The 419,045-nt window shown below is 41.3% G+C and overlaps 8 protein-coding genes and 4 long non-coding RNA genes across 34 annotated transcripts in view; 7 read left to right on the plus strand and 5 right to left on the minus strand.

Annotated features, from left to right (window-relative positions):
- Window positions 1-436: 436 nt before the first annotated feature.
- On the minus strand, window positions 437-26,833 carry UTP18 (UTP18 small subunit processome component). The gene is made up of 15 exons (XM_048818782.2): window positions 26,703-26,833; window positions 26,184-26,492; window positions 19,443-19,573; window positions 19,167-19,262; window positions 18,043-18,119; window positions 17,701-17,786; window positions 16,343-16,468; window positions 15,686-15,860; window positions 15,040-15,140; window positions 12,875-12,965; window positions 11,098-11,221; window positions 6,802-6,976; window positions 3,092-3,234; window positions 2,184-2,251; window positions 437-597 (listed from the first exon to the last, which is right to left on the minus strand). The coding sequence occupies exons 2-14, from the start codon at window positions 26,451-26,453 to the stop codon at window positions 2,227-2,229; spliced, it is 1,620 nt and encodes a 539-aa protein (XP_048674739.1). The 5' UTR covers window positions 26,454-26,492; window positions 26,703-26,833; the 3' UTR covers window positions 437-597; window positions 2,184-2,226.
- Window positions 26,612-81,908, plus strand: MBTD1 (mbt domain containing 1). 12 transcript variants are annotated; one of them, XR_012664896.1, is made up of 18 exons: window positions 27,053-27,112; window positions 37,276-37,477; window positions 38,719-38,858; window positions 40,356-40,470; window positions 40,568-40,653; window positions 47,572-47,689; window positions 48,865-48,999; window positions 49,516-49,604; window positions 50,900-51,134; window positions 52,651-52,706; window positions 53,018-53,122; window positions 54,019-54,166; window positions 57,079-57,161; window positions 57,653-57,887; window positions 59,628-59,705; window positions 73,371-74,480; window positions 75,443-75,505; window positions 77,523-77,642. XR_012664896.1 is itself a non-coding variant. In XM_048818776.2 (17 exons), exons 2-17 carry the CDS (start codon window positions 37,324-37,326, stop codon window positions 77,639-77,641), a joined length of 2,088 nt encoding a protein of 695 aa, XP_048674733.1. In that variant the 5' UTR covers window positions 26,612-26,742; window positions 37,276-37,323; the 3' UTR covers window positions 77,642-81,908. The 12 variants fall into 12 exon arrangements, 10 of the variants coding, with proteins under 10 accessions (XP_048674733.1, XP_048674729.1, XP_048674730.1 ...); XM_048818776.2 differs by lacking the exons at window positions 27,053-27,112; window positions 73,371-74,480; window positions 75,443-75,505 and adding exons at window positions 26,612-26,742; window positions 69,400-69,591 and having other exon boundaries at window positions 77,523-81,908; XR_012664895.1 differs by having other exon boundaries at window positions 73,371-75,505.
- A 2,523-nt stretch (window positions 81,909-84,431) lies between these two features.
- LOC125621661 (nucleoside diphosphate kinase) lies at window positions 84,432-88,903 on the minus strand. Its single transcript, XM_048818783.2, has 5 exons — window positions 88,752-88,903; window positions 87,956-88,088; window positions 86,653-86,754; window positions 85,338-85,450; window positions 84,432-84,680 (listed from the first exon to the last, which is right to left on the minus strand). Exons 2-5 carry the CDS (start codon window positions 88,082-88,084, stop codon window positions 84,563-84,565), a joined length of 462 nt encoding a protein of 153 aa, XP_048674740.2. The 5' UTR covers window positions 88,085-88,088; window positions 88,752-88,903; the 3' UTR covers window positions 84,432-84,562.
- On the plus strand, window positions 88,892-93,335 carry LOC142069034 (uncharacterized). Its single transcript, XR_012664901.1, has 2 exons — window positions 88,892-90,949; window positions 92,093-93,335. It is a non-coding gene; the product is annotated as an uncharacterized LOC142069034 (long non-coding RNA).
- A 288-nt stretch (window positions 93,336-93,623) lies between these two features.
- On the minus strand, window positions 93,624-100,043 carry LOC125621662 (nucleoside diphosphate kinase A). 2 transcript variants are annotated; one of them, XM_048818784.2, is made up of 5 exons: window positions 99,963-100,043; window positions 98,892-99,024; window positions 98,249-98,350; window positions 97,407-97,519; window positions 93,624-96,652 (listed from the first exon to the last, which is right to left on the minus strand). In XM_048818784.2, exons 2-5 carry the CDS (start codon window positions 99,021-99,023, stop codon window positions 96,541-96,543), a joined length of 459 nt encoding a protein of 152 aa, XP_048674741.1. In that variant the 5' UTR covers window position 99,024; window positions 99,963-100,043; the 3' UTR covers window positions 93,624-96,540. The 2 variants fall into 2 exon arrangements, with proteins under 2 accessions (XP_048674741.1, XP_048674742.1); XM_048818785.2 differs by lacking the exon at window positions 99,963-100,043 and adding an exon at window positions 99,614-99,745.
- Window positions 100,044-100,050: 7 nt separating this feature from the next.
- Window positions 100,051-104,773, plus strand: LOC142069033 (uncharacterized). Its single transcript, XR_012664900.1, has 3 exons — window positions 100,051-100,274; window positions 102,844-103,066; window positions 103,447-104,773. It is a non-coding gene; the product is annotated as an uncharacterized LOC142069033 (long non-coding RNA).
- Window positions 104,774-107,163: 2,390 nt separating this feature from the next.
- On the plus strand, window positions 107,164-215,608 carry SPAG9 (sperm associated antigen 9). 9 transcript variants are annotated; one of them, XM_048817380.2, is made up of 31 exons: window positions 107,164-107,610; window positions 117,897-118,017; window positions 142,295-142,365; window positions 155,039-155,133; window positions 160,841-160,994; window positions 172,073-172,283; window positions 173,073-173,172; window positions 174,232-174,353; window positions 177,970-177,984; window positions 178,534-178,591; window positions 180,135-180,287; window positions 180,370-180,421; window positions 180,881-181,011; window positions 183,760-183,816; window positions 184,929-185,102; window positions 188,018-188,147; window positions 188,647-188,739; window positions 189,190-189,357; window positions 190,251-190,422; window positions 191,832-192,059; window positions 192,616-192,811; window positions 193,703-193,822; window positions 194,329-194,409; window positions 194,945-195,012; window positions 197,820-197,968; window positions 199,572-199,743; window positions 200,720-200,833; window positions 202,879-202,917; window positions 203,809-203,985; window positions 210,268-210,405; window positions 211,887-215,608. In XM_048817380.2, the coding sequence occupies exons 1-31, from the start codon at window positions 107,305-107,307 to the stop codon at window positions 212,000-212,002; spliced, it is 3,981 nt and encodes a 1,326-aa protein (XP_048673337.1). In that variant the 5' UTR covers window positions 107,164-107,304; the 3' UTR covers window positions 212,003-215,608. The 9 variants fall into 9 exon arrangements, with proteins under 9 accessions (XP_048673337.1, XP_048673336.1, XP_048673339.1 ...); XM_048817379.2 differs by having other exon boundaries at window positions 107,165-107,610; window positions 193,700-193,822; XM_048817382.2 differs by lacking the exon at window positions 202,879-202,917 and having other exon boundaries at window positions 107,165-107,610; window positions 193,700-193,822.
- On the minus strand, window positions 207,906-306,546 carry LOC142069032 (uncharacterized). Of its 2 annotated transcripts, none has more exons than XR_012664898.1 (5): window positions 306,180-306,546; window positions 271,688-271,922; window positions 271,021-271,099; window positions 209,297-209,321; window positions 207,906-208,264 (listed from the first exon to the last, which is right to left on the minus strand). It is a non-coding gene; the product is annotated as an uncharacterized LOC142069032 (long non-coding RNA). The 2 variants fall into 2 exon arrangements; XR_012664899.1 differs by having other exon boundaries at window positions 271,688-271,775; window positions 306,180-306,528.
- Window positions 248,059-294,367, plus strand: LOC142069035 (uncharacterized). The gene is made up of 3 exons (XR_012664902.1): window positions 248,059-248,288; window positions 291,303-291,384; window positions 293,544-294,367. It is a non-coding gene; the product is annotated as an uncharacterized LOC142069035 (long non-coding RNA).
- A 30,744-nt stretch (window positions 306,547-337,290) lies between the features above and the next one.
- On the plus strand, window positions 337,291-343,270 carry TOB1 (transducer of ERBB2, 1). The gene is made up of 2 exons (XM_048818096.2): window positions 337,291-337,479; window positions 341,360-343,270. The coding sequence occupies exon 2, from the start codon at window positions 341,499-341,501 to the stop codon at window positions 342,471-342,473; it is 975 nt and encodes a 324-aa protein (XP_048674053.1). The 5' UTR covers window positions 337,291-337,479; window positions 341,360-341,498; the 3' UTR covers window positions 342,474-343,270.
- Window positions 343,271-377,269: 33,999 nt separating this feature from the next.
- On the minus strand, window positions 377,270-383,930 carry WFIKKN2 (WAP, follistatin/kazal, immunoglobulin, kunitz and netrin domain containing 2). Its single transcript, XM_048818083.2, has 2 exons — window positions 383,341-383,930; window positions 377,270-381,012 (listed from the first exon to the last, which is right to left on the minus strand). The coding sequence occupies exons 1-2, from the start codon at window positions 383,539-383,541 to the stop codon at window positions 379,501-379,503; spliced, it is 1,713 nt and encodes a 570-aa protein (XP_048674040.1). The 5' UTR covers window positions 383,542-383,930; the 3' UTR covers window positions 377,270-379,500.
- A 20,552-nt stretch (window positions 383,931-404,482) lies between these two features.
- Window positions 404,483-419,045, plus strand: part of LOC125621320 (ankyrin repeat domain-containing protein 40) — a 20,576-nt gene continuing 6,013 nt past the window's right edge. The window contains exons 1-6 of one of the 2 annotated variants that reach the window (XR_012664903.1): window positions 404,483-404,856; window positions 407,063-407,211; window positions 409,863-410,354; window positions 412,880-413,055; window positions 414,441-414,639; window positions 418,112-419,045. The exon at window positions 418,112-419,045 is cut by the window's right edge and continues 2,344 nt beyond it. Coding sequence is in view for 1 of the 2 variants with exons in the window: in XM_048818094.2 (XP_048674051.2) it covers window positions 404,723-404,856; window positions 407,063-407,211; window positions 409,863-410,354; window positions 412,880-413,055; window positions 414,441-414,584 (1,095 nt within the window). In the remaining variant the exon portion in view is untranslated. Of the gene's footprint in view, window positions 404,857-407,062; window positions 407,212-409,862; window positions 410,355-412,879; window positions 413,056-414,440; window positions 417,669-418,111 lie in introns of those variants that run through there. The other variant, XM_048818094.2, reaches the window with a different exon arrangement.

Below are 419,045 nucleotides of genomic sequence, written 5' to 3' on the forward strand. Positions count from 1 at the left end.
TGTCTGAAAAGTTTCAGAATTAGAAAGTTTAAGCGTCAAACAAACTGATAGGTGGCACCTTGGGAAAGCAAAGTATCTTATGATTAGCCAGTGGTTTCTGCCAAGAATTTAAAAAAAAAATAAAAAAAATTCAGATGTACCATTAGTTTCTTATAAGATGTATTTTTAGGACCTTAAGGCCAACTTGGGTTTCAATGGCTTGGAAAACATCTTAAATGCTTAATATATTAAGCTGGTTAAAATTCAACGTGTTTAGCTCATCTCTGGCACTGCAATACTTGATACTCCTAGAATAACTAAAAAAGAATTCAAGCGTTTGCTGAGAAGGGATAGATCACAGAGTGGGATTAGCACACCAGCCATTCAAATCCTACTTGCTTCCAAGAACACTTTTCTTTTTTTTGGCGTAAATTAGAGGTCGAAAGACTTGTCCGGAAACATGTTATCAGGTGCTTTTATTAAGCAACACAATACTCACAAAAGCCACCAAACAAGCACAACATTGGCACTTTCATAAAAAATACAAAAGTATTCTAAAGATCAGCAGTTTGTGCTGTTTTTTGAAATCCGTATACTTGTAACTGAAGATTACAGCATCTGGGGAGAAAACAGTACAGAGGAATACATTAGTATCTGGAAAACGTTTGACACCAGAGAAAGTGAATATTGTTTGACGTTTACATATAAAGTCAGTGCCATTGTTCCCAGTTTGCACTGTTCCAGGCATTTGGGTTAAGTGATCTACAGTACTGGGTTACTGGTGGAAGCCACCCAGCCGATGTGTAACGAAATGTGATGAGATTGTATTGTACCTCTTTTAGATACACAGGTTAAATGGCATAAATACCACACAGACACTGTCTAAATTAAACCTTTTTTTGGACACCTAAATCAGTCAGTTATCAAATCATGCTAAATCAATATATGGCAACTGTAAACCGATTTATGCATCTCCACACTGAAGCCTGCAGTGTAACTATTCTATTGTTTGATAATATTGAGGCCAGAATATTTACAATACACCTCTACCCAGACAGAACGCGACCCGATATAACACGGGTTTGCATACAACACGGTAAAGCGCCAACACCCTGCTCTGAGCAACACGTTAAGGGTGCCGGGCTGGGGGGTTGGATAAGGGGCAGAGAGTCTTGGGGGCAGTCAGGGGCTCCCCCCCCAGAGGGTCTGGGAGGCAGGAGCTGTGGGGGGACACTTTTGGGGGCCTCGCAGTCCCAGAGTGGCCCGAGGGATTAGCGGGGGGCCGGGAGCAGCCCTCTCCGCTTCCCTCGCCCTGGCCCCTGCCGTGTCGCTCGGGAGAGGGGGCTTGGAGGAAGGATCCCCCCACACTCACTGGCAGCAGCTGAAGCGGAGCAGCCTGGCCCCAGCCCGCTTCCAGCTGTGGCGCTCCACTTCCCGCAACAGGCGAGTGCGGGACCTTTCCCCAACCCCCCGCACCCAGCGACACAACTGGGGCTGGGGCAAGGAAAGCAGAGCAGGCTGGGGCCGCATCGCTCCACTTCCTGCTGCCGGTTAGTGCAGAGAGTGTCCTTTCCCCAACCACCCTGCACTCACCAGCAGCAGCGGGAAGCAGAGCGCCGCGACTGTGAGATGGCAGAGTGGAGCGGGCTGGGGCCACCTTGCTCTGCTTTCTGCCACTGCCGGTGAGTGCCTGTCAGGGGGCTGGAGTCCCTAGAGGGGGCAGTCAGGGAACAACTGGAGGGGGGCCAAAGCAAGTTTGATATAACGCGGCCTCACCTATAACGCGGTGAGATTTTTTGTGTCTCTCGAGGACCGCGTTATATCGAGGTAGAGGTGTATTTACAGTATATAGAGCAGGGTCTTATTTGTAAGAAAGGTGACAAAAAATTAATGACTGAAGGGGTAGTATGTTGACTAGAGAGATTCATTAGCAGAGCAGCAGAGATTGGAGCCTGCTTGGCAACAGTTTGTTCCTTGAACCGTCATTAAATTCTGCCTCAAGTACATGCAAATCATGGTAACTTGTACTACACACAACCTGAAGATTTTTTTTTTTTTTAAAAAAAGGTAAGAAATATGAAATGCCTCCCAAATTTTCCCCCCAAACACACCAAAGTGAAGTTTTAATCAAGGGAAGAGGAGCAAGATCAAAACTTATGTTTCCCCAGAATTATGCTATTAATAGCTGACCCAAAATGACTTACATTTTTGTGATTCAAAGAAACTTGCCTCATACCGTCTCTCTTCTTAGAAATCCGAATAATGTTTCAACCTGAAACAAAAAGTTAAGCACTTAAACTAAACCACCTTACAAGCTGTCTGTCTCCTCCTCATTGTAGGAGGCAGACAACTTTCATTATTACGGTGTCTGGAAATACTCGGTATTCTCATGTATAATCCCAAACATTTCCCCTAGAGTATATTTTACTACAGAGAGCCTTGTTACAAGATCATATATCAGGCTAGTTTGTGGGACTGTACAAAGTATATTCTTCAAATGTTAACAGCTCAGGGAAGAGATGCACATGAAGAATCAATGCAGATATGCTGTTCCCAAATTCATATTAAAGGAGGAAGTGACAAGATGCACACATTAACTATCTTTTTTTGCAGTCTTACTGTTGTAAGCCTTATCCTCATAACCGCCCCCAACACAACACTTGTCAACCTGTATCAAGGCTAATTTATATTGTGAGATTTTTAATCTCTAGTTAGTAAGCTTTAAATAGAGAGGGGTTTTTAAACTTGTATCTCAAATAAAGGTTAGAACAATTCAATCTATGCCTTGTTCAATCCTTGGCCTCTGCTGAAACAACTGGACTATTTTTGGTATGGACATTTGACTAATATGTGGACTAAACCCCATTTCATCGTCAATTGAAGTGACAAGATTTGCTCTTTAGAACTTGCAATGTGTCTTATGTTTTGTCAAGCACAGTATATACTTCATACATTGCATAAAAGCTAATTAACTTGAGTCTCCAATTTGAGGTAGTGCCCTAGAGATCAAAGACTATCCTTACCATACCAGTCTCCATAGCCATCTATTCCCCTCCTTAAATACAGTAAAGTGTCCTTAAAACAAAAAAATTGAAGTTAATTTAATACACACCTATACAACAAAGCTTTGCCTTTGTTGTTTCCTATGGAAAAAAACCCACTTCTGGGAGAGAAGTCCATCGACTGAGCAAGATAAATGAGCTTTCTTCTGAACACTGGGAAGTTTGAGAATACAGTAAGTGAAGGAATGTGTACCTATTAAGAGAAAGATATAGTTATCAATTATAACTGGGTAAAAAACAAAACCAAAAATGACTAAAAAGGAGTATGAGTGGCACCTTAGAGACTAACCTGTCATTATGCAAGTCACTGCATTTAGCCGTATGGAGTGGAAATCTATCAACTTCATGAAATTGGTTAGTCTCTAAGGTGCCACTAGTACTCCTTTTCTTTTTGCGAATACAGACTAACACGGCTACTACTCTGAAAAATGATTGTAAGTTTCCAGAAGCCATGCAGTAAAAAAAAATTATAAAAGTTTAAGAAGTGAACAGGATACCTCAATGTATCCACTTTAAACAACTATTTTCAGAGGGGTATATTTCATTTTAATACCAGCATTACATTTCCAGGGCATCCTTTTTTGCACATTGAGTTTATTTTGAGAAAAATGAATAATGCTTACTTCAAAATGATTCCTAGCACCAGGACAAAGGACTAATATTTTGGAGACGACTGTAGAGTTTGTTACTATTAACTAATTTAACATTATTCAGCAACTCAAATGATGTAACACTTAAGGTACATTTAAAGCCCATAATAAAGCATCAATATTCAATTGACTCAACCTTAAGAAAGTAGCCCTTTAAAAAAGAGTTTCATATAGAGGTATTTCTTTGCTAAAAGCTGATTCACTAAAATGTTGAAACCTTAGCACTGTTGAAATGAAAGCCAAATAATTGTTACTATTCAGTAACGCTAAATACTAAAAAGTACACAATAGGGCTGGGAAAAATCCATTTCCATGTGGTAGACAAGAAGTATTACTTAGCAAGTGCCATCAGCCTGTACAGAACCTAAGCTTTTATTATTGAAGTTACAATATTATTCTAGCTTGTATGCTCAGGAAGAGGAAGAGAATCACATGTTGAAGGTTAAGTGATATTCTACGCTATTGTCCTCCCAAGTCTGCCGGCTGATGGGAACAAGGAGGCAGCAGTAAAACAAACAAGATTAGCTCAATTTCATTCTGCTGTAGCTTGGGAAATTGAGGAGCTACAACAGAGGCAGTCATTTGAGGATTTAAGAGGCTTGGGAAAAATTAGATTAACAAGGATCCAACATCAACTCCAAGGCTGTGGATTAGGAAGAGGGGAAAAAAAAAAAGTGATCCTTCTGCCTGCCTTCCAGTAACTGAATGAAAGGCTTCAAATTTGATCAGATGTCTTAGGACTACATAGGATGGTTACTCAACCTGGAGGCTACCAGCAGCCATTTCCCCTCTCACACTACCCCTCTGCTTCACAGGTATCACAAAGGACACATCAAGCAGTTATAAAAATTGGGATATTTTCTCAGAGATTCAATCTTGTGAGTGAACAAACGCCGGTGCCTCTTCAATCTACCGAAAGCACATTCAATCGTCATTGTGCACCTGCTGAGCTGGAAGTTTAATCTTTCCTCTGGGCTGTTGTGGCCAGCGTACGGCTTAATGAGCCTGGAGTGTAAGGGGTAGACTGGGTCCCCGAGAACCCCTACTGGCATTTCAACATTGCCAAAGGTAATCTGCTCACAGGTGCTGGAACTAGGGGTATTGGTTCTCCCTGGCTTAAAGAGGTTTCTACAATATACAGGGTTTACACAGTTTGGTTCAATGGCTCTCAGTACCTCCCACTGTACAAATTGTTCCAGCACCCTTGAATCAGCTAGTCGGGAAAGGAAGCCCCTGCTTGTACCTTTCTGAATAGTCCTGTGTTCTTAAAGAAGTGAGTATCATGCACCCTTCCTGACTAGTCAACACATCAGTGAAGCATCCCTGGTGATCCACCAGCATTTGCATAACCATAGAAAAATAGCCCTTTCTGTGGATGTAGTCTGTGGCAAGGTGGTCTGGTACCAAAATAAGGACAGGCATGCCTCAAAAATTTACCTCAGCTGAAGTCTTTATAAACTGGACAGAAAATGAGACAATATATTATTTCCTCTATCTTTCCATCTTTAAGGCCTATTGTACCAAACAGAAAGCCTGGTTAATAAAGCATTAGCATCTATTTCTGAAGATCTTCTCCCACTTTTTACCCCACCCAATCTGAGTTCATATTTTTTAATTGATAGAATAGTTTTCAATTTGTCTTGACTTCAGAAGCTTCTCCTTGTTTTGAGGATTAACATATATCTAGTCTAGAACTAATCCTAAACAGGCCCTGACAGCTCAGGTACTAATTCAAGGTATCATCTTGTCACAACAGCAAACGTTTTCTGTATTTGAAACAGATTAAAAAAGGTATTTTGGGTGCTCACTTATCCCTAATACACTTCTTCATAGATTTAATGGGCCAATACTTCTACAGTATTTTCACCTCAACATCACTAGATACATGCATTTAAATTATACTGATTCTTCTTTCATCAGTGTAGTGCATGTCATTATCTTGGGATTATCTTTCATAGCTTTGTTATGTGATAATAGAACAGTTTTAAGTCATTTTATACACTGAGACCAGTCAGCTAACCTCTAATTTTCTTCCAGTCAAGCATTTTAATGACACTATGTCTGGTTTCTTTTCATTAGAAATAACAGGTTTAGCTCCATTAAGCATTAATGTGATTTGACTGCTACCACAGTACTAGTCTAATGAATACAAATCATGTAGTCTTGCCTCAGATTTACTATGGAGGATCTCTGATATGCAGAACCAAAACCAACAGACCAAACTACATCTTTCAATTTGAATTTATGCTGATTTCAGTAGCATCTCAAACTACTACAGTTAAGAACATGTACATTAGTACCACCCTATTTGCCTAAAACAGATAATAGCAGCATGGAGAAAGGAAGGTAGCTGAGCTTTACTTTACCAGCCTTATCTTCATGCCAGTCAGAAGCTGCACTAAGTTCTCAAGAATTCAGTTCAACCCTCCCAGCTGCTGAGGAATTACGAGAACATGAGGACTGTATGTAGGGGTGTGTTATTGTATCTTCCAGTTAATCATTGGATACTGCTTAATTTAAATTCCATTTTATTTTTTCTAAGTGTGGTAAATCCTATTTTAAAAAGCAATTTTTAATCAACGGACAGCTCTATCACTGGCTACAGAGAAAGAGCACAAAGGAAGAACCAAAAACCTCAAAGAGCTAGAGAAGAAAATCCATAATGAAGAGACCGCTACAACTAAAGGCTGCATTGAAATGCCAGTAAAGAAGTCTGAATAACTAATGTACTTAGCAGACGGTTACCCTTGGTGTTCAGATTGTCAACCAAGTACAGCTGATCAAAAAGGAAAGAAAGTTTCCTGAAGGCACTGGAGTGAACCAGATATCAAGGTTAGGTTAGGCTCTTCAAGGAAGAGACCATCTTTAAGTTATGTATTTGCACAGTGCAAAGGAAACTGGGAGTAAGGCCCCATGGCACTACAACTGTACAAAGAAAAATGAAAAGTTTAGGGTGTTTGTTCCATAGACCTAGTATCAGATAGCAGAAGGAGGCTGGCACAGGCGTATACCACTGTTAATAAAAGCACTTCCCTGTGCCATTATCCTGTTCAATTTGGGTATTTGCATCACAGCAAACCTTCACTGAAAAGAACAAAGGCTTGACTTACCAGCTTGACTGCATCATCCGCTGCACTGGAGGCCACTGCCAAAATTTCTGTGGTGGGATTGAAGGTCAGAGACGTAGCAGCTGTAACCAAGTTCATTATGGCTTTAACTGGTTTAGGATTGGTTTCTCTGAGGCAAACATCATGGGTATACACATTCACAACTCCTGAACAGGAGCTGGAGAAAGAAAGAGAGAGAGGGGGGAAAATAACTGATAGTCTACTCAAAAAGACCAGGTGGAAAAGAAACATTTTCTCAGTTTGTGACATTAAATTTTAGATTATATCAGAAGCAGTTTCATATCTACATATACCATTCAAATAAACCTAAACCTTTTTCCCCCCCAACTGAATATTTACTAATATCCACAGTAATAGCTAAACAAAGCATTAACTCTCAAATGTGAGCCTGGGTCCTTAGTTCAAGCTGTGGAGGTCCCTAGTTCAATTCTAAGTTCTGAGGTCAGACTACAGAATAATAATGGTCCCTTCTGGCCTGGTTATCTATGATAGACACTGTGTAATACCTTTTTATAAATGAGGTTATGTATTGTAACCTAGAAGTAACAGCAGTAAAGATGAAGTATTCTGAATTCAAGGCTATAAGATATACACAATTAAATGAACATTCTGAACTACTAGTTTCGAAATGGTTACTCACTTTACATGTCACAATTCTAGACACTTATTCTGTTTAGAAAGTCTCATCTGGAGCAGGCTAACAAAGATGTGTCATACTGTGACATTGACAGGAACTGGGAGGAAGGTGTGTGACCGGAGACAAACAGGGATTTTACATGTACTGCCTCCGCCATGGACAGTGTTCATGTCTCTGACAGTAAGCTCAGGAGGAGGGTGTGATGTTATTGACAGGAATTGTGACCATACAGATCATTGTTTCAACCAGGGTCCTATGGTTGCACCAGGTGTTGTACAGAGGCGGCCAAGTGGGGTGTCTATGGAAAGGTTGTAGTTTGCTGGTTATGATTATGCTGTCTGTATGTATCATTTTTGTATTTGAAGTTATGAATATTGGCAATGTTCTTGTTTGATTCTAAGTATCCTTAGTGAAGCATTTGGTCAGCTTCTTGAGAAAGGACTATTCTCAGTAAGTGCCCCATCAAGAAACACTTAACTGACAATGGATTTTGGGAGATGCCAATCCACATCTGAGCGTTCCTGGGAACTTTCAAACAAAAATGTAAACAATGGCATTGGTCTGCAAAAAGCTCAATCATCCATAGACATGTGACTTGACCAGGTGGCTACAGACTCCATCTTGTTGCTGTGATTTTGCTCACAGAAGAACAAAGGAGTTTCCGCCCACAAGTGAGAGAATATAAAAGGCCCTGGAAACCCCTCCGTTTTGTCTTCAGCTGGCTCAAAAGATAACCTCTCCACCCCAAAGAGATGCCTGAAAGAAACTGGAACAAAGGACAGTAACTATGGGGGTTGAGTGATTGCTGGACCGAGACTAGGAAGGAGTCTAGCCTGTGAAAGAAGCTTATTGGAACATCTCTGAGGGTGAAATTTACCTGCATTTAGTTTCCTACTGTATTAAGCTTACACTTGCGTGTTTGTTTTATTTTACTTGGCAATTTACTGTATTCTGTCTGTTATTGCTTGGAACCACATAAATCCTACTTTTTATATTTAATAAAAATCACTTTTTACTTATTTATTAACCCAGAGCAAGTAATTAATACCTGGGGGACCAAACAGCTATACTTCTCTCTATTAGTGTTACAGAGGGTGAACAATATATGAGTTTACCCTGTATAGGCTTTATACAGAGTAAAAACAATTTATTTGGGTTTAGACCCCATTAGGAACTGGGTATCTGGGTGCTGGAAACAGGAGCACTTCTCTAGCTGTTTTCAGTTAAGTCTGCTGCTTTTGGGGGATCTGCTTCAGACCTGGGTCTGTGTTTGCAGCAGGCTAGCATGTCTGGTTCAACAAGACAGGGTACTGAAGTCCCAAGCTGCCAGGGAAAACGGGTTCAGAGGTAGTCTCAGCACATCAGGTGGCAGTCTTAAGGGGGTCTCTGTGACCCAACCTGTCACACATACAACTGACAAATATTATAAATTATTTTCTAGTTACTGATTTAAAGGGTATGTGTTCAGGTTTAGATCACATCTGGAGAATTAAGAATGTCCATACTGGGTCAGACCAAAGGTCCATCTAGCTCAGTATCCTGTTTTCCGAAAGTGGCCAATGCCAGGTACCCCAGAGAGAGTGAAGAGAACAGGTAATCATCAAGTGATCGATCCCGTTGCTCATTCCCAGCTTGTGGCAAACAAAGGCTAGGGACACCATCCATGCCCATCCTGGCTAATAACCATTGATGGACCTATCCTCCATGAACTTATCTAGTTCTTTTTTGAATCCTGCAATTCTAATGGTCCCTTTCTGTGACTACAGTATTCAGGTCTGACCCACAACAGTTCCATACATAATACAAAACTGTTACTAGTATTCCAGGTACTGAAACCCATTGATTTCCTCCTCATGGAAAGTCACCTTGTTCAACCTACATTTATGGAAATAATCTTATCACCAAGCCAGTGATTCTCTTCAAGATGAATCAAACCATGGTCAAATAATATCAACTGGTCATTACCTCTACGTATAATCTAGTTTAAAAAAAGGGTTTTAGGCAAAGAATCATATCCTACTCCAGATGCTTTGGTAAGTGTCACATATGTTTGTTCAAGTTAAACAAATGCAGTTCTAATCCTGAGTCTTTAACACTGCAGCTGTACGTAACAAAGCCATAAACAGTCTGAAGGTTACATCAATTAAAAAGACAGAATGAATTCCATTTTTGTATTCGGTACGGTCTTAGAATTAAGCCCTCTGAACAGTTATAAAAAGATGCAAGAAAAACTCAGAAGTTCTGTGCTGAAGAGTGCACTCCACTAAAATGGATATAGTAAGGAACAATGATTAAAACCCAAATTACGTCTATTAAAAAACTCAGTATTTCAAATGGTATATAAAGGAGACAAACTGAATAATCTGCAGTTTTAGAAACTTATGCAGACAAGATACAGAATATTTTCACTTTACTAAGTATAGGGATCTAGAATCTTTCAACTTCTTTAAAAACCAACGAAAAGTAGGTTCTCAGCAACGAAGACCGACCCCAGTTGCTGGACTGGGGAATTAAGAGACTACAGGAAAGTCTGTATTTAAAAAAAAAAATTTTAAACTCTGAAATCATTATTTCAATAAGATTCCAGTTTGATGTACCAGGCTTTAAATAGTATGTCTTTTTCAAATTCCTTTAAAAATATTTTATAATGTTTTTTCTGCTCCCCTGTTAAAATTTTACCTAAGGATCTTTTTAAAGCAAGGGTAGACTGATTATGGAAGCAGTGAACCTGACCACACAAAAAGTACCAGCAAACATTTTTCCCCATCTTTTTTTTCAAAACATCTTAGCAAATACTCAATTTTTGTTAGTGCAGTTTTCAAATCGATGTGCCTCCTTATAAATCCGTGCTATATTTAAAAAAAAAAAAAGAAGTCCAAACAAGGAGTTAACTGTTAGAGAAAGGAGAGAATTGGGATGAGATTGAGGAGGAAAAAAACCTTGAGCTGACATTTATCAACATGAAGTGGTCACAGGAATCCAGTTTGCATTTTAACAGCTCTGTAGTTGGACCACGTTAACAGTGGCTGCACTAATAAAAATATGCAGGAAAGAGTGAAACGTTACTGGCATTTAGAAAAAAATCCCTATACTAGAATTTTTGTTAACAGATCACAATTCACCTACAGCTACATGACTTGAATGGAAGGAAAATGGAGAGATTTGGTAATATTACAGTACTATTGACACCTATGGAACACAATTGTTAGGTGTTCATGAGAAAGAACTAAGTCCATGCAGCTCCCCACCTAAAACTCAGGCTATGTCTACCCTGGCCCTTTCGTCAGTCATGGGTGTGGAAACAAAAAACAAAACCACCTCTGACTGACAAAAGTTTCACAGAAAAAAGCACCAATATAGACAGTGCTTGGTCAGTGAGAGATGCTCTCCCCCCAAAATAGTTACCGCCGCTTGTTAAGGGTGGTTTAATTATGCCAGCAGAAGAGCTTTCTCCCGCCAGCATAGAGTGGCTACATGGGAGACCTTACAGCGGCGTCTGCAGTGTAGACAGTCTAAATCTAGTCTCACCTCCTATTCCTTTACTTACCACATTGTGAACAGTTTATCCAAGAGCACCAAAATGACTGAGGAAAAAATAGGACATTGAAAAACTTTAAAATCCTTGGTTTATCATCACTTACCCACATGCCACGTACTGGCCATTTTTTGATACAGCAAGACATGTTCCATGCAAGCAGCCTTCATCAGTGAACCTGTTTAGACAGCGCCTACTTTTCACATCCCAAATGAAAACTTCACCCTCGTCTAATTATGAGCAAAGGAAAAATAACTGTTAATGAATTCCGCTGTATAAAACCTAGTAGCAATTACATAACCATGAAAAAATTGGGCACGATCAAAATTTACTTTTAAGATCTACTTTAGAGAAATCTGAACCATGCATGTCTAGAAATATCTATGGTCTCCAAGTTCGTCAGAATAGTAGGAAAAGCCAAGGGGGAGGGGTGCCCCCACACTTGGGAAACAAACTAACAGACAGGCTGACTTTCAAATTTCATACTTGCAAATCAGTTGTTTGTACATTCTTGAATAAAGATAAAGGAGTTAACATGTGAAACTAACTTATCCTAATATGGCAATTCACTTCTATTTATGCTATTTTTGGTACAAAAAAAGCCATGCGTCTACATAGATACCAGTAAAAACGTATCTAGCCAGAATTACAGGCCACTGTCATTCCCATTTGGTATGTACTAGATTTACCTAATATTAAAGTATTGTTTTAAATGCAAGTCCCCAAAACATTAAGCCATGTGAGTCTGTATTCTCCACCCAAGTGTTATACAACAGTCAAAACACAGCAAAAGACCCTGCCACAGCCCAACTTCAGGGGCCTGAATAAGCTTTTAAATTAAACTAACAGAAATCCTCCTTCTGAGGGAAAGGCAAGATCACCTTGAAGGGATAAGAGTACAAAAAGCAAGGATAGTCAGATGCTTCAACATGCCATACCAGTACAGAAAGGCTGTTGGTACAGCTAGGATGTATAAGTTAACATGCATGGTTTTCTTCTAAATTGTTGCCAATTTTTTTTCCTATGTGTGTCACCTTGCTTTCAGCTTCTCAGTTTGTCCACAATTGAGGAATGTCAGCGTTTTGACCAGAATTCAGTCTTCGATATGTAGTGTACAGTGCACTTGGTTTTGTGTTCTAATCGACACAGCCAACAGCAACATAACATCAGACAGCAGATAAGTAAAGAGGGAAGATATAAAATCCTCAACCAGAAATAATGAGCAGCTTTTTGATTCAAAGCAGGAGAGGAGAAAGCTGAATATACCAACTTCTTGTTAGAGGGTTTCAAAAAGGGTAAACACTGCTGAATATTGTAAATTTCAGTAGTATCTCTCTTTCCCTCTTAAGTGCCATAACTTCCAAAGTAGGAATAGTAAAGAATTTTCATGGTGGTCAAATTTGTATTAGCAAGTGTGTCAATTCAGGCCAGTAAAGTATTCCCATTAAATATTACAGAGTATGATGCAAGCATTCACCTATAATGATTTTTCTTTAAAAGCAACTTCAACAGGATACGAAAAACCTAGTTTTGCTAAACTATAAGTAGTAATGACTGTCAAGCATTTTGGACATAATCCTTGTTCATCCTTCTATTCTGCTCACCATCAAACTAATTTCCTTTCATTTGCCTTCTTGCTATTTTACCCTGTATTCAACAATCCCTTAATCTTTTTTGGACGTCAGTGACGGATGACAGTATATGCCCAAAAGTAAATTAGAGTTTATATACATATTTAGAGAGGTACATGGAGTCTGAAGCTTAAGGGTATCATTTCCAAATGCTACTCTAAGAGCCTAATCAACTACAAATAAAATCCATAAACTTTAGTTTTCAAAGTGATTGAATCTGAAATTAATGTTAAGAAAACACAAATGACTTACTAGAATTTGTGTAAATTTTGCTGCTATCTGGAGAGAATGCTGATGCAACAGCCTTTCCATTTATTTTCATACTGCCAATCAGCTCCTTTGTCTAGGAGAACAAAGAGTAACAATTATTCAGAAGACCAAGAGAAATCAGATCTTTGTCACTCGTGGAAGTCAAATATTGCCTGAATTCCCACCCACCAACCCTAGTATTTAATTATCAGAATAAGTATATCAAAGAATATCTGATTCCTGCTGCATCTAGCAGGACTTGGGTTTTACAAACTCAGGCTCCAATCCTGCTCTTGCTCTTCACAGGGACATGGGTCCCTCTGCATAGAAACAGTTGCAGATCAGGGCCACAGGGAACATTAATAAAAGTAGTTTATTTTGTGCAATTGCATCTAACCAATGATTCCAGATTTAATTTGAGGCAAATTTCTCTCTATAAATATTTTCCTCACAGGCAATATATGAATGATATTGAGGAGCTTTTCTGATTCCCATCATAATGCACTACACACAATTATACAAGAATACAACAGAACTGTTTGTAAGTATTCAACTGGAGAATACAACTGGGTCTACTGCATTTTGTGAATTAGAAGTAAGCTGATTTTAAAAGGTAGCTTCCAAATCCATTAGAAAACATTCCCTCCTGAAACAGGTAACTTTAAATGCTTTCAGATAAGTTCAAGACTATTGTTCTCTGCTGCTGTCTCTCCCAAAACTTGCTCCTACAAAAGGGCAAAGTAATCACTCTTGACTGTCAGGTATTCAAGGGCAGGGAGGACACCGATAAAGAGGAAAAGGACAATCTCTTTTCTTCCGTTTTGTGATACCATAAAGAAGTGTTAATATTGCTTAAAACATGAACACATTAACTTTTATTAAGTATTTAAACCTATGCACAGCCTACTCATTTTTGACAGGCTATTTCATCTCCTTTGTGTGTTTTTAAGCTTGCTCCAAATACAGTATGAAGTTTCAGAGTAACAGCCGTGTTAGTCTGTATTCGCAAAAAGAAAACGAGTACTTGTGGCACCTTAGAGACTAACCAATTTATTTGAGCATAAGCTTTCGTGAGCTACAGCTCACTTCATCGGATACATACTGTGGAAAGTGTAAAAGGTCTTTTTATACACACAAAGCATGAAAAAATACCACCCCCACCCCACTCTCCTGCTGGTAATAGCTTATCTAAAGTGATCACTCTCCTTACAATGTGTATGATAATCAAGTTGGGCCATTTCCAGCACAAATCCAGGTTTTCTCTTGAAGTTTGTTGTTTAACATATAGTATTCTATGCAAGATTCAAGTGAAGTGAAAATGTGTCAGGACAATTATGAACACAACAGGAAGACATTAAAATCCATGAACACCTGAAATAGCTCGATACTCCCATTTTTCTGACACAAACATTGTTATTTACAAGGTTTTACGTGGGTATTTTTTGTGCTTTTCAAAAAAGTGCATTGGTGTTTTAATGTGAATACAAGAGCTGGATGAAACGTGAATGTGAATGTGAATGAAAATGTCTAGAAATCTTCAGAGCAAAACAGCAGTGTAAATTTATCCATAGCCCCACTAATGTGCCTCATATAGTACAGGTTACTGCAATGGACAGTATAGTTCAGTCTTCATTACCTGCTCACTTTTAGGTACCTCTGCCAAAATTAGGGCCATTGAGGTAGTGATTTTTGGCATGAATACCGTTTTCCCACTAAGAAATTGCAAATCAGTCTATCACTACCAGATGGATGGGACTTCAAACAGAGTTGAAAAATTTCATATCCATCACCAGTGTCATGAGTTATCCAGTTCCACTACTAACCATTAACAAAACTGTTTTAAGAAAAAACTCTGCCACATACAACCCTTTTTTTAAAGCAACAGTTATATCATCATAAAAATGGTGCACCTTATTTAGTGTGGTAAAGCCCCTTCATTTAAAGTACAGAAGTATTTTCAAAATTAAGCAGATGCAAGAGTTAACGGCTTCCAAAGAGCTACAGATATTTTAGATTAGCTGTTCTTAGCCTTTTCTGTGGTGGACAACCCCTTGCTCCCCCTAGCATGCCCACTTAGCAATATGAACTGGATAATCACAACTCCTTGATTCCATGACAACATACCCCAGGGGTTGAGAGCCCCAGTTAATGACAAACAAAACAGCTACCTTCATTGCCAACAAATGAAGATAACCTGAGGTCCCAGTAAGCAGCAGGAACGATCCGTCTGGAGATACTTCAAACCTTCTGATAAATTTCTCTTGCATTCCTTGAAGAAAAAAAGTAAAAAACTTTCAGAATTTTAATTTACACCAATGAGTTTATCACTTTGTGTATCATACAACTTCACTGTGAAAAGTGTGTATCTCATAAAGACACCTGTTTAACACTCTTCTCTTATATGGATGAGCTGTCTCTTCAATTAACAAGATCGGGCTGGCTGATAAGCTTTAAATATTTTGTCAAGTTTCATATTCTATCTGGCCTAAGCATAACACAACTGATAGCCAACCTTTTAAGAGTTCAGATTCTAGAGAGATTTGTGTTCAAGTTTTATTTTAACAGAATATTCTCTAAAACAGTTCAGGCTTAAAAATAAGATTTTGGCAGAGAGCCTCCTTAGAATATTGACATATCAGAGTGTCAATGAGATTTTTTTCAAGTATTGCAACATGTGTATATACTTACTACATTCAGAAGTGACTGAGATCTATAGTAAATCTGGATTGGTACCATTAAGCATTTTACTTTTTCTTTCAAAAGGTTTGTAATTGTAGACCTTAAAAAGCATTGAACATCGCAATAAAACCTCACCTCTTATTTGTTGAACAGGAATAATATTTCCACTCATCATGTCATACACATAGAACAGTTTACTGTGTGTACCAGTAGCTATAACTTGTTCTCCATCAGCACTGAAATGAGCCTTATAGACTGGAAAGCTTTCCAGATGTATGCTCTGTATCTTTGGATTAGTTTTACCATCCACCTTCAAGAAGACAGAAAAAAAAGTTGTTTTTGCTCTTCATACATTCATTTGTAATGTGCCTTTCAGATATATTTCTGTAGGCAAGTACAAGAATCAAGAATGTGTAGTCAATACCAGCTGAAAAAAAAAAAAAAGATCACTCCATTCAATCCAAAAGAAACCTTCAAATTATGCAGCCTGATGAAAACAAATTTCACATATTTCGGATGTGGCCAAAGTACAATAGATCACAGGTGAGAACAGTTTACAGATAGAGGCCCTCAATTAAGAATATCCCACCCCAACTCCAGCCAAACAACTCAGCCAACCATAATTCCTATGGCGACACATGGAGAGGTGATCCCAGCAACAATCCTATCTAAAGCTATTTTTGGCATAATAAAACTTTTTATATTTAATATAGCCAACACTTTAGAAGCACATGAAAAAAAGTGATCCACAACCTCATTGTTCATTTTACAAATTCAACACAAGCTGCTCACCTGAAACAGTGATATAGACCGATCTAGTCCAGCAGTCATAACTACTTGTGCAGAAGGATGGAACTGCACAGTTCTCAGTTTAGCATCAGAAGGACGTTCATTATTAGCGTCCAAGCAATTTTTCATCTAGAAAAAGACCAGACCAATGTGATTTAAATGCAGTCATTAGTTCCCTATCCAACTGCATGTCCCTCCTCCACTCCACTCATGGAAACAGGGCTTAAAGGGATTTCAGCTTCACTGATCTTGTAGAGTACAGACGTGCAGGAGGGACCTTGGGTTAACCTTGTAAACATTCTGCATAAACTTTAGAATATCACCTAGTTCAGACATTAGAGTAAAAGGTATTCTGAAGTTACTTTTCATATTTTTGTGCATTAAAGAGTGTCATCCATAGCACACTATGGAGTAGCTGTAAATAAGGTTTCAACTGACCTTCCATTTTAAGTCTAATTTTGCTTTTCCTCCACCTCAACTTTTGAAAGCCACAAAGGAATGTCAAACTTAAACATAGCACAACAGTGAACAATAGCCCCAGTGGTAGAGATAAGTTCTTCTATTAATACAATAGCAAAATGCATCACACTTTTTTTAAAAAAAAATAATCAGAAAATAGTTTACCCCGTTTACTACGATTTAAAAATTGGCAGTCTGCTAATCTGGAATAATATAATAATCTGAAGCAGACTACTTGTTTCAGTAAGAGGGTGTTTCCCAACATGGAGTGGATCACACAGGGGGCCTCAGAGGACTGGGGGTATAGAAATCTGAATTTTTCTGCAGAGGCTCAATTTCAATTAAAAAAATAAGTTTCTAGCTATTATAATTACAAAGAAAACATTCAAAGTGTGAAACAAGAGTACTGACTGAAGAGCTTGCAGAGACTCTGAAACACCTCTGAGGGGTGGAATGCCTCATTTATTTCAATGTGAAAAAAAATAAGACGCCAATAATAATTAATGTTGACTTTAGGGTACTCCACTGCTCAAAGCATGTAAGAAAGGAGGAGAAATATTATGAAGACCTATACCAGTGTCTCCCAAGGTAGTGGGAGGGAAGAGAAGACTACTGAGGATGAGCCAGGGGGTATAGATGTAAGAATTGAGATAAGTAGGTCTTTAACACCACATGACAGACTTGCAACCCTGACTAACTGGCTTCATATTTCTTGGAGAGGGAGTGGGAGGATTTCAGCTTTCAAGAGTTTGAGAAACCCTGCAGTAAGCCATCCACAGAACCACTGGCAAACACTGCTGCCCAAGCAGCAGAATAGCACTTCTTGTGTTATAAAATATGTACACATATATCAACAGTAACTATATTGAAACACTTTGAAGGAAATGAGAGGGTAGTTTTACCTGTAAAATGCCTCTTGGTAAAGTCTCTGATGCAGACACAAAATTGCCCGTCTTGCAGAGCAGCTCATCATCTTCGTCACTGTCCTCTAATTAAAACAGATTTAAAACGGCTTATTGAATGTACAATTTGTTCCTGAATCCCCACATAGATGTTCTTTAAAATTATCTTGTGTGTTCTCTGCATAAGCAAAAGCACAGAGAGAGCACAAAGCAGCAGGTATCCAGTATACAATTAGAACAGGAAAAATGCCAGGCAATGAATGAATCTCTAAGAGGTCACACAAAATAAAGGAACATGTTGAAAGAACTGAACACTTTCCTAATGTATTTAAATAAATTTACCATCATTTTCACTTTTTCTGGCTTTCTTCTGGTCTTTCTGGGCCCAGAAAGGCACTCCTCCCATAGTTCGCTGAAATCTAAAAGAAAAAGAGAACTTTCATATGCCCATTCTTTCTTAATAACCTGTATATCATGCTACCAAAAATTTTCAGCAATTTTTAACACAGTAATAGGGAGACATTAAAACACCCTCCCAACAATCTCATCACCTCACTTAGATACAGCAGCCACAATCTTCCTTTGCTGTTTTTAACAAATCTTTTCTACTCCAGCTTCCGTTAACTGAATTCACTACATAAAAATAAACCATATGACATACATATATAAAATGTTCTCTCCCTCAAAAAAAATGAGGGAAATCTAGTTTTCTTAATAAGGTTTTCTAATGCTTGAGTAGGGCAGTGATGATTTTCAATCTGAGCAAAATACTTAGCCATTTATGTAAAATTCAATTTATACAAAGACTTGCCTATATAGCTAAGTTCACACGTGTACAAAAAGGGTCCTTAAATGTAAGGTAATATACACAAATGTGCAATAATAAAGGCACATAAATATTATGCTATTTATAATATTTATGCTATAATACCTCTGTTTGGTTCACAATTCAAGTCTTTATTAAACAATGCACTTTTTCCTGCCTAAATTGCAATCTGAATTGATTTATTAGTCTCTCTTTCTTATTCCCAATTGTTCTGTTGCACACAAAGACAGCTAACGTTCCCCCTGTAGGACTGGATGCATTGGATTGATGAAGCAACATATCTACTTACATATGACAGATTTTACGAAGCCTAAATTTGTATATTATCTGCTCTACCATGTTAAATAATTGTAAGGAAACAGAAACGAGACTGTCTGCTCCAAGGACACAAGCAACACAATTACGTAGTTTTTTTCATTTTACTGGTTATTTGTTAAGTCCAAACAACATGATTGATGCTGTTGGGCACCCTAGCTTTAATGAATTGAAGTTATTTGCCTGAATTCCTTGGTCAAAAGGAGAAAAGAGCATCTTAATTGCTCGTAATAGGGGGAAACTGACTTGACCACAACACATCTAATCTCATGTTACTAAAATTAGCAGCAAAATTATGTTAACATAATCAATTAACAATTCGTACTGTTCTTGAAGTCTCTTTTGAAGATTTTTTTTGGTAAGCTTCTTCTCTGCATCACTTTTCATCATGTCTTTCCGATAACGATGGGTCATGTCAACTCTAGGAAACAGACATTCTATATGTTAAACCTTTGAAGAAAGTGTATTAACAGTCCTTATTTTCTTTAAATCTTCAAGAAGCAGCCATTTAAAATAGCAAACTCTGTATTTCTACCGAGTCTTAAAGTCAATACCTCTATTTCCCCGTTTCTAGGATTACAACCTTAGGAGCTTAACTCACATTTCCTCGGCTTCATCTTCATCATCCACCCACGCTGGTTTTTTAGATGGAGGAAAATTATCTTTTGCTTCATTCTCCACTTCTGAGTCACTGGAGTCCTCTCTTAGAAGATTTCCTGTGACTACATCAAGCTTAAAAAAAAACAATATCATTTGGTCAAAAACATTGGTCAAATATAACAACTTTAAACAGTAGAAGTTTTAATACAGTTCTCCACATGGGGAGAAAAATCAAGAACAGTAAAACCACCACTCTTCCAGTGTTGGAAGGCTGCGTGGGTAGCCAAGGTGGATATGGAGAGCGTAGTTCCTTCCTCCACAGCAAACTAGCCCCCTCTCCCTGATATTTATCCATCACCTCCCACAAGTGCCCTCCCTGATGGGAACGGGACGGGCACCTACCACCCCTCCCACAGTCCATTCCCCACTATTTCTCATTAAAGGTGAAAGTTTAGAAAACAGTTTATTTATACTAGAAAATACATAATAAAATAAAAGCCACCTGCCTTTTGCTATTGATAGATTAGCCTAAACCAGGGGTTCTTAACCTTTACTGCAGCCTGCATCCCCTTTGGTTCTCAAAATATGTTCTTGGACCCCTTATCAAAAATTGTGGAAGTAGGTCAGTTCTTTAAACCTAGATATATTTGTTTGTATATTACAGTAATCATTAAAAAATGTATAATGTTAATACATAGGTTCAATGAAACAAAGTTGTACTTAGGTGCCTGTGCTTAATTTGTGTTTTCAATTATTTACCTTCTAAAAAAATCTGGCATGTCTCGCATGCCCAGAAAGTATCTCGCACCCACAGGGGCTACGTGCACCCCAGGTTAAGAACCACTGGCCTAAATCAACAGGTTCCAGAAATGTAATAAGATGCACCTTTAAACAAGCTTTTCCTATATTCTTTTACTCAATGTCCTGTGCACCATGGGAATAAAGGGCAACTCCCCACTAGATCTGGGAACTGTTTCTGCCTCTAAACACATGTTCACTACATCCAAATGCCTGCAGCAATAGCCACTACAACCTGAAGCAGTTTTACGCTATATTTAAAACTGATCAGGAAAATAAATCATATAAATTTAGAGAGATTTAGACAGTTCCCTATGCCATTCTAGTAAGGGCTCCCCTGTCCCCTCCCCTCCATACTTCAGTTGAAAGCTCACGCCTGGTCTAGGTTGACAGCAGCACATATGGATATGCATTGCAGTGAAAAGTTGGCTGTGTCCACAGTGCAGTGTGTAGCATGGCAGTGAAAGGTTCTAGCAGGGGGAGGCAGCAGGACACTACACCACTACCAATAGCAGTGTAGTGGAGGGGGTTGCTGAGTGGGCACCTAGGGTGCATGCTCACAGGGTTCTGCTGTGTCTTTGCTCTCCTAAGCAGTGCCTCGCCATATGCATTGCTATTTGTGCCCATGCTGGGGACAGGGACTGCAACGCACTTACTCCACGCATGCGGAAAACGTAGCCAGCCTTGGGAACAGAGATGCCCTGCCAGAGCCTGCATGACCATTTTATTGATTTTAAAACATGAGTTAAATCTATCACACAAATTGAAGTTGGCTACTAAAGCCTTCTATGAAGCACTACATCTACATCCTTCTTGGTTTCGTTATAATTTTGCACAACTCTGTTAATGAGCTTCTTGAATGCAATGCGTTCATCTTTGGTGGCTTCTCATGTGTCCGGTACTTCCATTCCTTCAATTGGAATGCTCATTAGTTCATTCACATGATCAGGCAGAAGGCGACTTCTTTGAGAACACAAAATTCTATTCAATGATTAAAAAGAACGCTCAGCTGTAGCTGTTGTGACTGGGAGTAGCAAGAGATGAATTCCTACTTCTTTCAGCCCAGGAAACATAGCTCAAAGATTGGGTCGAGCCACTAGTGATGATAAAGAAAGTCAAATCTTCATTCATTCATCGCATGATATTCCATCCTGTGTTCAAATTCTCTATTCTGTCCTGATCACAAGGCAGCCTCATTGCTGATAGTGCCTCACTCCACTCAACTGTCAGTGTTTTATAGGTTTCAGAGGAACAGCCGTGTTAGTCTGTATTCGCAAAAAGAAAAGGAGTACTTGTGGCACCTTAGAGACTAACCAATTTATTTGAGCATGAGCTTTCGTGAGCTACAGCTCACTTCCTGTAGCTCACGAAAGCTCATGCTCAAATAGAGTGTTTTATAGGACAGGCATCTGTAAAAGCTACGTAGAGGTTGAGTAGAATTTAGAAGTCGCTGCTGTAGTTTAAGAATCAAGTCTGTGTACTTTTTCAGTTGTCTTAAACTTCTTGTCCTCTTCACTTAAGGATTCAATATAAATGCCTTCATTAGTCAACTTCTGGACTGAAGTCTTTGCTTCTTCCAGTACTTTTTCAATGGACAGCTTTCTGATTGATCCAAATGTAGCTTCTATTGCTGGACAAAGATCTACTACTGTTGTAGCAGATGCCTGGATGGCATTGTTTAATGACCCAAGTGGTTTCAACAGTAGACTTACAAGAGAAAGAATGGCAAAAGTCTTCTCTGAATGTAGTAGCAAAAGTAATTCATCAGTCTCACTACTTAGATCCATCTCATCTTCGTAGATGCTTTCCGAAGCCAGTGATAATGGCTGGAGTAATTAAGACAACAGCCAAGGATCGCTCATGAGAAAGCCAGCGGGTTTTCCCAGATTGGGCTAATTTAAACGTCAGTCCCAGTGTATCTTCTATATTTTCCAAGGTATTTAATCTTTTTGGACTTTTGCTGAAAAAAGAATATAACAAAGACACTACATTTATAGCCTTTTTAATGTCTTTTGAAGATCCTGCAGCTCATACAGTGCTAGTTGGAGTAGATGGCCTCTGCAGTGTGTATAGGAGAGATTAGGGTTACACTTTTCTCTGAGCAAAGCTTGTGCTCCACCATGTCTTCCAGAGAAGTTCGCGGCTCCATCAAATGCACAATCAGCCATCTGTTTGGGGTCCAATTGACAAGCATTTAACTCTAAGATGTGGGTTGTCACAGCTGCAGCCAATGTGTCTTCTATAACTTCTAGAAATGCATCTACGGCCTACCACTGACATGAAGTTAACATACACAGTGACTTAATACTTGATGCCCATTTGCATCGGTGCATTCATCAGCCATGTATGCAAATTTTTGGAATGTGGTGAGAGAGTTCTTCACTTTTTCAACTGTTGAGTCTTTCACTGTTGCACAATATGCGTCTAGCCAGGCAGTTGAGTTTCTTGCAGAAAGATAGAGAGCATTTGCTGGTCTTGTTTGGAACAAGCGTTCAGCTTCAAGATGAACAAGTGACAGTGCCCTTAACACTGGCCTCCAGTTTGTAGTGTGTGGTGTCTCTTGCTTAAATAGAAAGTAGGAGGCCACGGCCATGTTTGTTAGCATGAACTATGTTGTGTCTCCAGCATTCTTAACAGCCTCATTAAGTACTTCTAAAATTGGCTTTGAAAGTAGGCTTATAAGGCTTTCTGCATGTTGATGCAGTCCAGAGGCCTGGTGTTCTGCTGCCTTTTCACGTAGTTTGTCAGCATTGGCTTTGTTGATTGGTCTGACAAACCAAGCTCCTCCACTTTTACCAATTATAGCACTGGAAAGCTTTCCTTCTTCGTAAGCTTTTTTGCAAGAGGTGCACCAGTAGCCATCTTTTGTAACTTCAACAAATGGGAACACTTTGAGCGACAAACATCGGGAACTGCTTTTAGGTTTTGGAGACACTTTTTTTCAGTAGGTAGTTGTACTTGTGCTTTGGGCTGGTTGGATGTAAATACACCACTTGAACCTTCAGATGACATGTTAATATATTCTTGATTCTTGATGTGTTCTTCAGCTTGGTTAGTTTGAGGCCTTTGAGTAGAAAAATTGTTGTATTGTTTTTTATCTATTCATTTTTACTTTGACCTGCAACATATAAAAGATATGAATAAAATAAATGTTTTGTTAGGATAATGCAAATTTAACATGAGGATAATGCAAAATACACCAAAACACAACAGGTCTAGATTTCTTTAAAAATATAATTTCTTAAAAAAAATGTATTTAATTTAAAATTGACTTTTCAAAAGTAGGCCATCATGGGATAAGAGGGAAGTCCTCTCATGGATCAGTAACTGGTTAAAAAGATGGGAAACAAAGGGTAGGAATAAATTATCAGTTTTCAGAATGGAGAGAGATAAATAGTGGTATCCCTGAAGGGTCAGTATTGGGACCATTACTGTTCAACATATTCATAAATGATCTGGAAAAATGGGTAAACGGTGAGATGGCAAAATTTGCAGATGATACAAAACTATTCAAGATCATTAAGTCCAAAGCAAACTGCTAAGAGTTACAAAGGGATCTCACAAAACTGGATGACTGGGAAACAAAATGGCAGATGAAATTCAATGTTGATATAATGAAAAGTAATGCACATTGGAAAACAATCTCAACTATACATACAAAATGATGGGGTCTAAATTAGCTGTTAACACTCAAGAAAGATCTCGGAGTCATTGTGGATGGTTCTCTAAAAATATCCACTCAATGTGCAGTGGCAGTCAACAAAGCAAACAGAATGTTGGGAATCGTTAAGAAAGGGATAGATAAGACAGAAAATATAATATTGCCTCTATATAAATCCATGGTACATGCACACCTTGAATACTGTGTGTAGATCTGGTCACCCCATCCCAAAAAAGGTATATTGGAACTAGAAAAGGTACAGAGATGGGCAACTAAAATGATTAGAGGTATGAAACAGGAGATTAAAATGACGGGGAATTTTCAGTTTAGAAAAGAGACAAAGGGGGGATATGATAAAGGCCTTTTAAATCTTGACTTGTGTGAAGAAAGTGAATAAGGAAATGCTATTTAATCCTTCACATAACACAAGAACTAGCAGTCACCCAATAAAATTAATAGGCAGCAGGTTTTTAAAAAACAAAAGGAAGTACTTCTTCACACAACAAAGTCAACCCGTGGAACTCTTTGCCAGGGAATGCTGTGAAGACCGAAACTATAACAGGATTAAAAAAAGAACTAGATAAATTCCTGGAGAATAGGTCCATCAGTGGCTATTAGCCAAGATGGGTAGGGATACAACACCATGCTTGGAGTGTCCCTAGCCTGTTTGCCAGAAGCTGGGAATGGGCAACAGGGGATGGATCACTTGATGATTACCTGTTCTGCCCACTCCCTCTGAAGCACCTGGCCTTAACCACTGTTGGAAGACAGGATACTGGGCTATATGGACCATTAATCTGACCCAGTCTGGCCACTCTTATGTAAAAATTAATTATAATAATAATAAAAGTTTAGTACAGAAACTCCCCAACATAATGACCACTATAGCAATGATGTGAGATAACAACCTTGGCAAATAATGCATTTTAAAAGTCTTGGCCTACTAGGAAACATATGTATAAAAGTTTCCATTCCCAGTCACAAATCTAACATTCTGGAGCAAAGTCACTAAAATATAGTCTAACAAACATTTATTTAACATGCCCCTCACTTTTCCCTCCACTGCACCCCACTCACCACTGTTGTCCTTGGTCAGTGGAGACTCAGAGTTCAGAGGTGCTTTCACGTGAGTTCACCTCCAAGGTGGGGGGCAAGAAGGCACCTTGCTCGTTCCTCCAGCTTCTCACTGTTCGCTCTGGCCACTGTTGTTCATTGTGCCACTGTTCACTCCATCACTCTGTTGCCAATGGCCCTGCGCCATCACCTTCTGTGGCCACTTGCCACTGCGACCTCTCCAAGTTGGTCTCTTGAGGATCCACCCAGCTCTGGGTGATTTCAGCTGAGCTCTCAGTGGAGGAACCTCACTGCTAGTGCAGACTGGGCTATGTCTTCCACAGAAATACTGTCCCACAGCAGGTCTCAACACTTAGACCTGATTATCAGTGATTTCAGCTGTAGTGGTTGCTTAACAAAACAAAAGACTATCTATGGAGCTTTGTCTTTAAACAGTGGAGAGGAGCAGGTCAAATTGTACTTGTGACTCAGGCAGACCATCAAGCAAAACACCTGTCCCCACCCTCTCCCTTGATGCCCTCAATCAGCACAAGCTAAGTACAGTTCTACTTCCCTTTACTCATACATAAACAACAACATTTCATCCCCCCAACCCCCGCCATTCAAGTGATTCGTAACCTAACCCCAGCCAAAATCTATCACTTGGGCAACACAGCTCTGTTTGCTGGATACCTAGTTAGATATTAGGTGTGAATAAATACAATCTGGTCCTGAAGCCTTTCACCCCCAGCTCATCACTAGCTGTCAGGGAGAGCTCATTTAGACTTTGCTTACAAACCATAATTTGAAATTATTAGGTTGGCCAACATCACCGAAATGAATGTACTGACCTTATCATAAAAAAATAACAGCTGTATAAGGAAGCTAGTCTATGTTCATACTTTTCAAGATACACATTTTATCATATACTGTATGTGCTTTTAAAATGTGTATTAATGTTTCAATTTCAATTCAAATTTCCAAAACAGTCACTCAATTGTCATGTAACTAGTTCACAAAAACTTGGGGGGGGGGTGCTGGGGAAAATTCGGGGGCGGGGGAGGGAAATCACTGTTCGGGCCCCAGGTCTCGGAGGGCAGGCAAGGAGGATACAGGGAGCGTAGCTCCTCCTCCGCCGCAAACCAGCCCCCCCCTTTACATCATCGCCGCCTCCTCTCCCAAGCGCCCTCCCCGACGGGCACCTACCTCACCTCCCCCCCGCCACCTCACCTGCTTGCCCGGGCCCCGCAACCGCTGCAGCAGCTCCTCCTCCTCGGCGCCCTGGCTGTCGCCGAACACCAGCTCCTCCAGGCACCGCTCCACCGCCGGCCTCCCGGCCAGCACCCCCAGGTGCCGGGCGCGCCGGGCCTCCTCGCCCCCAACGCCGGCGTCTCCCGTCCGCGGCAACAGCCGCCGCCGCTTCTTCGCCGCCCGGACCCAGCCACGCTCCCGCGCGGGGCTCCGACTAGCCGCCGCAGCGCCCGCCGGCTCCCGCTCCATGCCGACCGCACCGAGCGCCGAAGCAGGCGGCGTCGCTCGCTAACCGGAAGCGGAAACAGAAAGGTCTGTCTCCCACGTGACCAAGTACCTACCTCACCAGCCCCCCGCCCCCGCCTCTTTCACGTGATTCACTCCGGTTCCCTTCACTCAAGACATTCTCACATGACCCATCCTTCTCTTCCACGTGATAGGCTCCCAGGCCGGACTATTCTATTGCCCCTACAGACGGGACCACTTATAACGACTAACCTTCTGGACGGTAATACGGGGCTCAGAAGCAGCGAATCAGGTGAACCGGTCCATTGCCAGGCTGTTTTTAGCACGCCGCTTCGCACCCCCTCTCCACAAAATGGTTTCGTCCAGAGGGATACGGCGAGCGAGGAGGTTCCGAAGACTCGGGGACCCAATGAGAGCGCGCGGCGGGCTGGGCGCTGCGCGTGCGCGCTGCCGTTATGCTAATGTTGTTGATATTCTGGGCAGGGAGTTGAATTTCTTTCTCTGCCTAAGTGAGAGGCTGAACTTTCCAGGCCACCTCCTGTCCCAGCCGGGCCCTGCCCCTCGGAGGGGAGGGGGGAGAGAGGGAGGGGGCGGAGGGGAGGGGGGAAGAGCAGCAGGCATCCCCTGCCCATGAGGGCCTGATGGAAAACACAAAGGACCTGGTGAGTAGCACAACCCCGGGGGAGGCAGGGCAGCCGCCGCTGCGGTGGGCTCGCCTGGCTTGCTGGGGGGGCTGAGCGCGGGCGGGAGGTGGAGGGGGGCTGCAGTGGTTGTGGGGAGCAGCCCTGGGGCTGCGGGGAGGGGGTGCAGGGGCAGTGCGGGGGGGTTGGGAGCTTGCTCGGGGGGGCGGGCAGCCAGCAGGCGTGGGAACAGTGTGGGAGGGGGCGGGGGGAGACGGAGCTTTCCTTGTGGCTGGGGGTGGGAGCAGAGCAGCTGTGCTGGCCGCAGCACTTGTGTGGGAGGGGAGCAGCCAGGAGCACCCTCGGGCTTCTGTTGTTGTTGTTGTTTCGCTTGTATGTATTTGCAGGGGGCAAACTGGCGGGGACCCGCGGCTGCAGCCTTTCCTAGGTTCCCCCGGGTGCGTGTGGGAGGGGAAGGAGCCGCCGCCGCACGCGGGTACGCGGGGAAGGAGCCCGGAGACAGCACTGGGGCTTTGTGCGGGAAGGAAAGAAAACAGCAGCAGCAGTCACAAGCCCTGGTGCTTTAGGCTACTTTGCTCTCCTCTTTTCTGGATTCTCCGCCCCTCCCGGCCCCCTCGTGTGTGTGCCTGCGGGGAGGGAGGGCTGCAGCTCCGATCCCGGGGCTGCTCCGCTGCTTTCTTTTGTTGCGATTCCTCCTGCGGTAATTTTCAGGCTTCCCTTAGTTCCTGTGAGAGCTCGCGCTAGGAGTTTTATTCGTGCAACTTTAATCTGCATAGCAGCTCTGGAACGGACTGTGCAACCAGAGTAGGTTGCAGCAAATGCGGAGTAAAGGTTGCATATAGTTGATATATAATTACCAGAAGGTACTCATGCTGGGACAGTGAATGAGCATAGTGTTCCGCAGTGTTATGAGAGAGCCTCTAATACCTCGCTGAAATACATGGCAATATCTGTCATCACCAGGAGAGAAACTGGTAATGTGCGGGAGGACAGCACAACCCTGCTCAGACAGGTTACCTTTTGTTGTGATCCTTTCTTCCTTCAGAAGATTGTAGTAGGTTTCAGATCTCTGCAGGCAGCCTTATTGTCTCTGCAGGATCTCCTGACAACCAGAAACAATAGCAATGGGTTGTTTTTGTTTTTACCTGGACAATTCAGGCCTGCCCTGATTGCCATTCACTGATGGGGGAGCTGGGTTGGGGATAATACTTTTTTATTATAGTATTATCCCTTTCACAATTAAAGCTTTTGCAATGAGGGTTTAATGAGACACTAGATTTTTTTCAAATGTTGCAGTCACTTTACCTATGTTATTAATGACAATTTGGGATTTTTAAAATGCTTTTACTTTTAAAAAATCCAGTGTGATAGTTTGCATGGGTCGGCAACTTTTCAGAAGTGGTGTGCCAAGTCTTCATTTATTCACTCTAATTTAAGGTTTCGCGTGCCAGTAATACATTTTAGCGTTTTTTAGAAGGTCTCTTTCTATAAGTCTATAATATTTACTTTACATACAACAATAGTTTAGTTGTATAAGGTTTTAAAGATGTTTAAGAAGCTTCATTTAAAATTAAATTAAAATGCAGAGCCCCCCGGAGTAGTGGCCAGGACTCGGGCAGTGTGAGTGCCACTAAAAATCCGCCTATGTGCTGCCTTTGGCACGCTTACCATAGGTTGCCTACCCCTGGTTTATGGTTTGGTTTACTTTTGGCATTTTTCTCCCTTTGAGCAATATGACTATGAAGCTAGTTTCACTTTCAGATTTGTAGTAGTTGGATTTCCAGGTATTGCATGAAAATTCTTGGTTTTAAAGAGCTACTGGTTATAGTAGACTTTTTTTAAAAAATTGACGAACCAGTTCTGTTTGTCATCTTTTATAAAACCTTATTCTTACAAAATGTACATGTTGGGCCATATTTAAATTGGTAGTGTCCCTTTAAAAGTTTCTATTTTTATAGGGAAGTTGTCATTTAAAGCTTGAGAGGCAGCCTAGTGATTTGATGTTTTTAGTGTCAGGGAGTCACACACGGGTCTCAAAGCTTCAAAATGAGGTAAATAACAATTATATTTTAGATTTTTTTTATTGTATTAAGTAACCAATCTAGAAGAAAATTAAATCTGTATGCTAAACTTGCCTTACAAATGGGGGGGGGGGGTCACTTAGTCTATAAAATAGCAGCTTTGTAATTCAGTGGTATATAGTCTCTTTTAACTAGCTTTTTTGAGCAAGTTATAACACAGACTACTGGAAAACATAGGAAGGATAAGTTTCCTAGCTGGGGAGTTATTTAACATACAAAGGAACAAATAATTTAGGCTTTGGTCCTGAAAACACTTAAGTATGTGAGTAACTTTACACAGTCGGACAGGATTGGGGCATGGAGGCAAGATTTCCTTAGTTTCTGCTTTATAAAAATTAATGGCTGGATGGGGGAACATAGGTTAAAGTGTTTAAGGGTTCGTGCTCCTGGTCTTTCATTTTTTTTCTCTTAATCCGTAAAATTCGGCCTGATTTTGCAAGGTGCTAAGCACTGTCAGCTGGCAGCTAAGTCAATTTCTCTCCTTGTTGCTGTGCAAAAGGACCATAAAATGGAGGCTGCAAACAGCAAGCCAAACGGACATGGGAAACAAACTATAAAGAATGATGTCAAATAGACACACTGAAGACAGAAGTGCATTTCTACAGCTGTTCAGCGAGTCATTCTACATGTTACTTTTGTAAAACATTCAGATAGAATTTATATTTGTAAATGTCTCAAAACCCGCTGTCCAAAACTTGTAGGTAAGTTATAGGATTCCAGGGAATCAGAAATAAAGATTTTTATTTTATCTTTTTTAAAAGCTGGTCACATTACCTTTAGATTGCTGCTTAATTGTTTGTTTTTCCTACTGCTGTAATGTTATGGGAAGGTATTAAATTCACAGTGCAACGGGGGATACAATTATGCTAAAGCTTTACATTTTTAATAAGTTGCTGTAGGGAAAATTGTTTTGACAAGATTTGATTTTAAAACTGTTGTAATATAACTAATTTAATTTTTTTGTGGTTTAGAGCAGTGGCTCTCAACCTTTCCAGAGAACTGTACCCCTTTCAGGAGTCTGATTTGTCTTGTGTACCCTCAAATTTCATTTCAGTTAAAAACTACTTGCTTACAAAATCAAACATAAAAATACAAAAATGACATCGCACCTTACTGAAAAATTGCTTATTTTCTCATTTTTACCATATAATTATAAAATAAATCAGTTGGAATATAAATATTGTACTTACTTTTTCAATGTATAGAGCAGTATAAACAAGTCCTTGTCTGTATGAAATTTGAGTTTATGCTGACTTCGCTAATGCTTTTTATGTAATCTGTTGTAAAACTGGGAAACTGTTGAGATGAGTTGACATGCCCCCTATACCGTACCCCTGGTTGAGAACCACTGGTTTAGAGTTTGATCAAACTCAGAGCTAGGACTGGGATAACTGCATATAATGTCAACGGTCTCTTGATTAGAAGGAACGGGTACATTGCAGTATTCTTCTAACATGAAGAGAAATGTTGCGTAGTGATAATGTCTGATAGTTGAGAATATTTGCTTAAATTGTCACTGCTCCCGGATACTGGGTAGCAGTGGTGACCTTATGTGCCTCAGACCTAGAGGTTATGCTGATCCTTTAATGCAAGAGTGTTGATCCATGCCACATTCACCTCCTCTATATGCAATGTACTTTGGGTTAGGTTTGAACATCGCGTGCAGACTGAACCTGAAGTAGGATGCAGCTGCCAACCTCTGTGTTGGATAGGCCTTTGTTAGCTCATAAACTGTATTCAAAGTTCTGCGCAGGTTCCTTGTTTTCTTCTGTAAGTAGTTCTTGAACAGTCTGGATGGTCTTGAACCTGGATTCTCTAGACCTTCCCCCACACCTCCACTTTCAGCTTGTCTTGTCATGGCAGTTAAGTGCGGCCACGATGTTCTTGCTGTGAAGCTACGCAGTCTCAGTAGTAGGACATTCTCAATTGAAGACTTCAAGCTTTTGGAATTTGCTGCCCATGATGGCCTGCCACTGCTTGAGTTCAATCTCCAAAATGACACAATTTAGGAAGTTTTTTTATGAAGTATTGGATGTGGTAATTTGTTTATTTTGCTTAGTTCTGGCTTGTATAAGGTACCTTCATCAATAGCATTGTAGATTGTCCCAGTTTAAAAAAAAAAAAAAAGGCACATTACTGCGTACAGAGAAGACATGCAGTCATATGCTTAGTTTCTACATGCAGTTATTAATATTATGCAGATCAGATAATTGCGTATTGTAGGGACTATAATTTCCATTTATCTGATTGGCACATACCAATTTAGACACATTTGCGTGCTCAGCTTTAGGGAGGGGAAAAGGTGTTAACTTTTTGTGTGAGAGCACTCAATGATTAGAATGGTTACATGTTTTCAGATATTTGATACAGATAGGCTGTATGTCACTAGGCATTCACTCGTCGGAGGGTTGTGTCGTAGAAGGCACAGATTAAACTGTTCTTTAAAAAGCCACATAAGTATTTATTTCACGAGCAGCTGCATTCAGTACCATTTCCACATAAATTTGAAGTGCTCTGTATGTCCCAAGTATGCCAAAAGCCTTTTTTCCTGCTGAGGAGTCCATAATCCCTTTAAGGAAGCAAGCCACAGCCTATGTGCCCAAAGTTCCAGGTCCGGTACCTTCTTTCTAGCAGCTGTGACTTCCCCGTGCTAGCATACCCGTCTCTGGTGCTGTTTCCCCCAACACTACTTTAGTAAGATGCCTTTCTGCAGTGCTACCACTCTTCCCAGTGACTGAAGTTAAAAAAACTCTCTACGGTCCCAGATTCTTCCCATTCCCAGCATGCTTTGCAAAAGGATACCAATAGGCAGGGCTCCCCTCCATTAAGCTATCAGTAGGTGAAGCTAGCTGGCCTTTATCCTATCCTAATTTTGACATTGATGCAAACTTTCTACAGCCTGCTTCCTGTAAAATCCCACATCAAAAAGTGCTTGGATTTTTCCTTCCTTTTTGTATGTGTAGTTCACACCATGTATATCTATATACTAATGGTCAGTTACTTAATATGATACAATTCTATTTGAGAAAATTAAAACTGCTGTTAGTTTCAGGCAGACTTTTAAAAAGAGTAAGTTATCCAAACATCAGTGCTTTCAACCTGTCCTTTCCACTTATTGATTATTACTAAGGTACTTGATTGCAAATCTGAACGTTATACTTGGTCCCCTTCTGCTTATAGTTATTCCACCTAGGCTTGTGATGTCAGGTCTTGTAATCTAAGCAAACCCAAGTCCTGTGGGAAGCAATATCAGTGGTTCTAGAACTAGTACTCTTCTCTCATGCTGCAGCAGATTCTGGCTTTCAACAAGGTATTAAAAGGAGGCTTCTGTGGCACACACTGCAAGAGTAGAGGTGCTAGACATGATCTGGCAAAATTCCAGTTTCGGTAAATTGCATACTGTCTCCCTAAATTTCTCCTGAATATATATGCTGTCCCCTGTTTCTGTACTTACTAGAGTGTGATCTAAGGATCAATAACTAAATATTAAGGCTATACAGCATTAAATGTCTGTTGTATATAGCTCTTCAAAAGCCTGCAAATTCTGAGAGCTTTTGAGATTGCTGGGAGTCAGCATACAAAATGACAATTTAAGGAAAGGAAAATATTCTTGGACACTAAGACACCTTGTAGGTTTGGGAAGGAATCCCCACGGCTGTATCCATTCAAATTTACTGTTAGTAGTGGTAACTGGCTTGAAGACGCAACAGAAGAAATATACTTGTGCTAGTTCATAGAATGGGAAAAAACAATAGACTTGATTAGGATTATGCTCCTGCATCTTAGCAGGTTCCCCCCAGACAGCATGAAATAGACTAGCGGTCATCATGAATGCCATGAGGGAATCAAAGTCAGAGAAGTGGAATCATGATGCAAGTTCACTTCCTTATTTAGCTGCAGGCATCTTGGAGTGGTTCAAGTAAAAGGATCAAAACCTAAAAAGAAAGGGAGAGATTAGGAAAGAGAAGGGTGCCACACTTCATCCTGGGTCTGGTTTCTTCTCCCCCCACAGAAAGATGTGGGTAAGTTCCTTCTAACAAAAAATAAATATGATGCCAACATGAACAAACCTTTATTTAATTAATCTTATTCCAGGCCAAATTTATCTCTCTTGTTTGAATCACTGAAATAGGGATATTATTGTTTTTATTATCTATAGCCTTTTGTGTCTTCAGATTTCAGACCACATAGTCCAGAAATATCGCCCTGCCTGTACAGCAGGAGTAAGTTATAGATTCCCCTGGCATGACTTAACTCCTTTGTTGCCACATTTCTCATTATTTATAGGCTGCATCTGTTATGTAGTTCAGCAGCTCTGCATAGATCAGATGTTTGTTTTTCATTATACATATCTGTCCATGGTATACTTTTAAAATGCACCTCCCCACTCTGATGATATCCTGAAAATGTTTCCCTGAAAATCTGGGTCTTGCTGCATGGTAACTACATTGATGTATTGCAGTTACTTGGCCAAGTGAGAATGGGCTTATGAAATATTATGGGGCTATGCATGATATAAATATTTTTGTCTATAAGACTCTTCATTAGATTTGCTATTTTGAAAGTGTATATATTTTTCCTTTTGGAAAAACTGTAGTTTTGTCAGTTTATAAACTGTGCGCTGCACAAATCCTAGAATCATAGGGTTAGAAGGACTGTAAGGACATCTAGCAGTCTAACCCCCTGCCCAGATGCAGGATTTGTTGTGTCTAAGTCATCCAAGACAGATGGCTATCCAGCCTCCATTTGAAAACCTCCAGTGAAGAAGCTTCCACAACCTCCCGAGGCAGTCAGTGCCATTGGCCTTCTGTTCTTACAGTTAGGAAGTTTTTCCTGAGACTTAATCTAAATCCCTGAGCATACACATACAATGCAAATATTAATCAACTACAAGAGTGTTAGAAGCAAATTCTCCCCTAAACACAGATGCCATTCACCTTCTGGCAAAAGTCTGAATAAAAATACTTTATAGAAGCCACAGTCTTCTTTTTAAACTTACACAGACAGCCCCTTCCCCTCCAAACCAAAACTTCCACATTCCAATGGGTTAAGATAATGGAACAGCTTGACCAAGCACAAGATTTATGGAGGAGGAATGTTATGCCACCTTGAGCAGGTATGTATTGGTAGGCACATTTGATGCGTATGGTCATTTTGAAGATGGCTAGATTGATAGCTCCATGTGTTCTTGAAACGTATTAATTTAAAACATTTTTGCTAAGTGTGTTTTCTTTCATCTGTGAATGATTTGACAGAGAGGGGTTGGCCTAGACTGAATGCCATGGTCAATACAGTGTTAAACATCAACTGTAAGAAGTTACAAATCTAATGAAATGTTGAGGATGAAGACTTGCTTTCCTCTTGGTTAGTGTGCTGATCTGTAACTGACCAGAATTGTTACTAGAACACTGTATCCATGGCAACCTGTTGTTCAATTGCTAACTTAATTTTAACACACAGGAGGTAATAACTGAGCTTGCATCTCTTAGGCTTATAATCGTAATAAATAATGGCCTGCAGGTGAGGCTTTTCCTAACAGTGAGGACCTGGTCTGGTCTTGGTCTTTTGAAGTCAATGCAAGTTTTTCCATTGGGTCAAATTGGGGTCTAGTTCAAGAATGCTCCACTCCTCAGCCAGTTGCTGACTGGAAGGAAATTCCCTTGGTTCACCTGGTTGTCATTTTTTAAAATATAATTTTGAATTACTAGCTGAGGAATCTCTGTGCAGTTTACAGTGCATTGACATTTTTGACGTTTGAAAGCTGTTAGTGTGGTAAATGTGTATTCACCCCATTACGTATTGGTGGTTTTGTTGTAAGGGGGTGGGGAGGCTAGGACTGCGTGGGTGTGGAAACTATATTCCTCTCTGAATATTAGAAAAGTTCTCTCCATACCAGGATTTAGGCATATTGCCAGGCAAGAGTGGAGGATCTTCATTTAAAAAAACAAAGCGAGAGAGTGGAAAGATTGAAAACAAATGTCCTAAAACACGCAGAGTAGGGACGATCCAACCAGATTAGATGATTGGACCAGCAGGTGGCAAATGTAAAATAAGTATGTTCTCAATGGAACAGTCGCCTAGCATGCTAATCAGGAAAAAAGATTTGGAGGATTATTTTGGAGAAGTCTTAAAACTAGCAGTACAGGGAGCAGGTCCAGTGTAAAAAAGGAAAGTGAAATCCAGTCTTTTAATATCACTTCCAGTCTCTTAGTGTACATGCTAACTTTCAGGCAGGGTTGGCTTATCAAAAATATCAGGGACAAAAACCTAGCTTTGAGTTTTTCAGCTATCTTACAACACTCCCTTCCCCAACCCACACTTAAATAATTGAATTTATTTCTTTACCCTATTTTGTTGATCTGTCTCCTTACCACTTCCTATTAATTTCTATCCAGTGGGTGGAGAGCAGTCAATTTGGTGAGGACTAGATTCTGTTCCTGGTTTGGCCACATACTTCCAGTCCAACTTTAGACAACTGGAGTAATCTCCTTGTGCTTCAATTTCTCCTTTATAAAATGCAGATATCTACCTCCCTGGGTGGTGGTAAACATAATTAATGTTTGTAAATGCTTTGAGATCATTTAGTGAAATAGCTTATGTGAATCCTACATCGTATTTCTACCTATTTTGTGTAACATGTCAGTTTTGTGGTCTGCAAGGGATGTCCTCTTGTTATGACATTTTTAACATGCATATTTACCATAAAATATTGTCTTCATGCATGGAATCACAGATGTCCGTGATTTCTGTGAATGTGATTCTGTCTCTGGCAGGTGCAAGGAAAGGATCACAAGACAAATGGTTAGTCTTTGGGATTCTCCCACTTTGGTGATTGATTGCAAGTATGTAGGAGGGAAATGCAGGCAGAGTAGTGGATGCACAGAAGTATCTGATCACGCTCAGCAGTTAACACAAAGAGAAAGGGAAAGCAGTACAGAACAATAACTAAACAGACACTGGGCCTGAATCTTCTCTCACCATCGTAGACTGAGACAAATGCAGCTCGTTGGAGTTGTCAATTTAAAAATGGTGGTAATTGAGAGGAGAATGAGGGCCACTGTCTTCTGTTGTGTGAACTTTAAGGGGAATGGTTATGAATAGGGCCTTGGTATCTTTGGCCAAAATTCCATGTTTGGATTATTGTGCACTGTGCCGAACCAGTAATTTCTTGCTCTCCATTCTGGCAGTGGTTACATTTCAGTGGTTCTCTGTGAAGCATTTGGGGATCCTTTGCGGTGAAAGATGGCATGTAAAATACATATTCGAGATGCTCCGCAAAATAGGACATCAATACGTTTATTGTTTTATACATTTCAAATGTCTTCATTGCAAATTTGTGAAACCTCTTCCATTCTAGCAGCGAACTTCACTTGTGTATGTTTCCTCATAACATGGTTAAAGGAAAGAGTTACCATTAGGCAGGATTTTCTTCTTGTATGTAACAGTAACAAATTAGCCACCTTTCTATTGAAGCTATTTATATGGACCCCATTTCCATAGTATCTGAGCATCTTACAATCTTAAGTACCACATTTTACACAGAAGGAACTGAGCCACAGAGCGGCGAAGTGATTTGTCGAAGGTGACACAAAAGGCTATGGTGGAGCTGGGATTTGGACACAGGTTTCTCAAATCCTAGACTAGTGCCCTACCCAATAGACTATCCTTTCTCTTTGATCAAACAAACCTTTCTAAGGTCTATGACTAGCTCAACGCAAGCATATTAAAGTTTTTAGTGAACTTGGCTGCAGCCATTTAGGATGCACGCATTTGCTTATGTGGTCTGACTGGCTATCAATACTCTAGATACCAGGATTACTGAACTCTGAAGAGATGTCAACAAAAGAAGAGATTTGACTTGTCACATTACTCTTCAGCCTGTTATGAGACAGGATTTTTTTTTCTTGTATATAACTATCAAATACTGGCTAATTCTGCCTCTAAAGTTCTCAATCCTGAACAATTTTATTAGCAGGTACATGGCTGATATCTCTTTGTATAAAGAGAAGATACTTTAATTCACCCTGCAATTTACTGCATCTCCAAAATCTTTACATTAAGAGTATTCTAATTTTTCTTGTGTTTTTGTGTTTTGCTTTTTAGACTGAGCATTCTTCACGGTCAGAAAGGAAGAGACGTGACTCATTCGGGATGTTTGACGGTTATGATAGTTGTAGTGAGGACACTAGTAGCAGCTCAAGCTCTGATGAGAGTGAAGAAGAAGTTGCTCCCTTACCATCCAGTCTCCCCATTATCAAGAATAATGGACAGGTCTATACTTATCCAGATGGTAAATCTGGCATGGGTGAGTACAAAGATTTTCTGGAATTGAGTTTGTGGGTTTTCAGCTGGATTTCATTGCTCTCATATAACATATTCTGTGTTTTATTTCAAGCTGAGGTGTCATTTGTGTGGGTCTGAGAATACATGTTGACTCTTTCTTTCTGATAACAAAGCAGATCAGTTGAAGACTTTTACTCCTAACAACCAGAAACAAGCAATAATTTCTGTTTGCCTATCAAGAAAGACACTATGCAAATATTTTGTGATGTATATATTTTTATTTTTACATCAAGTAAATTTGTATTCAAATACGTTTTAGTTCTTAGGCTTCTGTTAAAGTGCTAAGACAGTCTTCCCTCTCAAAAGTTTGGGTTAACCCTTTTTTAACATCAACATTTTTAGGAGGTGAATCCAGAGTTGCGTTATACTGTATAACTTTGTAGGGCATTCATTAATGCTTTTATTATATTGGTTTTCTTTATGTGCTTGTAAAAAATCTTTACTCCTATTAAGTCCACTCTTTCAGCATACGGTGTTCAACCCCCACATGTGTGGAATCACATTATTGTGAGAAAGAGGGAACATTGCTTTCATCATCACAGAAAAACAATAGGACAGGTATACTGCTCAGCAGTGGAATTATTTTGTGGTAAAACCCACTTGGGGCATCACAGTGGCACAAGTCACCTGCAACCTCTGTTTCTCTGGGTGTCTTAGAGCTGACTGGGTAGTGCAACACATAATGTGTGTAATACCAGCAGGATGCAGGTGTTGACTGGCCACGATATGTGAGAGAGGCTTATGTGTAATTCAAAGGAAAATAGAGACACGAGTCTTATTTTTGGGTTGGGAGTAGTAAACATCAGATGAAGTCTGCATTCACAGATGCACACCTGAAGTCTCTCTTAACTCTAGAACTGGGTAGCATGCAGAGTGAAGATCAGCTTTGGATGAGTCATTAATTTCTGTTAGTGAAACCTGGGGGGGGAACCATTTCAGCCTCCACTCAACAAAGACCTTGGCATTTGAGTAGTTCCACTGAAGTCAGTGGGACTTGTCATTTTGTGAAGTTAAGCACCTGTAAGTCTTTGTAAGATCAAGGACTAAGAAATGGCTTGGTCTCTAAACAGTCAAAATGAAGCTAAGCGGGGCTGCAGCCAATAAGACCTTCATGGTGGAATCCTTATGTTTGGGTTTTAATTCTCTTTTAATCTGAAATTTTTATCACGCTTTATAGTTGAACCTTTTCTCTTCTCTGATTAGCTACCTGTGAGATGTGTGGGATGGTCGGTGTCCGAGATGCTTTTTACTCTAAGACAAAGCGTTTCTGTAGTGTTTCATGCTCCAGAAGTTACTCGTCAAACTCCAAGAAGGCCAGCATTCTGGCCAGACTTCAGGTAACGGTACAGAAACCATCTTGTTTACATATTTATCCTTGCATGTTTTACAAATAAGCATTTATCTGTCTGGTCTGGTTTATCTGAGCTCATGCATGTTTTTGTTTTATTTTTTAAATTAGGTTGTTTTTTAGTAAACTCATAGTAACGTAGCTGTGTTTGTGAGTCAAAATTTATCAGATTATTCACCTGCTGTTGAGTGCAAATTTCCTGTTGAGTAAATTCTAAACCTAAAACCTGGTCTTTTTAGCCCTTACAGGAAAATAAGTTTAAAAAGTTACGTTAGCAACATGACTAAAGTTAAACTAAGCTAGGTATCTTAAATGCTCAGAGCTGATTTCAGAAATGTGTTCACCTAACAAAAATAGAGATCAACACTTCTGTAAGGATCAAGGAGCAAATCTTGTGCTCAACACCTAACCTGAGTGGATTGTGCAGATATGTTGAATGGGATTGTGGAAAACGAGTTTCTGCCCCTCCACCAACTAAGTAGCCAAAATAGTTTCTGTGGCCCATAGGCAAGGGCAGGTAGACAAAGGGAAGATCTGTGCAGAGGCTGATGCTCTGGTCCACTTTTGCCTTACCTGGTGCTGTTGAAGGAACTCTTATGGTGCACTTCCTGTGGGTATTTAGTTTTCTTGTGCAGAGGAATTAAATAAACTCTGCTGCCATGGGCCTACTGCACTTGCAGTAGAAAGAGCTGGATAATTCTTTAAATGTAAGTGTGTGGCATCTGAATAATCCATAGATTTAGCCTCAAAGTACTTGTTGGCTTCACAGATCATAGTGGCTAAACCATTGCTGTCACTTCATTCACAAATAAGAGTTTTTAAAAGACCCTATATAGAGATTGACATATTGAGCTGTATTAATTTTGGCATGTTGTAAACTGTTTTAATTCTCATTCTTTTTTCCCCTTTGTTAAATTAGTTTATTTAAAAGGTTAGTTAGCGTAGATGTGTTATAAAAATAACACTAATAGAGACTGAAACCTCAGCTGGCAGGAGATCAACTTTATGTTCTACCATTGTCTCTCACATGGAACCCCAGCATCTGTGGGAATATTGCCTAATGACTGGCCCTCAGAATTACATTTAAGATTCTGCCTTTGTCATCTTTTTGATAGTTACAGATGTCTAGGCCCTTTGCCCATTATCCATAGAACAGCAGCTGATGCTGTGTTCTGTGCAGGTTTCCATACCTAGGCAAAAATAATGTTTCTGACATTACCTCAAGTCTGCTTTTATGGGTTGAAACTATACTAATGCTAAGTGTAGCTCATGTGGTACTTGAATGGACAACTTCCATATTCTGTTTTATTTGTTAAAATTTTTGCCTACCAGGATAGCCTCATGAGAGATGCATTTTGTTTACAAAATTAATTGTGTAATGTTCTTGAACCTTTTAAAAGTGATTTTGTGTAGTAGTGTGAGAGGAACATTTTTGAAAATGTCCAGTTGAGAGTTTTGAAAGGCTTTATTTACTTAACTCTTATTGTCCTAGGGTAAACCTCCAACTAAAAAGGCTAAAGTTCTCCAGAAACAACCTTTAGTGGCTAAACTAGCAGCATATGCTCAGTACCAGGCTACATTGCAGAACCAAGTGAAGACTAAAACAGGTAACTGTGTATAATAGAAATGAAACTAATTCTTGGAAATGTAAGATATGCCATTCAGCCCTTGTACAGCTTCCTAAACAAAATAACTTTCTTTTAGCAGCTGTCCCTGTGGAAGGTTTCAGTTGGGGTAACTACATTACTAGCAATAATTTAACAGCAGCTCCTGTTACCTGTTTTAAACATGTAAGTATCCTCCACTATTATTTTTTCTCTGAGACATTTTAAGTGTATTTTAATCAAGAAAGAGCAACCAAATCAGTTACTTAGTATTTTATCATGTAATTAATTTAGCACTACATTAATATTTAAACACTTTTTTTACATAAAAATTATAGAAGGAAATATGCATGCCGCCTTCTTCTACTTGAAACTATTCTGACTATCGGCCACTCCTGTTATATATATATGAATCAGTTTCAAAGTTACAAAATAGAAGGCTGGTATCTTAAGCCCTTGGGACCTTATTTATCCCACATTCAAAGCACAATCACAGATTGGTCAAAATTTATAGAATTTAAACCAAACCAGTTGGAGACACAGTAATAGATAAAGATGGAAACTACCTATTAGACCAAGTCATGCCTCTTGCAGCATGTATAAAATTGGTCTTTCGGCTCTAGGTTAGTTTTTCTCTTAATCGGATTCTTACTTGTTAGCTGTGTTACTTGGGGGGGGGGGAGGAGAGAATTTTCGTAGTTATGAAGATAAAGCTATTCTTCACTTCCTTTTTCTTTGTACGTAGCATTATGGAAGTACAAAAATTGCTTAATTATGCATTAAACAGCTTGGATATAAGCTTCTGTCAGCAGTATGTGGGTTTTTTGGCTATAACAGACAATATTCAATTCATATTTTAGATGGCACATCTGTATGTTTCAGAAACATTTTAGAAGATATTCTTTAAGAGCTCTATGTGCAAGTTAAATCCATATTTTTAAAAATTCTTTGTTGCTTCATATCTGCAAAATAAATTCATTAGGACTGGTCACAAATTTTCAGTCAAAATGAGGTTTTTAATGGAAATTGGGTTTTTGAGAGAGTGAAAATTTTCACGGAAAGCATCCGCTTTCCTAGATAGTTTCTGGTTTATTTTACTTGTATATTGGAAAACTGAAACATTTTAGCTGAAAGCTAAAACTTTTTTAATTTCTTTCATGAAAAGTCAAAATTTTCTGTCAAAATTTTCAATGAAAATGGCTTTATTTTGGTGGGCTCGGGGCTAAGGGTAGAAAAGGCGAGGTTATTGTTAGTTTTCTCCTGTGGAAAATTTCAACTAAACATTTTTCCACCCACATCTAAAATTCATGCTGGAAGTTGCAAGGTGCAGCTCTTAAGTCAGTGGGAACTGAGGGCACTCACACCTTGCTGAACTGATCCCTTCACGTGTAAGGGCCTTATTGTTGCACAGAACAAAGCCCTGGAGTAGTGTAGCTTTGTGATTGATTGAGTGCCAAACTTCACATGCTTGAACAAGCATTTCTTCATTCTGGTATCACAATACTGTATGTGCTATAAAAAGTAATTTAGTTAGTGCATAGTGAAAGATAGTTTTAAGATGAGACTGTGCTGTTTTAACAGCAAATACTAAATGACAGGCAATCTAATTGTGCTTTCAAATATAACTGAAGAACATTTCCATTGGAAAAATCTCGTGTGTGTGTGTGTAAGTAAAACGGTGTAAGCTGTGCACTGTTGTTGTTGTTGACTGCTTCATTCCATACTCTGGAACAGCTCAGGGATAATGTAACAGATTTAGGAAAAATCTGAAATAATTGCATGGTCTGTTCACAGTATTATGCTACTTAAAATGTAATTAAATCTTTAAAAATTGGTATCATACTGCTGCATCGATGAATCAGAATAGTACATCAGTAACTTAAAATACATCCTATATTCATACTTCTACTTTATGCTGAATTTTACACATTTACAATATGTAGTGTGGTGGCAGTGCTGAAAAACAATCAGCATACTACTACATACGTACGTGTACCTGAAACCTATTTCTTCTTCCTGCCCTGTAGTGTTTTTTGTACACTGCTCCTTAAGTCTAACAGCATTCCTGAAAGGTTTTTTGTAGGTTCTCACTTCCTCAGTGGAGTTCTTGGGCATTGTTCAGCATACTATAAGTCTGATTTGGTATTCAGTTTTGCTCTACACCGTTCTTCAAAGAACATAGTATAAACTATTCATCAAAAAATCTGTAGGCATATCGGTCCTCTTCCCTTTTTGGAGTATTGTCCTTTTATGATTTGTGGGGGTTTTTTGTTTGCTTGGTTTTTGTTTTTATTTGGTCTTTAAAATTATTTTTCTTTCCATAAACACAGAAACAAAATAATCATGTGTCTTTCATAGGGCTAGTCTTCAGTATGAGGAGATCAACGCTGCTGCAGTTATTTTTACCAAGTCTAATATATACTCCCTGATATCAGGAAGTCTTTTAATCAGTAATAAGAATTTGTAAGAAAAAACATAAAACTTTTTTGTTTTTGTTTATCTGAATAGTTATAGAGCACTGTTTTTTCTTTGTATTTCATCTTTTTTAGTAGGGCTTCTGTATAAGTATGTATCTTAATACTTGACTAGGTTTGTTAACCCAAAAACTAAATTGTAAAAGCAAATGTAAGCTCTAACAAGTGCTTAGTGTTGCCCAAGACATAAGAGGCCTGATTCTTAGAGGTTTTGAAACACCTGCCGCTCTCCTTAATGTGAGTTGAAATCTGAAAATCAGGCCTCTTAGGTGACTGACTTTAGGCAATCAAGTTTGAACATTTTGACCTTTAGGTTCTTGTAGCTCCTATGCCTAAAGTACATTAACACAGCTCTATAACCCTAATCTGCTGGTGTTTACTTACCACTTATGTGTTATGGATTTGAATGCACATTCCACATCCACAAAACCAAACTAAATACATCTAGGGCCTAATCCCGATCCAGTTAAGGTCATTAGGTCTAACCACATGAGTGAAGAGTACTCAGTAGAGTAAGATTTTGCTGTATCTGTCCTTAAAGTTGCTATTAGGTGAAAATATCTGGCTACACGGGCTCTAGCCGGTTGGGTGGGGCAGGGTTAAACAACAGATAATCAGTTATTAGATCCCATTTTGTCTTGTTGATAATTTTGTATGGAAGTGCTTTTGTCTAATGATTCAGTAGTTTTCAGCAGTTCAAGTGTGAATTTGCCTTTCTCAGTGCTCAATATTTAATGCTGTTTGCTTTAATGGAAGCTCTACCTACACATGGAGAGGAAACTGTAATCTTTAGTGTATTTTGATGATGCTCATAATACTGCTGTGCATTTCTGTATTGCTTTATAGCCAAGCTTTTCCATGTTTCACTTATCTGTCTCACAGATACGTTGTATTATGCCCATTTTACAGGTGGCTAAACTTAGATGTAAAGAAATGTATTTAATGTGATACAGTGAGTTGTTGGCAGAGCCATGAATAGAATTTGTGCATCTGGACTCTTTCCTATAGTCACTGAATCACAATCTCTCACATACCTGTTTTGTGTGTAGTAGTGTGCAAAATCCAGTCCGATATTTAAATCCATTGGACCTCTACAGCAATAGTAATTTAGTGTAGTCCATCATCACTAGATAGGCTTGGTTTTTTTGTTTTGTTTTTTATTCCCATTTTTGATTTTTGGAACTAACCTAAATTCTTGTTTTATTTTCCTTGATTTCTGGAAAAAGCTTACTTTTCTCCAGTAGTCTTAAAAGATAGGGAGAATGTACCTCAGTGTTCCTAGTGAGCTGAGCAAGGATAACTGAGTCTCTAATCAATACTTACTATTAGGCAACTTAATGAACAGGATCAATATTCATATTTTTTCCACCCTGTTCCCAGTATAAAGCTCACAAGTTTATCTGGTGGTATATGTTTCAAAACCTCTTTCAGATGAATATTCTTTTAGAATGCAATATTTTCATTTTCCTATTAAAAAGAAGTCCAATTGTTAGTTCTCTGATTTAAAAAGGGGCATTCTCAGTTTTTACACTAGGTGGCACTGCTGTACTTCTAATCTTCCTTTCCCATCCTTCCTCTTCGTATCTACACAGAAGGTATCAGAATACTGTCCTCACATATTTCAGGAATCAGCAGCATTCCTTTGCATTTAACCTTCTGAGTCCAAGTTTCACATTAGAAGCAGGGCAATCCTGAAGGCATTCTGGGCCTGGAGAAATCAGGTGTTCCCCAAAAGGTTTCTGTACAGTTACATAGCCAATCTGAGATGCTTATCATGTAGGGAGTCACAAGGTCAGCCTTTTTGTCTTAAGAAGCCCTGGAGGTGTGAATTTGGATGGTGTCCAACAGGACCTTCCTGATTGCAACTTACCTTTCAGGGAAGGCGACTGTCACTCACAGATAAACCTTCACGAGTGGTCCCTGGATCAGGAAGTTGTGAACCAGATCTTCCTTGATTGGGGAGGAACCTGAGGTGGATTTATTCGTCATGAGTCTGAAAGGTAAATTTGTTCTTAGCTGTAAATTTATGGTTCTGCTAGTTCATACTATGCCAATCCAGACTTCAGAGTTACCCCCCTTCCAGTAAGCAGATGAATAAGATTTAGAACTTACATAGTGCTTTAAGTTTCTTTTCAAAGCACTGTACAAACATTGATTAGTCAGATGGAGAGAGAAGACATGAAGGAAGATGGCTATCATAGCCCTGCATTACCTAATCTTCCTCCATTAAGAACATTCATTAGGCGAGAGAGAAAAAAAAGATATACAGTATATTAGATATATTGTATGCCATCATTAAATACAATAATACCTAGTTCTTATAAAGTGATCATTACCCAGGATGGCTCTCCTCTAAAAGGTGAGCCATATGGATTGGTGTAGGAGAAACTAGCAGAACCACTGTTTTCACAGACAAGGACAAATTTAACTTTCTGCTATTTACCCCTATACCAATCCTCAATCTAGAAATATAAAATCTTTGTGCCAACTCAGATATCGGTTGACCTGCAGAGAGGAGAAAGAGCCCTGACAGTTTCAGTAGTTGGGTTCTCTGGATCAACTAAAAAATGTAAACTATTAGTAAAATATAACTTATTTTTAAACAAAAGGCTGTGTACCATGTCAGATCATTTCAGGTATTAACACTCTCAGCTGTTTGGACCCTTCTGTAGCCTTGTATACAAGGCTTGTATACAAGCTATCCATAAATGTAAGTTTTAAAAAGCTTATTTTTTCCCTTCCTTTTCTAAAAAGCTACAGGTGTAAATTTAGATCTAATTTGATGATATGTAGTAGGACCACATTGAAAGCTAAATAGAAGAAGAGCTCTCTAAAAAGTCCAAGTGAAAGAACAATATCTCAGAGCTGACTAAACAGTAGCTGGATTGGGTTATTCTCCTAGATGGAGAAATCTAACTGCAGAAAATTGCATTGTTTATACATAAATAATAAACTGTCTTCCTTCAAGTTATTTCTCTGTGTCAAATGGCCAAAGGGAGAGCCCTACAGTCTAGAATGGTGTAGGAGATAGAGTAGAACATAGAGACCAGGCTTCAAGAAAAATAAATTTGTCGTATTTGTAATGGCCATGTCTTCCCTTACTGGGGAAAACAGTTCATGCATGTCTGTCCTCCAATAGTCTGAGTAGTAAGGGTATCCTGTGTTCTCCATAGTGAAAAATTTGATGTTCACTGCTAATACGTGGCCACAGCTGATCTCCAGCAGTCTTCCAGACTTGCACAGTCTAAGTGTTCAGAACTAGGGTAACTCTTCTTTCCCTCTCCTTCACAGCTTGGCTTCTGAGAGGCTGGGGACTGAACACTGTGGTCTTTCCAGTGAATTGCGTTCAAGTCCTTTGTGTTTGCAAGGAGACTAGTAAAAAGGCATAGAGCCTTAAATGAAAGATGTTTGCTGCCTGATGTGGTACAAAACAAGTAAATTCTGTCATTTGCCCACACAAAATCTGCTTAGATACTGTCTGCACTGATCAGGGTCTGTTCTTCTCAGTACGTCTTTTGGTGTGGATTTGGCCACTATTCTGAATTTTCAAAAATCTGAATACCTGTTTCTGGGTAGTCTCGCTGTCCTTTAACGGAGAAACTTAAGACAATTCTATTTTCATGTGATGTGATAACACTATTCTCAATAACTACATAGCTACTAGTTGCATTATGTGATAGTGGCAAGCTGTAACTTTTTACATGGACGATTCTGATTCTGCTGCTAATAACCCTTGGCTTAGTGAACTATAAGTTCTAGTGACTGTTCAGCATCACACACTTTCACTGTTCCCACAACACCTCCTTTGACTAGTCCATTATCGATCAAGTATCTTTTCCTCATGTCCAACCTAATAAAACTTTCCTTCATGAACTGAATGTAAAAGGACATTTGGCTTCTATCTACAATTTTCCAAAAACCCTTAAAGTCCATTCAGACTTTCGTTGTTGTTGTTGCTAATACGTCAGTCTAAACTTTCAAAGCAATGAGGAATCCAGCTGTGCAGTTCCTATGGATAGTCAGCTGCACGACTCACATGAATTAGACTGCATCTCTCGTTGTTAACTGATGAGACGATCACTTGAAGGCCATGTGAAAGCCCATTCCTAGAAAGGCATGTGAACTGCATTAAGCAGTGAGAGATAATACCCATCCTGTTAAATCTGCAGAAAAGATTCAAGGAATGTTCTGACAAGAAATTACTGCTGTAGAGACTATTGGCCAGATTGTTATATCTGTGGCACATGTATAAATCCAAAGATTTACAACGGTGTCCCTGAGATCAGATCCTAGCTTTGGATTGAAACATGTTGTGGAATGATGCTGGGTTGAAAGTATGTATCACTTACTAGTGCTTGTGTTTTGCAACTATTAAATTGAGAGTCACAGAACTGCTGAATTATTCTAGCAGTAGTAATTATATAACAAAATTCCTTATAAATTGTGAGAAGAAAACCAAACTTGATTTTTCAGAGAGACTTCTAATTCTCTAAATATGTGTTTGTGTGTATCATTTGTATTGAGTTTTTGAAGGTCATTGATAAAGATTTAATAAAACAAAAATGAATATTTCACTTTCAAATGGAATAAAGAGATGTGATTTCTTCCCCCCCACCAACTTAAATGACAGGCACCCATGGGGACGTGCTGGGGTGATATCTCAGAAGGAGTGCGAGTAGAAGTTCCGAACACAGACTGCAGCCTACCTACCAAAGTCTTCTGGATAGCTGGAATTGTGAAATTAGCAGGTTAACTTTTTTTTTTTTCAGATCATTTGTATCAAAATGATTGCAATTATAATTGTATTGGAGAATTCACAATTCAGGGAACTGAGCAATTTCTTTTAAAAGAAAGTAGGATGTGTAGAGATAAATATGGGCTTTAAGAAGCTATCATACTAGTATCTGGAAAGTAATTCAGTGTTCTCTGTGAGTACTATAATCTACTTGTGTTTGGGAGGGAAGGGTTGTTTTAAAAGAGAAACAGATTTAGCTGAAAGTTTAGTCATGCATATGAAGTAATAACTAACCCAAAGCCTGCTACTCCTCCAGTTGAAGTCAGTGAGAACTTTGTTGTTGTCTTTGAGAGCAATAGTGGGCTGCCCCTCAGAGCTATAACACTAAGATAAATGTTGTAAGATGTTGCAACTGTCTCCTTTGATGTGCTGTGGGCCTTCAACTCCAGTTGGCTTCAGTGGGAATTGAAGGTGCTTATTACTTCACTGCACTGGATCCTAAACTAATCATTTAGCAAATGTCTATATAAAAGCTTCTAGTATCAACAGTTTTCTTTGAAGATGCTTTTCACCACATACAGATTATGTATGAATCTTTATCCTTGCAGAGGTAATAAGGGAGAGAAAATCCCACCTGACGAGCTTCCAAATTCCTCAGTTTTTCTCTTGTTCAGGTGTTAAACTCTGCTGGTTGGGCCTGTTTTGCGTTGGCCCAGTTTTGAGGGAACAGCTTCCACATATCATGGATGATTCAGGATCAGGAAATATGAAATCAAATAGCTCCAGATCAGTGAACTTGTAAACTCCATTACTGATCTTCTTTCTTAGTAAAAAGACAGGTTAATACAAAGTTAAAGGTTACATAGCTAAACACTCAAAAGTCAAGGACTGCGAAAATTATGATTGAACTACTTTTGCAATGCAACAGTCTTCAATTATAAGGTCATATATTATATCTCAAATGTGATATACAGATTTTCCTACCATATCAGATACACATGTATAGTGCCTCATAATGTTTTTATTCTTTTGCATTGATACTAAATTACCTTAAAGTCAAGCAAGACAGCTTCTGAATCATGTGGTCCACTGAATTTTTTAATAGTATTCCACCCAGCATAATGTAAGTCTAATCTTTTATAACTTCACTCAGCTATAGCTTTTAAACATGGGATTGCTCTCTTTCAGGCTACAATGCTTTGCTGAGATATGAAGGGTTTGAAAACGATTCAAGCATTGACTTCTGGTGCAACGTGTGTGGGTCTGACATCCATCCAGTTGGTTGGTGTGCAACTAGTGGGAAGCCTCTAGTCCCACCTAGAAGTATGTAAATATTAGCACTCCTGATTCAGTAGTAGAGATTGTAATCTTCTACACTTTGTATTTAACTGACTTAATTGTGATTCAGATATCAAATTGATCTGGTTCTCATTTATGAATCATGTCTAAAGTTGTGAATAAAACTTGTTGCCTATGGGTCAACGAGGACCTGATCCTGCCAACCTTCTCAGGAAATACCCCTTACTCGTGTGAATAAGGGTGATTAAGATCAGATCTTAAGTAATTAAATTAATCAGTTGCTAAAGCATACTCTATTTTATTTAATCTATTCTTTATTAAAATCTGAGGTCAACTTCTGCCCCAAGATATACACACATACAGTTGTGAAACTGGAGCAGAATTCAGCCTTTAAGGTTTTGATACGTTTTAATTATTCTGATATTTTCATTCAGTATTTTAATAATCGTATATTGTTAAATACTGACTTTAACTTCGTATCACTAATAGATTAACTTAATTAGTAATCATTGACTTTTTCCCTCCCTTCATTTGCAACAGCAATCCAACACAAATACACAAACTGGAAAGCTTTTCTAGTGAAGCGACTTACTGGTGCCAAAACTCTTCCTCCTGACTTTTCTCAGAAGGTAAGGTAATGTGATTTTAATGATGTAATATAAACACAGCCTCATTACTGTGTGGGGATTTGAACTGTTTTGCAATGGCACTTTGCCCCTCTTGTGGAGGAAGATAGAACTGCAGCTACTCCCTTTGCCTTACCTCTTCAGTGGCTAGGTCAGCGGTGCAGCCCAATCAGCACATAGCTGTGGCCCTGCTTAGCTTTGCGCTAAAGGCTGCGGGCTCCCTGCCGCCCAGTGGGGCTCCGGGCTCCCAGCCATCCGGCCCCGCCCGGTGAGGTTCGGGTCCTGGCTGCCCCCCAAGCCTGCATGGTGGGAGTCAGGGTCCCCGTGCAGCAGGGTCCTGGGTTGGGGTCCTTGCCCCATGCCCTGCTCTCCACTCCTGGTCCCACTCTGTGGGGAGGTCTCTGGGCAGAGGGCGATGAGCATAGGGGTTTGTGGGAGGGGGTGAGGTGGGGGTCACTGTGGTTCTCAACCTGTGGCCCAGGTAACCCTTTGTGGGCCACATATTCAGCCCACAATGATAAATAGGTTAAGAACCACTGGGCTAGAACATCTGTGTCCAAGCTTGTGATGTATAATTTTTAATAATCAGAGGGATAGCCATGTTAGTCTGTGTCCACAAAGGCAACAAGGAGTCTGATGGCACCGTAAAATCTCACAGATCTATTGGGCATAAGCTTTCATGGGTAAAAAAAACCACTTCTTTAGATGCATGGAGTGAAAATTTGCAGATGCAGGCATAAATATACTGGCACGTGAAGAGAAAGGAGTTACCTTACGTACCAATATATTTATGCCTGCGTCTGTAATTTTCACTCCATGCATCTGAAGAAGTGGGTTTTTTAACCACGAAAGCTTATGCCCAAATAAATCTGTTTAGTCTTTAAGGTGTCACCAGACTCCTCATAATTTTTAAAAAATCTTGCACTTTGTGTATAGAGGAAAAATAAACAAAAACTGGTTTGTCTTCATCTCACATTACAAATTAACTGTTGCTCTGCAAGATACTGTTATCAATCACTGATGACCTAGCAAATTCCCCGTAAAGTCAATGGAAACACTCCATTAACTTCAGTGGGAGTTGGATAAGGGGCTTCCTTACATAATATAGCTGTACCATTCCAGGATATTTTTTGTGAGAAGTTCACTTTATGGATTTTACCATTATTACATCGTCCTGATATAGACAGGAGAAAATTTTCATGGTGGTTTTTGCAGCCAAGAAACTGGAGACTGAATTTAGTGGAAGATTCTTTAATAGCAGATGACAGGTGACTAAACATTTTCCCTATTATTTTAAGGTGTCAGAAGGTATGCAGTATCCTTTCAAACCTTCCATGAGAGTAGAAGTTGTTGACAAAACGCATCTCTGTCGAACACGGGTAGCAGTTGTAGACAGTGTAATTGGAGGACGACTAAGATTGGTATATGAAGAAAGTGAAGACAAAAATGATGATTTCTGGTGCCATATGTACAGCCCACTCATTCATCACATTGGTTGGTCCCGAAGTATAGGACATCGCTTCAAAAGATCTGGTAAGCAAGTTGTGTTGCAAAGACACCTTAGTGGCTGGGTAGAGGCTTACGTGAAAGATACTTCATGCAATGATTTGGCTAAAAGGAGTAATCTGGCTGAAAAAGCTTTTAATTCAAGTAATTATATCTTCAAAAACGTATGCATTGATGCTAATCAAGACTTTTCAGCCACTAGGTCTCCATTCCATATGGTTTAGTTAAGAACTATCATCAGTGTTTCCTTCAGGGTTTGGAAGAGCTCAAGTAAACTTTAATGAGGCACCATCCATGAGACCGTATCTAGGAATGTTCACAATATAGGCTAGAGTAAACAATGGCTTCTGTGCACAAAGCCCAATGTTCTATGTATTTAGCATGTCTTGCTGCTGGCACCCTGGAATTATACAGCACTGCCTCACCAGCTGCCACCACCTACATGGTACAGTAAAGTCAGCACAAGTATCACTTGTGGTGTTGATTTAATTCAGTTTATTTTGCTGTGACGTCATCCTTTGGGTGTGCTTCATATTTTTGTATGGCAACATGTAACTGAATTGTAGAGGCTGTCAGAAGAGGGACAGAAAAGTAGAGGCTGACAGATGTGTAGTGGAGTTTTCATCACCTAAAATCAAAACATTTCTATTTTTTAAATATTTTGTGATCTTCTTAATGATAAATGAACATTGTCTGTTGCTAAGAATCTTTTTGCTCTTTTGCACATAAGCCACTCATCTGTAACATAGAAAAGGAATAAAAAAGCTCCATGTTGCATCAGCTTTGGACACTAAAATATCAGTATTTTTTATGGTTGGAAACCTTCATTGAAATCAATATTAAAAATAAAAGGGAAGCAGTTAAAAGAAATCATACTCACGACTGCTTCCTGGAAGTGGACAAAAGAGCTTTTCACAAAGCTGCTGGAATTTATTTCAGAGAAGAGGATCCAACCAGTAGCTGCAAACTGCTGCAAAGATCAGGCAGCTCCTCTGCTATAGGATCCTATCAGAGCTATGGATCCCACCACACTACAAAAATGTATCTCAAAAATAAGAATTTCTAGTACACAAATGAGGTAACAAACAGCATGACTAGAATACCAAGATGTTTTAAATCAAAGTTTAATTATATTAAGCCTTGAAGTCACATATGTGTATAAGTCCTCAATTTGTCAGTTCTCTGCTTTAACTCTACTGTGAATGCAAACGAGTTTGACTTGTCAAACTTCTGCAAAAGCTTATATATTTCACTGACACTTTTGTGCTATAGTCAAGCCTTCTGGGTATTAGTGTTCTCTGAATGCAGTCATATTTCTTGTCCACCAGTGTCCTCAAAATACATAAATTGCACGATTTGAGCTCTATTCCCAAATTGTCTAGCTGGCATACTGTGAAGGCCTGCTTATACACTTCGGGCCCACATGTTTGTAAAGTTCTGACTACCTTAAATGGTACAATGTCAGGAAAAAGTGTTTGTTTTTGGGGCATTCTTAGTCTCTTCATAAAAATTTACTGATTAATAATGTAACTGTCCCTTTTAGATATTACAAAGAAACAGGACGGACATTATGATGCACCCCCACATTTATTTGCAAAGGTAAGCTTGCCAATGAGAACTCTAAGATCATTTACATTTACTCAGAGTTGGAAGAGGAATTTTTCATCATTTGAAGGCAAAGCATAAATGAGAAATTATACCAAATTACTGTACAAAGGTCTGTCGCTATTGGAAATTACTTTTTTTTTTTTTTTAATTTTATTTTGATGTAAGTAAAACTGACTGAGTTTGAGACGTATTTTGGTCTTTTTGCTGCAAACTTTGTTTCATGGGTGTGGTTATGTTGTTTTACACATCAGTTATTCTTGTCACCTCAGCTAGCTGTGTAATGCTGTTGTATGAATCTTTAGGTAAAAGAAGTAGATCCAAGTGGAGAATGGTTCAAGGAGGGAATGAAATTGGAGGCTATCGATCCCTTAAACCTGTCTGCAATATGTGTTGCAACCATTAGGAAGGTAAGAGAATTAATTTATATTTTTGTGGGAGATCGGGACATGAAGCCTGTTAATCCGATTTCCAGTCTTCTGTATTCAATACTGCTGCTAAAAATGTTTTTTAATAAAGGCTGATATTTTATTTAAAACAAGATTTTAAAAAAGCAACCAATGTGTTGGTCATCAGCATGTACTCCTGTCTGCTTCTTCCACATCCACCTCTTTCAATAAAAGGATAATGTGTGCAATTTGTGAATGCTTACCAGTGGCTTCCATTAATTAGCTACTTTCCTGTTACTGGGGTATTAAGAATGAATGATTGATATAGTGGCAGATGAAAAGTACCTGTATGTGGCATTCATGAACATTCAAAATTCCAGCCTGAACTTTGATTGACAAACAGTATGCCTGTGAAAGTTAATGTGCAGTGGAACCTCTTGTTAATTCTCATCTGGCTATTTTGCAGACAATCTAATCCCTCACAAAAGATTTGGATAATACATCTGCCCCAAAATATTCTTTCCAGTGTTTTGGTTTTATAGTTTTTGTTTTTGTTTTATTTATTTATTTATTTTTTGCTGTGTGAAAGATCCTCACAAGCTAGAAAAGAAACAAACTTTACAAAGATACTACACAAAGCACTGTCAAATACACAAAGGAAAAAATCTGAAAACTAAAATAGTCTCTAATCTCGCTCTTTTATTAATATTGCCAGTTAATGATCACAATAGCATATACAACAAAAAATGTTGGAGAGAAGTGACTTTTTTCTTAAGTTGACAGTGTTCCTTATACATATTTGTGTATCATTTGTTTCATTTCTTACTCTGCTTTGAAACATGACCTACTTAATTTTTAGCCTGGCCTTCACGGAGTATAAAGGTGCTTAATGTACAATATTGTTTTTATTTACAAAGGTGTTAGCAGATGGCTATCTAATGATCGGTATTGATGGCTCAGAAGCAGCAGACGGATCTGACTGGTTTTGTTACCATGCCACCTCCCCTTCTATTTTTCCTGTTGGTTTCTGTGAAATTAATGCGATTGAGCTAACTCCACCCAGAGGTACCTACACTATTCCGACCAACTTCTATTTTGATAATTTTTCAGTGGTATTGTATATAATCAGATTCTTTGTTTCTTCAATCATTTTGAAGCATTCATTTCATATTCAGAACCATCTTGATTTTCAAAAACAAACTTCAGCACTACTTTAAAATGGTCTGAAACAGGGATGTCAAACTCAATGTATAGAAGAGCCCAAATTGAATGTTTCTTTAATTCATGGGCAAATAAAATGAGGTTTGTTTTGACTACAAAAACATTAAAGGTATAATATGGCCGTTATGTAACTAAACTTTTATTGAGTAAAATTAGTTATATTCAGCATCAATCAATGTGGGGGTTGGGGGGAGAGATATGCAGAGCACTTCTAGAGCTATGTCAAGAATATCAATGCTAGGAAGTCTTGGGCCAGCAGAGGACTGGAATTGTGACAGAGCAATTGTCCATATTAAAAGCTTTGCGAAGTGTTGCAGGATTATTCATTGGGCATGATGAATTATTCTCTCTTGTTAAAATGCGCATAAATTTATCCTTCATACCAGTATCCATCAGAGTGGGAGGGGTTCATTTTTTGAACAAGGCCTAAGGAATGATTTTTGTGAGCAAAACTGCCTGAACACCATCATACATGTCTGCAGATGGTTTTCTGTTGGCTTCATCTCTAAACTTTATTATGTTGCTTTAGCAACATATAAAGGGCGGCATCGGTAATTGCATCATAGTAGATGATAGGTGCTCATTGTTTGTTTATTTTTTGGTAAGAATTTTGTGTCTGTCCCTATTCATTCAAAATCTCTAAATTATTGGAAGGAGAAGGGGGGGGGAAGAGCCTATATTACTGGTAAGTGCAAGTTTCTATTGCACTGAGTGCAGAGATTTTCTGAATATTGAGTGTACTGACAGTTGTACCTGCAACAAAATGAAAAACATTTCATAGCGTTCCCATTAGCTGACAAGAATCTGTTGGCTTTTAGCATTTGGCGAATCGGTAGCTGAGCAGATTTACCCTTGCTTACTGGAGCTGTAACATTCAGTGGAATTACTGCAGAGAAAATCCTGGGGATAATCTGACCTGCCAAAAACATAGTCCATCCTGTGCTTTTTTTAAAAAAAAAAAAAAAAAAAAAAAAGACAGCTTTCTATCCCCTCCAAAAAATAAGAGATTTCGGAGTCCTTTACAGAATGAAAATTTAATAATGACAAAATGTATGTCTGCACACACTCTGGTAAAACCAGACTTTTAAATGGACAATACACTATAAATGATAGATGCCTGTCTTTGAAGAATCGTGAGTAAATGTTGTTCTTTGATCACTGAACCCACAAGAGAAGGTGAACTTCTGTTGTTATCATTTAATATACTGCCTTGTTTCTTATATCGTGGCAGCTCTCCTCCTTTTCTGCTTTTGTCTGCATTTCTTCACTTTCTCTCTTTAGAATTCTTGATAGTCTATCAATGGATGATACAGGATTGTTATTATTATAAATCATATTCAGTTTTGTAAAATTTCGTTTTGTGTATGACTAACAAACAGCAGTGAGAATGTTATAGAACTTTAACCTTCTTAGTAGGTTACATTATTTCTGAAGCCAGTGCATTATTATAATGATCAGAGCCCCTTTAATACCTGTGAGAGGTGTGTTCTAGTGGCTAAATTATGGAGCTGGGAACTGGAAGTCCTGAGTTCTAATCTTAGCTCTGGGATGGACTTCCTTTGCTCCCATCTTTCCCATAGGCTTGTTGTGAGGATTTATTAGATAACGTTTGTTTAAAATAAAAAAAAAATTGAACTTGTTTTTGAAGATCTCTGTATGTTAACAAAAAAAAAAAAATTCTTATGTGCACCTCTTGCCTTGTTTTCTTGAATCTGCAGCCAGTCAGACACATCTGTTTATGAGGGTGGTGTGAACTTGGTTTGCTGCCACCCTTTCCGTATTCATCTTGTTAGCTTGAAATTTTACAGTATGAGAAAAGGGGCCTTAAAACATAGGATTCAATCCTGTAAGGCGAAGAGCACTCTTGGCTCCCAGTGAAGTCAGTAGAAGTCGAGGACACTTGGAACCTCTCAGGATTGGGACTGGAGTTTGGTGTTGAAGTTTAATTATATGTCTGAGGAATGTAGCCCTGTAATATTGAGCTGTGACCCAAAGTGGCAGCTTGGACTAAAACAGTGGCTTTCTCTCTCTCTCTCTTTTTTTTTAGTTATTATTATTGTTATTCTGCACACCACTTTTTAAGTGAAATCTTATGGGGACTATCTTCCATCCCATCACTCCAAGCCCCCATCACCTCTTTGTGTTCAGAATGTTTAATTACACAGACCACCACAAAGAAATCTGCAAACTATTGTTGGTCCACAGGACAAAAGTTGAGACTTTCTGGTCTAAGAAGCTGTCGGAAGGGAAAAGTTGCCCCAAAACAGTCCTCTATCCCGTGAAAGTTCAATAGACTAAACAAACGTTAAATACGTTATTGAGAAACAGTTCTCTCCTGTAGTTTACAAGGTGGAGAGAAGCCCTTCATTACCTCTGCTGCTACGTTTTCTAACCCTATGATCTATGTTTTAAAAACATTATTTCATTGATTGTGTTTTGGCCAGTCTTCTCCAAATAAATCCAACTTTTCAAGGATAAAATTATTTTTCTCCCTCAGAAAAGAGTAGATGATTTTGCAGATTTGTCTTTAGTCACTCATATCATTATAAAAAGGCTGTTATCGCATTTAAAGAGGTTTTCTTCTCGTTTGATTTGTGTGGAACCCAATATGGAGCAAAAACTCAAATTGAGAAAAATATTTTGATATTCGTGTCTAGCTTCTTTGTGTTTTTAGTGACCATGTAGCACTGACAGTGTTGTTTTTAAATGAACAAAGTTTGCAGTTGATGTACGAAGGTACTATTTAAAATTCACAGGTTATGCAAAACTCCCTTTCAAATGGTTTGACTACCTCAGGGAAACTGACTCTATAGCAGCACCTGTAAAACTCTTCAATAAGGTAAGATAAATCATTGGTAAAGCCAACTGTACGGCATGTGTGCTATTTACAGTGGATTTTGTGCTGTAAATTCCTGCCTGCTTGGTCCCATAAGGTTAATCAGTCTCCTCAACTGTCTTAAATATGTTTCTTCACTTACGTGCTAATTGTTCGTGAAACCAGAGACAGTGATTTTCAAAGTCCATGTGAGTATGCTTTGAAAAATGTCTAGTAGAAGAGGAGGGAAATTGTTTCTTAGAATTTGTGTGCATTCAGCTTGTATATTTCAGACTCTGAAAAAAATGTTACTATGGAAAAAATAGGAGCACATTAAATTACATAGACGATACCTTGGTATTTCACCATGTTCGCTTTCACCATCCGAATAATGCCATTTGAAATTTAACTTGACTGAAACAGCAGCCCCCATGAAGTATTTAAACTTCATGTAGAGTAAGATGTTAGACATGGTTTCCTGATATTTGGCTGTCTTGCTTCGTTCTCCTTTTCAGGAAGTTCCAAACCATGGGTTTCACATTCGAATGAAACTGGAGGCTGTAGATCTTATGGAACCACGCCTTGTATGTGTGGCCACCGTAACCCGCATCATCCATCGTCTACTGAGGATACATTTTGATGGCTGGGAAGAAGAATATGATCAGTGGGTGGATTGCGAGTCCCCTGACCTCTATCCTGTAGGGTGGTGCCAATTAACTGGATATCAACTACAGCCTCCAGCACCACAAAGTAAGTTGCTATGCATTTGTAAATGATTCCTCTTGCATCTTTTTAAATCTAAAATTTACCAGTTGCCTTCCAGTGTTTATACATGTGTGGTCATTCTCGTAACTTTACCCTTTTGGGTTGGGTAGCCAGCTGCAACAAAAAATGGACTAGACCCTTGCTAATTCTCAGAAGCACACCATTCTAATCTGTTTCACCTGTATAACGAATAAAGCACTTCAGAGCATTTGCATGGCTGTGCTCTGTTTATTTTAAATCCTGGGGCTAACAGATGTTTGTTTGGGCCAGAGAAGAAGCAGACTGCTTAAGCATCAGGCCTAGATAACAACATTATTCATCATTTATAGCACAATCAGTTTGCATGGCACTTTACATTAAGAGGCCCTGATTTTGCAAACATGTGTTAGTAACTTTATGCATTGAAATCAGTGGTACTGTGCATATGCATAAAGTTATTCACATGCACAAGTGTTTGCAATATGGGATCTTGTAGTATGCACTGATTGAATTTAAAGAACCCAGACAGCCTGCTTGTGTGTCTATACCTGGCTTTTCAGTCCCATAAACCTGTCCAGAGCCTGGAGAGTGAATATGTAAACACCAGATGCTGTCTTAGTGTAGCTGGCAGCTTATGATTTGAATACTTTAAATGTTGGCAGGCTTTCAGGAATACATGAAATCAGTTCTGTCAACTGACAGGTTTGGTTTTTTTTCTTCTTCTTTGTTTAGACAAACATACTGGAGGAGTATAAAAATACATATTACAGGTTATGGCTGATTTGGAATGTTTTACTTTAGTTTATTCTTTCAGTGTTTTTCCTATTAGTCTGCCTTACCATTGCTTATTTTTGCTCCATTTCTTTTATTTCATTCTTTGATCTTGCCTCTTCCCATTCTTTTAATAATTTCTCTCTTTGTAGTCTGAATTTTTTTATCTCTCTCTCTCTCTCTATTTATTTCTGACTTAATTTGTGTGTTTGTGTCCATTTTTCATATGTAAATCTTCTTTGTGTGTCTGGTTTTCTAATCTTTTTCTGTTTCCATCTTTTTTTTTCCTCCCCTTCCTCCCAACTTTCTTCTTGTCTTATGTGAAATCAGAGTGGCAGCAAGACTCGGTTTTATGATGTATCAGCTGTACTTCTCTAGTCAGGAAAATGATTGCTATGAATAACTAATTGCTCAAAGGAGCAGAGCTATGGCTCTTGCAGCAAGTGTGTGTTGTCCCATAATGATGGATGAGATGATTATTTGTAGCCTGTTAGGTCAGGAAACATGATATGGGTAATTGTGTTCCAGGGGCTACTGGAATGGGTGCTGTTCAAGTAGAGGATTTTTCTTCTGTGAATGTGTTCTGTTTAACAGAGGCTCTGTCTTCGTTCGTTCATTCATTCATTCATTGAAGAAAAATGGCCCACCTGTTGATCACTTTAGATAAGCTATTACCAGCAGGACAGTGGGGTGGGAGGAGGTATTGTTTCATATTCTCTGTGTGTATATAAAGTCTGCTGCAGTTTCCACGGTATGCATCTGATGAAGTGAGCTGTAGCTCACGAAAGCTCATGCTCAAATAAATTGGTTAGTCTCTAAGGTGCCACAAGTACTCCTTTTCTTTTTGCGAATACAGACTAACACGGCTGTTCCTCTGAAACCTGCCATTTTTTTGTGAATTTTCCTTAGCATGAAAGACTGTGCTGTATTTTCCCAAAGCATTAATTCAGAATTTTAATTCTTAATGTTTTTCAGCATCAAGAGATAGCCAGTCAAGTTCATCAAAGCAAAAGAAAAAGGCTAAGTCACAACAGTACAAAGGACACAAGAAAAGTGGGTGACAAAGTGGTGCTTATATGCCCTTTCGCAGCTGTTACAAAGTTGTGCAATTTGTCTCAAACTATTCTGGTTGGAAACGTTGCTTGTGTGTGAATAAGTGTTATGCTTAAAGGTGCAGTATGCCATAAAAGGAGGCCTTTTATTAATTGAGAAACATTATTTTTTATAACTTGCAGCAAATTAATCAAATGGAAAGTAAGTGGTTTTGAGAGGATTGATATTGTTCATAACTTCTGTGTATATTGTTCATGGACAAATAAGTTAAATTATTTTTGATACTCCTAAAACCAGTTTTAGGTAAGGAATTCTGTATAAGCATGAAGATATAGTAAAGCAGTCTTGAGCAAACTGCTCATATATGTATGGCTGTTCGCTTTTTAACTCTTTTTTTTGTAGCAAAGCTGTAGAAATAAGATGAAGGTTGTTTTGAACCAGATGGTAAATGAGATGTAGAAAACCGAGGGCAATCTATCGTCCTCAGTTACTTCATAAAACTAAAATTTGTCTCCTCTTGCAAAACAATACTAATTTTTAAATTGACAAGTTTATCAATTTTTAGGGTGTGGGGCAACAGTAGAAAGCTCTTAATAATAATGTTACTTACAAAGGTACTTAGTAATATTGCTATAGTTGACTACTCTTGTCAATGAGTATATAGTATTACATTTTTTTTTAAAATACTAGGGATTTAACAACTGTCCAAATCCTTTCCACATTTGTAGTGTCTCCCTGGGAGCAAATTGTTTGTTTTCTTCAAAAATTCAAACAAATCTGTTTAATTTTTAAGTTACAATAATGCACCTTCCCTTCCCCCTCTATTCCTATTTCTGTGACTCTATTTCAAACCAAAGCTATTTTCTGTCCCTAACAAAGGGAGTAGAGACAGCCAATCACAAGAGCACTTTGTGCTTTCTTCTACCCTTTCTTGTTGGAGATCAGATCCATCTATATTTATCTTAAATTCACATTGCCCCTTTTATTCCAAAGGATGCCAAGGCATTTTTCAAAAGATTGGATGCTTCTGAAAGAGAGCAGTGGAGGATAGCACCAACCCATGGTGCATGGCAAATTTTTATGCAAGACGATAAATTTTATACAAGAACTCAGGGCAAGCTCCTTATTTAAAAAAATAAATAAGTGCCACAACATCTTGAATATCTAAGCAGAGCTGACACTTAATTTTTAAAACGTTTGAGAAGAACCCACGTACAGTGAGAGGAGTTCATTTATCTGCCTAATAAGAATGAAGAGCCAATTCTATAGTGTCGTAATAAGAGACGCTAGTTAGAAGACAGCCTACTTATTCCTGGAGCACTAAGCCATTGCCACTATTCACATTCTTGATATTTCCTTGGCAAGAGGTGGTATTTCCTTGGTGTAGGAGAAACGTGTTTTGTAATAGCAGCTGATACTTTGTGCTGAAGATATAGTGGACAAAATTAACTGCAAGTATAGGCAGAATGCAAACCTATCAATTTTTAATCCTTGTGGATTGCAAACCATCTCTTTTGCAGTCCAGTTGCCTTCATGTTGGCTGCCAGCGAGGCCCTTGTATTAGGAAGTGGGCAATTCTGCTGACACAGGACATGACTTGCCCACAAGTTGGCAGACTTAGGTGGTTAAGAGCTGCATGACGCCCTTAACATAGTGCTGGAAGAGATCCAGGGTGTAGAGCCCTGATTCTAGGGTTTATCACCAGGCTTAAATTCCAAGTTTGATCATCACACCTTTACTACCATTAAGCTCTGTCTTCTCTGACTCTGGTCTATTCAAATGTCTTCCTGCGGAGTTACCAGTTCATTGTTTTGTAATCTTGAGTTCGTTTAAGTGTGAAGCATTGAATACTTCTAGAGTTAAGAAAGCTCTCTAGCCTTTGGCACCTCCATTTTGGAGGAAAAGGAAGTGTTTGGGTTTTTTACTTTTTTTTTTTTTTTTAAATATGCTTTAAAGGCCCTTATTACTACTTGCAAGTTCCTAATAAGCTTGAACATTTTTTCTTTACATTAATCAAATTAACTGCTGTTATTGCAGCCACAACGTGTAGCTTAAAGACACAAGACATTTCTAATTTACAGTTCAATCCATTTAGGTTGTCGGGTTCTACATTTTCACTCTGAAGTGAAATTGTTAGGATTTTACTGGGAAAAAGCTGGAATTCAAAATATTTCTACGTAAGAGCATATACAACAATTAATTTCTTGCTGATAGGGTGTGCCATCTTTAGCAAAGTTTACAAACATTAATCCTCATACCTTTTGTGAGGTAGGCATGATCTGCAAGCTCCACAAAGAAAGTTTTTTGAAAACTTTACTGAACGCTTCCTAACGAGGATTGTAACCTCCTACTTTAAACTTTTCTAGCCTCCTTGAGGCTCTGATATTCCTTTAAAATTCATTCAGCAGAAAAATCAAGTCTGCGGGGATGGGAGAAGGGACAGTGTTAAGAAGACCTACCTACTGAATTTGACCCTTTACATAGCTTGCATTTGCAGAGCAGCTTTTGAGTTTATCAGAAATCCTCTTCAATAAATAACTAGAAAACAATGTTTTGACTGTACTTGTTTACAAATTAGATGATTTTCAATCCCTGTTTATCTCGGTTAAACACCAAACCTTGTATTTCACTATTGTAGATTCTTGGTATCAAAAATACTTGAGTCATGGAAGAGGAATCTCCCAAAAGAAAAAGTTGGTGAGGCCGCAATAGGCAACTATAACAAGGTCAATGCCAAGGATCTTTTAATCTATAAAGAGGACTAAGATATCTCTTTAAATATTCAAGTGGACAACAAAGTTCAAGTATGCACAAGGTGATGAATAACCAACGCTGCATGCAGTGATTAATTAACTTAAAATGAGGAGCACCCTGAAATAAACGTCTTTTGAAGGGGGAAGCCAAATTCTCTTTTCTATCTTGAAAACATGCTTTGTAGCATGGAGAGTTCTCAAATGAAAGCAATACTGTTTTGTAAATGTGTGGTGAGAAGGCCATCCAGCTGCATTGTAGGTATCTGCAGTGGAAATGCACTTCAGAACAAGTGAGCCTTGTCATGGCCTCCCTAGTTTCACGCCAGCCATATTACAACAGTGTGAAATACAATCAGACATCCATTTAGATGTAGTTCTCTTGGCATCAGCTCTGCTCAATTATTTGGAGTCTGTAGCAATGTTGCCTACTTCACCTATCTTCAGACTAGCCACTGCCACAGTTTCCCCCTCTTGGGCTCCCCAGTAACTTTAGCGTAAGCTTCCATGTGTCAAGTAACACCCCTTCTTGGTGTCTGGGTTTATTAACTAAGTTCACAAGAACTCCCATCCAGCCTTCCTAGCAGGCTCACAACCTTAGTGCAGGGTTCATAGTCCTGTTCGAGCTGAGGATTTCTTCTAGGAGACTTGCTGTCCATACTCCACCTTTCCCAGCTGGTACCTGTTCTCTGTGCTCCTGAGGCCCTGTGCCCGGGAGCTAAGGAGAGTCTCTGTGAAGAGAGCTCATGCAGCTCTCTTGCCTGTTTGGAGTCTCTCCTTGCTCTCTATCAAGCAGCAACTCCCAGGACTTCCTATCTGGATTCTTTCCTTCTCTCCACACGCTTCTGTTTTATTTCCACCCCAAAGACCTCGTTTAGCCACATGTGCTCCATGTCATGTGACATTGTTCCTTTTCTGCACCTGGAGAGATGAGCTGGGTAAGTCACAGGTGCGGCTGAATCCATCTCCCTTTAAAGGGCCAGTCATCGTGTAAGAGTGTTAAAAACAAAAAGTAGGTGGGCTTTCTAAGGGCTAGGTAGAACCCAAAGGACTCTGCCATTGAGCATATGGAGAAGAATGCTGCCTTGAAAATGGTATGGGAAGAATGTTAGCAAGCTTTGGCACCATTGTGGCGAGGAATCTTGTACCTTGTGAAATCTGATGTAAGGTACTTCAGTTGCTAGGACCAGGACTTAACTTGCTGTACAAGCTGAAGTCACTGCCGCCAAGAACGTCTTCACTCAAAATGGACAATAAGGGTCTATAGAGAGACACCAGTCTATCTTGGATTAAAGGAGTACTTGTGGCACCTTAGAGACTAACCAATTTATTTGAGCATAAGCTTTCGTGAGCTACAGCTCACTTCATCGGATGCATACTGTGGAAAGTGTAGAAGATCTTTTTATATACACACAAAGCATGAAACAATACCTCCTCCCACCCCACTCTCCTGCTGGTAATAGCTTATCTAAAGTGATCACTCTCCTTACAATGTGTATGATAGTCAAGTTGGGCCATTTCCAGCACAAATCCTGGTTCTCTCACACACCCCCACACCCCCACACAAACACACGCAGCAGGAGAGTGGGTTTGTGTGTGTGTGTGGGGGTGGGGTGGGGTGAGAGAACCTGGATTTGTGCTGGAAATGGCCCAACTTGACTATCATACACATTGTAAGGAGAGTGATCACTTTAGATAAGCTATTACCAGCAGGAGAGTGGGGTGGGAGGAGGTATTGTTTCATGCTTTGTGTGTATATAAAAAGATGTTCTACACTTTCCACGGTATGCATCTGATGAAGTGAGCTGTAGCTCACGAAAGCTTATGCTCAAATAAATTGGTTAGTCTCTAAGGTGCCACAAGTACTCCTTTTTCTTTTTGCGAATACAGACTAACACGGCTGTTACTCTGAAACCTATCTTGGATTAGTTCATGATAGGCCATAGTATTTGCTAAATATTTCCATATAGATAATCTAAGATTGAGGTGGACAAAGAAGGTTGTCAAGCAAGAGATCACATTGGCATAACTACATCTCACCACAGACCTCTTCAGCTTTGAACTGTATCTCGTTCTGCTCATAGACATCAAGCTTGCTGATTACTATGCTGTCACAAACTAAACTGTTGGGACTCATAGGTGGAGATAGGGCAAGATAGCCTGATTCTGAGTGATAATCTGAGACTTGGCTCTCAAACTAGTGGTACTGGTTTAGTCTTCTGCAGCAGGATTGACAACCATATTTGGCTGGGCCCACTGGGTCTATTAGCTTTTCTGAGCTTTGCCAATAGCAGAGGCATTATTAGGAAGACATAACAGATCCTCTCTACCAATGAATGGAGACGGCAACCCTTGCGAACTTGGTCTTATCACGGACACAGAATTAACCTGACTAGAGCATACGTGCAGGATGTACCCCTATCCTTTGATAAGTGACTCAAGTCTTTTATAGTTTCTCCTTCCTAACACACCAGGAAACAAAAGAAAAAATCTGTACCCCAAATATGAGTCTGCATGAGAGGGGGAGCATTTTTGAAATTAACAGCCTAAGATCCAGGATGTTTCTGAAAGAAGGTTTGCTTTTCTAACTGAGCACAGGAATTCATTGACTATATTAGAGCCTTGCATGTGTTTGTCTAGCTCTATAATAGTGCAGTTTGGTTCACTCTAAGAAATCCACACATTTGGTACAAGAGGATCCTAAAGAGGCTATCTCTTTGGTCTCTGTTTAAGTTGTTAAGGTTATTTTACAGGTAGGTGTCTTTGCCTCCCAAGGCAACCTTGGAAGTACAGTGGTTTTTGCATCAGATACGTGAACGGGGATATAACAACCAAATGCCTTTTACATCAGGTGGAATGATCCTCTAGATATATTCTTCCTTCAGTTACCTTCCTATGGAATTGTCAGATCAAGTGTCTCTCTGAAGAATCTAAACAAGTTTTCAAGGCCTTGAAGGTGGCAGCCGAAGACATAACAATGATCTTTTTATTCATATTAATGCCCTCTTAAGTTGCCTGCTAACAGGAATTTATGTACACATATAAATCACCATGTATACAAAGGCAGTAAATAGAGGAGTATTCATCTTCTCACCCAATAAGGCCTGCTGAACTCCTAGTATTTGGTGCTCAAAGATCAGTTACATTTCCCATCAGTTCCAGATCTCTTGAAACAATATCTGAGTCTCTGATGCCAAGAATTTTCTCAAGTGCACGGCCTGGCTTGTGACAGACAGGTGCTGAGATTGCAGGAAGTTTTGGCCAAATTTCTTTACCATTTAGGACATGCAAAGCCTTCTAAAAGACCTGGATGATCTTGTACAATTAGTGCAAGAACAAACAAGTTCTTCATAGGAAACCTGCATCATTACAATCCACTGTCTCCTCATTCTTGGGATGAACAGAAGAGTGATCCGACTCCCAGTTTCCTCATTGTGTGTACTTAGCCAGAGAGGAAAGTTCTTAAAAGATTTCATAACCTCCTTAACATCATGTGCATGTTTCATAAATCTGCATTGTTTTTCTCCCTGAGGCCTTAACCTGGTGGTGCTGATACCTGTGACAGGGTGCACAAAACTTGGTCACTCCTTACTGGAGGCCCTGCTGCTTTGGTGCACCCTGCCCTTTTTGGAAGGGCAGAGCAACAAGTTCAGACCTTGACTTCTCACTAGAGAAGTTTCCCAGGATTAGCTGCTGGCAGTCCACTGAGCTTCTTGTTCAGTCTGGACCTGCTGTTGTTGTAAGTCTTTCATTATCCCCTTTGTGATGAAAGGGGATTTGGACATCTCATTGTTGGTACCAATTATCACTGGCTCGCCTGAGCTAGAATGTCCCACAGAGAGGACTCATCTTAATTTTACAGAAAATAAATTGACAATGCTAAAAGTTCATGTCAGCGTTGAAGTTCATAACATAAGACAATAGTCCTTCACTGATCCACCAAAATATTGTCAGTTAGGTCCTTAACCCAAGAAACCTGGGCCTGTAATTTTTTGGGGAAAGGGGTGGATTTTGTTTTGGAAAGAACATTTTTGAAGCATACAAATCTATGTGATATTAGTGTGTTTTTCCCCACACTGTGCAAAAACAGCCAAGATACTGGGGTTTAACAAGAAACTACCACACATCCTGAGTAACTTTTTTACTACAATGAGTTGTTATTTACATGCATGGTACTCGCACTTACTCATGTTGCACTCCAGAATGGCTTGAGTCATTCTGCGGAATGTTTTGAATGTGTATTGGAAACATTTCTGATGCAATATTTCAAATTCTTAATGGGTCCATGCGGTTGGAAGGAGTACGCGAATAGTATTGGTTCCATTGAACATGCATATAATGAACTCCTGAGATAATGAAGCTCTGTTAATAGTAAAAGTCCCAAATTGTTCCGAAGTACCTTTAATAATGCAAACAGTAGTACATGTACTAGTGAATCCCTGATTTAGTGTTGAACGGTGGGAGCAGTTTAACTGGAAATGGATCCCACAGTGTAATACTTCTCCCCTTCCACTCCCCGGAAGAATATTACATAAAGTCTGATATTTGTTTTAAGCTTCTAAAAGCAAGTACATTGGTGCTGAGATTAGTCTTGCTTTTATTCCAAAACATTTAAATGTTAGGTTGGGGAAAATAAATGCTCAGATGCTTCTTGTAGTTTTTTTTTTTAATGTGACTTACAAGGAGTTAATAAGCACAAATTTAGTAGCAATAAATTTTTATGTTTTTATTATGTTTGTTGCCCATTTCATATAAAGGAAGCACATAGGAAAAATGGTAACTTCTAATATTTATTATTTAACATCTACATTGACACTGGATTTCAGAGTCTGTTTGACTTCAGTTGTTGTAATCTAAGCTTTTTATAGGGTTTTTTAACTGATGTGTAAAGTAATACAGCCTGAGTTAGTCCTGTAAGTGGCTTTAAAAATATATCCGAAAAAGGAGATAATCGAAAGGGGAACAGAAATCAGCCAGCATCCTGCTTGGCCTTACCTTCAATAATCCTACAGGTAATTGTATGTTGCTATGCAAACCGCATACAATGGAGAACAGTGGCTCTTTCACTAACATCTGGATTGCAAAGAAATGACTCTTATCCTTTCTAGGATTGGTATAGCTCATTGCAAGATCCATTTATCAGGTCATATAGTTCTAACTCCTCAGAACTTTCTGCTGCTACTGTAGGCTAACATCCAGCATTCATATTTTGTGGTGACACCACTTTACAGTGATAACATCCAATGTGTTTTATGTGTAATTGTGTGCATGTGGAATAACGTGTGACAGTTACATTGTGTTTGGCATCTTCAGGTCAGTCACTAGATTCTCATCTATCAATATAGCCATCACTGATACTTGCTTTTTATTCACAGTAGGAAAGATCAGGTTGGATTTTTTGTGCACATACCTTGGGTAGATGGTTATTCTGTTCTAAAATGGAACTATAGCACATCAGAATTTCTCAGGATTTTTGAAGGGACAGGACCCTGTAATTATGAGACAGTGGATTTCTCCTAATTTTCTCTGGTCTTGCCAGTGTGTTTTGATGTAGGTTGCAATAATTCCCAAATAAGGAAAATGCTGCCATCTTTAAAACCTTATGCATGCTCCTGTAATGTTTTGGAGACCATTCTGATTTCAGTGTCAACTTGAAATGGATGGAATATCATACTGGTTTCTTGTGACCAAATATTGTGCTGCTAAAGACCGCAGTGATGACAAGTTATCAATTTGCTTTGACAGATAATGACAGTATGGTAGCTTACAGTATCCACCAGGACTGACTGCTTCCTAGTAATCGGTTTTGTTCTAAGACTACTTAATAGATGATGTGACCTATCTGTTTTTTAAAGCTCTGGTTATACAGACAACTTGCTGCTTGATTGTGTCACTTCCTTCCTAGAAGAACAAACTGAGGCCCCAGACCTGCCAACCCTTAGTCGCCTATGCCCTGATTAGACAAGAAACTTAATCATATGTGTAACTCTTACCACGAATAGTCCCATTGACTTCAAAGCTTTCTTGAGGGCTGTTCTCTTGTGTTAGCCCAAAGTACATTTACTTGATTAGACTGGCAATCTCTTAGCATTCATCAGCGTAGCTTTGAGAACAAGTGTAAGCAATGGTGATGCTGAAATGCTGTCATAGCGTTTAAGGCCCTGATTCTGCAGTGAGGTTCCCCTAGGCACAGGGGCTTGCCTCCAAGAGTTAATTTCAGGACCAGGGCCTCTGTTTGGAAGTGAAAACAAAGTAGGGTTTTCTTATATGATGAGGCAGGAATAAATTGAGTGTTTGGAGGGAAAATCAACTTCTGGAATGAAGATGTGGTATCCGGTAACTTGAAGATTTTTTAGAAAAAACAGGTTTGTTTGTTTTTCCAAATTAGAATACTCATTAACATTTGTAAGGCACTATAGAAGTGCTTAGTAAGTGATGGTGGTATATATATTTAAGATATATGTAGTGAACTAGCAAAAAAACCCCAACTCCTCCTTTTTAAGTGGGATTGGTTCACAAACAAAAAAAATTCCTGTCACACTGTGTAAATCTAATAACTGCACTTCTGATCTAGAGACAAAAGTTGTTTCAGTATGTGGTCAGGAGATCAAGTGTTGGCTGTGAAATGCAGCTGCTGCAGTAACACTTTGAAGTGCTCCTATTTTATTGGTAAAAGGGATTAGGGTTGGGACACTTTTTCTTTAATGATTGCTTCATAGCCCGTCCAAGTAATCACTAGAATTCAGAGAATAAAAGGGGGGGGTGGAGTTGTTGAGAGTTGGGATTTTTAACATCCCCGAAATGAATTAGCTTTGCCATTTCACATCAAGACCCTTATTTTCCAGACTCCGAAGCAGAATGAGGCAGACATTTCTCAGTGACCAGTCTGAGTTACCTAATTCACTTTGACCCAAGCGTTTACTTTAGTTTGACTTGATGTTTAGAGAGGAAGATACCAGTTGTGAAGAAGCCTGTCAGTTTGTCGAGCCTACCCATGGCAGGTGGGGTGCGGAGGAGCTTCTCTGGTGATGAAGAGTTGACTCCTCCTCCATATCGAACCCTTCCAGCACAGACAGCCCCGGAGGCCTTCCAGCCTCCCAGGACTAGCCAAGAGTTCAGTCCCAGCCTCAAAACAGGTAATGAGCACCATCAAAGTCTCTTGGTTACTGCAGAGGGAAATGCTGAACAGGGTGGGGAACAAAGCATGGTCTGGCATGAAATATGCTGCCTTGTTTACTTGTTTCTGTCTGTAAAGTAGGAGGAATAGTCACTTCCACTGGTCCATATCAGTCCACTTCACTGAATTCATCATAAGGGAGCAATGGTTCCCAGGGCAAATATAAGGATTCTAGGTCACTGAGGCTTATGGACACTGTGATTTAACTACCATACTGCACTTCAGCAGATTTTTTTTTTACGTGTGCAGATACTTTCATTTAACTTACTGAATTGTAATATGCAACACAACATCATTGTTAGAACACTGCACATTATTCCTTAAAGGCTTGGACACCCTGTGTAACTGGAGAGAAATTTGTGTTTGCATACAGCCCGTGCATAAGAGAACAGCTGTTTGGAAAAAGAGGTCTTTTGAATTTAAGCATAATTGAGTCTCTTATATTCAGTGTTCTATAGACGATGGTTGGATATGATAAGAAATAAATTTGAAAGATTTACCCTTTTAAAACAAACGTGGTTTGTTTGTTTGTTTTCCCCCCCATGCTTGCTCCAAAACCAAAAGACTGGTTTTATTTGAACATTGACAAAATGAAATTTTATCCATCTTAATCAGTGAATAGGGAAAACCCTTTAAGAATTCATTTATTAATAATACTGGTCTGGCAGATTAAAACATCTGAGTCTTATAAGTAAGTCTTGTGGTTTGTATAAGGTAATCCTGGACTGTAGAAGTTAGAGATGAAAAAAAGCTCTGAGATCCTCATGACTGTCTCCCTTCAAATGTAAGATAATCAGATGTATCAGATACTCAAAATATCCTTGACACCTGTTAGGGTGTAGTTATGCTATCTATCACCAGTTAGTGGTAATGTTCTTCAAGCACCTTAGATGAGATGCTGTGAACACCATAATGTGGCTTTGGATGCTGATCTAAGATCATGTTCTGACTGGCAGTTCTCTCCCTGGGTTGTTGTGGCCACTGCTATGTTCGGGGTTTGATCATACAAGGAACTGAAGGCACTCAGTACCCCATAGAAGTGCTCAGCCACTCTCAAGATTAGGCCCTCGTTTTCCAAACAGTGTATTGCTGACTGATATCCAGTCTGCTCTGAATGTTCATATTCTATCAGAAAAGCTACATCAGGGTCATTAAAAAATCCCATTGCCCTCTCATCCCAACATCTGTATGGCTATAGAATTCAATAATACTTCATCTTGCTTCTTTAAGAATTGCTTTTGTTCTCTGGCAGAGTCATGCTGCTTTTCTTTTATTTTCATCTGTATTTTGAACCTTTAAGAGTTGTATGTGAAATGACTTCTCAGCATTGAAATGTAGCCTTCAGACAGCTCTCTGTTGAGAAAGACATGATCTCTGGGCTGTCAAGGAAAGAAGTTGCTTTCCAAAACCAGTCCCACTTTCTTGACGTGTGTTATCCCCTAAAGTCAGGGTCTGATGTTTCCTGGTGGGGCAGGTTAGTGACATCTCATCACACTGGTACAAGGGAGATCAGTATGTGGCTTCCTTGGGTAGCAAGGTACTGAGAGCACTCTGCAGATAGCTCATGAGGAGAGGGAGCACCTTGTGTGTCTTTCCTTCTGCTCAGAACCTTTCATCAGCTGGATGTTCAAGCAAGTGGCTTCATGATTTAAGGCACTATAGCTAAATAATTATCTCTTTGCTTATCATTCAAGTGGTGTATTATATAGGTGTAGCTTGAACCCATGGTGTTGATAAACTTTTCTTCAGGAGATTTGTTAGCGGGAAAAATAGTGTTGTTTAAATATGTAACTGTCAGGATCTTCATGCTCATTGAACAGATCTAGGACAAAATGTGAAGCCTACTAACTCACCAGGTGTACTTGAAATATTGGGCAAACCCACAAGCATTATTTAAATACTGGGGAGGATGGGAACTTGACCAAAGCATTTCAAGTTGTAGGAAAGCAGTTTAAACCTCTGTGTATTAGCGTTTTCCTAGAGTAATCTCTCTATTAATGATTGTTGTTGCTTATTATGTAAAGATACCATGCCTTAGGTGTGCGTGGTCCTCCACAGACTAATAAAAGAAAAGGTCCCTGCTGTACATTAGATGTGACATAGGGACAGGCAAAAATAACCAAGGTTTTTGGGGCAGGGTAGGGAGGGAAGAGGTTTTCATGACGCAAGGTAGTGAGGTTGCTTGATTTTTTTATAGGTTTTACATCGTCCTCTGCCGCTTTTTTAGCAATTTTTAAAATATTTTAATGTTTTTAAATTTTATTTTTATTTAGCACAGGAGTGTGTATCACCATGGAAGATGATATAGGACCATAATAAAAGAATAATTAAATGGCTTGTAAATTTATAGCAGGATTACAAATAGCAACAGGTTTTGGGATTTATTTTCAGATTTCACTACATCAAATTTTTGCATTTGAAAAGACATTGGTGGTGTTAACTTGGTATTCAGTAACTGAAACTCTTTAATGCTTCTCTCATTCATTTGGTCATCAGATAGCCATCAGTTTTTGTATATTAATCAACCTTTTAATGTGGGTACTGCACCTTTAATGAAAACTTTGCCATATTTTCTTTTCAGTGTTCCTGCTTTTCATATATGCTCATATATTGATAAGTATCACTTTTCTTACTCAATCAGATTGTGGGGTTAATTACAACCTATTTGCTACTGCTATCCATAATATCATTCTTCTTTGTGTTTCAGATTTTTTTTTAAAATAGGAAGATAGAAGATTTAAAAACATATCCTGGGTCTTAAAAATTAATTGCAAATATGCTGCAAACCCTCTATTATAAACAGTTTTTCCTGCCTGTCACTTACAAAAATGACCATGAAAGAAAATGAATTATGAGGCATCTGTGATCTGAAGATAGTACATGTTTTTTAATCATGCTTAATTCTGCTTAGCAAAAATTAAAGCATGAAATTAAACAGTGAAATTATGGGTTTGAGTGTTTCAGTTAGTAATGAAAATAATGTAATTTGGTTCTGAATGCTGTACATACACATCTGTAGTAAAGGAAGTTTTTAAATTCAGCCATCTGTTTCGGAAGATGAAGGAGAAACAATATCCATCTTAATGTTCACAAGATAAGCTGTTCTCCTTGAATGCGAACTGTGAATGATAACTTAAAATGCTGGTTTTAATTGAAGTCTGCATTTCTCAGCCTGTTCCTGATGGCAACCATCTTACTGAAGAGTGACAGAATTGATTATGCCAATATCATAGGAGCTGAGCATATGAGAGAAAGTGGATTACTGTTCTCCTTTTAAACTGGTTTAACAGCCAAAACTCCCTTGCTATATATACATTAAGGAACAAATTCTGTTTCTGGAGCTGTCCGTTCCATTATAGTCCATTGGAGACTTATGCGTGTATCCCAGGGCAGAATTTGACTCTTCACATTTTATTTAAAACTTAAGACCCCCAATCCTGCGATCGGACCCACTAATATCCAAGGGGCTATGCTAGTGGATCTAATTGTAGGACCAAAGCCTTAATGTTATACAACCTGTTTGTGTAGGATGCCTTATCAGCCTTTCATCCTGAGTAAACAGAATTTTCCAGACTGCAAGCTCTTTGGGATAGGGTCTGTCACTTACTATATATTTGTATAGCACCTAGGCTGATGGGCTCCAATCTGGTTGGCTTCTGATAGCTACTACAGTAGTAGATATTAAATAAGAGTAATAAACACAAATATTCACTTTTTGTACCTGTAATTGTCCTTCAGATTGCTACGAAATGTGCTGGTCCACTGAAAAGTTAAAGGAAAAATGCTCAGTGACATTTCGCCCCTTCTAAAATGAGCTGAAATGAAATTGAACTAGAGAAATCAGGAGTGAAATCAGGAAGGCCAAATCACACCTGGAATTGCAGCTAGCAAGAGATGTTAAGAGTAACAAGAAGGGTTTCTTCAGGTATGTTAGCAACAAGAAGAAAGTCAAGGAAAGTACGGGCCCCTTTCTGAATGAGGGAGGCAACCTAGTCACTGAGGATGTGGAAAAAGCTAATGTACTCAATGCTTTTTTTTGCCTCTGTCTTCACGAACAAGGTCAGCTCCCAGACTGCTGCACTGGGCAGCACAGAATGGGGAAGAGGTGACCAGCCCTCTGTGGAGAAAGAAGTGGTTCGGGACTATTTAGAAAAGGTGGACGAGCACAAGTCCATGGGGCCGGATGCGCTGCATCCGAGAGTGCTAAAGGAGTTGGCGGATGTGATTGCAGAGCCATTGGCCATTATCTTTGAAAACTCATGGCGATCGGGGAAGGTCCCAGACGACTGGAAAAAGGCTAATGTAGTGTCCGTCTTTAAAAAAGGGAAGAAGGAGGATCCTGGGAACTACAGGCCAATCAGCCTCACCTCAGTCCCTGGAAAAATCATGGAGCAGGTCCTCAAGGAATCAATTCTGAAGCACTTAGAGGAGAGGAAAGTGATCAGGAACAGTCAGCATGGATTCACCAAGGGCATGTCATGCCAAACTAATCTAATTGCCTTCTATGATGAGATAACTGGTTCTGTGGATGAGGGAAAAGCAGTGGACATGTTATTCCTTGACTTTAGCAAAGCTTTTGATACGGTCTCCCACAATATTCTTGCCAGCAAGTTAAAGAAGTATGGGCAGGATGAATGGACTATAAGGTGGATAGAAAGCTGGGTAGATCGTCAGGCTCAACAGGTAGTGATGAATGGCTCCATGTCTAGTTGGCAGCTGGCATCAAGCAGAATGCCCCCAGGGTCGGTCCTGGGGCCGGATTTGTTCAATATCTTCATTAATGATCTGGAGGATGGCGTGGACTGCACCCTCAGCAAGTCTGCAGATGACACTAAACTGGGAGGAGAGGTAGATACGCTGGAGGGCAGGGATAGGATACAGAGGGACCTAGACAAATTAGAGGATTGGTCCAAAAGAAATCTGATGAGGTTCAACAAGGACAAGTGCAGAGTCCTGCACTTAGGATGGAAGAATCCCATGCACCGCTACAGACTAGGGACTGAATGGCTAGGCAGCAGTTCTGCAGAAAAGGACCGAGGGGTTACAGTGGACAAGAAGCTGGATATGAATCAACATTGTGCCCTTGTTGCCAAGAAGGCTAATGGCATTTTGGGCTGTATAAGTAGGGGCATTGCCAGCAGATCGAGGGACATGATCGTTCCCCTCTATTCAACATTGGCGAGGCCTCATCTGGAGTACTGTGTCCAGTTTTGGGCCCCACACTACAAGAAGGATGTGGAAAAATTGGAAAGTGTCCAGTAGAGGGCAACAAAAATGATTGGGGGCTGGAACGCATGACTTATGAGGAGAGGCTGAGGGAACTGGGGTTATTTAGTCTGCGGAAGAGAAGAATGAGGGGGGATTTGATAGCTGCTTTCAACCACCTGAAAGGGGGTTCCCAAGAGGATGGTTCTAGACTGTTCTCAGTGGTGGCAGATGACAGGACAAGGAGTAATGGTCTCAAGTTGCAGTGGCGGAGGTTTAGGTTGGATATTAGGAAAAACTTTTTCACTAGGAGGGTGGTGAAACACTGGAATGCGTTACCTGGGGGGGGGGGGTGGAATCTCCTTCCTTTTGAGGTTTTTAAGGTCAGGCTTGACAAAGCCCTGTCTGGGATGATTTAGTTGGGGATTGACTCTGTTTTGAGCAGGGGGTTGGACTAGATGACCTCCTGAGGTCCCTTCCAGCCCTGATATTCTATTATTCTAAATCCATAGCCACCAAGTTTCTGAGAACCTTGTAATATACTGCTAGCTAGAAGAGATTTTAGCTTTGAGTGATGTTTAAAAACAGCTCTCTTTTATAAGCAGAAGACTTATAGGGGGAGATAAAGCACGTCAGCCTGAGAGCATCAAAAACCCAGACAGCCCTATGTAAGTATTACTTGCTTATCTACACTTTTCCCAGTTAAGCTGAATTACTGTCCCAAATAAGCAGTCGGTGTATAACTGGCTGATACAGTCTATTCTCTAATCTAGTCAAAGTGCACCAGTTCTAAAGGTACAGCAGGCCACTCTCACTCTTGAAGCCCAGCACCCACCTGAGAAAATAGTTAGATTTCAATCTGAAGAAGAGCTCTGTGAAAACTTGTCCCTCTCATCAGCATAAGTTGGTCCAATAAAAAATATCACATCACCCTCCTTATCTCTCTGATATCCTGGGACCGACACAGCTACACCAACATTGCATACAGATTTCAATCTGTCACTTTGTCAGAAATAATCACAGTAGTGACATGCTTGAAATAACATCTGTTTTTCTTGGTTGGACAAAACTTGCCACTTACTCATCAAAATACAATGTGGAATTCCAGTGACATGAGCTGCTTAATTCAGTTACTAGTCTTCTATGTGGAAGCAGCATTGCAACAAGATGAAGCTTAATTTACCATTTCTTAAAATGACCTTTTATGCTAAGATGGTTGCTGGAGGCAGATGGCTCAGAAGGGCAGACTTTGTAAAGAAGAAAAAAAAATCCTCTTTGAACTTAGATTATTTTGCTCTTCAACATGGATATTTGTATTTTAAGAAATCACTTTTGCACATCTTACTGGTTGACCCTTTGAGGGTATGTCTACACTGCAAAAAAGAAAAACACCCACAGCATCAAGTCTCAGAGCCCGGATCTAGAGGCTCAGAATCGTGGGGTTTGCACTATGACATTAAAAATAATAGTGTAGAAGTTCCTGCTCGGACTCTAAAACTCATCCCCTTCACCAGGTGTCAGAGCCGGAGTGGGGAAAATCTACACTGCTATTTTTAGTGCTGTAGCACAAGCCTGAGTCTGTCAACCCAGGCTCTGAGACTTGCTACAATTCTATTTTGGGTTTTTTTGGTGTTTTGCAGTGTAGCCCTATACATAGATGGATTTACTATGTTTTCCATCACTGTCCAGTATTTGTTCTTCTAAACAGTGGGTAATCGGTTTTCAGTTTGTCACTAGCTTAACCAGAGGTATTAATATGGGGTCACTGAGGCTAAAATTAAACCTCAGGGGCATTTGTTAAAGCAAAGTTATTCTATCATTTGAAGTGATGTTAAGGGTGTAACTTAAAGTGCAGTTATTGTCAGAAAAGTCAAAGCATCTGCTTCCTGTGAGGTATCTTAGTCCCAAGAGAAGAAGGCTGGTCAAAGAACTAGACATGAGATCTGGGTTCTACTGTAGCTCTACCACATGCTTCCAATGGGATCTTGGGCACACTTGACCTCTTAATCGCTTTCTCTGCCTCAGTCTTCCCATCTGTGAAATGGGTTTAATATCTGCCTGCCTCACCAGGGAGCTCATGATTCATTGATGAGAAAGGTGCCTTTAGGGTTTTGACTGGAAGGTGCTATAGTAATGTAATGTGTATTAGTGATTAATATATCTGCCCACTTCACTATTAGAACTGTGGAGACAACCCAGCTGTAGAGGTGTGAACAGAATTTATTTTGCCTCATGTAGCTTGTCAGCTAAGTTCTGACTGTGCAGCCTGGAGATAATGTAAAAGGTACATCTTGGGTTAGGTTGGTGGTTCTTTTCCCCTGGCCGTGATCCCAAGTTAAATTTGTAGGCCTGGGAGTAAATGAAAATCATATTTAGATACAAGCTGAATTTAAACTTACTGAGAAGCAGTTACTGTGGAACACCCCTTTCCTCCCTCTTCCCCTCCTAATTTATACATTTTACAGTCCTTTTTCTGATTATAACTGCACTTTAAATCTGCAAGTCTGAAGCTATTTTATTTACTATATATATTGTTTCTTAAAAATAATTTATCTAAACTTTAGCCTTTTTAATGCTCAGTTTAAAATTATTAATGGGAAGAAAAATAATGTTAGGTTTTAGTTAAACTGAAGGGAAATCTTAATTATTTTTAATTCTTTATGGGTCTTTATCTTTTATTTTTAGTGACTTCACTGCAGCTGAAGGAGGAGTTGCTAGATGGAGAGGAGTATAACTTTCTTCAAGGAGCATCTGATCAGGAAAGCAATGGGTCTGCCAGCTACTACATCAAACAAGAACCATAAGGCAGCTCAGAAATGTGAGGGGCAGGGTGGTGGTGATAGAGAAAAGAGCCTTTCTCCAAGACTGACTGACTGATTTTGTTCCCATTTCAATAGTACAGTGGCAGAGCTGTACTTGGGGCACTTTGCTAACTGTAGATGAAACTTCTGTTGAAAAATTTTTGGAGAGGCAGGGAAACTATTTTAGTGAAAAATTTTTACAATTTATTAAACAAAAAATGACATTTTTGTGTTGTATTTGAAGCTTTTGAAAGAATTTTGTAATATTTTCAAATTCAGATTTATTGTGCATTCTTAAACTGAAATTCTAATTTTTTGGTAAAATTAAAGTTTAATTAGCAGGATTGCAGAAAACTGTTTGAGGAGGATATTGTTGCAAATACAAATGAACTGTCATTACAAATGAACCTTGTTGGTACAAGTTGGGAGTTTTGGGACTTTTGTGAGCTGTATGAGTCACACCTCTGGTTTTTCATTGTGAAAATACTGAACTGAAGTCCTGACTTTGGGGCATAAAAACATATACATGATTTAAGGGGACCAGCCCTGCCAAGCCTTACTTGTGTGAGTAGCCCAATTTCAATGGGGGTGCTTTCATGAGGTGTGGTATTAACTTTTCAAGATGGTTACTCATTTAGGGCCTGATTCAACACCCATTGACTTCAGTGGGTTTTGGATTGGGCCCTTAATCTTGGGATGCTCAGGTAAATGTTTACTGAGCCCCATGTTAAACTGGAACTTCAGCAGATTCTCTCATGGAAAATTACATGAAACTAAGTGTTTAAACTAGAAATTCAGGACCTTTTCCTGTTTTTTATGTTTGGATGGAAAACATATTTGAGGGAGGAAGGAATCTGAGGGCCTTTTCTCTGGTTTTTATTCCCCAGAAAAATCTAGACTCCTGCTTTCCATATCTTCAAATACTTGGGTATGTTGGCATCCTCAAGAGATGTACCAGATGAACTAGAAAAATACTTACTATGAAGGCAAAAAAAAATCTACTCTCAGTTCTGCAGAGGTTTTAATATTCTGCTGTCCAAGAATATAACAATGGAATTGGGATCTAAAAAAAAATATTTTGCTTTTTGGCAAATTGGACTCATTTAGTTCTAGACGCCAGTCTCACTTTAATCATCCCATTATTTTTGACTCTTTAGCTGAACAGATCTCTTTAGACATATTCGCAGAAGATTATAGTGACTAACATCAAAATATGAGGATTTTTAATAAGTGCTGAATAATTTAATCCCCCTTCCCATTTTTACATCTGTGTGGATTTTGGCAGGTGGCCTAATTCTTGGAGTTGATTAGCAGCCTGATTTATTTATCTTTTTCCCCCCACCCTGCAGAGTTGTGATGGGAAGAATGGGCATCAAGAGCTTTAGCTTTTACCAGTGAGGTTCATTCACTAAACTCTCAGGAATAAACTGAATATGTTCTATAAGTGCTTCTGGGTTTTTGGAGGTCCCCTTCAGAGCAGTACAATGATCATCTGACTCTTGACCCATACAGTAGGGCTTAGAAGAAATTAATCAAAATTATTAACTTCTATGGTCCTTCAGCCGAAGAAATGCTTTAACAATATCTGCCCACAGAGCCCCAGGAGACCATTTTTTGGTACATTATTGTTTGAACTTTAAAAAAAAAAAAAAAAAATGCATAGAAAGTTGAAAACCAGCAATTTGATTATTTTCTAAAATATTGCTCTAACTTTGGGTAGAAGCATTGTTAATATGCACAGGTTTACCTCATTCTATGCAAGAGGGGATGATGATGATGTAAAGTTTTGTAGTTACTACTGAAAGTAAAACTTGTCCTGTATAGTGTAGGAATGTATGGAAACCTTTTCTCCTCTCCCCCAGTCAATTTTTTGTAATATTGATCCCTTTTTGACAACTGTTTTCTCATATCAGCAAAAGCTGGTTATCAGGTGTGAAATATCGGTGAGTTCAGGTGGAAAAGCTATTTTAGCTTTAAAATATCCATATTAAAAGGACTCTGTCAAGGTTGACCAGCTTCAAATTTACTCTCTTCAGTTCCCAGGCCCTTTAATTCATTTAGTTTATTTAAAACGCAAAAAAAAATCAGAGCCTTCCAAAACAAGGGCTGCAGTGTAGTTTTACAATCCCAGCTCTTGGTCAGAGAGATGTAAAGGCAAGTCCAGGATTTTGGATTACATATGCTTGAAACAAAGGCATTTTGGTGAGCCTCGGTCACACCAAGTACGGTCTCTGTCACCTATCAAAAAGTCAGATTCTGCTGGTACTTCCTCAGGTTGGTTAGTACTTGAATGCGTTGATTTCACTGGGACTAGTCGCATGTCATATAAAGAACTACTCAATGTGAGCAAGGCTGGCAGAATTAGGCCCACAGAGCACAAGGGATGCATGAGATGCATCTGCTTTCATAAAGCCTCTACTTCCATAGAATAACATTTAAGCCATGTCTATACTTCTGGCTAAGTTGGCACTGCTGCGATCGATGCAGCAGTGTCAATTTAGCCGGTCTGGTGAAGACAAGCTACGTCGATGGCAAAGTGCTCTCCCATCAGATGTCTGTATGCCACCTCCCCGAGAGGCAGAAGTTAAGTCGGTGGGAGAGCGTCTCCCATTGACGTAGCGCAGTGTAGACACCACTCTAAGTTGACCTGAGTTACAACTGAAGTAGCGTAACTTAGATCGATTTACAGCGTTAGTGTAGACTAGTCCTAGTGACACAAGTAGCCCAGTTGACTTCAGGAGAACCGCTGTTGTATGAATATGGGTTAATGTGAAAAGGAGTTGTGGAATTGGGCCCATAGTTAGCAAGTCAAATCATGAGGGCAAAATATCCAGATTCCTGGGCTCGTGTTTGTTGCCCATCTTCAGAGCTTGGATTATCCAGACTATTATAACCCTGATTTGGGCTAGATTTTAAGGGGAATCTTTGGATTTTTTTTATAGTAAAATGCCCTTGTAGGGGGAGGGGTGGAGAATTTGGGGGGTCTGTCAACCTTTATAATATTCCTTGAAAATGGTTATTTAAAAACTAAACATGGCTATCTGCAAGCCAAATTCCACCCTCAGATACACATGCTGACTTTGGTGGGAATTTCATGTGTATTTGAGGATGGAATTTCAGTCTGGTTTCTGAATCCAAAGAATACTTAAATCCTTCACCTACCTGTCAAGTACAATGAAACCTGTCCTAAGCAAAGCATATAAGGAATCACCTAAAATTACATGCTTGGGAGAGGTCTGTTTACGTAAAAGTTGAGCTAAATCGTACCAGATTCATACTTGCAGTGGTCTTTAAAGTGGTCTCTTAAAACAGTGGGGTTTCCTGTTGGCAGTGGTGTCTTTAGTACAGGCTTCACTGTATATGTACTAGTATTAATTAATAACATGGTTCAAAGAATTTTCTTCCTTCGTTCTCCTGTGAACCATGTTACTCGGCTAAAAGAAAGGTGAGGTGTTAGAGGTCTTAAATCTCTATTGATGTCTAAGTTGGGGATCAAACAGTCATTTCAATATTTGGCATAGCAAGTTTTTATAACCAAGGGGTAGTGCAAATAACTAAATTTACCTTGTAACTGCCCCCTTCCTTTATGGCTCAGAATTTTACTGCTGACCTTGATTTTGTTGTTTTAAATGCAACTTCTTAACCTTTTCCTTGCTATGTATAAGGAAAGCTAAAGCATTTATCAATTTCTTGTTTTACGGATACTAACACGGGTTTCAGTGTTTGTTTGTTTTTATTATTATTGTTTTTATGTGATGTGAATACCCTCTCCCACCAATATTTGTACTATGGTGCTAATATATATTTGGTAACAATCCTTTATTGGGAAGGGATTAAAAAACTGTGATTAAGCTGAATTTTTCTTCCTTTTAATTTTCATATTTAAAAAAAATAGTCACAGCCATTTATACAACAAAAAGCATCAGCTTTTGCCCTTGGGAAAATATATTGGGGTGGGAATCAAGATGAAATGAATAGGGTTTTTACATCATTTCTGTATGTATTTGATATATAGATCAATATCTGTACAAATTTAATCTTTTATTTTCTTGGTAATTTGTGTGGTCAATGAGAGAGAGTTTTTAAAACTTTCTCATGAAATGTATATAAGTGAAAAATGCTTTTGGAGAAATTAATGTTACTTTCATTTTTACCAGACTGCAGATTTTCAGCATGGATGTGAAAAGCATTAAAATTATAACTTTGTGTACAAGATGAAAATAATTCACTAAATTTGCCTTTTTTACACAAAATAAAAATGTTAAAATAAGACCACGTGGATGGTAATTTCTTTGTATTTTTTAATTGAGATATATTCAGATACATTGTGGTGTCTTCATTTGGCCACATAACAAATAATAGAACTGAAGTATAGAAATCAGTTAATCAAATCTATTTTTAAATATACTTATGGGAAATGCTTTAATTTTTAAGTTACACCTCAGTTATTTTTGAAAACTTTGCTTTTCAATGGAAATGAAAACTTATCACTTTTCCTTTAAGATACCATATACACAGTGCAGGTTTCATTGCTGGAACTTGTGGGGGAGGGGGGAATTTTATCTTTGAGAGGGAAGCTTTTGAAAGCTGCCACAAGTCATATCCCAGACCTTTCACAACTCTACACTATTAAGCAGTCCTTGCCAGTTTTGTCTAAACTGTGATTTAGCCACCAGTGTAGCTGCACCCCTGCCAGCACAACTGACATTAGTGCAGTGTGATTTGCACTCAGTGCTGCTTAGCCTAGTGGGGCGCATTGGAGCAGTAAGACTGTGCTGGTGCTAATCATGATGTAGTAGGGTACATCTGCATTTGCGGTGGATGTAGAATAGAGACACTGCACCACCAACTAGCACAGGAACAAATAGCAGTGTAGACGGTGAGTAATGGCTTAAGTGCAAATCAGTGGAATTTACTTGTTTCTACAGAACTGTTTACAAAAAAAAATTCCAGCTTTCGCTGGAGGAAAAAAGCTGTTTGTATCCTCAGTTGTGAAGATAAACAGGTAAAGGAGAAGGGAGCACAAACTTAGTGCAGCATTGTCTTCCGAGCTAGGCAGGCACCCTGAAACAACTGGGCAATGTAACCTGCCCCATGCAGCTAGAGAGCTATTTCCTCTAAAAGCTACACCTGGTAGTCCACCAGTCCATGAAACTGAAAATTATGGGGACAGTCTAAAAAACTGAATTCACTATAAAAGTAAACAAGTTACTATACTGACTGGATTATAAATATTAAAGTCCATCAGACCTCACTTACTAGAAAGTGCTAGAAAATTAAGAATTTCTGCTGGAGTACCACTAAATGTAAGTATATAGTTGCAGAATACATGGGCCATTGGCTGTCACATCAAATTATGTGTAATATTGTTTGAGCCCAGTTCAGTTTACAAATATCTCTAAAATCTATTAGAGCTAAATCACCAAGTGCCTTAACTGTATGGTTTAAGTGATGTAGGGTAGTTGGCTAGTACACTATGTTCCCTGTTGGCCTTCATTACTAAGGGTGCCATAAGGCTTTATCATAGCATAAGAACAGAGCAAGTTTATCAAATTTCATACTATTCTGCTATAACTATAGCCTACAGAAGACAGTTTGGTCATATGAACAGGAGCACTGAAATGGCAGTCAAGAGACTTGGGTCATATGCTGTCACTTTAGAGGTCAGTTATCCCTGTACCTCATAAAATGGAAATTCTTATTTCACTCAATGTGCTGTGACATCTACAGCTTCATAGTATAGTGGATGGACCTGTTCCTTTCAACATTTTCTCATAAGTATGATCACCACTGTAGAAACTATTCAATCCATAGGAGATACTCCAAGCAAATTTTCTGTCACCCACTCTATACCTGAGTTTGGGAGCTTTTCAAATCAGTGTCTTACATGTAATTTTGCCAGCATAGTGGTGTAATGGTTCAGCTTCTCAATGCAGGGGTTTCATGTCTTAGCCATTCCGATAAGGGTATCCGATCCTGTCTGCTAGTACTATTCATTAAGATCTTTCAGACAGCTCATGTTAAGATCCTGAGTTGTTTACCCCATCACTAGATTACAAACAGATGCAATGTATGGGTTGAGATTCAATCCTATTCTCATTATTTCCTGCACAACCGGTATGTACTATTAGTTTCAAAAATCACCATTACAATCAGATGTCCACTTGAATCTGGTTACCACATGCTACATTTTCACTTTACGTCCTGTTTAGTAGAGCATCAGTTTATGAACTGAATTATTTGTTAGTCTTCGGAGGTCTCATTTAAAATAGTTGTAAAGCACTCATGAAGTGGTAGTCCTATAATGTGGAGTACAGACCATAATACTACTACTGTTTACACAGAGACTGACAAACAGGGCAGAAGTGTAATGATTTTTCTGATGGGTGAGTCAACTTGTGTAAAATTAATAAGCAAGGATACGTGCTTTTCTTTAGTTCTCTCTCATGGTATCTACTGATACTTAATGTGCTTCCTCTGCTTTCACTGTAGCCAACAAACTGCAAAAGCTGTAGAGCAAAGGGACAGGCTGAAGAAAGACTCAAAGAATCGTCTCAGGTTGTGATGAGAAAACAAATTTATGTGGGTAGCTAACATATACCTGTTTTCAGCACCTAACAGATGTACAGTAACAGTTAGTTGGTTTTGTTTTGATCATGTTTTCAGAGAAGTTTCCTGAATGTGGATTTCATTTTGTCCCCACAAGCAAAATTGTATACATCTGTACAAATGACCAGTTCTACTCCATGCAAATTTAAGTATGTTTTTCCAGTGAATACAGACTACACAGAAATAGTTTCCATGATCTATTTATTCAACTTTACAGCACTATGTAAAGGTAATCATAATGGTTGCTCCCAGGTCAATAGCTGCTGGAATGAGATGCTGTGTTCAGAAGGCACAATTCATTGGAGAGATTTCATTTTACTCATAGATCCAGTCATGAGCACAAGATTTGAAATCAACCAGCTCTGTGGGCTGAAACCATAGCTTGATCTCCTTCTGAGCACTTTCTACAGAGTCACTGCCATGGATGATGTTCCTGTGAAGAAAGCCAATCACAAAATTTCAAAGGTGTCAGTTTTAGAAACTGTTAGTAACTTGTCTATATGGACAGGTCTGGAGAGTCATCTACTGCTGAAAAGCTAGAGCTTGAGGTACGACTCTTAAAAATACACACACACACACTTCACAAATAAAACGAGGGCCGAACAAAGTTCTAAACATAACCCAAACTATTAACCGCACCACCATGACATGATTATCATTTTTCATCCAGTTCTGATGTATAATTAAACCCCAAATGCTTTGTATAAGCAACCTTATTGGATTGTGTCCTACAAATTAAATTCAGCTTCAGACTAGGATTCTTATGCCTAACTACCTAAGCTTTCCAGAAGGCAACATGAAGTTCATCCTATGCCAAACTGGATCACTAAAAAGGAAACAGTACAGCCACATTAAAATAGCTTGATGTATCACAGACTTATTTTCTCTATACATAATGTATATGCATAGGTAAGAACATACCTTTCAAGGAAAGACATAGGTATCTGGTGACTTTGCACAATTTCTGTTCTTAAGCGTTTTTTAGTTTTTTATTCAAATGATGCTTACAATGAAAGCAGTAAATATACTTATCTTGTAAGTGTGGAAAAATATTTAGAAAAGTTAATTTTATAATAATTTCAGCACCAACCTTCCCACTTGAATGCAGAAGTCACCACGGATTGTACCAGGTTTAGAATCTGCAGGATTAGTCTCTCCCAGCATAACTCTGCCAGTTTTAACCACATTGAGACCTTCCCAAACCTACAAATAAAATAAAAAAATACATTATTCCGTATCCATTCAAGGCATCACAGAAAACTCACCTTCGGCACTTTGCAAGAAGACAAAGGCCTTCCCCACAAAGATCTAAATCTCTCTCAGAATCTGTATCAATTAAATTGCTAAAGGAAGACTAGGAACAAGAGAAGTTATAATTCTTTGTAAATTACATTTGTTTCACTGGTTATCTTTCACTGTGAAAAGGCATGAGAGTAGATAGCATCAGAATGGCTCCTGGTTACCAGAACATATCTGAAGGAAGTGAGATTTTAAAGAGAAGAACATCTGGCCTGAAGAACAATGGACACACTTCTTGTTAACACCAATCAAGTAAACAAAAGCTTATGGAGAGAAGATACTTTATTGCCACTCCTGAGTGGCTCTCACATAGATGCCACTTGAAAACCTCTAATGAAGTGGCCTGCAATTAGCATCTTTAAATAGTTCAGACTCCATGGAGCCAATTAGGCACAAAACAGTGAAAACTCAAACACACACACCATTATATTGGCTCACATAACTGTTTAAGAATTAAGGTAGAGACTTTCATAGTAGTCTAACTGTAAAGTTATCTGAAGTGCTTAAATCCCCTGGGCTGCCTTGGAAATCTCAACCAGTTACTACTTCACCTGCTAGGCAACTTTCAGGACTCTGTACAGCCCTCCTGTTTCCCTATAATCCAGAAACAACTATGAATGGCAGGGAATCCTAATGAAGTCATCATGTTCTATTCATGGGAAGTGGGGAAGGCTTTTCAAGTCAAGTTTTGTAAACAGACTGTTATATAAAAATTATTTCATAGCTATTTTATAAACCCCACCAGGAGTATTCTTCAGTTGTTTCATCTGCTATACAACTATTGTTGACATATAAACTAGCAGTTTTCTTCAAATTTCTTACTCCTGCACCACTTCCAGTGCAGCTCTACTAATGCAGGACTAGCGCAGACCGCCATTCAGAAGTGCTCTGGGCAGCACTGGATCATGTGGAAATTGTCTTGTTTTCTTTTACCACTTTATTTTATATATTGGGAGAGTGTAATTTTTTTTTAAAAAAAATTGTTTTTAAAGCTATAAAGTGTCCACAGATGCTAACAATTAAAAAAAATAGTTTATGTAATCAGAAGAAAGATACCTAGCCATGTCCTGCACAATATATATTTAAGTAAATAAAATGCTACTCACCATGGCCACAACAGGTCCAGAATTCATGTATTTAACTAAACCAGGGTAGAATGGCCGATCTTTCAGGTCAATGTAATGTTGTTTTAGAAGGTTTTCGGAAGCCTTTAAAGAAAAGTTGAATGTGAGATTTTGAGAGCAATGTTTTACAAACAAATAAAATTTAAAAAGAAGCAGCACCTCATTACAACATCAATGTAATCAATGATGAGATGGCTTCATATCAATCATGAAATAAATATCAACAGCAAGAAGTTTGCTTCTGCAAGCTAATTATGTTCGTTCCGTATTTTACATGCAGAACAATTTTCTTTATTAACTTTAACAAAGAATTTACATTGAGGCAGGTTCAATACCATGAGCTCTTTGTTAAACTATGATTTCTTCTTTATATTAGTTTATGGCTGTGGATTATTATGAATACAAGACATCTGGAAGATTGCATTTCCTGATGTAACCTTCCAGTCATGGTCACTTTTGCTTACTTAACATTAGGTTGAATTAATTTAGGCTAAGTCTGGTGTAGCTTCCTTTCAGTTGTCTCTACTCATATCAAACCATGACTACAACCTTCTGTTTCACAAGAAATAGAAGAGACCCAGTGTAGTTGTGGTTTGATATGACAAGACACAACTACACTGGGTCTCTTCTATTTCTTGTGAAACAGAAGGTTGTAGTCATGGTTTGATATGAGTAGACACAACTGAAAGGAAGCTACACCAGACTTAGCCTAAATTAATAGATTTCAGAGTAGCAGCCGTGTTAGTCTGTATTCACAAAAAGAAAACGAGTACTTGGGGCACCTTACAGACTAACCAATTTATTTGATGTATCTGATGAAGTGAGCTGTAGCTCATGAAAGCTTATGCTCAAATAAATTGGTTAGTCTCTAAGGTGCCCCAAGTACTCCTTTTCTTTTTCTTAAATTAATACAATTCTTTCACGTTTTCTGTTCTGTTCAGTTACATTCATGCAGCTTCATCCAGTTCATGGATGTGTGGGAAAATTTGGCCTGGTATGTGTATTTATATCTGAAAAAAAGTTACAATAAGCAGATCAACTCTTGTGAAGTCTGGACTACAGGTTTTCACTTTGCCAACTCCTTGATGTGAGAAAAACAATAGGGGAGAATGAAGCTTCTGTATAGTTCATCTTGATGGCTAGGATTTGCAAGTAAAAATGAGAGAGAAAAAACCACATATCGTAATAACAAACTGACTTCTAGCACAAAGAATTGCAGGGAGATGTGGGAACATTAATTAAGCCTCACAACAGCCCTGCCTCAAAGTGAGGGGGGGAAACTTACATGCATGAATTTCATGGCCACCAGGCGGAAACCCTTCTGTTCAAACCGTTTGATGATTTCTCCCACCAGGCCCCTCTGGACTCCATCAGGCTTGATGGCAATGAAAGTGCGTTCGCTATTAGAAGCCATTATCCTGTGAAAGGAAACGGGGAGGGGTAAGAGTACGGCGGCGACAACACCCCAGGTAGAGCCAGTTTTGCCGCTATCCTGTCCCGATTAACAGACATGCCCGAGAAGGGGACTTCCATCACCCAGGGAGTGGCCTCAAGGTCAGCAGTGCCTCAAGGGGCGAGAGGTGCCACCCAGGGAGGCCACTTACAGGGATTCTGATTCCAGACACGTGCAGGATCCACCCCTAGCCCCTGCTGGCCCCTTCTGCCTGGCCCCCGTTCACTCCCGCCCATGCCCCCTTAATCCTTCCTGCAGTGCCCCCCCGATTCTTTCCACTCGAGACCTCCATTGACGTGCCCGCCCCGCCCAGGCACGTGGTAGCTGGGATGCCCCGGCTCTTCTTCCCACGTGTCGGCCGCTCAGTTCCTCTTCACCGCATCGCGGGCCCGGCGAGCCGGCAGAACCCGGCGCAAGGGCTGCCGCTCAGGCCCCAGCCGGGCTCCCTGCTCCGCCGCCCCCGGCCGGCTCTGGAGACCCGGCCCGGCCGGTGGCCCCGCTCCCGCGGTCTGGCGGGCAGCCCAGGCCCCGGCTCAAGGGGCGTCGCCCCCCCGCACCCTCCTCCAGGTCTGGGCTCAGCCTCCTTCCCCCGCAGACCTGCCCAGCTCAGCCCCCACGCCGGCCTCACCTCCCTGGAGCTGCTAATGCCGCTGCTGAGCTGGTCACCCGCCTTCACCTCAGCGGCCACCGGGAAAGAGGAGGGGCGAGCCGGAGCCGGAGCCGGAGCCGGAACCCACCCTCGGCGGAGAGGGGCTGGCCTTCCTCCCTGCGGAACATGGCGCCTTCAGAGCCCGCCCTCATGCCGAGCGAGGCCTGCTGGTCTGGGGCTTCACAGAAACCTGTCCCCTCGCCGCCCCTCCCCAAGCCGCTGTGAGGGCCGCCCCCCGCCTGGCGGCGGAGCACAAGCCCTGCTGCTCCCAAAAGGCCTGGCTGCCGGGGATGAGAGAGACCCAAGCCGAAGGGGGTAAGGCCATGGCTAAACTAGGGGCGTTGGGGGAGCTGGCAGCTGCTCAAGGGTGTGGGGCCGTGGGGCCGAGGCTTTGGCCGGAGGGGACAAGTAGCAAACAAAGGGGGTGATGGATAGAGGCCAGACTCAGGGCGAAGGGTGCTAGGAACAGGGTAAAGGGGAACTAGAAACAAGGCAGTCATGGGATAGCCCCATTACCCTAAAAGCCTGGCTAGAAACTCTAGACATAGAGATTGTAGACTTTACAAAAACTAGACAAGCCATTTACAACACACACTGCTTCTCTACAAAAGAAAAAGGATACTAAACTACTACATGCCACAAGGGGCCACAACAGTGGTTCCCTTAACCCACCCAACAATATTGTTAATCTATTCAGCTATACTCTTAGCCCAGCAGAAGAATCTGTCTTATCTTCTATGTTCTTCTGCCCCGCCACCCCCATGAATATGATACAGTTCTGTGGTGACCTAGAATCCTACTTTCGACGTCTCTGACTTAAGGAATATTTCCAACACACCTCTGAACAGCATACTAACCCACAGAGATCTTCCTACCAACACTACAAAAAGAAGGATTCTGGGTGGACTCCTCCTGAAGGTCAAAAAAACAGACTGGACTTCTACATAGATTGCTTCCGCCGACGTGCACGGGCTGAAGTTGTGGAAAAGCAGCATCACTTGCCCCATAACCTCAGCCGTGCAGAACACAATGCCATCCACAGCCTCAGAAACAATTCTGACATCATAATAAAAAAGGCTGACAAAGGAGGTGCTGTCGTCATCATGAATAGGTCGGAATATGAACAAGAGGCTGCTAGGCAGCTCTCCAACACCACATTCTACAAACGATTACCCTCTGATCCCACTGAGGGTTACCAAAAGAAACTCCCTGAAAAAGCACAAGAACAAATCCGCACAGACACACCCCTAGAACTCCGAGCAGGGGTATTCTGTCTGCTACCCAAGATCTGTAAACCTGGATGCCCCATCATCTCAGGCATTGGCATCCTGACAGCAGGATTGTCTGGCTATGTAGACTCCCTCCTCAGGCCCTACGCTACCAGCACTCCCAGCTATCTTTGAGACACCACTGACTTCCTGAGGAAACTACAGTCCATTGGTGATCTTCCTGAAAATGCCATCCTAGCCACTGTGGATGTAGAAGCTCTCTACACCAACATTCCACATGAAGATGGACTACAAGCCATCAGGAACAATATCCCCGATAATGTCACGGCAAACCTGGTGGCTGAACTTTGTGACTTTGTCCTCACCCATAACTATTTCACATTTGGGGACAATGTATACCTTCAAATCAGTGGCACTGCTATGGGTACCCGCATGGCCCCACAGTATGCCAACATTTTTATGGCTGACTTAGAACAACGCTTCCTCAGCTCTCGTCCCCTAATGCCCCTACTCTACTTGCACTACATTGATGACATCTTCATCATCTGGACCCATGGAAAAGAAGCCTTTGAGGAATTCTACCATGATTTCAACAATTTCCATTCCACCATCAACCTCAGCCTGGACCAGTCCACACAAGAGATCCACTTCCTGGACACTACGGTGCTAATAAGCGATGGTCACATCAACACCACTCTATACTGGAAACCTACTGACCGCTATGCTTACCTACATGCCTTCAGCTTCCATCCAGATCACGCCACACAATCCATTGTCTACAGCCAAGCTCTACGATACAACCACATTTGCTCCAACCCCTCAGACAGAGATAAACACCTATAAGATCTCTATCAAGCATTCTTACAACTACAGTCCCCACCTGCTGAAGTGAAGAAACAGATTGACAGAGCCAGAAGATGTGCTCAAAATTACATCATCCACAAAGAGGTAATGTCAAGTGCCCGGAGGCCAGGGGTAGGACTGGTCCAGATTCTTTTGTTGTCATGTAGGAGAATGAAGCTGTGGTTGCAGTTTAAAAGTAAGAATAGTGAAAAGTGTAAGAACTAGGACTAGAAATCAGCAGGTCCTACCTCGTACAGCTGTGATTAGACCAATAGACCTAGCAGTCGGTTGCAGTTTATTAATTACTGTTATTCTTGCTGGGCTCTGTACAGATAGTGTAGAATAAGTATAAAATTAAAGAATTAAAGTAAGTTAAGTTTGGTTAAGGAGCAATGTATGTGTTGTAAAGTCAAGAAAGGCCCTAACTAGCCAGTAGAAGGAAAGCCTTGAAAATAAGTGATAAGGTTAGAAGGAATAAAGTAGGTAAGATGTCTGGTTCAAAGAATAACTAATGAGAGAAGCGGAAGTTTCTAAAAAGAAGGCCCCTGACATTCAGCGAGTAACTGCTTAAATTGAGCCACCATGGCCCTTCCCCAACCCACACTCTGGGTGTTAAAGCCAGAGGCAATGGGAAAACTGGTGACTAGCAAGAAGACAGGAAGGAAAGGCCTTGGGAAGAAAATAGGTAAATTCTTAAAAGTTCATTTTTAATATCTGCCTGACCACTTTGGAGCTGACCAATATAGGTCTAAGCATCTCTGGGTTTAGCCAGTTTGTAAGTATCTTGATCAAATGTTTATAAATGTTTTGTTTCTCTGTGGCTGTAGTAAATTGCTTATTGTTTAGGCCTTTTTAGGCATGTTTAGAGCAATTGTATAATTTGGCCTTTGCATTTAATAAAGGAATTTATAGTTAAATTAGTGTTTTGTGGTTTCCCTCATTAATATTAATAATTTCAAATATTTTTAGTAATTACAACACATAGAAAACACAGTTTCTACCCCTAGATTTACTCTAACCAATTACAGTTGTAATACTGCATAAACTTACAGTATTTAATCAGTTTATATTTAGTTGCTTTCAAGATTAATCCAGATTTCTATCTAATTTAAATATGTGATTAATCCAGTTACTAAATTATGAATTTGGAACTGCTGATTCAGTCACCTCAGATGTGGCAAGTATTGCATTGCTCCAGAAGAACCTGGTCTTCACTGATCTCCCTTTCTCGTTCATTTCTGTCTATAGACACTGGAAGGCAATTCAAAACCCTTTGACAACCTTCTCTTCTCTGGATGTATCCGATCTCTCCTTGAATTCTCAACTAAATTCTGGGAACCCTTCCTGTCTCAGTTTACCTGTATAATCTGAGCATTTGTATCCCTCCACAGATTACCGTATTTTATAATATGCATATTTCTGTGTCTTAATATAGTACATTGAGCTACATTGGCATAGATTACATAGTTTAGGAGTGTGGTCTAGTGAGGATCAAGACTCCATGGTTTCCTTCATCATTTGCCTCTGATTTACTGTGTGACTTTGTGCAAGTCACTTCTCTCTGCCTCATTTTCCTCATTGATAAAATGGAGATAAGGATACGTTCCCACATTTTGAAAATTGCTTTGAGATCTTTGAATGAAAAGTGCTGTTAAGTAGAGTGTTGTTTGATTATTTATTTATTTGTTGTTTGTAAAGCACTTTGAAGTCATATGATGCATACAAAGTGCAAAACATTTTATTACTCATTATTCACCCATTTGTTTTGCAGTGTCTGCTGATTTGTTTTCCCTGTTGTGCTCCTTTACAAATTTGAATAGCAAATTGGCTTATCTTGGTTTTTCTGTCTCTTCATTTTCCTTTTTTATTCACATTGTGGCATCAGTGTAACACTATTTTTCTTTTACATTTATTTTGAGTACACAATCACTTGTTATGGCCGTAAGGAAGATAATAGGAAAGTCTTTGCTGAATTTAAAGAAATATCCACTCTGATTTCACTAAATGTTCATGCAGACTTCTGTTGATCTTGCTGCTTAAGTTGATAAGGAAAAACTATATCAAATATAAGAGTACAAGGAGTTAAATCTTGAGCAAAGCAGATATGCAGGCAGAGTGCTGTGTTTGGGGCTGTTCTTTATGCGCCTGAGTCAACTCCTATTCAAGTTAATAGAAATACTCTCTCACTGGGGTAGGGGAGGCGATGGACTGGGTCCTGTTTGAGCATGTCATGTTTTAGAGATGGACCTGAGCTGCAAAGTTTGGATCCAAACCTGGAACTGAACTTTTCAAAAATATTTGGATGTGGGATTTTGGTTTAACTCATTATTAAGATAAGGACTAATCTGAAAGTTTGGATATGATCTCTTCCCCCTACCAAAAAACAATTGTTTTGGGAGCATCGTGGGTTCAGGGAGGTGGTTTAAGACACACTTAACTTTGTCTTTCTGATATTGCTCAGCCTGGTAAATAAATTATGGATTATTTACAATTATACATTTTGTTAAATATGACACTGAATTTCCCATCTTCCATGGAAATTTCTGAATGGAATTTGTCCTTTTTGAACAAAATTATGTTTGACCTACACCCTAATGATAAAATACAAATCTTGATCTGAAAATGCAATTTAACTATTTGTTTCTAGTTAATTTTTTAGTGTAATAATGCACCAGAAACATCAAAAAAGTTTGTTGGTTTGCAGGTGCACGAGCTAGTCTCAGTTTAATATGATGCGTAAATGACAAGGTAGCCATTAATCACTACTAGCAACACTCAGTTCCTTCAGGATTACCTCTTTAATAAGTATTTCACATACACTTCAGTGATTACCACAATGATTTTGTCTCCTAATCTGGTGGACGTACAACAGGGTTTGAAATGAGTTTCCTCTAGATCACATAATTGGATTACTTCTAAACATGAACCACAATTAATGGTACGAAGAACCTCAACCATAGTCACAGACAGATTTGGAAATGGATATTAACTTAGATAGTATTAAGGTAAAAGTGGTGAGAAGTGTTAGCTGTCAGGAAGAGTGTAAGGTACGTGTGGTAATATCTTTTATTGAGACCAACTTCTGTTGGTGAAAGAGACAAGCTTTTGAGACACACAGAGCTCTTCTTCAGGGCTGGGAGAAGGTACTCTTAGGGTACATCTACACAGCAATAAAAGACCCACAGCAAGTGACAGCATGGCTGGCTTGGGTCAGCTGTCTTAGACTTGCGAGGCTTGGGATACTTGAATAAAAATTGCATAAAAATCCCTGGCCTAAGTTTATCTATTTAAACAGAAAGGACAAAGTGTTTGTTAAGCCATTTTTAGAAAATGAGTCTTTTACTCATTTTACACAGTCTCATATCCACTGTGCTTAGTGAAGATGACTATGCCCATGATCATGAAGAGATTAGTAGGTAACAAAGGAAAGAAACAAGATGTGATGCTTTTCACATTTTTTTAACATTGTACATGCTATCGTGAGCGAAAGAAACAGTAATGTGAACTGAAAGATGTAGCTAACAGATCACGAAATGGTCCATCTAATACATTCACCATTAATACATTCAGTTGATTTTCGCAATGATTTTCCAAATATACAGATGTAGCCAAATTACAAAGAACTGCTTCTCCGTTGCAGTATGTGCAGCATATTTAATTCAGCCACTTCTTCCTATTGGTCATTTATGATAATGCACTAGCAAATTGGAGCAAGGTTCTACTTTCTTCTGGTTCCTCCCAGTGAAAATAACCATTTATCTCTTCCTCCTCAAAACTAGGAGACAGACTCTCCCACTACCCTTCCCTCTGGCACCCCACAGCCACAGACTCTGGAAGAGTACAGTTTTGGAGATAAGGCTATAGCAAGACTACTACTCATTCCTCTGAGTTTTTTCCAACACTCACTTTACTGCTATCAAATATTTTAAAAGGCAGATCTAAATAGCGTGATGTAGAAGCATCTATTACAGTCAAAGGAGCATTCTGAACAGAGACTGTGCTGAAATACATTGGTCCACTTTTTAAAGAAAAATTAAGTTTTTTTTCTAAAAATACTGATTTTCTGAATAGATTTAAATTGCCAGCGTCATTTTAAAAAATGGGTTTAATGCTTTCATCATGCTTGGGTATTGGACATGAAATTCTACTAAATTTCTATTGCTTAATCAAAGGCAAATGTTTATGTGCAGGTTTTGTTTTAGGAATGAGTGATATCAACAAGTTAGTAGCAAAACACAAGAGGAAATTTTGTTTCTAATGATGATTTGCAATGTTAGGGTGTTCAGATAATTATTGTTGTGTTGTGTTTTGCTTTTTAACTAACATCCTATTACAATTGAATAAATATGCTACTCATTTATTGCTGTATCCACTATTCAGCCAAATACCACTTCTGGCTCCTGAGCTGAATACAACAGTTGGACATTGAATACAGCCATAGCAACTCTGCAGGACGCTGAAAGGTTTGTGGCTAGAACTAAACTGCACTACTGGGACCTGTTTAATATTACAGAAAAACTGTCATATGAATAAGTTTAAATACAATGGGTAAAGTTTTAAAAAGCACGTTGACTACTACTGAAACTTAGGCTCCTGAGTTCCAAAGTCACTTTTGAAAAAGCTTATCCAAGCACAGTTTACTTTGCCATTCAAACAATTAAGGAAAGAATATATCTGAGCTGTAGTCAGTTGTTTGCACAGAGATATAATGCAATGCTGATATGCTTACTAATGTCAAACAGAATGCTACACTGAAGTGACAAGAGGTAAAGCTTACTGAGCAGCCCTTGCACATTAATCTTCTTTTCTCATAAAAGGCCATTTTAAAAAGCTGCCGTGCTAATCCTGCCTTAAAATGCTACATAAATGACTGATCCTAAGGTGGAAAACAATGAGTTTAAAGTAGCAATCTAGTTAAAACCCTTATTTTCAAAGGGAAGCTGTTGCCTATGTATAACTGCACTGCCTTTCTGGAGAGAAAAAAAATTGAATTTTTCCCATAGCTGTTTATCACAGTTTTTTAAATTACTTTTTGCTAACCTTACTTCTATATCATTCTTTAATTCCTGTATTTTAGGGATATTATGGATCTATTTACAGAGTTACTATATACCAAGTTATCCTCTGGGGGTTACAGAGCATTTCATGAAAGTTTATGCTTTGTGTTTAGTCGTTAATTAAAGATCCTTTCCCCTATTGTAATCCTCTTCTCTTGTCTACACACAGAGAGTTAGAAAGCTTCCCAATTAATAATTCAATAGCTTTTTAATTAGAGCAGCAGTTGTTAACACTGGTTACATGTAATATTCACAACACAGATTAGAGAGAGATTTCCACCAGTTTATACAGAAGTGCCTTGAAATAACTAAAGAATAATGGCAATAGGAACTGTTTCTGGATTCATAATCATTGGAATGAGTGGATGTTAAAAGTCACAGACCAGATTTTACTCTTAGGGCTTGTCTACACTGGCACTTTGCAGCACTGCAACTTTCTCACTCAGGGGTGTGAAAAAACACCCCCCTGAGCGCAGCAAGTTTCAGTGCTGTAAAGCGCCAGTGTAGACTGCACCAGCGCTGGTAGCTACGCCTCTTGTGGAAGTGTTTTTTTTTTTTTTAGAGTGCTGGGAGCTCTCTCCCAGCGCCTTGCCCCGACTACACTGGCCACATTAAAGCGCTGCCATAGCAGACTAGCCCTTAAATCCACTGATGAGCACAGCTTGTGTATTCAACCAACTCCTCAGGAGTGAACCACAGGTTGATCTCTGTCTCAGCACTTCCTGCAGAATCACTGCCATGAATGATGTTCCTAAGAGAAGATAAAGAAAGGTCATTAATAATTATAGAATTAAAAGCACAAGAATTTGCTTTTTAGAAAAACCTCTCTGGTTACTATGACTACAAGTATTAATAAAATGTACACGTAAATATGCAACAGAAGCTTCTTCTCTCATCAGTTTTGATCATGGGGGAAGGAGAAGGAAAGCCACGTCTCCATTTACATCCTTTGACTCCAGTCCTACATTGTCTAGTGGACCCCTGCATCTGGATGAAGTTAATGGGGGTCTTTCCATGTATAATCAGTTTGTAGAATCAGGGCCTGAATGTCCTTACAGGTTTTTCAGCAGTTAGCAAGTTTTTGGTACCAACTGTTATTTCCTAACATTCATTCTAATTTAACATTAAAAAATACATGTTGTTACAAAATGGCATATTCTTGTTTACCAGGACAGTCTTATAGAAAGGGACCAGGAGGCAAGTCATCATGCAGAGAGCTTATTAGTTTTCATAAAATCAGTAGGATTGTGTCAGTACTCAAATGGGAGACCTCCAAGAAAAAATGGAGGTTCTGTAGAAAGTATTTCAGGCCTTGTCTATATGTCCTTACTATAAGGTTGATCAAATTCCAACATTTACATTCTGCTGCTTGAATTCTTCCAACAGTTTCAACTGGATATAGTGTTCACATTACCAAACTTCATCATAAATCAATTAACTAAGTAGGTCAGTATGCGTATGATTAAAAACTGCTTTAGTTTTGATAAGACAGTTTCAGAACGTACCTGCCAACTTGAACACAGAAGTCACCACGTATGGTGCCAGGTTTGGAATCTGCTGGGTTAGTTTCCCCCAGCATTACTCTGCCAGTCTTAATCACATTAAGACCTTCCCACACCTTAAAAATAAAATCCATTAAGATTACAGAATCCAAACTGTAACTAACACAGTAAGAGTTGGCAATGTTATCCAAACTTGATCCCATCATGGTACAGTTGCTAAGTCCCCTTTTTCAAAGAATCTATGGGCAAGGCACAGAAGGATTAGAGTGAAACTGTCTCCGACAAGCTGTGGTCATTCACTGACTGTTAGCCAAAGCGAGAGGGTACTGAATAGCTTTAAGTGTAACAAACAGGTAAGCAATCCATTACAGAATTTCCTAAACACATAAAGCTTCATAGGGATCTCAAATACTTTAGAGGTATACACTCTCTTTACCAAAAAAAAAAAAAAAAGTCACACTTGTAGCAATCATAGGTTACAATCAACATCTAACACATATCATTACTTGAAAGATTAAATGTTTTGCTGTTCTTTTTTCCAGTTTGCTTATTTTGTGTATTTGACAGCACTTTGTGCAGTCAGTTTCCCGTTGTTTACATCCCTTACACCCCAGCACATTGCAAAGGGGAAAAGAGATGTTTTTTTTAAAAAAGAAAGATTTACTTGTAAAACCACAAATTAAAGGGAAACATGTTGTACCTGTAACTACATTTAATCAATTTTTTAAGTATTTAATTTCAAGTTCTTAGTGTCATTTTCAATATGTAACACAAATGAAGTTATGAACAAAAGATACATCAACTGCTTAGTTCTTCTTAGTTCTTCTTTATTTTTAAAAGCTTACCATAGCTACAACAGGTCCAGAGTGCATATATTTAACCAAACCAGCGTAGAATGGCCGATCTTTCAGATCAATGTAGTGTTCTTTCAGAAGGTCTTCAGAGGCCTGCACACACACAAAAAGAGCAGTTTACTGTAAGAACTTAAGAGTATCTTTAAACCACAAGAGATTAACCACAGAGCACTATTAATCCTTAAACAGATATGCTCTTTAAAAATAAGTGATTACAGCAACTGGCTAGATGTGTTGCTTGGTTTATATGAATTTAAAATTATTTCAGTACACAGTTTAACTCAGCAAGATTGTTTCATCAATATCTAACTACTTTTGAGAAGAAACCTCTTTTTGCTGTAGATAATCCATAGATGCCTATTAAGTGTAAATGGCATCTATAAGAATATTCCCTTTGGACTAAGGACATCAGTTTACTAAAATTAGGTTGCTCAAACTGTCAAAAGCATTTAGCTACAGCTGGATGCTGGAAAGTCTCCAAAAATATCCAGCCACAAAATTTGACATTTGATATTTCTGCTAAGATTTCATTTTAAAAAATTACAAAAGATTTTTCACCGAGTGGAGTACACTAGCCTGCTATAAGATTTCATTTCAAACATAAAGGAGAAATATAGAAATGAAGGAAACTCACTTGCATGAATTTCATGGCCACCAGTTTGAAACCCTTCTGTTCAAATCTCTTGATGATTTCTCCCACTAGTCCCCGCTGGACTCCATCAGGCTTGATGGCAATGAAAGTGCGCTCACAAATAGATGCCATCATCCTACAAGAGGAGAAAAAGGGACTCCGTATTCCAGGACCAGAAGGCAAATGCAGCCACAACAGAAATCTAGAAGGCATACCCACAATCTTTCACAACCTTATTGTGCTTATGTGCACTGAACTAATAAGTCAAAGAATATCCAAAAAGTGCTACAAAAATAAATGTAACATAATAGACCTATAAATATTGAGGAGAGCAATTAGTCCATACCAAGAATGAAAAGATTTTATATTAAGCGATAAATACAGATTGTATTGCAGGTCGGTGTATTCCAACATGCACACTGATAGGATGCTACCCTCAATTTAAGACAAAACAGGCTAACCTAAGAGCAGGTGTATACACACTTTGATCTATAGTTATATACACACTTTGATCTATAGTTATCTACAGCCAGTCAGTGTTGTAATGAAGTATGCTAAGAATGTGCGTGGTGAATGGAAGGTACGAAAGTCATACTGGAGTAGCCGATGTGTCATTTTTAGAGGCACAAGCTAACTGCTACAGTAGCTACACAGTCACTGTAGTTTACAATAGTCAACATTTTAAAAAACCAAAATTAAGCATTTTTCAGACATTAAAAACTAACCTCTAAGAATAGACACATTAAAAGTATGGTGCTTTCTGTAAGTATACCACAGACTGAACCATTTGAGAAACAACAAGCTAGTTATTCCAGAGCAGTTGTGAACGAGCTCAGAGGGCTTCAAATTAAAAAAAGCAATTCAACACCTCATAATAATGCTCCCGCTGCCAGTAGCCCTGGACAGACGGCAGCCCTCAGACCAACAGGCAGACATCTAATTACAACTCCTGCCCCCTGCTATTGACCCTGCTTGCGTCACTTGGATCATTCATAACCGCAGCTGCCCTGGACCCATGCAGCCCCCTCTCCCATGCCCCTTCAACCATCCCTCGCAGCGCGCGCCCCCTCTCACCCGCCTGCCTGCAGTCCCGGCCCCTGCGGCGGGTCGCGTGGTAGCTGCCGTAACGCCGCCGCCGCCGCCGCCCCCAGCCTCGCGACCACCCAGCTCTAGACACGCCCCCCGCTGCCCCAGCGCCGAGCGGGCCGGAGCCGGCCTGGCAGCCGCGAGGGGCCCGTGTTCCTCCCCACACCCCCACGGGGACGCTTGTCCCGGGGCGCGGATACGCCATCGCGGGCTCAGGCGACGCTCTGGCCCGACACGGGGGGACGCAAGATTAGGGAGGGAGCAGAGCGACTCCAGGCCCATCGAGTCCTAACTGCGCCGGCAAGTGGGCGGCGCTCTTGCTGCGCATCTCCATCTCTATGGCAGGGAGGAGCGGGACGGGGGAGGGAGGCCGGCGGGGCTGGGGGCTCTGCCCGCCGCGCGGCCAGGGGCGGCTCCGGGCGCTTTCCCGGCAGGGGCCGCAGGGCAGCCCCAGGCATTCGCAGCACGGGAGACACGGGTCGGGCTGTAAACGTGTCGCCCTTGGTACGGTTTCAAAGGAGACTTCGCCCCTGTAAGCGAGCGCAGTGGGTGCGAAGCGGGTGCGGTCACCGCCCTAGGGTGATCTCAGAGGTCCGGATTTTATAGGGACAGTCCCAAATGGGGCTTTTTCTTATAGAGGCGCCTGTTGCTCCCCATCCCCTGTCCCGATTTTTCACACTTCCTGTCTAGTCAGCCTAGACCGCCCTGTGCTCCGCCAGTCATACACACGCAGTTTTGTGTCTACAGGGGGAAGTGTTACAGATTATAGACAGGTTTCAGAGTAACAGCCGTGTTAGTCTGTATTCGCAAAAAGAAAAGGAGGACTTGTGGCACCTTAGAGACTAACCAATTTATTTGAGCATGAGCTTTCGTGAGCTACAGCTCACTTCATCCGATGCATACCGTGGAAACTGCAGCAGACTTTATATACACACAGAGAATATGAAACAATACCTCCTCCCACCCCACTGTCCTGCTGGTAATAGCTTATCTAAAGTGATCATCAAGTTGGGCCATTTCCAGCACAAATACTGGTGTAGTGACCCCCCGCCACTCCCATGTGAGCGCTCCTACTCCAGAGCAAGGGTTTCTTTTCCGCTCCCTTTATGTCACTTTGGCAGCATTAAAACAACAGCAAAAAGCCACAATGAAAGTGTCCTGCCAATCCTAAATTCTCAATTACTGAGGGACAATCTTCACTTGTTGATATATTTTGCTTTTTGCCACCAACTCGCTGTATAACTTTTTTCATGAGTAATGTACCTGAATGCATGGATGCTAAATATCTAAACTGTATTCTTAAATTCATTCACCTAAATTTGGGTTATTGCTGATTATGCACTATATGTATCTTATGACTTTAAAAACAAACTTTGTAGTTGTGGATAATCTAAGTAGTATACCCAGCTGTACAGACACTCTTTTCTTAACCTATGTATTATATAATTTTTTTAACATTAGCTTTAATAAAATGTATAAATGTGGAGAAAATGGTAGGACACAGATATCACAGCCCTGCCAACACATGCCTGGACATGCCTATGTGACAATTGGGTTGTGGGGGGGGGGGGCCTCCCCACAGTTAATTAGAATTAGTATATAGGAAATCTGAACAGCAAATCCTAAATATACACGCTCCCTTTTTCACAGTCTTCTGGCCTAAATTTTTAACTTCAAGGGTCCACAGTGCTTTGGCCAAGTCATTGTTGTGCCATTCTAGGAAGCAGGCGGAGACCATCCCACCTCATTACATTCTTTAGCTTTCTACCTATCTCCAAATCCAGTTCAAAATAGGTTTTCAAGTTTCTTTGCATTTCCAGCAACTAGCACCCCTGACCTCATAGCCATTCTGTCTTCTCCATCCCAAGCCTCCTCTTCATGATTCTGACATGAATGGGATTAACTTTTTCTTCATTGTTGCCCCACCTGTCTTTATATCTCTTCCCCTTCTTTTTAAGCTCACATCATAACATTTTTCTTTCCTCCATTAATGATGCCACATTAAGCATTTCTGTGATTCTGTGCACACTATTAAGTATACAAATATAGAGCATAACAATTTTCATGGTAGTAGCTCCCAATGTTGGAATAATCATAGAATCATAGGCCTGGAAGGGACCTCGAGAGGTCATCTCATCCAGTTCCCTTCACTCATGACAGGACTAAGTATTATCTAGACCATCCTGCACAGCTGTTTGTCTAACTTGCTCTTAAAAATCTCCAGTGACTGAGATTCCACAACTTCCCTAGTCAATTTATTCCAGTGTTTACCCTGAGAGTTAGGAAGTTTCTCATAATGCCGAACCTAAACCGTCCTTGCTGCAATTTAAGCCCATTGCTTCTTGTCCTAACCTCAGAGATTAAAGGTAACAATTTTTCTCCCTCCTCCTTGTTACAACCTTTTATGTACTTGAAAACTGTTATCATGTCCCCACCCTCAGTCTTCTCCAGACTAAACAAACTCAGTTTTTTTAAATCTTCCCTGATAGGTCATGTTTCCTAGACCTTTAATAATTTTTGTTACTCTTTTCTGGACTTTCTCCAGTTTGTCCACAGTACTCCAGTTGGGGCCTAATCAGCATGGAGTAGAGTGGAAGAATTACTTCTTGTGTGTTGCTTACAACACTCTTGCTAATACATCAGGGAATGATGCTTGCTTTTTTTTTTTTTTTTTTTTTTTGCAACAGCGCTACACTGCTGACTCATAGTCAGTTTGTGACCTATATTTAGCTTGTTACCCCCAGATCCCTTTCTGCAGTACTCCTTGCTAGGCAGTCATTTCCAATTTTGTATGTGTGCAACTCATTGTTCCTTCCTAAGTGGAGTACTTTGCATTTGTCCTTATTGAATTTCATTCTGTTTATTTTAGAGCATTTCACCAGTTTGTCCAGATCGTTTTGAATTTTAATCCTATCCTCCAAAACACCTGTACTCCCTCCCATCTGGGCATTGTCTGCAAACTATGTATACACTCTATGCCATTATCTAAATGATCAATGAAGATATTGAACAGAATTGGACCCAGAATTGATCCCTTCTAGCTTGACTGTGAACCACTGAAAACTACTCTCTGGAAATGGTGAAATAAAGTGGTACGGTTCTGCACTTCTATCCCTTCATATTTAGGCCTTCCTCACTTGTATATTTATCTCTCATTTCACTTCATTCTTTTATATACTCCTTTTGTAACCTCCCTTCCCAATTACATAGTATTAGCTCCTGACCTCGTCCTGCTCTGATCCTTTCACTATCCTTTCTTAAAACCGTTTTATTTATACCTTGGCCTTTTACCTTTAATCCACTAATTGGATTTTTATTTTCCTGTGGATGCCCTTGATCCTTCTTTCATCTGAACTTTTAATCCGCATCTCGTTTCCTGATATATGCTCTCTTCTTTCCTTTTACATAAAATGTAAGTCCAGTGAAGTATTTTTATGCCCACAACCTCTGATTTTCCACAATTTATTTGCAGTGGGGATGCCGGGAAAATTTCCATCTCTAATATAAGCAGCGGCCAGTACGTCCCTCGGCCCGTGCCATTTCCAGCAGCTCCCATTGGCCTGGAGCAGCGAACCGCGGTCACTGGGAGCCGCGATCGGCCGAACCTGCGGACGTGGCAGGTAAACAAAGCAGCCCGGCCCACCAGGGGCTTTCCCTGCACAAGCGGCGGAACAAGTTTGGGAACCACTGACACCTAGAAATGGCTGATATTTTATGAGACAGGCCTGACCCAAAGACTTTGAAATGAACACCTCCCCTCAATTTTTTGGAGAATTCAGGTCTGGGTCCTAAGTTTGTGACTCTGACCCCTACTTTACAGTGGTCTGAGCTAAAAACCTACATCTGTACAACTCTAAATATTGGGAAAGTTCCAGTCTGAGTGCACACCTTGTAGCTTGGATCTACTTCTTGTCATAACTAGACCTACATCTATACAACCCTGCTGATCTGATGTATCTAAATACGCAGTGCAACACAAAAGTCTTAAGTACAGTAATTGTTCAGGACCAGGCCAAATGAAAATACAGTATGAGCCTCCTTTGCTCTCCAGTGGAAATTAATGGACTAGCTATTAGTTAGATCTTCACTACCTGATTAGCTCTTGCATTTTTTGAAATAGCATTTTTTGCTAATTTGATAGACTTTGTAACCTTAGCAATATAAACAGTAATATTAGTTCAGGCAATACAGTTCATTATAGCATTAAAACTCAGAGAAAGCCAGTAGTTCATAGCAATCCACAGAAAATTTCTATGGTGGCATTCTCCAAAACAATCTTGAAATAGCTGATGAAAATTGTGGAATATGGAGTATCTAACACTTTTTCAAATCTAAGTTTCTCTTTTTCGGTCTCTAATGTTAAAATAGTATAGAAATTAGCCCATATTATTCATATATGAATATAATATATCCAGATTGGAGCTCATCATTCCGTATTTTAGGGATCTTTCATTATAAACCATTTGTTATCAGCCAGTGTACATTTTTTTCCAAAAGTTTTTACCAGTATTGAAATGTATACCTAATATTAATTCCTTGAAATACTTCAGAAAACTACATGATGAGAGATGAGCAAAGTCCTTGAACTTAGCACTGGGCTGGGAACCACGAGCTACTGAATTCTAATTCCAGCTCTGTCACTGACTCAAAATGTGACCTTAAGCAATTCACTTAACCTCTTTGTGCCTCAATTTCTTCATATATAATTAGTGGATAATAATGTTTGCTTGCTTCTCCAGCATATTGTGAGGCTTTGCTCATTCATGTATTTATAATAAAGTATTATTATCACAATTAAAGAGCAATTGTTCAGCCTGCTTAATCCCAAAATCTGACCTGCCTTCAAATAGTTATAATCTGGAGATACATTTATTCCAGGTTTAAATTTTTTTTAAATCCACCAGTTGGCACCAAGAAATGAGGAAAAAATATCCTCAAAATTCCAAGAGCTTCTGCTAATATAGGATTTTCATGGTATGGGGTTAGACTATATATCAGTGTTTCTCAGCCTTTTTGATACCAGGGACCAGCTTGCTGCCTTCCTAAATTATGTCAGGGAGATCTCATGGAGAGGCACCAGTCCACAGACCAATCATTGAGAAACACTAAACTAGATGACCCTTGGGGTCCCTTGTAATCCTAAAATTCTATGATTTAGACCAGGGGTTCTCAAACTGGGGGTTGGGACCCCTCAGAGGATCACGTGGTTATTACGTGGGGGGTCACGAGCTGTCAGTCTCCACCCAAACCCCGCTTTGCCTCCAGCATTTATAATGGTGTTAAATATAATAAAAAGAGTTTTTAATTTATAAGGGGGGGTCGCACTCAGAGGCTTACTATGTGAAAGGGGTCACCAGTACAAAAGTTTGAGAACCACTGATTTAGACTGAAACAGTGTTAAGATCTACTGCTGTATAGCCAGCAGAGGGCCCTCAAAGTATAAACAATTAACACCACTGATGCTGGTGGGGCACATACTACAAAGAAACATACAGATGATCTCGTCAGTCAAAACTCTTGAAGTCTCTGAGTTAGAGACTGTACAGTGAGTGGGATTGTGAGATTTTTTTCATCATCTAATAATTTGTGAAATATGCTAATAAAACATATTACAGAAAATGCATATTCACCTGGGCTCCACCAGCCAGGCTGCTGTGTTTCCTACAGCTGTTTCAAGTGCTTTATGGAATCATAGGACTGGAAGGGACCTTGAGAGGTCTTCTAGTGTAGTACCCTGCACTCAAGTCAGGACTAAGTATTATCTAGACCATCCCTTACAGGTATTTGTCTACACCTGCGCTTAAAAATCTCCAATTATTAAGATACCACAACCTCCGTAGGCAATTTATTCCAGTGAGTTAAGAAGTTTTTCCTAATGCCCAAACTAAACTGCCCTTGCTGCAAATTAAGCCCGTTGCTTCTTGTCCTGTCCTCAGAGGTTAAAGGTAACAATTGCTCTCCCTCCTTCTTGTAACAACCTTTTATGTTCTTGAAAACTATTATCATGTTCCCCCCTCAATTTTTTTTTAATCCAGACTAAACAAACTCAATTTTTTTTAATCTTCCCTGATAGGTCATGTTTCCTAGACCTTTAATCATTTTTGTTACTCTTTTCTGGACTTTCTCCAATTTGTCCACAGTACTCCAGCTGAGGCCTAATCAGTGTGGAGTAGAGTGGAAGAATTACTTGTTGTGTCTGGTTTACAACACTCCTGCTAATACATCCCAGGAAAATGCTTGCTTTTTTTGCAACAGTGTAACACTGTTGACTCATATTTAGCTTGTGACCTCCAGATACCTTTCTGCAGTACTCCTTGCTAGGTAGTCACTTCCGATTTTGTATGTGTGCAACTGATTGTTCCTTCCTAAATGGAGTACTTTGCATTTGTCCTTATTGAAATTCAGCCTATTTACTTCAGACCATTTATGCAGCATACAGCAGTATAAATGCCTCAAGTTTCCACCACTTGTTGATGTCACTTTTCTGGAATGTATTTTCTTGTTGACTGAGATGTTCAGGAAGCAGGAGCTGGCTACAGTGGAATACTGCCACATGTATTGTCTCCCCATGCCTTGCCCCACCCATATGACACAAAGGCTGACTCAAGGCTCTTGGCCTGGATCCCCTACAAAACATCACAAGACTTAAGTGTGGACTCACCTATCCCTTCTCCCCGCCCCACTCTCTCCTTTCAGTGAGGTCAGACACCCTTCCCCACCCCTTAGCCCCCAAAAGGCTAAAGCCTCTGATACAGGTGCCTCTTCCTTTAGCGCAGCCTCCCCCTGCAGGTCACGTCATTCCTACCCTGACAGTCCCCTCCCCACATGCCCCTCACCTTTTCTCCCTCAGCCAACAGGCCCCGCCCACTCCTTTCCCGTCCTCATTAAGCCCCTCCCCCAGGCTGTCTCCCCAGCACCACTGGGCCGCTCCCCTCCCCTGCTAGGACCTTCCCCGCAGAGACTCTGCCCCTTGCCCCAGGGACCTCAGTCCCCCGCCCACACGCCTCCGGCGACTCCTCGCCCCCCCCCCCACGCAAGCCCCGCCCCACACGTTCTAGCGTGGCCCGCGCTTCCGCCCCTGTGCCGCGGTGAGTCCGGCGACGCAGGCGCGTCATTCCCTCTCCCCCTCCCCCGTACACCGCATGCGGCCCCGCCCTGTCCAGGTGACGCCGCTGCCCCGCGCCCCGCCCCGGCGCTGTGGGTGAGGTCAGTGCGGTGCGCCCGCGCCCTCGGCCAGGCCCCGCCGCAGAGTGGGGAGGAGGCGCTGAGAGCCGCCGCCCGGCCGGGCCCTGTCAGGGAAGGAGCCAGGCGGGCCGGCCGCACCGAGGCCATGGAGCTGGCGGACGGCGTGGTGTACCAGGAAGACCCGGGCGGCCCGGGCCCCGCCATGATGTCGGAGCGGGTGTCGGGGCTGGCGGGCTCCATCTACCGCGAGTTCGAGCGGCTGATCGGGCGCTACGACGAGGAGGTGGTGGCCGAGCTGATGCCGCTGGTGGTGGCGGTGCTGGAGAACCTGGACTCGGTGTGCGCGCACAGCCAGGAGGCCAGCGTGGAGCTGGAGCTGCTGCGGGACGACAACGAGCAGCTGCTCACCCAGTACGAGCGCGAGAAGGCGCTGCGCAAGCAGGCCGAGGAGGTGAGGGGGCCGCGGGGTCGGGGGCTGCTCACAGGGACGAGCTAGCGGCGGCGCTGGGCGAGGATGCGGGACTGGCCCGTGGCACAGCTGAGGGGACCGGGCCGCCCTACTGGCTCGGCAGGACCTGGGAGGTGGGGCCGCTAGAGCAAGCCGAGGAGGGCGGGGGAGCCGGGCTCGGATGCTCCTGGGATACAGCAATATAAGGGTCGCGGTAGGGTGAGAGTAGGGGCCGGGCCGACGAGGTCCGGGGCCGGCTGTATGTTTCCTAAGCCTAGTTTCCTTTCCTGGGAGTGGGATGGAGGCTTCGAGCTCCTTCTCCCGGGACTCGCTTCCACCTCGTAGGGCGAAGTGCAGGGTGCTTTAACATCCTCTTCCCATGCTGGTGGGACGGTGGAGCTACCCCACTTCCCAGCGTGCCAGAGTATTAGGCTGTAGTAGGCTGGCTTCACCTGGTTCCCATACAAGGTAGGTCACACACAGACACCCAACTTTGTACCAACTCATCTGAGGTGTAGAGATGGCCATATCATGGCTAAACAAGTGGCTTATTTGTAGGGGTAAGGAAACAGATATTTCCCCCTTTCTTCAGACTGTACTGACGCATAGCATCCTGGTCAGAGGAATGTATTGTACATCATATTCCTTTTTTAGGAATAGACAATGCAGAGTTAGAAAATGACAATACAGAGTTAATTACAGCAAGCTGTTTATCTCAGTCCACAGCTTCCACTCTTTTATGTGGCTCTTCTTTCTTTGGGACTCTTAAAATAACTGACTAGAACAGCGCGAGAAGATTTTGTTTTTCTTTTATTCACATGGGTCAGACAGAAGAACAATACTATTTGCTAGAGTAGTCAAAGAACCAAAGATTAAATGAATCAGTATCTCAAACTTCCCCACTGTGAATTTTCTGAAGTTAAGACGCTCAGTAGTTATTTTTATTGTCCTTCCTTATAAATATCTTGTGTAGGTGTGACTGAAAAATGATACATTATGTGGTGTGTAGAAATCGGCAGTGCTGTTCAGGCTGTAACTCCCTGGGCTGGTGGATGGAAGCTTTAGATGAGCAGCAGGTGGCTAGAGATTGTTCAGTAGCATAGTCCTTCAATGATGATACCACATAATAAGCCCCATGGTTGGGTGTGTCAAGGTAGATCATCCAGTTTCTTATTTCAGAGAGTAAAAATTTGTAAAGCATCCCTTGTGCAAAAGTGTCAAACAATATTGTCCCGCACTGTTGCTTTAATTATTTCCTCCAACACACTATCTCTCCAAAATTGGAGTGAAACCATCATCCTTAATTTAGCCAACTGCCTTAAAAATAGTCCATGTCCAGACATAGGCTTCTTCTCCTGCACTCATCTTCATGTTCTTTACTTTCTGTTGTTTTGAAAACTGAAAAGCATTGTTACTGAAAGTAGTCTTTTTCCGTACTAGTGTTGTCTTTTTTTAACTTAGAAAGAGTTGTTTTACAAGCCTAGTAAAATTAACTCTGTGGTGCAATGCAAATAATTCTAAAATCATGTGAAAAAAGGTTAAGGTACAAATTGCTACAGGTCACACTTGAACAGGCAAGAAGACTACAAAACAAAGGATGTTTATTATAAAATTATAAAGAAATACAGTATGAATACACACATCTTTGCTCTAAAGACTTGCATCTGGTTTTTGTCCAAACCAATAAAAAGAATATGATAAATTTCTATACCAGATTTGCAAAATTAATTGCTCATTAACTACCAAGGGAATCAGTTTATTGATAGGTGATTGAATTTCACTTTATTATCAAGGTGAAAAGGAAGAGGGGGTATTTGACTTATTTTCATGGACTGGTAAAGTTTCATGACTATATTGCAAGGATGGTTCATACTTAGGGTCTCGGCAACATGGAGCAGAAACTATAACAAAGCTCAGGAAGAAAATGTGATGTTGTTCCAGCTCTTATGGACTTTTCAGAAGTGCGCACCTGTAGGTATATCTATGGCAGTATAGTAGTGTTCTATTTCTATAAGACAATTGAGGTGACCAATATAATGTAGACTAAAATTGTTACTCAATTACAGCAAAAGTCCTTATTGATAGTCGCTGAAACTGCAACTAACTTTAAGGCAATGTTTTCAAATGTGAACACACTGATTGTCCTTTCAACATGAACGCACACCTGTAGTACTCACAGGCCATTTTCAATTACTCCATTAACATATGCATGATAAATTAAAAAATGCATGATACAGTCAAAGATGTATATGCATTTTCCAAATACAGTCATAGCACCCATTTTTTAATATTTGGTACTAATGCAAAGATGCTTCTACAAAAGGGAGAAATAAAATGAGGGGGAAGGTACATGAGTTGCAGATTCATACTATTGCTTTCTTTTAAGGGGCAATTTTTTAACAAATGGTTGGCTTTGATAGTCCTTTGACTTATTTGGGTGAACTCTTCTGTTGCTTGATTGACCTAATGCTTAAGATATTTTTCCATATTCTCTACTAAAAACCTGGTATTACTTGGCTTCCCAACTTTTGACTATTCTGAATAATTCTCTCCCCCTTTCTCGCTATCATTATAGGAATTTTTTTCTTTGGCGTAGCTTGATGATGAATATTCATGTTGTTTCTTAACTCAGAACCTTTTTTGCTTCACTGTTCTTTAATCAGTAAGCTCCCATTTTTGTTGTATTTCTTCCTCATTAGCATTGTGTGACATGATGCAAGTTGTGATTGTGGGTTTCTTTTGGTAATGATCTCCAAAAATGAGAAGTTAAAATCTGCTTCTTTTAGCTATTCTTTGGGTGCCAGTCATTTCTTCAATGACTGATGCATGTGATCAGTTTTCATAATCAGTAAGAAGCTGCCTGCATAACTTTATTCATAAAAAGAAAAGGAGTACTTGTGGCACCTTAGAGACTAACCAATTTATTTGAGCATAAGCTTTCGTGAGCTACAGCTCACTTCATCGGATGCATCAAATAAATTGGTTAGTCTCTAAGGTGCCACAAGTACTCCTTTTCTTTTTGCGAATACAGACTAACACGCTGTTACATCACATGAATAAAGTTTCAGAGTTTGTTCAGTTTCCTGGTTTAAATGAAAATTGAGAAGATGGGATATCTGGATATTTTGCCAGTGTTTTGCATGTGACTGCTGTGTGACCATTTATATTTACAAAATGAGAATTAGAAAAAATTGTTAAAGGTTCCAGTATAGTCTAAGTAACAAGCAACAAAGAAATGAGGAAGAAAAGAACTTTTATGTTGCTGTGTCTTATAAATATACTTCTGATTGTAGTTCCTGGAGGAGCACACAGGTCTATGTTTAGCTATGGGGAGGTGGCAGAAAAGTTCTACGGGAGCTTTGAGTCACATAATTGCTTAATGTTACTACTGGGCTTAAAAACAGCACAACAGCCACAAGCAGTTTCTTTCAGCAAAGAAACATTTATCTGGGGTTTGGGTTTATAGACTTGCCCCATAACTTATTAAATGAACCTATTATTGAAACCTGACGTCTTTAATAATACATTTTTTTTGTAGGCATGAAAAGGAAATTAGTTTCCAGCTTCCCATTAAATGGGTTTAAGTATTGTAGACTAATTAGAAATAGTGAGGAAGACAATGGCTAAAGTTTTTCTGCTTAGGATTTCACGTTAACAGTGTTAAATATTTAAAATTACTCTTATTCAGCAGTGAGCAAACTCAAATACTCTAACTTTTACAAGAGTAGAACTCTTATCCAGATTTGACATTTTGAATGTCACATACTTTCAATGTGTAGTTTTTGATCTATGGTAAGTAGTAATCAAGTGAATGGAGCATGAATCTGAGTGCCAGGAACTTATGGTCCACCCCTGGTTTTGCTGTTGATGTACTGAGGTGTTGGGCAAGTCACTTAAATACCTTCTTTATTTTGCAGTGTGCAAAATGGGAAGTATAACTGACTTTCATGAGTGTTGTGAAGATTAATACCTAGAAAGTGCTTTGAAGAAGTATTAAGTGTTAGTGTAATTTAACTACTAAAACCAAGGAGTGGCTTTACATGGCATGTTGAATTGCTGTTATGTTCATCTAAATTTTGGGGAATGCTTGCTACAAATTGATATTTTGTAAAATGTCATTTGATAGAATTGTTGAAGTTGGTCCTCAACGTCAGTTCACTTCTAAAGGAATGTTACCTTGAAATCTAGTCACTTTTAAAAGTTAAAAGTAGTTTAAGCTGAGCTGCCTTGTCAATTTCTGTGGCTTTGCAATAACTTCCCTATTTTTGAAAATGTTTTTTATTCCCTCTGCTTTTGCTGTGTGGAAGATCTACATAAACAGGGAAAACTGACTACACAGGGAAATAGCAACTCGAACTCTGCATAGTGCTGTCAGATGCAAAAAGTAAACTTGAGAGAAATGTCTGTTTTTCTCTAATCTCCCAGTTATGTTCATGTTAGGTGTTACTTGTAACAATATGGGCAAAAATAGAAATAAGTTGGTACTGTCCCTTTGAATAACTTCACCTATTTTGAATATTCTTTTGTTTTGGATAGAACATAATTCCCCTTGAATAGAACTTGGGTCCTTAGCATCTCTTTAGATTGTCCAGTGTAAATCTTTAAAACAGCAGTGGAATGAGCAAGAGAATTACCTTTAACTAGTTAAAAAACCAACCAACCAAACAAGCAAGCAAAACCACAACAACCTTAATTTGAAAACTGGTGTGTTTTTTAGCTAAGTCCTGAGCAGCTCCAGAAGAAATTGTGTAAAAGGATGAAAAACTAAATCTATATTTGGTTTTATGTGTGGTGATGACATTAAAATGGAAATAAAAACAGCTGATTCAGAAGTAAAATTGTTGCTAATCTTTTGCACTCATGTGACACGTGACTTCAGGAAATTGTCAAATGGAAGCAAATTAACAATGCTGTTGCAGTTGTATTTATACCTATTCTTGCCCATTTTCTTTTGCTTACTTTAATGTGGTGCGGTAGAAGCAGTTACAAAAGTGCAAGTTGTATGTTTCTGGTTTCCGGTCGTATTTTTACACCATATATTTCACTAGTGAATATTACTAAAACAAAGGGAAATAGGTAAACTGTTCACTCCTTCTTCCAGCAGTTCATCGGAATACTGGTATAAACTAATAAGTTTAAATATGAACTCCCTTCATTAAAGCAGAGAACCACAAAACCATTTACTTGTCTTTCAGCATCAGCTGTTCTTGCTTCTCTTAGCATTTTGCTCCAAGCGCTGTCATATGAACAGCATTGAGTCCTATGATAGCCATGTAACAGCTTATATGAAAGCACTTTTCTTCAAGTTTATAGTATGAATAGAAAACAGTGCATTTAGGTAATTTGGCTTAATCAGAATTTCTTGCTGGTTGGTCTGTATTAAATTTCTTGCTGCATTGGTCTGTAGAAATAAAGTGCTTTCATAAAGTGTTATGAATTCTCTCTCTATTTCCCTTTATAGATAATCTAAAATTTGATGATAGATCATAAAAGTTAGATATAAACAATTGTGAACAAGCTATTTCAATGCAATATTTGTGGGGAATAGTCTCAAGAGTGACAATCAACTTTGACATGATATTTTTGAAAAGCTACTTGTTCACACAGGAGTCCTATATCAACGTCATCTTAATAGATCATCATGTGGACCACTTGTCTTCCCAACTTCTCATTAATCTCATTCATAATCATATATCATCCCTGTTACAGCTACAGCAATTGCTTGTGTGGACGAGTAATATTGGTAAAGAATAGGCCGCTCTTTGCAATTGGAAACAAGGAGTGCCATAAGACCTGCCAGCTCTTAGGTCCATAAGAATGAGCTCCCTGGGCCACCAGTGCTCCATGTGTGACAGCGTGAGGATTGATTTAAGTGAACTTGCAGTGAGGTCAAGGAGTCTGTCACTGAAAGGAGCCTCCATACGTATAGAGGCCCCTGTTTCCTATTGTCATTAGATCAGAAATATAGAGAAAGCTCAGCTTTCTCCTATGGGAAGGAGAGTGCTTTTTTTGGTCTGTTTTCTGAGGTGGTATGTTTTCCCTACAGATGTAACTTCTGTGGTTTTTAAAGTCCACCCTTTTTTAGACCGTTGGATCAATTCAAGTATAATCATTTGGACTGGAAAAGTACTTTTGAGTAGTTAGAACTTCACCTATCACTTTCATTTTTTTTGTCATCGACTTTAGAAGTCCATTACCTACAAAATATGCTGAGTGAATTTCACCCTGTGCAGAGGGTAAGCACAAGACCTATGCACTGCCAAAGACCTACGGGTCTTGTGCTCACTCTATGCATAGCTTTGAATTTAGTTTATTATGCATATTTCTGCATCTGATTTACTTCCTCCTGCTGATCTCACTTCCACACATCACAGTCAGGAGATGGGGGGGGGGGGGAAAAACATTTTCAGAAGATAAGACCGCACCCTTTCTGTAACCGTTTTAGCTTTCTGGCTTTAGGTTATTTTCTGTTATCTTCATTATTATATATGCTGAATACTAGAATATGTAACCACACATTGTATTAGTTACTATGAAATGAAGCTAGTAACTGGACTATTTTATTATTACTTTCCAGCCATCCCTGAAAGAATCAAAACAAGTTAGCTAGAACTTTAAGCGTTGTGTACAGTGTAGCTACAATAAAGCATTGCTTGTTGGACACTTGTGATATTGGAACTACAACAACTTGGTTCATCACAGTACTCCCACAGTTTGCGTATCATACCGTTACTGTACTGTTATACTTAAATTACTCATGCGTCCATTTGTGTGAACAACGAAGACTAACGTTACCTGAAACAACTGAACTAGAACTTTAACTTTCATTAAACACTTTTAGCTTGCGTGTCTTTAACTCCCAATTTAAAACTTTGCTATGCATGTTAAGACTGCTGTGTCCCGTCCCCCCCCGCACTCAGTATAAAGTTAATAAGAGTTGTATGTGAGAGTTGATTAAGCATAATGTACACTGGGCCATTTTTAATCATTGTATGAGGGAGACAACACAGATAGTGGATTACTTGGCCTAGCCGCCACATCTGTATGACAGCATGGGATTTTAGCTGCTAGTAGAAATTAATTTTGCATAAATGCCTATATAGGAATTGGACTCGGATCATAAACTTTACTCCCAGGCTATTGAATAGTAATAACTATTAGATGGAAAGGTTAGTATTAAAAAATTGATTCCTGGATGTAATTCTAACTGGATGGCAGCAGTACTGCTGGCATTTGTTCCTTAACACACACTTCCTGTTTTTCCTCTTTCCCACTCCCACTTGTGTTCAGTCCCTCTTACAAAGGATTTTAGGATGCTCGGTAGCTGCATGTGATCATACTTTGTGCTGGAAGGTAAGTATCTATAGTTAGGAAGGGCCAGAGTGGTTGTAGAGGACTAAGTTATCTTAAAAAGAAAAGGAGTACTTGTGGCACCTTAGAGACGAACAAATTTATTTGAGCATAAGCTTTCGTGAGCTACAGCTCACTTCATCGGATGCTCAAATAAATTTTAGTCTCTAAGGCACCACAAGTACTCCTTTTCTTTTTGCGAATACAGACTAACACGGCTGCTACTCTAAAATAAGTTAACTTAGTCTGCTTGGCACTGCTCTAAAGTTTTTTCGATTACACCTTATTGGCCAAGTGATCAAGGGAAGTTAATTTGGACAGAATGCTCCAAAAATGAACACTGGAATGCTACATAAGGTAAATGGCATGCTGTGTGCTCACTATAAACTTAAACTGTAAATGTTATTCAAGTGTGATTCATAAATTCACTTCTGTTTTATAAACTCTTTCCTACACAAGTTTCCTGTGAAGTGCAAACTTCTGGGCTCCCACGGTTTGCTTTCTACCTTCAGGAGTGGAAATCCGTCTGAGAATAGTTTCTGGAAATGAAACTGTTCTATTTATGATCCTATAAAGCTATGGTCATGATCCTAGTTGTTACAACATGAGGACTAGTAGTCTGGCTGATGATTAAGATGTTGATAGTTGAATTACTCACCTTTCTTTATCAGGTCTTCAAGACTTGTTTCATATTAGCTCTTCTATAGCCTATATAACAAATAGGTACTGTTTCCAATACTTCATATTTTACTCTTTGTAAAACAGGTTGGCTTATGAAGAATTTATTCTACTTAAGAGAATAGGATTAATTTTCTACACTTCATGTAAATCCAGAATGGGTGTTGACTCAGTATTGATCTGAAAGTGACACACAATACTTAATAAAAAGAAAAGGAGTACTTGTGGCACCTTAGAGACTAACCAATTTATTTGAGCATGAGCTTTCGTGAGCCACAGCTCACTTCATCAGATGTGTACCGTGGAAACTGCAGCAGACTTTATATACACACAGAGAATATGAAACAATACCTCCTCCCACCCCACTGTCCTGCTGGTAATAGCTTATCTAAAGTGATCAGCAGGTGGGCCGTTTCCAGCACAAATCCAGGTTTTCTCACCCTCCACCCCCCCACACAAATTCACTCTCCTGCTGGTGCTAGCCCATCCAAAGTGACAACTCTTTACATAATCAAGTCGGGCTATTTCCTGCATAGATCCAGGTTCTCTCACTTCCCCCCCACCCCCATACACACACAAACTCACTCTCCTGCTGGTCTAAACTGACCACTCTCCAAGTTTAAATCCAAGTTAAACCAGAATATCTGGGGGGGGGGGGGGGGGTAGGAAAAAACAAGAGGAAACAGGCTACCTTGCATAATGACTTAGCCACTCCCAGTCTCTATTTAAGCCTAAATTAATAGTATCCAATTTGCAAATGAATTCCAATTCAGCAGTTTCTCGCTGGAGTCTGGATTTGAAGTTTTTTTGTTTTAAGATAGCGACCTTCATGTCTGTGATTGCGTGACCAGAGAGATTGAAGTGTTCTCCGACTGGTTTATGAATGTTATAATTCTTGACATCTGATTTGTGTCCATTTATTCTTTTACGTAGAGACTGTCCAGTTTGGACACAAATCAGATGTCAAGAATTATAACATTCATAAACCAGTCGGAGAACACTTCAATCTCTCTGGTCACGCAATCACAGACATGAAGGTCGCTATCTTAAAACAAAAAAACTTCAAATCCAGACTCCAGCGAGAAACTGCTGAATTGGAATTCATTTGCAAATTGGATACTATTAATTTAGGCTTAAATAGAGACTGGGAGTGGCTAAGTCATTATGCAAGGTAGCCTGTTTCCTCTTGTTTTTTCCTACCCCCCCCCAGATATTCTGGTTTAACTTGGATTTAAACTTGGAGAGTGGTCAGTTTAGACCAGCAGGAGAGTGAGTTTGTGTGTGTATGGGGGTGGGGGGGAAGTGAGAGAACCTGGATCTATGCAGGAAATAGCCCGACTTGATTATGTAAAGAGTTGTCACTTTGGATGGGCTAGCACCAGCAGGAGAGTGAATTTGTGTGGGGGGGTGGAGGGTGAGAAAACCTGGATTTGTGCTGGAAATGGCCCACCTGCTGATCACTTTAGATAAGCTATTACCAGCAGGACAGTGGGGTGGGAGGAGGTATTGTTTCATATTCTCTGTGTGTATATAAAGTCTGCTGCAGTTTCCACGGTACACATCTGATGAAGTGAGCTGTGGCTCACGAAAGCTCATGCTCAAATAAATTGGTTAGTCTCTAAGGTGCCACAAGTACTCCTTTTCTTTTTGCGAATACAGACTAACACGGCTGTTCCTCTGAAACCTGACAATACTTAATAGTTAGAGGGCAGTGCATTATCATGTTGTCAGAGTGTTGTTGCTTGTTGTACTACAGTAGGAGCTGGGAAAAACTTGCATTAGAAGTCCCGTGGAGCTCCTCACACTTCTTCCGGTATATGGACAGGACTGAACAGATTTAGAGGCAGGAAGGTGGTACGGTTTACATCTTTAAAAGCAAAAAAGCCACTTTGTTGGAGTAAGAAAAATGTCTATAATTACATGTAAAAAGTAAGAGGAAGTAGAGGAGCCCAACTTGCAGATTTGGTCACCCTAATTTAGGTACCTTAAGACTTTGAAAAATGGGCACGCTAGTTAGAACTACCGTTCAGTACCTAAAATGTTTGAAATTCTGCAGCTTAGTGTTTCAGGAAAAGTAAACTACTATATATTCTTCTTAATAAAAGTTAAGCTAGGATTTTCAGAAAGGCCTGAGGGAGTTAGCTACCCACTTCCTTTGAATTTGTGAGCTTTAGCGGACTAACTTTGACTTCTTTGAAAATCCTAACCTTGCTGCTCAGTGTCTAACCACAGTATTGAATATTTTATTTGTTTTTTGTCAGAAATTCATTGAATTTGAAGATTCTCAAGAACAAGAAAAAAAGGACTTACAGACCCGAGTGGAATCATTAGAATCACAAACACGACAGCTTGAACTGAAAGCAAAAAATTATGCTGATCAAAGTAAGTAGAAATGGCTTATTGTGCTGTAACTGCACTCTGATTACATTATGACTTCAGAATGTTAATTTTCACTCTAATTTAGCCTACAATAGTGATACATGACAAATCTTTTTCTGATGCCTGGTCTACCACTCTTGACACACGCACTTAAACTGGCTTTAAATAAAAAGAAAAGGAGTACTTGTGGCACCTTAGAGACTAACAAATTTATTTGAGCATAAGTTTTCGTGAGCTACAGCTCAGAAGTGAGCTGTAGCTCACAAAAGCTTATGCTCAAATAAATTTGTTAGTCTCTAAGGTGCCACAAGAACTCCTTTCCTTTTTGCGAATACAGACTAACATGGCTGCTACTCAGAAACCTAGCTTTAAATGTTGTTCCACCTGTAACTAGGACAGAAGTTTAGATGCTAACACATTTTGTTCTGATGATTCCTTTATCCTCCTACTCTCTGACACAACACTACCTTCATTTTACATAACTCTTTTCAGGTCAGGGTATAAGTCTTAAGCTATTGCTATACTAGAGAGCTTACAGTGATGTAGCTGCATCGGTGCAGCTGTGTCACTGTAAGCTCTCTGGTGTAGCAGCTCTAAGCTAACGGGAGAGTGCTCTCCCATCAACTTAATCCATTCCCAGTTAGCGGGGTCAGCTAAGCTGATGGGCGAAGCTCTCCCCCTGACATAGCGCTGTCCACACCAGCGCTTAGGTTGGTGTAATGTGTCATTTGGTGATGGGTTATTCACACCCTTTGTGACGTAAGTTATACCGTCCTAAGGGGTAGTGTCGACATAGCCTTAGTGCGCAAAAAGCGTTACGCAGTCCAGTCTATAAATTGATGTTGATTACTGACTCCTTCCACTTTGCTGCTTTTAAGAGGACTCTTAGACCCCCCGCGGTAGTGTAGACGAGCCCTATCTAAGATACACAACTTCAGCTACGTACTAGGAACTACTTACCGTGGTGTCTTCACTGCAGTAAGTCGACAGCTGACGCTCTCCCTTTGGCTTGGCTTGCGCTTCTCATTCTGGTGGAGTACCAGAGTCGACGGGAGAGTGCTCATCAGTCAATAGAGTAGATGCGATAAATCAACATATAGATGCGATAAATTGACCCCTGCTCGATTGACCCGCTACCTGCCAATCTGGTGGGTAGTGTAGACAAGCCCTTAGTGTGTGAGACATGTGTAAATAACCAAATTTTTTTTTGCGGGGGTTGGTGACTGAACTGAAAAATAAAGGTTTTTGTTTTGTATTGATGTGAAGTGAAATGAAATACTTCAGAATTTTTTGACACAAATCAAATTCATGTTTCATTTGACCTAAAATGAAACATTTTGATTTTGTTTTCAGTTTTTATACCTTTCATAATTTTTTAATAAACTTGAAATGAAGTCGTAACATTTTGTTTAGAAAATATCAATCAAACATGCAGACTTTTTTGGACTGAAACAATTGGTTGGATTGGTTGACCTAAATTTTCAATTTTTGGCAAAAAAGTTTAATCTGAAAATTGTCCCCCATCTTTGCTCTTTATTGGAATCTCCTGCTTCAACCTTGCTTCTTTGAGAACGTCCGTTGTCTGCTGAGAGATCATTTCCACTCTCCCGGGCTCTAGCTATGAAGACCTTTCAGGGTGTGTTTGGTGCTGGGCCCTAGCCTGTGGCCTGCTGAAAGATTAGAATAAATTCTAGACTGACCTTCTTCAGAGCCCAGGGCAAAAGGTTATGTATGATAACAGGACCCAAGATGATTACATTAGAGGAGAAAATACCTTAAGTACAAAAGACCAAATCTTAAGAATGTAAGAGAAACTTACTGAAATCCCAAACAGGAGATGAATGAGACTCCATATTTTTTCTAGAGCAATGTCTCATTTTTTCTTAATGTGGCAGTCTTGGTGGCTGGCTTTCATTTAGCCTAGATAAGTATTGGACCTCTCTTATTAACACCATTTTCCTGTTCACGCTCATCATAAAATGGCCATCTGTAGTTCCTCACTTCCATTTCCAATTACTACTCCTAATCCTCCCTAGTTTACTTTTCTCCTCTTCTCGGCTTGAGCAGGAATCTCTTGTAAGGAATGACAGGCTGCTTTTTGGAAGTTGTTGGCATTTTAGGTGTGTCCATCTACCTTTTAGAGTTTGGGAAATCAGCCAGAACAGACCTCAGTAGATTGGCAATAAGTGCAGATGCCCTAATGATATCTATTTTTCTTCTTGTCCAGTTTGCTGGACCAGGCATGAACAGAAAATAGTTTTATTACCACCATTATAAACCTTGAATTCTGGTATTTTTCCAGTCTGATAATCAAAGTAATGCTTTTTGGGAGGGTGTTCTGTATTTCTGCAGCATCCAGAAGGGCAAATGTGGTGTGTCCATGGCTTCTACAAGATTCAGTATCATAAATGTGTTAGTCATTGATAAAAAAGGGTCTGCTGGAACATTTGGAGCTGCTTAGACCATTGTCTTTCCAGGAAACAGCTATTTCAACCTATTGTTTTTCTTAAAATGTAATATTTTGGGTTATTTTAAAGAAGCCTCAATTGCATGAAGATAAACAAATTGAAATATACTTTTTAAAATTGTATGGCATTTGCGAGTAGTTGCTGAAGTACTGAATGCAGACTTTATTTAGTCACTTGACTAACTTTCAGATATACATTCTTCCAATACAGGTCCACTAATGAAGCATCCTCCTTAGTCTAGTTTATTCTGCTGGAGGCAGAGATGTTTTGTTCTACGCTAGTTTACTCTATTATGTAAAATTACCTTAAAACACTGATGTAACTTCATTGTGGCATATTGTTGGAGTAGGAGAATAGCTGTTTGTTGTGCTAAAGTCAGTAATGTGGGAATAAGTTTACTTCTAAGTGAAATGTAAACTGAAGCTTTAGAAGTGAGAGCATCTTCACCTCTAATCCTGATTAGCCTGTTTTATAATGAGAAAAGAGGAATTGCTCAATTACTTTTCTGTCCTAAGTGGGGGATCTAGTATTTACAGAAAACTAGTTTTTAAATAGAACTCTTTCACTTTAGAGGGATACTTTCTGGTAATTTAGCCCCAAAATACACTTATACACATTTTTCACAACCTAATAATAGAAATGTCTTCCTGAAAACTTGAAAAAATTAATTTAAATATATTTTGGCTTATGTTTTTGCTGCATTATTTCCAACACAAAGAGATTGTGGACTACATGAAAATGAAAATAAATTAATTTCACTTTGATTGTTTTAGCTAACTGAAGTGCAGAAGGTTTTAAAAAAAACCAAAACACTCCCTACAAATCATAAGTTGAACATGAAGGATCTACAGTATTTGGTACTAGATTGATTTTAATTGATTTGTGTTTTGTCTAGACTACCGTTAAATGTCCCAAGATTGTTTTAATCTAGTGGTGTTCATAACATAGGTATAGAAATGCTCTACAAACTCGTTAATGTGAATATTCTTTTCATGTTAACTTATCAAAATCAAGATGTGCAGTGCTTTAAAATTTGCTTAAACTGATGAAAAATGTTACATTAAAGACTTAAAAAAGGTAGTGACAGATATAGTTCCTAATGCTGGGCTACAACGCAACCTTGCCAGTCCAGATGCTATGTTACTTGGCACTGGTTCTCAATTTCCACCCTTTTAAGCAGGATGCTACTTATTAAAACACACTTTTTGTGCCATCTCCTTCCTGTCTCCTTTTGTTCCTTCTCCTCAGCCAGCCTTCCTTCTTTCATGGTGGATGATTTCTCTGTAATACTAATGAGTAATGTGTAGCTGTCTTCTCTTCATGAGTAATGTGTAGCTCTCTTTTCCTCCTCTCTCACATAAAAAATTTTACTCACAGGAAGAATGTTGCTTTTTTTAGTGACATGCATGCATCTACAGCAAGGGTAGAGATTGAAGAGCTAGGTTGTGTTGTGCTCTGAAGTATGTAAAAGGAGGGCGATACAGATCATCTTAACTCCAGTATTCAATTTAAGAAAAACAGTTATGTGGTGTTTCCAGTTTTGCTATTGTGTAATCTTTGATTAGACAAAGACCCTGCTCCTCGGTGGATTAGAATATTATGGGCGGATCTTTGCAGAGTACGTTTTACAGGAGTACATGCCTCAGATATATGATATGTTCAAACAGAGACTTCTATAAGAATTATCGAAGTAAACTCAGTGTCACGGACCCTGGGTAGGCTGCCCCCACTGAGACCCTCTTCCAGTCCCCTGAGTGGATCTCTTTAAAATGCTAAGCCCATGCTTCTACTTCTCTGCAGTGAGATCCTGCAATCCAGCCACTCACCCAGTGGTTGTAATCTGGAGACCCAGTTGGAAACAACCTTGACTAATACAGCAGGTCTGATGAGGGCTTGTCTCGGCAAGGGTTTCCTCTTGGGAACCTGTGACAGCATACATTTGTAGGGAGACAGAAACAGCTTTTGGAAAAGAAAGTAGGGTTTATTTTGCCCAAAAGGTTTGCAACAGAGTGAATTTAAAATAGCAGACCTAAAGTCATATTTCCTTACCTAGGCTTAACCTTTCTGTCCAAAGCTGGGGTGAGTTTGGCTTATTCTCCATCTCTTAATTGGGAGAGAGAGCATTCATGGCTTTTAACCTTCTCCTCCTGTCTCCAAATGTCTGACACATTCTGGTCAGCCTCTCTTAGCTCATTCAAAACCCATCTTCCTTTTCTAGTTTCTTTGGGGGGTTAGGTCTCCTTTTAGGTATGTCTGCACTGCAGTAAGAGGTCTGACTGTCACATATGTAGGCATACTTGAGGTAGCTTTCATCTAGCTAGCTTGAATATTAAAGCAGTGTAACTGTAGCAGCACAGGGTGTATGTATTAGCCTGCCAGAGCATTTTTTTTTCTGATATCCTCTGTCAGAAGCTGCAGCTGTGTATAGCTGAAGAGGCTCACCTCAGGATTCTAACTCCTCCCCTGTTACCATCTGTCTAAAAAATGTGGTAGTCTAGCATTTAGACTGGTAGATCACTCCATTTATTCCTTTTTGTGCAGTTACATGAGGAAATTGTTGCCTTAATGGAGAAAGCTAGCTTCATGTCTGGCCTCTTCTTAATGCTAAATTACAGCCTGACTCTGCAGTTCCTGTTAAAGTTGTGTCGCAGGTCCACAGCACCTTTTAAAATCAGGCCACTTCAGTAATCTTTATACAATACTGGATTTCTTTAGCCAGTAGTTGTGGCACACTCAGGAATGGTGGTTTAAATTTAGTTCGACTTTTGCCTCTCTTATAGCTCTGATTCAGTTTTTGTTGTCTAAATCGAGTGCTCCATGTTTCACCTTTAAGGCAAGAAATATGAGGGGTTTGGAAGTGATCTGACAAACTAATACTATTAATGTGTGTTTAAAATTTTTAACCTTAAAATAACCTACAAAAATTGAATTAAAGACTGAATATCTAACTTCAGTCTGAGTACCTGGATTTCTAAAAAGCCCTCAAACATTAATATATTTTTAAAAAATGGACTTGCTTACACTTACTATAGAATGTCTTTTTAAATCAAGATGCATTTGTTACATGTTGACAGTACATAACACCATAGAATGCCACATTTTTATACTGTTTAGTCTCTGCTATAATCAGTTTATGTATGGTTGCTTTACTACATTTAATGTGAAGACTTCTGATGATTGTTCGGATTTGGCATCTCTAATGCAGTAGGCACATTAAGGCTATTGGAGGCAGTGCAGGCTTGGCATTCTGTTTCAGTGCCATTTCTGATCAGAATAGTTGCTATTTGGAAGTTAATTCATATTAATTGTTTGGAAAAAGGCTTGTTCTAGAAGCAGAATTTAGTACTGGTAAGTGTTTCTTGAGAGAGAATTGCATTTTGCTTTTAGAACAGCAGTCATCAGAAACATAGAATTCAAGGATTAGAAACTTGACTAGCAAACCTTTCTAAAATTTTTGAAGTATACATCTTGCTAGAAGTACTGGGTTTTTGAGTACTTAAATAGAGCACCAATCAAACTTTAATGAGTTTTTCATCTGCTACATCAATGGCCAACTTGGCACGGAGAATTTGAAAACAAGACTGCAAACATTCCACAGACGATTAATCGAAAGTGAGTGTAAAAGAGGAATGGGACAAAAAATTCAGTTGATGCCTGACAAATAAAACATGACAGGTGGATTGCAAAAAACGATTTGAGAGGTTGGCATTGTGAAAATCGTACTGGTATACACATCATTCTGAACTCTTCTCATTTCATAAGGTAGTCTAATTATACTGTGTTAGTGTCATCTCTCCCATTTTAGCTGAGAGACCTATTTAGATGTCTGTCCTATCGTACCAAAGTATGGGGCACAATGTCCCCTTTCAATTCCCTGGATACTGCTACCTGCTTCTTTTTTGGCTACGTTCCTTTTCTCTCTTCTCCTGCTTCCCTCAACTTTCTGTGCATTTAAAGGGGCTTATTGTGTGGCAAGATTTGGTAACACTTCGTTACTTATTGGATGTTGTTGTGATAGCATTGCTAAAGGACATGGAGTGAACATTTGAGACAGGAAGGAAACTGATGAGACCTGACTTCATCTTCACAAAGAGCCCAAGGTGGCAACGCTATTTGACCTGAGTATACTTAAGATATAATATTTTTACTGTTATTGGCCCTTAATATCAGTGGGCGTTGGCTGATTTTGGAAGCTTGATTTGTGAAGTCTCCCTGTAGTGTGTATGTATAATTTTTAAAAGGTTAAATGAGGTTTGAAATTTTAGCTGCAAATCTTAATGGTGGCTGAGAACAGGTCTGAAAACATGGACTCTTTAGTTTCTATTCCAGCATTTAATTCCTTCTATAGTTTGGGCAAGTTACTTCAGGTTTGATTAAGATCTACAGAGTAACCATATAAAAGGGGAATCATGGATTCTGTACTTATTTCTGTGACTTCTACAATCAAATTACATAAAAAATGTACATTAAAAGCATTAAGATTTCAAAGGTTGCAAAGTCAAGCGTCAAAAAATAGGAAATGCCGGAATTAAGGTTGTTCACTTGTGCATGTGTATTTAATTAAATGGTCATATAGTATGCTTTCCACAGGATCCCTGCCTCATCCAGTGCATACTTCAAATGGTTAGTCATATAATTATCCTGGGTGGCCCCATGTTTTATTTACCACATACCATCCAAATACTGCAATGAATACAGGGGTTTCTTTAGGTTCCTCATGGGCTTTTTCTACTGAGCTTATCACTATAGTATCTGAGTGCTTTACAGATCTTAAGTAAATTATTTTCACAACACTCCTGTGAGATGTATGGTTGTGGTGATATTCCCATTCTGCAGCGGAGGAATTGAGAAACAAAGAAACCAAGGTAAACTGGCACAAGAGACCACTAATTTTGGGTGCCCAGCTTGAGAAACTTGGAACTTAATTTTTTTTTAAGAGTACTTAGCATTTTGTCAGCACTTCACATGTTCAAGATGCAGCTCCCATCAACTTTGGCTACGTTGTGATCCTCAGCTCTTCTTCAAATCGGGTCCATCAAGTTGTATATATGGAAATTGAGAAACATCATTTGGTTTGATTTAATACGCCCACCATCACGTAGCAACTCTGTGGAAGAGCAGGGATAGAATTCAGTTCTCTAGGATTCATTTAATTGCCTTAACCACAACAATATCCTTTCCCTTCCTGTAGTTATCAGCCTTATTTACGATACGCCTTCTGCTGCAAATAAGGCAGAGGATATATAGGCAACCAACTTATTTACTCCACAACTCTGATTCATTTTCCTGAGCACCATCCTTCCTGTGCACTAAATGAAGCAGAGTCCTGGATAAGGTGACCAGATGTCCTGTTTTTAAAGGGACAGTCCCGGTTTTTCGGACTTTTTCTTATATAGGTGCCTATTACCCCGCACCCCCTGTCCTGTTTTTTCACAGTTGCTATCTGATCACCCTAGTCCTGGAGACAATAGAATGTGATCATATAACTAAAGACTGTATCATAACACATATGCACTAGGGGGCCTTGTTAAAGTTTCAAAAGGAATCTGAATTTTAGCACATAACTTCTGAACACTTGAATTTGTAGTCTTAATGCTCTTAACATAAAACAAATACCTTGCAGAACCATATTGACTTCCTTGTGGATTGGAAGAGGGACCACAGCACAGATGACTACAATTTCATCCAGTGGAGTAACTGGTAGCAATATTAAGGGCTTGTCTACGCTACTGCATGGGGTCAATCTAAGATAAGCAACTTCAGCTACGTGAATAGCCATAGCTGAAGTAGTCGTACTTAAATCTACTTACCGTGGTGTCTTCACTGCAGTAAGTTGGCAGCTGATGCTCTCCTGTCGACTCTGCTTACGCTTCTCATTCTGGTGGAGTACCAGAGTCGACGGGAGAGCGCTCGGTGGTCGATTTATTGCGTCTCTACTAGATCCAATAAATCAGCCCCCACTGGATTGATTGCTGCCAGCCAATCCTGGGGGGAAGTGTAGACAAGCCCTCAGTCACTATCTATGTAGACCAGCCACTAGAGGAGGCTGCGACACATCTTTTGCCAGTGGGTTTCACAGTTTGCTTAACAGCAGAGGAATGTTGAGACTTGGGAATTCTTGGTTCTCTTGTATTATATGGGTGAGTCCACTCTAGTGTTTAAAGACTCTTGTGTCCCTACCTTCTTATGTTCCATTCTCCCTGCTCCTTTCCATCCCTGCACCTGTTCCCTTTAGCCTTTCCATCCCTCTGCTTCTCACTGCTATGTATTCCTACTTCTTTCTACTTTCTGGACACCACCAGGGAGCATTGGGAGCATAAGAGACAGTCTCTCAGTTCTGGGTCCACAGTACCTTGTGGCTGTAGAAAGAAATGACAAGTAAAATAGTGCTCAGCCCTTTCAGGACTGCTCTGGAGCATGTTCAGTGCAGATGGAATCTTCTGAGATTTTTACATTTAGCCTCTAGCAAATATAGATTCATAGATACTAAGGTCAGAAGGGACCATTACGATCATCTAGTCTGACCTCCTGCACAATGCAGGCCACAGAATTTCACCCACCCACTCCTGCGAAAAACCTCTCACCTGTGTCTGAGCTATTGAAGTCTTCAAATCGTGGTTTAAAGACTTCAAGAAGCAGAGAATCCTCCAGCAAGTGATCCGTGCCCCATGCTACAGAGGAAGGCGAAAAACCTCCGGGGCCTGTTCCAATCTGCCCTGGAGGAAAATTCCTTCCTGACCCCAAATATGGCAGTCAGCTAAACCCTAAGCATATGGGCAAGATTCACCAGCCAGATACTACAGAAAATTTTTTCCTGGGTGACTCAGATCCCACCCCATCTAACATCCCATCACAGGCCATTAGGCCTATTTACCATGAATATTTAATTACCAAAAACATGTTATCCCATCATACCATCTCCTCCATGAAACTTACAGAGTTTAATCTTCAAGCCAGATAGATCTTTTGCCCCCACTGCTTCCCTTGGAAAGCTATTCCAAAACTTCACTCCTCTGATGGTTAGAAACCTTTGTCTAATTTCAAGTCTAAACTTCCTGGTGGCCAATTTATATCCATTTGTTCTTGTGTCCCCATTGGTACTGAGCTTAAATAATTCCTCTCCCTCTCCGGTATTAATCCCTCTGAGATATTTATAGAGAGCAATCATTTCTCCCCTCAACCTTCTTTTAGTTAGGCTAAACAAGCCAAGCTCCTTAAGTCTCCTTTCATAAGACAAGTTTTCCATTCCTCGGATCATCCTAGTAGCCCTTCTCTGTACCTGTTCTAGTTTGAATTCATCCTTTTTAAACATGGGAGACCAGAACTGCACACAGTATTCCAGGTGAGGTCTCACCAGTGCCTCTCACCTCCTTATCCCAACTGGAAGTACCTCTCCAGATGCATCCCAAGACCGCATTAGCTTTTTTCACAGTCATATCACATTGGTGGCTCATAGTCAACCTATGATCAACCAATACTCCAAGGTCCTTCTTCTCCTCTGTTAATTCTAATTGATGTGTCCCCAGTTTATAACTAAAATTCTTTTTATTAATCCCTAAATGCATGACCTTACACTTCTCATTATTAAATTTCATCCTATTACTATTACTCCAGTTTACGAGGTCATCCAGATCCTCCTGTATGATATCCCTGTCCTTCTCTATATTGGCAATACCTCCCAGCTTTGTATCATCCGCAAACTTTATTAGCACACTCCCACTTTTTCTGCCGACGTCAGTAATAAAAAGATTGATCCCAAAACTGATCCTTGAGGAACTCCACTGGTAACCTCCCTCCAGCCTGACAGTTCACCTTTCAGTATGACCTGCTGTAGTCTCCCCTTTAACCAATTCCTTATCCACCTTTCAATTTTCATATTGATCCCCATCTTTTCCAATTTAACTAATAATTCCCCATGTGGCACGGTATCAAACGCCTTACTGAAATGTAGGTAAATTAGATCCACTGCGTCTAAAAAATCGGTTACTTTCTCAAAGAAGGAGATCAGGTTGGTTTGGCACGATCTACCTTTTGTAAAACCATGTTGTATTTTGTCCCATTTACCATTGACCTCAATGTCCTTAACTACTTTCTCCTTCAGAATTTTTTCCAAGACCTTGCATACTACAGATGTCAAACTAACAGGCCTATAGTTATCAGGATCACTTTTTTTCCCTTTCTTAAAATTAGAACTGTGTTAGCGATTCTCCAATCATACGGTACAACCCCTGAGTTTACAGACTTGTTAAAAATTCTTGCTAATGGGCTTACAATTTCGGGTGCCAATTCCTTTAATATTCTTGGATGAAGATTATCTGGGCCCCCCGATTTAGTCCCATTAAGCTGTTTGACAGGTTTCAGAGGAACAGCCGTGTTAGTCTGTATTCGCAAAAAGAAAAGGAGTACTTGTGGCACCTTAGAGACTAACCAATTTATTTGAGCATGAGCTTTCGTGAGCCACAGCTCACTTCATCAGATGTGTACCGTGGAAACTGCAGCAGACTTTATATACACACAGAGAATATGAAACAATACCTCCTCCCACCCCACTGTCCTGCTGGTAATAGCTTATCTAAAGTGATCAACAGGTGGGCCTGTTTTTTCTCACTTCCCCCCCACCCCCATAGAAAACCTGGATCTATGCAGGAAATAGCCCGACTTGATTATGTAAAGAGTTGTCACTTTGGATGGGCTAGCACCAGCAGGAGAGTGAATTTGTGTGGGGGGGTGGAGGGTGAGAAAACCTGGATTTGTGCTGGAAATGGCCCACCTGTTGATCACTTTAGATAAGCTATTACCAGCAGGACAGTGGGGTGGGAGGAGGTATTGTTTCATATTCTCTGTGTGTATATAAAGTCTGCTGCAGTTTCCACGGTACACATCTGATGAAGTGAGCTGTGGCTCACGAAAGCTCATGCTCAAATAAATTGGTTAGTCTCTAAGGTGCCACAAGTACTCCTTTTCTTTAAGCTGTTTGAGTTTCACTTCTACCTCAGATATGGTAATATCTACCTCTGTATCCTCATTCCCATTTGTCATGCTACCATTATCCCTAAAATCCTCTTTAGCCTTATTAAAGACTGAGGCATATATGCACTGAGCATGGGCAAATGACTGTTTTCAGAGGTTTATAACTTGGTGAAATGTAGGTGGATTTTTCAAATGGACAGCGAAACACACCTTTCTTAATTTCAATCACAAAGGTGCTAGTTTTTCTTAACAAAATGGTTGTAAGAATTTCACTGGCAAAATGTATTTTTTCCCTAGCCTCATTCTCAGAAATGGCTGAGTTGTTTTTGCTGAAATTTTCAAGGGATTTTAGGTTGAGGCAGACACATGCATGGAAAATTTTAGTCTGAACAGTTAGTTTGGCATAGTTATAAATGACTTAAAACTATTATATAATGGAAAGTTTTAGACAACCTCAACTATAGGACTTTCTGCCAGCTTTGCCTATATTGTGTCTAGTTTGCAAGTAAAATATTTGTCTGGTCAGCCTGCAAACTCACCTTTCAATTGGAAAGCCCAAAACTGTTATTTCTAGCTCTTGCATCACCAATAAAGATTTTTCAATTGAAACATGAAGCAGTCCACTTATTGGCCAACACAGGTCCATAAGGTCAGATGAGACTGGGCTTCAGATGCTATATTGACATCCTTAATTACTGAATGTGGGAGAAGCTTTACTCAGAGCTCCCCTTGCATGTCATTGGATTTTGTGGAGGCTAGAAATCTTTGGTTTTTCCTTTGGGCACATGGGCTCTCCCATGCTCAGTTATGGATTATGGAGTTATGGAGGTTTTTGGAATAAGGAGGAATCAATTTGTGGTGTGGTTGATCTTTGAACTCACTGAGTAGGTGGGAAAAGCAGCTATGTTTCTTGGGAACAGTGGAACATTCTATGACAATAGTGATCTTGATGGGATATTGGATCTACTTTCTGGCAGTTGCCTCCACCTATGGAACTTCTTGCCACCAGAGCCCAACATAAGTACAAATCTTCGTGGCTTTAAGACAGAAAGACTTATCTTTCTGCCATAGTTTTCTCACAGTGATGATAGTAATATAAGCTGTTTTGCTGAAGAGAATGAAAGAAAAGGTACCAAAGAGAACCCATATTAGCTTAACTTGTTAGATCTTCTAGTTATTGTGGTATAAATACCTAGATATCTATTCCCGTTGACAGAGAGGCTGCTGAAAACATCTGGTCCCCTTTACTCTAAAAGCTAGTGTACATACAGAAATTGTACCCATTTAGCCTAAATCTGTTAAATTAAACTAGTACAGTTTGTGTGTGTGGACTATCATCACTTAAAAATGGTTATATCCATTTAGCTTACACCTGTAAATTTACAAGCACAAGCGTAGGGCATGGCTACACTGGAAACTTCAAAGCACTGTCGCGGGAGTGCTTTAAAGTGCGAGTGTAGTCACGTGCGGGTGCTGGGGAAGAGCTCTCCCAGCGCTCCTGGTAATCCACCTCCACAAGGGGATTTTTCACCCCCCTGAGCCACCAAGTTAGTGCGCTATAAAATGTAAGTGTAGCCAAGCCCTAAATGAGTATAAGGCCTAGTCTACACCTAAACTTAGATTGACCTTGCTGCATCGCTCAGGGATTTGAAATATTTGAGACCGTGTATGACATAGCTAGGTTGACCTAAACCACACTGGAGATGCAGGTAGGTTGATGGAAGAATTCTTCTGTCAACCTAGCTACTGCCTCTCGAGGGTGGATTTACTACAGTGACAGAAACGCCCCTTCTGTCACTGTAGTAAATGTGTACTACAGCTCTGCAGTGGCATAGCGGTAGCACTTGTAGTTTAGACATACCTGAGGGCTGGTCTTCACTCGGGGAGATCAATGCTGCTGCAATGGATGCAGCAGGGATCAATTTAGTGGGTCTAGTGAAGACCCACTAGCTCGATAGCAGAGTGTTCTCCAGTCAATCCCGATACTCCGGGTCTTGGAGAAGAGTAAGGGAAGTTGACCAGAGAGCATCTCCTGTCAGGGCAGTGCAGTGAAGACACTGGGGTAAGTCGACCTAAGCTACGTCAACTCCAGCTATGTTGTTTCACATAGCTGGAGTAGCGTAACTTATGTTGACTTACCCTGGTAAGTGAAGACAGTCCCTCAGTGACCATACACAGTTGCAGTAGTTTAATTAAATCAGTATAAAATCAGATCATTATGTTTGGTCTGCACTTAAGGGTTAGGTCAATACAGCTACATTGGTCAGGGGTGTGAGGGGGAAAAAAACCACATGCTTGACTAATACATGCCAACCTAACTCCCAATGTAGACACAGCTGTATTGACAGAAGAATGCTTCTGTTGATGTAGCTACCATCATTTGGGGAGGTCATGTTCCAGTACTGACGGAAAAACACCTTAGTTAGTGTAGGCTGTCTACACTATGAGGTTATGCTATTATAACCAAGCAACATAGCTATGCTGGTATAGTCTCCATAGTATAGGCATATCCTAACACATAGTGGTACAGCTTTGTGTGTACACCAGGCCTAAGTACAATAATGTTCTAAATACAAGAAAATCATTCCAAACAAAATAATGTACAAATTCATGATTGTTCACTGGGGGAAGAAATCTTATGGTTTATGTATCTTCATCGTTGTTAATTTTCAAAACTGATGAAGGTGGCAATAGCCTAAAACTGTTTTGCTACTTCCAATTTAAAAGGAACAGAGCAGTCTGTGTTAGCAAATTTTCTACTGTCAAAAATACTGATGCTTGGCACTTATTGCTTGTATCTCAACTCAGCTGCTCTGTATTCACATGCTCTCATTTGAAAGTCTCTGGTTCTTCTCAAAACTTTGCCCAAGGCTTCATTTACTGATCTTTGAGGGATTCATGTATATGTTAGTATGAGCACAGGAATATAATTCAAGAAGCCATTTAGCCCCTGACTACTGTGTTTGATTTATTTAGGAAGGTTATATTTAGATAAAGGTGCACCATAATTGTTACTAGATCTTGCAGCATTTGGGAAGATTCTTTAGATTCATTAAGATGTCAACTTGAAACTTTAAGTGTTTTAGCCTGGAATTGCCTTCACACTCTTGATTGCATAGCAATTTTCTTGGATGTGATACGGTTTCATTCTATTAGTGGTAACTCTTTGAAGATGACGTTATGACTTTCTGTGAGATCAAGTACCTCTTCTATGCTAAACTTTACTCTGATGTGTATCCCCAGTGTCAACTTAAGCTTTGGGATAGGAGTATTGCACAGTGCAGAAATAATATAATCCCCCTCTTTAGTAATGTTTGACTGCAGATTTTTTTTTGAGTTAGATAAGACCATTAACACATTGAAAATTGTTTTTTTTTCAAACGTCCTTGCCTTTTCTTTGTACTTTATGGTTTTGAATATCAGAATGCCTCCTTAATCATTCATTCATTCTTGTTTCTGAAACCTCTTCCCTATTATGGGAATGTTCTCATGGGACTGAGTGTAAATCTGGCCCTAATAATTATGTCTACTGCAGAAATTCACTGTCTCTGAAATCCTCTGTAAAGCCCAAATCATGTTGTTTTCTTTGACAATTGAGCCACACTAGATATCTGTTACTGTTTTGAGATGGTAGATTCTGTCTAATCTAAGTTATCCACCATTAACTGTCTTGTGCGCTTTCATCATACTAGAAGCACATTTTGTAGAATTAATTCATTTTATCCATTGTTTTAACTATAATTCTACAGTTTAGCTCTTGTGCATAAGATCTTGGCCTGATCTTAGAGGCTTACTCTCAGAAAAACTACAAATCATACTTGCTTAAGTGATATTTCCAGTGATAAATTTTCATATTTAAACTCTAATTTTGAGGCTTCTTGGATCTCCAATAAATGACTAAATACTGGACTGTTAGGCAATAACACTGTTCCCTAATTGCTCATAACACTTAAATTAATAGGACTGCATATAAGTATATCGTGGAATTAAAAGCTCTTGCTTTTTGTACTGAAAGACTTTCTACAGCTAACACTTAATTTGAATTTAAGAGCCTAGATTTTGTGGGGTACAATATCCTATTAGAATGTAAGTATTCTTACATAAACCCTAAGTGCTGCTGCTTCAGAACACTAACCTCATGAAGCAAATATCACATTGCCTAGTTTTGTAGAAAATTGATTAAACCCCATTGTGCAACAAAATAACTACAAAACACTTGGGTCTTCAGAACATTCTTGTTGAGCACTAACTTTAAAAAAAAAAAAAAGTGTAACTAAGTTGCGGTCTAGAATTGCAGCAATAGAAGCTGAAGTCTTATTTGCAATATATTGGGGCACAGACAGTTACAGGGCAATTTTCTCCCTGCCTGTCATATCCATTGGTTTGACCGTGTAACCTCCCCTGGAGGAATCAACCCGTAGTGCAGTGAGGTATTTGGTGCAATGCCATTCAACTCTTGAACTCTTGCAACTCTGGTACTGGTGGACCTAGCTGGAATGGCTTTGTGGTTTGACCCCCCCCCCCCCCCCCCGTCTCCTAGGAATGAATGAAAACCACCTACTAATTTCACATAAATTGCAAAACTGGACATCAGATGGTCAAACTCTGGGTATTACTCACTTGAAGTTGAGCAAGGCATTCAACCTCTATTAAAAATTATTTATATAGCACCAGAAAAGGATGAGGATCCAGCTGACACTGTCTAATAGCATAACTTCTTTATCAACTTAAAATGTTTTCTAGAAAAACCTTGTTATTGGTTTCAGTATCAATCCTTTATTTGACTTACTGCACTCCTGTAGTCACTGTCAGGATGCTCCATTACTTTTGGAGGTAGGTTGGCTAAACAGTGTAGTAGATTCAAGCTGTTCTGGCAGAAATTGTCTTCGCATGTGTCTTCATAGTGTAGCTCAGCAGGGCTTCACTTCTTGGGCATGGGGGGGATCCTAGAGTGCCACTGTTATATAAACATTAAATGAAAATAACATGGATTTTAGATGACCGCTTATTTAAAAAATGTCACTGTCAAATTTAAGGTTTTTCAGTGATAGTTTGTACTCGATCAAATTCGGAAGTTAGTGGGACTTAAAGCAACAGTAATGGACACATTAAAGTCCAAAGGTAATGGATGTCAGTTCATTTTATGGAATTCTGCAAGCAAGAAACTGAATATATGCACATTGCTATTTACTTGGGAACAAGAATTGTTGTCAATGTAAAAACTTTAACTACAGTGTAGAGCAAGTATTAAATGTGAACTATTTGCAGGTGTTTAAACTCTTGCCAAGGAACTGAGGTTACTACTTGTCTTAAACAGTATGTTTTACCCCCAGATTCTGTCTAGCTTTCTTACTGCTTCGTAGTTAAACGCTTGTGTTGAATCAATTTAGTTTTTCCCTGCCAAGGTTGGGGTGGTCAGCCTATCAGGTAGTCACTAAAGAACATGTGTGTTCTGTATCTTTTAAAGTTGGTGTGAGACATGCTGTTAGGGAATCAGTTGAAGGAAGATTGTCCAAGGAGAACCTTTCAGAATGGGCTTAAGTGGCATGCAAGTAAGGCCGACCAATAAATGGGATCTCTTTGCCCTGCCTGCACAGCAGGAACTGAAAATTCCTCTTGAGGAGGCATCTGATCAGTTGGATTTGGCTTTCTAGCAGGTTTGTTTCTCTTTCTCCCCCTTAGGCTAATCAGCAGTTTGAGGCAGAGGACAACAAACAGATGGAGGGTGTTCCAAACTTGGCAAAAGCCATCAAACTTGGGAGGTAAGCTCTGATTTTTGAACAGGCAGGGCAGGCAGCTTTCATTGCCTAATTGTTCATACTTGTTCTCAGGATGGAGGCGGAAGTTCCAAATGCTTCACCTCATTTTCCCTTAATACTTAATTTCCTGTTTTGAGGCTTGCTTGGTTCAGTTTGAGATGAACTGGATAAGTTAAATCAAGGAGGCATAGGTTTTCATATGGAGTACTAGTATTTCAGATATTTGGATACTGTTTCACTGTGTGCTGTATATTAGTTTGCAGATGGGCCTTGATCAGATATTAAAGTGAACATTTTTGTTCATGGAAGCTTTGTTTTTCCAATGGAATCTGTTTTCTTTTCAGTCTAGTGTTCTGATTTTTAGAATATTTACAATTTGGTTTACATACTATAGTCAAAGCTGACTAATATTGGTATAGATGCAGAACTTCATTGAGGATTTAGAGCTCTGTATAAAATTGAAATGTCCAAAAAAAAATTTTAAAAATTACTTCCTTAAATTGATGGATGCAGATTCTTCTACTGTTCAGGATAGTATTTTTCAATGTGTAAAACACTGTTTAAATGAGCTAGATACAGTGTTATTTAGTAGGTGTGTATTATACCTGGGAAGATGGACCTTTTAGAATCTCTACTCTGCAGTATTGCAAAATCAATATTGAACTTGTAATGTGCTATGATAAATTGGGCTACAATGAATTTGGAGGGCATTCAATTCACTTCACTAATTCTAATTTTTTCTGAAATTGAGATTCTCAGATCTTGCATATCACCAAACTAGACTTCAATCTGTGCAGAACATTAAACAATAGAAGTAATTGAAGTAAACGACTATTTCTTTGTGGTTAGATACTCTTGATAGCTGACACCAAGTTTAGTACAGATTAAGTCTGATGAAAGTTGCTCAATTCTTGATGCTCTTGGCTGTCTTAAATGGCAGCAGATAATGATCTTGCCAACTCAACTTTTTAAAATACATGTGAATGTAATTATATATAAGGCTAACTGTTAAACCTCTCCATTCATCTGAATAGTTACATTTGGCTAGTAGGAAAATTGAGAATGGATTTGTTTTCAGCAATTTAAGTATTTATTTCAATGAAAGGACCAAAACAAGTTGTTTTTAATCTCTGCTTGAACTTTTCTGTAGGCTTCTTTGACCCCACCATCCTTGTGGTGGTATCTTTTTAAAATATTTTTCTAGCCAGAAATAGGGGTCTGAGACATTGGAGTGCAAAAGGAACTTTTTCAGTTGCTTTACGATCATTTCTTTAATATAATCTCAAATGTCTTCACTTTTGTTTTAAACCCCTTCCATGTGAGGCTCCAGGTTGTCCCAAATGGCATTATAGTTAGCCTACCCCAACAGTGCTTTGCTCCACTTACAGTGGCTGTGAAGTAGCGTAGACTAATGGATGTTACCTGGATGATTTCAGACTACTTCTCTGCTCCATGTGCAAGCTGAGCAAAATGAGGCAACCTTCAGACTTAAATTTGTTGCCCTGGTGGTATTCTTGCCAGTCTAAAGGGCTTTGTGTACTGCCATCTAGCCTGTTGCTGTGGTAATGTCCTGTTTCTCTTAGGATTAGGAGACCCATTTGTAAACCCATATTAATTGCTAACCTTTTATGTTTCTTTTTTGGACCAGATTCTGATACCCTTACTCAGTATCTTAGAGTTTTATACTGTTGCTTATCAGTGTTGTATCTGAGCATCGTCTGTGTAAAATTTGATAGGAAGAGTGAAGTTCCTAATGGGTTGCATGGACTGCCTGATTCTCCCTTTTTAAGTAAAATATCTTGGGGTTGGGAGTGTTTTGGGTTTTGTTTTGCTTCATTGGCTTTTTATGGGGTTGTTGGTTTCTAGAGAGTGAGTCATGTCTGAGTAGAAGGGATTGTTCGTTTTGAGTGTCATTCAGAAGATGTTGCAGTGTTGGCTAAAGATCGACAGGCTCCTTTCCCCATTCCAGGGTTTGCCCATTTTCTCCCCATGGCAGGGCCTGTGTGCTCCCATTCTCCCACCTGCCAGGGGCTGTGTGCATACCCTAATTTGTCCCCTCTCCCCTCCCCCTCTTTTTCTGTTTGGGTGATAAGTCATTCAGGACATCAACATGTTAAACTTTATTGGGAGGATGGACTGAAATGAGGTGGGAGTATTATGCTAGAATGTTGTGCAGTTTTTTTGATCTATAGAAAACTGCAGAGGTGCTTGAGGCTATGATGAAAAGCTGGCAGGGGCTTCAGGTGTCTCATTTTTTACTCTTCTGGTTTCCAGTTTTCCCCAACAATCAATAAGGCTTTGGCCACTGATGCGTAGAACTTTCCATGAAATTCTGTAATTGATCAGATGTGGCATTCAAAAGTTATTACATTACAGACAGATAGAAAAATGCCATCAAGTTGAGTGTCAGGCTGTAACAAGCTTGACCAGCAAAGCCCAGGATGAAATGCATGAGCAAGAGACTAGGCATTCAGTTGAAGGCATCTTGCTGAGGAAAGAACTCCAGAGATTAGACTAAACCAGAATTAGACATTTCAGTCACATTGCAGGTCCTTCTTCTAATAAAATGTTCACAAATAGAATGGTTATGAAATAAATCTGTGTGGGTGGGCATCCTGGGTCTTCAGTGCCTGCATCTAGTGAATCTGTCACCCATAGCTTGAATTATGGAGCTGCCATTCTTGTTAAAATAGGCCCAGTGAAGGAGGCAAATAGCCTAATTTGGGATAGAGCTAGGATACCATCAGTGATCTTAAACTATTAACCACAGTAAATTGTAGAAAGCAGATTTTACTGCTGATTTCATTTAGGTAGGCTGTAGACTGCTGTGATCAAAACGAAGTGTTGGGAATTAGTCTCTCATGGTTTACTGTAAAGTGATAGTCTATAGTTATTTAAATGTGGTGTGTGTTTAGGTCACCTCTGGTGAATTCTGGAAGATCATTATGAGCCAGTACTAGTTAAGACATTAGTCAGAGGACTTAAACTTGTATCAGTGTGTGTTTTTGTGCTAATCGCCATGTGTGACTGCAGTAAATATAATCTTCTACTCACCAGCACTGAGAAGCAAAATTTCAAACCCAAGCCATGATTAGGTTAACATGATTAACATTATCTAGGTCCTGATGCTATTTCAGTATACTTGGAAACTGTTTCTAAGGAAGGGAACAGGTCTCCCAAAATATGAAGCCAATTAGCAATGGTATTTGCACTTCCTGATTTCCAAACTGCTCGCTTGAACTGAGGCAGTTTTTGAGCGCCTGAAAAATGTTATTGGCTATGAGGGCAAAAGGGAATGACCATAAGACCTTTCTGTCACGGAGTCCCTGGGTGATGCTCTGGAACTGCTCCCCATGAAGTCAGTCAGGACTCTGGGGTAGTCGCCTTTCTGTGAGCAGCCTGTCTTCAGGACACACAGCTCACCCGGCTTCCACCTTCCTGGGTCTGACCTCGGAGCATTCAGCATCCTCTGCCTCTCCGTGTGCTTCCCCCAGCGAGTCCGCTCAGGCGGGGCTCCTGGGGAAGCCAGAGGGTCCTGCACCCCAACTTCGCAGTCAGACGTGACTCTCAGCCAGCCAGTAAAACAGAAGGTTTATTAGACGACAGGAACATGGTCTAAAACAGAGCTTGCAGGTGCAGAGAACGGGACCCCTCAGCTGGGTCCATTTTGGGGGGCAGTGAGCCAGACAACCACGTCTGCACTTCACTCCATGTCCCAGCCAGCCCCCAACTGAAACTCCCCTCCAGCCCCTCCTCCTCTGGGCTTTGTTCCTTTCCCGGGCCAGGTGGTCACCTGATTCCTTTGTTCTCCAACCCTTTAGCTCTCACCTTGCAGGGGGGAAGGGCCCAGGCCATCAGTTGCCAGGAAACAGGGTGTCGGCCATTCTCTGTGTCCAGACCCCTGCACACACCTGCCCTCTAGGGCTCTGCAATGATCATACATGCTTACCCCACCCCCTAGATACTTAAGAACTGCCTAGGGGAAACTGAGGCACCCCCACACTATTCAGAGGAAACATTAAGAACAGTCCCACTTCGTCACACTTTCCTCTTAAAAGTCCTAAAGCTGATGATTTGACAAATGTGTCCTACGTATTAGTGACAGGAAAAACTAAGGTGAGCCAGTCTTGCTTGTTTTAAGTATTTCTACAGTATCTTTCTGTCTGACCAAGGCTTAGTTAACTTAGATTGTAAATTGATATGCTGTGGTCCAGCTATACTAAAGATAATAGTCCAGACAGTCTGATAGAGTAGGCAAAAGTTGGCTTTTCAAATAAAATCTGTTTCTCTGGATACTTACCCAAAGCTTCCATGCACTTATCTTCTCTCTCTGAGTGTTCAGAATGGACATTGCCTCTGACTGACCAATTAGATTCTTCTCATCTGCTTTATTCTACAGTGCACTGATAATTTCTTTAGAAACGCACAAAAAAGTGTCTTGCATCCTATATCAAGCCTTTCAAAATTAATGTTCATGTATTTATTGCTATTATATGCCATTATGTGCATTAGATTTCTTTACTGTATTGTAAGATTGGTTCATAGGGGTATATGTGTATACTTTTGAGCAGTTTGATATTTATAGCTAGAGTGCAAAGGGTCTTGTCAAATACTTTAATGCTCTTAGAAGAGCAAGATGAGATTAGAGAGTAATGGTGATCTAAGTGCACAGACAATTACATGTTATGGTTACACCTTTTGAATCTAGTTTTAAAATGTTCAGATTGAATAGTATCTATATAAAGTACCTATATAAAGTATATCCTATGTGCAAATGTAGAAAATGTGGGGCACTAAAAAGGTGCATTGAGAAATATTGATGATAGCATGCTGGCAATAGTAGAAATGCACAAATTGCGGAGAAAATAATGGCTTAGGTCTTGTGATACTGTGGTGTTTGGCACTGAGTCTACAGCTGCAGACAGACTGGTAACTATATTATAAATCATCTTGAGGGGTTTAAACGGGGCAAGTGAAAGAAGAAAACCTCAGCTAGAAAATGTGGAGCACTTGCCTAAATCAAAAGAATACATAAGTGTATTACTCTCTCACATTCCACAAACTGAAAGTTAGAGTTGACAAACTTGTAATGGCGGGGGGGAAGGGAAAAACAAGACTTTTAGGTAAGGCCTTCAATAAACTAATTGCAAAATAGGGCAAAGTAGACACAAAAATAAACAGAAGTGTTGTCACTAATAGCTTATATTGAAATGACATGATGAGCACTGCAGAAGGCCATGACTGACCATTTTGGTTGGAAAAAAAGAATTTATAAGAACCTTCCTAACACTCTACTGAATATGAGAATTACATTTTTTGTTATGAGAGTTAGTGTGAGAATTCCAATTACAGTTGAGTTAGGAGCTGAAAGTGTTAAAACCAAGGGTAACCGTGGCTTTCTCTACTGAGAGCTGCAGAAGATCCTGTACTGGTACTTTGTTCCTTTTCAGAATGGGACAGAAAACATACTTGTTTTACTTCTAGCCCATTTCTAAATTGAGGGGAGCAGCTGATCAATTTGGTATATCTTTGACATACCAATAGTATGCAGATTTAAAGTACTCCTTTATTTAAAAAAAAAAAGTAATTTGCACTTTGAAAGGTAGCCAGAAGGTTTTTAAATAAAAAAACAAACAAACAAAAAAAACCAACCAACCAACATTTTAATTGAGAGCTAATTCTAACGTGGGTCTGGCTGTTCAGAATTCTACTTATACTAAAAATGTCGTGTAAAGAGAACACTGAGTTGTTAAACTATTTGGAAGCAAAGTGTCGTATAGGGAATACTATAACATTGGAGATAACTTGGTCTAAAGCCAGGTCTGCACTACAGACTTACATCAGTGTAACTTAAGTCGCTCAGGGGTTTGAAAAACCTACCCCCGAGCGATGTAAGTTTTACCAACTTAAGTGCCAGTGTGGACAGCACTATGTCAGTGGGGAAGAGACCTAGCTACCGCTGCTCGGGGAGGTGGAATAATTATGCCAAGGGGAGAGCTCTCTCTGATCAGCATAATGCATCTGCACTAGCAGTGCTATATCGGTACAGCTGGGTCCCAGTGGTAATTACGCTGTAGTCTAGCTCACTGTAGTGTCTTCACTACAGTGCTACAGCTGTAGTGTATGTGAAGACAAGCCGTAACCAAAAACCCTATTAACTTTAATCTTGTGAATTAAGACTTCACTGATGGCTAAAAGTTTTCTAAGTTGTATTTTAATAAACTTGAGATTAATTTCAGTACATATTTGTCTTCAAATGTAAGCACTGAAAGAAAATGAAAAGATTAGTTTTGCATCTGCAGGATCATTACTTTAATGTACAATGGAACAAAAGGGTGACCTCTTAAAGATAAAGAACGTCTGTTATGGCTTGTGGAATACAGTAAGTTATTGCCAAATTATTAATATGCTATGTTACAGTGATCTAAAATATCTGGTTAATATTTGCTCTGATTAAAACCATTTAAAACTCTTCAGCTGAGAAATATAGGTTTGATTTAGACCTGTGAGTTGGCTGCCTGTTTATGCAGAAGAAAAGCTTTTTAGATTCCAGGGCTAGAAGTTACCATTGTGATCATCTTGTGTGACTTGCTATTGATAATGCCAACAGATCTAGGTTGCAGTTCTCTTCATAGACATGACCTCTGAATGCAAGATTAACAGTATAGCATGTGATAGGGTCTCTGTCGCTTCCAACTTTCTCTTGTTATGCATGTGTGAAAAAATTTTCCTGGACAAATTTAAACAACTTTAACTGGAAATCTGATGATTTAATAGTCTATTAACTTGTCTGTGAAAAACGTGAATCAGCTCCATATGTATATTTGCAACCTTTAGGGGAAGGAGTGTGTTTTCTTTAGCAATAGAAGGGGGAGTGAGAAAGATTTAACAAAGACAATAATAGAGCTCAATTTCCTCAACTCCATTAAGTGAGTCTTGCTGCTTGATACCCATCAGTTGGAATACCCTGACCTCTGGAGTGACAGTTGTGGTCTGTGAAAATCAGACTTCAGGACATGAAATTCTGGACTTTCAGTAGCTGGTATGGAGTCTCCTTGGGTTAACCTTAATTTTTTTTTTTAGTTAGCAGACTTGAGGAGAGGGAGGCAGAACTGAAGAAAGAATACAATGCACTTCATTCAAGACATACAGAGGTAGGTGTCTAAGTACTCTTAATTCATTTTGATGTAAAAATACTTACACCATGTGCAAACTTAAGCTTCCTATGTATAGCAGTTAATGTCAAAGTGGAAAATGTTTAGCCATTCTAGCTTGCTAAACCATGTACACAAAATTCTGTTAATGGATTTTGACATTTTTGTTGCCAACATCCATTGTACCCAGGCTCTGTTTGGCATTTAGTAGTTTTTATTTGCCATATATGTTTTAGTGTACATATGTTTTCCAAGTTACTTTCCTTGTACAAAATTGTCAATTATATAGACAATTCTCTCATATTCAGGCCTTGTTGAAACATGAGCATCCTCGTAGTTCCCATACCCCCAAAACAGTTTTTCAAAGCAAATGTAGAAAAATGCAAACAGATGAAAAAAAGGTAACTTAATCCCCTTATTTCTGGTGTTCTGACTGCTTTTTCCACAATGCCAGTGGTTCTACTTTCTTCCTTGAGTTCATTTACCCTAGGAAGTCAACTTGGTGCTGACAACCATTGTCAGGAAAGAGTTTTCCTTCATTCTTTCTTTCAACTGTTAACAGTAACTGCTAGTTGAGATCAAACCAAACAATTGTTCTCAGCCTGGTCTGTTCTTGCAGTTGAAGAGTTATAAACCATGTGAAATGGGCCTGTTACTGAATAACTATTAGCAAAGGGAAAGGAGTACTTGTGGCACCTTAGAGACTAACAAATTTATTTAAGCATTAGCTTTCGTGAGCTACAGCTCACTTCATCGGATGGGTTCCGTGGAAAGGGTCATCTTCCTAGTGCAGGCAGGGATCCTAGCTGGCCCAGTGTTCATATGTATGTGAGAATATTTCAGTCTAATAAAACTTTAATTTGAGTACCTTTTAATTAACTAAACTTGCTATGTTCTGGTATTGAGAGGATCTTTCTTGTTGGTCCTCTTATTTTCTGATTCCAGCCCTTTACTGCTCCTGTTCTTTCTTAGCTCTCCAGCAGTAGGTAATACTTGGTCTTTCAAAGTGAGAGCAATTCTGTTCTGGCCTCTTCAACTAAAAATATTGTGCCTTGAAACATGACATTTGATTACCTGTAACATTAGCTTAGTTTTCATCAATATGAATGTGAGTTAGGAGTGTGAGGCATCACAATCCTGACAATGAGTAGCAGAAAGGGAAAGGAAGCCTCACAGGGACTGGAACCATAATGTTTATGGAGCTTTCAAACAGTACAAAACAAGATGTCAACTGTATGTTTAAAAAAGTCCAAATTTTAAAAATAAAACTCGATGTTAGGATTCTAAAGATTTTACTGAATTTTTATTAACTTCAAAAGTTTAGGATAAAATTTTCAAAAGTACGTAAGGCCCATATTTTTAAGGGTATGTAGGTGTTGCAATGTTGACTGAAGATATAGACTCCTAAGTTCCTAAATCCCTTTTGAAAATGAGATTTATGCACCTAAATCAGTTGGAGATTGCAACACTGAGCATAGCAGTGCCTAAATACTTTTAAAATCTGGCCCTAAGTCTCATTTTCACAAATGATTTAGGCACTTAGCAGCCCAAGTTCCATTGATTTTCATTTAGAATTAAGCTCCTAAATGCCAGTCACTTTTGAAAATTTACCCTTAGTCTGTTATGTTCTGTAGCAGTTAATTAACCTGTTTTTTAACTTGGAAATTTGAGCCTACCGGTTGTGCACAAAGTTTTGAAGTATGTATGATGAAACACAGTATCCTTGAAACTGTATTTTCAGAAATCCATGTTTATTCTAAATATGTTTACACTATTGTGTATAAAAGTTAATTTTATATTGCTCTTGTTATAGTAGGCTATATATGTATATAGACTTCCATAAAATTTTTCCCAAAGAAAAATATTTTGTTTAATGCTGAAAAATAACGCTCCTAAAGTAGACTTAGTTAAAACTGTAAAACAGGAGAAACTGAAGCCACACTAAGGGGTAGGTAACTGCTTCTTCCACTAGTTTTAGTTTAGCAAAGCTTAGAGGATAATGGCTTGAGACCCTAAACTATAATAGTAGTTTGAATTTATATTTAACGTAAGGATCTCTGCTTTAAGAATCAGCCTCACAATACTGAGGTAGACTTGACATACATTTAGTAGACAGGAAAACATAGAGTGAAGTCATGAAGCTGACCCTCTCCCACCGCCCCCACAAAAAAAAGCCTGGGGGGGTGGGAAGAGAACCAGAAAAAAACAAAGAGGAGGGAAAGAGCTGTACAGAGCAAAAATCAAGACAGGACTGAACGGCTTATTTGTGGGGATGAGAAAGTAAAGGAAATAAGAGGCCTAACCGGGGGCAGGGGGGAATAGGAGAGGTGACTTAAGACAGAGCACTGTGGGATCCCATGATGTGGGTTGTGGGAAGTTTTTGTAGCTTCTAAAGTTAAGGGTATGTGAGGAATGTGGAATTATGCCCAGAGGATAGTCAGTGGTACAAGACTAGTACCCACAAGTCTTAATTCCTCCTTTCATATTGTTACAAGTAGGCCACACTATCCTTCTGAACAGATTGTGTAGACATCATTGCCTGTTCTTCTGGTTCTGAATAGAGTTGTCCCCCAGACAGAACCAGAACTTTGATATCTTTCCAGCTGTTGAATTTGAGTTGTAAATTTCTGAACAAATGGTTGGAAATGAACTTCACATCAAAACCAGTTAAAATTCAAATTTTGGCTCTTGCCTTTTGCTGTCCACAAGAGTTTTGTCACGTTACTACCCATCTGTGAATATTCCAAGGCCATTCCAAGCTCTGTAGTGGATTGTACTGGCCACAGATCCTTCTGCTTGTCTTTTCCCCTGCTCCCCATCAAAACTTGGCCCACTTTTCTGCTCTGTCCCTTCTAACCTATTCCTGTCATATCTTCCCTTGCCCTCCAGTCATTCCCCTCCCCACACTGGCTCTCAGTCTTCGTCTCCAGGCTCCTCAAGCAGTCTGTCTTCCCCTGTCCCTCACCTAGCTCCTTGTCCCAGTGTCTTAGCCCAGCCAGTCCCAGTTCGCCTCCTTGCTCCTTGTCAGATCTGTTTCCTGTTTCTCCCACACTGATTCCTGGCCTGCTTTGCCCAGTCCTTGTCCCCTCTTCCCTAAGCTTCTGGTCTGATATACAACCAATACCAGCCCCCCCCCCCTCCTCCTGCCTCTTGGTCTAGTCTTTTTGCCCAGCCAGCTCCAGTCCTCATCAACTTGTAGTCAGTTTCTCTTCCATCCCCTTCCAGTCCCAGTATCCTGCCACCTTCCCCATCCCACCCCCAGTTCAGCACTTGTTTCCTTTGCATTTGAGTCAGGTGGCTGCCTGGGTGCCACAGGGTGTCATTGAGAGCATAAAGGCAGGAGATATGGGCTCCCTGCTCTCAGTTCCAGTGCCTGGCCCCCGCTCTGGGAATGGAGTATACTCAGGTGCTGTGTGGGGATGGTGCGTGCTTAGGTTAACCAGCACTAGGAGCTGAAGCATGCTCATTGAGCATAGATTCTTCAGACATTTCAGCTGTTCAGCTCTAGCACTTCTCTACTTGAGCATATGTGAATTGAGATTTTTTTTTCAAAGGCCAAAGTTAGATGGATTATCACAGGAACAGTAAAAGGTCAGCCCTTACACAGACACCACCTCTGATCCAAAGCATAGGAGTGCTGCAGTCTCAAAGTAAAGGTTATCAGGATTATTTTTAACACTGCAATTTTTTTCCTTCGTTTTATTCTTGGAAACAGCTCAACTGTTTTGTCTGAAACTTTCTAAAAAATTTAAGACTGAGGCAGGCTCATGGTCTAGAAAAATTCAGCCCAAATGATTAGTTTGGTAAAGTTATAAGCAATTGAAAACAGGGTTTTGTAATGGGAAGTGACAAGCAAGCTTAATAATAGGAGGTGCAACCAGTCCTGCCTGTAAGATACGTGGTATATTTAAAAAACTGTTCAGACTTTGAAGCACTTTCTTGCACCCTTTTGTGTTGCTTGTTTAAATTGTAAACTCGCTGGAGCAGAGACCCTGTCTCTTTATATTTATACAATACTTAGCACAATGGGCCCTGATCCTGACTGGGGGCCTCCAGGCATTACCATAATAGAAATTAATATAAATGTTTAAACTTTTCTTCCCCGTTCCCCAATACTCCATTTACAAAAATGATCAACAAATGTATGTAATCAATTTAACTTGATTTAATGAACACTAATAGAATGTTTGGAATGTCTTGTTTTTTATATAGACTTTCTTCCAAAACGGACAACAAGCTATGCAGGTTTGGTTTATTCAAATAATTTACCAAACATTTATACAATTTAAAATGCACTCTTTTGGGTGGGAAAAGTTGTTTCCTTAGATTTTATTATCACTGAGGTGACTATCTTCTACCACAAACGAGAAGGATTTAATGCAGCTCGCTCTTGTCTCATCCCCTTCAAGTCACAGTTCTTTTTCAGTTTTTACTCTGGGCATTCCGTTTCCTGTGCTGTGCTTTTTGACTGATTGCTCTACCCTACTCCTTTTCAGTCACTTTCACTTAGGTGTCACTCCATGGTCCCCTCCTTTCTTTTCCTTGGTTTTCTCCCTTTAGTAACTCTCACAACCTAATACTCCCCAAACCCTTACTAAAAATCGTACGTGACATTTGCCAAACGTCACATTATTCAGTCTGTGTTGTGTGTGTTTCTCTCCACCCCATGCCTGTCGTGTGTGTTTAGACTGTAAGCTGTTTGGAACAGGAACTCTCTCATACTGTGTTTACCTTGCTTGGCATAATGGGCTTGGCTGGGACCTCTAGGCATTACTGCAATACACATAATAGTGGAGGAAATAACAGGGTACTAATTCATAGTCTCCTCTTAATTTGTAGGGTTTTCTAGCACCGTTACAGGGTCACTAGGGAATCCTAGAAAACGTGAACTTCTTCTCAGACCTCACTTGCTTCTTTATATTGCAGCTCATAGATGATCTTGCCATGTAGGTACAAGACTGAGTCCATCTTCACCTGTCCTATGCACATGTCTCTTTATTTTGTTTAATGATTCATGATGGAGTGGATTCAAACTGAGAAACCAGATAGAATTAAAAGACAGTGATATCAGATTTTCTCCCTTGAATTTTCTCAGTTTTCTTATTGTCTAACCCCTTCACTACCCTTCCTAGTGTTTCAGTTCTGCGCTGGTAACCTCACTGTTTATTTAGTATAAGATTATTTGGATGACATCACTCTACAGATTGCTTAATGTAGTTTTGAAGTTACCTTCAAGGGTCTCTTGCATGAAATCAAACCTCTGATTCAGCTGAGTGATTTCACCACAGTATTTGCTTCAAGAACTTATCTTCTACTCTCATCTCTCTAAATAGGAATATTTTTCTTCTTTCTTTAATCAACTTCACTTTTGTCTTTGGAAGTACTAATCCTTGATGCTTACTGAAATAACAATTCATTTTTCCTGTCAGTTGATCAAATAATGAAAGGAGTGTTTGAAGCTTGCAGTATTAGCTCTGACAGCTGTCTAAACCTGGGGTTCTCAAACTTCATTGCACCGCGAACCCCTTCTGACCAAAAAAAAAAAAAATTACTACATGGCCCCAGGAGTGGGGACCGAAGCCTGAGCATGCCAGATACCTGCCGCCCTGGGTTGGGAGGGCAAAGCCCCAATGCCCTGGGTGGCAGGGCTGGAGCCAAAGCCCAAGGGCTTTAGCACCAGGCAGGGGGCCTGTAATCTCAGTCCCATTGCCCAAGGCTGACACCGTCAGGCTTTGGCCCCAGACAGTGCGGCTCGGGTTTGGCTTCGTCCCCTGTCCCAGCAAGTCCAAGCCAGCCCTGGCGACCCCATTAAAACAGGGTCATGACCCGCATTGGGGTCCTGACTCAGTTTGAGAACCGCTGATCTAAACCATGTGACTGTCCTCTGCCTTTATTTACTGTTTGTTGATTCCCCTTATCCTTTTCTTTCTCTCCTCATCCCACTTTTTAGTGTGTCAGGCTTGTCTAGCTTTTTTCTCCATCTTTCATTCATTGGTGTGTTCTCCTTTCCTCTTTTTGACATTATGGCTCATTTCCTTTTCCTATTTTTCTCTCATTCCATTCGTCTGCTTTCCTTTGCCCTTTTCTGCAAACTGACTGAAATATACTGTCAATATTCTATTAAATTTCTCTCTGCTGCTACTACATATAGAGTACAGTAGACTTGTCAGTGCAATGCATGAACCAGAGCAGAGAAAAGAAGGATGATAGATTTAAATATTTTTAATGGCCATGACTACACAATCTACTACTTTTGGGTTCTCAAACTTCACTGCACTGCGCCCCTCTTCTGACAACAAAAATTACTACATGATCCCAGGAAAGGGGACTGAAGCCTGTGTCCACCCAAGCCCCGCCCACCTCAAGGGGCAGGGAGGGCAAAGCCCAAGGGGGGCCTGTAACCTGAGCCCTGGTGCCCAGGGTGGAAGCCCTTGTGCTTCCATCCCAGGTGGTGGGACTTGGGCTTCAGCTTCGGTCCCAGATTGTAGGGCTCGGGCTTCAGCCCCGAACTCCAGCAAGTCTTAACACCAGCCCTGGTGATCTCATTAAAATGGGGTCACGACCCAGAGTGTGAGAACCCCTGTACTACTTCATTTACCTGCATTTATATTTAAATAGGAAATTTAACCTTTTTCAAGCTTGCAGTAGCATTTGGAAGTGAGGTCTGATGACACTAATAGCTGTACTCAGAAAAGGTATTCCTGTACTAAAAAGCCAAGCCATAAAGACCGCTTTCTCCTTACCTCTTGTGTGGGAAGCTGGGAAGGAAGAACTTGTGTGAACAAACAGCTGAAGAAGCTTCTCAAAATTTGTAATTAGCTTGGAGAAAAGTGGCGTGCTCTAAATGATGTATAGTAGAGATGGTTTGATAGCAATTCCCAAACACCTTCCCTGTTTAAGTAGAAGGAAACATTTCTTTTTTTCTTTGGAAAACATAGAGGTACTGTACAGGATATAAAAGGAGTTCTTGTGGCACCTTAGAGACTAACCAATTTATTTGAGCATGAGCTTTCGTGAGCTACAGCTCACTTTATATTTAATGGGCTTAATGACTCAAAGTTACCATATCTGCCATCCCCATCATCTTATTTAATTGGTGTACATCAGTGCATTAGCCATTGTTAATGGGAAGAATGCTTTCAATTTACATTCAGATGGCCAGATAATTTCTGCCCAGTGGGTGCGTAACTTTTTTCAAAGTAGGATGAGAGTGCAAACTATGCTTAGAAGAATATCCTGTGACAGGATGCAGAAATCCCTTACATTTCTGCTAAAATAGAAATGCCAGATTAAAGTGGATTATCTGGGACATGGGAATATTGCAAACTGGAAGGAGTACATGCAGCATATGATGGAAATGGAGCTGCTCTGTAATATATAAATACTGTGTACTATATGTTAACCAGATGTTTATTGCACAACTATGTTGGTTAGGGATTTTAAGGAAAACAAGCAGGAAGAGAAGAGTTAGCTCAAGATAAGACACCTCAGCAAACACTTCATGGTTGTGTGATGGGACAATGACAGTCACTGGCTCTGAAGAGTCTGGCTCAACCTTGGGCTGAGCCTGCAGGACTGGTTTTGTCCAGAAGGGCCAAAGCCTGGGAACTGGCAAGCATAAAGAGACTTGGCTGTGTTAAGAGGGACTCTCTCAAGAGAGGAGAGGCACCTATTGGGGAACTGTTGGGACAGGGAGCTGACTGACACATCTGCTGGGGAAGTCTGAAGAAGTTAGCCCTGCCTGGATTATCAGGGGATGATTCTGGTCAGTGCTATTACTGGAAAACTTGAAGGCTTAAATCCATCTTGAAGATCTACTCAAATGGTACACCTGACCACAAAATCAGGACAAGAATGAGCAGCCTGTTATCTATTAAAACCATATGGCTGGCTTCATATGGACAACTGGACCTGGTCAAAAATGTTCATGGGATCTGGAGACAGGATGCTGAGCTAACAATACTAGGAAGTCATGAGGAATTGAATAGAATCTGAAGTGCAACTCTTACAAAAAGAAGGGGTAACCGAGAGGAGAAGGAAGGCAAAAGTTTCTATTGATGTATTAAAGGTCAAATGTCTAATGCAAGACTTCTGTAACACTTGAAAAGAGTAATCTGTTAATCTCAAACATAACGCTGAGGAGGGAGTTGTTGCCTAGAGTCAGATCCACTCTTAAAATAAATACAGGAAGTGTAGAAAACTTGAGGAGTTAGAACTTTTTTTTTTAAGATGAGGGGGGAGGAGTAATCTCAGAATATAAAAATTCCTGGAGAAAACACAAGAGGTTGATAGCAGTGGGCTGGGTTAATGCTGGATTTCCTGGAGAAGCACAGGAGGGGTTCTCTGACCTGCGAGAATAGTTTATTTAATGGCTTAATCTGTACATCTATCTTGATAGTGTACGTTGGCTTGCTTATTTTTCAATAAACTTGTAGGGTGCTTGTTTTTTTTAAGTGAATGACTTTCCTGCTAGTCTCCAGCATACAAAGAAACTGAGGAAACAAACCTATTAGTGATAAGGAGACAGGCAACCTTTGGTCAGGATGACTAATCTTGGATTATTCCAGTGATTTTGAAGGATTCTTTTTCAAACTTTTGCAGCATAGGAGCATTTCTGTAATGTGTTAATTTCCTAATGAGATGCTAATGGATAACTTAACAATATTTGATTTAAAAATGGTAATGGTGAATAAAAGATCAGAATGTCAGTAAAAAGAAAAGGAGTACTTGTGGCACCTAAGGTGCCACAAGTACTCCTTTTCTTTTTGCGAATACAGACTAACATGGCTGTTACTCTGAAACCAGAATGTCAGTGTGACAGGATATATTGAATCATTTAGCCCTGTAAATATAACCTTCCTCCTGCCCTATATATGTAGATCGGGGGTCATCAAACCGTATATCACAATTGACTGGTGGATTCTGGAGTTTCTCCAGTTGATCACTATCTCCAGCTGCTAAAAGTCAGGAAGTGCAGTGGAGCTAAGGTAGTCTCCCTGCCTGCCCCAGCCCCACTCTGCTCCTGGAAGCAGCCAGCATGCCCCCACAGCCCCTGGGGGAGCGGGGTCTCTGCATGCTGCTCCTGCCTGCAAGCACCAACCCCGTAGCTCCCATTGGCTGGGAACAGGGAACTGCGGCCAATGGGAGCTGCAGGGGAGGCGCTTGCAGACAGGAGTAGCACGCGTAGCCACGTGCCCCCCCACAGGGGTGTGTTGGCTGCTTCCGGGAGCGGCGTAGGGAGCCTCCCTTAGCCCCGCTGTGCCCCTGACCGGGAGCCACCCAAGGAAGTGCTGCCTCCACCCCCCCTGAACCCCAACCTCCTGCCCCAACCCAGTGAAAGTGAGCAAGGCTCGGGGAGAGTGAGTGCTGGAGGGGGTGGTGGGGCAGGTGGGAATGGAGTGATTCACTACTAATTCCTCCCTGTGGGTCAAAATCAAGGCTAAAAAGACTCTCCTTGTTATTTCCTTCACTTTCTGGGAGGAAAGAAGTTGTCCCCAGTACATTCCAAGAACATGTTGGAAAGGTTGTTTTGCTGTATTGCTTTTCCAACAGAAGTCTGGGTAGCTAAAGGCCACCATTACTCCCAGGTCTTGTGTTTTGTTTACTTCTGTTTGTTCTAGAAATGTCTCATCCACTTCATCTCCTTGATTTGGTAGACTACAGTAGCCATACCATGATCTCACCCCTGTTTTTTACCCCTTTTATCTCTACATAGAGACTCTTAACTGGTCTGCTTCTGACCTCCTTTTGGACGTCAGAACGAGTGTGCACATTCTTGACGTATAATGCAACACCTCCTCCATTTTTAGGCTGCCTGTCTTTCCTGAGCAAGCTATACCCCTCTATACCAATATTCCGGTCTTGGGATTTATCCCACCAAGTCTAACGCCAATGAACTCAAAATTTAGCTTATGTACTAATACTTCCAGTTCTTCCTGTTTGTTCCCCATACTCCGTATATATTTGTATAGACATCCAAGATGTTAATCAGATTCCCTCACTGATTTCCCTCTTGTTGCTCTAATGACCCTAATGTAATTTTCCATGTGACCCCCGCCCCCATCTAGCCTTTTAAGGTCATATTTTTATACCTTCTGGCTTTTGTCATCTGCCCCCTTTGAGCTTAGTTTAAAGCCCTCCTCGCTGGGTTGCCGAGTTGGTGCATGAAGATGCTCTTCCCCTTCTTGGTGAGGTGCACCTCTGGTCTTCCCAGCGGACCGCCTTTTCTCAACAGCATCCCATGGTCTTGGGCCTGACTTGGTAAATAGACTATGGCTATATTATAAATGCAGTCAGAACCATATTGTACAGAAGTCCTTAATGTTTATGGTCTCTTAGTACTTTAAAATAGTCAAGGATTATAAATGGAGGAAGATAGCCAAAGCAAGTTTTGCAGGGACCAGGGGCAGGGTGCACCTGCTACAAGGGTGGCTTGATGATGTGGCTTGCTGACTGGACAGGTTGTAGTATGGCACACTTCTCAGATGTGCATGAAAAATGTGGAGGAAGATTGCTTGTCAGTGACTCGTGTGTTGTATTTACTGTTGATTTTGATATGACTCTGGTGCTTTGCACAATGATGATTGTGATGAAGCATTAACGTTATAAAATCTGCTATTACGTATTGTTGTAGTTTTAATGCCTGTTTTCAGTTATGACCATTGTCATTTAAACAATTTCATAAAATTGACGGCTCTATCATTACCACTCTAATCGCACTCAGCCTTATGCCTCATGCTCCTGATTGGCTTGATAGATTTATAAAACCCTATTGTGCTCCAGTGTAACAGCACCCATTTAGAACAATGCTTAATCTTCAATAGCATGACTGTGAAATGCTAGCTAGAACAGCATGACTTAATAATGAAAACCTTAAGGATGAAATAAGATAAATCTTAAAAGGATCAGAAAAAAATTCTAACTACTCACTAGCTTAAAACTGAAATGTACTGTCTTTTGTGGTGTCTTATTTCTTCCTCATTTTGTAGGTACAAAACTTGTTCCTGTGGAGTGGAGGAGGGAAGGGAAAGTATGTACATAATTATGAGAAAATGGTTACAAAAGGAAGGGGTTAATCTAATTTGGCTAAAATTTGGTATTGATAATATGCCCATCAGTTTATGGTGGGTACTACCTAAGATACCGACCAGCCAATGCTCCTTTATTTTTTATTTATTTTCAGGTCAAAATCTAGACAAAGGATACCCTAGATATGATCAGACTTTAATGAACTAGTAAGGGTTCTGGTTAGTGGCTTATTTTATCCAAGGTGTGACATAATTATTACAAATAATGCAACTGTCTTTTTACAGAGGGCTACTTACGCAATAAAAACAAATAAAATGGGTTAATAGTACATCCATAGCTCAAATAGCTTGGCTGTTTCTTTAACTGTTTTTGTTTACAAATACTTTGTTTTTAGTAATAAATCCCTATGATTGCAATTTTATAGAACCCTCACTGAATAAAAACGTGAAATATATACAGATTACCATGTACAGCATATATATCTATTCCTGTTTTACATTCTACCATAAATACACATTTAAAGAACATAAAATTCAACACAGATTTTATTTTCAGAAAGCTATATACATTTGCAAGACCATACATAAGGTAACAAAAAACCAAGACAATGAGCAGTTGTAGTATCTATCTGTGATTTTGGGTATTCCTTTGACTCTATTGAATAAATTAAAAAAAAGAAAGTTCTGCTTTTACACAGGGACTTTTTTGCAGTGTCTGTTTTCAGTCTTCTGGTGTCTGATATTTATCTTCATTATGGAGCAGTTTGGTGTAGATGGGGAAGTTTAACCATTATTTTACCAAGAATTATCTGACCAGAATACATGAAAAGTCAAAGGAAAGCCTGACACACGCATCAGATCTCACTTCACTTTTCTAAATTCCAAACACTTACCATGTTCTTCGTTAATGTATTAACTAGTAAATTAGGCCACGTTTTGATAAAGGAACTAACTGCTCAAAATGTAAACATAATATACTTTTAAAAATATTATCTTTTTGTTTTGGTGACTATATTCTAGATAGATGCTGGTTTTTGCTATACTGTATTAACACAATGCAATAAAATGTTTCAACATATAATGCTATTTTCTCTGTGTTTTTATAAATAAAATCTCTGCATATAGAAGATTTAGTTGCCAGTCATTCAAAGAAATATCACACACATTGCCTTTACTTCATGGATGTGTTTAAACTTCAGCAGGTTACAGTCATTGGGGTTTCGTTATTTCCATTTATTGGCACTTAGTTGCAGAACTCTGTCTGAAATGCCATGGACACTTATGTTGCTATTCAGATATTTCCTGTGCATGAATATAGGAATATGTCTAAGGGGTTAAAGTGAAACTGAATTTTTATTTTTGAAAAATAACTTAAGGTTCTTTCTCAAATGCTCAAATTTTAAGGAAAGGGTCTCAGATCAGACTTGTGGCCATAAATGTCAAATATTTTGCTAACATTTGTTTACTTCTTTGAAAGAAATTAACTCTAAACTGTAAAATGGAGTGGGTTCCTGGTATCTTTTTTTTTTTTTCAGATATGCAGAGGAGGATTGCAAAGTGGTGCAAAATATTGGCTGTAAAATACACTATTGCAATACATTTAAATGATACTTAATATGTCTTACAGTATCTTTTGTTTTAAACAGATGATTCACAATTATATGGAACACTTGGAAAGAACCAAACTTCATCAACAAACGGGGGGTGATCTGCTAGAATCCACCACACACGGTAGAATTAGGTAAGCATTATTATGCTCTCACCCTGAAATAAAAAAAAGAATTCATTCATGTATGTTTGCAAGACTGTCTGTTCTTTAATCCTACAACAACAGTTCGGCTGAATCAGAAAGATTTGTCGGATGATTGGAATGCAGTAGGAGAATACTGTAGAAATCCATGGGAAAAAACGCTTGCTTTTGTAACACTAAATGTTGATATATAGTCTGTACATTGGTCTTGGGCAATAATTTTGGCATACATTTTTATAAATGTAGACAGGGTTTCTTTTAGGATATGGATAATTTCAAAATAACAGACATACCAGAGTCTAAAAATACTTAAATAATATTGCATTGCTTCTGCTGCTTTATACACAGGTTTACAAAGGAACATGTCTAAATGTCTGCTTGTGCTGAGAGCTCTATGTGAATATATTATGTAGATCTCAAAGCTTTCTGCCAATGAACTCTGGAAGGGGGAGAGAATAGGTAATAAGCTGGCTGTGTCGCTTGCTGCATAGATGCTAAGAGCAGCAGCTCTATGGTTCATTGAGGTGGGGGAGGAGAGAAGTGATGTCATTGGTTTGGAGCTGCTGCAGGAGAGAGTGGAAAGCTGCTGCTGATGGCATTGTTTTTGTGGCAGCAGCTGAATGACAGACTTTCACTACAAAGATACACCCTCGTTGTCTGTGTAGCCTTGGTTCCGGCGTTTCACCATGCCAGCGCAGCACCATGAGTCCTGGATGCATGCTGCTATTTGTGTTTGGCTTCGTTGGCGGGGCGGTGGTCATTAATTCAGCTATCTTAGTATCTCTTTCTGTTTTGCTGCTTGTGCACTTTTCTATTTCTACTGGTGTGCCAGCTCTGACGCAGAATCTATCAAGGATACTCAGGTACTCTGACCTACTGAACCTCTGCTTATTGTATTCTTTGTTGTTAGTTTCCTCATTCTTGCTCATCTTTCGATCTATAAAAGGAGGCAACGGGATATCAAGTGCTGATTTGAAGTCCTGTATATTTAGTATTCATACACTAAGTAAGGCAAGGCACTGTTTTGTAAATTGTTAAAGGAAATTTGCATTGGTGTTTTTTTAAGTAATTACAAGGTCAGTTGGTGAGTTTTTGCTTTAGAAAGCTGTTAAATAAATCTTTGACACTAACTTGCCAACAGAATAGAGGTGCTTTGTTAAACATTGTGGACAGAGCTTGCACTTGTGTTGTAAGGTATTTAGCGAATATTATATAGTCCTAAATTTGTGATGGCTTAGGCCTTTTCTTTATGCAGTTTATGTACAGGTAATGGGAGCTCTGTTCAAATATATAATTTCAGTATTTTTTTACATATTAAAAAAAAATACTGTTTGATCATTTAAGATACTTTTGAAAGAAAAATCTTGTATTTGGGTAGTAGAGCTGTAAGAGCCTATTCACTATTGTTGAGTCAAATGTTATCCTCTCTCATCGTTCTCTTTATACTTGTATGGCAGTCAACCAACTCTTTCCTCCCTTGAGTTATGTGCTGTTTGTCCTGGTTGCCTAGAGTAGTAGCAGATCTGCATTAGTGGAAAAAAAATTTTTTTTTTTGACATTTTAATTTTTGTTTTAAATGAAATACAGTGGGCCACATTTTAAAATTGCATCTTTCAAACTAGTGAATTTGGCATTCTTTAATCACTATTTATCACTCTGGGCTTAAATAAATGTATATACTTGTTAAAAATACGTGATTGTCAGAAAATTAGTTCTAATGGAAGATGATTTTAAAAGAATCAATGTAGCACATAGCCTAGGTTTGGTCTCTAGCCTTCAGTGTGTTTTTTAATCTTTTGTGACAAATATGTAAATGTAGTGCGTAGTTGACTTAAGTGTTTGGTAGACTTAAGGCATTTTAGTAAGTTTAATAGGGTAATATATTACTGTAGAATAATCAGGTTTCAGAGTAGCAGCCGTGTTAGTCTGTATTCGCAAAAAGAAAAGGAGTACTTGTGGCACCTTAGAGACTAACAAATTTATTTGAGCATAAGCTTTCATGAGCTACAGCTCACTTCATCAAAAGCTTATGCTCAAATAAATTTGTTAGCCTCTAAGGTGCCACAAGTACTCCTTTCCTTTTTGTAGAATAATCAATTACTAAGGCCTTATACTTTAAAAGTAAAGCAAAATATTTTACTTTTTTAGGTTTAAAAAGTCTGAACTCTAACACTTTACACTAATGCTATCAGCTTGATAAAGAAGTCTTTTAGTAGCATGTCATCACTTTTCAAGTGAATATTTAAATTTCACGTCTTAGAAACTGTGCTCTCTTTTCAGTAGAGCCTTTTGGTTAAATTTTAAAACGATTTTAGTGTGTAAATAAACCAGCATTTTTAAAGGCTGTGATGTTGATTTTCTTAGCTTAGAAAAAAAAATTGTAGAAAATTGCTATTGAAAAAGCATTATAGTCTGAATATGTAATATTATATTAACTTGAATATTTGTTATCAAAAAGATAAAATGTAGAGTGGCTGCAAAAATACTTAAAGCTCTAATATTTCAGTAGGCCACTGTTAAAAGAAATAAAGACTAAACAGATACTTTTGTTATTTGTTTAGGGAGTAAACTGTAATATCTGACTTTAATTCAGCAAAATGACATCTTTCCAAATATTTCTTGGAAACTGAAAGGGGGACTCTTCCCCATCCCACATGCAAGCAAACAAATTGATATTCTTAGTGGGAGAAGACCTTGCTTGTCAGAAGGGAAGACAGACCCCCTTACACCTTAATGACCTATTCCTTGCATGCATTTTGATTTTGAGGTCATACATATAAGACATCTATCTATTTACTCTAGGTGACTAATTATTTTTAAAATGACAATCCAGCTAATTCTCCCCCTCCTCCCCAAAGTGAGCCCAACTGAAGAAAGAATTTTTCTTTGAGGATTCCCCCTCTCCCTTCTTAGTCCATAATCCTCCTCCCCATTAAACTCCACTCCTTAAAAGCCTGTATAGAAGATAGATTTTGCAGCATGCCCTGAAGAGAAACAGATCTGGGCTTCTTTAGACTATTTGTCCAGAAGATGGTTTCCAAAGCTAAGGGCCTCTCAGAGCATGCTTTAAGGCGAGCCTCCTTTTAAACTGAAAGGGGCCAGCTGGATTTTTGGCACTGGATTTTTTTTCCAGAAAATCAATACTTGAAAACTAAGTGTGTGTGTGTGTGTGTGTGTGTGTGTCTCTTCTCCTCCCTCCCGCCCCAATGTATTAGAAATGTGGGAATGCTAAACAAAGGAAGTACTTGAATAGATTCCAAGGACTCCTGCTGTTGTAGAAAAAAACTTCTGTTTAGTTTTGCAACTATTTAGTAAGGTTTTTTCTTCAGAGTTGTTACTGTTCCAGCATAACCCAACCCTTCCAATCCTTTTTATCTATGTGGCCTTGATTGCTTTTGCTTTTTTCATTTGCTTCACATTATCTGTTCTTAACTGTATTAATGCTGATTGAATGTCCAGCTGTCTTTCTGTATTGGTTAAGAGCCTACCACTTCTGATTGTACTAGTTTCCTATTGCAGAATCTTTGGTATCGATTTTGGTACAGCATATTTAGTCATACAGATGTTATCTTGTACGTTGTGGTCTTTCATATATCAGTACTCACAAGGTGCTGTTCAGACATTTTTCCTTAACTTCCTAAAAGTTTTTAATCTCTTGAAAATTTTTATCCAGACATAGTGAATGTTCTCAAAAGGGCCTATTTTGGGCCCCAAGTACAAGCACTTCTTCACTATCTTTACTATAGTTTTTGTCATCCTCTTTGCATAGGAGCATGGACCTTCCCTTGGCTACACAGGTCTTGTTAGCAGACTATGAAGTTGTCCTGGCTAATATAGATAGGGCCTGAATCATTTTACAAGTCAATACTATAGTCTTGAGTCTCCATAATCATTGTGAAAATATTTACCCTGGTTTTCTCACTGAGAGGTGCCCACTGGTTTATGGACTATACTTTCTGTTTGCTTTGTATCACAAAGCTCAATTTTCTGCAGTGGTTGTGTACTTTCTCTACCTCTTACCTTTGGTAAACTTATCTCTAACCACAGCTTTACTTTTTGGCAGTGGTGCTTAACTGCACATATTTCTTTTGGGATCATGCTGTTTTGACCAAGCAAATGTTTTGCTTCATCTTAACTTTCTTCAGTTAAGTGTCCAGTACTGACATTCCTTTACAGAGCTAGCTAGACACAGCATTCTGCAGATGACTTTCTAAACAACATTTTTGTCTCTCCCCAAATGTAATCTGGCTTTATTCATTGTGATCACACCACTGGACACGGGGTATCAGTCCTGGGATTTTGGGATGGCTCTTTGAGATGAGCCTTTGGGGTCTCCCAAATTGTCTCTTTATGAAGAGGAGGGTGAAATTGTTTGGCTTTCACTAGTCTTCTCTGCTGTAAAGTGATATTTAGTTTTTGGTGCTGTGTTCCCATGCAGAGGTGCCAACACTTCAAAATACTTCAAGGGACCGTTATCCAAATAACCCAAGGATCTTGGGAGAGATAGGACCTGCTTCATGCCAGTCTGTGGAATTCTGTATGCTTTCTGGGGTATTTTAGGTTACTTTTGATTGTTTTATCTAGTTTAACAGCTGAATATAGAATAGCCAGCTGTGGTAATATGACCAGTAATATGAGGATTAAAACCTTCCATGAACTTGCTCCCGCGCCCGTGACACACCTCTCTGCTACCAGCTTTCTCAATGTCCTATACGGTATTGGTACTGTTGATAAAAAAGCCAGTTCTGTAACTTCTGTAATTTGTGTCTATGTACTAAAAAGGCTATCTAAATTCATATCTCAACTTAGGTTTCCTGCCGTCTCATATCTGTTATTTTGGGAACTGAGTGCACCAACATTGAAAACTCTTCAGTGGTATCACCATAAGATCTGAGTGTTTAACTGGGAAAGCAGTTTTGTATAGTTTCTCTCATACAAACTAAGCAGTAATCTTAAATTTAGTCCATTCCAAAAATAGTCCCGTAATTTTCAGAGTCTCGGGTTCTCATAACGGGTCTTTCTGTTCACACCCAAACATACAGCTAGACAGACTACAAACTGTGATATACAAACAGTACTTGTAAATGTGAAATGCTTTTAAGAGTAGATATGAGTTAGACTTCAAGGTAAGGGTTTGTTGCTTGACGTGGATGGGAAAGTTGAAAAGATTTGTCTGGATTTAGTAGTTGATCATTACAGAAATTGTGGTCCTGTACAAGAGTTGAGCAAATGAGAAATGCGTTTTCAAAAGTGGCTTCTGAATGCAATTGGATTGCTAGTGATTCATCTGAATTAAAGAAAAAAATTCAACTTGCTTTTAAAACATTGATTCTGATGTTCATGGTCCAACAATTATTTCATACTAAAATTTTTAGTCTTCTCCACCTGGAATAGATATCGGATGTAAATGCTGCACAAAGTTGTTCAAAACTGGAATCCATTAAATGGGTCTAAAATACTCAAACTTCTGAAATACATAAGCAGAATCTGAGAAATTACTAAATAAAATAATGCAAACTCTGTATGCTTGCATGTGTATATAATGGGAAATATAGTATGCATGATTGAATCTAAATTCTGTTTCCTTGCCATATTCAAAAGCAGGTATAGCATAGGCAGTGAGTGTGTAAAATTGAACCTCATTAAATGTTGGGTATTTTTGTTTTTGTTTTAAACCCCTCCCTCTCCCCCCCAACAGAAAAGAGCGTCCTATATCACTGGGCATCTTCCCATTACCTCCAGGAGATGCACTGCTTACACCTGAGACTCAGAGAGAAGGAGGGGAAACACCTGGGTCAGAGCACTGGAAATTCCATGAGCTAAGCCAGCCACGCTCCAACACCAGCCTAAAGGTGAGCTATTGGTTTTCAGGTTTGTTTTGCATCTTATGAGAAGCCATCATAAACCATGGATTCAGTACATTGTTGGTGATAACTATATTACTGGAAGGGCTGAACTGTCGTCCTCCAGTTATATAAACTCCTCAACACATCAGTTATTGCATGTGGTTTTGAGTCTTGTATTTTAAAGGAACTTTGGGTGCCCAGTGAAAGGGGATTTTGGCTGCACTTTCAACATGGGATGGGAATGCAAGCTCCATCTCCTGGTATTTCAGAGAGATTTTCCTTTTCTAAATAGGTACAATTTTTTAAGGCCTGCAATTCTTGTACTTACAGGCTGGATAGACAGTGTATACAGTTTTGGGAATTTAATGTTCTATGGCATGAAAAACTTTGAGTATTCAAGTACTGTAACGTACATATGTGTATATTTGTATATAAAGTTTGTGTAATTCTAGTGCTCATAGTTTAAAATTAAAATATTAAATCAGTAAAATTCAGTGGTGTGACTCGGAGGAAAATAGTTCTAATTTTAATGAGATTCCTGAAACCGTTTTTTATATATTTAAAAATCCCAAATGAATTTGAGATGTTCTCCACTTGAACTATTTTTAAACATAATCCTACACTGGATGCCATAAAAAGATGAAGGAACATCTGAATGGCCCTTCCCTCTTTAGATGTGTTTTGGGAAAACTAAAACTGTATAATTTTTTTGAGCATTCTAAAGGACTTTGATATCAAAGCTCTATAGAACTAATAAGCTTTCTGCCTCACATACAATTTGGAAAAACCTGTGCAGTTCTAGTTCAGATAGTCTGATCTGACAGCTGCTCTCTGTCAAGAGGCCCGCTGATTACAGCATTTCAGAAGGAAGAATGTCCTCTTTTTTTTAACTCCGTTACTCAGTATTTTACTTTGGGCTCTTTTTTATTGAAATGGCTGCAGACCTTAATTGTTAGTGCCTGAAGATGAGGGTCATTAATCCTGTGGGGTTTGCTATGTTTGTCCTGTAATTCCAGTTCACCAACAGTTTCTTGAAAGAGTAAGGCTCCCTAGATGCTCGATTCTTGAACCAAGAGAATTTAAATTGGCCTAAAAAGCAGGTGCCTAAACTGCTGGATTTGTGAGATTCTCCTTCTGTGGTGGACTAAGTGTGCTACCTCCATCACTGTCAGTCCCGGACCTGAGAGCAAGACTGAGACTACACCAATCTTTTCTCCTATCCTATTAGAAAGGGCTGTGACAGGTTGCTCCCCCCTCGGGGTGCCACTGGATGTACTGGGGTACCACTGAGCCCTCCCAGCCTGGCTCCATCACCAGCCTGGGCTCCCTCACCCTGTCCTGCTGAGCCAGGCCCTCAAACTGTCTCTAGCGCATGCACACACATAGGGACACGCCCAGCTGCAGAAAGACACAGATACTGAAATCTGCGCTGCATGGGAAAACTCACCTAGGGGATTGCCCGGCACTCAAGTGTGCTCCCCCTCTGGGATGCAAACACAAAATTGTATTGTCTTGCACTGCACAGAGAACGGTACAGCATAAGCTTATGAAATTCGCTCCTTCCCTCAATGTGGAGGAAGATATTCACAGCTTTTTGTCCCCATTTATGAATTTCGAACTGGTTTAGACAAACAAAAACAAGTTTATTAATTACAAAGGATATTATAAGAGATGATAAACAGATCAAAGTAGATTACCTTAGTAAATAAACTCAACTGACCGTAAGACACTGGATAGGTAGGATATAAATTAGCAAATTCTCACCCTGAGTGATAAACAGGCTGGCAGATTCTTAAGACACAAGTTTCCTTGGCTTTCCCAGGTTTTCATATACAGGCTAAAGATCCTTCTAGCCTGGGACCATCACTGCCCACAGTTCAGTCCTTGCCCCTCAGGTGTTTTCAGGTGTCTTGTTGCAGAGAGAGTGAGCCCCTGCCCCCCAGGATGTCATTGTTCCTCTTTTATATCTTCTTCCCGTTTGCTGGAAAGCTCTTTTGCTATGACCTAGGTCAAACAGTTCCCATTGTGTAGTGCTATCTACGAGAGGTTTCTATTTTATACAGTTCCTGAGGTAATCCTTGTGCTGCTGTGCATTTCCTCAATAAGCTATTAACATTGTTTGGCCTATTTACTGTTGTACTTGAAAGGCTGTGGGTGCTTTCAACCTCACAACGTGTTTCAGTAACACATACAGAGCCAAACTTCATAACTTCACATACAACGGTAACACACACAATCCAACAAGATATTAATGTCTAGCAGATCAAGACTTTTAGAACGATACTTCAAAATATATTTTGTACAAAACATATTCACCACTGTCATCTAATTAGGATATTGGGGTGTCAGGGTGTCACAAGGGCCTTACCACTAATGAACCCATCTAGTTTTGGAGGTACAAAAACAGATGCCTCTTCACAGGTGGATAAGTACCCCAACTCAGGAGATAAAACATTGTCTAAACTATAGCATACTTCATGATCCTGATAGATACAAAAACTGAAAAAGAAAAAGGATCTGAAGACCCTGTTGAAAACTTTGTCCTTTAGCAATCCATGAACAGAAATACTATAGTACAGTGGCTTTCAACCTTTCCAGGCTACTGTACCCTTTTCAGGAGTCAGATTTGTCTTGTGTACCCCCAAGTAATCCTCTATATTCATATTTCCCCATAGCAATTTCAGTTATTCAGAAATTGACAGGCTTTAGGAGGAGTTGCTTTGCTGAAATACAGGTTAGACTCACGTGACTTGAGTGGATGGAGTTGTTATAAAGGGGGTTTTCTGATCTCCTTCAGTCCCCTCCAGAAAATACCTGTCATTTCATATTGTCAGATTATATTTTTTGGCATTAGTCCTTCTAAAAATATTAACTTGTACACACTTAAAAATGGCTACCTTGCATGCACGATTTTTGATGCTCTCTATATACATATCTCAGTTTAGTTATAAGACTAAGTGCCTTAGGGCAGGGATCATTTCTGTAAGTTAGATAGTATTTATCTTACACAGTGCCAAGCACAGTGCCTATATTTAATAAATGATCCTGTGGAATGGCATGATGCACTGCAGTCACTACTAAGAGGAATATTAATTTCTATTATAGTTTTTAACTTGTATCTTGCCAGTGTCTTGTACTATTGCTTTCAAATACCTGCATTTTTATTCATGCTGTAGTATTTGAAGGATACACAATGGTACACATAAAAACATCTCCATATTGGTGCCCAGGAGCAGCACAGACCAGGGTTTATCTAGATAGTTGGAACTTTGTACAGTAAGGACAATATTGGGTGCCATTGGAAGACAAGATGTAGTTGTGTATTGCTTTCTTCTATCCCTATTCTGATTGCATTGCTTACAAACCACTATTTAGTTCTCTACAAACTTAGTGACCTAATTTTAAATACACAACTTAGTTCCATGAAAAAAGGCTTTAGGAAACGTTGCTTACAAAAAGAATGGGAGTACTTGTGGCACCTTTGAGACTAACAAATTTATTTGAGCATAAGCTTTCGTGGGCTAAAACCCTCTCCATCGGATGCATGCAGTGGAAAATACAGTAGGAAGATCTATCTAATCTATCGATACACACGCGCACACATGCACACACGCACAAAACATGAAACAATGGGTGTATTTCACACTATAATGAGAGTGATCAGTTAAGGTGAGCTATTTCCAGGGGGGGCAGGAGGGGAACCTTTTGTAGTGATAATCAAGATGGGCCATTTCCGGCAGTTGACAAGAATGTGTGAGGAACAGTTGGTTAATAAACATGGGGAAATAGTTTTACTTTGTGTAATGACACTCCTAGTCTTTATTCAAGCCTAATATAATGGTGTCCAGTTTGAAAATTAATTCCAATTCATCAGTCTCTCATTGGAGTCTGTTTTTGAAGGGTTTTTTGGTAATATTGTGACTTTTAGGCCTGGAATCGAGTGACCAGGGCGATTGAAGTGTTCTCCGACTGGTTTTTGAATGTTACAATTCTTGACGTGTGATTTGTGTCCATTTATTCTTTTACGTAGAGACTGTCCGGTTTGGCCAATGTACATGGCATAGGGGCATTGCTTACAAAATACAACTTGGTTATTTCAAATTCTTAAAATATTTGGGGAAGATATTTAGACTCACTCCTGCTTAATGGAATTACATTTAACACACTCTGATTTCTGGAGCATATATTGCTATCGGTTAAATCTATAGATAAATCCAGTTTCCAAATGCAAGGGAAGAAATTAAGTAGTTATAGCAAAACAATGGAATTATACGGAAATCCTTGGTTAGTCCCTTATAATTTGTGGAAACAATTGATTCAAACTCAGTTGAGACCCTTTTTCTTCACAGCCACTTTCTGTTGGGCAACCACGCCATTTATTTGGAGCTTTTTGTGTGGTAAAGTCAATGGTCAGTGTGTGCTGCATTCTTCAGTGTATGCATTCGGAATACAGAGTTGGAGAAATGTTTGAACAGAGCCAACATTCATGTTGAGGTTTCATTCCCTGTGTGGGTGAGCTCTGGATTCGCTTAGAGTACAATTTCCTCCCTTCATTACTTGTTTACTAAAATATGAATCATTATCCAGTTGAACTTTAACCTTAACTTGGGGCAGGTGTTTTTAACATTAAAAAAACAACTTATAATATTTAATCACATAGCCTTTTTAGAAAATGGACTTCAATTGTTTGCCATAATTCCTTAATTTTGGGTTTCATGACTTCCTGAGTATCTTTGGAGGGAACGTACATATTCTTGGAATCGGTCAGAGATGTCCAATAGTCAGGTGTTACACATGCTGTGTTATAGTCTCCAGTTGACTCACTGTGAGATTAACAAATATTCACTCTTCCCATCTTGGTCACTTTTAAATTTGTGATTAAGGATATTGGTATATGGAGACAATGCAAGCAATTCTGACACTTCCAAACAATTGGAGACTTTATTAACAGCAGGTTGTTTCAGATGTTCAAAATCTGACACTTTACAGCTAATCTAAATTTGGTATTACATATGTAACTCAGTACAGTGAACTCTGTATTTAGTAAAGAATATGGTAAGATGAGGCTTGATATCATTGATGGGGCAGGACCTAAAAGTACTAAATTAATCATTAGGGCTTGAAAAATTCATATGACTAGGAACTTGATCTGGGGTAAATACCATTAATTTATGCATTTACGGTAAGATTTGCTTTTCACTTATGATTGCAGAGAACCCCTTCCAAACAATAGAGTACAAACTCATGCACTGTTGCCTGTCTAAATCCTCAGACAGCACCAGCATCTTTGCTGCTGGTAGAGCTCAACTGCAGAGTGAAATTAACAAGCCTCTAGTCAATTTTACTGCTGCTGTTAAGGACACTGTGGATCAGGTCAGATTCCTGCTGCTGGCTGGGGGACAGCTGTAAGCAGCAGCAGAGGCAGGTTAAAGGAGAGCTTTATAAAAAGGTTGTTATAGGGTCAGCTCAGTAGGGAATGTCCTCCCCTTGCAATAGTCTAGAGGTTCTGGATTAGGATTGGGGAAAGAGAACTCCCTCTTAAACCCCTGGCTGCTGGAAGGTGGGAAGGCTTCGGAGGCCATAAAAGATGGAACCTCTGAGCAGGATTCAAGGAGAGCACCCTAGTAGGAATACAAAGCACAAAGTGGTGCAGAGGTTGGCTTCGTCGCGGGATGTTGCCCCTAGACAATGAGGCCCTTCATCTAATTAAATGATCTAGTTTAGACTTCTGGTTATTGGGTGGAATAAACTTTTCAAGCCTTATGTATGAAGGGATGGATGATGGGCAAGGCTGGGTATGGTGTGTTTCTGCAGGTGACGGTTGGTGCCAGAGAGAGCGGAGGAATAAATTAAGAGCCAAAGTCAGCATTTTTGGAGGAGCAGGGGGTGGAAATGGGATGGAAAATACAGGTGACATAGCAGAAAGCAGTGTTAGGGAAGCAAAAAGGATATATGCGGGAGAGAAGTAGAAATAACATGTGGCAAATGCAGGAGCAGCTTTAGTCTGTAGTAAGAAACTAAGGAAGTGGGAGTGAAGGAAATAAGATAAAACAAAATCAAGAGGCATAGTAAGTTACATACAGAATGTTATGTTCCTATTCGATGTATACTACAGATAAATGCAGGTTTCAGAGTAACAGCCGTGTTAGTCTGTATTCGCAAAAAGAAAAGGAGTACTTGTGGCACCTTAGAGACTAACCAATTTATTTGAGCATGAGCTTTCGTGAGCTACAGCTCACTTCATCAGATGCATACCGTGGAAACTGCAGCAGACTTTATATATACACAGAGAATATGAAACAATACCTCCTCCCACCCCACTGTCCTGTTGGTAATAGCTTATCTAAAGTGATCATCAGGTGGGCCATTTCCAGCACAAATCCAGGTTTTCTCACCCTCACCAGATAAATGCAGAACATCTTATCGAATACACAATTGTTTATTCCTTTGAATGCGGGGGGGTGGGAGATTGGTTTCAGAACATGGCAGTACAGGTATATTTCACCTTGAATAGCGGTTTTGGTCCCCAGGCTAATAAATTCTGGATCATTTTCTTAAGCCTCGTTACTCATGTGAAAAACTCTGTATTTGGAGGTCTGCTGTTCTGAAGGCTGTGCAGCCATTCTGGTTATTGAATGTTTTTCTAAAGTGTCAAGTCAAAAGGATGAGAGGGAGCCCAGAGTAGTGATTGCACAGTAGTTTCCAAATAAAATATGTACATTTCATAAGTGAGATGTGGGGTGTGGGGGAGAGGTGTGTTGCCTTCTTGTTTGAGATGCATTGAGTTAGACAAATCTAGATGCACACCTGAAAGTGCACACCTGAAAGTATATTTATTATACAGCACCCATCATTTGTGTTTGAAAGACTAAAAAGATTGAATGAGCAGCATCCAGGTGGAGACCCTAAGCCCAAATACCTGTGAGCCCAAGGGTCCTCAGTATGAAAAGTCCTGTATACAATGGTCCAGTCTAAACTGAGGCTAAAACTGTTTCCTGAACCTGCTCAAGCAAGCAAATTTGTGGCAGGAACAAACAAGATAGTGTTAAAACTATTTGCTAGACTAGTTAGGGATCTCAAAAGAACATTTTAAACATAGTTAGGGTAGAGCAGTGATCCCCAACACGATACCCGCGGACACCATGGCACCCGCCGGGGCATTTTTGTGCGCCCACAGGACACAGTGCTGCCGAGTGCGGCCGCCGGAGAACCGCCCACTGAAATGCCGCTGAGACGTGTTGCCGTTTCTCAGCGGCCAGGTGTCTGGCACCCGCCACGGTCTTCTGGGAATAGCAATATGCTCTTCCCACAAAGGTTGGGGACACTGGGGTAGAGTTTGTCCACAATGGACAGATAAATTATTAATTTGAACCCATTCGGGGCTAGTTGATATATACATGTAAATGACTTGTGGGTATTGTGACACAGTAGACCTCCAGCTATGCCACTTTGTTCCAACTCAGCCGTAACAAAGTTAAAATGACAAATTTAAAAAGGAAACTTTTAACACAATACAGTCTTTGGAACTCATTGTCACAAGAAATGGAGGCAAAGAACAATTAAACGTATGGTTAATGAAACTATCTGCAATTACATTACTTAAATATTATAGGGATATTGATCCTCTTGCTTCAGGACATAAGCCAGTCACTGACTGCCTGGAGTTAAGAGGAAATATTTTCCCAGTGCGAGATACTGCATTAATTGCCCATCATGGAGAACTTGTCTTTTTCTGACGTATCTGGTACTGGCAACAGTGCGAGATGGAATACTAGAATAGATTTGACCATTTGTCAAATTTGCTACAAAGTGGCAATTCTTATCTTCCTGGATCACAGTGACTGTTTCATAAACTGGGAAGATCAGTTGTGATAGAGAGGCACTCTTGACGTGGAAGATGGCAGCCTTGTGGTGTTATTTTAAATTCAGTGTTAATTGCTTTTTTCAGAGCCAGCTCCATTTTTATATCAAAATTGTGTGGTTCAACTTCAGAAATATCACTAAGGTTTACCTTTAGGTGATGTCTTCAGGGGTGATGGGGATAGTAGGTACTTTATATTATAATTCTCGGGGACCATGTGCATATGTACATAGGTATTAAAGTATATATTGTAAACGTATTCAGTGGAATCCCCCTCACACATTCGTAGGCCACTTTTCTTAGATTGTCATCTCGGAGACTGTCATGTATTTTTACAGTGCTTAGCAAAACGGAGCCACAATCCCGAGCAGGGCTTTTTGGTGCAGCTGTAATAAAAATCTATAATAGTAATAAGATCTGGATTCATAGTTTAACTATTAGCTGTGATCCAAAATGTGCTTTAAAAGAAAGGGGAGGTTGTTGATCACCTAGTTAACCTCTTGGAGACTACAAAGAATTACAGTGGAGTCCCTGTCTGAAGGAAAATCAGACATTTCAGCAGTGTGAATACACAAAGGGTTTTGAGCTACATTTGAAGTATCACCTTATTTGTATATATTACGTGTTTTTGTGCAGTGACCTTATTTCTATTTACATAACTTTTTTCATTTTGAATAATTCTGCGTATAAATACAGTTGGTATATTAAACCAGTTTTCCTCTTCAGTTTATTTCGTATATTGTAGTGACAACAGAATAAAATTCAGAATAAATGTCTGAACACTCTAGCAGGAATGTGTTTCAGCAGTAAATTCACATGCAGTCAGTTACTCTGAATAGAAAGTGAATTGGATTGGCATGCCAAACAATGGATGATGTTACATGAAGTATTGGTACAGAAAATTAAATGGCGATGGGAAGAATGCTCAGGTTTTTTGCAAGTAGAGCACTGTTTATTGTTGGTTTGCATTGAAGCCTCCTCACCATCTCTCCTCCATCCCTCCCAAGGTCTTTTTTCAAAATGCAGCTACATGTTCTGCTTGCTATCATATTTGGCTTTCCAATTTGTAACTAGTGAGTAAGAGATCAAACAACAAAAAAAACACTAGTTTAAATTTCCTATATATGTACAGTGCCCATCTACTACTTTTTAGAAGCTATACGGATTTTTTTTTGAGGATCCTGTGCAGTCTGTATAATTTAATGTTCAAAAACTGGTAACATTTTCCTCTGTTTTTGTAATTTCCCTTAAGTATGTAAACTGGGTAAGTGACATACTGAGCACTGCCGAGATTCTTGTATCATTGAAAAATACTGTACCCTAAGTGTGTAATATTTTGTTTTTCAAAAGTGGTGCTTTGTTTGACTGTCTTCCTCTCCCTCAATTCCCTCAGCAGTAAAATTCCCATGTAAGCAGCAATAGTCACATTGTTTGGCTTCTCCCTATTTTAATAATAATTTAAAAATCTCATCTTGCAAAAAATTACAAATATGAATATTAAAACTGAAATCCTAATTAAACTTCCTTTGTGTGTTAAGAATGGGTGAAAATTTTTTGATAGTGCTGCATGTCCATTTATATATGCCCATTTTTATTTGCTTCTTAATTGAATGATCATTTAATATAATCCAATTCCATTTCTCCGTAATGTGGTTTTTTAAAAAAGGGACACTAGAGATACAGATTTAGGCCAGTGAATTTGTGCTTCATAAAATGTAAACTTTGTTTCAACCTTGACTTTGGTTTTGGTGTCTTGATCTAAAATCATTTCCAGGGTCAAATCTGTGTTTTGCTTTTAGGCATATTTCCTATGTTTTAAATAGCTTGCTTGCAGCTATTTGATTCTTCCAGTTTTGTTTCAGAAGGCCTTGGAAAGGTTAAACTGTAATCTCTAAATCAGTGTACTTTTTGTATGTATCAATCTCAGGATGTTTTATCTTTAGACTCAGTGTAAAAAGCCTTAGAACTGTCATGTTTGGCTCTTGCTATATCAGCGCTAGACTGCCCCAAGGTCCCTTTTGGCACTGTTTGGAGAAGTTAATTGCAACCCTCTTTGACTAAGTCCTCATTCTTGCCTCTCTCAGGTTAGAAGTTGGTTTATGGCTTAGACAAAAACCTAGCAAATATTCCCAATTCAAATTGTCACATAAAGTTCCCCATAACTTGAATAAAAGCAAATATTCTTGGCCTAGTAAAGAAAATAAAGCATGATATAAAGTAAGTTGGGTAAATTAAGTATCTCATCTCTGGCTCCAAATCCTACAGGATATCGTTGTAGAAAACTGAATACTTAGTCTGTTTGGTGACTCGACTCAATCTGGGTGCCTTTCTATCTGTTCAGAATCTGTATGTCTAGCAGGCAATCTCCGAAGCGTGTCTGCCCTGAGAATTGTGGGGAAATTAGCAGGGGAATGGTAGCGTATACTAGGGATGGATAACCTTACCATTGTTGTGTAGAGCTGCGCTGGACAGGGTCCAAAAGTGCTAGTTATTCTTAGCACTGGTAGAGCTGCACTGGAGTTGTAACAGTGGGAGGTTTCCCTGAAGTTCTCAATGTAGACAAGGCTTCAACATGCCTTTTCATTAGGGGAAGTCCTATAACAAAGTAGTCCTTTTTACTCTGCCAGGTAGGATTTAGCCACCTTAGTACACTACTGTGTGGGGACTTCATTGGTAAATGAAAACGCAATAATAGAAATGATTGATTCCATGCAACCAGCTTGACCAGATTAGTTTTCATATCAAACTGATTTCCTTTCCTTAGACATATTAATATTAATTTTTTGTCTGTCTTAATGTTCAGCAATCACCGTTGTAAATTAGGGTATTATCCATTTTCAATGCTTTTTCTTGAAGTGGTACACGCAGTTTGTTGCCTAAGGAGGCTCAAATAAAGTTCCATTCATACTGTTGATCATCTTCAGTACCTTTTGGAGACTATTTCTTGACCATGCAAGCCAAGTCGTTTTTAGCGTTCTGCTTATTAAAACATATAAACCATAACCCTAAATATTAAGATCACCGAGATGTATCTAATCGCTCAAATTCATATGAGAGTCTGCATATTCTGCCACATCTAAATTAGCGCTTTAACTTGAATGAAATTAACATAGTGAGCACGGGAAATAAGTTCATGCACTAATGCTTTTTCTTCATTTGGAATCCTCCTTGTGTAAACTAATGCCTGTGACAATTGTGTAAACAATAAAATTTTCCATTTTAGGATGAACTTTCTGATGTTAGTCAAGCAGGCTCAAAATCTACTACCCCAGCATCAACAGCTGCTTCAGATGTGCCTGTGTTATCTGCTGAAACTCCCCTGAAAGAGGATAATGAAGAGCTTGCAAAGAGTGCAGATGCACTGAACAAGAAATCAGATGTAAGCAAGCACATTGAAGTGCAGGTAGCTCAAGAAACAAGAACTGTGTCCATCGGTAAGCTGCTGTAACAGTTCAGGCATGTGATGTGCTTGATATGCAATTCAATGCAATGCAGTACAAAGTCAGTCCACGGTGCCTGGAGGGAAAGAAGTATTTGTGTTCATACTTTTGGGAGTGCAGAGTACTGGTGAAGTTGAAATGAGGATCACTACTTACTTGTTGGGCTGTTCACGCCTTATTTTCCATGGAATGTGAAGTATATCTATGTATTAATTACATTCCAGGGTTATTTAAAAAAACTAGGAAGACTAAATGAGCTAATTCCATCTCCCTTCATGAGTTTCCCTTACAGTATATTTTGACTGCTTTGTTCTGTCTGGTTTTAAATATTTGAGGTAATGGTTTTTCCACCACTTTCTTTGGGAGACTATTGCATGGTCTAAGGCTTTGTCTTTACAATATGAATTTTTTACCTATTGCTAATGAGTTGTAGCTGAAGCAGTGCTCAACCTGATTTAGCAGCAAGCAGAGCCAAGTAATGTGTGTTCAGCACCATTTCAGAAAGAACCTGAAATCCGGGCATTGTAAAATTGAATTTTAAATTAAAGTGAAATAGAATTAGTTCATTAGTCCTTCTGTTTTAATGAATGACATCACTTTTTAAACATGTGAGGCCAGTATAGAATGACCAGTATATGAACTCAAGTTCTATACAATTTAGAGGCTTTGCCACAATATATGAAATTTGTCAGGAGGACCCCTGCATGTGACTCTCTTTAAGCCAATAATGTACAGAGCTTTTCTTGTATGTGACTAATATTACTTCCCCACCTCCACCCCCAGGTGCTAATGAAAATGAAGAAAAATCTGAAGTTCAGGCAATCATCGAGTCCACTCCAGAGCTCGATATGGATAAAGACCTCAGTGGATATAAAGGTTCAAGGTAAATTGTATACTGTGACTTGAGTACACAGATTAGGGTTTCAAAAGTTACCACAGTTACTCATTTTGAACTTTTTGGAGTTTTAACAGATTTAGAGCACATGTTGCACAATCAGTTCCCATGACCTCTTTTTTTCTTCCCTGAAGAATTCTTATAACAGCAAGTTTTGTTTTTATTGCTTGCACCCCCAGTCCAGAGCCCTGAGCCCCCCTGCAATCATGCACTAAAAGTTCCATAGTATGCTTACTTCAGAGAGTACTAAGTTTTTGTGGACAAGCTCTTAGTCTCGTAAGCCACTTAGGCACTGTAAAGGGGTTTTCTCACTGCATGAGCACTTCCTTGTGGTCAAGTGTAGTGTAGCAGCTGTTTTCCCCCTATGGTATCACCTGCTGAAGTTGCTCTGTTGGTGCTGTTGTCTCTCTTCTTGCAACTTGGCCCTCTGGCCAGGTCATGCTTTAGTCCACCACTTCCAGGGTAACTGTCTCCAGCCCAGCTATGGTCTAGTGACCTTACAGCAGGTCTTCTGTCTGTCCCTGGGTTCCATGGTCCTTATGTCCCTTATCTCTGGGGGTTTCACACTACCTTCCTTTGTGGCTGGTAGAGGAATGCAGGCCCCCTCTTTACTTTTGGTTGTAGTCCAGGGACCCTGTAGCTGGCAGCCAAGGTCTGTTCCCTCAGACACCTTGCTGCCTCCCTGGGCCACTTTCTGGGGGATAGAAAAGGCAGGGAGTGACTGCAGACTCTGTCCCTGCAGCCCACTTTCTGCTACAAACTTCCTGGCTTTGTCTCTCCCAGGTGCTGCCATGTATGTTAATAGGTCTCTCTGGCTCACATTATCCCCTTCAGGGCCCATATGGGGTACACTCTTCCAACACTGGTACTTAAGAAACGTCCAGCAAGGTTTTCAGTTCATTTCTGTGTTAATGAATGAGCTATAAGCCAAACCATAGAGCAGCCATCTAAAATCACATTTTTCCTTTGCTGTACAACTGTGTGAAATGTTTGACTGATAGTTGGTTCAGTTTTCTGACTTCTAAAAATTTCAATTCTGCTGCTTAGCACTCCTACCAAAGGTATAGAGAACAAAGCATTTGATCGTAATACAGAATCTCTCTTCGAAGAGCTGTCCTCTGCTGGCTCTGGCCTAATTGGAGATGTGGATGAAGGAGCAGATTTATTGGGTAAGACAAGTTAGTTGAAGAAATTATGATGCTAGTGTTTTTATAGCATATTTCTGGTAATTGCAGCTCCCTTTAAATATATTTCCTGAAATACACACTGATTCATTGGATTAAGCTCCGATTTCAGTGGCCTTGAAAGGGTATTAAAGTTCAGTTAAGTTAGTAGAATAAATGTGTGTGCTATTTCATGGTTAGGTTTCTTTAAGTGTGAAAGTTTTTCTTGTTCAAGTGACTTCTGTCAGTATCAAGAAAGGAACAAGAACATTGGAATCAGTCTGTCCACGTTTTGCTAAACCTCTACCACCCTATTCAGCTTCTGTTGTGATGCCTAAATTTTTTGTGGATTAATTTGGATATTACTCAGTGGAGACAGATTCTATTTTCATTGAGGTCCTGAGTCAAGATTACAAATGTAATAGTAAACTTGGTGACTGTTCAAACCCTGATTCACTTCACTTAGGATAATTCTTCTAGTCTCTGCTGCCTGAAGCTGAATAAGGCTCCGTTTTCCTGTACTGATAAATGAAACCATCTCTTAGTTCAATGTGAATTTCCTGTGGTATAGCACACTTTTTAAAAGCACACATTTTAAAATTCAGCCTTTCATAAATTCTTTCAAGTGCTTGGTATTTGAATTGCTCTGTATATGGTATGACACAAGAATGTGTCTACTGCCTCATATATTTAGGATATGTTTCTTACAAAGCAATTCTTTCTCAGTTTTGAACAATCAAATTAACATTGCTTAAAACCTTTTGGGTAACAAATTGGGCCTCACTGTGCTTTTTATATTCATATTTGGAATTTTGCCTATGAAAGAGTTTGTGAAACAAGTTGGTGGTGATTGAGAACCAAACCATTTAGAAACACTTTAGCATCCCCCAGTGTTTAACAAAAAGCAACAACTCAGTAATGACATCTGTGCCATGAAACTTTTGCTGTGGCAAAACAACTGAGCCATTTTTCAGCATCCACACTTTATTTTTTTGAATAGATGGCAGTAGATATTATAGAACATATCTTAGGGCTTGTCTTCACTACCGCGCTAAATCGGTGCCGCTGCAGCGTGTCTGGTGAAGAGACACTATGGCGACGGGAGAGCACTCTGTTGTCAACATAATTATTCACTGTCAACGAGAGGCAGAAGCTATGTCAGCAGGAGAATGTCTCCTGCCAACATAGCGCAGTGTAGAGACCATTTTAAGTAGATGTAAATTGTTGCTCAGGGGTGGTTTTTTCATTTCCCTGAGCAATGTAAATTACATCAACTTAAGCAGTAGTGTAGACAAGCCCTTAGAAGCAGCTGATTTTTGAGTCTGAAAATGAGCTGTGTAGAAAGCATTAAGAGCAGTCTGACTCTCAGACTTCTTATCTAAGGAGGCATGGTGTAGAATTTGCAAGAACCAAACGTATTTTTGTATAGTCTGAATTTCTGGTGATTCACATTGTGCACTTCCCTGAGTATTCCTTGTTTAGTGGGGAAAACTGGATACAGAGTTGCACTGGAACAGATTTTATTTTGAATAGGCAGCAGCAATGCAGGTTGTACCTATTGTTAGCTGCCATTGTCCCTAGTCTGGAAAGACCACCACTAAGGGGAAAAATAGTTCTGTTGTTTTCCTCATACTTGGGACTTCCTTGCTGAGACCACAAGCAATGGTGGAAACTGTTGTGGTGGTTCTTTTCTGTGGTCATCTCTTCCTAGTTTTGGTAGGCATCCATAACTCACTTCACATGTCCTCATACAGTGGTCATTTTTAGTTGCTACTAACATTCTGCATTCAAAAATAGGTCCTTGAGATCAAGTTTCATAGCCCATTAGCAGCAATTTTTAGTGCCTACTCCTAGTAGTAGATCTTACAAAATAGTTATTTAAATCTGTCAGACTTGTCCCCGTATTGGGCACCCCATTTTCCTTGAGCAAAAATTAAAACCCTTTTTAGTCTTCTCATTATTTAGGCAACGTTTATTTTGTTACTTATGTTTAGAGAACAATTCTTTTACTAAGTCTATTCCTATAATATGTGCAATTAGGTTTCTCATGTGTTATGTGGAAATATGTGTTGACCTACGAACTTGATATGATCATATTGGTAGTTTCATTTATGTAGCATTACAGCACATGGATATTTTTGTCTCAGAAGCATACATTTTCATAACTGTTGCATCACACACAAGCCACATCTATTTACAGTGTATTGAGTGTGTTTTTAGTGGATTATTCCATTCTAAATTAATGTTAGCATTGAGTTTCTAGTTCTGTAAAACCTAGTTAATCGGGATTCTATAATCTGTTTTCTCTTGGGCTGCATACCCAGGGGAATATTCTGGTGTGTATGCTTTTAAATACTTTGAAAACTATTGCTTCTACAGTTAGGCATTCCTGGCTGCTGCTTTCATATAATACATTATCTGCATTTTTTCTGCTTGGAAACATTTTTTTTGCCCTTGCTTTCCAGCTGTGATTTATCCACATTCTTGACAATGTAGGGATCCCAACAGTTATTTGCATTTAGTGCAAATCATCCTAGGTACCCTTTTAAAATAGTTCTTCATATATAATTCAGTTTTTAATAATAAAAAAAGGCAAAGCTGTTCTTCAAACAAGCAAAACCTCCTGATTGCAATCCTTGGTTTTCTACAACTGTTGGCAAAGTGAAAATAGCTGTGATAAAATAACCTGTATATTATAAAGGTAACTTACTACTTTCAATCTAAAGTCCAGTGAGCCCTATAAGAGACCTGGTGTTCCCCTTTTAGGGGAATATGATACACTAATCACTCACAAGATTAAATAAACTTCAATTTGCCTATTTTAAACGTTACTTTTTACTATTAAGATTTGTTCATTTTTAATTTTTTTCTTTTTGCTTTATCAAATGTTTTGGAAGATATTACTGTGTTTAGGGAACTTGTTAAAACCAGACGTGCACACTGTTCTTTCAATGAGGGTAATTCCTTAAGATTTTTTTATTTTGCTGTGTAATGCTAACCTCTAATTGCCATAATTGCTCCTATTATCAGTGTGTACATAATGCTGGGCTTGGTTGTCTTGAAAATAATTTGTTGAACAAGACTTACAACTATTATTGCTGTTTCATTTTAAAAATTAAAACAGTACTTAAAATTCTACAGTAGATTCTACTTAAAATATAATAAGCATGCAGACAGTGATGTATAGGAACTTCCTAGAAATAAGAATGAACCTTATGGATGCATAAAACAATTGAAAGCATTTAAACTCAAAACTTGGAATTTTTTTCAGAATCGACTATTTCATCTAAATTTTGCATTGATCGGTTTAGCACTTGTTCCAAATACCATGCTTCTAAAGCGTGTCACAGAAGTGAAGATTACCTTTTGGTTCATTTAAAGCTTTGCTTATACCTGGCTAACTCATTTGGTGATACTCATTTATTTTACTGTCTGTCTTACATATCAATCTGCTTCAAATGATAGAACATTTCATTTCATATTTTCGGTGCTGGCTTTTTTAAATTCACTCTTACAGCTTACAAATCTCTTGATTTGTTATTGCTTTTCGCTCATACTACTCCTTACATTAAATGTTTCTTGTTCTTGTTTTTGCTGTACATGGAATGCATGGGCTATAAAGACCGTAATTTCTTTGGTAAGGTACCATCTGCTTTGGGGAGATCTTCAAGGCTTTCACACTATCTCTGAGCTTTCTTGTTCAGCATGTCCTGTGTGTATTAAAAATGCATATTTTGAACATAAAATATACTCTATAACCTCTTTTGTAGAACGCTTCATTGAATGTGCGCATTGTAAATGGTTAAAAAAAAAATTGTCCATGAATGACATAGATGTTCTATTTGATCTAGTAGTACTTTAACCTTTCCATAAAGCCTGCAATTCATTTGGGGAAAAAACCAGCAGACACTTTGTTGGTCATTAGCCAGGGCTATCTTTGGGCATCACCTGGGAAAGGATGAAAGCAAAGCTAAGTAGAGATGGAAGGGACAAAAAGCTTTAGATAGTTGCTCAGTGGGAGTATTTATGTTGCTTCTGTGAGGTGCTTATATATTCATCTCGTTAGGTAGATAAAGACAAAATGTAGATTAACCATATTTAAATAAAATATTTGAATTTGATTTCTCTGTTGTAAAAATATCCATTCTTTTTTCTGAAATTCATTCACTTACTCTCCCTTGGAAAGGAATGGGCCGTGAAGTTGAAAATCTTATTCTGGAGAACACCCAGCTATTGGAGACTAAGTAAGTGTCAAACTGTAGCTTTTAATTGGGGAGCACTTCCTGCCTCCTCCCTCTGCTCTCACTCTTTTTATCATTTTCCAAAATGGACCGTGCCATATGGGATCACTGACAAATGGTGACACTTTTACTTTAGCATTAAATGGTATATATTAGTATTCAGAGCTACCCGCAATTATGTGTACTATGTCTGGCTCTTTTTGTGAATCACAATGTATTTGATTTTGTCTAGAATGTCACTTCAATCTACTAATTATACTTTTGCTTGGTAGACTTGTATTGCACTCTGCCAGCGTCCTCCATTCCTGTTAGTATGCAGAGTATTTAAAATACAAAAACTTTAATGAGAGAGCAAGAAATCTTGTCCTTTTCAGTAATCTACTAGCTTCCAAGAGCAAAACAAGAACAGTGTGCAGTGCCAACTTTCTAATCCCTGAAAACTGAACACCCCTGCCCTGTCCCTGTGGTCCTCCTCCCCTGGTCACTTGCTCTCTATACCCGCCTCTGTCGCTTGCCCCCCATCCCCTGGGATTCACCTGTTGCCTGCAGAGCTGGGCTGGGAGGAGCTGACATGAAGCCTGCCTGCATGTCCAATCAGGGCATGGCAGGGGCATAGAGCGGGGCTGGGGAGCGAGGCACTGGGAAGGGGAAATTGGGACACAGTGGGGTGGAGGGGGTCCGCAGAGCGAGGCGCTGGGAAGGGGAAATTGGGGCACAGCAGGGCAGGGGGGACAGATAGGTCACCCTTGCCCTCCATGCACAGCACTGGTACCTACTTTGGAGTCAGGTCTGTCAGGCTGCGGGGTGGGAAGAGCAGCAGCAGCTGCTAAGCAGAGGTGCTCTCCAGGAGCTGCTGCTTTTCCCGCCCCGCGGTGGCAGAGGCCAGTTACTGCCAGTTTCCCTTTTCGACTGGACGTTCCAGTCGAAAACCGAACATCTGGCAACCCTACTTTGTAGGTTTTATTGGCAGAGTATGTGTGGCTTTGCTGATATTCTTTCTTTTAGGAATTTTCAGGGCGAAGAGGTCCAGTGTAAATAAAGATTTAAAAAAAAAAATTTTTTTTTAGCCCTAGGAACCTGGCCAGTCTGTTCTCTAATACAGTTGTGCCACTTGGCCACTGTAACTTCCATTACAAGCATGACTGTTGTCAAATATTTTTATTTTTCTGCCTGTTTTGACAAGCTGCTGAAAATGTGTTCCAATTTGGAATTGAAACCAGCTATAGGAATTTATTCGCTATGTAGATTACTTGAATTTGAACTTTAATTTCGTTTGGATGCTTTTATTTCCAGGTTTTTAGCAGCTTTAGAGAGAAGATGGTAACACGTGAAGTCATCTGTTTACAACACAGTGGTGGTGTTGCATGTCATGTACTTTTTAAGCTTGTTTTAGAAAGTTTAGAAACTTCTAGTTGCTGCATACAACATTATCTATTTGGAGGTTTCCCAAGTATAGGAACTAAATTATGCTAGTGTTACAAAGCTATGTGCTGTTAGGTTTCAGTGGAGTTGTTATAAAAATGCATTCCAAATGTTTGTCGCATAGAAATGCGCTGAATGTGGTAAAGAATGATTTGATAGCAAAAGTGGATGAATTGACCTGTGAGAAGGATGTACTGCATGGAGAACTAGAAGCTGTAAAACAAGCCAAGCAGAAGCTTGAAGAGAAGAACAAGGAATTAGAAGAAGAGCTTAGAAAGTGAGTGTTTAGTACTGTCCTCATGAAAGTTTAGCAACATCTGCTAAAGATTCTTTTAGTTATCTCATCTTTTTTTCTTTAGAGCTCGTGCAGAAGCAGAGGAAGCAAGACAAAAAGCGAAAGAGGAGGATGATGTAGGTGTATATTTAACACTAAGTTTGTGTCATGTCCTTTTCTAATATTCTATCTTATTGGTTTAATTCTATGGAACTTACGTGGCTTAATCAAGATATAAACTGTTTTCCATGTGGGAAAGAAGAAAAGTCAAGGGAAACAAAATGTCAGTTTATTTAGACTAACCTGCTTGAATCCTTTCCTGCCTCCTGTTCCCTTTAGTGAACTGGTTTTGACTTAGTTTCCACTGGCTATTTATTGATTTCTGGTTGGAGTTCATGGTGTTGTCTTAGGCCTACAGAGCCCAAAACTGTTTGAATCCTGGCTACCCAGCTCTTGCCTTGTGCAGTTCAGTGGCATTTGCAGTCATCCAAGACGCTTGAGCTAATTCCCCTGTTTTCTAAGCAGAAAGTGGTGGCTGACCTCATGCCCCTGATATTCCTTTGTAGTTCTATAAGCTTGTTTTTCTGTATGTGCAGAGTGATGTTCCCACTGCTCAGAGGAAACGTTTTACCCGTGTTGAAATGGCCCGTGTCCTGATGGAAAGAAATCAATATAAAGAGAGGCTGATGGAGCTTCAGGAAGCTGTGCGATGGACTGAAATGATAAGGTAAGTGACCTAAGATCCTTTGATATTCCTTTCGTATTGTTAGCAGATTGATTTCTGGGGAGCGGTGTGGTGTGGTGGATAGGACACTAGGTGGTAACCAGGAGACCTGGATTCTGTTGCCGGATTTGCCACTGACCTATGGTTAACATGGGCAAGTCACTTCCCCTCTCTGGGCCTCTGTGTACCCTTTTGCTGTTTCTTATCAAATTAGACCCTGATCCTGTAAAGATTTAAGCAAGTATGAAACACATACCATTGAAGCCAAAGGGGGGGACTCTGAGTCCTTGCAATGTTAAGTGCATCATAAGTCTTTTCAGCCTTAGACTGTAAAGGTTTTTGGGGCAGGAATAATTCTCTTACTGTGTGTTTGTACTCCGGTCTTCTAAGACAGGCATACAAACAATAAAATAAGATTGGTCTGGTCTGTGGCCCAGATGTGATCATTAAATCAGAATTGGTTGGTCAGCTCAAGTAAAAGGTAATTACTATAACTTTTTGAAAGGGTGCAAGAATTGTCAAATTTAAGAAATAAAGACTGGGAAATAGAAGCTGCCAGGCTTTCTGGTCAATATCAATACCAGCATGGAGTCCTGAAATTGACAAGACAGCCAACAGCTGATGTAAGTAATGCAGTGTCTAGACAGACACTGTGTCACCCTATCTACAGGGACATAAGCCCTATGCCTTTCATGGAGGTGGAGTTATGTCGGTGTAGTAGGGGACTTACATTGGTGGGACACTGCTGCAGTGTGTACACTGACATAATTAGGTCGGTGTAAGCTGCCTCACATTGACCTAACTGTGCAGTATAGACCAGGCCTAAGACTCTATTTAACTTACAATATTGCGGATTCCACAGTATTAGGTTTCCACTGCAGTTTTGAGAGCAGGAGCCCCGTTGTGGGGCTGACAGTGGCAGCTGCCCTGGAGCTGAGAGCTGGAGCCCCTGCTGTCACACCCAGGCCCGCACTCTCAGTCTCTGGCAGTCGACAGCAGAAAATTTGCAGGAAAACAATAGACTTTATTCCCGCAAATAATAAGGTCCATTATTACTTTTCTGCAATTTTCCATGCAGATTGCAAGACTTGATTGCAAGTCAGCTTCAATTTTTTGACAATCCTCCTGTAATTTAAGTAGGGCTTTAATTATAACATATTAGGTATGTGAGCCATTTTGACTCCAAAACTTGGTGGGAAACAGCATTTCCTCAGGTAGAGATGGCTCATTTTTCCATGGCTACTCTCTGTAATAGAATTCTGCTCCCTCTTTCTTCTTCCTTCCCACACCAGTAGTTGGCTTGCTTCAGGAAAAAGTCATTTTGTCACCAGCTAAATCCTAAGGAGTAAATTAGACACTGACAGGTAAGTTAAAAACAAACTGCAAGGTTTTGTTTAAAAGTGGAAATCTAAAATTTAAAAAGGAAACCCAAGAAAAATCATTGCAGTAAAAAAAAAAAACCCAAAAACAAGTTGTTGCATTTCACCTGGGTGGTTTCTTTATATACATTGTAAGCTCTTTACCCCCAAAGTCTTGTGTCTCAAATATGTGAAGAGCACCCACTGCTCTTTTGAGCTCTCCTTATGTTCTCTCGCCATCACTTCCCTTCCCTCCCTTTGCTTCCTCAGACCCACTGACATCTGTACAAAATAGATTTAAGCACCTTTCTCTCAATTTACTGTTAAGGAGTCTCTTTTACAAGTTACAGTGGAACCCTGTTTATCTGATCTGGTTGGGAACGGGGCCAGATTGGATAATCAAAAATTTGGACAATCAGGAGAATGGGCAAAGAGCTTTCTATCCGTTATTTTAAGATGCGGAGTTGCTTTTAAACTAGCTGGCCCCTCCTGGAAAAGCATTAAAACATACCCCCCTTCTTATCTGTTTATCTACTTAACAATCATACAGACCCCTAGTTCTTGCAAACAATGTTTTTGTTCATGTATTAACAAGAAAACAGATGAGTTTTTTAACCATCTGTACACGTATTGATCATTTTTACTCTTTTTAATCCTGAACATTATAGTGTTTCTTAACCTTTTTGTAGCAATTGTCTTGGGCCGCACACCACAGTGGCCTCACAATGCTAAGTTACATGTTTCAGCTCCCCCTGGCAGGGCACGGGCTATCAGTTCCGGGCAGCAGGGCTGAAGGGTCAGTTTCCCACATTCCTGTATGTGTGCTGGTGGTTTGGTTAATACAGAAAGATGGATAATAGAGGTTCAGATATATGGGGTTGTACTCGAATTGATAAAGTACAATGTTCTTTGATTTCTGGTGCTGAAAGTGAACATTAGTTGTTTGTCTTCTCTAAAGATTTGAGAATTATCATCCCAAATTCTTTAAAACTAGTGTTTAAAAAAAAATAAAAAATAAAACCCACCCCAAACCTGAAAGTTTCTCTTTTCAAAAGGTTGCTTGGAGCAGTATTCACTGCTGTTACTGTGCCTTACAGAATAACACTGTAAATAAAACTGGTATCTAAGACTAGGGAAGTAAGAATGGAGGGTGCTTATTAACTTACTTACTGAAAGGAGAGCACTTTTCAATTGCAGCTGAGTTTAAATGGGAAAACTAGTGTCTGACTTGAGAGATTTTTCTGCATCTATGCAGGTGTTAACACCTTCAACTTCTATCTCCATGACTCAAGGCAGAGCCTTATACTTAAATACCAGAGTTGTGTGTATTCCCATACACCTTACCTTTTGTATTATTGCTTATTTAGTAAACTCAGTATTCCTTTTTCTTTAGAGCATCAAGAGAAAATCCAGCCATGCAAGAAAAGAAGAGATCAAGCATTTGGCAGTTGTAAGTACTGAAATACAGGCAGATACTGCCAAAAATCTCCAAGCATTTGGTATTAATGCTTTTTGTATGTCAGTTTAATTGTTTTGTTTTGGGGATAAATATGTTTAAAGTGCTTCTCTTTTTGGTACCTAGCATGCCAGCTCGGTAAGGCTGTTCTCAAAGACAAAATGTGTCATAAGCTGTATCCCATAATGAACAGTTGTGCACTTACTGTAGTTAGATACTAATGTGCTTCAAAGTAAGGGTACAATATTTTTTTATCAGAAGATGAACCAGGTTCTAAATACAGTGATTCTGAACATTTTTGTAACTTACTTTAATGATAAAAAAAAGAAATTTGAATGTTTGTGGTTTGCATATAATTTCAACACTTTTTTATTTTCCACCTGAAATAATGTTTACTGATTGTTTTGACATTTAATTTTTTTAAAGAATAAACATAAACTAAAAAAGGGAGATAAATGTTGAAATCCCTGTAAATCTTTTTTTTTCTTTTAAGTGTTAATGGCTTAACTGGTAATAGTTCATCTCTGGTCTGGAAGGTTTGTAGGTTCACTGGGCTAGAGGGTTTACATGAATAGAAGGTTGTGGATTCACCAGGATTTGAGCTTACCTGCAGTTCCTCACCACTCAGCTAATGTACTCTTTAAGACTTTTCTTCAGCTAAGAACATAAGCTACCTTTTGCCCATTTTGTGGTGGATGTTCAAGTGAAACTTAAGATCCGGTCTTCCTTTAAAGGAAGAGGCTGGGATAATACCACTGTTTGAATTAACATGCCTTCTCTTATTAACACAGGTTCACATTATGGCTGTGTAAGCTATTGCTAAACACATAATAGCTGCTCTGTTTGGTTCCACTCCCTTCCAACCATTGTAATACATTGATTTGAGCAGTGTAGTGTGCACAATGCTTTGAGTACAAAATAGGGTGACCAGATGTCCAACTGTTATCGGCACTGTCCTGATATTAGGGGCTTTGTCTTATATAGGTGACCTATTACCCCTTCTCCCCTCCTAGTCCTGATTTTTCACTTATCTGTTCACCCTAGTACAAAAGGAGGTCAGTTTTTTGTTGGATGCATACAGACTTGTCACGTCTTTTGTCTTTCAGTTTCAGCAGACTGTTCAGTTCATCAAGCAATACTGCTAAGAAACCAGAACCACCTGTTAATCTTAAGTATAATGCTCCAACTTCACATATTACTCCATCAGTCAAGAAAAGAAGCAGCACCTTATCTCAACTACCTACTGACAAATCTAAAGCCTTTGACTTCCTCAGTGAAGAGTAAGATACATTTTTATTTTCCCATTGTAACTTTTATTAATCAACTAATTTGTTCATTAATAATCTATAATAAATATACAAGTAAAGATTATATCAAGTCACCAGAAAGGCAGACAGGATAAAAAAAAATCAATAGCATTAATGTGAACAGTCAACTGCAAGTATATCCAATTATTTCTTGGCGTGAACATGTCAAAGAAGATACTCATGAAATCAGCATTATGAAAATTGCAATGTGTAGAGTGATGGCTACATGTAAGAGATGGCATGGGTGACATTGCTATTTTCAAGTGTTGCTCCCTCAAAAAAATTACCTCTAGGCAATGGAGAAATATTTAGCTCTCAGAAGAATGTTTTAAGTACAGTAGAACCTCCCATTTATGAACCCCAGAGTTACAAACGGACCAATCAACCACATACCTCATTTGAAACTGGAGGTATGCAGTCAGGCAGCAGCAGAGATGGAAAAAAAGCAAATAGAATACAGTACCATTAATCATAAACTACTCAAAGGAAAGTTTAAAAAAAAAAATTGACAAGATAAGGAAACTGTTTCTGTGCTCCTTTCATTTAAATTAAGATGGTTAAAAGCAGCATTTATCTTCTGAATAGTGATGTTTCAAAGCTATTTTAAGTCAATGTTAAGTTGTAAACATTTGAAAGATCTATAACGTTTTATCCAGTTATGAACATTTCAGAGTTATGAACAACCTCCATTGTGAAATTTTAAGGTTCTACTGTATGAGCATCATATGACTTTCAACAAAATACTGTTCCAGCAGTGTCTTTATAATTAATAATATATCTCTACACAAGAAATATTTTATAATTAAGCAAAAAGAAAAGGAGTACTTGTGGCACCTTAGAGACTAACCAATTTATTTGAGCATAAGCTTTCGTGAGCTACACTCACTCCATCGGATGCATATTCATGAAGTACCAATGAAGTGAGCTGTAGCCCATGAAAGCTTATGCTCAAATAAATTGGTTAGTCTCTAAGGTGCCACAAGTACTCCTTTTCTTTTTGCGAATACAGACTAACACAGCTGTTACTCTGAAACCTTTCATAATTAAGGATTATATGATTAAAGGGAAAAATACATGTTAGTGCTAATAAGATCAATGTATTTCAGTTTGTAAATTTACAGTAGAAAATGTCTTGGATAACAAAATATAAACAAAGCAGTTAAATATAGTACTGTTTTAGAGACTTGTTTATATAGCTGATTTGTTCTGTTAATATCCATGCACAAGGAGGTTTTAAGGTAAACAAAGCATGTAAAATATTTGATAAATCTAGGAAATTAAAAAAGGAATCTCTGCATTGTTTATAAAAATCCAATTTGAGCACCCATCACAGTATATATAGTGATCGTAACTAGCTCAGTAATAAAACAGAGACAAAATTAGAGACCAGCCAGAACAAAAACATATATTGGTGCTTATGTAATTTATGCCAGTAAAGTTCTTTCATTTTTCATCAGATGAAATGATTTAAGTGTTGGTATGAATTTTGTGTAGAACAGTTTTGTGCCAGAAGCAGGGAATGAGTGACAGGATGGATCACCTGATGATTACCTGTTTGTTCCCTCTGGGGTACCTGGTACTGGCCACTGTCGGAACACAGGATACTGGGCTAGATGGACCTTTGGTCTGACCAAGTATGGCCATTCTTATGTTCACCCTTGCCCTAACTGGATGCATCTTGCATGCCCACAAGGGACACTGTTGTGTTGGCCTGTTGCTTCTCTTCTTTTGCTTTCATTTTTAGTACAAACTCTTTAGCTTCCTTCTCCAAAGCTACATGGTAAAAGAACACTTAAGTTAAAAATAACATTTCCGGATGAAAATGTTGTATCTACTATTGTTAAAAGTAATCACAAAGGTTACTGTAATTCAAACGTTTTTAAAAAATCTGTGTACTTGGTGTATTTGACAGCATTTTGTGTGCAGTCACTTTCATTTGCCTTTCCTCAAGCTCTGCAAAAGGGTGTTTACCAGTAAAAGCAGTGGGAAAGCTAAAGCTGAAGAGTCAGGAGGCAGGGATGGGTCACAGAGTGGGAAAATGGGAAGAGGAAGAAGAGTGGGCCTGACCAGATGATGATTAATGATGCTCTCAGCTGCCAACAAAACCCTTCCAAATGTGAACAGGAAACAAAAAAACCCTATACATTTTAAGGAACTTAAAAAAATAGTGATGTACTGTTTCTGTGGTCTCTACCAGATAACTGAATCCCCTCTCCTCCTCCTCCAATTGGCAATTTAAAGTTCACAGTAGTCTTTGAATATATTCCTTTTTGAGCTCATTGGGAGAAAGCAGAAATAGATTTAATTATCACAGAATCATAGAACTGTAGGGTTCAGAGAGGTAGCCATGTTAGTCTATCTCAGCAAAAACAACGAAGAGTCCTTGTGGCACCTTAGAGACTAACAAATTTATTTGGCCATAAGCTTTTGTGGGCTAGAACCCACTTCATCAGATGCATGGAGTGGAAAATACAATAGCAGGTATAAATACACAGCACATGAAAAGATGGAAGTTGCCTTACCAAGTGGGAGGTCAGTCTAACGAGACAATTCAATTAACAGTAGTAAACAGTAATACCAAGGGAGGAAAAATCAGTTTTGTAGTGGTAATGAGAACTGTAGGGCTGGAAGGAAGCTCAAGAGATCATTTAGTTCACTGCACTGCACTGAGGCAGGTTTAAATCGAAGTATACCATCCTTGGCTCAGACTAACAAATGTAGCATTTTTCTTTTACTGTAATAAATAGCTCTGAAAATAGTTTGGATTATGTTTACCCTCAGTAGTTTAGGGGTCAGCTTCTGCTATGGCATACCTACACATTAAAAGAACTTATTAGGAGAAGGGGGATGAATTGTATTTGAAAAAAAAAAATCCATTTTCACTCTAGATCTGAAGCCAATTTAGCCTCACGCAGAGAACAGAAACGAGAACAATACCGCCAAGTGAAAGCACACGTTCAAAAGGAAGATGGTAGAGTGCAAGCTTTTGGCTGGAGTCTGCCTCAAAAATACAAACAGGTATTGTGGTTATGACTTCTTCTAGGGCATTTATCCAGTAACTATTATTTATGATTATTGTTCAAGTAATAAAGCTCCATAAAACTGTGGTGTTTGATGTTAGTATATTATAGCTAGTTGTCAGATAGCTTTTTAAGAAGTCTGCTTTCTGAATTAGTACCTTGAGAAAGCAGTGTTAGTCATCCAACTGAAGGACAAGGGCAACTCTCTGTAGAAGAAACTTTTTTTTTTTAAAACTTTAGTAAGACTAGAGCATTAATTTTCAGGAAGGCTGGGACCTCCAGGCTCAGTCCTTTAAAAGAGAATATGATTTCAACATTATTTAAAAAGGCATTGAAATGTTTTTGTTATCTTTGTTTCCTTTGAGTGGTGCTGACCAAACTATGGGCCATGAACCAAACCAGCCCTCAGCCATGGCAAAATATTGTTCTGCATGCTGGACAAGGTTCACAAACAACGATTTTTTTTTAGGGAAAAGTGTCATTTTTTTTCTTTTTAGGTAGCAAATGGTGGTCAGGGTGATAACAAGATGAAGAATTTGCCCGTGCCTGTCTATCTGAGACCCTTAGATGAAAAGGATACATCTATGAAGGTAGGACTTCCAGAATTATGAGAATTAGAGGGTATAGCCCTTGATGGAGGACAGTGAGACATTGAACTGGTAACTTTCTTGATCTGAAACCTAAAATATTGAATGACTTTTCTTACCCGTTTAGGTAATTAAGCTGGGTGTCTAAAGCAAATGTGTGATACAGAATGCACACTGCAGCGGAATCGTACTTATGCAACGTTACACTCATGCTCTTTCTAAAAATTGCCGCCTTAAGAATAATGGATTCATTTTCTCTGCTGCTATGTCTTCCATAAATTGTACTGTAAAAAAAATTATACTTGACTCCCCCAAAATCAATTTGCATTCTTAACAATGTGCTGTTATTTTCTTGCACTGTTGTATCCTACATAGTTAGTTCCTTTCTTATTTTTATAAGCCAAAAAAGCCAAGTGTTTTGCAAGTAAAAGGCTCAAATTCTTCTCTTTCAAGCTTTGGTGTGCTGTAGGGGTGAACTTATCAGGAGGGAAGACAAGAGATGGAGGCTCTGTGGTGGGTGCCAGTGTATTCTACAATGATGTAGCAGGTTCGGATGCAGATGGGAACAAGCACCGAACAGGATCTCAGAGTAGCTTAGATAGACTAGACCAGGAACTCAAGGTAAGATCAGTTCTGTTATATAATGTTGAATATTTAAGAGCATATTTAAACATTACCTTAAATAATACTTAATTGGTAATCAGTTCTGCTATTCAGCAAAGGATAAGCAAGTTTTCTCAGGTAGAATTGAAATGATGATCGAGACAAAAAACCTGGTGCTTTGTATTGAATCCACCTACTGAAATAAATATTCATGTTTTGTCTGAGATTTACAGGCTCTGAGGTAAATCTAAATAAATAGCTAAGTATTTTTACACAATCTGTGTAGTTACTTGAGAGAGATACCAGCATTGCCAACTTTCACAATTCTATCATGACTCCACATTTTTTGTGTATTTCTTAAAGTTCCAGCTTCTGAAATCAAGAGATTGCACGAGAATGTTTTCATTTTAAAAAAAGGTTTCTATCCTGAATGATTGCAAGTAAAACATGAAGACTTCCTCAGCAACTAGAAAGCAAAGAAAAGTCAACTTACTTTTTAAAATTCTCATGATTTTTCAACTGAATCTCATGATGCTTTGGGGCCTGACTCACGATTATTAAACACTTGAAGTTGGCAATACTGAGAGCTTGCAGACATGTAAATATAACTCTTCTTCTGACACCACCTGTCTTAGATTAGTCACTAGATAAAAATTACAGTTCTCTGTGTAGTTCCATTACTTTTCATTTACTCATGTATGGAACGTAAGTTTTATACCTTCCTTGTGCATCCAGGAAACAAAGTCCAAGTTCGCTTTCCTTTTGTTTTATAATCGTATTAAACGTATGCCTAGCTGTCCAGTATGAGTTTTACATACTGTATGGGTATATAACTTTAAAACTGATGCCACCTGCTCCCTTCTAGTATATTAGTACATCCGCTGTTGGTTGGTTTGTTTTTGCTCTTGCAGGAGCAGCAGAAGCAGCTGAAACATCAGGAAGAATTATCCAGTCTAGTCTGGATCTGTACTAGCACACACTCTGCTACAAAAGTGATCATTGTGGATGCTAACAAGCCAGGAAACATCCTAGACAATTTTATTGTTTGCAATTCTCACGTTCTTTGTATTGCTAGCATTCCAGGTAAGAGAATCAGCCTGTCCTTGGTGCCAGTTGACTTCCCTTAGAGTGGTGAGTGTTCATCTCAGAAAATTAGAGCCAGAATGTTTTAGACACAACAAGCTAAAAGGATACAAGTTCTGTGATTAATCATCTTGATAAAAATACACGGTAGCTGACAGCATAGCAAACAACATAGCTGAGGGGAAACTGGGTTTAATCTTACATCAGTCCTGTGCCAATTTTCTACCACCTCTGATCCTGGAATTGGCCATTATCATAAGTTAGAGAGCCCTTAAAACACCAATGCAGGAATGTGACTTAATAGGACCAATAATCTGGCCCGCTATCTTCCAATACTCCAGTTTAGAGGTAAATAGTCTTTTCAGTAGTAGGAGTATTCCATAATCTCCACGTTTAAAGTATGGTTCTAATTTTATAATCATTATTGAGATAGAGATGTATGATCCTTTTTATAGGAGACAATGAGATCCCTCCCCAAGGAGCTTTATCTTTTAGCATTTAATCAATGGTCCAATTAGGAGACAATAGGTGTGTAAGGAGGGTATAGAAAACTAGGTGGATGCTATACTTCAGGAGGTGAGGTTGGTTGCTTTGTGTGCATCCTGTTAACTCATTTTATAAAAATCTGTTAAAAATTAGCCACCAGTGGAGGGTTTGTGCTAGTAGGCTTTAAAAAAGCAAGTTCCTTTGAGTGGAGGTTTGAGTGAGAGTGCCAATGTAGCACAGTAAAATCAAGTGGTAGCCTGGAAGCAAGATATGAAGGTGCATATGTGAGATGAAGGGAGGGTGTGTTTAGACATGAGATTCTGGGAAGAACAGAATGTGCAGGAGACTGTAGAAAGGCAAGTTAGAGGAATGGAGTTGTGTAGACCTTGAAAGTCACAGGAAGATGAACTTGCTCTGTTGGAACTGCTTCTTGAATTAGCCTGCGTATGATGATTCTTACTATTGGGATTGTCTTGAATGATACATATTTCAAACAATGTATCATACAAAACAAAAGCAACATTCTTATCTCTGGAAATGAGCTATTATATGCATAAATTTAAATCAGAACAAACAGAATTAGAGGAGGGTCTGTTAACATTTTCCCCGTATTATCAGCATCTGTTTCTACTTTTAACCTGGCTGCAAAGTTTTGATCAAACAGAAACCTGACGTACAAGGTACAAGCATGCAGCACTTCTTTAAATCACTTTGTCCACTTTTAATTTAAAGGATGGTTTAAGATGCCTTTTCATGTTATGTCATTAATAGGATGTCATTTATAGGATGTTCTACTCATGTGACTCTCAGGCACTGTAGACTGTAAATATCTTTTATTGTCTAACTTGGATCTTATTGCTTGATAGATTATGCACTGTTTTACTGTAGCCAAGAAATTATATGAAGCTTAATCTGCCTTTCAGGGGCTAGAGAAACAGATTATCCTGTAGGAGAGGAAGGGTCACAAGAAGCAGACTCCAATCAGGTGGACAGGACCTCTTTGTGTGGAAGTATGACCAGCAACAGCTCAGCAGAAACTGATAGCCTATTAGGAGGAATCACAGTGGTTGGTTGTACTGCAGAGGGTATTACAGGATCTCTCATAACGCACAATGCTAATGGTGCCTCATCTGTGACAGATAAACAGCCAGGTATGAAAATATTCATCCATGTATGTTTAGAGTTTTAAGTGGGAATACAGGGTAAGTTATCAAGAGCATCAACACAAATTGAATAGACCTGCACTGAAGGAAGAGGAGGATGCTAACTTCAGCCTCTGGAGATGTGCTCTGCCATGGGAAGTCAAGTAGTCTGTCTTTGCCTCAGTTCCCCATCTGTAAAATGGTAATAGTATTGGTTCTCTACCTCACAGGGATGTCAGACTAAAGGTCCCAAAGGCTGTGAGGTGTTCAGATGGCAATAGGGATAACGTTAAGTACCTCAGATAGAGAAATAAAATAACAGAGGAGAGATGGGTTGAGAGAAACCTGGAGAGAGCGTGCATTCAGTCAAAAGCTGTCTTTTCATGTCCTTCAATTACATATCCTTTCCCATTTAATGTGGGCTATTCAGTGGAAGCCGAAGGAATAGCCTATCACATAGGGAAACAGAAGGCAAAGAATTAATAGTAATTTGCCCGTGCACTTGCCCCGGTGTCTATACAGACTGGTATCAAGTTAATTTTTAACTGAAATATTTGTTTCATAGAAACTGCAGCTGAAAGTCATGTGGTAGATGAAAATGTTCCAACAGCAGAGGAAGCAACGGAGGCGACAGAAGTCAGTGCTGGGTCAGGAGACGATTTAGCTGATCCAGCCCAAACTGGAGTGTATACAGAGCATGTCTTCACAGATCCTTTGGGGGTGCAGAATACAACAGAGGGTTCTCCAGTATACCAGTCTAGGTACATGGCCAATATCCACACCATTAAAATTTATTAAAATTCATAAATATACCATTTTAGAGTACTATTGAGACAAAGGTTCAGATATTTGTAAAGCACTTGAGGCCCTCATTTGGAAGGCACTATATAACTGAAGGGTTTCAAGGTGTGCGTGTAGATTAAGCTTTACACAATAGTTATGCAGAACGTCTTGCACTAGTTTCTCTAAAGTGATCTCGAGTGAGAATGAAGAGTAGTTTCAATGTAACTTCATTATGTTTTCTACGCTTTTCTACGCAGTTACTTCCAAAAGGGAGTGTGTTAATCTGTGTTTTAATTTGTTCCTTTCAACCCACCATTTCAGCAAACTGCTGGTGTTGTTCAGCACCTGGTGTACTCATTGGTATCACACTTGCTCTATTATTCATGTCTGTCACTTGGCTCTTACATTTGTATGGGAACAAATGTAACTTGCCTCTTTCCCAGTCCAGCCAACTGCTGTGCAGTAGCTGTGACAGTTGAGGGAAAACTTGAATGAGGTTTGTAGGAGTCGTTTATAAATGTAATAAAAAAAAGTTGGAACATTTCTGAGATTTTTCAAGGCCTTCAGCTATTCACATGAGCTTCCGCCTGGTGTGTGTATGTATGGGAGCAGAATAATGGGGCTGAATGCAATTTCTCATTCCTTGTAAAAAGTAGATATCCTCATGAAATAATTGACTCTAAAAAGGTGTTCATTTCATTCGTACGATTGGTATACTTAATGGGATTCTTACTCTGCTTTAGATACACTTCTAATACACTGGATATTTAAACATTTAACAGATTTGAATTTGGTATCTGGGTTATAGTCTGAGCAGTCTGTGCATTTGTTCAGAGTATTTTTTATCATTTTACCATTTTTCTCAGTAGTGAGTCAGACTTGTGTAAAGATGTGGTAGAATTGCCAAATGAGCAAGATCTAGTGAGAGAAGAAGCACAGAAAATGAGCAGCCTTTTACCTACAATGTGGCTTGGAGCACAGAATGGATGGTAAGAAAATGCTAATTATAAAACTACTAAATTAAGAAGAAAGCAAGGAAGAATATTCTGAACCAAAGCTGCAGTAGTACCTTTCAGTGTGCCTTGGCGTTATAGAACATAGGGAATGTATTGTTCTGCAGTGTAATATACTGTACTATATATTGTAGGAGTTTAACAAATCTATCTTTTTCAGAACAAAATTAAACCGTTATCTCTGACATGTCTCTCTAGAAAAGCCTTTTTTTATTGAAAGAAATATGGTACTATCTGAGGGTTCTGTAGTGCTGAATGTCAGATCACTAGGATCATTTACTATCCCAGTTACAGGCTCTGTGGATAGATGTTTAGTAATGTTTTGGGCAGCCTAGCAATGCTGCAGTTATCAGTGAGGTTTTTTTTCCCCTAGTTAAAGCTTTACCCTGGCCAAAATTGATTAAAACTATTGTATTGTCTCTGAGATATTAACGTGGTCTTGAAGTATTCATGTTTAATTCATCCCGATTATGTCCTTGCAGCTTGTATGTTCATTCTTCAGTGGCCCAGTGGAGGAAATGTGTTCATGCCATTAAACTTAAAGATTCTATTCTCAGTATTGTGTAAGTTGCCTGAAATAATGTTTTGTAAATTTTGCTAATTTAAAGTAAACCGTAATTATAGATTACTTAAATTTCCACTCTGAGTTCATTGAGACAGTAGTTAAAAAAACTAAATTTATTTATTCTTTTGGGGAAGATGATGGAGAGGTGGGTTAAGTCAGCATAGTGGGGAGCAGGGGAAGTAAAGGGGATTTTATGGATACTGAAATATCAATGGTATTTCCAGGTTTTGGGGACTCGTATAAAGAGGAAACTATAATTTTCCTAGAGATGCGTCCTACGTATTTTTTAGCTAATGTATTGTTACTATCAATTTTCAGTTTTCAGCCTGTGTGTATTACAGCCCCTCCTGTTCAATCAACCATTTTCTAAAAATCAGAAAACTATATATTTAGGAGCAAATGTGAATTTCATTTATAAAATTATGCTGAACTGTAAGAAATTATATTTACTGTAAAATATCCTATTTAGATTTTTATATTGATAATATGAATTAAATGCTAATGAGAGACCTTTACCTCCTTTCTTTTCCCAGACATGTAAAAGGAATAGTGTTAGTTGCACTAGCTGATGGAACATTAGCCATATTTCACAGAGGAGTTGGTAAGCATTCTGCTGAACGATCTTAAACAGAATCAGTGACCATACAGAAATAGCTCATGATAGAAACCGAGTAAATAAAATGTATCATTAGTAAATATTTTTCTTTGAAAATGAATGCACTGAATTATCTGATTTTTGCAAACAATGTTAATACAACAAGCATTTCCAGTCTCTTTAATGTTTTGTGTAACTAATCTGTTAGCATTTTGGTTGATGAAGTGTAGCATTAGATATGTTCAGGCAAACTTATTTTACAGTAATTAGGAATTCCCCTGTTCTCCCTTTCTTTCTAGTAGATAGCCAAGAAGTTCTCCTACTTGGAATCACCACCATGGATCCTCACTCTGAAGTTCTTTTGAGCTGCCTCCAGGACTGTGGAGTAATTGAAATTTTGAATTATAGGTACAGTAAGTAAAGTGCATGCATTAAGCCAGTCGATCCTCTGCCTGTATCTCCATCATTGTTACGCACCCCTTCAGTACAGATTTTTTCAGTCAGCTGGGTCGTCTGAACTCCATGTTAGTTTCACTCATGCCTGTCTCTACTTCAAGTTCTGCTTGCTTTTAAAAGATAAACTTAACATTAGCTTGGTTTGCTTTCCCTTAGTTGGGTATTGTGGTGTTGAGGCTGGCCTTCGGAGACTTGTTTGTCATAGAATGCTTAATGCCCTTTCTTGAAAACAGGGTTTGTCATATTTAGGCTCCCACTATACTTTGGAGAACTGTATATATTAAACCTTGCTTATCTATTGATCCTGGCCACACTGTGTAGCTGTATCTAGTTCTTGTCAATAATCCATATTTTATGTTGTCACTCTTCTTCCCACCTCTGAGCAGTGAGATTGTTGCTTATTTCTGTCTTGTGTCAGTGCTGATATATCAGGTCATAAATATAGGATAGTTTTTTACTGTCACTTGTGTCCAAAGTTAAGACTTTTTGAAGGTGGTTATCTATTTTCTGCCTTGAATCCTTAGCCATGTAAAGGCCAGCGTTCTGACTTGTTCTGCAATACCTTTTCTGTTAACTTCAAATGGTAGAAACCATCCATCAGTTCAGAAGACCTTTGCACCATATCAGCACTAAAAAAAAACACTCTGGGAGTTAATATATTTCCCTTTGAAATCAAAGAAATCACAAGTCTTCTAACTGGAAGTTGTCCTTGTCTCATGAATTTCTGGAGGCTTTTTATTATCCAGTCTCATTTCATCAAGCTTGTATCTTCCTCTCTAGGTTTAACATTGCTGCAAATGTTTCAAATACATAATCCAGAGCTGTAAGTAATCTCCATAACAATTCATAACTGGTCTGTCTGTCATAGAGGTCTATTTTTAGTTGCAGGCCCTTGGTGGGATCAGGTTTTTCCTCTTGTTCTCCACTCTTTTCCTTAAAACATTCGCATTGATTTATATCCTCCATACAACTTTAGTATAGTCTTCCAGGCTCTTTGCGTATTTGTGAGACTTACTTCTAGCAGGATAGCCTTTTTTTTTCTTTTTTCTGGCCATTATGTTGGCCAGAAAAGTCTTGTCCCATCAATTATTTTTCCATAAAAATAACATTGTTCTTATTAATGGCATTTGAGGAAAGTGAGGGCTTATTCTGAATTCTACAGAAACCAATCCACTGTCCTTCTGGTTGGTTGGTCTTAAAAACTCATTCATATTTTGGGCAGAAGATGGGAGAGCTGGGGAAGTCTCTATATGCAAGCTGTGTAGCACAAGCTACTTAATTATCAAAGCAGAACTAGTCATGCCTACAAGATACACAATATACCCCTGCCTCTTTGTGAGCATTTGTGGTTGGTCATGGCTGCCAGCATTAACCTCTTTCTAATAATATTGATTCTGAAAATTCTCCATCTTCTGAGTAAGGTTCTGTATGGGAGATCTCAAATAGGAGAGATGGGGGTTGTTACTTACCAGTAATTGGAATTGGAACCTGTTGGATCATCACCACAGGTTCCTTGCTTATTTGCTATCTTCTTTGTGGTGCTTTGGATCCTTGTCATCAGCTTCTAACAGAATTAAGCAGGCATGCAGCACTGACGCAAATACAGGGAAAGGCTCAACTGGCTTGATACTGATACTCTTACTTTAGATACCTAAAATTCCAATGGCTACAGGGTCCTTGAAGGATCTCAGGTATATGTCAAAGAATGATGATCTTTGGAGGAGATTAACCTAGAGGAGAACTCCAGTTAATGGTGAGTGATGTCGTGTGTGCTATTTTAAAAAAAAAAAAAAAGCGGCATACAGATAGTAGGCAGCATTTAAAGAAGTCATAACACACTTTAGACAACATAGGGGATAACCTTAGTGCACTGGCCAGCATTTCCATACTCAAACAGCTAATATTCAGTGCTATGTGTACTTCGGTGCTCATTGTAGCTGTTGTATGCCTATCCAAGCAATGCATTTAGTAGTATCTAACTGCTTTTTAAAATGCTTTGGCATACTTTGACTGAGTCACTATCTACAATCACATTCTGTAAGAACAAAAATTGCACTTATTTCCTTAGACAATAACAGTCCCACACTTAATTGTTTCAGTTTAATGGAAATTATAACTCTGAATTTGAATTGACTTTTTAAATACATGTCTATCATAACTTAATGTGAATAACACTCTTCTAAAAGGTTTCAGATGAAGTAGGTTTTAGCCCACAAAAGCTTATGCACAAATTTGTTAGTCTCTAAGACACCACAAGGACTCCTCGTTTTTACTCTTCTAAAAGTAGAGATGTACCATTTTAAAAGCAAATATGCATGCAAATTAACCTCTATGAATTATTCCTGTTTGTTTTAAAGATGGTCAGTGGGACTTGACAAACTATCACCTCTTAGACCTTGGCCGACCTCATCACTCCATCCGATGCATGACTGTTGTACATGATAAAGTCTGGTGTGGCTACAGGAACAAAATCTATGTTGTTCAACCAAAGGCCATGAAAATAGAGGCGAGTTAAAACAGTGTTTAGTTAAAGTACAATTAATTTTTGCCATTGTGTTTTTGTCTAAACACCCTCCTCCCACCTCCAGTTTTATTCATGAACCCTGAGAAGACATTGTTCATCAGCACAGAAACAAGCCATCATTAACAAATTATCTTTTTGGAGAGAAATTAATCAAATATCTTCTAAAATTCAATGTTAATATTTCACATTGTGGTTTTTAAAAAGCAGCTTTTTTGCTTTGAGTATCAAACTTACCCCACATCTGTTTTTAAAAGTGATTTGAAATTAATACATCAATTTTTGTGGAATCTGTGCATCAACCCCTCCTCTTCCTGAACAGATCCTATGAAATAAAACCTGGTAACCAACCAGCTTCTGCAGTGCCTAGAGGGGGAGTGCACAATACACTGCGTTTTGTGGTCTTCCCCCATCCATCAGCAGCCTCTTCTAGGATTTGGCTTTCCATACCTTTATTTCTGGGGGATGGATTTTTTTTAACTTGTTGTTGTTAGGAGAGCGTTTGGCATCCAGATCAAGCAAAGTTAAAATTTATCTAGAGGTCTAAGCTGCTGTGCCCTACATGTACATGGCATGTTTCTTATACAGGAAATAGCCAGCATAAGTGACTAGGGATTTTAGGTGCTTTAGTTTTTGGGTGCCTAACTTGAGACCACACTAAAGGATCTTGATTTTTAGAGGCTGAGCGCTCAGCGCCTCTGGAAAACCAGGTTTCTTTAAAGTGTCTAAGTTGGGCTCCGAAAATCACTAATCACTCTGGAAATCTTGGCCAAGATCCTTGCTCAGAGCATCTTGCAATCTATTAGGCAATATATGGGAAAAGGAAGTGAAGACAGAAGGAATTGATGCAGCCTCATCTGAATGCTTATTGTTGCGGTTTGGCATGCATCTTGTAGTTCCAGGATTGTTTGGGATGTTATATTTATTTAATTCAGGGGTCGGCAGCCTTTCAGAAGTGGTGTGCCGAGTCTTCATTTATTCACTCTAATTTAAGGTTTCGTGTGCCAGTAATACATGAACGTTTTTAGAAGGTATCTTTCTATAAGTCTGTAATATATAACTAAACTATTGTTGTATGTAAAGTAAATAAGGTTTTTAAAATGTTTAAGAAGCTTCATTTAAAATTAAATTAAAATGCAGAGTCCCCCTAGACCCGGGCAGTATGAGTGCCACTGAAAATCAGCTCGCGTGCCATAGGTTGCCTACCCCTGATTTAATTGTACACAAGAGGACAGGATTGCAGTGGAAAGAGCCAGATAATTTTTAGGCAAATGTCTCAAACTGTACTAGCGAACCTAATTACAAAAAATATAAATATATATATGATCTCTCTCTGTCTTGCGCGCTCGCTCTCTCTCTCTAGCGAGAAGGGTTGGTAGATCATAGTGGCTCATAAATAGGGATGTAATAGCAAATGACTGTAGAGATGTATGTTGTGAGGCAACACTATGCCAAGCCTTAACAAAACACACTCAAGGCAAGGTTAGTAGCTTATCGGAAAAGTTACCAATATTTATAACATCTGGCTGAGAAGAAATTATCTTGTCTTTTTCATGACCAATCTAATTCAAAGTATAATCTTCCATAGAAATCATTTGATGCACACCCAAGGAAAGAGAGCCAAGTGAGACAGCTGGCCTGGGTGGGTGATGGGGTGTGGGTCTCTATTCGTTTGGATTCCACACTCCGACTTTATCACGCGCACACATATCAGCACCTACAAGATGTGGACATTGAACCCTATGTAAGCAAAATGCTAGGTAAGTTGCTGACTAATAAAATTAACCATAGTGTTTTTTTCATTCCTGTTGCTACTTGAATCTCTTTTTATCTACCATGGAGCTTGTCTCAACCAAAGAAGAAACTTAAAACAGGACATCAAAAGCCTATGGTGGCATGGAATTTAACTTCCCCAACATATCTGATTCTGCTGTCACTAGTCAAACAGTCTAATACTGACTATAGAGAATCATGGTCCTTTTGGTTCAATCTCCTGATCTTAAGGACACTGCGGACAACCATTGGGAATTTAGAACTGTTTAGGAAGACAAGATGGTAGTGGGAAGAAGTGTATGAAGCCCCTGAGATTTTGCAGCCTGTAAATGTGGGAGAAAAGTTGCCATGCACTTATGGGGGAGAATACTGAGGCAAAACTTCAGATATATATTTGCGTCTCATAAAACTGAATACCTGTTTTCTGATTTTGCTACCATTTTTTCCCCCAGATACTGGGACTTGTACCCTTAATATTAGTCTTTGAGATTTACTTCTGTTTTATCATCCCCTTCGCCCCCTCCCCTCAAAAAACAGTATTGTTTTTTAGCTAGCCAGGAAAAATACGGTGTCAGAGGTCTTTGAACTTGTCTTTAAGTTAAATCCCTTGTTTTGGGTAGGTCATTGCATTTGCCTCGTAAGCCCAGAAGCATTTTACTGTAACGTGCAGCATTAAAAAATCATGACATTCTTTAAAATTAACTGTTTATCAGTATAGTATTTTATTCCTTACAGAATCAAGATTAGACTAGAGCACAGGCCTGGAAATTGGCCCACATGAGTTCCCTCTCTAGATTCAGTGTGACTTTGGACACAACCATTATGCTTGGTTCTGTGTAAAATGGGGACATTCCCCTCATCTCACGTGGATGTTGAAGTTATGAAATGCTCTGAGCTCCCTGGAAATCCAGGTGATTATTATTGGTGCCCAGAATTTTTACTAAAGCGTTTGTTTGTTTTTAGGTACTGGAAAACTAGGGTTCTCATTTGTGAGAATCACAGCTCTTATGGTGTCTTGTAATCGTTTGTGGGTGGGGACAGGAAATGGTGTCATCATCTCCATTCCATTAACAGAAAGTAAGTAAAATGTGAATGAATGTCTGTATCTGAATACCAAAAACAGTCAGTGAAAGTACTGTAGAAATAAGACTAAAATAGGAAGTGTTATCCACGGGTTTGGTAAAGGATATAGCTACACTTATCTCCAGGTTTGAATCTGCTCCAGGTTAGTAAATATCCGAGAGCTTTTTAGCTTGCATAAAATGGATTGGTACCATCTGGTCCATCTCCTAGCAGACATCTCTCCGTATAAAACACTTCATCCCAAAGGCCCTCTTGGAATGCCAGGGATTGGATGGACACTGGGACTTGTACCCTTAAAGAATGTTGGAATGTTGGCAGTGATCTGTGTAAGTTTGACAGCGCTATCTATGATGCACCGCTTGCGAAAAGAGGATTTCAACTTCAGTCATGACAATTTGACACGTCCCTTGAGCTCTAAATTCACATGTTAAAGCTTATTTTGGCAGTAAGGGTATAGTGAGCACAAGTCAAATAGCCTTGTTTTCTCAGAATCCATCACATAATCGATATTGTCTCCTTGGTGTCTGTGACTAGACAGGGTGAAACTGAGCTGCTTTTAAAGGCGTTGCACAAAGGTATATGAGTTGTAACCACATTCTTCAAATAGTTGGTGGGTAAAATTCAGCCACTGATTATTCAAAAAGTCTGTACGTTTAAAAAAAAAAAAAGTTGAGCTTTTGCCATATGCTGGTGGGACATTTAAAAATGAAATACTTGCATTCTAGGAAAAGCAGTTAGCCTTTATAAAGGCTAATAGAACTACCAACCTCCTCTCCTTTTCCCCCTTCCCCTCCCTCCCTCAAGAGATAAACCACTGTTAATTCAAGTGCTATGAATGACAATATTGTCTTGAAACCCAAACATCTATTTAAATTCATTCCCTAAAATTTTGACAAAAAAAAGCTCCCTGCTAGAGACTTCATTGATTCAATTTGGATCAAAGCTTTTAATAACAGAAAATGCTTGAAGAAAGGTTTCTGAAAGGAAAAGCTGGCAACTTTAAATATAGTATCAATTGTGGTGATAAACATCCTACTGTGTAAGGTTTTTAAGGTTTGACTGTAAATCAATCCTGAGGACGACCTTTCTTTTAAATTTGCTGGTGGTAAATCTTCATGTTTTAATTCCTTTGTTGAGAGCACATGCATTATGTTTCTCATACTGTTCCATTACATTGATCATCCATTAAGTAATTGTTTGGGGTTTTTATGCATTGCACGGGTGTATTGAGCAAAGACATAAACACTTAAAATCATAACGAGTTTTGAAATAGTTAAATCAGGCTTCCAAAAACTAAATAGTTGCATTTAGCTTGTAGCAAAGTCAGTTTTTTAAAAGTTTGGTGGAGATTTTCCTTTTTCAATACTGTGAACCTAAAAAAGGATCCTGTCAACGCTGGTAGGCTTAATTTTAGGCTTAAATAATGTTCTGGTTCATGATCACAATGATGCTTCTCTCCATGCTTTGTACTTATGAGTAGGCAGGATTTTGTAAATTTCAGTACCCTGCCATTGTAAATGTTCCTGATTACAAGAACAGACCACATAGCTTGCATGCATACACAACTACAAACAAACTCAGTCCCGTTGGTCTTGTTGGTGAGTTGATGAGCTGGACATCTTATCTCGCACGTATAGTAGTCACTTTTTAGAGCTGATGGATTTTTCAGGGTGAGGAAGAAATATTAAAACAATGTTTAATTATACATTGTTTTGCCCATCAGTTTTGATCATGTCCATTTAAGAAAAGAGAGAAAGGGGAAACTTTACTATTTAATGATGTAACTTAACAATAATAAAAATATCACATTAAAGTGACATGGACTTCATTGACCATTTATCCTGAAACCATATAACAAGATATTGTTCTTGATTACTTTTATTGAATCTTCTTTAACTAGGTTTTTAACTTATGTTAGGAGCTAAAATCTAAAACGCTGTCTTATCAAATACTCAAATATGAAAGTGTCAGGTTCTCATTAATCCTTCTCCTCTACTGTCATACCTATCCATTTCCCCTTTCCTCCTTTCTCACTTTAGCTGTAATCCTCCACCAGGGACGTTTACTGGGGCTGAGGGGTAAGTGCAGATCGTGAACAAAAATCTATTTTCAGGCTTCTAATAGCCACTTTGAGGCTGTTTCCCACTTCTATAGATTGACCCTTTGTATGTTCCTCAATGTTTTTCCACTCAGTTACTGCATTGCAGCAGTTTTATGTTTGCTTAAATGGCCACCAATCTGCTCAGCAGTTTAGTGTATCATCCTGTGTTGCAGCTGAACTTTCATACAGACTTTGTTTTTCTTCCAGCAAATAATTTGATACCATATCTCATAACTTCGTCATTAATCCACATCGTTGACTGTCTCATTACAAATCACATTTCTTTCACCCCTTTGATAGTCTTTGGAATGGAGATGGCTTGTCTGTCTAGCATGAATAAGAAGCACTTTTCTGTCAGTAGATTTTAAATCATCCCAGCAAAAACTAAACAGTGTTTATAATGGTGTAGCTGCTTTATGCCCACAGCTGACTATTTTTAGTGGGGTTTGTGCTGGCAATAGGATATCCTATCATCACAGATGCTAAGGAAATCTTCCTTTAACATTTTAATTTAGTTATATATTTGAATGATTTAGGATTTGTGTTCATTGAGACATCAATTAGATGTATTGTATATTAAAGATATTTTTCTCTCACGAATTTAGGGTTTTTTAAAAAGTAAATCTTAAGACAATTATGCTAGACGAATAAGAATCCTACTCCATTTTGTGATGTACTTCAAATAACCAAGCATGCAGTCTTATTTTTTCTTTCCAGCTCTGTCCTGAATTGGCATTTCTGCCCTTCTGTTCCATTTTATCTGAATTGGCTTTAGCTTTTAGATAGTACCATAAGGTTACTTAACAAATAACCACTTCTACAGACTGAATTTTCAAGTGGAAAACATTTTTGTTCTTTTCTTTTACAGCTAATAAAACAACAGCAGGCTCTGGAAACCGTCCTGGGAGCGTTATACGTGTATATGGGGATGAAAACAGTGATAAAGTGACTCCTGGAACATTCATACCATATTGTTCAATGGCACACGCACAGCTTTGCTTTCATGGGCACCGTGATGCTGTTAAGTTTTTTGTTGCAGTACCTGGTAAGCTCTGTGTTCCTGTTTTTAAAATGCGGGGTTTTGCCTTTTTTAGATCTTTGCTCTGTGGATGCAGTGTTGAGATAGGCAGAGCCAATGTGAGGGGGAAAACCCCATATTCAGAAATGGAGTTAGGATTCTAGGCTTCAAACCATAGTGCATTTGGAGAGAGACCTCCTTGCTTCTGAGATAGTGGGTCAGCATTTCAGTTCAGAAAGCCCCATCCTGTTTAATGGTATGAGAATGGTCTGCGTGGTAGTGGAGAAAATGCTTTGCTTTCATCTGGGAGGAGATGCCATGCAGGGGTGAAGAAAGGAGGAGTTGAGCAGTTGGCTATTAAAAAGGTAGTGAAATGAATTGGTAGATGGTTACAGCTGTGATGTAAGAATTTGGCACTAGCCAGCCCAGTTCCTGTCCTCAAGGGACATTCTGTATGAATGAAGCACAATTGACAGAGAATGCCCCTATTGTAAAAATATTGGTTCAAAAAGCCAAGCACGCTTTTTTTAGAAACTAGAATGCCAGATGCATGCCCATATTGAATGTGCGTACACAGACGAGTTGGCCCCAGGAAGGCAGGAGTTAGATTATTTGCTTAAAAAGGTGACAGTGCTTTAATGATACGTAAATAATTCCAATTGCTCTGCTCTTTTTCTAAAGTCACTGTTGAAAGTGGATTTAACTGTTGTACTGAAAAGGAATTAGCTTTACATTTCAGTATCAAGTAACCAAACTAGACTTGTTGCATTCTTTAATTTACATTGAACAAATTATTCATACCTAAATTCAAGTAACCTGCATCAATTTTTCCTCTCCCTAAAACATGAGGGGAGTAAAACACAAGATATATGCAAATATACTTTACCCATGTTTTGCTTCAAGCCTTTCATGAGAAACTGAACCTGTTTGGATTAGATGTTCCGTAGAAAGAGACTATTTGTTCACTGGTATTCCAGTTTGCCTTAAACCGTTTCTTTTCCTGTTCAGCAACAAGTTTACTGTCAGCATTATAGCTCTGCCAGTCAGGAAGCAGCAGACATGGTTTGACAAGTGAGCGGTTAAAAAGAGATCTTTTTCTGTCTGTCCAATCAAACTGTTCAGGTGGAAGCTAAAATTCTACGAGCACTGGTTCCTGTGTGTTTTCCACAGATGGGTACACGTGCACCCAAGACCAGAAAATCTTGCAAGTAGTGTCTCTTGGTCCACACCTGCACCCTGGAGCTCCCCAGGCTCAGTACTGAGGGTATAAAGGGAGGTGCAGACTGACCGCCTCTCCAGTTCCTTTTTATTGCCACATAGCCTGAGTCGGAATTCTCTGTCTGAAGCTAACTTTGCAGGGTCTTTATTTGTAAACATAATGGCTTATAGAGTTTAGTGGTTTTGGTCATCTCTTTATAATTAGTGTAAATTAGTTTTCCTCACTTCAGGGACCCTTTCCATTTCTCTCCTTCCGGGAAGGACTATGCCCAGAGTTCTGGGGTTCAAGAATTGTTTTCTGTGCCTTGCTCCTTCTCTGCCAGTGATGACCACCAGTGCTGTCTTTGCTGCCTTGGGGGAGGCCCATGTCTCCTCCAGGTGCAGTATCTGCTGCTCCTTCTCTCCCCAGGCCCACGTAAGATGAGAGCAAGTAACTTGTGTAGAAAGCCATGAGACCTGAGTCAGATACAGGCTGGGGAGAGCCTCAGCCCTCAAGCATCTTCGCTCTAAGCATGAGTTCCGAAGCAGAGACCAGATCTGATAAAACCAAAGACCAGTCGTCTTATGAGAGTAATGGATACTGACACAGAAACAGATCCCTTTCAGATCTGCTCCCAAGAGAAAGGATCCCGCCTGACTCCTTCCAAATTGGGTGAGTCCTTGTACTCAGGTCCTAAAGACTTTAGATCCACTAAATCCTCCTGACCGCAAAGATCCAATATTACCAATTCAGTACCAGCTAGTAAGCCAAAAAATCACCAGCACTAGCCAAGAGCTCCAGATGGGATTCTTTTCCTCCAACAGTACCAGCCCAATCTCATAAGGACCCACCAACTACTAAGCCTGCGGATGTGCCTGTTCCGACAGTACCGACTACTGGGACCCCTCATGCTCAGGAATGGACTGAGAGTTAACCTCCCTGGAGGATATCTTCGCCCTCCCATAGCCAAATTTTGCTCTGCTTTCAGGTCCGGTCCTTCCGAGAGACATTTCAACACCAGAAAAGGAATCCACCTTGAGGAACAAGAGCTGCACTCCTGCTCTGTCCACAAGCTGGTGTCTCCATCCACCAGCATCAACAGTACCACAGATGGAACTTGGATCTCACCATTTCATCAGTTGAATCTGATATTCAGGACAAACCATTACCTCCACAAAGGACCAGACAGGGCTTCTAGACTGTCCTGAATCCATTCTTTGACCAGATGATTACCCTCCCAGGAACTGCTGGTACCTGATGTCTTGCCACCCCCCACCTTCCCTCAACTAGCCTTCAAACCATCATACTGGCCCTGTTGGGATCCATGGATCACTACACACAGCACCCTGGATCCATGCAAGAGTTTCACCAGCCCTCTTCTCCTAGGCAACAGCAACTGACTCCACCAGCATATATGGAGGAGGAGGAGGACATTGAGCTGGATCTACTGGTACCAGGGTACTGACAAGCATATCCTCCTCCTCCCCTGATGAAGCAATCACCCCATCCCCACCTAATGCCCACAGGCAATACCAAAACCTCTCACAATGGGTGGCAACTGAACTTTAGATCCCACTTGAGGAAGCTCATGACACAGAGCATAAGTTTTTGGACATATTATAAACCACATAGCTTTCCTAGTAAATGAGGCTGTTGTGGAACGAGCCATGGTGATATGGCGCACATCTGCATCATACACCCCTACTCCCAAAGTAGCTGAGAGATATGTCCCTCCAAAAGGGGCAGAATTTGTGTTCTCTCACACACACACACACACACACACACACACACAACTCCCCAGTAGTACAAACAGCTATGGAAAGATCCAAACAACAGGATGCCTCCTGTGGACAAAGGCACTAAACGTCTTGACCTCCTTAGGAGGAAGGTGTTCAGATCCACCAGCCTCCAGTTTTCTAACTGCGCCTGGTAAACAGTGATTCTAAAGTATGATTTTTTTATGAACTATTTAAAGTTCTTGGAGCTTAGAGATAAATTTCTCAGGAGGAAAGGGCCCAATTACAAACCTTTGTCGATGCGGGTAGACTCATGGCAAAAACTTCACTTCAAGCCACAGTTGATGTAACATCTATAGCTATAGCCACTGCAATAGTAATGAGGCATAAATTTGTGGCTTCCCTCTTTGGGGTTGCCCAGAACACCATCAAGGTGTCATTTGACCGAACTAATCTCTGACAGACTAGTCTTTCTACATGTCTTAAGACTCCAGGACAAGCTTGTGCTTCCTGTGCATTTATACCCTGGCTTGGAAGAAGACCTACCCTAAACAGGTATATAAACCAAGGTTTCTTCCACAGCCTTTCTGTCATTGACCCATATGAAGTGGCAGAAGTTGCAAAGACCAAGATATGTAACCCCATCCACCTCCGCGTCAGCCACCCGGTAAAGGTTACTTTTGATGGAACACTCAGGAGTTGCGAACCATCACAGATGCTATCCCCTGCTCAGCATTATTCACCCACAACTGGAGGGCTATAATCATGGACAAATGGGTACTAGATATGATCCACTTTGGTTACACTGTCAAGATTCTTTCTCCGCCTCCCCAGAAAACACCTTCCCAGCCCTTTCTTAGGGATCAGTCTCATGAGGAGATTCTCTGACAAGAGGTGGACACTTTTTTCTTGAGTGAGGGGCTATAGAGCAAGTGCCACCTCAACATCAAGGGAAAGAGTTCTACTCTTCATATTTCGTAGTTCCCAAGAAAAGATGGAGGCCCATTCTTGACTTGCATCAGCTAAATATTTTTATTTGCAAATTCGGCGTAGTTATGCTGGCACTGATAATTTCATCTCTGGAAGAAGACAGATGGTTTGTTGCTTTCAGCATGAAAGATGATTAATTTCATGTGAATGTTCACCCATGGCACAGAAGGTTTCTTAGATTCCTAGGAGGACAGGAACACAACCAGTTCCAGGTACTCCTGTTTGGCAACAGCACTCAGGGTCTTCACAAAGGTCTTCTCAGTGGAGGTGGCACAGATGAGACAAAACTGCTACACCATGTTCCGAGACGTGGACTTGCTCCAAACAGGAAGATCCAGCTGCAAAGTTCATCTTTGCTTTGCCTCCTGGCATCTTTGGGAATCTGCATGAACATGGAGAAGTTTACTGACTCTCAGACCATAGACTTAATAGGAGCGATCCTAGCCTTGACCTCAGCAAGGGCATGTCTCCTTATGGACAGATTCGAGGCCATGAGCAGCCTGATAAGCCATCACTCACAGACCTCCAACTACTGTCAAGGTCTGTCTTTCCCTACTAGGCAACATGGTCTCTTATACTTGCATAATGCAGTTTGGCAGGCTTCATCTCCATTGCCTAATGGCCTGGCTTTGGTATTTTTACTAGACAGTATGAATACTGAAGTGACAGTCCCCACCAATGTCAGGGCTTCCCTCGCCTGGTGGATGAGCCCAGGGCAAGTGTGTGCTAAAGTCCCTTTCCTTCCTCCCACATCTGACACAATCATAATCACAGAGGCATCCCTCATAGGCTAGGGAGCCCACACGGGTGACCACACAACACAAGGTACGTTGACACCTTCAGAGGCCAGAATGCTCATCAGTCTCCTGGAACTAAGAGCAGCCAGACAAGCCTGCAATGCATTCCTCCCACTTATACAATCCTAACCTGACCGGATAATGTTGGACAACTTGATGACTGTCTTCTGTATAAACAAATAAGGAGGGATGAAATCTCCTCTTCTGTGCGTAGAGTCAATCCTCTTAGGGAACTGGTGTATCTGGAATCACATTACACTCTGTGACATGCGTCCCGGGTGCACAAAACTCAGAGGTGGACAATCTCAGCAAGCACTTCTCCACCGACCATGAGTGGGAGATACACAATTCAATGCTAAATGAAATCATCACTCAGTGGAGAATGCCATCCTGGGACCAGTTCACCAAATCACTGGACACTTAGTCGATGTCCCACCTATCCATGAAGGTCGTCTTCCTTCTCTCCATGTCAGTCAAAAGGGTGAGCAAACTGTGGGCACTTCTGGCTGACCCACTATACGCTACTTTTCATAAAGAAAAGCTATTCCTTTGCCTCCACTCAAAATTAATCTGTAAGGTAATTTCAGAGTTACATATAAATCAGTCAATTCACTTACCAGTGTTCTTTGCAAAGCGTTCTACCTGCAAAGTACGAAACCAGTTAGAAAAATGGCAAGACACTTGCTATAACAGAGCAAGAATGCAAACAAGTGGTATCTGCTCAGAGACTACGTGGTTTTTGGTTTATACTCCGTTGATATCAGCGCATCTCACTTCCTGGGATGAGGTGAGGGCCCGTTCCCTTAGAGCACAGGCAACCTCAGTGGTATCTCTTCAGGCAGTGCCAATGCTGGACACTTGTAAGGCAACGACTAGGAGTTCCAGCAACACCTTCATTACACTTTAGAGTCCAAGCCTCTTCTGAAGATGCAGCCTTTGGAATGGCAGTATTACAGACATCTGTACTGTGTGCATCCTTGCATCCCCCTCCTATTTGACTACCTCTTACCTGCCGCACGTGTGAAATACACGGAGACCAGCACTCGAAGAAATGGAGGGTTACTTATTTGTAGCTGGAGTTCTTTGAGATGTATGGTCCCTATCTGTATTCTACTACTTGCCCTCCTCCTTCTCTGCTTTAGATCATGACAGGATTCATGGTAGAAAAATGACCGGAGAAGCGGTCCATCCGCTCCTCCCTTTATACCCTGAGTGCTGAGTATGAGGAGCTCCAGGGCACAGGTGTGGATCAAAAGACACTACTTGCAAGATTTTCCACATGGTACACACACATACCTACATGTGAAATACAGATAGGGGCCACTCCTCTCAAAGAGCCTCCAGATACAGGTAAGTAACCTGTATATCTCACATGTCTTTAAAGAGTTAGGGGATAATCTTAGCATGGCCAGCATTCTGTCTCTTGCTAATGGGGTCTAGCATCAAGGCTGCGAGTAGCTGAATGCATGGTTGGCCATAAAATATATGTCTAGCAAAGCCACAGCGCTATTCGTCCCTAATCAGTTACTTTGAAGATATTTCATATTCAAGGTGCTGAATAAAAACCATGTCTTTTTCTGAAATACAGGTCAAGTTGTTTGCCCAGCCAACAGTGGTGGAGCAGAACTATCAGGTGATAAATCTGCCCAAGAATTCTTCAGCCAAACTCCCTTAAAATCTATGTTGGTGATAAGTGGAGGAGAGGGATATATTGACTTCAGGATGGGTAAGAAGTTGGATCTTGCAAAATGTGTTTTCATTACCTTTGTATAATGCAGTAAAAGTGCTTTATGATAGAGTTAATGACTTGATCTGTTTTTCTGTTTAAAAGCTAAATCTGTTATGAGACTTCTAAGGAAGGGGACAGTAATTTAGGAAAGTTTCTGGTATCTGAATGTTTGGATAAATATTAGCCCTGTATGGATTTAATAGAAGACTGAACTGTAACTGTAACCATGTTCTTTCTGAAAATGAGTTATATTAGTCTTAGTGCCTTTCATCCAGAAGGATTTCAGAATGCTTTCATACATTTAGATACACTGTAGCTCATATATTAACTATCCAGGAATCTCTTCACTCACCCACTTCTGAAATGCAGCCACCTTTGGGATAAAACCCAACAGCTGTTTAACATCTACACTACCTAAGATAGGACAGACAGGACTTTATTTGGGGAGTGGCAGAAGTCTTCTCATTTTCATTAATGGGCAAGTAAGTCAGTGATACATTTGAAATCGGGCTGTGGAGAAGAGATAGATAAAGTGAAAAGATTTTAGTCAAATCTTTGTCAAGACTAATGCAATCTGCATACAAATATTCATTCAATCCCCATTTTTCAAGCCCTAGTCCATGTTCCTGTATTTCTTGGACTACTTTGACAAGAAGGCATTAAGTGCTTTTGTGTTAATATCTTACATTGCTGGAGCATGTGCCCTTGGCTTAATTTACCTTTTAATAAACCTGATTTTTAAAGATTACATGAGTCTTTGTCCAGAAATCTTAAAATTTTCCTTTTATAAGAAAAAAAAAATCAGTTCAGATCTATGCTTGCCCTTTTTTCATATAGAAGCTTGTAACGGTTCCTGTTCTGGTAACACTCTTGCATTGATCCCACCTGTATGGACTTGGTATACATTTACCATATAAACACGGGTTTACTTAATCAAAAAGCCTTTGCTTTAGGAAAGAAATACATGAATGAGAAGCGTAAGAGTTAATAGGTGTAACCATTACAAAACAGTTAATATACAATCCCTTGCCCCCTCCGGCCAAAATTATAAAAGTATGTCTGCAAGCTCTTCCTCCCTGTTGCAATCCCACTCATGTCAACACTTCCACTTGGATGATATGCAGGGTAAACATTGTGTCCCTTTTCTATTTTGCTTTATGTACCCTAGCATCAAACCTTAGATTCTCAGAAAATAAATGTAACATTTATAAGTTACAGTTAATTTAAGCTAGGGCTAGTATTAATAAATATGGTCTTTAAAATGCAATGTTGTGGAATATTTGTAGGGCAAGTTTCCAGCTTGCTAACTTAGTTTTTTGTTAAGGGTTTTGAATCTGCTGCTGCTCTAGGGGCAGATGGCAGCTGTCTTTTATTGCGTATTCTTGCCCGTTACTACACTGACCCTTCCTGGTGTATAGTGCTAATACCAATGTATTTTCATTGGTATGTTCAGCTGAATCTAAGTTGTCGTTTCTCAGGTGATGAAGGTGAGGAATCTGAACTTCCTGGAGAAGCTCTGCAACTTGAACCTTCTGTAGCCAAAGCTGAGAGGAGTCACCTAATAGTGTGGCAAGTAATGTATGGCAATGAGTGAACCCACTAAGAAGCAGCTGGAGGCTGAAAAAAGGCTTCTGCATGTTTTTTGGTTTTTTATTTTTGCAGAATCTGTTTCACTACATGGTGTTGAAGCATTTGTTTGCTGTTTAACTTTATATCGCAAATCTGTCAGACCTTAACAATACAGGAATTAGCTTGTGCTGTTTTACTGCACCAGTGTTACATAGGTAAGATCAGTATAATGAAGAAATCAAAGTGTTTCCTTTCTCAAGACTGGTGACCACTGGTAAGCAATCCAGAGAGCTTACTGTACCACAACAATCTTATGTAGTTCACTTCTTTTGCTAGTGTCACTCTCTATCACTAATTGAGTTAAACTTCATTACAGCTGAGATTAATTTATCTGCACGACATATTGAGTGAAACAGCAAAGTTATTCCCAGTGTATTATAACATTGACAAACTAATATCAGATGAATTATCAAGATTCATGTATACATTCAGTGAGGGCTAAAGTGAATTGTAAATTTTAACTTTTATTTTCAAACCTGACAAATCGTGTTTATATAGTGTATACAGTTTTGTTTGTGGTTTTCATCAAAACTTCTGGGGGAAGAGGGGATTATATAGAAGAACTTAAATAAAATATTTAAATAAAATTTCATGTTTGACTGCTGAAGAACTCTAAAGTTTGAGAACTGCTACCCTCAATAACGAACAGTTTGGAGAACAGTCTTCTCGCTTTTTCCTTGTCAATTGGCAACGTCTCAGTAATTTCCAAAGGACACTTAGACATTGGGATGATTATAAAACTGAAAAGTTGTAAAATCCTTGAGCAGGGGATACATTTATTTTCTTCATGACTTAAATCCATATATCTTTTCTTAGACCCTAGAGCAATCTTCTCTGCCTAGCTAGTCAAACTCATGAGTAACTGTTATGGAGGTTAAAGACCTCAAACAGAGCAAAAGAACTGACTGACAAAAAAGAAAATACATTCTGCCTAAATGAAATTGCAAAGGAACTTTCAGTTCTATAATTAGGCAAAAAACACATAATTGTTTCATACCCCTCTTTAGGTAGTGAAATACTATGTTATTTAGAGAAGAAAAACACATTAACAGATTAAGTAACATTAAGATCGAGTTAACTGACAGAAGCCAGGAGAGTCCAATATCAAGGCGGACATTCTGTCTACTCACCATATATTTTTTTTTAACCACAATAGAGTGAGTTCAGGATTGAGTGTCTTCCTTTTGCTTTGAATTTCCTGAGTTGTTATCAAAACTGAGTTGAACACTTTCTATATAGTTTCTGTAAAATGTATAACACTTAGCCAGTTTGTTCCTTAATTTAGTCTCTGAACAATAGACATTTTTAAAAATCTGAACATTCGGCACGTATCCCGAAAAGACTGGGACTGTCTGAGCAATCTGTTTAAATGACAGAATGCAACAGTTTCAAAGGAATAAATATAGACAAACGTTTTTTAAAACTGCCTAAACATTTTTATGCAATAGGAGCAGTTCTGGTCTATCAGGCAAACGTGTTTATATATTTTTCTTAATTTTTTAAAAACACATTTAGCTGAGGTCTATTGTGTAAATATATATTTAGGCAGCTTTTTTCAAAGGCATATCATATCTGATAAACCAGAAAAACTCTATTCAGGTCTATTGGTTAGATTTATATGTATAAATACTTTTTAAACAGCATATTTTGTACACAACTGTTCCACTCTCGTAAATATGTATTTAGGACATAGGCTATGTAGTAAAAATCCTTATTAAAAATGCCTAATATCTTGGTAGTGTATTTTCTCTCCAGAATGCCAAATGTGATGAGAGTGTTATTCACAAATCACTTTCCAAATTTTCATTTTTACAATCAATCTTGAATTGCTTTGGCTTAAATATGAAATCTGGGAACTTTAAAAAAAAATACAAGTACATAAAATCAGACGGTCTTAAACATTGTTATAAGAAAGACCTATTTAAAAATATATATATATATATATTTAGATTTGTATGCTGAACTTCAAGCACATTTGAGTTATATCTCATGAAACTGGTGTCTGAGAAAAATGCTGACTAAACTTTAACAGTAATGCAACCATCACTACAACTAGTTTTATTGCTCCTCCTGCCATCTTTCCTTTTAAATTTAACTTATTGGCTATTAAGAAAACATTCTATGAGCTTTATGCGCTAGTGGATTTTCACTTTCATGTATTCTCAGAAAGAACGCACAATTCTGTTCCTTAAGTCTTGTATAGCATTTTATTTGTAATTATTAACGGTTTCTCTGAACTGCTTCACTGCTGTCAAATAGAGCAGATGTGTCTGGCAAGTGCATCCCTAGTCTTTTTTGCCAAATCAAATGTGTCTGGTACACTGTGCCATTCTAGTCACTTCAGTGGACCAGCTCTTGCAAAAATGGCTGCAGAGACAGAAGTGTTTGTGTCCAATAGTGGAGGGGTTTTAAAGGAAACATGGCCTGTCACTAAAGTACAACTGTGGGTGTAGAGGAGGGGGTTGCACACTACTCTGCATTATTCATTTTAAAATTTATCCCCTGTTCTAAGGAACAGTAGGTTAAGGGCATACTTATTCTCCTCACAATGCACTGGGATTTATAAATTCCAGATCACTTTGAAGGGTGGGTAAAGCACGTAAAACCCCATGCATCAAGATGACAAACTCCTAAAAATCCTAAATCTCAAGAATGTGTTTATGCATCACAGACTTGTGGTTTAAACGTCCTATAAAAAGGAATCAATTTCTTGATAGCTACAGCTTGTTAATAGTTTGAAAACATTTCGAGCACAAAATATGCAGCACATTACTTGTCTGGATAAGTGTGTTTGCATGGTAAAGATAAAATGACTTATATAAGCTGCTGTATTGTTCATTTCTTGTAAAGGTCTTCCTGCGTTGGATCAGATAGAGCTGGCAGAGTGTAGACACTTTATCATAGGCTGCCTTCGTAACAAACAAATGTTAAAACTGTTTTATTATACTAACTGTTCTAAAGAACATATGTCTTTAAAATGGTGTGTAACTGAATATTTATTTCCATGTGAGTATTATAAAAGTTACCAAAGGATTAAACTTGATTTAGCACTCTTGTAAGTGACCCTGTTGAGCTGGGGTCTTGTAAGTGACCCTTGTCTGTAAAATGAGACACAGTAAAAAAAAAATAATAATAATAATAAAATACAGCTCTATGTGGAAGTTAAATATTTTTTCTAACAGGGTTATGCCATATTCTAACAACATATGTTGCACCTCAGAGCATTTTTCTATACACTAAATGTCTTTCCCAGCCTCTAACAAAAATTAAGTTTCCTTTATTAATTTTGTTGCACATTTCTCAACCTTTTAAACCTATTTTAAACATTTTATGGTCTGTAATTTGACAGTTTTGTCTGTTAGACACTTTACGCTGAATTTTACTTGCCTCTGTAATCTGAGATGGATACTACAGCGTTCAACTTGCTGTCTGTTAAAACTCAAGGCTTTTCTGTGAGCAAGAAAGCTCATAGCAGTGTAGTTATTTCAGTATTTATTTCTATTGAATCCTTGGGGTTCAGAATGTAACTTTGTACATGAAATATATATAAATATGTATATGAAACATGCAATGGATTTGGTGTTTTCTTTGTAGACTCATGCTAAACGTGTGTAACAATTGGTACCAGAAGACAATTGTCAAATAGTTTTAACAGCCAAATAACTTCATCTTAAGTAATTGATGTAAATGTGTAATATCTGTAACCAAGAGCCAGGCTGCATTCTCCCATGGTAAAACCAGCAAGAGGGGGCTAATGAAACTCTTCATGGAGTTTCTCATTGATTGCTGCATGGTGAGTAGACAGACCGCATTTACCCCTCAGTGGAAATAATTGAATCCATTCACAAACCTCATGACACTGCAAGTGCCATGGTCTTTCAACACCAGCTCTGGCTTCCTGATGGCCCCTGTACCTCTCCTGACCACAGATATTCAGCAGCTCCGTAAATGTGGAGTTCTTCACTTCAGGGTGGGTGTTGGGAAGGGGTTCAGAATTTGGCTTGATCATTCACTTTTCCAAAAAGCATCTCTCTGGGTTGGCTGGGAGATTGCAACCTTGTGGCCTTGCCCCCCACTCTCACGGGGCTACTGGTCCCTACAGAGCACTAGACCTTTGGGGTTTTGTAGATAGTAGCCAGGATCTTGATTTTCATCTAGAAAGATTTAGTACAGAGTATCAAGCACAAGTATAATGACTGCCCTGCTGTATTTGACAGAGCCATCCCTATTCTACAGTAGTTTAAGCTTCTAAGGTTGTCTTCACGGGAGAGTTAATTCAAGTCAACTCCTCTGGTATTCGCTTAGCTCAAGAGAGCAGCCACAGTGGAATACAGAATCCAGGTGCAGTGGTGACTGGATGACCAGCTAACTTAGCATTGTACTACAACTCTACCCAAGGGGGCCAGTGCCCCTGCAATAGAAATATTTAAACTTGTTCATGTCCAGGGGCGGGGAGGGGAGGAAGAGTGAGCCCTAGCAAGGCTGGACCTGTCACAGTGAGGTTCAGGATCGGGCCTGGGCCTGGGCGCAGCAGGTAGGAACCCCCAGGACTTTCCTTTTCAGCCTGAAGCCATCTCTCCCCACCCCTACGCTAAGTCTCAGTACCTCCCCCTCCCAGACTCCGATTGTAGTGCAGTACCTGATAGGCCAGTCACCTCTAGTTTAAAACATCACCACGCTCAAATGAAGGGTTTTTGTGTGTGGACAGTTAGGGACAACACACAAGTTAACTGCAGTGAAGACAAGTTCTAAGTGACTTTCAAGAAGAGCAAGTTGCACATGCTTAACCTTGACATAACACAGGTATGGTCTTGCCTTCCACTCAGTCCTTCAGGGAGCCTGTTACTGTAGTCTGGCTGTTACTGTAGTCTGACTGGTTTTGGTGGGTTTTAGGTTGTAGCTCCCCCATGCTAGGGCTGTCTCTTTCATTGAACTTTTTTACCCACAGCTTGTTCGGGGGGGCTTAAAGACTTTTTTAGTCTTGCTTTTTTTTTCCCCTGGCATTTTCCTTCTGGTCTTGGGAACACAGATGAAAACTAGCTCACTTTGTTAGCTGTCGCCAGTTCTTGTTCTTTATTGTTTGACTTCCCTGGTTAACTTTTCCTCCCTTTTAAGAGACTTTTTTACTGCCTTATTCACTTCCTAATCATAGTTTTTTGTTTTGTTTTTTTAAAAGCTGGCTCGAGTCAGAGGCAAAAATCAACCTATAATTCATGTTAAGAATCTAGAGGATTTCCACTTATGATTGCAGCTCGGATGAAATAGTTTCTGGCACTGGACTGTATTTTCCTTTTCACCTTGCCAAAGTATCTGACTTGACTCTTTCAAGCCAAAACACAAGTGGAGCTATTTGAGCCCAGACACAAAGGAAATACTTAGTGAATTATAAAGGTAGGAAGGAGGAAAGAGAAGAGAGACAGTGCCAAGAGATTCATTCTTCATGCATGGACACAATGTTCAGCTAGAGTCAGCTTCCAACTTTTGCTAGCTTACCTGCTCCTGTTTAGCCGTCTGTTAGATGTGTGGCTTAGTTTGTTTTTTAGCAAATGGTCACCTCAGTTTACTTTTCTGTAAGTCTTTTAAAACTATTTAATATTTTTTATGGCCTGCTAGAAAGGTGAAAATACACACCCCAAAGCATTATGGGACACAAGGCAACGTGGCTATAGTTCTAACACTAGTTACATCATCTAGTCCATTTCCCTGCCAATGAAGGCTACAGCTAAGGACAGTGCAGTTCAGCACAATCCATTGTAGAACCTACGTAAAGTGACTATACATATTTAAAAGATACACTGGTCCTGTAAACATTTTATGGCAGATAACAGGTGGGGGGACGTGGGGTCATGTGCCCCCCAAACTTTCTGCCTCCCATTTCTAGCCAAGCATCCACCAGCACTTGGGGGGGCTTGCGGGTCAGAGCCATCGCAGTCCTAGGGGCTCAGAAGGAGCAGCTGAGTCCCAGGGTGCTCCATTGAGGGACTATCCAGCTGGGCAGCATGCTGGGGCCAGGAGGGCCATTGGAGCAGGCAGGGCAGGGCTACTGCTGGTGCGGAGAACTAGCAGATCCCATCCCCACTTTCCGTGAACTAGCTGCAGGTGTTGGGCTCTGGAGCCCAGGCAGAGGTGGCTCAGCAAGGGAGGGCACCCCCAGCAGGAGGAGCAGCACCACCATGTGGCTGCTGCCTCACTCACAAAGCCTAGGGAACGGAGCAGCCCAATACTGAGCGTGGAGGGGTGAAGAGGGCTCTACGTTCTTGCCCAGGGGGCTTCTGTAGAGCCTGCAAGGTTGGGGTGGGAACAGGCTGGAAATCACTTCCTTCACCCCACTCTAGCACTGGTCTGAGGAAGGGAGAGGCTTCCCCCAAGCTGGCGGTGCTCTGGGCAGCTTTTGCACGCACAGGGCTTGGCTCCTCCTGGGCAGTGCCCCGTGCGGGAGGGTCTTGGGCTTTCCTGGGGTGCTGGCCAGGGAAGTATGCAAACGACTGATGGGTGGGCAGCAGAGGTGACATATGGGGTGGTCAGGTGCCCCCCCAGAAGCTTTAAATTGTGCACCACCTTCCCCCCTATCAACTGTTACCTGTCTCTGGTAGATAAATGAGCCTATGCTAAAGCAGCTAGAGCACAAGCAAGTAATCTTGCCTCATTTCCCCATCTGGGATAACACTGAGCTACAGCTGAGAAGTGCAGCGAGGTGCTAAGGATTGCTAGGACTACACCACCATGCCTAAACTGAAGTGTGTGTTCTGGCGTAAAACAGTCCATGGCTCGGAAAATTTCCACAGTGTGGCTTTAGTCACCAGCTTTTTAAAAACTGGGAAGTTTCTTGGAACAGTCTCTTGCCAATGAACATCCATTTAGAATTGGCCTCCTTAGGACAGTGCTGAGTATTTGAAATGAGAAAGAAATAGATGTAGCGAGAATGGGTTCTCAAAGAAAAGAAAAATCTTATAGATCAAGTTACAAGGGAAGATTACTGAAGTGCAGACTATTAATAATTTTTTACACATTCTTTTGTGACAAAAGAGAGGATTAAAAGAGGGATAGTTAAAAAGCAGGAAGGGAGGATTGGGATCAAACAAAAACGGCCAATGTGTAGGTCTGCCACGTCTCTTCTTGTTTCTAAACTTTTGTATTACCTGTTTTTTGGGGGGAGGAGGGTTAGTTTTTGTTGTTTTGGGGGAGGGGCGGGGAGGAGAGTTGGTTTGGTTTGGGTTTTTTGCCAGACATTCAATTGAGGGTCATAGCAATCTCCCTTACGAGGTGGAGTTACTTGCTACATGGACTCAGACTCCCTCCTGTAGTGCCTCTATGTGGAAATAACAGGAGGACAACAAGTGCTAAAGCTGTGAGTGGCTTTTCAGAACTGGTCCCTTGGTCATCTTTCATTACAGCACTTTCACAATGTAAAGCAGGGGTGAGCAGACTATGACCTGGGGGCCACATCCAGTCCTCCAGATGTTTTAATCTGGGTCTGGGGCTTGCCCCACTCCGCACAGCTCCCAGAAGCAGTGGCATGTTCCCTCTCTGGCTCCTACATCTAGAGGGAGCCAAGAGGCTCCATATGCTGCCGCCGCCCCCTGCAGCTCCCGTTGGCCAGGAACCGCAGCCAATGGGAGCTGCAGGGGTGGCATCTGTGGCTAGGGCAGAGCTGCCTCGCGGTGCCTCCACATAGGAGCCGGAGAGGGGATAAGCTGCTGCTTCTGGGAGCTGCTTGAGGTAAGTGCCACCTGGAGCCTGCACCCCTGTCCCAGCCCTGATCCCCCTCTGAACCCCTCGGTCCCAATCCAAAGCACCCTCCTGCACCCCCAACCCCTCATCCCCAGCCCCACCCCAGAGTCCTCACCCCCCCCCCACGCACACACCCCAACACCCTGGCCCAGCCTGGAGCACCCTCCCGCACCTTGAACTCCTAATTTCTGGCCCCACCCCAGAGTCCTCACCCCAACCCCCAATTTTGTGAGCATTCATGCCCCGCCATACAATTTCCATACCCAGATGTGACCCTTGGCCCAAAAAGTTTGCCCACTCCTGCTGTAATAGATGCTGGTTAAGAGGAAGCCTCCCCATTACAAGCCTAATTTTTACTTCCTCCCTGCAACTTCCACATGCCACGTTCAATGCAGGGTAGACTGATGTATTTCCCCCCATAATATCTGGGGCAAATCACAGTTTTGGAGCTACAGGGTTGAAACATTCCCTGCAGCTTGTTTTACAAAGATTTTTCAGCTTTTCATCTCTGAAACTGTGATTTGCTGCCAAAGTTCCCTTTTCCTGGAGCACTTACCCCTGTGCAAGCACAATCACAGGTGTCCACTGTACACAAATGCATGCCAGGTTCCACCTTGGACTTTGACGCTAGGAGCATGAGTTCTCCCAGCTCTGGCAGTGACGAATCACTTTAGGCAAGTCACTTCATCTTTCAGTTTCCACAGTGATAAAATGGGGATAATTACCTACTGTCGTCAGGGCTGTTAAACCATTAAGAATATTGTAAAAGGGAAAGACTAGGATGGCAATAATGACAGTCTGAGATGCAGCGATCGCCAGCAATGACTGTCAAACCCCGCAAAAGAGGCTCTTTAGCTGCGATAGTCTTATAAAACAATGTATGTCATTTCAAATCAAACCACACAGTAGAATCCTAGACCCACAGAAGCCACTGCACTGTGTATGTTGGGCTATATTCATATATTAGGTAGACTTTATAGGACCTAGGAGTACTTGTGGCACCTTAGAGACTAACCAATTTATTTGACAGGTTTCAGAGGAACAGCCGTGTTAGTCTGTATTCGCAAAAAGAAAAGGAGTACCTGATGAAGTAAGCTGTAGCTCACGAAAGCTCATGCTCAAATAAATTGGTTAGTCTGTAAGGTGCCACAAGTACTCCTTTTCTTTTTGCAATTTATTTGAGCATAAGCTTTCGTGAGCTACGAAGTTAGTCTCTAAGGTGCCACAAGTCCTCCTTTTCTTTTTGCGAATACAGACTAACATGGCTGCTACTCTGAAACCTGTTTATACGACCTATCTAACAGTCTGACCCCCCTCGATGCCAACTGGCAAAGGATTCACTATCCTGTGACAACAACGCTTACCAGGCCTGACAAACTCACTACTCCCAATGCATTGCTGTTATCTTTATCTATATTGTCTTGTAAGGTATTGAATGAAAGCTGGTACCAGTGGTGATAGATAATTGTGAAACTTACGTATTAACACAGAATGAGGAATATCGCTACTGATTGATATTATGCTTTAAAGTTTGTAACCAAAGGAACAAACAGGTTTTCTTTCAGACAGGCGGAAGGAAGGGAATTATTTCCATGTCTCCAATGCAAATTGAGCTAATGTGGAACCAAGTACAATGGGAGCTGCATTTGCATAGAATTCAACAGGAAAAACCAAATGGACAGGGAGATGTGAAGTCAGCATGGGAAGACACTGGAGTCCCATCCTGACTCTAGAAACAAAGACAATGAACTCTTGGAAGCATAGAGTGAAGGAAAAGGACACTTGGTTATCTATTTACTGAGGAGACCCCCTGCCAGGGCATGGGGAATCATGAAAATCTGGATCTTGATTTGACTGAAAATCAACAAGCTCTACAGAAAAAGTAGAGGGTAAGAAAACTGCTTTAGCCAAAGGAGCATAGCCTGCTAAAGTTATGTGTAGTCTCTTGGAAGCGTGTTACATCTTTGCTTCCTTTGTAACCAATTCTGTTTCCCTTATCCTTGTTTTATACCACTTAAAGGTCTATCTTTGTTAATGAACTTCTCTTTGTTTTAACATAAGTAGACCTCAGAGCTGTACTATTAAGTAAAGTGTGAATTCTTAGAAAATCAAAGAAGATGGTGTGTATGCTGTCTCTTTGGAGATAGTAAATTTGAGCTGTTTTAGAGTAACAGCCGTGTTAATCTGTATTCGCAAAAAGAAAAGGAGTACTAGTGGCACCTTAGAGACTAACCAATTTATTTGAGCATGAGCTTTCGTGGGCTACAGTTCACTTCATCGGAGCTGCAGAGGGAGAGTCAGCTCCTCTGGATGCTGGGGGAGAGTGAGCTCCATTGGCCCCAGGGCCACGTGGGGAAGGAGGGAGAGCAAGCCAACTCCACCAGGGCTGGGGCTGGGAGAGGTAGCTCCTCTGGCCATGGGGGTTGGGGGAAAGGCAGCTCCTCCAGCTGCGAGGGGTGGAGCGAGAGAGAGGCAGCTCCTCTGGTCATGGTGGACACAGAACGTGCCTCTTCCCAGGTGGCCAAATTTTTATTCCTGTGCACGTCTCTAGATTGTGGCTACCATACACTGTACATATGATTTTATTATAAATTTTGCTTGCAAGGCAAGTGACCATTAGGATAAATTCACTGGGTTTTATTTATAGTTTATAAATGTGATCTAATTTTCTTACTGTGCTCCCTTTCCAGTGAGGAGAAGAATTGGGAATAGAACCTATGAGAGCAAGCGACTGAGCCCGGGTCTATACTATGGGGTTAGGTCGAATTTAGCCGTGTTAGGTCAATTTTAAAATGAATGCGAGTTAGGACTAACTGCTAGAATGGACTCCCCTTAGCAGCAGATGGAGCTAAGCACATTATGTTCTTTACTTGGAAAACATGAGAGGCTCCACAGATTATACTTTCATAGGCATTTCTACGGTGACTATAACTGTAGCATCTGAGCTGATGGTAAAGATCCCTCCTACTACACTTGAAAGGCCTCAGTATGGGATGGGAGCCAGAAACAACTAGTGCCACCCCCCAACTTCCTGTATGGACGTTGGAAAAGTCACTTCTTACCTTGAGCCTTCATTTTCTCCCATGCCTTTTTGTAGCGGCCTCCACACCCTGTACTACTTACAGTGGTGCCATCATCATGGGCCCAGATCATCCCTCGTTTTATCTGATTGAGTGTTAAAGGGGGGGGTGGCGGCTATTTGTTTATTTTATTACGTTATAGAGCAGCTTGGCTGCCTTGCTGATGGTGGCAGCTTTATAACTTTAAAAAAATACATTGCTAAAATAGATATTATTGAAATTAAGTGTTGGGCTAGTAAAGAGAGAGGCAGTGCGGACAGGATACTGGCCAGAGAGTCAGGAGAGAGTGTGTGGGGGGGGTCTATTCTTGGCTCTGCCACTGATCTCTCGTGTGACCTTGGGCAACTCACTTCACCTCTCTGTGCCTCTGTTTTGTCTCCTAACCTTTGTTTGGCTCATCTATTTGGATTGTAAGTGATTTGGGGCAGCAGGTCTCTCCTAAGATTTATGTATACAATACTTACCACAGTATATACAATACCTTAGGGTGGGTCCCTGATTGTGGTTGTGGCCTCTAAGTGTGACCGTAATTCTTCTAAGCATTCCCATGAAATTCATGGCATTTTAGCATATTCCTGGCACATGCAGAAGCTTTACTCGACAGCCTGTCTGGGCCTGTTGTAACCATGTGGGGACATAATTATTTTTAATTAAAAAAACCTTTTATTTTCAGCCAATAAACTAAGATTTGGGAAGGCATGGCTTCCTGTTTTTTGCAATATTTATAGTGAAGCAATGAGAAAGGGAACAGATCATGTGAATTATTGATCATGATATTTGGTGACTGTTCCAGATTCATAATGGAAAAATCAAACAAAATCCACAGTGTGCAGTTCGAAGAGCTGACTTGCATTTTGAACACAAGATGGCACCATTACAATTTCAGAGACAACATGAAGATATAAAGGGGAAAATATATATCATGGGGCTGCATGTTTCCCCTCCCTACCTTCCTATTTACTTCTGTAACGTCTCAGGTTACAGATTTCCTCTCCTAAGTACTGGTCCAGGTGAGACAGTTGTAACTAACCTGTGCTCACTAATCACACATAAGAGAAGTTTCAGAGGAACAGCCGTGTTAGTCTGTATTCGCAAAAAGAAAAGGAGTACTTGTGGCACCTTAGAGACTAACCAATTTATTTGAGCATGAGCTTTCGTGAGCTACAGCTCACTTCATCAGATGCATACCGTGGAAACTGCAGCAGACTTTATATATACATAGAGAATATGAAACAATACCTCCTCCCACCCCACTGTCCTGCTGGTAACAGCTTATCTAAAGTGATCAACAGGTGGGCCATTTCCAGCATAAGAGAAAGTTTCAGAGTAGCAGCTGTGTTAGTCTGTATCTGCAAAAAGAAAAGGTGTACTCGTGTTAGTCTCTAAGGTGCCACAAGTATTCCTTTTCTTTTTACATAAGAGAAGGGGAATCCTCTCTCATCGTCAGGGTCTTTGTTGTTTGCCACAGGGGGTCAGGAAGGAATTCTCCCTCTATACAGCAGCATGCAGTTTGCTAGATACATTATAGGTGTTTGTCTGCTTCAAAAGCACTACTTCAGGCATGGCACCAAACTCCATGGACCAGTGATCTGATCCAGTCTAGCAGTTACTGAGCAGTATCAGAGATGCAGAGTCGATACAGTTCTGTGCCAAGATCTCACTGGGCCTAGAGCACTGGCTGCTGAGAAACGGGACATTGAAGGTATCCAGGAAGGTCACGCTGCCATGCCATCTCTTACTAGGCTAACTATGAATAGGGTTTGATTATGTTCTCTCTCTCTTTTCTGAGGATTAATATTTTCCCATTAAAGGAATTCACCCCCGTGCAGAGGGCCACCCAAAGGGCTTGGCAACACTTCAGTTCCTGAAATAGGGCCTAAGTGGGATTTAAATTGAGGTGTAACACTAAGGCTGGCTTTATGCATACAGATGAATTTCACCCTTTGAAAAATGTATCTTCCTCCCATCTCCTGGCTGCCTTCCTAGTGGGTACACCCGCACTGCAGCTGGGAAGGCTGGAGGTTAGCAACACACTATGCCAAGTGGGAGGAGTGCAGCATTTCATCCAATGGTTGCATGTGCCACGCCAAGGGCCTTTTAGGGAGGTTTACACAGTAGTTTGCACAAGGCGGGCACTTAAATTATCTCTGGTCTAAAGCATCATACGCCTGGATTCTTGTATTGTGGAAACCATGTGTAAGTCTAGAGCCGCTGCCTCCTCAAAGGAGTGGAGGTTGGATTACTTAGAGAGGGTGGGATAATTGGCCAGACTATCACTTTTCTCAGAAACGGACATGTTAGTTAAGCCTGCCAAAGCTAGCTTGGAATTTCCTCTCCACTGTGAACTTCCCCTGGTCCCCATGACAGCTTTCTTCTGCAGACCAACACACAAAGAAGCTGAATATAAGCAGAATAGTGACTATAACAGCGGTGCCGGCATTGGGGTTGGGGAGAGGGGGAACTTCCATCCAGGCCTCTCTTGAACATGCTGTATGCTGCAAATCCCCCTACTGGGTCTCCCGTTCTCTGGATGGCATGACACCCACCCTTACTACAAACTGGCTCACCCAGTATGTTCTCACTCTAAAATATAGTGTCTTTTTAAAAAAGTGGGAAACAATAATTTAAGAAAAAAAATCTTTTTCCCTGGCAGGAACTGAACCCATATTCATATATAAGAGAAAAATGTGGCCCACCTAGAGCTAGCTACAAAATGGGAGGAGTGGATTCCTGTGGAAATTTGTTGTTGTTTTTGTTAAAAGTTTGAATGCCAAAAAATTTAATCCTAAACCCAAAATTTTCAATTCAGAAATGCTGCCCCAGTGTCTCATGGGAGTTTAAGTTTGGGCACCACCTGTTAACGTTCTCCTTTATACGCTGGGCTCTCTGGTTGCCCTACATCTGCCATGATGCACTGTCTCCCCTCTTCAAGACGGGAGTCCCTGGCCCTGGCGCATGAGGAAGATGTAATCTGTCTGGTGAGCCTGGCCCCTACAGGAGAATGGGGACATGAAACAGGCAAACTACAACTCCCAGAAGGCACTGCAGCACCATAGAAAATTTTTTGGCCAATGTTTTTCGCTGTTTAGGCATTCACTTTTCTAACAAGAAGCTGAAGTATTCCACAGAAAAAGCTGATAATTCTCACCAAAAAAATCTGTTTAGTCAGAAACCTCATTTTTCAATTTGAAGCACAGTTTTGATAGAACATTTTTTGACCTGCCCTAACATCCTTATCCTGTCAACTAGCCGCACATGCTATGGCCATGCTCTTTTGCTTTCCCACGATCGCTAAGAGCACCGCATGGCAGCTTGGCTTCAGTACTGTACTCAGAGCAGCCATGTAAAGGATGTCTCTGGAGGAAGGGCTGCACAATGACCACTCTGGTTGAGATGCTGAGGAAGCCAGGACTATGGAAAGGGCTGTCAAGCTATCAAGCAGCAGTAGCACAGGCCCCATCCTCCTTTCCAATTCCTCCCCCACCATAAAATAAACTCCAGGGCCTGGTGCAAGAACTAATACATGACAAGAACTTACGAACGTACCCGTATTTTCCATGTTGAAAGACTCGGGCGGGGATCCAGGCCAGGTGGCTGGCATTAGCAAGCCTTGCATTTCGTTGCTCAAGTTGCCCATCCTGTTCTACTGATGATAGACTATCTCCCAGAGGATTATTACTTATTTATTTTATAATAAAGATTAATTTAGAAAGCTTCCCAGATTCCACACCTGCTTTTCACTTCCACCTGTCAGCACAAGGCTGCACAAGAAGGTACAGGGGGAAGAATAAGGAATTTTTACAACAGTCCTGAGGTCCCTTTCTCTCTCTCAATTTCTGTGGAACAATTTGTGCCTCCCGCCCTACCTACTTGGCCAGGACATAGTCACCTGTATGCGAGATAGATACATACGGTCACGCCATCTGCAGTATAGCCCATATTCCATTTCACTTAGGCTGAGTTAGCTAAGGGATGAAGGATGCAGAGGAAGAGAGAGCACAGTATACAGGTGCTCTCCTTTGGGTGTCTGTGTCTCTTCCCCCCATCTCTATGCAGGGGAACTAAGCACTGAAGGGACAAAAAATTTAGTGCACATCCCAGCAACTCAGAGCCAAGTTCTGCTCTCAATTTCCAATGGGATCGTTCACAACTCACTGGTGTAACAGTGCAGAATTTGGATTTCCCCCCCCTTTTTTGGGCAATTTCTCATGGGTAACAAGTACACAACTTGCTTGTGGTAGCACTGGGCAGGCTGACTGAACTGCCTGCTTCTTGCTGATGGGGTGAGGAATACAGAAACACACCTTGGGCTGAGTAACTGACATTATAGTTGAGCTATTAGAAAAAAAAAAATTCGCCTAATTTGGCAGTACTGAAGCAGATCTCTGAAGAGGCCTGGAAGGGAGAATCCCAAAAGCACTTACCAATGGATCTGGCTGACCCTAAATACAGCTTGGGTGATGCAATGTAACAGGAGCTAGTCTGCAGAAAGGGGTGGGTAGTTGATTTGGCAAAACACTCGGGAGACGGAGTCACAGATGTGCATCTGGTGATGCCATATGGAAACAAAGTGATTATCATATCAAAGCACAGTGAAGACAAAGGCCACTGGAAACAAAAGAGCTGGGTCTTCTTGGTCAGGCCCCCTTTTTGGAGCTCTCTCTCTCTAAGGATATTCAGTCTACAGCCATTTTCACAGCTCACAAATCCTTCCTGTCAGGCTCCCTTTTCTATCTTCTGTGCAGCTGGGTGAAGAGGGAGAGTTCATTAGGAGCAGAAGGGTCTTAGCTATGCCATTGGTCCTTTTGACGGGGCAGACCTGAGGCCAGCCAACCCTGTTCCAAGGCTATATCCCTTTAAGGACAGGCATTTTGGGACCAAGCTGGCATCCCTGCTGGAAAATGGGGGCAGGACTACATAAAGTAAGCTCTTTTACTCATTCCAGGTGAGATGAAAATTGAGGTAAGAGCGGTGTTTAAGGTATCTCACTTGGGTCCAGAGATACCTGGGAGAAGAGTAGCCAAGTATCAGAGGCCCAGGGAATGAGGCCAGTGAGAAAGCCTACAGACAGATAATGTAGAAAGTGGCCTTGTGAGAAGTGTGATAGGGTTGGGAGTTTGGGGGCAGCAACCCATCGTGGTATACAATTTGCAGGGCCTGCACTTGGGCCCCCCGCAGTGATATCTGCAGGTGGTGTGGGAACTTCTACGAACTAGGGGAAGGAAGCTGTGGTCCAGGGAGGGCAAATGCTATTGCACCCTGCAAAAAGGAGAAGGTGGGGAGGCTCTGGCTGTAGGGCAGACCCAGCAGAGATTGGAGGAAGAGTTGGTGTCTTCTCCCCGCCCCTCTACTTTGGTTGGACTCTGAGTCAATTACCCAAGAAAGGGGGCACTTTTTGGCTCAGCAGCAGGCTCAAAGCACTAACTCGCCAAGTACCTGAGGAGTGGATGAGGCACCAGTCTCCTGTCATCTGACTAGGTAAGTTGCTGCTATAGTCTGGGTTTGTGGCTATTACAATTATAGAATCCCTTTCCACACAGAATCTCTCTGGTGATGCATGCTCAGCAAGAGCCGTACTCCTTCGCATCCATTTACTTCAGTGGGAATTCTGGTGTGGTAGAGCAATGCAGAACTGTGCTCTGAACCGCTATGTCAATGGAAAAGCTTCCTTTGAGTTTGAGGTGCAGGGTTTGGGCCCTAGTTTATCTAAGTAGGTAGGAAGAGGCTTAAGAGAATAAAGATCTTGCCACTTTTCAGAGTAACAGCCGTGTTAGTCTGTATTCGCAAAAAGAAAAGGAGGACTTGTGGCACCTTAGAGACTAACCAATTTATTTGAGCATAAACTTTCGTGAGCTACAGCTCACGAAAGTTTATGCTCAAATAAATTGGTTAGTCTCTAAGGTGCCATAAGTACTCCTGATCTTGCCACTGTGATTGGTTTTTTTGCTTTGAAAGAGAAAAATCATCCCATCTAGGTTTTATGAAGATTTTTTTCCAATATCCTGGTATCTAAGTGCCTAACCTACAGCACACAGTCTTCCCACATGGTCTCATACCCAAGCATTAACCAGGCCCATCCCTGCTTATCTTCTTAGATCAGATGAGATTGGGTGCAACCAGGGTGGCAAGTCTGTCACTAGCCCAGTAAAGGTGTTTTTAATAGGAAAATCAGGGTTTGCAGCTGGCAGCCCAGTATCCGCCCATCTCCACAGCATGCTATTTAATGCCTCTGAATCATTGCTAGGCACCAAGGCTGTGATAATTGTATTAACAAAAGGTGGGGTGATCTACCATGAGGTAACACAATTAGACTCTGATAGAGATGATCATGCACAGTTGCTGTTCTAGGTTTTAAACAGAACTAAAATTGTTACTACAGCTTTTTAAAAATGACTGTGGTTTCTGGGTGGATCACCTCCCTGACAACCTTAGAATCGTAGAACTGGAGGGCTGGAAGGGCTCTCCAGAGGTCAAGTCCAGCCCCCAGAGCTGTAGCAGGACCAAGTGAACCTAGACCATCCCTGACAGATGTTTGTCCGACCTGCTTTTTAAAAAAAAAAATTTTTTTGTAAATGGGGATTCCACAACCTCCTTCGGAAGCCAGTACTTAACCACCCTTACAGTGAGAGTTTTGCCTAATGCTGTACCTCCCTTGTCTAACATATGACACTCCTGTTAATATACCCCAGAATGAAATTAGCTTTTTTCGCAACTACATCTTTGTATAAGACACATAACTGCACATGTGGGCATACAAACCCTGCTGCACTTCAGAAAGCTACTTCTTGTGGCAGTACTCACTACAGGAACTCAAACACTGCTGGGTTTAAAAACAAACCCAACAACTCTTGAGGGAGTCGGTTACAACATGGCTTTTAATTCTGTCATGGTTCATGATTTACCGGAGCCAGAACTGACCCATGCTGTAAGCAGGTCCCATAACATGGGGCAGGTGAGTACTTAGTGTGCTGATTTCTGTGTTGTTGCCCGGAATCGTCCTCCCAGCTATCTCACAGCTGTGCTGACATTGTCATGCTGAGGATAATCCAATGGCTGGGGAATGTCAGGGTGTGTGCACTGAGTCTCTTTCTATAGCATGCTTTCCATTTTGGGATGGAGAATGAATGTTGGGGTACACTCACATCCAGGGCCTGAATTGTACCACAGCCTTCTCTGCTTTTATTTACTAATCACCTTTCAAACAAGCCTATTCCATATATTGCATCACCCAGACTGCAAAATGCAAGATGTAGCTTTGCACCAAACCCTGGCAGCCCGCAGTTAGGTGCAGTCACAGAAGTACAGGTTTGCATAGAGCTCTAAGAGGCATCTGCATAACAAACACTGAGGGGGGAGGGTTCGGAGGAAAAACTAGGCACCAAAGAGTGCACAAATCAGGATGAAAACTCAAATGGTCAGAGTTAATCATGAGAATGCTAGTCTCTACTAGAGCATGTGCGCCTGAGAGAGACAGAGGGGCTGTATTTACAACAGTATTACCACTACCCTCCAAGTGGGATGTCACACCTGCTTAAGTGTATCAAAGGGCCCCCACATTGCTACAGTTCATGTGGCAGGGACCAGTGGTTTCTGGTGCGAGAGGCCCCGAGTTCTAACCCTGCTGAATTCCTAAGCAGTCTGTTGCACCCAATTCTCCAAAATGGGAGAGAGTTGACCAATAAATATATAGATGAGGATCTACTCTTATCCCTGCTCCTCTTCCACTACCATCCCTAGATCTCTCCCCCTGTACTGGGAGCTGTACCCTGGCCTATTGGAATGCAAGTTACTAGCCTCTTGCCCTGTGCATAATGACGGGTTTCAGAGTAGCAGCCGTGTTAGTCTGTATCCGTAAAAAGAAAAGGAGTACTCGTGGCACCTTAGAGACTAACAAATTTATTGGAGCATAAGCTTCCGAATTTGTTAGTCTCTAAGGTGCCACAAGTACTCCTTTTCTTTTTGCCCTGTGCAGCAGACCCTCTGCAGCAGGCAGGTCCGTCCATGCCTGTGGAGTAAAGTGGGGGCAGGATTTGCCCTGGGAATGGGACTATGTGGTGCCAGAAATGCCCAAGCTGCTGAAGGGGTTACTCTGCAGCCTCCCTGGCCCTGAGCTTTATTTAAACCACCATTTACTTTCTCTCCCAACAATCTTCAGTGGCACTTTTGGCTGGTAGCAAGAGCTATAGTTCTGATAGACAAACTCCCTGTGGGGGTGGGAAGGGAAACAAATAATCTGAAACCTGCAGAGAGACAGTTGCTACTGAAGATACAAAGCTGAGCCAGTCTTCAGGGGCAGCAGATTATTACAGACTTACCAGGTCATGGCCCTGGAGATTGTGATGCTACATTTGGAGTGGGAGAGGAAGGAATCAAATCCATTAGCAGTTGCATGTTAGTAGATCCCTCGGATAACCGCCTGGGGAAATGTTCTTAGAGACTGATCTGAAGAGGACTGAATATACAGAGGAGAGAGGATGCAAGGGCTTTCTTGGCTTCAAATTGAATTGTTCAGGGAGAGAATGGCAGCATGCCTGTGTGGGCAGGGAAAATAGAATTCTTGTCAAAATTGCCCAATAAATAACGAAAACCCCTGAGACATAGAAGAGGAGACTTGAACATCACATACAAAACCGTTAGAGTAGGGATGACTCAGCTTGCAAATAATACTTGGCCTGTGTGGGTGCCAACCAGCAAAAATCTCTTGTGCATTTTGAAGAGATGTCTATCTTGAATTTCCCAATTAAAAGGGGAATGCTACAGTTCTAGGCACCAGAGAACTTTGACCGGAAACCTGTAAGTTCTTACGGCCTCAGAGTCCTAAAGTCATGGCCCATGCCCCCATTGTGCTAGGTGCTGTACAAACAGACCAACTAGATGGTCCCTGCCCCAAGGGGCTTACAATCTAAGTAAGAGACAACAGAGGGATGTAAACGGATGGCGGAGTACAAGTGAACAATGAGACAATATTGGTCAGCATGATGGGGGGGGGGTGTGAGAGAGAGAGAGCAAGCATACACACACACTATGGTATCCTTCATGACACAGGTGCTGGGACTAGGGGTGCAGCAGCACCCCCTGGTTGGAAGTGGTTTCCATCATATACGGGGTTTATAGTTTGGTTCAATGGCTCTCCGCACCCCTGCTCCATGAAGAAAGATTTTGGTTTTAAAGAGATTTCATTTCAACTGTAGCACAAATCCACAGTTCATGGGGTGGTTGTTTTTTGTTTTGTTTTAAATTCTTGTGTCAGTGGCTGTACTTCTATTCTTACTATTTCTGTCAGGATGGCGTAGGTGCCATCCGTGCTGTAAAGCTGGTGAACTACTACGCAATTGTGCGGCACGCAGAATCGGCATAAACCTCTGGCTGTGAAAGTGCAGACGGGTACTGTGAACGGTGGTTGGGTGAACTTCTGCTCTAGGCTCATGAAAAGGGACCCACAACTAACTCCCCATTAAGGATTCCATCCAATCAGGAGACTTTCAGGATTTAGGTTGTAAACGCTTAGTTTAAATTAAAGTTCCTTGGGACAGTGACCTGTCACTTGCAGTTTGAACACCTTGCCCAGTTCTGCCACTATGCAAATAATTGGAGCAATAAGAAACACAACCATAGTATGACTATACTATGCATGTTGGTGGAAACATAATAATGAATGGTGAAGCTAAGAATTTAAAATTGAACTTCTGATCTAGGTGGAGACACTGAAAATAGTCTACACTACAATATGGTTTTGCGGTAGAGGTCCAGGGCTAGATCATCCTGTCATTTAGATATAAATCGGGAGTAGCCCAGTAGCAGTCACTGGGGTTACTCCAGTGTAAAACTTATGCAAGGAGAACCAGGCCCATAGAATTCCAACTCCTCCCACTTATTCTGTCCTACCGGCCCCTATTTTTGTGAACTTTGCACATGTCATCTCTCCGAACTATTTGCTGATTTGCAAAGTGGCAAGCAGGGGGCTATTTGCTGGTGATTTCAGCTCTGTTTCTGATGGCAAGAACGGCACAAGCCAAAAATGAAGAGTCCAGCACCACTTTACAAAAGAACCAAATACACATTTATTGGGTAATTTTCCATGCAAACTTCTAAAGCATCAGATTCTACCAGCTCCATCGGTAAGTGGTGACTATCAAAGTGCATTAATACTGGGCAGAGGTCGGGTGACCAGACCGCAAATGTGAAAAATGGGACGGGGGTGAGGGATAATAGGAGCCTATATAAGAAAAAGATCCAAAAATCAGGACTGTCCCTATAAAATCGGGACACCTGGTCACCCTAGGGAGGTGCCAGCCTAGCTGATAACTAGGATTGGTGGGCAGAGCCCACCAATGCAACCAAAGGTCTGTCCCTTCAGGTAAGGGCGGGGGGACACAGAACTCCGAACTGATGGCCCTGGAGACCAAGCTCCTACATGCCATGTCACATTCTTGGCCTCTCAGTTTGCCAACAGAGCTGGCAGTTACTGTCAAATGTAGTGGTGGAACTAGGTTGAGATCTCCCAAAATCACATAGACCACCAGTCATCAGACAGTAGTAGCCATGGATCATGTATTGACTTGGGCAGGATTTCATCTGGAGACAGACTATAACCCAGTACTAGTCCCCTGACCCATCTCATCCATCCCTTTTACATCTTGGTTATTAGATTTCTGGGCAAAATAGCGTGACTCTCAGAGTGAGCCAGTGGGGCTGCAGCCCAACTGCTCCAAGTATGGGAATTACAATTACCTAGGACTTCTCTTTCGCACAGTTTTGCTGCTGCCAGAAAGGAGAATTAGTCCTAGGCCTGTGCACACAGTGCAGTCACGTGGTGTCTTTTTGCCCTGGATGCCCCTCCACATGTTACGTGCTAGGACTGGGAGTGGCAGCAACAGAGTTTACCCTCAGGAGGAAGGTGATGGAAGGGATGAAGATGGCAGGAGCCATCTGGAAAAGAGGGGGGCAACTGCTCCCCCATACAGGATTCCCTCAATATCTTCTAAATACATCTGATGCCTGGTCTACAAGCCACCGCTCATGAGTATATAGTGTAACACTGCTAAAGGATTTTGATCAAGAGGTGAAAAAATAAACCTTTGTTCATATAAATAACACAGATGGGTCTCACCCAAACCCCATATCTGGCCACCACTGGACTCTGGATAAGTCTGGATCCCCAAAGCTTAATGTTGTTGTGTGGGCCCCACACTCCTGATTTTAAGGAAAAAAGCCAAGTGTCCGCTGTGCGGTCAGCAATATTACACAAGTGGGTGTCTAAGTGGTGAGCAGTAAGCAGCTAATTTTAGACATGTTGCCTCCATGTGTTATGCCTCAAAGACAACATAAGGGGTTTTGTTCTTTGTTTCCTAACACAAACACAGCTCAGTAGGGGATGAAGAGGATTAAGGATGATTTGCATTCGGATTGAAGTTAATCATAACCCCATAAAAAAAATAAAATGGCTGCAACTCCACTTCTTCTGTTGCTGTATTACGCTCGAATCAGACGGAATTAGTAGCCTCTGTGGTTGATATCAGAACAATGAGCTTTGCCTCCTGCACTGACCACCAGCAATAACTTCGCTATAAAACACTAGGGCAGAGAGTAAAAACTCTGTAGTTGGGAATGGGGGCAGGGAAATAGTTTTGCTACCTCCAGGGTGAATACACTCTGTCAAAGTGCCCTGCTCTCTGCTAGAATAACAAGTCAGATGACTGGCTTTTGCAAGCAGCATTGAAGGCTAGCTGCTTCTCAGCCAAATCTCTGAACTTTTCAAGGTGCTTAAAAGGTCAGTTCACCATGGCAACTTTGATCTGTAACAAAGCCAGAAACATACATTGACTTTGGCTAAAGTCATGGTTTAACCTCTGCAGTGTGCTGGCTGGGAATAAAGAGTCTGCCATTTCATCTGCTATCCATATGAGTTTTGGTTCAAATGCCTGGTAACGGAAGTCCCATATTGAACTCCTTCAAAGAAACTGTAACTTTTTTCAGGAGGAAGCTAGACACCTGCTGTTATGCAGATATGGAAGGGAGGTACAGCCAGTCAGCCCTGTTGCTTTGTAATACGCTCACCCATTTTGTTCCTGAGACAAATGACTTTTATGTAGTGAAGAGTCCACAAAGTGCTCACGAGAATATTCTTAGCAGAGTGCTTTACTTTCATTAACAAGACTACATCCATTGGTGGTGGTAGGGAGTTGTAACCAGGCTACAGAAACCACTTTCTAGCAGTTTTTCAACACTGCTCAGGTCCCAGACAAAGGCCTCATCTCTTTTAGGAATTTGTTCAGTAACCAATGACCAGACTTCAATGTACCTACACGAGAACAGCCCTCAACTATAGGCAAGGAAAGCCATGATTTGCACCAGTAGAGTTTTCCCCAGTTTTAAGCAGAAGTAAATGTTACCCAGATCGTGATCTCCTGGGCCAAGGACTGTCCTTTCATTATCTGTGTATAGTGCCTACCACAATGGGGTCCCACTTCCAGATTGGGACTGATCAAACACAGCTGTGGAAGTGCACAAATTGCTACAACATTGCAGGAGGGTGACCGTGTGCCTTCACCCTACCTAGCTGGCACATGTTCTCACCCAACTCTCTCACCCCCAGAAAGGTCCTGTCCACACTGAGTGTCTTTGCATTACCTTGCACTACTAAGTTACCTGGTAATCTACAGGGCTAAAACACTCTGCTGCAGTAGGTTTACATTAGGCATTTGCACCAGTACAAACACATGGGTGTAGCTACACCTTTGCAAACTTCCAAAGTCTCCAACCCTAAAGTCTTAGCGTGAAGGGCCTAAACCCATAAGCAGCAAATACTGAGTTCACACAGCTCTAGCCAATAAAAGAATCCAGAAACAACTTGTCATGGCTGCCTTTGCAGTATTTCCTTTAAAGAGGAGATCAGGGCATGTCCTTGCTAGTTATCCAGCTCAAAAATGACACAAAGGATTTTAAAATGTTGAAACAGGCAGCAAGGAAGAAATTTATGGGGAAGGAAGAGATTTTAATAAGCCTCAGCCTGAGCTGGGAGTAATATTTCAGCCTCACAGTGACACTTCCATGTAGAAAGCGTTCTAGTTTTGTGACTTTTTTTTTAAGCACTGCAAGGTGTGATCTCAAATGAGATAAAGGAAAAAGGGAATTAAATCTGAACAGCTCATAAAAAAAATATCTCCAGCCCTGAGAAGAAGTCCAATGGTATTGCTTAGCTTATATTGCTGATGTAACAGTATTTCACTTCCAAGCAGCTACTCATGATTAAAACAGACTTGCTTGGTCTCTGTGCCAAAATGGCTGGGCTTTCAGATGAGAAGCAGGAACGAACTTTTTACTGCTTGCACAGAACGTTGCTTTAGGCTGGTATGTAGGTGTCCTAAATTATAGGTCTACAGTCAGGCTGAGCTCAAAAAGGAAAATTCAGAGATAAAAAGCTAATCAAAATAATTACTACACACACTGTGCATAAATCAACTATTTTGGGTTTTTTTAAAAGATGCTGTTCTTCAGCCTAAGCTTTTCAGCTGTTCCATAATTTCTGCCTCTATGAATGCTAAGTTTATTTACCTTCAGGGCACTGCCCTGCCTTTCTATGGGTTTGCCTTTCTACGGGAGATGCCCCAGTGCTTAGGGAGGAGATTTTGATTGTGAGACTTTGTGGTTGCTGCAGGTTCCTTTCTCTTTATAGTGATTGTATTTTTAAAATAACTCTCAGGGGTGCCACATGCACATGAGAGAGGCATCTCTTTGCTGTACTTTTAAATCCAAATAAATAAAGTTGGTTAACAAATTATCTATCCAATGAATTTTAACTTTTTTCCCCAGCCATGAATCATCTGAGAAGATGGCAACTTTCTCAAATTCATTGGCTTGAAGTTATTTGCCACGTAATTTTGTGTAAATAGATCTTGGTCAGCTGCTCATTCAAGAAGCAGTTTCTGATTATTCAAAGTCTATTTTGTCTGAGGTACAGAGCTCACATGTCTTATTTCTTCTGTTCCCCAGCTGGATGAGTGTATGTATTAGAATCAGGGCTTCAGTGCAAATGCTTACGGGTACCCATTCAATATCTACTTTCTGCAAAAATTCTGCAATCTTCATTACATGCCAAAAACCAGCTCAAGTCCTGCTATGGGACCAAGTGGTACTAAGCAGGCACCCGTCCTACACAGATATGTATTTCACCCACAATATTTGCTATTTCCATATTCATGGGTTGGTGGGGTTTTTGGTGGTGGGTTTTTTTTTTGGGGGGGGGGTGTTTTGTTCTTTGCAATAGTCATATACCTCTAACTAATGCTTTGCAGTTGTATAGAGCCTTCTAGAGGACTTCAAAGCACTTTACAAAGGTAGGCAAGTATTACCCATAGATAGGGGAAGGGAGTGACAATGAGGCTCAAAGCTGAAAGGTTTTTTTTTTGTTTTGTTTTTTAAAATATATATAGTGTTGACTTTACACCTTGTGTTCCATTCTTTGGCAAGTATGGCTATCACCTTAGCACCATGTAGCCCAGGATTTCAGAATGTTACTTAAGAGCTGCAAAGGAGAGATCAAAAAGACTGGAATTCTTTTGCTTAGAAAAGAGACAACAAAGGGGGAAGAGGATAGTCTATAAAATCACAAATGGTGTGGAGACCGTGAATAAGGAAACGTTGTTGTTGTTTACCCCTTCACATAACACAAGAACCAGAGGTCACCTGATTAAATTAATAGGAGGAGGTTTAAAACAAACATAAGTCACCCTGTGGAACATATTGCCAGGGGATGTTGTGAAGGCAAAATATAACTGGGTTCAAAAAAAGAATCAGAAGTTCATGAAGAATAGGTTCATCAATGGCTGTTAGCTAAGATGGTCAGGGATGCAACCCCCTGCTCCAGGTGTTACTAAACCTCTGACTGCCAGAGCTGGGAGAGGACAACAGGGGATGGATCATTGCCCTGTTCTGTTCATTCCCTCTGACGCAGCTAGCACTAGCTTCTGTTGGAAGACAGGATACTGGGCTAAATAGATCATTGGTCTGACCCAGTATGCAGCATTCTGTTAGGTCTGTAGGCACTGAGATCGATGATCTCTCGCTCACAGACCTTGACTATGCTGATGGTGTTGTTCTTTTAGTACAGAGCCCCGACAGGTTTCGTGAGGCACTCCAGCATATGGAGGCGGAGTCAGCTAAGATTGGTCTCCATGTTTCATGGTCAAAGACAAAACTGCAAAGTCTAGGACAGTCTGTTGTTGGGCACTTGCATTCAAAATGCACCACCCCAGAGGGAGGTTGTAGAAATTGCTGTCTTTCTTTCTGCTAAAGGAATTAGTTGTCCTCCTTCCTTCAAGAAGATCACTTTAAGCTTTCTGCACCACTAACTTTCTCAAGTTCTCTACTTCGGGCCTTTGTGCTATATCTGGCTCACAGAACACAAAGGTGCAGATCCCTCACCTACTGATCATATATCCATCATGATGGCACTCTACCTTGTGTATCAAATTTATCTTGATCTAATCTAAAGTTTGGTGTTCAAGTCTCCCTAGCTCCCCTAAGCTTCTTTGAAAAATCCTACCCAAAGCAGTAATGAATTAAGGACCAGTCTACCCCTCTCCTGTATGTGGTTAGGACAGGGTTGCCTCCAGTCCCAGATTCTGTGGGACTGCCCTGAAATGGATGGGACAATTACACTTTCAGAGCATTCACATGCAACTACAAACACTTGTGAGTGAAAGAGAATCACATCATAACTGATTGTCCCAGGGGGTGAGGTGATGTGCTACCAACAGAGAATAGATGAATAGGCAACTGAGCAATGCTGGATTGATCTGCCCTATATAAACCAAGATGTGCATGTGTAGTGTCCATCAGTTCTCCTAATCTCTTAGGAAGGATCTGATCAAGGAAGCTAATTCCCTGGAGTGCTCTTACACTTTGAGACTCTGCGTATGTGAGCTCTTAAAGAGCCAGAGAAGGGGCACCAGTGGAGGTTCGAACCCAACCATCCCCCTATTGAACCCTTCAGGAAAATCTGTTTCAAGTTCACGTTGGAGGCTTGCAGGAATATTGAGATAAATAGTTCATCCCATCTCTAACTTTAACAAGTCTATATTTACAATAAACTGAGTGGAGAAGGATTTATTCCCCCCCCCCCCCCCCCCGAAGCTCAAAGCTTTGAATCTCTCTGGCTGTAACTGCCTCTTGGAAAGCAAGTCTATATTCCCTCCCACAACCAGGTCTTTGAAATAACTGAATGATTAACACTGTTGCATTTTTAACATAGCCTATATAAAAAGAATGCTATAAAATAGGCTTAGTGGGGTTACTTGAAAAGGAACTTCATCCAAGGCCAATAATAAATAAAGTTACATAACCTAGTAGGTCATAGCTCTAACTAAGCCTTTTATGGGCCATAAATCCACATTTATTTCCTGGATTTTATAGCTTCTGTTAAAAAAAGATACTACGTGACTGGAATAAGCCTCAAAGTCTGTACTCTTGTTTATAGATACAAATTCCATTCTATAAAAACCTCTGTTGTCCACCCAAACTGCTAACATATAAATATGTATAATGGATTTTCCCTATAAGCAGGCACTTCCTGTAAACTGAGAGATACCAATAGCAAAGGATTGGAAGCAAAGAAGGTAAACAGTGAAGAGGTATATGTTATAAACAATGGCTTTTGCTGTTACAGGAGTCAAGTGAAAATTAGTCAAAATTTGAACAGTGAAATCTGTTGGTTTTGGGTGAGGGGGAGTGGGAGATCTGACTAGAAACCCAGGATAGTTGCTTCCAGTTGAGACCACCAACATTGCAGTTCTCAAAGTATCCCACAGGGGGTTCCAACACACGTGTAACTTCTAGATAGAAGCTTTTCAACCTTGTGCTGAAGGGCAGCAGATGCGCTCCCACGAAAGTGACCCAAGGTCAGTAGACCTCTCTGGACTTTTGAGCCTCAATCCTGAAAACACTTGAGGACACACTTAAAGTTTAAGCACTTGACTTCAGTGGGACTCTTTGTGGTTAAAGTTAAGTGTGCGCTTTAAGTGTTTGCAGAACCAGGCTTAATTCATCAAGCTTCAGCACAGGGACACATGAGAGAAAAGGGGAAGTAAGGTTTGATCTAAGAATACAATTTGTTGGCTGATTCAGAGTAGCATGGGCATCAATCTTGGAAGTGGGGATTTCTCTTTCATCCAGGACAGGAGGATGAGTACAGCAATGGCAATTTTAAACCTAAAAACTTTTTTTTTTGGGGGGGGGGATGTCTTGTTTTTTCTAATCACTCTTATCTATCTGCTTTTTTCAGTTTGATGACATTTATTTACAACTAATGGCTTTCTCATTTCACAGCAGATGAGTCTGCTTTCATCTACTCTACAATTTTCTCCTGTATTCTTTATTTAGAATACCAGTCTTGATACTAGGAGACAATTTGCTGTAGAACAGGAACTGACAGAGTTCTGGATGGCGCTGCATGTCCTGCGCCAATCTCTCATTGCATGCGCTGACGAACATAAGGCACTGCAGGTTGTAACTTGTAAGCGTGCATCAAGCAGGTAGTGATACCCAAATGAAGTAGACCACATACGAGTAGATGCATAGTGTGTAAGGAGAGTGACAGCAAGTACAAGGATGTTATCAATCTACTGTGCAGTGCCTGTTTCCTGTACTGAGAAAGTATTATTAAACGTATATCAGAGGTGCCAACTTTCCAATGTGCTGGGGGATGCTTGACCCTGGCTCTGCACCAGGCACTTCTTCCTGCCCTTGCCCCACCCCCTCCACCAAGCGCACCTCCTCCTTCCCCTCGCTCCTGCACCTCCTGCATGCCGCGGAACAGCAGATTGCAGCAGGTGGGAGGGAGGGGGAGATGCTGATCGGGCGGGGGGGCTGTTGATGAGTACTCAGCATCCACAGGGGAAAAAATGGGTGCTCCAGCCCTGGAGCACCCACAGAGTCAGAGCCTATGATGTGTATCCTATTTTAACACTTTGTTTCTATAATATGTTCAGAGCTCTCACAAAAAGAGCTCTGAACACCTTCTCACAGCATCCATAGGAGGCAGATTAGAGTCACCATTATTTTCCAGATAGGGAATATGAGGAAGAGAAAGGTGAAGTAACTTGCCCAAGGCAACAGTGAATCAGTTGCAAAGTCAGGAATCCTGAATACCAATCTATTGATCTAACTCTTCTGCCGCTGAACCTGATAACAATAGAAGGCTGTCCAGTTTGGGTTGGTTCAGAACATCTGTAGTGTCTAGTTGACAATGTTTAGGATACATTTGTCTAAAAAGAAAATCATTTCCTGGAATGTGTTCCATAGTGAGATGATTCTGGCTGCAGAGTCAACAAACCTGAATAGAGAGCTTTTATAAAGCCATTCAAACTAGAAACTGGAATCCCAGACTCCAAGGCCAGAAGGGACCTTGTGATCATCTAGTCTGACCACCTACAGGTGATAGGACTTCCCCAGATTGGTTCCTAGAGCAGATATAATCATGTATACCTGTTGTGAAATGTGGTGAAGCAGTATTCCTTCCCAAAGGGACTTATAGAGGGAGAAATACTGAGACCTATACATTTATTCATTGTGAAGTGCTGTGGTTCAGTGACAGGCAAGCCATATGGAATAACCAATGCTACCTTCCATAATCTCAACCACATGTCCAACTAGAGCCATGTCAAGCTTCTTAACAGGCCATATGGAGGAGTTATTCTTCTCCAAAATGCTAATGAAGAGCATTTGCTGAGATAGGAGGTGTGTTACTTCACTTATCAGGGGAATAGCCATAAATAGGGCAGGTTATTCCAGCCTAATCACTCTATAAGAGGTAAATATGCATTAACATAGCTGACTGAATGTGCTAAAAACTAAGCCTTTCAAAAATAATGAATGATTTTGGGGTATCTTAAACATCTTAAAGGGGATCTGACTCTTAGAAGGTGCTGAGATCTTGCCCATTTGGGAAAAAACAGGTCCTCTAAGGTGTCAAGCTGGCACCCAAAATCACTAGTCACTCTTGAAAATCTTGGCCTAAATTAATTTTTAGCCTAGTTTACTATTGCTTCTAGAGAGCTGCCATCATCTCGTAGCACTGTATTATGGACAAACAGTGCTGAGACCAACAGTCTTTCAATAAAAAGCAAAAACCTAAAGTTCTCAAATTAGCAGCTGAAGTACAGAGGTGACCTTTTATTTTCTGGAATTGAAAGTACATCTGGACAGTAACTTGGCAAAAGTCAGTACGTAAATATTAGACAGATTTCAGAGTAACAGCCGTGTTAGTCTGTATTCGCAAAAAGAACAGGAGGACTTGTGGCACCTTAGAGACTAACCAATTTATTTGAGCATGAGCTTTCATGAGCTCACAAAAGCTCATGCTCAAATAAATTGGTTAGTCTCTAAGGTGCCACAAGTACTCCTTTTCTTTTTACGTAAATATTAGAATACCTGTTTTGTTCCTGGTCAGCAAAACCTGCTTTCAGAGATATGATTAGGCCAAAACTGTTCAAAGGTAGGCACCTAAAGTTATGACCCAAAGAGTGAGATGTTTTTCCAGAGGTACTGAACTCTAGCTCAGTGGATTCTCCTAGGTCTTCTACAACACAAAGTAAACAGATAGTTCCTTCCTTGGTCTCCCAATCTACCTTCATTCACAAAGTATGTATTGGAAAACTCCCTGTCAAAATGGACTACTAACATATTTGCTAAAACAAAATTTAAGCTTTTCAAAACTCCTTTTGACAACTTCATCTTTTTGTTCTTATGTGCCAAGGAATAAAATATAAAACTCAGCATAGCATGCATGACCTATTGGATAGACTATTCCAGTGGTTCTTAACCAGGGGTTCAGGTCCCCCTGGGGGGCTGTGAGCAGGTCTCAGGGGGGCCGCCAAGCCAGGCCAGTATTAGACTCGCTAGGGCCCAGGGCAGAAAGCCGAAGCCCCACTGTATGAGGTTGAAGCCTGGGGCCCTGAGCCCTGCCATCTGAGGCCTGATATTGAGGCCTGATCAATATAGCTTTGAGGGGGCTCCTGAGGCATGGGGCCCTGGGCAATTGCCCAGCTTGCTACCCCTTAACACTGGCCCTGGATTTTATATGCAGAAAATCAGTTGTGACACAGGTGGGCGGTGGAGTTTTTATAGCATGTTGGGGAAGCCACAGAAAGAAGAAGGTTGAGAACCCCTGGAATATTCCACTGCACAAAGAAAGTAGAAGAAATAAATTGCATTATATAGGTCCCAACAGAAACTTGATACGGACTAGAAAATCTACTAGTGCTCTTCCATCTTCGCTACCCATGCAGAGTGCTGCTTTCTTAAAGCACAGTTACTATTCGCAGAAAGAAAAGGAGTACTAGTGGCACCTTAGAGACTAACTAATTTATTTGAGCATAAGCTTTCGTGAGCTACAGCTCACTTCATCGGATGCATTCCGATGAAGTGAGCTGTAAGCTCACGAAAGCTTATGCTCAAATAAATTGGTTAGTCTCTAAGGTGCCACTAGTACTCCTTTTCTTTTTGCGAATACAGACTAACAAGGCTGCTACTCTGAAACCTGAAGTTGATCAATAATAGCTTAATCTGTGTCCACTGCTTAGTTTAACTAACATTTCCAAGAGATGCCCTTTAGAGGGAGCTCTGACATCTCTGTCCCAGGTCAACCTTTGTTGGACACCACTTAAATAAGCAGGAGTGAGTACTTGTCATTTACCTTCTGGTTCTAAATGCTTTCCCCGAAATCAAATGCTTGCTTTCTTACTGGATATGTTCTGTTTAGCTTTCCCCTTTTTTTATTAAAAATTACCACTATACAAAACACATGTGCTTTGATAAAGAAATGGCTAACACATCTCAAAGTAGGGTCAATGGGGAATTATCATTGTAAGAGGTTTCAGAGGAACAGCCGTGTTAGTCTGTATTCGCAAAAGGAAAGGAGTACTTGTGGCACCTTAGAGACTAACCAATTTATTTGAGCATGAGCTTTCGTGAGCTACAGCTCACTTCATCAGATGTTTACCGTGGAAACTGCAGCAGACTTTATATACACACAGAGAATATGAAACAATACCTCCTCCCACCCCACTGTCCTGCTGGTAATAGCTTATCTAAAGTGATCAACAGGTGGGTATTTCTAGAGGTGTTCCGCAGTATTTGTACTAGGCTGAATGCTATTCAATGTTTTCTTTAATGATCTGAAAAAACACTGCTGATAAAATCTGTGGATGACACACAGACTGGCAGAGTGGTAAATAATGACAGGACAGTCATATAGAGTGATCTGTATCATTTTGTAAGCTGGGCCCATTCAAACAAAATGTGGTGGTTTTTTTGTTTGTTTGTTTCTAATACAGTCAAGTGTGAAGTCACACCTCTAGGAATAAGGAACACAGGGCATTCCTACAGAATGTGGAACTCTTTCCTGGAAAGCAGTGACTCTGAAAAGGATTTAAGAGTCGAAGTGGACAAGCAATTGAACATGATGAGCTCACAGTAAGATTTTGTGGCAAAATGGGCTATGTGATCCTTGGATGTAAAAACAGGGGAATAGTGAGCAGGAGTAAGGAGGTGGGGTGGTGGTGGTGGTTGTTGGGGTTTTTTTAAACTACTGGAACAAACTACCAGAGGAAGTGGTGGATTTTCCATCTTTTGATGTCTTCAAGTCATGACTGGTAAGAGGCTGTATGGGTTAACTTTCGTTTATTTAAAGACTGATCTCAGTTTTACATCTAGGTAACACATTGATTTTTAGTGGAATTCCCGATTCCCACTGGTGTAAGTGGAAGGAGAATCAGGTCCTCTCTCTTTGAGAGTTGTAAACATTTTACTCAGCTGAACAGTGCCAAATCCAACCTGCCTCCCCTGGCTTCGGAGCCTGAGCTTCATCATTTACACAGCTGTTTTTAGGGTCTTAGCATGAAATGGAGTCTGTAGATCCAGGCTCTGAGACTCTCTGCTGTTGGTTTTAAAATGCAGTGTGGACTTACCCACAGGCACTTAAGAACCTACGGGTAACATTTTCTAAAGTCCTTAAATCGCCTCTGAAAATAAGACTTAGGCACTTTTGAAAATGTTACCCAGGCTTAGTCTCAAAGCTGCTCACCATGACACATATTGGGAGTTGGCAAGAAGAGATTTAAAAAAATCAGACCAAAATAGGATATTAAAGATTCAATCGTGACTTTTGGGGTTTGACTCCCACTTTTTGGGTTGGCACTCCTGTCTGGTATTGGATAGGCAGTCAGTGCAGACCAAAAAGTACTGGTGTCATCTTTGCCCAGAAAGATATACCTCGTAATAAAAGGAGCTGCTGAATTCTTGTTCTGTTTCTTCTCCCTTGTGGCATATGGTCACACTCAGTCTATAGTCGGTAATGAAGAGTTCTGAATTCGTTCTACCAGTTCTACCATTTCTGCAGCTGAAGAATGAATCCTTTTTCTAAGCGAATGAAAGTGCCATTGAGAGCAACACTATCCCCTTATTTAAGCTAGATTTAATTTTATAGGGTGGAGCACACAAATCTCAAAATTGCTCTTGCAGCCTGATTTTTCAAAGTTGCTCAGCACTCTCCGCTCCCATTGATCTGGATGGTCACTGGCCTTTATGCTACTGAAGGAACTCAGTGTTTCTATAAAACTCATCCTGAACCTTGCCATACAAGTTCCTATGTCATAAGCAAACGTTCCTTGGGGACACGGCAGGTTAAAGAGCATCTCTTCTTTGTTTTTAAAAATCTTTTTTCTTTTTCTTTTTTTTAAACCATCACCTACTATTAAAACGGAAAGGATTTCAAACATATCCCCCTCATCCATGCCTTGAGTTCTTGTACTTCTCTCTGCTTTAACAAAGGAAATGTATTAGTCAATTTATTCTGATATTCTATGATTTATCCAATTTATCCTGATATTCTATGATTCTATGAATTTCACTTGTTTTTATGTTCCATTTCTCAAGGTCTAGCACAATGCTGCAATGTCTGAGTTTAAGCTATGCTGTTTGGTTTAGTAAGTTGGCTTCCACTGGAAGTGAAGTGGAAACATTTAATTTAAACATTTAATGATATGTTAAATCATGTATTTAAAAAACCTAAAATGGGGCCTAAATTGACCTCACTGTGTCTCCTTATCAACACTGATATTTTGCAGCCAGTCAGAGACCACCCATGTAACTACCACAGATACATTACTAGCTGGAGGCACAATCATAACCAGTTGTAATATGGACCCTGCATACTCTACATCCCAATGGGGCCAAATTCTGTGGCAGTAGCCCCTGAATTCCACAGCAACCTTAATTTATTCTATTGCCATAAAATGCCTCTTGTTCCTGTTCCCTCTCCCCATCACACACGCACCTAGCTGAATAGTCATTGACCTAAAACTTGCTGATTGATTTTCTGCCATGATAAAGGAGGATGTGCCAGAGCTCCACTCCCTAGGCCTCTGCTCCCGTGACATTGACCAGTCAGGCCACCTGAGAACTACCTTCTTCAACCTTGGGTACATCTACACTGTAGGTGGAAACAGTAGACAGATGTGCTAAATTATAGCAGTGTAGGTAGAGGCGTCAGCCCATGCTACACCGAGCTACACTTCTGTTTTTAGCATGCCAGCTTGAGCAGAGCTGAGGAGCACTTTCCCAGCTACAGTGTAGACGTACCCTATCTATTCCAGGGTAGCTTGTGGGTGACTTCAGCAGCTTATCTCCCCATATCTCAGCTGCTGCACTGTTCTCCAAGCTACTTAGCTCACCAGCTTGCACTTGTCTCCTCTACGCCTTGGCTGCATACTGGACTGTAGCTTTTGCTCCCACTCCCTGCTGCTGGCTCCATGGAATTGTCAAGTCTGCAGGGCTGTGATTTGAAATAAATGGGGCAGGTCATACCTCTCAGAACGCTTGTTTCAGGGTCTCTGCAGATGACACTGTACAGTTTGTGCTCAGCTCATGTTTGAGGCTCCCTGCAATCGTAGGGGCTAGAATTTTTATTTTTTTTAAGTCTGGTACTGGAGCATGATTCTGCAACTAGGGGGAGAGTTTGTTAGCAAATTTCATGACTTTAGAACACCCAAGTTACTGACTATAACTCTTCAGTCTGTGTCTGTCTAGCACAGTGGTTCTTAACCCGTAGCCCGCTTGCGGCCCAATCAGCATGCAGCTGCAGCCCATGTGACATCCTCAGACATACAGGTAATATATATATTGTGTGGATGTGGCTCACATAACACACAGAGAGCTGCATATGCAGCCCACAATGGTAAATAGGTTGAGAACCACTGGTCTAGCAGCTTTTCTTCCTTCACAACAGTCTAGGCCTGTCCACGCCTAACCACATTGCGTAATCTTGATTTTTGAGTGACTGGTAGGACAGTCTGAGCAGCTATCTTTTAATACTTCACCCACTGCTGCTCACCCCAAGGACAAAGCCTTTCTCCCCCTCCCCCCCAAAGCCACCCCCTACTACCCAGGATTATGGAATTTTCAAAGAACTTTAGGGCTCTTTAATCACGACTCCAAATGACTTTTCAATGGGAGCCACGAAGCTAAAATCCTGCTCCATACCTAGAAGTTTAGGGTTAGTTCTCATATCCACGCTGCAGTTCTCTGTAGAAAGTGTGGCAGGCTAAACATTTGAGTTGAGGGGATGGCAGTTGCTCCTATGTTTAAATACTGCCACCTTTCCAAAAGGCTTTATAATTCACTACAGCAGTGTTTTGTGTATCATGGAGTGCCAGTTATGGCAGAATTTTTGCTGGAGAGATTATAGATACTGCTGTTTCATTTGTTCTCTCAGCTGGATGTGCAAGGCACTGAAAGTTTGCCTGATATATACCATATATGCAAGAAGACTGTCTGGACATGTCAGGGAGTGACCACCTTAGCCCAGAACTCATCTTGCTTTTTTCAGTTTACATGTCTCTTTAAAATGTTAACTAGTTTAATTTTTGTTTGCTTCAACTACTTGAGCGGTAACTTGTGTTTCAACAAAAAGCTGAGTTTAAAAAACCCAGCAACCTTTCGGTTTTGCATGAGGGTTGGGTGGGTTTGTATGGCCTAAAAACTTGGAAATATTTGCTACCTGGAATATTGGCATTCTAGGAAGCACCAACCACACTGCTTCCACGTACCACACTTGAACGCTGGCCAGCACTGTGATTTCTGCATTCCAAATCACAGTAAAACAAACATCGGCGTACCTGAGGCGTAGGAAGTATTCACAAAAGCAAATGGGCTGGCTCAGGCTTATCTGTACTTGCTTTCCTCCAGTTAACATGGGACACACGACTTGCATTTTTGAGCACTTTTAATAGCAAAAGGCAGCTGGCCTGTGCTTGGGCTGAAAAAGTGAATTCCCCTCGGCAGTGGAACCTGCCAAATTCACCGTGGCTCTTACTCACTCCTCCAATTAATTCCTAGGAGCGTCAGCAGGCTGGAATCAATGCATTAGATTAGCTCATCTCCCTGGTAAGTCCTGATTCCCAGTACTAGAAGAATTAAGCAAGTGTGGTGATTCACAAATGAAATTAACGAGACTGGTGGGGGAGGGAAGGAAATGCTTGTTCTGTAATGCTGCCTGGAGTCAGTGTTGATGCTTGACATCAGCAGGCTTGGGGCCCAGCCATATATAGTCTATTTTCAGCCATGGAATGTCAGGAGCCCAGGACGCACTGTCTAGGTCATTAAAACCATGTGACTTTCCTATTGCTAGATAGACACTTGCTAGATGTCCTAAGACACTCAAGTGGTTAATTCTGAACTATAGTATTAAATGGATCATGTCACTGTTATTTTTGGTTCTCTCACTTCTAGTGTGTGGCCTGTATTTTGTCTTTTTGGTCCTGTGCAGTTTATTTTCAGTTTCTTATTCCCTTTTCCTAAAGTCATCACACGCACCAGGTGGTCAGCAGCTGGTAAAGTATTTTAGTCTCTGCAAAGCTAAACTAGATTGCTTTGACGGGAATGGGGGGGGGGAGAAATGAGGGGTTCAGTGGCTTAGACATCAGTGAAACAAGCAGTTGAGCTCTCACTAGGGTAGCAGGTAGATCCAAAATAAGAGCTGAAGTGGACTTAGCAAAAGCCCAAGTGCAGTGCAAGTTCCAAACATTCAAGTCTGTTCTGCTGTCTAATTTAATAAGAAGAGTGAACTTAGTCTGTTTCTCAGCTGCAGAGGCCACTAACTGTATCTAAGCTTAGCTGTCTCCAAGGCTGAATAGTTTCTGTTGGAAACCTAGAGATTTGTGGCGTGTTGGTCTTGGCTGTTTCCAATTGCACTGGGCTGAAACGAAGAGGTCAGGAATTTTTATTTATTTATTGTAATAGCTTGGGCTGATACAGTTGCTTGGCAAACACTGCAACTGTCTCTGTACTACACTGCGACCAGTGTATGAGAGGTTGGATTTTGTAAGGGAGAAATAGGGGATGGCCAACGTTTTTGAACACTGCCACTTCCATCGTCCCAACTCAAGCCAGTTACCTCAATGCTGAGTCATTGCCCTCAGGATGTTAGGACCCTTGGCATAGGCCCGAGAAGCTGTGCTGGATGAGATCAGGAAACCCAAGCTAAGGGCAAAAGAGACGGGAATGGAAAAGGAATACCCTGCTATGCCACTGATGCACAGTACCAAAATATCTGCAAGTATCATAACTCACAAGTAACCCTACAGTATGGGGTGGGTGGCTTGTCTCATACATGGTGGGGGGGAACCTCTTACGAAAAGAAGTACCCCTCTCCAATATCCACCTGACCCTCCAGTCTGGTTCCCATCCATGTTCCACCAGTCTTCCCAGTTGCTTCCCTAACCCATCTCCATGGTTGCCAGTCTCTTCTACTCATTGCTTCTAAGCTCCCTTCTGCAATTTGCACTGTAAGGTTCTTTCACGCCTCACCCCACAATTCCCCACTCTCAGGACAGAAGTTCATCTGCAAATCTCTAAAAAGATTTAAGACATTGGCTGTGGAATGAGAATTTTTTGTACAGAGCCAAAGCATCTCCTCTGGTCTGTACAAGTTTCTGGGTGCTAAATATGCAGGACTGAGGGGCAGGCTGAAATCTTGCTATAAAATTTTACAGTACAAAAACCTAAACACCATTAGTGTATATTGCTATATATAGACTCTTGTGTGTGTTTACAGAGATATCCGTCTGAAAAATTGGGGACACTTGTGCAGTATGGAACCTAATTTTTAAAATTAGGTTCATGTACAATTGTTTTGTGTTTGCAGTTTCTGTGGTCGGATGAACAAATTTAAGTGTGGACAAACCGCCAGACACGTAACTAGCCATTCCTATGCATAATTAACCATTTTACGCATTGGGGAATTATGCACAGGAATGTCCTGTTTGCACCCATAATTATAGTAACTGCACAAACAAATCAGGTGTGCAGCTGCACTTGCATTTTTGCACATGTATAATTACATGCACCTGGTTTCAGCACCAAAGCACAACAGAAAAAAAGTAATGGCTTAAGTGGGTAGACAAGACAATCTGTACATGCATGGGTAACAAGCAACAAAAGTTGAGTCCTCTCCAAATGTATAACAACACTTCAAGAAGACTTCCTGTATAAGCTTTGGAAAGTCTGTTTCTTTTTAGCTAGTTTAGAATAATTTTGTTGAGTGAAGCACATCCATTCTATCACAATACAGGATAGCAAACAGTGGCTGCACATACCATATCCATTAAATGACACTTAACCGGACTTATCAATGGCTCTGTAATTGCTAATTAAGGAGTTTAAATATATTTGAGGTGGCACATGACATCTGATTACCTTGGGAATTTGGCTGAGGCTTACCTAGCCATGAATTTCTAAACTGTCTCCTGCAACATATAGTTTAAGGCCAGAAGGGATCACCAGATCATCTGTCTAACCTCCTCCTGTACATCACAGGCCACCAACACCACCCTGCATTTGCACACTAAACCCCGAGGTAGAGGAGGATGGGACCAATTATAGATTAAACAAGCAGATGCAACTGCAGGAGTGGGTTGCAGGGAAGTGGAGTCTAAAATCTTAGTGGTGTTTGTGGACTGTATAACTGACAGTAACATTTTAGTACCATGAATGCAAGATGACATACCCATGTATGTATGGGTGATGATCTCTAATACCGCATATGCCAGTCATACTGGGAAAAGGAATCTCAGTCATCATATTTAAGTTAAATCCTCTCATTTCAGCTTCAAGAACCTGTTCTTTCCAGTTTTTTCCTTTTATTGCCTCTGATTTTTATTGCTGTTTTGTATCAACTAATGCTGTAGATTAGGTTTATTTAGTGCAGTTTTTATGATCTGGCTCCCTTGCTGTCTGCTGCTGGCTGTTACAAACACTCTGTTCAGATACAATAGATGAGACCGTTTGTATTTTCTCCATGGGATTATACCAGCTGTGGGACTCCATCAATCTTTGTGAAGTGATATTCAAGTTTTAGGAGCAAGTATTGGATGGTTATGATCCAGATAATATTAAAAAGTACCACAGTAATATTCTTTATTGACTGGTACACGATAGTGATATTAACCCTATTAAAACTGCAAACTTATTTATAGCACCAATAGGCACTAAATAAGACGTGGGCACCGCTATGCCAGGCACTATATAAACACACCGTATAATCCCTGCCCCAAAGAGATACAATCAAAATAGGCAAGACCCATAATTTTGCAGAAGAGGAAACGGGCAAAAAGCTGAAGCTGGTAAAATCTAAGTCCCGGGGTAGTTCCCTTTATCTCAACTTCACTTCACTATGAGGTCCTTATAATAGACAGAACAATAGGTCCTTTTGGGTGGCACAGTCATAACGTTCACAATATGCATTGTAGTCTAAGAATTTGTTTGAAGAGCAGTCTGAAAAATGCTGATTTATTTGTACTGTAGTAGCATCTAGGACCACATTGGACGAGGCACTCAACAAACAGTCGAAAGACTATCCCCTTCTTCTAAGAACTTACAAGCTAGGTTAATGAACAGAATTAACAGATGGATGATGTTCCCAATAGGAATGGGGAAACTATTTCGGGTAAAACACAAAACGTGCTGCACATCTCACCACAAAATTTTGCTCTAAATGCCAACATAAAACTTTTTTGTAGAGTAGATTTAACTCTGCTTCTTGCATGAGCCACTTCCAGATATTGGATGAAACCAGAGATTGGAAGAGGGGGGGAGGAAAAAAACAGTAAACAAACAAGCAACGAGCCTGGCCAGAAACAGGAAGTACTAGCCATCTCCTGGGTTAGTTTCACCCCCAGTTCTGCTGATAGCTCATAAGAGCTTCCCAACTTGGACTTTTGTCTGAAACCTTTGAGAATGATCCAACAAGATCTAGTTAAACTTCTCGCTACCAAAGCAGAGGCAGAAAATGAGGCAAGTCCACTATTTTTAATCAACGAGTAAGATGAAAACACACATCTTGAAAGGAAACGGTTACTGATAAATAACTCCATGCTTTCATCCAGAATAGAACCAACTACTTAGCACATAGAGCAAATGAGAGAGATTTAGTATAGCATTGATCTTCAAAAGAAACATTAACTGAACCCACAATATCTATTACGCACATGCACACCCTTCATTCCTAACCTCTTTTCAAATAAAAAATAACTATCAAAATACATTCTAATTAAGATTTTTTTTTTGCATGTGTTATCAAGCTTAAGGCATATTCTAAACCAGGCTGCCTAACGCCATATTTCTGAGTGTTGCTGAATTTGAGTCAGAGCCAGACTTCACCTGTTTCTCTACTCCAACATTAGTTATCTCTAGTCATGTTTTGAGAACTTGACTGAGGAGGAGGTAAAGCAGTGATGGATAAAACCAACACCTAAACAGCTATAATTGGCTCACTTATGAGTCCTTTTAAGATCAGGGTAGGAGGAATCCATTCCACTAGGATCCCTGACTCCAAGAGCTCTGATAGCTACCCAATTACTAGCTGACAAGTGCTGTGGAAAACAATAATTCAACCCTCAAGAGTGGAACTTAAACATACATTCTGGCTCAGTAAACATGCTTTTCTTTGGGATACCCTTAAACTTGATTGACGTATCTTATATAAAAGGGGATGTGTGTATGTAAAAAGAGAGAGCTTGCAAAAAAATCAGTGTAATCAACGTTTATCATGAGCGTCTCAATAGTTTTTCTTAAAGCTCTAGCTCCTGGAATCATGTGACTGCATCAGAATCTCTGCTTTTATTTTTAAGTTAGTTCCTAGCCATCATGGTTAGAGAGAGAAATCTTGAAAACAAGAATGTCCCAGGCTCAAAACAGAAGGCAAATAAAAACCCGGAACTCATTTTAAGTCTCCGTTATCAGGAGGCCTGACTCATGACTTCTGAATGCTCTCAGTCGGCCTTGCTGAGAAATGAAACCTAGTCGCTCTTTCCCTTTCAACCCCGTGACCAGGGCATATTTTCAGGATTATCTTTGTAAGAAAACAAGCTGCTTTTTTTTTAGTGACATTTTTCTTCAAGTCCCAAAAGCCAAGTTCTGCTAAAGACTCTCAGGCAAGCCTCCTCCAGCTCCTTGGTCAAAGTTATAATTAGTCTGGCCTGATCTGGCCCTAGCATGGTCTCTAATCAAGGCCTCCTGCAATGGAAGTTTTACCATATCATCAAAGTGGGATCTGGTTGGTTTGTTTAGATATTCTTTCTCTAACTCCCCTCCCCCCCAATTCAAATGTCCTTTTACAGACAGCATGAGCAGTGCCTGTCAGTGCTTGCTGTTGAGTCAGCTGTGTCGTCTTGGCACAAATAGCATGATATACAAAGTCCACAAGTCTCTTTTTCCCTTGTCGTCATCATCACAAGCAGCTGTGCTGTATATCACCAGAAAGAGTAAGTTAAACACATAAGGGTGGTAGGACAGTTCAGGAAACATTTGCAGCTTTCAACATTAAGAATAGTGAACTGTTTACCTACAATTTCAGCTATCCAGGGGGACTGTAGCAAATCACAGAATGCAAATATTTGGAAGGATAGCTTAGACAGTGCTCAAAACTTCAGAATGAAGACTGGTCAGCAAAATCCAAATCCAAAACAGTTTTCTGTATCATAATGGGTCTCATTTCATGTATTTACCCAACCAATTACTAGTGTAAATGTTTCTCACCAAACTTCACTGTGATGCTACTTAAGAACTGACTTTGCACTTCATACTGTTCGCATTTCTTAAGACAAAGCTGTGGCCAGAGAAACCCACTCGTTTCAAGCAGCCCTGAGATTTTTGGAGGTGTTTGCTCAGGCTCTGTCTTGTGAGCCAAACCAAAATCCTAGATCTGACCTTCTCTGAATGGTGGTGAAATGTGGATCTGTGTCTGTTTAATATGGAGCCATTTACTTCAGATGTATGATGAGCGTCCATGGAAAAAGATTTCTCTAGGTATTATTTCCAAACCAAGCATGGCTTTTGAGTGAAGAATTTAGTCCAGACAAGTTTTATGAATCCAACTCTTTTGGCTTTTCAGAGAAAATGAATAACCAGAATGAGACAGTTTTATGAAGGAGATAAATAACCTCTAATTGGTACCATAGTAAACCTCAAACAAGTGTCTGCTACTATGGATAACCTGAAAATTGCCTCCATCTGAGACTGCATATTTAGCAGCTGGAATTTTCCAAAGAGCCAAAGTGTTATGCATCCAAATCCAACTAAAACTCAATAGGAATTGAGCACCAAACTCCTTTTAGTCTCGTTTGAAAAATCCCAGACAATCTTTACGTACAAAAGGGAGATAAGTTTTCCACATTGAACACGAAAATAAAACTACCCTGATTTATTTGTGGGGGAGGATAATTATATAGTGAGTTAGTAACAGATGATGATCCAGCAGAAGAAGTTATCAGGTCTTGCTTCTGGGCTTTGTTCCTGGCTGGTTGGAAAGTGAATTCCAACTTTAAAGAGGGAAGTAGGTTTGAAAAGAACACTAACAAGACTGGGGGTGACTTTTTGGTCCTCCCTGCCTGCCTGCCAAGTACGGTACTGGCCACCAATGTTGTTTGGCATAAGCCACATGTTTGAGGTGGAAGGAAAAGAGATTAACCTGGTAAAGGCTTCCCATCCTCTTTAGAAGCCACCATCTGTGTCATGTAAGCATCCTAGCTCTGCCTATGCTCAGACACTGTTTGTTGCTAACATCTCATCTGTGGCTCCAGGGAGGAAAAACCTTCAAGAAGGGCTAGTATCTTCTCAAAACTACTACTTAGTTAATGGTCTTGGGGGTTGGGTTATATAAAGCTTGTGAAGAAGCAGGTGGACTGCAGCTTGCTGGTTGCCTGAAACGTTTAAAACTGGCCCTCCCAACTTAAACTTATTTTTAGTTTGACACATCTGTGCTCACCAAGGCTTTTGGCTGCATCAGAGCTCAGCAGTGCAGCAACCAGCACGGAACAGTAATGGTGGTGAAGCACAGGTGCTTGTTTCTCTGGGCAGAAAAACCACAAGTATATTCCACTCCATATGAAGTTCCAATTTGTGGATATGTGATTCTCCCTCTCCATATTCCTGCAACCCCATCAGAAGGAAAACAGGAGTCATTTGTTAACTTCTTTCCCCCTGACTGATTTCAACTATATGTTATAAATAAAACTGCATACATGCAACCAAATTAGAAACAACATTAGGGAGGGGGGATATGAATAAGGAATAACATGGCATATAATGTCTACATTTAGGATTATGGTCTCCATCTTTTCCTTACTTTACTTCAAAAACAAACCATATTTCACATTGCATAAAATAATTTGCATTTTCCCAGCACCCCCTCAGATTGCTTTACAAGCACTGACTGATCTTTACAATACCACTGGGAAGTAGGTAAATAGTATGTTCCCCATTTTAAAGACAGACAAACCCTGCCAAACCAAACACTACACACACAATTCTCCCCTTGTGGAGAGGATGAGGAACAAGTGTATTAAGTGACATGAATAACATTTGTCACGACTGGAAGGCGCTCAGAATATTGTGGTGATGAGGGGAACATAAGAATCTATATAGAATAGAATTGGGCATTACAGAATTTTAGAAAAGTGGAACCCATCTGAATTATACATCAGTTCCCCTAATTTACATTTCAGCCGATGAGCTGATGGGGCATCAGCAGGACTCATTTTAATAATTTATTTATAGACATTTTCCAAGTAAGACTGGTAGTGATGGGTTGATTAATCTCTTTTTAATGATAATCCCAATTCCCTCTCTAGTCCCAGTGTCTGATTGCTGATCTGAATGCTGGGGAGACACAGCTGCCATGCAGGCTAGCTCCAGCCCATCTGCTGAACATTGCACATGCTGTTTGCTTGACTTGGGGTGGATTGAGAGGAAGAGGCATGAAAATGGATGAGTGAAGAGACCACAGGACAATTAGTCATTTCCCCCTCCCCTTTTGTCTCCCAGCAGACTCTCAAACTGTTGTAGCTTTTCTGAATTGAGAGGAAACTATATATAATGCAGTACCTAGACTCCACACTCCTTGGAGTTGGGATTGTGTCTTTACAGAGAATAATGCATTATACATGCTGTGGGCAATGAGTACAAATCTTCAAAAGCCACCTAAACCCATTGATGTCAATTGGAATTTTCCTGTTGATGTAAGTAGACTTTTTGAATTAGGCCCTTTATATTTTGGAATAACAGGTTTTGCTAACAAACCCTCATTCTTGTGGGTGCAGTCTCAGTTATTAGTAGGTATTTTTCATAAACAGGAAGATTTCAGTGGAACCCCCACCCCCTCCTGTACCCAACCCTCTGCTCCAGTCCAGTAAAAAGGAGTGAGTGAGGGTGGGGGAGAGCAAGCAATGGGTGTGTGTATGGAGTGACCAGGGGGCAGGGCCTCTGAGAAGGGGCGGGGCAGGGCAAGGATATTCCGTTTAGTGCAATTAGAAAGTTGGCAACCCTATTCTGGAGGTTTATCCTGAAATGTTCTTCAAATTTCACTTTTTGCAAACATCTGCTGGCGAACTCAAATCCCTTGACTGTACAGAGGGGAAAAAAACCCCACAAAAAATGGGCACAAACATGTGAGAGGCAGCATATACCCGAGGGTTAGGCATGGGACTAGGAATGGGTGATCTGTGTTCAGCCCCACCTCTGCTATTATGTACTTTTGGCTCAGCTAACCTCTCACTCATCGTTAATATTGGACTAACACCACTTACCTACCTACTACTGTATACACAAATTAGGTACTATTATGTCACAAAGGCTGTATGAGAATTATTCTTTGAAGGACTTTGCTACAAAGTGGTGGGTTTTACTAGGGTACTTACGGATTCCCAGGAAGGTAGGTTATGTATTTAGCCAGTGGATGGTGTACTAAATTCTTCTGTACTAGTACTGAATAAACTTGAGTGCCATGGCTCTGTTCCATGGGGCACTTCATATAAGTGCAGCCTTCTAGTTCACTTTTAAGCCATTTTAACTTAGTTCAAAGCTTCACCAAAGGCTCTTAAACAAAGTAAACAGTTATAGGATAAGATGGAAGGTTCTCTCATGGATCAGTAACTGGTTAAAAGACAGAAAATACAAAGTAGGAGTGAATTGTCAATTTTCACAATGGAGAGAGGTAAATAGTGGGGACCCTCAGTTATCTATACTGGGACCAGTGCTGTTCAACATCTCCATAAATGGTCTGGAAAAAGGGGTAAACAGTGAGGTGGAAAAGTTTTCAGGGGATACAAAATTACTTTTGATCCTTTAAAGTATCTGGCACTAGCTACTGTTCGAAGACAGAATACTGGCCTAGACGGACCATTGATGGGACCCACTATGGCTGTTCCTATGTTCTTAAATCAAAACATAAAAATAGCACAACAATTTCAAAGTGAATCCTAAGAGCTGGCAGAAGTAAAAGAGTCAGTTAAAATGGCCTAATAATGATACCATTACAGGCACAGAGGAAGAATAAGCAGCCTTCTATAACTGTAAAATATCAAACAAACAGTGTTCACTGGCAACACATTGATTCTCCTGAAAAGGAAACCAAGGATAAATAGATGCACTCACTCAGCCTGTGTGCACACAGGGGAGGGTATACCTATGACAGCATTTAAGAAGTATCTGCTCTCTAAAAGCTCAGGGCCATGTGACCTTTAACAGCACTCAGGATTAAATGTCTGTTTGGGATGTTGTTAAACAAGTCAGGCTCCTCAAAAGGACTAGAACACAGAAGTAATGAGAACTATTTTGAAGCGCAATCAGAAAGATAGATGTGAATGAGTAACATCATAATGCAAAAATACACTCTAGGATAATGATTTTACTGGGCATCGGGCTTACTGTTCAGGTTTTCTTTGATATGTCTGAATTGAGACAGATGGTTAGTTTCAGCAGTTCAGGTTTTTCACCAGTATTCCAGGGGACACTGATTATGAAGGAAGGTTCTCTCCTCATGGTGACTTGTAATCTTTGATGTAATAATGAACTGATAGCTGCCTGACTCAAATGTACTACACAGGTTGGCATACAAATGACTTTGAATCTTTGAGGCAAAACTAGATCAACTGGAGTTGTCCTGAAGACCTTGCGCCCTGGCAGTTGAACTCTGCACTCAAATTACTATGTGATAGCTGACTAGGCTTGAATCTCAATCCCAGGTTTGGAAGGTCAGACTTTTCCACTATCCTGTCCACCATCTATAGTCTAAAACCAAGGACGAGAGAGTCTCACATTGCTAGGCAACTTACAGGAGGTGCATTTAAAAAAAAAAATCTACTCTATAGATTTAGTTGGCTGCAAGCCAGACCACTTAATGTTGCTGCCCTGTACTCTATATATTGTGGCCTTTGTTACATAGAACAGCACCATGTAGTGTAACCAAAGGACAATGAATGAATCAATTTTAAATTACAAGTCGGCCAGATTTGTTTAGTCAGTAGTAAGTATATCTATGATCATGGAAGGATGTCAGTGTATTTTCACCACATAATAAAACTTAGCTCAAGAGTCAATAGTGAAAGACCAGGATATCTCTTTCGATCACTGCTACTGATTGCATATGAAATATGGACAAGTAGCTTTCTGTTACTGTGACTCAATTTACTCATCTGTAGAAGGAGGCTAATATTTCCTAATTCGCGGGGTGTTGCAAGGCACCTTATTATTATTATTTAATATTAATAATAATCTGGGTTATTTCAGAAGTGCTGAAGGATCAAGCAAGAATAGGGCCCCATTGTGTTAGGCACTGTATAGAGTAGTAGTTTAGTCTCTTCAGAGCAGAGACTAATCTAAATAGACCAGACAGACACAAGGCGAAGGAAGGAGAACACCACACTAGCAGAGTGAACAATGTAATGGCAGCAACACGTTATTTCCATGTTTTGTTTTGTTTTTTGGGAGGGTATAGTTAGGAGGGGGCAATCTAAATGGAAAGAAAAGTTAAGGGAGAGGAGATAGGGAAGGGAACTGAGGAGGCAGAGGGGCAGCTATAGAGTGAAGATGAGGTGAAGACTGCGAGGTAGGGGGAGAGTTGGCGCAAACAGCCAATCAGCACAGGGCAGAGAAGGTCCAGTCAAAACTATAGAAAGTTCTCTGAAGGCCCCTGTGTTGGTTTGTTCTGCAGCTGTTCAGGCAGGCTGGAGTTTCGCAGGTTCTTCTCTGCACTTATTCCACAAGGTCACGTGGTTTGTGGAGGAGGGAAGGCAGGCATCTCTTGGGTCCTACTTTTCCCAGAGTGGAATAAGGGTGGGATCTCTCTTGCACAATTCTGGGTCTGGGAGGAATGCTGTGGGGAAGGGTGGCCCTGGCTGAGCCCAATTCGTAAGACACATTGAGAACCTCCAGGGAAAGGGTCCTTGAAGTGTGAAGTAACTAGCACAGCTCTTCATATGCAGTGCAAGAAGATTTTCCAGTTAATCTGACACACTGGATACACCAAATGTACTTTGCATAACAGGGGGTGGGAAGGAGAAAAAATAAGTGCTTTATTGGTTCAGTGACAGACTACAAGCTCCATGAGGAAGGAACCGTGTCTTGCTCTGGTTTGTACAGCTCCAAGCACGCTAACAGCACTTTCATACTAAAAATCCTCAAACGGCCATATAATGGAGAATGTTTACAAGCTGCATTATATGTAATAAACTTGGTCCAGCTCTCTAGCCCAGCCTCCTTTAAAGCCATAGCCTAGTGGGGAAAAAAAGCTGCTTAAACATACTCTCTCAAATAAAGCTTACCATTTCAGGACAATGCTAATGCTAAACTCCATGAACTGATAAGTCTGGAGAGCTTTTAACCTTTGCCCTAGCAGGCAGACAGCAAAATGGGGAAGCCCCAACAACTCGAGTTTCTGATGATGCCAGAGGCATGTCTAACTGAGAGTAAACCAAATTCTCATAAGCAGTTCATGCTTTGGGCTCAGCTCCACCAAGGCCTTCATCAAACACAGTGGAGAAGGAGCACGGTTGATTATCTTATAAGGGGGAAGATATGAATTGCTGCCCTTTTGTCCATATGTTAAGGAAAGATAGAAGGATGCTGGGATGTGCAAACTGTAGAAAAGACAAAAGGGAGAAGAGTTAAATATGGCACAGCACAAAAGGGTGGTATTTTGGAACTGTACTTGGAACAGATGTCCACTTTGGAGTGCCTCAGTAGATAGACTGTTGAACTGTAAGAAGGCAATGATAGGTAGGTAGGAAGACTGACGTTCATTGAATAGTGGCTCTCTAACCATGGTTTATGGAGAGACCTCTTAGAGGATGGAAATGATAGCTATTGAAGGTGGGGAAAATATATAAGGAGGGAAGATATGCATTGCTGGACTGAATATGGGACTGGTAGTGAGGAATGAATGCTGGTTCCAACATGGACTCCCTCTGACTCTGAGCAAGTCTAAACCCTTCTGCCTCTGTTTCTCCCTCTACAAAATGTGGCTAAGAATTACCTGTCTCACAGGAGTATTGAGAGAATTAATTTGTTGGTAAAGTGCCTTGAACATGAAAATGTAAATCACATTAACCAAAATAGAGTATAGCTTGCCTGCCTTCCTAACATTAAAGACTCATCTTAGGAGGCTGGTTTGGTTATTATGGGTTCAGACAAGCCATGGTCTCAGGTCTATTGTTTGTTTTCCCAGGTTGGGTATCCTGATGCCCATGACTTGTTAGTTGGAGGCTCTTTGGTCCAAGCTCACTTAGACACCAGCCCAAAATCTAATCTTAAACTCCATGGGACCATATCCAATTTCTATTTTATTCCAGACTACAGAAGACAATATTGCAGACTCCCCAATATTCTTAGGAATCTTCTAATTAGTGCTGATCACAGAAACTTGGTAGATGTGCAGTTTATTCTTTTAAATGGTCAAAGCAAGCTAACTATTTCAAACAACAAAAGTCAAAACATGAATGACACTGCATCTTAATGAGAGCAAGTGCAGCAGAGGTGAGTGTCTTTTGTTCTTGCCCTCCGTTGTTTTTTTTTTTACTGGCTTCTACTTAGGAAAGTGAACACATTCCTCACAATGTTGGCAAGGTTCTAAGAAGGAAATTCCTCCTAAACCACAGAGGTTGAGCCAGCTATGCAATCCCTCTTTCCTTTGGATCGTCTAGTCCCTCATTTGCCAGCTCCCTTGCTGCTTATTCCACCCCATCACACCACCAGGACCCGTGGTGCTGTTTCTGGAATTCCTTCTCCAATGGCATTTATTCAGGTTCCGCCCTGGGACCACACTGACAAAGGTACCAATTCAACAAAATATTGCATGCTTAAGTCGAATTGACAGATCTTCAGCACGTTAGAAGCGTGGAGAGGAACAGTCTCTTCCTCAGACCTCAGCAACTGACTCCATTCTCCAGTTCAGCAGTTCATCTCTACTCAACAAATCACTTAGCTATCTAAAGTTAAGCACATGCTTAAATGAGCCAGACTGCTGAATTGAAGAATGAGGCTCTATCCATGTTTCTAAACAGGCCAGGAATCATGCTGAAGATAAACTAATCTAACAAAGCAAACTTAATAACTTGCAGTTCTATAGCACCTTCCACCCATGGATATTCATTAATTAAGCCTCTCGCCACCAGTTGGTGGTAGCTGTGCTTTGTTTTCAGACAGGGAGACAGTGCTGCAGAGTGGTAAAGAATTTGATTTTTCAGGACTGCTGGACATCTGTAGTTGCAATTGAAATCAATGGTTGCTGCAGGAGCTCAGTAGCTTTGAATTTCAGGTGTAAGCGACATGCAAACAGTTTCAGAGAGGGGAAATCAAATGCTGGAGTGGCCTCCCAGTCCCTTGCTCTAACTGCTAGACAACACTTTCATTGTAATAATATTGGACCTGTCCACGGATATGGAAAGTTAAATGGAGCCCCTCTAGAAAAAGGGATTCAAATCAATTCAAATATTTTAAATTTTAAGGAGTTCAGGCGGTTCTGCAGTTTTGATGGGAAAAGTCTTTTTAAACTTGTAAATTTTCCCAGTTTAGGTTGTTTCTTAAATGAGAAATCACATCAATGCATCATAATCAAACAACGCTAGCTACAGAACAGCAAAGTGCTGCAGTCATGGAAATAAACAGTGCATCTGCAAAAGCAGTAAAGATAGAAAGTACACGAATGCAGAGAGGGGACTGTGTGACATACAGACAGAATGACGGAGAGGCCCCTGGTAAAGAGCTGAGGGATGTGTATGGGAGGAGGGGTTGCTTGTGGACAAAGGGTTACTTATGTATGTGATAGAACACTATGTGACAGGGCACTGGGGGAGGGAGGGAAGCTGAAAAAGCTATAGAATGTGGTAATCCTTCCTGAATAAGAAACTCAGTATCAACACATGTGGATAGCGAAGTTCTGAGACAGATTTTCTAAAAGAGCTGTGTGAAATGAGACCCAGTTTAGCCACATACTAGGTGGCTTAGGGCTTTTCCACTAGAACAGCAGTCACCTCTTTGCTATTAAAAGATGGCAGCATGTAAAGTACTAGGATGTAGGCCCAAATTAGCCATTTTGCCGTGGTGATAATTGGGACAGAATTCTTATTACTGGGTGCTTTCACCACAGTTATCTATCAGCAGATGTCACTTCTCACCAGTAATCTTTACCCTTTCGGTGATTTGGCAGTTACTTGACCTTACTTCAACAGTAGAAGTTTTGCTATAGTTCAGGACTGTGTAAAGACTTCAGAATTTAGCCCTAAATTTGCACCTGAAGCAGAGAATGTGGCCAAGGTTGTCAATTAGTAATTAGGATATGTGTACACAGCACACTAAACTTGGGCCCAAATGACCTGTGCCTGCACACTTGATATTTCCAAGCCTGCCTTTGAGCATCCACACTGCATGGGAAACCTGGGCCTTACAACCATGCTGGTGCATCCATATTGCACAATGCAGACTTGAGTCAGAACTTCAGCTTCTGTGGACATATACCATCGTATCCCAAGAGTCCTGGCACCCTTGGTGGGTTGTGGGAGAACTTGTCTGTCCTGAGAGAGTTGACCGGAAGTGTGTTTAGCCTGCAAACACATGCTGTCAAGCCATTTTGCATCTGCATGCCCCCAGCAGGCACAGTCCAAGATGGATCCTGACCCAATGGAAGAACTCCACTTATGCTCTGTCCTATTTCGGGAAACAGGCAGACCATCTGCAAGATGCTGGTGGACATTTCACTGGCAGTTTCTGAACTGCCAAAGGCACTTCTCAAAGGAGGATACGGACATGCCAGCTGCTACCCAACTGATGCTGGTCATTCCTGTTGTCTTGGTCACATTCCGCCTTTGTAGACCAGCGCTTCTGGAGCGGGGCCACAAGCACAGACGGGTGGGACCATGTCATCACATGGACTTGGGATGACCAACGTCTAAAGAAGCAGGCATTCCTGGAGGTTTGTGATCAGCTTGCACCAACCCCCCAGTGAGGGAGGCCAGGCCAATTCAGAAGCCGCTCCTTCTAGCCATCTGGAAGCCGGCTTCTCCCAGACTGTTACAGGTCTGTGGGTAACCAGTATGGAGTTGACAAATCAATTGTGGGGGTGGTTGTAACAGAGGCTTGTGAGGCGATCAGGACTGAGGATCCAGAGGCAATGGGTGTTACAAATGTTCCTGAAATAGTTGCTGGGACCACTGATGTAACAAGGAGCACATGAAGACATAAACTACAGAGGGTACTATTCCATCATTGTGCAGGCCCTGGCTGACCACAGGGCAGATTCATAGACACTAATGTGGGATGTACTGGCAGGGCGCATGGTACCAGGGTTTTCTGGAGATCAGGACTTGACCTTCATGGACAAGCTGAGACATTATTCCCATCGAATGACATTGTTAGATGAAGTGAGCTGTAGCTCACGAAAGCTTATGCTCTAGTAAATTTGTTAGTCTCTAAGGTGCCACAAGTCCTCCTTTCCTTTTTATTGTTAGAAACGGTCACCGTCCCCACTGTTGTTCTAGGGGACCCCGCCAACCCGCCTGCTGACAGGCTTATGAAACCAGACCCTTCTTTCAGAAGACCTGGCAAAACAGCAAGTTCAGCTACATGGCCAGTAGCTGTAGGATGGTGGTGGAACATGCATTTGGCAGACCGAAATCCTGTTGGGACTGCCTTCAAAACTGTTTGGATGCCAGAGTCATCAATGCAGTCTGTGTTATAGTGGCCTGCTGTGTTCTGCACACTGTCTGCAAGGACAAGGGGGAAGCCCTTTTCACCAGGCGTGGCCTTAAGACACTGCTGGATTTCTGAACTGGTACACACAGCCAGACAGTGCACCTGTCATGACCAGTGCTGAATCCACACACACACACACCCCAGAAATCAGGGATGCTTTGTGTCCCCACATAATGGATTTGCACGGTCCCACGCATGAGGGAGAATAAAATGGTATTTAAGGTGATAATGTGTATGGATGCGGCAGCTGTGGGGTGTTTTTTAAATGTGCTGGTATTATCTATTACGAATTTTGTAAACACTTTCATGAAATGTCTGGAGATGTGCATTTTATAAATACTGGCCATGTGCTACAACTCTCAGTTTATGGGTTACTCTGATCTCATTTTGTAAATATTTATAAGGAAATTTGTTGAGCATGGGCACATAATGACATTCAGTACAGTTTGTGCCACTTTTAACATTAGACATAATAAACTTTCTATTGTATCCTTGTGTGCAAATTCAACATTTTTATTTTACACATTGTATACGGATATTTACATACCAGTGTAAGAACCAGAAAAGCAGACCAGCTGCTGTCAAAACGTACAACATAATCAGCTCACTGCCAAAACAGTGAAAGGTGAATGTTCCCAAACATATCCACATATCCAGCTATTCCTGGATGTCCCCTGTCCCTCTGTTCTCCTTGGTCCTTCTGGTGCATTTTGCATGTGTGGGCCACAAATAGACTGGAATGGATGAACACACAGGGTACATCTGTCCATTCCATATGCTACTGTTCATTGCATGTGACAAGGTCCAGCTACTTCCTGAATTGTCCAAAGGCTACATAGTCTGCAGGACACGATAATGTGGAGAGGACTCAGACCACTTTAATTCAAGGTCAAAAGATTGATTGATTTAAAAAAAAAAAGAGCTTTATTTTATTCACACAAAACACCAGCCACTTCAGATGTCCTTTGGAGCAGTAGTGAAAACCATCACAAATCATGGTAAAAATTCAATTGAAATGATTTCTACAACCTCTTCATTTTTGGTGTGTGTGAGCGGGGGAGAGGAGAATTTATGAGTGGCCTAGTCACGAGCTATGGTTTTTCAATCCTGTCAGGCAGGGGAAGCTCTGGAGAATATTGATATTCTGGAGGTCCTAAAGTGGAAGTGTGAATTTCAGTTCCAGGACAACCATCCATATGCACTAAGGACATATTTAGAGTCTTGTGATGGACCAGCACATCTCAGAATGGTGGGGGAGAGAGGGTCTGAGAGTTACAATGAGAGCATGGCTGGCTTATAAGGTGTGCTGAATAGACAGGAGGGATATGTGAAGCTACTAATTGTGGAGCCCCAAACCATACTTATAACAATCAGTAAGTAGCTAGTACACATTTCATGATAACTGCTTGTTTAGCTTTTCCCACCTCTTTTCACAGTGTCCATTTTGAGTCTCATGTGGTGTTAGAGAAACAGGAGAGGGTGGAAGGAGAATGTTCCAGCCTGAATGGAAGCACACCAAACCCACAGTTTGTGTTAATAACTTACTAGGCCCAGAAGCCGGAAATCTCCCATCTACATATTAATACAAACAGAAATGTACCAGGCTCCAGCTCCAGGGCTTGCTCTGCTACCAGTTCTGCAGCCTGCTACTCCACAGGGCCATCTCCAAACAACTCCTCTGAGTACAGACCCGGGATGTGCTGTAGCCGCTTTGGTGGCATAGCCTCTTCGGTTACTGGCCTCAGCATCAGGTAACTTCTCCTTCACCCAGTGGCTGGCTCTCCTCTGGTGGTGCATGTGACTGCAGGGTTTCAGGGTGCCATCCCTCCTCAGCAGTTTGTCATGCACCTCTGTGGGCTCAGTCCTTACTACATTTCCCATCACCCAGTCGAATTCCTTGTAAAAGAGGCAGGAAGAGGGGGCATTCCCAGAGGTGCTGTTAGCAACCTGGACTTTGTGGTAGTCTGTCTTCAGCCACCTGATTCGTTCTCTGTATTGTTCTGCTGTCCGGTTGATACTCAACTCTGCCAGCCACTCAGAGATAGCTTTGTAGACATTTCTTGTGCTCTTGCAGAAGTTAAAAGTCTTGCTTGCCTCGCATCAGAAGTTAACCAGAATCCAGCTGTGTTCGTCTGGCCAGCTAGCAGCTCACTTAATGCAAGACGACTTCTGAGTGCTGACCAAGCTAATACACTGGCAGGATGACTGTGTTTCCAGTTGAGCAGCCCATGAGGAAATGAAGGGATAAACGCCAAGTAGTTGCATTTGAACTAGTAGGTTGCTTCCAATAACTGGGAAGCAAATGGAAAGTTTTGGGATGGAAGGGCTGGGAAGCACAGCTCTAAGGGATTGTGGAATAGTGTTGAAGGACTCTCCAGACCCAAGTCTCGCACCTGGGCTTGAGCTCCATTCACACTGCACTCTGGCCTCTCATCCACATCACAGGAGGATTCGGGCTCTGACCTACCTTCCTGGAAGAGTCTGTGGGCTCAAGTCCAGAGAAGTTCCTAGCCTGAATCAGGCTGATTTCTGTGGGGATGGAAGGAGGGGCTTGAGCTTAAACCTGAGTCAGCATCTGGGCTTAGTGTGCTGTATAGACATACCCTTACTGACTCCAGTAAGTTGCACAGCCCATCAATTTAGCTTCCAAATGCCGTGGAAAAAAAGTCCAGTAATATCTGTTTCAGTATTTTACTCTGTTTACACCACAAAGTTGGACAAGGTAGCTTCTCACTTTCCTTACATGGCCCAGTCTCGTTAGTTTTAGGTTTACAGGTTAAAGCCAGAGACACTGCAAGACACCATAGATCTCACTTAGCCACTTATAAGTTTTACTTTCAGAGGCTGGCATATTTATTTTAGACCATATAAAACTTCAGTGGTGAAGTGTGAGGAAACTTGCCTAAAAAATAAAGATAGATTTGTTTTTCTGTGTAGAGTTGAAATTTAAAAAGAAAACATGGAAAGGTGATGATCAAGTTTCTACATCAGGTCAAAAGTTCACCACAGTATCATCAGTTTTCATGTCATAGAGCTGTTCTGTTCCTAACTGCAACCAGCCAGAACACTTATCCCACTTTGGTCAGTACTGTTGGGTTATCCCATAAAACACATAATTAGCAACATAAAAATAATCTAAAATGTATTTTAAAAAGATAAGCCTTAATTTTTACAACATAGCACAAAACAAAATTGGATGCAGGCTTTCATTTGCATAAAAATCAGTACTTAACTGGGACATTGCTAGAATAAGTTAGTTTTGTATGTTTCTAGTGGTATCTTAAATCTGGCATCTAAAACTTCACACCATGGCTACTTGGAACGTCATAGTGACTGGAAATAGAACTCTGTTTTTCCTGCTCTTTTCCTTTTTCCAACCCTACCACTAGAACTACAGGAAGATCTCCATTAGCTGTTAGCAGTATAAGATCTAGGACACACAGTTGAGCTATTCAGAATTAATCTAGTTGAAAGCAATAGTACACACAACAGCAAGTATTCTGTAATACAGCAAGAAGTTGTAAACAATCCTATTATACAACTGAATTACTATTTCATACAACTAGGTGAAAGAGAAGCAACCACCAGCATCTGAGGTTGAAAAGCACCATGTAAATCGATAAGCTGGTCTGTTGCTACTGAATTCTCCTATCGTCCACAACAGATGTCTCGTGTTAAATTAATGTGAACTCTTGTGAAAACCAGCAAATAGCACATCGGGAGGAGTAAAGATGGAAGTGTGGGGTCTATTCTTTATTTTTCCTCTGTGGGCAGCAGTGTGGCCTAGTGGACATAGTACAGGACTGGGACTTGAGATCTGGGTCTGACTCTGCAGCTGCTTTGCTGGGGAACCTTGGGAAAATAATTTCCCTCCATGCCTCAGTTTTCCCATCTGTAAAATGGGGTTAATGATACTGACCTTTTATAAAGTGCTTTGAGAGCTATATAAGAGCTAGGTTTTTTATTATTGTTGTTGTTAGAGAAACTGGATTTAAAGACTGCAGTAGCAAAGCTTATACAGTGAAGACACATATGGATGCTAAGCAACATGCATGCAGATGTTAGTTGACTAAGGATCCAGTAATAACTCCTAGAATCAATCCAATGGGCAAACAAGAATAAGAAAGCAATTCTGAGAAGACTGATGCATTGAGGTGTGGTGTGTGCGGCTTGTTTGTTCCCCGCCCCCTCTTTCTTCCTCCCTCCCCATTTCAGAGCAGCTTTCAGATCTACTATGCCCTTTGGAGTTTTCAGAAAAATCGGTCTCTTATGATGGCTAAGTGGTTTCCTTAGAGAGGAATCACTGCACCCAGCTCCAAGGAAGACTGGCCTGATAGCTTGCAAAACACTCTCCCCAATCAACTATTTTCTAAAAATTAGACTGAAAAGGTGAAGTTTCAGGGATCATGGGTTATTATATATTTCGATTACATTCTCCCTTGCTCAGAATGAGGTTTTTGCTGATGCTAAAAGACAGCTTTGATACCTGAGTGTCACCTCAAGAGTGCAGTACTCAGTCAAGAGGAGAGTGAACTATGAAGGATATTTTTATGTTCTAAGGAGGCTGAGATTTTTGTTAAAGCCAAGAAACCTGAAGCAACAGTGGCAACTCTGTTGTCCTCTTGAGACAAGACTGAAGCAGGCTAATTTTAGTCACTATGTAAGCTACAAAATAAAATAACTGAAGTAGAGAATGTTAAAGCGCTGATACTGCTGAGCTCTGTGCCGGACCCAAACCAAAAGGCCTTGCCCTGAGGCATTTACAGTCTGAGTTACAAAATTAGTTTGTAATTGAAAATAACATTAAGCTTCCCTTTGTGATCCTCTCTCTACTGTAAAAGAGACGGTCCCTGTGGTGTGGGTCCATTTGAAGTCTACATAGTGTACTAGAAATTGAATTGGACATATCAATGACTGCTGAATATATAGTGCCTAGTTTGTAACTGAAAGTAATATTCTTGTCTGTATGTCTGATACACACTTTATCTAGTTATCCTTTCCCTATCTTTATATATAGATCACATCACAGTATGAAAAGTAACATTAACCAATTAACATAGGTAAGGCTTTCGTCAGTTATATGTGCTCACAGCCATAAAGTAAAGATATCTGTACAGTTTAACTGTGAATGTTCATGAGTTTTTAGTATCAACAATGTATTTTCCCCAGGTGAAAAAAGAACAAAAGAATATTCCAGGTTTAGGCTAGTTGGTCAGTGGGTGAACAGTATTGCCAACTCATGGTTTTAAAATCTTCAGTTCCCAGTTCATAGGGTCAAGTGTGAATCTCCGCTTTTGTTTAAAAAAATAAAATTCTAGCCTTCATTTGGGGAGAAAGGCTTGAAAAGGTGACCTGAGTGCACACTAAAGACTCAAAAGAAAAAACCCCACACCAAATTTTACTGTATTTTAAAATCACATGTTTTTTCCATCCTGACTCATGTTTGAATACTTCAGGTTGGTAATACTGGGTTTAAGGTAATTGGCAATTGAGTTTCCTGAAGTAGAGTCCTGTAGCCAGGACCGACTCTATGCACCAGCAAAGCAAGCACGTGCTTGGGGTGGCACAATTCCAGGGGCGGCATTCCAGCCACCCTTTTTTTTGCTTGGGCAGTTGCGCTCTCGGAGCTTGGGGTGGCAAAAAACCTAGAGCTGGCCCTGCCTGTAGCCCATCCCATCCCATTCTAGTAGAAAATCTAGACACTATCCATATTTTTCCCCCAAAAAATCCTTCTGAGAAGTTAGATACATAATAGGCACAGTACTGTTCCCAGTGAAGACGCTGGGAGGGTTCCCATTGACCCTCAGTGGTAGAAAGACAATGCCGTGTGTGTGTGTGTGTGTGTGTAAGTAAAGGAAAACTAATAGATCAATGTTTTGTTTTAAATAATACCGACCACATATTTGGTACTATTACAGAGTCCTTAGAGAGCTTTTAATGACACTAAACTTTGCTGGTGACAATATTTAATCTGATCCTCTTACCAATTGGTGTGTTTAATTTTAGCTTTGTTATTAACCAGCGGTTGACAGTATATGAGTAAAAGATTGTGGCAGATACAGAGGATGAAGTACAGTTGACGTAATGCAAGTTATGGGTTACAGTAAATACACAACCTTATTAAGGTTATCAGTGATCTATTTTTACACAGAGGGGTTCAGAGTTCAGTGCATCTAAACACAAGCAGTAAAACATTCTATTCTATTTCTCTTCAGTAAAGGCCCCTCTAATATTAAGATTACCAGAGGATCTGCAATTCATATGGTCTCTTCTGTCACAAGTCATGTTATGATTTTTTATGAATTACTTTGTATTTTAAACAAAATAATTCTCCATTCTGTACTTTCAACATTGTGAACAGATTTCAGATTTTTTTTTAAACTTTGCTAATAACCGCTTCCAACTTCAAATATTTCCCACCCAGACAATAAATGACATTTATTCTTTCACTCATTCAGTGAGGACTGCATCTTTAGTTCAAGTGAATACTGGAGATCAACTCTTGCAAGGAAAAGGGAATCCAGAACTAGGCAGTGAACAAAAGGAAGAACTGTTTTTGAAATATAGCATTCTCCAAAATGTAATTTACAATACACACCTGCATTCTGTTATTGATCTTTAAGAGAAGTTCTTGGAGGTTTGGTAAACAATCTTGATACAGTGGTCAGAATTTCTTCCTAAAAGGGGGGGGGGGAGGGGAGGGAGAAAGAGGAAAACAATCTTCACTCACTCTAAAATAAGTCAGTGCTATAGCTGAGTGCTCAGTCTCTTTCTGTACCCTAAGTGTTAGAAAAATATTTCATAATATCCTTAACCAAGTCATGTATTTTAGGCACATAGCCTCTCCCAAGGTCAAATTTCTCCCTGGTTATGTTTATGTGGAATGTCATTGCTAGAGAATTTTGAGTTTTATGGCCATTGTTCCCAATGAAGCTCACATTGAAGTACCCATGCAACCACGGTTAAAACAAATATAGAACTATATGTACTTCACAAGAATAGTAAACAGAGCATGCTCAGTAGGTGCCCAGCTACCACAGAAATGGGCCTGGAGTAAGAAGCTAGAGTAGGGAGACCAGACAGCAAATGTGAAAAATCAGGACGGGGTCATAGGAGCCTATATAAGAAAAAGACCCAAAAATTGGAATTGTGCCTATAAAATTGGAACATCTGGTCACCCTAAGCTAGAGACAAGATACGTTTAATAATAATGATTCTAAAACAACGGGACAGAGTTGCTATCAACCCATGTGAAAATAAAGTACCTGTGCTTTGGCAGAATTGTAAGGAATTCAGTCACTCCATCTTGCCACTGGATGTCACTGGTCCTTCACACTAATAGCAGAGCAGGGACTGTATTGTTGAGACAGTAGAATATAATTTCAACACTCAGGGATTTCTGGAGAACCTCACATAGACCCACATAAAATGATTAATCTAGTTTCCACAGGCGCTTCCGAAATATCATTAGGTGTAGGCAGCGTATTCCGTGTCCCAAACCTAAGAAGACAGAGTACCTGAGAAATATTCAAACTGAGATAAAGCTTTCCATTCCACTGAATGTTTTAATGAGACAAATCAACCCACTAACCTTTAAGAATGCTTGCGATCTATTTCTGTACACTTGTCTGTCTCATTTCATAATCCTCTGGGTTCTTGTTCAGTGTATCCTACTGAATTGGGAAGAGCTTCATCTGCTTACACTTTAAAACCATACACCAAAAACAGATTCACAAGAGTGTCTGGGAGTAAAGGTAGTCTAGATTCTGCACTATCATCTTATCCTTCACAAGCACACTTGCATCTGCTCATAAGGCTGTGCCTTTGGCAATTTGGCAGCGTCACTGGTTGTGATGTTGGGCCACTCTTGGGCTTAAGACCTAGCCTGTATCTCATTCCTTCACACAGTCAAGGCAAGTATATGGATATGAGTTACAAGACCCGTATTCAGATCCCATGCCTCAGTTTGTAAACTGATTTGCCAATGGGATCAGGTAGGAATCCTTCTTCACCCCCATCTGTAGAACTGTACAACTGGCTATAGGTCTGATTTAAAGTCCTTTGAAGTCAATGGAATAATCTCTATTTCTCTGTACTTTGGGTCATAACCTATGTGCAATAGTGGATGGGGGCTTGGCTCTTCACCCTCCTCTGAAGCATCAAGTATTGGCCTCTTCCCACAGCAGGATATTGTATCTACTGATGGTACTTATATGGCCTCTTTTACTGTAATATCCTAGTGCCTCAAAATCTTTAATGTATTTATCATCTCAGCGGTGCTGTGAGTTAGGCAAGTGCTATTTTATTCCACTTTACAGATGGAGAACTGAGGCAAAGAGAGAGACTAGTGCAGGGGTGGGAAACTTTTTGGCCTCAGGGCCACATCTTGATATGGAAATTGTATGGAGGGCCAGCTGGGGCAGGTGATTGAGGTGCACGGGGGGCGGAGGGGTGAGATGAGTGCTCCAGCTGGGGGTGCAGACTCTGGAGTGGGTTTGGGGATGAGGGGTTTAGGGTGTAGGAGGGTGCTCCGGGATGGAGGGGTTCAGAGGGCAGGAGGGGGCTCTCAGCTGGGGCAGGGGTGCACAGGGGGTTGAGGCTCCGACTGGGGGTGCAGACTCGGGTTGGGCTGAGGGGCTTGGGGTGTAGAAGAGGGCTCCAGGCTGGGATCAAAGGGTTTGGAGGGTGATCAGGGCTGGGGCAGGGGGTTGGGGTGTGGGGGGAAGCTCAGGGGTTCAGGATCCGGGCAGCGCTTACCCGAGGCGGCTCCTGGAAACAGCAGCCTGTTCCCGCTCCGGCTCCCATGCGGAGGCGAGGCCACATCGCTCTGTGCGCTGCCCTGTCCGCAGGCACCAGCCCCGCAGCTCCCATTGGCCGCAGTTGCCGGCCAATGGGAGCTGCAGAGCCGGCACTTGGGGTGGGGGCAGTGTGCGGAGCCCCCTGGCTGTCCCTGCTTCTGGGAGCTGGGCGGAGCTGCTGCACGTACAGAGTGGAGCAAGGCAAGCCCCCCACCCCGCTCGCTGGCTGGAGCACCAGAGTGGGGAAAGCTCCCAACCCCGCTCCCCAGCGCGAGCTCGAGGGCCTGTAGTTTGCCCACCCCTGGACTAGTGCCTCACTTAAGGGCACATAGGCCGTGTTTATACTATAGCTGCTACAACAGCATTGTTCAGTGCTGCTGCTGTAGGAATCATCTAGGCTACGGTGCTACATCAGCAGGAGAGTTCTTTCTGTTGCTGTAGTGAATCCACCTCCCCAAAAGGTGGTGGCTAGGTTGATGGAGAAATCAGTCTGTGGACCTATATTTGTTTACCACAGGGATAGATCAATCTAACTAGGGCGCTCAGGATGCAAAATTGTCCACGGCCCTGAGTGACACAGCTAGGTTGATCTAATTTTTTAAGTGTAGACCAGGCCATAGGAAGTGGCAGAGCAGAGAATTTGACTCTCATCTAAATCCCATGCTAATGCCCTAACCACTGCATCAAATTTCCCCATATATTGGGCTTGAGGGACCAATGGTTTGATCCAACATGACTACTCCAAAAAAGGTGGTGAATCTTATTTAGAAACAGTTCCCCCTCTGTGTAATTTTCAGTGTGCCTTTATTACTAGGTACTAAGGCTGGGATTGTCAGAAGGGATTAAGGGAATTTTGTGTCCAACTCCCATTGAATTTCAGTGTGAGTTAGACATCTAACTCCCTTAGGTTCCTATGAAAATCTCAGACCCAAAGATAGACTTGCGACTAAGGCCCTACTTGAATTGTGGGATGATCTCCAAATAACTGCAGCTGAGTTGTGGACAAGACATGGAAAAGTAATAATGGACCTTTATTAATAGTGGTAATTTGGAAAATTACCTATTTGACCTATTTGTAGACCTATTTGTTTAAGAAAAACTTGCTGGAATGAAATAAACACTCAAGTATTAGGTTATGCCTGCTAATTTTTTTTTTTTAAATAACCAGACGTTTTGCTGCAATTGTATTACTTTCATTAAACAAAAAAAAAAGTAGTGACCGGTACAACATAAAATGCAGAAGACGAAAACACAACTGCAGTAGAAATCAAGTCCAGTCACTTTAGCCTTTTACATTTTACAGACATTGATTGTTAGTGCAGTACTAGTTACATGCTCAAATTGTATGCAAAACTGTGGACTATGCAAAGTAAGCTAATTAAAATCAAACTGCGGTGAAAGCCTAATATTGTGGGATTCGCAATATCATGAATGAAGTAGGGCCTTACTCATGGCCTAGCCTAGTAATAGCTGAGAAAAATTCTCCTTTAGCTTGAAGCAGAAGGAGCAGACTTCTATCCCGAGTCTACACGGCTGCCATAACATTTTGTGGCCATTGTAAGTAGCTTAGTGACAACTAAAGTCTTATATTTCTGATAAATTAAAGAAGAGTTGCATAATATGTGGGGGAGGAAAGTGTATATATCAAAGTACACACAATAGCTAGATATGGACCTAAATGCGTTGCTTGGCTACTTTCTAGTCCAATATGTTGTGCAATCCTAAACACAGAGCAACTGCAATTAGAATTTAAGCTGCCTTATTCAAAATACCCAGCTGTTAAAGGAGATTTTACCACAGAACTGCAGTCACAAGACATCATGGTTTTCGGGGAGCGGGGGGGGGGGGCGGGCAAATGCATGTAGTTTTAAAGCAGAACTGTAGACTGACACAAGCTGCTTTGTATTCAGCTTTACTGCAGACCCACTGAGCTTCAAGGGCATCTTCCAACTAAAGTAATTGCAAATTACGTGCAGAACATGAAAGCTAAATGGGAACTGAAAGTTTAGCTTTATTAATAAAACAATTAACACTCACATGCTTTATCTTAAAGCACATTTAAAATAGTCACTAGTCTTCCTTATTCCTGTGAAGTAGGTCAGTATTATCACCCCCTTGTTATAGAGGAGGAAATGGACAGGCAGTTTAAATGTGTAATTACACTAGGGGTATGTCTACACTACGGAATAAGGTCGAATTTATAGAAGTCGGTTTTTTAGAAATCGGTTTTATATATTCAAGTGTGTGTGTCCCCACAGAAAATGCTCTAAGTGCATTAAGTGCATTAACTCGGCGGAGTGCTTCCACAGTACCGAGGCTAGAGTCGACTTCCGGAGCGTTGCACTGTGGGTAGCTATCCCACAGTTCCCGCAGTCTCCGCTGCCCATTGGAATTCTGGGTTGAGATCCCAATACCTGATGGGGCTAAAACATTGTCGCGGGTGGTTCTGGGTACATATCGTCAGGCCCCCGTTCCCTCCCTCCCTCCATGAAAGCAAGGGCAGACAATCGTTTCGCGCCTTTTTTCCTGAGTTACCTGTGCAGACGCCATACCACGGCAAGCATGGAGCCCGCTCAGGTAACCGTCACCCTATGTCTCCTGGGTGCTGGCAGACGCGGTACGGCATTGCTACACAGTAGCAGCAACCCCTTGCCTTGTGGTAGCAGACGGTACAGTACGACTGGTAGCCGTCATCGTCATGTCCGAGGTGCTCCTGGTCGCCTCTGTGAGGTCGATCAGGAGCGCCTGGGCAGACATGGGCGCAGGGACAAAATTTGGAGTGACTTGACCAGGTCATTCTCTTTAGTCCTGCAGTCAGTCCTATTGAACCGTCTTATGGTGAGCGGGCAGGCGATACGGACTGCTAGCAGTCCTATTGCACCATCTTCTGCCGAGCAGCCATGAGATGTGGATGGCATGCAGTCCTTCTGCACCGTCTGCTGCCAGCCAAAGATGTAAAAGATAGATGGAGTGGATCAAAACAAGAAATAGACCAGATTTGTTTTGTACTCATTTGCTTCCCCCCCTCCCCTGTCTAGGGGACTCATTCTTCTAGATCACACTGCAGTCACTCACAGAGAAGGTGCAGCGAGGTAAATCTAGCCATGTATCAATCAGAGGCCAGGCTAACCTTCTTGTTCCAATAAGAACGATAACTTAGGTGCACCATTTCTTATTGGAACCCTCCGTGAAGTCCTGCCTGAAATACTCCTTGATGTAAAGACACCCCCTTTGTTGATTTTAGCTCCCTGAAGCCAACCCTGTAAGCCGTGTCCTCAGTCGCCCCTCCCGGCGTCAGAGCAACGGCAAACAATCGGGCATCTGAGAGTGCTGTCCAGAGCAGTCACAATGGAGCACTCTGATGGGGCTAAAACATTGTTGCGCGTGGTTCTGGGTACGTATCGTCAGGTCCCCGTTCCCTCCCTCCCTCCGTGAAAGCAAGGGCAGACAATCATTTCGCGCCTTTTTTCCTGAGTTACCTGTGCAGACGCCATACCACGGCAAGCATGGAGCCCGCTCAGGTAACCGTCACCCTATGTCTTCTGGGTGCTGGCAGACGCGGTACGGCATTGCTAAACAGTAGCAGCAACCCATTGCCTTCTGGCAGCAGACGGTGCAATACGACTGGTAGTCGTCCTCGTCGTGTCCGAGGTGCTCCTGGCCACGTCGGCTGGGAGCGCCTGGGCAGACATGGGCGCAGGGACTAAATTTGGAGTGACTTGACCAGGTCATTCTCTTTAGTCCTGCAGTCAGTCCTATTGAACCGTCTTATGGTGAGCGGGCAGGCGATACGGACTGCTAGCAGTCGTACTGTACCATCTTCTGCCAGGCAGGCAAGAGATGAGGATTGCTAGTAGTCGTATTGTACCATCTTCTGCCAGGCAGGCAAGAGATGAGGATGGCTAGCAGTCGTACTGTACCATCTTCTGCCAAGCAGCCATGAGATGTGGATGGCATGCAGTCCTTCTGCACCGTCTGCTGCCAGCCAAAGATGTAAAAGATAGATGGAGTGGGTCAAAACAAGAAATAGACCAGATTTGGTTTGTACTCATTTGCCTCCTCCCCTGTCTAGGGGACTCATTCCTCTAGGTCACACTGCAGTCACTCACAGAGAAGGTGCAGCGAGGTAAATCTAGCCATGTATCAATCAGAGGCCAGGCTAACCTCCTTGTTCCAATAAGAACGATAACTTAGGTGCACCATTTCTTATTGGAACCCTCCGTGAAGTCCTGCCTGAAATACTCCTTGATGTAAAGACACCCCCTTTGTTGATTTTAGCTCCCTGAAGCCAACCCTGTAAGCCGTGTCGTCAGTCGCCCCTCCCTCCGTCAGAGCAATGGCAGACAATCGTTCCGCGCCTTTTTTCTGTGCGGACGCCATACCAAGGCAAGCATGGAGGCCGCTCAGCTCACTTTGGCAATTAGGAGCACATTAAACACCACATGCATTATCCAGCAGTATATGCAGCACCAGAACCTGGCAAAGCGATACCGGGCGAGGAGACGACGTCAGCGCAGTCACGTGAGTGATCAGGACATGGACACAGATTTCTCTGAAAGCATGGGCCCTGCCAATGCATGCATCATGGTGCTAATGGGGCAGGTTCATGCTGTGGAAAGCCGATTCTGGGCTCGGGAAACAAGCACAGACTGGTGGGACCGCATAGTGTTGCAGGTCTGGGACGATTCCCAGTGGCTGCAAAACTTTTGCATGCGTAAGGGCACTTTCATGGAACTTTGTGACTTGCTTTCCCCTGCCCTGAGGTGCATGAATACCAAGATGAGAGCAGCCCTCACAGTTGAGAAGCGAGTGGCGATAGCCCTGTGGAAGCTCGCAACGCCAGACAGCTACCGGTCAGTTGGGAATCAATTTGGAGTGGGCAAATCTACTGTGGGGGCTGCTGTGATGCAAGTAGCCCACGCAATCAAAGATCTGCTGATATCAAGGATAGTGACCCTGGGAAATGTGCAGGTCATAGTGGATGGCTTTGCTGCAATGGGATTCCCTAACTGTGGTGGGGCTATAGACGGAACCCATATCCCTATCTTGGCACCGGAGCACCAAGCCGGCGAGTACATAAACCACAAGGGGTACTTTTCGATAGTGCTGCAAGCTCTGGTGGATCACAAGGGACGTTTCACCAACATCAACGTGGGATGGCCGGGAAAGGTGCATGATGCTCGCATCTTCAGGAACTCTGGTCTGTTTCAAAAGCTGCAGGAAGGGACTTTATTCCCAGACCAGAAAATAACTGTTGGGGATGTTGAAATGCCTATATGTATCCTTGGGGACCCAGGCTACCCCTTAATGCCATGGCTCATGAAGCCGTACACAGGCAGCCTGGACAGTAGTCAGGAGCTGTTCAACTACAGGCTGAGCAAGTGCAGAATGGTGGTAGAATGTGCATTTGGACGTTTAAAGGCACGCTGGCGCAGTTTACTGACTCGCTTAGACCTCAGCGAAACCAATATTCCCACTGTTATTACTGCTTGCTGTGTGCTCCACAATATCTGTGAGAGTAAGGGGGAGACGTTTATGGCGGGGTGGGAGGTTGAGGCAAATCGCCTGGCTGCTGGTTACGCGCAGCCAGACACCAGGGCGGTTAGAAGAGCACAGGAGGGCGCGGTACGCATCAGAGAAGCTTTGAAAACCAGTTTCATGACTGGCCAGGCTACGGTGTGAAATTTCTGTTTGTTTCTCCTTGATGAAGCCCCCCGCCCCTTGGTTCACTCTACTTCCCTGTAAGCTAACCACCCGCCCCTCCTCCCTTCAATCACCGCTTGCAGAGGCAATAAAGTCATTGTTGCTTCACATTCATGCATTCTTTATTCATTCATCACACAAATAGGGGGATGACTACCAAGGTAGCCCAGGAGGGGTGGTGGAGGAGGGAAGGAAAATGCCACACAGCACTTTAAAAGTTTACAACTTTAAAATTTATTGAATGACAGCCTTCTTTTTTTTGGGCAATCCTCTGTGGTGGAGTGGCTGGTTGGCCGGAGGCCCCCAAACCGTGTTCTTGGGCGTCTGGGTGTGGAGGCTATGGAATTTGGGGAGGAGGGCGGTTGGTTACAGAGGGGCTGCAGTGGCAGTCTGTGCTCCAGCTGCCTTTGCTGCAGCTCAACCATACACTGGAGCATACTGGTTTGGTCCTGCAGCAGCCTCAGCATTGAATCCTGCCTCCTCTCATCACGCTGCTGCCACATTTGAGCTTCAGCCCTGCCTTCAGCCCGCCACTTACTCTCTTCAGCCCGCCACCTCTCCTCCCGGTCATTTTGTGCTTTCCTGCACTCTGACATTATTTGCCTCCATGCATTCGTCTGTGCTCTGTCAGTGTGGGAGGACAGCATGAGCTCGGAGAACATTTCATCGCGAGTGCGTTTTTTTTTCTTTCTAAGCTTCACTAGCCTCTGGGAAGGAGAAGATCCTGTGATCATTGAAACACATGCAGCTGGTGGAGAAAAAAAAAAAAGGGACAGCGGTATTTAAAAAGACACATTTTATAAAACAGTGGCTACACTCTTTCAGGGTAAACCTTGCTGTTAACATTACATACATAGCATATGTGCTTTCGTTACAAGGTCGCATTTTGCCTCCTCCCACCGCGTGACTACCCCCTCAACCTTCCCCCCTCCCTGTGCCTAACAGCGGGGAACATTTCTGTTTAGCCACAGGCAAACAGCCCAGCAGGAATGGGCTCCTCTGAGTGTCCCCTGAAGAAAAGCACTCTATTTCAACCAGGTGACCATGAATTATATCTCACTCTCCTGAGGATAACACAGAGAGATAAAGAACGGATGTTGTTTGAATGCCAGCAAACATACACTGCAATGCTTTGTTCTACAATGATTCCCGAGTACGTGTTACTGGCCTGGAGTGGTAAAGGGTCCTACCATGAAGGACGCAATAAGGCTGCCCTCCCCAGAAACCTTTTGCAAAGGCTTTAGGACTACATCTAGGAGAACCGCAAATGCCAGGGCAAAGTAATCCTTTCACATGCTTGCTTTTAAACCATGTATAGTATTTTAAAAGGTACACTCACCAGAGGTCCCTTCTCCGCCTGCTGGGTCCAGGAGGCAGCCTTGGGTGGGTTCGGGGGGTACTGGCTCCAGGTCTAGGGTGAGAAACAGTTCCTGGCTGTCGGGAAAACCGATTTCTCCGCTTGCTTGCTGTGAGCTATCATCTTCTTCGTCCCCAAAACCTGCTTCCGTATTGCCTCCATCTCCATTGAAGGAGTCAAACAACACGGCTGGGGTAGTGGTGGCTGAACCCCCTAAAATGGCATGCAGCTCATCATAGAAGCGGCATGTTTGGGGCTCTGACCCAGAGCGGCTGTTTGCCTCTCTGGTTTTCTGGTAGGCTTGCCTCAGCTCCTTCAGTTTCACGCGGCACTGCTTCGGGTCCCTGTTATGGCCTCTGTCCTTCATGCCCTGGGAGATTTTCACAAAGGTTTTGGCATTTCGAAAACTGGAACGGAGTTCTGATAGCACGGATTCCTCTCCCCAAACAGCGATCAGATCCCGTACCTCCCGTTCGGTCCATGCTGGAGCTCTTTTGTGATTCTGGGACTCCATCATGGTCACCTGTGCTGATGAGCTCTGCATGGTCACCTGCAGCTTGCCACGCTGGCCAAACAGGAAATGAGATTCAAAAGTTCGCGGTTCTTTTCCTGTCTACCTGGCCAGTGCATCTGAGTTGAGAGTGCTGTCCAGAGCGGTCATAATGGAGCACTCTGGGATAGCTCCCGGAGGCCAATACCATCGAATTGTGTCCACAGTACCCCAAATTCGAGCCGGCAACGTCGATTTAAGCGCTAATCCACTTGTCAGGGGTGGAGTAAGGAAATCGATTTTAAGAGCCCTTTAAGTCGAAATAAAGGGCTTCATTGTGTGGACCGGTGCAGGTTTACATCGATTTAACGCTGCTAAATTCGACCTAAAGTCCTAGTGTAGACCAGGGCTAGGAATAGATTGGGGCAAAGGTGCTTTTTAAAAAATGAGTTGGCCAACAGGATTTGAAACCTGATTTAGCATGGACGCAGGTTAAACAACTTTATAGTAAGTTTAGCTGATTGTCACTAATGGGAGCCTAGATTCAACACAAAGTGAACAGCTGTAAAAGGTGGCATTTTAAACACCCTTTTTACCTAGTCTATTCTTTGTACAGACAAACCCTAATCAGCATTCAAGGATATAAAGGTCAGGACAGGATTAGAGACCGCCAGGATTAGAACAAAGGTTTCCTAGCTGCCTTCTTGGGCCTTGTCTACCCAAGAAAGTTTCACTTTTTTTAAAAAAAAAACTAAGCGGATTTAGAAACTAAACTGATGAACCCTCTTGTGTAGACACTTATTTCATATTAGGAGTACCCTATATTTTAGCTGAAGTTGGTAAGGAATCAATGTAAGATAATTTGATAGGATGCATTCTTCAGCTCAAGTGTTTCCCTGCAAGGGGGTTGCATCAGTTTAACTAAAGTTGGATTGGGAAAAAAACAAAAAACAACAACACTTTTAGTTAAACTGGGATAAGTTTGTGTAGACAAGGCCTTGCACTCAAATCACTAGCTAACACCTCTTTCCCAGTCTAAAGTGGGACTTGTTATTTGTCCAATAGCGCATTAAATAGTTTGTGTGGCTTTAGGATCATTGATTGAGAATGCACTTCCCTGTTAGCACTAACATACATGAATCGTTGCAGAAGGCACAGTTGCATGCACAGTGATGTGCCACTAATCTTTTCAGTTACAGCTGACCTTAAAAAAAAAAAAAAAAAAAAAAACGAACAAGCCAAGCTATTTATAGCTGAGCTAATTATTTTGATACCATATGACAGTGTTGGAGTCTGTTTTCCCTTCACTCAATTAATGCCAGTGGAAAAAGCATTCAGTACCCTTTTAATAGCATGCATCAGCTATAATACAAAGACTTTGCTTAATGTTTAAAACTGCAGGATTTTGCAGTACAGCAAAGCATGCAGAAAAAAAGCACAATGTTTTGTATTTCTGGGTTGCTATAGGAGAAAGTACAGTCTGTGTGGATGTGAGTAAACAATAATGGGATTGCTGTGTGTTGGGTTTTTATGTTTTTAAATCCTCTTTATTTAATGAGAGGATAACAAGGACCAAATCGGTGTAAACCATAGATTAACATGGCACTAGAAACTGTTTGCAGCTTCCAGAGTTCTTTCACCTGTAGATCTCAAAGCATTTTATGAAGGTGGTTAAGCTATTGCCCCATTTTACAGATGGGGAAAACAAGCACAAGTGGAATACTTTACCTGAGGTCACACAGGGAGTGACAGAATGGGGAATAGAACTCCTGACTCCCAGCCCTTTGATTAATCAATTGAGCCTCTTTTTTGGCAGAGGGAGGTTGCAGGATTGTGTACTTTCATCACACAGGGCCCAGTTCTCAGTGCACCAAAAGGGTGCCTGGACAGGTCTCAGAACAGAACTTTTTTAAAAAAAAAAACAGTGTGCCAAATTCCTCCTTTAGGATTAAGCAAATAGTGTATTTTTTTCTCCTAAAAGGAAATAAATGGGAGACTATTTGATTTTATCTTGCACCAGAGCATTTCAGCTTACAAAGAAAATATTTCCTGCCGGACTGAATCAAACTAAAAATTGCTGCATTCCAATGACTCAGCAGTGGCCTATGGGGTGATGAGTTTGGAGCTCAGTCTAGTTGGCACCAGTTGAGCTCCCTGCCTAATTTCCTTCCATACACTATCCCCTGTGCAGTCTTAGCTGAACAATATAGGACTGAGCGGGTATGGGGTGAAGACAATTATGATAGAGGCATACTGGTGATACAGCACGGGGGAGGCTTGCCCTGCTCCTGCCTTCTGCTTTAAGTTCTGTTAAGTATTTCAAACTTTCAATACAGCACCTGCATTGCTGAAGCTTTTAAATAAAACCAGACCCAAACTGAACCTGACAATGAACAACAGTTTGTAAGAAGAGAGCGTTCATGCTGTTTCTGAACCAGTTCACCTACTCATAATTTATTCCAAACCCTTACTGTACTTTTCCCAAGGTGCCACATGTGTGAGAGCTGCATTTATTTGCTATGTTATTAACTTGCTGCCGAAGGACCTTGGGTTCTCAGGCACTGGAAGCCTATGAGAAAAACAAAGGGGGGTGGGGAAGGGTTGAAAGGCCCCTAGCCCTCTGGAAGGGAGAAGAATGGAGCCAAAATGGCATGTTTTCTCCTTCCCTACAGCTGGTGGGTACCCTTCCACACAAGTCTGTGGTTTCTGGGAGTGAAATTTGTTGGGGCAGCAAACAAAGTCATTTAAGATGAGGTGGCAGAACAGGGCCTCTATGCAGCATGATCCCCATCAATCCACTGGATTTTCTTTGTAGAAATCTGCAGGAGAGTTAGTGGGCGTGGGAGAGTTGTGGGTATTTTCTAGCCCCCTGACGCAGTAAGGGATAGCCACAGCCATGGAGGAAAAAGCCAGTAGCAGCATGACTCTTGGTTTCCAAAGATAAGGGTAGAAGAGGTGCCTGTGCTTTTCCCATCCTACGAGAATGATTTTGAAGACTTTTCCCTCTCTGAATTGGGATAAAAAGTAAAATTTTCACAAACCAATAATCCAAAAAAGGTTCAGATCATGTCAATCAAGGCACTTCATTTTGATTTTAATTTAGAGTGTTAAAAAAAAGTAACTAACATTTTGGAACAGTCATTTTGAAGCAGAAAATGAAAATTTCAAGTATCAAAATGGGACATTTAGACAATTTTGAAACTTTTTCTCAAAACCTTTGGAATTGAGAGATTTGTCAAAACAGATGCTTTCCCGCAAACAATTTTGGTTTCGATGAATCGGCAGTTTCTGAAGAAAAACGTTCCAACAATGAATTCCTGACTAGCTCTATCTACAAGTAATGCCCTCTCCCCAAAATCTGTAGAATAGCTTTTCCCATAGATCCTTGCCCTCTGCAAGGCTTGATGGTCATCATGCCTTCTTCCCCATTACAGTACCCTCCCTCCAGAGGATATTCCGTGTATTAGAACTCCTAGCACTCTCCCACCGTTGCAAGAGGAAAACAAACATATGCACAACCTTTAGGCTTTAACAGACCTTTACATTCTGTGCCTTTCCTAGTTTGCTATTTGTGGCCTTTCAAGCTTTCAAAGAGCAGGTGCTATTTGTGAAGCCTCTCTGTGAATATTGCTTTGTTTTCATTTTATCTATCTTTTTAAAATCACGTGGGTCAGGCAGCTGCAGGGCCCGTGCAATATTCATGACAGGCGCTGATTTATGTAGGCATGAAGCTGTGCAGCAGAATTACAGGTTCCTGAATGTTATATGCAGATTTAATTTCTTTTTTATGACCACAGGATACAAGCAGACTTTCTCGAGTGCAAAATTTATGAGACGTTCATTCATACGAGTTTTCAGGGGGCAATGCATTTATTCCTGTCAAAGGAAGAAAGAAAGGCAAGATAACGATAGTCCAACTTTTTGCTGAGTTTGGGTGACCAAGATACGATACTGTACAGGACGTGTCTGAACAGGGATAGGGAGATTGCCCAATAGCAGCTTTGCAACATGAACATTTATAGAAAAGCCATGTCTAGGGGTTTCAGCTATATTCTTAACGGTGCCCACCACGGTAATATCTGAACACCTCTGGAGTATTTGTGGCTTTATTCTCTCAATCATCCTATGAGGTAGGTTTTATCCCCATAGTACATAAGCATAGAGAGTTAGTGACATAGGCCAGGTCTACACTACCACTTACTTCGGTATAACTTACATCACTCGGGGTGTGAATAAGCCACCCCCACCCACCCCGAGTGACATAAGTTATACCGACCTAAGCGCCAGCGCGGACAGCACTAGGTTGGTGGGAAAACTTCTCCTGCCAAAATAGCTACTGCCTCTGGCAGAATGGATTTACTATACTGACGGGAGAATGCTCTTCCATCAACATAGAAAGTCTTCACCAGACGTGCTGCAGCAGCACAGCTGTGCCAATGTAGCGCTTTTAGAGTAGACTAGCCCTTAGTTAGACTGGAAGCACTTCTGGGCAGAGACACTGTGTTACAATGCCTAGTACAGTGGTGCTCTGAGCCATGATCAGGGCCCCTAGATGCTACCAGAGTATAAATAAAAATGATTAGCCAGAGTCATGTGAGAAGCCTGCAGCAAATCCAGGAATTGAACTTAGCTCACCGAAGTCCCGGTCCAGTGTCTTACTCCCATGACTATTCTTCTTCCTCAGCTGTAGTTTCTGATTTGGAACTTGTGCCTGCAAGCCCTCTGCATTCAATGAGCTTCCCAACTCAGGGGAATGCCAGGAGTATCCCTCACTCCACACCTAGGATGCATGGCATCCATTCCTAATTTCAATTTTTGATTATGAAACTGGATTGCATACAATTCAAGTTATTAAATGCAACCACATGGCGCAATGACTTGTGATTGTCTAATGTGGGGACTTATTTATACTGCCCTGTGAAACAGACAGGGGGAAACGGTATTACCCCTTTAAGGAACAGGCTGGAGTCTATAGTCCGAGGATAATCAAGGCCACCCTGCCCTGGGATCTGAGCTATATTAACAGGAAGCAGAACAAGGAAAGAGAGCAGGAGCCTGAGCCTGGTGGGCTGCAGGAGGTGCTCTCTCGGTACCTGGAGACAAGCCTAATCTGATTCAGAGACTTGATGTAGACTGAAAGTTTGGGAGCTGTGAACCCAGAGCCCAATGAAATGCGTGTTGTAAGGATTCCTGGCCTGACATCTGATTAAAAGGAGATGGTAGTTTGTTAATATGTATTGGCTTCTCCCTGGCCCTGAGCTGTTAAACTGAAACCTATTGCTGCTCTATTTGGAGACATTAAGGTGCATAGGACTGCAAGAGGGTGCTCAGGGACCACCTTTACAGGCCCCTCCTGGAACCCTAGTTTCATATACTTACACCTAGCTTCATTCCGTGAAGTCTGGCCCGTTCTAGGAAGGGGAACTTTTGTATTTTTTAGTTACCTGCATGAAACTGCAATCCACCTGTCCGGGACTCTCCCTTCCCACTGGGGTCCTGCTCAGAGGCTCCCATTAAACATTGTCTGGTCACTGTGTCCAGCTGCTGCTACCTGGGGGAGGGAGGACACAAAGCCCATCCTACTTTCTGCTTCACTAAGCAAAATGACACGTGTCTGGTTTAACCAGCCAGTTCACAAGCCATGAATGCAACCATCAGCCATTCTGCCTGCAAGGAGACCCAGCTATGTTTGGAGCGATTATGTATGCAGGGGCGTAGTACAATTCAGCATACCCCTTTTCCAGGAAAGAAGAGTGAAGTGTGAGCTCTCAAATGGACACTGACCCCCATAACGTTGCTGCAGTAGATTATAGAAATGTGGAGCTGGAAGGGACTGTCAGAAGTGATCAAGTCCAGTCCCCAGTACTGAAGCAGGACCAAGTAACCCTAGGGGGAAAAAAAGCAGTGCCAAGTGTGGCAGTTTACTAGTCTCTCTGCAGTTATCACAATGAGTCTGTATCTCTTCATAACAAGGGGAGCTTTCCCTTCACTCTCCATTCTCTATCATGCTATCCAGGACAACAAAAGGAACTGTTAACATTTGTTTTTCTCTCCACCCACGTGCAGGCAGGCTCTCAGTGCTTTATTAAAGCCCCTTCCCACACAGGGTGTAGGCAGGCTTACACCACATACATCTCAGTATATAATTTTTTCCTATCTCTCGGGAGCAACATTTGCTATGGTGACTGGCAGGGGGGTTATTTTTGTTCTTCACCAGGACTTTTGTTAACATGCTTCTCAGTCTCTGATTGCACCCACTCCGCTAGTGATCGTACCGTATAGTGTGTAATGGCAGGTCGATCGTGGAAGATGAGGGAGATGCTGAGAGTGGGTGGACTTGGATCAGGCAACGTATGTAGAAATTTCACATTGTTAAAGCTGCACTCAGGTACATTTACTTTTACCAAGAGTTACTAAGGAAACAAAGAACTGAACTGCAAAAAAGAGCAGACGTTTCTTCTGATCAACAATAATCTGTCCTGTGTGCCAGAGCCCTTTTGCTAGAGGGCCTGAGCTCCGGTACCAAGCAGAGCAGCAGGCTTCTTAGCTACATGCTTGTGCTCTCGTAGCAGTACTCTCACTGTGCCCCATAGCTATGGCAGCCTGCAAAATACATACCATAGAAGAGGTGAGGTCTGAGAAATTAGGAACTGAAAATTTCACCCTCAAGCTTGACACATTCGGCTATCCTCCTCCCCTCCCCATGGAAATGGGATCACTTAATCAAAAGTTAGTGTTAAACTGATTTTGTTGCAAATAGAGAAAAGCACCACTGTATCAAATTTGGTAGAAAAATTTAACTTGACAGGCATGAAACAAAAGGGCAATGCCTGGTCTGCAAGAAGCTTTGCAGAAAGTTGTTCACTTGTTTCCCCAAGCTCTAATAGAGACCAGTTGTTAGCTACTCATGTACTGCGCAGTTTAGCATCATGGTAGGATGGTAGTGTGGAAATAATTGTGAATTCCCTCCCTGCACTGTAGGGCCATAATACCTTTCAGTAGATGGTCCCATATGTGTTGCATTGTTGCAGCAAAACAACACTCAAGAGCTGGCAAACATGCAAGCCACTACCCAAGTGCACTCTGAATTAGTACACTGGCTCTGTGTTGTCTCAGCTGTAAACTGCCCCTTGGAGTCTAGTTTTTCCCCAGGCTATCTGTGTTAACATTAGATTTCAGCTAAGGCTTGTTTAAAAAAAAATTCATTGATTGTCAACGTGGCAGGGAAAAGAGTAGGGATCTGCCTGAGGGGTACAAAGTGTTAAAGATATATTAGACACCACAGTCTAAAGTTATTGCTACGAGAGCCGCCTCTTGTGAGGTTTGGAGTCGAATTTTGCAAATTCAAGGTTCGCATAGTTCAAATAAGTATCCAGACAGCCTGAATTCTGACCCTTTGAGTTCACCCATAAGTAGAAACTAGTGTATAAATATAACAATAACCAGAATTAGAGTTGGAGATACACCAATATGATTAGTGGCACCAGGCATTGATAGTAATGCCTAGAATTTTTAGCCACATCAAACCAGAACTGACTTTAAATGATATCACTCTATAAAAGAAAAGCAACCCCTTATTACATCATGAACTTTTTGTTGACTAAATCATAAGTCTAAGTATCTTTTATTGCTCAACAGCAAATTTGGAAAGTTCTATAATGGAAACATTAGCAGGAGCAACATTTTTATTATGGAAGGAAGAATGTTTTGAAAAGAAAGCATAATCCCCGATTAAAGTTATCCAGGGTTGTAGCAGAGAACAAACAATTGTATTTCCTTAATGGACTGTTTAGTTTCTGGGGATATGACATCCTGGTATATTTTCTCACCATGCAGAAAATATTCTCACACAGATATTAAAAAACAAAACAAAACAAAAACAGTGTCCACTGTAAGGGTTACATCACTTTAACCATACCAGTTTCAAACAGATTTTAAAACAACTCTACAGCCCTAGCCTTGAGTTTCTGTGATATGGACAGCCATCCCCAAGGAACTGGAGATATTTTAACACCACATTTCATATAGACTGCCAAATGGCAAGCCGATCATGGCAAGTTTTTGGTCCCTGCCAGGCTGAGAGAAATTAAAACTGGTGACCTAGAGGGAGAGAGGCTGAAGAAAACGTCTCTTCTCTTGGCAGCCTTGTTGCACTCCCTCAACATCCTAAATCTTGCTCTGCGAGCGGTACTTCTCCACATGAAATGTCCTATGCAGTCACACAGTAGTTCCAGACATGCAAAAAATCAGATCCAAACTATGTTTTTTCCACAGGTTATAACAGAACGAGGTTTCCATACAGTGGTAATTCTTTGAATTTAGTGGTGACTGTGTAAGAAATTTAACTTATGTCAGCTTGGTCATGGTTAAATGATTTATTACTACATCCTTTACAATCTAGTCAGTGTAATGTGTAAATATTTCCATAGCTCTGCCAACATTTTACCTGATCCCTGTGCAAGCAATGAAAGTTACAAAGCAGTGAAAATTACAGGATCTCTATACTGACATCTATTTTGGCAAGCTAGCAAAAGAAAAACCTGCTGAATCTGTTAGACCTCTAGGACTTACAGGATGGTCAGAATGAGCGGTGACAAACATTTTTAGGTGAGCTAGGATTCCCATTGGGGATCCCAAATAGTTCAAGAATTCCCACAGTTAAAAATGGTTTCTAAATTACAGAACAAAATATTATGCCATTAATACCTAGATGGCCACCCTCTTTTTAGCAGCAGATCAATATGATGTTGTGTTGAATGTCAAACCCAGAGACAGTGAGAACACAAATTATGGTTTATACTTAAAACACAAATGAAGTTTTCATGAACTGATTTTGTAGGTTATTTGTTAGAACCGTGGCACTTCTAGAATAAAACGCAACTCTAGTCTGAAATGGACAAAGGGCAAAATTTTCAAGTGACTTGAGCTCCTAAGTCACTTTTGAAAACGGGACTTGGCCATTTTGAAATTTTTACTCTATGTCTCTCAATTAACAAACAGACAATTGTCTAATGATCCAGTTATGCAGTTATCTGAAAGTGTGGTGGTCTTGCCGAGATGAATTACAAAGTTGCTATGATTTATGGGGACTGTCCCTATCCACCCAGCACCCACCATCTTGGATTCCATCCATTTGAGGAAGGGAATTCTTGACAGATTTTTAGAAACTTTGAGATTTATGTTAGTTTACAAGTGTCAGTGAGCATTGCCTCTGCTGAAAGAGGCATTTTAAAATAAAGCAAAGCTTTTAAACCTTCAAGAAATGTCAGCAGAGAGAAAAGCTTCCATCTGCTGCAGCTTTCTCTTCAGGGAAAGGGTTTTAATTTTACACAAGCTTTCTTTAGAGTTCTTCTGTTTACTACTTATAACATAACCTTAGCAGCCACAATTTGTTAACAGAGATGATGTGGATGTTGAAGGACTATGTTATCATCAGGTAGGGGACAGGAGCTAATGTGTTTATGAAACAGACTTTTTTTCATGCACATGACCCCTACAGAGACAGTAACTGAAAAGCTAGAGGCAGGTAACATGCACTAAACAAGCAGAGCTGTCCCTGATAAGTATGGTTTTCAAAATCTTTTCCATAGGACAGTGTAAAAGGGACTTTCGTACCCTGGCAAATGTGAAAAATGTACACAAGCAATTCACTTTGCTCCTAGTAGAGATGAAGAGTACTGAAAGAAATCCATGAATATTTAAATAAGTAACTGAACAGGCCCCTTTTTTGTTTGCCTTCCACAAAACAGTCTAGTGAGCAAGTTTACTGACAGGATGTTTGTGGGAGCAGTGAATTTTAAAATGAATACTAGAAAATATTGATGTGAAGCAAATTTAAGTTTGCATTCCACAAGCATCCATGCAAGAAAACCCAATTCTAAGATTTATGTCCAGTCAGTCAAGGAATGGTAACCCTAAGCTGCATGTTATGTTTCTAATCACAGAGATCATTTTGATAATATCAAATATTCACAACAAACCACTCACAAATGAACTCCACACCAAGAATTTTTCACAGTAGTCCCTTGGTAAAATCTCAAAAGCAAATTTTGAGAAAACAGATCTATTGGCAGACAATTCTCAATCAGAAAAAAGGTGAGATCAGATAAGTTATTAGTTATGCATTATTACTCAAGCAATAGATAATAATAAATGTAAATTTCTTTTTAAAGAAATAAGAATATTCTTCCTCTGCCTGAGCCTATATCAGAGTCATAGTCCGAGTGTTACAGGAAAGAGTAAGAGATCAACGCATCATAGTAAGAGGACACAGGTGGCAAGACATGAATTTGGCCTATGACTTTTGCCTCTAATTGCCCTCCTTCCCCCCAAGTTGGGACAATTCTGCAGGTATTTATACCTTGCCTATTTACTCTACGTCAGGAGATATGATACAGAAGGTAGGTAACTTGCTGGAAGAACCGATTAGGGTTTCTTTCAGCCAGGAGTTAACTACTGACCCAATTGCGACACAAACATTATGTACTAGGTTAAAATAAATTCTGGAACAGCCACGTTTTGTTTCGTTTCAGGTCACTGAGTCTTTCCCCTCCAAGCTCCACATCAGCCCAGGTTTCCTTGAAACGCTGGTAACCTGGCCTGAGATTTTGAAGTGTGAGTAACCAGAGATTTTTGCCTGCTTGTTTTAGTTCCATTATGAAAGTGTTGCATGGTACACAGATGGAGGTGGCAAGTGCTCATTTACAATAGCTTGATCTTTCATAAAAAGCATGTAAAAATATGTAACCAATTATAAAACACTGATCAATTTAATATCTAACCAATCTAAATGTAACTATTTTGCATTAAATTACATGAAAGTTTGCTAGTCTTGTATGTCACGTTTTATATATAGGACAAAAGCCTGTATATATGCCCAACCTTCTACCAAACAGTGAAAAGTTAAGAATGCAGCATATATAAAATGAATACTCATTGGTACACAAGAGGGCAGATCGGGATCTCTTTTCCTAGGGAAACTCACTGCCAGTGTACATCTATGAAAGATCAGATTTTATTTAATTATCTCAAGACCAGCACCATGCTCCTTGCTTGTACGTGGCAGTGTCTGATCAAAGAGGCTGTGCAGACTGAGTGTAAACATGCTGGTTTCCTACAGAGGGCACTCATTATCACAGATGTGTTGGGATAGGAGTCTATAATTTGTTAGTCTGTAAGGTGCCACAAGTACTCCTTTTCTTTTTGCGGATACAGACTAACACGGCAGCTACTCTGAAACCTGTCATAAGACAGAGTGTTATTTGTTCAGGGAGTGGGTGAGAATGATAACTTTTGATTGGCTCAGAGTTGGTTTGCCAGTGCTGAGAAATGAAGGTCATGAGGTAACTATATCTGGAGTTATTTATAAACCAGGTGCTCGCTGCTGAGAACAGCAACATTTGATCAGTGACCCTTTTCATGCACAAAACCCCCAGAATGCATTGATCACCAGCAGTTAAACCTCCATTCTTCATCAGCAGAACAGCCTCCTTTCAGGACCTTACCAGAGGGCTAAACGCATGAGGCAGAAGTTGTCTGACCCCACGACAGCAATTCAATGGCATCAGTGATAAAACTTTAAAAAAAAAAAAAAGGCCAGAATCAGCTCTGTATCTAAAGCATCTTTCATCCATATCCAAATGCTAAACTAGCGCTAGTAACATTTTCTTTTTTAAACCCCACAGATGTCTTGCCCTCAGTTTAATTATTTCCTCAGGGATTGTTTTTCTTCCTCTTCTCTCGACTTTTTTTTTTTTTTTTTTAAAACCACTTTCTAGAACTGTATTTTCTAAATGTGTGTGTTGAATTTACTGCTTATGAAAGATGCCGGGCCTTGGAGATCTTGCTACTAGGTTCTGAGTACTACTTGGGCCCCAATTCAGCAAAACGCTAAAGCATGCGCTTATCCTTCAGGATGATTCCACAAAGCACCAAAACCATATATTGAAGACTATGCATGGACTTAAATCCATTCCTATTCAGCAAAACACTTCACAATTAATGTTAAGCACACGGTTAATTCAATGGGACTTAAGCACATGCTTAGGGCCCAAAACACACTGGCTGCCTGTCTATACTACCTCCCTCGTCATTGCTAGCATCACTACAGCAGCAAAGAGAAAATTTCATAAAAGTCTCAGCGTAAACAAGATCCTATTTTGCTGGAGAATAGGTCCAGCAAAAGCAATAGAAGTGCAAACTTCCATGCACCCATCCTCAACCCTGACACGGAGGAACTGTCCCCAGGCGGTGATCATTCGGGCTCAAGTGATTGTAAGCTCCTTGGGGCAGGGACAGTGTTTTTATTCTGTGTTTATACAGCACCTAGTGAAATATAAATAAGTGGTTTGCTTGATCCTTTACCCCTTTGCCTGTTGTTGGGGGTACTCTCCTGTAATGCAGCATTTGTTTAAGCATTTATATTACTTGTGTGTTTCAGTGTAGGACCTCATTAGTAAAACAGGTTGGGAAAATTCTGGCAAAATACTGTCGGAATTTGTGGATTCAAAACATTGTGGAGACTGTTCAGTTTCGATGAAGCTCTGACAGAACCCTGCCTGGTTTTCTGCCAACTTGCCCATCTGTTTCCTCAGCAGCCTACCTGCTGGATTAATCCATGCCTGGGGACTCAAGGTCGGAGGCTGTGGGGCAACTCTGCCAGGCTACCTGCCCTGACCCTGGGAACTGGCTGCCTGAAATCCCAGCAGGCGGCCACAGAGTGGCAAAAGATGAGAACAAGACACTAAGTTTTTCTTTTGTTCTTTCTTTTTCAGATTTCTGCTTTGGAGAATTTCAAAGGTTTGTTTTCATTCCAAATCAGAATGAAAAATGTTGAAGTCTCAAAATCCTCCACAAAATGGAATGATCACTTGCCATCCAGCTCTATTCATTAGTCACTTAAAATTGCTGCAGCAGTAGAGGTGGAGCCAAGCTTTTACCTTGTATGGGAAATCTTTGGATTTAGAATCGCCTGTGGTACTTCTACCTCTTGGGGATTCTTTTTCCATGTCCTTTGGAAACTCCAAAGTTATCTTCTCATAGAAAAATCTGCTTGCTTTTTCCAAAACTGGTGTTTCTTATGACAATATTGCCTGAGCTATACAATGGCAGTGAATTCTCAACACCTCTGTATCATCCAAATTGGTCAAGGCTTAGGTGGCCATCTGGACAGCACACTAACGTAAGTTATGGCAACAGAACAAGAAAACCAGGCAAAACTCAAGTTTTAATTTTTCACAGGTTCACACAGATGTTTTCTTTCAGTTCAGTTGCAGTCAATGTGACATCTCAATGTGAAACTCTGTTGAAACAATCAAAACTCCACAAAGCAGCTAAACTCCAATTCTTCTTTCTTATCCTACTGCACCCTTTAGGTGCATAGGGCATCCATTCTGACACTTATTTTGGTCTTGTATTTCTCTGTTCAGGCTTCTGAGTGTCATGTTGATGGATCTGGTTTCTTTCTGTATTGTTCTGCATAATGTTTCTCTAGGTCTCCCCCCCCCCTTTTTTTTCCAGGTAGTGTCCATAATATCACTTGTTGGGGTAGTCATGTTGGTGGCATCCTTAAAGCATGACCTAAATATTTCCATCGTTGTCTTACCATATTTGATGCTGTAGATTGGTGTGCTCTACTGAGTGCATTACTACATCAGAAATTCTGTTTCTAATGAACTCTGAAGATATTCCACAGGCATTTACTTTGGAATGAGTTGATCTTTTTATTAATTTCTGTTGTAGATTTCCATGAGACTACTCTATATAAAAGAGAACAGACATGATGCCAATGTTTAAAACAATAAAAATAAATTTAAAAAAAATCACATTTTTGTGTCCGTACCAATCAGACTACTTTTCCAAATTTTTTCAAGTATATGAAAGTTGTTGTGTTTTTTTTGGGGGGGTGGGGGGGTTACTATCTAGCATGATGTCTCCATCACCACACCTCTCTCCCCCTAGGTAGGTAAAGTGACTTACTTCTTCTGGTGTTTCTTTATCCACTCTAATGATGGCCATATACTTAATCTTTTCCTTGTTGATGAGCAAACCAACTTGTTTTGCTGTATCTGCCAAAAGCTTCCATTAAGTAATGTGTTGAACTAAACAGGGCAATGTCATCAGTAAAAATGAGGCCATCCAATGGTGCTTTATCATTTGTCCATACAAATTCCTTGGTTGCCTTCTGTGGTTACTTTCCTCATGGCATAGTCAATGACCAGTGCAAACAATAGTGGGGACATAATTCACCCTTTCCTTATTCCAGTTGTCTCTGCAAACCATTGACGGACATCACCATCGGTGACTGCACACTCCGTATTATCATATGATGATTCTAATTATTTTTGCCTGCACGATGCCACAATTCTCCAGAGATCGCCTTTGTGTATGTGGTCAAAAGACTTCTGGAAACCTATACAATTTATCACAAGAGGTGTTTTCCACTTCACACTTGGTCCTATAATATGTCTGAGAATAACAATATAGTCTGCACATGATCTCAGTGGCCTAAATCCCGCTTGTTCCTCTCGAAGTTGAAGGTCTATTTGTTTCTTGATACGTTCCAGGATGATGATGTACATGATTTTCTCCAGGCACTGAGAATAATACGATTCCTCTCCAGTTATTGCAGATAGTAGGGTCAAGACCACGCATCAACAGGGCACAATTAAAAGACCCAAAACAGAAAAAGTGCTTTTCAGCTTGAACTGAAGAACTGGTTCAGTGTTCCAATGGAGTCAAACTGAAGAAAACCACAACATTGTTATGCTGTGGAAAAACAGAATGTGCTATCTAAAATGTACTAAGAAAGTTTTAATAAACAACACCATCTTAAAGGGAAGAATGGACTTTGGCAGTAGTGGAAAAGAAGCAAAAACTCATGGATGCTAAGATGTGAAGAGACAAACAAGTGGCAAGGAGAACAGACAGAGGTAAAAAGGAGTGCTACAAGAGGCTGAGGATGCTAGCCAAAGAGGTGACTTTATAACCTTGTATAAGACAATGAAACAACGAACAGGAAACTTTAGCAGTACTGGATCCCCTATTAAAGATGGAAATGGAAACTCTTAATATAGAAGAAGAGCAAAAGAAAAGATGGCAAAACATTTTCAGGCTGTTTTAAATAGACCAAGTGCTAGTCAATTACTACAAATACGTGATGAAGACCTAGCACTCGAGCTTGATATTGATTTAGGAGATATTAAAATGGAAAAAGTTAGAAAAACCATCAAAAACTCAAAAATAGGAAAGCAATGAGAGAGGATAAAGCACATGATGAAATAGACCTCCAGACTTTCATTGTGTTTTTAGATAGAATATGGAAAGACGTAAAGAACCCAACTCAGTCGAAGAGAGACTATATCATAAAACTGCCAAAGAAGGGCCACCTTACTAGTTGCAATAAACCTGATTACAGTGTGTCATAGATATAAAGGGAAGGGTAACAACCTTTCTGTATACAGTACTATAAAATCCCTCCTGGCCAGAGGCACAAAATCTTTTTACCTGTAAAGGGTTAAGAAGCTCAAGTAACCTGGCTGGCACCTGACCAAAAGGACCAATAAGGGGACAAAATACTTTCAAATCTGGGGGGGCGGGAAAGGTTTTGGTGTGTCTGTTCTGTGTGCTTGAAACCGTTCAGTGAACTTGATCTGAATTCCAGTGAATCCTGAAACAAGATGAGTGGTTTCAGGTACTACACAGCTTTATTCATTAGTAGGTATAATAACTAGGGCTCTGATATTGCCCCAATAGACCCCAATGTCCACGTGGCGAGCCACTGAAGTCAACGGGGCTCTGGGCAGACATCAGAGACACTCATCAAGATCCACTTGCAGGGTCAGGGTCTAAATATGGTAGCCGACTCAGATTTCATGGACTGTTAGTAATGTTTTCCTTCTGTGGCTTTAGATGTAATCTCTTGGCCCTTCCTTAACTGAGTTAAGGATGTTGTTTTCGAAAGAAAATTTGTGGTTCAAACTTTTAAATCAAGAATTGCAGCACAAAGCCTTCTGCTAACAGACACCAGAAACATGACTGCACTGGCCATGAAGATGTGTCCCCCCACGTATTCTTGTCGGGCATATCTGTAACTGCGATAGTAAGTAGAAACTGAAAGACACAGTATGTAAATGGGTATGCAAGTCAACGCATGGGTAACTAAAGATTTTCTTCTGTATTAAAAATCTCTTTATTAACTGCACCCCCAACACAAATAGCACAAGTCATCCTTCCTGCCATCTGCTCCAATTTTGAAATCCTGGACTGTGTGGATGAACGTTGCAAGCATATCCTCATATGCGAAATAGTATTAATTGTCCCCATTGTCCCACTTTAGAAACATACGGCAAACATGAGATGTGAATTGAAAGGGGTTCACTTGCTTGTGCCAACATCTGAGCTCAGGATCTGACATTCTTCCTGCAATAGCAACAGGACTACTGTCTGAGACCCCTCAGGGGGTCTTTCCCCGGCATTTTTAATGTTAATGAGATTAGCCAGTGTTGCAAGATTTATATAATAGCTATTATTCAGTCGATTTTCTCTCTCCCTTGTTTTCCTTCTTTCTCTCTGCCCTGCTTTTTGCTACACTTTATACTTTTTCTCTGTCCCACTTAATTTCCCCCTTTCACACTCATTGCTTCTTTTGCCATCCTCCTCCCACTCCAAAGCAGAATATGAACCCAACAATATCCACCCACCAAACCAAGATAACACACACCGGTTTCAGCTGTGCTTTGGGTTCATTCCAAGCACAAAATATGGAACTCCATGGAAAACCCGCAGTAAGATTTCCATCAACACCCATGAAGCAAACCTGGCAATGGCCATGCAACTGTAGCACTAACAAAGGTCTCCAAAACCAAAGAAAGGCCTGTGGGTAGCAGGAGCGGAAGGCAGATTAAGTAGGTCGGTGGCCATGCTAATTCATTCCTAGCATTGGAGCTGACCCTTATCTCTATTAGCCCTGGATCCTTATCTCTCTGAGCCCTAGATCCAAATATCCTTGAACTTTTTGTGTCCAGGGTTCCCCGGTTTGCAATTTAGGCTCCATCTCCACTTTTGACTAGTCTCCTATTGTTTGCCTTGGTTGTATTAAGACAGGGCCCTTGTCTTTAAGACAAGGTACATTCAGCAAGTCTCAGTTTATGACCATATTGCCTCATTGCAAAACTTGAGGCTATGTCTATCTTTAAAAAAAATAAAAAACAACCCTTAAAATAAAAAAGCTGGTTGTGGTGTTAACACTATGAAATGAGCTAAATCTTTGCCATTTTTAGCAATCCTGAGACCGAGAGAATCAGAGGAACCGAAAATATATGCTTCATCACCCCTAGGAAACTCTGCCATATTATTTTTGGTTGCATAAGCAAACGAAACTGGAAATCTGGAATCTGTTCAAGACCTTTTGATCAGGGAGCTTTGCAAGTGCAGAAAAGTAAAAACACAGACAGATGGGGGATTAGAGTTGAGCATCAGGAGAATAATTTCCTCTTTTAATTTCAATTCTGCCAACATATAAAAAGCATTAACAATCTAGTTACATAACCCACATCATCAGAACCCTTCTATACAGAGTGGTAACGCTCAATGTAAGTAAGCCATTGCATATTCTATGTTTGCTTCCCGGTGGTAGGCATCTTTTCACATGCGCAAATGAAATGCACTTTGAAAATCTGGACAGATAGATGGATCAAAACCAGAACCATTTATTCAAATCACCAGGAGCTTTGGGGGTTCAGATAAAATGGAAACTGGTTCCAAGCTATTGCTGGTTCTGCAAAACCTGACTGACAATCTTTTGCAAACCCCAAGTCACCCCCTTTTTTGTCAGTCTCTACTATTAGTGTTATTGGAGGAGAAAGGTTAGGTTGATGATTAAGCCTAAGTATTTTCACTAAGTGCTTGCCATTTTGTAAGACTGATCCTCAGTATATTTTGCATTATTCTACCACTGAGTATGATCTTTGAGACAAGGCAGCATCGTATTCAGAAGCTGGTAATAATGTCATAAAGTTAGGAACAGGCAGAGATTATAGATGATAGAATAGGTCACGTTTTAATTTTTGCCCATGTGTCTCTTACCCTTATAGGGATCTAGTCATTCCCCTCATGCCCAAACCTATTGATGAAGCTAGTAAAGCAGTGAAGAACCCAGCTTTTGTCAGCTCAGAAAGAGTCAAGTAACTTCCTTCATCACCATTAAATTCCAGGGTCAACTGACCTGGATGCAGTTGACTTCTTTTGAACAGGTTTGGAAGAACAGCTGATATATGACACCTGCATTGGAACCATTTCCAGTAGGGAATGGCCATCTTAGGCAATCAGCTCACTATATTGTTAGGCTACATCTGCTAAGCAGCTGATTTATTTATTTATTTTTTGCAGATTTTGCTTTTATTCAGACTTCACTGATAGTTATGTGTACTCAGCTGTTCAGGTGGGGGAAGGGAAGAGGACTGGGCTTTCTCAGTCCATTTCAGTTAATTCAAATACCAAGGTATTCAGTTTCTTGATTTTGTTTTTATAAGCAAAGTCTCAGAGCAGCCTTAGTAAAGCCTTTGCAGAGCTGTTCTAAAACCAACATAGCTGCCCAGAGGATGATTTCCCCTATGTTGAGGAATCCCAGATTGGCATAGGTCAAAATATTGTGACTAGCGATGTTGGGTGCCCAACCTGAGAAACCTTAAAAGGGGCCAAATTTACAGAAAGAACTGAGCACCCACTTTTGCAAATGAAGCCCTTTTTAAGGTGTCTCAGGTTAGATACTCAGGAATGGAGGTGTTTAAAAACACTAGTCACTTTTTAAAATATTGGCTCCAGGGTTTAGTCCAATGTTGTTTTTAAATGTTCCAAGCAGTAGTGCTTTCAATACTTATTTTTGGAGATATGTCACTGTCTTAAGGGAGTTTTTTTTTTTTTGTAGCATTCACCCTAAACAATTTAATTTTCTTCCCACCACTACTCAAATTCCTTGTGCCTCCCTAAGTAATAATCCTCCCTCTTCTGTGTTTCCACACTGCAGATATGTTCCTCATCCCCTGCTGTTGCTTAGCCAAGCTATACATATTTAGCTCTTTTAATCTCTTCTCATAGGTCAATCCTTTCAGCCACCCTCATTTTTGTTGCTCCACAATGAAATCACCAGAGATTAATATTTTAATCTCAATTTTCCCATTCAAAAACCAGGTACTTTATAAATTGAATGTCTTGCTGAGTTCTGTACAGTAATATTTTTCAAAAATGTTTAGATTTTTTCCCTTCTCTAGTCTGTATCCCCTCCTCCCCCTAATTTTTCCTACTCAATGTTTATCCCCCCTGTGGCCCCATCTAGAAACTGCATTTGTTGTTCTTGTTTTAAACCATGCTTAAATATAGTTTAGCCAGTTAGCATGGACAGAGTTAAAACTGTACTTAAACTGTATTTAGAAACTGTATAGTTTTGGGCCTATCTACACTGGGCAGCCAATCCACACAGCAGCATATTTAGCCTGAACCAGTTTTAAACCAGGTTCATCAGACAGTTCCTGGCCCAGTGCAGACTGGGGATTTGGGACAGTACCCTATAGGCATTAAGGCAAAAGAGGGGTTAGTACCATAAGGACTACCAGTAGTCCCCGCACGTGTTCAAACAAGAACTTATTCTTACCTTTCGTTTCTGCTAAGCAGGGTAGCATTCAGTTGCTTCTATTTTCCTTCGGGTTAGCATCCCTTTTCTCCCAAGCTCCCAGTGGTAAGATGAAGCCAGTGAGCACAGCCTAAGAATTACTGCTAACAATCACTAAATTCATAACCACTGTGTAAATTACAGTGGGGAGAGGGTGCTTACAGAGGCCAGGCCCCCTTATTACTTTTAAGGGCTACCTCACTTCTGTCTCATGGACCTCTTACTTCTGGTTACTGTTTAAATTAAAGCAAGACACTTGACATTCAGCCTTCCCCACACGCAAACACTTTGTCCCATAATTCAAGCACTGCTCATAATCCTTTCACCTTCCCCTTGTCCCAGTCAGACTCCTGCTGTACTGGTAAAATACAGCTTCCTAAGCCTTGCCTGGGCACAAGGTCAGGGAGTTACAAACAGCACAGGTTGCTTGAGTTAGCACTAATGACCCTCACAGTTGCCAGTTACTGTTTGTTTAGTGACTGCCCTGGGTCACAGAAGCCTAGGATAGAAGGGGCTGCTAGTTTAAAAAAACAGCAACACAGCCCCAGTGTTAGAGATACTGATTTCTAAGCAAGAGGTGCCTAATATACCAGCTTCATTTGATGTACATGTGCTGTGGTAAGGAGGCCAGTTCCAGTCTCATGCTTCCTTTGCACTCTCTCTCCTGCTTCCCCACAACCCATCTGAATTATTCCCATTCTCTCTCCTCACCAAGTTTCCTCTGCTCTCTCCATTCTCTGCTTCTCTCTCTCTCTAGAGCGAACGTGAATTACAGCCCTTGGTACATGTACTGGTAACATGAGGGGCTGCATGACTGTAATCTTGGAGGGTATTGTTTGTACAAGCAGCATCTTGCTTGTAAAAGTCCCTCCCTCTTATGGTCCTCCCCTCCAAGCCTCTCCCTAGCACTCCTAGTTCACCACCTAGGCCTTTTCTATATCAACTCACATGCCTGGTTGCGTGCCTGGCCTTCACATTCCTCTTCCCTGTATCCCAGCTCACACTCCTAGTCCTCCCTTGGTCTCCTTACCACCCCAATTCATACTCCTGGTCATGCCCTCAGGAATTGCCCCCTTCCCTCTCAAACTCCTGGCTTCTCCACAGACTCCTGACTAAGCGCTTCAGCTAATCACTCTCCAAGGTGCTTCCTCACACTGCTGCATTGACTCTGCTGTGGAGTGAGGGAGGGAGGGAGGGAGCTGCTCGGTGAGGCCTCCTCAGGCTGTGCATAGCGCCTCCCAGCAGGGGCATAGCAGGAAGTGCTGCGGTAGCTAGTGCTATCCTTCTTTCCAACCTGCGTTGCTGGCAGGATGGCTCACCAGGCCATGGTCAGTGGCAGAGGGTGAGGTGATGGGGCCGGGAGAAGGACACAGTAGGTGGAAGGATGGGGCGGACGTTCAGTTTTGTCTCTCCCCCCACTCTGTTTTTCTAGTAGAGCTGGGAAGAGGACAGTACAGGAGGGAAGGGAAGTTGGGGGGGGGGATCTCATCCCTCCTTCAATTGCTGGGCATATGAAGATAGCCCATAACCGCTTCAAAACCATGTTCTGCACCTAAGAGACCTTGAAGTCCCAGTCCTGTGAAGGCTGTGCCCAGGGGTGAAAGTAAGTTAGAGGACTTACCTTTACCGGTACGCCGGAGTCCTGAGCAGAGGGCGTGGCCTCAACCGGAAGAGGCAGGGCCTTAAATCCCTGGTCCCTTTAAATCTTGATTTAAAGGGCTAGGGCTCCAGCTGCAGTAGTGGCAGCTGGGAGCCCGGGGCCTTTTAAATCACCCCCGAGCTACCTGCTGCAGAGGTGGCTGGGAGCCCCGGGGCTCGGGGGTGATTTAAAGGGCCCCGGGCTCCAGCTGCCACTACCGCAGCGGAGCCCCAGGCCCTTTAAATCACTGAGGAGCCCTGGGGGCTCCCGGCTGCCACGACTACCCCGGGGCTCGGGGCTCTGGCAGAGCTTTAAGGGGCCTGGGGCTCCACTGTGGTAGCAGCTGCTGGAGCCCCAAGCCCTTTAAATCCCTGCCTAAGCCCTGCTGCCTGAGCCCTGAGGTAGCCGTGGCCGGGCTCCATTGGGGATTTAAAGGGCCCCGGAGCTCCAACCACCGCTACTGCCCCGGCCCTTTAAATCCCTGCTGGAGCCCTGCCGCCAGAGCCCCGCCACTGCCGTTACCCCAGGGCTCGGGCAGCAGGGCTCAGGCCGAGATTTAAAGGGCCCCCTGGAGCTCCAGCCGCCGCTACTGCTCCGGGGCCCTTTAAATCCCCGCCAGAGCCCTGCTGCCATTACCCTAGGGCTCGGGCAGCAGGTCTCAGGCCGGGATTTAAAGGGCCCTGGAGCTCCAGCCACCGCTACTGCTCCGGGGCCCTTTAAATCCCCGCCAGAGCCCCGCTGCCGTTACCCCAGGGCTCAGGCCGGGATTTAAAGGGCCCCGGGGCAGGAGCAGCGGCTGGAGGTCCGTACCGGCTTACTTTCACCTCTGGCTGTGCAGACGCAGTCCCTTACTCCTACGCAGAGCCCCATCAGCTTCCTAGTGAATGGCCTATGTGTGTGTGTGGATCCCTTTTCAGGATCGGGGGCCTAGTCCAGAGTGTGATTTTTTTTTTTTTAAAGAGTTCTGATATGGTGGTAGCGGGTCTTTGCCGCTTTCACAGATCCAGACTAACATGGCTACCCCTCTGATACTGATATGGTGGTGTGCAGGCAAGCCGTGGGAGCCAAACCAACCTTAAGCGGTATTTGAAACCAGTTTAGTTAGTACTGTTTTAGCCCTACTGTACACAAGGCCTGTGATGGAAACTCCATCCCTTCCTCTTCTTTAATCGTATGTAAATGTGGTTCCCACAAGAGTGAGGGATACACAATCATTTTATTTATTATTTTCTATGGACAATTACACCTCTACCCAGATATAACGCAGTCCTCGGGAGCCAAAAAATCTTATCACGTTATAGGTGAAACCACGTTATATCGAACTTGCTTTGGCCTCGAGCATTTCCGTTATTAATAGTCACTTCCTGCCCACTGACTGACCCGTCCAACCCCCCCTCCCCTCCCGCTCCCTGTCCCCTGACAGGCCCCCCAGGACTCCCACACCCTATCTAATGCCCCTGTCCCCTGACCGCCCCGCCCCCAGAACCTCCGAACCATCCAACCCCCCTGTCCCCTGACCGCCCCTCGAGACCCCTCTGTCCCTTATCCAACCCCTCGGCGCCGGCCCAGCACCCTTAACACGCCGCTCAGAGCAGTGTGTTGGAGCCAGACGCACTGATCCGCTGGAGCGCGCAGCCCCGCCACCCAGAGCGCTGCTTTACTGTGTTATATCCAAATTTGTGTTATATTGGGTTGCATTGTATTGGGGTAGAGGTGTAGTAATAACAATGTTTTTTACCTAATTCCCATGATTAACACACTGCCAGCTAAAATATCCCCCGCCACCAGCAACTAAGACTTTCTCCACCCCAATCCCACAGGAAAAGCCTAATTTAATAGGTGGGCATTTGCAATGTGGCAAAATTTGGACCTACATGGGAAAGCAAATTCTAGAGTTCTGGGCTTTCCACTGTCTCCAGCCCCAAGATGTAGCCATCCAATGTGACTGTCCATTCCAGCGCCGAAGCTGACTTCCACTGTTGCAGTATAACATGGAGAGAGCCAGATTCTCAGATAAACAGGGACACAACATACAAAAGAGTATTGCATAAGTCTGATTCTGCTCTTAGTGAAGTCAATAGCAAAACTCCCATAAGTGTGGGCACAGTTCCTATTGACCGCTCTGCCAAGGCTTCTCAGTCCTAACCTGCATCTCTCCTATCTCCTATTACAGTTCCAGACCTATCTTTAGCTCAGACTGACAGCTGAGCTAAATTGTTCCATTATGCAGTGCCTTTGTAATGAGGAAAAATGTATTGTGAAGGGACCACTTTCTAGACGAGACGGTAGTTAAGTCTTCATGACCAGTTCAATCATTGACTTCTCAGCTGAGGCTGCTGACTAGGGCATAATTGCAGGGGTGATTTTTTTTTTCTTTTTTGTGATGCAGGTATCTATTGACTACGAAACACAGTGAGGACTGCTGGCTTATTTCACATAAGCTGCCATTATGCAGAAAAATATTCCAGTCACTACTGAATGCAAGCAGATTTGAACCAGTGACTTGGATGTGAAAAGTTGAGACTAATGTTCCATGCTATACTTTCTCCCACCCCTGCGATCATGATGTAACACAGCACTTGTGTGCTGATTTACATGATCAAAGTGCTTCAAAACATCAATCTTGAGCCATAACAACAGGACCATCACAATTACATTTACGGAATAGGACATACCGTATATACTCGTTCATAAGCCAAATATTTTTGGTAAAAAAGTGACACATCAAAGAGCGGGGGTCGGCTTATAAATGGGTCTACACCAAAATTTGATGATTTTAAACTCTATGAAATCATTGAATTTAATATCTAATACGTTGTCGTTTTGTTTACCTGGAGCGACTGCAGGCATGAAGCCCCTCAGTTTCCTGTGGCCGCAGTTCGCCGTTCCCAGCCAATGGGAGCTGTGGGAAGTGGCTCCGTGCCTGTGAACGCTCCAGGCAAACAAAACATCCCAACCCACCAGCAGCTTACCCTGATGGGCCAGGAGCCAAAGTTTCCCAACCCCTGAAATAAGGGTCGGCTTATGAAAGGGTCATACAGTTTTTACTATTTTTACCTAGCCATCTTGGGGGGTCAGCTTATAAATGAACGGGCTAATGAACAAGTATATATGGTACTTTTAAAATACATCAGATGAATTTCAACCCATGCTTTGGAGCATTAAGACAAGCTCTTAAAAAAAGTGCCATGGATCTTTAATGTCCATATAGAGCAGACAGGATCTCAGTTTTTAAGGTGAGAAGTTTGCCGCAGCTAAAATTCCCCTGACCACTCCCCATCGTTATGCAGCATGCCATGTGCCAATTGTTCATCTGGCTGCTATTCTCCACCACCGAATAGACGAATTTCAGTGCTGCATGAATTGATTCCTGAATGTCTTTTGTAAAATGCTTTGAGATCCTTCTAGATAATTTCAGTGTAACACATTACTGTGAAGGTACAGATACAAAAGCAATGGCATGAGGGCCAGGATCATGAAAGAGATGGAAAAGGCTTTCAGCAAAACAAGAACTGCATCCAAAGCTTTTAGAGTTTCTCTCTGTGTATACTTTGAAAGGGGGAAAAGGTTCACTGTATGTTGGCAAGCATGTGAGTGCTGTGTGTACACCATAGGCAGTAATTAGATCATCTTTCTAAATTATGTTATCAGGAAATGTCTATAATGTTTGAATGGGTGTAAAATACTCTAGATTATACTCTGAGAATAGAATGTTCTCTGCATAAAAAGTGAGCTTGTATTAAATCAATGAGAATGTACTCAGAAACATCAATTAAAGTTAATAGGATTCTTTACCACAGTATCAGGAAGCTGGAATAGTTTAAAATACTTAAGTCTCCTAACCCTCTTTGCTTCCCTAGAAAACTAAAACCAAAAAACCCAAAGCTTCTGGGACATTCCTAAGATTTTATAATAAAATGCTTCTTTTCTCTTTTACTCAGGTTTTTATATATTGCTCGTCTGCATAGTATCTGAATCCCGAATATATCTATCTATCTATCTATCTATCTTTGCTTTTCATCCATAGATCTCAAATTCTAACTCATTTTTTGCATTTTCAACAGTGTCCACTAATATTAGACACCTCATTATTTAGGCACCCACCTTGAGATGCTTGAGGCCTGATTTCTGAGGTGCTGAGCACCCAACACTCCCACTGATGTCAATGGGAGTTGTGGCTTCTCAGTAGTTCTGAAAGTTGGACCTTCGGTGTCTCAAGATGAGTATCTTAAACATTCCACCTTTCCAAAATGAGCAGACACTTTTGAATAGACGGTCACAAAACAAATCCATGACAGAGCTGGGAATAGAATCAAGGTCTTCAGATTTCCAGTCCAGTGCCTTACCCACTGCACTCAGTTACAGAAATGGGACAAATCTGGGTTCTTTGAATGTGACTAGTGGCTATCTGTAGTACCAGCAAGTGGAGTTCATATTTAAATGCCATACAAACAATTCTCTGTTGGGTCCAAAGGTTTGCTCTATTGTTGGGGCAGTTGGGACACTAACCTTAATTTACCTTCATTATAATTTCATGCACCATGCACAGAGGTTAATTCAGCTGCAAAATTTGGATCTAGATCTGAACTGCCCCTAAGCTCAAGGCAGTTCATATCAGAGTGTTTTGATTCAGGCCTAGCTCTAATCTCCAAGTTTCTCAAATAGCATGGTGATGAGCTTGTGATAGTTGGATAGCACCCCTCCCCCCCGGATACTTGGTAGAGAAAGGGCCCTCTGTAGAATTAATAAGCTTTTTCAGCTGAGCTAATTATTCAGGTGTTGGTATTTCTCACTCTCTATATTATACAGGACAGCAGATTCCATTCACAACTCACACATCAAATGGCTTTAGGGCCTTCAGTTTTAGTGGTTTCTTTTATTAATATTTGTTTTTTAAAATGCTTTTTCCCTTCAGGCAAAACCTGCTCTCTTTTCGTCACAATCCCTGTAATGAATTGAGGTATACAAAGCTGGTCATACAATACGTAGCAGCAGCGCGGAGAAAGACTCTTAGGGAAGAGTTTCCATAGAAACACTGACGTCCTGCCCTGCTAACAGGACATCGAGTTCCTTGAACGGGAGGTATGTTTTTTTAAAGGAGCAGTTAGATGGCAGAAAGCCAGCCAAGCAGAGCTATGATTGCTTCTCCCAGCAGAACACGATTTGTAGCTGGGGGAAAAAGAAGCTACCTTCGCGTTATAAAAATGTATGCTTTGATGACTAAATGATACAGTATGTATCATGGTAAATAATTAAACTGCTGACCACACAGTGATCAATACAGAGAGCCAAAAAATGTAAATACTTGAGGCTGTGAAATAATGCTTCTAAAAAACCCTGTCCGATTTTGTCACAGATATCATCCCTAGGTGCCTTAAATTCAGCACAGACCCACATGATGCAGACTAAAAAGCTCCAAGGGACATCCAAGGTTGCATCTCAATGGTACAGCCTCCCTGGTTGGCCTTGGATTGAGACAAATGTTTTGCTAATGCTCTAGTTCTGTATTTTAAATGGCCTCATGCCTACTCAGCTAAATAGTGGCAGAACAGCTGTGTCTGGAATATATAGCTTCTAAGGGAGGAACCACAGTCAAAGGAAATATTTTTATTTGGAGGGTCAGAAATCATGCAAAATAAACCTGGATTATGCACAAAATTGACCACTGAAAGTTTTCTGGCAGGTTAGTTCATGCGAATGAGATATTTTGGTACAGAGAAAGATACACAGATAATCTTAATAAATCTGACAAACATAACGTTCTCAGAAAATATCGCCTGGCGTCTGCAGTAGTGACCTGATCGAAAGCTCATTGAAGTCAATGGTAGTCTTTCCATTGGCTTCAGAGGACTTTTGCTCAGGCCCTGGGAGATAACATGTCTGATCCCCGTCTGAGAAAGAGAGCAGCCATCTGAGTGAATATCCTTTGGCTTCAGCATTATTAACTTCCTCAGGCTATTTTTGCTTAATCCTGGATATCTTTATCAGAATTCAGAGAACTATCAGATGCAGTAAAACACATCTCTATTCTATACTTGCCTGACTCCAGGATATCTAAGCACTCATGTTGAGTTATACAATGTGAGGAATATCTGCCATATACAGTTCTGTCTCCATCCCTCTCTATAGGATGATATACTGCTTGCGTGTCTTTTTGTTAAAGGTGATATGCTATGCAGGAGTGGCGAGTTATATGGGCCCGTGGTGCCTGGGCTCCCACAAATTCAGGGCCCAGGGGGCCCGACTACACCAATGTTCAGGGCTGGGTCTCTCTCCCGGCCCCACCTGCTGCCCCCATGCATCTCTCCCAGAGCATTCCCCAGCCCCACGCGCCTCTTCTTAGTGTCTCCGGCCCCACCTGCCGCCCCCGCACACCTCCCCTGAGCGTCCCTGCCTGCACTGGACAGTGGGCGGCTGCCCCCTGCAGCTCCACGCTGTGTTCCGTTGCCGGTTGCTGCCGGTTACAAGGGAGCAATGCCAGGGGCAGGCTGAGACGGCTGCTGTGGCTGCAGAGGGGGGAAAGGAGGGGGCGCATGGCAGCTCCTCTCAACCCCCTGGCAGGCAACTCCGAGTCGGCTCCGAGGGGGTGGCTTATCCTGGCTGGACCTCCTGAGCAGCAGCCTGGGGGGAGCTTGGGTGAGTGTTGTGCTGGGGGTCCAGGGAGGGACCTCCTCTCCCGCAGAGCTCGCTGCTGGTGGTGGGGAGAGGGCTAGGGGGAGTCCTCTCTGGCCTCCCGCCCCAGGGCAATCTGCCTGCTGCACCAAAAACTCCTCATCCCTGGCCCAACACCATTCCCTGCACCCCAACTCTCTGTCCCAGCCCAGAGCCCGCACCCAGCACTCCAAAACCCCTACCGCACCCCAAACCCCCACCTGCACGCCAACCCCCCGCCTCAGCCCAGAGCCTGCACCCAGGACCCAAACACTGTCCCAGAGCCCGCACCCCTTGCGCACCCAAACTTCCTCCCAGAGCCTTAGACAGGTGTGTGTGTGGAGGGGGGTAGGACTTGGACACATTCTGGGCACCACCAAAAATTATACAAACCTGCCGCCCCTGGTTCTATGTGGTGTGCACTTTTATTTGTGAAGTCAAGGTGGAAGAAGGTCTTTTGCATTTGGACTGGAAAGTGTTGAGGTTTGAGGTAGTTTCTACTTCCTGCAGAAGTGGTTCCACAGATTGGACCAGCCTCAAGAATGTTCTGTTTCCTGTGCAAACCAAATCCATATTATTAAAAAATATTTAGTAATTTTGGGTGCCTCAGTTCTTGGGCACTCAACTTGAGACACCTTGAGTATGCTTATCAGAAAGTGAGGAGCATCCACAACTCCATCAGAAGTTAATGGGAGCTACAAGTGCTTGGCATCTCTGAAAATTAGACCCAAATTGTCTCAAGTTAGGCATTCAAAATCAGAGGCCACTTTTGAAAATGTTGGCCTCCATAGCTTTGTACTTGTCATGAGATGGACCACGCTCATTTTTTGCAGCCCCTGTAGAATATGGTTTTTGCATTATTATTGTAGCTACTTCAAACTGTATGGTGAAAATAAAATTGCAAACCACTTCAGAACCCTAAGTTTGTGAGAAAATTTGAAACTCCTGTTAAAGAATTATAGGAAAGGCTCCCATTGACTTCAGTGGGATCAGTCCCTGTCTGCAGGAGGTAGAACTGGTCTATTTGCATGATGTTTGCATAGGGATTGTTTTAATAAAACCTGTTCAACAAGGTGTACTGCAGAAATGGACACACAAAGGAGGACCAGCAGCAGGTGTGTGTCTGAATTCTGTCAGAACATACCTATTGGCCCAAAAAGGTGATCATAGTAAATATTTTCAAGGGAAAGGTAAGAGAGAGAATCGTATTGGATAATAGACCAGACTGCCAAACCTTGTCATAGCAGCTGAAGTGTAAATGTTTCTCTATACATTAAAAGAAGGACTTATAAATAATCAAGATCACATGGAAGAGTCACTTTACTTAGGGAAACTTTTCTTCCAAGAAACCAGAGGAATTATATGTTATGTTATGTTATGTTAGATTTTATGTCATTTTGGAAGGTGTTCATATTTATCAGCATGACAAGTGCAGTTTAAATACCTAGACAGATAAGGTGCATGCACACCATGAAGGGCGATACACTCAGACCTAGGAACGCACTCTCCCACAAAAACAAAACAACAGAGTCATGGGTGGAGGCTAAAGGAAACACCTTGAATTGTGATCTCATAAGCTAGGTAGTCAGGTGTGGTCAGTATTTGGTTGGTTGCCCCAGGGTGATGTAGAAAGTCCTGATGACTAGGTTAATAGGTGCCACTCTTCCTTCTAAGAACTTGTCTGTGCACACACTGCTTTAACTATCTTGGTTTAGAAACTTAATACTGTTAAAGCAGGATAATTACCTGGTGTGAATGCCTTTATACCAGTGGTGGGCAACCTGCGGCCCGCGGGCTGCACCCGGCCCATCAGGGTAATCCGCTGGTGGGCCATGAGACATTTTGTTTACATTGACCATCCGCAGGCACGGTCCCCCACAGCCCCCAGTGCTGCGGTTCGCCATTCCCGGCCAATGGGAGCTTCAGGAAACAGTGGCCCACATGTCCCTGTGGCCTGCCACTTCCCACAGCTCCCATTGGCTGGGAACGGCGAACCGTGGCCACTGGGAGCTGTGGGAGGCCATGCCTGCGGATGGTCAATGTAAACAAAATGTCTTGTGGCTTGCCAACGGAATACCCTGATGGGCTGCATGCAGCCCGCAAGCTGCAGGTTGCCCACCACTGCTTTATACCAATATAAACAGTTTGGTTCACTAACCTAGGGCCCCAATTCAGCAAAGCACTTAATCTCATGCTTAAGTGTATTTGAAGCCAATGGGATTTAATGCATATACTTAAAATTAAGCATGTGTTTAAGTGCTTTGCTTAATCGGGGCCTAAAGCCAGATGAGAAAACACACCAGAGATTGGCAACATTGCTCAGGGCCAGTTCCTTTCTCTTTATGTTTTTATTGGGAAGTGCTGCTTCATAAAACCCCAAATGGTAAAGCACCAGAATGGGCATGAGAATGGTTATATATTAAAAAAGGGTAGATGGCGACAGGAAAACAATATGAGAAGTGGAGGTCTCATCTCTTAATCTTTTTCATATGTCTATAACTGTAATAGGCAACTAGAGATTCTCGTAGTCCTGAATGCTAGCTTATGTGTCTGTCTAACACTGTCCCCTGAAATATATATCTCTTTTCGTGTAGGCCCGACTCCATGTCCATCACCTGCAACAGTCACCATCTATTTGGTTATGAAAATAATTTACAAGAGGACTTCCAGCTTGCCTCGCTTTGTAGTTTTCTCACCTGCAGTGCAGTCATTTCATTCCACCGTTGTTGAGTCTATGGTAGGTCTTAGAGAGACCCTGTGTGTTGATGACACCAAGCAGCATAGATTGTGTTTAGTTAGTTTGGGAGCTGGAGAATCAAAAGAGCTGTGAGGTCCTATCTGTGTTCAGGTGCATAAATAAATTACTGCATTTATATTCGTTACAGCTGAGTCCTGGCTCTTTTCCACTGTTGGCTGAGTGGTCATCCCTCCTTGACAACCTCCTCGCTGTCACATACCTGCAAAGGTGAGCTTGAGGGGGGGAATTAGCTACACCTAATGTTCTGGCCCGCCAGCAGGGCAGAGTGACTAAGCAGTCTATGAGCCTCAGGCCCAGTCAGGGCAGCACACCAATAAAGTCTAGGGGCTCAGGCACAGGGGTCCAAAGAGCACAGGCCTAAGGAGCGGGGAGTACTGCCATCCCCAGGGTGGAGTGCAGGGGGGACACGGGACCCAGCCCAGGGCCCTAACAATGGTGGAGTGGCCTGCCACTGGGTGAGCAGGGAATCCATCCACAACATGCTGACCTTGTATCTGGCCATTTCCCAGCCAGATGGTTGCCTGGTTTCCATGGGCTGCTTCTTACTCTCCCCCTCAGGTGTACCTGTGTCCGTTGTCTCGGGGAACGCTGGCCGGGCAGCAGCCCCAACAGCTCCTCGGTGTCTCAAACGGCCGGCAGCCCAGGGTGATCCAGCCCCGGCAGCTCCTCAGTGCCTTCGTCAGCCAGCAGTCCTGAGAGTTCTGACCAATCCTCAGGAGGCAGCCCCAGGAGTTCCTCCGTAGGCTCCAGCAGCAGGCGGGATGCATCTGTCTCCTGTGGCAGCTCCCACCCAACTGAGCTGCAGGGCCCACCTTTTGTACTTCCCCTTCCTGTCCCGTCCTTCCTTCTTGGGCGGGACAGATGTGACTCTTCTGATTTGGCCCACCCGGGAATGTGTTGCAGTCCCTCCCTGTCACACTCTGAGGGAGGCCATGCCTCCTCGCTACATCCACATTCATGCATCAGCAATGTCTATGATACAGGTAGCCATTGTACCCAACCTCATACTTAGTTCCATCTTCTGATCTTTCATCCACAAGATTTGCAAAATGTTTGCGATATCTGAGAATCATTGCGAACTACAAGCATAAAATGATTTACCATCTGAAAAGCCTTGGCCAGGAATCATTTAGTCTTTGATAATTTTTTGCTACTGTCAGAAATCAAAACCGTTTCTTACAATAAAGGAAAATAAGTTGCCACTGCAGGCTTGTAAATAGAGGTTTTTGTTTCCCAAACATGATACAAATGTGGGACACTGAACCATTTTGCTGTGTTACAGTTACATTGCAAAGTCATCAACCTCTCACTTCAAATAACAAACCAGAGGTTAACAGGACAGAATTAAAAATAACAAAATGAGGACTACAACATCTTAAAGACAAGAACCTGGGGGGGGGGGGGGGGGGGAACCATGACAGTAACAATTACAGCCATCTAGTGGGCAAAGTTAAAAAAAAAAAAGCTGATAGAAAAATACATGTACATATTTTTTAATTGCTAATGATTTTTTTAACGGGCTGGTGCCTTTTTTTTTTTTTTTGCTTCTTTTTGATGGATAAATAAGACCTAAACTTTTTTTAAAATGTGTTTTTTTCTGTAAATTTTTGACCTTGGAAAGCTCAGGAATGCCAGCTTTGATCTGCCAATTCTGCTTTTGTTCAGAGACTTGTTGAGGTTCCCAGAGGATATATATTGTTAGCGCTCACATTTTAATTGAAAGAACAGAATTGATTCTTTAACAAAGACTTCCTTTCTCCAAATGGTCAATTAAAATTTGAAGTTAAATGTGTGCTAACTTAATCAAACAAAAATCAACAAGTTTTAAACAGTGATTACAAATCTCTTCTCCTTTCAGCTGCTCTACTTTCACTCACTTGGCTGCTGACATAATCATTTCAGAAGACCTCCAGTCACCAGTCTTTCCTGCTAGACTGGACATAAGTCTCTAAAGTGAAAAAGCAAATCGAAAAAAAAATTTAAAAAACACTTTCAAGCTTTTTTTGTCTATCAAAAAGAAGGTTTTTTTAAAAGTACTAGCCTTTTTTTTTTCTTTTGCAGCTCACCTGTAAATACAAAACATGGGCCCACATTGTAAACTTAAGATCTGGATTCCAAATACCCCAGTGTTTTTATTTGGCCCATTATAAAGTTAGAGGCCATCTCTCTCTCTCGCTCTTCCCCTCCCCCAATATATATTTTTGGGGCAGTCCCTTGGAGTGGAATAAAGTGCTATAGGATTTTTAATCTCCATGACAAGCAATAACTGACTGTGAATTTGGGAAGTCCTCCTTGGCATGCATTCAAGCCAGTATTAATGAAAAACTCCACATGCCAATCTCATGAGTCACCCCAAACAGAGGTTCCTAATACTCATTGCACATATTGGCTCAACTTCTCTTAAAAATAAATAAAAAAGTAAGCAAATTCACACACAATCTGTGCATCACCAGTGTTTACAAGTACATAGTTGTAGAGTCTGGTTACTGCTCCTGTTGACTTCAATGGGGATTTTGTCCTTGGTGCCAACTGGAGCCAATTTGGGCTCTTAGTCAAGTTACTTTACACCACACTTATTGATTTCCAAATCTTTACACTGCAAAAAGCTTTACAGTGCTATGCCCGACAGTCCCTGTCCCTTCATTTCACATTCTAGGCAGAAACCTTTTGCAGAAAATATGTAAAGTTCTCTGTGTACCCATAATACTAATCTCTCTGGAGGTAGATATACAAAGATGTATGCATATGATGCATCTAAATCCCCTATGTGTCCTGTACCCCTTCAGCAAAAACAAATATCCAAGTAGCAATTTACCCAGAGCTAGAAAACATTTGGCGGGGGTGGGGGGGAAGCTATTTAAATACTGCAATCCTGCAGAACCTGTTTGGTGTGTTGGAATAAATCTTGGCTCTCACTTGTACAAATTGTGTGGGTGTCTTTTATTTCCTCCTACAGGAGTGTAGGGGTGCGGTGAAGGGCAGAATGTCAGCTACCTTAATTGTGAATTTCCTGGCCTTTGTCATTTTTGAATTGCAGCCTTATTTAGGCTTAGGTAGTGCAGTTCAACATGTCATATAAACCCCTAGATAGACACAGAGCTAGATTTTAGATGTAGTTGCTGAGATTTAATTAACCTTTGTCTTGACAAGTGGAAATAACTTGCTGTGACTCAGGGTGTATTTTTCACTTGCAAAGAAAAATGGTACTGAAGATAGGGGATGGGGGAATGGAGTGAGAATCAATAAATACAAATCTTGATAAAGAAAAATCAACTGCCAGCTTAGAGCTGGGAAACTGTGTACATTTTCAGTTTATTGATTTACGTTATATATACACAATATTTTGGTGGACACATTCAACTCAGCCGAGCCCCACATGCTAAAAGTCACCCATACCCCACTCTCCAAAAAAAAGCTGAAGCAAACTTTCAGAGTGGTCTCTTGCCACACTACACCATCGCCAAGCCTAAGCTCTGTGATTATTCAGGGCTAGACTGTACAACCCTTGCTTGGTCTGGTGAACCATTACTCACACAGATAGTTCCACTGACTTCCGTGGGGTTAGTTGTGTAAGTGCTGACTAGTGTGAATAAAACCCAATGAGAGTGCTTTTTAGGAGGACTGGAGTAAAATATATTATTTATTAGACTGTGAAGCCTTTGGGGCAGGGACAGATTCATAGTTCACATAGTTTTCAATGTAAAAACTGCCCCGAGCTGCCATTATTGGTTAAAAATTATTATTTGCATTACAGTGGTGCCTAGAGGCCCCAGCGAAGAATGTGCTAGGTGCTGTACAGACCCATAATAAGAGACGGTCCCTGTCCTGAAGAACTTACAGTGGCACGCAGAGGTGAAGAGACTTGCCCAATATTGCATTATAGGTCAGTGCTAGACCCAGGAATGTCACCCATTTGGCTTCCTGAGTCCCAGTCCAGTGCTCTTCCCACTGGGCTCCGCTATTACAGTAGCTATATGAATCTCTTATCAGCTCCTTTTCTTTCTTTAAATGTAAGTGTATATACAGTCCATACAATGTATCCTTCCATGTGGAAGGAAAAAGCTTTATAGCATGTGTGTTCCTTGCTCCTTGGAGCATTGCTCCTGACTGGAACACCATACGACAGCAGGGTCTGTTTACTTTTGTCAGTTTTCTATTCAAATTAAAAGTCTGAACACACACAAGAGCAGTGGAATCTGAAACCATTTGAAAATGGGGAGGCAAGTCTGCCACACGGCAGAGTGTGGCAAGTCTGCAAAGTACCTTCGGATCTTGGACACAGCACTGGCTAAAAATCCTACTGTCTCTGATACACATGAGCCCCTCTTTCAGCCCCTGGAGCTGTGTTACTTGTTCCATAGAGTCTCCCCCATGCTGGAGAACCCTGGTATAAGAAGGGTCCCTGAGCAGCAGCAGCAGCCAGAAATCCCCTGCTAGTGCAACGCCACTGGGCCATGCTCTCAGGGGGTGGATGCTGGAGCTCAGAACCTCCATGCGGATTGCTCCTGCTTCCTGGCCAAATGACAGGATCTGCAGGTTTGTTGAGCCTATGATTCATTCCTCAGCTGGGAAGCCCTCCCAAATCCATTGGAGGGATCAAGGAGAAGCTCTGCTAGGGGATTCTCATGGGTTTTTCTCTTTGACGCCTCCTTCCTTCCTCCTCTCTAGGTTTTACTGCTGGAGTGGGCAGTCTTGCCATTCTAATGCATTCAGAGCAGTACACGCACATGGTAGTTTAGAACCACATGCAAACCATGATCCTTGAACTTAATAAAATATAAGGGTCTAATCCTCTACCCATTGAAGTTGATGAGTTCTTTGCTTGTGACTTCAATGGAGAAGCAAGATAACAAGGGGACAAAGACTGGCGATCAATACAGAAAGGCTTTGCAAAAGGGGTGGGGTTTAAAGAGGGATTTGGAAAGAGGATACTTGGCAATAGCATGGAAGAACACATGGGTGCTGGAACTAGGAGTGCTGGGGGTGCTGCTGTACACCCTGGCTTGAAGTAGTAACCCAAATACATGGTTTCCACTTTCAGCACCCCAAGTAAAAAAATGTTACAGCACCACTGGAAGAACATGAGATACAGAGAGTGAGAGAAGGCAGCTAGGAGAGGAGAGTGGGAGGAGAATAGGAATGAAGTTTAAACTATAGATTTGTGCTAGCCAACGAAATATCTGTACCAGCTACAATCTCCAGCCAAATAGTGGACAAAGTATACTGAACATATACAGTTTGTGTAGCAATCAGAGGTTCTACATAATAACCGAAGACATCCCATCTTGCACAAGGTGAGAGAGAGGCAAACTGCCAGTGGCTTGGGAGCAAGGAGCCAACATCGAAAAGAAAAACATGGAATAGTAACCATAGTGTGCACTTACCTGGCATTTTCTGCTCGAGGACCTCAAAGTGCTTAACAAACATAAATGGGTTAATTCTCACAATGCCCCTGGGAGGTAGACAAGTATTATGATCCCCATTTGCAGATGGCGAAACTGAAGCAGGGGGAAGTTAAGTGACTTACCCAAAGTCACACAGGGTTCAGTGGCAGAGCTGAGTATAGCACCCAGCTCTCCTGACTCAGCTCCATGAGTCTCATTCTCTATTGTGCAACTTTACACTGCTCTCTGGAAACATAAAGGAGACAGAAACAAGATACTGAGAATATCTCTTGGGCAAGCACCTTCCTAACTGGCATAGAGCTGGCAGAAGGGCTATACGTTGGTATAGGGGACATATTAAGGGTGGTCCAGGAGACTGGATGGGAAGGAGCTCATTGCACTATGGTTATCCTCGGCTGCTTCTCTGAAGCAGAGCATAAATTAGAGCAGCCTCAGGTTGCTCCAGGGCTGAGCACAGTGCTTAATTTATGATGAGAGAGGTACCAGGGCTCAAGCAATTTTTTTTACTTTCATAACTGATGCGGCAAGCCCAGAGGTGCCAGGGCTATGAACTGCCAAGCCTAGAGGTGCCAGGACTCAGCCCTGGCAAATCCTGGCACAAATTAAGCACTGGCCAAGCAGAATCTCTAGCTGTCCCAAAATACATGGAGCACAGGGGTGACTTAGGAAATTCTTTGCCCCCTCCCCGCCTTCCAGTTATTGCCACAGAGTGCAGCTCATTGTAGCTCCATGGTCAGCTCATTGCCCAAGTAAAACTGTTAACAGCCAGCAATTTTTTATTGAGAAAGAGTGAAAGGCCAAATTGGCATCTGCTTAGGACTCCATTGTCCATGATGGGTGCCTGGGGATAAAAAAAATCAGCATTGGTGCTGAATGCCACTTTCTGAGCTAAAAACTAAGGGCCAGATGCTCACCTGGTCTAGACTGCAATGAAACTATACCAATTTGCAACCGATGAGGATCTAGCCCCCAAATTGTCAGCTACGCCTATCATAGACAAGATTGGCTGAGGAGTCTCCCTGCACAGAAAACGTGAGAGACAGGCAGTGCTGGTAGATTTTGTCTTAACCAACCCCAGCAGGCAGTTCAGTTCAGAAAGACATGCCTGGCAATTTTTCCAGTGGTGGCTCCCTGAAATAAAATCGACAGCCGTTTCTCAGAATTATTGCCTGGGTATTAGGACAGTTATTGCTTTCCTGTGTAAAAACATGATGCCTCTTTTTGTGAAATTCTCATCTCCCTCCGTGGCAACATTTAGTAACTATCAGTCATTTCTGCCTTGGGAGTTGGGGGGAACCCCCTGTCATATCAGAAAATGAGAAAATTGTCAGTATCTTAAGTGTATGTGAAAAATATCAACCTTTTACCTCCATTTGGGAAAACGGATTCTGGTTGCAACAACTTGCAAATGTTGGCAGCATCTCGTAGATTTAAAAATATTAGTGCTTCTAGGTATTTAAAAATACCAGAGTTCTCCGTCTTAAAAATATTATCTTGCTCCCAGCAGCATTTCTCAGAAGTCTCTGTCCTTATCAAAGATGAACTAACCTGTAGGTTGCTGTGTGTATTTGGAAACCAGTATCTGGGCTGGTGTTTTCATGCAGAGTAAACTGATTTTGATAGGACAATCTCTGAGGATAGTCTGTGTCGGTGAATTTAGGATCAAGCAGATCAAGAGAGAACAGGAACTTACTGGGCACAGAACCAGTCTTAGAACTGGTCCCTCCTTTTTCAGGGCTGAGTCACTTTAGTAGGCTCAGTTTTGCTAACTCCAAGCATTCTAAAATCATGAGCGCTCCTCCTCTCCCAGAGCGGCCTGGGCAACAGTATGGGGTCCTTTCTATGCCCAGAAGTGACAGCGCAGGCTGACTTCCCCTGAGGCATAGCAGAGGTGGCAGCAGGGGTCCCCTCTAATCCCCTGGGGAGGCAGAGGTGGCAACAAGAGGCTCCACCTCTTGCTGCAGCATTTTGGAGGGTATTTGTTTCAATGGGTGCGCCAGGCCTGTTGCATTCTTTTGGCCATGCACAGAGTTCTCTCCTGGGGTGGTTTGGGTGGGGAGCCCCAGAGCAGTAGATCTGGGCGTTATCACCCCATTGAGATGCCTGGGGAAGCTCATACCTCTGAACTATCGTTTCAGGCTGTCTGCAGACTCAGTCAGGTATCACTGTATTGGTTATGCTCTGTGCACGCTGTGAAGCTTTAAAGTGAAAGCTGAGATTCTGATGTAACCACATGACTCCAGCAGCCTTAGATACTGCCTACCATGGCTATGCCTTAAACTAGCCCTGCTTAACTGGTACGAGGCAATGGAGGGTCAAGGCCCTGCATCTCATATCTGGGGATGCCAAAGGGTGGTTTAATTCAAGCCTGAAACTCAGGTAACTAATACCGCCTATAATCCCTAGTGTTAAAAGTCTAAATCTTGTCTACATTCAAAGGGGTTGGCTTGAGTAAGGTGTCAGGAGCCTGGAGTGACTAATCCTGCTATTGGCGCAGTATTATTGCAACTAGCCTCCTTGGTATACTTAAATTTTGCGTCTCTCTGTTGAAATGTGCGTACCTTTTGTTTTTATGATCCACCTGTTGTTTTTATTCCCGCATTAGATTTGTTGGCTTCGCTCTTTTTTTCTTTTTGCATTGGGCCTTTATGAGTGACTAGAACTCAGGACTCTCACGGTCAGTACAGTGGACATGACAGAACAAAACTAGCACTTGGCATTCAATGGACACCTGCTCTGTGGCCCTCATAAAACACTTAAAATAGCTTTTGTTTATTAGCTCTTGTTTGATAAAACATAGTACCTGTAGCTTGAACAATGGCCTATGACAGGGTACGTGCTTAATGTGCTTATTGTGCCTAGTATGACTATAGTATGCCAAGGTGAGTGTTTACCTGCCAGACTGAAGGCAGAATACTGTAAATGGGCCTAGAAGGCTAATAATGCCATTGTAACATGTGCTTTAAAAAATTATATCAATACACTAAATAAAATAAAGTTTGTTTCATTACTTGGACCTCAAAAGAGTGTCTAGGGGAAATATTATTTAAAACGTTTCTTGAACGAAAATCTGAATGTTGCCAATAAACAATGCAGCACTTCACAGACGTGCTGTGTCTGTCATCTGTTGATGCTGCAGGAACAGTAGATGGTGCTGTGGGAGTGCTACTGCACTAAGGAGATTCAAGGGAGTCATTGTTTGCTATGATAGTGATCCTGGCAGCTGGGCTGTTACTCCTCTGCTCTCTCTCTTTCAAAGAAGTGGATGTGGTAACAAATGGACCCTTCATTTCCATGCTTTGGGCCAGATGTGATATTTCTGGGCTTCTCCAGCTCTGAACATGAAAGCAAGCATATAGCTGTATGTCTTAGAGACAGATCCCCTATCCAGTTCTGCTTCAGTCTCATCTCAGTGGTTTCTACATTGCATTTGTTCTCCAGCAATTCCTGCTTGGCTGTCTGTGGATGAAGAGCAGCATTTTCAGGAACTGTAGTGAGCAGTATCTCAAAGCTTGGCTGGACCTTCCACAAGGGAACTTTGTGCAGTTTGCATATTTTACTTGAAAAGCTTTTTGTCTCTCCTGTGTGTTCTCAGTGAATGAAATAATAACACATTTTATTTGCATTCATTCCCCAGTTCTGAAACTGAACTGCATTTCTGATCTAATTATCCCTCCTTACCCAAACACGTGTAATGGCTTTAAAAAATTTCCCTGCCTTATTTTGACACACCCTACATCTGGGTTTTGGTACAACTGTGGGAGACTTTAAACACTACTTGTAGCATGGAAGAAAAGAAGGTGATATTTAGTAGATCTTCGCCTTCACTTTTAAGAAAAAAAGAATCCAACCATCAAACCCATTGCTGGCAATCGAGAATGCTGTTAGACTGAACTCTCTTCTGAGTGAACAAACACTTAAAGATCTATTTATACCTGCCCTTAAGCAGACGTACTGTAGGTGGAAATGCTATAATTATTTCCTTGTACTGGTTTCCACTGTCCTATAAAGGTCTCCTGGCAGCAGTTTGTTAAAGAGCTACTGCCAGACGTAGGAAAAGTTAAAACAAACCCAAGCTAATAACAAAAGTGATTTGACTGATACCCAGTTTACCAGCTGTAATAAAGGTAAGACACACAGGAGTGCTGCTAAGAGACGGGTCTTTTATTGTCTAGCCCTGGTCCCTTGAAATGGTTCAGGATTACAAACTGATCACATGACAGGGATCAGTATCCAATGTCTCCAATAGCTACTGATACAACAGCCCAATAATTTTTCTGCATTCCCCCTTTCTCGTCAGTGCATATTTTCAAGTTAATTTTGTTTGGGAAAGAGCAGCTCTCCTTTAATCAGCTTCCCACTTCTCTTATTACCCCTGGACACCTGGCTTATATCTCTGAGCTGAGGACCCACTCCACCCGCCACCATGTTAAACAAACAAGATCACAAAAGCTGAAAATAACTTTTACTGACTGCCATTACAACACAGAAACGTCTCGTCACCAGATAGGAACTACAGCTGCTTCCCAGGCAGCTTATGTGAGAGTTACACACATTCCGGTACTCCCAATATTATGGCCACAGGCCATCATGCTGGATATCAGTTCACAAGTTTCATGGAATTGATCGCAATGTCATAAATACAGTAGATTGTGGGCCAGGTAGGAGAAGATAATGAACACAAGAGGAAGCAGCTTCTGTTAACACATGGCGGTACTATGGAAGTAATTTTTAATTTTCTAGAGTGGGATTTTTTTAAAGGCGCCCAGCAGGTTGATTTATTTGTTTGTTCGTTTGTTTGTTCTACGCTACAGTGTATTACAATGAACTGGCTAGTGATTATGTTTACCACTGCCCTCTACTGTGTGGAGTCCAAACTGCTCAGCTGTTTGACATAAGACATATACACTACTAAAGATGATTTTCCTTCAGTTAAAATGACGAGAGCCTGTGCTTTTGGAGCAGGAGGATGTGTGTTCCATCACTGATATTGCCATGAAGTTCTGGCTGGTGTGATGCGCAGAGCAGTAGCAACTGTGAATTACTAAAAAAAGTAGCAATTTAGGGTGATTTTAGTAAAATATATTTTGGAAGATTTGCCAGACGGCTGACAAAGGCTAATTAAACTCTTGTGTTTTTCAAAGCCAGCCATATTGCCGTCCTTAGACAGTCACTTAGGACTGACATTGCTCAGTAAGGCTCTCTTTTATGTTTGCCTTGTTCTTATTTATTTCTAGCTGCAGAAACAGATGGCATGGTTTCTTTTGTTTCATTAAAAAATTCCTTAATCTAAACTTTAAAAGATTTGTCTTCAGAGATCAAAGTCAGCCAAATATATGTTTGCCATTTTTCTGTTTCTCAAGGATACAAGCTTTCAATTCAATCAGGTAAAGGTGACACCCTAACAGAGCACCAGATTGAAATATTGGATGACTCGGCTAAAGTAGTGCTGATCAGCAAATTACAGGGTAATAGTAAACACCTAAATCATCTAGATTATCAAATGTAAATTTAAACCAAGGACCAATGGAAAATTATGCCCCAGCTACCACCAGCTTACACAGTTTACACAGCTAAGTGAAGGCACTGATTACTGACTTAGGAGCCACACGCTTCCGAGTGCTAAGTCAGGTCTGCCACAATCATTTGCATACTTTTGAGCAAATCACATACAGACAGTTTTTCAAAAGTGGCCATTGATTTGGCTGCCTCATGTATTTAATGTTTGGGTGTCCAACTTGAGACACATTGGGCCTGATTTTTCAGATTGACTGCTGTAGACAACAGCCAGGACTCATCTGTGTCACTCCTTTACAGTGCAGGACAGTGTGATTTTTGGGGGGTGCGCTGAATGTATTTTTCATCCTGGCCAGTAAGATTATTCCTTGACCAGCTGTTGCCAGGTACATTTTTCAGAACCTACTACTTGATGGCGCTGCTGAAAGGATTCAATATTTGTAAAGTGCTTTGCAGATGTAAAGGCCTATAGAAGTGCTGAGCATTAATATGGATGGTTTGTGTATGCTTTAGATATAAATCATCTTATTCTGTCTGACCTATTCTCCTAAGTAAGAATCATTTATTCCTTGGCAACTCATCCATGCCACTATTCTACCTTTTCACAATAGAGCAGCAGCCTCAAGCTGCAGATGTTTGCCCCGAGGACCCTGATGCCTCATTGCATGACAAATTAAAGGAGATTTAGTAATCTGACATGCTGAATCCTGGTTCCATCCCCAAAGGTGACATTCAAACCAAACCCCTGAGTTTTGCATTTCTTTTCATCTTAGGTTCAGACTAGGACATGGCTCTTCAGTTGACTGTGTGAATTCTGCTACTGTGTCTGTTCCAGTAGGATTAGAAGGCCTTAGAAAGGGATTCTGTTCAAGCCTTTTTGTCTCTGTCAATGACTTTAGACACACTAGCTATATTTTGGGGCATGGGGCACAAGCCACAAGGCATAACCAAAGCAGCTGCACTCATTTCATTCCGTGGGTACTGCTGCAAAAAGCCTAATAACCTCCTAAATCCTTACTAAGAAATGCTACTACTGCTGCTGCCATTGTTTCCGCAGCACTTATTTTAAATGCATTACTTCATCTGGTACGTGCTGCCTTTTCCTCTGTTTGCTATGGAGGACATTGATTTGGAGGACATTCTCTCCTGGAATTTAATTTAACTGGATTCCTCACTGCTCCCTGGGACGAGACCTTACCCTTTTTGCTCTGGGTGTTCCCCTGTATATTTGAAGAATTTCTTTCCAAGGGCTGGTTTTCACTGCAAAATTAACTCAAGTTCTTACTTGAGTCTCGTCCACGCACCAAAATCTCTCATTTGTGTATGGTGGTACTTTGTGCCTCCTCACATTTCATTGCAAAACTGTCCTGATTTCATGAAAAGTACTCATGCAAAAATATTCAAACGTATTATGTCTCAAAATACAGGATTATTTTCAAGCAAAAGGATATTTCCAATGAAAATATTTGGAAACGTATTTGCATTTTCACATGCTTTCGAACGGAACAAATGCATTATAAGAAGTTTCACAAGTTAAAAATTATGTGACTCAAAATCAACCAAAATGAAATTATTAGAATTTCTAGGGAAAAGAATTAAATGTTGACATTCATAAAGTCTTAGTTACTAGAGGGTTATGAGTCAGAGTCCAGGGAAAGGAGATGAGTTTAGAGAGTTGGGAGTTTGAAAGACCACAGTGGGGGGAACTGCACTTGTCAAGATGACAGATAAATGAACAGATAAGGTTGCAGCAGAAAACTGATCAAGTTAATGCAGAAGGAAAGTGAAGTCTTGTGACAGCAGGTGGATTTGTAGCATCTAGCCCCAAGAAGTGGAAATAGGACTATGGTGAAAGTAAATAGTAGATTTACTTATTTGGAGTACAGATAGCTAAATCAAGAGCTTTCAACTCTGAACGTGAGTCTCAAAAAAGTTCCAAGACAGTTTAAAATGCTCCACCATTCACCCTAATCAGAGGGTGAGTCAGTACTCAATTATGTTCATCCAATTTTGTATTCCGTTTTCTATGTGTTGGTGACAAAGCAGTTGAGATAATATAGTCATATGGCAGAATCATCTTCTTGACAAAAGCTGAGATATATTAGCTAAAATAAAAATTATGTGGCTCTCAATCCTAATGCTCCACTGCATAAGCTAATCATCATAAGGGGTCAGGAAGAAATCTCTCTCTCCCATCTCCAAACCTGGTTTGGTAGTGCATCATAGGGTTTATATGCCTTCCTCTGAAGTATATAGTCACTGTGGATAGTTCTCTGAAAACATCCACTCAATGTGCAGCGGCAGTCAAAAAGTGAACAAAAATGTTGAGAATCATTAAGAAAGGGATAGATAATAAGACAGAAAATATGTTGCCTCTATATAAATCCATGGTATGCCCCACATCTTGAATACTGTGTGCAGATGTGGTTGTCCCATCTTAAAAAAGATATATTGGAGTTGGAAAAGGTTCAGAAAAGGGCAACAAAAATTATTAGGGATATGGAACGGCTGCCATATGAGGAGAGATTAATAAAACTGGGATTTTTCAGTTTGGAAAAAAGGTGACTAAGTGTGGATATAATAGAGGTCTATAAAATCATGACTGGTGTGGAGAAAGTAAATAAGGAAGGGTTATTTACTTCTTCTCATAACACAAGAACTAGGGGTTACCAAATAAAATTAATAGGCAGCAGAATTGAAACAAACAAAAGGAAGTATTTTTTCATACAATGCACGGTCAACCTGCAGAACTCCTTGCCGGAGGATGTTGTGAAGGCCAAGACTATAACAGGGTTCAAAAAAGGATTAGATAAATTCATGGAGGATAGGTCCATCAATGGCTATTAGCCAGGATGAGCAGGGATGGTATCCCTAGCTTCTGTTTGCCAGAAGCTGGGAATGTGTGATAAGGAATGGATCATTTGATGATTATCTGTTCTGTTCATTTCCTCTGGGGCACCTGGCATTGGCCACTGTCAGAAGACAGGATACTGGGCTAGATGGACCTTTGGTCTGACCTAGTATGGCCATTCTTTTGTTTTTTATATGCTTGTGGCTACCGTTAAATACAGAATATTGGACTAGACTGGCCATTAGTCTGTTAACAATATAGCAATTGCTACTGTGTTCAAGATAAAATCTGTAATCTTGCTTATTAATAAAAAATGTACAGTATAATAGTTTCTACTTGCTTGTAAATTCAAGAGAAAATAGTCTGTTGTAAAGAATGAGCTGGCTTGTTTGTGTGTGTGTACGTACATTTATCACTGCCTTGCACTGGGTAGATTCAGAATTGCTCAACTATGTATTATAGGCTCTTTACTGTTAATGACAAAAAAATATTCTTCTTTGGTTGAAAAGGTAAGGACCTGTGATTTTTGGAGAAGGGGGATCTGAGTTTTATCCTCACTGCCACGGAAGTACAGAGTAGCCATAATGTGCAAAATGGTAGTTATAAAATCCTGGGAGACCTAGACTGGTCGCAACAGATTTGACATAATGTATTGCCATTAACGGAGGTTGGTACAGGGTTAGATGGACCATTCGTCCAATCTGGCAAGGTAAATACAGCACTATGTTATTTTAGAGAAAGTGTGCCCACCAAAAAGAAGGAATTAAGGGGTTGGAGAAGAGAGTTGGTGGGTTTACTATGCTTTGGAGTTGTTGTAATAAGTGGATGATTTATTTTGAGTGAGCAGTGACAGATTCAGTCCTCCCGTAGTGATTCCTTATAAAAATGGGGAAATTGGACCGTGTTAGAACCTGCTTTCCAACTCTCAGGAAGAAACATAGGACTTGAGTTTTCTCTCCATTACACTAGTTTCACATCTGTGTAACTCCATTTTTTTTAATAATAGCTGAATTGTGGCCAGATCCGAAACCCACTGAAGTCAACAGGAGATTCCCATTCACTTCCTGGGGCTTTGGGTCACATCCTTAGAGGATTGGGACCAAATCCTCAGCTGTTGTAAACTGGTGTAGCTGTTTTGGGTTCAGCTGGCTCTTTATGTCTGCAGTGGTTATTTCAGGCATCTGGAATTTCTTTCTCTATCCCCCACTCATTTCCTTCTGCAATCTGTTTTAGCTGCACAGCCCTCTAACACAGGTACATTTTAACTGGAATGGTTTCAAATTTCTCCTCAAATGCAACTTTTTTTTTTTAAGCAGAGATTCCAGTTAGTCTCTCTTCAAGCTACTATCCTCTTTGGAGGTGGAAAAGTTTGGTGGGTTCACACCAGGGGGAGAGTACCTACAAAGGAGTCTTAAGTGATGTTCAGTCTTGGAGGAATTGTCCTTTGAAATGTAGTGCCCCAAGTTCAAATCTCACTTTATCTGGATGGGGACTTCCTCATTTAAGGCAGCTTTGAAAGCCTGTTCCTCTTGTGAAAACAATTTCCATGCTTCAGAGTAGCAGTCGTGTTAGTCTGTATCCGCAAAAAGAAAAGGAGTACTTGTGGCACCTTAGAGACTAACAAATTTATTTGAGCATAAGCTTTCATGAGCTACAGCTCACTTCATCGGAAAATACAGTAGGAGGATTTTATATACACAGAGAACATGAAACAGTGGGTGTTACCATACACACGGCATCGAGAGTGATCAGGTAAGGTGAGCTATTACCAGCAGGAGAGAGGAAAAAAAACCTTTTGTAGTGATAATCAAGGTGGACCATTTCCAGCAGTTGACAAGAACGTGTGAGGAACAGTAGGGGGAAAAAATAAACATGGGGAAATAGTTTTACTTTGTGTAATGACACATCCACTCCCAGTCTTTATTCAAGCCTAATTTAATGGTGTCCAGTTTGCAAATTAATTCCAATTCAGCAGTCTCTCATTGGAGTCTGTTTTTGAAGTTTTGTTGTTGTAATATTGCGACTTTTAGGTCTATAATCGAGTGACCAGAGAGACTGAAGTGTTCTCCGACTGGTTTTTGAATGTTATAATTCTTGACATCTGATTTGTGTCCATTTATTCTTTTACGTAGAGACTGTCCGGTTTGGCCAATGTACATGCTGTGTGTTTTAACGAGACATTGACATTCAAACTCACTCTACTTTGAAGTCACCATCATTTATATTGTCACAGCTTGACAGCACAGCAGGTTACTGGAGGCTTCTTGAATTAATGCTCTAAGACTCAGTATTAATGAATGTAACTATCAGCTTTACTGACTATATCTACTCTGCATGGTATCTATTAAGGACTAACTAAGCTACCAAATTCCTGTTCCAGCACACACTGGGCTGTATGCAAAACACTATTAATTATTATTATTTATTATTTGAATTGCAATAGCATTTAAGAGCCCCAATCATGGACAAGGACACTGCACTGTGCTAGGTGCTATAAAAACAAAGAATCAAAAGATGGTATTTGCCCCAGAGATCTTACAATCCACGTAAAATACAGGATTAATTCTTTGGGGCTGCATCATCAATGCTTGTTCTAAGATATTGATCAGGAATGTGATGGGATCTCCCATGGACATTACAAAAAATTTTTTTTGCTTTAGACTTTTTTTCTTTTAAATAAACACTGTACAGCAAGAATTCAGTCATCAGTGCTGAGGAAAAGGTCATAAAAGCAGTTCAGACAAGGTGTCTCTTTTACAGACTACATACAGGAACAGTTGACGAACTAGCAATACTTCCATTTAAAAGTGACGTGAAAAGGATGGGGAAGAAATAACAGTTTTGCCCTCTTTTCTTCCCAAGATGAATAAGGCCAGAAAGGTTGGGGTTCTCCCCTCCTTATACAACCAAAAGGTTAGCTTTTTTTTTTTTAACATGACAAATTCAGGACATATTTACCTTGTTTTTCCTGTAACACTAGAGAACAAGGAGGGGATGATCCTCTTCCCACTGGCTTTATGGGAACATTGTTATTGGCTTCAGTGGGAACAAATTCAGACTCGCAGTTTACAGGATCAGATAGCAGAGAACTGTTGAAGACTTTTATTCATATTATTTAATACTCTTTGATTGTTTTACTTTTCTGAAAAAGGAGAGGTTCTGCTTTAAAAAAAACCACCTTAGAAATGTCTTGTCTGTTTGTTCTAGGTCTCTCATGGAGGATCCAGAAGTGTGGACTGAAAGCTCACTGTTTTTAAATGAAGAGACTAGGGTGTTAAAACTTTAACAGAAGAGCTTCTTTCTCTTCTGTTTGTCATGACTTTGTGCTAAACAGCTGTTTAAAAACAAACAGAAACCAAAGAGTTTAAACAGTCTGAATGAAAATCACTTTCTCTCTCAGTTACTCAAGTTTCACACCCTTAATATCTCTGATAAACTTACTAGTTTTCCAGGAAAAGAGGGTCTTCCAGCAAAATACAGGGTAGATAAGACTTTATTCATAATGTTGAAAAACTAACAATCCCTGGTTCCCTTTAAAGGTGATCTGAAAGGAAGAAGAGAAATGGGGGTTATGCCCTTTTTTGCTCACTAAATAACAGTTAGACAGTCACAACTCCATAATTTGGCCTATAGTCAGGTACCATGGAACTAAATGACCATAAACTGTCATTCTTCCATATAAAAGGTGCACTGTAGGAGAAAAAGCATCCTGAGTTTTAATAAAATTTTCCTTAGATGCTGGTCAATCTAGTGTATAAAACATTTAAATAGCAAGCCTTCTAGAGGTGTTTTTAGAAAATCTTTCTTTCCTGGCTTGTTTTCCTCATTTTCTACAGATTTTTTTCGCTATTCATTAACAATTCCCCATTTCTTTTTCTATATCATTAATCCTGTAAATTTATATATATCGTATATTCTCATTGTTATTTTTCTTGACGTTTTTATTTATATTCCTCCTTATTCCCTACATTCTCTCACTTCTCTTTTTGACTGGCCATCCCAGGACCTCCTCCAACACTCAGATTACCAACTGGCTTTCCTGTTGGCCTGTTCCTCTAGAACAGAGCCTTCCCAGCATCAGCCATTCCTTAGGGGGGAATAGAAAATATGGGAGCTGAAGCTAAATGGGGAATGGGGCTTTGACCCTCGATCTTCACAAAAGGATGTCAAGTTTGTCTTATTTTTATTCCTCTGTCTTAGCCAGCAACTGAATTTTGTGTCTTGCCCAAGACTCTTGTGATTTTTCCCAAGGAAGAGGCAACTTCCCAGCATCAGCCATTCCTTAGGGGGGAATAGAAAATATGGGAGCTGAAGCTAAACAGGGAATGGGGCTTTGACCCTAGATCTTCACAAAAGGATGTCAAGTTTGTCCTATTTTTATTCCTCTGTCTTAGACAGCAACTGAATTCAGTGTCTTGACCAAGACTCTCGTGATTTTTCCCAAGGAAGAGGCAACTTTGATACCATCTCACTTTAGATTAACAGAGACCACCCCCACCCCTCTGCCCCAGCACACTGCTGCTGAATGACAGATCACCTTTTCTTTATAGGCACAGCAGTGCTTTGTAAAACAGAGCATATTCCTTAGTGGAGTTTAATGCCATTTTATAAAAATCAGTTGTGCCTATCCTGCAAAGACAACACAGGCTTGGAGAAGTTTTTCCATAGTGAACTGATTGCAAGGGGCTGAATGTAACCATACTGGCATGTTGACTCCTGACCCTTGATATTCAAGCTCAAGCTCTTGATAGCAATGCTTCTAGAATGTGAACCAATGAAAGACTCTCATTAACGTCACTGGATTTTGGAACAGGACTCCAGAGCTTCTAGACACTGGACAAAGGTAATTTGTTCTCTTTTGGATACAATAACCCAATATAAAACCCAAATATGAATCCTGACCTGCAGAAGACCCTGAAATGAATTGTTTCCAGACCCAAATAATGATCTCTGCAACAGAATCCAATCACTTTGAATTACTTGTTTGAGTGACCACTCAAATTATCTATAGAAAATAATGTCTTCACTACTCATCAGTCCTGCTGGGGAAATCTTTAGTGACAGCTACAGAAAAATCACTTTTTCCACATTCCAGAGACTGTCTTTATTTATCTCAGTTCCTACTTCATTATCACCATGGCTACTAACACCAGCAAAGACCAAAAACTGGATCTCACAATAAAGTCAGGACTTGTCTCATGCAGTCCACCTCAAAGCCCTAGAACATCACCACTTTGAACTTCTCCGCTGATAGTTATTCCACATTTTATAGGCCTGATTTTTCACTTTGTTAAAGCAGTTTTACAATAAGGTTCTTCCACTGACTGAGCCTGATCGAACTCCTTCGGAAGTGGTGGTCAAAGATCTTTTAAAGTTAAGCAGCATCTGATGCAGTCACGTTTATGGAGAAATTATTGCCTGAGTTGATAAAGTTAAATATAAGAGAATCTACTCTACATTTCAGGATCACAGTAACAGGAGAAATGTGTGGGAGAGCAATCAGGATGCATGACGCTGGTCACGTTTTAGATAATAGGGATAAGTGTGTTAAAAGCTGCTGCAAGGGTAGAAATGTGTGTGTTGGGGGGGAGGGGGGCATACAGGGGAAATACATTCAATATTTTCCAAATCCAAGCCCCAATCCCGGCTGAAAGGAGAGATTTGCTTCCACAAAGAAAAGCATTTAAAAAGAGACTGCGTCTGCTTCAGTCCTGTACTCTACAAAGCTTTGTTTCATTATCAGCGTAAATGTTATATACTCTGCAAAAGGCAGCATTCACTCACAGGAGAAGATCAAAAGATATAGTCACTGAAGGTGTGGATAGTGAGAATAAATTCTGTGTGTATATCAATATACTGATAATTCTCAATATGTTGCTTCACTTAAGCTAACTGTATTTATACAGTACTAATAATACATTTTCCCACGATAATGTAAATCTTTTAAATTGTAATTTGGTACTTGTGGGTTTACCGGTGAGGACCCAGAACTCTATAACCACCCCACAAGTACCTTTATGTAAAAGGTACACTATCAATGATTTTAGGTACCAAATTTAGATTGTTTTTTGGGGAAAAAGAGGTAGGTATTTTTGTTCTAAATGTACACATTCCTTTACTGTGTTATGTGAAGCCAAACAGCACTAGGCCAGTGTGTGCACTGGAAAGTGAACAGGACTAGAAACAAACAAAGGGGCAGATCCTTCAACTGAATGTATGTGGGTAGAGCATTGTGTCCTTGCCGAATTTCTGGGGCTCTACATGAAGGTAGGACCTGATCCTAAACCTAACCAATCTATTTACATATAGTTTGTCCAGTCTGAGTGAAATGTAAAAAGTAAACATGTTGGAAAGGTGAAGAGTAAAAGCCCTTAGGTGTCTATTTAAACCTATCCCTATTTAGGACAGCACTTCTGCATGTGCTTAAATCCCACTGGCTTCAAGTTAAGCAAGTGCTTAAATGCAGTCGTGAATCGAGATGTTTTCCTAAACTGGGGCCTTAATAATTAATGGTGGTGATAGTATCTCTCATTGACAATGTCCTTTATTTAACAAAAAAACAAACAAAAGATCTCCCTGAAGATAAAGTTTTATCCAGCAAGCCTGTGTTCTAGAAAAGTATGTTTGCTGCAGCCATGTTTGTAAATCAATATTCAAAATAAAGGTGGATACACACTGTTAGCTTGATTCTCCCCTTCCTTGTATGTCATTGAATTATTTACATTTTGTGCAAATTAGGTGTAAAACCATTGTGATGTTGTAGCTCTTTGCCCTCACTTTTCACAGATGGAAATGACTACACAAGAGGAAGGCAGTGGAGAATCAAGCCTAGTGTATTAAGCTGGCTCTGCTGAGATTCCACATTATTTCACTGGAGTTCTTTTCAGTTTCCTTTGTTGCCATTTGCTGTAAGTAAATGAAGCCCCAAGCTCCCCTGTCATATAGCTTGGGTCCTGCCTTTTCAGAGACCACCTCTTTCCCTATGCTACTGTAACTCATTGGTCGCTGTACATTACATGCTCCCCTCTGAAGATGTGAGTCTGTTACCACTCTCCACTATAGAGCTCAGCTCTTTAGTTCAGGCTGTAGCGATTCATTTATTTTAGCTTTAGAGGTCCCTGATTCAATCTCCAAGATGGCAGCCACCACATGATACTGCCACTACTGTTGTGTTTGGTGGCTGGGCTCAAGATGGAGCTCCCCACTTCGATTTAACAGAGAGGGAACTGCTGATAGGGCCTCTCCTGTGGCCTTTGACTCCCCCTCCCCACATTGGTCTGAAATAGCTCATATTGTGCTGGTCTGGTAGGGAAGAAGGTGGGCTAGGTTTTTCAGGAAGGAAAAGGCACTATACATATTTTCTCTTAAAATTAATCATCTGGTTGGATAATCTTAGTAATGTGGATGAAGTTTCGCTACTGGACATATTTTTATTGGTTTTATTTTAAAAAGATTTCCCTAGAGCATAGGGATAGGTGCTTTTTTGGTTGTATATTAATAAAAATAAATAAAAGACATTGTAGGTACAATTCCACGTTCCTTGTGAACCCAAAACTCTTGTTTAAAATCAGTTGAGAGTTTTTGGTGTGCAAGGAATGCTGGTTTAGACCCTGTATCTTTTAAGATTCTGGAAATTCGATATTAAAGTATTATGGAACCCTACTTTTGATGTACTGTATGTGGAAGGCATAAAATAGTCACTACAGCGTTGGAGTAAGTGTTCTCTTCCCAGACAGATGAAGGACAATGTCATGACTTCCTTTGGAAGTGCATTTCATTCTTCCTGCTGAAGAGGTTATGGTTAGCATCTTTTCTTGCAGTGAGAACCATGTGTCCCAAAGTGTAATGATTTTTTCTATAGTGTATGATAGCATTACTACATTAAACATTTTCATTAAAATATAAAAATGTCCATTTCCATCTTTAGAACTATAAAAGAGGTAAGAATCCCACAGCTGCCTTAATTCTGAATTTGTTTTCTTTGTGTATTTAATTCAGATCACAACGGTTTCATGTATTTAATGTTAAAAGCATTTAAAAGAAAAAGCTTCCATTTTTTATAACCTTTTAAGGCTTGATCATCACAATTTTGTTTAGCAGCCCAGCAGCAGAATTCTTCAGTTTTTTAAGACAGCTTGCTAAGCGGATTTCCAGTTGGTGACTTATAAATGCAATGAAAGCACTGAAATTTAGAGATGGAGTGCGGGGCAGCATTACTACGGTTAATTCTGATTCCTGCTTCCAAAATCCTATCTTCATCACTGGACCTGAAAAGAAGCCATTTCCATTACCTGATCCATGAAGTTGTGTGTAGCTTTTTACTGCTCCCCAACAAGCTGCTTAGATGGGGAAAACTCCTTCTTCCATCTCCTTTAAGACTAGACTCTTAAGCAAAATAATATGATGGAATGTTTATTGAAGCAACTGACACCTGCTAATCTGTTGCAAAAACAATCAATTCCTTTTTTTGTTGTTGCCCCAAGTAGCCCAATGATATTTTAATTTAAAAAATATAGCTTTGTCCTTTTACTTGAAATTACTTTTTGCAATTATTTCACATTATTTGAAAATCAAATTGTAAAAATAATAATCCGCCCCCCCCAAAAAAAAAAACCAAAACAAAACCACACTGTCCCTAAGTCGCATCTGGGGACTAGATCCTGCAACGATTACTCATGGGAGCAGTACCAATATTGCAAATGCTTGCAATATTATCATGAGTCTTGTGATATTTGATGATTTTTTAAAACCCCAGCTCCTGGAGTCTTGTGATAACATGAGAATCCCAACTTCTAGATTCCAAAGATTTAAGAGTCCTGATGTTTCTTATGACCAGTACTTTCAAATTTCTCCTGGGACTTCATGCCAAAATTCTGTATTATTACACAAACACAGAGAAGGAGAGGGAGGGGGCAGTTTATATTTTGTTTTCTAAAGACTGTTCCTGCTCATTTGACTTATTGTCTGGTTTGAAGCTAGTCATAAAAACTAAGGTTTAAAGCAATAATTGCAGCCTAATAATACACACAACTGATATTAAAAAACAAAACAGTGAACTGACTTTTAAGGAGCCTGCATACTGAGGGCCTGATTCTCCACTCACATAGAATGGTTTTAATCTGATATCACTCCATTGAATTAAATGGTACTATTCCTGATTTCCATTGGTGTGTGAGGAGAAACAGCTTCTGAATATTTGGACTCTTGACATTCCTGAAGCCCAGAACCAGTGCTGCATGCTTTGTTACATGCAATGATTTTTTTTTGTTTGTTTTTAGTTGTGGCAAGGCCCCATCTAAAATCATATGCCTCTAGCATTAGTCTTTATCCAGTTAAGAGGTAAACAAGTGCTCTGTTTTACTATTTCTTTTGTGAGTAGTGCCCAAGGGCCCAAATCAGGATCTGGGCCCCATTGTATTAAGCTCTCTGCAAACATTTTGGCATCTGCCTGTTTTCACTAGGGCACACAGCTCATTTTAGATTAGCTGCTGCTTAACTTTCTTAACCAGCTGTGTACTGCTTTCCTTGCTCCTGGACAAGTCAGCCCTGTGCCTGGTGTTTTTTTGTGGCAATGCCACTGAATAGGGGAAGTGGGGAGATGGCTACTCCATTCACTGCTTCTTTCTTTCTCCCCCCCCCCTTTAATTATTTCCCCTCCAAACTGAAGTTTGACGTATTCCTCCTAGATACTGAATGACCAATCAGATGGTTACTAAGGAGTGAATCTAGCCAATCGGTCATCGTTGCTACCTGTGGGCAATATTTTTAGCAGGGAAAAAAAAGAGGAGAAGGAGAAAAAGAAATATAGAAGACAATTACATTCCAATCATCTGGTGTGTTCCTGGGTGCTGGTTGTGGCTGCCCCTCCCAAAAACTGGTTTTGAATACTCTGCCCATCCCACTCTCCCTACATTCTGGGGATGTAACTCTCCCCACCCCCCCACCCCCGGCAGGGGGTACCAGCTGCAGTGAGCCTGGCCTAGTGTGGCTCATCTGTCACTCCTATAGAAACAGGATCTTTGCCTGCTCTCCCTTTTCTTTTCTCATCCCTTTCCTCCCAGCCTCCTCTCTCTGAGTGACAGTTTTCCTCACCCAATGGCTTTTCAAGGATCACCCTTCCCATCTTCTCTATCCTTCTTTCCCTTCCTCCCCTCCCTCCTTGTCTCCCCCCTCTAACTCCTCCCTCCTGCCTCCCCTCTGACTCTCTTCCTCCTTTCCTCACCCTCCCTTTTCTTCTCTCCCTGCCCCCCCCAGGTGACTCAGTGGCAGTACAGGCTCACACTGATTGGAGGAGGTGACACCAGTGGTGGTGCTAGGCCTTGGCCCTTGGTGACTGACACCTCTGGCAACCCGTGGCAGGACACCAGGAGGTGTGGCTGCTCCCTGCATCACCCCCGCCCCCCCATGCCCCATCCCTGTGGAGAGGGAAGATAAGGGGTGGAGGGGGCAGGCCCAGCCAGCCCCCTTGCCCTTGAGGTGGCCACAAAGGGGGCTAGGGTGACCCTAGCAGGCAGCTTCTGCAGTAACACTTCTCGGGGCAGCGGGGGGGGGGGGGGGTGTATTAACGCTTTACTGTGCCACATTCACCTCACCAGCTCCCTCCCTCCCTCCCTAATCGGTTCTCCCCTCCCGCTGCCTTCCAGGGCGCTTCCTTCCCAGGCACCCCAGAGATCATGGGAGTTGTAGTTCCACGCAGGCTGCCTCCATTACTGAAGGGGGTGACGTAGGGTGTTGATGCAACCAGGCTCTGGGAATGGGAGGGGGGAAAGGGGGGGGAGGGGGTGAATGAGTTGACGTAGAGGGCGGACACTCCTCCCTGGCCCCTGAGATGGGGGGGATGGGACACAAAGGGAATGGGGGAGGGTATATGGAACTTGGGTGGAAGCACAGGGAGGAGTAGATAGATTTAGGGGGAAGGAGAGAGCTGGGGGGGGGATATACAGGGAGGTAGTAGAGAACGAGATGGGGATGGGAGAGAATGTATGGAGAAGGGGAGGGGATAAAGAGCTAGGAAGAGACATGGGGAGGATGGGATGCACAGCAGTAGGGATGGGAGAGAGGGGTATATAAGGAGGAATTAGGGGATAATCAAGGGAAAGCAGCAGGGGAAGGAAGGTTACAGGGGGAAGGGAGATGGAGGAGGCAGGGGAATGGCAGGCGAGGAAGGGCCAGGCAGGGCAGTGGGAGGGGGAATAGGGCAGGAGGAATCAATCAAGGTGTGGGAAGGAGGAGCATGGGAGGGGTCAGGCAGAGGTAAGGGAGGGGGGTGGGTGTTGGATGCAAAAGGCAGGTATACGGGAGAGGGAAGGAATAGGCAGGGGCTATAAGGGTTGGGAGGAGAAGGGGCTCGGGAGTGCGAGGGCGTTGAGTGGGACAGACAGGTATATGGGAGAGAGGCAGGGGGTAGCAGTATCAGCAGAGTTGGTAGAAGAAGGGGTCAGGCAGAGTGGTGGGAGGGGGATGGGAGAAGGAGTGGGTAGATGGGTTGGGAGGAGAAGGGGCCAGGCAGGGTGTGAGAGATGGGCAGAGGTGTAGGCAGGGGAAAGGGGTTGAGAGGGAGGGGCAGGCAGGGGGATGGGGGCAGATGGGTTGGGAGGAGAAGGGGCCAGGCAGGGTGTGAGAGATGGGCAGAGGTGTAGGCAGGGGAAGGGGGTTGAGAGGGAGGGGCAGGCAGTGGGATGGGGGCAGATGGGTTGGGAGGAGAAGGGGCCAGGCAGGGTGTGAGAGATGGGCAGAGGTGTAGGCAGGGGAAGGGGGTTGAGAGGGAGGGGCAGGCAGGGGGATGGGGGCAGATGGGTTGGGAGGAGAAGGGGCCAGGCAGGGTGTGGGTGTGAGGGATGGGCAGGGGTGTAGGCAGGGGTAGGGGATAGAGAGGGAGGGGCAGCCAGGGGAAGGGCGGGGCAAGGCAGTGCGCTGGGGGCGGGGCGGTGGGAGGGGTAGGGCGGTCATGGCGGTGGGAGGGGCACGCAGGGCACGGCAGCGCGCTGGGGGCGGGGCCGGACGGGGGGCGGGGCAAGGGAGGCGATATATACGGGCGCAGTGGGAGCCCCCCGCTGGAGAAGGAGTGAAGCTGCTGTGGCGGAGCGCGCCCGTCCCGGGGTGTGAGCAGGGCAGCCCCCCCCCCTCCCCCGCAGCGAGCCGGCTCTCGGACATGGGGCTTCGGCACTGAGACCCCCGCACGCTCACTGGGACTGTTTGCACTACCCCCTACACCCACCCCGGGTGAGTACCGCCGCCGGCTCGGGGGCGAGTGCCGGCTGGGCGGGCCCGCTAGGGTCCGGGGCGGGGGAACAGACGCGGTGAGGTGGCTGTGAATGAGGTGCCGGCACAGACCGGGAGGGGCAGTAGAGTGGGGGGGAGGGCAGTGGGGGGGTTGGCACACGCGGGGGGGGGGAAGGGCAGTGGAAGGGGAGGGGGGTTGGCACGCGGGGGGGGGGGAAGGGCAGTGGAAGGGGAGGGGGGTTGGCACACGCGGGGGGGGAAGGGCAGTGGAAGGGGAGGGGGGTTGGCACACGCGGGGGGGGAAGGGCAGTGGAAGGGGAGGGGGGTTGGCACACGCGGGGGGGGGAAGGGCAGTGGAAGGGGAGGGGGGTTGGCACACGCGGGGGGGGGAAGGGCAGTGGAAGGGGAGGGGGGTTGGCACACGCGGGGGGGGGAAGGGCAGTGGAAGGGGAGGGGGGTTGGCACACGCGGGGGGGGGAAGGGCAGTGGAAGGGGAGGGGGGTTGGCACACGCGGGGGGGGGAAGGGCAGTGGAAGGGGAGGGGGGTTGGCACACGCGGGGGGGGAAGGGCAGTGGAAGGGGAGGGGGGTTGGCACACGCGGGGGGGGGAAGGGCAGTGGAAGGGGAGGGGGGTTGGCGCGGGGGGGGGAAGGGCAGTGGAAGGGGAGGGGGGTTGGCGCGGGGGGGGGAGGGCAGTGGAAGGGGAGGGGGGTTGGGGCGCGGGGGGGGAAGGGCAGTGGAAGGGGAGGGGGGTTGGGGCGCGGGGGGGGAAGGGCAGTGGAAGGGGAGGGGGGTTGGGGCGCGGGGGGGGAAGGGGAGGGGGATTGGGGCGCGGGGTTGGGGCGCGGGGGGGGAAGGGGAGGGGGATTGGGGCGCGGGGGGGGAAGGGGAGGGGGGTTGGCACACGCGGGGGGGAGGTTTGGCATGCCCCTGGGGGGGGGAGGGGTGTGGAGCCTGTAGGGGTTGGCACGCCCCTGGGGGGGTGTTGAGAGTGGGGTTGGCACAGCCCCATGCAGGAGGGTTGTGGAGCTGTAGAGAAGGGTTGGCAGAGCCCCGTGAGGGGGAGGGCTTTGGAGCCAGAAGGGGGGCTGTTGTCATGGCCCTGTGGGGGGTGATGGCTGTGGAGCCGGGGTCGGGGGGTTGGCACAGCCCTGTGGGGGGGGTGGAGCTGGGGGGGTTTAGCACAGCCCAGTGGAGCTGGAGAGGGGGGTTGGCATGGTCCCATGAGGGGGAGGGCTATGGAGCTGGAGTGGCGGGGGTTGGCTTGGTCCCATGGGAGGGAGGGCTATGGAGCCAGAGTTGCGGGGGGTTGGCACAGCCTCGTGCGGAGAAGGGCTATTGAGCCGGAGTGGGGGTGGTTGGCACATTCTGGGGGGGGGCTGTGGAGCAGGAGTGGGGGGGGTTGGCACAGCCTCATGTGGGGAAGGGCTATGGAGCTGTAGTGGGGGGGTTTGGCATGGCCCTGTGTGGGGAGGGGCTGTGGAGCCGAGCTGGGGGGGGGGTTGGCACAGACCCATGGGGGAGAAGGAGCAGGACCAGGGAAATGGGATTGGAACAGGCCTATGGGGGGGGGAATTGACCCAGCCCTGTGGGGGGGGGGGATCGGGGCAATGAGAATGTGGGTAGGGCCTGACACAATTGCATAGAGGTACTTTGGTCAGTGGCAAAGCCATGGCGTGGGGTGCGAGGACCCTCCCAAAGGGGTTCATTTTACACATCATGGTTCAGAGGAGTGAGTTTTGCATAAACTGACTCGTATATATCGTTGTGCTTGGGCATTTTAACCAGCACTAACAGCCTTTAGGGCTCTGCCTAATCAAGCAAAGGTTGAGGGGTGTCACTGGGAGTGGGGTACACAGGAGAACTGGGTATTGGCCTTGTTAGTGCAGGAGAGAGTGCCTGGCTTATCCCCTTTCTCTCCAGTCATCCCTCTTCCCCTTCATTTTGTCTCTTGTGGGCTCAGAAAATGCTCTTCCTCCTTCTCTTGCTGCTGGTAGAGCTCCCAGGGCTGTGAGCAGAAATCTAATGAGACCCAACTGTCTGGTTATGTAACTCCCCACACAGTGCTTAAGGCTCTTGTTTTTAACCCCCACCGCCATTGCCATTAGAATAATTAACATGCTTAGATACCTTAGAAATGTCATCCTCCTTTTAAAAAAAAAACACCTGTTTGCAGTGTTCAAGCTGTTTGGTTTATTCAGTTGCTTGTACCACGGCTCAATTTTGGGGCTTACAAGAATTTGTAGTTTCTGCTCGGTGTTTTTGAGAATCATTTTATCCTAAAGGACATTGGGAAGGGGAGATGAAGCAGATGGATTAATAAATCATTTTTAGTGTCCCTTTTAACTACCCCAATCAACTTTTTCCATACCAAATTAGTCCCCTTTTGTAAATATCTTCTGTTTGCCCTTGATCTTTCCTTATCCCCGCCCAGTGCTGATCCAGCAAATGTTTAAAGGTCGCCTTATCATACAGCCTCTCAGGCTGTTCCCATATCATGTTTGAGGGGGAAGAGGGGGGAGATTAAAGGAGGCTTTAAAAATGGGGTTAAATTTTGCAAAACTACCCAATTGGGGCAGGATATAAAAAGGGATTGCAGAATTTGGAAATTGGCTTTGACTTTTCCAGTTCCTTAATGACTGATTTACTAAATTTTGTAAATTGTCATGCTGTGCCAAACAAAAAACTTTTAGGTAAAATACTGCTGTAGGTGTTAACTCAAAATGTATTGTTTTTTTGCTTAAGCTATGATTGAAACTCCATCTTTAAATCAGACTGTTATACTAAGGTATTGCAGGATTTTCAGTAGCAAGGCATGTTATTTTATATATTGCTCTTGTCCCTTGTTTTAACTGTATATTTATGTGAACTTCTGTTATACCCTTAATGAAGGAGTGACTTCCATGGCTCCATTTTATATACAGTATAAAATCTGAAGAGGGAGAGAGGCAATCTCATGAAAATGAGGATTGACCCTATTGGCTATAATAGCTTTATAAAATTCCCATATATGTTGTTTTGTTTTAAAATGTGCATTTAGCTGATATTTAAGCAGTTTTTATAGAAGATGAAAATTTTTGAACCAGTAGATAGGAATGGATTCATTGACCATTACTACCAGCCATAATTAAGACTGAAAATGTGTATTTGCTGTATTGTGTGTGCACAATGTGTGTTTAAAGTATTCTTATAATAGTTCTAGAGGGAGAGGAAAAGAATACCTGTCCTTGGTCAGTAGACACTTTTTTCAGTTGTATTTTCCATCAAATGCACAGTTGGTGCAGGTGTTTGGCTTTGACTTAAAACGATATATGTGGCATAGTTAAATTATACAAGTGCCAAAATGCATCTAAAACAACCAGTAGATATTTTTTTAGTATATCTATAACTTAAAGCCCAACTGATATGTTTGCAAACCTTAAAATGAGAACTGGTTCTTTGACTGAGACCTTTTACACTAAATTAATAGCTTGGTGCTAAATTTTGCAGCTGAGTTCTATAAATCACCCAGAATAGGGGATTGGTAATTGAACCCCTGACAGGCCTGGCACGGTTAGCATTGCTATGACGTCCTAGACACACACTTGCTGCTTTGCAAATAACTTAAGGGCTGAACTGCAAGCTCAAATGATTTTGAAATGACTTATGCTGTACTCATTAAACACCTTCCTAATGCATCTTCCATAGTATTGTTTATAAGTTCTGCAGAATGTATTTGAGGTCCTCCGTTTTAACTGTCATGTTCATAGGCAATATGTTACAAATGTCTTCTGATGGGAAATAACCTATTCTAGATAGTGAGAGACCAAAATATTAGGCTTTGGAGCCTGATCTTACGCTTTCCTTATTTGGATATATTTGCTTTTGTTTTTTCTTAAAGGAACAAGAACACTCAAGGTGAAAGGATAATAATCTACTAGAATCAGCACTTTGAATGAAATTTTGTTTCCCTGTGGCATCTTGAACACTTTTTTTTTCTTTGGGTTTTGAAACAGACATTAAACTTTGGCATAGCAGCTATGCAGGTTGAAATCCAAGTAGCACTCAATTTTATTATTTCATATTTGTACAATAAGCTTCCCAGAAGACGTGTCAACATTTTTGGTGAAGAGCTTGAAAGACTTCTTAAAAAGAAGTATGAAGGGCACTGGTATCCGGAAAAGCCATACAAAGGATCAGGGTATAGATGTATACATGTAGGGGAGAAAGTGGACCCAGTCATAGAACAAGCATCCAAAGAGAGTGGTTTGGACATTGATGATGTTCGCGGCAACCTGCCTCAGGATCTTAGTGTTTGGATTGACCCATTTGAGGTTTCATATCAAATTGGTGAAAAGGGACCAGTGAAAGTGCTTTATGTGGATGATAATGAAAATGGATGTGAGTTGGATAAGGAAATCAAGAACAGCTTTAACCCAGAGGCCCAGGTGTTCATGCCAATTAGTGACCCGGCATCTTCAGTGTCTAGCTCTCCTTCTCCTCCCTTTGGTCACTCTGCTGCTGTGAGCCCAACTTTCATGCCCCGCTCCACTCAGCCTTTAACCTTCACCACTGCCACATTTGCTGCCACCAAGTTTGGCTCGACCAAAATGAAGAATAGCGGCCGTAGCAACAAGGTCGCCCGCACTTCTCCCACCAACCTTGGCTTGAATGTCAATGACTTGTTGAAGCAGAAAGCCCTTTCCTCCTCCATGCACTCGCTCTATGGGCTTGGCCTAGGCAGTCAGCAGCAGCAGCAACAGCAGAAGACTTCTGCCCTTTCTCCTAATGCAAAGGAGTTCATTTTCCCTAACATGCAGGGTCAAGGTAATACCAGTAGCATATTTCCTGGTGACAGCCCCCTTAACCTCAGTCCTCTCCAGTACAGTAATGCCTTTGATATGTTTGCAGCCTATGGAGGTCTAAATGAGAAGTCTTTTGTTGATGGCTTGAATTTTAGCTTAAACAACATGCAGTATTCTAACCAGCAATTCCAGCCTGTTATGGCTAACTAAAAATAAAACAAAAATGAAATTCAAATAAATCCTATTGTACAAGTTCAAATGCATGTACCCAAGGGTGTATCTTTTTTTCCACTTCTTGAGACTTTTTTAAAGCTTGTAGTATGAATACATTCAAGCTTGGTTAGATAAATACAACATGCATCTTTTTTCATTTGCCAGCCAAGCACAAAGTTATTTTATACTGACTGTACATTAAAAAATATACTCAAAATATGGCCTCTTACAGTATTTAAGATATAGCAAGGACATGGCTGATTTTATATATATATATATATATATATATATAAAAAAGAGGCACTAATAAGTGGGTTTATTGGTCTTTTTCTAATTGTATAATTTAATTTAGTACAAAGTTTGTAAAATATCAGAGTATATATATTGTTTCTACAACATGGTATTGCATTTATATCTTTTTACTACAGTGATCTGTGAGAGCTGCAGCAGCTTCATGTTGTATTTTTTTTACTGAAATTGTAAAATATCCATCTTAGACATCAATTATTCTAAAAAAAAAATTTAAAGTGTACAGAATATTCCTTAGTGGTGGAATTAAAATGTACGAAATATTTGCTTTTTTCAAAAAGAAACACAAATTGTATTTTCTGTTAAAGTTTAAAGATTTTTGCTATATATTATGGAAGAAAATGTAATCGTATATATTAATTTTGTACCTACATTGTGCAATACTTGAAAAAATGGTATAAAAGTATTTTGAGTCAGTGTCTTACATGTTAAGAGGGACTGAAATAGTTTATATTAAGTTTGTATTAAAATTCTTTAAAATTAAATGGCTGTTGTGGTCTTTGTTTTAGTATTGTGCTGAGCATAAGAGCACTGCAGTTATTGTGTTGTAAATGCTAATGATGCAAAAAGGTCTGACTCAGTGCATCACAAAGGAATGATGGAAAGTGGTTGCTCTACTTGACACACCGCGATAATAGGTTGCTTTACCTAAAATAGTTCTTGCAAAGCACACAGCTTGATTAAGTACTTGGCTAGCATTATTTGAACAAACATTCACAAACAAGTTTTCCATATGTGCAGTCATTTACAACTGGATCAGGTGGTGGTTTTTTTAGTTTACCCTTGAGAATTAAGATTACAAGTTTTTTTTAATGTTGAGTTACTGTGTGATATGACATATCTAGAAAGGACTCAGGTATTGCAGTGAAATTCACTTCCCATGTAATCTGAGTGGATTTGAACTATTATCTCTAGAGGTCATAGACCAATACGTCAGCATTATGTTTCTATGTTAAGAAGTAATAGCTCAGAAAGTAGAGTGAATAAAATTTTTGATTTACAGTCAAACTGATTCTTAAACTTTCATCTTATAATCTATTTAAAAAATTAATGTAACTACAGTATTTGACAATGAATAAGTTATATTCCAGAAATAGATGGAACAGCTGCTGTTCTAATTTACTGGGCTTCCAAAGCATGAACATTTTACTTGAGTTATCCATATGAGTGTCTGGAAGAAAATTCAGAGGCTGTTAGACTAGCCTGCTGCCTTGAGCTGACAAAACAGGTTAACTGACAGAATATTTTGGAGGTATTTTCCCCATTCTTGCATGTTCTTTTGAGCACTGATGCTCATTGATTTTATTGAGGGGTACTGGAACTGTCTTGCATTATTTTTAATCCTTAAAGCAGCTAACAGAATCAACAGTTTGTTCAAACTGCCCACTGTAATTCTAGTTTTACAATGGGAGCAAGTTAATGGAACTATAATTGACAGTATAGTGCCTCATATTAAAAATGCATTTTAAGCTAAAACTCGATAGTTAAATTTGTCTGAACCTTGATTTTTCTAAAACCGGCCTTTGTGAATGGGGCTTGGTCCTAGCCCACTTGAGGTTACAAGACTTAGGCACAAAATCACCACATGGTTTGGTTTGAGAAGAAGAGTCTAGCTTTTTCTAGGAGTAGCCAAGTACAGTACTGGAAGTAAAAACAAGGTGAGGTGTTTGGCCTGCAGTGGAGAGAATGGGGCTATGAAGAAGTATTGGGCTAGCAAAGGGATTTGTCAGAGATGCAGGACTGACAATGCTATCCTAAGTCCCATGATGACTAAAGTTCAAACACAGCAATAGTGTGTGTGGTTTTTTTAGGCGTTCATTCCTCCCTGTGTTTAACTAGCTTGTTTGTATTGAGTTCACCATCTGGCTTACCTTGACATTAATCAAGCAACAATGAACAAGTATAAATGAAATTCTACAGCTTAGTATCCAGTTTTAAATTAAGGCTTTTATTTTAAAAAGGAAGTAAGCACCTCTGAAAGGTGTTCAAATTCAAATCTGGAAAATGTCAAGTAAATAATACCCTGAAAAATACACTCTTTAACCTAATAATGCTGTTATGTTGTTGTTCATGTGTCTAGACTTAATTGTTTAAAAAAAAAATTGTCCAAACATTCAGCCTGGATGATGATGATTATCTGAGCTCTCTAAGACTAAGGTGGGGAGATGTGCAGCTGGTTTAGGAGGCTTGGATAACTGGGATCATAATATATAGTCCAGAGATTTTTCATTCCCCATGTTTTAAATAGGTGATCTTTCCTATTACAGGCTATTGGGTTTCTTCTTTCATTGCTTATCCTCTGCCCATTCCGAGTCATTCACTTTCATAGTATCCATCTCTGGTGTTTTATAGATGGAGGATGATACCAGGTGAGGAATAATCTGCAGGAAGGAGAGACCCTTTTTTAAAAATCTGGTATGCGGCCTATTTTATTCACTTAGTTGATCATGCACTAAAGTCTTGGAGTTCAATGTTGCCTCAAACATTTCCATTGCAACATTCAGTCCTAAATGAGTGCCAAGTAAATCTTCTCCTGTTCAGTTTACGCATACCCAGTATTCTCCCATCACAGAAATACTTCCTTGTGAATACAGGGAGAGAAGTGGCCAAAAGGTATTGGGAGGGGGAAAGAATTTGCCCATGTAAGCAATTTCTTCATATTTTTCTTCTGAACGTGCAATTTATTCCTTTAAAATCTCCAGCGTTTAACTTCCAAAGATGCCTTTGACACCAAAGAAAGGGGCAAAAATGTAAGTCTGCTTCTTTCCTCTATGCATGAGTAATTCCTGCTCTTCCTTTGAGATACTGCACAACACAAGTTGAAAAAAAATTCCCATGTCCTACTGTTAAAATCTTAAACCAATCCAAAGTAATAAACTCCTTAGAACTAAGTTTTTTATAAATTGTGCAGGCTTGTAATTGTCTTGATTTTTGGATTGAATATGCACTAATTAATAGTTGTATAATCACCATTTGTGACATTTAAGTGCAATTTATTTTAATAGTCCCTTTATAAAATACTGGCAGGCTGTACATATTTTTCTATGATCACACAGCCATAAAATATGTGGAGATACAAAGCACTTCCCCAAGCAGAAAATAATGCAGGCATTGCACATGTGATACTTATATCCTTGCTCAACTAGAATAGAATCTTTTGTTATGGACAACAGATTGTAGGACTTCATCGCAAGATCAAGCAATGAAGATTAATCTGATGTGTGGAGATAAAAATAGAACACCCATCCTCACATATTAGTAGGAAATCTCAATTACTCTAAATAATTACCCATTTTGCCATCCTTGTCCTTCAGATTGAGCACCTGGTGTGTCTTTATTTAGATCAATGTTGTCCTTGTATTGTACAACTGGGACCAGAGTCTGATGGCAGTTACCCCGGTGTAAACCTGTACTGTATCAAAGTATGTGAAATAACTCCAGATGTACTGGTGTTATCTCCACTGAAGTTACAGGAGCTGCTGTGGTGTAAATGAGATCACCCACTGCTAGAGTATCATGTGCTGCAAAGTGCCTACAAAGGGCATTCTGCAGTACAGCAGTTTGAGCTATGGCATTTTTTCACTCAGCTCCTTAGGGGTGCTTTAGAACTGATTTTTGTTTTACTTGCACTCTTTTCTCAATCTCATGTGTTTTTTTTAATGACTTTAGTTCATTTCAAATATCTAGCATTTTACTTTCCATTACTTAACATAGTGTTAACTCAGATTAAATTTGTAGTTTAAATAGAGCCTAGTGACAAAGAGCTGAAGTAAGATTATTGTTGCACAGCACACAGCAGTCAGGAGCAAATCCTGTCCTAGCCTTCAGGCTCTCAAAGGCTGCCTTTGATACACAAGGTGGAGAATGATTTGAGGGGTGAGGGTGCACACCCCTTTATGCAGTGTGAAGCAAAGCTCTACGGTCCCACTGTATGGCAAGGGTGTGCAGGCCCAGTATGAGATGGATACAGACTCTACTCCCCAGATCTTCCATGGCGGGTGGGTTTTGGCGATGGAGTAGGTTGTGGGGGCTGCTGCAGGAGGATTTCCTTCTGCCCCCAAATATCTGCTTGGCTCAGTTACTTGGGCTGGGCACGGTATTTTCCCCTTATAATGTGAATCTGTTCCTGTTAAAATCAATTGCAAAACCCCAGTGGCAATAGGTTCAGGACCGTAGCGAGTATCCAGCATGACCATCCTTAATTTTCTTTTAACTTTACGACAAGCCTACATAATATTTTTGTCTTTTAAAAATAAGCTTTTAGGCTGGGGCTTGGCAAGAATTCCTCACATTTTACTTGTGTTTTTTGTTTGTGCAATAACTCAAAATGAATAAAGGTCTGAAGCCTTTATTTTATTAAATGGATCTTGGTTAATAAATTTTAGCCACAAGGTCTTTAAAAGATTCTGATGATAAACCTACAATTTCAAGGTTTATAGTGGAAATTCTGGCATAAATGTAAGTGTTCTACAGAATTTCATAATGAAACTAGAACCTAGTGGGGAAAATATTTTTCAGGACAGAATTTCATCCCATTTAATAGTATTGTAAATGGAGAAATAATGTTGAGGGCATTTTTTAAAAGTTAATTTAAAAAATTGCTGCACATTTTTGCAGAGTTTTTGATTTTGTCATTGAAAATATTTTTGATTTAAAAAGTTACAGATTCTAAAATTGGAAAGGAGCATTATGATCATTTAGCCAAAGAACCTCATCCTATAATTTCTGCATCAAGCTACTGCATATCTTTTAAGAGATGCTGTATAAATAGGACCCTCTCAAATTCATCATGACCATGAAAAATGCATCATGGACCGTGAAATCTGGTCTCCCCTTCTAACCTCTGCCAAAGTTGGTCTTGTGTGTGCTTTTACCCTATACTACACAGATTTCAAGGGGGAGACCAGCATTTCTCAAACTGGGGGTTCTGATCCCAAAAGGGGTTGCTGCGGGGGGGTTGCAGTATTGCCACCCTTACCTCTGTGTTGCCTTCAGAGCTGGGTGGCTGGAGGGCAGCAACTGTTGACTGGGTGACCAGGTCTGAAGGCAGCACCCCACCAGTAGCATTTTTAAAATCTTATGACTGTGAAATAGACCAAAATGGACCATGAATTTGGTAGGACTCTATGTGTAAAGCTACCTTATCCAAATGATTTATTTTGCATTTTTGCAAAATTGCTATTTACCAGTGTCTTTTCCTTTCACAATACAGTAAATATAAAAGGTATTCCTGCTTTTTTTGTATAGCGTAGGATCAGACAAAAGTAAGTATCAAATGTGAGCAAACAGAATAAATTTGCAATAAATGTGACACAAAGCATTTATATAATTTGACCAGAACAACAAACTTGGCCAGCTGCACAAAGGCAATGAACAGTTGTTAGCTGAGACAGACTAGTGCCATCAATATTGTAGCAAATGTTTAAAAAAAATCAAATCAGTAAGTTTAAAATCAGATTAACTTGTAGCTGATGGGTTTAGGAACTAGTAATGGCAGACACAAGCTTTCATTTTTAAGTCTATCTCAGTCCAGGATGATAGCGTTTAAAAAGTAATGTTTGAGGTATCTGTGAAATGAGGTTAGAGGCTCATTGGCATAGCAGGATGTGGAAGATTCCATAACTGATGCCTAGTTATGTCACTTGGATAAAGGATCTAACTCTTTTGGGCTGAAATCTAGCAGCTTTCACCAGCACAATTCTCCTGATTTTTAGTTTTGCTAAGAAGGAGATTCAGCTCATTTGCTAATCATACAGCTACTCCGTGGTGCTGGAACAATTTTTATAGTGGGGGTACTGAAGGCAGAAACCATGTATTCGGGTTGTTAGTAGTACTTCAAGCCAGGAGATGCGCCAGTACCTCTTGTTCCAGCACATATGCAACTACTCAGACAAGAAGTTACTAGGTGGTATGTCACATGACTTCCTGGGGACTCTAGCCATTGTTGTTACAGTATCTTCCAATCCATTCTGAAATCAATAGTGTGAACCAAGGGGGATATGGCACTCTGTGAATAAAGAGGGAATTGAGTGGCATGGTAGATACAGCAAGCCAGATCCTCAGCTGGTATAAATTGTTGTAACTAGAGTTGCCAACCCTCCATGATTGTCTTGGTGTCTCCAGGAATTAAAGATTAATCTTTAATTGAAGATTATGTCATGTGATGAAAGCTCCAGGAATACCTCCAACCAAAATTGGGAACCCTAGTTGTAGCTCCACTGACTACAATTGATTTGAACTATAATGATAATCCACATGTTGAGGATCAGTCCCGCATGCACAAAGGGACCCACCTCCTGTATATTCCTTTCCATTTTATTTCACATAATCTTAGGCTGCTGCACAAAATAGCTTTCGGTGTGGCCAGACAGCCACGGTAGATGATTACCCCTGGCTGCTATAGCAAAGTCACATGGCCAACAGTCTAGTACTTTGTCTGTGCCACTGCTTTGGTGGAAATGTTTAATAAAAAAAAAAAAAAAAAGCTATGACTAGCAAACCATCCAGTTGCATTTCTGCAATATCAAGTAACCAAACAACTAGTTGTTAAATCAGCTGTTTGCACCAACATGGGACTAAATCAGAGTTCACTTTAGAGCTCTGATACCCTAGACTATTCTATTAATGTTTCAGTAATAAATACCTCAGTTTGTATTCCTAGTTTTGAAGCAGATGAAGCAAACTGACAGTTCAGCACTCTTTTTTCATATCATCAGCAAGTTGATTTAAATTGAGTGTACAATGTTGGCTGCATTCCTTTTACAAGCAGCATAAAAACTTTGCTAAATTGAAGTGCCAGAATTGTAAAATCCTGCTGAAGTGATTGTTTCCAGAAAACAGTAAGGGGAATAGTTAACACTGTTACTGTGGCAGCATGTGTGGCTTTTGTCCTGCTGGCTTTATTTTAGTGCAGGTAGTAAGGAGGTTTGCATTACAGAAGGGAAAAATATTTAAGACTTATATAGATAAACTGCATTCCTTTTGGCAGTATGAGTTCTTTACCTCACTGATAAAATATGATTGGTGTGCACAACTGAGAACAGGTGTAAAATATTTTTAGAAAAACCTTGGCATATAATGCAGACCACTACCCCTTTTTCCTATATTCTTATTTTTATTAAAAAATAACTCATGGAATATTGATGTTTGTAGATTTTATGGAACTTGTCGTGTTTTACTGTGTATATTTGATGATATCTGTGAGACTTCATCAGAGTAACTGAGACTGGGGTGACCTCTCCTCCTCCAGTTGTTCACCATGGCTATTTTAAAACTAACTTGTTATCTACATGCCTTCATACTGTTTACATAACTGCATTTTCTTTCCTCCATTCCCAAGAAGAACGCTAAAGGAGAACAGTGACACCTTGGATGGAAGCTAATTGTTGGAGTTAGCTCAGCATCCATATCAGTTTCTATGAGTGGGTTATGATGTCAACAGATCTGGGCAATGCATTTAAGTTCCTTGACCTCATAGACCTTAAGGTCAGAAGGTACCGTGCTGATCATCTAATCTGATCTCCTGTACATCTCAGACCACAGAATCTCACCCAACTGCTCCTGTAATAGACCTATCACCTCTGGCTGAGTTACGGAAGTCCTCAAATCATGATTTAAAGACCTCAAGTTACAGAGATTCCACCATTTACTCTAGTTTAAAACAGCAAGAGACCTGGCCCCATGCTGCAGAGGAAGGAGAAAGCCCCCTGGCTGTCTATCAATCTGACCTGGGGGAAAATTCCTGCCCAACCCTGAATATGGCGATCAGGTGAATACTAAGCATGAAAGCAAGACCCACCAGCCAGACACCTGGGAAAGAATTCTCTGTAGTAATGCAGAGTACTTCCCAGCTAGTGCCCCATCTCTGGCTGTTGGGGATTTATGCTACTAGCAGTCACCGATAGGCCACACGCCATTGTAGGTAGTCCCATCATACCATCCCCTCCATAAACTTACCAAGCTCAGTCTTGAAACAAGGTAGGTTTTTTGCCCCCACTGCTCCCCTTGGAAGGCTGTTCCAGAACTTCACTCCTGTTTAACAATACATTAATTCCCAGCTCTTCCACTCAAATGTCTTCTCTTGCTTCTCTGCCTCTCCCTCCCCACCCCAGTAAGGACCTGCTCGTCTGGTGCTCCTCTCATGCAGTAACTGATCTCCAGTTGCTCTGCTTCACTAGGATCACTTAACCTGCGACTCTGGAGGACATCCAGACCTCTTTTACACTCCATTTCATTCCATTCTCATCTCTTAAAACCAAATGTCCTGCCAGCCCCACACATCCATATCAGAAACTGTTTCAACTCCGAATAGTAGCCTCAGCAAGAGGCCTGGCATTAACTGGCCCAGGGAGCCTGAGCCACACTCTCATCCCATTTCCTCCAAGTTGAGGCACAGTGGACTTTCGTTTCTCAGCTGTTGAGAGAGCATCCAGTCACCAGCACTCCCCTCAGTAAAAACAAAGCAAGCTTATAAGGATAATACATGGCAAGTGTGGTAGAGTTAAGGTATGTACAGACATGAGTGCTCTGTATGTCACTGATATAAAGCCCAAGTGCACTTGATGTCTTAGAGCTCCGGGGCTGGTGGCTCAGAGCTCTGGGGTCCCCCCACCCCCAGCTCCAGGTCGGAGCTCCGAGTCCCACCACGGCAGCTGGGAGCTGCGGGAGCCCCCACCACCCATGGTGGCTCAGAGCTCCAGGGCCCCCACCGGCCGACCACTCCAGCCTTGCTGCCCCGGGGCTGAAGTGGAAAATGTCACAGACATAATCTTAACCTTACGTATAAATGAAAGGGCCCGTTCAAGTATCTGTGAGTTCCCTATTAACAGGGTGACCAGATGTTCTGATATTTGGGGCTTTGCCTTATATAGGTGCCTATTACCTCCCAACCCCTGTCCCAATTTTTCACAGTTGCTGTCTTGTCACCCTACCTATTAATGCTGAGACAAATCAAGGGAGGCAGTGTGGCATAGGGGATAGAGCACTGGACTGGGACTCAGGAGCCCTGGATCTACCACTAGCCTGTTGGATGACCTTGGGTAACCCAATTCACCTCTCCTTAAGGTCCTGTTCCTCTGTTTCCCCATCTGTAAAATGTATATAATGGTACTGACCTCTTGTGTAAAGCGTTTTGAGATGTACTGATAAAAATTCTATATAAGAGCTTAGTATTATATTATTAGTACTTTTCTGCCATCAGTAGTGACCTTGTATTGACCTTGTCCAGTTTTCTAAATACCCAGTACATTTCCTCAGAGGCCAGCCTGGCATTCTCTGCTTTCATCTCCTTTAAGTTTTATGGCCTTTGATGGTCTATTTTGCATCCTGCAGTTCAGCACATTAAGATGACTTTTAATGTTCAAAACAAGAAATGCACAAAATAAGCAAAGCACTTGACTTCCATCTTTTGTCATGTGCAAGAGCCTGACTCATCCACCAGTGGAGCAGGAAAGCTCCCACAGTAGCAGGATCTGACACGTTGTCTGTTGTGTACCTATATTTATGAGCATTTGTGTATGTGCATGCATGCACCTTTACGTATATAAGTGTAGCAACCTGTATGGAACTTGGAGGGAGGAGCACAGATTACAGGAGGGAAGGGCTTGGAGGAGGTATCATGAAGTTAGTCTGTATGGACATGGCTTGAATGCTAACTGCAGCTGCAGCATCTCTGTAAATAGTTCTCTTAATAAAGAGCCAATTTAGTTTAAGAAACATGGAGATCTCATGTTTTTACCTAGCATGTACTACATGAAACAATAAGTACAAATATTTCAAGATAAATTGCGTGAAACTCGTGCACCAGCATATATACTGAAAACACCTCCAGACAAATCAAAGATTAGACTCACACGAACATTTTGCAGAGTAAAGGGAAAAATAAAAAACCTTGTGACTTATATGAGATTCTTAAGGTGTTGCCCCACATGTGGGCACAGAACAGGGAGTCAGGACTCTTGAGTCCTATTGCTGGCTCCGCTATTACCTCCCTGCATGATCTTAAGCAAGGTATTTGGCCCATTGTCAAAAGTTGCCTATGATTTTTGGGCATCCAACTTGAACCTGATTTTCAGAAGTGCTGGGCACCCTCAACTCCTGTCAAAGTCAATGGGAGCTGCGGGTTCTCAGCCACTCTCAAAATCAGATATTTAAAGCATCTCAGACTGGGTATCTCAAAATCATGGCATGCAAAATCAGAGTCCAGATTTGAAAATGTTACTCATCTGGAGGTAATGCCTGCTTTACAGGGATTTGTGAATCTCACATTACAGAGTCACAGAGTTTAATGCCAAAATTAGTCCGAAGTATTACAGCCCACATAGAGGCAGAGACTAGGAGGGACCAAGGTGCACCAACGCCTGAGGCCCGCTGCAAAGGCAGGAATTGATAAATTGATAAAGTCAGATATATCCGGATGATCCTGGCAAATGATCAGGATCATACTACAGAGGAAGCTGAAAAAACCCCAAGGTCACTGCCAGCCTGACCCAGGAGAAAATTTCTTCTCGTCCCCACATCTGGTGATCAGTTATGCCCTGAGCAGGTGAGCAAGATCCAGCCAGCTAAGCGCCTGAGAGAGAAGCTAATTGGTGCCATTGCAGAGTCCTGGTCCATCCCATCCACTATCCCATATCCAGCTGTGATCATATCTGATACTTCAGAGGAAAAAGGAGGGGGGAAAACCTTCCTGACCTCTGCAGGTGATAAGCTGAAGCCCTGAAGCATGAGATTTGTAAAGTGCTTTGAGCTTCTTGGATGAAAGGCGCTGTTTACCTTAAGCACAATTTCTTTAGTGTGCAATGCATGATGATTATGGCCGCAAGTTTGTCACAGAAGGGAAAAAAGTTACAGACTGTGATTTTCCCATTGGTCCTGGGTTTTTGTGTGTCCCTGACTCACCCCACAGCAGTGGCTCTTGAGGCTCCTGTCATGAGGCTGGGCCTGGCTCCCTGCTCCAGATGTTGCAACCCTGCATGTGTGGTTGCATTGCCACTCAGGTTTGGCCCAGTTGCCCCTCCATATGACAAGGGGCTGAGCAAATGCTAAAGAGCTGTGTGACCTGGCACACAAGGTCACAAATTACAATGCCCAAAGTTGAGAGCCAGCCCTAGCCTGTGGTATGCAAGAGCTGTTGCTGTCTGCACTCAAGGTAAGTGTGGGGTAGACTCACTCTCAAGATCCCTCCCCTCCCCACATCGGCTGGGTTGGGATTCAGGTTGCAGTGCCATGGCAAAGGGGTCTGCTGGAGGTAGTCCGTTCCCCCTCATTTGTCAGAGCTTTTTTTCTTTTTCTTTTCTTTTTTTTTTTTTTAATAAAAAGTCATGGAGAGGTCTCTAAGCCTGTGACTTTTACAAAATTTACCATGATTGCTCCAAGATTTTTGATAAAAGATGCTGTAACAAATCTGCAGTCCTAATGATGATATTCCCTGTTAGTTCATTAGACCATTACAATGCTGTCCTTAAAGACTCATCATTTCAGTATTGCCAGCCAATCAAAAATCACGATAAAGCCCTGCAAATCATCAGATTATTTTAACCATCATGAGATTAAAAAAAAACTTAGGAGGCATTCAGTCTGGTTCTAACCTTTGTGCCTTTTGGGCCTTTCTCTAATATGTTTATATGCTTAACTGTTCTTTCTTCCATCTGGTTATTCTTGCATGTTTCAAATCATCCAGCTCTCCTTCTTTTCCCCCTCTCTGGATTTTATGCCGCCTTCAATGCCTCCTCCCTCTCTTCCACAAATTCTTTCCTAAGTATCACTCCTTTTACTTAAAAAGAAAAGGAGTACTTGTGGCACCTTAGAGACTAACCAATTTATTTGAGCATGAGCTTTCGTGAGCTACAGCTCACTGTTTCCGAAACCAAGCCCCTCTCCCCATACCACACTAGCTCCATAATTTGTGCCTGATCACTTACAGTTTGTACTAGTTTTGTCTGAGCTGGACTGTAAACTCCTCAGAGCAGGGATCTTCCTCTGTTTTCAGAGCCCTGTGTACACCTCAGCAGGTCTATTAGGGAAGACACAGAGAAGTGAACAAACACTCCTCAGTAATCTGTGCTCTCGTTAACACCGTTCAAGGAACAAATGCTGCAAGAATGACTGTTGTAAGCAATACTGTTTACATGATATAATTAATCACATAATCATGCTGTAATAATCGCTTGTATTTATATAACCCCTTCCATCCCAGAGCGTCCCAAAGCACTTTGCAAACGGATTCACAGACTATATATATGGGGATTACGATACCAACTACTGAAATGCAGCCATCTTGTGGGTGAAATGCAGCAATACAGAGCAACGTGATACAACAGTTTCTGACAGGAAGTGAAGTTAACTATATCTACTTGGAACTGCTGGAGTGAATTTAGAGAGTCAAAATATAGCTATTCACTACTGGTATTTGCCTAGGACACTGAGGTTAATGCCCCTCCTCTTAAAATGAGTTTTGGTGAAGGATTTTTTAATAAGAGGTCAGGGTTTGGTTTGAGATCTCATTTGAATTTGGTATTTTGATTGATGCACAAGCTGCTTCCTCATGCTTAAACTTCGGACTGTGGTTCCTGTGCTGAAATAGGAGATGAGCTATGTATAAGAGGAGTGGGGATGATATGTGAAGTAGACTTGACTCTGACGTGCCCCAAAATTCAGGGTATTTGGATTGAATATCCTCATGCGGCCCATTATAGAGGTAGGCCTAAACCATGCCGTTCTGATCCAAATCCAACATTCCTGGGCTTTAGCTCTGGAATCCTTATATCTGCATTTGCTTGAACAAAAGGGTTCATTTTAACTGGGTGCACTGGGAGAGGCTCTCTTTTCACTTGATTCCCAGTTGGCTTTCTGGAAACTAGCTGTGCTAGAGTACTCAGCTTTGAATAACTTTGGAGAGTGTCCCTCTATAGGGCATTGTTGCGTCAGATATTTTTGTCATTTGTCAGATGTAATTAGCTATATTTGCTAGCAACAAGTCATCCAGTAGCTGGAACAGGGTTGTTTTTTGGAAGGCGGTGAGGATCATATAACTCTTTCATAGCCAGATGGAAAATGCCCATAGCTGTTGGCATTTGTCAAATTACTGCTGTAATTATCTGTTTGATCCATAGACTCTTCTTTCACTCCCCACTCGTGCTCCTGGACTCTAATCCTGGATCATATTCTTCAGCCTTCTCTGTAATTCCATTTATTTTAGGGGTTTGAAATCAGATGGGCAGCAAAGACTGAATAATCTTCTGGCAGCTTTTTCTTTCTTTACATATTTTTTTCTTAGCTATATAATAAATCTTTCTGTGGAGACAGGACTGCTACTTAGGGATGAAAGGTTATGGCCTATTGATTTGAGCACAAAGCTCAGTATCTGCTACTGTCCTTCACCTCACTCTGCTTCAATTTCCCCATCATTACAACAAGGGTATAATAACATTTACCTGCTTCACAGAGGTGTTGTGAGGTTCACTTAATGTTTGCCCTCAAAGTGAAGTCTATCTATATGAGGTACTTGTATGACCCTCATCATCATAGTACCTGAGCACCTCACAATCATTAATGGATTTTATCCTTACAACAACACTATGAAGGAGTAGCAGTCTCCCCATTTTACAGATGAGGAGCTGGGAAGATTAAGGGTAGGAAAAAGATCACCTAGGAAGTCGGTTACTTAGCTAGGCATTGAACCTTTGCATGGTGAGTCCCGTCCAATGTCCTATCAAGTATCCCATCCTTCCAAAAGTGACTATAGAAGTGACACTATTAATTTGTTTTTCAACTGTACAGTATACTCCACTTAATCAGGAGGTGCTTCATTGGGACAGCTCCTTTATTGGGACAGCTTCATGGGAATGGATGTAGCGCCTAACGAGTTAATGGTAATGACTGCTGCTTAACTCAGACAATAGTAGCATAAATTCTTCTCAACAGGGACACATTTGGCTGCATGGTGCCAAGGGCTGATGTAACACTTCATCAGGTGTTAAATTGGTATGTAACTCCAAACTCCAGCTTTTCCGTACAGAGGTTGGTAAGAACAGATTAAACGAAGAAGAGGTTAAAGAAAACTGGAATTCTGTTAACATTATTTTCACCCATTTGTAGTCCTTTTTTGACTGTTTTTTAAATGGTTTCTTTTAAATGGCCACTCGTCAATGCAATCAGCTGTCTCAGTCAAAGGCATTCTGTGGTGTCTGGTTTGTTCTCATGTTGCCAGCCAGCACTGACCTTTTGCTGTTTGTGGCATAAGAGCTGTTTGTTTTTACGTAGATCAGGTGCCAGTGATGCTCAGCAAAGCACTAACAGCAGCAGAAGCCTTGATGACCATATGTCTGTCTAGTTCACATTTTGTTAGTGAATGAGAAGAACCTGAAAGGCCTGTGAAACAGGGATTTATGCAACCACTTTTCTCTTTGGATATTTCCCCCTATATTTAAAAAATGACACATGATTTTTTTTAGGCTGAGCCTTTTGAAAAGGCTATTAACACCGAATGCTAGTCTGAGGCCTGGTTGAGATGCAGAGCCACACCAAAACATATGTGACAAATGTCCATGGTAGCCTTTGCTGTATCAACGACTCATTCGCTGAGATACAGCTGTCCCATTAGTTGTTGTAATGTATTGGTATAATCGATTGTTCAGCCATGCCCTGATATTGCAGAAAGATAAGGGAGAAAATATTTCCTTTACTTTTCCTTTTTTTAAAAAAACCCTAATTGCTCTAAAATTATACAAAGCTTCACAAACAAATAAAAGTGGTGAGAGGTTTTTGGGTTTTTTTAGTCGGTGATAACCGCATTAAGCATGTGGTGAAGGAAACTAAAGAAAGAGAGAGAAAAGAACTAACAAAGGGAAGAAATATAGAGGAAATAGAGAAGAGGGGAAATTTCCCCAGCATTTGCCTAAGCTTCCTCTTTCGTGAAACTCGTTTATTCCTTTTTTTTTTTATTATTTTTTTACATTAGTAAAAATGGAATGTCAAGGAAAAGTGTTGGATTGACAGCTCTGCAGACTAAGGGCCTGGTCTACAGCCCATTGAAGTCAATGGAAAGACTCTCATTGACTTAATGGACTTTAGCTCGGGCGCTGTAGTCCCCTGTCTATCCACAGCACAGGCAAAGGCGGCAGTGCAAGCTTTCCCCACTTCTCTGGGCTGGAGGTTCCACTTCTAGGGGTGAGAGCATAGTTCAGTTTGCATGCCTGAACCATACCTGGCTTCTGTCCTACGACAGCCAACAAGGGTGTCCAGCCAGAAGATTTTTTTGAATGTGTTGTCTACATTTGTGCATTAGGAATGGGGTTGAAACCACCAGCTCATTTGATGCAGGCAGCTGACCAGCCACTGGATAATACAGTGACCTAGCCCTTCAATAGGGCATTTTATGAATATTAATGAATTGCAGTGTGTTCTTGTATGTGAACTGACTTTTTCAGCCAAAGAAGGAGACTGATGATGGAGTATGGAGAATTGGGTTCATATGAGGGTCAGTGCCATCTAGGATGCTCTATTCTCTCAGATGAGATAGGGTAGAGGATGGTCCTACCTGGGGTGCCAACCCCTAGGTAGAGGAGCAAGAGTCCAAGCTTTGCCTGCTCATACCTCTGCAGCCCACCTCCAGCAAAGCTTACATTCTCCTCCTGTTCCATGGAGAATGCGCATTGAGGCTGCGGAGACTTTTACCCCTGTGGAGCAGAGCAGATACTTGGGCTGCATGCTACTGCCTAGGACTTGGTCCCATGGGCCTGAACATAAACCAGTCAAAGGCAGTGACCAATTTTGCATTGACCTCAGTGGAAACAGCTTCATGACAGGTCTATGTCATGGAAAGAAAATAGACAGTAGTTGTGTGATGCTGGAGAAGCCTTGTGTTGGATTAATGGGCATGTGAGGGTGGAGGGAGAAGGAGGTAGCTCTGTGTTTCCACACCCCTATGTGACAGTAGCCTAGGGTTGGCTGACCACTCTGTAATGCCCATCCCTCCCACCACTCTGCATGGGCCATATTGGGAGATAACTGATTAGGATTGGGTGATTAATTAGTTAACAGAGGGATTCAGCTGTCAGTGGGGACTGTTAAATGGGAGACAGGAAGGGAAAGAGGGAGGTTGAAAGCAAGGGTAAGGAAGCAGAGATTTCAGAGAGGTAAGACCTCCCTCCCCTTCCCTATGTCACAGGGGCAGGAGCACCATTGGGGTCTCACAAGCAGTTGGTGGGGAGGTTGCCAACAGGCCCTTATTACAAGGGACCTCCCGTATTTTTTCATCTCTGTACAACAAGATCGGGAGTTGCCGAGTGCTGCAAAAAGTAGCAAGAAATATGCCTGGCGAATGTAGGTGAATACTGCTTAGTATTATTATTTATTATTAATGATGATGATAATAATATCGGGTGGGGGGGTCTTAAGAAAACAGGCCCTTATTTTTGAAATACACTAGAATGCTGGCAATCGGGTGAAGGTGAAAAAACATATTGAATATTTCCAGAAATTTTACTGAATAGTATCAATTTTGCAAGCTAGCACAGGAATTCTGCAGCCTATGAAGAAAGCACTCAGGGGACAGGCTTTACTAGGTCTGATCCTGAGCCACGAAGTTGAGTTGCTGAGTGGGGTTGGTGCTTTTCTGTGCCACCCCTCTTCTCCACCCTAGTGCCCCCTGGTGGCTGGGCTGGGCCCTTTGCTCCGGCTACATGCCTGGCGCTGAGCAAGCCTGGCCCGGCCCCGCCCCAGGCATTGTTAGGAGATGGTGGCAGAGTATGGGCTCCTCGGTGGGGCCTGTGCAGGCTGCACAGCAAGGCCTGGCAGTGGCAATGCTGTTCCCTTGGCAACCACTGCTCCTCTGTGAGCCAGCTCCTCGGCCTTGCCCACAGCATCCCCAGAGGCAGCATCAAGTGCTCAGCATCCCCCCTCCCGCACAGGCAGCCTGCGGGGAGCCCCAGAGAGGCCGTGCCACCCCCGCCAGCTGGCAGCAGTAGCAGCCCGAGTTCCTCCGCCACTTCCATTCTCTATGGGTAGAAGGAGGAGACCTGCCGGTGGTGGCTTGGCACCATGTTGCCTCTGAGGCCACCGCAGCAGCAGCACTATCAGCCGGGGGACAAAATTTTACCACATGTGTTGGGTGGGCTTTGCCCCTCTCTGCCACCCCCTTTGGGCACCCCCACCAGGGGCACGCTGAAGCTTGGGAAAAGCCTGATGATGATAGAGCCTGAAGCTGCATAAGATGTTGGTAAATAAAGTACACTGTGGTGAACTGACATAAGAGTGTGTGAGGACTGCTGGCAAAAAGAACTCCAGAGTGAGGGAGCGCACCCTGGGACACCCTCCCAAATCAGGGGTTTTTGCTGTTGTTTTTTTCTAAGCCCACTGACTTTGGGATTGTTGTAGGAAGATGGCAGTGGCATGGTATAATGCAGCCTGAGGAATAGCCGTATCTAAACAGAGTAAGGCAGTGGTTCTCAACCAGGGGTACGCGTACCCCTGGTGGTAAGCAAAGGTCTTCCAGGGGGTACGTCAACTCATCTAGATATTTGCTTAGTTTTACTACAGGCTACATGAAAAGCGCCCCCAAAGTCAGTACGAACCTAAATTTCATACAGACAATGACTTGTTTATACTGGTCTACATACTATACATTGAAATGTAAGTACAATATTTATATTCCAATTGATTTATTTTATAACTATATGGTAAAAATGAGAAAGTCAGCAATTTTTCAGGAATAGTGTGCTGTGACACTTTTTTTTATTTCTATGTCTGATTTTGAAGCAAGCAGATTTAAGTGAGGTGTAACTTGGGGGTACACAAGACAAATCAGACTCCTTAAAGTAGTCTGGGAAGGTTGAGAGCCATTGGAGTAAGGGACCATCTTGTCTGGCCACCAATGCCAGATATTGCAACCCCTCAGCAGCCAATATTAACTAGGACACTCAAGCTGAGAGTGGTTTAACGTGAGTGGGGTTGCAGGCAGGGCATTCCAAGGCATAGGTGTTTGAACTAAGGGTGCTGCCGCACCCCCTGCCTTGAAGTGGTTTCCATTATATACAGGATTTACAGTTTGGTCCAATGGCTCTCAGCACCCCCGCTATACAAATTGTTCCAGCACCTCTGTTTCCAAGGGGGATCAGAGTTGTGTATTCTGTTGAATTCTAAGGTATTCTGCAAGGCCCATCTGTTCTCTCTCACTTTGTGAGTGGGGGTTGGTTAGAAAGGGGTGTAGTAGCTGGGGTAGGGGTGGTGATTTCTAGGAAGCCACAATAACACTTCCCTCCTCTGTATACAGTGCTGTAGCATGCTGCTTGGGGTTGGAAAGATGGAGTATTATGGCTCCTTCTAAAATCACCCCCTCCCAAACCCATTTCTTTGAACCCCAGCCAGTGATGAGCTAACAGCCTGCCTGGAGCATAAGCATGGATAGGTCTCATAATTGTATCCTAGCTCCTATAACTGCAGATGCTGCTGTTCATATAAATCTCTGATCCTCTTTTAAAAAAGGTACTAAGCTATTTGCCCCTCAGTAATATCTTGTGGCATTTCAGCTTTCACACCACCCAGAGAGCAGAACCTCTGTTTTGCAGCCACTACTGATCTGTGCTATTTGAGTGGCCATTTAGCTCCAATGCTGATTGAAAAAACCATAAAGACCAGAATTTTCAGCCACAAAAAAGAAGAGAGAAACATACTCAAACATGTTTCCTCTCAGGCCCTTTATCAGCTGATGGGATTTTTTTTCAGTTGCTTTTTTGGGGGTGGGGAAAATGTTGTTTTTCCTCCTTTTTATTTTACTCCCTGGATATGGCTAGTTGAAGCCTTCTTCAAGCCACAAATCAAAAAATCCCTCTCCTCCAAAATAAATACACCAGCGCAAAATTCTGCCTTCAGTTTCATGTGTGTAACACCCTCTGGACTTTAATGGAAGTCCCATGTGACTATCTTTATTCACGTGATCAGTCTAGTTTAGATCAATGGGTCTGCTTGCGTGAGTAAATTTGCTCTCCACTTCAGTGTTTGCGGAATCAGACCATTTGAATCTGTTTTCATCCAAACCCATTTTGTACTGACAGGCAGAGCAACATATTATCGCTGATGCAAATTAATATTAAATGAAACAACTGTCTTGCACATAAACCACTAATGCTTTATGTAAACATTACAAATACATAGTGGTTCTAGATCCATATTTGAAAAAACAAATTTAATTTTTAGACAAACCAATATAACCTGCATGAAAACTAAGTGAACTGAAACTCCAAGCCAGTAGCAGTTTTGGATGAATGCAGGTTCTGGTCTGAATACATTATATAAACAAACTAACATGTTTGAAAGCAAAACCAACAGAGTTTGCAAACGCATTTATTTCAGCCACAAACCCATCTGCTATTACCAATAATGGATTCACAAAATGATTGTGTATTTGCTCAGTTCACAGTCCAATGAGTTCTGCACAGATAGCATGATTCACATGAATCAATACGCAACACACACTGATGATAGGGGTTTGCATTGTCACCTGTGCAGCATCTAATGTTGTTTGGATTAGAGCGGAGATATAAAGTTTTTAAAAGCCCTGTGATATTTTAAGGCAGTCGATAAAACTGTAACAATGCACACTTAATTTTGTATGACTCCTGCAGGATGGAGCTTCTTTTAGCCCCAGTCCTGGAGCTACTTCTCAGCTTACTACAGCCTATAAGTGAAGGAAAACTCCAAAATACAAATGAACATAGGCCAACTAGATCTAATATCTAATCACTGCAAGTGAATATAGATACCTTTCTTCTCTGGGTGCAGTAAAGGAGAAGCTTTAGAGGAAAGGAGAAAATATTTGGGCTACAAAATGAGAAACATATGGAGTGATTTAAAAAGTTACCAACTGATAACGTAGAGCCTGATCCTGCAAAGTGCTGAGTTGTCAGTGGGAATTGAACCCAGAACATCACACACTATAAAAGCATAGACCTCCACTGCTAAAGAACTAAGTACTGTAGGAGGCAGCTGTAGCAGACTGATCCAGCCACTAGAGGGGGGATGTTGTTCCCTGCTGTAGTAATGTGGGCTACCCTGAACACTCAGCTCTTACTGAAGTCATGTCCCCTAGCTTGAACTGGAGCTGAGCAAAGGGTGCAAAATACTATCTGCAGATGTTTGGCTGACTCTTAGTGCCTGTCAAGGTTCCTCCCCCACTCTGAACTCTAGTGTACAGATGTGGGGACCTGCATGAAAAACCTCCTAAGCTTATCTTTACCAGCTTAGGTCCAAACTTCCCCAAGGTACAAAATATTCCACCCTTTGTCCTTGGATTGGCCGCTACCACCACCAAACTAATACTGGTTACTGGGGAAGAGCTGTTTGGACGCGTCTTTCCCCCCAAAATACTTCCCAAAACCTTGCACCCCACTTCCTGGACAAGGTTTGGTAAAAAGCCTCACCAATTTGCCTAGGTGACTACAGACCCAGACCCTTGGATCTTAAGAACAATGAACAATCCTCCCAACACTTGCACCCCCCCCTTTCCTGGGAAATGTTGGATAAAAAGCCTCACCAATTTGCATAGGTGACCACAGACACAAACCCTTGGATCTGAGAACAATGAAAAAGCATTCAGTTTCTTACAAGAAGACTTTTAATAAAAATAGAAGTAAATAGAAATAAAGAAATCCCCCCTGTAAAATTGGGATGGTAGATACCTTACAGGGTAATTAGATTCAAAACATAGAGAACCCCTCTAGGCAAAACCTTCAGTTACAAAAAGATACACAGACAGAAATAGTTATTCTATTCAGCACAGTTCTTTTCTCAGCCATTTAAAGAAATCATAATCTAACACGTACCTAGCTAGATTACTTACTAAAAGTTCTAAGACTCCATTCCTGGTCTATCCCCGGCCAAGACAGAATATAGACAGACACACAGACCCTTTGTTTCTCTCCCTGATCCCAGCTTTTGAAAGTATCTTGTCTCCTCATTGGTCATTTTGGTCAGGTGCCAGCGAGGTTACCTTTAGCTTCTTAACCCTTTACAGGTGAGAGGAGCTTTCCCCTGGCCAGGAAGGATTTCAAAGGGGTTTACCCTTCCCTTTATATTTATGACAGTGCCCCTGCAGCATTGGTTTTCCACAAATATTCTGGGAAACTAGTTTCCTGGCTGGGCTGTTTGTGGAAACAGTGCATTTTTTCTGTTTAGTTCAGAATGTGTCTGGAAATTAAATTTCAAATTCACAGTTGTGATCATTTACACTGTAAATGTGATCCAGAGAGTGATGCTCATCTAGTCAGACAAAAGAAGCCCGTCCAGCTGAAACAGTAGGTAAAGTGAATATCAAACAGTTGAAACGGTCCTCATTATGGTTATTATGATTATTTTATTCTTTACAATCTAGTAGTGCCCGGTGGCCCAAATTAGAGCTTAGAGTCTCATTGTGTTAGGTGCTGTAGGTTTATATAATAAAAGGCAATCTTTGTCCAAAAGTGCTTACACTCTAGCCTGAGAGTAGCCCATGGGCAGTAATATGTCTCCATAAAACACGCATGGAATAACTTAAAATACACCCGTAGAAAATAAAACAAACAAAGCTGTAGAAAGACAAAACAAACAAATCTCCCCCCAAAATCCACCGGCTATGTGTGAATCAGACTAAATTTGTCAAATACTTCATTTGTTACACATCACTTGCTAGTGAGCAAATCTCACCACCCAACAGCAGCAGTAGCAACAGCAGCAACTCCTCCTGAATGTTTCCTCCTTTTGCCGGCTTAAAAAGTTGTAAAGCTAAACCTGAAAAATAAAATTAATAAGTACCTGGTGTTCAGGTGTATCTTGGGATGAATGAATGACTGTGTGTGTGTGTGTGTGTGTGAGATAGGGTGTGTGTTTATGTGTCAGCTGTCTAGATGTATGGGTGTGTTTGTGACTGTCATGCAGGACTAGACCACTGCAGTTAATAATTTTGCAGGATAAAAAAGCCAGATCAGGAAGACCCTGTCCAAAGAGGGAAGGGGGAAAAAAGGCACACAATCTTAAATTAATTTTTTTTTAAAAAAGATAACATAAAGTCCAGAGGCAGAGAGTAGGGCACAATGTTGCTAACCTTTGTGATTTTTTTATAAGGTATATCTTGTGATATTTGGTGAGTTTTTGAAAGCTTCAGCTGCTGGAATCATGTGGCTAGATGAGAATCTCAGCTTTCATTTAAAAAAGAGTTTGTAGCCCTTGTGGTTGCAAAAAAAGCTTGAAAATGTGACACCCCCTGCCAGTGGCCCAGTCATCTTAGCAGAACTGTGTTTAAATCCTGTTTTATGCCATAAAACAAATTACTGGAGTAGATCTGATTTGTTTGGCTGTGATCACAACATGAATGTTCAAGCGCTGGAGCTTTGCTTACATTAATACTTCTGAAAAGCTCCTTTTTACCTTGAGTGCCAAAACCAAAGGGAGACTTTTGTCTTTGCCATTTACCCCGAGCTGGTTAGTTACATCAGACACAAGATACTGTGTCCATCTCCTGATTGGAGGACTCTTTTAACTCACTTACACAGTGCAAACTGTGAGTTGCAAATATTGCAACCAAATATCCAACCTGAAAGTCATGGTGTGTTAGTTAACTACCTGAGTCAGACACATGTGTTAGCTACAATAAGTTGTACCAGGAATTGTGAATTTGATTGCAGTGTTCATCTTTCAGATGATTTGCAGCTCCAAGATTATTCACTGAAGTGATTCATGAATCACTGGGCCAATACAATTAGATATTTTAAATTTGATACTTTTTTCCTCCCTCTCTATTCAGAAATAAATTATTCATTGTGGATTATTTCCGCATCTCTAGAAATGTTTGATTGGCTCATTGTACTTTCTAATGAGTGTTTTCACAATATACCACAAATCTCTCCTTCCATATTACAGAGCAGCTAAAAATAAAATCAATGAAATGGGGGGAGTTTTGCCACTGATTTCAATGGGGCCAGGATTTTGCCCTGAAAGTATAAATAATTCAGCAGAGTATCTAAATATCAGTTCAATTGATTAAAGCAAGACAAATCTATTCATAATAAAAACAATCTTCACTTTAAAGGGCTAATTAAATAAACAAATACAAAGTCAACAATTAAAAAAAAGAAAAGGTCTCCTTAGCAATTCATACTGTGATGTCAAGTGCCACCTGGTGTTAGTTTTAGGGACAGCAACAGGATATTGCCTCGTGCACCATAGGGTGTAATTTTAATAAAGTAGCAGTAGCACGTTTAATTTTTTTCCAGAGTTGCAGAAAGGAATTTTTAGCTGTTCTGGGGACTTGGGCCTCCAATATGCTGGGATCATATTTGCTGTAGTAACTGCACGTGACACTTTTCAGCTGATGGCATTGTATTTTTACATAAGTAACTGAAGTCATAAGTGGTTCGATTTTTTTAGACAGACCAAGAGCCTAATCTTACCTATTTTTATTCATATGACTAGTCCCATTAACCTTAATGGGATTAGTCAAGGGTTTCAGGATTGGGTCCAAAATGACCTCACACAATGGGAAGGGGTGGTTAGGACGAGGATCCATATTCCTCTGCTTGTTTGTATCTATCATACACTCATCAGGCAGCACCTTCTCTACAAGGTGATGATAATACCTTGTGCTTCTAGCATGCTTTTCATCCAAGGATCTTTAAAAATGGATTAAAACTCAGAACACCCCTGTATGGAGATAAGTAACTCCATCTGATGGTGGAGAGATGAAGTGACTTGACGCAATGTGACTTAGCAGAACTGGGAGGAGAACCCAGGTCTTCAAACACCTAGTTCCAGCTCTGCCCAACGTAAGACATGCCCTGTGGTGTGATCTGGTCATGTTAGACTTAGGGCTCCAGAGTTTGAAGCTTGTGTGAGAATGGCTATTGCCATTCCCTTTTCTCTAGCTGTAATGTGTGTATTGCATTTTTGAGGACAGCGTGGTAGGAGATTTTGCCTTTAGCAGAATTGAACTTTATGGGATTCGAAAAACTCATGGATAAAGCTGTCCCCAATTTTTAAGGGAATCCCAGTTTGCTGGACAGCCCCTGACAGGATGTGGAACTGTGAGGTCTCTGTCTGCTCAGATTTGTCTCTGTTCATTACTAGCCTCTACTGGATGGAATATCATTGAACCATGTTCAGCAGATCCAGCTGTGTAGCAGATCTATCAGCTGCAGCCGATCTGAAGCAGAGTAAAGATTTGAGGAGGGAAAGAGAGCTTGGAGGTGAGTTGCATATCACAAGTGACCTTATTGGGGGGGACCCACATTCCAAAAGCTGGCTCTGCTCTCATACAGCTGTAGTTGTTGCATTGTTCCCTTCAGGTCTCCACTAAGAACAACTTTCCTGTTGCTCCTATGAATATCAGTGTTGGGGGCTGGTAGAGAGCATTGCAGTTTGCATTCTTCTTCCTCTACCACACGTTCCCCATTCAGTGTAATTCAGTCCATCCCTTCAGTGAAAAGCTTGGTCTTCACCAGCTGAGACTCTGGAGTGAAATGGTCACCCCTAGTTCCGTGCCATACTCAAAGGACGGCACAGTTTACTGTGGATAAACAGAGAACGACAGAGCTGATAGTCTGACATCTTTCACTAGCTCTGAATTCTCTCTCCTTGACTCACACACACACCCAGAGACGTATACGCCAAACATACACACACACACACGCTTGCTGAGCCTCACAGTTTATTCTCAGAACATATGGATTCTATGTGTAGATATGTACATAGAGTTCTCAGTAAAACTGGCATTCGGTGCAGGATAGACTGTACTTCTCCAAGAGAATTTGCATGTGTGGATGATATCAGAGAGTACAGCAGCTGGTAAAAAGGCACAAAAGCCTAATGCAGCCAAAGCCCTGGGAGGGTGAATTGTGGGATAAAGTGAAACCATATGAGAGGTTTTTTCCTTCTTCCATGACAACGGCTCCTCTCCTCTGCAAATGGTTCAGCTATAGAGAAATACACGTGGACTCCACAGCCTGAACCATCTCTGACACAATGGGGAATGGGCTCCTCATACTATAAGGCAGTGATCCTCAAACTATTGTACTGGTGACTCCTTTCACATAGCAAGCCTCTGAGTGCGACCCCCCCCTTATAAATTAAAAACACTTGTTTATATATTTAACACCATTATAAATGCTAGAGGCAAAGTGTGGTTTGGGGTGGACTTCAGAAAAGCAGACTTTGACAACCTCAGGGATCTGATGGGCAGGATTCCCTGGAAGAATAACATGAGGGGGAAAGGAGTCCAGGAGAGCTGGCTGTATTTTAAAGAATCCTTATTGAGGTTACAGGGACAAACCATCCCGATGTGTAGAAAGAATACTAAATATGGCAGGCGACCAGCTTGGCTTAACAGTGAAATCCTTGCTGATCTTAAACATAAAAAAGAAGCTTACAAGAAGTGGAAGATTGGACAAATGACCAGGGAAGAGTATAAAAATATTGCTCGGGCATGCAGGAGTGAAATCAGGAAGGCCAAATCACACCTGGAGGTGCAGCTAGCAAGAGATGTTAAGAGTAACATGAAGGGTTTCTTCAGGTATGTTAGCAACAAGAAGAAAGTCAAGGAAAGTGTGGGCCCCTTACTGAATGAGGGAGGCAACCTAGTGATGGAGGATGTGGAAAAAGGTAATGTACTCCATGGTTTTTTTGCCTCTGTCTTCACGAACAAGGTCAGCTCCCAGACTGCTGCACTGGGCAGCACAGCATGGGAAGGAGGTGACCAGCCCTCTGTGGAGAAAGAAGTGGTTCGGGACTATTTAGAAAAGCTGGATGAGCACAAGTCCATGGGGCCGGATGCACTGCATCCGAGAGTGCTAAAGGAGTTGGCGGATGTGATTGCAGAGCCATTGGCCATTATCTTTGAAAACTCATGGCCATGGGGGGAGGTCCCGGATGATTGGAAAAAGGCTAATGTAGTGCCCATCTTTAAAAAAGGGAAGAAGGAGGATCCTGGGAACTACAGGCCAGTCAGCCTCACCTTAGTCCCTGGAAAAATCATGGAGCAGGTCCTCAAGGAATCAATTCTGAAGCACTTAGAGGAGAGAAAAGTGATCAGGAACAGTCAGCATGGATTCACCAAGGGCAAGTCATGCCTGACTAATCTAATTGCCTTCTATGACGAGATAACTGGCTCTGTGGATGAGGGAAAAGCAGTGGACGTGGTGTTCCTTGACTTTAGCAAAGCTTTTGACACGGTCTCCCACAGTATTCTTGCCAGTAAATTAAAGAAGTATGGGCTGGATGAATGGACGATAAGGTGGATAGAAAGCTGGCTAGATTGTCGGGCTCAGCTGGTAGTGATCAATGGCTCCATGTCTAGTTGGCAGCCAGTATCAAGTGGAGTGCCCCAAGGGTCGGTCCTTGGGCCCGTTTTGTTCAATATCTTCATTAATGATCTGGAGGATGGCGTGGATTGCACCCTCAGCCAGTTTGCAGATGACACTAAACTGGGAGGAGAGGTAGATATGCTGAAGGGTAGGGATAGGATACAGAGGGACCTAGACAAATTGGAGGATTGGGCCAAAAGAAATCTGATGAGGTTCAACAAGGACAAGTGCAGAGTCTTGCACTTAGGACGGAAGAATCCCATACACCGCTACAGAGTAGGGACCGAATGGCTAGGCAGCGGTTCTGCAGAAAAGGACCTAGGGGTTACAGTGGACGAGAAGCTGGATATGAGTCAACAGTGTGCCATTGTTGCCAAGAAGGCCAATGGCATTTTGGGATGTATATGTAGGGGCATTGCCAGCAGATTGAGGGATGTGATCATTCTCCTCTATTCGACATTGGTGAGGCCTCATCTGGATTACTGTGTCCAGTTTTGGGCCCCACACTACAAGAAGGATGTGGAAAAATTGGAAAGAGTCCAGCGGAGGGCAACAAAAATGATTAGGGGACTGGAACACATCACTTATGAGGAGAGGCTGAGGGAACTGGGATTGTTTAGTCTGTGGAAGAGAAGAATGAGGGGGATTTGATAGCTGCTTTCAACTGCCTGAAAGGGGGTTCCAAAGAGGATGGATCTAGACTGTTCTCAGTGGTAGCAGATGACAGAACAAGGAGTAATGGTCTCAAGTTGCAGTGGGGGAGGTTTAGGTTGGATATTAGGAAAAACTTTTTCACTAGGAGGGTGGCGAAACACTGGAATGCATTACCTAGGGAGGTGGTGGAATCTCCTTCCTTAGGAGTTTTTAAGGTCAGGCTTGACAAAGCCCTGGCTGCGATGATTTAGTTGGGGATTGGTCCTGCTTTGAGCAGGGGATTGGACTAGATGACCTCCTGAGGTCCCTTCCAACCCTGATATTCTGATTCTATGAACCCCCCATGTAATGACCTCATGACCCCCTGAGGGGTCCCGACCCACGGTTTGAGAACCCCAGCTATAAGGAGTCCTTCCCTCTTTGCACGCCTGCAGGGACCATAATGCTGCAGAGCATGAAGGGAAACATTTATACATTGGCATGCGAGAAAGTAAATTTGCAGTTTGTGGGAGGCTTGCAGTTTCATTCCTGTGTGGGACTCCAGCACAAGCTTTTCTTTTACTGAAGGGCAGGATTTGTTGTTCTGAAAATACGAGTTATTCGTGCATGTTCTCAGCTTGTCTTTGTTCTGACAGAGTTAGCCACAAACTGAAGTGTGCAGAGCACAATATGCAGATGTGTAATTTTCACAGAAAAGTGAGAGATTGAAAATAAAGAGCTTAATGGAAGGACAGATGCTATGATAAACAGCATGGGTCAGATTCAACCCTCATGTAACTTCATGGACTGCAGTGGACCTACAGCATGGATGGATTTTTCCCTCTTAGATGATGCTACAAAGACTTGATGTCTTGACATCTTTTCACATAGAGAAGCAGTGCAATGAACTGCAATGTCTGACCTGACAACCCTGCAGAGAGGTGCAGACAAAAGGCTCCAGGGCTAGTTTTACACAGGTGTTTAGATGCTGAAAGATGAAGATAGATGTTGAGTGAAAATCAGTGGGATGAAGATAGACGTTGAGTGCCTAGTCTGCATAGGCACTTTTGAAAATTCCACTAGGCACTTTTCTGCATATTTAGGTGCCTATACACCTTTGAAAATCTGGACTCAAGTGACTTGAAAGAAACATGGGGCTCAATTCTGCTCAAGGTTACTTTGAGTCAATCTGGACTGACTCCAAATTAGTCAATTGAATTCAGTCTTTCAGGAAGTCATATATGAAACTGCATGTGAACTTTGTGGCTGAAGCTCATCTCAAAAGACGGATCCAAACCAGAACTCCAGATCCAAACCCGAACAGACATTGTAGAGAGTCAGTATGAATCTAATTCAAATTTCATGGCTCAGTGTCATCAACTGACCGTCTTTAAAGCCACCAAACTCCAAAACCAAGCCATTTTTTATTTAGCTGTCAACACGGATACAAGTTTGAGAATCCAAGGGTGATATGGTGTTTTTTTAACAAAGTCTGTAAATTTCTATGCATACTAATTGTAGCCCTCAGGTTCTCAGCAAGTGTTCGGAGTGGCCCTCAGAGTTGTGATTATTAGGGCCTCACTTCAGCCTGCACAGCTGGATCTGCTGAACACTGCTTGATTATATTCTATCCAGTAGAGGGTAGTATTGCACAGAAACAAGATGGCCCTTTACGATCCTAATGCCTTTTGGATATGGTAATCAAATCAGCAGCTACTCTTCCATTCAGAGCACTGAGCCCTTCATGATTCAGGTCTGGTATGCTTGGGCTGAAAGAGAGAGAGAACAGGCCTGAAACTCTATATTGTTAGTTTCTTTCCAAGTTCCTTTTCTGTCTGCACATAGTCAGCTCAGCCTGACTCTAAAGTGCTTTGCCAAGCCAGTCCACAATGAGTAATTGGAGAGCTTGAGATTTCTTTCAGGATGGATCACTGACTTTCTCTGTCTCTTGCTCCCCACCCTTTCCCCTTCCACCTGCATTGCTTGTGTCCTTAGTAAAATCAGACATCAATAAGAGTATAGATATTACTAGACCAGATCCATTGTCTTTACAGTCCTGTATGCTGTCTCTGACAGTGGCCAAAACCAGATGCTTCAGAGGAAGGTGCAAAATGCCCCAAAATGGAAAATTCTGCAATAAAATGCTCACTGGGGAAGTTTCTTCCTAACTCCAAACAGGCAATGGCTGACCTATGCTCTGAAGCAGGAGAGGTTATATTCATCCTCTGTTCTAATGAATGTCACTTTCGCTGTGGCCCCTGCAGAACCCACAGAATCGTGGCCTGACACAAGTCCTGTGAGTTTTGGAGGAAATCCTCCAAAATACTGAGGCTTGGGCCAAAAGCCTACGATTAGGCAACTGTGCACTCTGCATGCTTTATTAAGAAAGTTCTTCTGTGGGATTAATGAAATAGGGGCAGGTCCAGGGTCTCATTGTAGCCAGAAAGAGTTTTGCTTGATTAAGGACCCCAGAGTCTCACGTACAGCACAGCCTTAAAGGGACCCTTTCTGTTGGGTCCCTTAACTTTCAAGTTTGAATGTCACATCATTTGCCCAGTCATAAATAGCTGTGAATTAAACAGGCTGTGCTGTTTTTTACTAATAGATATGTGCAGTAACGTTGTGGTGTTATCTTCATATCCCACCGGTGTTTGCATTAGTAGGTCAGGACCTGGAGCTGATGTTTTTGATGAGATTTAGAAAGTGGGCAGAACTTTGATTCAGTTGTATAATTTCCATTCAGAACACGTCTCAGCACCTGGGCCTGGGTTTCATTTTTTGTTCTCTGACAGCAACAGTAAATCAATAAGGCAGTTGGAGGTCAGGTGTAGTCAATCATTAACTACAGCCTGCTTTGGGGGAAATATGTAATATTTGACTTTAAAGCACAGGGCCTAAACCTGAAGGTCTCACTGATGAGGCCTTGTCTACACTAGAAAAGCTTTGCTGGCTTAGCTATACCAGTATAGTTATACTGGCAAATACAGCTTATACAAGCATAAAAGTGCTCCTGCTGGCATAGTTTATACCAGTTCCCTGAAGGCTTGTCTACACTACAGAGCCTTGGCCAGTATAGTTATACCAGTAGAGCCCCCTAGTGTAGCCACACTGTAAGCAGGCAGGAGTTCTTTTGCCGACATAGCTACCCCACCTCCCCCAAACAATTTTGGCTATGCCAACAGAAGCACTCTTTAGTTGGCATAGTTGTGTCTACACTGTGGGTTCTAATCGCATAGTTCCTCCAGGTAGGAAGTGTAAGCAGGGAGGTAGCCAAACTTCGTAATGTAAATCCAGCCCAAGAGACATACCAGCAAAACCACTGTTTAGGATGGTGTAGGTGCACGAACTCTAGGGTTTATGCCAGAATAGATATGTCAGCTAAAAAAAAATCACATCCTCTAGGTAACAAAGCTATGCCAGTATTTTAAGTGTAGACCAGACCTCAGGGTCAGGTTCTCCCACCCGTACTCACACTGAATAGCATGGTGCTCCGTGAGTGGTCCAACTGAAAGCAATTCTTGACATTACTTGGAGAGTGAAATACAGCTTAGTGTAAGAGTGATGGAATCTGGGCCTCTGTTTTTATTCAAGCACAATCCCATTGATCTCTGAGAGTTTTTTCCTGCATTAGAATTCAAGAGTTCAGAGGACTGGGTCCCCAAATTTTCAAACCTGGACACCCAGAGATAGGTACTTTTGAAAATCCCACCTTAGGTGCCTAAGGTAGTTAGGTACCCAAATCCCACTAAAAGTCCATGAAAATCTCACCCCTAAATTCATATTTAGGTGCCTCATTTTCAGAAATGGCTGTCATTTTACTTCAGAAGTTGATCTGGGATCTCAGCACCTTTGAAAACCATGCTCCATGAAGTCTGGCCTTAGGCACCCAAGTCTGGAAATGTTGGACAAATTCACACTACATACACCCCAAGCTTCAATGCCCCATTCTGCTTTGACATGCTCATTTCAATTTCACCTTCCCAGACCCCTTCCTTCTGCAGAAGTACATCTATGTGCCTGTTGAAGTCATTCATGTTCTTTGTTTCAATCACCCTCCCTAGTGACTTATTCCATGGGTCTAATGCATTCTGAGTGATGTTTGCTTTTCAGCCTACTTCTTGAGACTGTCATTTTCTGATTCATATGCTGGTTGGCTTCCATATAACTGTAGGCTCATTGTGTGAGGCATAATGTGTTGCCCTTCTCATCCTCGCAATGGAGTAGGAGGTGAGTAAGTATCACTAACGTCCATTACTCTGTCCGATTTTGGTTCTCCTCCTACCTCTCTAATTGCTCCTTTAGCGTGTCCTTTGGAGAGTCCTCTTCAGACCCGCCTCCAATTGTCAATAGAGGTTCCACAGAACTCTGTCCTTGGTCTCCTTCTCTTCTCCCTCTGCACCTTATTTCTGAGTAATCTCAACCACAATCGCAAATATAGTTACCATCTTTATGCTGATGACTCTCAGATCTATCTCTCTACCCTAGACCTGACTCCTTTCTGTGCATATTAAACTCTCAGCCTCTCTCTCTGATATCCCTTCATGAATTCCACCAACATCTCAAGTTCAACATGGCTAAAACAGAGTTCTTAATCTTCCCCCAAAGCCTGCCCTGCTACCCCCTTTCTCGAACACTGTGGACAATCCCATCATCCTGCCTGCCACTCAAGACTAAGGGAAAATTCACAAGCCTTTCATCATGTTTATGAGACAGGTTAAAAAACCCCCAGAATCGCTAAAGTCACAATAAAATTGAAAGAGTTGGCAATCCTGTAAGTCCCGACCTTGTGGTTGTAGAAGGTCCCCGTGGCACTTTTGGAAGAACAGGGATGCTAAACGTAGATTTCCTTCCCAATTTTAACTCAGTCAGTTACATTCTGCCTCTCTTAACTTGCCCAACAGTTTCAGGCCTTGCCTTCACTCAAAAGCCGTACTGCCTTAACTAAACCAGTCCATTCCAGTATAGTGCAATCTATACAAACCCAGTTAAAGCCATGCAAGCTCCCTAGTGGGGATACAGTTATGTCAGTATAAAGATTCTTTATACCAGGATAGCTATTCCCAGAAAGGAAGGGGCACAAGTGATACCATTATAAGGTACCATTAGCCAGGATAACTATTAAGGTGGCAATGTGTCCAGGTTTTCCTAGGATTGTCCCTCTTTTGAGGTAGCTGTCCTGGGAAATATGTAAGGGTGCTCAGTACACACTTAAGGTTGACACCTGGCCAGTTTTTGTAAGTGCGGGGGTTTTGTTTCACTGGGGACACATTACAGTGTTCTAAAGCTCATACCCTCATGGTCCAGACTGCGGTGCCATTAGTAGGAAAAGGTAAGAAAAATGATAAAATAACATAAAAATACTGTGTGTGTGTGTGTGTGTGTGTGTGTGTGTGTGTGTGTAAAATAGTTATCTCACATTGTAGTAGTGATTAGCTATAGTTGGCACAAGGACCCTTTTTCTTAGGGGGGATTGGAGTATGGCTAATGGCTGTTTTTGTTCGTGGAGGGTTGGCCAGTGGGTAGTGTTTCTGCACCTTGGAAGTGGCAATCCTATAGAAACTGCCAGTTGTCCAGTTCTATGGGCTCAGGATCATCCTGGATGTCCCGGTTATTTTGTACTTCAGAGGTGACAACCCTAAAAACTGTATGCATACTAGGGGTTGTACCAGTATAGCTGTATCAACCAACTTAGTTATACCAGTGCAAAAGCTGTGTGGTGTAGACGAGGCCTTAGCTGGATACAGTACTACTCCTCATGTCCTGGCCTAAACTGTTGTCTAACAACACATAGAAACATTAAACAGCGGCCAAACTGTCCCTCACGGTGGACAGAACTTTGTTAGTAGGTGACCTGATCTTGATAGATCCCTTATCTTCACACAGCGGAGTGTTGTGAAGTTCAGTTAACTAATGTTTGGGAAATGTGTTGAGATCTTCAGATGAGGTGCAATGGCTCATTCCAGTGCTAAGTATTATTAATGGATTGCACCCCTTTTCTGGTATCCGCAGTATGTCATAATGATGTTCTCTTCTTGCCCAAAGATGGGGTAGCCAGGAGACATGACAGCCTTTTATCTCTTTTAATAACTGTCAGGAAGAGGCATAATCCTGAAAGGAAAAGTGGGTGTATTCCATTTGCTTTGGTGCATATCCAGATCTGCACCCTGCCAGCAGGATTGTAATTAAAAAATAAATAAATATTTCCACAGATGAAATTATACAAAACCTACTGCAGTGCAGCCTCCCTCATATTTTGATCATGGCAGCTCCTGTCACTTTGAAATAACCAGTTGATATTGCTCTCTGAATGACCCCCACAGCTTTCAGTGTTCATTTTACTGTCATGTGGGCCTTGTATGGACTTTGTTTTAATTTTGTCTCATACAGAATTTTGGCCACTCCCTTCAAGCCGGCCTGTCCTGACCATTGTATGGGTATGCAGCGGGGGAAGGGTTTCAAGGGGACTTTCCCCGGTGCATCTCTGTGCAGGGGGAGCACAGGAACTATGCTCACTCTTTGCACCCCCCAGAGTGCAACAGGAGGAGGTGGGCCAGTATGCCCCAGAGTGCAACAGGAGGAGGTGGGCGACATCCCCTCTTTACCCTGAGCAGTAGAGCTGGTGGGTAGGCCAGATGGAGCAGGCCATACCAAACCAAGGGGTAGGTAAACCAGCACACTTCTACAAGCTGGCATAGGGACCGAGCCACCTGCACTCACTCTGATGTGGTGCACCTCCACGCTGTCACGCTGCAGGCCAGATTTATTTACACAGTCTGTCCCTTAGCAACCAGAAACTGAATTATCCCATAATGCATGCCTGTGTGGAGGGGAGGGGTGGAAACAATTAGGATAAATGCTAAATGTTATTTTTAATACTCATGTTTTTGCTCCATTTTATTTCAATGGAGCTATTCATGGAATAAGGTAATCGGTGTTATCATTTTTATGACGCTGATTCATCAGTCCACCCCTATTCAGCAGAGTGCACTTTGCACACATGCACTTTATGCACATACTTAACTATTAGGTATGTGCTTAAGTCCCATTGACTTCAGTGTGACCTAAGGTTAAGCATGTGTTTAAGTGCTTTCCTGAGTAGTGATCCTGAGATTGGTTCTGACACCAGATTTCAGGGCTTTAATTTACTACCTGAAGGCAGAAACAATTACCTGATATTTGCTATTCAGTACATTTTCACCCCTCGGAGTATGTCTCCAGAGTCTTTTGATCATTCCCCTGTTTGCAAAGAAATCCTCTAAGCTCCTGGAGAAAATAACTGTAGAAACCCAGCCTTTATTAAACACTCACACTTAGATTCCTTCATGTCAGAGAAGGCGATTCAGTCCGGAAAAAATATGTCAGACCTTATTTCCTGGCTGCCTAAAAAATGACAAACAAGCTGCAGTAATGTTGGTGAATGACACACAGCAGAATTACCTACAGTAGGTGAAGAACTCCAGTGGAATGCAAAGCATGAGAGACATTGGCAAGGCCCAGCCCATAATGCGATCATCACAAGAATGTATGTAAATGTTATTACGTTTTTATTGTAATTCTTCTTACATCCATTTAAGAAAGAGACAACAAAAATCATACACTTATTGTGCTGGACAATGTGCTGCAGTACAGACTAATAGCACACTTGGCTTTTTTAAAATTTGGTAGCTAAGAAGAGCTTTAATACTGACTTTGTTTTTTGAAACTCTTCTATCAGGCTTTGCTTAAAATGTGCTTGTTGATGAATTGTATCCCAGACCAGGGTAAAACGAAAGGGTTTGATTCTCACTTACACTAAAAGCCCCTTTACATTGCTCAGAAGCCTTAAGGTGGGTGAATGGCATCTTTAAGGCATCTTCATATTGCCAGAGTAGTGTAAAGGAGCCTTAGTGTAAATGAGTCAGGGCCTATATTTAAAAGTTGTGTCAGGCCATATTTAAAACATTCTTATTGTCCATTAAATTTCATCCTTGAAGTCTTTGTTGCCACTTGCAAAATATACAATATATGTAGGCCTTAGGGATTAGGAGTCTCCAGTGAAGTGCTTAAACCCAGCATCTAGCCAGGTAAACTTTTTACATGGACTTCCCCGTGTCTCATTCATAATCAGACCCAACATACACGTGTGTGTGTGCATGTCCGCACCTTTTACCATCTAGAATGCAAAGCTTTAGCTACCTCCTGCTGCCTCTTGGATTAGCCAGTAGATGGCACCACAGAGTAATATTAACAACACCCTCTTACCTTGAAGCTAAAACATTTCTGGACCCAGACCATTGCTTGAACTGGTCTTTGTGCAACAGTAGACATTATTGCTGGAGCTCACTTAAACAATTGAACAAAGAGACTAGTAATAATGATAAGAATGACATCTGTAAGCATACACACTCATAATCTCAGCTCACTGACATTCCTTAACAGAGGCAGGGTATTTCTGAGATAACCCTTCTTGTTATTTAAAAATTGTGGATATGCAAATTTTACCTTTTAGACACATAAATATTAGTAATGATCAATATTGTTTATACACACATGCATATTTCTTTCTCTTGCTGTATGTGTATTTATACATACACGTATATATAGTGGCCACACTTAGAATGTTTTAACTGATTTGAGAGAGATTTCCTATATATATATAATGGGGAATACTGTTTAGAATGGGGGAAGTTCAGATTAATTGAAGCTTTTAAAGTGCACCTACTGTGTGTTTGTTTATGAATGTGTCTATAATGTGTGTATACTGCTCTGTTTTTCTCTGTGTGTATCACATAATGGTTATAATGTGTATGGCACTTTTCTATCTTTAATTTTATTCTGACTGCTATAATTCTACTCTATTACCTGGAAAATCAGGCTTGTTAACAATTAAGCAATAGATCCCCACACATGCTCAGATGCAATGGCCTTCCAAAACCAAGATAGCAGACATCCCACTTCCAAAGACTCTTCATGTTAGCTTTACACCACATTTATTTAAAACAAAAACAGGAACGTGCATTGAAATGAGTGGTGTTGATGTTGGACTCAACACATTGTGAAATTGTGGTTCTGGCTTTGGACATGTATTTGTTTTTGTGGCTAATAGACCCAGAATGATTGCCTAGTTTACTTCAATGTTTTTTCTTCCCGTGAGTAAGGACTGCAGGGCTTGTATTCATTGTATTCAAAATTGGCACAATCCAGAGAAAATTCCTTTGTGGATTTCTATGAAAAGGTGAGCACATTCATAATGCATAGATTGACTTGACATGTGTAATTATAGTCAATATAGACAATAATTTACAGTTTTGTCTCTTGTAATGTACTTAATGTTACCATGAGGAAACAAAAGTTTGTGACTTATTTTTAATGATTTATCATAACATTTCCATGCTGTAAGTGAGACAGATTAAATCGACAGTACGTGCAATTTAGCTATGTATCAATTAGCTACAAAAATGCTAAGAATTTGATCCTTTATGTTGGAAACTACACAAGAATTATATAATTATTGCAGTAAATCAGCTAGTTAAATGGCAATTCTATATAAACAGGTTGATTTCAAAGTAAGATTAATAGCCATTCATTGATATTTTATGTGATTGCCAAAGAGCATACTACATTGTTGCTAAGAATCATTAATGGATTAAAATAAGGGTTCTGCATATTACATACAATGTATCTTCAGACAGTAGCTTGTCTTTAGTTTCCACACTAGCCTTGCTTTTGTTAGCCCTATACAATACACAGAGCTGAAAGGCTGACTCACGTGAGTAAGGTTAGTGTAGTCCTAAGAATTCTTTCAGAAGCTCACAGGTTTTCTTGTGGATGACTTCACGGAGCTTTCGTACACGCCGGACACTGGAGATGCCCACAAAGCTGTCTGGCTGCAGGACGGCCATCCCATTGTGGACATCACCCATGATGATAAGCTGACCATCCACTGTGGTCATATTGGGGCATGGGCAGCTCCAGTCCATATTTAAAAGGGTGATTTCTAGAGGTTCCTTCCCCAGGAATTTTAATCCCATTTTTTCATCTTTTAGAATCTCCTCCACTGTCACCAAGGCGTGTCCCGAGTCTTGGTCTTCGGTTAGTTCCGTTATATGGCCTAGGATAACAAAGTCGCTTTTGCAGAAGCTTGTCACCAGCTTTTGGCGAGGTTTGCAGGCTTTGCAGTGCGTGTTCTTAGGGAAAGGACACATCTCTTCGCAGGCCTCTTTACTCTCAAAGTTATTCTCATTGCCTCCACAGCCACCATAAATGAAAGATTGGCATTGCTTTGTCAAACTGTTGTATGCCCATCTGGGCTCATAGGCTTTGCAATGACTCTGAAGGGCTGGCAGGTTGCAGATGTTGATTGGGCCATTCATACACGTTAACATACAGTTCTCATAGGTCTCAAAGTGGTTCAGGTTGCTATTACAGTTCCCATAGATGAATGTAAAGCAGTTGTTTTTCTTTGCATCATAATACCACCTGGTCTGCTCTTCCCCACAGTCTTCACTGTCTGGCTGCTTCAGACATTCATCGGTTGGGAAATGGGTTTTGTTTTGGGACGCTTCTTTTGATGTAGGTTCTCCTTTGACGACTGACAATGGGAAATCAACCCTGAGAAGGCCACCGATGTTTTTTGCAGTGCATGTGTAAATGCCTGCATCTTGCAGCTGGGTGTTATAGATTACCAGCTGGGCAATGTTGGTAACCACAACATTCCCCCTGACGTGATTTGGCCTCATAATGATTTTTTCCTTACTGTCTATTTGCTTCTCCCAAGTAATTTCTGGTTTGGGTCTGCCTGTGACATCGCAAAGAAAGCTAACAGTCTCTCCCACATACACTGACTGATGGACTGGATTGTTAACTAGAGCAGGTGGCAGGATATCAGTGATGGTTGTCTCTGAATAGGCTGTGGTAGGGCGCACTGTAGTCTCTGGTGGGATGGGGCTGGTATTTGGCCAGGTCAGATGGTACCGACAAGTGACTACATTTAGAGTAATGCCTTTGGTGCAAGCTTCTGCATCCATATAACACTTGTTGTAATAGGTGAGTCCATCGGAGGCACAGGTAAAACTGGGCTCTTTTTCACACCTATCTTTGCATTTGCATACAGGCTGTCCATCCCAGATATCACACTCTGAGCCTTGCTGGATACACATGAAACGGTCACAAGTTGCCTCTTTGGGCATCCCGACGGGTCCTTTCTTCCCCTTGATGTCCATGTACCGAGCTGCCACACAACTCTTTGTCCCACAGACATTAGGACAGCACTTCTCAAAGGTCTCGCATTCCTAAGACAAAACAAAACAAAACAACCAAACTGTTATTGGGATGGTTTATCATTTGAGAACTACAAACAGATGGAGAAATTCCTTCTTGTGGTGACAGGGTGCTCTAGTGGTTAAATCAAAGGGCTAGGTGCCAGGGGACCTGGGTTCTATTCCCAGTTCTGCTGAAGACATCTTGTATGACCTACGGTAAGTCATTTCATTTATTTGAATGTCCACTTGCCCATCAGGAATATGGGAATAGCATCACTTCTCTATCTCAGTGGGGATGCTGTGAGACTACATTAATTGGATTTGTCAAGTGTTTTGAGATCTTTGAATGAAAGGTGTGAGAAGGGCAATGTATCATTATTTCTAAGCACCTAAAGCAATAGTAAATCCTTCACAAAATCATATCGAACATTTGGTTATAGAAGTAACCGCGAACCCAAATGAACCCTCTTTTAGTGCCAAAGGACAAGCCTCCTGAAGTAAGAGCAGATGGAAAGTCTTATCATATGGTTATAGTCATTAATCCCTTTTATTGTCCTCAGAAGTATGTAGAGTATTATTTGAATTCCATGAAACTAGCAGCATACTCTTGGAGTGGAAACTGCCAAACATCTTTAATTGTTCACAACATATTATAAATGGAATAGCTCAGAACTAAGGCAAAACTAAGTTCTTGCTCCAAAATTATTTTGTTTTCCATGGAAAACAAAGTATCCACTTATGGGCTAGCTGTCACTTATGCGTCTCTGTCAGTCTTAGTTTTAAGTGCAGCATCCATGTTAAATATAATATTGGTTATGATCATTTTTAAATTGTGGTTAATTATAGTAGTTGTCTGCCTTTCTAAACAGAAAACATATTTTTGTGTGGTTTGTAGAACTGTAGACAATATGTGGTTCATGGATTATTGTAATGAAACATGAACATTGTTACCCTATACAGAATAGGACAAATTCTGCCCTTAGTTACACAATTTTGATCTCATAGAAGCCAGTTGGGCATCTCTGTAACTGATGGCAAAATTTAGTCATGCTGTCTTTTAATGCCATCAGACTAAACAGTGATATGGCCATTATTCATGTGCAATATCCTTTCATTGACGGGAACCAGAGGATCTACTATTTTAGCTCCTTCCCCATTTCTAACTATGCAGCGCTGTGGTCCAAAAGCAAATCTGCAAAACATAATGGACTAAACATAAGGCTGGTGTAGCTCTAATAAAGCCATGAAAGCTTGGCGGATTTACACCTGTAGAGGATCTGGCCCAAAGGCTCAGACTCTGAATGGGACTATGGTCTGCCACTCTGCAAACCTGACTTTTTTTTCCAAGTGGTTTCTGGATTTTCACTGTTTGACCGGGAACCTGTGAAAGGAATGCCCGCAACCTTTGAAAGAGAGTAGTAGTCATTCTTTAGCGTACCTGAGAGTTGAATTTAAAAGGCAACTTAATATGCCATTGTAACCAGAAAAGTAATATAAAAATAACATCCTAATATATCAGCTCCTTTTTTGTCTTTAAACAATATCTGCTTAATTGACTGCCACACATAAGTTTTTGCTACTTTTAGCACTGCAGAAATGATCCAGGTAGTGGAAAGAGAGCCAAATCTTTTCCTGCATCATGACTGTCAGCTTGGTTCCGACTGCAAAATCTTTCCTGCTGAGGAAGTTGTAAGAAGCAGAAAGAGCAAGCATGGATTTTCAGATGCCATTGAGTGGCTATGCAGGCAGTTTTAAAAATGACCTTTTGACTTGTAAGCTATGTGCATTTTGTTCTGGGGGCATCATATGAGAGAGCATCTGCATGATTATTTTTACCATGTTATTTTTTGAACTAGTCAGACATTACATTTCAAATGTAGCAAAGGCTGGTGATGTGTATGCCAACCAATAGGCATCATACAGAACTCTCTCTTGGGAAACATAGCACTTGATGATGGCAATGAAGAATGATGAGGTTGGTGAAAATGCTAAAATGCAGTGAGCTGGCCCAATAACATGTCAAATTCCCGAGTCTAAGCTGATGAGGTTCTCTTTGGTGAGGCAGTGAGTGAGAAGGATGAACTATGAAAGCCATGTAGTCACAAAGTCATAGGGTCAGTTAAAGAAGTGACTCCATTAAAATACCTCTTGACTTAACCAACAGGTCATCAAACATTTTTATAAACACAGTTTCCGTTAAACACATGAGTTGTCTGGATTGGATCATGTACACATTATCAGTGCTCTTCCATTTATAATTGAAAGAGACTGCAACATCATGGAGTAAACAAACTAACAAACCAACCAACAAAAAATCCATTTCCCATGACGAAGCATACAAAAATGTGCATCACTTACCAGGTCTGTATCACACTCTCTCTTGCAGGTGCTTTGGGCATCTACCCACAGGTTGGGGTTCATCTCATTTGGACATATCCCAGCGTGAGAATACCGTATTGGAGGTAAAGCTTTACCCTCTAGAGGAAGCTCCAGAAGCAACAGGACAGTGGTCTTCCCCAGCAAGATCCACATCCACCGAGTGAATAATGCCAACAACATCTCAGAACTTCTCCAGAGAAATGTCAACAATTGGGTTGGGTTTCGGTTTTTTTTGTGTGCCTTATATTTTCAAAGAAGTCCAAATTCACCTGCCCTCTATCAAACTTCCGCAGGTTTCCTTTCTGTCTTTGTTGGTAGTACAGTCTGGTCTAGACCGCACTGGATTAAAAGTCTTAGGAAGCAACCCCTTATTTTAAGAGAAATGCTAATAGTCCGTACAGAGTTAGCGGTATTTATACCCTGCCTCCGTTTAACAAGTCGGAAAAGGTAAACTTGATTTCTTTGACAGGCACACGTTTCCTATGTCCTGGTGGCAGTCAGGCAGATTTGTTGCAAGAAAAAAAAGCTGGAAAGAGTTTAAAAGGCTGGAACTGGCACGGTGGGACCCCTGCATGTTTCTGAATGCAAGGAGGCCTTCTTAACCCCTTTAGACCTAAAGTACTTCCCTACGCTAGGAATGGCATTTACTACTGAAAGAGTGCTTGTCTAAATAATATGAAGCCACAATCAGAGGGATTTCTGTACACTAAAGGAATACACAATCACGTGTTTAAAAGAACAACTAATAGGATTGAAGCAATTAAAGCTAGGATATCACATTTTAACAAAGGAAGCGGGAGGAAAAATAACATATTTAAACTTAGGATCTGCAAAACAATATGTCTTTGCAATTTGCCCCTGGACTCCTAGGCTGCTTTCTTCTTTGCAGCACTGGGATTTCCAGTATGCTTTTTTTATACTTCACTCCAACCCCACCATCTAGCCATTAAAAGTTTCTCTGAATTCCTCCACATTTCATAAAAGTGAAATCGCATTGTACAGAGCTTTGCTGACCTCTTTAACGAAAAAAAAAAAGAGTAACAGTTCAACTCTATGGAAACCTACGTAAAGGAATGTACAGCATTTTTGCATAGGGGAAAAAATGCAATCCAGCCACGGTCATAGTTCCTTAATTATTACAGTAAGGGGCTGATCCTGCAAAATGCCGAACACCTGCCAAGAGCTAAAGGGGAGTCATGGAAGTCCATGGGAGATGAGGTTGCTCAGCACTTTGTAGAATTAGACCCTTTTGGGGCAAGATTCTTGTCTCGCTTAGGACCTGATCCTGCAAGATCCTGAGCACTTGGGAGGCCCTTAACTCCCATTTGATTTCAGTGGCTGAGGAGGGCTCTCAGGACTATGCAAGATTGTACCCCTCTACCAGACTTACACTGTTGTAACCCCATTGACTTCAGTCATGTTACTCCTGCTTTATGTTGCTACTAATGAGAGCAGCATAAGGTCCTGTGTCAGTAGGTTTTCCTATGGGACTTACCACCTGGATGTAGTTTTTCAGTGTACAGTTGTGTCTGATTCTCCTCTTGCTTACACTGGTTTCACACCAATCTAACACGATCTCTGTGGTGTTACTCCTGAATATAGGCAAGCTGCCCAATAAATACAAGGCCTACTCTTCAGCTTTTGTACATCAGCAGAGCTCCGTTGTCTTGAATGGAGCAGTATCTGTTTGCACTAGTTGAGGAGCTGGCTTAATTTTTAAAAAAAAAAAAGGGGAAGGAGGAAAAAGCAAATTGGAAAAAATAAAATAAGACACAGCTGTGAAATGCTTGTTCTTCCCCATTCCTAGTAAACAGTTCTATCTGTTATGGATTGTGCAAAGCCACTTGATGATATGCATAAGATTTGAATTTCTGAATATTCAGAAAAAAGTGTTTTTTTTCTAAATTAGATATTCACGAGTAACTAAGTCAACTGTCATGCAATATTTTACATTTGATTTATTCCTTCTGAAACTTTACAAACCTACATGATGTTTGTACAAAACGTGGCTGGGATCAAAATGTTTTATTCACTAGTCGTTTACAAAGACTAGTACAACACCCTGTGATGTCTAGAAAAGCCAACTGAAAATGACACACTTCCAAGAGAAAAGTACCAAGTGGTACTTAAAATTCTTACAGCTCTATTAACAACAAAATCACTTGTATTAGTGCTTCTGTTGACTAAACAAAGACACTTTATACGGTAAAACTGAGTCAGGAAGGAAACTTGGTAAGCTTTGTTTCAGAGTAGCAACCGTGTTAGTCTGTATCCGTAAAAAGAAAAGGAGTACTTGTGGCACCTTAGAGACTAACAAATTTATTAGAGCATAAGCTTTCGTGAGCTACAGCTCACTTCACGAAAGCTTATGCTCTAATAAATTTGTTAGTCTCTAAGGTGCCACAAGTACTCCTTTTAGTAAGCTTTGAGACTGATGTTTATATGCAGAACTAGAAAGAAGTATAATAATTATGAGTTCTATTACAGGGCCACCTAGATGACCCAAACGAGATTTGGCTCCCTTCTCACATAGTCATACAAACAGGAGAGTTTAAATGGGATTTAAGAGTGGTTTGAGGATAGGGCAATAGACTGGAAAACTTGAAGGTTCCTGGCTCTGCCCTGATGTATCACCTTGGGTAAGTTATCTCACCTTTCCATGCTCAGTTTCCGCTGCTACCCTTTGACTGCCTTGTCTGTTTAACCTGTAAACTCTCTAGGAAAAGGACTGTCTCTGACAATGTGTCTGTACCCTGCTTAGCACAATGGGGCTCCTGTAATACAAACAATGACAATAAGTGCCTAGACCTTGTGTTGGTCTTCTGCACAGGAGTGAATTTCATCCTATGTTTGGAGATGCTATATTTAACTTTTATGGTGCCCAAGTGTCCCACTCCAGAGTACAAACTGATCACTTCCTGAGAGTAGGAAGGAATAAAATTTCTTCCATATACAGTCCTGCCCAAGGGCATAATCTGTGGTTTGGGGAGAGGCAGAAAGTGTACCGTCCTCTAAAGAATCAGGCATTGGCCAGTGGATGCCAGACTTGGTTGATCAATAGTCTGCTTCATTGTGGCAAATCCTATGTCTCCCACAGAGTTTCTGAAAATACTCTACTGCTATAATGAAATATATCTCTGGGAAATATTTCATTCTTCCTAGAGGTGCCCAGATACTACTAGTGTATTAAAAATGCATAAATAGACAGACTGAGCTATACAGCTAGAGAGATTAGGTGGAACTCCGTAATACACAGAAGAATTCTATGGAATGTTTTGGGAATGTCTTGAAAAAATTCTAAAGATCAATGACTCCGTTTGGTGTGGTGATTGTATCAAATATCTAATCCAGCTGACTTAGCTGATTGTCTGTTGCAAGTCTATTGAAATTTTCAAGGAAAGTCCATTAAAATGTCTACACTTGATGTATTTATGCCCATGATCTTGTGGGCTGCAGCGCTAAGGTTGTAAATGAAATATAGGAAATAGGTGTTTGCTGAGAAATCAGCCTTTTTTTGGAAAGCTTTTATAAAGGGAACCTGTGAGAGAATCAACTCACAGCCTATTCCTCTAAGATGCTGAGCATCTTCTACTTAGACTTACATGAGCTGACAGCTCTTGGATCTGTATCTCAGCTGATTTTTCCCCTGCTGGACTGGAGCAATAATAGAGGTGCACTAACAGAGTGACCCAAAGGCCATTGACATCAATGGTATGTCTCCTGTTGTCTGTCTTGGGCTTTGGATCAGGCCCCTAGGCTCGGTGGCAGAGTAGTGATGAGTTCTGTTGAGCAGGTCTGCACTACTTGGGCATCTATCCAGCACTGACTAAGCCTCCTCATAGTCCCTTCCCAGCATACTCCAGGTGATGTGTAAAAAATTAGGATGGTCATATGCAGTCTCTTCATTTGTTGGTCATGAATCTAGAGGGGGATCTTTGTAAGACATTTCACGCTGGAACATCAAAACTCCCTACTCAACACTTGATTGCCATAGGAACACCACCTTCCCGAGTGATGGTAGCTAGGTCAACAGAAGTGTTCTGCCATCTAGCTACCTGTGTGTACTTCACAGGTTAGGTCGACATAGCTGTGGTGCTCAGTTGTGTGGATTTTTCATATCTCTGCACACTGTAGCTATGTTGACCTTAAATTTAAGGGTAGACTGGACCTGTAATACAATGGCTGTCAAAGACAGGAAGGGGCAAAAAAGTGGAGGAAGGAGAACAGGCCAATCCTCAGGGGTCCATTACGACGCAAATCATTTCTCTGTGTTGTTTGGAAACAAGATCCCTAAGACGGCCCTTGTGGCTCTCCACTCGTGATCTCGTTCCAGCCAGAAAAGCTGCTTTCCTGCTCCTGATGTGGAGACAGATTTATTCTGACCAAAATTCTAGGTTACTCCCAATTCCACGGCTTCTTACGTGAGCCAGTAATCCTCACCCCAGGGAGTGCGTTTGAAGCTCCATAGCTATAATGTCAGCAGTTGCAATTATACCTTCCTCAATGCCCTCCAAATGTCCCCCACCTCCCTGAAAGCTTGAATACCCTCTTTCATATCCACAAAGTTTCTTCAATCTGCACCATTACTGGGGCATCCTAATACGGATTTTCTCCCTCTTTACATTCATGGAGTCGCCAGATAAATATTCCCTTCTTTAATTGAGGAGGCACCAGCTTTAGGTAACGATGGGTGGGCTATGCAGGTAGTATCAAGAGAGCTTGACCTGTGTATCTGCTCCCGAGGACTCACATACAGTGAGAAGGGGCTGAGGACAGTGGAGAAGAACCTATGCAGCATGTCCTATGTATTTTGCCATCAGTATAGCTGCTTAAGGCAAAGATCTGGCCTGTTCCTCACTGATGCTCTGGAGAGTAGGGGAAGTGGGGCGGGAGAGGGCCCAGGTGAAACCTCCCTCTCTATCCCCATCTGGGCAAGAGCAGGGCAAGATGAGGAACTACCATTTTCTGGAGTACTAGGTGAGGAGATGACGAATGAGCCGGATGGTCCCTGGGGGTATGCCCAGCCAGCCCAGCAGTGTGACTGGGCCTCCAGCCTTCCTGCACCTGCCTCATCAGCAGGCACTTCTTGGAGCAGTGATGAAGGGCTGTAGAACACATTTCCCTCTTGGCTCTGGGGAGCCATCCTCTCCTTGCACATGCAGAAGGCCCCAGGCACCCCTCAGTTCTCCACCCCAGTGTGGATGCCTCCCAAGAGTTTGCCCTTTGGCGGTGGTCCAGTTTAGTGCACAGCAAGAATAGAGAGCAGATGAAAGTTTAAGGCCTAAAAAGACTCTGGAGAAAAAAATATTAAAAAAAAACCTCTTTTTAGCTCATTTAAAAATTAAACATGTTCTGCTTTATATGATCACTTTATTGCATGTTAATGTTGAATCTATTGCTCAGGCACTCATAGAAAATGACACTGCCAGAGACCTCCTGGAGCACAGAGATGGTGACGGAGCTACCAATCGCTTTAAATGAGAGATGAACTTCAGCTTTGTGGATGGTGACAGCCCTCCCATGTGTGTGGGGAAGCATGGGAGACTCATGAAGGTCTATGTTTGAAAATGTAACAAGTGGGCAATGAAGGCTGGTATGGTGGGCTGATCAGAGGTGAGCATTGACAGTTTACTAGTAAATGAGAGATGATTGGTAGCATGGGGAGTGACTGTGAAGGGCCTTGAAAGTGAATATAACCCCACTGAAATGGCACATTTGTAACCGAGGGCAGATTTGGACCCAATATACACAATAGGAATAGTGTGTCTGGGCCATATTTCTGAGGCTGTTTGCATGTATAATTAGTGACAGAAGCATATTTCACGATCCCCACATTTCAGATTTTGCAAGTGTTTGCTGTTAGCGCCCATAGCTAATAATTACTTGTTTCTGAATTCTAAAATAACTAATCTCAGATAATGGTGTGTGAGGACAAACGGTGGGAACGGGGACATGTTTTAGAGCTCCGATTGCTCACTGAAAGGAGGCTGATGTTTGTGCGTGTTCTGATGCTCAGTAAGCAGAAGTTAATATAGTTAGACAACAGGGCTCAGTTTGGGGGAAAAATCAGTAATGTCAGGGAATTTATTACAGGGTTATGGGCCACCTGCTAGGACTCAGCATTAGGCCTGTATTACGTTACACTTCAGCAGAATCTATTAACATTGCAGTAAGTCCACGCTAGTGCTAGAATTGTTATTTTATGCTTCACCAGATGGCTTCTGCTCAGGGGGATTTATCTTTGAGTGCAGACATATGACTAATCGTCACTTGCTTTCTCTTTCTTTATTAACGCAAGTGGGGCAGGAAGCAATTGCCACTCTGATGATGGTTCATTATTGCTGGGTTTATTCTGTCTGAAACAGCACAGCAAGAGGTGAAGAGAAGATAATCAACCACTTACAAAAGAAGATAATCAACCACTTATCAATGAGATATGCGGGGAAGCTGGGCTCAGAAGAAATTCCAAGTTACCAGGCCATCATATCTCTCTCTTTGTTTTGTTTACAGCGGGGGGCGGTAATAGAAAATACAGTTTTGGGGTTGAATTCAGAGAATAGTTTTGACTGAAAAAAATGGGGAAAAAATTCTGACAAAGTCAAAACATTTCATTTCAATATTTTCAAAACAAAAATGTTTTGACTCTATCCAAAATGACATTCTGAGGAACTTAGAGTTAAATAAAAAAATGAAAGAAAAGAAAAAAGGTGCATGAAATACCCCAAATGAGATGAATAAAAATGTTTTGTTTTTTGTGTGTTGGTGATTGTCATTTTAGGTGGACTCAAAATGAAATTTGTTTTTCAATGTACCCCACAAAATGAAAACTTGGTTTTTTGCCTAGCTCTAGTTTTCATGCCAAAGCTTCTGTCAACCTCCATGGGAATTTCTCGCACAGACTAATGATGGGAAATGGCCCTTTGATTCGGTTTTTGGTGTTCAAGGAAAGCCTAAGCACTCCAAAGTAGACCTGAAACACCAGACTTGGAAAGGAGAACTACGGGGGCAATGGTGGTGGGAAGCAAAATTAATAGTGAAGGGTCAAACTGGTTCCTCCTAGGGAAAAACCTGCAGCAGAAGGACTGAGGGGTGTGGGAATTCCATAATGTTGGCTTGGCTTTGTAGCCTTTCTCCAGTGATTGTTGCTTCAGATGGTGGGGGACACAGCCTCACCTTGTAGGAAATCTGCAGGGAAGGGAGGCCTGCATCTCTGATGGCAAGCGCATCCATGCAGAAGGAAGGCTTCCCATCTGAACCCTCTTCCCACATCTCCTCTTCCCATCCCCCACCAGCAGCAAAGCTCTTTCTGCACGCTACCTATTTGCTGCACATTAGCTTCCCATTGGATTTCCACAGGGAAATCTATGAGCTGACCAAGGGATAATGCCATGGGGAATGTCTGGTCCCCTGACTCACTCCCTATCACCTCGCCCTTAAAATCCTACAGAACTCAAATAGAGTGGTGGAGTTTCTGTGGAGGTAGCACTCTTCCCTTCTGCATCTCCTCTGAAGAAGGTCTCTTCAACTCCCAGTAGCTCAGGGAACAATCCAATGAACTTAATGTGTTTTAAATAACAATAATAATCAGAAAATTGCGTTTCTCCTTTAGATTTCAAAAGGCTTTACAAATAAATCTTCATTTAACTGATGGGAAAACTGAGTCACAGAGCCATGAAATGACTTGCCAAGGTCATCCAGCAAGTTAGTGGAGGAGCCAAGAATAGAATTAACATCTACCTCTGGTCCAGTGTCCTAGCCATTAGACTATGCTGCCTTTGAGGAGTAAAGGGGTTTACTTTGCTTGGGTAAGTGCTAAGTATTATATTTGATTAGCTATAAGTGCTAAGTATTATTATTTGATTAAGAGAAAATTAATGCTGAGCAAATCATGGAAAATATGTTCAACAAATGCTTGGTTTGTACCTTCCCATGAATTTGTTTCAGTTTTGACCTTGCCCCATCTGTGTTTCTCCGAATTAATTTTACTGGCAGAAATGCCAAATGTCAAGGTTTTATGTGCAAGTATTCAGGACAGCAATCTGACACCAGCACATATAGATATTTCCTCTGGAAGCACTTGCTCACTTGCCCAATCAGGAAACAGAGACAATACTATGTGCCTAATGTGACCAATCACAACTAAGCAATACAGTACAAATTTCAAATGACCCCAATAAACCCATAAAGGAAAGTATTTTTGAAATGATAGTAAAATTAAAATTGTATTCATAATTAAATCAGAGGAAAACACTACCAGTTTGTGAATGTTCTGTGGACAGAAAAAGAGACTGAATTTGCCTAAGAAATCATCAGTTGTGAATTTGTCATTCAGCTGTACAGGCAAAATAAAGAAAAAACATGAAAGAAAATTTTCTAGGCCCCTCTCACTGTTTCACCCTATATATCATTACACAGCAATTACCACAATATAATTCCAGATACTCTTAGACTATCAACAACAAACATAATAATAATACACATTACTTGTTCTATAGTAGTGCCAATGATCCGTAATTGAGACAGGGCCCCATTGTGCTAGACACTCACAATAGTTATTTACGTACTGTACCAAGGTAAATGAAAAGAATGTTGAGGTCTGTCTAAGACTTTGTCTACACTGGAACTTCGTCGGCAAAACTTTTGTCATTCAGGGGTGTTAAAAACACACACACACACCCCGAACGACAAACGTTTTATCAATGAAAAGCGCTAGTGTGAACAGTGCTTTGTTGGCAGGAGTGCTCTCCGGCCGACAAAGCTGCTGCTGCTTGTGGGGGGTGGAAGTTTTTTGTCAGCAGAAGAGCTCTCTCCTGCCGACAAACAGCAGCTACACTGCATGGCTTTTAACAGCACGGCTATAGCGGCACAGCCGTGTTGCTAAAAGTTGCGTGGTGTAGACAAAGCCTGAAACACAGCAACGTATGGGAATTCAAGGTTAAATATCAGCCCTTCTGTACCAAAACACAGCAGGGGATCAGCTACTGTAGATAATGTTAAGGATGCTACCTTGGTTTGAGCAATGATCTGGGGTTTGAATATGAGCTGTAGTGCTTTAGTGAACTTAAGCCAAAACGCATAATGTTATTTTAATGATTTTTTTAATGTAAATGTCCTTTGGTTATTTTAATGTGGTTTTTATTGCAATATGATCTGTAGCATTAGAACAGTGCCATGCACTTTTATAGCATCTTTCATCCAAGCAAATCAGGGCACTCTGCAGATATGCATTAATTTAGTCTGAAGCAGAGCCGTGACTATTATTAAGCCCATTTTGCAGATCAGTCTGGATACTCAAATGGCCCTTATGGATCTGAGCACTTCTGTCTATTTACAGGTACTCACAGTGAGGGAAACTGACATGTTAAGTGACTTGTTCAGTGTCACATAATGGCAGCTTTAGAAAGACTCCTGCTTCTAAGCACTTGACACACTACTTTCCTTTTTCAGAGCTTATGAGTTGCAAATACAATTGCCAGGCTGGTTATTTGTGATATGATATTATCTAATGCAAGTATCTATTCTTTAATCTCTCCATCTTTAAAACTCTCACCTTTCCTTCCTTTTCTAATTAAAACCCAACAGTTTCACCTCATTTTGCTTTGTAACTGGGAATTTCATATAATTTAGATACAATTACTATAAATCATCCCAGATTCACTCCAGACTGGGCCCTCTTGTTCCCTTGAAAGGTTTCTGAACCTCTTAATGAATGTGGTCTGAGTTGTATGTTTGTAATGAAAGACAACACCGGCAGATTTTTGCCTGGTTTTGTGTTTCACTGCAACCTCAGCTCCAATGGGAACTAGAGACTGGCTTGTACCAAACCACTGGACCCAAACTCCCCTGAATTTTGGAAAAGTTGGGAACCAGATTTGGATTCAAACTTTGCAGCTTGGGCATATCACATGCATCATTCTGAGTGATTGGGCTTAGTACCAAAATATGAACAGTGAGCACATATTTTTATATAGCTAGGCTGGGGTTTTCAAAGCAGCCTAAGGGAGTTAGATACCCCAATCCAAGCCTTAAACAATAACTAGTTTGCATCAAAAGGAAATATTTCAATCAATTTCTGCAAATGTCATGGGATCCTTTTAGACTACGTTCCATCCTCTCAGATTTAAATATAAATGTGATCAAAATCTTTTTCACTAAAGAGTTATTACATTCCCTTAGGCTTTCCTCCTTGTTAGTATTTCTGTATCAGTTGCACAACAAACACACTCAGCTCTCTGCTTCTGATCATGCTCACAGTATGTACTCTGGGACTAATGATCCCCATAACTGGTAAGTTGAACATACTCCTAGCCTTTCCAAGAGGTGTCTTCATCCTGTAAGCTATTTTGTTTCAGTTTGCAAGAACCCTGCATACCTTTTCGCCATCAGACACCAAGACTTCACATTCTCAGCATAACACAAACCCAGATGAAGGCTGTCAGAAACAGTTAGCAAATCTGTTCAGGCTCTGGAAGACCTGGAGAGCAATAATACACAAAGAGGACCAAATTCAGATCTGGTGTTTCTCCATTGACACCAGATCTGAAGGTGGCCTGGGGGTTTTACACGTATTGCCTACCAGTCAAGTTTGATCTATTTTGATTGACCACTACATTAGTGAGATAATCCTAAATGCTCTGGTTATAAGATATTTATCAGCAGTCTAGCATTTAAGGGCCCTTAACAAAGTTGCTGTTTTCAATTTTACGATAATTAAACTAATCTTTTATTTTAATCGCTTATTATTTCTAGCATGTCTAGTCAATTTTCAGAAAGTATCATTGCAGTTTTGAATGATCTGTTGCTTTCAGCACTTTCTTCTACCCTGGAAAGGTCCAAGAAATCAGACCTTGACATCATGATGGTCATAGTGTATGGAGAAGCTATTTTCAATAATGTTTGAAAGGGTCTTACACTTTATTAGTTATAATTTTTCTCTGCCTCCAAGGTCTGTACAGTGGGCTGATGGTATTAATAATCTATCCAAGTGGTAGCCCTGTATTTTAATGATCAGAGCAGCAAGTCTTTGTGAGTGGACAGGTACAAAAATAGTATAATCAGAGAGTGAGTTTTGCTCTGTATTGGCCTAAAGTACTCTGTATTGGCCTAATTTTGCCCCCATTCATGTCAAATGATAAGACTCCCATTGACTTGAACGGGGGCATTAGGCTACTGCTGAGCCCTCCTGAAAACCCCATCCATACAGCTTTCAGAGTAGCAGCTGTGTTAGTCTGTATTCGCAAAAAGAAAAGGAGGACTTGTGGCACTCAAACAAACCCACTCTCCTGTTGGTAATAACTTATCTAAAGTGATCACTCTCCTTACAATGTGTATGATAATCACACATGGGGGGGGGGGGCGGGGGGGGTGTTAGGAGAAAACCTGGATTTGTGCTGGAAATGGCCCACCTTGATTATCATACACATTGTAAGGAGAGTGATCACTTTACATAAGCTATTACCATCAGGAGAGTGGGGTGGGGGGAGAGAAAACCTTTTGTAGTGATAAACACCCATTTTTTCATGATTTGTGTGTATAAAAACAAACATCTTCTGTATTTTCCACAGTATGCATCCAACGAAGTGAGCTGTAGCTCACGAAAGCTCATGCTCAAATAAATTGGTTAGTCTCTAAGGTGCCACAAGTACTCCTATCCATACAGCTTGACTCTCATTTATACAAAGGCCTCCTTACAGTGCTCTGGTGATATAGAGAGGGCCTTAAAAGTGTCCTGTTACACTAGCAGAGTGGTCTTGATGTAAAATGAGAATCAGGCTCACACTGTGTTAAAATCTCTACTTTTCTGAATCCTATGGATTGCATATAGAATACCTGATGCTGTGGTGTGGTATAAACAACTCAGATGCCCTACATAAATCATTCCTGCCTTTGTCACACATCCTAAACTCCTGTCAATAAAACCCTATATGATACCATCATGTATTTGCTTTCTGTGTCTCACATAATTTAGGCTGTAATCATTCTTTCTTCCATTGTAAATCGTGAATTCAAACTACTTCTATCTCTATCAAATACAAACACACAGAGAAAACAAAAGTTTGGTTATTTTTTTCTAAAAAAAACCAACCACATTTTATTTATGGAAATTTCACAGATTTTACTCACCAAATAGTTTTTTTTTAAATGATATATTATAAAAATACTGAAAAATGACAATCTATGCCCCCCAAAAATCACGATCCTTGTAAACCACTATTAAGAGAAGGGATGCAGATGGGAGAGAGAACAAAAGTAGCTAATGGGTCAAAATCAGTGTCAGACTACATCAATTTGTTCTGCATTTGCAGAGTGCCCAGCACACGGGGGTCCTGTGCTATGGCTCTTGGACGGTGTGGTGATATGGATAGTAATTTTATTAGTAGTAGTATTAGTTATAGTGCCCAGCTTGGTGGGAGGACTCCTGGGTTCCCTTCCTGTCTCTGCCACTGACTCAGTCTGTGACTTTGGGCAAGCCCCTTAGTCTCTGTGCTGCAGTTTCCTCCTCTCTATAATGGGGATGCTACACTATCACATAAATTGTAAACATACAATGACTGGATTTAGTATTTTATATTCCTTCTTGTTGCTGTTCCAGAAATTCAGGCAGTGGAAGCAAAAATATAAACCGTCTCTCACCTTCATCCCAAAAATTGTTTTTCATAATATCCATATCCATTGCTTTGCATTTCTTAAATATATATATATATATATATATATATATATATATATATTTTATTGAGAGATTTGAACTGATTTTGGTTACCAATGGGTAGTTACACAGAAAGTATTTGCATTCCAAAGTTCCCAGCACCTTTACAATGGTTAGCATTACAGTCACAACCCTCCCTTCCCCATTATGTTTTTTAACTTAACCAATATTCCTCAAGCTCTGGGAACCTAATGGCGGTAGCATCTAAGGGTACATCTACACTGAAATTAAATGCTGGTGGCCAGCCCGTGCGTACTGGCTTTGGCTACAGGACTGTTTAATTACACTACAGTGTAGATGCTTGGGCTGGAGCAGGCTCCGGACCCCCACAAGATGGGTGGGGGATGGGAGGGGGTGTCCTAGAGTCCGGGCTCCAGCTCCAGCCTGAATGTCTACACCATAATTAAACAGCCCCTTAGCCCAAGCCAGCTGACATGGGCCAGCTGCCTGTGTTCAATTGCAGTGTAGACATATGCTCAGAATGTACATTTGGTTTCTAAGTTCCCAGTTCCTTCCTGATTTTTTTGAGGAATTTCTGCTGTACCAATGGGGTGGCACATAAAACCAAGTTAATGCACAGTAGAAGCTTTCATGGTCTCTAATCTTCATGACAAAACTACTCGAACAAACACGTCTTGTGTCACCAATATATATTATGTAAAACCTTGTGACTTTGATTATATGTCTATAATACAGATTAGTCTGTTTGGGTGTTTGGTGCTGACCTCCGATAAGCTCCTAAAGTATTAGCAAGAATTTGCAAGTGACAGGCAGGCAGAGGCGCTACTCTGTCTAATCCTATTCTAGGAACGCCAATCATATTGTTCTAAACAGTTTGTTTCCCTCCTCATGGCATTGGATTATTTCTACCCCTCTGCCTCCCCGCACACACAACTGCTTTGATGTATCACACATATTGAAAGATTTAGCTAACGTTATGGACTCAAGCCAGGGTGACAGCAAAAACAACTTTGAAATAGGACACAGGGACTGCACCCGCAGGAAGGTAATGCTGTCAATCACCAAGGAGAGTACAAGCTACCCTTTAGTTACAGCTCTGCTGATTACTGTATTGAATGGTATAGGGTCTGATCCAAAGCCCAGTCTAGTCAATGGAAAGACTCCTATTGATTTCATTGGCCATGTATCAGGAACATGAAGAGGAATATCAGACACAGAGGTATAGTCCATAAATTTAAAACACTGTGATTCACATTTGTGATAGTTTTGCACACTTGCCTGAAAAGGTGAAGTGCTCTTTGCTCTATGCAGACAAATAAGGCTTACGTGGTGCATGAATCTCACCCTGACCTTCTGCATAGGGGGTCAGTTTCATGTAAAGAAAATAAACTAGTTGAATCAAATTTAGGCCTCACCTCAGCAAAGTACTTAAGCAGTTGCTTAACTTTATGCATGTGCTGAAATGCATTGCTGAATTGAGGCCCTGTCCTTGTTATAAGCAGCTACAACTCCCGGTATAATCATAAGAACAGCCATATTGGGTCAGATCAAAGGTTCATCTAGCCCAGAGTCCTGTCTTCTGACAGTGGCCAGTGCCAGTTGCCCCAGAGGGTATGAATGGAACAAGTAATCATCAAGTGATCCCTGTCACCCATTCCCAGCTTCTGGCAAACAGAGGCTAGGGACACCATCCCTGCCCATCCTGGCTAATAGCCATGGATGGATCTATCCTCCATGAACTTACCTAGTTCTTTTTTTAACCCTGTTATAGTCTTGGCCATCCACAACATCAAAAGGCAGGGATGGATTTAGCCCTTAGTCATTTGTTGCCGTGATGGCTGTCATATATGGCTTGAGAGAGTCCAATGAGGGAAGGCAGTCTGGGGGGGAGGGAGGGACAAAATAATGTCAGAACTAGCGATGGGTCTCTGCCAACCCCTCCCCCCATGAACTCATGGTCCATCTTTTTATTCTGTGTGCATACAGCACCTAGCATAAGGAGATACTGGTCCATAACTGGGGCTCCTAGGTGCTACTGAAATACAAATAAATAATTAATAATAACTCTGAGAGGGGTTGGGATCCATATATTGCAGTTGAGACTTGCTATGAGTCTGAGCCAACCCAGTTTTAGACATTAATCCACTGAACAATTTTCAGTTGTTATCCAAAGTTTTTGGACTTCTTAACATGAGCGTCTGAGCTGATGTACCACTACCCTTGGGTTCCAAATTCCCTGCCTTGGTGGTTCAGAAATTTTCTGTGCACGCCCCAAGGAACAGCAGTGCTCAGTGACTCATTCCGCCGCACTTAGTACAAACATTTCAAAGTGTGCACATTGAGCACTGATGTAGATAAGACCATAATAAAATCACAAGGCCAACTGAGAATATGGTTGAATGATATACACATATATTCATAGTAGTCACTTGTGTGGTGATGTTCTTCCCAACAACCTGTTGGTGATGGTGATGTTTCATATTCTCTGTGTATATATAAAGTCTGCTGCAGTTTCCACGGTATGCATCCGATGAAGTGAGCTGTAGCTCACGAAAGCTCATGCTCAAATAAATTGGTTAGTCTCTAAGGTGCCACAAGTACTCCTTTTCTTTTTCCCAACACTGCAGTCCTTACATAAGCAAAATTCCCCTTAAAGTCAATGGGAATTATACCTCTGGAAGGAGTGTAGGACCTGGCTTCAACTACATGTCCCATCACAAGATGTGTCAGTTTCATGAGTCTGATGTAATCAGAAATCTATTCTATACAGGTTCTTATGTTGTGCTCATCACAAGAGTATCTGGTTACATGCAGTGGCTGTGACATCATAGCTGTGAAATAAGACAGTTTTAAAGTGTAAAAAAATCTCGAACAGCTCTCACATTTTAGCCAGAGTTCTGTATACAAATGAATTAAGATCAACTGAATGTTGATTGGCTGAGTCACATATGATGTCACAATTCAACCACACAAAACTTTGGAAAAGAATATTGGAAAAAAATATAGAACAAACAACTTTGTTTATTTAGAACACTTTGGAAGGAAAACAACTTTGAAATTTTGATTTCCCGCTCCCTTCCCTAAAACAGGTTTTTGACCATCTCTATTCAAAGTTTCTCTAAGCAATAGCAACTTATACTGTATCCGCAAAAAGAAAAGGAGTACTTATGGCACCTTAGAGACTAACAAATTTATCTGAGCATAATAAGACCTAAAAGTGGCAATTCGTCAACAAAAAAACTTCAAAAACAGATTCCAACGAGAGACTGCTGAATTGGAATTAATTTGCAAACTGGATACAATTAACTTAGGCTTGGGAGTGGATGTGTCATTACACAAAGTAAAACTATTCCTGCCCCCCACTGTTCCTCACATGTTCTTGTCAAATGCTGGAAATGGCCCACCTTGATTATCACTACAAAAGGTGTTTCTCCCCGCCCCCCACTCTCCTGCTGGTAATAGCTTCACCGTACCTGATCATTCTCCTTACAGTATGTATGGTAATACCCATTGTTTCATGTTCTCTGTGTATATAAATCTCCCACTGTATTTTCCAATGAATGCATCTGATGAAGTGAGCTGTAGCTCACGAAAGCTTATGCTCAAATAAATTTGTTAGCCTCTAAGGTGCCACAAGTACTCCTTTTCTTTTTGCAAATACAGACTAAAACAGCTACTACTCTGAAACCTGTCATTATACTGTATTGTTATTTAGGTTGAAAGGAGTCAGAGAACCATAGCATAGTGGAACGTGGAGGCCATTAATCAATGCCAACTTAGAGCCTCCATATCTCAGCTTGTGTTTATGGTCTAATTGATAAACACTGTGTCACTACCAAGGCAAAACTCGGGGATTTACGGGTTTGTTTTAGACCAGATTGGAGCAGCTAGAGGTCACAGCAGGATTTATTTTCTTGGATTGGTTTGCATGCGTGGATTAAAAAAGAATATCCAAAAAAATATGTGGTGAATGACCAGCATCTGCACCTCATGTTAGAAACGTTACCTCAAGTCAAAGTTCCTCTGAGAACAAGCAGGCAGGAGCAGCTTTTAGTGGAAAATAGCATGGCAGCAGGTATGGTGGGTTTACCACACTAAGTTAATGGGATGGAGTGAGACAGGATGGACATCCCCAAAAGTTTTAGAGTGGGAATTTTAAAAGCACTCATCACGGGCCTAACCCTGCTCTCATTGGTGCCATGGCAGAACTCTCATTATCTTGAGTAGGAGAAGAGGCAGGTCAATACCAGGCACTTGTGAAAATCCAAGTGAAATCCACCCTTGTGTAGAGAACTGGCACTGTTTAAACCAGGCATAAGTGGAACTGAAGTGGCACCTAAGCCTCATGTATTTGCACTTTCACTTGAGATGGAGATGAAGCAAACAGCAGAGGTGACTAAATCGAGCCAACATAACTCGTTAGAAGACTTTTGGCCCCCCACCGGATAAACACAAAACTTGAAAAGTTTCAGACTGACAGTGACCTGTTTTGAAGATCAGTGGTTTGTCAATCATACTATTGGGTGATACCACGTAGCACTGCCATAGTGCATTCCAATTGGGGAACTTTAGATACAAGAAGGGAATCTTTGGTTTCAGTGAAGTGCTTTTATTTAACAATCACATAAATGACATCATAGATGAAAATGAATTAAATATTTTACTCAGAGAGTCCCTAAACTGACTGACTCCACTTTCTTTGTAGCCAACTTCGTGTTACATTCCTTCATGGTCCACAAGATGGCCACACTCACACCTTCATTAATTAAGCTTCACAACACCCCAGGGAGGTATTATTATGATTGTTTAATACTTACATTAAGGTAGCAGCCACAGGTGCCAATCAGGATCAAAGGCCCATTGCATGAGGTGCTGTACAAAACACAAAGATAGACACAGCTCCAGTCCCGCTGAGCTAATGATCTAAGAAAAGTGACCCAGAAACAGTGGGAAGAGGGTACAACCGAAACATGCCTCCTTTTTACTGGTTTTAGGAATGGGCAAAATGGGGTGCAACGAGGATATAGCGACAATTTTCAAACTTTGCTGCCTAAAGATAGGCAGTAACATCCATATTTAGGCTGCAAAGTTAAGCACATATGTAAATCTTTGCTGCTTACATTGACTCTGTCTCTGTCACTCATTAGAGTTTTAACCGAACTCCCCAACAGAGTTTAGATTTTCCTGCAGAGAGCTTTCTGGGAAAACCACAGGAGTGATGGGGACAGGGAAGTACCCCATCTTCCTCTGACCCCTCTTTATTCAAACACTCAAGTTTCTTCAAACACTCAAACTTGTCAGCACCAATCAGGTTAAATGCATGTTTTAATCTGGGCATTGATTTTTAGCTCCTCCCCTCTTCTCCCCACCAGACCCTTCATCCCCCCAGCCTTAAAGCCATAAGAGCTTTAAAAATGTTTTTTAAAAGTATAAATTTTAAGGTCCCTGGCTTTACCTAAATCATATTTCTAATCGCCTTAACCAAGCCTGGGGCATGTTCAAATTGTTATAAACATCATTTTGGGTGGGTTGGGGGGATTATATGTTTCAAATGCGATTATACAGCGATATATACGTTCCCTGTGTAATCAGAAATAAAACAATTATAATCTTCAGAAAGACATTTAACAACAATTCTAAACTACTGAGGATTTGATTAAGGGTGTTGGGGAATTAGAATTGAGATGTGAAAAGGGGGAAGGGAAAAGACTTCAAATGCTATTTTCAAAACAATAGGTCATGGTTTTCCAAAAAGGCTTATACAAGGAACAGAAAATGATTCAGTGAGGCTGCTTCATTTTTAAAACAATTGATACATAGTTTGAGTTACATTAAGTAGTTCACAGAAGATGTGAAAGTAATAAACAATCGAACAACAAATCACAGGAGCCTTGATCTCAGACCAGAAAAGGCAAAAACTAAGGCCCTGATCCTGCAAATACTTACCCGTCTGTTTAAGTAAGTGAGTAGTCCTACTGATGTCAATGCAACTACTCACATGCATAAAGTTAAGCACGTCGTTAAGTGTTTGCAGGATCAGGGCCTGAATGTTGCTCCCAAGGTTATATAGAAGAGCTGTATTCTGTTTTATTAATGGAGTTGCCAACATTATATTTAAAAAATATGGACCAGACCTCAGATGTCTCCAAGCTTGACTTGAACCTCTGGGGGCAAGTCCCTTCCCCCCACCCCCATGCTTTCTAGGGGTTCTCTCTCTCCAGCTCTGGATGCTGCAGAGAACCCAGGGACTCAGGTGCTGGGCCAGCTGCTGCAACTCCTGTTTAGGTTGTGCACAGGTGCCAAGAGGAGCCGAGCTGGAGGCTGCAGTTGTTGGTCTTTTTCTGCTGCGCCACTTGCATGTGTTGTCGGGACTTGGAACCAGAACCTTATGATTCATAGCACAGATCTCTACCACTTGAACCAAAGGAATATCACCATTAGCGTGTAACTGCAGTAGGCTTCTATCATTTGTGCAGACTAGCCATTGGAGTGGGACACAAGGCACACCGTGCAAGTGTGTTACATACCCTCAAGTCCCAAAAGTTTCCAGGGGAGTGCAGGGTGTACAGAACTTTACACAGAGCCTGATTCTCTGCTACGTTGTATTACCATTTATTCCTGTGCCAAATGCTCTCAGACCAGACCTCTCCACTCCCAGCAATGGTAGAATTTTACATTCACCCTGCAGAAACCAGTGGAGAACCAGATCGTGGATGAGCTCAGCACTTGACAGGCTTGGGCTAAAAATGAATGTAATATAGGGGTAGGGGAGCTGGGGGAGCATGTGATTTGGTCTGGTTTTTCTGGCATATATTTTGTTAGTTCCAGTGTTTAGGGGTATTAGATAAGTCAGAAAATCCAGAGTACATGGGGAAAAGAGGGAAGGCTAGCGGTGGCAGGCTGGAGGCAAATAAACCCTCAGCTAATCCTCTCTTACATAGACTTTCATGAGAGAACCAGTCTCACCACTCTAAAGAACACTGTGTAATTATGGGGTGGTGAACCCGCGTAGCATTTAAGTATAGACATAGTAATTTGGGCATAAGAACCAGATTCTCAAAGGACTATTATAGGCACCTAACACCAATTGAAATCATTTGGAGTTAGGCACCTAAATACCATTGAGAGTCTAGGCTTTAGTCCCAGCTGGGAAACTGTCTTTCTGAGTGACCCGCTGACCTGAAGTGCTCAGATACCACGAATGATGTGAGGGGTGTGGTATAAAACCTTGAGTAGAATGAAAAAGAATTCTGAACTTGGGCAGCCAGGGAACTGCTCTGTGCCTCAATTTCACCCATTTTTAAAACGTTGCATAATACGCTCTTTACTGAGAAGTGCTTTGAAATCTGCTCTGTGAAAATGCTGAGGCTGTTGGGTTTTGTTTGTTTTTTGCATTAAAGGCATATGACAAGAGTATTACAGTACACAAGTGCAAAACTGGGTTCTGAAACTCTTATTGTTGTTCTACTGCGACCCCTAGTGTCACAATATATTTTTACTAATAAAGCTGTTGATTATTCGGGGCCCACTCATGCAAGCCTTCCGCACACAGAATCCCCCTTGATGTCAATGGGAGTAACACAGAGGGAGACCTTTTAGAATAGGACCTTCTGTCCTTTTTTCCTTTTGGATGGAGCAGTAATTCTGCCCTCATCTTTATGGATTTTCCAGGCCCGTATATGTTCAGATTTCTTGTGTTTTCAGAGCACCCCAGAAAGTATTTGATGTTAGGAATTAACATTTATTGCCACTATTGCCTTAAATTTTAAACTTCATTTTGTGTACATGTAGTATCAAATGATGTCAGAAACATTGAGGGCCATCCACTCAGCTGTCTGAAAGGGTCTGACAAAGTGTTGGAACTGTGGAATTGAATCACTGGGCCAATGTGAAAGTCAAATTGTAATGCACAAGCCTGTGAGCAAGACTTAACAGATACATATGGCAATGAAGTTCACTGCAAGGAGTACAGGTGTAGGTGACCAGGGTTCTGTTTCTGGACTGACTTGTTGTGTGGCCTTGGAAAAGTCACTTGACATTGAGATAATCAGAAGGTGAATAAAAAAAGCCTAAAGCTTTATTATTATTAATTAACTTGAGGGAGAGATAGCTCCATGGTTTGAGCATTATTCTGCTAAACCCAGGATTGTGAGTTCAAATCCTTGAGGGGGCCATTTAGGATCTGTGGCAAAAATGGGGGATTGATCCCGCTTTGAGCAGAGGGTTGGACTGGATGACCTCCTGAGGTCCCTTCCAACCCTGGTACTCTATGATTATTATTATTTAAATCTCATGATTTTAAGCCCAGCTCCTGATTTTGTTTTGGGGGCTGGGGAGCCGGCTTCTGAACGCTTGCTTGGGGTTGGCAACCCAGACAAAGGGTGGGAGCTGCAAACTGCCGACTGATCACGATGCCCTCCCCAGGGCTGACTGAGCCTCCGCACCAGCCCGGGAGTGGGGGCGGCTGGCGATCACCGTGTCCCTCCCCACAGCCAGGCCCAAGGCAGCCCTGGCGGCCCAAGGCCCTGTGACGGGCTAGGAACGAAAGGGCGAGGCGCGGGGTGTCACTGGGAATAGGGCCCCTGCGAGGCGAGCTCCGGACGGGCAGTCCGCTCCCGGGGGCGGGAAGGGCCCTGGGCCCGGGCGGAGGCGGCCAGGCCAGGCCGGGGGGCCCTGGTCCCCAGCGGGAGAGCGATGAGCGGCCCCCTGGAGGAGCGGGAGCTGCAGGAGAGGCTGCGGGAAGCGGCCGCTCTGGGGGACCTGGAGGAGGTGCGGCGCCTGCTGCGGAGCGGGGCGGACGTCAACTCCCCAAATGAGATCAACGGCTGGTAAGTGCCCCCCCCGCCCGGCTGCCATGACCTTCTGCGCCCTCCCCCCCCCCCGGCTGTTATAACCTCCTGCGGGCCCCCCCATCGGCTGTTATAACCTCCTGCACCCCCCCGGCTGCTATAACCACCCGCGCCCCTCCCCCCCCCCGGCTGCTATAACCTCCTGCGGCCCCCCCCCCGGCTGTTATAATCTCCTGCACCCCCCCGGCTGCTATAACCACCCGCGCCCCTCCCCCCCCCGGCTGCTATAACCTCCTGCGGCCCCCCCTCGGCTGTTATAACCACCTGCACCCCCTCCCCCCGCCTGTTATAACCACCTGCAGGTCCCCCCCCGGCTGCTATAACCACCTGCACCCCTTCCCCCCCCCCGGCTGTTATAATCTCCTGCACCCCTTCCCTCCCCTGGCTGCTATAACCACCTGCACCCCCTCCCCCCGCCTGTTATAACCACCTGCAGGTCCCTCCCCCGGCTGCTATAACCTCCTGCACCCCTTCCCCCCCCCCCCGGCTGTTATAATCTCCTGCACCCCTTCCCTCCCCTGGCTGCTATAACCACCTGTGCCCCTCCCCTCACTGGCTGGGACAGCTCAGTCGGTCACCCCCTGCCAAGGAGCTGTGTGCGGGTCTCTGCTGGGAGGGCTGGGGCTGGGTAGTGCTGCCTGAGGCAGGGCTGTGTGAGAGCAGGGACTGGCAGCCCGAGGGGTGGGTGTGTGGATGGCCGGCTAGCCGGCCCCCATCCCTGTTGGTATCAGCGGAGGGGTTTGCGCTGGTGCCCTTTTTCTAAGTCTCTCTGACCCGCCCTGCTTTCCCGCCCGAGAAGTGGCTGCATGACTTGTGTTAACGTTTGTACGGTGCCTTGGCATTCTCGGGATGAAAGGCTCAGCTCTGTGTAAGGGAGGCAAGCGGGGCCTGTGGATAGCGCACTGGACTGGAACAAAGGAGACTTGGATTCAGTTCCTAGCTCGGCCACTGGCCTGCTGGGTGATCTTGGGAACCTAAGGTCGGCGCTCTGTGCCTTGGTTTCCCCATCTGTAAAATGGGATAATTATATTGATCTCCTTTGTAAAGTGCTTTGAGACCAAGCCATGAGAAATGCTATATAAGGCTAAGCATTATTATGAACAAAAGTATGAATGCATGTAGCCTGTAAGGTTGGCACCACGCTTTATTCAGTGTGATTGCGTTAACGTGGTAGCACTCTGATTTGTAGTATCAGGGCTTGGATTTATCTGTGTAGATGGGACCAAACTGAGTTATCTCATGTTACTGAACCATGATAAAGCCCTGGGTCAAAATTTTCAAAAATATAACCCTAAAATGGGGGTTCCAGAGTTCTTACTTAGGTGTCTTAAGTCAGTAGCTGGATTTTTCAAAAGTGTTGAGCACCCTGCATCTCCCATTGACTTTATCGAGAGTGGCTTGATGCACTGTAGTACTGAAAAAAACGGACAGTTTTTAGTGGAGAATGGCATAAGAAGACTCAATAGTTGGGAGCTGAAGTACAAATTTTTAACAGTGCAGGTGCTTTATTACTGAAACAAACTACCAAAGGCAGTGGTAGATTCTCCATCTATTGATGTCTTCAAGTATGGATGCCTTTCTGGAAGATTTGCTTTAATCAAACACATTTTGGACTCAGTACCTGGTTGAAATTGAGTGGCCTGTGAAGGTCAGACTTGGAGATCTATAGGCCCTTATGGTCCTAAAGATCTATGAATATATAAAATTGGACTGCTCGTTTATATGACTAAATGCGGACTTAGGAGGTCTAACTTTAGGCCCTCGTTTTTGAATTTTTAGTCCAAGTCTTTACAGGGGTCTACTAAGTCTATTGTCTGCTTTAATTTTTATTGCACTATATTATATAACAGTTAACATTGCTCAAATCAGGGACTGCCAACACTATTTTATTAATAGCATGAAGCAGTGTTATTTTTGTTTGTTTAGCACTGACAATGTACTCAGTGCACACTGGCTGATCGAGGTAAAGGAAGTCCCTGCCCCAAGGAATTTACAACTGAATCATGTTCAGTTTGAACGTGGAAGCGATTCTGGTGTCTCCCAAGTCACCCTTATTCTACATGCAACCTGAGGCAAATGGATTATTATTATTGTTGGCACATAATGGTTTAGAACTCTGGATTTTGTGGTCGGGGTATAGTTCATTGGAACTACAAAGTCACCAATATATTTTCTTTACACACAGGACTTGTTTGCACTGGGCATGCAAACGGAACCATGCTGAAGTGGTCTCTTGCCTGATTGATGCTGGTGCTGATAAGGGGATTCTCACAGCTAAAGGAGAACTGGCAGCCCAGTTAACGTCAAAGAAAGAAATCAGGAAGATTATGGGAGGTACAATTTACATATTTTGACATTTATTCTAAAATAGTTGGTCTTAGTATTTAGTGGTTTTTCCTTAGTTCAATAGACTGACAGCATTTCTATTATAAAGAGAGGGTCCAGTCTTGTCCTTAAGTCACACCAGTAATGCTTATTCATACAAGTAGTTTCATTGACTTCAGTGGCATAATTCATGCAAGGAAGGATTGCAGGTTTTTCTAGGGTTTATATCTTTGCTGTGAACATGTTTTGTGCCAAGATGAAACTTGTGTTAGATGAATTTTGTGGGAGTGAATTTTATGAGTTTACTTTTTTACTCACTTTCCAAAAAGTTTTGCTCTTCCAATTCAGTTACCTGTTTTAAAAATTTTTTTTAGATGGAGTGTGCCTTTCTATAATTGGTAATCCCTTATCTATGTATATGAGTTTAAAAGATTATACCCCATGTAGGTAAATATGTTAACGTCTTTTGATCTTCCATGTGCATGTACCTAGTGCCTTGCAGATATTTATAAATGTATTCTAATATGTTGTAAGAAATTGTTGGAATCAGGACTCCCGAATTTTACTCCTGGTTCTGATACTGATTCACTCTGGGCAAGTTACTTTGGCCTCAGTCATGCTCCCTCAGAAATCAGTATAAATATAAGTGGAAGAATATTTTATGTCAAGCAAAGCCTGAGACAGAGCAGGTCGATATGGACCTTGCTATAGAGAGGAGACAGAGAGTAAGAGGGTGTATGCCGTTTGATTTGCATGACACATTCAGGTTTAAAGGTGACTGCTGATGTATTTCCTCATATGATTTTCAAATTTGTTTAGTGTAGTTATTATTTCACTAGTAGATAAACCTATTTTACTTTTTTTAGTATGATACTATAAACTGATGATTGCCAACTGCAGTTCAAAAACTCCTCTTGCTAGGAAAGTGCTTTCTTAAGGCTTGTCTATATTGTCTTTACTACAATAATTATACCACTGTAGTGAAAGCGACATAAGCTAAACTGGAAAAAGGTACTCCTATTCGGGAATAAAGAGTGTGTGCACTATAGCAATATAATTATACCGGTATAACTTTATCAGTAAATTTCCCTGTGTAAATAAGCCCTTTGAGACCTCTTTTAGTTACAGATCTCAGAATGAAACTGCTTTTCCAACTCTCATTGAAGTGTTTCCATTGACTTAAATGGAGTTGAATCAAGCCTCAAGCCAAAGGCTTTTCTTATAAGCACAAATAGACCTGGTCAAGCTGAACCAAAAGTCTTACAAGGCCATTGTATACAGAAGCAACTGCTACGTTTTAGGAGTGATGGCTTCCCAGAATGTCATAGCTGTGTTATGACTTCCTGGCAGTAAAACTTAACCTTCTCCATACACACGACAAAACACGTTGGTATATTTAAAAAGCTTATGCCACACACATGCAGAGAAGCAAGCCCAAAATTAGATATGTGACACTCTTAGAAATAGTGCAGATATGTCTGATTGAGTCCAGTGTTTCTGTACCATAGAAATTTCACCTTTTGTAACTTTCAGTGGGCATGCGTGTATATGTTAATAATATTTCTATGGGGAATAGGCCTCTTTTAAATTCAGGCTGGTAACTGACAATCCACAGAGTGTGTAATAGCTGCATGATTGCTGTGTAAATGCATGTGCAGCTAAGTACAGGCTGCCATTACTATTTTCACAGTCATTTGTGTGATTGGTATAATCTTTGAAAACTGGTTTTTCCTTTGTCTGGGCAAAAATCTGTATCTATTACACACACGCACAGCAGGACAACATGACTTGGGTTCTGACTTTTGAAAGTTTAGGCTGACTTGTCCAAGGGAAATGAGCTCCCACATAATTCCTGCCTGATACATTTGTCTGGTCACTAATAATTCATGCCCAGCTTTTTAAAGGAATTTAGGTGTCTAGCTCCCATTGATTTCAAAGGAAGTTAGGTATCTAAATACCTATAAAACCTGGGCCTCATTTACCAGGTATAGGATATGTGTCACTTTCACCCTCCTAAAGAAATTTAGTTGTGCATCCCCAGGAAAACTGAGAGCATCTTGTTTGGGCTGCCTTGGCATTCTTATTGTTAATGGGCCTACGCCTGCAGTTCTTATTCAAGCCAAATTTGTTGCAATAGTTCAGCGAATGTGAGGACTGCAGGATTGGACCCTATGTTGAACACCTGCTAACTGAGAAAAATGTTCCACTTCCTTTGCTGGCATCTATGAAAACCAATTATTTTAAATAATGTCTTTAAAAAAAATCATATCAAAACTAAGATTTAGCGAAGAAACTACTTCTCAATCTGATCCTTTCAGAGATGGTGAACAGGCATTGCTGTATTTAAAGGCATCGCTTGTATCTGCTTTTGATGGTTTAATTATTTTTCTTTGGCTTTTTTTGGCTTCCCACTCAGAGTTTGTATAAAAATTTCTTCCCTCTTGATTTTTATTCTTTTCTTTCATTTCACACTGCCAACATTTTGCCATGTTTCCAAGTGCCCATAGGCTCAAGCTACATTGGTGCAATTCTTGTGATTTTTGCAAGATGATATAACTTTGTGAGACACAGTAGGAAAACTCTAATTTTAAATTTAAATTGGGGAAGATGATAATATTTAAATAACAAGTTTTTCTCTCTCTCTCTTCCCCACCCTGAAGTGGAGGAAAATGAATTTCAAGAAGTGGAAGACTTAAACTTGCCAATTGTTGCGAACTATTTGGCCAATCCACCCTTCCCTTATGTTTACACTAAAGAAAGCAACAGCATTCCAGCCATCTCAACAGCATCCCAGAATGAAAGCACTTCCGTCTCTTTTGTTTCTCTGTGTGAAACTAGTCCTTGCTCATCAGCAACTCAGGTCGAAAGCATATGCACATCCATGTCGTCACACAGCGAAGATTGTTTTCCTGTGGTACACTCTAAGGAAGGCCAGCCCACCCCATCAGCACCCATCATGGTGCCAGAATATCCAAAACCTAGAGTCCAGAATGGCCCCATTTGTCAGCCATCTATGTCTCATAATAGAGGCCTCTTTTCTCCAGTAGCATCTAAACAGCCTGCATCTCAGCAACAGAATGGCTCTCCTACTGGGGCTGCACCAACATTTCAGCCACTTTTCTTCACCGGAACTTTTCCATATAATATGCAAGGTAACAAAGTGTAATTTTCCAAGATTGTGCATCTTGCTACCACATTGCTGATCCATGTTTGCATCTCTAGTTGAGAACTGAAGTGAGGGTGTGTTTCATGTTGCTCTTGATCTCTCTTTCCATCCTCTAGGAGGAGAGGTAGAAATGTTGCGGGAAATGTCAAAGGGACTGTATGGTGGCAGAGAGAGCGATCTAGTCCCGCTCTATTTCAAATGCTCTCCCCATTCTGCTAACTAGAATAATTGTTGTATTATTTATACAGTACTATAAATGTGTTACAGACAATTACATCTGCTTTTCCACTTCTGGAGAGATTCCAGTCTAAAACCCAAACAATATAAAAATCACAAACTTTGCCAAATATGATACAAGGTGTAATAACTCTCTTGTAAACCAATACAACTTGTAATTTAGGGCTTGTCTATAGAGGGAGTTATTCTGGAATAGCTGGAATAAGAGTTAATCCACTTCAAATTCACACCCTGCTTTATTCCAGATTATTTTGTGTGTAGACAAAACCCTTAGTAACAAACTTAGCTTCTTTTTCTGAGGTTCCTTTACATCTCCTAATACTGTTTTCAAATGATTTTCATTGCTGTTGAAACCAAACCCTTCATTAGTCATACTGGGTCTGCTCTGTTACACTGGTGTGAATCCAGAAAACCTTTCTTAAAGTCAGTGGAGTTATTCCCAATTTACTCTAGTGTAACTGACCAGAATGTGGATAATTACATGCATCCTGTTTGCTCTCACAAGTGGAAGATCTGATATATCATTGTAACATTATTATGAAGCTGTGCTGCTGTTTGTGTTTAATCAGAAAAATCTGTTTTAATTCCCATTTCAGCCATAACTGAATTGTTAGAACCCCCAAAATAGAAATTGTATTCCAAACCAGTCATTTTGTCCTGTCTCCCACCACCACCTCTTTATCAGGCCCCGCTGCTCACTGTGGACACAAATATACCACAAACTCCTAACATTGCCATCTCATAGAGCATGTGCAAACTGATTGAGCATTTCTGGTAGCTAAGAGGGCTCAGATAAAGAGAGATGCAGATTTTCTTCACTTGAGTTGCTGAGTCAGATCCAGCTTGAGCCCCTGAGCCTGCAGGCAACTCCATGCTGCAAGCCCCAGATGTCAGTGAGGTTCCATGCAGTCACACGGGTGTGAGAAACAGTTTGAGATTGGAACCTCTGAAAATTTTTCTGTTAATCCTTCAGTTTAATCTTTGTGGGCTTTGCAACATTACTTTGTCTGGCTGATGGACAGGTGTCCATATCACAAAACTAGCACTATTTTTCCCCTTGATGAAAGGGCAAAGACTGACTAGACTATCAATTCTCAACTACTTTCTTGCCTCCTGAGGTGTTCCCTCCAGCTTAGAGTTGAGTGTTAATAAGTTTGCACCACACTTGTCTCTGCTGTATCTGATCTGTGTGGAAGGCTTCCAGAGACCATGGTACATATCTGGCCCCCATTACAGTAGTTAGTCCTGAGGGCATTCTCACCAAAAAATTAAAAATTCTGTGGACATTTTAAAATTCTGCAAGTTTTATTTGTCAATAAATAAATACAGAGGCTTCAGCATGGCAGTGGGGAGCACAGGCTACTGGCTGGCAGGAGGTCTGGGTGCAGGAGGGCTCCAGATGCAGGGGTTAAGGTTCAGTGTGGTAGGGTTCGGGTATGGAGGGCTAGGGGAGTACTGGATATACCCGGTGAGGCTTGGCAGGGGTGTCTGGGTATGGGAAGTCCAGATGCATGGGAGTTCGGTGGATGGGGGAGCAGCTCCCCATACAGTGACCCTTTCCCCCACAGTTGAGGCGCGATGAGGGCAGGAGGATGCTGAGCTGGGGGAGGTTTCTGGGGGTGGTTCCTACACAGCCCGAGACACTTCTTGCACGGGAACTGGAAGTCCTGTCCTTTCCTGCCTCCAGCTCAGCCACGACTAGCAGCTGATCCCGGGCTCAGGGTAGGAGCCACTGGCTGGGGTGTTCCCAGCCCTGCGGTGATTTACCTCTCTGCCGGCTGCTTGAAACTATGTACCTGCTCTGCTAGGGAGTGGTGTGTGACTGCTCTTGCAGCTTCCCTGTCAGAAAGTCATTTTTCTGCTGGAAAGCAAAGAAATCTTGGGGGGACATGAATTCAGTGCACGCGCAGTGGTGCAGAATTCCCCTAGGAGTATACAGTAGTATCTGTGCTATCATGAGCACTAAATTCACAGGGGAGAAGAAAGAGGAATCCATTCTGATAGAGGCTTTAGAATATTGTATAATTTTCTTTTAAATAAGCCCATATCATTTTAAGGTTTCCTCTGCAGTTTTGGGTTGTTTCCTTCATTGTGGATATGTGTTACTGGACTTTCTATGGGTATCTCAGGTTTAAATCCTTGTAAGAGTGACTCTGGTGTTATGCCAACAAAATCTGAATTCAAATAATAAAATGTAAATTCTCCCTCAGTTTCAGTCAAGATTATATCAGACCTCTTCCCACACCATAATTATTATTTTTTTATTTTTACTAGAACTGGTGCTTAAGGTAAGAATTCAGAACCTTAGGGAAAATGACTTCATTGAGATTGAATTAGACAGACAAGAACTGACCTATCAGGATCTACTCAAAGTCAGTTGCTGTGAACTGGGTGTTAATCAAGAGCAAGTGGAGAAGATTAGGAAGTTACCAAATACGCTGGTAAGAAAGGTAAGAGGAACTTCCATATTTAATTGCTAATCGGATATTATTCATTTTATTTCTCTGTTACCTTGGACTTTGGAGTACAAAGATCAGCTACTGACTTTAGACTCCAAAGAACTGCACTCTGTTCACGAACTGACGACCACATAATTTTTTTTTAAGTATTCAGGCCCAAAGAAATATTTCATAGGAGGGAAATAATGCAGTTTCATCATGATCTAGTAAAAAAGTATTTCTTTTTATCAAAGTGGACAATAAACTCTCAAAGCAGGAGAAATCACAGGCACCTATAGTTGCCAGGTATTTGAAACATAAGACAGAAAGCACAATGTGCAGGTTTCTCTCTTAAGCTTGTCATTAGTATGTGGAAATGGAAGTATCTTTGTGTGCGTGGGGAGGGGGGGAGGGGAGAGTGGGGAGAATACCCTACCTCGGCTTTTGTTGCAAATCATGTATAAGGGTACCCCATCAGCAATGTAAACATTCCTTTGTGTTCAGACAACACAGCTCTCGTGGGGCTGTGTCTGAAATCAACTGGCCTTGTCTGCATGACTTTCAGTTAATCTGACACATGCACTGACCTTAGCAATGTTCCGGTCAGATCCTTTTACTGCTTAATTCAGTAAGTACAAACAGTGGGTACTTGAAGAATGGAAAAGTCATCTTAACGGTATTGAGAGATTCCATCATGGAGCAAAACAAATAATGACACATCTGTTAACTAGAAAAAATAGTACTTGTACCTCGGGGTGGGCAAACTTTTTGGCCTGAGGGCCACATCTGGGTGGGGAAATTGCTTGCAGGGCCGGGGCAGGGGGTTGGGGTGCAGTGTGCAGGAAGGGGCAAGGGGTTGGGGCAGAGGAGGGGTGTGGAGTGTATGAGGGGGCTCAGGGAAGGGGGTTAGGGTGCAGGAGGGGTGTGGAGTGCAGGAGGGGGCTCAGGGCAGGGGGTTGGGGTGCAGGAGGGGTTCAGGCTCCAGCCTGGTACTGCTTACCTAGAGTGGCTTCAGGGGGCAGCGGCATGCACCAGGGCCAGGGAAGGCTCCCTGCCTGCCTGCCCTGGCTCCACGCTGTACCATTCCGGGAAGCGGCTGGCACCTGCGTGGCCCCTTGGTGGGGTGAGGGGGCGCGCAGAGGGCTCTGCATGTTTCCCTCGTCTGAGGGTACCTCCCCCAAAGCTCCCATTGGCCGTGGTAACCTGTTCCTGGCAGAGCTCCCCCCCCCCCCCAAAAGCCCTGAGGGGCCGGATCCGGCCCACGGGCCGTAGTTTGCCCACCCATGTTGTACCTGGCAATTGGTTAATGCTTGCTTTCACAGGCTTGACCTTGTTTATACACATTAATGGTAAATACATTTGTAGACATTTGCTTTTTTTGTTTTCATCCATTTAAGGACAAAGATGTTGCAAGACTTCAAGATTTTCAAGAACTGGAGCTGGTTCTAATGAAAAGTGACAACTCTCCTTTTAGAAATGCTGCATCAACACTGACGGAGAGGTCTTGCTACAATAGTAAAGCATCAAAGCTGACTTACTGAACTTTCTAGGATGTGAGAATTATATGCTGCTGTCTTCTGAAGCAGTGCATTAATTGTGTGTGAAACCTTAAGTTATTGTTAGGGTTAATATTTTAACTAATAATAGTATATCTTTGATATTTACTATCCCCTTTGCTTTTTTTTAACTTAATATTGTATTCAGATGAAGGGTACCTCATTTGTCTATTAAGCTGACATGCTTCAGATACAAGTCAATAAAGTTTATTGGTTGTATCTGGCATAAGAAGACAGCTGGTCAACTGTTGGCATGAAAAGTAAAGACTTCTGGAAAAATCCATCAGGCACAGTTAGATAGCTGTATCTTTTTTGCATAAATTATAAATTTGGGCTTCTATGGCTTGTTGCCCCCTGAAAATGTAAATACTGCCCTTATTTCTCAGACTCCTCTGGGTGCAGTCTCTGCTGTCACCAAAACTTTTAAGTGAACTGATGAAGATGTAAGGGTTTGTATTAGAGAGAGAGAGAGTCTTCAAGAATTTGGTTTTCTATTGCTTTCTCCTTCCTCAATCTATGAAGAGTCTCAAATCCATGTTTGGGAGTGGAGTTTAGCCATCTGATTACTGTACACAGTACCCGGCTCACTGAGTCTCTTACAACTGCCCTAAGTGTGAAGTAGCATGCCATGATGTCTTTTAGAGCAGTGATATTACTGCTCAAAATGAAAAGGAGGACTTGTGGCACCTTAGAGACTAACCAATTTATTTGAGCCTAAGCTTTCGTGATGCATCCGATGAAGTGGGCTGTAGCTCACGAAAGCTTAGGCTCAAATAAATTGGTTAGTCTCTAAGGTGCCACAAGTCCTCCTTTTCTTTTTGCGAATACAGACTAACATGGCTGCTACTCTGAAACCTGCTCAAAATGGTCCACAGAACTCACCCATTGTAACAACCACACAGGGACAGCTTGCTTTCAGGTTCCCAGATGTCAAATTGCCATTGATGTTTAGTAAATACCTTTATTTCTCTTCCCCAAACTAATATGTGACCCAACTGAACAAAATGGGATAACTTTTAATATTTTGTTCTTAAAATATTGATTTTTTTAAAAGTAAACCTTAGCTGCACTGTTGAACAAATGTATTAGATCGTCAAAGCAAATGAAAGTTACATATGTGGTTGTGTTTAAAAGGAAACTGCCATGTTTGACTGTATATTTAAATATTTTTGTGGGTATCAATTTCTTTTAAAAACCTATATACTTGTCCACTTGGCAAGCATTAATTACACCCTATGATTCAAATAGTGCTTTACTGCTTTTTAAAAAAATCTCTTCTAGGAACTAGTCTCATTGATACTCACAGTTCAGGGAAGCTGGGTTAAATTCAGCGGCCTGTGCAGTAGGAGCACAATACTAGAAAATATTTGTTGTTAAGTATCAACTCCAGAGGAGAGAGTCTGCTCTTGCTTAGCCAAACCCAATTAAGGGAACATGTGAATGGAAATAGAGGCACCATCAGAAGCAATTAACATATGCACCTGGAGCTGTTTTTAAACTGATTCTGTATGACACATTCGTCCCACAACTGTTGCATTACATTGCATGAGCTGGTGTCACTTAAAGCGTGTCAAAAGCTTCAGCCAATTGAGTAATCCAATAGCTTAATGTTGCTGGACGCTTTATAGCACTATGTTAAAAACTTGAATCTAAGTTACTTAAGCTCTTAATTTTTCAGAGCAAGTCTATAGACTTAGCCTGGGCAGTGTAAATTTAAAACATATATCACATCTGCGATCAAATACTATATTTTCAAGTTGTTTTTTTTCCCAAGGAGACTGGGTTTACTTTTGTTGCTGGGAGTACTAATCTCTAGCAATTCTGAAAACACTTGGCTACCCTGACTCTGATGAAGGCTAGGTGGATGTGCAGAAAAACTAGAAATGGCAATTCCAGATTGAGTAGGAAAGCTGGCCTTTCTTAGACTTAAATAAACATCTCCTACCAGAGTGACTTTCAATTAAAAATGTAACCTAATTTATAAGAGATCTAATATTGATTCCATCTCCAACTCTGTTTCTTTATTAAGCTATATTAGAGCAGCTGCATTTAAATAGCTTCTTCTTGCACTACTAAGAAGAATGTGATAAACCATAGGGATTTTTTTATGTGGATTGCAGCGTATAATATTGGAAATGATTTAGTGTAACACTGCATAGGGGATAGCTTCTCCTTGCAGTAACTAATGCTCTTTTTGACTAACGTGTTGTCACACGCCATACAACTGATGGCACATATTAGTTTATATTTATACATTTCTGAATTTGACTAGACAATAATAGAATGTGGCAAATGCAACATAGATAAAATCCAAAACATAAAGATGAGTTAAAGTTACTAGCACTTTCCTTTTGATCACTGAGATTTTGCTTAACTGGCTCAAAATACATTACTGCATTCTAGGTCCTTTCCCTATTCTAACACTCCACCAATGAAAGCCTCCAGTGATATGCATCTGCGGTCTAATCCTTCTGCCTTCTAATTCAGTCTGACAGTACTCTCCCCTGTTCTGTCCATACAGTGGCTGGACTAGCTCATGAGGCCTGATTCAACTCCTACTCAACTGAAGGCCCCATCAGTACTTAGTCCAACCTGATACTCCCTGTGGTGGGGATTTGGCCTACATACTTGCCACTGTAGTGTCAGGGTTATTTCAAAGTGAATGTTTGGAAAAAACAGTAGTTATGGAGATCAAAATTAAGAGTATTCACAGCTAGTTTTGCCCATCCTATGGTTTAATGCGTGTAGGACATTGTCATGTTTACATAAAGAATGTAACAGAATTGTCCAGCAACTAATAGAAGTGATTCTATTTTAATAAGCTTTATTTTCTCTAATTCATGACAACTAACCATTAACTTGATATGCAACACAACCTTTGCTAAAGAACTATATTAACTGTAAAAATATAGTGCTGGTAACTGAGCAGATCTATGCATTCAGAGAAATATTTTTGTATGTTTTATGAAGTTTGATAAAATTTAAAGGACACTAACTATGTTAATGGTGAATTTATTTCTGTTCATTGAATAATAATAAAGATGTCAGTGTAAAAAAAGTTTAAACTTCTTCCAGGGATGATGATGATTTTTTTTGCATTACCAACTTGTATTGAAATGACAGGGCTACTTTTAAAGCTTGCAGATTTCTTTTAAATTTGTTTTTAGTCCTAGACCTCAGTTCCTAAAGGCAGCGTCTCAAAAGTCAATTAATAATGAGTACTTAACACCAAGCTTGTAAGGTCAGGTGTGAGCCCAGCTGAGGAAAGAGGCTTGAGGCTGTTTACAAATCTATGCATCTTGTCTTTAGTATACTGTATCAGCTAGTCAAACAAACAGCACCTGAGCTTAACACTGGCAGAGCTTTCTTGCTTTCTATAAGGGCATTAGATCCCATTATTCTGTATGTATAGTTGGGATTATATTTTCCAATGTGCATTACTTAACGTTGAATTTCACCAGCCACGTTGTTGCATAATCACTGTTTTGTGAGATCCCTTTGTATTTTTTCAGGCTGCTTTGGTCTTGAGTAATTTTGTCACCTCAATGTTTTCCAGCTCATTGGTGAGTATGTTGAATTCCACAGGGCCCAGTAGTTGGGGGTGGGTAGGGTGAGTGGTCACTACTCTCCATTATGAAAATTGACCATTTACTCCTACCCTTTGTTTGCTGTCGTTTACTGATCCATGAGCACACCCTTCTTATCCCATGATTGCTTACTTGGCTAAAGAACTTTTGGTCAGGGACCATCTCAAAGGCTTTCTGAATGTCCCACTACACTGTATCCACTAGATCAGTGGTTCTCAACCCCAAGTACATATACCCCAGAAACATGAGGTTTTCCAGGTGGTGTATCACCTAATCTAGATACTTGCCTAGTTTTACAACAGGCTACATAAAAAGCACTAACAAAGTCAGTACAAACTAAAATTTCATACAGACAAAATGAGAAAGTCAACAATTTTTCAGTAATAGTGTGCTATGAAATGTATTTTTATGTCTGATTTGGTAAGCAAGTAGTTTTTAAATGAGGTGAAATTTGGGAGTAAATAAGACAAATCTGACTGAATGGGGTACAGTAGGCTTGGAAGATTGAGAACCATTGTGCTAGATCATCCATGTCCATGTTTATTACATTCTTTGTGGTGATTAACAGATTGTAAAGGGAAATCATGACTCAACAAACACCACACTGACTCTTCTGCCAACAAATCATGTTCATCTATGTGTCGGATAATTCTGTTCCTTACTATCATTTCAACCTATTTGCTTTGTACTGAAATTGAGTTTAGCGGCTTGAAAGTGGCAGGAGCACCTCTGGAGCCCTTTTTAAAAAATGTCATTTTAGCTATCCTGCAGTCATCTGATTTAAATGATAGATTACATAACCTCAGAAGTTCTGAAGTCTTGGGGAGGGGGGGAAAACTATCTTCTCCTTGCCTCTGCT

The sequence above is a fragment of the Caretta caretta genome, chromosome 14 (assembly GCF_965140235.1).
Source record: "Caretta caretta isolate rCarCar2 chromosome 14, rCarCar1.hap1, whole genome shotgun sequence".
In the NCBI taxonomy this organism is placed as follows: Eukaryota; Metazoa; Chordata; order Testudines; family Cheloniidae; genus Caretta; species Caretta caretta.

Coding starts and splice junctions, on each gene's coding strand:
- UTP18 (XM_048818782.2), bottom strand. CDS start 26,453: ATGGAGCGGGAGCCGGCGGGCGCTGCGGCGGCTAGTCGGAGCCCCGCG. Junction 19,263..19,442: donor GAAGATGAAGCCGAGGAAAT/GTGAGTTAAGCT, acceptor TCTGTTTCCTAG/AGTTGACATGACCCATCGTT. Junction 12,966..15,039: donor TTCATTTGTTGGCAATGAAG/GTAGCTGTTTTG, acceptor TTGTTCTCCTAG/ACAAAGGAGCTGATTGGCAG.
- MBTD1 (XM_048818772.2), top strand. CDS start 27,092: ATGGAAAACACAAAGGACCTG. Junction 49,000..49,515: donor GCCTCTAGTCCCACCTAGAA/GTATGTAAATAT, acceptor CATTTGCAACAG/CAATCCAACACAAATACACA. Junction 53,123..54,018: donor GTGTTGCAACCATTAGGAAG/GTAAGAGAATTA, acceptor TTATTTACAAAG/GTGTTAGCAGATGGCTATCT.
- LOC125621661 (XM_048818783.2), bottom strand. CDS start 88,084: ATGGCTTCTAATAGCGAACGCACTTTCATTGCCATCAAGCCTGATGGA. Junction 86,755..87,955: donor TGGCCATGAAATTCATGCAT/GTAAGTTTCCCC, acceptor TTTTCTTTAAAG/GCTTCCGAAAACCTTCTAAA. Junction 84,681..85,337: donor TTCTGCATTCAAGTGGGAAG/GTTGGTGCTGAA, acceptor CTTTCTTCACAG/GAACATCATCCATGGCAGTG.
- LOC125621662 (XM_048818784.2), bottom strand. CDS start 99,023: ATGATGGCATCTATTTGTGAGCGCACTTTCATTGCCATCAAGCCTGAT. Junction 98,351..98,891: donor TGGCCATGAAATTCATGCAA/GTGAGTTTCCTT, acceptor GTGTGTGTGCAG/GCCTCTGAAGACCTTCTGAA. Junction 96,653..97,406: donor TTCTGTGTTCAAGTTGGCAG/GTACGTTCTGAA, acceptor ATCTTCTCTTAG/GAACATCATTCATGGCAGTG.
- SPAG9 (XM_048817379.2), top strand. CDS start 107,305: ATGGAGCTGGCGGACGGCGTGGTGTACCAGGAAGACCCGGGCGGCCCG. Junction 142,366..155,038: donor TTCATTCAAGACATACAGAG/GTAGGTGTCTAA, acceptor TGTTTTAAACAG/ATGATTCACAATTATATGGA. Junction 160,995..172,072: donor GCTCCAACACCAGCCTAAAG/GTGAGCTATTGG, acceptor TTTCCATTTTAG/GATGAACTTTCTGATGTTAG.
- TOB1 (XM_048818096.2), top strand. CDS start 341,499: ATGCAGGTTGAAATCCAAGTAGCACTCAATTTTATTATTTCATATTTG.
- WFIKKN2 (XM_048818083.2), bottom strand. CDS start 383,541: ATGTTGTTGGCATTATTCACTCGGTGGATGTGGATCTTGCTGGGGAAG. Junction 381,013..383,340: donor GAGAGTGTGATACAGACCTG/GTAAGTGATGCA, acceptor GTTTTGTCTTAG/GAATGCGAGACCTTTGAGAA.